General features: G+C 30.9%; 24 protein-coding genes across 41 annotated transcripts in view; 18 read left to right on the top strand and 6 right to left on the bottom strand.

Moving 5' to 3' along the window:
* Positions 1–72,883, top strand: part of LOC129911530 (uncharacterized) — an 86,972-nt gene extending 14,089 nt beyond the window's left edge. For 3 of the 5 annotated variants that reach the window (XM_055989359.1, XM_055989357.1, XM_055989355.1), the window contains 5 exons: positions 64,162–64,384; positions 64,498–65,215; positions 68,185–68,328; positions 72,204–72,413; positions 72,477–72,878. In XM_055989359.1, the coding sequence (XP_055845334.1) occupies positions 64,382–64,384; positions 64,498–65,215; positions 68,185–68,328; positions 72,204–72,413; positions 72,477–72,649 (1,248 nt within the window). In that variant the 5' untranslated portion in view covers positions 64,162–64,381 and the 3' untranslated portion in view covers positions 72,650–72,878. Of the gene's footprint in view, positions 1–45,126; positions 45,454–64,161; positions 64,385–64,497; positions 65,216–68,184; positions 68,329–72,203; positions 72,414–72,476 lie in introns of those variants that run through there. The other 2 variants (XM_055989358.1, XM_055989360.1) reach the window with 2 other exon arrangements.
* A 4,603-nt stretch (positions 72,884–77,486) lies between these two features.
* Positions 77,487–78,710, bottom strand: LOC129911536 (serine/threonine-protein phosphatase Pgam5, mitochondrial). Of its 2 annotated transcripts, none has more exons than XM_055989366.1 (2): positions 78,010–78,710; positions 77,487–77,939 (listed from the first exon to the last, which is right to left on the bottom strand). In XM_055989366.1, the coding sequence occupies exons 1-2, from the start codon at positions 78,586–78,588 to the stop codon at positions 77,631–77,633; spliced, it is 888 nt and encodes a 295-aa protein (XP_055845341.1). In that variant the 5' UTR covers positions 78,589–78,710; the 3' UTR covers positions 77,487–77,630. The 2 variants fall into 2 exon arrangements, with proteins under 2 accessions (XP_055845341.1, XP_055845340.1); XM_055989365.1 differs by having other exon boundaries at positions 77,487–77,942; positions 78,010–78,709.
* A 2,497-nt stretch (positions 78,711–81,207) lies between these two features.
* Positions 81,208–95,519, top strand: LOC129911519 (myb-binding protein 1A). The gene is made up of 4 exons (XM_055989341.1): positions 81,208–81,440; positions 81,516–81,710; positions 92,147–92,329; positions 92,388–95,519. The coding sequence occupies exons 1-4, from the start codon at positions 81,243–81,245 to the stop codon at positions 95,433–95,435; spliced, it is 3,624 nt and encodes a 1,207-aa protein (XP_055845316.1). The 5' UTR covers positions 81,208–81,242; the 3' UTR covers positions 95,436–95,519.
* Positions 95,520–100,365: 4,846 nt separating this feature from the next.
* On the bottom strand, positions 100,366–101,683 carry LOC129911533 (eukaryotic translation initiation factor 2 subunit 1). The gene has a single exon (XM_055989362.1). It carries the CDS (start codon positions 101,547–101,549, stop codon positions 100,530–100,532), a length of 1,020 nt encoding a protein of 339 aa, XP_055845337.1. The 5' UTR covers positions 101,550–101,683; the 3' UTR covers positions 100,366–100,529.
* Positions 101,684–112,712: 11,029 nt separating this feature from the next.
* On the top strand, positions 112,713–129,135 carry LOC129911534 (eukaryotic translation initiation factor 4H). Of its 2 annotated transcripts, none has more exons than XM_055989364.1 (5): positions 112,713–112,848; positions 113,418–113,723; positions 123,974–124,104; positions 124,271–124,483; positions 128,330–129,135. In XM_055989364.1, the coding sequence occupies exons 1-5, from the start codon at positions 112,817–112,819 to the stop codon at positions 128,500–128,502; spliced, it is 855 nt and encodes a 284-aa protein (XP_055845339.1). In that variant the 5' UTR covers positions 112,713–112,816; the 3' UTR covers positions 128,503–129,135. The 2 variants fall into 2 exon arrangements, with proteins under 2 accessions (XP_055845339.1, XP_055845338.1); XM_055989363.1 differs by having other exon boundaries at positions 123,974–124,182.
* Positions 129,136–135,826: 6,691 nt separating this feature from the next.
* LOC129911528 (flotillin-2) lies at positions 135,827–405,638 on the bottom strand. 5 transcript variants are annotated; one of them, XM_055989350.1, is made up of 8 exons: positions 405,508–405,638; positions 404,289–404,518; positions 173,192–173,379; positions 166,640–166,778; positions 142,475–142,827; positions 141,641–141,855; positions 141,383–141,566; positions 135,827–137,919 (listed from the first exon to the last, which is right to left on the bottom strand). In XM_055989350.1, the coding sequence occupies exons 2-8, from the start codon at positions 404,335–404,337 to the stop codon at positions 137,740–137,742; spliced, it is 1,308 nt and encodes a 435-aa protein (XP_055845325.1). In that variant the 5' UTR covers positions 404,338–404,518; positions 405,508–405,638; the 3' UTR covers positions 135,827–137,739. The 5 variants fall into 5 exon arrangements, with proteins under 5 accessions (XP_055845325.1, XP_055845327.1, XP_055845326.1 ...); XM_055989352.1 differs by having other exon boundaries at positions 166,640–166,748; XM_055989351.1 differs by lacking the exon at positions 405,508–405,638 and adding an exon at positions 405,114–405,268.
* LOC129911539 (glucose dehydrogenase [FAD, quinone]) lies at positions 195,094–197,031 on the top strand. The gene is made up of 2 exons (XM_055989370.1): positions 195,094–195,469; positions 195,533–197,031. Exons 1-2 carry the CDS (start codon positions 195,094–195,096, stop codon positions 197,029–197,031), a joined length of 1,875 nt encoding a protein of 624 aa, XP_055845345.1.
* On the top strand, positions 202,013–204,129 carry LOC129911520 (glucose dehydrogenase [FAD, quinone]). Its single transcript, XM_055989342.1, has 2 exons — positions 202,013–203,621; positions 203,677–204,129. The coding sequence occupies exons 1-2, from the start codon at positions 202,098–202,100 to the stop codon at positions 204,058–204,060; spliced, it is 1,908 nt and encodes a 635-aa protein (XP_055845317.1). The 5' UTR covers positions 202,013–202,097; the 3' UTR covers positions 204,061–204,129.
* On the top strand, positions 217,988–222,696 carry LOC129911523 (glucose dehydrogenase [FAD, quinone]). The gene is made up of 3 exons (XM_055989345.1): positions 217,988–218,214; positions 218,286–218,419; positions 221,038–222,696. Exons 1-3 carry the CDS (start codon positions 218,061–218,063, stop codon positions 222,619–222,621), a joined length of 1,872 nt encoding a protein of 623 aa, XP_055845320.1. The 5' UTR covers positions 217,988–218,060; the 3' UTR covers positions 222,622–222,696.
* Positions 236,762–248,628, top strand: LOC129911538 (glucose dehydrogenase [FAD, quinone]). The gene is made up of 3 exons (XM_055989368.1): positions 236,762–237,590; positions 246,730–246,980; positions 247,038–248,628. Exons 1-3 carry the CDS (start codon positions 237,139–237,141, stop codon positions 248,405–248,407), a joined length of 2,073 nt encoding a protein of 690 aa, XP_055845343.1. The 5' UTR covers positions 236,762–237,138; the 3' UTR covers positions 248,408–248,628.
* On the top strand, positions 270,191–286,270 carry LOC129911537 (bromodomain-containing protein DDB_G0270170). The gene is made up of 2 exons (XM_055989367.1): positions 270,191–270,628; positions 285,672–286,270. Exon 2 carries the CDS (start codon positions 285,704–285,706, stop codon positions 286,268–286,270), a length of 567 nt encoding a protein of 188 aa, XP_055845342.1. The 5' UTR covers positions 270,191–270,628; positions 285,672–285,703.
* LOC129911526 (glucose dehydrogenase [FAD, quinone]) lies at positions 286,260–288,287 on the top strand. The gene is made up of 2 exons (XM_055989348.1): positions 286,260–286,400; positions 286,463–288,287. Exons 1-2 carry the CDS (start codon positions 286,284–286,286, stop codon positions 288,179–288,181), a joined length of 1,836 nt encoding a protein of 611 aa, XP_055845323.1. The 5' UTR covers positions 286,260–286,283; the 3' UTR covers positions 288,182–288,287.
* Positions 306,677–327,613, top strand: LOC129911521 (glucose dehydrogenase [FAD, quinone]). The gene is made up of 2 exons (XM_055989343.1): positions 306,677–307,064; positions 325,220–327,613. The coding sequence occupies exon 2, from the start codon at positions 325,409–325,411 to the stop codon at positions 327,302–327,304; it is 1,896 nt and encodes a 631-aa protein (XP_055845318.1). The 5' UTR covers positions 306,677–307,064; positions 325,220–325,408; the 3' UTR covers positions 327,305–327,613.
* LOC129911524 (glucose dehydrogenase [FAD, quinone]-like) lies at positions 358,505–360,725 on the top strand. The gene has a single exon (XM_055989346.1). It carries the CDS (start codon positions 358,690–358,692, stop codon positions 360,544–360,546), a length of 1,857 nt encoding a protein of 618 aa, XP_055845321.1. The 5' UTR covers positions 358,505–358,689; the 3' UTR covers positions 360,547–360,725.
* On the top strand, positions 373,543–380,081 carry LOC129911522 (glucose dehydrogenase [FAD, quinone]). Its single transcript, XM_055989344.1, has 2 exons — positions 373,543–373,944; positions 378,329–380,081. Exons 1-2 carry the CDS (start codon positions 373,776–373,778, stop codon positions 380,044–380,046), a joined length of 1,887 nt encoding a protein of 628 aa, XP_055845319.1. The 5' UTR covers positions 373,543–373,775; the 3' UTR covers positions 380,047–380,081.
* Positions 405,639–407,452: 1,814 nt separating the features above from the next.
* On the top strand, positions 407,453–444,265 carry LOC129911517 (serine/threonine-protein phosphatase 4 catalytic subunit). Of its 2 annotated transcripts, none has more exons than XM_055989338.1 (3): positions 407,453–407,594; positions 440,371–441,350; positions 443,370–444,265. In XM_055989338.1, the coding sequence occupies exons 2-3, from the start codon at positions 440,557–440,559 to the stop codon at positions 443,497–443,499; spliced, it is 924 nt and encodes a 307-aa protein (XP_055845313.1). In that variant the 5' UTR covers positions 407,453–407,594; positions 440,371–440,556; the 3' UTR covers positions 443,500–444,265. The 2 variants fall into 2 exon arrangements, with proteins under 2 accessions (XP_055845313.1, XP_055845314.1); XM_055989339.1 differs by lacking the exon at positions 407,453–407,594 and adding an exon at positions 440,159–440,310.
* On the top strand, positions 407,473–434,857 carry LOC129911516 (trafficking kinesin-binding protein milt). 6 transcript variants are annotated; one of them, XM_055989333.1, is made up of 2 exons: positions 407,473–407,594; positions 430,237–434,857. In XM_055989333.1, exon 2 carries the CDS (start codon positions 430,239–430,241, stop codon positions 433,416–433,418), a length of 3,180 nt encoding a protein of 1,059 aa, XP_055845308.1. In that variant the 5' UTR covers positions 407,473–407,594; positions 430,237–430,238; the 3' UTR covers positions 433,419–434,857. The 6 variants fall into 6 exon arrangements, with proteins under 6 accessions (XP_055845308.1, XP_055845307.1, XP_055845309.1 ...); XM_055989332.1 differs by lacking the exon at positions 407,473–407,594 and adding an exon at positions 411,826–412,286; XM_055989334.1 differs by lacking the exon at positions 407,473–407,594 and adding an exon at positions 425,628–425,739.
* Positions 444,266–446,997: 2,732 nt separating the features above from the next.
* LOC129911518 (CD2 antigen cytoplasmic tail-binding protein 2 homolog) lies at positions 446,998–448,210 on the bottom strand. Its single transcript, XM_055989340.1, has 3 exons — positions 448,000–448,210; positions 447,704–447,896; positions 446,998–447,649 (listed from the first exon to the last, which is right to left on the bottom strand). The coding sequence occupies exons 1-3, from the start codon at positions 448,092–448,094 to the stop codon at positions 447,029–447,031; spliced, it is 909 nt and encodes a 302-aa protein (XP_055845315.1). The 5' UTR covers positions 448,095–448,210; the 3' UTR covers positions 446,998–447,028.
* A 6,406-nt stretch (positions 448,211–454,616) lies between these two features.
* On the top strand, positions 454,617–455,179 carry LOC129911515 (probable 26S proteasome complex subunit sem1). Its single transcript, XM_055989331.1, has 2 exons — positions 454,617–454,862; positions 454,927–455,179. The coding sequence occupies exons 1-2, from the start codon at positions 454,781–454,783 to the stop codon at positions 455,052–455,054; spliced, it is 210 nt and encodes a 69-aa protein (XP_055845306.1). The 5' UTR covers positions 454,617–454,780; the 3' UTR covers positions 455,055–455,179.
* Positions 455,180–458,692: 3,513 nt separating this feature from the next.
* Positions 458,693–469,878, bottom strand: LOC129911514 (gamma-tubulin complex component 6). The gene is made up of 8 exons (XM_055989330.1): positions 469,345–469,878; positions 468,943–469,284; positions 465,120–465,366; positions 464,856–465,058; positions 464,286–464,439; positions 461,936–464,221; positions 459,227–459,764; positions 458,693–459,165 (listed from the first exon to the last, which is right to left on the bottom strand). The coding sequence occupies exons 1-8, from the start codon at positions 469,741–469,743 to the stop codon at positions 458,943–458,945; spliced, it is 4,392 nt and encodes a 1,463-aa protein (XP_055845305.1). The 5' UTR covers positions 469,744–469,878; the 3' UTR covers positions 458,693–458,942.
* Positions 469,879–474,787: 4,909 nt separating this feature from the next.
* LOC129911513 (uncharacterized) lies at positions 474,788–476,033 on the top strand. The gene is made up of 4 exons (XM_055989329.1): positions 474,788–475,285; positions 475,340–475,511; positions 475,575–475,663; positions 475,716–476,033. Exons 1-4 carry the CDS (start codon positions 475,214–475,216, stop codon positions 475,935–475,937), a joined length of 555 nt encoding a protein of 184 aa, XP_055845304.1. The 5' UTR covers positions 474,788–475,213; the 3' UTR covers positions 475,938–476,033.
* A 9,858-nt stretch (positions 476,034–485,891) lies between these two features.
* On the top strand, positions 485,892–487,279 carry LOC129911512 (cytochrome c oxidase assembly protein COX15 homolog). The gene has a single exon (XM_055989328.1). The coding sequence runs from the start codon at positions 486,000–486,002 to the stop codon at positions 487,257–487,259; it is 1,260 nt and encodes a 419-aa protein (XP_055845303.1). The 5' UTR covers positions 485,892–485,999; the 3' UTR covers positions 487,260–487,279.
* A 5,688-nt stretch (positions 487,280–492,967) lies between these two features.
* On the bottom strand, positions 492,968–501,202 carry LOC129911511 (polyubiquitin-C). The gene is made up of 2 exons (XM_055989327.1): positions 501,001–501,202; positions 492,968–496,810 (listed from the first exon to the last, which is right to left on the bottom strand). The coding sequence occupies exon 2, from the start codon at positions 496,797–496,799 to the stop codon at positions 493,143–493,145; it is 3,657 nt and encodes a 1,218-aa protein (XP_055845302.1). The 5' UTR covers positions 496,800–496,810; positions 501,001–501,202; the 3' UTR covers positions 492,968–493,142.
* Positions 501,203–513,591: 12,389 nt separating this feature from the next.
* On the top strand, positions 513,592–526,580 carry LOC129911510 (integrator complex subunit 6). 2 transcript variants are annotated; one of them, XM_055989326.1, is made up of 4 exons: positions 513,592–514,004; positions 514,096–514,180; positions 522,859–522,955; positions 523,017–526,580. In XM_055989326.1, exon 4 carries the CDS (start codon positions 523,018–523,020, stop codon positions 526,231–526,233), a length of 3,216 nt encoding a protein of 1,071 aa, XP_055845301.1. In that variant the 5' UTR covers positions 513,592–514,004; positions 514,096–514,180; positions 522,859–522,955; position 523,017; the 3' UTR covers positions 526,234–526,580. The 2 variants fall into 2 exon arrangements, with proteins under 2 accessions (XP_055845301.1, XP_055845300.1); XM_055989325.1 differs by having other exon boundaries at positions 522,859–526,580.
* Positions 526,581–543,397: the final 16,817 nt, after the last annotated feature.

The following is a 543,397-nucleotide window of genomic DNA, read 5'->3' as shown; positions in this document are numbered from 1 at the left end:
AAAACAAGGATAACTTCTGTGTAAAAGTTTTCCATTCTCTGCCACCTGCATTTTTATTTATTTTATTTTTTTTCAAAACTAAGACTTGTCCTTCATGTTCTTCGTGCATTTTACGAAAAGCACAACCAGAAAATCTTTTTTGTATTTTTAAATTCGCAAAAGTTGAAAAGCATTTACATTAATTGAAATTAAGCTTATTGTTTTGTTTGTTTGTTCGTTGCTATAACTTTTTATGAGGTGTTTGTTATTCAATAAATGCAAAAGTTAATTTAAAAAAATAAAATTGTTTTTGTTTTAACGCTAACAGCTTAACTTCGTTTCTCGTAATAAAAATAACAAAGCTAAACACCAAAAGAAAAAAAGGAGAAAAAAAAAAGAAAAATAAAACGCATGCTAATCGTTGAATTAAAAAATTAAAAAAAAAAAACATTGTTGAGTAAAGGTTCTAAGAATTACATATAAAACATACATAATATCACCCTCCATTTTCATACCTACCTATTTTTTCAATAATTTGACCCAGGAATAAATTTTACGTTTTACTCTTTTTATATTATTTGATGGCCAATCGTCTTGAAAAAATTTGATAAGATTGTCGTATGAATATTCTATTCTATATTAAAAAAATGCGAAATAAAGGAGTTTTTTCGTAAAATCGAATTTTCAATAAAAATCATAGGTCAAACTCATCCATAGCCCCATAGGTGACAACAAGGGGTTTAATTTAAACTGATTTTTTCGAAACAAATTTATAAAATGTTTTTATTTTTGGTACAACTTGGTGTATACGTAACTAAGTAATATGTACCTAATTACTTTTTTTTAACCAACTTATATTCACACACGCTTTAAAGGTTATAAAAGAAATAAAGACATATTTCTTTTTACTTGCGATATAGTAGGTACTATTCAGGATGATTCAGGAGAAATGTGCCAAAAACCTAGATCTTGTAGGCTGGTTCGAGACAAGCCAAAAATCGTATGGGAGAGGCGGTCTATTCCCCCTTGTTTAGCCGAGAGGGACAGTTTAAAATAAAATTCACGACTACTGGGTCGCACGAACTTACTCTTAGAGTTAAAGTTGCTTAAATTTTTAAGACTTTTTATATAGAATTTTGGAAAATGTATGTACCTACTATACGTATATGTATAGGTACAAAAACAAAAATAAAAAAAATAAAATTCGTTTAAAAAAAAAATAAAATCTAAAATCAAATTGCCCTCCAAAACAAGTATGCAGTTTTGATTGATATATTAAGATGCATTTTTAGAAAAAAAAATTTCAAAATCGTTAGAGCCGTTTTTTAAAAAACTAATTTTTTATAAATAATTTTTTGGAAAAAAAGTTTTAAAATAAAATTGGTATGCCATTTTTTAGAAATCACTAATCAACATCTAAAAACCAAATTTCAAAAAAATTCAATGCCTCGTTTTCAAAAATTTTATTTTTCAGAAAATTTTCAATTTTTTTTTAAATCCAAAAAATTATTTTTTTCGAAATTTTATTTTTGATTTATATTTAAATTATATAAATGCTTCTTCACAAAAAGCTTCGTTGAAATCGAATAAGCAGTTTCGGAGATAATAGGATTTAAAAAAATAATAATAATTAATAATGATTTTCAAAAAAAAAAAATTTCATTAGAAGATAGACCTTGTCTTAAAACTAACATTTGAATTTCTTAAACAAAATCGTTGGAGCCGTTGTTGAGCAATTTCAACTTTACTAAAATCGTTGTATGACAAGTACCGTTATTTTTTGTCCAAAAAAATTAATTTCAAAAACCCCTCTGGAGAGGAATGACATTTCCAAATCCAGACTTTTTGGAGTCAATCCCCGATTTAAAGTGAATTCCTCAAAATGCGTCTGTTTTTTTAGTGCTTTTTTTCATTTTTTGTCCATTTGTTTGCATGGTATAATCATATTTTTGTGTTTTCGTATTTAGTAATTTATAGTTTCCCCCGATAATTTCAGTTCTTCACAGATTTTTTTAACAGACACACCGAAATAATGACTTGCAACAGAAGATGAACTAATTTCAATGTTAAGTTCCGCCGTTTTGCCCACTTTTTTACAAATCGGAGCCTTAACAAGTCTGTCAGTTTTATGCGTGCTTGAAAGACCAACATTGAAAAAGAACGTTTGTCAAAATACTTTTTTCCCTCAGAAATTAGCACTTTTTATAGTAAAAATGCAGCCTCGAAGCATAATACCAACTATATGACTGACATTAACCATCATGAGATTCACCATAATATACTTATTAAATAACCGTCAACTTCCTTATTTTATATTTAACCATTACAGATTATTCGCATCAGTTAGAAAAATGTTCATTTTGTCAAAATACTTTTTCCGACAATTGTAGATACATAAATCAAAAATAAAATTTTGAAAAAAAAAATATTTCTTTATTTAAAAATAAAATTTGAAAATTTTTGAAGACGAATTTTAAAAGGAGAAAATGAAGTCATGAACTTCTCCCCTGACTAAAAAAAAATTTGCACTGCTGAGTTTACTTTGAAGTTTTCTTACTTGGTACTTTCCTCTCAGCACAAGTAGGTACATATCACAATTTCGACATTTTTGCGGACGCCAGTAGAACTGAATTCTTTTCAGAATCTTATTGATTATCTCCAGAAGATCAATCGGGCATTCGTACATTCACCTTTGACTTCAAATATTTCCCAAGATTGAATACCTTTAAAGTTGGTTTTTGGGATAGTAGATGAAGGTAATGAGAAACAGGCCCCTGGTCTATTTAAAAAATTCTCTTTCAGAGAGGTCAAGTTAGCAACGATAAATCACAATTTTCTTTACTGTTATCCATCCTTTCCTAATGTACACCATCCTAATGTACATTTAATATGTTTTATATGTGAAATCAATTTGAAATTGATATTTTATTTATTTTGTGTGAATAAAATAATAAAAATGCATTGATTGATTGAAAATTAAATCAAGTTAATTTTACTGTGTAACTGAAAAATTTATTCAAAAATAGACGTTCATTCCGAGCAAAATTTTATTTTAAAAAAAAGTATCTTGAACCTGGATAAATGAATTGTTGTTGTTATCGTTGTATTCAAAATGAAACATTTATTATAAATTACTTGAAAAGGGAAATGTATTGAAATCAAAGTTTAACAAAATATTGCACTTAGTTATAGTTTTCAACACAGAAAAGATATGGTTTCCACTGTTTTATTTTCGTTACTTAACTATCATTTTATCTATGAAATGGATATTAATTGAAATTGTTACATTTAATATTAATGTATGAATTTTGAACTATAACAGTCGAATAAAAACAAAAAAATATCTACATTGTTGCTTATTTTGAGGCAGAATAACCATGTTAAATGTTACCACTACTAAAAGAAGGTTGAAATGGCACACAGAGTTCAATGCCTTCAACCTCAAAACATACTTTAGGGCCTCATAAATGGTTTTCTCTCTCTTTTTTAAAGCTGGAGAAAACGTATTGCATTTTTTATATATTTTTAATGCGGTCACATGCTTGTCCCATCCTTAAAGAAGCCATTGTCTTTTGGGAAAATAGATAGCAAACCAATTTTAGTTCCTATTTTGTGCTATTCTTTTAAAAAGAAATGTATTTTTCTATAATATACACGTGGAAGAGATAACAACCCTCACAAGTTTTGCCAACCTATAAGTAAGTAGTCACGTATCCACCATTCGCGAAAAAGCATATATTCAGGTGCAACATTCTATATAAAGAAAGATGTATTGCATCCAAGCATGAAGGATAAAATGCATTTTTGTTTTTAAATTATATTGTTTAACATAACCCTGGAGCATAGCGGAATTTCGTTTAAAGAATTTATCTCTGCAGAACAATGCATGTACACAGATGTTCTTATGTTTTTAAGGCTTGTTAAATATTTGTTCACATTTATTAAGAAATACTTTTGAAACAGAAGGTTAAGAATGAAAAAAAATAAAAACAAAAAGATCATAACATGCTTGCATTGTTATGTATAGTAAAAAAATCTCAAAGGATGTCATGCATTTAAAAATAATTGTGCGGTATGAAAAGATTATAAATTTCTAACCTAGATTTATTGTTCAGTGGTCTGAGCGCGTTCGTCTGTTAATGGACATAAAATCAGATCGTAGGATTCTTCTCGATTGTGTTCCTTAGAAATAAAAAGATGACTGGGTCAGACTATGTTGATGAACCTTTTATAAATTAAAATTTCTATAAAAAAAAAAAAACATATGCAAATAATAGGTGCGTTTAATCCTTAGAGAAGAAATAAAATGCACTACATATTGGGTTGCATGTATACTTGCTTTTATGGTAAAAGTTGCTTAAAACCGTAAAACAATATTTTTTTTTTATGAAATTTATTTAAAACTTAAAACATAATATAAAAATTTTTTTTAAAAATTACAAAATCATCTCTTCTGGTGGTTTTGATTTCCAAACAAAGGATGTCAGAAAAAATTTCATGAATAACAAAAAAATAAAATTTTTCTTTGTGAAAATCATTAAAAACGCTTTTTATAAAAAAAATTAAAAAATTGTTCAAAGATAAAAAAGTAAAGAGAAAATTTAACACCAGTTTTAAAAAAATGGGTTTTTAGCAACAAAAAACATATTTTTTTATTTTCTCTTATTTTATATTAAAGTTACTAAAACGCTCGAAATCGTCGTTATGTGACTTCACTTATTAGAAAGTAAGATATTAAGAACAAGGTTATACCTATGGCCGTCAAAAAAGTTTAAAAAAATATTTTTTTCGTTTCAGAAGTAGGACCTTGTCTGCAAAAGCACATGTAGGTATTTTTTTTTCTTACAAAATCGTTACAACTGTTTTCGAGAAATACAACCTTCTTCATTTTGGTCATATGACAAATGCCGTTAGTTTTTCTCATAAAAATAAAATTCAATTTTGCCCTAAAAGAAAAAATTTAATTTTAAACAGAATTGATAAAAATGCAAATTTTTAATAAAAACACAGATCTGCGGGCCCCGCTTTTCGTTTGGGTTTTTTTTTTATAATCGAATTTCCATATTTGACTGAGACCTGGAATTACAATTTTCTCATGAAATTTTTAACTTACTTTTTAATAATAATAAAGATCGATTTTGAGTTGTGTAATCTACTTTTCGAGAGTGATAGGATTTATTCCGGTCAAAATAGACATTTGAAATAAAAAAAACTGCAGTTTTTGTTATTTCACTGTTTGTATGTCTAAATTGACCGAACTATATTTTTGTTGTTAGTCATATTTTTAATCCTATTTGTTTACAATACATATTAATTTAATGCTTTACTCAAAGTTTCTATAAGAATATCATGGTTAAAAGGTTTTTTTTTTAGTAAAACGAAAATTGATTTGTGGCCCATCAGTATTTTTTTCACTAAAAAACACCCTTTTAAAATCTGTAATTGGTCCCAAAAAGCCAATAATAAGTCATTTGTTTTTTCGATGACAAATTGAACGTTTATCTTTCTACTTAAGTTCATAGACGTTATACACGAATCATTTGCTTTTTTGGACCAATTACAGATTTTAATGTCTCTTCAAAAAAAACACCCTTTGACCTAAATTTTTTAATGAAAACTCTTAATTCTTTCTTTCTATCACAAATTCAATGTTTTAACCAAATTTCATTAGGGTGACCCATCATTTTTGTTTTCACTCAAAAAAACATCCTTTTAACCGTGATATTTTTATAGACACCGTAGATTCTTGTTTCTTATCTTAAAAGTAACATAATTCCTGAATTTCAATAGGGTACCACTAGTATTACTCTAGTATTTCACACTCTTCCAAATATACCCATATTTTCTCTACACCCAAAAAAACACCCTTTCTCATTAAACAAATTCTTAGTTTTACTTTATTCGTAATTGCCATGGGAAAGACAAGATTTTTAATAAATTTCGTAAGGGTAACTTTTATACCATTGATTTTATCGGACTTATCGCGGATTTCCCTTATTTCCCCAAAAAAAAACACCCTTTTACCAAAAATATTTTTGTAGACTACTAAAATTCTTGGTTTCTGTTATAATTCAAACATTTGTACCAATTTTATTGGTGTAACAATTTTTTCCCAGTTTCTGTGGTACTAATTCCAAATTTCATCATATCTTAAAAAAAAACAACACACTTTCACTCAAGATAATTTTGTACACTTTATGGACTCTTAATTCTTATACCAAACATAACTTTTTCACCAAGTTTCAAAAATTAATAAAATATAAGTCAGCTGTTATGATACCTTTCTCACACACAACTCAACCCACCAAAAAAACAGCCTTTCACCAAAAATATTTTTAAGAACTTTATGAATCATTTGTCCCTACTATGTCTAAAACCTTCATCCCGAATTTTGTCAGTGTAGTATGTTTTTCACATAGGTTTCTGTTATATTTTACCTGTTGAAGTCAAAAAACATCAAGCACCCTTGTTTTTAATCGGCAATAACTTTTCATAGAGCAATCGTATTGACTTTATTTTGATGTCATTAGATTCAGTATCAAAAAATACCTTGAAAACATGTGTCAAATGATGATATTCGACAAACAATTTTTTTCAGTATATTTTTGACCTTCACACCCTCTCTCTTGTCCGCGAAAAAACACCCTTTCACCCAACTTTTTTTTATAAACTTTTTTGTCATTGGTTCTTATCCCAAAAGCAAACTTTTTGTCGAGTTTCATGAGTGTAATAATTTTTTTTTTAAATGCCTTATTACCTGTACCTACTAATAAGAAACCGCTTATAAAAGTTATAAGGTCAAACATTCTATTTTTTCCATATTCCAAAGTTACCCTTGCTTTATGTACAGGTACACTAACACCTTCAGTGACTTAATACGAACAAAATTAAATGAAGATTAAATTATAAACAAGATTAATCATAATTGACTCAAATATGCAATTTGAATTTGAATAATATTTTGATGGATGCCTCCTGACTGATTTTGATAGAGAAAAATTTTATGTTCCATGCAATGACTAAGTTTTATGAGTGTACAAAAGACTTCAATGAGCATTTTATTTTAAATCACAACAGAATGCAATTTGTGAAAGTCAAAAAGGAAATTCCAAAAATATTTTGGTATGCATTTTTGAATCAAATCCCAAAGGTTATTGTGGTATTATAGTTATGACAAATATTTTGCTATCTACTTTCTGAATCGTCACATTAATAATAATCTAGAATTCAACAGAATGCATACTCTTTTTGAAAATCTCCCATAGCACTTTAGTGAATCATAAGAGATGTGTTTATAAAGTGGTATCCTTTGGTTTGTTGTTTTCCTTTATTGTGGCGGGACTTGTATATTCCATTAGGTAATTTAAAAGATTTTTTTAAGGTTAGGGATAAAAGTTTTTCTATGTTAGATCGTAAACTTTGCTAGTTATAGTAATTCACATTATGTGTTTAGTACTATTATGTCTTACTTGAGGTTGAACATGTGAACTTAAAATAAGGTGTAAAACTTGGAAGCAAGAACATCACCAATAAAATTAAAGTTTCTAAAATTTAAAAACGTAGGGTGTTTAAATAAACGTCTGCCTTACTTAGGCCTACATTAGTCAGATTTTCGATCGTACTTACAAAGTGCAACTGCAGTACCTCTGTTCAAAAACGTCATTATGTCAAATTTGATGGCTGCAGAACTCACGAAAAAATGTATTGTAGTTTTTGGTACGATGTTTTATTGTAAATAACTGTTAAAAGAGGTATTGTTAAAAAAACAAAATGGGAAGCAAAAATGTGAATTAGGGTGGTGCAATTTTTGTTCTCTTTTCAATTTTCGAAAAGATTGGATTTTTATGCCACCGAAATTTTTTAAATCTTGTTTTTTTGAGATAAATTGAAATTTTTTGTAGGTATATTGTGGCTTGTGAAATTAAAAAAAAATCCACTTGGATATTATTTTAACCAAATTATCGAAGAAAAAAATATTTGTCTATTAGGGTGGTGCAAAAAAAATTTTGTTTAATTTGTTTTTGTTTAAAATTAAAAAATATAAATGTATAAATACAATTTCTATGAATTTGTATGCATTTGAATATGAATGATTTAAAAACTAGAGCTACTAGAAAAAGAGTGAAAAGTAAAAATCGCCAGGCCGCCATTTCTTTTTTTTTGAGATTTTAAAATATTTTCAATAAATCGTGTCTTGTACCTGGTTGCAATTTTCCTATTTATGTCAGCGCTTAATGAGAGTAAAATTAATCTTGTATTATCAAATGCGTAATGCCCACTGATTTCAATATTTTTTTAAGACCAGTATGCATTGGGAATTGGATACGAATATCTTCTAAACGATTAAAGCAATCGATTAAATACCAAAGACCTTTTTTGCCGAACATTTGAGGTCCTACAAGAATACATCTTGTTAATTTGATAATCACAACAAAAACATTACTGTTAAAAAAGGAGCCAAATTCTCCTATGTTAAAATTATGCTGGCACAAAAAGTACTGAGATGTAAAAGTGTACCAAGTTCTAAAGTTTGGGTTCAAATTCGTATCAATAAAATTTTGATTGTTCTCTTGACAATTTTTCTTTTAATTACCGATTTTTAAAGTTATTTCAAAAATTGCCAAGTAAACAATCAAAATTTTATTGATACGAATTTGAACCCAAACTTTAGAACTTGGTACACTTTTACATCTCAGTACTTTTTGTGCCAGCATAATTTTAACATAGGAGAACTTGGCTCCTTTTTTAACAGTAATGTTTTTGTTGTGATTTCACTACTTTTTGCAAGGTATGGCTGTAGAATTGAAAATCTCTATATTTAATGAAAATTCAGTGAAAATGGGCGGTTGCCACGCCCCCTGGATGAAATACTCAAACTTTAAATTTTTTTCTTTGTATAAACTACCAGCTCTACCATTCTACCAAATTTCAAGATTCTTCGATAATCAGAAGTGCTTTATTATATTTAATGAAAATTCAGCGGAAATGGGCGGATGCCACGCCCCCTGAATTGAAAATCTCAAATTTTCGATTTTTTCCTTTGTATACACCACAAGCCCTATCACCGTGTAAAATTTCAAGTTTCTACGTTAACGGGAAGTTCTCCATAATTTTGATGATCTGTCAGTGAGTGAGTGAGTGAGTCAGTCAGTCAGTTACGGTTTTTGCGATTTTTGAAGCCCTATATCTCAGAAACTACTCATCGTAAAAGGCTTAAATTTTGCGAGGAGTTTTGTTTTGACAAGCTCAATAAATGTAGCGAGTTTGAAATTTCTAGCATCTTTGGTGTGGAAGTTAGAGGGGGGTCAAAAATGGCCTGAGTTGTTTCCTGTAAATAAGGGTGTAGTGCCAAAGTTGCTAGAGAACTTGGCTGGGCACTACCGTGCCCCTTGATAATGACTTCTAAATAACATAGTTTAGAAAAATATTTTTTTTTTAACCTTTGACCTTGTATATCTCTCAAATCTCCCCATTAATATAAAGAGCTAATATTTGGTGTGTTGTGAGTTTGTTCTAGAGGTATCTAGCAATCGATTTTTCGGAGTAGAACATTTCATTTTCTTATTAAATAATACATTTACATCATATATGTATGTATTTATAGACTTCTCTTGCTGTAACCAACTTTTGTCATAAAATTAACAATCCAAAATGCCATCCTGGCAAGATTTTTTTTTTAATCTGTTAAGATTAGTCAGTAGGTCAGCAAAATAAAAATCTGGCAGTTGTGCCCCAATGTCTTCCAAATACAACAAGCGCCAAAAAACAAATCTGCAACAAAATCGCTCCAAAGCTATTTTATTATTTTTTTAATGTTTTGTGCAAAAATGTTTTACTTTTCATTAAAAAAAAAATATGAATAAAATAAAATCGCCAAACAATTTCAAATCTAATCTCTTATCGGTACCTTAAAATTAAAGATTCTATAATAGATAACGCAAGACATTTATATACCTATTTTACAAATATCTTAAACAAAACATTTAAATGATTTTACAACCTTTAAGAACTCACTTTAAAACCAAACCATAGCCAAGTGCGTTTGCTACATCTGCTTTACCAAAACACAAAACGTCAACATGCGAGGGAACCAAAAAAATAAACTTGTAGCGATGATTCCCTTTAAACCCTTTTTCGAATGCATACTCCGCATAATATGAATATATTCAAAAGTATCATCCTTCTGTTCACAAGAAAAAAAAAGAAAAGAAAACATAATATTCATCATAAAAATATTTCAAAAAAATTAAATATATCTTTATAAAGTGTGACATGACGCATCACAACCCACATCCCCTAACCCAGTTCCACTGAATATAAACCGAATCAAATGTTACCATATGTGGACCTTTACAAGAAAAGAATATGCAAATATAAAAATTTATTCAAGTCAAGCAAAAAAAAAATATGCTAATCACACTTTGAAATTCTCCCAGAAGCAAGTAGCATGATCCACTCTCATATTCTTCATTATTATTATCCTTCTTCATTTCCAACATTTCTTTCAAGATTTTTTTTTGTTTAAAGAAGAGTATTAGGTAACAAACTATACATGACTTAGGAGAACTGTAAGTTTTCAACAATTCATCTCCGAATCCTGTTAAAAAGTTTTGCAATCATTGTGGTATCGCCAATCTATGTACTTTCACGGGTTTATCTTAACTCTTCTTCATACAAAAATTGGGTACTAAACCGATGATTTAACTTTTCGTTGAAAACTTTTTAGATTCTTTTTTTTTTTTTTGTTTTATTTTACTTTTTAACAGCATCACATTGTAAGGCCACTTGATTCTGTGAAAAAAAGTCTTTCCACAACAACACTTAACCCCTTTTAAATGTGATTATAACTAAACTCCCACTTAAACCACTGCACTTAAAAAATAAAATAAAATGAAAAAAAAAATTTCGATGTTACGACTTTTGAAAGTTCGCCTGGGAATGAATTCCACTCGAAACCCAAGAGTGCTACTCGTTTAACCTCAAGAGCTTGCTTATGAACTTAAAATTTTTCTGTTTTCATTCGGATAAAAGGAGTCAAGTAATTTAATCAACTGAATACCTCTTTTATGTGCTCAGCTCCTTTATGAGAGCCCTCCTTTACTGCATGATATTTAGTTTGGACTTTTTGATAAAGTGTCTACTTGAAAACACTTACAGCTCTCGTATACATCATCCATTCCAATCAATACCGATTGATCAGCAAAACCAAAAATATTTTTGTGTCTGGTTTTATTGGCGTTTTAAATTTGATTTCTGCAGCACAGAACTTTGTTGGACTGCAAGTCGGTTATATATGAAAACCATTAAGGCACGTAATCTGAATTACATAACGCTCTGTTGTTGGTGAACTTCAAGAAATCAAAAATGAGAAGCTTTATGAAAATAGTGGCTACATGATTGGTTTGTAGTAGGTCAAGGCTGTAGCTGTGAACACAGTCAGTGTTGAGGGCCTTGCAAGAGAATTTATTTTTTTTTTAACGATAGTAAAAATTACTTTTAAATAATGTATTAAAATAATTAAAAGTTATAAACAAGGAATAGAATGAAAAGCAATGATGAAAATCAAAAAACATTTATGTTAAATGCGTAATAATAAATAAATTTATTTGTGGCACGACGAGCACATGAGCACATCTCCTAAACAGAGAAAAAAAAGGACACTTTAAAATAAGATGTTGCCCACTTTAAATCCCACCATCTTAAAACAATACCATTTCCACTTAAATTAAGTTGAAACCACTTGAATTCTGTTGAATTTAAGTTGAACTTCATTTAATTTTAATGAGAATTTTCAACTTAAAAAAAAATTATTAGATTTCAGCGTTAGTTGCAGTTAATCATATTGATTTTCAACTGTGAGATAGCCTAATGGTAAAGCACTCGCCCAGCGACCCAAGAGTGTTGTAGGATCGATCCCCAGTGGTTGCGAGTTTTTTTTTTAGTTAAAATGTCTTCACATAACAATAAAAGGATTTTCATTTTAAATTAAGTGGTTTTCTTTTAAATAAGCACGTTCAAGTAATTATGTTGAATTTTCCGCTTAATTTAAGACGAAAGTCATCTAGGCAAAAAAAATGCAGAAATCCGCTTAATCAAATACAGAATTCGCTTGTTTTTAGGTAATTTACAAGAACGGAAGAGGCCTAAAAATTTGCTGATTTCGAACAGCTAAGGTAAGAAAGTTAGAGGCTCTATCAATCTTTCGTAAAAGTTTGAAAAAATCCAATATAGGCTGGATTCTAACTCAGATCCTCTGGCTTGACAGTCCATTGCACTAACCATTAGGCCACGTTTAAAAGGTTGCTCAAAAATAATGTCATAATGTGAATTCTCTACCACTTTGTTAAAAATTAAAGAAAATGAGCTCTGTTTTCATAAAAAGTTTAATTTATTATTGGAGATGAAAGTGTAATAGGTTCGTTAACTGGGAGCGGGTCATAATTCTGCTTGTCAAAATTCTGTATGACAGAATTCTGTGTGGTCAAAATACTGTAAACCATAATTCTGTATGTCATTAAGACTCGTTTTCTGTATCGAAACTTAAGCATTTAAGTTCTACATAAATCCTTATGTGACAGTTTACGCAGAGGAGAAAGTAGGGAATAAGAGTTTATGTTCAACATAAATTTATTTAAGTTTCGATTCAGCAAATGGCCCTAAAATTCTGTTTTGTAAAATTCTGTATACGACAAAATTCTATATTTTCAATACAGTATTTTTCAAGAAATTTCCTTTGATAAAAAAAACACATAATACTACATAGTTTTGAATATAATTGTGTTGTTTTTATTGACATTAAAGGCGTACAAAATTTGGAATCAAGTTACAAAATGGAAATTTTCTTTATTTTCTGATCGAATTACTTATCTTATTAAGTTGTTCATATTTTTTTCTTATAGAGATAGAATATTGATTCTTTCTATCCTAATTAAGAAATAAATTAGATCAATCAATTTTCATCAAATTTTTTTTAATGTGGTTCCAAACTTTTGGTGGGGAGGTGTAAGTATAATTAATAAATGAAATCAAATTGTGTTTTTATAAATTAAAAAGAGTAAGTAAGAAAGAATAAACAAAACATTAATATAATACATTTATAAAAATCTAAATTTACCAAAAAAGACGAGAGAATTCAAAAAATAGTTTAAGAGGGAAAATTATGTGAACGAAAAAGAATTAAATAAGTGTAGAGTTTTGTTTTCTCTCACCTTTTCCCAAAGCACCTAATAAGGTACTTATATTAAGTTGATATTTTTAAAAGTCAAAATAAAACTTTTATAAAATAAATCTGTATTACATTATCAAAACCATATTTTTTTACTTAATTTTTAAAGAATTTTGATGTACAGAATTTTGAAATACAGCATTTTGACCAACCAGAATTTTGCTATACAGAATTTTGACTTTCAGAACTTTGCTCGTACAGCATTTTGCACATACAGAGTTTTGACATACAGTATTTTGGCATACAGTATTTTGCATATATAATTTTGCAACATACGGAATTCGACCCCAACCCTCGTTAACCTTCTACCTCAGTTCGTGGTTTCTTTTGTTAGATATTCGAGTTCTAAATCAAACCGCCATCACCCTTTTCTTCTTGTCCTTTCCTCTCTGAATGATTTCCACTAACGATCTGCTGAGAATGAAATGCTGTTTCAATACTGCAACTATTTTTTGTTCTTTTTTGACTAGTAACTAGACTACAAAGTTGCCAATTTTTTTTTTTTTTTCCTACAGTGCAAAAGATATTTTCTTAATTGTTCTTCCTCTTACACTCTCCTCAACGAAGGATTTCTATGTATTTTGCGCACATGTATTTCATCCCAAAATAAGGTGCTACCAAGGTTTCGTGTATACATCAGCGTTATCGCATTGCTTGTTGAGCTCGGCTTCAAAAGACTGACAAATGTAAAGTTCTAGAATTGTTTTCATCTTTAAGTAGACCTTGATTTCATCGTAGTCTTGTCTCATTATGATATTGATGATTTTCTTGGTGGTTTCAATGTAAAACTGAACTGTAAATTGAAATAAAATAACTATTTTAATAGTTAAAAATTTAATAGTCTATTTTAACAAAATAACTACTTGTATGGTAGTTGAAATTGACTATTTAATAGATAATTTGGAGAATTTCAACTGACTGTTTATGTTTATATAGTCACAAACTATTAACTATTTTTTTCTCTGAGTGCACAGTACATCTCTGTTAATACAGAATTAAAAATAAGTTCAATTCTAGTCAACTATAATAGCATTACGATTTTTTCTAATCAAAAAAATGACAAAAAAATGAATCTCAGATTCAAGAATCTGATTCTGGATTTTTATCAAGATTCACGCATACAAACCAAGCACTTTCACACACACTCCTCTGTTTGACATTTGTCTGAACATTTGTTGTTGTTTTATTTTTTTTATACGCACAGATTTCGCACACTATTACAAAACTAGATTTCATATTCTATTTGCAGTGGAAAATCTGAGAATCTCAAAAGTCAATAGAAAACGACATAAAATGATTACGTATTGGTATTGGTCTAATTACAAATAAAGCACAGTTATTTGCATAAATGTTTAGAAATAGAAAAAATTGAGAACTTTTTTCTTTAGGATAGATAAACTCTCTATCACTGAAGGTTACATTTCTTGAAGGTTATACTTCTTGACAGAAATTGTGAATTATATTTTACTTCTATCCCTAGTAAGTAGCTGCACAAAAAAAAGAACATCATAATTTGTAATCGAAAAAGTTTATATAACGAATTTGCATTTACAACCCAACTTTTACATCACCAGTTCCCGCATCTTCGGTGAAAATGTTATTGTTATTGTTTGGAAAAAGTTGAAATAATAATAATAAGTGGAATTCACTTTCTAGGTTGTTTTATGGAAGACATCATAAGAAATACAATAAGTTTTCTTGTGCACTGCACATTGCACAGCAAAACAATCATAACTTTAAGCTTGTGTATGCTGAAGTTTTTTTTTTAAATATCTTGTTTATTTTTTTTTTTTATTTTCTTAAATGGAATGAAAAAGTTTTGTTTATGAATTGAGTCAGTGAATCAACAATATCATGTTATAATTTTGAAAACTTTTCTTGTACTTAGGATAGAGAGAATATTTGCAAAATATTTGAATGTAGTTAAGTGTTTTAATTACTTAGGGTATTTAGAGCAATCGGCCTTGAGGCTTTATTTAAATACTACCTATTTAATCACGTAATGAGTAAAGGAATACGCTCTGAAAAATTTTGCTGGACAACTTAATGTTTTTGTTAAGAATCCAAAAAGCATAGAGTTAACTTTAATGGTTACATTTTCACCAGAACTGGAATAACCTCCTCTCTCATTTTAATTCAAAATTAAAATTGTTTGTTTTTAAAAACCTTTTTTCTTAAGCCCAATAATGAGCTTTAAAGTCTTATAATCATAATTTTTTTTCCACAGAGGATAAAATATATTATTTTAAAATTTTTAATTGGAATTTTACTTAACATCACGAATCTCTTAAGCCTTATTCGGTGTAAAGTAATCAGGTATTTATTGATTCAACAACACAATAAAAAAAAAAAAAAAAAGAATTTTTAAACTGTTTAAAAACAAATATATGTACAAGACTCAATATAATTCCAACAAAACTCAATGGAATTTTATGTGTATTTAAAAATTCACCTGGTAGTTATTGTATTTTTGCATTTATTTAAACGAGATAGGTATACCACCTCGATTTCATTACATTTGTAATTTTTTTGAATTATTTGTTATACGAGAGTGCAATAATCTAGGGATTCAATAAAATTAAAAATTAATGATTCCGATAATTGTTGGGCACATAATTACACATTAGGGAAGCTGTTAAATTATTGTAACTACATTTATTGTCCTGTCGCGGTAGGGACATATAATTTTCCTCCCTATCGTAGGTATAAAACCATCCGGTAAATATTCAAATCATATGGATTTTATTTTTTAATTAAATTCAACACACCTTAACATAAAATACTGGATATGTTGATGTAAACCACAGTCGAACAGGTGTTTTAGAGAAAATTCTAGTTTCATTCTAACCTGTGGCTTTTTTATAAATTCAAATTAAATCACGTTTCACTTTTATAGTTCACCTGCTCCTGAATTTTTAAATCCTTCAGCATTCGTTCAGAGAGTAAACTGAATTTGTTAGGGTTTTGTTTTGCGTGATTCCGATATTTAAAAGTGAAATAGGGACGTAACCCAAAATTTAATATTATACATGAATTAGTATTACATACACTCAGTTTAATACATTCAGACAGTTTAATAAGGGTCTTTCTATTTTCTTCTTAAATATGTATAAATAATTTTTTTTTTCGTTCAAGTTTACAATCTCATTAATATAAATACATTTAATATATAAACATAAACATTAACGTTAACATTAACATTAACATTAACATTAACATTAACATTAACATTAACATTAACATTAACATTAACATTAACATTAACATTAACATTAACATTAACATTAACATTAACATTAACATTAACATTAACATTAACATTAACATTAACATTAACATTAACATTAACATTAACATTAACATTAACATTAACATTAACATTAACATTAACATTAACATTAACATTAACATTAACATTAACATTAACATTAACATTAACATTAACATTAACATTAACATTAACATTAACATTAACATTAACATTAACATTAACATTAACATTAACATTAACATTAACATTAACATTAACATTAACATTAACATTAACATTAACATTAACATTAACATTAACATTAACATTAACATTAACATTAACATTAACATTAACATTAACATTAACATTAACATTAACATTAACATTAACATTAACATTAACATTAACATTAACATTAACATTAACATTAACATTAACATTAACATTAACATTAACATTAACATTAACATTAACATTAACATTAACATTAACATTAACATTAACATTAACATTAACATTAACATTAACATTAACATTAACATTAACATTAACATTAACATTAACATTAACATTAACATTAACATTAACATTAACATTAACATTAACATTAACATTAACATTAACATTAACATTAACATTAACATTAACATTAACATTAACATTAACATTAACATTAACATTAACATTAACATTAACATTAACATTAACATTAACATTAACATTAACATTAACATTAACATTAACATTAACATTAACATTAACATTAACATTAACATTAACATTAACATTAACATTAACATTAACATTAACATTAACATTAACATTAACATTAACATTAACATTAACATTAACATTAACATTAACATTAACATTAACATTAACATTAACATTAACATTAACATTAACATTAACATTAACATTAACATTAACATTAACATTAACATTAACATTAACATTAACATTAACATTAACATTAACATTAACATTAACATTAACATTAACATTAACATTAACATTAACATTAACATTAACATTAACATTAACATTAACATTAACATTAACATTAACATTAACATTAACATTAACATTAACATTAACATTAACATTAACATTAACATTAACATTAACATTAACATTAACATTAACATTAACATTAACATTAACATTAACATTAACATTAACATTAACATTAACATTAACATTAACATTAACATTAACATTAACATTAACATTAACATTAACATTAACATTAACATTAACATTAACATTAACATTAACATTAACATTAACATTAACATTAACATTAACATTAACATTAACATTAACATTAACATTAACATTAACATTAACATTAACATTAACATTAACAGCTAAAAGCTTATAGCTACCCTATATGCAAATTTTATTTGATCGAATAAATATTCGAATAAATATGCGAAGCAAATAATTTTATTCTGTAGAAGTTTTAGTTCCACATGTCGCCATCATGTTAGATTTATACATAAATAAATGCAAAATCATACATGCATTTTAAATAAATGCCCACGGTACACAGTAAATTTGTTCATTTTAAACAGCATTTACACCCGCAAAGCCTTCGACACATTAACACCATTTCCACTGAATAAATCCAATTTTGGTTTAAACATTTTGTTAAGTACTTTCTACACATAATATGTATGTGTGTAACCTGTATCAATAAGTACTTTTTAATAAATTATTATAATTCAAAAATTATTTCAATTTCAACTTTGTTTTAAAATGTTTTAAAAGGTAAACGCGGCATATCTTCATATATGCAAATGAAATTCAATTCGCGGAAGGATAAAAAAGTTTGCAAAAAATATAAGCATGTGAATAATTCTCTTTTACGAGTGAATTTATTACACCAGAAAGACTTGAAAGTTTATGCATAAAATATGCGACATTAAGAGAAACACTTCAAGGGCACAAAACTCATGCATGAAAATATGAAAATTGCACTTAGAGTTTTCTGAAGCATTTGAGTTGAAGAATGACGTTTATGTAATGTTTTTTTTTTTGTAGGGTAACATCCTAAGAAGAAAAAAAATAAGCTTGCATTATTGGTATTCTTGTATACAATAGAAAGATGTGAGGATACAAGTGAAATTGAATTGAAATGAATTGACGGGCTAAGTTTTTGTAAGGAAAGATACATTCAATACTCATTTGGTGTTGAAGTAAATTTGTATCATACAGTTTAAATTGAGTTTCATGATGTACGTTTTTAAAAGTTTTCATTCATATTTTGCATTGAGAAGAAAATATCGTATTTATAAAGAACAGCAAACTGTTGTCAGAAGCCATCGAAAAAAAATGATTCCAAGAGTAGAAATAAATCTTGCATAATGACATAGAAAACAAACAATACTTTGAATGCAATATATGTAACAAATAAATTCGAAGAATACCTATACAGGGTGTCCCAAAAGTAATGGATCAAACGAAATATGCTGATAGGCCAACTTAAGGGCTCTCAGAATTTGGTAACTTGTTCATCCCAAATCCTTACGGTTTTCGGTTTAATGCAGTTTTTAAGAAATTCTGAAAAATCCCGATTTTGCAACAGTATTTTGCTTCCTCCGCTCATAATTGGTTTTTGTTTTTTACAATTCTTTCACTAAAACATTGCCTAATAATAAGAAATAATTAATTAATCAAAATATTTTTTATTTCATACCCCATTTTGCTGCAAATTAATTAACAGTTCCATGTGTTATAAAAACTCAATTTCTTACTTTTATTTCAGAGCAACATCCCGAAAAAAAATTGTATGGTGTGACACGGGTTTATTATTTTAAAAACTTCCCGTGTTATTGCAGTTTTCAAAAATGTATAAAAGTTTCCAAAGTTGAAATTAGAACGAAAGATATTACAATTTAAATGCAACAAAACAGGGCTTTTCAGAGAAAAATAACAAAGAAAAATAAACAAATTTTGTCGACTGTTGTTTGTTTATTTCTTTTTGAATAAAAGCCTCGATTTTTGTTTGTTTTTTGCTCTGAAAACCCCTGTTTTTTAGCACTCAAATTGTAATATCTTTCGTTCTAATTTCAATTTTGGAAACTTTTATACATTTTTGAAAACTGCAATAACAGGGCAAGTTTTTAAAATAATAAACCAGTGACACACCTTACAATTTTTTTTCGGGATATTGCTCTGAAATAAAAGTAAGAAATTGAGTTTTTATAAAACATGGAACTGTTAATTAATTTGCAGCGAAATGGCGTATGAAATAAAAAATGTTTTGATTAATTAATTAATTCTTATTATTAGGCAATGTTTTAGTGAAAGAGTTGTAAAAAACAAAAACCAATTATGAGCGGAGGAAGCAAAATACTGTTGCAAAGTCGGGATTTTTCGAAATTTCACAAAAATTGCATTAAATTGAAAACCGTTAGGATTTGGGATGAACAAGTTACCAAATTCTGAGAGCCCTTAAGTTGGCCTATAAGCATATTTCGTTTGATCCATTACTTTTGGGACACCCTGTATAAAGCCAATTCGTCCAAAACATTTCTGTTTGAAATAAACTTTTATTAAAGTATCTTTATCTTTGTCTCATAATATAAAACAAAACAATGTCTGATCCAATATCAGGAAATTAAACAAAAGACAAATACAAAGGTAAAAATGTTATAATTTTCTAATAAGAGACAACAGAACAAGCTAAGTGTAATTGTATTTGCCTTCTTTAACTTTTCTTCTTGCTAATTAATTCAATCATCCTCATTTTAAAAGTCTACTGACAAAGTTATATAAAGTGCGAGAATATAGCCAAAGGCGAATCCTGATGGGAATTCGTAATCATTTTCTTGCTTATCTTCATTTTATTAGCAAACGAGTATTGCGTTCCTTTGAGGAGGATGCCAAGACAGGAACAAGTAGAAAAGCTTCACTTTAGTTAATCTTTAATTAGATGATTTATGGTTTGAAATTATTAGAATTTCTCATTTTATGTGACGATATAGGATAAAATGAAAAGGAGTTTGAATTTTCTTTGTTTCTTTGTAAAGTAAATATTTATTGAGTTTTAAAAGATGCAACAACAAGGGTTAACTAATATTTTAAAATTTATTTATAACTATTCCACAGAAAATAATTAAGAACAAAGAGTAAAAAATCTACATATTTTAACCATGCAAATAACCAATTTAATAGTCAGGTTTAAGTAACTGAGCGATAGCATTTAACTTGAGTATTAAATTGGTATGGTGAAATATATGTATGTATTTGTTAATGTAAAATATCAAAGTGAGCTTTAAAATTTATTATTGGTAGGGCCCATTAATTTTTTGGTTATTTCTGTGATTAAAGAAATTATATCGACGACTTGGTCACGTGTAGGTAATTATTTGCTCTTATATTTTTGGAATATAAGAGATTTTAATTCTAAGAAAAAAAAAATATGAAAGAATAAATTGATTTTGACTTTTTAAGAAATATGTACATACATAAAAAGGGATCCACACTTTATCAAGAACGACAAAAATCTGATATGGTTTCTCACGAAAAAAAAAAAATAAAAATCTCGAATGCAAAAATTTAGAATGGTCAAAATTTCGAACGTACAAAAATCCGAATTTCATTATTTCGAAAACATAACGTGAAATCTCAAAAAAATCTCGAATATTTTGTTATCCATAACTTTTGTTTAGAATGGTATGCAAAACATATTTTGGCTTGCTGGAAAAGTGTAATAAAACTATTTTAATTTTTAATAAGGGTATTATTTATTCAATTCAAACTTGATTTTCGAGATTTTTGTTATTCGAGATTTTTTGACTTCGATATTCTGCCTTTCGAGTTTTAGGGCAGAATTCATAGTCGTCACACAAGTTGAAAAATTTCTTAAGCATTCGTTCAAGCGAATCCTTATTCATAGTCATCACTGGAGTCGAAATTTTTCTCAAGTGAACGTCTGAGGAGCAGCGTTACCATTTGCAGAAAAAAAATCGAAATAGAATTAAAGTAAAAACGGAAGTAGATTGAAAAAAAATCAAAGTAGATTTCAAAATATCCTTTTCTTTATAAAAAAATCTATATTAAAAAAAAATAATTCTATTAAATTTATTTAAGTTAAATAACTTAATTAGTAAAAACAACTAAAACCAAAAAATTTTATTCTTTCAAACTACATATTTTCGTCATAAATATATTTTTATATGTACATTGTTTTAAAACAATTTTTAGTCAAATATTTGGTTTTCTGAAAAAAAGAAGTAGATTTGGCTTATATTTTGATGACTTGAAGTAGATTGGAACAGAGATTTTTAAATGAAGTAGATTTCGATACTTTTGTGATGGTGCGAAGTAGAAAGCAGATTTTAATTTTTTTTTTGATAAAAAGAAGTAGATCTACTTCAATTGAAGTAAAGTTCCACTGCTGAGGAGGATTTTTTACTCGAAGTAATATTTTTTCTCAAGCACAAGTCTGAGATAAGTTTTCTGAGTGTTTGCTCACGCATTTACTTCAAAATTTCCTCAGTTGGTATTCATAAGCTAAAATCAAAGACACCCATAGGTTTTTTTTAACGTAACGAGTAGCTTAAAGCGGCCCAAACACAAGAGCAAATGTTCACTTGAGTAAAATTTTTACTTGAGTGAAGACTTCTTAATTCTTACGAGATTTTGGCTTTAGAGAAAACGGGGTTAACCCATCATGTCAAAAAAAAAAAAATTAAAATTGTTGTTAAATGGTTTTGAGCTAAAAACGAATTATTCAATTTTTTCTGTAATGAAGAATGTTTAGAACTTTTTTTTGAGAGGCATTTAAAAAAAAAATATCTTTATTTAGGTATACAAGTTTTACAACATTTATGAACATTTAAAACAAATCATGTTTCTTTGGAACCGCCACGATTCTTACAGTTTTTTATTACAACGAAGAAAAAATCATAAAAACAACAAAAATTATTTTTATTTTAAGTTTTTTATTACAGCTGTTGTTGAAGATTATGGAAAATCGTTACTGTTTTCGGGAGTTTCTTTATTATAAAATTAAATGTGCCATTCGGTCGAGTTGATATCTTTAGTTGGGATAAATATAATTTATTATAAATTATTTATTTTTAAAGGCCAGGCATTATTGACTGCAGTCTCTTCTAAATCAGTATGTTGTTGTAGCGTTGAAAAGAGTTACAGAGCTTTATGTTTTTCTCCACATAGCTACTATCCGGTATTTGGAGCTATAATTGTTCAGGTCCCGCTGGTGAATGCTTTGAAGGCGTTTCCAACAAAAAAGGGGTATCTTCGAAAAAACAACCCTGGTGGTAAATCGATGAACTAAAATTAGCCGTTAACAGAAAGTAACGACTTTTTGATAAAAAAAAATAGAGTTTTATTAATTGTGTTATTTTGCAATAATAAGTTACTCTTTGCTAATTTTGTATTTTGTCATTTGGGGAAAATTATATTGTATTTTTCATATAACTACACATTTAAAAATGCATTAGAAAATGCGCAATTTTGATGTTTTTCATGAAATGATTATTAAAAAATAGGGCCAAAAATGAAAAATCCGTTCAGACCATGTTCTAGTTTTATACATTACCTTTAAATTGACATATATATCATATGTGTTTTCCACTTCAGTTTCTCATAAACTATGCAAGAAAAACGTTGTTTTGGGCTATTTTGCAAAAACTGTTACTGAAATATTAATATAAGGTATGAACAAAATTTAAAAAGTAAAAATGTGGCTAGACCATGTTTTAGATTAAATGTCAATCTTTCATTAGCAAATTAGTTTTTTGCAATAAGTGTTCTGTGGACCTCACAAACTGTGCAGAAAATTTCCAAATTTCTCGTTTTTCTCAAAATTTTGTCCGGAGGCCTCTTAACCGTTGTTTTAGCATATACATTTTACACTTGTATCACAACAAAAATGTTAAGCTATGTACCAACCTACTTACATTTACATAATGTATTTATTTATGTATATGTATTGTATATATTTTGTTTAATCATCGTACATACCTACATTACAAATATGTATTTACGATTATGTATAACGTAAGTGAATTTTATTTGTAATTATGAAATTATCGTTCACATGTGGTATCGACACGGCGAAGGATAGCTAAAGTGCTTGCTGACACCTTCATAATTATTTAATTATAAATGATTCTTGTCAAACATTGTTGTGGTGTTGAAAATATAAATTGAGCAGACCTTATTTGTTTGCCTTCCCTTAGCAATATCACACACACTTTAAAAAAAACATCAACATGGGTTGATTTTCTGTAGGTAAACTTTAAAAAGTTATATTTGAATTGGTATACAATTTAAAAACTTGAATTGAATAAAATAAAAGATCCTATTTCTGTGAAATGTTTACTATGTTACGTGTTTATTGTTTTTTTTTTTACATACACATTGTTATTTTATACTTCCACATTTGACTACGACGTGTGTGTTTCTATTCATCTGTGTCTGTATATCCTTATTTTAATGCTTAATAATTGAGTGAAATTTTATTGAAACAAAATGTAGATCATAAAAAAAAGAAAGCCTGTAGAATTTCAATTCAATTTCGTTGGTTTTCGTTTAAAAAAGCTCGAGGGAAATATGTGTGAGAGTTGTATGTTTTTTTTTTTTTTTTAATTTAATTTTTTCCAACATTTATGTCAATAAAAATTAAACCATCACAACACGAACACAGAACAGGATAACAGGAAAGGGTAAACATCAACCGCAAATATGTACATTGAACAATCATGCCAACAATACCTACCATCGATAAAAATAACACACATAACAGAGTGTTGGCAAGTCAGAGAACGCAAACAGGCAACGATGATGTGGTTGGTCTGTGACGGTTTGTACAAATTGGTAAATCGAGCAACAGTGTGGGGCCCATCAGCGTTATGCTTGTATAGTGACAGCTATAAGTATGTACCATTGGACAACAAAAAGACTTCAAAGCTTTTAAGTTACTTACGTATTGGATGATGGTTTAAAAAATAAAACCTTCGTTGGAGTCGTCGTTTATTATCACAGAGTGTTTTACTCGTATTATAAAGGCAAACAAATATGCATTTTGTTTGTTTATACAAATTTATACTAAAAATCTTCAAAATACAATCCAAGGTACATAATATGATAAGCTACTGATGTTGAGGTATGGTATTATACTGCCATTGAACAATTATTTGGTTAATGGCTTAAATTTGTAGGAAATTATTCAGGGAGTGAAGACTTTCAATTCGACTTGATTTGAAAATAAACTGCAACCTTCCCAATTTTTCTGTGTGATTATTATGTGTTCCGAACAATCATCGGTTTCCGATTACAGTTTTTTGTTTATTTTTTTTAAATTTCATCGAGTATCAATTTTTGAAGGAGGACAAGCATTCCCTGGAAAATTTGTACCCGCTACTCTGCTTATTATTTGACTAGTCTAGTCATTAATATTGATATTATTTTAAGTGAACTACTGGTTTCACTCTTTTATTGAACCCGTTCCTTTTTATTTTTTTTTTTATTTTTTTAAATTTTTTTTGAAATTTTTGCCGTTTTTATACGTTTAAATTTATTTTTCTCGAACTACAAAAGTATGTTCACAATATTTTTATTGAATTTTGTTTAAAAATTATTCACAAAAAATGACATCAAAAAAGTTGCAAACAAGAAAGGGTAAAGTATTTAATAATATTTATTTAATATAAAAACATCAAAAATTTCAAATAGAAATTTAAAAAAATAAAAATTTTTGATTTATACACAAATTTTTGAATGCAATATTTGAAAAAAAAATTAAAAACCAATAAAACTGCATTTAAAATTATGTGATAGGTGAAAGCAAAAACTACGAAAACAGCTAATAATTTCAAAAACCGAAATAAAATATAAAAAAAAATTTTAACGGGAAATTTTGAATGTAATCTTTAAAAGAAACTATTTTGCAACCAGAATCAACAAACATTTTAAAAATAGATGATTTAACTCGAAAGAAAAAAAATTTTATGTATGAGTTAAAAATTTCCCATACAAATTTGTATGGGGAAAGTATGACCCTAGAGGCACGGGTTAATGACCTCCAAAAAATTTGTTTTTGCTAAATTCCCCGTATTTAGGCCCTAAAATTTCGATCTGGGGGGTGTCACCCCCGAAAACATCACTCTGGGAAATAACGTACACCCTAATGTACATATAGATAACGACGAAAGATACGATACATCCCTTATCAGCCATATTACTCACCGTATGATGGGTCAGCTTGTAGTCCCGACCTTAAACCTTTGGATTACAAGTTGTGGTCCATTTAAGCCTCAATTTTATCTTACCACCCATAGTTATCAAATAGCGGCACATTTTCTAAAAAACCGTAAAAAAAAATGTTTTCAACAAAGTACACTGAGGGAAAAGCCACCATAAAACCACGTAAAATCAATGAAAACCACATTGATTTAACTATTAATCGGAATGATTTTGAGTTGAAGATGAACATTTTAAAATCAACGTGGAAAAAATGTTAATTTTTGATGGTTTCGTATCTTAAAGTCACATAAATCAAAGTAGTTCATCTTTGAAACAACGAAGTTTCAACTTCAATTTATTTTTTCCCTCAGTGTAAACTTAATTTCTTTGTACAGAATTAAATGAAATTTTCAAATTTATCCTTTAATTTTCTGTGAAGTGATCCTTTGTTGAGATATTGATAGTGAAAGTCAAAAAAATGGTTTTTGGTTTGATGACTGATATTGAAGTCTAAAAAAAAAATCGTAGAAGTTTGAAACAAAAAGAATTTTGAAGCCAAATAAATAGCCTTTCTAAAAATAATAATCATTTTATCGCAAATAATGTTACACTGAGGGAAAAAAGAACTTAAAATCAACGAAAACCACATTGATTCAACTATTTTTCATAATGATTTTGCGTTGAAAACGAAAATTTTAAAATCAAAGTAGAAAATCGTTAGTTTAAGTGGTTTACAGTCATAAAACATCTTTAAATCAAAGTTGTTTCAACTTTAAAAAAAAGCATCAATTTATTAAAAAAAATAGAAAAAATGGGCAGCCGCTGGGGATCGAACCTACAACTCTTGGGTTACTAGGCGAATGCTTTACCAACGTGCTATCTCACTGTTGAAAAATAGAGTGATAAAATGCAACAAAAGCTGAAGTCCGACAAAAATTAAATAATTTTTTACGTTGTTTCAATTTTATTTTGAAGAAGTTTCATGTTAATTTTTTCAACATTAAATCAACGTTGAACATTTTATATTTTACGTTGCGTTTTTTCCCTCAGTGTAAATTGATCTCGAAAATGTTTTCAACAAAGTAAACTTAATTTCTTTGTACAGAATTAAATGAAATTTTCAAATGTATCCTTTAATTTTCTGTGAAGTGATCCGTTGTTGAGATATTGATAGTGAAAGTCAAAAAAATGGTTTTTGGTTTGATGACTGATATTGCAGTCTAAAAAACAATCGTAGAAGTTTGAAACAAAAAGAATTTTGAAGCCAAATAAATAGCCTTTCTAAAAATAATAATCATTTTATCGCACCACTTTTTTGAGGAAAAAGTAAAAACAAATAAAAATTGGAAAATGTTGGTATTTGAACAATTCCAAAGATTTAGCTGTTTTACCATTAGAAATAAAATATTTAATTTTAAAATTCTAAAATTAGATAAATGTAGCTTTCACATGCTTTTGGTTTTGCCATGATACAATCATTTTTTTTATGAGATATAGCCTATCGAAAATCACTAAAAAAATCACAATTTTTTTTTTTGTTCCCTTAATTATTGGGCTAGTGTAATTGAATTATTGAACAAACATAGTCCTGCCTATTATTAATCTTTCCTATGAATTGAATTTGAAATGTAAAAAAAAAACCTTTGAAAATGGATCAAAAATTTGGGGCAAAAAAAAATTTTTTTTCCGTTTCTCGATAAAAAAAAATCATTTGAGAAATTCATTTTGCACACGTAGGTACGTAAGGTAAGTTTGACATATTTCGAAAACTTTCAAAAAATTTCTAAAAATAAAAAAACACTCATACCCCTAAAAAATATGTATTTTTACCGACTTCCAAAAAGGAGGAGGTATTCAATTCGCCTTTGGACTGAGTAAACCAATTTTGATTGGAAAGATAGTGGCTGCAATGTTTCAATTTCGTTCAGTTATAGCCATAGGAACTATTAGAAAATCCATAAAACCCAGTTTTGATCCATGGAAGTCGGTTTTGTTTTTTGATAAAAAATATTATTCAAAAATTCATTTTCGAAAATAAGGACCATCGATCGATTTATAAGACGTTATCACATTAAAAAAAGTTACGGCATTAGAAGTTGTGATACATTTAGCATAATACACATTTTAATGTTAAAATCTCAAATAAAAATATGAAAGTCTTAGAATGGATTAATTTTTATTAATATTAGTTTCAGTCCGGCCATGTTTGTGGTTACTTGGAGGTTGCAGTCAGGTTGTTTAAAAAAAGAAAAAATAACGAAAAGGACTACAATTACCTGAGACTTGCTGAACCGTTCAAAATGATTTCCTGCAGCTATCGAAGAAATGTTATTATAGATGTGGACTAGGTTTGGTTCGTTTCTTCTTCATCTTTTTTTAAATATTTTTGATACAGACATGATACAATATTATAAGTATTGGTAGAAATATACAGCACATAGTGCACCGTAAGCCGTACGTGTATTTCAAAACATGCAATGCAAGTGAATTTTTTTTTCTTGTTTATACTTGATTGATTCTATAGAAATGTGTTTGGAAAATAATACAAAACATAGCCGTATAATACAAATTTCTAGGTTTCAAATTGAATTTTTGTGTATTTGGATGTTTTTTTAGAAAATCATTGAATATTCTATTATTCTTTTCAATAGAAAAATGAAATATGTACATGGAAATGCGAAACGTGTGGTTTTAAGGTTTAATGTAGGTACTTAATATTTTCATACACTTGGTAGTTTGTGATCTTTTAAGTTTTCTAAAAAAAAATATTGAAAAATTCCGAGCTGTAACCCATGAAGCAATACATTTTTTTGTACGGTTTATGCTCGAAAGTGTTTATCGTCTATTAAATATATTTTTAAAAAAGGAGGAATATGTAAACGAAACCGAATTGCAAATTTTGAAATACCTGTGGATCATATTTACGCTCACACTACCGACTTTCTCAAATCTTGTTTGAACTAAATTATACATAATATATTTACTGATTTTTTTTTTTTTTTTGTCATGAAAATTCGGATCTGCATGATATGAAGTTTCAATAGCAATCTAGGACAACAAATCACCCAACAAAGTAAAAGAATTTTGAGATAAAATGATGCTGGCGTCCAAGTTTACTTGCTCTGTCTTGCGGAATTATAGATCTTCATCAAAGGAAATCATTTTTTTATGTTTGTTCAATATTATGATATTACATACTACTAGGGCGACAAAAGCTATGTATATTTCGTAGAATGCTGTACAAATATTTATAAAGATTAAATTCACCCCTACAACTTTTTCATTCAATTTTATTTGATGCAATAAGATACTTTAATTAGCTCAGGACTCATCTTTAAGTAATACAAGCATAAATATCCTAATCAATAACTTGTTACCTGTCACAACACATTTTTATTCTGAAGAGAAAAAAATGTGTGATATAAGATATCTGAAAAAAAACTGTCAAAACAATGATAGATAATAGCCATGGCAAAAAAAAAAAGCTCATCAATAGGTTATTCTGATGAAAATTTTGTGGAAGATAAACAAAAAGAACATAGGTAATCATAATAATCAACTAGAGCATAAATGTATCCCTTTACTAGTTACATGTCAAAGGGCAATTCGAATTGAAATATTATGTGAAGGCAAGCACAACAGTGATACAAATCCATATTCGGTTATAATCAAAATTCTTTAAAAATCTAGTCCTTCATTTTTTAGATCCCTTCTTGCCTTTTGTGTTGGATTGGAATATAAAATGTTCAAACACTTAGTTTTCCACTTATTATCAAAGTCATAAAAAAAAATCCCTTAAAGATTTATGTATCAATAAATTTTATTATTATATAGTATTTTATTTATTCGAAAAAGGTGAAAACGCGCAACATATTTATTCATAAAAAAAGGTATGTATTTGAATCGAAATACATATGTTTCTGTTATATGAAACTGAATAATTCATTTATATTGAGGTTATGTTATAATATCAACTATTGAACTCATTGTTGGCTTTCTTTGATATTTGAAAAATAAATCTACAAGGAGAAATGTGAACCTTTTTCGTGAACCTTCAAGAATGTATAACTTCTTTGAGAAAAAAAATTGAAATACGACGAGCGTGATTCTACATAACCAAAGTAGCAAAAGAAGTCCCTTAAATAAGGTAATAAACATTTTTTTTTCTAATGAACAACATTTTTTATCATTGACACATTTTGTTGTCCCAATTTTTTTTCTTAAGAAAATTTGTTTTGGTTTTGTAACACTAACGGCCGATTTCTTCATAGAGTCCTAGCGCTAGTACCGGTCCTAGTCCTAAAGTTAGTACTCAAATCGGTATCAACTCATTTCTTCACTCAAGTACTAAGCTTTAGAACTGTCAATTTAGGACCGAGTACTAGTTAGGACTCGGTACTAGCTAGCTCCTCAAAATCAGCTAGGACCTGTTTATTATACCAATCGCTAGTACTCAAATCGGTCCCAAGTGATTTCTTCACACAAGTACTAAGCCCTAGTACTGTCAAATTGGTACCAATTTTTGCTTAGGACTTCCTAAAAGTTAGAACCTAAAAATCGACAGTCTAGCGACGAAAATACTTGATTTGGTTGGAATTTTTGCATTTATTTTAAAATTTAATTAGCAGTTTAGAGATTTGGTGTCTTTTTTTATTGATTTTTATTCTGATTTTGTGATTTTATTTTTTGTCGAAATTGTGCATTTTGTAATTTTTGAAGTTATACTTCTTATGGGAGGGTGAGTATGAAAATTTACTTTTTGACAAGAATGTCAAAGGGATTATGACGCGATCACCCTGGGTAGCAGGGCTGTCGTTTAACCTTTAGAGTAGGCAGTACTTTAGTATTTAAAAATGTTCGCCGCAGTACGGCAAACATAAAACACACAACACGTAGCAAGTTACATGTTTCATGTGGCAAGTTGCATGTGGCAAGTTGTATGTGGCAAGTTGCGTGTGGCAAGTTGCATGTGGCAAGCTGCATGTGGCAAGTTGCATGTGGCAAGTTGCATGTGGCAAGTTGCGTGTGGCAAGTTGCATGTGGCAAGCTGCATGTGGCAAGTTGCATGTGGCAAGTTGCATGTGGTAATTTCCATGTGGCAAGTTGCAAGGGTTGCAAAAAGCTCACATTTCAGCTCAGCTCAAATTTGAGCTAGGTACCATAGCTTAGCTCATTTGAGCTGAGCTGAAAGTGAGCGCCCCAACTTCCAACGCCTATATCTCGGAATTTTGAAGAAAATGAAAAAAAATATTTTTAGATGCCAAAAGGTAGCGGGGACTCTAACCTACATTTGGGTACAACTCCCATTCCTGTAGGTCCACGCGTTCTCAAACCGGGAGAATTTAAAAGTAAAAAAAAAATAGGCACGATTCTGAAAAAATAGGCATGATGTGGCGGTTTAACATGGAAGGCGATTTTTTAAAAATCTGACAATGTGCAAAGCGTAGGCCCATGACACAAGCTATCATTTGGCATCACTCCCAAAAATTGCTCTCAAGCGGTTTAGCTTCCAGGAGCGTTCAAAGATTCAGGGATTTTTCGAAAAAAAATTTTACCCCAACTTTCAAACGCGATTTTCTCGGAATTTTGAAAAAAATCGAAAAAACCGGATTATACCACTATCGGGTAGCTGAGAATATAAGCTTTCATATGGCACCACTCCCCTGTCTCTAGATCAAAGCGTTCCAACGCCTATATCGCGGAATTTTGAAGAAAATGAAAATAAATTTTTTGATGCCAAATGGTAGAGGAGACTCTAACCTACATTTGGGTACAACTCCCATCCCTGTAGGTCCACGCGTTCTCAAACCGGGAGAATTTAAAAGTAAAAAAAAAATAGGCACGATTCTGAAAAAATAGGCATGATGTGGCGGTTTAACATGGAAGGCGATTTTTTAAAAATCTGACAATGTGCAAAGCGTAGGCCCATGACACAAGCTATCATTTGGCATCACTCCCAAAAATTGCTCTCAAGCGGTTTAGCTTCCAGGAGCGTTCAAAGATTCAGGGATTTTTCGAAAAAAAATTTTACCCCAACTTTCAAACGCGATTTTCTCGGAATTTTGAAAAAAATCGAAAAACCGGATTATACCACTATCGGGTAGCTGAGAATATAAGCTTTCATATGGCACCACTCCCCTGTCTCTAGATCAAAGCGTTCCAACGCCTATATCGCGGAATTTTGAAGAAAATGAAAATACATTTTTTGATGCCAAATGGTAGAGGAGACTCTAACCTACATTTGGGTACAACTCCCATCCCTGTAGGTCCACGCGTTCTCAAACCGGGAGAATTTAAAAGTAAAAAAAAATAGGCACGATTCTGAAAAAATAGGCATGATGTGGCGGTTTAACATGGAAGGCGATTTTTTAAAAATCTGACAATGTGCAAAGCGTAGGCCCATGACACAAGCTATCATTTGGCATCACTCCCAAAAATTGCTCTCAAGCGGTTTAGCTTCCAGGAGCGTTCAAAGATTCAGGGATTTTTCGAAAAAAAATTTACCCCAACTTTCAAACGCGATTTTCTCGGAATTTTGAAAAAAGACGAAAAACCGGATTGTACCGACATTTTTTTTATCATAAAAAAAAAAGAAATATTTTACTAAAAAAATAGAAATATATTTACTATTAAAAAAACCAAGAGAAAAGATCACGAAAAATTATCTGTTTTATTTATAAAAATATCCATGTGTTAAAATAATTCCATTAATAACTAGAACCAAACATCTTAAGCTATGGTGTTTTATAAAAGTTTAAAATATCTTCATATTTCATTATACTTTCCAAATAAAAATCAATGTATCCTCTCACCCATCACAGCTATAAGATCACTTTACCTTAGCTCACCCAACAGCTCAGCTCAGCTCAACCATCAGCTCAGCTCACTTTCAGCTCAAATGAGCTGAGCTATGTTACATAGCTCAAAAGTGAGCTAGCTCAAAATTTAAGCTGAGCTCACTTTTGAGCTTTGTAGCAACCCTGCAAGTTCCATATTACAACATAAGTAAATTTCACAGAATAAATTGAAAACTACATGGACGCAAGGAGGATGAAAGAATTAATTTATTGTTCACTTGATAAAAATGTAAAAAAACGAAGTGTGGATTAATTAATTTAATAATAGAAATTAAAAATATCAAATGAAATTCATTTACATATACTGAATGAGAAGTATAACTTCAGTCGCGTGTACATGTGTACTAGAGTGACCGCAACTCCCATAGAAAAAATTTTTTGTCGAATTTTTTTCGGGGGAACCCCATAAAATGTTCCGCCTTTGCAGATTTTTAGATAGCCAAAATTTCAGCTCGATTGGATAACTCTAAATGGTGCCGACACTCGCTCAAAGTATCAAAAATCTCTGTTTTTTCACTGTTTTTCCAAGAAAATTAGCTCTAGCTCCCAAACAAATCGGGTTATTTTCACTTTTTATATATTAAATTAAAGGTAGTGTTGTTACACATAATTCAGATGCTAAATTTGTTTAGTTTTACTAAAAACGAAAAATATTGTCATCAATTTAAATTTTCAGTACTTACCTCAAAAAGAGCTGAAGTGCAAACTCGATTTAAAATTAAACTTTTTTTTAACTGTTTTATTCTGCGGATTGGGATAGAATGGATGTTTCTCTATCTCTGGGCCCTCGGGTAGCAAAAGTATGAGGTATAGTCGTGGGGTCAAAGAGCTATTAACAATGAAACTTTCTATGTTATTGGATCGATGTAAGGCATCTGATAGAAATGCTTTTCACATAATTATAGCTACAATAGAAGCACTAGGGCAAAATCCAATTGACGTTGTAGTTTCAAAATCAAACTTACATTCGACAAGAAAAACTTTTGCTTGGTTTAATGCCCCAAGAGCTTATCTGGCTCCTAAACAAGATCTTGATCTTTTGCGTAATAACATTGAATACCGCAAGATAGAAAAAGATATTTCAGAGAAGGCTCTTGCTAAATTCTCAAACCATTTATGGTATTTGAGTTCAGAGCTGGCAGGTCTGGCGTTCTTTGACCTAACTTTACGAGATGGCGAAAAATTAGAAACGGCCAACATAATTTTGAAAACCAGTGAAACGGAAACCAACAGAATAGTAAATCCAAAGCTACAGACACATGAAGATGAACAATTTGTCACAGCAGGGTTAAAAAATATTGTGAACAAAAAAAACATTGAACTTTTTCAGCCGATTGAAAATAGACACAAGTTTTCTCAAAGAACCTCCAAATCTTTGGCCCGAAAACCCGCATTTTAAAGATGGCTTTAAAAAAGTGCAATCACTTAAAGTCGTAAATGACATGACAGAAAGAGGAGTCAAATTAATAACCGATTTTAATAACCTTTTAACTAAAGATGAGGAACAAAAACAATATGTACTTCAAGTAGTCAGTGAGTACCGAAAATTTGTATCCTGATGCTTCCAAAACTACTTTGTAAATCTCTTGATTAAATTTTTTTAGTATTTACTTCATTAATTATGTATAAAAAATGTAACACGATGTTATTTTTTTTGTTTTTAGGACGTGTGTGAATTGCGTAAAATAGTTAACATAGTGTAAAATTTTTGACACTATTGAGGTGAATAAAAAAATTTTCAGCTGTTAAAATTTTATTGGGCTCTGGGACTTGGCTAAATTTGAGTTAAATTTTTTTTGCAGATGGTTTTGTTTTGTTTTTTTTTTTTTATTAAAAAGGATTTTCATAGCAGAAAAGAGGCAGAGAAAAATATTAAACAATAAGCCATACAGCTGAAATTTTTTTGTTCACCTCAATAGTGTCAAAAATTTTACACGGTGTACTATTTAACGCAATTCACACACAGCCTTAGAATTCTGTTAAATGTTTCGTTTTTTTAAATAAAACAGTTTAAAAAAAAAGTTTCATTTTAAATCGAGTTTGCACTTCAGCTCTTTTTGAGGTAAGTACTGAAAATTTAAATTGGTGACAAAATTTTTCTTTTTTAGTAAAACTAAGCAAATTTAGCATCTGAATTACGTGTAGCAACACTACCTTTAATTTAATATATAAAAAGTGAAAATAACCCGATTTGTTTGGGAGCTAGAGCTAATTTTCTTGGAAAAACAGTGAAAAAACAGAGATTTTTGATACTTTGAGCGAGTGTCGGCACCATTTAGAGTTATCCAATCGAGCTGAAATTTTGGCTATCTAAAAATCTGCAAAGGCGGAACATTTTATGGGGTTCCCCCGATTAAATTTCGAAAATCGATTTCTTGCGGTCACTCTAATGTGTACACACACTCTTTTTTTTTGTTAAAGAAAATGGATTTAATTTTTGATGCAGAATTGGTAAACGACAATGAAACAAGTTGTGGGTAGACTTTTTAACAAAAAGTCGGCGCCTTTCTTCAAGTTACAGTTAATAACGCGACTCGCACCGATGATTTATTTGAGTCATAATCACACAAAAAAAGTCTGCGCTTTTAAAAACTTATTCTTATTGAAATATATAGGTAGAAACGTCTAATTTTTGTTTGCTAACTTAAAATAATTGTTCTTCCGGCAGGCGAATTTCGTAGTTGATAGAGCATGACATCCCATTTTTGATGGTGACATTTCTTGATAGAACTTGAATTTTAACTTTTTTTATTTTCATTTTTTCTTGTTAGGTCTTCTTAAGCGTCATTATAATTTTTTTAAATTATTTTTTAAATGGTGATTTCACTAAAATTACGTTTTTTGTCTATTTTGTTTTGTTTGATTTGCTGAATTATCAAAATAATATGTTTAAAACTTCAAAATATTGTCAAAATGACAGTTATACCAGTTTTATACGAATTAATTCTTAGGACTGCGTTGTGAAATTAGATCATGTCCTATAAATGAGAAGAAATGCTCAGGTACTTACTTTTCGTTAGGACCGAGTACCAGTGCTAGTACCGGTCCTAGCTAGACCGGGTACTAGGCTGGGCTAGTACTCATGTGAAGAAATTGGCCGTAATAGTAATAGCCCAGTTACCTTCTAGATTTTGTAAAGGAAAACCGTGTACCTATGTATGTTTTACTGGACCCAAACAGATGTATTTTTAAGCGATTATGTATATATTATGTATATATGTAGTTAAGGCCCAATTAACATCCTAATTCTTTGAACTGGAGTTTCGTACGCAACATTATGAAAAATACTTGGCTCTTCAGTATTTATTTATTTTGACACTAAAACTGTCCTCACAAGCTCAATCGATTGAAATTTATCAATTGAAAGTATTAGTAAAATACAAAATGAACAAGACACATTTATTTGTTTGAAAGACTAGTTTTTGCCATATACTTAACTTTTTTAACAGCAAAAATAATTTTAAAAACTTTTGTTTTTAGTTTTAACTTTTAACCGATAGCAATAGAATTTGATGAATCAAAATATTTTCGTTTCTTTATAGTTAATAAAAAAAAAACAGTTTGAAAAAGATTAATACTTTTTCTTCATTTAAAAATTTGGTAGAGTTAAAGGCTAAAATTATTATAAGATTTAAGATGATACCCTAATATACAGGGCACCATATCTAAAATAAAAAAAAAAAAACTGTTAGAAAAAGATTAAGGAATATTAAAAAAATCTTTTGGAAATAGTTCTGTAAAATAAGAATTCAACCAGAATGAATGCTCAAGAATTTCGTTTTGCCATTCCATAACTTACCTTAAAAGTCTAGCAAAATCTCATATCCACAAGTCGTTATTTTCAAGGTCGACCCCGGAGATGAAGATGAAGGAGTTAGTTCTCGAATATTAAAACAAAGATTAAAATAAATAAATTTTATTGTAACATAATTACCAAATTTCTTAAGGGAACGCATTAATATTTTTTCCAGTTTAAAAAACACCCTTTTAAATATGATATTCTTATAGACAGTCTTGATTCTTGCTTCTAGTCTCAAAATTAACATAATTTTTGAGTTTTAATAGGGTAACATCATTATTACCTTGTTTTTCCAATTAAACATATTTTCTCGACACCTAAAAAAAATACTATTTCACCTGACAAAATATATAAATATATTTTTTTCGTAGTTCTCGTAGCAAATACAACATTTTTTTCGTAAGAGTACCATTTACACGTTTGATTTCTTTCTGAAATTTCCAAACAAAAATAACACCCTTTTCCCAAGATATATTTTTATGGACAACTTAGATTCTTGGTGCCTAAGCCTATGGTAAATGAAACCTTTTTACCAATTTTCACTGAGGTACCATTTTTGTCATAGTTTTTTTTTTTTTGATACTATTTCTAAATTTTATAGTTTCATTAAAAATAAAACATCGTTTAACTCAAGGTAATTTTGTACACAGTTTAAATTCTTAATTCTTATAAAAATAAACATAGTTTGAATATTGTACCATCAGCACATGAGAATCTGATTATTGGTTTCAACTTGCTCCCAGTTTTTTATGACGTGAAATAATTTCTTTATTTGCGGTAGATATGAAACCTTAAGTTCATAACCAGAAGTCACGACATCTATGGGTAGCTCTGTAGATACATGCAGTTTATGCAATTTTGTCATTTTTGCACCTCTGTATACTGCATCTCTCTAATTAAATTCTGTTGTAAGTATAGTCAAATAAGAAAATACAAAGCATTATTCCAATTTAGGTTATGAAACAAACTTAACACTTTCAACCCAAGTCACGGATCTCACACCTCAGTTAGCATTTACCACAGCACATTTTCATAGAAAAGACCATTAACAAAAATGTTATTCTTTGTCCTTACGTATCTGTTTTCTTTGCAGCAAATATCCTTACCATTGGCAATCAAAATCAAAAACAGAGTAGAACACAACAAGAACAAAAATAAAACGTTTTAAGTTTCCATTATACTACTTCATTCGCACACAAAATCACAAAAATTCTTTAAATTGAACCAATTTTACAGTAAAAGAGAATCACCTCTCCTTCTGCATGTACGGTGCGGTTCCTTAAATGGTTTTTCATGTCATTTACTCTCAGACATAGTGGTGCACTGAATTCCTGGGTCTGGTTTGTAAAATGAAACCACAAATTGTGGTTAACCAAAGTTGATGAAAACCAAATTCTTTCAAATATAGTTTTTAGCCCCAAACATCAACCGCAATCTAACCATTGCTAGTTGTTTAGCTAAGCATACACTCAACGTCAGTTGATGATGATGGTCGTGGTTTTCGTTTTCACATTTTCAAAACTTCAAATGGAAATTAAAATACTTTGCTTTTTTGAAGTAAATTAGAATAGAACATAATGAAAAATTATCTTAAATTAGTGTTTGGCAATCGACAGCAGTGAAAATTGCTACATATGTATGAAACTTTTCATACTATCCAAAATATAGAACCTAGAAACACAATTTTGGTATTAGTTCCACATTCCACAGCCAGAGTTTCGATGGAGTGTCGAACAAACATTGAAATTCCACGAATTTTTATTATTTTAAGAAAATTCCAATTGGATTAAAGTTTCGTGATAGCAGTGGAAATTTTTATTGTATCAATTTTCAAAGGTAAAAATTAAATGGTCACTGGGGCGTATGTGGAATGTTTTTTTTTCTTCAGTAAACACATTTGTTTGGTTAAGAAAAAATTTTATTTTGCCAAAACCGATGGTAACCATTGTGCCCCTTGACTATTTGCTCACCATTAACATCCTGTATTGGTTAGTTGAAATTTTACTTATGAAATGCTAGCTCTTGTGATTGTGACTTTTCAGGGTTAGGGTTTAAATTAGACATTATTGTGTGGTGTCAAAACCATTTTAAGGGTATTGATATAGCAAATGTTCGTGACTAAATCCGTTTTCAAAAGAGGTAACTGTTATGTTTTTCTTATTTCATTATGTATGACGACAAGGATTAGTTTCTTACAGTACAAGTGGCAACCGTCGAGTTACTTAGCTTAGAGGATAAAATTTGTGTCAAATGAAAGATGGGTGATACTGAAAATGAAAGAAACAAATATCGGAACTTTTCCCCCAATTTTAAGGGGAAAAGTTGCTAGTTGACTATACTCGTTATATCTTTGAAACTGGATAAAAACAAAATTATGATTTTTGATTCATTTAAAGTCTAAAATATACACTTAACATTAGCTGAGATTTATATCTAAAAAAAAAAGGAGTCATCTCTAAAATATAAGCAAATACTTTGCAACCTATATATAAGCAAATACTTTGCAACCTAACTGAAATGCCAAACACTCAAAACAAAAATACTTTTTCTTCATTTAAAAATTTGGTAGAGTTAAAGGCTAAAATTATTATTAGATTTAAGATGATACCCTAATATCATCGGCAACGCTATCATATCATCATTGTAGGAATTACAGAAATGTTTTTACCGACTTCCAAAAAGGTATTCAATTCGCCTGTATTTTTTTTTTTTTTTATGTTTGTTACCTCATAACTTTGGACTAAGTCAACCAATTTTCATAATTCTTTTTGTATTGGAAAACTGGTGGCTCCCATTTCAATTTCGTTCAGTTCTGGCCATATGAACTATTAGAAAAACCATCAAACCCATGGATGTCGGTTTTGTTTTTTTGATAAAAATGATTATTTTTTTTTCCAAATCCACAACATCGCTTACGCCTCTACTACAAACGTCTTATTATACAAAGCACTCGAAGCAGGTACTGCGAGTTTCACCTGTAGGAAATAAACATTATCCTCTTAATTAATTCTCCGTTCGCCAAAATAAAACTGAGACAAGAGCTATTGAATTACTTCGAAAATTACCTGAAAAAGAGTTAAAAATACAGCAAGTTTCCCGCACGTGAACAATTTTTCGCCCGAAACAAACAATAGAAGAAAAGTGAAATTCAATTTTCTGGTTGGAATTTTTCACGTAAAACTTACGACAGGGCTGAATCCGAATTTTTTAGTGAATACATTCAGAGTATGAACGTGGCTGAGTATTTAAAATTTTGAAATGGACAAAAATCAAACTTTGGTTAGGTAGATACTATTAAAATTTTTAAAAGGGGAGTAGATTCGTTGCTAAGAGAGTAAAGTGGCAGCCCTGACTTGAACTTCACCAAGTTCAAGGTGATTAGGAGTTAGAGATAAGAGGTTAATTTGTATTTAAAAAAAAAGCCCCGGAATCCAATCCGGGGCTCTAATCTTTTTCGTTGTTCTACCTTTTGATAATATTTTTACTTTATTTATAAGTAAGGCTATTTTTGGCTAAATCACTCTTTAAAAATCTGCTACTACTCTAACCTAAAAGTCAAACATTCTAGATATGTATAACATCAATCAAACGACTAGTATTGTATAGAACAAATAACGAAAACAAAACGTATATATTTATTTAAGCTTTCAACTCCGTTAATACCACTTTTAGTTTTGATATTGTTAGATGGGTGGTGAACCTTGTTTTTCAAATATGTATTCATCATTAATATTGTTTCAAATCAGTTTTATTTCGGTAAATAAAAACGAGTAACAAGCGAAGTAAATTCAATTTTATAGACATCGTTTGAAATTATTCGGTTTTTAGTTTTAATTATTGTGGTTTGTGTTTTGATTTGTATGCTGTGCATGGTTCAGTAAATTTATTTTCATTAAAATTATTGTTTATGCGGGGAAATATATTAATGTATTTATCTCATTACAATAAATTGTATGATATTTTGTTATTAATTCTTTTGAATTGATTTTCCTTATAGCTATTTTCGAACGGAAATTGAAAGTTTTGTAAAAATGATGATTTGATGAAAATTGTATTTGTTCAATTATCAGAAAATGATAGTAACCTTGATTGAACAAAACATTTTTTTTTTGACGTGATAACGTCTTATAAATCGATGAACCATGGCAGCCACCACGAAAAAGTGACGCCATTTTCTCCCGTTCCACTTGAAATTTTGAGCAGTGCGGCAAAAATTTCAATTAAAAATTAAAAATAATCTATTAGAGATACAACAATCTTCTATAGCTTATTTGAAAGATATTAACCTAAAGTTAAATACAAATGAAGGATTTTTAAAAATTCCGTCCTTTAATATAACCCTATTGGGGTCAAACAAAATTTCAAAAAAGTGGCTATTTTCTAAACGCGACGTTGTAGAAAGTTGAGTTGTTTTTAATCGATAGAAAAATTTATTGTTAGGCTACCAATAGTATTGAAAAAACTCAAAAAAAATTCAAAACCAAGTTATAAATGGTTTTTTTAAACTAAAACATGAGGAAGACAAAGTAGTGATTACAGATTTGACAATTTGAAAAACGTCATTCGAAAGATAATACAAAAAAAATAAGGGGTTTCATACAGTTTTTTTTAAGTCTCTGCATTTCGAAATATGAATTTAAAAAAAAACACCTGCTTTTTTTTGGGGTATTTTTTGGTGAGTTTTTATTTTTTTTAATTTTTCGTAGTGTTCAAAAAATCTCAAACTTATAGAAAATGTAGTCTATCATTGGTATTTTAAAATGATTTTTGACTGAATAACGGGAAAAACAAGTTTTTTTTTCCCAAGTTTTTTTTACCGTTTTTAACGGTTTTTTATTTTTATCTTTTTTTCTTCAACAGATAATGAAATTTATACTGTAGATAGATGATACATAGGACTATATATGTGCAAAATTTCAATCAATTTTGAGATAATGGTAAAATAATGTTCTATTTTTTAACACGTTTTTTCTTTTGATCAAGAGCAGATTTAACTGTATTGAGCATGCTGCTACAAGCTACACAATGTTAAATTATTTTTTCTCTCTGGAGTATTCTGGAGTATTTTCCGAATTTGTCAAACAAAAAAAAAAATCAGAAAAAAACAATTTAAAAAATTTTATATTTTTTTTATGTTGTGTACCTACCTAAATTTATTTTTAATTTTAAATGATGTTTGCAAATCAAAAACCATATATGTATCAAGATAAGAGATTTGTTAGCTTTTATACATACCTGCAATAAGATAGAAAAAAATTAAGCTTAACTTTAAGTTTGTCAAATAACCTACATTGTCTGAATAGGTATGTAGCTATTTTCTGTTTATAATGTTTAAATACCTACATAAAACAGGAAATTTTCTCACACAAAAAAGTTACCTACCATCAAATTTATTTTTTTATTTTTTATTTCTTTTAATATAAATCCTATACATTGGATGGTTTAAAGTCTCTAAAAACCAGTATAAAAGAAAAAAATTCTTGATGCGAATTAAATTTAAAACTTTTCGTTTCTACATAACCTAATATTGATTTAAATCTTTTTTCAATTTTTTTTTTCTCATTCGTACATTGAATCCTTTTGAAGAGAGCTAAAATTATGTGCCATTATGTACATTTTTTCTGCTCAAAATTAGAACATGTATTTATTCATGTTGAAAATAGTTGCGTCTGGTTAGACGGGTGGATAAAAAGCTTACCTTTTGCAGCGTAATTATTTTTTAAGTGATAAAGAAGTGACGATGACGTGATGAAATGCAAGATTATTATTTTTTTTTTAAAGTCTTTATGGGAAAATTCGTTTATTGTGTGTTCACTTGGAAATAAGAAAATAAAAGCGTAACATTTGCTACTTTTATCAAAGAAAAACACTATATCGTGTGTTGATGAACTTGAGTAGAACGTTTTGGCTCTATAAATAAATCGCTTTGCGTTTAGATTTCCTTGTATCCTTGAAATAAGTAAAGAATATTTACTCTTAAACCTAATATTGATTCAGATTCTTAAACCCAGGCTTGTAAATTTTTAAAATCGAACATCAAAGTGAAAAAAGTACAAAACGGTTTTCAAGTTTTTAAATGATCTTGGTTTTTAACTGTGACATCAATATAAATGTGTTTTGATGATATTTTGTACTTTTTACCACTACCCAGTGTTTGTCCAAGCTTAACAGGACATCCAAATTATATATATGATTGAAATTTGAAAACAAGCAAAAATGTGAGTTTTATAGCTTTCTTTATTAACAAAATTTAATGCCAGTAACCCGCACTTTCACGGTATTTTAATTAAATAGAAAATATTTAAAGAATCATTTAAAGATAAATTTATTTCCATTTATGCCCATAATTTGAAAATTTCTATAGACTAGCAGGCTACTAGAAATAATGTATAATTCCAGAGAACCCTGATAAAAATAAGTGCTTGAGAGTATACCACTCGAAGCCTTTATATACCAAAATAGTTTACTATCATTTCGTGTAAATTTTTGTTTTATACTCATACAATTTATTTTGTTTAGTTGTGCAGTGGGCAAAACATTTCCACTCTACGATATAAACAAAAAACAAATCACAAGTGAAACCCGACGAGCTGGCCACGGCGGGAACGCTTCCGAAATTAATAAGAATTTCAAATATCATCACAGCACAAAATCATAGCTGAAGTAATTGCATGGATGTTATTCCGAAATTCTTTTCATTTTGAACTTCGATGCAATATCTATTATCTTGGAAAACCTATGGAGGGAACTAGTTTTTTATTATAAAGGGGTAGAAGTATACTTACATATTATTTAGCTATATTGTTAGGTTCATTAGGGAAATTTTTATAAAAAAATGTTTATCCATTTTTCTAGAAAGTAAGTCAAATTTTTTTTAACAATCTTTCAGAATTTTATTTCACATGCTGGTTGTCGCAAAAGTAAAAGTTCAAACGAAATATGCTGAAAGACCAACTTAAGGGCTCTCAGAATTTGGTCTTGTTCATTCCAAATTTTCAGGGGTTAACAACTTTTAAGCGCAGTTCTTGTGAATAACAAACCCTACTTTGAACTAATATTTTGCTTTGCCTGGACATAATTTGTTAACAATTGAGAAAGATTAATTTATAACATTGTAGTTTTCAAAACTGTTCAAATGATCAAAGTTTTCAAACGATAGATATTGCAATTTGAACTCAACAAAACAAGTTCTGAACATAAAAAAAAAAAAACAAAAATGTGCCTTCGAGGTTCAAGCAGAAACGGGATGATATGGTAAAAAAAAGCTTTTAAAAATATTGAACCAACAAACTTCATGAACCTTTGATATTGTCTTTCCATATTGGTTTAAGTAATGAAAACATACAAAATATGTCTTTAACAGCAGCTGGATTGAACTATTTTTCTTATATAGAGTTATCATATAGGCAAAATGTATATGGACAAACCCAAAGAATTTTCTATGAACTACGAACCACTAAAATAACCATGTATTACACATGACATCTGTGTTCTTTTTTCGCGTATTTTGACTATTTTCGCAGAAAATTTAGCACCGAAATACAGAAAAAAAAACCTGATTCTGAGAGAATATCCCATATTTTAAGGTGTGTAACGATCATTGCAATTCGCTATCGCTAGGAAGCCATGATTAATGACTTTTCGTTTCCTGATTAAATGGCATGAATGGGAAAGAGATGTGAGTCCAAGAGTACGGTGCATACAAAAAAAAACAATGCACTTATTATAGTAAAAATTCAATGGCGCCTCTTAATAAATTTCACAAAACTAAGCTTGCAATCATCTATTGACTCATAATGAAGCCAATATTATTATTCTTGTTACAGAGCAAGAGCAGGAAACATATATTTTACGAGTACAAATCCTGCCATACCTATATACTGCAAATCAATGATAATTATGTATACGCTTATTTATTTTTCGTTATGAATGTAACTCTTTAAAGTTAAAATTTACAATCATTTCCAATAGCCAGCTTAAAAATGAAAAAAATCTCTCACTTTTTTCAACCCGTATAAAATTACCTTTTATTAATAAGAACATGTTCACTTCTGTCACGATTTATTTTTCAGTTTGTAATACATTACACAAATCCTTTTTTGTTTGCCGAACATATTGGTTCTTATCGCCCCCATTTAAAATATGAATAGCCTCCCTCAGACATAAATACGATTAAAAAAACAGCAACAATTTCTACCAAATGCTACAAAAAATCATCAAAATAATATAAAATTTAAGCCTTCACTGTGTATGAGTATTGCGTTCTTAAAAAGAAAAAAAAAATATAAAATGTTATGACCTACTTGTTGTGAAAAGTCTGCTCTTGGACTTTTAACACCGTTTCCCATTTCATTTAATGCAAGCAAACAATTTCCGGAAAATCCAACGAAAAATGACTTTCCCATCATATCGTTCGGAAGTGTTCCATTTTTTCATTACTTGGTTGTAAAGATGTTCATTAGCACAAGATGTTAGCGAAAGACTATGAATGCTTAGCAATAAGGTATTTATATACGTGAACAAAATTTGGTGCAGTTAAAATTTTCTTCTGAGACACTGTGGTGTATACGTACTTTTTTTTAAATAATTTTGCAGACATTTAAACATGTATTCGTTTATAGCAATATGCATTAACAGAATAACTTTGTTGTTAATAATAAAAAAAACAACTCAATCAGACATATAATTTCATGCAAAAAAAAATAAATCGATCAACTTAATCCATGTCATACAGAAAATATTCCAAAAATCCATAAGCTTGTTATGTTTATTGTATTTTTTTCTTTTTTAGTCAATTAAAATATATCAATCTACCTAGTATTTGTGAAAGTGGACAAATTCAGATCATCTGACACATAAAATCCTGAACCAGATATTATAATAACATAAACAATAAATCTTAACAATTGTCATCCAAAATGATATCCAATAAAAGCTGACATTGATGTGATACGGTATCTGAACAAGAACGAGTATAAATATGAGTTTTTATACAAAAAAAAAATTCAATGGAAATGATTGAATAGACTTCGGTAAATTCAGTTCAATCGATTTATGGAATATGAATATAAATTTGTGGTTTTGATGCAAACTATAGTATGTGATGACCTTTTTTGGGGTAAATATAATGCAGATATACAAACTGTTCTCTTTGTTAATACAATAGATTTGCAAACAAACTAAATCAACTCAATTAATTTGTATGAAAACATCAGGTATGGTTATTATCTTGTTATACATGATTGATACATTTACAGTTATAAGGGATGCCAATGAGGAAAAGTAAATATTTGATGAAGCCAATTAAAACTGTTATAGGGTCAGTATAATTGACAACATTGTCAATTTAATATAAATTTGAATAGTTGATGTTGATATATAAAGGAGCAACTATGTTTGAGATGGATGCTCAAGGCAGGGTAGACATTTGCAGAGACAATTTATGTATTTGATCTTGATTGCTTACATTTGGAAGTAGATCCCTTGTAATTTACTTTAATTTAATAAATTCATAAGTATTGTATAAGACAGTTGAATTCAACTTTTCTTCTTTAGTTGGTTCATGGCATTGACGATAATTTCACGAACATACAGGGTGTCCGTTATTCTCAATCTAACTGGGCTTTGAAAAACATACAATATTTGTTGGATGATTTTTATTTACGGTTAATGTTGTGAACAAACCCTTATTTTTTCTTGCGATATATGTAGGTACTATATGTATATCAAGTTATGCATTCCTACAAAAAAAAAAGTTGAGATAACATTTTTCAATGACATTACGATGCTTTACAATGGCAAAAAAGTGGGTCCCGGAAGTCCGTCTGTCTGTCTGTCAGTCTGTCTGTCTGTCTGTATAAGGAGCTACAGCCTAAACGGATGGACCGATTAATGTCAAACTTGGTATGTAGCGTTATTTGGCGACTCTCCAGAGGGGTTTTTGGAATTAATTTTTTTGAACCAAAAATAACGGTACTTGTCATATACCAATTTTAGTAAAATTGAAATATCTCAAAAACTGCTCTAACGATTTTGTTTAAAAAATTCAAATGTTAGTTTTAAGCTAAGGTCTATCTTTCAATGGAAAAATTTTTTTTTGAAAACCATTATTAACGGTACCTGCCATAGAACCGTTATTTTGAAAAAAATAATTTTTTTATTTTTAAAAAAATTTTGAAATTTTTTTTTGAAAAATCAAATTTTCGAAAACGGGACATTGAATTATTTGAAATTTTGTTTTTAGATGTTGATTAGTGATTTCTACAAAATGGCATACCAATTTTATTTTAAAACTTTTTTTTTCCAAGAAATTATTCATAAAAAATTAGTTTTTTTAAAAAAACGGCTCTAACGATTTTGAAATTTTTTTTTTCTAAAAATGCATGTTAATATATCAATTAAAACTGCATACCTACTTGTTTTGGAGGGCAATTCAATTTCAGATTTTATTTTATTTTTTTTTTTAACGAATTTTATTTTTTTTTCCAAATTTCTATATAAAAAGTCTTAAAAATTTAAGCAACTTTAACTCTAAGAGCAAGTTCGTGCGACCCAGTCGTGCATTTTATTTCTTTTAAACTAATAATCAGCAAACTAGCAAATCATATTTTTGTTTCTTAATTTGCATTTAAAAAAAATTAAAATATTTTTTTTAACCAATAGTTACAACCTTTGATTATTTATTGATAAATAATGTATTAGAAAAATGATTGTAAAATATGAAAATAAACGATGGAATTCATTGATATGTGGCTAAAATATGAAAAAAAGTAAAATTATTTAACTAATTTAATACGCCTTTTTTTGTATTGGTACCAATAACTTTTTAATTACTTTAAATACGCTAAAAACTATTACATTTTTGAAATTCCCTTTAGGTAGGTACACATATTTAAAAAAAAAACTAATTGCCTCCAAAGTTCCTATTGATTTTTTTTAAACCATAGTTGTTTAAAATTTTCAATAAAATATTTTATTTCAAATTTTGCATTGGAAAACAAATTTCAATTTTTTAAAGAACAAGTTCAGAGGAATTGTTCAAAAAAGGATTAAAAATCCATCTTTGTAAATTTTCACTTTCGGAATTCATTTCTTGAAAGCAACTCAATATTTTCATCTCTAAATTAAATAAACTCTATACCATGAGAGGAACCATAAAGGAACTAACAAATATCGATTCTTTCGATGAACCTTCTTCAAGAACTTTTTTGGAATGCAGGGAAAAGAATCAAAATTGTTTTTTTTTTTTTTGTAGAGACACTAACCATAATCGAAGTTTTCTTTAGATTTTTTTTTTTTTTTCAGTAAAAATATGTTCCTCTCTTCCTTGAAGGCTCTTACGCAAGATGTTTCAGTGATCAAAAGGATGAGTGAAAAAGGATAATTTTAGATGCGACAGATTGTCAGATTGATTCGAATTTTCAGATTTTGAATCTTTTATTCCCAAACTCATGTGAAAATTTATTTTCTTTCACACCGAGGGAATCTCTGATCTTGGAGTGGTAAATAAGAAGAATTTCATCGCATACAAGCTAAACAAGTCGACTTTGCAAGGTCTTTATTCTACTCTAAATACATCTTTAAGGCTGAGTTGCCACTTGTTCAAACATTACAAGGTCAAGAAAAATAGCATAAGTTGCGAATAATTTTTTTCCATAAAAAAAAAAAAACAAAGTTTAAGTTTTTCAAAATAGCTTTACTTCTTACTTTGGTTCAATTTCATTTAAAAATAGAATTAAGAAAATGTTTAGCCTGACTTAGAAACACACAACAAATAGGTCGTACTAAAACAACCACCAAAATTACACAGGTCAACACGAAATTTGTTCCTGGGTTGTGACTATGAAATTATGATAGATATATTGATACTCATCTGGAAAATATTTTTTTTTTTAATTTGCTTTTGAAGTCAGCCAGTTTTCAAGTAAATCTGTCTTTTACAAAAATTGTAGTGCCTAATTTTGGCAAAAACTCGAGAACGTCTTACCCGTTTTAGCTGATTTTTGGTTTGTTTTCTTCATTTTAATGCTGTTTTCATATTCATAGTCAGAAAAATAAAAAAAAGTAAATATAAGAAGAAAAAAGAAAAATTAAATCTAAATTTTGGTTTTTTTTCGATTTTTTGTCAAATGGGAGCTTGAGGCATTATTTGATACCTTCTATTTTCAATATTTATGGTAAAAGTAATTCAGTATTTTTATTATACAAAAATAACTGCTTACACAAATAACTGTATCCAAACTGTAGCTAAACTAGTTCATGTTGAAATTCTTTATTTATTGAAAAGTTAAATTTTTTTGCATATTTTTTTTTTTGTATTATTTTGTTGCATATACAGGGTGTCTAAAAAGTAATTGATTAAACGAAATGAACTGATATGCTAACTTAAGATCTCTCAGAATTTGGTAACTTGTTCATCCCAAATACTTACAGTTCTTGTGAAATTTCGAAAAATCCCTACTTTGCAACAGTATTTTGCTTCCTCTGCCCATAATTGATTTTTGTTTTTTACAATTCTTTCACTAAAACATTACCTAACAATAAGAAACAATTAACTAATAAAAATATTTTTTATTTCATACGCCATTTTTTTTTTTTTGCAAATTAATTAACAGTTCCTAGTTTCATAAAAACTCAATTTCTTACTTTTATTTCAGAGCAACAAGACCAAAAAAATTTGTATTGTGTGACTCTGGTTTATTATTTTTAAAACTTGTCCCTGTATTGCAGTTTTCAAAAAAGTATAAAAGTTTCCAAAGTTGAAGTTAGATAAAAAAATATAACAGTTTGAACTAAACAAAACAGGGTTTTTCGGAGCAAAAAACACTTGTATTCATCATAACTTTTTTGTTATAATTTAAGTCGAATAAAGTGCTTTGGCAAAAATGTAGAACTTTAAATTATCTACATTTTAGACTTTACCAGTTTTTTTGTACAATGCACTGTTCTTGCACTATAGCTCATAAGACTCGAGTTAGGCTCACAGGGTATGAAAATTGTATTTTTGCTCCCAACACTACAAAAGCAAATCTTTGGAGGAGAAAGGGTGATTATCTATTTTTTTGGTTTACCATGAACCCAAAAAGTGCAAATTAAACCCAAGCACAAAAAATATTTTTATTTTTGTCGACCTGTGTTATCGCTTTTTATACTCTCTGAACTACAATTATTATTCAAATTTAGAAATTATAAGGTCGAATATTATATTTTAAGCTTTGTTTATTAACCAAATAATAAAATATATTTCATTCAATCACATATCTTTTCAAATGGGAAAGTTATCAACCAGTTTATAAACGTTGATGTGGTGGTACACCCAGCCTTAAGCACATCATTTAATTCTGGAGTTAGAACTTTGGATGCTAGAACTTGTCGATGAAAGGTTGTTAAAAAGTATTGGTATTTCAAGTTTCAATTTCCAATTATTCTAATTTTGTTGCATCGATATAAATGTCATTTCATTTCATTGTCCAATGAAATTCGTAGTCGCTACAACTTTCGTAAAATATGTCTTACAAAAACACTGGCCAGTAGATTAAGCGGAAGAGCTTTACAATTGTCTTCTTCAATTTTTTCATCTGTTTGAAAACGGACAAATTCTACAAACTTTACACATCCTAAAACATCTGTAGCAATGCAAAATTTAGTTTTTTTAAATAACTGTTTTTCCTATCAAAGAGGTCTCAAACTCAAAAAAAACTGAAACACTGACCTTGAGTGAACTAACACCGCAATAAAATCTCTCTAAAACGCAGATAGGAAACTAGCCACTAGTTTTCTTAATAAATGTTTCAGAGAAATTTAAAAATTATTTAATTAAATAAATTAGTTTTTGATTTTCTCCTAATGCAACGAGTTTTATAAATTTGGGCCGCTGTGCATCAGTCAAAGAAAACATTTTACAACGCTTTTTACTGAGTGTTGAACCCGATGACGCGTTCTATGTGACACGCAGTGAGTTTGTGGAACCTGGCGACAAATTTTATTAAGTGAACATCCCCGGTTTTTTTTTTATTTTTCAAATCTATGAAACTCAAAATGGATGGAACTCATATTTCAACATGTTCATTGTTTTAATTTCTAATTTCATTCGCTGTCATAGCCACAGCATTTTATCAATACCTCCCATTTTCTACACTTTCTAATTAACCAATATCCTTTTGCGCTGCCGTTATTCACATATATGGTCAAAGGAACATAAATGCTTTCACAGTGAAAAGCATATAGTCAATTCTCAATTGTTTCCGAAATTCCATGTTCCGAGTTCCAACTACGACTACGACTATATTATGATTCCTTGAAATTTTCAACTCAAAACTATTTTGAATATTGGATATATCGCCAAATGCTGCTCTTACCTGCCTATTTCAATCAAAAGGGAATTATACTATAGTGTACATACCACCAACTGAGAGATGCTTTTTGTTTTACACAAAGAATGGTTCTGTATTTGATAGAACCAACTATAGTCCGTTCGCTTGTTGAACAAGATGAGAACAATTTGCTTCCTTTGCACAGCTATAGGTGGTCGTATTGCAAGTTGCAATAGAAATTCTTGAAGGTTTAAAAATGGACAGCTCTGGAAGAGAGGAAGATGGGAAATAGAGTTGGATGCCTATTATATTTTACTATGTCGGATGTGTTTTGTGGTCATGGCCGGAAAATAAGTAAGGTAGCATATTTCCTACAGTTCCTTTGCCCACCTGGTGTTTTCTTTGCTATAGCTGATTTTGAAAACAAGAAAGACAGTTGGTTGGTTTTAAAACAACGAGAAGAGTTTTATATGTTATTTCTGGGGAAAATTTAAAATCAAAACTGTATTTTTTTCTTATTCAACTCAATATCATATACCTTCGAGTACATTGGTGGTACACTGAGAGAAAAAAAAACGTAACGTAAAATGTAATATATTTTAGTTGATTTAATGATAGAAAAAACTTACATATAATGATGCACTTCAAATTTGATATTTAGCATAGCATTTTTGGCCAATTTTAAAAAGGTTCTTGAAAATTTATTTACGCACTGAACCAAATCCTTACGTAAATACAACGAAAAAATTCGTTGAGCCAACGAAAATTTAATTAATTTTCAGCCGATGAAAAATTTAATTGGCTCAACGAAATGGCTTTCATACGTTAGTGAAGAACTTTATCAATCAACGAAAACTGTAGTATTTTAATGAAATTTTTCATAAAAATTTTTGATCGAGAGTTAATGAATTTTTACATCACTTTACGAAATTTTTCATCGATTAACGTAAAATTTAATTACCCACGGTGATATTTTTCGTTAGTCAATGTATTTTTTGATTAATTTATGAAAAAACTTTCATTAGCTAACGAATTTTTTCGTAGATTTTATGAATATTTTAATTAAATTACGAAAATATTCGTTAGCTAACGAAACTTTTCGTTGTATTGATTATTTTTTTTTTAGTAGATTAAAGTATTTTTATTTATTGGACTTGTTAAATTATTAATTTACAGTCCAAACCAAAAATTGGCGTTTCGACAAGGTTGAGCTCATTTAAGTCAACTGATGAGTCCGACTTATCGTGAGACACCTTGTCACTACGCAAATATTTTTTATATTCAGCTCAACTTACATAGATTTTTAAACAAAAACCTAATGCGAACTATATAAAGAAAGATTAAATTTTTAATCAAGTCTACGTTTTTTTTTTTGTAAGGCCACGATTTTTTTCGTTAATGATGTATTTTTTCATAAGCCAATTTAATATTTCATTAGTATATGAAGAATTTTCATAAGCTTATGAAAATTTTCGTAAGTTAATGTTGAATTTCATAAGTTAATGAATTTTTTCGTTGCTTAATTAAAACTTTGATAAAGTAAGGGAAAAATTCCTATTTTTATTCTTTAAAATGAGTATGAAATTTTTCGTTAATTGATGAATCTTTTCATTGAATTGGATTTTTTGGCACTAAAAAGGGAGAAAAAGTGTATGAAACGTTTTCATTAATTGATGAAGGTTTTCATATTACGAAAAATTACATATTTTCGTTGGGCCAACGAAAATGTAGTGTATGAAACGATTTTCGTAATTTTACGAAATTTATTATTTTCAGTGCGACTTAAAATAAAATAATTGTTTTATGACTTGTCATTGATTTTTAAAGCTTATTATAATCAATACATCTATCAATCAATCAAAAAAACACCCTTTTAACCATGATATTAATCTAAGGGTATCATTTTTAGCGTTGCTGTTTCAGGAATTATGAAGTATTTTCCTTATTTACAAAAACACTCTTTCACCTAAAATATTTTACTGATTTTTAGTTCTTATATCAAACGAAACTTTTTCACCAAATTTGAAAAATTAACAAAATCTTTGTCAACTGTTATGATACCTTTCTCACATATTAGCCAAAAAAAAACACACATTTACCAAAAATTTTAACCTTGCTGCATGATTTTTGAAGAAAATATGACTTTTTTGCCCAGCTAAGTAGGTACTGAAAAATTTTACATGACCCTAATTATAACCCTTATAAGTTGGTGAGTTCAATTCTCTTTTCCAAATGGTAGGTATAACATTGCTGAGAATTTTCCATAAATAACCGAAACAAAAAAGATTTCGTTAAAAAATCAGACTTTTTTTTGGTAATTTTCCCATAATATTTAATTTTTGTACCCTCTCAGAACTAAACTTGTATTTTTCGCAGTAGATAGTAAAGTGCTGAGTTTTTGAAAGATAAAAGAAGCTTAATGAATACTCGAAAGGTAATTGGTAGGCTACGTTTTACATAGATGAATGAAAATTGTGGAAAAACCTATCCTTTCGGTCTTTTGACCGCAAATGGCGACCGCAAAACACCGAAAACCCAAAACGGGTTCATAATAAACTTTTTTTGGCTAGGATTTTTTTATTTTTTTTTTGTGATAATTTTCACCACCTACCCTATCTACCGTTTTCGTTTCGAAGTTAAATTTTGGGACACCCTGTGCCTATAGACAAGACATAGGTAGTCTTTATTAGAAGCTTTATTAGAAGCTCGAAATGGTTCAACGTATAGTAAAAAAGATCTCAAAGATTCACTATGGTATCACAACTGACCAATCATGGTCTAAGTGTATCAGCTCTCCTGCTAATAGCCACGTTAACCTAACCTAACCTAACTTTACCTATTCCAAGAAAATTTTGTCACGTTTATGTTGCCCTTCAAACTCTCATCCGCGAAACAACAACCTTCCACAATTTTTTTTTAAGTTCCTGTTGAACCTTGACTCTTTTTACAACAGAATTTTTTTTTGTGAATTTTCATTTATTATTTATTCATTGATATCTTGTTCTATTTTTCCAGAACTATGAATTCACTTTGTTCATTCTATTTTTATAATATCATCAGTTTTTATGTCAAGTCTAATGTAATCCTAAGAGTTGATTATTTGGAATACCATTACATATTAGATTTTCGCTTTAAAGAAAATAAAAATAAATCCATCGATACGTTTTTGCATATAAGTTATGGAAAAACTCGTTCTTAACATATAAAAAAGCAAGAAATATTTAAGGGCTTATCTTAAGATCCTCTTTCGAGTAATCTGCAATATAAACATGTTTCAAAACTATATAAGAACCAGCTTCATATAAAGGATATACAAATGGCTATATTTTTCCTTGTAAATCTTTTTTTTTCTCTTTCTCTTGAAAAAAACAACATCTCTTTGAAAAAATCTTCCTTACCATATTCTCAATAAAAATTCAAATTCGAGGCAACTCGAATGATTTTCTTTTACACAAAGAAAAAGCAAAAAAAAACATCTCGGGATTTCCCGTGATTCATTTTTTCTTGTAATTTACTTACATTTCCGACTGCAACCTCATTCTAACTGTTTTTTTGAGGAATCGAAAAAAAGAAATCTCACGTAATGCTGCGGTCCTTGGGTTTGACATCTTCCTGATGTAAAAACTTCAATGTCATTTTTATAAAATTGCAAACAAACATATAGAAGGTAGTCTATTCACTCTGCCGCAAAAGAATCAGCCACCTGTAACACTCTCTCTCTCTCTCTGCTGCTTACTTATTACCTTGTGATGAAAAGCCCAGAGAGCCCTCGAGCAAATTGCTATTTTCTTTCGTTCTTGTTGGTATTTTATCAGTGCGGAAAACTCCACTTTGCTGATACATTTGAGAATATAAAAAGATCTACGCCCTTGCGTATAAGTATGTTCCTGAAAAGCATCATCATAATGACATACAATTTTTGTGAGCCATGTCGTACGTTGGTAGGTACAAGATAGCTTTTGTTGTCTTGATTTTGTTTTTTTGGTGGGTACACTCGTTTAGATGTTGTGTGTTTTGCCCTACTTAAAAGTGTACACAAAAAAGTGATATCATTTCAAAAGAAAACATTTTTTTTTTCTCTGAAATAGAAAAACAATAGGGGTAAAATAAATTTGTCCTTTAGCATTTTATGTTCCTGCAGGCGTAGACATCATTCTTAATTTTCGAACAAACAAACAGACAACAAATTGCCATCATGAAGACGTAGCTTATCTTAAGGATTGATGAGTGTTCTTTGGACTTTGTGGACTTTATTTATTTCATAACTCAAAAAAGACAACCAACATCATCATAGATTTTGGTTCGAGTCTTCAATATTGTGCTGGTTCTTAGATACTATGTAACTATGAGTAATGGATATATTATTTAGCCTAAAGAAATTTGTAAGTTTTCATTAAAAATATATGATGTATGCATGTGGAATGCATACAATAGTGATTAAAAAATGAACACATATAAGATGCCTCAAGGATAATTATGAAGGGAGAGACTTGGATATTGAAGTAAAATTGTGTTGAAAGTTTAAAAAATATCACTAGTGTAGTTGAAAATATTGATCTAGAAATTCTCAGATTTGAATTGAATTCTGTAGAAAATACAAAGATGTTAGTTTTGCTTATGTACAATCTTGTGAAACCTTAAAAATAGGTAGGTAAAATAAAAAGCTTTAAAAAAAACTTACGTTCACTGTGGTGTATACGTGATTTTTTTATTTATTTTATATGCTAACAATAGTTGAATTGGCAGGCGAGTTAAGTTTTATCAAAACTAAAGTGCCTAAATCAGAAATACATAGTACAGTGAAATTAGACAAAATTTCAGGTTACACTTCTCCAATATTTTTTGCTCTCACATTTTTTCTAAAATTAAATAATAGTAGAGTAACTAAAGCAAATTATTAGGGAACCCGGCCGAACAGCTCTGATTTTGAGGATTTTTTTTTTCAAACGTAGGTAATAAAAAATAATTTAAAGTCTATAGATTAAAAATTGCCGGTGTTGCCGTATTGTTTTTTAAAATTAAAATTAATTTTTTTTTTTAACAAAACCATTTTTTTTTTGCTTAAATTTCATAAAACAAATGATAGCAAAAGATTCTCTAGGTAATTTAAGGAAAATATATAAAAGGCAGTAAGGGACAATCTTCCATCGTTTGCGATAAATGCAATTTTCTAACATTCTGACCTCAAACACAAAAAAAATATTTTGAAAACAACTGCAACACCTACAATATTTTAAAATACATTTTTAGAAGCCAGAAGCTCATTCTTATTTCTTAAATTTAAATCCACTAAATTTAATCAAGACTTTTTGAAAAAATGGTCCTCAAACTCAGAATTAAAAAAAAAATGTTATTAGAAAAATTTAAAATGACTTTTTTCCAAACTTTTTCTAATAAAATATGAATTTATTTAAAAAAAATTTTTGGCCATAAATATTATCAGTTGAATTTCGAAGCAAAAAAGGTAAAATATATCACACTTTTGAAAAAAAAAAAATGAAAAATTACTTCAATTTCAATGGTTTTTTTTTATTAAAACTGAATTTTTGCATTGAAATAATTAATTTTCTCAAAGACTGTGGTAAATAGGAACTTTAAATTTTTGCTATTTAACTTTCAACAGTAAGGGTTATTAAATGAATAAAAAATAATTTTATGTTTAGATGTTAAACTTTAAAAAAAAAATAAGTTACATTTTTTTTCAAAACTTTTATTAAAAAAAGTTCTTCGAAAATGAAATACTTGTTAATTTTTTTCATAAACCGTAATACATATTGACATTTCCTTTTATAATTTGAAATCATAATAAATGCGTCCAAAAAAATTTAAAAATAAATGCATTTTATATTACGACCAAGTTTAAAAAACGACATGTTAAAATTTTTTCAATAATTTTTTTTTTCAAAATCTGAGTTCAATTACCATTCTTTCAAAAGCCGTTCATTCAATTAACTTAATTTTAATTTTACATATATGACTAAGCTTCTATCTTTTAAAAAATGTATATTTGAATATTGTAGGTGTTGCCGTTGTGTTCAAATATTTTTTTTTGTGTTTGAAGTCAATTAATAAGAAAATTGCATCTATCGCTTGAACTATGGAAGATTGTCCCTCACTCCCATATATTTTTTTTCCTTGAATTTCCTAGACAATCTTTTGGCATCAATTAATTTATGAAATTTAAAAAAAAATTTTGAAAAAAATTTGTTTTTGTTCACAAAAATCTTCAATTAAATTTAAAAAATCAAAACGGCAACACCGGCAATTTTTAATCCATAGACTTGAAAGTATTTTTAATTACCGACGTTTGAAAAAAAAAGATCATCAAAATCTAAGCTGTTCTAGTTACTCCAGCTTTAGTTAATCCACTAAAATGGTTATTTTTTAATGAGAGGGGAATACGTATTTCTATGCCTGAGACTTCAAGGAGTGCAAAGATAGTTCTATTAATATTTTTTTTCTTTAATTGTTGCACATATTTTCTTTAAAACAAAAGGACTGTGTATATTATGTATTAGTATTCAGGTAGATATACAAATTAAATGTTTTGGTGTTATTGTTTTTGGTAGCTAGATTATGTATTTTGAGATATGCTGAGCACGAATCTGAAGTTATTTAGGACTTTTGGTACCTTCAAATAATTCATACAAATTAGTGATTTTTGAATAAAAATAAAAATATGTTTATCAAAAATGTTCACTACCTAAAGTAAGTTTCGTGCCTTGAATTTTTTAATAATTTCGAGTGTTATAAGAATGAACTATTGAATGCAGTTTTGTTTATTACCATAAAATTATGTAATTTATGTCAAAAAATAAGAAATTTAAGGATGAATTTAAAAAATAGAAATAAGATACTTAAAATAGTTTTCGGATTAAAAGTTTAAAATTTAAAACTTCTTTTGATTATTTTTTATGAAAAAAAAAATCAAATTTTCATGATAGTCAATACCAAATCATAAAAAAACAATTGACTCGACTTAAATCTAATTCCAGCATTATATCATTTAAAGAAATTGAAGGCATATGTACTTATAATAAAGCACGCATACGCCACAGTGAACTGGAAAACTTTTTGAAAAAGTAATTTTTCTTACGTGTGAAACGAAAATGCTTTCACTTTTCTCTCTTTTTTTTTCTCTGTGTTAAATGTCACAAAGTTATTATGTTAAGATAAAATGCTTGAGTTATGTTTTGTTAAACAAGTTTTAATCAGTTTGAGAAATATATGGTATTAAAGAAAAAAAAAAAGAACTTTTCAATTTTAAATTAAAAAAAAAAAGAAAAAATTACTCACAAACTTTTTGAACATTATGACACTTCAAATAACCAACTGTCGACATGTCTTTGTCTGGAAACTTTTATAAGGGAAAAACATGAAAAATTGAAATGGTCTCTTATTTCACAAAATTCAAGATTTAAAATAATGTAAGTTTACATGCTACAAACACACATTAATGTATGTGCAGGTTTGTGTATATGTATATTATATAAATATACCTACAATCCTACATTGCAAAATGCACTCAACGTTAAAATCTACTAAACCGTCCACTTAATGAGAAGTTTAGTGGCTCTTAATATGAATGGGATTGACGTTGAAAATCATTTGATATTAAGTAAACCTGAACGTCCTTTTAATTACCCACTTATTCGGTGTCATAAGTTGTGAGGGTTAAAAAACAACTCGACTAGGTAGCACATATTTATATTTATAGTTCAAACGTTCAAAGCTTGAATACATTATATACTCGTTAGGGCGTTCCTTATTAATGTTTTTTCGAGAATCAAGTTCTTAAGTGGAAATTCTGTTTCTAAATAATAAAAAAAAAAATACCCTAATTTTTTCAGATTTTTATTTTGACACTAGATGGAGCCCCACGAGGGTTACAGTTTTTTCTCATTTCAAATAGGTATGTGTTGACTTATGAGGCCATTTTTTTAGATATGGACTTAAATAAAACATTTTTGATTAGGGGCATGCCCTGACTGAACCACTGGTCCTAGAAAAATGGTTTATACCTTTTTGAAAACGTTGTTTAATGTAGATATCAAAAATATTTCATTTAAGTCTAGGTATATCAAAAAAATTGGCCCCATAAGCCAACACATACCCATTTCAAATGAGAAAAAACTTTAACCCTCTTTGGGCGCCATCTTGTGTCAAAATAAAAATCTGAAAAAATTAGTGGATTTTTTTTTATTATTTAGAAACAATTTTTACACTTATACGAACTTGATTCAAAAATAACGAACGCCCTTATACTCGTAATGATTAGCCAAAGATTATAGAACAAGTATACCATGACTTCGACGTTTAGTTGCTTATACATTTTGATGGTTACAGTTACGATAAAATGCTCATTTTATATATAATTAAAAGTGCTATAATTCATTCTTGAAGAAGATTCCAAACAAATCAAAAGTTCTTCAGATATTTGAAAAAATGTCATATTGTCCTAACCTTGCGAGAAGAATCCGGACTTTGACCGACTATAGAATTGAATTAAATGAACTCACGGAATTCATTTGTATATCATTTTTTAGATAATTTCATTGTGAATAAGTTTGTCCTTAGACATTTTTGGTTTAAATGAGTAAAAATGGAGCTATGAAATAAAAACAGCAACGACCTCTTTTCCAAGATGGCGGCCTTCCCGATGTCCTATCATCCCACAAAATTCACTTTTACGAAAAGTTTTTCAAGAGAAACTTTTCGTTGGTCGTTGATTGTACAAGAATTGTTTTTTCAGGCCATTGAAAACAGTAAAAGAGTTGGTATTAAATGTTCTTCTATGCAATAGACCAAAGCTAATGGCTCTCCGTCCATCCATTCGATCCGTATTTATAAAAATGCACAAACACAAAATTGCACACAAGGACATAAGGATGCAAATAAATTTTCTTGTTTGTCATAATTAGTTTATATTAAATCAATCCCTCGAAGTCCGTTTACTTTAAAAGTCTAAAAGTTACCAATTAATACGATTTTATCGAGTTTTAAAAACTTGCTTTTAACTAAAAAATTCAAAAATATAGAAAAAGTGTTAATTTTTGAAAAGGTACATTTAAGTCGTTTCTTGACAAAAAAAATTCAAAATTGCATATTATCAAAGGATTTTACCTCTACTTTATTTTATTAGTACAAATTTTGGACGTACCGGCTACATATATAAAATGCCCCTTGATTTAGTAAAAAAAATTAAAATTAAAATCGTCAATTTTTTAACTTTTTTTTCTTTGATTTTGGGTTAGAATTTTTGTCAAAAATAGTTTTTAAATTTTTTGAACCATCTTAACTTGACAGAAATTTGCTATGAAAAGTGTCTTTGAACCATTTCAAAGTTAGGCTTGGTTTTCGAGTTAAATCAAAAAAACTGAAACCCGACCAGTGTTGCCGTTTTCTCAGAAATGCACCAATGGATTTAGTAGCACTTTTGGCTGGAGCATTCTTTTATGCCAAGGAATCATAATCATCAATAAAAACTCTTGAACGAATTTGTTCCAATCAAAAGGGTCTATTCAATAGACTATACTCTTAACTCAACATACTTAAAATAGTTTTCGGATTAAAAGTTTAAAATTTAAAACTTCTTTTGATTATTTTTTATGAAAAAAAATCAAATTGGTTTTTTCATGATGGTCAATACTAAATCATAAAAAACAATTGACTCGACTTAAATCTAACTCCAGCATTATATCATATAAAGAAATTGAAGGCATATGTACTTATAATAAAGCACGCATACGCCACAGTGAACTGGAAAACTTTTTGCTATCAAAATTAGAAAAAGTAATTTTTCTTACGTGTGAAACGAAAATGCTTTCACTTTTCTCTCCTTTTTTTCTCTGTGTTAAATGTCACAAAGTTGTTAGGTATGTTAAGATAAAATGCTTGAGTTTTGTTTTGTGAAACAAGTTTTAATCAGTTTGGGAAATATATGGTATTAAAGAAAAAAAAAGAACTTTTCAATTTTAAATTAAAAAAAAAAAATTACTCACAAACTTTTTGAACATTATGACACTTCAAATAACCAACTGTCGACATGTCTTTGTCTGGAAACTTTTTTAAGTCTAGGTATATCTAAAAAATTGGCCTCATAAGCCAACACATACCTATTTCAAATGAGAAAAAACTTTAACCCTCTTTGGGCGCCATCTTGTGTCAAAATAAAAATCTGAAAAAATTAGTTAATTTTTTTATTATTTAGAAACAGTTTTTACACTTAGAAACTTGATTCAAAAATAACGAACGCCCTAATACTCGTAATGTTTAGCATTGAACATTAGAGTGAAACGCAAAGGTATGAAAATGTTTTAAGTTGAATTTCTGTATTGGAAAACCAATCAAAGCCCAAAGGGTTCTTTGGGCTAAAAATATAAAATAAGTAAATTATTTTAAGAGCCCACAGCAAATTTTGGGAGTGGAGGTATAACCAAAATATGAGTTTGCAGTTTTATAGCCTTATGCGTTTTTATAACGAATTCAAAAATCTGACGGCTTTGTATTGTTTTCAGGGGGTTGAAAAATGTGAGTTTTGAAATTCATATAAGTAGGCCAAATTCACACTATTTCATATTCTTGAATAGAGCAACTGTCATTTTCTCTAAGCCTCAAGACATAAATTTTGACGATGTGATTAATAGAACTCAAGATATAAGCTTTTTAAGCGGCTTTGTTTTGGAGACTTTTCTGTTTAATTTTTTGTTTGTTTATTTGAACTCAAAACTCTCCAAGAAGAGAGTTGGTATGGTTAGTTAAAAAATCTTATATCTTGATTTCTATTTGTATCACCGAGATTGAGATATTGAGACTTAGGGGAAATGGCAGAGCATCATTCCTTATATTCAGAATGTGAATTTTTGCTTCCTTAGCCTTCTCACATTAATTTGAAAACTCGCGTTGTTTAACCCCACGAAAACCATACAAAGCCGTAATTTAAAGCTGCCAGACTTTCGAATACGTTATAAGGAGGCATAAGGCTATAAAACTGCATATTCACATTTTGGTTATACCTCCACTCCCAAAATTTGCTGTGGGCTCTCGGTCTAAATTGTTGTATTTGTGTATTAAGGCCCCAAATACTCATATCTAATTACAAATCTAGCTATAAATAGGGTCAGATAGCTAAAAAAAAATGTTGATACGCTAAAAAGATAAAAATTCCAACTATTTTCTAGATGCCTGCTACTTAAGGGGCTATTTTCCATTTTTTGTGGAACCTTGAAATTTATAACTGCCATTTTTGAAAACAGAAGTTCGGCTTCAGGGTTACTTAAGAGTTAAGAGCAACTCAAAGAAATATTTTAAAGATACAACACCAATTTATTAATTTGTGTATATTATTTATTAAGAGTAACCTATCTTTCGGTAATGCTTGACAAAAGAAATCATTTCCGTTTCCTAATTATGTGTATGTGTCAACATTTACGAATTTTCATAAATCCACCCTAATAGCTAATATCCTAAAAATAAGAGCAAACAGCTTACAGTCAAGTGAATTTCCTTAAATGCTCATACAACCAACAATACGATTGTTTTCATCAAATCACAGTTTTATTGTCATTTGTGTTATATTTTATTAAAATATCGATTTCTTTTGAACCCATTTCAATTTTATTTGTTAAATATAAATAAAACGAATCACACACACCAATGAACGTTAATATCAATATTTTGAAAATGAAACAAAAATCAATAGCTGTCACTCATTTTTGTTTTTTTTTTTTGTTTTTTCGTAGTAAACTCAATTTAACCTCAACGCCTTCAATTTATCAAATGCTATCGATTGTTTAATTGCTGTATAAAAAATAACTTTTTTGTTTCGAAACAAGAACATTTTGATTAATTTGACAAATATTTTTCATATTTGTTTTATTTAACATCAAAATAATAATGATTACAAAGAGGTACTATAATGTAGGTACATTTTTACATGGTCGGATTTTGTACGAAATACTCATAAAATATATAAATTAAAATAGATTTCAATTTTTCAAAACTCTTTTTTTTTAATTGCTTTTAGAATTAAGGCACACATTACAATCATTTTCTGTACCATTTTTTCTGTACTTTTTAATTCAAAATTTGATTCCAGAATTGTTTTATATCTCAATTTTTTTTACTAATTTGATCATTAAATAGTCATTCAAAAACAAAATACATATATTTTCTTTTCTAGAGACGTTATTGTAAGTTTTGACTAGTTTGATTGAAAGTAAGTCCTGCACGGAGAAAACAGACCAGATAGAATTAGCGGATCGCACCTTAATTTAAGCCGATTTCTGCTTAAATTTAGGTGACATCACCTTAAATTAAGGTGACAAGTCACATTAATTATTAAAAAAAAAAAAACAAAACTGGCGGCCAACGAGGATCGAACCTACAACTATTGGGTTACTAGGCCAGTGCATTACCACTGTGCTATCTCACTGTTGGAAGTTGTGAAGTATGATAAACTGCAAGTAAAGTTAAGGTGTCACTATAATTTTAAAATTTTTATTTTTGGTCGTTTTTTTTAAGATGAACATTCACATTAAAATAAAATGAAGTTCACATTAAATTTAACTGAGTTCAAGTGGAATCACCTTATTTTAAGATGATATCACCTTATTTATTTTTAAGGTGGTTAAATTTAATTTGCGCATCATCTTATTTTAAGGTGACACTTTTTTCTCCGTGTGCCCTTAACAATTTACATTGATGTTGTTCAACAGTCCATCTGTCGCCACTGATTTTTCCACTTCAGTACTTAAACAAAAAACCATTTGATTGGTATTCAATCAATAGAACCATCATTAGATACAACACAGCAATCCATATATTTGTTAGACATGGTCTCGATATTTTGTCAACTAATAGCAAGCGTGGAATCCACTGACGAACAGCGAATGTATGTTTTTGTTATCAAAAGCGTATAGGTATGCCTTCGGGACTATAATTACATATTCGTTAATGTTAATTTTCATTTATTGTCACCACAATCTGATTCCTTTACAATCTACATTAATGGAGATTTTATATAACTATAAATTTAGGGGCCAGTGATTGTTTTGGAAATGTCATCCTTACAGTTGAGGACCATCAGGTCCTTAAAATTATATAAAAAATGATGCATCAATGTCATCAAGCTTAATTTATCGATAGCTACATTCATAAATGTAAATATCGACAAGGTTGACTTCCTGTAGTAGGATCATACCTTCTGCTTCTATACGTTTAATCCTCAAAAATATCCACCGTTTGTTTTTAATCAACCTTTAAAATTATAAAATCTTCTGACCTATTTAACAAATAATTTTGGTTTTCTTCTTAATCTTCTTTGTCCATTCTTCAAAATCATAATGATTTTTCAATTCTACAATGAAAATATTAACCCAAAAATTGAAAGCCCTACTTACCCTTTTCATTATAAAGTTTCAAAGTTGAAAAAGGTTGATCTCTAAATCTAAATCAACTTATAAAACCAACAAACAAGTCCCATTTATTTTATTTCATTCTTATTTCCTTTTCAGATTAACCACTCAAATGACATAATCCGAAAGTTAAAAAACAAAACAACCACTTAATACTACCACATTCTGCCGTTTTGTAATAATTTCACAAAGTGAACAAAATTACCAGACAAATTCAATTAACACCACCGCCACGTTGGAAGGAAAGAAGAAAATCCTCTCAGCTGTGAATACTTTTTTCACTTCTTCTTCATCATTTGCCAAGGAAGTCCGTCAATTAATGGTAAGTCGTCCTTTTCTTCTTATTTATATACAACACGAAATACCTTAAATATTGTATGAATCTCGCGTCACACTCTCCAACTCATCAAATTTGTTCGTTTTCTCATCCATCAGACAAGAAGCACGAACGTCACTCCATCACCAGCATTACCAGCATCGCCAGCAACATCAGAACGTTCCGATGTATATCCAAAGTGTCCATTTGAGAAACTACAACAACATGAACCATCCCCACCGCCATCACCAACAGATGAGTTGTCCACATCCGGAGCAACAGCTACATCGCCAAAGTGTGAGGAAAGGAGGCCTGCGACACCATACCGAGCTTCTAAGTCTGTAGTTTTCGACGATGATGATGAGCAGCCCTGTTGTAGTCGTAGTTTACACAAAGACACAAATAAACATGAGGGCCAATCTGAGGAGCAACAGGAACCTAAGGATGGTGATGATAAAGTGGAGGGCAAAGACCATGAAGAATGTGACGAAGAAGAGGAAGAAGAAGAAGATTGTAGTTGTGAGGAAGAGAACTGCGTTCACTATCAACAAACGGACGATGACGATGATTTTGAAATAGATGTTCCATTTAGCTTTTGCCCAGATTGCCATCACTTCGATGATAAGGAAATGGCCAGGATACCAACAAATGCAGTTGATGAATCTGCAAAGTGTACCGATTCACCAAATCAGCCTGGTAGTGCGACACCAACCACTGATGAAATGTTCTTTAGCAGCAAGATGTCACGTAAAAAATCGAAGAAACTCATTGGAGGCGAGGAGCAATCTACATGTAGTGCAAGTGGTAGGCCATATTTGTCAAGAGCCAGAATGAGAGGTAAGCTAATAGAGAAGCCGGACAGGGTGTTTTCTATGATTTCTATCCTCTATTTTTGTAATAGATCCTATACTACCCCCCGCTCTTCCAACGCATAAAATTGAAGCTTTTTGATATCGTAGGGAAGTTGCAAGTTAAATCTCTTAAAATAGTCATGATGCAGTAGGTACCTACACCTATACCTTTCTATGGGGTGTCCATAAATTCATCCTTGGATTCGGTTTGTCTCTCCTCTAAAGAATCAAAACAGTTTTTATGAAACTTTCTCTTAATGGTAGGTACATTGCGAATGTATGTACCTATGTATGTACGTTCGTGACACCTTTTTTCGTGAACAAAAGCTTATAACATCAAAAGATGCAGAAAGGATTTTTTTAGTATTCAGTTCAAAAAAGAATGTTATAAAATTGATTTCGTTTTGAATTTCTTAAAAGCAAATAATTAGATCGATTACAAACAGAAATCTACTAGAAATCTTTATAATTTTTTTTTTTAATATTTTGAGAAAAGGCTAATGTTATTGACTCCAGGCAAATTTAATTCTAAGCAAAAAACACGGTTAAAAAATCTGTCTTAGTTTTAATACAACCTTTGGAATAAGGCCTTTTTCAAAAAAGAAATACTGTATACTTTTTGATATTCCGATTTTATTATTAGTATTTTTTTTATTAATTTTAAATACAAAACACTAAAATGCAGGTAATCAAAAGTATTGAAATATAAGAAAATTAGAACTAAAAAATAATTCCTTTGCATCTAAATTATAACTTTATCTGGTTAAAAATAGAAATTATAAACTCGTTTTCTTTTCTAATACAAGAAAATCAAATTTTTTAGGGTTATTGCTGCCTGAAAAAGTACCTTTCTATAACTATTTTGGTTCAGAAAAATATGTTCAAAAAAATTTTTTCGTATGTGAGTGTAATCTTATCACCTTCTCTGCGCTCTACTCCCTAAACAGTTGATTTTACAGAAAAAATTTACTGGCATAAGTTGTAGATAATTTCACGAAGAACAGTTTTTATAATGACCTCTGATGGCCTCCGAGCGAGATATTTGCGAAAACCTGATTTTCGTGACCTTTTGACCGTTATAACTTTTTAAGCTGGCACGAAATCAATGTCACATCTTCATTACAACGCCGTAATAAAGGTGTATACCAAAATAAAGCCCACTAGAAAATTTTTCCGCAGATAAAACCTAAAATCACTGGACTATTATAATAAACTGAAACTTTAAATTCAGGAGAACGTCCTTGATTTTTTATGAAAAAAATTTAAACTTCAATAAATTTTGTATAAGACTTAAACATATGATACAGTCAAAGTATTAAATTTAAATAAAATGTTGGTGTTGCCTTATTATTGTAACCCAAATTTTCGTAGAATTTACACCAACATTTTTAACCGTGTGCACGGTGCACGGTTATACTTATTACATACATATGTAGTAGGGTGTCCGTTATTTCCCAAAGTGATGTTTTCGTGGGAGACACCCCCCAGATCGAAAGTGTAGGACCAAAATAAGGGGAATTTAGCAAAAAAAATGTTTTGAAGGTCATTGACCCGTGCCCTTTGTATATAAAATCTATAGTACTATCATGAAGTAAAATTTTTTAGTTTGTTCGCTACCTGAGTGGTCGCGAGGGCGCGAGATGAGATATACATTTCTGTTTGAAATTTGACATAGATTTTAGTTCGTTCGCTAGCTTACTATTTTGGTGGCGCAGTTTTTTTTTCATGATAGTACTATAGATTTTATATACAAAGCCCGTGCCTCTAGGTTCATACTTTCCCCATACAATTTTGTATGGGAAATTTTTAACTTTTATATAAAAATTTTTTTCTCTCGAGTAAAAATTTAAAAAATTAAATTTTTTGATTTATACTCATTTTTGAATGCAATTTTTGAAAATATTTAAAAACCAATAAAACTGCATTTAAAATTGTGTGATAGGTGGTTTTTACTCTAAGAAGAATAAAATAAAACGTAAAAGCAAAAACCACGAAAACAGCTAATAATTTCAAAAACCGAAATAAAATATATAAAAAAAAATTTTAACGGGAAATTTTGAATGTGACCTTCTAAAGGAACTATTTTCTAACCAGAATGAACAAACATTTTGAAAATAGATGATTTAACTCGAGAGAAAAAAAAATGTATGTAAAAGTTAAAAATTTCCCATACAAATTTGTAGGTATGGGGAAAGTATGAACCTAGAGGCACGGGTTAATGAGCTCCAAAAAAATTTTTCTGGGGGGTGTCTCCCCCGAAAACATCACTTTGGAAAATAACGGACACCCTAATATGTAGCATTGGTAGAATCCGATTGAAAAATTTTTTTATCAAAAAAGCTTCAAGAAAACACCAAAAAATTTCAGAAAAACATAAAATTATAAAAATAACAATTTTTAGTGATTTTATGTAACTTTCTAAGCAATTTATTCTTCAATACTCGTTTTATTAGGGCTAACCAATCAGACACCCGAAACATGAAAAACGTTTAGTCCCTAAAGTTTCTGAATTTTTTTTTTTTCCTTTTGCCTGATCTATTTCGTGTTTAACTTCATTAAGCTAAAATTGTAAATTATTTTTTCTCAATGCAACTAATCTTACAACTTGTCTTCATTCAAATAGACCAAATTTCGTTGCTCTAAAACTTCTGGAACTTCAGTTTTCTTTATTTCAAGTCTTTATACCCATCATGGCCCAGATATGTCTACGAGTATTTGATTTTTGTATCTGAGATCTTGCGACTTTTTCTGTCTCTTCATTATATTTTTAAAGAATACCCTGTAGTGTAATTTAAAACAACTTTGAGCAAAAATAAATAGACTTCCTAAAAGGATATCGACCAAATGCCAACCAACTAACTTACCCTTACCTTTATACCTTTCACATTGGATACTTATTTTTTTTTATTCTCAATTTACAAACTTGATTTTCTCTTTTTAAAATATCCTTTTTAGAATTCCGAGAGGCATTTCGTTTATTCGACAAAGATGGTGACGGATGCATAACTAAGGAAGAACTTGGTACTGTCATGAGATCCCTAGGACAGTTTGCCAGAATGGAAGAACTCAAGGAAATGCTAGAAGAAATCGATGTTGACGGTTCGTATAAAAAAGAATTACTATTTTATTTTATATCCATATCTTGTATCAATCGAAATTTCATACAGAAGATACTCGTAGATAGAAATAAAGTTAGTCAGGTTAGTCAGGTATGAATTTCTGATTGAAAAATGTAACCCATTCCATCGATCGAATAGTTTTGCCTTAAAGCATTCTTCTGCAATAGCCAAAGTAATTAAAAATAAATCTGCAATTTAGTTTCAACCCGGAAAAGGAAGACGATGACTATCAATATCAAACGAGAAGTACTAAAATCGGACATAATGAATGATGTTATTTCTTCGTTTACTTTGCAGTTTCCACTTTCCTGGCAGGAAGGACTTAATTACTCCGCAAATCTCTGTAAAATAACATTTTAAGATTCTTGAAATTGAAATATTTGGGGGAAATTTTAATTAGTTTCATACTACTCGTACTTCTACAAAACTCGTACAGGCCAAAACAACCAGTGTTGGTAGAAGGTATGTATATATAGATAAAATTTTTGGCAGTTTAGATCCTCTATTCTTACAAACACTTCATGTGGTTTTATTAAATCTTATGGTTTTGTGCAATTAAATCATACCTACCTACTCTTATTATAGAGGAGGATGCCAGATATACTTCTCATAGAGTGGTTTGGTTAGTTATGCCACAAAGAAGCCACAATTAGAAGACTGAGTGAAACTTAGGAGGTGTCTGTTGTATTACCCAATAAGATATAGAAATTGGGGTCTTTTAATTTGATTAATTGATTGTTTAAGCGTTTGCATTGGGGACTGTCTGACAGCATGACATGGAGACAGTTGGGTAATTGGGCGATTTGATTTCATTGCTAGGTAATTGAAGTTAAATTAAATTGAAAATCTAAGTATTGATTGTGTTTGCATAAATTCGGTATTCATAAGGAAATGAAGTCGTTTGTTTATAAATTAAACGTAGGTTGTAAAATAATTGTTTCATGAGAAATTCTTTCATTGATGACTGTGATATAAATTCAACAACTAAAAGGAAGAAGATTTCATTGATTTAAATATTTTATTCATGTTGTGATAAATATTAATATTGTTTGATAATGTATGCATTCGTTAGAAAAATTCGAATTTAATGTATTAATCAAATAAAACACCACAATGATAGAATGCCTTCTCCCATTTCAGTCTAGTAAATATAATTTAAATACCATAGTACCTAAATTTTGATATTTGGTACGTCTTAAATAACAATCACTCATATGGAACACAAACCGAATGTCAATAAAAATGTATTTAATTTATAAGACTGATATTGGATGATATACTCTATCTCCGTAATAAATAAAAATGAAAATAAAAGTACATAAAAATGTCTGTTTTTTTGCATTCAAATTGTCATGTCTTTTTTTCTAATTTCAACTTTGGAAACATTTATACATTTTTGAAAACTGCAATAACACGAAAAGTTTTCAAAATAATAAACCAGTGCCACACCGTACAATTTTTTTTCAGGGTGTTGCTCTGAAATAAAAGAAAGAAATTGAGTTTTTATAAATATGGAACTGTTAATTAATTTGCAGCAAAATGGCGTATGAATTGAAAAATATTTTGATTAATTAATTATTTCTTATTATTAGGCAATGTTTTAGTGAAAGAATTGTAAAAAACAAAAATCAATTATGAGCGGAGGAAGCAAAATACTGTTGCAAAGTCGGGATTTTTTGAAATTTCACAAAAACTGCATTAAATCGAAAACCGTAAGGATTTGGGATGAACAAGTTACCAAATTCTGAGAGCACTAAAGTTTGCCTATGAGCATTTTTCGTTTGATCCATTTTGGGACACCCTGTATAACAAAAATAATTAAGTAAACTAAATAATTTGTGATTGTAGAATGAAAAACTTTATAAAATTAAGACAATGCAAATCAAAATGTACCGAAGGAAAATAGTGATATTTTATGAATTTCAAGTGGTAGAAATTTCTTTTAACTTTTTTTTAGAACAGAATACGATTGGCCATCAGCTCTTACAGAATTGTCCATTCCTTACCAGGCACTAGTTCTGTATGGTTAAACTTTAAGTTGTATTTGGGTAAATTTAACTATTTCCTACTTTGTAGGTTTATAAATCCTATAACGTTTTCGACTTTCGGAGTTGTTATTAGACATGATAAAAATTATTTTCGATTATTCAGAGTGCAATTTTGTACTCACCTCGAACGTATAAGTCCTCAGAAATTTATTTAAAACAAATTGTTTCAACTTAAGCCGTTGCTGAAAATTAAAAAAAAATTGAAGCAAACACCATTGTTGGTATATTCCTTAAATCTGATATGCAATTCAATACAAAAATCTTAGGTCAGCTAAATTTTATAGAGAATTTCATATAGGAGCTAGAACAAATAAAAAAACTTATAAAAATGTATGGGAGCGGCTACTTAAACCCTGAGTGGCTGAAGGGTTCCGCTGTGCCTCTCAATTCTGTTGTATTTTTTTATTTTTTTATTGAAACCCTGAGCGGCGAGCTAAATTGTCTTTTTATTACGGACATTTTGTAAGGAAGGTTTCTTGCCAAGAAAAAAAAACAGTATTTTAATAGTTGTCTTGTCGCCAGGCCCACCGTTTATCTAAAATTTTAAAATTTACTGAAAAGACTGTATGAACTTTTAAAAAAAAAACCTTTTTTGGTTTGCCAAAACGTCTACTTTTTCATCCTGCAGTGTGTATTCATCTATATTTGCGCTCAGAAAAAATGCTCACAAGAATCTAATCTTTATCCCCTTATTCATTCATTGTACCCAATTCACGTGATACTGCATTACGTGCCAACGCTCTATTATATTATTTGAATTATTGATACAATTTTGGACTGACCAGTTACATAAAAAAGTGACAAAACTTGTTTCAGTAATCTGAAAACAAACTTTTTCTTGTTTTATGAAAATCTAGTTTTATTCAAAACCTGTTTTAAAAATTTCATGTTTTAGATGTACATATATGTATAAATGCTTGGAAATAATTCCAAAATTGAAAACTGATGCTTTATTGTTTTGACCCAAAATAAGTTTTATAAAAATTCAAAGATATGGAAAATAAATAAATATAAATAAAAAAAAATATGGGTGTAAATAAATAAATAAATATCAATTAAATACACTTACAAAAATAGTCACTGTGGTGTATACGTACTTTTTTTTATTATTTTTTGCAAACAATTTTGACTTTTTATTGATTAACTAATGTCAAAACTCAAATTATCGTCGTTTTGCATTGATTACGTTTTTTTTATCATTAATGCAATCTTAAAACTCTATATCTCTTAGAATGGGCTTAAGGATTGAAATAGTAAATGCTTCAAATAGTTCTTAAGTATAAGAACTTAATGAAAATAAATCTCAAAAACTTAAAACCCAAATTATAACTCAAATATCATACCTAACCACTTCCACGATTACAGATTTTCATTCATGCTTCCATACAGCATATAATATTCTACCCAGATCTATTTTAAGATTATGTCACCAACTTCTTATGTCAGTCAAAAAAAAAAAAAACATTTCCAGCCTCAAAGAAACAAAACAATGGATGATAATTTTATGGTATTTAACACCACCCACCTAAAAGGGAACTTCGCATTTATACTCAAAACCACGGAAAACATAAGAACAAAAAAAGTCTCAGGATCCTTTTTTAAAACATTCTCTTGGTCTAGCCATCCGCATTGCCTCTCTGCCACAAAATCTGTAATTACACAATAGCTTTTCTTTTTACCCGAGTCTCTTTGTCACAGCATCCTTTGAAGACTGACACGACGTCTAATTTTAAAAAACCACAACATACAAATAAAAAAAACGGATTTGAACTTTTATTCACAAAATAAAATTATTGCTTTTTTCCAGGCGATGGTAACGTTAGCTTTGACGAGTTTGTTGAAATTCTTTCGAAAATGGTCGATGAGGAAAAATCGGGTATCAATCCATCGGAGCAAGAAGAACGCGAACTTCGAGATGCATTTCATATCTTTGACAAGCACAATCGAGGTTACATCACTGGATCTGACTTAAGGGCTGTACTGCAGTGTTTGGGTGAAAATTTGGGAGAGGATGAGAGTGAGTTACAGCACTTGTTTTTGTATTTTTATTTTACTAAATAAATTGAACTTTCCATTCCAGTTGAAGATATGATTAAGGAAGTTGACGTGGATGGTGATGGACGTATTGATTTCTATGAATTTGTGCGTGCCCTTGGTGAGCCAGAAGAATCGCAGGACTGCGAAGATGACGATGAAAGCACATCACCATCACAGACGCCAAAATCGACCTTCTCATCACACAGTCAGGATTAGATAAGAAAATTATAAAATTAAATTAAATAAATCAAAAGATTCAGTGTAATAAGAATTAATATCCTTTTGAACAAATAAAACAAAATATAAATATGAATATAAACCTCTCTGATACAAATCTACTTTAGATAACATTTCATGCAGTTCTGAATTATTTAAAATGTAAGGTTTATAAATATCAAAATAAAATAAAATCAAAATAATAAATATCAACATTCTTCATATTAATATGCTTCAATAAATTAAAATCAAAATTTTATCTAAAAAATCGCATTGTAAATTTTAATCTCAACCGTATAATTATAAATGATAAACAAAACATTACATAACCATTTGTTAGAATCAAATTAAGCATTTCATCAAGTTTCTTAAAAAAGCAAAAATTAAATAAAACAACAACTTAAACATATCAAAGCATTTGTAATATAAAATTACAAAATACAACTTTATTCTATTTAGTGGAGTCAAATTAGCTTTATACCTCGGAATCCAGGGAAAGTCGATGCATCTGAAAAACGAGTATAGGACTGCTTTATAAAAGGGTCAAATAAGAAAGTTAAAAAAAAAAATTTCACCGCTCTCGATTACAACAGTTTTTATGGACCGTTAACTGTCATTCCGTATGCAAGCGTTAATCGGAATTGCTGTCTCATTTTAGATTTTGATCAAACTTTGTAGGGATGTTCTCTAGGACTGTAAGGAAGCAAATCCATGATGATTTAATTTTAAGTTGCGTGGTTTCCCCGCTACCCGCATTCAAACTTTTTCAGAAGGTCATTTTTATGTTATTATAACTTTGCGTCTACTAAAGATATCTTTTTGTTTGAAACGCCATTTTAAAGCTTAAGAATAGTAATTTTTGAATATATATTAAAAAATTACGTAATAATTATCCCTGAATTAAAAATAATTTTTGAAAAACTGGTAATTTTGCTGATTTCTCATGGTTTTTGACTGGCTCCAGAACCTTGGCTATTATATGTAGGAAGCTTATACTTACCAAATATTAAATATAGATATTTTTCAACAAATTACATCTAAAATGAACTCGATGGCTGTACTCCTTATGCAAAAATTTTAAGTTCAAAGTTTTGAGTTTTTTGAAAAAATATTTTTTTTATACTATGATTTTTTACGATTTGACTAAAGATAGAAACATGAAACTAACAGTATGTTAAGTTGAAACTTTTAACTTTAAGTCCTCTAAATAAAATTGTGTTATTTTCATATCTTCTTAGTGTACCGCTTGTTTGAAAATTCGCAAAAATGCTAAAAAGCCAAAATAACCCTTACTTAAGGCTATGATTGCACTATGTTTGACATAAGATAGAAGCATGAAATTAATAGTATATTTAGTTCGTACTCTTAACTTAACACACTGTAAGTTTCACATTTCTTCGTTTAGTCAAATCGTAGAAAATGACAGTATAAAAATTAGCTTTTTTAAAATACTCAATACTTTGAACTTAAAATTTTTGCATAAGGAGTACAGCCATCGAGTTCATTTTAGATGTAATTTGTTGAAAAATATCTATATTTAATATTTGGTAAGTATAAGCTTCCTACATATAATAGCCAAGGTTCTGGAGCCAGTCAAAAACCATGAGAAATCAGCAAAATTACCAGTTTTTCAAAAATTATTTTTAATTCAGGGATAATTATTACGTAATTTTTTAATATATATTCAAAAATTACTATTCTTAAGCTTTAAAATGGCGTTTCAAACAAAAAGATATCTTTAGTAGACGCAAAGTTATAATAACATACAAATTACCTTCTGAAAAAGTTCGAATGCGGGTAGCGGGGAAACCACGCAACTTAAAATTAAATCATCATGGATTTGCTTCCTTTCAGTCCTAGAGAACATCCCTACAAAGTTTGATCAAAATCTAAAATGAGACAGCAATTCCGATTAACGCTTGCATACGGAATGACAGTTAACGGTCCATAAAAACTGTTGTAATCGAGAGCGGTGAAATTTTTTTTTTTAACTTTCTTATTTGACCCTTTTATAAAGCAGTCCTATACTCGTTTTTCAGATGCATCGACTTTCCCTGGATTCCGAGATTTTACAAATTTTATGCCTAATTTGACTCGACTAATTATCTATCTTTTTTAAAATCTTATATTAATTGTATAGTTAAAATCTATTTAAAAAAAAATAATTTCATTATTATAAGCTATAAAACATTGTGAAACTTAATAAACACAAAAAGAATCAAATAAGAAAAAAAAACATTCAAAGCAATTTTTTGAAAATAAAACTTAAAAATTAAAAGAACATTCCGTTTAAACTGCGTTTTTCGTTTTCAACGCACACATTTTGGAACAATACATTCGTAGTTCAGATGATTTGCAAAAAAAAGGAATGACATTGATAATCTTAAAACTAATGGCTGATAGGTGCACTTTTGACTGTTCTGAAACCGAATAGAAAAAGTATCTATCGCAACCAGTTTAGAAAACTGTTATAACACTTTTTTAATAGTTACTATGTGTAAGAAGAATTATTGTAAAATATGACTGATTAAAAAAACTGATGGAATCCATGCATTTGTGGCAGCAATGTGAAAAACTGAAGATTTTACAGTTAAAATAATGTATTAAATTAATAGGCTTTTTTGCACTTTGGTACCAATAACTTCCTAGTAACTCTAGATTTGATAAAAACTTTTACCAATCTGCAATCCCCTTTGGACGCGCCTATTTTTAAAAAAGTTGTCCACCTACGTTCCTACGTTGGATTTTTTTTATACCACAGGTGTTTGAAAATTTTCAAAGAATATTTTTTTTTTACATTTTGCATCGTAAAAAAATTTTTAAATTTTTTTAAAATAAAAACTTTTAACTTCTTATGTAGTGAGCCAATCATTGTAGAAAATTATAAAAATAAGAAATTTATAAAATTCATTCATTCGTGGTTGTGGTTAAAGAAAACGTAAGATGATGAAATTTAAAGTACACTGAACGAAAAAAAAAGCTAATATTTTCTAAACTGGTTGCGATAGAAACCTTTTCTATTCGGTTTCAGAACAGTTAAAAGTGCACCTATCAGACATTTCAGGCTTATCCATTTTCTACCGGACACCCTGCATGTATACAAAAGTACATACATATATTTTTATGAATTAAACGCACATTGTAACGCCTTGCTCTTAAAGTTAAAAGTATCTTTATTTTAGTTAAACATTTTAAGCTTTATGCTGTTGGTTAAGTTATTAACATTCAAAACATGAGGCAAATTATGTTCGTTTGAATTTGAAAACGGAAAGGAAAATTGAATCCGTACGGATTGAAAACGGTTTTTCTGATTTTCATTCCACTTTTTTGTTGGAGAATATTGTTTTCCGGTAAGAAATTGCTACCCAGATTTAAAGCGCCAAAAATTTGTTGGATTGAACATGAACATACATTACCGCAAAAAAAAAAGACAAAACTATATTTCTATTACACGATTTTCTTAAGGAAATCTAAAAACGCAGGTTTATTAGAATCATTTAAGCATGTTCTTAAATTTTAAATTCAATCATAATTTTAAGAGCCGTTTTCTTTTAAATTAGGATACAGGGATACCTGTATTAAACCATGTTACAATTTTTAAAAAATTGCAAATAAATCATGTGTATCAAATTTCAACAATCGGTCTACCCATTTGCACTGTAACTTGTAATAGTATGTACTAAAAATCTAAAATCTAGTATGTACTCAATGCTTTTTGGGACTTATTACAGAATTTACTCCCTCTACGCAAAAAAATTATTTTGCGGAGAGCTTATACCACAAATATGTGGTATAAGCTTATACTATGGTATCTATACCTACTAGCAGTGTGTCACGGGTATAAGCAAATAAATGGAAGCATTTATTTTATTAAAATATCTACTGAAGATTTTCATTAAAATTGGATACAGCAAAACCCACTTATAGAGCGAGAGCTGGCAGAGGCAGTAGATTTCTTACGCGAGATATAATTCTCGGCTCTTAGAAAAACCTTTTATGTAAAGATTGTAGACAGCGAAAACTTTACTGAACAAGCTGGAAAATTTAATTAACTTAAAGTTGCCTCATTATTTACATTATGCCGGAATTACACATAGTGGAGTAACTAAAGCAAGTTATTAGGGAACTCGGCCGAACAGCTCTGGGGTCAAATGGTCGCATTCGTTAACGAGTAACTCGTGAACGAAATCCGTTCATTTGGCATAATGTCATACGCACAGCAAACGACTTCGTATTCAACTGAACGGAATATCATTCGTTTGGTTTGAAGCTTTCGAACAAATTGTTAACGTTTTCAAAAAGTAGAGAAAATATAAGTATATGTGTCTTATTTTAGGGCATATAATGTATATTTAAATATTGTAGGTGTTGCCGTTGTGTTCAAATATTTTTTTTTATGTTTGAAGTCAATTTGTAAGAAAATTGCATTTATTGCCTAAACGATAAAAGATTGTCCTTTCCCTCCCTCATAATTGTTTTCCTTTAATTGGCTAGACAATCTTTTGGCATTTGTAAATTTATGAAATTATGAAATTTTTTTTCGAATTCAATCTGAAGTAATAAATCTAAATGAACCGAAAAATTCCGATAATAGGATAGCACAATAGGGCCAGTATTCCAAATATCCCTTCCTCTAAAATATTGGGCACTTTCAAAAAATTTAGTCAGCTAGTGAAACGAGTTAGGAAGATTTTTTTTTTACTAATTTTCCAGCCAGCATTTCAATACTATGGGCTTAACTAAACGCGAAATTCAACTAAAGTTCCTCAACCTGCCCAATTTGAATGTTAATTTAATAGATAAATTCTAAGTCAAGAAATAAAATTAATTTTAAAAGTTTGTTCAATTGAAAAATTATTTTATTAAAGTGAAAATTAACAAGGTGTTTGTGGACAGTTTTCCAAATACATTCTTAATCGCTATTAAGTATCCACGCTCCGCATTAGAAATACTTTTTTGTCTTAAATCAAAATTATGTAATTCATACAAACTTTCCAGAATCTCTTGGAATTTTAAATGTCAGCAGATTAGCTGGGATGTGTCCAGAATCACCAAGTGTTTTGATGGTAACACGTCCAGTTGGTCCAATCGACAACCAAGTAATTGAAGCATGATTTATGCTTAATCGCAACCAAGCTTCAGATGGAAATTGCAAAGCTCTGCAAACAAAATAACGAATGACATTGCCATGCCCCACAATCATAGTGTACGAATCGTGCTCCTGATTAGCATTGGCACGATGAAAATATCTTCGAAATGCTGCTTCAATTCTAGCTCCGTCGCGGAAGAACTGCTACAAAATGCAATCATTCTTTTAGTGGTGTTATGATAAAAATAAAAAAGATAGAATTAATACAGACCGATTGTTCTGGTTTCCAATGACCTATTGGCGGCTGAGGAGGAATCGGTGCTCCTTCACGCAAATACGGGCAGTTCTTTTTCTTCTTGGGGTCAAAGTCGATCTCATTCAACACTAAATTGGCCGTTTCTTGAGCTCGTACCATTGTCGAAGCAATTACATTGTCCCAGGTAATATTGAGCTCTTTGAGGCGCTTGCCTGTTAGTGTTGCTTGAGCTCGTCCTCTGGCAGTTAGATGATGGGTATCATCTTCTTCGCCTGCATCTAAATATTCTCCATGGCGGACTAAAATGATATGTCGTGTGGCTTTCGGACGGCAAGCTTCGATAGCTGCATTGTAACGATTTTGTTCTTCGGCTGAATCGTTTTTGGGCGGACGAACAAGACTTTTGGGATCACGGCAATCCCAGGCTTTGTTCCAAATTGAGCAGGGGTTAATGAGTTTGTGGTCAATGGTGGTCCAAGAGTTATGTACCACGTTTTCTTTTTCGGATAGTTTGTGGTAGTAGTAGGTTGCAAGACCGGCTCCAGCTCCAGCGGCGATTGCTGAAAAGCGGTGCAGTCGTGTCCAAACTACCATTGTGTATATTTTATTTTTTCTTTCTTTTATTTTATAAGTATTAAATTTATAAACTATTATTTATGAAGAAGGAACACTTGCGTCCGGTGGGTTTTGTTTTTTTTTTTTTGCGTTCTTGACAGTTTTAAGCTTGAAACAGAATTATAAAACTAAAGCTTAATACACAATAGGAACGTACGGCTTATGGGCATGGCTCCACGTCAACGACGACCGACGACAAAAAAAAAGCAGCCGAAAGCTTTTTATAATGAAAACACCGGAATACAGTGGCGACAAAATAAATAGCACATGTACCCTAAAATTTCTAAAATGAAAGTTTTTCGCACTTTTTTAACTTAAAAGAGCTGTTTTATTTTTGAGGAAGTAAGAAAACACAGATACATTTGATTTATTAAAAAAGAAATTAAGTACATTGAATTCTTTAACAAAAAATAACAACAAAATCATTAATACAGCTCAAGTTTTATAGGACAAAATAAATAGCACACTTCCTAAAAACAAAAACAAATTAACAAAAATTTTAACACAGTTAAAAGAAAACAACTAGCATTTGGTTGGGTAAAGGCTTAACTACATACACCACTTTTTGAAAAAGTACAAAAGTGAAAATAGGGATATTCACGATCTGGTGCAACAGGTATAGCCTGGGTACGCTGCTCGCGCTAAATTTTAGCTCCCATACAAATTATCGAAAAATTTTATCTGAAGCCTGGTACGCTGCTCGCGCTAAATTTTAGCTCCCATACAAATTATCGAAAATTTTTAGCCGAGATAAAATGGATCCCATACAAGTTATCGATAACTTGTATGGGAATTTTATCTCAGCTAAATTTTAGCGCGAGCAGCGTACCAGGCTTGAGCTAAAATGGATCCCATAAAAATTATCGATAACTTGTATGGGAATTTTATCTCAGCTAAAATTTAGCGCGAGCAGCGTACCAGGCTTATAGTAAAAATGTAAAATTTTATTTTTTTTACAATAGATCGTGAACGCCCCTTTTCTTATCTATAGTAAATATTGAAGCATGAATGAAATCCATGATGTTTTTTTTTTAACAGGGTTGTTCCTCCACTGTTGCTTCTTCTTTTTTTTCCATTTTTTATAATTTAATTCTTTGTTTTGTTCGGGTTAATTAATTTTCACAAATTATTTTACATCAAAAGAAACTAATTACGGGACATGAGTACCGATAAGCCGACAACCATAATAAACACAAACTGTTTATCATGGGCGACACGACGCAGCGGTTAATAGACGTAAAAAGACTCCGAAATCGTTCAAAAGGTACTGAGTACCAAGCTCGTCGAAATTCCTGCCAAAGTTTGTCCAAATTTAAGTATCAGACCTGTGAATCGCTATCAATATCGCGATCAATCGTCTCGTATATATTAAGCCGATCAGTTTTAAGGCTTAACTACATTGGTTCAAAAAGTGAAAAAGTACAAAAGTGAAAATTTTCAAACGCATTTTTGTATAGGTTTTTGGGATGAACAGTTAAAACAAATAATGCAGAAAGCTTATTTTTTAGTCTAAAAAACAATTTGCAAATTTTTTTTATCACAAAACAATTGCGATAGCCAGAAAAAAATCTTTTCACTTTTGTACTTTTTCAAAAAGTGGTGTATGTAGTTAAGCCTTTAGACGTCAAACAAAAGTAAAATATTAGATTTTACTTTGATTTTACCTGCTTGATATCGGCATAATTTTTTTTTTTTAACCAAAAATTAGTTCCTATTTTGATAAACAGATGATTTTTGTACTTCGGTAGGGAAAAAATGAAAGATTGAGCTTGATTTGGAGAATAAAGAAATATGTATAAGCGAAAAATAGATGAATATTAGGGGTATTCACGATCTGGTGCAACAGGCCTAGTAAAAGTGTAAAGTTTTATTTTGTTACAATAGATCGTGAACGCACCTCTTCTTATCGATAGTAAATATTGAATGGAATCCATGATATGATTTATATCAGCTTCATGCTTCACTCTTTTTTTTTCGGAGTTGTCTTTCCACCGAAGCTTCTTCTTTTATTTCAATTTTTTATAATTTCATTCTTTGTTGTGATCGGGTTAATCTATTTTCACAAATTACATCAAAAGAAAAAAAATAAAAAAGAATACCTAAGAATAAAAAAAATAAACTGTTCATCATGGGCGACACGCGAAGGCGAGCTGCCATCTGTCAAAAAAATTTTACACCATTGTATTTTTATGTTGCAATAGGGTTAGGGTATAGCAAAAGTGCAAGACCATTGTAAAATTTCAATCCATATATTTTGTTGTTGTAGTGTTGTAAGATTTTACACTTTTGCACTTTTGCAATGATACTAAACCAGTTGCATCGGATCGTGAATACCCCTATTGAAATCTGTTTCCATTTTGATGCAGATATTTTATTTTAGAGCATTTTTTGACAATAAATCGTTCGACAAAATACATGCCAGTTGTCACGCATGTAAATGCGTCATAATTCAATATTATTTTACTCTCAAATATAAACCCACATTCGAACTCGATGAACACTCCCTTTGATAAATAACGCGGCTGTCATTCAACTGTCACTGTCATCTATTTCAAAAGTCCCATGTGCTCAAACTCACATTTTAAATTCGCGTTGTTTTTCATCAAATAAAAATTTCCAAAATTTGTAAAAAAATGAAAGTAAAAAAGCCAAAAACTGATCAAAAAGATGATCCAGAAGTCAAGACCGAAGTTACTGAAAAACCAGTTAAAATTGTCGATGGATCCATCTTTAAATATTTCAATGATTTAACAAATGAAAATGAAAAAGTACGAATCAATGCTGGAATACAATTATTGCAACAGTTATCAAAATCTCAGGATGAAGAAAAAGTAATTTAATAAATAGATAATTATAAAAATTAATTTTGAGTTAGAATTAACAAAATTTACTTTGAAACGTTTTAGCGCAAAAAAGAAATTTCGTATTGTTTGAAACGATTGGTTCGTGGTGTTGGAGCGTCCACGTCTGCTTCACGTACCGGGTTCTTTACAACACTAGTTGCATTTCTTCAAAATACAACTAACGATGATGTGACCCTAGAAGATGTAATTCAAGCAGTTCAAAAGGAGCTCAACGTTGGTACTTCCATATCAAACAAGGTTAGTAGATGTAAACATTTTATTTTAAGGACGAGCTCTTTTGAGGAAGTCATGATTGACGCTATTATTTTAATATTTCCGTATCATACACATCTCTTTATTAGATAAATAACAACTTGTACTATTCCCAAATTTCTATTAATAGGTTTTTCTACAAGCTTTAAATATAATTTTTCTATACAAGTAGCCTTTGGCGATCCGCCTGATATCTTTCTCGTTTCATAGGTTCTCGTTTATAGGTTCCTCGTTTCATAGGTTCTTTTAAGATGCTTTTTATATAGCAAGAAACATTTGAATCTAATGCTTTCATTCTAAAAAAAATTGACAAAACAGGTGCCGCATTGTCATGAGGAACTGGATATCATCTTAATCTCCATTCCATGCAATCGAAATTGTAAGCCACTAGGCGGTTATCCATGTGCTTGTTTTGCAAAAAAAAATTAATGTTTTTAAGCGTACCTTTCTTCAGGAGAAATTAACATCTTTGTTATAGCTTAATTTTTGTATTTGAATGTGCTGGCAAAGATAGTGTCAATTGATTATATTAAGAACAGGGAATGGCGCTAACTAAAATAGTTAAAACTAATTATTTCCTTTGGTCCACCCTGCACGCAGAATCTACAAAGATTTGATATTGGAACGCATTGCATCCGATGGTGCAAAGCAAATCAAGTTTGGTCTAAGCGATTGGACAAACTATTATATTAAATGTCAAAAAAACTGTGATAGTGGAACTTTTGATAAAATGAAATGTGATCATTAGATCGCTAAGATTTCCAAAAAGTAGCTTCCCTAAATAAAATTTTCGTCTTAGGAAAAAAAGTAAGACACAACAAATATTTTTGATGGAAAAGCACAATGCATTAATCAATTCATCCTAATGGGTCATATGCATAAAAAATAGTAAATGCTTTTAATTGAAAAATTGTGAAGTATGACGATTTTTATCCACATTTTGTGCACACAAACCTAGTTTATACTTATTTATTTCATACTGCTAGTATTTACTATTTTGTATGCATACGGGCCAATGTGTAATCTGCCAAAAAAGTTTCAATGGTAAATGAACATGTATATTTACCAAATGATAAAAAGTTTTAATGGTTGTCTATACATTTTTTGTTCTTTCCTTGGCTTCTTAGCTACATGGAAAGTTTGGCATGTAGTGATGGATATACTAATGCTAACCTTTTTTATTTAGATTGATCCTATACACAGGGTGTCCCCTTAACGTCGAAACGAAAACGGTAGATAGGGTAGGTGGTGACAGTTATCAGAAAAATAATTAAAAAAATCGCAGCCATATATTTTGTGAGTTATGGGCATTTGAATAAAAGTCGAAAAAATAGTCACCCTGTGACGGTTTTTTATGTGCCGTGACTACAAATCTTAATTTTTCTCATTTTTTTTCTTTTGTTACGGAACTTTGAATAACCCTGCTACCAAATGCATCCAAAAATTTTTACTCAGCTGCATCAGTTTTAAAGAAAATTTCACTTTTTTGCCCAACTAAGTACTAAAAATTTTTACATGACTCTAATTCAATGAACCGTAGTGTAAAAAAAATGTACTACGATGTTTCGGCAAGTTACCTTAAAAGTGGGTGTGTTCAATTCTCTTTTCAAAATGGTATAACTTTGTTGAGAATAATCTATAAATAACCGAGATAAAATTTATTTTCTTAAGAAATCCAACTTTTTTATTAGGTTATTTTTCCATATTATTTAAGGAAAGGTTCTGAAAGGGTACAAAACTAAAATAATATGGAAAAAATACCTAATAAAAAAGTCGGATTTCTTAAGAAAATAAATTTTATCTTGGTTATTTATGGATTATTCTCAACAATGTTATACCATTTTGAAAAGAGAATTGAACACACCAACTTTTAAGGTAACTTGCCGAAACATCTTAGTGCATTTTTTTTACACTACGGTTCATTCAATTAGAGTCATGTAAAATTTTTTAGTACTTAGTTGGGCAAAAAAGTGAAATTTTGTTTAAAACTGATGCAGCTGAGTAAAAATGTTTGAATGCATTTGGTAGCAGGGTTATTCAAAGTTCCGTAACAAAAGAAAAAAAATGAAAAAAATTAAGATTTGTAGTCACGGCACATAAAAAACCGTCACAGGGTGACTATTTTTTCGACTTTTATTCAAATGCCCATAACTCACAAAATATATGGCTGCGATTTTTTTTATTATTTTTCTGATAACTGTCACCACCTACCCTATCTACCGTTTTCGTTTCGACGTTAACTTTTGGGACACCCTGTATATCTTTTTCTGGCGAGTTCTTCAGTTTCACAGTTTGCTAGATTGTATCTATGCCCCGGCATCCAAAAAACATAAAAGTTACACTATTCTAACATTTCTATGAAAGATAAATCGACAGTTTGGAATAATTACAAAATTTTGTAAAACGGGGTCTAGTGATTTTCGTATTTATTTATTTAATCTTTCGAGTTCGCTATTACACATATCTTACGAATACTAACAATTTAATTATAAATTTTATTAATATATAAAAATCAATTTTACAACATATATATTATACAATAATTTCATACATATATAGATAACGGTTCATTAAAGGTCCGGGAAAAAAATAGGTTCACCCTATAAACGAAAAAGAATTTTCAACTTACTTAGAAATAATCTTTTTGCAGATTCAAGGGTTCGAATAAATCACTCTGAACTAACTCTGGAAAAGCCATTTAGAGAGTGATTTTGCACGGATTCGTAATCATATACAATATCACCCCAAACCATTAATTTGACTTGCAAAAGCAGTTCGTCCCTTCCCGAATCAAATAAGTAATAATTAAAACCATCCAGGACATACAGATAAAATTCTTTTCCTCCGAAAGAACACTCAAGCTGCTAATCTCGTTTTTACTCATTTTACACTCATAAAAATTCAACCACTTCTTTTTATTTGTTCGATCTACAACTTGATTTTTATTTTATCCTCGGTACTAAGGCACCCTATCAACATGTTTAAAAAAATCTCACTTTACCCTACTTAATAACTTGCCCACTGATCTATGTAACTCTGAACTCTTAACCCAAACTTTTTCAAAGTCTTATTTATTCAATCCGTTAATTGTCTAACGTTAGAACTTAAAACTAATTACATACATATGTACATACAATTTTAATAATGAAATTTTACCTAAAAAATATATAATAACTATGTTATGTTAAAAAAGTTTTCTTTAAATGTTTTGCTTTTGGTCTTTAGACCAATTAAAGCACAAATTTGCTTTGCTTCCTTGTGGTTTCACCATGAAACCACCTATAAATTATTTTTTATTGCAATAACCAAAATTTGAAAACTATTGCATGAGCTATTGCATTATGAGTAGTACGACCAACAAAAAATTTAATATCTGTATAAAAGTTAATATTTAATTAAAAAAATGCAGGATTTGTGAGGGTTTTCTCAATTTTTCAAGTAGCCTTAAACTTGGAGCTATAAAATTTAATAACGGTAACACTGAAAGAGAATGATTATAATGGTTCTTGAATCTATGGAATATGTTAACATGTTTTTAGTCAGAAAATTTGCTTTTTCAATCTAAATACCAGTTTAATAAGACTTTTTGGTAAAACACATTGGTTTGTACGCGCATTTTTATCTTTTAGTTTCTTTTTTTACTAAAAAATGGACTTCAACTTTTGTACTCTCAGCTGAAAACATTCCTTATACAATGTAATTACTAGTTCAATCGTTATTTTTTCGTTTTGGTGTGTAATTAGAAAATATCAAAACTTTTTCTCAAGATTTTTGTAATTTTTCGTGAAAAAAAATTTTAAAAACAAAGGGTTAATCATTAAATATAAGTATACGTGATTCCCACAACCAACACATGTATGTCACTTTATTTTTTCTGCATCTGCATGCATTTTTAGAATAGAAAAATTACACCTTGAAAAAAATTGATTTAATGCAACCAAGCCCAATTTATTCACACTCTATTGAAAAATGAAATTTAAAAAATTTTTATGATATTTGAAAGATTTCTTATTTTTAATGGTGACTTTAAAAATAATGGAGAGTGATAGACTTTCACTATCATCATTCAAACAACAAAAAAATCAACCTTACTATTTTGGCATCTTAACTACATATGCAAAAGTCTGTGTACTCCTGATTTGTATCTAAAATTGCTTTTCTAGGACAGTGGAACTTTTTAAAAGTTTACTCGAACGTCCCGGAAGTGGTTAACTTTTTAAAGTAGTTAGATTTTCTGAGTGGTTTTACTAACAAAGTGCTCGCTCAAGTTCGAACACGCTGATTCCATAACCACTCATACACTCGTGTCTAATTTGACATTGTCTTATTTGTTTGTTTTGACTTATAACTTTCATATGATATTTTCAGGGACTGAAACAAAATGTCTACAACATTTACTTACTTTTTCCGGACAGCGGAACATAATAATATTAATAATTTGTTACACGACACCCCATATAAGAGCAAGGCCTAGACTAACAATTCTCAGCCATTCTTATGTGAAAATAAATCAAGAAATTTACCGCCGAGTCCGAACTACCAAGCAAAAATGCACTTTTTCTTTTAAAAACTTTGTCAATTCCTCCCAGGGGGCAGTAACCCTAAAGAAATGTTTTTACGAACCCAGACCTTTGGTGTCTTGGTCATAGTTCATGGCACTAACCATTGCGTCACGGGGTAGTACGAAATATAAAGAGCATAGACATGTTCCAAACATGTCGTTGGTTATTTGATGATGTGTTTTTAAAAGCCAGTCTTGCTAAAATTAAAGAAGCTTTTTTCTAGTAATTTTTTATTTATTTGTGTGAAAGTGTTTTTAACATAAAAAGAGCTCGCTTAAGCTTAGCTTAATAACAAAGAATTTCTAACATTCCAAAAATCATTATACATTTAATGTGATACCTTGAATAAATGTGCTACATATGGACTTTAAAAGGATCCTTTTTTTAAATAAAAAACATGTAATAGTATATGTAACGCAAATATGATGATGTCCCTTCAGATGTCTTCTTCTTCATGTCAGGTTTTCTATGCGTCAAAAACCTTTTGAAGAATATTTATATTATTTGAATGGGTTATTAGTTTTTTTATTTGTTTTCTTTATTTTGGTGCATTGTGTTATTATATCGATTCACACTTTATTCGTAGCAAAGAAGAATGACACAGGGTTGAAAAGGTGCTTTGTACTTTAATTTACGATGATCTGATGAGAAAATACTCCAAGAAGACATTAACTGTGTGGTAATTTGGTTGTTAATTTCCATATTGAAATTGTGAGGTCGTTTCTGAACTACTTTTTTCCTAATGATATACATTTATTGTGATTTTTTTGTTGTTGTCTACTATCTAAATGGAATGGAATAAACGGTCAGTTGATGTTGATCTTCTCCAACAGTAACAGCATCGATGGCGATGATAGCAACTGCAGGTACAGCAGGAATGGCTGCAATACTTGTACTTGTGATAACAAATGTGGATATCATGTATGCAGTTATAGTGGCTTGAACAAGACGATAGAACGCAGTGATGTGGCATTGTCTTGAAAAGATTAAATAAAAAACAAATTGAAATAATATCCGTGAAACTTTACTTTATCAATCTCTATTTACACAAACTTACTAGTTTTATTTAATTTATTTATTATTCGTTTATTAAAATTTCTTCTAATAACTTTTCTTTGTCCTGACCTTACTTCACTTGATTAAGGATAAGCTATGACTTCAATGATTCACGCACCTTCGACAACTGAAATGTAAATGTGACACAGTTTGATTTTTTCGGGAAAAGAAAAAAAGTCCTATTTCCACATATCGTTTAGTGTGTCAGCGTGCAAGTGAGCTTTTACAAAATAACAATCTTCCTAGCAGCTTGGTCGTCAAGCCAACCATTGAATATCGATGTAACTTTTTGAAACTTGATCTATTTTTGATATCGACTCCCAAAAGAAAATAACTTCAGTTTTATAAACATGCTGAATCGATAGGAATGTTGTCGAATAAACAAACAGTAAACTCTTTCCGTGTCTGCATAATGTAAGGATAGACTACTTGTGATGAAAACGAGATTCTTTGCCTCGAAGGAGGCAAGGCAAGACCAAAAGTGACGTGAACATGAGACAAAGTAGCTTGTTTTCGGGCTTCGGGGAAGGTAGTTTTGATTTTCATGAATAAATAAATACACAAATTGGCGATTAGAATAGTAAAAAAGTATGTTAATGTGGAAGTGATTAGAAGTTGTTTGGGATTAGTTTATGTTTGAGGTCAATGCCATTTTTGTGGAGGTATTCACTCGTACCAGTCTCAATGGATATTGCAAGACTGAAGGAAGTTTTTCAATAATAATTTTTTTTTTGTCTAGGTAGTCAAGGAGAAGTTTGCAGTTATGAAAATGGTCAGGACTAATAAATTGTTTATTCAAAGAAACTTGACGACATTCTTACGGAAGAACTTATTGAGCGTCTTCAACAAGGCTTATTGATTTTGATTTCAATTTTAATTTTAATTTGTTCTCGTATTATGATATGCATGCCTACATGCATGTGTATAATTTTTATATCATTTAGAAGATTTGTATAGATTTTTTTTTAATTCATGATACTTATACATTAATTAAAATTACATTAATAATAGATAAATATACTCGTATATATCGTCGGCGTAAAGCAAAATTGTTCTAAGTCCTTAAGAAGTCCTATGTACTTAGAAAAATTTTGCTTTACGCCGACGATATGTATATGTACTAGGCTGGTTCTTTAAGTATTCCAAGGACTAGCTACACTTCGCGTCACTTGAATAGAAACAACATTTTTTCTTTAGAAAATAGCGATTGGCGCTTTGGTGAGGTAACTTAGTAGATTTTTGGTTTTGCATTTTCAAAGAGGAACTTTTAACAAACAATGTTGTAAAAACAAAAAACCCAAAACAGAAACCGTATGGCTACTAGTTGCGTTTTTTCGCATTACTTCACAAAAAACAGTGTTTTTTTTTGCGTCACTTGAATAGAAACAAGCTCTTAAATTAGATAAAAATGATGAAAAATCATGGACAACACTAATTTTAGTAAAGCAGTCTTAAACTTTGACATTATTTGCACATTATAACCAATTATGAGCTACGAGCTACCAATAGGCAACACAGAAAATGCATAAATAGCAGCTAACATTGAAAATGCACCTGCACTATGCAAAATCGAGAAAGATATTGGAAAATTTGCCAAATTTGGATGAGATAAATTTTAAAATATCGTAAACTAGTGATCAAATCAAATAATAAGACAGGTGAGACCCAAGTCACGAGCAGAGAAAAAAATAACTTAAAAACTAGCTGCAATTTTCTTCACTTTGCCGCTAAAATCGGTCAAAAACGTGGTGTTAGTGCTATGGAAACGTGTTGGTTTGTTCCATCCTGGAAGTTATAAAAGGTGCACAACATTAAAAAAGCCTCAAAATACAAAATAACAATATTTTAAGTTCTTCTAAGATTACAAAAAAGTTAACTATTTTATAGTTGCATTCGAACTGAAAAGTAGTGAGGTAAAGATTGGTTTTTTAAAGGAAAACATAACAACTCAGATGGACCACGTTAATATTAGTCCTATTTCATTGGTTTATAAAAGAATAACCTTTATCGCATCGCCAATAAAGGGCACTAAAATGTGTTATAGTAATACGCTTTGTTTTTATGATGTGCAATAGCAAAATTGAAGCTTCACGCTTCAAAAACAGATGCTAACTTTTACAAAGAAATAATGGTAGAAGCTCTTGGCAAGTTTAGGAACGTGGAAGAACAACCGTCTTAGAGATTGCACAAGGATAGTTCAAGAAAAAACAACGCAATAAAAACAAAACAGATGCATTCCGGATAAAAACGAAAGTTTATTTCACTTATTCAATCCTTAAATTGTAGAAAATGTGATTTTCTTAATTTGTAAGAAGTTACCAAACACTTTTATCACTTTCTCCAATTAGGTCCACGATTGTGTACAGTAGAAGTGCATTTTCAATGTTAAATTTTATTTATGTATTTTCTGTGGTGCCTATTGGTAGCTCGTAGCCCATAATTGGTAATAATGTGCAAATAATGTCAAAGCATAATATTGCTTTACTATAATTAGTGTTTTCCATGATTTTTCATCATTTTTATCTAATTTAAGAGCTTGTTTCTATTCAAGTGACGCAAAAAAAACACTGTTTTTTGTGAGGTAATGCGAAAAAACGCAACTAGAAGCCATACGGTTTCTGTTTTGGGTTTTTTGTTTTTACAACATTGTTTGTTAAAAGTTCCTCTTTGAAAATGCAAAACCAAAAATCTACTTAGTTACCTCACCAAAGCGCCAATCGCTATTTTCTAAAGAAAAAATGTTGTTTCTATTCAAGTGACGCGAAGTGTACTTCATAAGGTCAAATTATGCCAAGTTTCAAAATTTTCGAACTATGTCTATAAGAAACTTAAGCTGCTCAGAGGTACGAATTGGAAATACTTGAGAGACTTTCTTTCTTTCACGTGAATCACAGATTCGATTCGCACATTATATTGACTTTCATACTACCTATTCATTTAGTTTTCCATTGGGTGATCTGCACTGTGAAAATGCACGTATCTTGTTAAGGCGAAACGAATTCTTAAAAAAAAGGTTTGTAAAGCATAATAGATGATAGTATTATAACAAACTACGAAGTACAAGAGAAATGCGCAACACAATTTATTTGCTACCCATCGTTAGGGCCTCCACTTCAACGACACTTGAAAAAACGCTATAAATCAGAACTGTTTGAAAAAAAAAAAATAAATTTTTAAGAGATTTGTTTTCATTCATTCAAAAAAAAAAAGGATTTTTTAACGGAAGCCATAAGGTGGGTACATCAATTGATTGATACAAAATTTTTCTGGCACATAGGGGCCTAACCTTATACAACGTCGAAGATATAATATTTGAATAAATATGATGGACGGATAAATTTATATTAACAATTCTGCTGACTAGGTTGTTCTCGCAGTGTTCAAAACCGGATGTTCATACTTTTTCAAGTATGGCGTATTACTCACAAGAAAAAACACATATTTTCGAACTTTTTATAAAAATCTTTATTAACAATAAATTTAATATGTTTTACCTCAGGAGACCACCCGATCAAACGATTAGCAATAAAAACAAAAATGGGAAATTTACTTATATATGTATATACATTGTGAATGTGTCGCAAAAGTGATTACACCATAAACTATTGTTCTACAAATTCTTCTGTGTTCATATTTACTCATTCCCTTTGGAAAAAGTTTAACTACTTTAAGAACAATTTGTTTCCAAACGTATTCAACCCGACAGCATCGTGAATCCTTCCGTACTCGATTGTGTTAAGGAATTTCAGAAGGAGCTGGCTCTATTAAAATCTAATACTTCCGATCAAAATATGAAATATTTAGGACCGTGATGCCGAAAATATTTTACCCGAAACATTATTATTAGGTTAAAATTTTAAAACCTACTAAACAAACCCTCGTCTGCTTCTAAGGGCGTTTTTTTAAATTTTCCAATTTTTATTTTAAATAAATTTTCCCGTAACAAATACAAAGATCATGCAAAAAGGATAAAGTCAATTGGACTTCCCGTTTGTTTGTTATAAGCTTACAAACGAACATTTAGGATTTCGAGATTTTCAGTTTTTTTTTTAGATACATATTTGTATACGCATGTTTCATATCTTTATAAATTGATAATTTAACTAAAATATTAGTTGAGTTGTGTTAATTTATTCAGAGTTGTATTAACATTGTATGAAAATTTTAAGTCCAGCATATACAGATATTCAATTTAGGTTTTCGATCGAACGTATCGAAGCATCGAGAAGCCTTCTGAAACTTCTGAAAACTCAATGTTGTTTTTAGGATTGCAATCATCAGACAATTTTTCTACTGCTCTATTAATCATAGTCAAATTAATCAAATTCGCACAATGTTTCTACATTCTTTATTTTAGACATTTCTTACTTTTTTTATTTTAGAGTTACTAACAGGGTAGTATGCTAGTTTAAAAGTGAATTGCGCTCAGTTCTTATTACAAACCTGTATTACAAGCCTATCACAAAAAAAATCTGCTGAACTCCTCATACTTTTCATTATTTTTACCATCCAACAAAAATTAAATTTGCTCTAACCAAATTTGATAATGATTGATTGTGTTATTAACTAGACTTTGGTTGTAGCTATTTTTTTTAAATGTATATTTTATCTTCTTAATATTTTAATCCACAAATATTATACATTTTTCCAGCCGAAAGCTTCGTAGTTAGTGCTGTAAATTTAATTACCTTGTAAATTTATGTATATTGTAATAAATAATAATAATAATAAATGTAGTTTGAATATTGGTATTGTCCCGTTTAAAAACCGCATTGTTTTATTTTAATACATTTTCATTTACAGGAAGATGCCGATGCGTTTGTTGGAAAGATTCTTGTCTGTGCAGCAGTTCTAAGATCTGGCCGGCTAAGTCAAGTCAATGCTGAGAGTCTAGAACAAATAACAAATATTCTTGTACAAGCTTCACGACACCGAATTTACCATTGTTCTTTGGCATATTCTTTCCTAATCGAGATGATAGAAAAGGTATATTGAAATTCAATCTGCCGAGATCATTAAAAACCTTGAATTAAATTTCTTTCAGATCACAAGTGAACAATTCGAGCAATCTGTGTGGCCCCTGTTGCAAACAGAACTCGGCAAACCTTGGACAAAACAGACAATACAAACTGTTCATTGCTTAATTGTTGCCCATCTTAAATTTCCTTCTGTTGTGGGAAAACAATTTTTCAAAATGCACTTGGGTGGTTCGAAATTGCTCAATTCGGAGAGTGAGACACATTTGTTGCGTCTTTTTGTCGCTAGCACAAATTCCGATATCCTAACCCATCCAGCATTGGAAGCTTTTGGTTCCTATGCAGCCACTTGCAGTGGATTGGTTAGTTTCTTTGAAAATCATTTTGATCCGTTGCTAGAAACTCCAAATAAACTAAAAGAAGTTTTATCACTTAAATTCCTCACCGATGTGCTAGCTCATTTGGATAACGAAAAAATACCTGTTTCTCGACTTCTTACTCCAAATTTTGTAAAAATGATTGTTGCTAGCTTAAAAACTACCAAGTTGAAGAAAGATGAAACCTTAAAAGCTTTCTACTCGGAATTCTTCGAAAACTTGTCAAATTGCTGCTCAAAGGCTACTGATGCAGAGCGTGTTGAAGTTGTCCACAAATTAATTCTTCATCCTGGAACGTTTAATATTGAAAAATTTACAACAAATCGTATTGTACATCAAATCATTGGATTTTTGGGTGAGACAGGTGTTCAAACCATATTCGAAACCTACAAAGATATATTTCTTGATCGCCGCCCCAAAAACGCCGAGAACAAAACGGATACATGGTTGAATTTTGAAAGACAGAATGCTGCGTACATGCTTCAGCACTTGCTGTCGCATAAGTCGGTCCAAAAGGAGTTCGAATGGCGTACACAACAACTTCAATTCTTTATGACCATTGGCCTCTTTAATGTGGACAACTCAGGAGAAATTTGTGCTCGCAATGAGTCAGGTCAACTTCAAAAAGACTTCGGAGCTTGCATGAAAAATATTTTCTATTCAAGCTTGCAGTCTAAAGTACCGGCTTTAAAAGATGAAAAAGCTGTTCTCCTGGCTTTGGTGGAGACTTGCAATAAGTATTTGCAAAAGAAAAAAGCTGCTCAATATTTCCGTCAGAAGATTAATGACAAAATTATTAAAGCTTGGAACGAAATGTACAATGAGGTTCAAAATTCGAAGAAATTGCACGGCAATGAGAAAAAATTGCAACTGGTATTCCACATACTTCTGCTGCATATGGGCCTGCAACTGTTCCGGGAACCTGAAATGGCTGAAACAGCTATTATAGATTTAGAAAAGTGTATGGCAAAGACCAAGGGGAAGAAGAAATCCAGTGAAGATTCAGAACCTGAGTGGATTGAAGTGGTTATTGATTTGTTTTTGCATTTACTGTCTCAGAACGCCAGCGCCCTTAGGAATATAGTGAACACGGTTTTCCCTCATTTGTGTGACAGTTTGAACTTGACGGCAGTTCATCAAATTCTGGCCATGCTGGACATGAAGGACGGACAGAATCCATTGAGTGGTAAGAACGATGACGAGGATGAAGACGGTGAGGAGGAAGAGGAAGAGGAAGAAGAAAAAGAAGATGAAGACGAGGATGTTTCTGAAGACGATGAAGACACTAAAAGCGCTTCAGAGGATGACGAAGATGATGAAGAAGAAGTCGATGATGAAGAAGAAGATGAAGAAGTCACAGCTTCAGATAAGCTTCGCAATGCGATATCTCTTGCTCTAGGCTCAGCAATACCTAAGGACGATGATCAAGATTCAATCGACTTAAATGACATGACCGAGGAAGAAGGAAAAAAGCTAGACGAAGCCTTAGCTGCTGCTTTTGGAGCCATGAAAAAAGCTGGTGGTGATAGCCCAAATAAAAAATCAAAAAGCCATCGAGTGCAAACGACGACAGTTATGCACTTCCGCATTCGAGTGTTGGACCTGCTCGAAATATACCTACAACACCAACCCAGTCTTCTCATCACAATTGAAATAATGTTAGCCCTCTTCAATATGCTAGAATTCTGTACTGATGAAGAACTCAAGCCGTTGCAGATTAAAGTTGAAAAGACCCTCAACAAGTTAACTCTCGTGCGACAATTTGGATCAGTTCAGGACGTCACAGAAGATAACCTAGTTGATTTCATCCGATTAATTGTTGATAAGAAGGTTCAATCTATTGCATTTGATGTTCAAAATCGATTAAAGAACAAGTGTTGCACGTTTTTGATTGCCAATGCAAAACTTATGAGTGAAGGTGGTATGAATAATAAGGTTCTTTCTTTGCTTGTAGAATACCTAGAAGATTTCATTAAAACACGAAACCCAGCTGTGAATATAACTTTGTACAGTGATATATTCAAACTGCGCTGGCAAGGCGTTTGGACTCTGGCCAGTACTTTGACAGAAAAAGGTATTGTCATGTCGACACGAACTTTCCGACGAATCCAAATCATTGAACTACTGGCATTCGTCTATAAGAATCACGAACTTATAAGTCAAAATACAAAACTAGCAAAGAAGCACATCAAAAACATTGAATCAGTAATATCCAAACACATAGATGAGATAGCCAAAACTGATAATATATCTCAAAAAGAGTTTAATTCATTGGTGGAATTGTTGACTGTTGCCAAACGCTGTAATAATAAATTTTCTATTGATAATAGTACATTCAATTCTTGTACAGATCTTATTCAAGAAATACGAAGAAGACTTAAGTTAGATGCGGCACAGAGCTATCATAAGTTTTGTAGTGCATATGATCTTAAGCCATTTAAGAATGCCGCACAAGTACAAAATGGGCTAGCAAATGGTAATATTTCGAAAGAAGACGAAGAGGAAGAAGATACCGAAGTAAACGGTAAAGCATCTAAAACGGAAAAAATCAAAAAACGAAAAAACTCTGATTCAGCGACGACGGAATCATTTAAAAAGGGTAAAAAGTTGAAAAAAGAAGAACGAATGAAAGCGTTTTCTGCAGGTCTAAATGGTGGATTTAACTTTGATAGCACGGCGCAAGAGGATGTTGTGATATCAGACGGCCTGCCGAATAAAGATGAAAGTGATTCCGAGTAGCCAATGCAATAAGCTTATGTTTCTTTCGTTTCTAGTTTTAACAAAATGTTAAAAAAACAAAATAAAAAAAAATAATTCTGTAAATATTAAAGTCTTTTCTCATTTCGTTTTTTTTTTTTTGTTTTTTAATAATTTCAAAGGCAATAAAAGTAAGACCAGCTATGTGATATATGAAGGTACTATGTCAAATTATGCATTTGTAGAAAAATCGAAAAATTGAAATAACATGACATTACGATCATGAAGGAGGTCGTTTTCTATTTGAGGAAGTGCAGCCTAAATGTATAATAAAATTCACTTCAAACTTCATTAGTATTTTTTTAAACTCTCAAGAATATTAACCAACAAAAGTAACAGCATCTATCTAAAATTAAAAAAAAAAAAACTTTACAATTTTTAAAGTCTGTTCTTGAACATTTGTTGCCTACACACCTTTGATCTACGATAAGATATTTCTGACACGAATCTTTAAGCAGAAAAGCATTTAAAAAGCCTTTATCAAAAACTATTTTTAAAATTTTTGAAAAATTAAATTTTTTAAAATCAATTTTTTGCTTGTTTTTCATCAAGCTATATCAGAATACATCAACTAGAATTAGCCATAGTCCACCATTTTTAAGGGAAATAAATTTTACTCATAGTGTCTTTTGGCATTTTGTCTTTGAAAGCTTTTCTATTTTTGGGGATAATGCAACGAGAACGAGATGTAGAGTGCGGCCCGTGAGCTGCTCAATGAGTGAAGCTGAACTAGGTCAACGACTTTAAACTTCTATATGTCCCGGTTTTTGTAATTTAAAAAACATTTTAATTTTCTTATAAAACTAAATTAAAATAATTCTTTATAAACTTATATATGTATAGAAAGCTTTAATATTCTAAATAATGTAGGTATGTGCGCCCAAGTCGTGAAGTTGTTCGAGGCTATTTTGGTCCTATGCAAATAGAAATAATTCCATTAGAAAAGTTTAACTTGAGATAAACCATAAGGTCGCTAATTAATCCAATGGCTTTCTTAAAATATATGGCAACAAGGAAAAATTTGTTTTGATGATTGTAAAATGCATGGCTTCAAATTGTAGTTGTATTAAGTTTAAATAACATTACACTTTCGTTTGAACTAAATAACGGTTGTTTTACTATAAAGGTGCGACTTTGTCCGTTGGTCCAACATATTTTTTGACATACAAAATTGCATATGTTTTGCACAGACAAATTTAATGATTTTTAAAACCCATTGAAGAATTATTTTTTATAAAGAGGTGAGATATACAAAGTGTTAGTGTACCCCTAGAGCTTTCCCCCTCATAAATTGCATATTTCTTTTATGAGTAGAAACATGCAGAAAATAAATACGATATAGTAAGTTAAAACAGTTGCATATGTTTTGCACAGCACTGTACGTCAGTTTTAACAAATTTTTAAGAGAACGTTTTGAATGCTTGACTTGCCATTACGAATCAAAACATTTTTCATTTACCTGTTTTTCTTATACCTGTAATTCATATTGTGCATCAGATGGTGTAAAAAACAATTACACTTTGTAACACTCAAAATATACGCGGGCGGAGACCTATCAGGTTTTGTAGAGCTAGTCGCACTGAATACGAAACGGTATTTGAAAATCGCCTAACACCCCCAAAATCTGGAGTTACGGGCAAAAAACGGTTTTTTGGACCTTCACCCATTGAAAAAATTCTAGCTTCGACAATTTTTTACCCATAAATTGAAAAATAAAAACAAATAAAAACAAAAAATATTTTGAAAAAAGAAAAATCTGATAAAATAATTTTTCAATTTTCCCAAAACCTAGAAGACATAGAAACATATAGTTTTCACTGTTCGATAAGGAATTAATTGAGGCAGTTTTCTGTTTAAGTAATTTATTTACTAAAATTCACAGTCTGGACAAAAATAGTATAAAATGAGTTTTAAAAAAAATTTGTTCCCCTATTTTTAACTTTGAAATCGATTATTTCAAAAACTATTGGGAATATTATATTGATTTAAAAATAAGAATCAAATGCACAATTTTGCCTTTTGGAAATGGTATCATTTATTACTGTAAGTGTTGCCGTTGTTTTTTAATAATTTTTTTTTATTTTGACAATTTTTTTTTAGAAAAATGCCCCTCCCACCTAAACGGGGGGAGATAGACCCCCCTCCCAAAGAAAAAAAATATTTGTATTGAGCTCCTCTACAAAAACCTTTCATCAAATCCTGGCGCCCAACTTATCCTACTACGTGCCGAAACAACATTTTTGTTCTATACCTACGGTGACCATATTTATGGAAGCCAAACCCGGGACGGATAAAAAATTCGTTGGATCGTTTTGAAAATATTGATTTTTCAAAAAAAAATTAAAATTATTTTAAATGAGTTTTCATAATTTTTCCTTTTTTGATATTAATGGCGTTTTCGATTGGCAGTCCGGAAGCGTCCGGAATCATTCCGAAAAAATTTTATTCATACAAAACTGTCAGTTTTGTGCGAATAAAACGCTTTCAGAATGATTCCGGACTGCCAATCGAAATTACTATAAGATTTCCTAAACGATTTTATGGGAGCGTTTTTGTTGAAATCATTTAAATCGTTTACGAAATCAGAAATCAAGCAAATGGTTTTTTAATATTGTCTGTTAATAACTTCTAAAAAAATATTTTTTTAATCAAAATCGGGAGAGCTGTTTTTTAACATTTTTATTTAAATGGTTTTGAAATTGTATGAACCTTAACACAACTTTTAACATGTCCTTAAAAGTTTTGAAACTTATCTGGGTTCTTTACTCTTCCATATGTTGTTCTTTATTCGAAAACATTTTTAATGGTGTACCAACCTGATAAACAAAAGCTGGAACTAAATAATTGACGAACATTAAAAAAAAAACTAAAGCCTAGTCTAGAGGAAAAACGAAAATTTTCATACAAACGAAGACTTAGAAAATTTTTAGTTTTGCTTCAGCAGCGTACTAGAAAAATTTTAATTTCCAAGCACTGTTTTCTTGTTTTCCGAACAAAGTATTTAAAATATTGAACACAAAAATCAGAGAATGTGCAAATACGGGACAATCACGGGACAAATTACAAAATACGGGACACTTATACGTCCCGGGTTTCTTAAATAAAAACCCGGGACAAGCTGTAGAAATACGGGACAGTCCCGGGTAAACCGGGACGGATGGTCACTGTATCTATACCTAAAAGTTCCAATTTCTGTATCTGGGTTGAAATCGAAAAATTTTTTTTTCTAAGCCAATTTTGAAGTGATTTTCATAAAAAATACCTCGATCAATTGGGAAATAGATATAGTTTTAGAATATTTTTTTTAAATAGCATGTTGTTTTGAAAACATATACTTTAAATTGATGCCGAAGTTGGGCAAATGACAAAAAAAATTGAATTTTTGAACTTTGACATCCTATAAATTCTAAGTGGTTTAACCGAGTTACATGTTTTATACATTGTTAAAAAGGTATATTTATCTTCTATCAGAAACTGTAAAAAAATCGAAAATGGGTAAAAAATTGTCGAAGCTAGAATTTTTTCAATGGGTGAAGGTCCAAAAAACCGTTTTTTGCCCGTAACTCCAGATTTTGGGGGTGTTAGGGGATTTTCAAATACCGTTTCGTATTCAGTGCGACTAGCTCTACAAAACCTGATAGGTCTCCGCCCGCGTATATTTTAAAACCTCATTTTTGTAACACCGTGTTATTAATGATTTTTGAAAAAAAAACAAAAAACATCAAAATTTTTTGAGAAAATTAAACTGCAAAACTCACTACATACCAAGTTTAAGCTGTAGTCCTTTTCATAACGAAGAAAAAATAACAAAAATAATAAAAAAAATATAAAAATTATTTTAATTTTAGTGGAGCGATTGAATATAATTCAATTTTAAAGTTCAATGTGACCTCAACTCACAGTATATTCATGCTGTGAGTTTTATATAGTGTCGGTTAACATCGACTAAAATAAGGCATCTTAGTAAGGGTACGACAGATCTAACTGATGAGCCCACTGTCGTACCTTGGCGAAACGCTTTGAAGTTGAGGTCATTTGAACTTTAAAATTGAATTGTAGTCCTTTTCATTATCATTGTAATGTTATGTGTCATAAACCATAACTTGGCACATATTATAGCACCTTTATCGCAAATAAAAACCGAATCGATCTATTTTGAAAAAAAAAAGAATACAACGTGATTTTTCAAAAGCCCAGAAAGTCTCAACATTATCCTTAGAGCAAAGTTTAATATTGGGGGATAATTAGGGAAAAAGACATCTGTGAGTATAAAAATCAACTGAAACTAGGTCTAGGACATCAACCAAAAAGGTTTTTCAAACAGCTTTATTCCTACCCAAGTGCCATATTCAAATAGTACCCATGTGTACAGGGAGGAGAACACAATTCAAGACCACACCAACGTCCATAGATTTTTATTCAGCCTTATTATGAATTCAATTCGTATCGGGAATTTTCTGCGATTCTCGAAAAAACAATCACGGAACCCGTTCATAGTCATGGTAGGCGGGAGACAAAGTGTTTCAAATAAGGGCTATGACGATATATTCAAAACTAAGGTCAATAAGAAGATATTTAGGAGGAAATTATGGAAGAACGAAAGGTACGGAATATGTAAGGATTTACTGATAGTAACAGTAAGTCCAGTATCGAAAAAGGAATTTTGAATCTGTTCAGCTAAATAGTAAGAGGAGACTCAAGATTCTTGAAACTGCCATTAGAGAAATAAGATTTCACGGCGTACATTGCTATAAGACAAACAGTCGAATAAAATGCTGCAGTGACTACCACCAAAATAAAGATTTTCATTTGAGCTTACCACCGCAAGAAAAAACAACCTTCTTGCTTGGATTTACATCCATTACAAAAGCAGAACCCAAACAATTAAAGAAGAAAACAAAAAACAAACAAATATTTTTATAAAATTATTTAAAATTCTATTTTGTTCAGCTTTTTCTTGCTTATACATCTTTTTCAATAGTAATTTCTTTATTTTATATTTTTTTCTAGATTTAACTGAATTTTAAATGATTTTTAATACAAAAACCGATGATGGCGAAGCAGCAAAAGCACACTTCAGTTTTCGTTTTCTTCGTCAGCTTCATCATTTTGCTTGCTGCCGCTGCCGCCCTCTTCGTCGTCATCTTCACCACCCTCGAAATGCATTCCCTCTTGTTCGCCATCTTCGTCTTCATCACCATCGACTTCAGCATTTTCAGCTTCAGCGCGTTCCATACGACGTTGCAAGTCGGCTTCGTCCATCGCTGTAACAACTTTCGGTGGCATAATCACTTTCAATTCGCCTTCATTCTCTGTTATTTGCTTCCGAATATTTTCGATAGCCACTTCCAGAGCTTTTAAACCGTCAGTCTTCTCTGTTGTGGAAGTGGTCATGACATACAATGGTGGAGCAATGAGATTAATACGAATTGGCATCTCCTCTGTGGACACATCCAATCCGGATTTGAGAGCTGCCTTGACAGCGTCAATTCCTTCGTAGCCGTAGCAAGAGCACTCGATATCTGCACGAATCTTCACCGCCTGCGATGTCAACTTGCGTTGAATGTTTTGTAATAGTACTTCCTTTGTACTAGCATCCAAACCGCATTCGTCCAAAATCGATGGCTCTTGTACGGATTGCTTGAAAATGTCGTAGGCTGCGGTTTTGTTGTTGTATTTCTCTTCGAAATACCAAGCTGTCTTTTGGTACAGCTCTTCGAATACTTCATTCGAGTTGTACTCAAGAATATCGGCGACATGCCGAAGGATCGAATTGACAGCTTTGGCTTTGGCAAAACGTTCAGTGCATTTGACTACATCTTCGGTAGAGACACGTCTCTTGGATAAATCTATGTAACCTTTTTCTTTGTCAACTCGAATGACCACAACAGGTTCTGTTTTGCCAACCCGAATAAGTTTGTTTATTGACCGGATACGACGACGGGACAATTCGGAGAGTAGAATCATTCCTTCGATATTGTTGTATTCCAACAAATGCACGTAAGCACCCATTTCGGCGATGGATCGTACATTGACCATGACCACATCATCGATTTCGGGATACTTTTCTTTGTAGAATCGACTGGTTAAAACCATTTTGCGAGTGTTTTTCCGTAGTTTGAGGGAATATTTAAGCGATAATTATGCTGATGAAATATTAAAATGTTTCACGGCAAAAACGTGTACACTTTTACGGGTTGGTTATTTGCGAAGAAAGGAATTTTGACAAGTAGATGTCAAATAACGCCTCAGAGTGAAGTTGGCAACATTTGTGTATATTTTTAATTAGTCGGTAATGCAGTTTGATAATGAACTTAAGACCTATAACACACTTTTTTTAAACTTAAGCCTGGTACGCTGCTCGCGCTAAATTTTAGCTCCCATACAAATTATCGAAAATTTTTAGCCGAGATAAAATGGATCCCATACAAGTTATCGATAACTTGTATGGGAATTTTATCTCGGCTAAAATTTAGCGCGAGCAGCGTACCAGGCTTTAGACGCATTTCTTTGGTCGTTGTGAAGCAGGGTTGTAAAAAATAATTTTTTTAGTGCATTTGTCATTAAAAAATATTTATTGCAACTTTAAAAAAATTGCATTGAAAAAAAAATATTCATTGCAATTGAAGAAAATTTGCATTAAAAAAAAAAAATTATTGCAACTGAAAAAAAATATTTGCATTAAAAACATAGTTATTGCAACTGAAAAATATTTGCATTAGCCGTTTTTTATTATCACTTGATCCATATAGGGTCAATGTGGGTAAATGTAAACAATTTCATGTCTTTTTTTTCTTTCGACTTTAGATTTTTTTATGTTTTCACGGAACAACTTGAATGGTATCTTCAAATGCAAATATGAAATGATGGCAATTCTTCTTTATAAATATAAACAAATATTTCCCAAATTGTTTACATTACTGTCAAATATGGCATGTTTACAAATACCCCACCATGTTTGTGTTTTTTTGCAAATTCGGGGTAAATGTAAACGGTGGTATAAAATTTAGAATTTCCTCTTTATCATATGGATAACAACTTGAAAAACGTTCAAGAAGGTATTTGACAAAAACTTTTTTAAATTCCAATAAAAGTTTTTGTTTTCTTCCTTTGATTCTTTATATAGGCGCCCAATATGCATCCTGAGTAGCTCTGAACGTAATATTTTTTGTTTTTTTACGTCAAAGGCCGATTTTGCAACATCATCCACTGAAAATGATGGTGTTGGCTACTTTAAAATGTGACTCCGCGGCACTTTAGCAGTAGTAATTGACTAAAAATATGTTATTTTTATTAAAACCAATAATTTCACCGAAAATGTATGTTTATATTTACCCCCAGAATACGTTGTTTACATTTACCCATTATGAAAAATATTCTGGGGTAAATGTAAACACATGCAAATCGACATAAATGTCCTGTATTTTAAAATTTGCTTGTATCACATAGAATCTACATCAAAATTAAAAACAAAAAAATATTTGCAAATTATACTGACTTTATTGAATTTGCAAAAATATTTAATTTTTCTGAAAGACTAACGACTTGTTTGGCACTTTAAAAAATTATCTTTCACGGAAAATACGCTCGTCGAATGAATTCTCTCTTGACAGCAATGAGCTTGACGTATAAGTTAAAAGATACATGCGTCCGCGATTTGTACTTATGTATGCATCAAATAGATTTAACTGAAGCTTGTTATGAGCCATGTTTTCATTTACCCCTGTTTACATTTACCCACATTGACCCTAGATCATTAATTAAAATGTATTACAACAACTACATGAGATCTTGCTTTTCATCAGGATCACGAATCGTGATCTTGCTTTTCATCAGGATCATGAATCGTGATCTTGCAAGATCTCATGTAGTTGTTGTAATACATTTAAATTAATGATCTAAATGGATCAAGTGATAATAAAAAACGGCTATTGTCATCTATTACACGAAGCCTCAAGAGGCTTGACTCTTTTTTTCTAATTTTCTTTTGATAGTGAGGCGCGTACTATTACACGATGCCTCTTGAGTCCAGGACTCAAATTTGACATTTCTCTTTTGATTTAAAATTTGTTGTTGTTGTATTGCACCAAGAAGCAAAAAGAAATGAAAGGGAATGTTGAAAAAAGAAAAAGTGGTAAAAGAAACGTCAAAAAAGAGTCTCAGAATTCCGACCCACGACTCTCTGGTCTTATAATTTTTTGTTTCATCTTTTTTCTCTTTTGCACTCATTACGTTTGAAAAGAGGCTTCATGTAATAGCTGACATTGAAAATAAAATTTAGACTGTAAATAAAAATATTTTGCATTAAAAAATTATTATTGCACATAAGAAATTTTCTGCATTAAAGCCTGGTACGCTGCTCGAGCTAAAATTTAGCCGAGATTTTATCTCGGCTAAAATTTAGCGCGAGCAGCGTACCAGGCTTAAGCCTGGTACGCTGCTCGCGCTTAATTTTAGCTGAGATAAAATTCCCATACAAGTTATCGATAACTTGTATGGGATCCATTTTATCTCGGCTAAAAATTTTCGATAATTTGTATGGGAGCTAAAATTTAGCGCAAGCAGCGTACCAGGCTTTAAAGGCTTAAAGCCTGGTACGCTGCTCGCGCTAAATTTTAGCTGAGATAAAATTCCCATACAAGTTATCGATAACTTGTATGGGATCCATTTTATCTCGGCTAAAAATTTTCGATAATTTGTATGGGAGCTAAAATTTAGCGCGAGCAGCGTACCAGGCTTAAGCCTGGTACGCTGCTCGCGCTTAATTTTAGCTGAGATAAAATTCCCATACAAGTTATCGATAACTTGTATGGGATCCATTTTATCTCGGCTAAAAATTTTCGATAATTTGTATGGGAGCTAAAATTTAGCGCAAGCAGCGTACCAGGCTTTAAAGGCTTAAAGCCTGGTACGCTGCTCGCGCTAAATTTTAGCTGAGATAAAATTCCCATACAAGTTATCGATAACTTGTATGGGATCCATTTTATCTCGGCTAAAAATTTTCGATAATTTGTATGGGAGCTAAAATTTAGCGCGAGCAGCGTACCAGGCGTAACTACATACACCACTTTTTGAAAAAGTACAAAAGTGAAAAGATTTTTTTTCTGGGTAGCGTAATTTGTTTGTAAAAAAGAGTATGCAAATTGTTTTTCAGACAAAAAAAAAAGCTTTCTGCATCATTTGTTTTAATTTTCGAGTCGGAAAAACTATACAAAATTGCATTTGAAAATTTTCACTTTTGTACTTTTTCACTTTTTGAGCCAATGTAGTTATAACTTTAAGCCTGGTACGCTGCTCGCGCTAAATTTTAGCTCCCATACAAATTATCGAAAATTTTTAGCCGAGATAAAATGGATCCCATACAAGTTATCGATAACTTGTATGGGAATTTTATCTCAGCTAAAATTTAGCGCGAGCAGCGTACCAGGCTTGAAGCCTGGTACGCTGCTCACGCTAAATTTTAGCTCCCATACAAATTATCGAAAAATTTTAGCCGAGCTAAAATGGATCCCATACAAATTATCGATAACTTGTATGGGAATTTTATCTCAGCTAAAATTTAGCGCGAGCAGCGTACCAGGCTTGACATAGAACAATTTGCCTCATTTGAACCCCATACAAAAATGACTACTTTTAAGTTACATAGAACATTTTACATTTAAAAATTAGCTGCCGGACTCCAAAATAAAATCCTTTAAAGCAATATTGAAAGGTCATGCGGCAAGTCGATTATGGCTTTTTGGAAAAAGTTACTGACATTAATCAGCAATAGTTTGTAAGTAAGTTTCACTTAAATGTTTATTTAAATAATTGCTGTGTAATTATATTTTTTGCTTATTTCTTGGTAAATACTAAAGCCTGGTACGCTGCTCGCGCTAAATTTTAGCTGAGATAAAATTCCCATACAAGTTATCGATAACTTGTATGGGATCCATTTTATCTCGGCTAAAAATTTTCGATAATTTGTATGGGAGCTAAAATTTAGCGCGAGCAGCGTACCAGGCTTAATTTGAAATCTTTGAACTTGATTGGGCATTATGCACTTCATTAAATTTATGGTTTTTAAGCCTGGTACGCTGCTCGCGCTAAATTTTAGCTCCCATACAAATTATCGAAAATTTTTAGCCGAGATAAAATGGATCCCATACAAGCTATCGATAACTTGTATGGGAATTTTATCTCAGCTAAAATTTAGCGCGAGCAGCGTACCAGGCTTTAAGCCTGGTACGCAGCTCGCGCTAAATTTTAGCTCCCATACAAATTATCGAAAAATTTTAGCCGAGATAAAATGGATCGATAACTTGTATGGGAATTTTATCTCAGCTAAAATTTAGCGCGAGCAGCATACCAGGCTTTAATAAAAAAAAAACAACAAAAAGCTTAAAAAGCAATATAATTGCTCCAAAAATATTGTTTGTCTTGACTGTAAGTTGGTTACTCATTACTATAATGTTGTATGTCGAACATAGAACAAAAAAATCAACTCGAAATGCAAGGAAATCAAATAAATGTTCTATGTCAAAACAGAAAAACGTTAATTAAACAGATTTCCAGCATCAAAAAAGAAATTTTAGCATTTGAATTGATAGATTATCCAGCTACAGTAGATAATTTTCTATTTTTATGCAAAAATACATAAATAAAGGGTGAAATTCTGATACTCCAAACTTTGTAGTCGATTTTCTCGAAACATTTTTTTGAAACATAGAACATTATAGTTTTGTGGCAGCGATTTGTTTTAATTTTCTAGCCCGAAAAACTATTAAAAAATGCGTTTGAAAATTTTCACTTTTGTACTTTTTCACTTTTTGAGCCAATGTAGTTAAAGCCTGGTACGCAGCTCGCGCTAAAGCCTGGTACGCTGCTCGCGCTAAATTTTAGCTGAGATAAAATTCCCATACAAGTTATCGATAACTTGTATGGGATCCATTTTATCTCGGCTAAAAATTTTCGATAATTTGTATAAGCCTGGTACGCTGCTCGAGCTAAATTTTAGCTATAGGAGCTAAAATTTAGCGCGAGCAGGGTACCAGGCTTAAAGCCTGGTACGCTGTTCGCGCTAAATTTTAGCCGAGATAAAATTCCCATACAAGTTATCGATAATTTGTATGGGATCCATTTTAGCTCAGCTAAAATTTATCGATAATTTGTATGAGAGCTAAAATTTAGCGCGAGCAGCGTACTGTTATTTGGCATCATTTCTTGTAAACGAGAAAACTCGATAATTTAATATCAATCTGGCAATACTGTTTAAACAAGAAATAAAACTTCTTCTTCTTCTTATATTCAAACGGAAAGCTTGTCTTTAATTTGTATCTTTTAATTTTCCAGAATAATCCGAGGCATCCAACAGGTTATGGGCCCAGAAAACCTAAAAGATTAAAGATAGAAGAAGTTTGAGTATACTAATATAAATCTTTGTTGATTTTTTTCGAGTTTTTTCGAGTTTTGTTCCTAGTCACAAAATGGCTGGTAATTTGCCGGCAATAGAGCGTCTCAAAGGTCGTGAGAATTACGACACCTGGAAGTTTGCGGTGGAAAATTACTTGATTTTGGATGACTTGTGGAAGTCGGTGCAAGGCACTGAAACTAAAATCGAAAAAATTGCTGTAGCGAAGGCTAAATTGATTTTGCTTATCGACCCGTCGCTATATGTGCACATCAAGGAATCTACAAATGCAAAAGAAGTCTGGGACAAATTGGCGGTGGCTTTCGACGATTCAGGACTCACCAGAAGGGTCGGACTCTTGAGAGAACTGACCACCACTCGTCTGGACGACTGTTCCAATATATCGGAGTATGTCAACAAAATTATCGGAACTGCTCACAAACTTAATTCAATTAAAATGAAAGTTGATGATGAGTGGATTGGGAGCTTGCTGCTGTGTGGATTGCCAGAGAAATTTCAGCCAATGATTATGGCAATTGAAAGCAGTGGAATCCAGATCACTGCCGATTCAATAAAGTCGAAATTGCTGCAAGACTTTGATTCGTATAATGGAGGAGCTGCTGATAAGCAGGCCATGGCTGTATTCAGAAATAAGGGTAAGCATAAATATAAAACAAAATCAGTAAAATGTTTTGGATGTGGTTGTGTCGGACACATAAAAAAAAATTGCCCAAAAAATGCAGAAACCCAAGGAAATTTTGCTGTGTTTGCAACATATGCAGTTAAAGAATCCAATCAGTCGTGGTTTGTAGACTCCGGTGCGTCATCACATATAGCAATGAGTTCAGAAAAATTTAGTAACTACACGCAGTGTTTGGAGAACCATTTTGTTACATTGGCGGATGGCTCAAAACTGAAGGTTGCTGGAAGCGGTGGATGTTGATGTGCGGTGGAGGTGCTGTAAATGAGGTATTGATTCGAGATGTTCTTCATGTTCCTGATATAAGCTTCAATCTGATGTCGATCAGCCAAATAGTTAAGAATGGAAACAAAGTTCAATTTGATTCAGAAGGATGTAAGATTCTTGACAACAGAGAAATTGTTTTTGCGTCGGCTACTGAAACTGATAAAGTTTTCAAACTAAATACTCCTTTGACAAATACTGCTCGGGTAGCTACTGAAATCAAAAATAGTTTGTGGCATAGACGGATGGGGCATCCAAGTGCACAGGCTACCAATGCTGTGGATAAAAATTGCATCACGTGCTGTGAGGGAAAGCAATGCAGGCGTAGTTTTAAATCGTCAACTACCACTACCACAGATTTTCTGCAGCTAATCCATTCCGATGTTGCTGGTCCCATGGAGAAAGTGTCACTTGGAGGTTCCAGATACTACGTTCTGTTCTTGGACGATTTTTCCAAGAAGGTATTCGTTTATGCGATGAAGCATAAAAATGAGGTTGCAAAACATTTCTTCGTTTTCAAGAATATGGTGGAGAATCAGACAAAGAAAAAGATTAAAATCTTTAGATCTGATAATGGCACCGAGTTTGTCAATACCGAGATGAAAAAATGTTTCGAGTCATCTGGGATCATCCATCAAACTTCAACTCCATACTGTCCCGAACAAAATGGGAAATCGGAACGGATGAATCGTTCGCTGGTTGAAAAGGCGCGTTGTCTTTTATTTGATGCGGATTTAGACAAGCGATATTGGGGAGAGGCAGTATACACCGCTGCATACCTAATAAATCGAACTCCAATAAAAAGTCTTGACAATCGTTGTCCAGAAGAAATTTGGACTGGTTCAACTATCGATCTATCCCATTTGCGAGTATTTGGTTCGGTGGGAATGGTGCTGGTCCCAAAGCAGAAAAGATTGAAATTTGATGCTAAATCAGTAAAATGCATCATGGTCGGCTATGCTGAGAATTCTAAAGGCTACAGGATGTACAACCCAGTTGAACAAAAGATGTATATCACTAGAGAAGTGAAATTTTTCGAAGATCAGCGTTTTCATAAGGTAATTGATTTGAAAAGCTGTTCTAATTCTTTTGATTTAACTTCAGGTCAGAATTTAGTGGGGAATTTAAGAATAAATCCTGCCCCTGTTGTTGTTGTTGATGATGCTGAACCTGCTGCTGCTGTGGTTGAATCTTCTGAAAATGAAGAAAATTCACATGTTGTTGATGTTGCTGCCGACGACGTTGCTGTTGGTGTTGATGAGTGTGCTGATGCTGGTATAGATGACGATTTCGAAGATGAGTATGCTGATGCTGAGATGTCTAGTGAGGAATTCGATGTCGACATGAGCTCAAACTATAATCCATCAAATTCGATATCTAGTGGGGATGTCGTTGGACCTGTGCGGCGTTCAAATAGAGAACCCAAACCCAAGAGCTTCGAAAACTATGTGACTTTTATTAACAGTACTGTATGTGAAGCTGATGATCCTTCTACCTATTCTGAAGCGATTTTAAGATCGGATGCGGCGAGTTGGAGGAATGCAATTAGCGAAGAATACGAGTCTTTAATAAAAAACGATACATGGGAAACAGTTCAACTTCCGGATGGAAAGAAAGCCTTGAATACCAAGTGGGTTCGTTATAAAGCAAGGCTGGTTGCAAAAGGGTGTGCACAACGGAAGGGGATTGATTTCGATGAAGTGTATTCTCCCGTCATTAGATACAGTTCATTGCGTTATCTTCTATCACTTGCAGCGAAAATGGATCTGTACATAGAGCAGCTAGACGCAGTCACAGCGTTTCTCCAGGGTGAGTTATCTGAAGAAGTTTATATTATGCCCCCTGAAGGTTTAGATTTTCCTAAAAATAAAGTATTGAAGTTAAGGAAATCTATTTATGGACTTAAACAGTCTTCGAGAACATGGAATCTCAAATTAAGTAAAGCCCTTAAAGCATTTAATTTAAAACAATCGCAATTTGATCCATGTATTTATTTTAATGAAAAGAAAAATAATTCATTTTTAATACTGGCAGTATATGTAGATGACTTTTTAATATTTTCAAAAGACCTTAAAGAATCTGAAAAATTAAAAATATATTTAAAATCCAAATTTCACATGAAAGAGCTATTCAAAGTTAATACATTTCTGGGTATGACGCTGGAACAAAATCGAGAATCTGGAAAGCTCTCCATAAATCAAGAGAAATATATTCTCAAGATGATAAATAGATTCGGAATGCAGGATTGTAATCCGGTGTCAAGCCCAATGGACGTCAACGTTAAGTTGAGCAAAGAGAACTGCCCAAAAACAAAAGAAGCGACACTTGAGATGACCAAAGTGCCCTATCAAGAGTTAATTGGCAGTTTGCTGTTTGCAGCTCAAATCAGCCGCCCAGATATATGCTACGCTGTTAATTTCTTGAGCAAGTTCAACAATAACCCGGGCAAAGAGCATTGGCTTGCCGCCAAAAGAATTCTGAGGTATTTGAAGGGAACTTCCAATATGAAATTGTGCTATGACAGAAATGAAAATTGTGAAATAGTTGGGTACTGTGACGCTGATTACGCCAATGATTTAGATGAAAGAAAATCTATCAGTGGATACGTTTTTCTATCACAAGGTGGCGCAATATCATGGGGTTCGAAAAAGCAGGCTACTGTTGCTTTGTCAACTACCGAGGCTGAATACGTGTCAATGGGCACTGCGGTTCAAGAGGCGATGTGGCTGAAAGGTATTCAGAAAGAGCTAACAGGAAACGATTCATCAATGAGGCTGTACTGCGACAGTCAATGTGCTATTCATCTTGCGTCCAATGAGAGTTATCGTCCTAGGACCAAACACATTGACATACGACACCATTTTATTAGAGACATAGTAGCAGATAGCAAGATCGACTTGAAACACGTTCCTTCCGAAGAAATGGCAGCGGATACATTAACAAAGCCCTTATCAGCTCCTATGATACAAAAATTGATTAAACCAATGGGATTGATATAAAATACAAGTTTTAGTGGGGATGTTATTTGGCATCATTTCTTGTAAACGAGAAAACTCGATAATTTAATATCAATCTGGCAATACTGTTTAAACAAGAAATAAAACTTCTTCTTCTTCTTATATTCAAACGGAAAGCTTGTCTTTAATTTGTATCTTTTAATTTTCCAGAATAATCCGAGGCATCCAACACGTACCAGGCTTAAGCCTTAAGCCTGGTACGCTGCTCGCGCTAAATTTTAGCCGAGATAAAATTCCCATATAAGTTATCGATAATTTGTATGGGATCCATTTTAGCTCAGCTAAAATTTATCGATAATTTGTATGAGAGCTAAAATTTAGCGCGAGCAGCGTACCAGGCTTTAAGCCTGGTAAAGCCTGGTACGCAGCTCTAGCCGAGATAAAATGGATCCCATACAAGTTATCGATAACTTGTATGGGAATTTTATCTCAGCTAAAATTTAGCGCGAGCAGCGTACCAGGCTTAAGTGACAAATGAGTAAAAACTCTCCAATTTTTCGCTAGAGCTGCATACTGAAAAACGAAAAGCAAAACGAAATTTTTCGTTCAAGATTTCGTTAATGAAATTCTGTATGGAAAATTTCGTTTCGCTTCAGCTGCGTACTAGGCTTAACATTTTTTAGATTTTATTTTTTTTATAGCGTAGCATGCAGATAGAGCTAAATTTTTAATTTTAGCTCCCATCTCCAATGCAAAATTCTATCGAAAATTATGTTGAGAAAAATGACCTATTTTCGAATTTCAAATCGTACAGAGCAAAAATTTAATTTAAAATTTGAACTGACCCGATATGCGAAATTGTCTCATTCGGGCCCTAGTGAAAACGTTTGTGGAAATGTTAAATTCTCTTATGTCGAATTCCTTTCAATTTTTTGAATCGCCTCAAAAATATCGAATTTTTGGTGTTAAAAAGGAACATGAAAACAGACCGAATTCTTTTTGCGATTGTATGTGTGTCATTTGACAACAATTTTTACACGAACGTCAAGCAGAAACCAAAACAATTTCTGCAAAATAAACCAGAGATTCCTTTGATCAATAATTTTGTTTATTTTCTTCGGCAATATAAAGTTATTTTAATCAGAATCAAAGGGAAATTGCAGTTATTATTAAGATCTGAGTGAAGATGAAGTAGAAGATTATTATTTTGGCCGTATGCTGTGGTTTTACAGAGAAAAAATTTTTTTGATGACAATTAAGCCTGGTACGCTGCTCGCGCTAAATTTTAGCTCCCATACAAATTATCGAAAATTTTTAGCCGAGATAAAATGGATCCCATACAAGTTATCGATAACTTGTATGGGAATTTTATCTTGGCTAAAATTTAGCGCGAGCAGCGTACCAGGCTTTACGAGAAGAAAAGTCACAGATATTTGATTTTTTCACAAGAACTATGCCAGGAAAAAATATATTTTGATTTTATTTATTTCATATTTTTCCGCAATAAAAATACAATTAAAATTTACTCTTTATTTGAAGTTGATGTTCTCAAATAAACAAACAACACGAAGAAAACTGTCAGCTTGACGTTTGAGAAATGTCAAATGTTCCAAGTGTGTGTGCAAATCCGTGTAAATCTCTCAAAAAAGAGGGATTAAAAAAAAATCGAATTTTGCTTAGTTTGAGGGGATTTTTTTTTCTATGGAACATGATTTTCAAAAAAAATTCGCTTCGAGATCGCCGAAAATTCGATTTTTCAATTGAAAGGAATTCGACATTATACTACTATTACCTCAACAATCTGAACAACTCCTTTGGCCGTGCATTTTTCTAAGAGCCGCCATTTTTATTCCATTTGCCAGCTGAGAATTCGCCGCACAATACAGGGATAATAAAACACAAAATCAACACTTCAAACACCTATAGCCATACTCTTTCCACAACTACGAGACTTTGCCAAAGAAAAAAGACAGCATTCAATGCAGGCAAACACTTCGCCCAACTTCATGCTGTGCGCTACGAAGATTTTTATACCATTTTAAAAAAATAAAACATGGCTGGAAGAGGTGGTTTTGATCACGCTAGGTAAATATTAATTATTTCAATTGTTAATAACTACAAAAACTAACAATAATTAGTTAAATTTGTGCTATTTAATGCAATAAACAAATATTTATCGAATTTATGTCACTTGATGACTTTTTGCATTGAGAATTTCCCGGGCAAAATATTTTTATTTTTTTCTTCGCACAGGGCGGCGAGTGAAAAATGTGTTCTTTTTTCTGCTTCGGGAGTCAATTTGTGCTTTGCGCTTTAAAAATCAGCTAGGGGAAAAATTTTTTAATACCAAAAAAATGCCGAAATATTTTCTCTGATCTTGAATAATGCCAAAGAGGGTTATGAAATAATTCGCACATTTTTTTTTTTTTACTTTTTTTTTTTTTTGATTTTCTGAATTCAATTCATTCATCGTTGATTTAGCTCACGCTGAAAATGATACGGCAAAAAGTTGATTCGCGTGCTCGACACGACTTGACTGACGTTCTTCTTCATATTATACATATGTGGCAGAGTCTGAATTCATAATTTTTGTTTCATTTGTTTATATAACATGTAAGCTATACAAAATTTTTTTGTTTTTTAATTTTGTTTAGAGGAGGATATGGAGGCGACCGCCCACAAAAACAACTTCCGACCGAGTCCCCATTCATTGCTTATGTTGGCAATTTACCCCAGGGCCTGGTGCAGGGTGATGTCATGAAGATTTTCCAAGATTTTGAAGTAAAGAGTGTCCGTTTGGTTAAGGATCGTGAGACCGATCAATTTAAGGGATTCTGTTATGTTGAGTTTGAGACTCTTAAGGATCTGGAATTGGCACTTGATCGCGATGGAAGGATTCAATTGGATGATCGTTCAGCCCCGCTTAGAATTGACATTGCTGAAAAGAGGAAGAATGATCGGTAAGTTCTGATTAATTGAATCATTTATTTGCAAAACATGATAAGTCCACTTTTTTTCAAAATTCGTTTTTTTGACTAAATTTGTACTCCAGGGATAACCACGTCTGTCTTTAAAATATCAACTATCTACTCCATCTATATCCGATTTTACAGCTACGCGAAATATTTTTTTAGCATCAAAAACAGAATAAGTCCCGGACTTATCATCTTTTGAAAATAAACAACAGCTTCTTTTTATGTAAATGGTATATTAGATTAATGGCTGAAAATCTTAAGTTTAAAGCTACTTTAAAGTTAAATTAGCAGTCCGGACATTGTATTTTATTCTCAAATACAATTGTTTGATAGACTGGGGCTAAAAGCAAAATTGCATATCCATTTAAAAACTAATTTCACATCCGTTTATTTTCAAAGTATGATAAGTCCAAAAGCGTTTTTATTTTTTATCTTTTGAGCTATCGCTCCAAAAATTAAAAACGAAACGGTATTTTGTAGCTTGGCAAGAGTTCTACAGAATATATTTTTTATAAATTTTTCTACGCATATCAAAAGAAAATAGAACGTTTTTTTCTTCTCCTGAAAAATTTAAAATCATGGACTTATCATGTTTTGCAAATAAATGATTCAATTAAACAAACAAAATGGATTTCTTTGGGTTTTATGTAGTTTCAACATTTTTATCTTTTTTTGGTAGGTATAGCATGTCTAATTATCATTTACAAATTCAATTTACAAACTACATAGTCTTAAAAAATCCTAACTTTGTGGTCATAAGCCCTTATTTGTATTAATTTGCTTCGTTGTTTTCTTATCTGATGAAATTACTTTTTTTTCGGAAATTTCCAACTTTTAATAAATGAACTTTTTCGTATATATTTTTATTATTACAATAATAAGATTTTTTATTAAAACAAACTAATGAGAGGATTGGATATTGAAGGGTGTTTCCCTGCACATGATGTAGACACAATTTTTAAACAACATTAGGTTTGTATTAAGTTTCATTTTCGTATGTTTCCATACTTGCAGTTAGGCTGCTATTTATTCCGTCAATTCCATTATAATCTTTGTACTGTTTCACGGATGCCAATCCGATCATCAGACTCCTTTATTCCATTTGTATGTGGTGCTTAGTCTAGTAAATACTCAAATGTGACGGAAAAAGTTTTTCAAATTAAATGAAAAATTACTAGACTAAACACCACATACAAATGGAATGAAGGAGTCTGATGATCAGATTGGCATCCGTGAAACAGTACTGTAACTCTAGCCATAAACACTTGGTGGTTGCACCTTCAAGATGTTGTTGTTGTTCAAAGATTATAACATTAGGTTAGTTTAATTAGAAAAAAAGTGGAGTAGAATAGAAGAGTTTTATAAAAAAAAACGTGAGACAAGAAGACAACAACAAACGCATTTGAAAGTTTTTACAAATCCGTTTTTATCAGTTCTAACTCAAAAGAAAGTACAGAAAATCATGTTTCGAACTGTTAATAATTTTATAAAACAAAAAAAAAAAACAGACATTTTTCTCATACTTTTAAATACAAAAAGAATCATCAAAATCGGTTCACTTAGTCGAAGGTTCTGTGGTAACAGTCATACAAAAAAAAAAGACGAATTATGAACCTCTTCCTTTTTGGAAGTCGGTTAAAAACCAATGAATGCTCTCCGAAACAGAAATTTCTTCGTTAACTACCAAAAAGTTGTTCTTTTCTGTTTCGAACAGTCCAGAACAGAATTATTAAACAAAGCTTAACATTGTCTTGTAAGGCATCTGTGAACCTACCTATACATTTTAATTCGAAAGTCTCGTCATAAACACGGTAAATTTGAATAATATAGGACAGGTAAATAAACAAAGTCCCAACGATTATTTTTATGATTTGGACCCTATTGTAGTAGTTCTAATTGTACAAGGACCGCTTTGATTCAAAATAAACAGAACCAAGAACCAACATATTACATATTAGTTGTTCAATATAAGTTCAAGTGACCTCAACTCCAAAAATTTATAAAGCGTTTCGCCCAGGTACGACAGTGGGCTCATCATCATCATCACTCCACTTAAAATAAAAATAATTTTAATAATTTTTTATTATTTTTGTTATTTTTTTCTTCGTTAACATATTAGTTGTGTTCACCGAGGATTTTTCTAGATCAAAACAGGACAGGACAGCATAGTTTCGTGAGAAACGTCACAACAAGTTATAACAGTCATTTAAACGTCAGTTGTCAAAATAAAAAAAAACAACAATTTGTAAATTATATGAATTTTTTGCTCATCAGTTCTCGTTAGTTTTATCTATTTTTTTGTGTTTTTACTGCGGAAAATATAATTAAAAATTGTTTTTAATTATAAAAACCATGAACACCCGAGAAATATTCGCACAGTTAAATCAAACCAAAAACAAAAAATGAAACTTCTCACGAATCAAGGGGCACGGTAGTGCCCAGCCAAGTTCTCTAGCAACTTTGGCACTACACCCTTATTTACAGGAAACAACTCAGGCCATTTTCGACCCCCCTCTAACTTCCACACCAAAGATGCTAGAAATTTTAAACTCGCTACATTTATTGAGCTTGTCAAAACCAAACTCCTCACAAAATTTAAGCCTTTTACGATGAGTAGTTTCTGAGATATAGGGCTTCAAAAATCGCAAAAACCGTAACTGACTGACTGACTCACTCACTCACTCACTCACTGACAGATCATCAAAATTATGGAGAACTTCCCGTTAACGTAGAAACTTGAAATTTTACACGGTGATAGGGCTTGTGGTGTATACAAAGGGAAAAATCGAAAATTTGAGATTTTCAATTCAGGGGGCGTGGCAACCGCCCATATCCGCTGAATTTTCATTAAATATAATAGAGCATTTCTGATTATCGTAGAATCTTGAAATTTGGTAGAATGGTAGAGCTGGTAGTTTGTACAAAGGAAAAAATTTAAAATTTGAGAATTTCAGCCAGGGGGCGTGGCATCCGCCCATTTTCGCTGAATTTTCATTAAATATAATAAAGCACTTCTGATTATCGTAGAATCTTGAAATTTGGTAGAATGGTAGAGATGGTAGTTTATACAAAGGAAAAAATTTAAAATTTGAGAATTTCAGCCTGGGGGCGTGGCAACCGCCCATTTCCGCTGAATTTTCATTAAATATAAAGAGCATTTCTGATTGTCGTAGAATCTTGAAATTTGGTAGAATGGTAGAGATGGTAGTTTATACAAAGGAAAAAATTTAAAGTTTGAGAATTTCAGCCAGGGGGCGTGGCAACCGCCCATTTTCACTGAATTTTCATCAAATATAAAGATTTTCAATTCTACAGCCATACCTTGCCAAAAGTAGTGAAATCACAACAAAAACATTACTGTTAAAAAAGGAGCCAAGTTCTCCTATGTTGAAATTATTCTGGCACAAAAAGTACTGAGATGTAAAAGTGTACCAAGTTCTAAAGTTTGAGTTCAAATTCGTATCAATAAAATTTTGATTGTTTACTTTGCAATTTTTGAAATAACTTTAAAAATCGGTAATTAAAAGAAAAATTGTCAAGAGAACAATCAAAATTTTATTGATACGAATTTGAACCCAAACTTTAGAACCTGGTACACTTTTACATCTCAGTACTTTTTGTGCCAGAATAATTTCAACATAGGAGAACTTGGCTCCTTTTTTAACAGTAATGTTTTTGTTGTGTTTGTTCTAACCTGATCTGACTTCAAAGAAAGAACAGAAAATCCTATTCTAAACTGTTCTAGATTTGTCAATGAATAGCAAACTAGAACAGATCAGCACAGAAAAAAACTCAATGAACAGCAAAAAGCTGTACTTTTCTGCCTAGAACAGTCCAGCACAGCGTCAGTGAACACAACTTTTCTTTTTACATTGGTCCATTCTTAATGGTGATTAGAACCATTGCGTATAGAAAGAAAGCAAGAACATGATCGTTCTATGTTTTGCTACTCTATTGCCTTCAAACTAAATAATCGGGAAAGTACCGATAGCCTACTTAAGCAGCATAAGGTTTTACGGGCGGTCACATGCACGAAATTCAAACTTTTTAGAGCCGTTTGCTGAATCGAAACTTAAGCATTTAAGTTCAACATAAATCCTTATGTGACAGTTTATGCAGAGGAAAAAGTAGAGAATAAGAGTTTATGTTCAACATAAATTATTAATGTTTCGATTCAGAAAATGGCCCTTACGTGCTAAAATCCTCCAAGTTGAACATAACTAAGTAGTAGGAAATAGTTGGATAAAAGTTCCTTATGTTCTTCTAAGCACTTTTATTTGATCGAGAAAGCAAGAATGTGGCTTAAAAAATTGATGTATATAGATAACAAAAAAGGACATCAACTATTATTATTATAAAACTTAGCTAACTTCATAAAATTTAACCATCTGCGGATGCTACAATTTACTTGTGAGTGTTCAGTATTTTGTTCTAATATTCCTCACACTAACTATGATACACAAGCGCTTTTGCACTCGCACACGAATAATTTTGTTTCACACATAGTTTAGTGAATTGACGTTTCTATCGATTTGACTTCTGAATTTGAAATTTTTTAGCAATTTCTATAATGAAAATAAATAATTGCTAAGTTCAACGTAAGAATTTTTTAAAGAAACATAGAATAAACTAACAAGAACATAAGACCTGTGTTCGACTTAGTTAGGATTCTAATTTATGTTCCTTATGAGCAAAAGGACCTTAATGCATAATCTTATAGATTTTCTCGAGAGTGTGTCATTTTTCGCATCAGTTCGTTTTAACATCGAGCTAAACCCCAAATTACAGAACGGATACACTTCCAATTTGTACCAATAGTATCTATTACGGATATTATTGTTTGTAAATTTTTAATTCCAATTTCAAATGATGACATGTCAGCGTCCCTGCTGATGATGCTGATTTTTATAATAATTGTGTATCCTAATTTTCAAAAACTCGAAATAAAAAAAATATAAATTAATACACTTTTGATCTTTTTTAACAATTGGCAAATTCAATTGCATTTTTCCGATTGTGAGATTTGCTTTTGCCATTGGTTAAAAAAGATCAAAAGAGTATTATAATACAGATTTATTTGAGTTTTTGATAAATAGAAAGCACAATTATTATTAAAATGCAACATCAGCAACGAGGCGGATGACATGATCTGGCATTTACAAGTTGGATAGTTTGAGGCCTTATAAATTCAGTGTTTGTATAGGATTGCACATGCGGCTTAAAGAAATACTTTTTTGAGTTTTACTTTCACATAACACAATTTTTTTTAAAGATTAATTTTACTATACATTTTTTCCAATAAAAAACTACAACGAATTTTGATACAAAAAATAACAAATATGTTTCATTACTCATTAAGTGATTGTTCATTGAATGCACATTCGATGAAATCAATGCCATTCCCATCTACTCGTCTCGTACAAACGAGCATTTTTAGATTTATTACTAATGTGAATTTCCATTTACCACAAAAGATAAATTATTTTTGATCTGAGATAAAAAAAATACTGGGAAATACTGGTATCTCATATTCTTTTTGCCAATAGGGATCAATAATTTTTCAATCTGAGATCAAATTTTTCAGATCTCGATTTATACAGAGATTTACATCTTTTGCACATGAACTTTTACCCACACACACCGCAATTTCTGAAGTTTATGTCAAAATTTGTTTTTGTAAATTCTTGAGGAGAATTCTACCACATCAAAAAGAACACAACTGTTGCAATTTTTAAACATACAAGTTTGGCAGTAAAATGGGAATTCCTTTCATTGACATGTGTTTATACTTTGTGAGAAAGTGTGGAGGCAATTTTAGCGAAGGTAATACCAAATATATATCAAATGGAAGTCTTAAATCCATCACTTAACGACAATCTATGAGGAACATGCGTAAAACAATATTTGTCTTTGAAAAATTTACGAAAGCTCTAGACAGTTTGCTGATATGTATTTCAAAGAGATTTAAGGGGTTATATCTAGTTGTAATTGCGAAAAAACGTTCTTTTTTGTGGATTTTTTGCGAAGAGGCATTTAATTATATAAACATAAAGAATACATGTACATATGTATAGCAAATTTATTGAATTAAAAGAATTCGCTGTGTATTTAAAAAAATATTGGGTTCCGTTATTGATGTAGTAGATCTCCTAGACGACCTCCAAAAAAAAGGTGTCTGGCGGTGAGCAAGATATCTCTGATCCAAATCACCTAAAATTAAAAAAAAAAAACCAAAAGATTCTTTTCCAGGATAGACGAATGTAGGTAATGAACGATGGAATAGTAAGAATTTTGATTTTTGGCAAAATGGCGGCTTCCTAAATAAAAAATCGTTGTTTTTCACGAAAATTTAGACTTAAAAGTGGCTTTAAAAATTGAGTTATTGTCAGAAACCTTATTATTATTTTCAAAAAAAATTCTTATACAGGGTCTCCCAAAAGTAATGGATCAAACGAAAAATGCTGATAGGCCAACTTAAGGGCTCTCAGAATTTGGTAACTTGTTCATCCCAAATCTTTACGGTTTTCGATTTAATGCAGTTTTTGTGAAATTTCGAAAAATCCCGACCTCGCAACAGGATTTTGCTTCCTCCGCTCATAATTGATTTTTACTTGCTCTATAGGGCAAGTATTGGTTTCGTGTAGAAAAAAAAAATCGAGGTTTTAATCAAAACCAACATTACGATGATGGAGAAGATCAAAAAAGTGGTTTTCGTCATGCCGTCCGTCGGTCTGTGCGTCTGTGCGTCCATCTGTACATCGAGCTAGGGCCTAAACGGATGGATGGATTTGCTTGAAACTTGGTACAGATGATTTTTACGTAATTCCCTAGGACGGTTTTTTTTATTTTTTTAATATCTCCAATTTAACGCATATCTCCCATATAACTTTTTCGAGGTATTTCAAATTTCTCGAAAACGGCTCTAACGTGCGCAGTACTCTTATTGATTCTAACAAAACTGCATTTTTAGTTTTTCTCAAAAAATGCCGAGAGCGGAAATATGGCGTTGTCGTTTTTCAAAAATTGACATGTTTTTTAAGTTCATATATTTCATCAAAGCATAAGTCAATTTTTTCAAAATTTACAGACATCATAGGTATTGAAGTGTAAAATGTAAAAAAATTAAAAAAAAAGATTTTCAAAAAATATTTAAAAAATTGAATTTTTTAACTTTCGATTTTTTTTTTTTTTCTCCACAAAATCTTAAATTTCCAATAGATATTTAAGATAAAGATGCTTTGAACTACAAGAGCAAGTACGTGCGACCCAGTCGTGCATTTTATTATTTATTACAATTCTTTCACTAAAACATTGCCTAATAACAAGAAATAATTACGTTATCAAAATATTTTTTATTTCATTCGCCATTTTGCTGCAAATTAATTAACAGTTCCAAGTTTTATAAAAAACTCAATTTCTTACTTTTATTTCATAGCAACACCCTGAAAAAAATTTGTAAGGTGTGACACTGGTTGCTTTTAAATTGTAATATCTTTAGTTCTAACTTCAACTTTGGAAACTTTTATACATTTTTTTTAAAACTACAATAACACAAGTTTACAAAATAATAAACCAGTGTCACACCATACAAATTTTTTTCAGGGTGTTGCTCTGAAATAAAAGTAAGAAATTGAGTTTTTATTAAACTTGGAACTGTTAATTAATTTGCAGCGAGCAAAAAAATGCAAACGAAAGAGGTTTAAAGAGTTTTGAACAAGAACTAAGTTACCAAATTTGGCATATCGAAATTGTTTTATTTTCATTAAACAGAGTCAATTTGTGGAATATTTTACTCCAAAACCATTATTTGGTCAAAAGTCTACCGAAATATGCGTTTTAGACGAGCAAAAAAATGTAAATGTTCTTATTGTTTGCATTTTTTTTTGCTCGCTAGTGTACATTCAAAATATGCAAAACAAATTATTTAATTTTTTTCAAAATTATAACTATGTATAACCCCATAATGCAAGTCGCACACAAAAGTAAAACTGTTAAACGTACAATGCTGCAGCAGTTATATAACTATTTGTCTATGTTTGTAAGAAAGAGTACAAAATAAGTCAAAATTCACTCGTAATTATAACAATATTATCAATTCTTTTTTGCAGCACTGCTGCAGTCCTAAAATTAGAAGGTACTGAGTGATTTCGTAATTTCTATCAATTTTAAATTAACCACGAAAAATGGAAAATATAACAGTCAGTCAAAGAGCTGACAGTAGATTCTAGCATCAAATATAACCGATTCTTGTCAATATTTGCAAACGGGAGGAATCTGCTAGGTGAATTCTGATAGTTGACAGTTGGTTTTCGTTGTCACACGTGATTATCACATTTTTATGACTTTCTTGTAACACCAATTTTGATTTCACTTTCATACAATTTCAATTCCAACTTTCAAGCAAAAAAAATTACAGTGCTCAGTTAACTCAGAGTAATCCTGCAAGTGAATTTCACTCCAGTTTACTCAGAAGTGCTATTTCAGTAGGGAATGAATACTTAAATTCCCGAAACAAAACTCATATCGTCGCGACATTCTCTATAATCGTAATATCATGGAAAAGTGTAATCTCAACTTTTTTTAGATGTGAATTAGTGATTTCTACAAAATGGCATACCAATTTTAATTTAAATATTTTTTTTTTAAGAAAATCGGTTTTCGGCCGATGATTCCTAAACACCCTGTAAAGCAATTTTCTTGAAATTCATTGGTGTAACAGCCCTGGAAATTTCCTTCAAATTAAAAAAAAAAACTGTACCGCTACCTCAATCCGTTCAAAAGTTATGATTTTTGCAACGAGATAAGTCATTTTGGACAACAGTGCGTCGGTGAAACCAGAAAAGTGTGTAACTCCATTTTAGCAAATTTTATAGGAGAGCAAAAAAACAGTATCGTTTGAAGGCATTTGTATGAGTTTTCATTTTCTAATTTGCTAATAAAATAAAAGGGATCGGGTCAAAATTCTGGCTTCAAAATTCTGCTTTTCAAAATTCTGCTTTTTCAGCGAAAATTCTGTTTTTCAAAATTCTGCTTTTTTTCTATTCTGTTTTTCAAAATTCTGCTTTTTAAAATTCTGCTTTTCAAAATTCTGCCAGCATTATATTTGAACAAAAAAATTCTGCTAATTCTGTTTTTTTTTTTTTATAGCATATGCGCTGGCTAAAGAAAAATACACCTCATTAATGTAATTCAACATTGGTACTTTCCTAAATTTTTTTATTTAAGTGTCGCAAATATTTTTTGAAATGCATATACTGACTTTCTTTCAAATAAAATATGTATGCTAATTGGAACCGATGTTGTATATTCCTTTTCTTATTCAAATTTTTGAATATTCATCTTTATTTGATAAATTAATAAATTTTTAGTTATTTTCGGAAATGTTTAATATTAAAAACCTTTTCTTAATATTTCCAAATTTATTCATTTATAAAACAAAAATTAATTCGCATTTAAAAAATGACAAATTATGTAGGTAAGTAATCAAATAAGCAGATAATTTTTCAAAAAGATGATTTTACAGAATTCTGCAAAAAAATAAAAAAGGGTTTGGAAAATGTTAAAAAGCGCGCGCTTTTTAACATTTTCCAAACCCTTTTTTATTTTTTTGCAGAATTTTGAAAAGCAGAATTATGAAAAGCAGAATTTTGAAAAACAGAATTTTGAAAAACAGAATTTTGAAAAGGAGAATTTTGAAAGCAGAATTTTGTAAAGCAGAATTTTGAAAGCAGAATTTTGACAAAAGAATTTTGACCCCGGCAGAATTTTGACCCCAACCCAAAATAAAAACTATGAACTTTAAGGGGATTCTCAGTTTAAGGAACGGTAGATATTAGGTTTGTCTAACAGATGGCATTCAAATCTAATTTTCATAAAATTTGGAGTTACACACTTTTCTGGTTTCACCGACGATATCCGTAATTAAATTCAAAACGTTTTTTGTTCACTTAAACCAGATTAACTCATCAAAACTGTTGTGCTAACTCAGAGTTTACCCGCACTGGAAAACTGATGGGTAATATCAATCCATTTTTGTTGCTGTCCAAATTTGTTTTTGTGATATTTTAGCAAACAAAATATACCAGTCGAGATACAGACAAATTCTGTGTTGAGCCAAATTTAAATAAAAAAAAAAATCAGTTTTTATTAAATCTTAAAATAAACAATTGTTTTGGAGTCATTGCATTGATTTACTAGTTTACTACATTTTTTATGCTTTATTTCTTTTCTTACAGTGGAGGTGGCGGCGGTGGCGGTTTCCAAAAACGAGGACCACCACGACAGGGTGGATCTAACCAGCAATTCAATCGTGGAGGTAATGGTGGCGGTATGAATCGTAATAACGACAACCGCAATGATAACAGAGGTGCGTACAATGATAATTACGGACAAAATGATAGGAATCGCGTTGGCGGTGGTGGTGGTATGAATAGAGGATATAATGGTAATTGATACCATTGTGTTGTCGTTCTTTTGGGATGCTTAATATATTTTGTTGGCTTGTGTTTTTGTTTTTCATGTTTTATGTTTAGATCGTCCTACGAATCGTGGTCGTTATGGAAATTTCAGCGATGATCGCAATTTCGATCGCAATATGGATCGCAACAATAGGGAAGGCAGTTATGGTGGCAGCAGTCGAGATGGCGGCGATCGTTACAACAACTATAATCGCCAACGAGGTGGTGATCGTGATCGCCAGTATAATAACTCAAACGACAGACCACCGTCGTCTGTTGGATCTTTAGGTTTGTTAAAATTTATTTTGATTTATTAAAAAAAAAAAAAACAGTAGGGTTTTTGTACCTTCTTGGGTTATGGTTGGTGTGCACTTAAGGAACTATACTTTATCTTTAATTAGATATATTCATTCGTTTTTTTTTTTTAATTTGGTATAAATTGTTGAATGACTGCAGTGTTATAGAAGGGAAAAAGTGCTTTCAGTTAGATGAAATTTTAGTATGTTGACTATCACAACACAATTTCCTGATCAAGAGCCGTTATAGGTTCAACTCCAAACACACAAAAGTTTCTTAGAAGAAATAAGATACAAAAAAAAACTGTTAAACATTTGATCCTGAAACTTTTTTTTCCAATCCCGACATTACAAGATTTCACTGAGCTACAGAAATAAAAGAGTATTTTAGTATTAATTTTACAGTTTTTTCGTATGTTTCCATACTTTGCAGTGACTGCTTTTTGTTCCGTCAATTCCATTATAATCTTTGAACAACAACAACATCTTGAAGGTGCTACCACCAAGTGTTTTATGGCTAGAGTTACAGTACTGTTTCACGGATGCCAATCCGATCATCAGACTCCTTTTATTCCATTTTGTGTGTGGTGCTTGGTCTAGTAATTTTTTCATTTGATTTGAAAAACTTCTTCCGTCACACTTGAGTATTGAACCTAGACCAAGCGAGTTCAGAAGCCAGTACACTACGCACTGCGCTACCTCACCCACGTGATTAGCCTCACCCAATTGCAGGTTTTCTTAGTTTATCAACATGCAAATGAATAGACTTAGCATTTTTACTAGCTCCTTCAAGTATGATTGTTGTTGTTCGGCTCTTTCATGTTTTTCTCCATAGTCTTAAGCATAGCAACAATTCGTTTGCATATACGAAAGTAGGAAAGTGATTAGAAAGATGTTAGGCGCGGACCCTGATTATTTTTCATCATATTAAGTTTACAGTTTTTTCGTATGTTTCCATACTTTGCAGTGACTGCTTTTTGTTCCGTCAATTCCATTATAATCTTTGAACAACAACAACATCTTGAAGGTGCTACCACCAAGTGTTTTATGGCTTTTCCAAAGTATGGAAACATACGAAAAAACTGTAAACTTAATATGATGAAAAATAATCAGGGCCCGCGCCTAACATCTTTCTAATCACTTTCCTACTTTCGTATATGCAAACGAATTGTTGCTATGCTTAAGACTATGGAGAAAAACATGAAAGAGCCGAACAACAACAATCATACTTGAAGGAGCTAGTAAAAATGCTAAGTCTATTCATTTGCATGTTGATAAACTAAGAAAACCTGCAATTGGGTGAGGCTAATCACGTGGGTGAGGTAGCGCAGTGCGTAGTGTACTGGCTTCTGAACTCGCTTGGTCTAGGTTCAATACTCAAGTGTGACGGAAGAAGTTTTTCAAATCAAATGAAAAAATTACTAGAACAAGCACCACACACAAAATGGAATAAAAGGAGTCTGATGATCGGATTGGCATCCGTGAAACAGTACTGTAACTCTAGCCATAAAACACTTGGTGGTAGCACCTTCAAGATGTTGTTGTTGTTCAAAGATTTTAGTATTAATGTTTTCAAAATGGCTGAAGGGACGAGGTAAATGCGGCGAAGCTCAACATTGGGTTATTTAATATGGAAAGTGAAGAACGAGTTCTTGCTTATAAAAGTACCCTGGAATGTTGTCAATAAACCGACATCAAACATAGCTAATGGATAAGGAGCTAAGGATCAACCCAACATTTAACATCATATACGAGTATGATTATAGGACAACTCATGACGGGCAGGCAATCATGAAAAAAGTTATCAAAGGGATTGTAACAAATTTATTTTGAGTTCATATTATTCAGCCCTATCGGCAATACTTTATCCCTGGAAAAATTTCTCTAGTTCGAAAAATCGGTATCGGCAATAATTTTTGAATGGAAAAACTTCCTAGGAGAGATTTCCCCTATAAAAATACCTATCGGCAATGAAGTTTCTCCCCCGAAGTATTCCTGTCTTTGTTTTGATAGGGAACAGATATTTTGAAGCAAAAATGTAAGTTTTTTTATTCAGAATATTAAATAAAATGTGAAAAAAAAACGTTAAAACAAAGCATGGAAATGGAGAAGGCCCATTCCAATAGTATAAATTTGCTACTTTGGACGAAGCAACAATCAAATTATGTGGAATGGTTCAATCTGTAGAATTCTCGATTTGGGTTGTCTTCGTGATAAAAAGGAAAATAGTAAACCAAGAAAATTTTTGTGGCCTAAGACTCCAGGCAAATTAAATACTACCATAAGTGGATCTTTCAGTCATATCCTAACACACAAAATATTATAATCTCATGTCATGAAAGAAAACTAAACCGGGAACTTTGTGATAAAAGAAATAAAATTAACTTGATGAATAAACAGCAAATAATCAACATCAACGAAATAAATTATAAATATTGCACTATTTGACATTTTTTTTTTACTTTGTGCACCGAACACAACCAAATTGGAGTTGTCAAAATGTTCGAAGAAATATCTTCGAAGGTTTTTTTTTTTTTGTTAAGTTGGCTGTATTTCTTTCCCGAAAACGAAATTCCGATGGAGATTCGCGATAAGGAGAAAAATTCCCGAGAGAGAAAACCTTCTCCCGGGGAAGTTTCTCACGTGAGATTGCCGATAGGGCTGATTGTAATATGTATTTTTTCTTTTAAGGGACACATTGTTCGTTGTTGTTTTTATTTTTTTTAAATTGTTTTACCTGTTCATATAAGATGGGCTTCTCAATCTGCTAAAGATGCGTGTTTGACTTTTCGACTTAGCACGAAAAGACTACTCTCAGACAAAAAGTCCACATAATAATAGCTCTTTTTTCCACTAGTTTGTTTTTTTCTTCGTACTTGTTTTTTTAGCAGTTCGGTGCAACTTAAAGAAATTAACACAAGAATTCTTCAAATACTTTTGATGGTCATAATAGCTTTAAATGTTTCGGAACGGATTTTGCTAATCGGCTATACAGAATAGGGTGTCAATAATACCGGCTGCATAGGTTGAAACGATGCCATTAAAAAAAGAAGAGGAAGGCATTTTCAAGAAACGCCTCCAGTTCATTAGAGCCTTGTTGCGAAGAATGTCTTGTTGAATGTGGATTATGATTATTTTTGGTCCGTGCTGATCATTCTGAATAAATTTTATTCCCAAAACTAAAAAAAATAAAAACATTTTAAATTTTCTCCCCCCTTCTCTTCTCTGCTATCCCGCGAACTGGACCTCTTACGCTACTTGTTGCCATTGTTATTTGTTAATTTGTTTTACGTTTTAACCTCCAAATGTTGAAAAACAAAAAAATCGATTACTGATCCTATTATAAAGTGTTTTTCGTTCCGGTTTTAGATTGTAACTTTTAAAGAGGAAAAAAAATACTTAATACGGATTAAGTTACTATATGTTAAAAATAGCATTAGTCATTACCAAAATAACGAACCAAATCTTTTTCGATATTCAATTCAGATCTAAGTGTTTGAAATTGTACATCTTAATAAACGGAAATATTTGGATTAAAAATGTCAAGCTTTTAGCATCATCCGGATATACAAAAAATATATAAAATGTATACAAAAAAAAAACAAATAAAACCATATTTGGAAACAGGACCAGGTTCTTAGCTTTGGTCTATAAAATTTTCATCGATAAAATTTTGATTGTTTTACTTCTCAAGTTTTTAAGCAATTTTTATTAGTGATAAATTAAAAAAAAAATGTTAGAGTAAAACAATCAAAATTTAATCGATAAACTTTTTTCGATTAATTCATTCTATCGTTAGTTTTTATTAACACAAATAATTTCTTTTTTTTTCCAACAGATGACAGTGAAAGACCCCGACTTAATTTAAAACCCCGAACTATACAAACACCCATTAACTCTTTGGCGGAGACAAAGCAGGCCGCTTCTATTTTTGGCAATGCCAAACCAAGGGAAGAGAAGCTTAAAGAGCAAGGAAAGGAAGCCCACGAAGAAGAATATTCAAGTTCTTAAACAAAAATATTAAAACAGAAAACATTAATTAATGCAAATTATAAAGAAAAAGAAAAATAGAAAGTAATAATTATTTCACAGCCAAGAGCTGAACCAAGAGAGTTAATTGTATGGAAAAGATAAAAAAAAAAAAGAAATCAATGCGAATATTCAAAAAAAAAAAAAAAACGAGAAAATAAATACAAGGAAACCAAAATCTATCTATGAAAAAAAAAACAAGCGAAAGTGGATAAAGAGAAATAATAAGCAAGCAAAGTAAGGATTTCATAAAAAAAAAATATTAAAGCTAGTTTCTTCTTTTTTAACTATAAAAAAAAACAATTAAAATAAAGATATTTGTATTTAAATTTAAATATTAAGTAAATATTGAATACCAATATAAAACAAAATAATTACTTACAATATATAAATAAATATATATGCGTATATTACTTTGTAAAAAAAATAAAATCAACTTTTTAAAATATTAATTACATACACTTACACTTTGATATATTTTATATTCAAATATATCTAGTAATTATAATATTTGTAAAGAAGAACAAAACAAAAAAAAAATAAATAAATTTAAACTACCTAAGCTGACGATCGAATTAAGTAAAAAAAAAAAATAAGTGGAAATACCCACAAAAATACACACATACACACACAAGTATAAGCAAATAAGTTTTTTCCTTGTTTTAACTGATTTTTCGTTTGTTGCCTGTCATCAATATTATTATTGTTTTTAATTTCATACTAGTTGAACATTTTTCTTAATTATATTTGAATTTATTGTCTTGCACCCCATAATTAAAATAGAGGCATATTTATTATTATACAATTATTATCCTTGATCTATTCAAATTTGGAGTAAAATATAAATACAAAAACAACAACAACAACAAAAAGAAAAACTTTAATATATTCTGTATAGCAACAAACGCGTATCAGGAGTTGTATTGTGTTACTAAAAAACTGGTCTTAGCATCTATTCTATTATATAACTAATTAATTATTTTTCTTATTATTTTTTTTTAAATTTTACACTTGTAAATGATTGTTTTTCATAGAAAAATACCAATAAATAAAACTAATAAAAAAATAACAAAACACAAAAAAAATTTTAAAAGAATAAAAACAAAAAACGCGTTATTTATTTAATATTACTCATCCGTTAGTTCTCTGGTTGCGAAAAATAAGCTATTCTATTGTTGTGTGTGTTTTCTGTTTGGAAATTTTTGAAGTCATAGAAATTTGTTTCTAAGAATGTTTTAAGTTTGATTTTTGTTTTCCTTTTGTGTATCTTTAGTAAATATATATACATAAAATATATAAATGTTTTCGTTCTGAAATATGTAATATCGATCATCTACGTTCATTCAGTTTCTGTACTGTTGGTTTGGTGATCTGTTTAATGATTGTTGGCCTTTACATGAATAAACAATAAGGGCCAATTTTTAGCACTTCATTCGCGCCAATAGCTTTTTCTTGTTTTTGAATTTTGGTTGCTGCACAATGTGACACTATGTAATTAATTCGGTGTTTTTGGAATACACGGCCCATTTTATTGCGAATAATAGACTTCTCTTCAGTACCGTATTATGTAGGTATGTCCCACATTTCGAAGTTGGGGATGAAGCTATCTCAAAAATGAAATTAAACTGTCAAGAAATAAGTTTTTAAAAAAGTATTGAATACACAATACAGCAATATTAAGATCTTGCAAAGCATCTTTCGGGCGAAAAGTTTTCCAATTTCGGCCTTATCACGAATTCCATTCGTATCGGAAATTTTCTACGATTCTTGGAAAAACAATCACAAAATCCGATCGTAGTGACGATTTGTATGAAATTTTCCATTACGAACGAATTCCGTGATTGTTTTTTCTGTAATCGTAGCAAATTTCCGATACGGATGGAATTCGTGATAAGGCCGACTAATCATGCTTCGAAATGTACTTTCGACAAGCAACAATAATTCTCCGATCTGTATAAAATCGGACAAATTCCCGTTTCGACTGATACATCGCTAGGGCCGATTACCAGTGCTTACTAATTGAGAAAAAGGTTAGTATGTCAAAGAGCAATGGATGAGATCAATTTTGAAAGTAAACAGACGTGAACAGCATATCCAACAGCATTATAAGAAGGAGAATAATAAATCGAAGCTAGGCGAATAAAATGGGAGATAACCGCTGGACCAAACTAGTAAAGGAATAGAATGAAATGTGGATCGACAGCAGAAAAGTGGGTAGGTAATCTGCAATTACGAGGTATGTGTCGGAGCTTAAAACTACGATTTCATGACAATGGAAGAAGTTTTTCTTTTCATTAAAACATCTCGGCATGATTTATATGCAATTGAAGTAAGTATTGCCCAACTATGTATACCTCGTTATACAGAAATTTCATAAAAAATGAAGCCTTTGAGGTAGGCCTTTCTTCGTTTGCAATTAACAGCTATTCTTATCAAAGAAAGTTGTGGGTACAAGGGTAAAGAATTTGTTTAAATATCAACTGTCTCCCACGTGAACCCGGTTAAAAAAAAAAACTTAACTGGTAATTTACTCGAATAAAAACTGTCAAATGAAATATTTGTTTCTATTTGTGTTTATTTTAAATAATTTTTAAGTTTGATAATAGTCATTTGCACGGGATTAAGCTGCTGCTTTTTAAATCACAATTTTGCCTTAGTATTACTTAATGAAGAGATAAAACATACACGTAAGTATTGCTATCATGAATTAGACGAAAATGTTGAAAGTTTAATGTATTGTTTCAAGTTTCAACTACTAAACTTTTTGCTTAATGTCCTGGTCAAAAAATTCGGAAGCAGATATTTTCTGATCCATGTCTCGAAGGAAGTTTTTGTTTTAAGATATGAAGGGTCCAGGGGAAGAAACTGCACATGTCCACTTTGTGTCAAAAATAAACTAATGATGAGGTCTTGTAGTATTAAATAAGCACTATCTGATGGCATCCTTACTTTTATAAGAAAATTTAAGCCTTGCCGAAAAAATAAATAAAAGTGTGCTAAGTTGTATGGAGATCAAAAAGAAAACAAGAAAAGTATCTTTTTTTTGTTCACTGAAAGATTATTATTTATTTATAATTAAAACAACGAATTCTCTTTCATTATCTTTTTCCATAAATAATAATTTCCTTTGAAGTTTGCAAAACTGTCGAATTTGTAGTGTGTATTGAAATCAGTGTAAAAATGTGTAAAAATATAAAAATGGCTCATCGACGGTACATCAATGTTTTGGTACAATGGAAAACGCCATAGCGTAACGGGTACAATTGTTGGCACCCCCAAGCATTTTTACTTGCTTTTTAGGGGAAGTATTGGTTTCGTGTCGGAAAAAAAATTGAGGTTTTAATCAAAACCAATAAGTACGTGCGACCCAGTTGTGCATTTTATTTCACTTTTAATTGGGAATTATTGCTCTCGTATCATATCAAAAGATTGACACATAAAATCCATTAAATAAAATTAATAAAAAAATTGATTTTCAAAAAAAATTAACTTATTTTAAAAATCCAAAAATAATTTTTATTAAAAGTTTTCTTAATTTTAATATCAGTATGAACAAGCTGTTACAAGTATAAAATCTTTTTTATCAAAATTTTGATTTAAATCGGTTGTGTCGTTTCGGTTCTATGGCAAGTATGTACCGTTTAAAACGGTCCGAAAAATATTTTTATAATTTTTAAAAGTGCGGCCTTATCTAAAGCATTACGTGCAATATCGCTAGCGGTTTTTGAAAAAATTGCAATATCTCGAAAACTCTTATATTTTTTTGGAGATATTCGTTAAAAAGAAGACATTAAAACAAAATAAAAACTGCTCCTGGAAATCACGTACAAATCGTCTGTATCTAGTTTTTAGCAAATCTACCAATCCGTTTGAGCTCTTTTTTTCCAATTTTTCAAACTGAAACTTTTAACGGATACAGGGTATAAAATTATTGGCAGTACCTATAAAAAGTACAATTATTGGCAGTGACAACGATTGATTTCCCGATGCACTTAATATTGGCACCCCCCTGCCTATAATAAAACCACTACATAATATGGAACGAATTATTGACACCCCATTTTAACCAACCATTGCCTTTAAGCCAACCATTGTATTTATTTTACTTTCCAAAAGGGCCCCAAATTCTTGTGTGCCCAAGGGCCTCAGGCTAGTTAAAACCGGCCCTGATCAAGTGAAACATCAAAAGAAAGATCCCACTAAGATTTATTAACGTCTGGTTAGATAATTGCTACGCAAAGCATCGGATTCGGATACAATTCGAAAACCGATATCTTCAGATTCATGTATCGAAACAAGTTTTTGTTTTACCCCTTGTCAAAAAAAAAAAAATTGCATTTTAAAAAATGTTCTCCAAATCCATCGAATAAAACATCAAAAGAAAGATCTATAGAACAAGCCTTATTCAAAAGTTCTTTGACGTCTGGTTGCAGAGATATTAGCGATGCAAGGCATCAGATTCAGATACGATTCGGAAGCAGATATCTTCAGATCCATGTCTCGAAACAAGTTTTTGCTTTAAGATATGCAGTGAACAGCCCTATCTATTTAGGCACAAAAATTGATAATTTTCGAATTACAAAGGCTACCCCTTTCGTAAAAAAATGCATTTTAAAAAATTTCCATAAAAAAAAGTTCCATATAGTTACGGTGACCATCCGTCCCGGTTTACCCGGGACTGTCCCGTATTTCTACAGCTTGTCCCGGGTTTTTATTTAAGAAACCCGGGACGTATAAGTGTCCCGTATTTTGTTATTTGTCCCGTGACTGTCCCGTATTTGCACATTCTATTTTCAGTATTTGTACAGAAAACAAGAAAACAGTGGTTGGAAATTAAATTTTTTCTAATTTTTCGGATAAAGCATTCAGCTCAGTACGCTAATGAAGCAAAACGAAAATTTTTCTATGTCTCCAAAGTTAAAAAACTTTTGGAGCAAGAAAAATTGACTGGACAAATAAATGGGAGTGACAAACGATTGAAAACTCTCCAAATATTCTAGCATAGGTCAGTGTTGCCAGAGAATTTTAGAGGCAAGGAGCCGAATTTTAGAAGTCTTGGAGCCGAAAATCGCCAATTTCAAAAATTGTTCATAAAAACTCATAATAATGCATTTTGTACCATTTTTTTTTGTTTTTTCATCATTTTTTTCCAACTTCAAATTAACTTAGATATAATATGATAACATAAACAAAAAATTAAAAATAAATATTACTCTGTATTAAATTTATCAGACTTCAAGTTAGATTCTTTAATTTTTATTTTAGTAATAAATAACAAAACAAATATACATTGTGGAATAGTGGAAACAAAATATGATGCTTTCAGAATAATAATGGGTCAAGTCCATTTGAAATTTGTGCATTATTCTGAACTTTGAGGAGCTTTTTCTCAGAAACTAAAGGAACTTTTGAAATAAATGTTTCACAGATCGATAGCTCCATATTGCCAAAATGTCTCTTATTTTATTTGACATAAAACGAAACCCCTAATTTTTAAGACCTTAAAATAGCCAACCTAAAGAGAAGTGGACTTGACCCATTATAATTCTGAACGCCTCATACATAAATGAAAATGGAAGCAGGTACATTCACAATTGCGCTTTTCAGCAAGACGTCAGATTCTATTTCGAAGAAGTATAGTTCTACTTCGAAGGCTTTTAAGGCGTGATCATAATAATCAAGTTCTTTTATTATAAAAGTTTTTAATTTTGAAGGAGCCAAAAATCGCCAAATTGAAAACTTAAGGAGCCAAATTTTGATAAATCGGAAATCAGAATTTAAAGGAGCCGGAGAAAACTTGAAGGAGCCGGTTTGGCTATAAATAGCCTGTCCTGGCAACACTGGCACAGGTAAGAATTTTGTTGGCTAGACCGCGTAATGTGCAACGAAAAGAAAAAATTTCTCTTACGATTTCGTTGTGCAGGTTACGTATGAAAATTTTCTCTAGACTAGGTTTTAGTTCTTAAAATTGTCAGTCAATTAATTAGTTCCAGGTTTTGTTTGTCAGGTTGAAAAGCTTCACCAGGAAATTTTTTTTCGAATAATGAACAACAAATGAAAGAGTAAAGAAGAAGAGTTTATAAACTTTTAAGGACAAGTTAAAAGTTGAATTAAAGATCATACAATTTCAAATTAATTTAAACAAAATTAAAATGTTAAAAAACAGCTCTCCTGATTTTTATTAAAAAATGATTTCTGATTTCGTAAACGATTTAAATGAATTCATCAAAAATGCTCCCATTAAGTCGTTTAGGAAATCTTGATATCAAAATAAGGAAAAATTATGAAAACTCATTTAAAAAAATTTTATTTTTTTTCTGAAAAATTAATATTTTCAAAATGATCTTACGATTTTTTTTATTTGTCCCGGGTTTCGCTTCCAGAAATATGGTCACCGTACATATAGTATACAGGGACGAAATCGAACCGATAGTCGATAGTTGATAGTCAAAATGCGATAATTTTGCTCCAAAAATCGTCGTCGATCTTGATTATCGACTATCGCGTTAGCCGATTTCACTTAAAGATCCCGTCATACGTCGACCTCATCCAGTACTAACGTTGCACCCCAATTGTAACCGCAGGGGTCAGGGTTGCCATGTGTTTAGAATTAATTAAGATTTTTTATTCTTAAATTTTGAATATGACTCATACGCACAAATCTAAGTAATCACCACTATTGCGCAAGTCTTTTGTACTAAAACGACTCGATCTGTACGCCAAAATTGAGGCTTGAGTAAAGTAATTGTGTCATAGGCAAGAAGGTTGAAGAGCGGAGGGTATTGCGAAGCTAAATTTTCTAAGTTTTAACACAAATTGGTGTTCCCAGAGGAAGTCGTTTTAGTACAAACGACATACGTAAAAAGGGTAAATGTTAATTCCTGAAAAATGACACAGGGTTCCTTACTCAAGAAAATTGTATATTTCATTGGGTTGCCGCGATTTTAAAATTTTTTCTTCTTCATGTTGGTCAACATTAATTATAAAAAAAGGTTTAAGCATTCGCATACATTCATAATATGTGGGTTGCGTAGGGTAGGTGGCCTCGAGATAAGAAAAATCATTGAAGTGAGAATATCCTAAAAATAACTTTAAGAAATAGTTTTTCTTTAAGACTGTGTCATCCAAAGATAGAAGTTTTTTTGACGTAATTAATCATCTATTCTAGCCCAAATTGTATTATAAAATTGACCAGGACAGGTACGTAAAGTGGATTTTCAGTTTGAAAATGGATGAAGTAGGAATTTACTATTTATGCAGGTACGTATTTCTTTCAGATAAAAAGTGAACCAATAAAACACAACACTTCTTGACACAATATTTTTATTTAATGTTTCTTTTTTTTACAATTTTTTCTTTTATACATTACAAAAAATATTTTAGTATGTTTTTTTTTTTCATTAACTTTTACATTTATATTTGTTTTGTTTTTTTTTTTTTTTAATTTTTGGTTTATAAGAAAATAAGATTAAAAAAAAACATTCATACATTCATTTTGCATTACATTTTGTATTTGGTAATATCAAGAAAATATTTATCTGTTTGAACAACATTTAGTAAAAAAGCATAATAATAATCATAACTACTGTAAGTAAGGAAGTAGAGATACCCTTCTATACAGTTTGATTGTGATAAGATAAGTGTTTATTTATAATATACAGAAAAAAAGTTTAACAAAATCAACAAAATAAAAAAAAAAATATTCACTACGAAAATAATACACATTGATATATGTAATAATAATAATAATAATTAATAGTTATATATTTTATAAAAAGGTAAAATGTGCATCATAGTTTGTAATACATTGAATTAAATATTGGCTGAATTGAAATTACTAAATTAACTTTGTAAAAAATTATTTACCAAAAAAAACAAACAAAATAATATACATATATTATAATATTATGTAGATAAAACAGTTTTAATTATTCTTTTTTACTAAATTTTCACTACGAAAAATGTTTGAACCAAAATGGTGGCACGATTTACATTTATATTGGTCGAAATATATTCATTTTTATATTTTTTTGTTTAAGATTTTTTTTTTTGGTTTTGTTTAAGGTTGTATGCACCCATTGTGTATATAATTTTTTTTATTTGTTAAATTTTAAATAAATGCAGTTAAATAGATTGTTTTGTCAGCGATGAATTACATTTATTTAATAAAAAAAAGATTTGTATACATATATGCGAAAAACATATACATAAATTTATGAACAGGAAATATGAGTAGGTAGTATTTTTGTTTACTGTTTGTGAACGGATTATTCCTATCAAAGAATCCTTTGATCTTGAAATTTTAGTTGAGATTATATAATTTTCAATTGACATAATGTCCTTTACGGATTGTTCGATAGAAGAATTTCAAATGCAAAGGATTGCCTGATAGGAATGTGTATTTATACAAAAAAGAATAACATGAAGGTTATAATTGTGCAAAAACATTGAATTATATTTAATTATATTTACTGAGGGTGGCGTTTCAAATTTATAAATATTTTATGAAGCTATTTTTTTTTTTTTTTTTTTTGAAAGGATACAATAAACTTTTGCAGGTTTCATGGACTTTTTATATAATTGAAGTATTTATTTGGTATCTGCCATTATCTTAACATGAACTATTACATAATTAAATATTGAAACATGTAGTTTTTGGCGCCACCCTATGATTTATTTTTTGTTGAAATTATATACTATTTTTACATTTTAAGGAAGAATTAGCGACACAAAATGTTAACTTACAATAATTATGAAGATTAATGAATGTATAGGTACACAATATTTATTTTTGTTGTATTGATTTTTTTTTTCAAATGTAAACTGACGGCTTTAAAATTGTTTCAAATTTTTTTTGTTTATATTTTTTTGTATTTTTTTTATGTAAGATTTTTTTTTTGTTTGTATATATTTTATTTGCTTGCAAAAATATTATTATTATTATTTTTTGTTTGTTTAAATTTCTTTGAAAGGATTGTTTTCAGCATTTTGTTGTTGTTAAAATTTATTCATATAATGTATTTTGTTTTTATTGACTGCTTGTTATTCCATTTTTTTTGTTGTAATAATTATTATCATTTTCTAATCTTCATTCAAATTTACAAATTTTATGTATGGTTTTTTTTTATTTTTTGTCTTCGGCTACTGCATATTCATCATTATTGACATTGATCTCGAGATTTCGGCGGAGTTGTCGGTATCTATAGAATTCTGTAAACTTCACGCCTTTGCTCCAGGTAATTTGGATAGAACTTTTGATAAATCAACACCTGTAAGTGCATTAATGGTTGGTGGCAGTTGTCCACATAAACGGGCGACATCGTTGGTTATATTATCGTTGCCTCCTATTAGAACAATTTCTTCGGTTTTGGCTAATGGGGCAGCGATTTCGGCAGCGATCTGTTATAATAAAATAAAATGTTTGTTAAAACGAATTGTTTTTGTTTTAATAAATTTATTAAATTTTTTTGTAAACAAAGTTTATTGCTCTTAAATGCCAAACCAATAATACCCACATTTGGGAATGTGCTAAATTCGTTTCCAGTTCTTTATTAAAAGCTATGGATTGATTAACCAAATCTAAGTTTAATCTGAATCTTTGGAGGAATTTTGTTTTTCTGTAAAAAATTCTTTTTTCGAAATTTATTGTGTGGTCTTTTATTTTTTTGGGAACAAAAAATCCTTAATTGCCCTGAAAAATTTACCGACGATACCAATAAATTTCAAAGGAAACTCATAAGGATCATTAACGTTGCTATTGATTTCAAACAATCTCAGGAATTTTTTTTTATCGACGATGATGATGTTTAAAATTTATTTGAATTTTTTCTTACCGTAAATGATATTTTTAGTAGATTATTAAACAAAGTTATTAGAAAAAAAACGAATGAACGAGTTTTAAGTGATGGTTGCTAAATTTGCTTTCGTGAGGTATCAATCTCAATAATTGAGATCTAAAAAGAATTTCTAAACATACAGCTCACTTTATGAACTAATTGAAATCGGTCACTGTGGCGTATGTGGAACATTTTTATACTGAAAAATTTCATATCACTGATTGTTCTGTTTTTTTTTTTTTTTTTTTTTTTTTAAACGACACCAGGTGTTAAGATCTCGGAGCACTGAGTGGTCTTCGAAATCTAAAAAAAGGGACGAATATCTATAAAGAGTGCGTAGATGTAGATTAGGTTAAAGTGGATGTCGACACATTAGACTCATGCGGTTTTTAGTTTTACAACAAAGATCAGACAATTAATCGACCAAATAACGTAAAACTTTTTAATTATTGGGAGAGACTTTTGAAGTCTGGGTTATGTTTATGTAAATCGCTTTCATTATAGAAATATCTCAGATGAAATTTTCGTTTGTTGTAGAGTAAGGTTTGTAAAAGTATTAGGTACTATGTCTCTTATAATAAAATTAGTCAATTTATTTTGTGACTTTTTGTCACTTTTTGTGACTTGGTTAACTTCAGCTTTTCGCCCTCCAAATATTCTTTCTTCTACCATTTTGAAGTTTTTTAAATGTCGTTCCCGTTTTATGCATTGCGTGATGATGCTTTGGATGTGAAACTTAATTTTATATTTAATAACTAATTTATTTTCAATTTTGTTCACGAATGTGCATGGTAGAAGTAAATTGCAAATATTAACTTCTATTTGTAACATGTTGCCTAATGCCAGCTCTCAGGACATTTTTCCTAGAAGTTATTTTGGGGATCGGGTCAAAATTCTGGCTTCAAAATTCTGCTTTTCAAAATTCTGCTTTTTCAGCGAAAATTCTGTTTTTCAAAATTCTGCTTTTTTTCTATTCTGTTTTTCAAAATTCTGCTTTTTAAAATTCTGCTTTTCAAAATTCTGCCAGCATTATATTTGAACAAAAAAATTCTGCTAATTCTGTTTTTTTTTATAGCATATGCGCTGGCTAAAGAAAAATACACCTCATTAATGTAATTCAACATTAGTACTTTAAGTGTTGAGTGTCGCAAATATTTTTTGAAATGCATATACTGACTTTCTTTCAAATAAAATATGTATACTAATTGGAACCGATGTTGTATATTCCTTTTCTTATTCAAATTTTTGAATATTCATCTTTATTTGATAAATTAATAAATTTTTAGTTATTTTCGGAAATGTTTAATATTAAAAACCTTTTCTTAATATTTTCAAATTTATTCATTTATAAAAAAAAAATTAATTCGCATTTAAAAAATGACAAATTATGTAGGTAAGTAATCAAATAAGCAGATAATTTTTCAAAAAGATGATTTTACAGAATTCTGCAAAAAATTAAAAAAGGGTTTGGAAAATGTTAAAAAGCGTGCGCTTTTTAACATTTTCCAAACCCTTTTTTAATTTTTTGCAGAATTTTGAAAAGCAGAATTATGAAAAGCAGAATTTTGAAAAACAGAATTTTGAAAAACAGAATTTTGAAAGCAGAATTTTGAAAGCAGAATATTGTAAAGCAGAATTTTGAAAGCAGAATTTTGACAAAAGAATTTTGACAAAAGAATTTTGACCCCGGCAGAATTTTGACCCCAACCCGTTATTTTGTCCATGTAGATAGGAAAGTCAATTATTAATTTGAAGTAAAAAGTTTTGGTGCAATTTTGTTTGCAATTGCTTATTAGCGGAGCACGAATCTAAATTTGAGGAGAGGTTAATGCTGACAAAATTAAATTGGCACTCTTGGTTAAATAACATATGACTATAACTCTATTAAATCCAATGAAATACTAGGACTTGAACAGAAAATACCGGGAAATTGGTTATAATTAAAAAATCGTTATTTATTTAAAACAAAATAGGTATTTACTCTCACGAAATAAGGTACTGCCAGCACTGCTAATTAAAAAAAAAATATTTCGCCTTACCTTATGCAATATGTTTTTATTTGTTTTTGAAAATCCGAAAGACATTTGACAAAGATATCTGTTTTTTTTTTTTGGAACTGTGAAGTTCGAATATTGAATTTTACGTTTTTATTTAAAAACTATCCCTTTCTAAAAAAACTCAATTAAAAAAAAGCAGATGCATTAAGTTCTGCAGCTCATGCAAGGTCTTAACCCTTTCGGACCCAGCGTTACTCTCATGTAACATATTTTTTAAAATTCGTAAAAAATATTCCATTAAATATTTTTTTAGGTTTCGATGGCTCAATTGAAAGATAATGATGCCTAGTTACTGGATTATTACAAAAATTTAGTCAAATATCATACCTTTAATTTTTTTTTATCGAAAAAGGAACTGAATTTCACATTTTTTCTTTTTTTTTGCAAAAAAATTTTTTTTTACATATGGTCATAATTTTGAAAAAAAGATATAAAAAAGTTAATCCAGAAAGTGTTTTGCTTTTTGGCTTAGAAGAAGTAGCATATATTATTGTTCTATAAAAAGTTATTTTCTCAGTTGTCCGACTTTTTTTGGTGGTGTATTTTAATTACATGTAACATGAGAGTAACACATTATTTTTTCTATTTATTATTTTGGAAAATAACTTTTTGCTATCCATTTTTCTTAGTTGTGATGTTTTTGATACGATAATACTGAAAAAACATTTTTTAATATTGATTTTCATAGCTTGGGTTCGAAAGGGTTAAAACTTATTCTAAAGCTTAGCCACATTGATCCGTTAGGACGATTGGAGTTCATCGAAATATAGTTTACATTACAATATGAAAACTATGTGGAACTGTCAAATGCATATTTTTTAAATTTGTTATCAAAATGTTATTTGAAACTCAATAAGTTTATTTCTTTTTTAGCAACTGTGAAAAAAAACCTCTTTGTTAAGACAGCGAGGTTTACCTACTGTTACGGCTTATTGTCTTGGTGTGCCTATTTAAAAAAAGGAAACTTACCTTAGGCAGCGATTCAAGGACAATATTCATAATAGCAGCATCGCCATATTGTTTATAAACAGCAGCTTTCATTTTCATTCTTTCAGCATCGGCCTTACCAATTAATTCGATAGCATGGGCTTCAGCTTGACCAATCTTACGTATTTTTTCAGCTTCAGCACGGGCACATTCGATAGTTTGTTCACTTAAATAAAAAAACAATACGAAATTGTAGATGTTTTCAAATTAAAATAAAGATGTTTTCTTTTTTTAACTTACCGTTTACCTTGTGCAATGGTTTGCACACGATAACTTTCAGCCTCAGCTGGCAATCTAACTGTAGAAATAAGTTCACGATCCTTACGTTGTACCTCTTGAGATTCGATTTCAATTTGTTTTCTACGTTCGACAACATCAATTTGAATTTCTTCATTACGAATTCTTTGTCGAATTTTCGCTGCTTGTAATTCATATGCTAATTGGGATTCGGCTTTCTATAAAATATAAAAATTGAAATAGGTTTTTGAAAAATTCTTAAAAAAAAAAAAAAAAAAAAAACAAAAAAATGTGAATAGTGAAACCGTTTAAACATCTTATGCTGCTATGAAATAAAGTCGAAAGTACATTTTGGTCAAAAGAAGGGAGTTTAGAATCAAAAAAAATCATTCAGAATAGAATCTTAAAAACTGGATCTTTTCAAAATTTGTTGATATCTGGTTGATCTATAATTGTGTTCGATCGTCTGGAAAGCATTAAACTACAAATTGCCAAACCAAATTCATCCACTTAAAAGAATTTATAAGTACCCTTATAAATCCCTTAACCGAGGGAGGAAGGGTGGAGTGTTGCACCCTTGGTGGCCCGAAAAATTCGTAGTGCTTGTTTAGTTGATTTGACATTTGTAGTTCGTCCCTTTTATGAGTTTTTGGCATCTTTACACATTTAAAATAGCCGAAAAAATAACCTTTTCGGGGTTTGGACGCAATGTCAAATACATTATACGTAAAATCGTGAAATAGTGGAATCAAACAAGAACTCAAACCTAACACTAAGAAAATGACTTTAAGATTAAAGACCAAACCCTCGATTTTATTTCATGTTACCATAACTTACAGCTGTATTAATTTCTTGATCGAAATTAGCTTTCTGAAGCTTATACATTCGAGCATTATCTTCTATTTTCGTATCTGTAGAATATTTAACATCCATAGCACTTTTTTCACATTCGGCTTCCCGAATGCCTGCATCACGATTAGCTTCCGCTACACCAGCATCGGCATCACGCTTTACACTGGCTGTTTGAGCTTTACCCAGCGATGCCAAGTATTGAACATCGTCGTAGACATCCTTGATGGTGAAGGACAAAATTTCAATACCCATACGCCCAACATCAGGTGCGGCTACTTCCCTCACTAAGGCTGCAAATTGGTCGCGATCTTTGTACACTTCTTCTACTGTAAGAGTTCCTATAAAATTGAAAAAAAAAAATAAAAAAATGTTAAAAGGAATCTCTTTTCGAAAATAAAAACTAAATTATATGAAAAACGTTTGTTGGGCAAGAAATTACCTTGTAACCACTATATAAGTTATTCCAACAATCATTGAAATTTTAAATACTCCCATCCAAACGACCGACATTTTGATATTAGCAAGAGTTCTAGTAATTTCAATTAAAAACGTATTAAATAATTAAAATGACCTATTATAATTAAACTTATTAATCCAAGCAACTTTATGTGAAGGAGGCGAATTGAAAATGATTACGTTTTCTTGAATTTATTTATAAAAATAAACCTATAAAATTTCTCAAGAACTTGTTCTTATTTAACTATTATAAAGGTAGCAGTTAAAAAGCACCGCAAAGTGAACTTTAAAACGACGATAAGATAATAAAAAAGAACCGCAGTACATGAGCGGATCATTCTGGGGAAACTTTTTAAAAATAAAGGTTTATTAGCGGATATAACATTCGAAGATTTTACTAGCAAAAGGTCTGTTTCTTATCGAGCTTCAAAGACTTGAAATATCAGAAAAAGGTTTTGAATGTCTTTCTTCATACTTGCAGAGATGTTGCCTGTGCAATCAATTAACATTGCAAGTTTTGAATGAATAACAAGAACTTGTAGGTATGTTAATAGCAATGAACTAAAAAGAAGTTTATAGAAATTCTGGATTATTTCCAATACAAAAAGTTTTTTTTTAAAGGCTCGATAATAGCTGAAAATGATATTCAATCCAAATTTCATTTTTTCGAGAGAAAAGCGCTTAGCCCTGGTAATCACTCGGTCCGCTCCTTGTTAGAATATATTATAATAGATAATTAGTAAAGATAATAAAGATTGTTTGTTTTGTGATATAAAAACAATCTTCAGAAGTGTGCAGAAATACGTCAGACGGAGTTTTTTCCGCTAAAGTTTGGTTTACAGCCGGAAGATAATATATACATAATTATAGCTGTTGTTAAAAGATAATTTTTTTGAAAACCTGTTCTATGTACCTACATAATATATAAGCAAGCAGTAAAAACAAAGTTCAACAAAAAGAATGATTGATATGGCTTATATCACGCTAAAAAATTACCAGGAAATATTTTTATAGCATTATATTTTATCAGTTCCAGTTAATTGAAATATCTTGGTGAAGAGTTTATGTAGGTTGTTTCGACATACATACATAAACAGGGTGATTTGCATAAGATGCGACAAAAAGCTAGAACATTTGGGTGGGAGGAATATTTTCTAATAAATTGAATTCTGCCTGGGTAAAAATTCTTTTGTCAAAATTCTGCTTTCAAAATTCTGCTTTTCAAAATTCTGTTTTTCAAAATTCTGTTTTTCAAAATTCTGCTTTTCATAATTATGTTTTTCACGCACGCTTTTTAACATTTTCCATACCCTTTTTTAATTTTTTGCAAAATTCTGTAAAATCATCTTCTTGGAAAATTATCTAGGTACTTATTTGATTACTTACCTACATAATTTGTCATTCTTTGAATGCATATTAATTTTTGTTTTATAAATGAATAAATTTGAAAATATTAAGAAAAGGTTTTTAATAGTAAACATTTCCGAAAATAATTCAAAATTTTTTAATTTATCAAATAAAGATGAATATTCAAAAATTTGAATAAAAAAAGGAATATTTTGTATCAAACAACATCGGTTCCAATAAGTTATAGATTTTATTTGAAAGAAAGTCAGTCTATGCATTTTAAAAATATTTGCGACACTTAACAAAAAATTTTAGAAAAGTAATAATGTTACATTAATTACATTAATGAGGTGTATGTTTCTTTAGTCAGCGCATATGCTATAAAAAAAACAGAATTGGCAGAATTTTTTTGTTCAAGTATAATGCTAGCAGAATTTTGAAAAGCAGAATTTTAAAAAGCAGAATTTTGAAAAGCAGAATAGAAAAAATCAGGGGTCGAATTACAGCACACGATTACGATCATACGTTAACGTTTTGATTATTTCTATCTCTATTTATTTAGTTTGAAAAACAGAATTCTTGTTAAAAAAGCAGAATTTTGAAAAGCAAAATTTTGAAGCCAGAATTTTGACCCGATACCCGCCAACACATACAATATTTTACTATGACCTTTTTTTCTGAACCCAGAAATGTGTACCTAAAATTAAAAAAAAAAAAAAAATAAGCATGCAAAAATTGTTTTTTAACTGAAAATGAAATAAAGACTTCTCTTTAATATAAATCATTTCTTAAAATTTTTGACTATGACAACTACCTGCTAGTAGCCAAGGTACGGATGCGGAGATGTGTAGAGATTCTACTTCTACGCGGATTACTTCTGTAGAAGTCCTACAGCAATTTTAAGAAGTAGTAATAACATTGCCAAAAAGCCATAAAAAATTCCGCATCTGTAGAGCTGGTTTTCACTAGGCCACCACCACCACCACCACAACGAATTTCCTGATTTGATAACGAATGCCGGTAATTACATGCTTACAAAGCGAAGCTGCTGAGAAGAACCAGAGCTGTCGTGAGCTCTATGGACTGTTGCGTCTTCTTAAGGCACTGTTCACCCTAAGTTTTTATCAAAGGCCACTATCACACTATCAAAAGCAGAGATCCGAAATAAATCTCAACCTTTTGAAAGGTTCCTTAATAACACTTATTTGTGGCCATTTTCAATAAAGGTCATAAAATAACCTTTATTTAAAAAAAAAGAAAAATTTCGGTCAAGGTCTGAGAAAAACCGTTATTTTGTATTTTTTTATGTTTCGGTCAACCAGTGAGATTTATCGCTGAGAGAAAAAAATAAATCTCATCTGCAAATGTATCAATTCCTAGAGACATGGGAAAGGTGCCATGTGAAAGCTTATATTCTCAGCTACCCGATAGTGGTATAATCGGGTTTTTGGACTTTTTTTTTCAAAATTCGTGATTGAAATTTGGGGTAAATTTTTTTTTCGAAAAATCCCCGAATCTTTGAACGCTCCTGAAATCTAAACCGCTTGAGAGCAATTTTTGGGAGTGATGCCAAACGATAGCCTTCGCTTTGCACATTGTCAGATTTTTAAAAAATCATCTTCCATGTTAAACCGCCACATCATGCCTATTTTTTCAGAATCGCGCTTAACTTTTTTTTTACCTTTAAGTTCTCCCTGTTTGAGAACGCGTGCACCTACAGGGATGGGAGTTGTACCCAAATGTAGGTTAGAGTCCCCGCTACCTTTTGGCATCAAAAAAACTTTTTTCATTTTTTTTCAAAATTCCAAGGTATAGCCGTTTGAAGTTGGGCGGGCGAAAAAACATGTTCTTTATATTTATTTTTGCAAAATAAAGACATTCTTGACCTATTCGACATTTTCCTTTGAATTGACCATTTTTGATTTATTTTCAGCACAAACGGTTTCCATTTATTTTTTGGTAAAAATCTCAACCATTGAGAGATATTTTAAGAAATAAAAAATAAATCTCAACCCATAACCTTTATTTTTGATTTTTAAAAATAAATCTCACCGAAACTATTTAAAGTAGTGGTAACTCTCAGAGAGAAACCAATTGAGAATAAAGGTTGACTGTTATTTCTGATCTCTGATCAAAAGAATGTAAGTACAAAAGTTCAAATAGAATTTTAGCAATATGAGTAAATACACAATTATTGGGTCAAATGTTCTCGATTTTCAGTCGCAAATTTGTTTAGTTGTTCTTGAAATCTTCGTACAATCAGCGACTAGCAGTTGTCAAAGTTAAACATTAACAATCGCCAACAAGCAGCAACCGCTAAATCACTGGCTGGACTTGAGAGTAATGCAATCCGGTTTTTAATATCAGAACTAAAAAGAAAAAGAACTTCTTTCCCTCTTGAAATTCCCTTTTTCTAGAATTTCATTGTCAACATCAAAGCTAATAAACCATCAAATTGATGGTTTATGGTGGTAAGGACGTATTATTATTCTTGCCAAAGTGAATTGCACATTTTGAATTTGAATTTTATACTTTTCGATGCCCCGGTCTTGAATCTGGTCTTAAAATAGCTCTATCAGCTTGGGCTATCAAGATATTTGAATCTTTCCTTCCTTATGAAAAAAAAAAAATATATAAAGACAGTTCTACATTGTTTTGTTTAAACGTAATTTGGTACTTACAAAATTAATACCACCCAGCTGTGCTCAAATCTTTGAAACTAATATACATTATACGTATACTACATAACTTTACAGAAAAGTAACATTGAAAAACCTCTTTTTTTTCTCCTTTAAAAATTGTTTCAGAAGAAGGTTAACTAAGTAGATACACAACTATTTTTTTTTTTCAAAACTATATAAAAAGGTTACTTAAGAGCTTCGTCCTTTCAATATAACATCCTTATCGGAATGTTCTTCCTAACTTTGTATAAGGAGATATGGTAGGGTTGTTACAAACAACAATACACTATCGCAAAACTGAATTTAAACAGAGAATAACATTAAATGGAAAGGACTACTTTGCAGATTTTGATGGGGGTAAAACATTGAGAGTAATCAACACGCAAAGGAAGGAAGTAGAAAGAATGTTCAGTTTATACACATATTTAGTGAAAGCTAAAATGCTAACCAATGTTTATTTGATTTCTACTTATAAATATAATCTTTTTTTTTGTACACATAAACATTATAAACGAGTATGTTTGTTAAAGACTTTAATTTATGGCAAACAAAATTTAAAATCAAGGTCGAATAAAAGAAAGGATGTAAAGAAAATTTAAAAGTTTTATACGAGTTTTATCTTAATTAAATGGATGCAGTATTTTATTTTAAAAGTTTCATGAGAATTAGTAGAAAAATTAAAGTTTTTGATAAGCCTGGTATTGGTGTTCCAAATTATCTCTGAATAAGATAAACTTTGGAAAGAAATTCGACAAATTGTCATCACAATTCAGCTATTTTTTAAAATTTATTTTGTTTTAAATTGATTTCTAATACACAAGGCTTTTCTGTTTTAAATGAATATAGCTAAATATTTATTTTTCTTATTTCTAAGTTTTTATCAATCCTTGAAAATAGAAAAGAAGCCTTTAAAATTGTGTAATCTCTTCCCACAGTTGATTGCACAATGCTTACGTAGATTTTCTCAGAAATCTCACTTATATATCCTTGCATACAAATTTATGCTCATTCATCTATATTCCCAGAACCCAAATTTATTTCACTCGACTAGTTTAAGGATTGACTTATCCTTTAATAGTTTCTAAGATTTCTAAGCAGTATCAATGTTATGTGACAAAAGTATTAACTTATATTTTATACTACGTGTGTATGCCTTACTGTCACTTTTATCCTTTTATGTCAAAGCTTAGCCATAAAATCGTTTTAATATTATGATTAAGAAGTTCTTTAGTTGAATTTTGTGTTCAATGTGCTGAAAATTCACTCGAATGTAATAGAAATTCTTAAGGGATTAGGATAGGATGAAAAAAATCTCATTTTGATTATTCGTTCAATTTCAAACAGAGGGTCATACGAACGTAAGGAATATCAATCAAATCAATTAGAGCATATTTACTCCTCAGTAAACAGAAATTAAAAATCGATTTGACCTCACGTTATTGTCGAGAGTCGAAACCCAAAGGGATTTAAGTTGTTTATTTAGGTTTATGACTTTGAGAGTACAGTCGTAATCTGGGAACAAAAAGCAGCTAGGTTAGGTATATTATGGATGTATTGGAATTTAATAAAAAATATGTTGCATTGAAAAATACCTGGATAAGATTTATTAAACATCTGATGATTAGGGAAAAAACATTATTGTTATTAAAGTTTACAAGACTCGCGATGACATTATTCAAAAAACACATTTTATAATTGAAGTAATCATGGCTTAGAGAAATTGGTGATCAGGCAAAATAATCCTAGCAAGCATAATAGTCTAAACTTTCATGATAACAAAAGTACCTATAAATTGTCAATAATATCCTGGTGTATGACCTATGACATGTTAAATATTTCTATAGAAAAATAAAGCTGCCAAACACACCTTCCATAGCCTTCAGCACTGAAAATTTTTTTGGAGATCTGGTTGCCTAATTATTTGCATCGAAATATTTTTTTTTTTCTTTCGAAGGCAGGTAACTTGGAACCAAAGTCACGAAATAAGTTTTGCTTTACAGATGACTATGCATTTAAGTAAAAAAATTAGATACAAATCTTTTATTCAGATTTTCGAAAAAAAATGCATTTTCAAACATTTTATCCAAATTCATCTAGTAAAATATCAAAAGAAAGGTCTCTTTAAGCTCCTTAAATAAATGAAACCCAAGAGCTTGTTTGAGGTCTGGCTGGTGAGTTAATTATATTTTATTTATATAAACAGAGGCCCAATTCCGCAAGAGTGAGTTTTTTGTGTGAGTTTTTCTCTGCCTTGTTTCTAATAGTCCAGTAATTTTAGGTTTTATCTGCGGAAAAATTCCTACTGGGCTGAACACACTTTTGAAACATGGTTCAATTTTAGTTTTGAGCTTGTTATCAATTTTCCAAACATGAATTCCATAGAAAATGTCGTTTGGAGCTTCTCAAAAGAAAAGTTGCAGAATACCTTATAACAGTACAAAATTAGCTGCTGAAAAAGCTTAATGGTAAATTAAGATATACCAAGCTCAAAACTAAAATTGAACCATGTTTCAAAAGTGTGTTTTTAATAATGAAGGCACTTATTGTACAAAAAAGGAAAACATAAAACATTTCCAAAAAACGTGGTTCCCCCTTTTGCATAATATTTTTTATCCAAATGTGTACATTTTTATTTTTTTTAGTTAATCCGTATTTACGTAATAAGATAAGTAAATAAAACTAAAAAAATTTAAGCTACTTCGATAAAAACCTCAAAAATCGAGCAAAATAAACCAAAAATATGTATTTTTTCGTATGTGAGTGCAATCTAGTCACCTTCTCTGCGCTCTACTCGCGAAACGGTTCATCTCACAGAAAAATGTGTTGGACATATGTTGTAGATAATTTCACGATCATCAATTTTTATATAACCTCTGATGACCTCCGATCAATAGGTCGCGAGATATTTGCGAAAAACTTTTCGTGACCTTTTGACCCCTTTAACTCTTAACGCGGACACGATATCAATGTCGATTTTTCACATCTTCATAACAAAGCCGGCATTAAGCTGTATACCAAAATTCAGCCCAGTAGGAATTTTTCCGCAGATTGGGCTTAAAAATGACTAAAATGACTGGGCTATAAGGCAATTTACACGTTTTTTCGTGTACACAGAGGAATTCACTCTTGCGGAATTGGGCCCCAGGTTTCTTCACTACATATTCTCTCGTGGGGACTTACATTCGTTGGGGGGGCTGGGGCACTACCTCGGCTGCCCTCATGGTATGTACGCCCCAGTCTACAGCCAAATAAGCGCTGATTTGCGCCGTAGTTTTGCTAACATAACTTTTGTGATCTTAATTGTTTGAGGAATGGTTAAGTTTGGCTCCGGCCACGGTCATGGTCAGAAATTACCCTCGTCAGATACCTGCATGAGACTGGTAGTGTAATGGTGATGGTGTGTGAAAATCCCTGTATGCTGAAAGTCTTAAAGTGCCTCATTTTAAACAATGATTAAGAAAAATGATTTTTGACCTCGAAATTCCTAAAAACTACCACTGTATAGCGTCACGATAGAAGTTACTTATCATAAGATTTTGGGCTTCTTTCTTAAGGTTTTTGAAAAGAATTTTTCATTTCATTGTCATTGTAAAAGTTCACGCAGTGCCTACTATAAAAAGGGTCATAAAAAAAGTTACACTCTGAATGGGGCTCTATGTTTCAACCTGATTTCCATCACCATTAAAGCATAACTACATACAAATTGTGTCTCGTTTGAATACAATAAAAGTTAAATATTCTTCAACATCAAAGAAACGTATTTTCGTTTTTGCCAAAGAAGCAATAAATTAAGTTTTTCATTTAAAATAAATGAAAATCTTACTTCTGGGTAAGACGATATAAACAATAAATCATAACTTCAAATTATACATACAAACACACATAATGTTCTGTACATATGTATCTACATTCATAAAAAAAGAATTAACTAAAAATGACATTAACACTTGTTCATGATTTGCATCTTTCGTATTTAAGGTAGCTATGTGGGTGATAAAATTCTCAAGAAGCCAACCCTCTAACATAAGATTCTTAGCATTGCGAAAGAGGTTGACACAAGGAGGAGGAAGATAATAACATAGCTCGTTCATTTAAGGATTCCTTCTCTTGCTAAAGAAAAGTGTCACTTTTTGATTTATGATGCAAATAAAAATTACTTCCAATGCGAAAAATGGAAACAACTAAGTCGATTAGGTCGACACAAAAAGGAACATTTTTTCCTTGACGTAAGTATGCATTTAATTAGACTTAAGACATTTGAACAACAAAAAGTTTGATGTTTTTAATTAATTTCAAGAAAAGTACAATGAAATGAATTCTTGGTGATATTAAAGAAGAAAGACCTAGAAAATGTTTTTAAAATGAATGACATGATTAATAGACAAAGAACAATTATTGCTGTTTTATTAAAAAGAGACTTTCGAGGGTAAGACTAATTAAAACAAATTTTTTTTTGTGTTTGCATTTTTTAAGGAGACAATAAAAACTAATTAGAAAAAGGCTCCGGGTAACCTATTAAAAAAAAAATATGTAAATGTTTCTACTTAAAAAGTTTAAATTTGTCGTGGAATTTTATTTCTAAATTAATAAAATTAAACTTGTGAAAGAGTTATTTTACTTAAGGAAGAATTCTGACATCTTGAAGGAATGGTGATTAAATTCCAAAGTTATCGATTAACTTTACAGAAATCTAGTTATCGATGCCACACAACTTTGACATCTTAAAAGAAAAGTGTTTGTTCTTGTCATAAAAACTAATAGTTGCACCTTTTCGTAATGTGCGAAGGTGATTTTTCTGCAAGAGGTAAAGAGGCCTGTTGTAAAAAGGATAGGAAATATAAATGTCCAGTGGACTTTAACTTGCAATAAGGAGAGTACAAAAGCCCATGCTAACTTGTCTATATTTTCTTTTCGTAATGACCTTTTTAACTGCCAAATATCAATAATTTAAAGAGTTAATTAAGTAGACGTACATCTGATGGAATTTGGCTTAGCCTGTATTTGTGCTGGAAGTTATAACCAATTATAGTTTACGGTAATGTTTATATCTTTATAAAAATTAAAATTTAAATGAATTGGTGGAGACTCTGGCTTCATTCTAAACAATTACTTTGTGGGTGCCCAAAAAAATGAGATAAAAGTACTTTTTATGACAGCGACAAACTTAGAACAGCTTATGGATAGGTTTATTCGGTTTGGAAGAAGATCTCTTGAGATTTTCTCGAGACCAATCAACAAATATATTTTTTTTTCAAAGTTCTTTCAGAACTTTTGCCAGATAGTACAGTCAATATATACATTTGGAAATGTAAATGAACCGAGAAAGTTAAATTTTTCATATGACATAGGGGGTGCTTAGATAAGCTTAACTTGAAGTATTCGACCAAGATTTCATATAAGCGTTTTCCGCCATTTTGAAAAAAGACATAGAGTAGGTTCTTTGACAATAACTTACTCGGCTATGCGAAGAGATACGAAAATTTAAATGGAATGCTTTTTTGTAGCTTTCATTAAACTTTTAGAGCGTATAAGCATTGACAATTTGGTTTTTTAATATTTATTTTTTGAAAAAAAATTACGAGTTAATATTATATAATAAAAAAGGTCACGAAGATAGAAATAATTTAAAAATTACGACCTTGCGCGGGAATTTTTTTTTGTACACTCAAGAAAACGAACAATATACATGCTGATTCAGGAGGAATGTGTCGAAAAGCTTATGCGTGTAGGCTTCATTGGTTGATTGAGTCCTTCTAATGCTCAATTATGTCTTATCTCAGTTTTCAGTAGTTAAACGAAAATTTCAAATTAAGTGTACCTACCTACAACGCCATCTACTGGCACTGACATTACCAGCACCAACATGCAATTCAATCTACATCATTGTCCGTATTTTGTTTCTGTGAAATCAGCCAATCCATACTCAAAATATAAAAAAATAAAATAAAAAAATCACTGTCATTGATTAGGAGTGCTCGGTGCACATTAAAAAAAAACGTATCTTAGAAATGTCACTTTTCTTTATCTAATATTTATTTTGCTTATCATCATATTTGTTTCCTTTTTGTATTAGTTCTTTAATTAAAGGTCAGTCAGTATTTAATAAATGTCGTTTTTATTCTTCATTAAATTATTTCTATATAAAAAAAGTTACACATACACCACAGTGAATCTAAAGGTGATCTGTTAAAGGCACACTTAACATTAATTATTTTTGATTGATTTTTCACAAAATGATGAAAAAATAATTTCAGGAGTCCCAATGTAAAAAATGTATTCAAGGTTCTGAAAACAAACCAAAAGTTCCTTTATGATCATTGGTAAGTGAAATTGTTCCTTTTAAAATGAATGACATTTTTTTTTTAATTTTGAGATATGACTATTTTTCGCTGTTTTAAAATTAAAGTAAATACAGTGTATTAGAAATAACTACGGAAAACACATACTATTATTCTGTGGTGAGTAATTTTTAAAAGTGTTTCTTTCAAATCGAAACCTGCACTAAGAAATTCAAAATTTGAGTGCACCCTTTTTTTAGTATCGTAATGATTAAAATAAAACTGCATTGCGAATGCACTTATACTTCGAAATGCCGCGAGGGAGTGTAGGTAAATATCAAAGCAGCGCGTTTCCTGTTACTTTGGTCAACAAGCGGGCTCGCTTTAGTCCGCCATTTTTACAGGGGGACTATAACACTGCACAACTTGTACACATCTCATACTTACAATTTACAGGGTTTTCTGGCAGTTGTGAAAGGATTTTCTAGTTTAGGGGTAGCGTTAATCATCTCATATCACTTAAAAAACTTTTAATCTTAAAAAGTGTGATTATGGGTGAAATTTCCTCATACCTACTCTACTTGACACCCGAGGTTTTTTTTTGTTCAGGATATGAAGGCGTTCAAAGCGTAAAGCCTTTCTTGAAAGAAACCCGGTTGAATGATTAAAAGGGATTGACAACACCTGTATTGAGACAAAGAATTCTTTAGTGATTTTCGATCTATATTGCCCACTGTTGACAAGATAAGGAGTAAATTTAGATTCAGCGAAAAACTATTTTTTTTTGGTATAAATATTTAATTTGAATTCATAAATACATACTTCAAACAGCATTCATTTTTACAAGACTTAAGTTGTCTTTCTTTCAATAGTAAAAAAGTCTCTGACACTTTGAATGAAAATTAAGAAAATCAAACAGAGGGGATTTATCAGTTTCAAATATTTCATTATTATATATTTGTATTTTATGAAGATTAGAAAAGTTTGCATCATTAATTTTCTGTTTTTTTTAAAGTCCATTCTGTCTACAAACGTTGTTCACTCGTTGTTTAACATTTTTCTAATTTTTTTTAAATTTAAATAACAAGAGTGAACTTGAAATAGTTTTCATTTTTCTGTATGCCTAGTATACTAGTCATTTTTTAACTTTAACCATAAACTTGAGAACATAATAGGTTCGCTTATTTCATTCAAATTCCTTCAAAACCTGATTCAAGTACATAGTTGCATTTTTAATGAAGCACTGAAGTTTTTTTTTTGTGTTTTGTTTTTAATTGGATTAATAAATTTATTATTCATGTAAATTAAAGTTCTAATATGAAAATGATCACAACGTATACAATTTATTAATTATACCTTGTTGACCAAAGTAAAAAAAGAAACAAAATAGTTTGTTATCGACGTAAGAAAGATACAAAAAATATACGACCTTTCCCGAATACTGAATAGAATAATACTAAATAGTAGCGAATAGAAGTAATTGTCTTTCAACCTAGTATAAACTTAAAAGCTTGCATGCGCACATGATTTCCAGCTGATTTCAATGAAATTGATTCACAAAACAAAAGGAAAACTGTGAGTTGAGCGGTGGCGGTGGGTTGTGTTTATAGCCATACTAAAAGCTCTTTCTTTAAAGGCTATGGCATAGCGTTGAGGTAATGAAGCAATTTCAAAAAGTATTTTGTCCTTTAGTTTCATCATAAATCAACTCGCATGAATAGAATAGATGGAATAAAGGTTGACCATGAATGATAATTGTTTTTTTTTTTTTTATTTTTTCATTCTTTTATTTGTTCAAAATCTCACAAAGTGATAAAACATAGATCAGCGAAGCCTGAAGGGCTTGTCTGAAGGTTAAATCTGAGAAGTTCAAACATTTAATGTTAAATAACTCAGACTGCTTTGTGACTATGCAGCTAGTGGCTTATTTTGTGGTTGTAAATAAATAATACGAATGTGGAAAAAGAAAAAACGATGTCATCGCTTAGTGGTGCACTTCTTCAATTAACCCTTACTGAAATTTGTCCAAATAATAAAATCATGTTCCTGAAATGAATGGGCTTCTCAATTTCGAAGAATGAAAGGACATAGTAATTCACCCGGGAAATGCTTAGTTCTACTGTGAGTGTGCTCAAATAAAACATGCTGTAACGGGGATATTTTTGAGTTAATTTGAAGAATACAGGCAAGTCAATCAAATGAGCAGAAGGCGAAGTATGTGAAATCGTCAACAAAAGTCATCTCCTATCCTAGTAATACTAGTACTAGTACTATCCTAGTAATACTAGTACTAGTAAGTCAGAATATGAATATCGATAGATACAATGGCAAAGCAGTCCAGGAATTAGGACAACTTTTCACAATTGCTGTAACATTGAGGTGTGAAAGCAATTTAAGAAAAAAAGCCCAATTGTAAAGAACAAAGGATTAGGTATACAAAACACTCATTATTTTTGTTCTTATTCATGGTGCACAGTAGGTATAAAGGGATGGCATCTCTATAACATGGTTAAGCTAAACTTTTGTAACAGCTACGCCATCGCCACTTCGATGGCTTAATGCATAAACTGTACCTACATATCGTCAGCGTAAAGCAAAATTGTTCTAGATCCACTTTTTACCGAAAATGAGTTAATGATGCAGTTTTACTAATTTTTCTGAATTTGAAAACCGTTTTTGTCAAAAAATTTCATTCCGCAGGTAATATAATTTAATGGGACATAGAACAATAAAAACAGGGAAGTAGCCTTTTGAAAACGAGCCCGAGTATTCTTGATTGTTCTATTTCCCATATTTTGTTCTAAGTCCACTTTTTATTTAAGGAAAAAACGTACTTGTATAGGAATTGTTCTATGTCCAATTTTTGGTTTTAAGTTTTGAAAATTATTTAAAAATAGTATGCACCTACTAATGAGGTAAACTTGTATATTTTATTCAAGAGAAAAGAACAAACTTTATAAAAAACATAACTTGAATGGCAAACGAGCAGAAAATTGTCACTTTAAACCAATATGAAACTTAAAAATCGTGCCCTGTAAAATTAGCTTTTTGTGATTTAGAACAATTTTGCTTTACGGCGACGATATGTATGTAGTTAAGGCTTGGAATGTTATGTATATTATTGCTCTTGGAGTGTCATGTCGAAAGCACCATTGTCATGTATGCAAAAAAATTTCAAACAATTCTTGAATTTTTCAGTCTTTGGCTATCTAAGATCCCAAACGATATGAAAAACAATGTACGAATGAATGTCTTGAAGCAGAAAAATTTCCAAGAACATATTTATGCATAATAATGTCTAAGTTTTATAGGAACGAAGTTACAAGCTTGAGAATAAGTAAATCAAATTTAGCTAAGTATAAACGATTGGAAGATCTTCAAATATTGACCGAATTGTCAAAAGTCTTCCAATTCCAATATCAACCAATGCCAGTTTTCTATCACACGGTTGGATGAATTAATCTAAAAAATTGGACAAATAAATTGGCAAAAAATCAGTTGACAATTTGTTGTTGTCCAATTAAAAACACTGGCCAACAATTTTTAACTTTTTAAAATTTTCCAGAAAGATTTATATCAAATTTTATAGATTTGGGTTCAGTAAGCTCAAAAATCATATTGGTTTTTTTCTAGCAGCTCTAGTTTTTGAAATATTTCATATTTGGGGAATTTTCATACTTATTTTTCAGTTTCCCTTATTTTGAGCGTTTATTAGAGTTTTCCAGAAAAAATTATATTAAACTTAATGTATTTAGGGTCAGTAAGCCTAAAAATCACATTCATATATTTCTAGGAGCTCTATTTTTTGAAATATTTAAGTTTTCCAGATTTTGGGGTTTTTTTCGTACTAATTTTAAAGTTAAGATTATTTTAACTGCTTGTTAACATTTTCCAGAAAATTTTTTGTCGAACCCAATGCATTTGGGTTCACTAAGTCTAAAAATCACATTGGTTGCTTTCTAGGAGCTCTAGTTTTTTAGATATTTTAATTTTTCACATTTTGGGGGTGATTTCATACTATTTTTTTTTAGATTTTATTATTACAAGCGTTTTTTTTTAATTTTCTTGGAAAAATTTGCTTCGAATGTAATGTATTTCGGTTCAGTAAGTAAAATAAAAATACAAAAAAAAATTTTTAAATAAAAAAAAATTAAAAAAAAATTTAATGTATGAATTTCTATGGCTTTTCATGTATGAATAATTTAAAAACTAGAGCTGCTAGAAAAAAACTAATGTTATTTTTGGAATCAGCACCCTTAATTTAGTAAGAAATGATAAACAACGGTCTGGAAAGTTTTTGTGTGTTGGGCAGTGTAATTTTCTGTTTATATACCAGTGCCGAAGCCTTCAAAAACATTAAAAAGTAAAAAAAAAAATCATAGTGGGAAACCCATTGGAAAAGGAGGTGAATATGATAAAAATAAAAGGAAAAATAAATTACTTGCGAGCCAAGTTCGGGAAGTGGGTGGCTTGAGTTTTTAATGGTAAAAAATGGTATATCTCGATTTCCTGCAAAACTACAAGCCCTATGGAAAAATGTTGTATGGCAAAGTTGTAGGTCATACAAAAATCTAAAAGTTTTGATTCGACAATTTTTTCATGTGAAAAACAATTAAATAACCGTTTTAAGATGTAAAGTACATACGTATATGTGAAATCATTTGGTTTTGGAAAAAAAAAACATTATTAAAAGATTGTTAAACTTAAACAAAAACGGAAGAAAAAATATGTAGACAGCAATAGCGACTATATTGGCAGCATATTTGTTTTCTGGCCCGATTTTTTTTTGTCGCATTTCATATTATTAAAGTTACATTTGAAAATTGTGCGTAGATTCTACCATTTGGCCTTGTTCCCAATGGCGCCCCCAACGCCTTGCCAAACTGTTTTCAGGTAGCTTAAGCCTATACTCTACAGTCTACACAACCTGCATTTCAAAAACATCGCCTGGTCTCCATTTTCTGAATGAACTGCAAAATCATTTTATTTATTCCTAAATTCAGTTGATGTGGTTGTGTGAGTTTCACTTTCAACCTCCGGTCGATTGTTGTAAACAAATTATTCCATGTGTAAGCTAACCAGAACTTTCGACCGTTTAATTCTTTAATTAATTTAAAAATATGTTTTCAAAATAAAAATTGTCAATTTTTCGATGAATCCTATTGAAAAATATGAACCAATTTAAAGTTTACAAAAATTCAAATTGCTGCTTTAAGGTATAACTACAACGGTCACTTTTTGCAAAAAGTGAAAATTTAAACCCATTTTGTGACAGTTTTTCTGACCACAATACTTAAAATAATGATGCAGAAAGCTTATTTTGTGGTTTAAAAAACAATTTTTGTGGTTTTTTAAAAATAAATAGCGCTAGAAGGAAGTAAAAAAACTTACTTTTATAAATTTCCCTCTTTTTCACTTTTTAGGTCATTGAGGTACGGAAATTCATAAATTATTAAAAAACAATATTTGAGACATTTTTTTTTACAATCAGTATCTTCAGTGGTTTTGAGATCATAACTTCAGTCGACTTTATTGCACAGAGTAGAAAAATTGGAGAAATTAAACAATTTAGCAAATATCCATTAAGTCTTAATATCATATACGGAAGCAAGATAAAATATTTTCTTTCTGCGTTGAAATCGCCAAAAACTTAACAAAATACAAGAATTTTGAAGTTTATTGGATGATTTTTATTACATTGTTCTGTTCTGCACTCGACGATATCGATCCGTTGTTGAAGTATTTTACTCCTTGAGCCTGTAATACAATGTAACGAGTACTTATTTGTCGTTCAAAGAATTTACACTTTGTGTTACAGAAATGTGAACATTTCATTTGTTGGACAAGTACCTACTTCTCATAATGTATTGCAGGCACCAAGGTCACACACAGTTGTAGTCAGTTTTTAAACTTTTCTTCACAGTGAAATATATGAACAACCCTAAAGTCGTCTCAGTTTGACATGATATTGGCATTTACCGACTTTGCACATTTCTTCAAACCTTCTTGATTTACCAGATTTAGTAGCAAAAAAAACCTTTGAATCCTTATCATCTTAAACCCATGGCAAATCGTTTATTGTTAAAGAAGCAAAAAAAAAAAAAACAACAATTGTCAGCCCTAAGACTCACTTTAATTTCATAAAAAAAAAAAAAAAATTGCTTCAGCAGTCATTGATAGTTTCATTCATTTCCTTTTCGATCAATCTACCCTAAGGCCTATTTGCTTAATAGCTTTTTTGATTCCCTTGAAGTAAATGAATCATAAAATGAAAGTATAGTCCCTTAAGACGACCCTTAGTTCAATTTATTTGTATTTTGTGATGTGGAATCAATAAAGGCATTGAATATTTGTGACAATTGAGTATCAGTATCACATCAACTTACACACATTTCGTTCATTTTAAAAAGTACAAAAAAGAAAAAAACTAGAGTTACAGTTGACGTCGATTTGATTATGATTATATTTTTACCAGAGTATAAAATTCAATGTCAAATCTATTACATTTTTATTATCTGAGGTATTTGAGATGATGTGAGAAATTAACGACTTTGATGCTACCGTTGAGCTGAACAAAGTTATACCTATACCTTATTCATTTATGTAATTATTAAATTTGATAAGTGTTTCTGAAAATTACACATCACATTATTCATATGAACAATGTAGAAATTTATACGGAATAAAAAGATTCTACGAGAATACCCAAGAAAGAAGGAAATTATACTACAATGTCGAGTCGAGACTGAAATTAACCTTGAAAAAAATGAATGCTTGATTCAATTAAAACTTTGCATATGGTTATCGTACTTTATAGAAGATAAAAAAATATGAACAACTTAGCTGCTTATTTGCTGAAAATCTTAAAAAAAAAAAGGAATTGAACGAAAGAGCGAAATAAAAAAAATTGTAAAACAAGTTTTAGAAAGAATTTGAGTACCAATATTTGTTAAATTGCAGAATCTAACGTTGAACCATGAAAAGCTTATAATAAAGCGGAATAGTTTTTTTTTTATGAGAATGTTGGTTTAATCATTGAAATAAAACTCTTCGAAATGTGTTTTTTTTTGACTTGAAGAAAGAACAGAGGGCATTTGTACAGAGAAGATGTGGAATCGTCTTCTATTCCTCCTTGTCCATTCGGCTTCTGCAAAAATATTAAAAAAGTGGATCGGGTCAAAATTCTGGCTTCAAAATTCTGCTTTTTTAACGAAAATTCTGGTTTTCAAAATTCTGCTTTTTTTCTATTCTGCTTTTCAAAATTCTGCTTTTTAAAACTCTGCTTTTCAAAATTCGGCTAGCATTATACTTGAACTGTCAATTCTGTTTTTTTTTTTTTATAGCATATGCGCTGACTAAAGAAAAATACACCTTATTAATGCAATTCAACATTGGTACTTTCCTAATTTTTTATGTTTAAGTGTCGCAAATATTTTTTAAAATGCATAGACTGACTTGCTTTCAAATAAAATCTATAACTACTTGGAACCAATGTTGTTTGATACAAAATATTCCTTTTCTTATTCAAAGGAGAATGGGCAATTTTGTATGGAACTTGGACGTTCCGCGGCCAAGAACGATTTTGTTATTTTTTGATGTAGTTAAGTCTTACATACATTGTGCAGAAGTTTTATTCTTCTAACGTTCTTCACAAACCGATTTTTGCATTTAAAAGTTAATGCAAATTGTCTCAATGTTTAAAATTGAACGTGTATTTTAAGTGCAAGATATGATAATCTGTCATTTTCCCTGAGCCTGAAGACCTTTATCTTGGATATCCAACCAATAGAACCCAAAATATTGGCTTTTTAAAACATCAATTTCGAGTCTATTTTAAGACTTTTTTCTCAATTTTTTATTTGTTTTTTCCTTTTGAAAACTCAAAAACAAAATCTTGAAGTGGTTGGCTTAAAAAGCTTATATTTTGAGTTCCATTGGATATTCAAGATGGAGGTTTTAAATCATAGAAAAAATGACATAAAATCATATTTCATAATTTAATTAAAATAGTAATTCAATTTGCCCTTCGCATATTGCTCGATGCATTAACAAAACTAATATTGCAATATCTTCCATTCCAAATGCAATACAACGAAACGGCCATAGTAAAAATTTTTCCTACGTTATAGTTCTTTCATTTGATACCAATTTCATTACTGGCCGCCAAACGTCCAATATGCCCATTCTCCTTTTTGAATATTCATCTTTATTTAGTAAATTAAAAAAATTTGAATTATTTTCTAAAATTTTTAGTATTAAAAACCTTTTCTAAATATTTTCAAATGTATATTCATTTATAAAACAAAAATTAATATGCATTCAAAGAATGACAAATTATGAAGGTAAGTAATCAAATAAGTAGATAATTTTTCAAGAAGATGATTTTACAGTATATTGCAAAAAATTAAAAAAGGGTTTGGAAAATGTTAAAAAGCGCGCGCTTTTTAATATTTTCCACAAAGAATTTTGAAAAACAGAATTATGAAAAGCAGAATTTTGAAAAACAGAATTTTGAAAAGCAGAATTTTGTAAAGCAGAATTTTGAAAGCAGAATTTTGATTTCTATGAACTTTAAGGGGATTTCCAGTTTAAGGAACGTTAGATTTCAGGTTTGGCTAACAGATGTCATTAAAATTTAATTTTCAGAAAATTTGGAGTTACACACTTTTCTAGTTTTACCGACGAAATAGCGATAAGTATTCCAACTTTCTTGTTAAGGTAAATCTGTTTTTATAGCAAGTTCATCAACTATGCAATTTTCTTGAATGTGGCTTGGCAGTCGGCTCCCAAATAGAGGTGATTATTAAACTGCTGTGCCATCTTTAAAAAGATGATGCGACAGTTAATGGCTGTCAAGAGTTTGTGGAGACAGTTTAGATGGATTTGACTGTCCGTGAAGATGCGGATATTAGAAGTTGCCAAGGCAAGAAAGAACTTCCTTAATCGTTGAAACTTCCTTCTTCCTGAAACATATTACAGTGACTAGTGAGAAGGACTGACGGTCCTAGATCAAACATACACGATCACACAATTCCAGCCACACCTTCTTCAGTTTTATATAATGTATTATTTATATAATGTATTATTGTTTGTCTACTGAGAAAAGTTTGGTATAGAAGTCAAGGGCTTTCGGATGGAGCACAATATCTATAGTAAAAGTAAATTGATGGAACGACTGACCGATTTACTGCCAGAAAATAGCAGCTGGAAGCTAAACTTGCACACAGTCACTGGAGCAGTGTTGCAAATAAATTTACAGAATAGTTTAAAAGAATAGTTTTTTATTTCTGTTTGTTACTTTTGCTAACTGATTTGATTTGTTTTTAGAACACAAAAAAAGAAAATATCGATTTTTTTGAGTAGCCCATTAGTGTTTCCTTCTAAAACAATACAAAAAACCTTAGTGTTAAAAAATCAATATACAGTATCTTGTCATATTATTTGGCTCAAGAAAAAATAATATGAAAAATGGGATCCAGACGCATTGTTCCAACTCTATGAACCGCACTTCTAATAATCATTTTTATCAATAAAACAAAACCGACTTTCATGGATCAAAACTGGGGTTTAAGTTGGAAGTCGGTAAATAAACATTCTCTATCATCATAGTACAATTTTTGATCGTTGTATCAAGTTTATTTTCCTTTATAACGAATTCATAATTTGACAAAAACATACCTAATCATATTGAGCCCGTTCTATAATTTCATCGTAAGGGAAATTGAAATTTTCCTTGAAAACCTTAATTACTGTTTGTTCGATGCTTTATTGGAGACGATGCTGATTTGAATGTTTTACTTGAGCAATTATTGATAGAATTTCAAAACAAAAATGCATCCTTTACGTTCTCGGTATTTTCAAAAACTACGATTTTTTTGGCGCTTACGATAAACGCGAAAAGAGCTCCATAAAAATAAGAAGAGGTTAAATTCATTGACTTCCGAAACATTAAGTTACGCCTTTAACATAAATAGAACTGACTTAAACTTACCCCCAATTAAGTTTTATGTTCTTATTAATTTCTCATCTTTAACTTTTTTCTTTACATTCAATTTCAACCTTAGGGCAGCTCATTTTCTCTCAAGAATGCCTTAACACACTGACAGAGTGCCTAGTTATTTTGTACCCTTATAAAAAGGACCTTCATAAAAATAACGATTATTGCGTGTCCGAAAACCAGAATAAGTAAAGTTATGATGACGACTAGTATGATTGGGAAATGAAGTGAGTTATAACTCATTAGAAAGGCGGGTCATTATTATCAATTTATACCAATTTTTGTTTTCATAAAATGAATGACTAGTGAAAATTAAGCTCAAAAACTATAAATTGTATTTGATAATAGCTTTTGCAGAAAGTCAAAAAACACAATTATTCACTATTTTATTTTAAACATTTTTTTTAGTTTTATTTAATCTTTCATTTGAACTTATTTGGGATACGAAATCTTAATTGCATTTGCAATTTCTAACATTAAATGTCAACTAACAACTTGATGAACATATTAAAGTTTTAAAGATTTGTCGTTTAAAAAAAGCTGGAAAGTTGGAAATAAATTCAACTTGACAAAGATATATCACTTTATTGTTGGATATAAATACATACAAAGTTACTAAATTGCTTATTCCTTTCATGGATGATTCCCTTGCTTTTAAGTGAAGTAAAATCATTATTTCTAACAACTATGTTTGTAGCTATACAACAATCATTGTTCTTGACACTGTCGCTTTGTGAAAAAATTCTATTGCTGGTTCAATGTCATATTTAATAGCTAACTATTATGAGCCTTAAATAACTGTCATAAGTTAGAATAAGAAATGCTTTCAAGGCATGACTAAAGTTCAAGACAAAAATGCCAACAGCTATTTTTATATAAGAGTTAGTAAGGAAACATTCTTTACGTACGTAAATAAGCTTTTAGTGTGATATGTAAGTACCTAACCTTCAATTCTTTTTACTTTTATAAAATTATGAAGAAGACTCAAATGGGGTTATCGATCTTTTTCTGAAATGTATAAAGCTATTACATTCTATAATGGATTTCATGAAAATAATAACGATAAACTTTCATTGAACTTTATTCCAAGATAAGGGGAGAAATATTGATTTCATCAATGCCAAAGCATATTGATTGTTCGTTTTTGGCAGTAGTCAATTAAGTTCCTTGCAGAGACGGCAAGGACACCTTTGTATATACAGAAAACGAACAAAGTTATTGTCTTTCTTGACAAACAGTCAAAATCTCGTATGTGTTTGTATACTTTTTTATAGGTAAAATGCTATTTATTTCAGCACTTAGACTAACCTCCATATTAAAAAATAAATGACTTATCAGTAGTTTTTAAAAAGTGATACTTAGTTGAAGTTGAAATAATCCACATTTTGAGGTTTTTCAAGTGACTGTAATTCCCTAGGTATATCAGGTCGAACTGGAATTTCAAAAAAAAAAAAAAAAATTGAAGCTCGAACTTTCTAATTTTAAGATGAAAACATTTTTCAAGCTATTGACTCCGCTCAATCTTAATGATCACCGAAACAAAAAAAAAATTGAAGTTTTTCTAGTTCGTTTTCTGTTGGCCCAAAAACTTGGAAAAAAATTCTAACTTAACCATTATATGGATCGGATAACTTGCTCATTCAGCAAAAATTTGCTTTTTTTTAAAGTTCGATAAGACCACTTCGACGCGTCGAGGTATCGAACTTTGAATGGAAAAGAATACTTTTGTCTTTTACCATCAATATCTCAGTAACAGCTGATTGCATAAGAAAATTAGGATTTGAAATCTTTAATAAATTTCCCACGAAAACCAGATATGGTTTTTTGAAAACATTATTTTAATTTCTAGCATTAATTTGAAAAATTAAAAAAAAGGTTTTCGGTATAATAAGGCACTAATTTCCAAATATCGAGAAAACAGTTTAATATGCCCTCAAAAACCCTTCAAAATCCATAAAAAAAACTGAGAGGAAGATGATGATGTCCGTCTGCCCTCATTTCCAAGTATTACACTTGGGAATTTGGGAAAGGGCAAAATATAAGCAGATGAGGAGGAGAGTAGCGTCTTATTGGTCTTTGTGATAAGAAATTAGCTGTGTTTTTTTTAGAAGCTAAACCCAGCTGAGGATAACATTTTGACTAGGTGTATAATTTTACATTTTCCTTTCTCTTGGTGCGTGCATATAAAATTTTGTTTATTGTTGATATTTGGGAAATCCTTCTGCGGATAGATTTGCAAAAAAAACACGCTTATTATTTGAAATTTTGTTTTCTTTGTTTTTTCAAAGGTATGGACCGGATTTTATTGAGCTCTTATTCATTTTGAAGGCCTTTTTTTGTCTTAAAAACATTATATGAAAATATACTGAACGTAAGGAAAACAAAATTAGCGTCGAAAGGTACCTACGTTTTTTCGAAGAAATTTTGAAGAAATCTGTTTTTCATACTCCAACAGCTTTACCTCACCTTTTATATTATTTTATTAGTGAAAGTACTAAGACCAAAAATGGGTCATCTCCTTAAAAAAAAATTTGAACTTCACATTTTTTAAGATAAAACTTTATTTTAAAAAGAGTTTGGGCGATGATTTGAGAGAACAAAATGTGATACAAAATATATTTTTGACAATTTAGCATTTGATGAGCTATAATTTTGGACATAAAATATAAAATATTTTTATTTATTTTCGTCAGCTTTTTTTAAAACATTAAAAAGCTACAAATTTAAATGTGAGGCAGCTTCCTTTTTTTCTGCTAATTATAAAATTAATTTGGAGAATAATTCAATAATCAAAAAACCGCGCGAGCTCCAAAATGTTGGTTTGCGGTAAAACTAAGCATTTAATTACCTACTATTTCCGAGATTAAATTTTCTTGATTCCTCCGCTTGATGCCCGCTTTTAAATCACCTTGACTCTTTCATGAAAATTTAAATCCAAAAAGTTATATTTACGTTTAATTCATTTTTAAAATTAAAACTTTAAAAAATCAGTGGAAATAAATTTGTTTATGTGCATAACAATTTTTAAATTATATTTTTAAAAGTGCTTTGTATGGGTTATGGGTTGATACTTGGTTTCTATTATTTAACAGGAATATGTATGTATTTCATTAATCGTTACAAAGTGTCAGAAAATTTTTCTTTCCCCATTTTTGTTCGCAAACCAGATTAAATTTGGTAGTCTCTTTGTGGTTTATTCTATCCCCCATGTCAGGACATAAGTGAAGTGTATGTATGTAAACTGTCAGACACAAAGTGACAAGAACATAAGTGGGTTTTATTAATAGCTTTTATGTCGGTCGTTTCATTCAAATGATTTAAGAAAATTTTTAATCTCATTTTTTGATCTTGATTGAAATTTTAATACACAAATGTGTTGAAATTGACTTACCAAGAATAGCACGCAAATGTCCTTCCAAAGTTTGCAGAATCGTCTGTTTGATTTCCTTTACAGATTTACCCAAGAATTGTTCACTAGCGGTGCCAAGTAATTCGTCAGCCTGATGGTGAAAATAATACACGTTCATCATCTATAAAAAGAAAGAAAAAAATGGAAAAAACAAAGCAAGGGGTCAGAAATCAACATCCTGTTGGTCCTGTGTCAAATTCATGTGTTTTTGTTTTTTGTGTGTGTTTTTGTGTTTACTTTTTTTTTTTTTTTAATTTCCTCTATCACGGAGTTTTTTTTTTTAATTTCTTTGGTTGAATGCGTACAAAATAAATTCTCTTCGATTTTTGGAAGAATTTTTAACAAATAAGAAATGAAAAAAACCAAAACAATAACGACAAAGGAAAACAACACACACGCATACATCAAAGCACTTCAAAATGCGAGATATGTCTAGGTCAATAGTATCTAACAAAGGATGCGTTTTTTACTCGTTCACTTAAAAGTGTTGATTTAGGGAAAAAATTATATAAAAAAAAAACATAAAATGTTTTTGACTAACTAAATTTTGAATTTAGTTGCTTGTATGCATTTTATGTATGTGCTAAATGTATATTTACCACAAAAAAAAACTTTATAGGATAAAAAAAACATTAAACCAAAATAAAAAAAAAAAATAGTTCGTACAACATGAAAATGTAAATTAATATAAAAATTGTCCAATCACAGCTATTTGATTTATATTTTAGTGGAATTAAAAAATTGAAAAGAGCCACTAGAAAAAGGGCACTCAAACAATTCTTAAGAAACTTCGGAAATATGAACTCAATTTTTGAAAAAATATGCTTTAGAATTAGATTTGACTAAACAAATACACAAGATCTTTAATTTTGGAAAATAAAACTTGAATTGTGACATTTTTCATTTCGATATTTTAACTGTTTAGTTGAAAAAAAAAAATAAAAAATAATTTATTCGCTTTGCTTTTAAAACCACTTTCAGAATATATAATTTTTAAATACATTATGTAATCTGAAACCTTATAACCACAATATCCTCAGAACACTAATTAATTGGATCCCGAAACTTGTGTCAACATTTTTTTCGGAAAAAAGCCAATCAATTTGGAACTCTGAAAAATGAACACAATTATATTTCGAAACTCAAATAATTAAAACACTTCAACTATTACATTATATAACTGGGTTATTTTAAAAAACGGATTTTTTTTTAATAGAAATTAGGTTAAATTCGGTATATTTTTATTCTAACTCAGTATTTACTCAAAAAGTGAATTTTTCCACAAAAAAAGGCGAAAGTAAAATACGAAGAACCTGTAGCAAAGTTAACAAATCGTGCGAAAACAATTTCATCACGAAAATGATGTGGAAAAAAATATTCAACGGAGTCTTCGCTTTATGAGAGACCATATCCATAAAAAACTGATTTTTTATAAAAGGTGTAGTGTTAGTTTGACACAGTTAATATAATGGTCCAATGACTTCTTAAATTTGTCAAAAAAAAAAAAACAAAACGATTTATTCAGTCTTTGTTGACTTAGGCTCTTAAGGAGTTATTCTTCCAATAAATTTGAGTCTAAAATCATTTCTGTGGGACTAAAGAAACCCAAGATGTCGCTTTTCAAAGTTTCGTAGAAATCGATTAATTTTTTCAATACAGTTTTTAGTACACCACTGGTCAGTGGTAAATTTTGCGTTTTAAGAAGTGCCACAATTTTGAATCAAAGATCCACAAAAGTGCATTCAATCAAATAAATCGGTGCCAGTACCTACATTACACCAAAACAATTTTTTTGTCAAAGCTAATCGAGCATCAAGTAAAACTTTTGAGAATTTTATAATTTTTTTATTTTTTTTACAAAAATTGTTCACGCAGAATTTTAAAATGTAGATAAGTAACAAGTTGAATATTGATAAGATTGATTATTCTTAAAAACGAGTGGATTCCGTGACATTGTGGTTTAAATGAATTGAAGCGATTCGTATAAAAACGTGCCAAGTTATAATGGCTAAATTCAGTAAGTCCACTAAAAATTATTTAAAAAAAAAAAACTATCCCAAACTGTAATTCGAATTCTTTCTTTTTCCCTTAATTTTTCGGTTTGTAAAATTGGTAAAGAGAAAATAAATAAAATAATTTAAAAAAATTCTTATTCATCAAAAAACAAACTTTTGAAAATTTTTTTTTTTTATAACCGAATTTTAAAAGCCTACAATATTTTGTGCCTTATTTTAATTAGACTGCAATACTTAAGTTTGTCATTAATTTATTGAAGCAAGGAAGTGCCTCAAATAAATAATTACAAAACAAAAAAAAAAATGTATTTACAAAAATAGGAATAAAACAACACTAGACTATAATACAATTTTGTAAAAAAACATGGTAGCTTGAGGCTAAGTGATGAACGCGATTGTATGGGGTTTGATCTAAAAATTATTCTCAAGAAAGTTCTAATCTCGGAATAAGCAACATGAGCAACCGAAATGTGACTACAATTCAATTAGCAATAAAACAGGTACACGATGTTTTTGATGGTTCTCCATCGCAAAACGTTGTTATTGAGAAAGTTAAATTATTTTATTCTACTAGAAGTGGGTAAAAAATCTTTCTTTCGTTTAAATAAACTTTTCAGAAATGTTTACCTATATTTTTCGAACGTGCCAATGTAGTTCTGGAAATTGAAGAATTTTTCTGGAAACGTGTTTGTGTCAAACTTAACAAATTATTAAATACATATAAGAAACCCATAATGATAGAAAAATCAAGTACCTACACCTACATATTTATATAAAAAACATATTATTATACTCTGTCTGATAAAAATTGGCAGTACAGGGAAGATAGGGCATTTGCATCTCACTCTGCTTCACGCCTTCTGGATATGACTATCACATAAAAAAGCTCATACAGCGATGCCGTATTATCCGAAAAAAAATGTTTCGAAAAGGTACCAGCGTTACCATTTTGTCAGTAAAATTTCATAAACACGAAAAAAAAATAATTTTTTCGTTTTTAACACCAAAATAGCAAATCAAAAAATTCACTCATTTAAGACGCAGCCCGACCCCACGCATGGGTAAAAAACAGCCACCAACACCACGACAACATATATATGCTTTTTTTTCGTTCTAAAAGCTTGAAAAAAGCATTAATCCTGAAAGCTCTTTCAGAAAAATGATAGAAAAAGGAGTATTTTCTGAAGGAAGTTTACCAATGGTAACACTTTTGTATTGTGAATACTTTTAATAAATAGCTTTTATGACTGAGTTTCATTCTGCCACAGATCGTGTGGCAGATCGGTCTAAGGTCTTAGGAGGAAGTACTTCGCTTAATAAAGAAATAACAACAACAATGCCATGGCGCGTCTGTGGTGTTCTTGTGTGTATCAGGGGCATATTTTTCGTGAATTGCTTTTTAGCAATCGTTAGGTCCCATTGATTTTGAAAAAGCTCTCCCATAAGGCCTGTACTGCCTATTTGTATCGGACAGAGTATAGATATATACGGAAAAGGAAATTTTAAAAGTACCGAGGTGTTACTTTCAACTTTTATAATAACTACAATTATTTTTTTACTTTTTAAAAATAAAAGAGGGGTAAAATAAAAAGTACCACAAAAACATAAACAAAAAATAGATAAAACAAAAGGAAATTGATTAAAAATAAAATCAAATAAAATAAACAAAAAAAAAAAAAAAACGTACCTTTAGAAATAAGTATTTTTAGAATATTCTTGGTATTTCAGCATTTGAATCACTCAATCACATAAATTAAATTAAATTAAAGTTGAATATGAAATAAAAACGGAAAGAATAAATGTTAAAAAAGTCATAGTGAAAAGACATGTAAAGATATTTAAAATAAAGTCATATATACAAAGAACACATAAATTAAATATAATAATATAATATAAACGATATTATAAAAAACTATAATTCCTTAAAATGTTTTCAAAGTTTTGTTGTTTTTTTTTTATTAATTCATTTGCTTTAAGGCTTACATGGTTGACTGAGAAAAATTAACCATATACAAATGTGTGGAAGAGATTTTGCTTCTTAAGTTCAGCATAAGTTCTAATATGACTGTTTTGTTGAGGTTGGTAGCAATCTTTTACATACAAAAATAATCTATTATTTTTTAATTTCTGCACTTTTAAACAAAATATATCATTTTGCAAATTTAATTTATTCCTTTGCAAACCAAATTCAATGCTTGAACTTATCAACTGATTTACTTATTTCACATTATAAATAGGAATATGAACTGGAGCTCTTCCAATGTCTCTAGGTCGGATGACCTCAATCTTTACCATCCTAAGGATAGTACTTTAGATAAAAGCTTTTTAAGAAATGTTTTAAAGATTGTTTTAAAACTTTACATGGGAAAGGTTACGTAAAAATATGAGCTGTCAAAAAATCATGTGGGAACCAATTGAACTTTTGTACTTTCAGCGATATTTAAAACACATTTTTAAGAATTTAAAAAGTGCTTTTTTTTTTATAAAATACAAAATAAAATAAAAAAATCATAATTTTTTTTTTATGGGACACTAATATTAAGTTCACCGTGTAGTATTTTGTAGATTTATTGTCTTAATGTTGTAAGTAATTGATCCTCTAATTTTTAAATTAATTTATGTTTGTTTACCAAAGGATGATGATTGCTGTGTTAAAAATGCCCCTAAAAAAAGTTTAGTTGCATTTTAACGTTTAAGTTTTTTTTTTCTCAGCAAATAATTTAAGATAAATAAAGATTTTTTTTCTCAAAAGATTCAAAACAAAGGTAAAAAGGAAAATTTTATTTTGAAATTTAACAAACAACAAATTTGGAAAAAGCATATATATATTTTATATTTATTTTTTACAGCCATGGACGGTTATTTTGAAAAAAAAAATTAAAAATGAATGAAATTGGAGGATCAATGTATAGAGTGTAAACGAAATGTTATGATTGAAAACAATACATAATATAATATATAAATATTTGAACATTAACAAATTTGCATGCACATTTAAAATAAAGCTTTTATAAACACATCAACAATATATAACTAAGCATAATATTTTTATATAAAAACTGCAGTTTGCGAACAGTTTGAACGTGCACTTTTTTAAACCCACAATATTTATGTATAATACATAATAAAGATCACTAAATTGACTGAAATCAAAACAAAAAAAAGAAATAATCCTAAATTATAATGTTTTATAAACTTACATTTTGTTTAATCTACTGACGGGGTTAGTTTTGATATAAATAACATAAATAAATTAAAAGAAAAAAATTATTAATATGTATCTTAGAAATTATTAAGACTCTTTTTTTAAACACTGGGTGGCGCACAATTACTTGATAATGAAATGTTCGAGATGCAGTTCAGATATGCAACATGTTTGTTTAATGATTTGTATTAAACTAATAAATTATTTAGCAGTAACTCATTTTCCTCATGACTCTTGAAGGATCAATCATTCAAAAGAAATGCAATTTTCATAGGGGAAACTTAGTTGCTAAAATTCCAGTTGGTAAAACTCAGCAAGTTATAATATTTTTCTGCATCACAGAAAAGTGAAGCTTGCTAAGCTGATACGCTAACTGACACTGGACACTTGTTAAACAGACGGGCAGAAAGATCAGAGAGCCTCTTCTGGTTCTGCGATTAAGAGCTCCGTGAAGCCAGAACTGCGACCTCAAAATTTTTGAACCAAACTAATAATTCGTTTGTCCACCTTTTGTCCATCGTTCCTAAATTTTTTAGAAAGCCTGAAAAATGAAAAATCGTCTGTCTAAACGCTCAAATTTTGAGACGTACCTATAAAACCAATTGCAATCGTTTGTCCATCTCGAGATATTGCAAATTTGGTACTGAAAAATTCAAATCCCCAAACAATTTTTCTTTCAAAATTTCAAATTGCAATCGTCTGTCTACCTCTAGTTCTTCATACATGCCAAAAATTATTTTTTTGTCTGCCTTCCGTTTAAGCAATATTTAAAAAGCAATTTTGTATAGGTAGTAACTTTTTCAATATTTTTTTTTTAATTTAAATGTTGAAAATGAAGCAGCGTGTACAAATTATCTTCTCAACACCACCCAGTGTTTTTTTTATTACATATTTTAATTTTAAATTTATTGCAAACATTTTTCTATAGATTTTATCTATCAATTCAAAACCATGCCTTATATAAATATAATGATTTTTGAGAAAATTTAAATCATGCCATCCTTTGAAAGTCAAATCTAGCTAAAAATTGAAACTTAATGAAAAAAAAAAAATCAACAATCTTATTAGAGGATTCTTTTTTTTGGACCAAAAATTGAGGGTTTTCAGTGTGTTTTATTTTATCGTTAAAGAAATTCAAATGAATGATGATTTATTTGATATTTTTTTTTTTTTTTGTATGAAAAAGATAATTTAATCCAATTTGATCAATTTTCGATTGTTGATTTCCTTTATTTGCAAATTATAAATTTTAAATGCAATTATGAAAATAATAAATTTATTTTATGCAAAATTATAAATAAACATAGAATATACCTTCATGATTTTACATTGTGCTACACCAGTAACTGTCAATGGGACACCCTGTGCAGTTTCGACATTCTCGCACATAGGATTAAGTGTCATTACTTCGAGGGAGAGTCGTTGAACATCTGTAACTAGCCACCATGCCCAGGCCCATCCTCCAACAATAGTTCTTTTCTTAGTTGATCCACAACAGCCACCTGTAATTAAAAATAAAAGGTGTGTTACAATAATTGAAATTAATAAAGCATTTTAAATATTGCTGAGATTTTGCATCAAATTTTATTTTTTTTTGAAAAATTTTTTGACAAAAAAACTTTTTAAAAAATATTGAATTTTGGATAAAACTGTTATGTTTTTCAGCATTAAGTTTTTCTTTAATTTACTGACATAAGTTGGTCCAGAACAAATTCTGTTTTGTTTTGGTATTAAAAGAAATAAAACAAAACCTAAACGGGCAAAATGGTCTACTGAGCACTCGACTAAAAAGGCATAGTGCGCCATTTGAAACTTACTTTTTTATATTTTTATTTTCTTTATAGTCAAAATGGCTGGAAAAAAGCATCCAAAACATTCGGAGTTTCAAAAACTACACCAAGGAGATGAGCAACAAACAAAACAAGATTTTGATTAGCTCACAGAATAGTCTGCGCAAAGGAGACCGGGCATTTTGGCCCATTGGTGTAACACATTGAGACATAAATCAAATGAAAGGTCTCAATGAGTGTACTATTTTTTTGTGTATGGGCACAAGTCTGTATCTCGTGCAGGGAAAGTACGGTGATGCATTTTATGTTCAAAAATGTATGTAATAAAATTCAGAAAAGTTTACATTTTGACTAGATGCTCAATTAAATTGTTTCAAAAACATTACATAACTGTGTCGGAAGTTCAATTGGGCTTTTCAATTGCCAGATTTTCTTTTTACCCATGCCGCAATGCATTTTTCGGTTTTTAGAACAATTTTGTATGTGACGTGGCTCATTGGTTTAACACATTGAAACATACCTACAGTGGTGGAAAAATAATTAGAAACACGCTCTTTTTTTTTCAAAATGTTTGTATGTTCTTAATATGAATACAAAATATTAGAAATATTTTTTAACAGAGGTATTTGAAGAGCTTGATGTTTTATAAGGATCTCCTCTTTATTGCACCTTCTTTTTCTAAAATATAAGGGGTTGGTGTGTCAGGAATATTGTTAATAACGTTTTATTATTTTTTTGGAACATGTGGCATTTTTCGAGGACTGCAACCACATTAACCAACTAATAGAAATTAGTTGGTGATAGTCCTTTTTATTAATTGTACGTTTAATTAATGGACCAAGTTTGGCAAATGTAAATGCTAAAAATCAAAAACAGGATATTTCTTAGTAATTTTTCCTCAGTGTTTCTAATTATATTTCCACACAAAATTGGACTATATTTTAGATTTTTTGCAATATTTTTCTTTTGTTGGATAAATTCTAAAATTTTTTTCCTAAAATGTTACAAGGATTGTATCATCACTCATGTTTGCTAAAAATTTGTTAAATATTTTGTATTTATAGTAAGAAAAAATAACATTTTGTAAACAAATAAGAACGTTTCTAATTATTTTGCCACCACTGTACATCAAATGAAAGGTATTAAAAAAGTTTGGCAATTTTTTTTTTCTAATTCTCAAATTAAAATATATCTGCAGTTTGATAATCGAAAACGTACGTACAGCAACCCTACATGGTCAAATTTAATAAACATAAACGAAAACAACTGACAACTGCAATATTCAAAAAATCAAACGACTATTTTTCATATTTTTTAGTTATAAAAATGGAACACCGGTATGATTTGCGTGCTACTCTAAACTGTAATTAAAGGGGAAATCCCTCTGGACGACGGGTTTTACAAGATTTTTTTTTGGAAAACTGAAAGCATTACCTAATTCAAATTTGGAAAAATACATGATATTATTGACATCATGAAGTGTGAACACAATTTTTTTGAAGTAATAAAATAACCAAATGGCGGCTCTACAGCCGTTTAAAGTTGATGCCTCGCGTTTGCGCCGTGCAATGTCCTGGTCCAGTTAATTATTTATAATCAAAAGAGAAATTTTTTTAAATTGAAATATAGTTATACGCATTGCATGAACCTAAATTTAGCAAAAAAAAAAAAGTGTAAAATAAAAATTAGAGACCAAAAAAACGAAAAAACACATAATCCAGTCAAATAAGGGTTTAACCTCGGAATGAATGTTAGTAGAAACTTTTTTTGCTCAATATCTTCCTTTTGTCATTCTATAACATATCTCAAAAGTCTAGAAAAATCTCATGTCCGCTTGTCGCGATTTCAAGGTCAAATCGCGAAATGGAGATTTACAAAATTAGCAAAAATAGGCTATGGTATTATATACACATATGATACATGATTTCAAGGTATTTTTTAATGCTGATTTCAAAAAATCTAAAATCAAGACAATCTGACGTCTCTGGAAAACGTTATACCTGTTTTTCATCTGTCAACTCATATTATTATAACAGTTGCAAACTTACTGCCGAAAAACCCTTAAAAGTTATGGTAGATGAACCAAATTTTGCATGAAGATTTTAGAATCCATCATTATTAAAAATCAAAACAATCCATTTCAAAAAATATATATACCTACGAAATAATGGTATTTTTTGATGGGAGGCAAATTTTAGGATATGCACTAAAGAAGATTCTTGTTCATCTTAGGAATAAGTGCAAATAGGCTAATTTTTTCATTTTAATCTTTGTTTGGATATTCTTTAACTACCCTCAAAAATCTAAAAAAATCTCATGTCCGCAAGTCCTAATTTTTTTGGTTTGAAAATAAGGTGCAGATTTTAAAAAATTAATAAGAAAAGTTTAAATTTTTATATGTATACCAACATAAGCGACATGATTTAAAGGTATTTTTTAACACTTATTCCAACAAAACTCACAAACAAGTCAACCTGACCATCCCTGAAAAGTAATGCACCTTATTCATGTTGATCTGACACAAATATCTGAAGTGTAGTTTTTCAATTTTTTAAAATCTGCACCTTATCTTCAAACCAAGAAAATTAGGACTTGCGGACATGAGATTTTTTTAGATTTTTGAGGGTAGTTAAAGAATATCCAAACGAAGATTAAAATGAAAAAATGAGTCTATTTGCACTTATTCCTAAGATGAACAAGAATCTTCTTTAGTGCATATCCTAAAATTTGCCTCCCATCAAAAAATACCATTATTTCGTAGGTATATATATTTTTTGTAATGGATTGTTTTGATTTTTAATAATGATGGATTCTAAAATCTTCATGCAAAATTTGGTTCATCTACCATAACTTTTAAGGGTTTTTCGGCAGTAAGTTTGCAACTGTTATAATAATATGAGTTGACAGATGAAAAACAGGTATAAATTTTTCCAGAGACGTCAGATTGTCTTGATTTTAGATTTTTTGAAATCAGCATTAAAAAATACCTTGAAATCATGTATCATATGTGTATATTATACCATAGCCTATTTTTGCTAATTTTGAAAATCTCCATTTCGCGATTTGACCTTGAAATCGCGACAAGCGGACATGAGATTTTTCTAGACTTTTGAGATATGTTATAGAATGGCAAAAGGAAGATATTGAGCAAAAAAAATTTCTACTAACATTCATTCCGAGATTAACCCCTTTTTTCTCCTTATTTGACTGTATTAACAATGTTTTTTTATAAACAAATTGTTAAAAAAAATATTTATTGTGAAAACTATATTGAACTTTAAGGTTCATGCAATGACCAATGAGTTAACGAGTAATTTGCACATTATTTCAAGTCGATAGCAAAAAATTCGTTTAAAGTTTTCATTTTTGTACTGTGGTAGGCTCGGAACGCATAGGACTATTTGGGGACTTTTGAGGCTTCATTTAAGGCTAAGACCACTAAAATAGTTTCTTCGGTTGATAAATGATTTTTTTAGGCAAAAAATTAATAATGCAAAAATAAAAAAAATTCCAGAGGGTTTTCCCCCCTTAATTATATTAAAACTTTTTTTTATTTGAGTACCTACAAATATTTAGGTATCTTCATTTTCCTATAACTTTCATTATCTTATGTTTTTATTTAAGAAAGTTATGAATTTTGAAAAAAAAAAACGATTTTTCAAAAAAGTGCTCGACAAAGAGCCTCCTTATTATAATGACAATATATTTTTCTGCAATTGTGAATACAATATTCGGATTGCTCGGAATATTCTAAGTCTATTTCAAATATTATTATCTATAACATATTAAATCCGAAAAAAATGTATAGCGACATGAAAAAGTAAAAACTAAATTCGCACCCGTGTTCCTAACACGTCACAATAAAGAGGTGTGCATACAGAGGGTTAGAAACAAATATTAAATACATACATTTTGAATTGATTTTTTTTTTGTTTTCAATACATACAATTTTTTTTTGTAATGAAAATTTTATTTTCAATGCAATTTTAATTTCATCTGCAATAACCTTTTCTGTTTAATGCAAAATATATTTTTTTTGAAATTTGTAATGGAAAGCATATGCATTAAAAATAAAATGATTTTTTTAACCCTAGTGTACCCACACTGTTTTTTTGTTTTTAATTTCAAATCAATTAGAATTTATTTAAGATTATTGCTGCCACTTATCAGTTGTGTAACCTCTACAGCTGCTAAATAGTATGCATCATTGATCGAGAGTTTTTCATTTCAATGTCAATGTCAAACTTTTAAATCTTTATTTAGCTTCATAAACCTTATTATATGCAAATTTGTTCAATATTGCGGTTATTAACAAGGCGAAACAATTTACAATCAACAATACATAATTGCATGTTTCATTAAGCCAATAATCAAATCATGCATCAGTTACTGCTTATCACCATTTTCTCCACCTTGCACTTATATACACATAGCAGAAAGCTGATACGAAAAACTAATAGAGTAATTTCAGATAGAAGATTATGTAGACTAAAAATACCATCGTACCTATGTGTGCTGTAATTAATTTAATTACGTCAGTAATAACTCTTGAAGTAGTTTTTTTTTTGCTTTTGCTCATAGAAAAAAAATCTATCATTAAAACAAGAATACAGCACTTCCGATTTAATAAAACAAAACCAAATTCTATACCTTTATGGTTAAGGTTTTCCCTTTGGTTTTGACACCTGTTAAATGTGTTAAAAGTCACGCTTCTCTGAACAGACACAAATTTATTATTGTTCGCAAAATGTATGACTTCAAGCATAGTTTATGGTTTTCATAAAGTTGTCCTTCTTCTTCCATTATTTCAGTTGATGGCTATAGCCACCTGTTAAACGTCACGTACATTTTTATTTCTTATTCTATTATTTCTTCATTTTGTTTGCAATATTTTCTCTTAACATAAACTTTTACCTGCACCAAGTCGAAATATATGAAAATACAATCAACGTTCAGCTTGAGTGGAAAAGAAATGAGAAAGAAAAGCTGTCTCTCACCAGAAAATACAAAACTAGTTCTTAAGATTTCAGTTTGTAAAGAGCATTTTGTATAAAAAGCTTTTGTTGTTATACTTGACGACTTGTCGCTTGATGTTGTCAAGATCAATGTCACTGTCATGTTGCATATTCATCAGGTTAGTGTACTTTTTCTATAATAATGTTGTTAGCTTTTTAAAGGGTGTGGTTAAAATTGGATGATTTTTTAGGTTGAATGTAATATTTTAATTATAAATTCAAGGTGGGGTTGCTTAAACAACTCTTACCTTTTCCAGTTTTTTTTTTTTTTTTTTTTTTTTATGAAATAAATTAAGATTTTCAGTACTATTTTGTTTTTACGTTCTTCAAAATATCAAAATTTTTTTAGGCCTTACACAATTTCAAAATACGCTTGATAACTGATAAGGCTATTTTCTGAGAAGCAGACTTCTTAGAGTTGATGCCTCATATCCCGGTATGTCATGTTTTGAGACATGTTTTATCATCAACAAATATGAAATAGGCTTAAGGTTTAGATGGGTTGTGTAGGTGTCCTTGATAGAAGTAAAAAAAAATAAAATGCACGACTGGGTCGCACGTACTTGCTCTTGTAGTTCAAAGTATCTTTATCTTAAATATCTATTGAAAATTTAAGATTTTGTGGAGAAAAAAAAAAAAAAAAAATAAAAACAAAAAAAAAAATCGAAAGTTAAAAAAATTCAATTTTTAAAATATTTTTTGAAAACTTTTTTTTTTTAATTTTTTTTACATTTTACACTTCAATACCTATGATGTCTGTAAATTTTGAATAAAATTGACTTATGCTTTGATGAAATATATGAACTTAAAAACATGTCAATTTTTGAAAAACGGCAACGCCATATTTCCGTTCTCCGCATTTTTTGAGAAAAACTAAAAACGCAGTTTTGTAAGAATCAATAAGTCTATTACGTATACCAAATTTAATCAAAATCGTTAGAGCCGTTTTCGAGAAAGTTGCAATACCTCGAAAACGTTATATGGGAGATATGCGTTAAAAAGGAGATATTAAAAAAATAAAAAAAAAAACGGTCATAGGGAATAATCTAAAAAGCATCTGTACCAAGTTTCAAGCAAATCCATCTATCCGTTTAGGCCCTAGCTCGATGTACAGATGGACGCACAGACGCACAGTGGGGCACCTTGTATGGGAGACCGGAAAAAACTCAATTAAGACTAAACTACGGAACCAATTTTCATGAAATTTGCAGGAAAGGTAGCTAATAGCAAGACAAACCTACATAATTGACCACCCATTGCCACGTCCACTCAGGAAAAAATTATATTAAAAAATCTGAAAACAAGTTTTTGCTGCTGTAAATGACTTACTTCCAATCACTTTTTTACTAGCAAAATCAAATTCTTTTGAGTTTATTTGAACATTTTATTAATAAATATCGTTTAAATTTTACATAAATAAAAAAAAATCAAAAATTTTCAAAAAAGGAAAAATATCCAAAAACGGTAGGTATGACATTTTTTTCAAAATTTAACTTTTTAAAAAAAATTTTTTTCCTTGGTTAGTTCTAAAATTTAAACGGCTGCTAAACCCAAACTTTTCCTTCAATTAGCGGAACATTCCATCAAATCATTCTATATTTTTTTGGAGACAAGTGGAACTAAAGATAAGAGAGGCTTCAAATAACGAGTTTTATTGTATTCCGATTCCGATAGTTATAAATAAAGTAAAAAAAGTAGCAGCTATAGTAATGAAAAAAAAAAAAAACATTTGTTTTAATGCAGGTTTCATTAACACAAACTCCTGATTGGGAAAAACTTTAAAATTGTGGGTTTAAATTTTTTTTTGCAATGTTATCAAAAATTTTGGGTTGTTTTGCAAAACGGACTTCACATTCAGATTCAGCTTACCAAAACACATTTAGAAAGATTTGTCTGGCGAAAATATCTGCTTATTTTTTTGCCTTATTTTTTTTTTTTTTTTTGCTTTTTTGGATGACTTTTTCAGATTGAAATTGAAAACTATTGCTTAGATTTAACACTATCTAACGAAACCTATCCGCCAACAGAGGCAAACAGAGGAAGTAGTTAAAACCTTATGTAAACATAAAAAGTCACTAAAATGGAATGTTTTTTGTCAAAAAAATCGTATTCAATTCTTTTTCGCTAAACTAATGTACCATATTGTTTGTCAATTTATTTTAAGCCTATTTACAAAAAAAGTTGGTTCAAACCTTGAAATTATACGGTAAATGGATCATTTTGAAACTACTTGTATTTTTATCAGTTTTCACTACTTTTCAACTTTGAGCGATAATCTCCAGGCCCACAATTTTTTTTTGAAAAACAGTTTTCATTTTCTGATTCTTCAACTAATTTACTGTTAGAAACACGTGCAGTATCAAAATAAATCGTACTTCCGAAATATGGGTTTTTTCCGCCTTTTCCCCACTGTGAGACGCACGGACGCACAGACCGACGGACGGCATGATGAAAACCACTTTTTTGATCTTCTCTATCATCGTAATGTTGGTTTTGATTAAAACCTCAAATTTTTTTTTTTACACGAAACCAATACTTGCCCTATAGAGCAAGTAAAAAGTATACTGTGGTAGGAGCGCCAATCGTGTTAAGGGACAAATTTAAAATAGAAAAAAAGTAACAACAGCGACAATGCCTACAAAAACATGTAATACCATCCATAAGAGAAAATTCTTAATTTTATTTTAGTAAGAAGTACCTTCATAAAAAAGGTTTAAGTTTCTCATTAATTTTATGTGCATTCTTATTGAAATTAAAGGATTAAACAAAAACAAAAGGATGTTTATATTAATTTAAAAAGATTTAGTACAGATTAGTACATCTGTTATAAGCATGTCTTTTTTCTTTGTATACTCCAAAGCGTTTCGCTTAGAAACTACTTATCAGTTAAATGTTGTCGTACCCTTCTATAAAACAAGAAAATTTCAATTTTAAAAAGTTCTCAAACTAAATTCTTGATAACCCATTTTTTCGACCCTCATGAATGAAGTAATTAATAAAATTAAATATTAATAAGCTTAACAAAATCATTATCATTGCTTCTGACATTTGTAATAATTCCAATTGTGTGTCTTATCTGATATCTTGTTCTATACATAAATGAAAGAATCAATTTGCCAATACAAACAACAAAAATGTCAATAAAATGAGGATACCAATAATTGCTTTTACAATGAAATTACTAACCTTGAGGCTATGAAAAAAGCACTTAATAGTGTTGCGAGTTGCGGTTACTTATATATGGTGTGGTAGTGCCAAACAATGAGACTAAAGAAAATAACTTATGTAACATAATATCCACATTGTTAGATTTTTCATTAGTAAATCAAAAGAAAGGACATACTTTTCAAACAAATATTATATAACATCCTTTACTCTTTAAAATAAAAACATTTCGTTCTTATGTATGAGATTTCTAATTGGTTTTCCAGCATTCTTTTCTTGTGATATGATGTAAGGTTTGTATGGAACGTGGACGTTACGCGGCCAGGAATGAATTTGTTATTTTTTTGATGTAATTAAGGTTTACAAATATTGTGCAGAAGTTTTATCCTTGTGACGTACTTCAACAACGGATAAAATGCATTTTTGCATTTAACACTTTAGGTATATAGATTGTCTCAATGTTATAACTAAATTGTGTATTTTAAGTGCAAAATATGATACTCTGTCATTTTCCCCGAGCCTGAAGACCTTTATCTTGAATATCCAACCACTAGAACCCAAACTATAAACATTTTAAAACAACAATTTCAAGCCTATTTTGAGAGTTTCGTTGCTCAATTTTTTGTTAGTTTGAATTGTGTGAAAACTTTCGAACAAAATCTTGAAGTGGTTATCTTAAAAATATTATATTATCTGTTCTATTGGTCGTATTTTCAAGATTAATGTCTTCAGACTCAGGGAAAATGACAGAGCATCATATTTTATGTTCCAAATTAAAATATGAATCAATTTGTCCTTCATACATTGAACAATGCATTAACAATACTAATACTGCATTATCTTGCATTCTAAACGCAATACAGCGAAACGTCCATAGTAAAAGTTTTTCCTAGGTTATAATTCTTTCATTTGATACTAATTTCATTGATGGCCACTCAACGCACACTGGGGAAATTTGTATGGGAGTGCGGAAAAAATTAAATAAAAACTGAACCACTGAATAGATTTGGATGAAATTTTCAGGGATGACAGTTTTCGTCGTAAGAAATTATTATTATTCATTTTCGCCCACTGCCACTTTTAAAAAAATTTGTGAAAGTAATAAAGAATTCCGATTCTCAATTTACTTGTACCTACTTATAGCATTTTTTTTTTTAATTTTTTTGTATTATTGGAAGCACCTCACCGATTTTAAATACATTAAATGGAAAAGAATAACTCATAGTAGGTACTGTTGTCGAGGTCCACGTCCACGCAAAATAAAAAACCCAAATTATAGTTAAAAATTATTTAAAAAAAAAACACTTTTTTTCATGTTTTATACAAATTTTTTAAAAGTTTATTCTTTTAAGAGAGCCATTTTTTCCTCAATTAAATGACTCTGATTCTTCTTAATAAAGGAAGGGGTCAGATGATCTGTATTTTTCAATAATAATTTCAATTTCTGCTTGGATCTTCGCATGAAATGCTTAAAATTCCCAATATTAATAAAATGTATAATAATAAGACGCATAATCCCTTTTCACTCGTTTTTAATTTAAATAGTTTTCAATAGGTATATACATACATTTCAGTTACATATAACGAAAATTAATTTTTCTGAGCCAAGTTCAAAAAATCAAATGTAATTTTATTGTAGTACATAGATTTGTTAAAAAAATGTGTTACGAATTAATTTTATTTTCTATATTTGTCTTTTTGTCTTTCGGATAAGAATTTCAAGCTTGCAGCCAAAAAAACAAAAATCTGACAAAAAGGAGATTTTTTACTTTTCAATTTTCTCGAAAACTAGAAGGCATAGAAACATATGGTTTTCAGTGTTTGGTAAGGAATTAATTAGGGCAGTGTTCTTTATCATTCAAATTGAATTCAAATCCCCAGCCTTGTCAAAAATAGTATTGGATATGTTTTTTTTATTTTTTTTTTTTCAAAATTTTGACTTTGAAATGGATTATTTTAAAAACAATTCACTTAAAGATCTTAACTTAAAAGCTCAAATTAAGCCTAATATTTTGGCTTTTAAAAAAAGTATCATTTATAACTGTAAGTGTTACCATTGATTTTTAATATTTTTTTTTGTTATTTTAAGTAATTTTTAAGAAAATGATTTTTGCGACCAAATGAAGTTTTCAATTGCCAATAAAAAACGCAGTGGCACCTGGTGGCACCTAAATTTGGCCTTCATCGAAAGGGAATTTCATAAGGAAAAAGTTTTTAATAGTCTCTAACTAGGCAAGTGTAGCTAAAATAATATATACAAAAATATGAAAAAATCAAGAAATTTTTTTCTCTTTTCTTTAAATAATTATATAAAATAATTAACATCTTTAAAATTAATAATTTCTTCGATTTACAATAGACAAACGATGGCTTCTTTACGGAAAAATAAAAGTGTATGAGTCGGCTCAAGCTAAAAAAAATTACACAGCTTTAATTTGAGGGTATTTTCACTTCGTTTTTTAAACTTTCAACAACTTGTCCCTTTACAAAGCTCTAAAAAGTAAACTACAAGTCCGATTTTAGTAATTCTTTCTGATTTTGATTCAGATTTTATTCTAGAATTTAGAAATACTATTGAAATATTCTCCGAGGAACTTTAAATTTTTGACTTTTTTCCGCAAAATCCCTAGTGTGCAACGTCCAAAATGCCCATTCTCCTTTAATTCAACAAAATGGGAACTTTACTAAGAATAGCCTAAACTTATTTGAATTTAATAAACTGCACTGTGCTAAATTGCTTGGGTTTGTTGGTTTGCTTTAGAAGTAGAGATCAATTATACAATACAGTACCTCGTCATATAATTAGGCCCAAGCAAAAAAATATGTAGGTATATCTTTTTGGCATTTTTTTTGAAGAAGCTTAGTTTAATAGATACGGATCGACTTAAAAAAAGTAAAAAATCATACATTTTTATAGAAAAATATTATACCTACAAAAAAGAAAAACGCTTTTTTTTGAAAATTTGTACCTGTTTCCTTTTTGCTTCAGCGACTTCATTTTTTAGGGCATGATTTAATTGTTTTTTGAGATCATTCTGCATAAAAACAAAATTTTAAAAAATAGACAAAAAGGTACTGATGAGTAAAAAAAACAAAATTAAAAACATATATTTGGAATCAGGGGGATATGAGTCGGGTTTGTATAAAACTTATACTTTCTTACGATAACGCAAGTTTTTGAGTTTTTGGTAAGTGGTAAGTCTATAGTTTATTCAAAATACAGTTAGAGAAAATCAGTTGTGAAAATCTATTACAAAAATCGGAAAAATTGGAAACCACTCTGATTGAGAATGAATTTCGTTACATGAAAATGATGACGGAGTTGTTGTGGTCTCAACAGGACGGACAATCGATTTATTGCGGCAACAGTTTCCAAGCCAAATCACATTAAGAAATTCTCATGTCTCAGTGGCTACCAAGAAAAAAGGATTAAGCGCCTAGCAATTTTTGTCTTTGATTCATTGTGAAAACTCAGACGTTGAGACCAGCATTTGTAAAGTCTCGCGTTTAGAAATGGATAGTACTTCTTAAACTTATTTTCGTCAAACCGTATTTTAAAGTTGATATCTATATTATTGATTTTAAACAAAAGAGCTGAGCAGCAAACTTCTTTTTTTTTTAAATAAAAACATAAAATTATCTGTTACAAAATCATAACAATTAAAATAAATAAGGAACAAATAAATTAGTCACATAAAATACTTTTAATTGCCCTCACTATTTGAGGAACAATTCAATTTACTTCACAGGTTAAAGAAGCTCAAAGGTTCTTTATAATTATATACATTAAATAATATACATATAAAAAAAAGTGCAAACTTTGAAAATGTATGTGCAAGTTGAATTTGTAATAATATTTTACCATTACATAATATAACAACATCTTAATCCAGGACTCTTTTCTCATTTAACTATACTATTCAAAGATTTACACATTAATGAGAAACAGACCCAATTCAATTTTTCTTAAAGTTATCTATTAACATTGCAGCTCACTGGCAATACTGAATGCCCCTTAAACTTCACAAATTTAGAGAAGAAGACTTACAATATGACTATAAAAAAGTATTCATGGGCGAAATATCCATCCTAGGCCACCAAAACGTCAAACAACAACTTATTCAAAAAGAAAGCTCTTTCACTGTCTTTCTCTTAACGAATGTTTTCTTCTCTTTCATTAACTTCTTTCATCTTCATATTTAACATTTACAACTGACCATCGCGGTGATCAGTTCCACTGCAGTCTTCAAACGAATACAAACTCAGAAACCGTTCTTCTGATCGCTAGATATTTCATTTTTCAAAGAAAAACATATCAAAAGAAAAAGAAAAACAAAAAAACGCAGTTTTTCCCCCCATTAACAGATTTAAGATACTTTCGGAGCGAGCAAAATAAAACACAAATAATACGTCCGGGAAAAAAAACAAAAAGAAAAATGCTTTGGTAATAAATTATTATAAATTAATTTGAATTTCGAATAACCGCAGAAAAATATATTATGATAAAATTATAAAATCAAAAATAAAAAAAATGAGAACGACGAGTGTTGAATGAAAGTGTGTTGTCCCAGATTCATTTAAAGAATGTTCTTCGTGCTTCTTAAAGTGGATGTGTGTGCTAATAATGTTTTTTTGGGTATCTTGTTGTGTGAACATTGAAATTGTTTGTTACTTACCACATCATTGAATAACGGTTTTATTGACCATAAAATCTTCGACCAAAAAAAGTGTGACACCAAAATTGTTTGTTATATGCCTACATGACGATGACGAATTAGAGTGATAGTATAAGAGAGGGCGTTGCAAATGAAATCATTTCATTTATTTATTCATTCTGGGTATAATTTTTGTAACAAGTGGTGACTAACTTACAAGAGTATAAAATCAAGCAATGGTGGTCAATGGTAATGAAATGATGCCAGTCAAAGTTTCGAAGAAATGTTTTGAAGGCATTGACGTATGAAAAACAAAATGCAGACATGAGTTTGTAATTTTAAATGCATATTTAGTATATTTTACTATTGGTCAATAACAGACAATATCAGAGTTAGTTCATTAAACTTTTTGAGTTAGTATTTTTTGTATGAATTTATTTTGTTTGTGTAAAAAATGCCGGGCGGTGAATTTGTATAAAATAAATTCTCTACACTTCACATATTGTATGCTCATGGACAATTTAGGAGAATTGTTTTTTTTTTAATTTGCTGTAATTTTTTTTTTCAATTGCAAATTTTAACGAAATATTGAGTTAAAAAAAGAGTGTGAGTACTATACCGTTCGTTACTTTTGAATCAAGTTCCTAAGTGGAAAAACTATTTCTAAATAATAAAAAAAAAAAATTCCCCAATTTTTTCAGATTTTTATTTTAACGCTAGATGACGTTACAATTTTGAATGGCTGTTATAGGCCAAGTTTAGACGATAAGTCTAACTTTTACAGTTATGAATTATATTTTTTCAAAAGTATGTCCCGAAATATATGCTTGAGAAAAAAAAGAAAGACAAACTAAAAAAAATATCATACCTATCTCAAAAACAATTAATATGTTGTTCGATATGATTTTCGAGTTCTAACGGGGTTTGGGTTATGTTTTCTTGTTAAGTAGTGTTTTCAAGAAATTTTAAAAGAAATGTAGACAAAAAATTGTACTCTTTTAACTTGTAAAGGAGCTTTCCATTGTAACATTTATTAAATTTTTGCATGTTTTTTAGTGTTTGAAATAGATTTTAAGTTCCGTAACAGTTTTTAGATCGAGTTGAACACTTAGAAATAATTTTATATTATCCCTTCTATGTAATGAAGCGTCCACAAGTCGCAATTTAACAAATATAGTTACCATAACTTAGACACATATGTTGCGTAAAGTATGCGACATTAAGTCCACCACGTTTAAGCGTTTATTTTTACTTAAAACTTGATGAAAAGTTTGGCTAGGTGAATATCGATTTAGGAGTTAAGTTCGCAAACACTTGTTAACTCTTGATGAAGAGTTTTCTGCCTCTAAAGAAGTTTTTCATTGCAATAAATCCCATCTCTTACTCTTTTTCCTAATTATAAAAAGTTACCATTTTTCATGGAATGCTCCTAAAATACTTTTTTTAAAATCGTTTTGGCTTCCAAACGAGTTCAACTATTTAAACCGTTTACATATAATTTTTAACACATAAAAATGTTCAAAACAAATTTAAAATGAAAAAAATTGTTGTTATATTTTGCGAAAAAGTTAGAAATAAAAATGACAGTTTCGTAGCTCTTAGCGCAAGTACGAAAAATACAAAAAGTGCGGTTTCAATTATGACTGTTTTATTTTAATGAATTAAATGGTTTTAATTCTCTTGCAAATTAATATCCTTTCCCAAACTTTAATTCTTCAGATTTGATGTTTTTGAAAAAGTTCAAGTGGTCCATGGTTTAAAATTCCTAATACTTTGGACTTGAGTACATGTTTGTGCTTCTCCAAGTTCCATTATGTAATAGTACAGGTACGGATTATAAGCTGTTAAAAAAATTCACTTTTGTACCTACTATTCACGTCAGGGTGTTTTTCGTTTTGATTACGGCAAGTTGCACATTGGGACAAATGTAAAAACAGCATTTCTCATATCTTGTAAGTGATTGAAACTACTCAAAGTAGCATAAAGACGTTTATTTCCAAATATATCTAAATCTATGAATTAAACGTGAAAACCAATTAAATGGAAAAGTTTTAGCAAGGAAATTCATTTTTATTTAATTAAAAGAGTTGAGAAACGAACTTTTTTTCAATTATAATTTTTGCCTCATTTTTAATTAATTTTAATGAAAATAATTTTTATGAAAAGTAGAACTAACAATAGCATTGATATTTAAGCATTATAATTGTTATATTGAAAAGAAAATAACAAAATTAAGAAAAAAACTTTTTATTCGGTGTCGATTTCGGAGGTATAATTTAAGTCTTCCGAGTTAAGTTCTACGGCAAAACTTAGATTTAAATCATTTGTTAATAAATATTGGTATATCTGTATGTATCTCAATCATAATTTGATATATGTGATCTTTTTGACCGGAAATTTGAGAACTGCTAAATATCAAATATAACAATATCAAATTTCCTCGTTTCTAAAATTTGGCCATTTTTGACCAAAAAAAAAACGAGATTCTATGTACTTGGCGCAAAATTGCGGCAAGTATTTTTTGAATCACAGAAACGACGAACGAAAAAGTGTTTCAAAAATACAAAATTGAGTTTTCCTATGTGTATCATGACTTGAAACTAGACTTATTTAGATCAATTTTTTCCGATCGCTTTATTTTCCACATACGAAGGCTTCTTTATACATCATTCTTTAATTGAAGAATTTTCAAAGTATAGAAATAAACTAAACCTAACAACGAAGAAAAAAATAACAAAAATAATAAAAAATTATTAAAATTATTTTTATTTTAAGTGGAGTGATTGAATATAATTCAATATAAGTTCAAGTGACCTCAACTCAACTGGGCGAAACGCTTTATAAATTTTTGGAGTTGAGGTCACTTGAACTTATATTGAACTAAACCTAACTTTCAAAATTCAATTTTAAAATATTAAACTAGTTTACGAATTAAATGTAGGTAAAAGAAATTTCTACCTCATAGACTATAAGGTTTACAAAAAAAAAAAATGTGAATTAAAGTAATTATTATTCTACAATGGTAACTTTTGGGCACGCATAAGAGGAAGTTTAAAATCCTAAGTCAGTTGTATTGCCAATTGGTTTGTCTGAATTCTTTCGATAAAATAATTAACACCTTTGTTATAAATATCACCATCTTAATAAAATCATATAAAAAGTGAAGAACAAGAATTTTTTGTCATTCTAATTGAATTGTGAGACATACATAATTCATACATACATAACTTCAGATACTGCAGCATACAAAATTTCACTTCTAGATGTTAATTGATCCCCTTATATAGCATCATCGTTTCAGTTGTCAAAAATATAAAAAAATACTTTGAAATCGATCTTATTTGAAAGTAAAAACATTTATATTTATCGACAGAGGTATAAATACGTAATTAAAATCGAATTTAAGGAAATAAGTAAAAATTGTGTATTAGACAAACACAAAAAATGTGAGTTGAAAAACACGATTTACTTTCGCTTCCTTTTTGTTGCGGGTTGCTTAATGGGCAGCGGCTACATGGTTTACTTTATGGAGTTGTGAGTTATTTGTGCTGACGTCATACGAATAAGCCAAGTTCATGGCGGAGAAAATTGAAAAAGAAAGTGAAATTTATTGTTGATGATTGTAGTGGACATTTTTTGTTTTTCGTTCATCTGTCATTGAGAGGTAATAAATGATTGTTTACAATTTTTTTTTTCAGTTGAACTTAATTCAGAATATTATCAATAGTTAATTTTTATGTTAAAAAAAACAACAATGACGAAATTCATTTAAAATTAATAAATTATACTTAATAAGTGCAATCATTAAATAATATTTTTTATATTCAACCAAAACTGGGGCGGGTGATTTGAAAAAAAAAAAAAAAAAAAATATTAGCTTAGGTCAGTAAAGTTGCTTCGCATTATTCAGCTGAACAAGTTCAATCCAGTAAGTTTAGATAAGTGCGAATTTACAAATTCATCGCGTTTTTTCAATTTTTTTTTTGGTTTTTTGAAAACCATTTTCATTAAAATTTTTGTTTAAATAAAAATATTTAGAAACTGAAATTAATTTTTTCAAGAGCTGTGGATATGAAGGTATGTTTCCCTTCAAAACTATCTGAAATCTTAAACCGTAAAATCTTTTGCAAATATATCAAATTGAGGTTTACTCAATTTTTTGCAAGTTTTAATTGAAAAATGATTGGCTTCTTGAATATGAAATAAGTAGCAAAATTGTGCCATATCGATATTGGTGAGTGAAATGTAACTAACAATAGACAATCCACAAAAGGTATGGTGTGTAATTACCACTGGTGATGACGTTGGTTCACACTTCTTAAAAAATAAGTAAGGTGTAACCGTCATGGTCTTTCACCAAAATTAAACGTTTTTTCGGTCTGTTCCACACTTCTCATGCTACGACCGGCTATATTGCAAGAAAAAACACATTTTTTTTGAGTTATTTTATTTTTGGTGCGATGGTGACTTCCGACATAGATAAATGTGATTTGTCGTCTTTGGATTATTTTAAGTGGGACCATGCAAAATTCGAGTTTATAGGACACAGGTTTTTAGCCGACCTGCTGTGCGATAATAGTCCAATGCATTTATAAAATTGTATATCGGTAGCATAGCGATGGTAATTAAAACTTTTTTTTTTTAAATCTTTTGCAATGTTTAAGCTGAATTTGTTGATTAGCTTAATGTACAAAATATAAAATCTGTTTTTATGATTCCTTTAACACTTTTATCGCAAACGCAAAACAAAAAAAAAATGCCACTGCAAGATTTTCCAGGAAGGTCACCTGAATAATATTATATGGGGGACCCAGCAGTTTGTACCGCTGCGTTGCCATATTGTTTTTTTTTCATACGATAACGAATTGGTCGAAAGCCAAATCCTGATTTTTCGATTCTTTTTGAATTTAGATAAGTTTTTTGTTTATGTTGGTTCTAGACAAAAATATGTATGTGAATTTACTATATTCTATGTTAATTTTTTTTTGTCGATAATATAAAAAAAAACTAAAGATTGTTGAAAATTTAGCATAATTAAAAATAATAAAATGTTCAATTATAGCACGTTTCTTAAGCTCACAATTATAATAATTGTTGATTATCTATAACTTTATCTATAACTTTGCCCTACATTTTTGTTTTTTAAACACATCATGATGTGGGAATACCAACTTCTTGTAAAAGTTGTTTCTGTCTTAACAAACTTTTGTTTTAGTCATATATTATACAGTATACTTAAACTAAAACATGTTATTTTTCAGTAATATTAAAAAATAAATAATGTCCAAGCCCAACGAGGTATTTTTAATGAAAATCGGTTTTTTTGAAAAAAAAAAAACAAAACGATTTGAAAATTTTATAGTAAGAGCTTTGACGATTTTAAATTTTTGTTTCACAACAAAACATTTTAAAAATATACAGTAAATGTGTTCCAAAGCCAAGAGATTAATATAAACTAAAATTCTCTAAATTAAATATATCAAAGAAAATTAAAAAAAGTAATAAAGTTTACTTATACAGAAACAACTTTTGCAAAAAGCACAAATGTTGGTATATTTCCATGATATTGTTTAAAACAAACGAGTAATACCTGTGCTAGATTAAAGCAAATATAATTAATTAAACTAAAAGTTGGGAAACTCGTAATACTGCTTGGACATATTTTGCTTCTTTTATTTAAGGAAGATTTGACCAAAAAACTCAAAGTATAGCCAAAAATTGAAATTTAAAATTCATTTAACATTTGCCAATAAGATATAGTCGCACAATGCTTGAAGTTTCGTGATAGTAATTTTATATTTCATGCGTGATCCAAAAGCGAATAGATTGACGGAAGTATCTTGCCAATATTGAAAAAAAATATATATATATGCACACCAATCACTATAGGTATTGCACCTATAGCTTGACAGAATAATATGTAACAAGTCAAGTTTGGCATTTAATATTCGTTAAGGTCTGTTTTTTTTTCTCTTTGAAAAAAAAAAAAAAAAAAAAAAATTACGAAATGTTTGGACTGCAACTGCACAGACACTACTGGATCTGCGCACAAACAGTGATGAATACAAAAGATGGTTTGACGTAATTTATTTGCAAAAATTAATTCAACGAAGGTTAAATAGGTCGTTTAATTTAGATGCTAGTTTGCTTTGTTGGCAGGGAAAGCTAAAAAGCTACTGTTTAGTTGGCGTGTAAAAGTACCAACATCTATTATCATAAATGTATATTAAATGCAAATGTCTGGATGGTTTTACTACAAGCGGATGTATGCCCATTTTTTACCCGATTATATTTTTTAACTATTTAAAGAAAAAAGATATTCAGACGATGTATATCCAGGTAGATATTCGAAAATTTAAGTACAAAACAAGAGATTAGTTTCAGTCTTACCCCGATTGTTCTTTAGTTTTACCATGTTTATTTTTAATGACCTTTTAACTTAGTTTTACCTAAATGAAATTTCTGCATTTGTGTGTTGGTGTAAAATTGTTTGAAATTTTTTTGCAGTAAATTTTCAACCCATTTTCATTAAAAAATATAAACTAATATCCATTGAAAATTGAAGACTGGCCACTAGGATTTTCGCAATAGGGTTGAAATTCGAAAAATTGCCGTGTAGTTTCCGAGAAAAGTGTGTTTACTTTTTTAAGTCACACCTTGCAGAATTGTTTAAAAATTCCTTGAAATCTTTATATTTTAGATAATCTCGGATGAAAAAATACCGAAATCGTTTCCAAAGGGATAAAAAGGGACAGAACTTCTCATAGAGAGGTGCCTAGACGTTAAGCTTTTTCGACTTTTATTTTGTAAACTTAACTGGGGTGAAATCGGCTAACGCGATAGTCGATAGTTGATAGTCAAAAAACAACAATTTTTCTCCATGATTGATCGTTTATTGACTATCAACTCTATCGACTATCGCTTTAGCCGATTTCACTCATGCTCTGAATCTATCTAATAAAATGCTTCCACCAAGATGAAAACACCGGCACACAAAAAAAAAAAGTGTCATGAACCAGAAACCAGACCTATCTTTCTATATGTTTTTGGGACCGCTGAATCCGAATTTCAAGTCCGTTTGGCCCTGTCACCCTCCAGTTTTGAGTAATATGCAAAAAACTCAAAAAAAGGTATAGTTTTTGGGATCTTTTTTACACTTTTCTCAAAACTGGAGGGTGACCGGAAAACGGACTTGAAATTCGGATTCAGCGGTCCCAAAAACATATAGAAAGATAGGTCTGGTTTCTGGTTCATACAACTTTTTTTTTTGTGTGCTAGCACTGTCGCGACATGTCGCTGTCATACCCGGCACACAAAAAAAAAAGTTTCATGTACCAGTAAGCAGACCTATCTTTCTATATGTTTTTGGGACCGCTGAATCCGATTTTCAAGTCCGTTTTGCCCGGTCACCCTTCAGTTTTGAGAAAAATGCAAAAAACTCCAAAAAAGTCATAAAAATTCAAACAAAATGCACTCACAGCTCAAAACTGGAGGGTGATGGTTGTTTTTTGTTCTGAAAAACCCTGTTTTGTTGAAGTCAAATTGTAATATTATGCGATCTAACTGCAACTTTGCGAACTTTTATACATTTTTTAAAACTCGAATAACAGGGCAACTTTTTAAAATAATAAACCATTCTCACACCGTACAAATTTTGTATGCGGTGTTGCTCTCTAATTAAAGTTAGAAATTGATTTTTTATAAAACTTGAAACTGTTAGTTAATTTGCAGCGAAATGGCGTATGGAATAAAAAATATTTTGATTAATTTATTGTTCCTTATTATTTGGCAATATTTTTATAAAAGAATTTTAAAAAACAAAAATCAATAATGGGCGCAGGAAGCAAAATACTGTTGCAAAGTAGGGATTTTTCGAAATTTCACAAGAATTGCATTAAATCGAAAACCGTAAGGATTTGGGATGAACAAGTTACCAAATTCTGAGAGCCCTTAAGTTCTCCTATCAGCATATTTTGTTTGATCCATTACTTTTGGGACACCCTGTATATCAAGTTATGCATTCGTAAAAAAAAAAGTTGAGATAGCATTTTACCAGTATTTTTTTACATTATTTTACAATTCATTGTCAAATTTATGATTGAATCCCTAAACTGTATATTTTAAATTGGTTCTATTTAATTCTTAGAATAAATGTTTATAACATTCTACATCAACTACTTTCATATTTGAAAAAAAAAAAAATATATAAAATTATTCATATTATCCTATAACTAACTCTCAAAAAAGAAAATTCATAATCAATTGACATTCCATAATTTATAGCAAATAATTATGTATATTTCTCTGACCATCAACATTGTTTAAAAAACTATCAACCATAATAAATTTTACTTGTCAACATTAGCCTTTCTAAAAAACTTTTGAATAGCAATAAACATTTTATTTTTGTTTTGTTTCAGAATCCACATTTATCAACATGTTGAACATCAAAGACACAAACCAGTTATTTTTGTTTAGAAAAAAATAGTCAAGACAACAATTAAATAGTTCCGAAAAGCTTTACAAAATTAAAATATAAACCACGCATCTTCTAGTTCACATACACAAACCATTTTTTTTAGTACATAAAAATGAGTAGTGCAATTGTTGGTGCAGCAAATGCTATAGGTGGCGCTGTAAGTGCAGCTACAAGTGCCGGTTGGTTTATTCCAATGTTAGTAGCTGCCATAGCATATTTTCAATATGAAGAAATCATGGATCCCGAGTCGAGAATTGTTCCTTCCGAAGTCATCTTGGATCATTATGATTTTATTATAATAGGGGCGGGTTCAGCGGGAGCTGTTGTTGCTAATCGATTGACAGAAGTCGAGAATTGGAATGTTCTGCTGATAGAAGCTGGTGGCGATGAAACAGAAATATCAGATGTACCTTTAATGGCTGGATACTTGCAGTTGAGTAAAATGGATTGGAAATATAAAACTGAACCATCAGGGAAAAGTTGTTTAGGTAACACTTTGATATGTGTTTTTTAAAAGCATTTGCTAATTTATTTTTTCATTCTTTGTTTAGCTATGAATAATGGTCGTTGCAATTGGCCACGAGGAAAGGTCCTTGGAGGCTCTAGTGTTCTTAATTACATGCTTTATCTTCGAGGCAGTAAAATCGACTATGACAATTGGGAAGCTGCAGGCAATCCAGGTTGGGGATATCGAGATGCCTTGTATTACTTTAAAAAATCAGAAGACAATACCAATCCTTACCTAGCGAGCACTCCATATCACTCTACTGGAGGTTATTTGACTGTAGGTGAGGCACCTTTCCACACACCATTGGCAGCATCTTTTGTAGAAGCTGGAGTTGAAATGGGTTACGAAAATCGCGACTTGAATGGAGAGAAACAAGCTGGTTTCATGATTGCTCAGGGAACAACTCGTCGTGGAAGTCGATGCAGTACGGCAAAGGCTTTTCTTAGACCAGCTGGGCTAAGACCGAATTTACACATAACGACTTTTTCACATGTTACCAGGATTATGATTGATCCTGTAACTAAAGTCGCGTTCGGAGTGGAGTTCGTGAAGGAACGCAGAATCTACCATGTTAGAGCTACAAAGGAGGTTATTTTGTCAGGAGGATCAATCAATTCTCCGCAGATTTTGATGCTCTCTGGAATTGGACAGAGGAAAGAACTTGCAAAGCATCGAATTCCAGTCATAAAAGAGCTAAGTGTTGGAGAAAACATGCAGGATCACATTGGATTAGGTGGATTGACATTTTTGGTCAACCAACCTGTGTCGATAGTTGAAAGTCGATTCCATTCTGTATCAACGGTTTTGCAATATGCTGTATTTGGTCAAGGCCCACTCACAATTTTAGGAGGCGTTGAAGGACTGGCATTTGTCAATACGAAATATGCAAATAAATCTCTCGATTGGCCCGATATTGAGTTTCATTTTGTATCAGGTTCAACAAATTCCGATGGAGGATCTCAGCTACGAAAGGCTCACGGACTTACAGATAAATTTTACGGTACAGTTTTTGAAAAAATCAATAACTTTGATGCTTGGAGTATAATTCCAATGTTATTGCGACCCCGTAGTACGGGTTCAATAAAACTTCGAAGTGGTAATCCTTTTGATTATCCCTACATCTATCCAAACTATTTATCTGATGATTTTGATACAAAAACATTGGTCGAAGGTGTTAAGATTGCGGTGGCTTTATCAAGAACAAAGTCCATGCAAAGATTTGGTTCAAAGATATCAGCCATCAAATGGCCAGGTTGTCTGCATATACAAATGTTTACAGATGAATATTGGGAATGTATGATTCGACAGTACACAGTTACCATCTATCATCCGGTGGGAACTTGCAAGATGGGTCCATATTGGGATCCAGATGCTGTTGTAGATCCTCAATTGAGAGTATACGGTATTAGAGGATTGCGAGTCATCGATGCAAGTATAATGCCAAAATTAGTAAGTGCGAATACGAATGCACCGACTATTATGATTGCGGAAAAGGGTTCAGATATGATTAAGGAATTTTGGATAAAGAATTCTGTTATTTAAATACAAATATGAATGCTAGATTTTTATGATAATTTATGGTAAATTTGATATTATTGAAGTGATGAATTTATGTATTTATTTCATTCGGTAGCTTCAAAACTTTTGATAACTAAAATTTCCTTACGTGAGTGTGTGTTTTTCTATGTATTATGTATTAAGTGTATTCTAATGATAAGTAAAACATTTAAGAATAGAGACTATTATGTGTAGATATATTTAATAAATAAGTAGACTACGATAACAATATAATAAAAAACAAAACAAAAATATGGAACTTGTTTTTTAACTTTTGGGCGGAATTTCTTAAATTGTTAGAAGGATTTATCTTGGGAAGAAACACTTTATAGAGTAACCAATGATGTGTTCTATGGGGCCATTTGTAAATTTGGATATTCCTACTTACCACACAAAAAATAATTATTTTAATCCATTAGACTGTTACTAAACTGAAACTTATGATAAGATTATTCTATGAATGCCAACCAGTAAAATTAAGTCATAATTTTACATACGTTAAAGTCGAAATCAGTCAAGTTTAGAAGGTTTTAGCGGACATACATTCGAACACAGAGAAAATTGACAGGAATAACTGATACTCAAAATTTATAGTTTTTTAATCTAAATAAATGTTATTTTATAGTGGAGTAACTAAAGCTCAAAAATTGGCAATATTAGGGAACCCGGCCGAACAGCTTAGATTTTGATGATATTTTTTTTCAAACGTCGGTAATTAAAAATACTTTAAAGTCTATAAATTAAAAATTGCCGGTGTTGCCGTTTTGATTTTTTAAATTTAATTGAAGATTTTTGTGAACAAAAACAAATTTTTTTCAAAAATTTTTCTTAAATTTCATAAATTAATTGATGCCAAAAGATTGTCTAGGAAATTCAAGGAAAAAAAATATATGGGAGTGAGGGACAATCTTCCATAGTTCAAGCGATAGATGCAATTTTCTTATTAATTGACTTCAAACACAAAAAAAAATATTTGAACACAACGGCAACACCTACAATATTCAAATATACATTTTTTAAAAGCTAGAAGCTTAGTCATATATGTAAAATTAAAATTAAGTTAATTGAATGAACGGCTTTTGAAAGAATGGTAATTGAACTCAGATTTTTGAAAAAAAAAATTATTGAAAAAATTTTAACATGTCGTTTTTTAAACTTGGTCGTAATATAAAATGCATTTATTTTCAATTTTTTTTGGCCGCATTTATTATGATTTCAAATTATAAAAGGAAATGTCAATATGTATTACGGTTTATGAAAAAAATTAAAAAGTATTTCATTTTCGAAGAACTTTTTTTAATAAAAGTTTTGAAAAAAAAATTTAACTTATTTTTTTTTTAAAGTTCAACATCTAAACATAAAATTATTTTTTATTCATTTAATAACCCTTACTGTTGAAAGTTAAATAGCAAAAATTTAAAGTTCCTATTTACCACAGTCTTTGAGAAAATTAATTATTTCAATGCAAAAATTCAGTTTTAATAAAAAAAAAACCATTGAAATTGAAGTAATTTTTCATTTTTTTTTTCAAAAGTGTGATATATTTTACCTTTTTTGCTTCGAAATTCAACTTTTCAATATTTATGGCCAAAAATTTTTTTTAAATAAATTCATATTTTATTAGAAATAGTTTGGAAAAAAGTCATTTTAAATTTTTCTAATATAATTTTTTTTTTTTAATTCTGAGTTTGAGGACCATTTTTTCAAAAAGTCTTGATCAAATTTAGTGGATTTAAATTTAAGAGATAAGAATGAGCTTCTGGCTTTTTAAAAATGTATTTTAAAATATTGTAGGTGTTGCCGTTGTTTTCAAAATATTTTTTTTGTGTTTGAGGTCAGAATGTTAGAAAATTGCATTTATCGCTTAAACGATGGAAGATTGTTCCTTACTGCCTTCTATATATTTTCCTTAAATTACCTAGAGAATCTTTTGCTATCATTTGTTTTATGAAATTTAAGCAAAAAAAATGGTTTTGTTAAAAAAAATTTAATTTTAATTTTAAAAAACAATACGGCAACACCGGCAATTTTTTATCTATAGACTTTAAAGTATTTTTAATTACCTACGTTTGAAAAAAAAAATCGTCAAAATCAGAGCTGTTCGGCCGGGTTCCCTAATAATTTGCTTTAGTTACTCTACTATTAGTTATTTACATCATTGATTTTTTGATTTTCTGGTTTATTTTTTTCATTTTAAAAAACTCTCTTCCTTCAGAGCAATTCGCACGTGTCCCACCCTGTGTGAATGACGTGCCACAATTGTTACCTTTATTACTCACTTTTTTTTATAAAGACAATCTTTTTCTATTACTCCACTTTTTATTATTGAAGGTTGTGTACTTAGTCAAAAGATTTGAACAAAAATTTCAAATATATTCACAAAGATTCTATAAGCAGATACCCAACCTCAAGATCGCTTCTTTTTATCTCCCACCCGTGACAGTAGAAAATATCCTGTCAAATTGACATTAATTTTCTTTATTTATAGAGATAATCAAGAATCAGGGGAGTTTAAGGAAAATTTTATCACGGTACCCACCATCTTAGGCGTGCTCGAAGTAAAAACAAATTGCAGTTTTGATATGGGCCAATGCTCAAACAACTTTTACAAATCTTTTAACTAAATTATTGTTGGACAAAATTCAGCATTGACTGGTTTTATTGTTAAAAGACCTCGACTTCGAAAAAGTTGGCAATGTTTGAAAAGTAATATTTTAAAAGCTGTAATGGCCATCAAAGTTGGTATGCTCAAATTTTTTAACAGTTTTTAGATTTTAAAGCCCTGACATAACGTTTTTCCAAAAAACTAGTTTAGAAGAGATACAATTAACTATTTCGTTTAACAGTTGACATTGAAAACATAGGATATTCCTTTGGTCATGCTATCAAAAACTAATCTCTGAGTTAAACATTAATACTATCCACTAGCTGCCGAGCCCTTTTGATCTTAAACGTATAGAGATAGTCCATACATCAATACAGAGGTACTTCAAAGATATAATGACACCAAATACGCTACAAATAGATCGATAACGTTACAAAAAATACTCCAATGTAACATCTCCCGCAACACTCGTGATAGTTTTAAATTCAGTAATTAATGAATGCAAAAGATAGACTGAGAAAGAGTTTGCAAACATAAGAAACAAAAGTTTAAAGAAGTTTCTTACAAAAAATATTTGAAAACTAAGAGTTGAGCAAACGTTTAAGGTTTAAGAATTAAAGTTTTTTATAAGGCCTTAGGTGACAGTTTTTCGAGAAATACTCATTTCGATTGAGGTCAGGGCTTTTAGATGACCACAGTAAAGTTTATTTTCAATTCTTTAAACCACCACTCTAGGTGCTGGAAAAAAGTTATTTTTCTTAGGCTTTTCTATTTAATTGAAAGAAAGTTGACGACAAAAAACAAAAAAATTTTACATAATGGCATCACAGGGCCTTTAAAAACGCGCAGCATAACATAACTAATTTGAATATTTTCACTTGAATTTTGACACAAATTTTGAAAACATTATTCCGCATCGAAATACACATTTTTTGAAATTAAGGGTGCTATTTTTGAGTAGGTACACCAACTAGTAACTTCAAATGCGTGCCAACTCCCGTAATTATAAATTTGTAACAAATTTCAAGTGAAAAATATTCAAAACTTGCTTGATAAATGCCTTATAGCTGCTTGCTTTTAAACTACCTTTTACAAAGGCGTTTACATCAGGGCCTTCGTTATTTTTGAATCAAGTTCCTAATTGGAAAAACTGTTTCTAAATAATAAAAAAAATCCCCTAATTTTTCAGATTTTTATTTTGACGCAAGATGGCGCCTCAAGAGGGTTAAAGTTTTTTCTCATTTGAAATAGGTATATGTTGACTTATTAGGCCATTTTTGAAAGATATGTAAAAATTTTTGATGAGGTTCTATTTTATATTAAACACCCTTTTCAAAAAGGTACAAACCATTTTCTAGGATTTAGTCAGGATATGCAAGTCTTTTTTGGGTTTTATTTTATTTTTCATGCTATTCATATGCTTGTTTTAATAAAACATGCTTGGTTTAATAAACCCAAAAAAGACATACATGTCCTAACTAAGCCCCTAGTCCTAGAAAAATGGTTTATACCTTTTTGAAAAGGTTATATCTAAAAAAGTGGCGTAGTAAGTCAATATATATGTACCTATTTTAAATGAGAAAAAAAAACTTTAACCCTCTTGGGGCGCCATCTAGGAAAAAAAAACAGTTTTTCCACTTAGGAACTTGATTCCCGAAAAAAACCTAAATAACGAACGCCCTATTGTACATAGATAGGTACTTAATATAGAGACGACATTTCATAATATTTTTTTGTACAGATTGTTGCAGTTAGATACACTTAAATTCCTGCTTAATAATAAGAGGGCTTCGTTAACACATTTCTTTCAAAAAAAAATCCTAAAAATGCACTTTTATTTGAGCATATGCCTAGAGTGACATAACCCCCTTAAAATATGTCTCAAGTTGCCATTATTTGCTGTATTAATTTGTCTCTATTTAACAATATCTATCTACTTGGTCCTTAATTTGATTTATCAAAGGCAAACATTTTTCTCACAAAATAATATGATACAAATGCCCCATTATAAATTTAACGGAATCTTATCAAAACAAATACATAAACTGCAATTTAAAAGTATTTATTTCCTTAAATTCTCTTATGTCTCTTTTATAATTTTATTTGGTGTCATATTCATAAATCAAACCAATTTCGTATCTTTCCTGTGAATCGGTGTACAAATTATAATGAAAAAAAAAAACTTCAAACTGACGTCAAATAAATTGCATTTCAATTTCTTCAGCATAAATAAATAAAAAAAAAAAAAAAATGATGACCAAAGTCAATCGTTATGACATAAAAAAAAATAAATGCAATATGTTTTATTGCAGTAAAATCAAGTGTCAGCATAATATACTTTCAACTCAATTAAACCCAAATGACCATCAGTAATGTTTTAATCGTAATCGGAATAGGATCAAAAAATAATTATCTAAACCTTTACCTTGACAAAAAAATAACGAAAATGGTCAGCCTCGATGGTATGATGACCATCATGCGGATGGCCTTGACCGCCGCCCCCAGTTTAACAATATTGGTCTTACTTCGGGAAAGTATCATCCAACATCGTCCGGATATTCTTGATGTCGATAATCGAGTTCGACCAATTGATATTGACGAAATGCGCAGCGAGTATGATTTTGTTATAATCGGTGGCGGTTCGGCGGGTTGTGCGTTGGCATCGAGATTATCAGAAAATCCCGCGTTCAGTGTTCTGCTAATGGAAGCGGGACCAGATGAACCACTTTTAACCGATTTGCCGCAATTATTTCCACTTTTTCAGCGTGGTCCCTTCGATTGGGCGTACACAACAGAACCTTCAGATGAGTATTGTCTGGGTATGATAAATCAACGTTGTCGTTGGCCAAGAGGCAGGGTTCTGGGCGGATCGAGTGTACTCAATGCAATGATGTACATTCGAGGAAACCGCAAGGATTACGACCAGTGGGCTAGTTTGGGCAATCCCGGATGGAATTACGATAATATTTTGCATTATTTCAAAAAAATGGAAGACGTCCGAGATCCAAAATTGAGAGGAAGCCCGTATCATGGTGTCGGAGGACCCATATCCGTGGAGCATTATCGATTCCGATCACCATTGGCTGATGTCTTTATGCATGCTTTGGGGGAGATGAACATGATAAATCCGTATGGGGATTTTAATGGCAAGAGTCAGCTAGGTTTCACCTATCCCCATGGAACTTTGCGAAATGGATTACGATGCAGTGCAAATAAGGGCTACATTCGACCTGTTTGGCATCGAAGTAATCTTCATGTTCTAATGAATGCCTTCGTCCATAAAATAAATATCAATCCTGAGACGAAGGTGGCTGAAAGTGTGACATTCGAATTTGATGATGATGGCAAAATGAGATTTGTCAAAGCTCGAAAAGAGGTTATCTTGTCGGCTGGAGCTATCGCCAGTCCGCAGATGTTGATGCTGTCTGGAATTGGACCTGCTGAGCAGTTGGAAGAATTTGATATTGATGTGATTTATGATTCTCAAGGAGTTGGTTCAAATCTGCAGGATCATGTTGCTGCTTCAGGTGTTTCGTATACAATAGACAATAAAGTCACCGGGCACAAGCTTTCTCAACTCATTCCACAGCTAATGACTACACGAAACGTTCAGACATTTGTGGATAAGAAAGATGGTTATTTCTATGCATCGCCAATTTGTGAGATAATGGGCTATATGAATACGAAATATCAGGATCCTAAAGAGGATTGGCCAGATATTCAGATGTTTTTGGGATCATATGGATACACTTCGGATGGAGGTATGATTGGACGACTGGGTTCTGGAATAAGTTTTGAGAATTTTGCTGATGTTTTTGAGCCAATTTTGTACGAAGATTCGTACATGATTATGCCCCTGCTTATGAGACCAAAAAGTAGAGGACGTCTATTTCTGCAGTCAAACAAAGCTCGAATTCATCCAAAGATTTTTGCCAATTACTTTCAACATCCTGAGGATTTGGCTAGAATTGTAAGTACAATTTTATTTGTTATCATAAAATTATGTCTATCAAAACTGATTTTAGGTAGAGGCTTCAAAATTTATGCACAGTATATCGCATACGAGGATAATGAAACATTTAAATGCGACTTTGAATTTATACTCGTGGCGTAACTGTCCAGATGAAGAATATCTTAGCGATGGATTTTGGGCGTGTATGGCTAGATTTTATTCACAAACAATTTATCATCCAGTGGGAACATGTAAGATGGGTCCTAGAAATGATCCCTATGCTGTGGTTGATCCGAGACTAAGGGTTTATGGAGTGAAAGGCTTGAGGGTTGTGGATGCAAGTATAATGCCAAGAATACCATCGGGTAATACAAATGCACCAACTATGATGATTGCTGAGAAAGCTGCTGACATGATAAAAGAAGAACATGCGCATTATGGTAATGGGTATTATTAGAGGATCGAATTTTTATATAAAAAACACTTCAGTGATCTTAAAAAAATATTTTAGTTATTAAAAATTAAATTTTGGTTTAAGTTAAATAAAAAAAAAAAATAGATTTGTTTAAATGATTTGCAAGTTTATTTGGTTTTTGTTACATGTTTAATCTTTTTTGAATTAAATATGAAGACAAAGTCTGTGACCAGCTCGTGAAGAATTTTTGTTCGCATCGATACGAGAATTCTGATTTTGTCTACAGTGGTCGAAAAAAAAGGAAATTCTTGTAATGGATAACTTTTAATATTCGTCGAATTTTGCTTTATTTTAAACCTCAACTTCAAATGAATGATTACACATTTGTCAATGTTTTATAGCTAAAAATAAGCTGTGCTAACTTGGCCTCAATAAGTGTCAATTTTTTTCTAAACGATGAAATGTTCATCGTTTAAAAAAATAAATATTTTTTTTCTAATTCATTTTTTTTTTTTTATTTGCAATAAATATATTTTTTTTATTTGTAACGGAATACAAATGCATTTAAAAAAATGATGTTTTACAACATTGGTGTACACTAGGGTCGCTCTAATCCGGGTCATACAGTTGGATATTCGCCATCCGGTTGGGAACAATTTCCCTAATTTAATAGAATTTTATTTGACTTCCTTCCTCTCCAAGATTTAACGTGAAATTTGATGTCAAACATTTCCTTTGATTTTTATAGGTAATTTTATATGGGGTATGTATTCCATTAGACTCACGGCTTGTAGGATTATATCGGGAGACTAAGCAGTTGAAATAAAAATCTGATGTAGATAACTAAGATCATTAGTTAATCCTTTGAAAATTGTCAAAAAGTACATTTCACTCTTACAAACGTCGGAAATGAAGTATAACTTCAAAAAGATCATCAAAATCGTAGCTGTTCGGTCGGGTTCCCTAATGTTCTCATTTTTAAGCTTAAGTTAGGTAAAAAGTAAAAAAAATCTTTAATGAAATATGTAAAACTGAAATAGTTTAAAATCCCTTGCAAACTTTAGTTGTGTTTACTTTTACCATTTTATATCTCTACTGTCATCGCATACCTGAAATAAAAAAGAAAAAAAAAAATTAATAAATACATAATATAAAATGGGAATTTTTATTTGAAAATACATACTAGTTTTTATTTCATATACATATACAATATAGAATATTTTTCGTTAGGAATAAGATTTTCAATATTGCAGACGTGGACACTAAGCAGAAATAACATAAAACCACAAAAGTACCATTTTGTCATGTGTGATTGTTATGCAAATCGCAAATTAAGTTCTAAGAAAAAAAAAAATTTGTACAAGAATACAAACAAATTATTTTTAATTCCACCCCCATCTAAATGAACTTTAATGACCCAGTAAACATAAGAACTCTTAAAATATTCAAGGTTCTGTTATAAGAAACACGTTGTTTAATTAATTATTTGTATGTAAGTCATTTTTGGTTTAATATTAATTCGTTTAAACAAATGAATCATAAAAGTGAAATCACATTACAAAGCTAACTTTAGTAAACCAGCTTTAAATCAACAGAAAATAAAACCATTCAAGTGGAAATATAAAAAATAAGAAATAATTCTATATTTTAAAATTAAAGAAATGAATCAGTTGATTTAGTTGAGTTTGTATATTGTTTTACTAAAGGCAGCAAGAGATTTGTGGTGTTTTATATTATTTTATAGAATGTAAGTTTTTTGGAAAAGTGAAGTAAATAATCAAGTTGAAAATCAAAAATTTAAGTTAACCGCAGTAAGAGATCAAATTGAAATTACACACATAATGCACCTATATTAAATATTTATATATCTTCTAGATTAACACATTTTGCCATTGTTTTGGTAGTGCTGAAATTTCTATTTTATTTGAAAAAAAAGCTTTGAAACTTCATAAAAAATTCCCATCAAATGTGGATTTAAGATTTAAGTGATCGCAAAAGTTTTGATAAAATGATAAAAAATGCCAAAATGCTTCAGAATATGAAATACTTAAATCAAATTAGTTGGACACTTAATTTTATTATTCAAGAAGAATTGTGTCTTAAAAAAATTGATTTTTTTTTATGTGGATCACTTAATTTGATTTGGGGTTCGAAAAATAATTTCGGTGAAACTTAACAATAGATTGTCAGAGAAGGATATAATTTTACGAATTTTGTTTATAGATATAATACTGTCAAATTATAGTGAATTTTTAACAATGCCTTAAAGGATTTCTTGATGAACTTATACCATCATAGATTTAGTTAGTAAGTTTAGTTTTATCGACCTCAAAATTTTAATTCTATTCACATTTTTAAGTTTACCTTAAGTCTTAAATTGGCTTGGCCGATGGCCGTCTACCAGACTGACATTTACACTTTAATTTTTACAGAAATATCTTACTAAAGAAAAAACTAATAAAGTGCTTTCAAAAATGTAATATTAGAGTTTTTTAAACAATTTTGTATACTTTAAAAAACTTTCGTTGATACAAGTTCTGTATCGCAAAGCATTCAGACAATATTGGTATAAAAGTTCCCAACCGCGTTCTTCATTTATCAGTTTTATGGTTTCTTCTAAACTGAGTATATCAACTCCAAAGTATCTCTTGTGAAATTCTTTAAAAATTAGACAAACTCCAAGAAAATGAAACACGTCTTCACGTTCTCTTCGATTGCATAAACCGCAAAATATACGAAAGTCAGGATCGGGATATACATAGAAAGATTGGGACGTATACCATCATTAAAATCAAAGGTTAATTTGATAAACGAAATTAAATTGGTAATTTCTAACTTTTCTGTACACCACCGTTTAAATAATTTTTCACACAATTAAGTCATTTTTGTGGATATTATAATAAACAGTGTGTTTTATTTTGTAAATATTCCATAGAAAAATTCTTGATTAAAAGGTAATCGAGTCGAACAAACCAGTCCTTAGTGTCTAATATAAGGGTTTATGGGAAATATCTGAAATTTGAACTTAGTTGAGGTTTTACCACCCCTAAACATTTGGTATAGGTATACTGATTTAAACCTCGTCAACACTAACAAAAAGGAAGGTGCACACATCCAAAAGAAATAGACTAATGCGGGAATTTTAATTTTTCCAATGCTAAGTGTACGGAGAAGAAAAAACAATGAAATCACTTAACTCACTGACTTTTTAAATCATAAAAAAAACATTACTAAATATTAAGAAGAAAACAATAAAAAAAATCTATCATTAATTAAATAATGAAGCTGTTTTAAATTTTTGTTTTCAAATTTAATATTTTCAAGCAACCAAAAATTATTATTGAAATCTGTAAGCAAGCTGTGATAAAAATCTCACTCTTGTTTATTGTTTTTGGAACTCATTTTGTGACACCATGCCAGTGGGCCAAAATTTATTGATTTTGTAATCTACTAATTAGTTTTTCTTTTCATAAAAACTGATTAAGTGAGAAAAAATAGCCAAATAATGCACAGTAATTTGTTTTAATTAATTTATTATATCAGTTACCTGAAGAAGAGTAATAGACAGTTACCTACAAAATAAGCTTGCATCAAAAAGCTTCATTGTGGGTTATTTAATTGGTTGCTGTCTAAGGTGGTGTGAAAGCTTTAAAAGTATTGCTTTCAAAAGCAAAAAATATTGTTAATGTAGTTAACTCTGATTCATAATTTTTTGTTCGGTTCTAATTTCAAATGATACACTTGCACCGATATTCTTTAATGCACTATTTTTGCACATGGATTTTAGGTAATAACTGCATTCTACCTTGGAAGACAGACTAATTTGAGTTATTTTTGTTCTTTTCCTTAAAAATATAAAAAAAAAAAAACAAACATCAGTTTAAAAGTAAACTAGAAGTAGTGGTGCCAAGATGTCAGAGACATTAACATGTTCAGATCAGTCTTTGGGAATAGGCAGCTCACTAGTATCCAATTTATTCCAAACCTTGCTAACAGCTCAATGTTTGATATCTGCTCCTGATTTGTGGCCTAAAGATTATAGAAATGATCTTCTAAACCAAGGACTAGGAAGTTATGATTTTGTTATTGTTGGAGCGGGATCTGCTGGATCGGTGGTAGCAAGCCGACTAAGTGAAAATTCTCATTGGAAAGTTTTAGTCCTTGAAGCGGGAGGTGATCCACCTTTGGAATCAGAGGTAACAAGAATTAGTTCTGAACATTTTGGAAGATCATAATTTAACTAAGTTTAATTTTAGATTCCATCTCTTTTCTTTACAATACAACATTCAGAATTCAATTGGAATTATTTCACTGAACCCAATGGCAAAAGTTGTCTGGGCATGAAGAATCAAGTATGCTATTGGCCCAGAGGAAAGATGATTGGTGGCACTGGTGCAATTAATACAATGCTGTATGTTCGTGGTAATCGAGATGATTATGATAATTGGGAACGTAAGGGAAATACGAATTGGGGCTGGCGTGATGTGCTTCCTGTTTTTGAAAAGTCTCTCCGTCAGAGTGAACAAATCTATTCAAAACCAAGAGGAGGAATAACTCTTAATCACTTTGAAACAAGTTTTCCTGAAATACGTGATATGCTTTATAACGGAGCTGAGGAATTGGGAATTCCAAGACTTGAAATTATTCAAGAAGGTGCTGATATTGGATACGCAGATATACCGGGAACTTTTCAAAATGGCCGACGAGAAAGCACAGGAAAAAGTTATTTGGCAAAAGTTAAAGATAGACCAAATCTGCATGTGATTAAGAATGCAATTGCAACAAAGATCAATTTTGATGAAAAACAACAAACAGCTATTGGAGTCACTTTTGTTTACAGAGATCAATATGAATTTACTGTCAATGTGAATAAAGAAGTTGTACTTTCAGCTGGAACAGTAGATTCACCAAAATTATTGATGCTTTCGGGTATCGGTCCAAAAAATCACTTGCAATATCTTGGAATTCCAATAGTTAGAGATTTAAGCGTTGGTGACAATTTGCAAGATCATGTTGCAATACCAATAGTATTTAAAATCAACCATAATAAAGTAAGGCACGAAACAATGAAGGACCGCCTTGATGCAATTTACACATATTTAACAAATCAAACAGGATCATTGGCAAGTAATGGAGTTGCTCCAGTGACTGGATTCATAAATTCCGACAGCACTTCATGGAGCCCTTATCCGGACATTATTAACCATCATTTCTTTATGCAAAGTGGATCTTCAAGCTTAGACACTTGGTTCAGTGCTATAAATTTGTCAGAAGAAATCGCCGACAGTATTCGGACTATTTATGAAAACGACCATATTATGATAGTTTATGTCGAACTCTTGAGGCCAAAGTCGAAGGGAACTTTACGCTTGCGTAGCGCTAACCCAAAAGACCCTATTCGGATTTCTCCCAACTACTTTACCGATTCAGGTGACATAGAAACTCTTTTGCGGGGAATAAAATTTCAAATGGAAATGGAACATACATTTCCATATCAGGAACAAGATGCAAAAATTATACAAATCAACTTGCCAGAATGTGACCAATTTCTATTTAAAAGTGACGAGTATTGGAGATGTTACATAAAGTACATGGGTACAACCGTGTATCATCTGGTAGGAACCGTAAAAATGGGACCAGACACAGATCCAGGCGCAGTTTTAGATTGGCGTTTGAGGATAAAAGGGATGAATGGATTGAGAGTTGCTGACGCTAGTATTATGCCGGACTTAGTAAGTGGAAATACAAATGCTCCAACTATAATGATTGCGGAGAGAGCTGCTGAATTTATACAAGAAGAATATTATTAACGTGCAAGAGCATACCAGAAAGAAGATAAGAGGCTTATTTTTAAGAACTTTTTATTACTAAATCAGAAAATCTTTTTTGTTTTTAAATAAAGGATTTAAATATATAAAATCTACAACAACACAAAATAACGAAAGAAATCAAAATCATTATTTTTAAATGTTTGTAAAATATGTCAAAGAATTCAAGGGATACCAACATTTTGAATCTGTTAACGGCAGTATCTGATGTTTACTTTTAATTAAATCTACTTGTTTCTTAAATTTTAATTAACTGTTCATATATTTATTTGTGTTTTAATTTATTATTTTTTCTGAAAATAGAATCTTTTATTCAAACAAAAGGAAACAAACGTTTCTTTTTTATATATAAATTATTTTAGGACTACGTCGAGGGAACTTTTATCCAGGCGCCACAAAGTCTCAAATAGATTTAATTAAAGTAAAAAATATCAGCAGTCGTGTTTATTAGATTTTTGTCTGCTTAGACACTGTCTAACTTTTTTTTTTTTTAATTGCGGAAAATGTGCTTTATTAAATAAAAATAAATATCACATTATTCACGGTTAGGATAACCTACTCCAAGTTTGGCAGCTGTACAACAACAATAAACAACGTTTTTTGAACACATTTTTCAAATTTAAACAGTTGCTTTCAAATACAAATTATGGCAGTGCCGTAAACAGAATCCAAACGCGGCTGAAGTCAAAATTTTTTGTGCGGTTCATCTTTCCCGGAAGTAGATATTTCATAAATTATACCAACCAAAATATAATTGACACTTTTCAGACAGTCCATCTATCAGGTAACTTGTTACACAGGAGTTAAGTCCATTCTTTTGAGAAGTATTACTAAGCGGCGTTATAAATACTAATTCTTTTGCCAAAAAATACATTTTGTGTATAATTTCGGTAACGATAGCGATAAGTTGTTGTAAATTTTTGTACAGTAATACCCGCTTAAGAGAAACGGCAAAATGTCACAGTCCCTCTTTCACTTTAGCGGGTTTTTCAAAAAAGCAAACCCCGTTTAACTGAAAAAAATATTTGGGGATCAGAAAAGTTTTTCAGATAAGCGGGTTTTTCTCTCAATCGTGTTTCTCTTAAGCGGGTTCTACTGTATTAAAAGCTTTTGAAAAAACTTATATCAATCTATTAAAGAAATCATACAGTGTCTCTCCGAATAAATCAAAATAATACTATATAGGGGCGACTTTTAATAGTTGTAAAAATGTAACATTTCTTAATGAAAATGGAAACTATACGGGTCAAAATCATGGCGGTGGGAAATTTCAAAATAAGAATTATTGAAAATACAACGGTTCATATATTTAATAATGTTATTTTATTTATCAGTTTATAAACGAATAGAACACAAAGGAGTTTACTGTTTTCGATTTATTGACTAGCAGCAGCAAATATAGTAGATCTATTTAAAAAAAGGAGTTGTAAGTTGTAATATCTAGTCCAAATTATAAAATTGTATTAAATGAAGGAGAAAACAGTCGGTCACGTAATTCTGTGTGTTTTTGTGTGTGTATGTCTGTATGTGAGTGTGCGTAGGTGGGTGGTTGTGTGTATTTCTATCTCAAGCTACAGCTATTGGCATAATACAAAAATTGTTATCCTCATGAAACTTTGTAAAAATTTTATTTCTCAATAAGGATATTAGGATGAAGGTTGAAAATAGTCCAGTGCATTTATAATTGATTTTTCGCACTCGTGAAATTCACCTTTTGCCCACCATCTTGGATTTTAGTTTTTTATTAAATATCTTGACTTCTGTTCATCTTAGGTAAAAGTTGGTTGTACAAAATCCGTAGACAATTAAATTTTGCGTCTTCAATGTTAAGAACATTTTTTTCGATATTTTGAATATTAAAAAAGTTACAAGCCAAAAAAGTAAAAAAAAAAAAAAAACAAAATAAAGAAAGTTCTGAAGTTTTGAGCACTTTTTATTAAAATTATGAAAAAACCTTCCGAGAAAAAATTGTTCACCTTAAAATTTTCTACAACTTTGTAATATTTTTCGATCTAACTTCAACTTTGGAAACTTTTATACTTTTTTTGGACTTAAACTTATCCTTAATGTTAAAACTACTGTGTTGAATGTACCAATATTCAGTCTGATGCGATTTGTTTCTGGTTTGCATTTTGTTTGGCTTTTTCGACTGGGCTTATATAAGGAGTGCCAAATAGTGATTCTCCAAAAATAAACATACATACATATTTTGTTCCAAAAATTTCGCCTACTGAGTGCACTTGTACACACTTATTTTTGACAAAATTCCTACTTTTACATTATTTGATATTTTTGTTCAATTTTAAAATTAAAAAAAAAGCCGTTTTTAATAACTATTATTTCTTTTTATGTATTTTATTTAAGTTCGAGTTTTTACATAAGAATATATTATAAGCGATGTCATCGGCATTGACCTGTCCAGCCCAATGTATGCACCAATCCTTAGGAATAGGCAGCTCTCTAGTATCAGCTTTAGTTCAAACTTTATTAACAGCTCAATGTCTGATATCTGCTCCTGAATTGTGGCCCAGAGATTATGGAAATGATATTCTCAACAAGGGACTAGGAAGTTATGATTTTGTTATTGTTGGTGCGGGATCTGCTGGATCGGTTGTGGCAAGTCGACTTAGTGAGAATCCTCGTTCGAAGGTTTTAGTTCTTGAAGCTGGAGGTGATCCACCAGTGGAATCTGAGGTTACAAAAAATTATAATAAGAAAATTATTTCAATGTTTAAATCCTTTTTCTTTACAGATTCCAGCCTTATTCCTTAATATTCAACATACAAACTACAGCTGGGATTATTTTCCAGAAAAAGATGGTAAAAGTTGTATAGGCATGAAAAATCAAGTCTGCTATTGGCCCAGAGGAAAGATGATTGGTGGAACTGGGGCTATAAATGCAATGATGTATGTTCGCGGTAATCGTGGAGATTATGATAGTTGGAAACGTAAGGGAAATACCAATTGGGCATGGCGGGATGTGCTTCCGGTTTTTGAAAAGTCAATTCTTCAAAGTAAACAAAACGATTCGGAAGATAAAGGTGGTCTCAATGTCAATAAATTTGAAGTAAGTTTTCCTGAAATACGAAAAATGATCTTTGACGGAGCTGAAGAATTAGGAATTGAAAGGCTTGACAAAGTGAAAGAAGGTTCTGATATTGGATATACAGCTGTTCCAGGAACAGTAAAGAACGGACGACGAGAAAGTACTGGAAAAAGTTTCTTAGCAAAAGTACGAGATAGACCAAATTTTCATGTGATCAAAAATGCAATTGCAACAAACATCAATTTTGATGAAGCACAGAAAACAGCCATTAGTGTTACTTTTCTTTATAAGGATCAATATGAATTTACAGTAAACGTTACAAAAGAAGTTGTTCTTTCAGCTGGAACTTTAGAATCACCGAAATTATTGATGCTTTCTGGTATTGGTCCTAGCAATCATTTACAAAACATCGGTATTCCAGTTGTTAAAGACTTACGAGTAGGTGACAATTTGCAAGATCATGTGGCAATTCCTCTGATATTTAAAATCAACCACAGTAAAGTTAAGCGCGAAACAATGAAAGACCTTCTTGATGCTGCTTACACCTATCTTACCAATCAAACGGGACAGTTAACAGGTCACGGAACGGTTGCAGTCACTGGATTTATAAATTCAGACTGCACTTCAACAAGTCCCTATCCTGACATAATTTACCACCATCTATTCATGCAAAGTGGATCTTCAAGCTTGGGCACTTGGTGTAAAAGTATTGGTTTGCTTGATGAAATCGCTAACAGTATTAAAAGTATTTTCGAAAACAACCATATTATGGTAGTTTATGTAAATCTCCTACAACCAAAATCAAGAGGAACTTTACGTTTGAGGAGTTCCAATGCAAAAGATCCTATTAAGATATTTTCTAATTATTTTGCCCATCCAGAAGATATGGAAACTTTACTGCGTGGAATTAAATTTCAAATGGAATTGGAAGAAACGTATGCTTATTTAGAAAAAGGTGCACAAATTGTACAAATTGACTTGCCAGAATGTGACCAATTTAAGTTCAAAAATAACGAATACTGGAAGTGTTATATGAAATACATGACTACAACTCTTTATCATTTGGTTGGAACAGTAAAAATGGGACCAGATACAGATCATGAGGCGGTATTAGATTCGCGTTTACGGGTGAAAGGAATGAAGGGATTGAGAGTTGCTGACGCTAGTATTATGCCAGATATAGTCAGTGGAAATACCAATGCTCCGACTATAATGATTGCTGAAAGAGCTGCTGAATTTATAAAAGAAGAATACGAGCAATGACGAGGATGTGAATTAAGTGGAATCAAATACAATTTAATTTAATTTGTTAACGATGATGATTATAGAATAAAATAAGACGTTTAAAATAAGCCTTATTGAAAACTAAAGCCACTTTTACTTTCTACTAAAATTCAATTCAGGTGGAAACGCACTTCTACTGATTTCACAATTAGAATGACACGGTGGTCCCAATCTACTGACGAGTTTATTTTTGAGAACAATATTTTTGTGTATAGATAATTTAGTAATTTCAGTTATTCATTTATTTATGTTTATATATTTGTATTGATATTTTTGATGTGAAGTTTTTAAATCTATTATTTTTGCATAACTCACCCAATATCTTGTCTTGAGGGCTTGATTTAACTTGATTATGTTAAAATTTCTATTTATTTGTGAAGAAACAAGTTTGAAATTTTCCATTACCCAACTGACCTTGTTATTTAAATATGTTGACGCCTTGTTCTGAATAGCTTATTAGTTGGGGATAAAAGCTGGTTCTTTATTAAGAATTGAATAATAACACATTCTATAGTCATAGCGTAAGCTTGTGGAATGATAACGGTTAGTGTTATAGTTCCACAAACAAGTAAGAGTTGTTCTAAAAGAAAATATATAAAAAAGAAGGAAATGATTCTTATGAGTCTCAGCTTCTTTTTACAGTTACCTACTCAGGGGTTTGTATGTAGTAGGGGTGTAGTGACGAAAAATATTATTCTTACCACTAGCAATTGTCATTGCAGTGGATAAAATCATTTCATTGCCGATTGGACGTCAATGAAAAAAAAAGTTTCTTAAGAGGACGCCATCTTGAAATTCAATAGGGCTCGAAATTTTCTCAATACATAAATTGAAAAATATATTTCCGAAGTCTATTCCTGAAATTATTTTCCAGTTTTGAAATTTTTCTATCTACTTTTAAAGTTATACCGATTCTTTGTAAGTAATTCTAACATTTAAAATTTAGCGGCCACGGGTGAATATAATGATAGTCTTAACATTTTGAGAACCCCTGAGCTTGGCTTTGATACACCGTTCATTTAGTCATTTTTTGGTTGGGTTAAATTTACACATCTTCCAAGTTCCAATATTATTTGACTAGTAAGCAGCTAAATTTTCTTTGTCGTTTTCGACACCAAAAAGGTAGAGATTGTCAATTCTTCTGTATTTTTTTATGTTTGTTACCTCAGAACTTTGGAATGGGATAACCAATTTTGATGATTCTTCCATAAATAAATAAAATAATAGGTAGATAAATAAAATAGTAGCTTGACATTTTGGGTATCAAGCCATGAATATTTCTTGGAAGGGAAGTCCTTTGACAATCTTCTAAGGCTGTTCCGATAAAAATAACCGCACGTTTGTGGCTTGTCTTAGGTATGTTGATAGTGGCTTTGTTCAACAAGTTGTGTCAACAAATAAATACGTTGTTGTAGCATATTTTTTTTGATTTCGTTATATTTTCGGAAAATTTGTCTTGTGTTTCCACACCCCACAGTAAAGCAATTTGATTTTTAGAAGAATGTTCTCTTGAAAAATCTGTAATTTTTGTATTTCACTTAAAGATTTATGTATGTAGGTATTTCTTAACACAACTAGAATCTATAATTTTTCACATTCACTTCACACAACACTTCTGCTTAAGGACCCCGTTCTGAATTATTTTTGGTGTATAATGAGATAATTCCAGCTCAGAACAAGATTTTCTAGGATTCGTAAAAAAATCGAATTCGATATAACAATCAGACTTGACATTACGATGAAAAAGAATGCAAAAAAAAAAAAAAAATGGGTCGCACAATTCTATAAGTTGGTAAAGCAACTTTGCTGTACAAATAGAATTTCGGATTTAAATTCAATAGAAAATGCCTGGGGAACGCTGAAAAGACTCGTTGACCGAAATCCAAAAACTACGGTGCAAGAAGACTAGGAAACAAGACCACCAAAGCTGAATTCGTAGAATGAAAAGAGGGCTGCAATCCGAAACATGCGAGGAGCTAATACCAAGTGTGGAATAGGATTATTGTTTCTATTTTTTTTATGTTAGTATTAGTTTTCAGAGCGTGAATTTCTTCGGAATCAAGTGGCATGCCTCGTTTTGAGGTCAAAATCATTTGAAACGGTTTAAGTCATTATAAATGACAAAAAAAAAATTATAATTATTAATGAATTACTTTTATAAAAGGTTTTAACACTACAGCTGCAATCGCATAAGAGCAAGTACGTGCGACCCGAATTTTCAATGTACGGGGTATTTGCCCTTCTTCTCATTAACGTTGAATTTTTATTCCCGGTTCTCGGAAAGATTCAATTGAGATAACACTTTTTTACTCAATTTGTTTTCTTTGCAACAATAGAAAAAAAAAGCTTACTCATCTGCCTTGTCTTTTATTTGATAAATAGATTGTAACTATCTTTAAACATAATTAACAAAAAAAATTCTATTTAAATGATACATAAGTACCTACATACTTCAAGAGCAAATTATTGTGTTTTTTTTTTATTAAAGATTATATTTATTTACGAACGTAAGCCACTTTAAACGTATTAAATTAATTGATTTTAAACTTCTCTAACTAGAAATCGTAACGTATATCTAAGATTAATTGTTTTTGCTTTTTTCATTTCGATAACTACTATCGATAACTTTCGATAACTAACATCACGCATAATATTATGGTTTTATTTTGACCTTACGGTAAGATATGATAAGGGATTTTATCGAACGTGAACAAAAACTTCTAACTTGTTCGAAGATTTTCTTAACGATTTTTTTGTTTTGTTTTTAATCTTTAATTAATCCGGCTTAAAGTTTAAACCCATTTGAATTTTTTTTAAATACTAGAAACACGTGTTGATTAGCAGCTAGAAATAACAAATAACTTATTATTTAATCAATAATAAACAACTAAACGTCACCTGTTATAAAAAAAATAAAAACAAAAGCAATAAATGATTTTTAAATGCTTGCAACGAAAAATCTATAAGCTTTCAAATAACTTGAAGTTGTATTCATCTCTCAAAAGAAGGCGAGACTATTTGCATTTCGTTGGATTATCAAAGCAAACAATTTGCACACAACATATTTATACTCCACCTAACTTTTATTCTAAAATATGTACCTCCGTATACCCTCCGATATCGTCTAAGTGTATCTTGCTTTTAAATGTAAACAAATAAAACTTTTGCTATAAATAAATCTCAATTTTAAATCAACTTGGCACAATCGGAGAACAACAATAATAGCAACAACAGCAAAAACTGATAAACCTACCTATAGAATTTATAAGCAAATAACTTGTCATCCTACTTGCTCTATAGAAAGCTATACTACCTCAAGATCAGGGATGAATTTGATAGAATCAGTGAAACAAAGTTAAAATGTTCTTGTTTTTTACCAGACTACGGCACAGTTAAAAGAAGCGTTCAGAAATTCATTCATTCCATCCTAACTTAAAAAAAAAACGATTTCGTAATTTGACAAATGAGATGTAGTTGAAAGCGTCGTCCGCTGGTAATAGGCAGTTTAATATTGCACATTCTAGTGGCAAAAGTCATTAACTTAAAATAAATAAAAAAAAAAAACAAAATAGAAATTTATCAAACCTTTTTTAAGTCGGTGAACTGAGGTCCTAATTGCAAATTCAATAAGTTAAAACATCTAGAATAGTAATCTGTCAAATACGCCCATGGTCAATACCAACACACATAGGGGTGTGTAAATGTTGATTCTTATAAGGGTAAAAATATCAACAGCAATTTAAAAAAAAAAATTGTTGTTATTATTCATATGGGATTTAAGCTTTGAAGCAAGTTGGGGACTACTGAAATATTCAATCAAGTAGTCGCGAGTGTTTCTCAAGACTGTACAGTCAAGTTTTTTTTTTTTTAATAAACTGAAGATCATGGAATTCCTTCCACCGGAATGTGCAGCTCGTTCTGCCGGACCGGCAAACAAATTAATGTCCTTGTTGTTTCACACATTAATTAGTTCGTATTGTTCAATATCCGAGCCATCAATGTGGCCAATGGATCATGGGCACACATTGGCAACGAGAGGTAAGACAAGATCATCTAAGAAGAGCGCAAATGGTATTAATACGATAATTTTCCTCTTGGTCAAATAAAAGGATTGGATACATATGATTTTGTTGTGGTTGGAGCTGGATCAGCAGGTGCTGTAGTCGCTGGACGTTTATCTGAGAATCCCGCTTGGAAAGTTTTACTATTGGATGCTGGTGGAAATCCACCAATTGAAGAAGAGGTAAATTTATGATTTTTAAATTTTTTTAGCGTGATCGTCCTGAAATTTTTTGAATTTAAATGATAATGTGGAATATGGAAAATAAGAATTTGCATTTTTATCTAATGAAAAATGTGTGTAATTTCTATGACCGGTTAAAATTATTTAGTTTTTTTTTTTTTTCAAACCAAGTTTTATTAAAGAGTTCAGTTTAATTAATTGTTAAGGTCAAGATATTATTGATGCGTAGTTAATGGAATGTTATTCACTTATTCAAACGTTGCTTACATATTTGAATTAAATTTTTTTTTAACACGTGGTGTATATTGACTGTGGTCGCTGGTTGTAGGCAAAAGATTTAAAAGTGAATTTGATATGTAAAGTGATTTTGTAAACTTTAATAATCACAAAATATTTTCTTAGCACTTTTGTTTTTTGATTATATTCTGATTTAGCGTTAAAATTTTGGTGGAAACAGTTGTGTTCTAAGGTTCTACTTGAAAAAAAAAAAACAAAAAAAAACGTAGCTTAAAAAATTGTTAACAGGACTGAAACTAAAAAAAACAAAAAATAATAACACAAGCTCAGTTATAGAAAAAAACAGGGCTATTGAAAGTCGTCATTTGAAGGATAAAAAAATAATCAGATTTATAGTTGAAAGATTAATGTTTAAACAGGGTTTTTCCCCAAATAGAAATTGATTTTTTCAAAAATAATTATTTTTGATCGTTGTCATAAATTGGTTTGCTTTAGGATTCGAATTGAGATCTAAATCCATTAGAAAAGTATAATGCTGGTTTACCGAAAAATTTAATATTAAGTTTTTTTTGAATAGGTACCATAAAAATGTTTTATTTCATGTTTTTTAAATCGCCAAAATATAAAATTTTCGAATGAATATTGACAAGAAAGTCGCCTAAGGACGGAATTCGACATAATATTTTACATAGATGATAGAATTGTATGCATATTTTAGCCTTAAACTTTACAGAATATGCAAAATATCGGTTGAACAACGAGAGTTTTTAACCATTTAGAAAAGGTTTCTATGTACTGGCGATTATTTGAATTATGGCACTTCGAATTTTTTTAGAAATTTAATGACTTAAATGCTTATCCTCGGTATATTTGTAATTGAGGTCAGTTTATTGTTATAGCCTGTTTCTAATACAGCCCAAATGAGATAATTACGCAAATTATTTCATTTCGAGTGTCAAATTCTTTAGAAAAAAACTGAATTTGAAATCTGAACTTACCACATTTGTGAAATATTTTCATTTGGGCTCTAGTTAAAACAGGCTATTAAACATTAGCAATGATTAAAGCCTTTAACTGGATCAGTATATAATCTATTTCCTTATCATCCGCCTACACATCCACGGATCCACGCCTTTGAAGCATGTAGGCTACATGGAACTTTAACCTCGAGCTACAACAATCATTTTTAATATAATTAACCTCTATAAAAGTCCCTCTTAGCCAACAGGCCTTATCAGCACCACCGAATTTTGTATTATTTTATAGGAATCCAAGTATTCGTGATTTGACTGCGTGTGAATTTCTCGAACAGCATTAGCGAAAAAGACTTGATGGACACTTTTTTGCCAATCATCAAAAATTAGAAGTTCGTCCAACAACACCAAACGGTTTCTTCTATTCAAAATGAGTTAAACTTTACTGATAAGATATATTGGCTAAAAGTGATAATCATTTTCTAGCAATTTCTGAGGAGCTGATTAACTAATTAATCTAATCAACTATCACTTCCCGAAAAAGATAAATAATTTGTGTGTGTTTTTAATAGCGCCATTTAGAAATGCAACAGCTTTCATAAAGTTCTAAAAATAAATAATTTGCAAATTTTAACATGTTTTCAAATTAGAGATGACAGGTAAAAAATATTTGTTTTGTTTATTACGAACTGTAAAGTTAAAAAATGTATGGCATAACAAAGAGCAGTACTGTTTAATAAATAAAACAAATAATAAAGCAGCTTGATATGTGATTGACATGTTGATTTAATTTTTTCGCATGCATAATGTTTTCTTATCACAGAGTACGAGTACGCAAACAAATTAATGCATTTTTATGAACAGATATACTATACATAAGTATATTAATTAATTAATTGTATTTTGTTCACTTTTAATGATGTTTACTGTCAGCGGTACGAATTTTTATATTTAGCAAATTATCTTTGTGAAAAATATATTCCGCTTGTTATTCCTTCCCACGTTTAACTTTTCAACGAAAACAAGGTTATCTTTGTTTGTGCAGAATAATACACAACAAATCAACCTTTATGAAGATTGCAGTTCCTGTTACTATCGGATTTTTCAAAAATTTATTATTGTAACCAGCTTTATTTCAATTGCAGGTTTATGTTCCTTATCACAAGAACTATTTCAGAGTTATTTATTGGACTTTTCCACTTTTTACCAGTTTTCAATTATTATTCGATAGAAGTTAAACTTAAGAATTCTTTCCAAGAAATATTTCCAATACCATCATATTTCTGTAGACTTGACATTTTCTAACTTTCCATTAATATGTTGACATACGACTTTTCGTGAGTTAATCAAACATGTTGCTTCCGTATGAAGAACTTTTAAACCTACCATCATTTCTTTTCATTATAGGTTGTTGGTTGGCACATTAGTACTCAACATTCCCGTTGGGATTGGCAATTCCAAACAGAACCAAATGGCAAATCATGCATGGCAATGAAAGGCGAACGTTGTCACTGGCCTAGAGGAAAAATGCTTGGCGGTACAAACGGTATGAATGCTATGATCTACGCCCGTGGAACTCGGAAAGATTTCGATGACTGGGAAGCTTGGGGCAATCCTACATGGGGCTATGATGATGTTTTGAAATATTTCCAAAAGGCCGAAAATCTTCGTTCCCCGCGAACTGGTTATACCGAAGGCGATCATGGCAAGGGAGGGCCAATGGGTTTGAATAATTTCGTTAGTGACAATGAATTCCGTTCGACAATTCGTGCTGGTATTGAAGAATTGGGTTACCCTACTGTGACTGACTTTACCGAAGGTTCATTTGTTGGTTATATGGATGTTTTGGGAACTCAGGAAAAAGGACGTCGAATTACAACAGTTCATTCGCATATTCTCCCGGTGAAGGACCGAAGCAATTTGCACGTTATTCGAAATGCTCAAGTGAAGAAAATTAACTTTGACGATAACAAGCGTGTTACTGGATTGACATTTGTTCATGAAGGTACCAGAGATTACACAGTGAATGTTCGCAAAGAAGTTGTTGTATCTGCCGGATCGATTGGCACTCCTCAAATTTTGATGCTGTCTGGTGTTGGCCCCAAGGCTCACCTTGAGGAACATGGAATTCCAGTGGTTGTAGATTCACCAGTTGGTAAGAACTTGAAGGATCATGCTAGTCTTCCGATGATCTTCAAGATTGACAAATCGACTGCCAGTCCAGCTGATCAAGAGGAACTTGTTGATGCAATGTACAATTTGCTTATGGGTCGTCAGAGCAAATTGTTACATCATGAAGCAACCTCATTTACAGGATTTATCAATACCACAGATCTTAAAGGGCCTAATCCAGATATCCAAACAACACATTTCTTCAGTCGTATGAATAGTCCTGAATTGAAACATTACGTGGAAGCAACTGGATACAATGAAGGTGTTGCCAAATCTGTTCTCAGTGCTAACGAAAAGACTAACACTTTGATCATCTACATGCTTTTGCTAAAGCCTAAATCAATGGGTGAAGTAACTTTGGCAAGTGCTAATTACTTGGATGCTCCAAAAATGCAACCAAACTACAATGATGCTGATGAAGATCTTCAAACTTATATCAGAGCTTGTAATATTTACTCGAAATTAGTTGAAACAAAGGCTTTCAAACAACGTGAAGCTGAATTACACAAGCTTGATTTACCTCGTTGCAATGATTTGCCATACAAATCAGATGAATATTGGAAGTGTTATACTTCTTATATGACAAAGACTGTATATCATCCTGTGAGCACAGCCAAAATGGGACCCGAGACTGATAAGTTAGCTGTAGTTGATTGGAGACTGAAGGTACGCGGAGTTAGGGGTCTTCGTGTGGCCGATGCAAGTGTTATGCCTGATATTGTGGCCGCAAATACAAATGCAGCTACTATTATGATTGGTGAGAAAGCTGCTCATATGATTCAGGAAGATTGGGCGGGCAAGACAAAGGATGAGTTGTAAGTCCAGTTGTTGTGGATTAAGAAGTATAGTAGTGTTAAAGATTTTAATAAAGTGTTATATTTTTGTACGTTAAAACTTTTTATTTGGTTTTTATTTTGTTGATATTTTAAGGCTAGAAAGAAACTCAAAGGAGTTATGGAATGCATCATAAATGAGATTTTTCTGCGTAGTTAGGTGGAATCAAACTGAATGTAAGTTCAGGCTTTAAGTTGAAGATAATTTCATTATTAAAAACAAGGGCAAACGATATTACAATGTTCCCAATTATACTCGCGAATGAAATCCTTGAAAATTTTTAGGATTAGAAGAATTCATCGAAGAATCTTCTTTCGCACTCAATCAGTAAAAGGAGTTATGAAACACATACACAGATTTCGTGGGCTAAAATAGTTTCTAGAAGACGTTTTCTTCAACGCTTGTTAAACCGCTACAGAAGCTTTTACTAGAAAATTTTGAACAGGATTTTCCGTCTGGTTCTGGCTCCAAAAGAAGTACGAGACTTGATTTCTCTTACTAAAGTGTATTTAAAATTTACAAAAATCGTAGGGTACAACCCTAAGAAAAAAAAATATTTTTTGAAAAACAAGTTTTGATAATAATAAAGTTGGTATAATATTTTTTGTTTAAGAAATAGTTGAAAACTAAATTTAAAAAAAAAAATCAGTCGAAAAATTGATTTTTCAAAAAATAGAAAAATATTTTTTTTTAAATTCAATTTTTTTTTTAAATTATTTTTTTTTATTCAAAAGGAGAATGGGCATTTTGGACGTTGAGCGGCCATCAATAAAATTGGTATCAAATGAAAGAATTATAGCCCAGGAAAAACTTTTACTATGGACGTTTCGCTGTATTGCGTTAAAAATGCAAGATAATGCAGTATTAGTATTGTTAATGCATTGTTCAATGTATGAAGGAAAAACTGATTTATATTTTTATATGGAATATAAAATATGATGCTCTGTCATTTTCCCTGAGCATGAAGACATTAATCTTGAAAATCCGACCAATAGAACTCATAATATAAGATTTTTAAGACAACCATTTCAGGTTCGAAAGTTTTCAAACAATTCAAAGTAACAAAAAATTGAACAACAAAACTCTAAAAATAGGCTTGAATTTGTTGTTTTAAAATGCTTATAATTTGGGTTCTAGTGGTTGGATATTCAAGATAAAGGTCTTCAGACTCAGGGAAAATGACAGAAAATAATATTTGCACTTAAAATACACAATTGAGTTATAACATTGAGACATATATAAAGTGTTAAATGCAAAAATGCATTTTATCCGTTATTGAAATACGTCACAGGGATAAAACTTCTGCACAATATATGTAAACCTTAATTACATCAGAAAATAACAAATTCATTCCTGGCCGCGCAACGTCCACGTTTCATACAAACTTGCACATTCTCCTTTGTTGTAAAAATTCAAAATTGTTTTTTTATTTTTTTGAAAATTTTTATTTTGACTTATACGAGTACAAACTGAAAACAATGTGAAAACTATTTACTCATTTTACTTATTTACAGAACCCGGATAGACCCTCTGTACATTCCATTTGAGAGCCTTTCATTAAAAATTGCTATTTTTTAAGCACTCATGTTTCTAATAAACACAAAAGATGTCTATAGTCTTGCTTAAATGTACTTCTGTTTTGCATGGCTGTATTTTTTTTTTTAATTCAGTGTATTTTTTTTAATTAAGTGTGCAAAAGTGCACACTTAATTTAGTAAATAATTCATTAATTAAAATTACTCCAAAAGAAACAAATTTTGCAATGTTTACCCTAACTGTTATAATCTTTAAGAAAGACACTAAACGGAATTAAGTTGATAAGAAGTTTTTGCAAGTAATAATTAACCACACGTTCGACATTTCCAAAAACAAAAACAGCTTAAACTATAAAGTCATTATTTTGGCGGCACCCAAACCGCATAATGGGCCAAATCATTTATGGGCTCATAAAATATCGCCGAAATAAAAAGCGTGAGTGAATGTCAACAATTGTACATTCGTTACCGAAATTGATTACACAATTGAAGTTTAACTTTGAAAGAAGGTAGGTAGGTAGGTACCTACTTCATGTCAAGTAATAGAAAAAGGAGAAAAGTGGGTTGGATCGGTTCATGAAATTTATTTAAATTAAATTACATTGAAAAATTATTAGCTTGTTCAATATTCTTATGGCCTTTTACAAAACACTAGATTTTGATTTGCAAATAAATTGTTGTTTTAAACAGGCTATAGAACAAACAAAAATTAATATTTTTCTAGAAGCAAGTTGATGGAAATTGCAAATGCAAAAATTGTAAAAATGGGGGGCAAATAATGATGAATACAATTATAGTTTATATCTTCTTTATTTGCTCTATAATTTATTATTGATTTTGTTGTAATGAAATTTACCCCATCCACTCTTGTGTACCTTATTTTTAACATACCTATAGACAAGCAACTTGCTTTCACCCTAAGTGATGATCAAATAAATAAAAACAAACTTTATGGTTCTCGGGGCAGTTTTTATATTTTAAGGTACCTGAATCATGTGAATGTAATACACTTCAAGCGAATCTATGAGTATTGGTTTAGGTTTTTTAATGAGCGGATAATTTCAATTGTGATTTCATTATATATATGTGTAATTATCAAACTAACATCAACTCGTCGTGTCAGTCGGCCGGTCTTCGGCTTTACCTTGAATTTATTTTTCGATAACATCTATTTTTTCTGTCGGTACTTATGATGGCATAGTTATCAAATTATTTGATTTCGTTACTCACCTGGAAAGAGAGAAAAAAAAACGAAAGTGAAAATTAGATAATACAACATAAAATGTTGTACATTTTATGAACACGAGTAAGAAATTAGTATTTAAAATAAAAAAATAAATAGGTTTAAGAACTTATATTATTGACCTTATGAGCCATTTAAAAATCTATTCGGCAATTTGTATTTTTGCTGCGTTATAAAAAAAAAAAAAAAACAAATGCCATTCTTATAGTTTTTAAAACTCAGCAATCAATTCTTTTTTCATAAAGCACTTATAGCGACCAAAAACATAATTCTATAAAGTCATACAATTTAGACGTATTCTTATCATCCTTAACTTGAACTTTCCATGATATTTAATTTTAATTTGACGTCAATATTTAATAAGGTAGCTTATCTTTAACTGAATTTTAGCTGAGATTAAAAAAACTTGAAACCTCACAAATTTGCCATTCACTAAAAAACCCATTACACTGGTCTGCAAAATTTAACTTTTTTTTTCTCCTTCAAATAATTGTTTGATATTATGAAAGATTAGACTTTCTTGAATCTAAATCTGGTTTCAGAAAAATTCTATCAGGTTCCATTTTCGTAAAAATGATTTTTGAAAAATGTGGGTAGTTTCTAAAAAATCACCCTTTTAGATTCATTTGAACTTGTATAAAAATAAAACTATTTGTCGCATTGAACTCAAATTTGGAGGACTTATTTCTCATAATATGACCTATCGATTGACACCAAATATGTCCTTTTACATTAATGTTTTACTCATATTTTAAAATACTGATTGACAAAAAAGCAGAAATATCGAAATCCTTCACTTTTTAGTAAATTCTACATGAACAAAAACACCTTAATTAAGGAAAATGTAAAATATCAACGCCCATTATACAGGGTGTCCCACAGTCACCGCCCCAAACGAAAACCATGGATTCCTGAGGTCATTTTAAGTCGAAAAACTTAAGAGGTAATTTTCTCGTTTTCGTCCCGTTTTCGAGTTACCACGGTTTTTATGATTTTTGTTCTCTTTTCCCTTATCTAGCTTTATCTTTGCCAAACTACGTTTGATTTGAAAATTTTTTTTTACAACCAATCAAGAATTTATTACAGTTTAAGTTTGTCTCAAAACTTTTTTTTCTGCGGACAACCGTTTCTCCACAATTTGGCATCAAACACAATTTTCTTCGTTTTTTAAGTTGTTTTTTACACTTTCATATCATTTAAGTCAAAAAAACACGTTAATGAGTATTAATTTTTTGTGCTTTTTATTAAAGCCCAGTTTATTTTCATAAAAAAAATAAGTTTTATTTCATAAAAAAGGCTACTGAAAGTAATTAAAAAAAAATAAACAAACTGAGTGAATTAAAAAAAAAATAATATTTAAATAAAAAATTAATTTAAATGAATTAAAAACTTTTTCTGAGCTATTGTGGTTAAGAAAAAAAACAAATAAATAAAGCTCAGAAAAAGTTTTAATTCATTTAAATAAATTTTGTATTTAAAAATTATTTTTTTTTTTTAATTCACTCAGTTTGTTTATTTTTTTTAATTAATTTCAGTTGCCTTTTTTATGAAATAAAACTTATTTTTTTTTATGAAAATAAACTGGGCTTTAATAAAAACCACAAAAAATTAATACTCATTAACGTGTTTTTTTGACTTAAATGATATGAAAGTGTAAAAAAACAACTTAAAAAACGAAGAAAATTGTGTTTGATGCCAAATTGTGGAGAAACGGTTGTCCGCAGAAAAAAAAGTTTTGAGACAAACTAAAACTGTAATAAATTCTTGATTGGTTGTAAAAAAAAATTTTCAAATCAAACGTAGTTTGGCAAAGATAAAGCTAGATAAGGGAAAAGAGAACAAAAATCATAAAAACCGTGGTAACTCGAAAACGGGACGAAAACGAGAAAATTACCTCTTAAGTTTTTCGACTTAAAATGACCTCAGGAATCCATGGTTTTCGTTTGGGGCGGTGACTGTGGGACACCCTGTATTTAAAAAGTCAAATATGTAAAGAAAACTATTATAAAATACATTAAACAAAGTTTTTACGTGTTTTGTAATTTTATATATTATTTTTCTATTTAGAAATATCTTATTTGTAATAAACCATTTGATAAACTGCCTTGTAAAGCTTCAGATTTATTTCTCCTAAAAACAAAAGTATACTTTTCTTATAGTTTTTGATGTGCTGAGTTAGAATCCGAAGTCAAAAAAATTCTATCACGTCAGGATTTTGAGATATTCGCATTAAAGTATCACAAAATCAAGTTTTATCTTAGAAGATCTCAAAAACCAGAGCTAACCGAAATTTTTTGAGTTCGGATTCAAAATCAGCACACTAAAGTCCATTAGAAAAGTATACTTTTGTTCTGGGGAGAAAGATATATTAATTTTTAGAGATCAGTTTCTTTATGGTAAGATATGCCAAACCTACTAAACTTACTAAAATTAAGATATCTCGGAGAAGAAAAGAGATTTTGAGAAGGTTGAAACTGAATTTGATAGAAAAAAATAAGTTCTTTCATAAACCGTAACAATTTTAATTGAAAAAGATTACATTATGCCAAAATATTTCTTCGAAAACAGCAAAAAAATGGGTTTTTGAGATTTTCTAACGGGAATATCTAAAAAACGTGACGTGCTAGGTCAATTCTGACTTCGGATTCGGAATCAGCACACAAAAATCCTTTAGAAAAGTATAGTTTTATATAAAGGAGGATTTCCTTGCAGACCAGTGTTATCGGAATATCTGAAAAGCTATAAAAATCCACTTAAAGTGTAGTGATAATTTGAATGAACGCAAGCTAAGCATGATTTTATTCTTCTTTTTAATCCGTTTAATATTATTTTTTTTGTGTTAGGAAAAATATATTTTGAAATATTCTTTTTCTTAGAAAAATTTTAAATACGTTTTTTTGTTTTTTTATAAAACTACCCAAAACAAACCTTTTAGCATTTATAGAAAATCATAATCTTATCACTTAAGTAGGTGTATAAACATCCGAGTAAATATACAAAACTAACATTGCATAACCACTTACGAACATTTATGTGTATAAAAAAAACATCAAAACATTCATCAACTTAAAATTTAAGTTCTTTTTTATTTACTTTGTCTCTATATTACTGTCAACAATACGAAGAGCTACTTGTATTTGCTTACTCTATGTCACATTAATTTATTTCATTTTAAGCTCAAAGCAATTAAAAAATATATAGAAACAAAAACTGTTGGTTAATAAGCGAGAGGCAGCAAAAAAAAAAATTAACTAAATTAACTTTGGCCTACAACTTAATTACTATACCTCACTTCATGACATTTTACCACTCTATGCAGGGATAGAAAAAATAAAGACATTAATCATCTGGAGTAGTAGTTATAAAATACGTTTTGTTTAAAGGTAACAGTACAAACTGTTTTTAATAGATGTAAGGCTTTATCATGTTGTAAGTGTAATGAACTGATCATTTTGACCTAGTTTGTGAAAATTGACATTGAAATGGATATCGATGCGATAAAGAAATATGGTCAATTATTACTTAAGGATGAGACCACACATAAAGTTGTAAACATAGTAATACACTCCTGCTCAAATTTAACGCACATCATATTTATTTTACAGAAAATTCCTACTATTACTTTGTCTCACAGTATCGTGGTTATTTTCTCAAATAAGACAGGAGTGATCTTAAATTGAAGGTATGGAGTAAAATGTTTGTGGGGAAGATTTGGAGAGATATGCTGAAGTCTATCTGTCAACCCGCTAACCTTTTAGAGATGAGTCATAAATTTTCATGAAGTAAACTCTGCTTTACAACACCTACGGAGTTAGTGAGCTCTCCTAGACCTACTTTAAATACCCAAAAATACTTGACTGATATCCTCGAACACCATGCGGTTCCAATCACCCCTAGATTTGGTCCACAGTTCAGTCTGATGCACGATAATGCATGCTAGAGTGGTTTGAAAATATCTTCAAGATTAAAATATGCCACCCTGGAATTGACCACACAGATATTCGGATTTGAATTCAATAGAACATGTCTAGGAAATGTTGAAAAAAGTGCATTTGCGGCCGAAATCCACCTCCAAGCATTCTTGATCCACAGAAAATTGGAGTGAAAGAAAAGTTACAATAAAACCTTCAAATGTTAATTCGTGGAATGAATAGATGACTCCAAGTTGTCATAAGCGCTAGAGGAGACAATGCCAAGTATTGAATAAAATTATTGGAAAGAACTGTCACGTGCTTCCATTTTTAAAATTTTTTTTTCTTAAAAAACAAAAATTATTTTAATATCAGTTTTCAGACCTTAAATTGCAAAATTTGGTTCATCTTTTTTTTGGTTGATAATACTGTTGCAGTTTAGCATTTTTCTGACTTGCTTAATAATAACCAAACACAAAAAAATACAACAAATAATTTAAAAGCCATTTTAAATAAGATGTAGGGGTATGACTAAAGAAGAAAAAAGTGTGCGTTAATTTTGAGCAGGAGTGTATAAACAAACAAAATATGCTTTAATATGCAGTTACTTGTAGGTAATTTTAAATCTTTTTATTCGTTAATAGAATAATCATTTTTAACAAAAAAACAAAACCTACTTCCATGGATCAATACTCATAGTTAATATAGCCAGAACTGAACGAAATTGAAATGGGACCACACTGCAGGCACCAGCTTTCTAATACAAAAAGAATTATCAAAATTCTGACTTCAAATTTCATATTTTCAAAATTCTACTTTTTTAATGAAAATTTTGGGGGGTCGTTCCGTAATTTTTAAAATAATAATCAAAAAGACGATAATCACCTCACAGTTTGAGAATCTTTCAAGCTTTTTGAAATCATGATTGGTTCAATATTTGCAAAACAGTTTATGTAAATAAAAGTTTTCATATCGTTACAAGTCGTATTAGTCTATAGTCTAGGTGACTTAGTATTAGTAGTTGCCTCTTAATCGGGTGGCCGAGGTTCGCATCCCGAAAATGAAATTATTGTTTTTTCTGTAAGTCAATAATCGTCAATAAATAAACGATACCTAACTAAATTGGTCTCGTTTTTGGAGAATTTTTTCGTTTTAGGGTGCAATATTGAATTTTATAAGTGTTAGGAATTTATTTAATAATCACCGATCAAATTGCAAACTCCACAAAAAAAAAAAAAAAAAAAAATAATGACTTATTTCTACAAATAACCACTGTACGACTTTTCCAAAATTGTATTCATATCGGTTCAGTTACATATAGCAAAATGTTTCGACGCACTTATTTTGGAAAATGAAAATTTTTTAAAATTACTTAAGAGACGCATAAGAAGGCAACTTAGAGACAAATCAAATTCTTTGTCTCTTCCAACGATTCTCAAACTGTGAGACGATTATCGTCTTTTCGATTATCATTTTAAAAATTACGGAATGGCCCCCCTGTTTTTCCAAATTCTGCTTTTTTCTATTCTGTCTTCTTAAAATTCTACCGGCATATATTTGAACAAAAAATTTTTTGTTTAACTGTAGCAAATAGTTTTTAAATGCATAGACTGACATTTATTAAACCAACATATCGTCGGTGAAACCAGAAAAGTGTGTAACTCCAAATTTTCTGAAAATTAGATTTGAATGCCATCTATTAGACAAATCTAATATCTACCGTTCCTTAAACTCAGAATCCCCTTAAAGTTCATAGTTTTTATTTTATAAGCAAATTAGAAAATGAAAACTCATACAAATGCCTTCAAAACGATTTTGTTTTTTTGCTCTCCTATAAAATTTGCTAAAATGGAGTTACACACTTTTCTGGTTTCACCGACGATATACGAGTATTATGTATTTATTAGAAACGATATGGTATGATAAAAAATAATTTCTTTTCTTATTATTTTTTTAATGTCCATCTTTATTTGATAAATTACATAATAAATCAATTATTTTTTCGAAAATATTTAATATTAAAAACCTTTTCTTAATATTTTCAAATTTATTGATTTATCAAACAAAAAATTAATTATGCATTCAAATGACAAAGTAAGTGAGTAATCAAATAAGCAGAAAACTTTGCGAGAAGATGGTTTAACAGAATACTGCAAAAAATTAAAAAAGGGTTTTAAAAACGCGCGCTTTTTAATATTTTCCACTTTTCATTTTAATTTTTTTTAAAAGTTCTTAAAGAAAATTTTAAGGTGTTTGAAAAATCAGTTAGATTTATTTTTATTCTGTATAGGTGGGCACTGCTATCTATATTTAAATGCAGTTAGTTGTCCCACAATTTTTAGCGAATCTTGTTACGTGTTTTTAAGTAATTATTTAACGCTAACAGTTTCTGAGCAGATAGCATTCATCAGAGGGAAGATACCAATTTTCTTAAGAAAGAATAACGGCATGGTTCTCGTATATTTCATATTCCTCAATTTCTAGAATTAACGAAACTAGACAGATTTTGTTTAATTTGTGTAAACTTCAACTTAAGTTATTAAATTATATTTAATAAATTTAAATTTATCAATTTATGTATGTGTAATGCTGTATGCCCTACTTAAGTCCATAACTACTCTTAGGTCAAAAACAGATACATTCTTAGATAATTTTCTTTTACACACATTTATAGGATTGCATCATACATCAACACTTTTTTTAATTGTTATCAATTAAGGTAATCAATATGACATTTAAAAGTGGAGTCTGTCAAGATCAAATCTGAAGGTTTTAACGAAGTCTTTGGTAATAATTATATAGTTAATAACATAATTTTCGCTATAACCAGCCTATTGATTAAACTAAAGTTGGTACCTGCAAATGACAAAATAGTTTAATGTTCACAAGAAGAATATTAATAGGGTGATTCGTATAGGATCAATTTGATTTTTTTTTTTTTCAAAAAAGGCTCCAACGATTTCTATAGAAAATTAGCTTTTTAAGCAATTTTCTGAAAAATGAGTCTTATTTTCTTCTGACTATCCCGCTTTTTATAAACCCGATTTTAAAAGTTACCTTTTGTAATCTCGATAGCGACCACTTGTAAAGTGTGTTAAAGAAGAATTAAAAAAGTCCATATTTCATCCAATTTTAGTCGTAATATTCAATATTCTGGTGGTCGCACGAAGATAAAATTCTTTTTTTCTCTATGTTCAATATCTACCTACAAATTAATCCTCATACGATAAAAGTAAGCTTTATAGTAGAAATATCAAAAATGTCGTTTTTTTTAATAGAACAGTTTTTCCAAATTTTGTTTACAATACTTTATTTTTTTTAATTTTTTAAAGGACCCGTATTGATGGAAATTAAATTTTCTAAGAAAAGTTACTTGCTTGCAAAACAACGAGAAAAAACTTTGAAAACTCATGTCTCGAAAACCGATCCGTAAACATTTTTTTAACCCTTTCGGTACCAGCGTTACTCTCATGTAACATTTTTTTAAAAATTCGTAAAACATATTAAATTAAACAATTTTTTAGGTTACGATGGCTTAATTGAAAGATAATAATGCCTAGTTACTGGATTACTACAAAAAGTTAGTCAAATATCATACTTTTAATTTTTTTTATTGAGAAAGGGACTGAAATTCACATTTTTTTTATATATGGTCATAATTTTGAAAAAAAGATATAAAAAATGTTAATGCAGAAAGTGTTTTGTTTTTTTGCTTAGAAGAAGTAGCATACATCATAGTTTCATAAAAAGTTATTTTCTCAGTTCTCCGCCTTTTTTTGGTAGTCATAGGCAGTGCATGTTACTTACATGTAACATGAGAAAAACACATTAGTTTTGTTATTTATTATTTTGGAAAATAACTTTTTGCTATTCATAATTCTTAGTTGTGATGTATTTGACCCGATAATACCAAAAAAACATTTTTTAATATTGATTTTCATAGCTTGGGTTCGAAAGGGTTAAGATACAATTTTGGAATTTTGTGGGTTTAAAATATTATGAACAGTATAACGGTACTTGGTGTCTAAAAATGTATTTATTTTTTTGAAGTGTTTTGTATAACTCCGTTTTCTAAGCACTTTTTACTCTGAAATATGCAATTCATATCATCACCTATTGTCTTAGTTTAACACATATAAAACTCTTGAAATGGAAATGACGAAAATAAGTTTTCTCGAAATGTTAAAAGACTTAAAAAAAAAAATTGTAATAAATGGTTTGCAGTTCGCACCTTCTTAATATGTTTTTTGTTTCAACACAATATGATCTGAAAGCAACAAGTTGTGATAAAGGTATGCAATCCGAATACAGTAAATTAACTTCTTTTTCTTCGTGATGGAAATTTTTCAACATAATTTATCACCAGTTGTAATCTCCATCAATTAAGATCATTATCAGGCCATTGCCTGAAAATTAAGCCAAAATAAAATTTAATCACCTCGTGGTAACAGATAAAGCGTAACGACAACCACGACGGTCACTCACTCACAGTAGTGATAAAGTCTGGGTAACAACATTTAATTGTTGGTTACTTATAAATGGAACTTTAGTGGCGTAATAACTCTTTAGGTAAAAGATAAACTAAGAAGATTTTGGAAGAGATTGTTTAAATTTTTGAACATGTGTTTAGTTTTTTTTTTTTTTTTGTCTTTTATCTACTTTTCGACCTTGTGTGCTTATAACAATATGATCCGCAAACTGAAAATTGCAGACAAGTTAAAAGTTATGCTACTTTTTTGCTTCTTTTGTTCTTTTTGTTTTCTTTTTGGCTATGCAGCGCTGTTTTCAAAAGTATATCTGTTGCAAGAGACAGATGAAAACCTAGCATTAAGACTCCTTTTGTTGCAAGTTAAATGATTCAAGGCAGGAAGTTGTGTACTATAAGTGCTTAAATTACGGCAACTTTTTTGTTAGTTTAAAAATAATCTAGTAACAATTTACTGTGTTAAATAATGAAATTGATGATGCAAAGAGTAATACAAAGCTCAGAAATATTAATTCATGAGTTCTTGAGATTGATACCGAAGGAGATTTTTGTTTTTTTAAATTATTGAGGATCCCTTTTGCCTTTTTTAAGCTTCTTTAATCGTTTATATACTTCTATCTAAGTACAAAATCTTAAAGCTAAATACATCATGATACTTTAAAATACTTTAATTCTCATTTATTTCGAACTTGTCCAATCAATTAGCTCAAAACTGCATTTAAAGGGTGATTCGTAAAAGTTGTAAGCAAACGAACAAACAATAAAATGTACCTATTGCTTGGTAAAATGTGTGCGTTTATAAGTTATTTTTATGTGCGGTCCTAGAAAGATGGTTTATACCTTTTTTAAAACGGTGTTTAATGTAGACAAGAACCTCATCAAGCATTTTTCCTTCAAAGCTGTATTTAAATAAAATGCACGACTGGGTCGCACGTACTTGCTCTTGCAGTTCAAAACAAGTTAACATGTAGATTTTAAGAGCTGCCTCTTTATAAATTTTGTTGATGTTGGACAAGGGCAAAATTTTGTTAAATGAACAAAATTTTTTTGCTATTTGACTTTTTTGACTAACAAAATCGTTAGAGCCGTTTTTAAGATATTTTTTATAACTTGAAAAATTTGTACCTATGGGAGGTACACTTTCTAAGTGACATATAAAAAAACAAAAAAAAAAAAACAACTTTCAGAATTCTATAAAAATCATCTGTACCAAATTTGAAGAAAATCCGTCCACAGGTTTAGGCTGTGAAAATGTGTACAGATGGACGCACAGACGCACGGTAGGAATTGCGAGACCGACTTTTTCGGAATTCTCCATCATCGTTATGTTGATTTTGATTAAAACCTCAATACTTGCCCTATAGTCTATAGAGCACGTAAAAAATGACCCATAAATCAACATATACCTATTTCAAAGAAAAACTAAAAATCTGCAAATATTAGAGGATTTTTTTTAGTATTTAGGTAGTTTTTCCTTTTAGGAACTTGATTCTTGAAACACCCTTAAATAATACACAAATATTGTTATATCATATTTTGACAGAAGACATATTATTAAAACAGTAGAAAACATGAAAACATGCAATGTTGATGAAAATAACAAAAACTTATAACTTTGAAACCACTCCCATTTGTTCCCAAAAATTAAATTGTTTATAATTTAAATCTCCACTTCAAATTTATTTCTGTGTCCATAGTATTAATTCAAAAGTAAAGAAGATGATGAATAGAACTAGGCCCGATATGTTTATACATTTTGCTGCCCATATTGGTGTCACCAATTTTGTTTCCTCATTTTTAAATTAATACAACCTATTAAAAGAATTCATTCATAAAAATATTTACCAGTTTCACACAAAATAATGTCGCATTTCTCTGATTTCCATAATTATTTCTAAGAATCGGCTCAAGAATATCAAAACTTTCACTTAACACAAACTGGTTCTTGAACCTGGCATTAAATCAATACAAGAAGAAGAATAGCGGTTGACTACATAGTAAATCACAGTTTTTAATAAACATCTTCCACTTGTTGCATTTGTAAACATTAAAGAATTCAATTTTTAATTTTGTGGAACGTAAGAGAAATAATACCAGTGCTCTTAAATAAACACAAGATAGACAATGTGTGATGCTAAGAGCTACAATTGGTTGCATAATTTACTTTTACGACGTCATGGATTGTCGAACTTGGCTTCGTCATCGTCATTATTGGTAATGCTCAACAGTTCAACAATACACTACACAGTTGCGTCGCTAACTTTTTCAGCGCCTTAGTTCTAATTTTACATTTAACAAAATATTTACCATCAAACAAAAATATCTTCCAGTTAGAATATCTTTCTGTTGTCAGGTAAGAAAAAAGCAAACGCATCTTTTCAATGGTTTAATCTCATATAAGACTCAAATTTTATTTCATCTTACAGAGGCGCCCCTTTTTATCTGTTTAATAGGTACGTGCCAGACACAGATAAATTAAATAAATTTTTGTTGAATCTTTTTTCAATTTCGTTTCAATATTTCCTTGTTTCTCACACTTCACGCTTCTTCTTGTCATCTCGAAGAAATAGTTTTTCTATATTAATCCATGGTATTAACGGACGACGACGCGACGATAGTGTGTTGCGCAGACAACGACTACCATAAGTGTTGCAGATACTTTTTTTTTGTATCCACAATGATGGTTTACTCATAAAATGTTTGTCTTGAAGAAAAAGTGGTAGTGGTGGTAGTTGTTTTACGTTAAAGCCTCCTCTTTGCGCCACTTAAACTTGGGACTGGTTAATTGGGTTTTCGTTTTCGGTATAGGTACACTCCAAAAGATACCAATTGCGCTCTCAGATGCAAACCGACTTGTAATCGAATCGGATATCGGTATATTCTCGTCTTGAGTTTGGTATAGTTTTAAAAAAGACCCACCAACTTTAACATCATTCGTTGTAAGAAGGTGCAGACGGAAAGACCTCGATGTTTTGGCTTATTGAATGTAGAATTCGGACGATTTTTTAACTCGCGTGCATTCGACCAAAACAAATGCTATTGCAACAGAAGTTTACCATTCGGAAGTTTGTACGTGCTAAGTGTGGGCAACGCCATTATTGTTTTTATTAGAGCTACAAACACTGTTTCGCATCGATTATATCGCCGTTTTTTATTTTGGTTTTGCGAAAGATAGAAAGTATCTGTGTGTGCAAATATGTGAAAGATAGAAAAAAAAAATTATTTCAGTGAAATTCAAGGAAGTGAATTAAAATAAAAAAGAAAATCTTTAAAAAATTAAAATCTATTTGAAAGTTTATTTGCTTCTTTCCAAAAAATAAAAATAAAATGGTTCTTTCGCCAATATTAGGAGCAGCAGCCAAATTTGCACCAGCTGTTGGTGGCGCTCTCTTTAAAGCAAGTTCTGCTGCAACTGCAGGAATTGCAGCTGGAGCGGCTTCGGGTCTTGGTGTGGCTGTGGCGGGAGCTGTTAAAGCAGCCACGGTAATCGGTTTGGGCAAGCTTACTATTTTGCCATTTTTAATTGCTGCTTTAGCCTATTTTAACTACGACTTATTTGATCCCGAAAATCGTCCTTTCAATGTGGAAAATGTTGATAGAGCTTATGATTTTATTATAATTGGCGGAGGTTCAGCAGGAACGGTATTGGCATCGAGACTTTCGGAAATACCACATTGGAAGATATTGTTGTTGGAAGCCGGTGGACATGAAACAGAAATATCAGACGTTCCGTTGTTGTCACTTTATTTGCATAAGAGCAAAATGGATTGGAAATATAGGTGAGTAGATGCAAGAGTTTTAAGCGATATGAGAGGAAGCTTGTTATTTTGACATTACACACTTGACATTCTCTTTATTCGTGTTTGTAACCCCTTCCCGAATAGAGTGGGACAACATACTTCGTATGTATTTTTTAAGATGGGTGAGAAGTTGAAATACGTTATTAGTTTTGTGTAAATCTTGTAAGCATTATGTTGATAGTTATATATAATATTGTGTTATATTTTGGGTTCTATTGGTATTCAAGATAATGGTCTTCAAACGCATGGAAATGAGTTTCCATATGTTTGCAAGAGTTTCCAAAACTTTGAAGCCTTTTTACACAAAACTACAATTTTGCAGATTCGTGGTTGTGGAGGATTTCTACAATGCTTTGTTTGTCTAAGAAACATTTTTGCAAAATGTATAAGAACCAAGGTACATATTTCCACATTTCTTAGGTATTTTCAATTGTTGCAAGGCCAATTTTTTTTTTTTTTTGAAAGAAAAAAAAAACTGTAATTAAAGATAGAAGTTGTCGTTATATTGTTCTGCTTGCATCCCTATGAATTGCTTGCTACTGTTTTTTGAAAAAGCTTTCAGTGATTTTGCAAAGCTTCTAATTCTCCGGCTTCTTTTAAGACTACTATCTTGATCGGCTTTAAGATAAGCAAGGGATGACCTTAGCAAATCTCGGCTTCTCGGCTTTGAAACCTTCTGTTTTCGTTTCCCCTAATTGCGTAATTGGTGGAAAACAATCATTCATTTGTCAAGGAGATGGCAGAACAGTTTAATATTCACCTTTATTGGGATATCGTAAGATTCAGTGAAACTGAACACCTCGAACTCGCCCCAAAAGTAACTTTAACACCAGTTCTGTCCAGTGATATGAAAATTGGTATAAAAGCCGCTACAGAAAAGGCAAAAGATGGATAGGCGATGCCACCACTTTTTTTAAGCACATCAGTAGCCAAAAAAAAAAAACACATCTACCTCCTTGTACTCGCAGCTTATTAACGATTTTGTATTGCCGAAAAAGTAATCGATAAACGTTTTTATTTGAGCTTCAAGGATAAAATAAAATAAATCTTTAGTTGAATTTATGACGGGAGCGGTACGATTGATCACAAACTAAAATCTCTTAGGTATAACGAAATCTCGCATTTTTGAAAAAATCACGCAAAGGTAAAAAATTTCGCATTTTAAACATATCACATAACAAAATCTCGCATTTTCAAAATCCTGCAAACTAAAATCTCGCACTTTAGAAAAAATCTCGCAAGTTAATTAAATTCTTGCTATATCAAAATCTTGCATCTAATAAGAATAAGTTTTGATCGTAAGGTACCTTAAATTTAAATTGTTTTTTTTTGGCAGCAAAATGTGTATGGAGCAGATTAAATTAAGAGAAAAGGTCGAATAAAACAAATTCAGATGCATTAAGTACTTTTGAATCCAACATCCAACAATTGACCTTGAACACTATAAAGAACTGACATAGGCGCCTCGCAGTTAAAAAACCTTTTCCTTTTCTATTATTCTCTTCGAAAAAACAGAAGAGGGAGGTTCTGGGCTTTGCTAAGCTAGTAATATCATGCAGGTTTATAATAAAATGCGAGATTTTAATCTTGCGAGTTTTTGGTAAGCGAGATTTTGAAATTGCGAGATTTCGATATAAAAGATTTCATAATGTGATATTTTAAGATGCGAGATTTTAAGAACAAGATTTTAAAATGCGGTCAATCGTACCCAACCCATTTATGACATAATTTACTTCTTTCCTAAACCCAAATGCCCCAATCGTGGTTATCCAATGGATACAATTATTAAAGAATTAAACTTTTTAAACTGTAGGCTTTTGTGACTTTCTTGATTGTTTATATTATATAACGAATGAAAACACAGAGACGATATGGGGGCCAATTCTGGTTCTGTGAATAAGTGAAACGAATAGCTTTTCACTTGTTCACTCATTTGATTTTTGTTCTGTAAAAAAATGAAAACAAACATCAAAAATATTCATATAATAATATTTCTTTCACTAAATTATTCATAATATTATAGGACGAGAGTCGGTTTTGTTTCAAATGAATCGAAAAAGTGAAAAGAATGTTTGAAAGCGAAAATGAAAAAGTTTTCTTTTCGATTCACGTTTTTACAGAACCAGAATTGGTACCATGATTAGTTTAAAAAGTCTTTAATGTCCTTACAATGACTTAAGAACAAATGATCAGTTCTTATATTATACAACACCAGGGTATTATAGCAAAATATCAAAAGAATTCGTTTCGCTGACAAGTTCAAATTTTTGAAATTTAGAAGTTGAATTTAGTTTGCAAAAGGGTAAATTTGGTTTGCAAAAAAAGGAATACATTTTTGAAAGAGGTAAAACTTAATGTAAAACTTTTATTTTCACGATTTGCGTACAAAAAGAGTCGGGATTCGAAGAAATGGTCTAGGGTGGACCTTCCGAGCTCAATGTTTAGACGAACGGAAAGTCCAATCGACTTTGGTTTTTTTGCATGTTCTTTGTTGTAATCGTTAGAGGAAGGTTTATGTAAACAAAAATTCAAAAATAATTTTTTTTTTTTTCAGAAAAACGCTTAGCAAAGCGGGTGAGGGTTTCTCTAGTCTTAAATAAGTGAATATTTATTTCTTTTTCGAATCTTTCTTATTAAAATCCAACAAACATACCTATACATATAGAAATTAAATTCATTTGCAAGATTCACAATTTTTGTAAACACTCTTACTCCCTATCACCCTTAAACTTAATTTTCATTGTATTTGACCTCATCTCTCTAATCTAATGCGATATAATTTTGCATTGCTTTCTTTAAAAGTTATTTAACAAATGTAAATTTGTTTCTTGCATAAGTTTTCATTCTTCCTCTCATTCTTTTGTTGCCCTTTAAGCTATTGAATGACATCTAAACATCTAGAAAATGTATGTTCACTGAATACTTAATCTGGAATAATTCGTGTGTAAGGTAATGCTACAGTGAATTACAAATGATTTGAATATATAAATACAAACAAAAAACCTGACGCACGAACTTGAATTTCTCTTGTATTACCTATATTTTTTTTGGTGGTATGAAAGGTATGTGCCGAATTTAATCGCAATTAACAAAAATATTTTTGTATTTCGTAATTGACAAAAACAACAAACAAAAACAAAATCTAGATACCTGCGCTTAGCTTTCACCGCCAAAAATTAAACGTTCTTCAATCATAGATAGGTACTCTGCTTTGAATAATAAAAAAAAACCGGCAAATGTTAGTTGTGTTGCAACGAAAACATTAAATTAAACGTGATTATTATCAGTTTATCACCTTAAGTTAAATAAAATAATAGAAGTAGGCAAAGGAAACATTATGACACGTGCTCGAAATTAAAGCGTGTCTTCCTTCCTTGTTGAGTTTAAATTTCGTTTAAAAGTTATGCAACTCAAAAAGAAAATATTTTGTGTTATATGGGCTAGCTTCACTTTGAACAAAATCAGACTGTTGTCGATGTATATTTTGGCATCATAATTGTCAATTAAACGTTTGATATTTTTTCTGAGCTTTTGTCAATTTGACAAGACTAATCTTTTAACGAACTTCCTCTTCATCAGGTAAATATTTATTTGAACAATTCTATCGCATGTGACAAGGTCCTGCTGAGTCAAGTTCATCCGATTATAGCTTAAAAACAAAATCCAGTATGAAACCTTTACTTGATGATTTTGCTTTATTGCAAAAGAAAAAGATTTTCTTCGGAACTAAGCAATTTGTCTTCAACGCTTTAAATCTTAAAAGGTTTAAAAAAGAGTATAGGATATGAACGAATTCCTGCGACGAATCAACTAATGAGATCATTTCAACATCCTTCATCATAATTTATTCGATTATTTTTAATTAAATTGATGATGTAAAAAAGGCAAAATTCTTCATGTTTTTGTTGCACTTTTTTTATCTCCTCAATACAAACCACAAGTTACATAATCCATCCATCGTTCAGACGGAAAATAGTTCGCAGCACAAGAGAAAAAATCATCTTGAACCAATTGGACAAATGTTGCAGATACACTTGATACTTGTTTCTTGGCATTTACTATATCAATCTTCAGTGAGTTTTTTGCAAACAGCAATTTCATTTAATGCCTACAAGACATGCAAACATATTTTATTATTTTGAATTGTGTACCTACTTGACTGAAATTTATATTTACAATGTAAAAAATTGATGAACAACATTCCAAAGATACCAGAAATAAAATAATAAATATTCATTGTTTTTCTCAACTTGTTTTGGTTTTCACTTTTTCCATGTAATTAGTATACAGGATCTGGGTCAGCCAGTTTTTTTTTTCATTTTTTGGAAGTTGTAATTTCCTCAAAAGTAGGCCAATTGAAAGGAACTTACTTTTCCAGTTTGCAGAAAATTCCAAGTATACAGGCACATGTTGCGTTAGAAAATAACGCACAAAATGTCCCGCGTCAAAAGAGATTGTCTTTTTATGGTTTCATTTGTAATAGTTGTTGCCCGTTCATTTAACACTCAGAAACCGTCAAGTTGAGTAACAAAAGTTGCACATGGTTGACGTTGTGATCTATTAACAGATAAATTTTAACTTTTTATTGGAAATGTCAGCGAATGTTATGATATACGCCCGCAGAAGAAATAAACGTAATTAAAACATTTGATGCTACACTGAACCGTGACTTATTTTTGTTTGGTTTCTTGGAATAGGTACATCCAAATTTCTTTTTTATTTCAGCAAAACCACGAATTGCCTGTGTAAAATTTGGGATTACTCTCATAAAACTGCAACATTATTGAAAAAATGACGGATTGCTGCGGTTAATTTAAGAATTCCTGTTTCAATATCACGTTCACTATATTAAATTGAATTTTGAAAATATCGTAGTTGTCTAAAAATGTCTCTTTTTGTATTCTTCAAATTTCTCCTGACAACTTACAAAAATGAAAAACTTTAATATACATTTGAAAAATTTCTTTGCCCAAGACCTTTTACTTATACTTTTGTTATGAGTTCAAAGTCATTGCTCTTTTGTAATATAAAATTAATTATCATTTTCACACACGAAAGTAAAGTAAACAGGAAAAAGTTAAAAGTATAACAAAATACATACAAAAAAACTTATTATGAAATTTAAATAGGTTCATTCTCAAAGATTCAATAAGAGCAGTTACATTGTTTTATATTTTGTCCATCACATAAATTGTCAATTTTGATTTCCTTGGCAGCCAAGGCTAAAACTAAATTTAACTAAATTAAAGTTCAAAAAACCTACTGGTAAACAGTAATGGGCTCTTGAATGCATTAAAAATTAGTTTGTATCCACATGATAATTAATAAAATAATTACACTTGACAATGAAAGACATTTTTGTGTGTGTTTTATATTTTGTTAATTAATAAATGTATGTATTAAAAAATTTAAGATACAATTTGATGTTCGAAAAAACCAAACAAAAGAGTTGAGGTCAAAACCTTATTTACATAATTGCTTTAAATCTCCAAAAAATCTAAAACATTTCCAATGACTAATAGATTTTAGCTGTGAAAATGATTAATCATTGTTGAAATACATAACTAACCAAACAAAATAGATTGCCATTATGGAATCGGCACTACTAAATCATGCACAATCATCTAAGTGTCAGATTAATATTCATTAATTTTTTTCTTTTAAATCTGTCTTGACATACCATAATAGCTTCTGCCAAGATGTGAAAAAGAAAAAGTAGTAAAAGTAGCATCAGCTACCACACAAGCTCTATAAGTAGATTTCTCGATTTATGTATTTTTGTTTTGCAAGGTTATAGCTTGACATGATTAACATTATATCCAGTCATATGTGTGTTAGACACTTTTTGTTGTGGTGATTGCAACATAGGAAATTTTGTGAGTTTTTTTTTAAGGCGTGTAATGGCCATATAAACAAATGAACTGTGTCTTCATTATGTTGTGTTTAGAATTCAAAAGACTGAAAACTTGGTTAGTAGTACAATATTAATTTCATTAATTTTTTTTATACTATTTAATTAACCAAAGTTGATTGAAAATCTAAAAAAATAATATTTTTTGTCAATATTAAAAAATTGTTTTTTTTTTTTGTTTTTAGAAAAAAATAAAACTGCTATAAAATTATAATACCTATCGGGCGAAAAAATCGCATATTAAATGATGTTGAAAAAAAGAATTATAGAGAAAGTCGACTTGGAATTTTCAACTAGAGATTTTTGTTTGCAATTGAAAGAAATAGTTTGGGATCAAATTCTGTAAGTGCCAAAATTCGGATTCCAAAATTCTATATACCAATTTTTTTTATTTTTAAATTCTGTATTCTAAAATTCTGCGCACAGAAAGTGCGCAGTTTTTTCATTCTCAAAACAATTTTCTCTTTTATAATTTACAGAATTTTTGGGGTACATAGTTTTGGTATTTTTATTTACAAAACAGAAGTTTGAAGTAACAAATTCGACGAAAAAAAAAATTGATGTACAAATCTTGCATACCATTTTTCTTTTCTAAAGCAAAAAATTTTTTATTTGCGGTTGCATTTTAATTAATGAAAAACATTTGCAATCATTTTTTTTTGTAAATACATGTTTTTCATTTGGAATTGATATTTTTTTTAATGCAATTTTTTATATTTGCCATAAATATTTTTTTTTAATTTTAATTGATAAGCTGATTTTTTGAAACCCTGGCATGAATACAACCTTAACTTCGGCACATAGAGCAGGGTTTTGTTTAAATTAATTTCATCCTATTTCAATTTCACCTTTTTTTACAGATTTGTTTGTTGTTAAGTTCGTTGATGTGCTGCATGAAAAAAATTATTTACAATTTATAAACTTGATTCAATTGGCAACCCACGTTTTTTCAAATATTTTTTGTTGATGTTATAATGTCAACTTTTTCAACCAATAAAAATTTTAGGTGCCTGTTTCATGGCGTGTGACAAAGTTTTAAGTAGACTTTTCTGTACCGCAGGATCAAAAACGTTGTTGGAACGCATGAACATTTTTAAATGTTAATTAAGATTTTCATTAACATTATTTACTCATTACAAAAATAAGGAAACTTTAATTTATGCCCATTTTAAACAAATCATTGCTAAATATATTTTTCATATACATACATACCTATATTTTTATGAGTTCAAAGTCAATGCTCTTATGAAATCTGAAATTTTCACATGCTTATCGATGATCGTCTTGAAATCAAAGTAATTTACCTGAACTATAAAAATCTATGAGCGAATGGAATTTTTGTCTAGCAGCATGTTGCACATAACAAAAACTAGAAATGAAATTCACATTAACATACATAAATAGCATGCCTGTCACAACAAAATCAATTTCATTTAATGTTTTGTAATACATAGACCTTAATATAAAATTGAAAAAAAAAAAAAAAAAAAATTAAAAAGTTCAAGAATATGAATAAATTCTAAGTTATAATATTTTTACATTTTATTTACATGCACTCAAAATCGATTTATAGATCTTTATATTAATAAATTAAAAAAAATTAGACCTAATTTTGACCCAGACTTTGTTTGTGTGTCTTATGATCATCAGATAATCGTTTTATGAATGCTAATTGATGTGCAACTAAACAATACGAAAGAGTTGAGATAAAAACCTTGATTTTGAGCTAACATAAATAAAATAATAAAATAAACGAAAGAGTTGAGATAAAAACCTTATTTTAGCTATATTTTATTAGATTTCAATCTTCAACTAAAACTTTTTAAATATTTGATGGGCAAAAAAGATTCAGTGCCTTTTCTATGACTAACTGTCGTATACTTGTATTAATTTTTCATTGGGGAAATAAACAAATGAACAGACAAATAGACCGCCATCACGGAATCGTCAATCAACAAACTGTCTTACCGAAGAGTTAGATTAATTTCCATAATTTGTTTTAATCCATGTTCACCTACTAACAGCTTCCGACAAGAAGAGTGGAAAATGAAAAAGAAGTAAAAGTACCATCAACTACCACACAAGTTTTGAGTACATTTTTTGAGATGTCTTTTTTGGCAAGGTCACTTTGGTTCCATTAACATTAGTTATCGCCAACAAAGTATTAGTTTAGTTTGAAAGCAAACATTGTCAAGTATGTGACGCTGATTAGCATTTTATCAGTCATAGGTGTGTCAAGCTCTTGACTTGCGGTGATTGCAACATCGGAAATTTTGTGGGTTTTTTTTGGTAAAGGTTCTCCATTCACATAAACAAATGAATTTATCTTCTGTTTATTTTATTGAATATGTATTAAAAAAAAAGATGATTCAATTGTTAATAAAACAACTTATGACAATTTTTTATTTGATAAACAATTGTTATTAGCTTCATAAGTAAACATTCACAAATCAACATTAAACTCTCTTAACAAAACATTCATATCAAGAAAAATTATATAACATAGATGAGGCAATATGATGAGATTGTCAATGAACTCTGTTTGTATGGTTCGAACACATTAACTGGGAAGTTTACTCTATCATCAGTTTGTCTCAGAGGTGCAAGTAAAGGTGAATGTGGCACAGTGGAATTGCAAAAAAAATATGCCTATGAAGTAATGATTCTGTGTTTTTTTTTTTTTTGTCTTCTTTGCAATAGTTTCTGGTTTGTTTTCATATTTTCCAAGTTTTTCCATTTCACGGCTCATTTCCTTTTGAGGTCTTGCAAATACCTATACGCCTTTAAATGACCTTGTCAATCTGAGAGAGTATACTGATTGTTTGGGTGAACTGGAAGACTAGTGTAGGTCAACCACAAGAAAGATAAAAACATGTTGTTCAGTTTGAAAATTGTAAGGTGACTGTGAGCGATTGGTAATTTGTAGGCTACTAGCGAAGTCGGTTTCAATTATTTTTTCTTTGAATACCGCCAGTGATTTAAGCTTTGAAATACGTACATAATTACAAAATTATGACGTTATTTAAATATTGTTGAAAAAAAAGTCTAACAGTGAAGACTTAAAGCAAAATAATGATTCTCCTTTTAAGTTACCAAAGCCTTTTTTTAACATTCATTTTAAATGATTATTTTTCATGCCTAAATTTTGTTTGCAGTTATTTTTAACTTTTTGACTTTTCTTATAACCTTCATGAAATTTCTTTCCAGAACCCAACCACAACCTACAGCCTGTCAAGCAATGAAAGATAAAAGATGTTGTTGGACACGAGGTAAGGTGATTGGAGGCAGTTCCGTTCTCAACACCATGCTTTATATTCGTGGAAATCGTCGAGATTTCGATCAATGGGCTTCATTTGGAAACGAGGGTTGGGGATATGAAGATATTTTACCTTATTTCCGCAAGTCTGAAGATCAACGAAATCCATATTTGGCAAGAAACAAAAGATATCATGGAACAGGTTAGTAATTGAACTAAACTTTCATACCTTCTATTAACACATTATCATTATTTCCAGGAGGTCTTTGGACAGTACAAGACAGCCCCTACAATACCCCAATCGGACCGGCTTTTTTGCAAGCCGGCGAAGAAATGGGTTATGATATTGTCGATGTGAATGGAGCTCAACAAACGGGTTTTGCATTTTATCAATTCAACATGCGACGTGGTTCAAGAGCTTCCACAGCTAAATCATTCCTTCGACCAGCTAGATTGAGGAAAAATCTTCACGTAGCTTTGTTCTCACACGTCACTAAGGTTCTCACAGATCCACATACAAAACGAGCGACGGGAGTTCAATTCGTTCGAAATGGCCAACTTCAGCATGTTTATGCGACGAGAGAAGTTATTCTATCCGGTGGAGCTATCGGATCACCACATATTATGATGCTGTCTGGAATTGGACATGCAGATGAACTAAGTCGAGTTGGTATTCCAGTGGTTCATCATATTCCCGGAGTTGGTCAGAATCTTCAAGATCACATTGCTGTTGGAGGATTGGCATTTCTAATTGATCAACCAATTTCTATTGTTATGAAGAGAATGGTTAACGTCAACACAGCCCTTCGATATGCAGTGACTGAAGATGGACCTTTGACCTCAAGCGTGGGTCTAGAAGCTGTGGCTTTTATCAATACCAAATATGCAAACTCGTCAGATGATTGGCCTGATATAAATTTTATGATGACGAGTGCATCAGTAATGTCCGATGGAGGAACACAAGTGAAGACTGCTCATGGTCTTACAGATGAATTCTATGAAGAAGTCTTCGGAGAAGTTACAAATAGGGATGTCTTTGGAATATTTCCCATGTTGTTGCGACCAAAAAGCCGGGGTTACATGAAGTTGGCTTCGAAGAATCCTCTTCGATATCCACTCTTATACCATAACTACCTTACCCATCCCGATGATGTTAATGTTCTTCGGGAGGGTGTCAAAACTGCCATTGCTGTGGGTGAAACTATCGCAATGAAACGCTTCGGGGCACGCTTTTGGAGTAAAAAGCTGCCCAATTGTAAGCATCTACCTCATTTTACTGACGAATATTGGAATTGTGCCATACGTCAGTATACCATGACTATTTATCACATGTCGGGCACGGCAAAAATGGGTCTACCGTCAGATCCCGAAGCAGTAGTTGATCCTGATTTGAGAGTTTATGGAGTTCCTGGTTTGCGAGTCATTGATGCTAGTATAATGCCGACCATTACTAATGGTAACATTCATGCACCAGTTGTAATGATTGCTGAAAAAGGAGCCGATTTAATAAAGGAACTTTGGCTTCAACCATCGCCTTATGTTAGAACGAAAAGATCGATACAAATTGATAGTAATATTACGGCACCAATTGAACAATTTGAATTGCCACCAAGAAGATTCGGAACGTAACAAGGTCACTGATATCATAGATTAGGTTAAAAAAAATATTTTCTTGTTTGCGTTGGTATACCTATTTATGTTATTATTGTTTAAGAAGTTTGTTTTGAAGAGATAAACATAACATTTTGTGTAGATAGTTAAAGAAAATTGTTAAAGATTTTATGTGCGATATGATGTTAATTTTTTTTTAAATAATTATAAGTTGTGATTAATGAGTCTGTTACTTTATTTATAACGAGTTGGCGTAAAAAGCTTGTTTTTTAAGTTTAAGGAAATAAAGAATTCATAAAAAATTTGAAACAATTTAAAAAATATTTAAAATTAATCCAGAATACAAACGTGAAGCTGTTCCCAACACACGAAAGGGAGTTATTAAAATATGAGTCTAGTAAAGAAAATTAAGAAGCGATTCTAGTTAATAAGAGGTTTGTATTTTGGAGGAAAGGTGCTGTTCTACTAAATGCACAAAGAATCGTTTTGAAGGATATGAGTGGTCTGTAAAAATCAGTTATAACTTCACAATTGAAACTAAAATTACTTCCGAGTTATTGAAAAGCAATACAAAAATGATTCTCGAATTTATTTGTGGCGAAAAATGTTGTGATTTTCTTACCGTTCAAGTATTTTATAGTATTTGTAAGGTTTCCAAATGATTACATACCTGAAAGTAAAAATAATAGATTTAATTAAATAATTGTTTAATTTACATACAAAAAGATAAAAAATATTTGAAATTTTGGAATATCGGAATATCATAACATAATCAAAACACAATATACTGTCAGTCTGTCTGTCTGTCTGTAAATAAAGCTACAGCCTAAACGGATGGACCGATTGATGTCAAACTTGGTAGGTATGTAGCATTATTTGGCGACTCTCCAGAGGAGTTTTTGGAATTAATTTTTTTGGACCAAAAATAACGGTACTTGTCATATACCGGTTTTAGTAAAATTGAAATTGCTCAAAAACGGCTAGAACGATTTTGTTTAAAAAATTCAAATGTAAGTTTTAAGACAAGGCCTATCTTCTAGTAAATTTTTTTTTTTGAAAATCATTATTAACGAAATGGTAACGGAGTTACGAATAACAGAACTACGCGCGACAGAGTTACGGCCGTCAAAGTTACGCGAAACCGAAGTTACGAAAAACTAGAGTTACGAATTCTAAAGTTATGTTAAGTTCTGACATGTGATTTTTGGGTTGGCAACAATTGCGAGGAACGATATGGAATTATGGAATCATAAATAAGAGAATATCGATACGTAGGTGCAATATTAGTTGGACAAATAAGAAGTTAATTTCAATTATGTCCCCCAAACTAACATAAGTATACGTATGTTTTTTTTTTCTATTTCAACGTTTTTGCGATCTTCTTACAAAAACAAAACCATATATGTATATCTATACCTATCCAATCAAAATTTTACAATAAATAACACCCATTTTCGCTTTACTCATTTAGTTCTGACCAATGAGAAAAATGTTAATCTCTTGTTTGTATTTCCATGATTCCATATCGTTCCTCGCAATTGTTGCCAACCCAAAAATCACATGTCATAGCTTAACATAACTTTAGAATTCGTAACTCTAGTTTTTCGTAACTTCGGTTTCGCGTAACTTTGACGCTCGTAACTCTGTCGCCCGTAACTCTGGTATTCGTAGCTTCGTCGGTTTCCCATTATTAATGGTACCTGCCATAGAACCGTTTTTTTTTTTTTTTTTTTAAATCCGATTATCTCCGAAAGTGCTTATTCGATTTCAACGAAACTTTTTGTGAAGAAGTATCTACATATATAATTTTAATATAAGCCAAAAAAAACTAAAAAAATTCTTTTTAAAAAAATTTTGAAAATATTTTTTTGAAAATCTAATTTTCGAAAACGGGACATGAAATTTTTTTGAAAATTTATTTTTAGAGATTAATTAGTGATTTCTACAGAATGGCATACCAATTTTATTTTAAAACTTTTTTTCCAAAAAAATATTTATAAAAAATTAGTTTTTTTTTTCAAACGGCTCTAAAGATTTTGAAATTTTTTTTTCTAAAAATACATCTTAATATATCAATCAAAACAGGATACTTATTTTGGAGGGCAATTTGATTTCAGATTTTGTTTTTTTTTTAATTTTTTTTTTATTAACGAGTTTTATTTTTTGTATTTTTTTTTTGTACCTACATTTTCCAAATTTCTATATAAAAAGTCTTAAAAATTTAAGCTACTTGAACTCTAAGAGCAAGTTCGTGCATCTTATTTTTATCAAAATCGTTAGAACCGTTTTTGAAAAACAAAAACCTTATCCATTCTGGTCACATGTACATTCGTGGCTCATATGGAGCCACGTTTTGAAGAAGTTATGGAGAAAATAAAATTGTAGCAACCGCCAAGTTTTCCCACTCGAAAAATGTTGTTCCCTGAAATTTGTATTATCCGCCAAAAAAAAATATGCTAAACGACATACTTAAAAATATTATTGTCGTAAGCACCAGAACGTTCACCCTAAAATTTTGTTAGATGTCGCTTAGTTTAACCGAAATTGTCGCTTAGCACACTAGTCCAACTTGAACTTGATCCATTTTTGTCGCTTATAACACTCCAAAAAACAGCAGTCTATTTCATAAAAAAAAATTTTAAATCAAAGATAACCATTCTTTGATATTTTTCTATTTTTCTGTGAAGTAGGCTACTGTTTTCTTCCCATATTTATTTTATTGTTTGTCAGAAAAAATTAAAAAAGGATTAAGCGACACAATTTTTTTAAAGCCTCTATTTTTTGTGACCATGTCAATGTTTTAAGCGCCATTTAACATTGTATCAAGCGCCAATGTCTTGACCGCAAAAAAGTACTAAGCGACTAAAACTTCTTTTCTGGTTAAAATTTCGTTTTTGTAATGATGTCAAGTTTTGTATTCTTAAAATACCTTTCGAAATCTGTTCCTTCCAATAAAATACACGAATAAATAAATAAATGAGACGTTTTTTTCGTTTCCTGAACAATTTTAAAAATGTCGCTTAATACATTCTTACGGGAAGGTATCGATGTAGGTCACATGAACATAATGTAGGTACCAATAATTTTGGATCTAAAAAAATCATTTCCCTACAAAATTCGAAGGAAATCGCTTCAGTGCTTGGGGCTGTAGCTCGATATAGCAAAGGACAGACAGACGGGCAGAATTGCGAGACTCACTTTTTTAGAATTCTTTAGTATCGAAATGTCATGCGAGCATTGTTACATTATCTTGAGTTCGATTTTTTTAACGAATCCCAAACTAGACAATTTTTATTTGGAAATTTGTTCAGTATTTTTTTAAATGTTTAAAAACAATATTCGTCGTTTGGGTCCCAAAAATATGCAATACAAAATAGTGAAAAAAAAAACAAATATGCACATTAGCAAATACATTAACCATCAGAAATGATATACTCACCACCACAATTCAATTTTTTATATGGTGAATTATTAAGTCTCTGTGGAAAACAATACAAATTAAGCATCTTTGAAGTACCAATATTTTTCATTAGAAGGAATTAAGAGAAAAGTTCAAATAATATTGTCAAATTATACAATTTCTTATTATTGTTTTGATTTAAAAGGTTAGAACGCCAATAATTTTGACCCTTTTTTTAATAGAACTAAGGAAATAAAATCAATATTTGTCCAAGTGCCGTTAAATCGTGTGTTAAAACGTGTTAAATCTGCAATTTCAATTTAATTTAAGCTAACGAAACATTTCAACATGATAATACGGACAGTGATAAATTATAAAGTTTTGGTAATTTTGTATTTCTTTTTCGTAGTTTCATGTGATTTCCCATTATAAACGTTTCCTTATTCCAAGTTAAATCACCATAAACCGCTGCAAACTTCTTTATTGTTACCATTGCTACTTTTTAATCGTTTTTGAGACGTTCCAACAAACATACACAACAGCATTTATAATTAATTTAATCACTTAAAATGAATTATTTATGATGGCATTGCTGCTGAATGCACTAAATAGATTTGTTTATAGCAGCCGCCTACACAGCACAAAAAAAAAACACATTATATTTTACTTTTGCTACTTTATAGGGTAAGTATCGGTTCAAGAAAAATTAAAATACGGACATGAATTACAATTTTAAAGCAAAAACCATTCAATAGAAGTTTTCAAAGATATTTTTGCAGTAGTTTTGATTTATCATTCTGTACACTTACAGTGGTGGCAAAATAATTAGAAACGTTCTCCTTTGTTTACAAAATGTTATTTTTCTCTTACTATAAATACAAAATATTTAACAAATTTTTAGCAAACATGAGTGATGATACAATCCTTGTAACATTTTAGGAAAAAAATTTTAGAATTTATCCAACAAAAGAAAAATATTGCAAAAAAACTAAAATATAGTCCAATTTTGTGTGGAAATATAATTAGAAACACTGAGGAAAAATTATTAAGAATTATCCTGTTTTTGATTTTTAGCATTTAGATTTGCAAAACTTGGTGAATTAATTAAACGTACAATTAATAAAAAGGACTATCACCAACTGATTTCTATAAGTTGGTTTCTGTGGTTGCAGTCCTCGAAAAATGACACATGTTCCAAAAAAATAATAAAACGTCCTTAACAATATTCTTGACACACCAACCCCTTATATTTTAGAAAAAGAAGGTGCAATAAAGAGGAGATCTTTAGTAAAACATCAAGCTCTTCAAATACCTCTGTTAAAAAATGTTTCTAATATTTTTTATTCATATTAAGAACATACAAACATTTTGAAAAGAAAGAGCGTGTTTCTAATTATTTTTCCACCACTGTATGCATCTATGCATTCGAACATTTTTGTTTTTTAATTTATTAAAACAAATGTTTACTGCAGAAAATCTGCAGTAAAATCAGAAATATTTTATCATTCCTAACAGCATTGTGTCAGCACCCGCAGAGAGCAAATACGTGCGACCAATAGAGTTGTCTATTTTTATTATTATTTTTTATATTCAAGGTGTTTGCCATTGCATTCAGTGTTGCAGCGCAGTCATACCTACTGAAGTCCAAATTTTATATATCTGCACGATAGGCATCTGGTCATTCGCCAACACCAACCAACCAGCGAACCAACCCTTTCTTCTTTTTCCGGTTTAATAAAGTTCATTGATTTTTATTTTATTTCTTATACTACTACGATAGGTAGAGAGTTGGGTGGTAATTTAATGCCTGATTGCTGGGAAATTTTAAGGCAATTAGAAGAGAAAGTTTTCCCGACAATATAATTTTAGCCTAACAGGAATTATTGTAATTTTTTTTTTTTGCAGACCCTGCCCTTGTCATGTCCCTATTTAAGACTAAGTCATGCAAAGCGATGGAACGTGCTTCGTCAAAGCTTATTTTATAGAATCAAAAGTATTTATTAATTCTAGACACGAATATCGTATAGTCCGGAAGGTAGAATTGAATTTTCATTTGATTGTTTTTGAATCAAATTGCAACGAAAAGAACAAATAAAGTAATACGAAAAATGAATAAAAAGCCATAAGAATGGTTTGAGTAAAGTCGGGTATTACTGTGGTATATGTGTTTCTTTTTTGGAGCTATCAACAAAATATTGAATAAAATTTATCTGAATTTGTGAATTTTTAGAATAGTATATTAGCTTCGTACATTGTTTTATTTGTTATTAAAATTTTTTTTTTTAAATTTGATCTGAAGTCGAAAATGCTACATTGCAAACTATTCGCGCGAATTTTTATTTTCACACCTCAAAATTGATTCTCCCGTGGGCAACATTTTTTCCGCTTAGCGTTTGGAATTTGAGATTAAATAGAGTTTACTGAAAGTAAGCTAAATTTAATTTATTTTGAACTTAAACTATGAAAATTAGTATGAAAAATTAGTAAAACTGTTTTAAAAACTTCGGGGGAAAAACGTAATTTCTAATTTTTATTTTTTGTCAGTCCAAGCAATTGTTGAATTTTTTTTTGATGCCATTGAATCTAAAAATCTCGTATTGACAACAACAGCCTGGAGTGCAGTCAAATTTTTTTTTTTGAGAAAATTGAAAAATAGGAAAACTATTCACTTTCGGGGGGTTTATTTCCGTTTTTTTTTTTTTTGAAGATGTACAAAGCTCCTAACTAACTCTATGTATTAAAAAATAATGGAGACCTTCTTTGATTTTTGATAAAGGTAATGCTAAGCAGTCAATAAAATAAAAATCAGATAAAAAGGTAGTTCTCCTATTCTTCAATATTCTCAAAATATAGATATACATAATAAGGCATAGGAACTTATATGGTTTTCAGTGTCAGAGCCAATTTATTTCATTGATCAATTTCGTATTAAAATCCACAGTCTTGACAAAAATAGTATTCAATGTATTTTTTTAAACTTATTTTTCTCAAATGTTGATTTCGAAAACAATTGATTGAAATAACTTGATTTAAAAATTAAAAATGAGTGTACAATTCTGGCTTTTGAAAAAGGTATCATTCATAACTGTTAGTGTTGCCATTGTTTAAAAATAATTAATGATTTTAAGTCCTTTTTTTAGAAAATTGCCCTTCCCGCCCATACGGGGGAAAGTAGACTCCCCCTCCCATTGCAAAAAATTATTTTATGGAACACCTCTTCAAAAAACCGTTATCAATTCTCTTCACCTACGTTATCGTAGGCACTCGAAATCACAACACGAAATCGTAAACGAAAAATTTCGTTCAAACAACAACTTCTTTTTGTGTAAATGCTATATTCGACTAATGATTGAAAATCTTAAGTTTAAAGCTACTTTAAAGTTAAATAAGTAGTCCAGACATTGTATTTTAATCTGAAATACAATTGTTTGATAGACTGGGGCTAAAAGCAAAATTGTATATCCATTTTTAAACTAATTTCACATCCGTTTATTTTCAAAGTATGATAAGTCCAAAAGCGTTTTTATTTTTTATCTTTTGAACTATCGCTCCAAAAATTAAAAACGAAACGGTATTTTGTAGCTAGGCAAGAGTTCTACAGAATATATTTTTTATAAATTTTGCTACGCATATCAAAAGAAAATAGAACGTTTTTTTCTTCTCCTAAAAAATTAAAAATCATATACTTATCATGTTTTGCAAATAAATGATTCAATTTATGTTTTGAAATTTGTGAATATTTTCCTTCGAGATTTCGCAAGCATTTTATTGTGCTGGTGGAGACCGACGAAAAATTTCGTTTCGCATCAGCAGCGTAGGTACTAGGCTTTAAAATTAATTTTTCACGAAAAAAAAAAAATACGTTTAGGGGGATATCTCGAAAAAAATTCTAATTCGATTTTTGTAAAAACTGATTATAATTTCTGAGACATTCAGCAAAAAAGCCTGATTTAGTTTTTGTATTAATTTTAAGTCAACCTCCAACTTGTTCACGATCATTGTGTATAATAAACAATTTGTTTTTGCAAAAAAAAAGACAGCTTTCCAATACAACAAACAAAGAACAAGAAATAAATCTATATTTTCAAACTCTGAATAGAACTTCAAAAAACAAAAAGTTAGCCACCTTAAAGAACTACACCAGGGGCCTGTTTCTCTTCAAGCCATGTAAGCTTCATTAACTATCAGTGACTTTTAAAGTTGTTGATGTATTTTCGATGAAAATGTACCGAATATACAAGATATTTTGCTTATTCTCCAGCTATTATTGAAGTTCTCGAGCACAATTTTGACATTTCACCTCAGACAGGTTTCAGGCTAAATTCTCAAGATCTGCAAAAAAAAAAAAAAAACTAATTCAACCTTCAGCGCAAAAAATTAACTTAAGCCTTTTTTTGACACTCTAGAAACTCAATGACAATGTAGCAGGTGAAGTAAATGTTTTCATACCTAATCGTTTTATTTTGCTTTTTTCATGCGAAAATCCTAATGAATGGCTCAAAAATTTTCCTACAATTTTTGTAAACAACAACATGCTGCCGATAACATGTTCCTATCAACTCCACATTAAAAGATTGTCATAATCAATTGAACATTTTATCTTAAATTTATCAATGAAATGAAGTACTAAAACTCGTTATGGGGGAGCATTAATTAGTGTCTATAAATACATTGATACAAGTAGCAAATAAGAGTAAATTATAACTTGATTTCTTCCATCCTTAAAGTAGCTTTAATTGGTTTGTGGTTGCAACTGATGACTCCATTACTCAATTGCATAATAAGGAAATGCAAATTTTTCAAAAACTATGAATCGTCGTCAATAATTTATTTTTGTGATTTTCAAAATTTCTTTATCAATTGCTTCAACATACGTTTAATGTTAATAAAACAAATCATTACTACTCTTATCGATGTTGAACTCCTATTATTAACCATCAAGCCGCCAAACTTTATCGTATTTGTAAAGTTATTTCAATGTCACGTTTGTTTTTTTTTTTAGCAAAACGACTGATTAAGCTTCTTTTTTTTTACTTGGAAATCCGCATTCAATAAAACGCAGGATTATTTTTTTGAAATTCAGGAGCGGATTAACTATTTTTTGTCTTTCCAGAAACGCTATCATAAGTCACAAAAAATTTAAATTGAACATTATTTACAACTTTTTCAAAGTCCTTCAAAAAACAGAAAATCAAAAATCTATAAATTTCTAAATTATCACAATTTTTACAAAAAAAACTTAAACTTCATCAACCAAATTATATTTTACCGTCTCTAAAATTTGACCGCCCTAGATTGTGTGTCCATGTTGGTTGCTAACTATATTAAATCCACTACTAATAAGATAGACAAATAAAAAAAACCAGTGCCTCAAGTTCAAAAATTAAATTAAAAGACTGCATCAAATAATGAAATCGAAAGTAACCATTCCGGTTGTTTGGTTAGGCTGTTTGGTGTTTGTACTTTACGTTAACAACAGCTCCATGGCCATGGCAGTCAGCTGCATTGAATAAAGTGCTTTTTTTTTGCTTATATTGGAACATTGTACCAAGTCCATGAACAATCAATGGTATTCGTCTTAGAGCCATGTTCGTAGGAAGCAGCTTAATGGTACTTTTTTTTATGGCTTGTCTAGGTAATTTTGTTTTTGTGGACATTGACTATAAATAACTTTAAAGTTCAATTTTATGGATAATGTTGAAAAAGGAAAAAAACAGCAGTCAAGGAAAATTTAGTTTGTGTGATAAGGAAAATATCGATTTTTTTTTTCAAATGAAAGGGTTGTTTTTTTCAATCCACTTGGTGATGTAATTGTTGGATACTAATTACGAAAGCAATGAAATTTTTCAAGTATAAATGTATTTGCATGTGAAATGGCATTATATGTTCTATGTATTGAATGACCAATATGAAAAATAGTGAACAAAATTTGCAAAAGGATAGATTCAGTGTAAAAAAAAAAAACACAAAAAACTACTTCATCACAAATTTAAAATTTAAATTTAAATATAAAATATTTTTAAGGTTTTTGGACTTTTATTGCATTTTTTTTACAGGAAATAGTTATTTTTCTACCCGAATTCGAAACACAAGGACTAACTAATGTACTGAACTTTTGGGCGTCCGAATTAACGGAGTCGATTTGTTTGGAGGTTTGGGCATTCGAAGAGCAAGTGTTTATAATGGTTTCTATTTCTTCTATATCTTGACAGCTCCTAAGGTGTTTTCTAAAATTTTTTTCAAGATTCTGCTTTTCAAAGAAGCTTTGCAAAAAAATAAAAAAGGGTTTCGAAAATGTTAAAAAGCGCTCGCTTTTTTTAATTGTTTGCAGAATTTTGTAAAATTATCCTACTCGAAAAATGTTGTGTTCAATTGATTACTTAACTTTGTCAATTTATTTAATATATGTATTTATATTTTTTGACAAATCAATTAAAATCTAAAATATTGAGAAAAAGTTTTTAATGTTAAATATCTTCGAAAAATAAATTAAAAATTTATTTATCCAATAACACTGGTCAACAAGGTTTTTGTTACAGACACCAAGATATACTTTTCTATAGGTTTTTTGGGTGCTGAACTCGAATCCAAAGTCAGAACAATTCTATCACATCACGTTTTTGAGATAATCCCGTTAGAAAATCTAAAATGCCGCTTTTAAGCAGTTTTCGAGATTATTTCTTAGCTTTTGGTTATTTGTTTTAAATAAATTTGTAACGGTTTCTAATAGAACTAAATCTTGTCTTTCTAAATCCGTTTGAATCTCTTAAAAATCTCTTTTCTTCTTTGAGAAATCTGAAATTGAAATCAACGTGTTTGGTATATCTCATGTTTATTTACTTTTAATAGCAAATCTCGAAAAGTTCTTTGATAATCGCTTTCAAATTTTGACACAACGTTTCATTGACATTCCAGTAAGTTCTTATCTTGTTTTTAACAAGAAAAAAATTATGTTTTTCTCACTAGTAATTATTTAGTATAACTATCTGACACGGTCACGCTTTGATGTATCTCACCACGATTCACCACCTTCGCAAATATAAAAACTTTCAAGATTCTAAATGGAACGTTGTGTCAAAATTTGAAAGCGATTGGCAAAGAACTTTTCGAGATTCGCTATTAAAAGTAAATAAACATGAGATATACCAAACACGTTGATTTCAACTTCAGATTTCTCAACGAAGAAAAGAGATTTTTAAGAGATTCAAACGGATTTAGAAAGACAAGATTTAGCTCTATTAGAAACCGTTACAAATTTATTTAAAACAAATAACCAAAAGCTAAGAAATAATCTCGAAAACTGCTAAAAAGCGGCATTTTCGATTTTCTAACGGGATTATCTCAAAAACTTGATGTGATAGAATTTTTTTGACTTCGGATTCGTGCTCAGCACACCAAAATCCTATAGAAAAGTATACCTTGGTTTCTGTAACAAAAAAAAAGTTTAATTTTGTTGACCAGTGTAATTAAAAACAGAATTTTCGTAAAAAAGCAGGATTTTGAAACCCAGAATTTTGACAAATTGTACATAAATATATATATAAGTCTCTTCTTGCAATACCAAAAATCCTTTATTATTGCCTTTTAATGTATGTAAAAAAAAAAATTATAAAAAGAAAGCATTGTCTTTCCTTCCTTAAATTCTTTTTTTCTCACTTTGTAAAAAACTACATACATACATTTGCCATTAGCTCTAGCTTTAAGCTTCGCTAAAGAGTGTCTCTTAATTTGTTTTGTTGCGGTTTAACACGAATTTGTTATTCAGAAGATCACAATTTTTTATCGTTTGCTTTGGATTTATCGCTAGTGGAGACAAAAAAATATGATCACCGGCTGTGTGTATAAAACGATAAATTAACAGATGGATAGACAGGATTTGAATTTATTTTATAAAATATTTTTGTAATTATATAATATTTTTTTTCTTAGGAAATTGGTATATATACTATACATATACATATTTATACGAGTAAATGCTTCCAAATAGTTTTCTTACTTCTAAAACAAATAACACAAAACCAAATCAATTTTTGTAGTTTGTATAAAAAAAAATCTTTTTAATCTTCAGCTCACTGTCGCTTAAACTGGTTCGTGTTGCCTACGGATCTGCATAGACAATTCATCCGGAAGTTGCAAGTACACTTTCATATGAAAAATGATCAAAAACAAAAAAAAAAAAGGAGAGAACGAGAGAAATCACACTGGTTTCATATAAATCAATTCAACTTAAATAACTAAAAATAATAATAATCTACTGCACCAATTTCGGAATGCAGAAGAACTTGCATTGGGTTATTTGTCCACCAACGAATCAAATTATCAACTACTAAACACCTGATTGACATGTATTTCTTTATAAAATACCGTTTCTAAAATACGTTCGTGCATAGCATAATCTTAAAATATGTAATTGATCGAGTTGACATTTTAGTTTTTATTTTTTTTTTCTCGTCGCCCGACCGCCACTCATTTAACTTTTGCCATTAAACATTATAAAATTCATGTTTTATTGATAAAAATGAAAATCCATTGCATTATTAATTTCAATATTAACTACATATTGGCAAATAAATAGGTAGTAAATCTTAAGAAAAAAAAAACTGTTGAGATGAAGAACAGTGGCGTATTGAGGGGGGGGCTCAGGGGGCTCAAGCCCCCCCCAAGCCTTCCAGATCATGTTATTTTTTACATAATTTCATTGTAATGTATATGCTTCACTGAAACTTGTTCGTAAATCTTATAGATTTAGAGGCAGCTCACATGCTCGAGCCCCCTCCAAGTTCTGAAACGGCTATTTGTGTTTGTTTGAGTAAGAGCCTTAGCTGTAGCTGGGGGTTGGGTGGTTTTTTTCGGATTTAAGTCCAATTCGAAATTCTTCAGATCACTTTTTAATATAATACGTACGTCGAATATCATCACCGTGTAATTTTGCAAAAGTTCTTATGCAATCTCGATAAACACTTTTTTCAAAAATTACACTGGTTTACAAGGGTTTTGTTGCCGAAACAAAAATATACTTTTCTGAAGGTTTTTGGTGTGCTGAACTCGAATCCGAAGTCAGAAACAACTAATCAGCTCCCGTTTTTGAGATATTACCGTTAGAAAATGCAAAAATACGTTTTTTTGAATTCTTCGGACCTTCTTCTTTTGTATAAAGGAAATTGTTTGAGCATATTTAGTAACGGTTTCTATAACAACTGTTTTCTATCTTTCGACACCTGTTTAAATCTTTTCAACATCTTTTATATTGCCCAAGATATCTCAAACTGAAGTAAGTGGGTTTGGCTTCATATATCATAAAGAAGATAATGGCGTTATAAAATTTATAAAAATACCAAACAACTTAGGATATCTCGGACAGTAAAAAAGATATCGGAAAGATTTAAACAGATTTAAAAAGGTGATAAATAGTACTTATGAAAACCGTTACTAAATATGCTCAAAAAATGTTCCTTATATAAAAGAATAAGGTCCGAAGTACTGCCTTTTCTAACGGTAATATTTCAAAAACGGGAGCTGATTAATTTTTTTTGACTTCAGATTCGAGTTCAGCACACTGAAAACCTTCAGAAAAGTATATTTTTGTTTCGGCAACAAAAAAAAAGTTTGATTTTGTTAACCAGTGTTATATACTTCTCAAAGCTATTGGAAATAGAAATATTTGATATCTCAAAATCTTAGTGGTCAACATATGTAACTAATGGTTTCTTTCAGCAAATGCCAGTTTGGACTTCGAATTCGGATTATAAAAGCAACATATTACGAAAAAATATATATTTCGAATTAAACATCTAAAATAATTTAATGGAAAATTAGTTTCTAGGCTTTCACTTTCTGCATTTTTCACTCATTTAGATTTTCTGATCGAATTCAATTCACATTATTTCTGTTTGTAAATTTGGTGCCTTTTTTAATGAATCTATAATTTTTAGACAAAATATTATCATAACTTATTTGTGTCTCCTTATTTTTTCTCTTGAATTCTTCTTTTTTTTTCATTAAAATTGCCGATAAAATTGCATCCAGCAGTAATAATTTAACTTCAGAAACAAAATTAAAAAGGATGATCCTTCAGCTATGACAGTTCGAAGCAATTTCGAAGTTTTTGAAATTGATCCAAATGAAGAATATGATATTTTATTTCACGTGAAATCTAAAAGTGATTTCAATTCACTTTCGGTCGAATTGCGGAACAAGAACTTTAAAAACAGGAGACAGCAGTACGAAGCTGTCGACGTCGAGAGCAGTTAAATGCTACTATACCACTTTCAGTATCGCAGCACAGCGCTTCACTCTCGATCAAAGGTGAATAAAATAGAGAGAAAAATTTTTCGTACCCCTCTAAAAAATGTTTGAAAAATTTTCTAGCCCCCTCCAAATTTTTTTCTGGATACGCCACTGATGAAGAAGATTAAGTTAAGTGAAATTTGGAAGGAAAACCTGAAGAATCTTCTTTAGGACCTCTTGTTTTCATCGTAGTTTTGTAATTAAAGGTTTTTCATTAAAAAAAATTGTAAGAAAATTGACAATACGCTATTATTTTGACAAGTCGATTTTATTATAGTATTTTAACACCTCTTTTTTGCGAATTTGGTTTATATTTTTTCATGTCGCTAGAACTTTTTTCGGTCTAACTATTTTATAGAGAATCACTTATGAAATTGATGTAGAATTTTCCGAGGAATTCGAATATTGTATTTACAATTCCAAAAAATGCATTTTCACCCTTATAAAAACACTTTTTATTTTTGTCATGCCAAATTCGCACCCGTCCGCCGACAGAGGGTTAAAATAAAAAGTAATTTAAAATTAACATTTTCAACTTGGGATACGAACCTAGGGCAGCAGGAGTAAAAGGTAACCAGACTGATACGAGTTATTAAGTTTGAAAAACTGAAGTCCATATAAACTGCTTAAGATATTATATTGAATAATGCTTCATTTCAAATATTTTTAAAGATTCTCAAACTGTGTTGTGGAAAACAAATTTGATGAGGCGATAGTGATAGAGTTACGTAAATCAAATAGTGAACAATCATCTAAACGATTATCGTTTTCTCGATTATCGTTTCAAAAATTACGGAATAAACCCTCAGAACGTACGAGAAAAAATTTAAAAAACTGAAAGTGTTAAAAGCGATTATCGTAGTCTATGCCGACAAAATATCTCAATAGAATTTTCGAGGAACTCCATAACTGACGAAATGAAGTATTAAATGCAATAGAAATAGAATAATATTGTCAGGTGGTTATTAGCTTTAGCAGTGGTGCATAGGAGACAAAATCCTAATTTACCTCCGAACTTGATCAGGCTAATCAAGGCAGCACTGTAGGCCGGAGCGAAATTTAATTTTCTGGGAATTCAAAATGCAAAAACTAATTAAATGATTTTTTAATTTTTTTTCACCCATAGGCATCGCTTATTGCTATTTTTATATTATATACCTATTTTTATTTTTTTTTTAGTGTAGAGTTGATATTAAAAAGGATTATATAAAATAAATTAAAAATATAAATAAAGTTTTAAGCTGACAAAATTTTTTGAAAAATGTTATTTATTCTGGTAAATGGAGGTTTTTTAAAAAAATGCAAAATATGTGTTCTATAAGCCTATTTTATTCTTTGTTTTTCAATTTTCAGTGCGAATGCGCGACCCCTAGCTGTCATTTTAAAAATTAATAAAAATTCTTTTAATACTTTTTTGGATCCAATGCAACTTTTGCTAGGGTATGTTTTTTTTTTTATTTTTCAATTTAATTTTTTCTTCGTCGTAATTTTAAAGTAAGAAAAAAAAAAACAATTTTTTGAACCGTTATAAAAGGAAGGTAAGGTACCTAACCTACCTGTTATATAAGCGTGTTCTTATTTTTGACTTCCTCGTAAACGATTCAACCGATATCAACGAAACTTTTTTTATTCAAAAACGTTGAAGGAACCACATTTTTTGATTTTCTAAAATAAATCTTAGACAATTTTTTTTTTTTTTTTTCAATTAATCAAACGGGTCAATTAATTTTTTTTGAAACTAAGTTTTAAATTGAAAAAAAAAATTAAGCTATAATTGCTTCTTTTCAAATCAAGAAACCAGGAGAGCACAAAGAGGTTATCTTTTGTTATAAAAGACCCCGAAGACTAGCTTGATGCTATCCATCATAAAATTATAAGTATCGACTTTTTGCAATAACTTTTAAAAAGAAGTTTTTTTTTCTAGTTCCAAAAACAGTTATTAAAGTATAGAAAGAAAATTGCAACTTCCAAAGTTTTGCTTGTAAATTTTTGTGACTATTGCAGGACAAAAATATTTCATGTAAGAAAAGAAGAATCGGTATTTTAAGCATTATTCCAACTAAAGAGCATACTAGCTGTCTTTATTCATTTTTTTTTTGCTCTGCCCCATCCATTTGAATACTGCCACTGACTATATAAATAAACACAAAACCCATAAAAGCACTTAAAACATTGTTTCTTTTAGAATATTTATTTCTATTAACAAAGAGCCTCGACCAGCTTGTACTTGATGCATCTCAACAAGTCTTCTATTGTTTTTGAAAGAAATGCAGTTCAATCATGTTTCTAACCCTTTAGTTATTTTTATCGTTTATTTTCGTTTCCATGTTGAACTAGTTCTTCATTTTTATACAAAGAAAACAATATTTAAATAACGATAAAAATACATTCTCATTGGATACCACTCAATCATCAGAGATTCAAACCACCCTCTTTATCATTTAAAGGTGACGTGTTTGTTTATCCGTCTCCTTCATCTTAAAATGCACCGACGACGATACTTGAAGAATAGTATAGAAGGATGAGAAAATGAAAACAAAGAAAAAGAAAAAAAATGAGTTTCTCCACCAACTTTTCACATTTTGCTCTTTGTTTTCATTTTCCTAAGCTTTCATTTTCATTCTTTTATTATTTTTGCTGTGACATTTTTTTTCTCATCTTTCCAAACCCCACCAACATCTAATATGAACCCTTCTCTGTTGTATTTGTGCGCGGTCGGTGGGTATTTAGTTCTTCATTTCCTTCAGTAGTGTTTAACAATGAATTTCCATTAAGCAATGGGGGGTGGGGGGGAATGAAAGTGGGGAATGGGAGGAAATGAAAACAAAGTCACCCGGTAACAATGAAGGATTGCATTTATACTTATATACGACATAGCTTAGTTAGGGGATGGTGGCCAGGCCAGTGTGATGGGTGGGTTTGTGGTGTTTTAGAACAACGTGCTTAAGTGGTAGTCACATTATGTAGACACTTAAGCGTACAGAGATACAGCATGGGTATTGGGTTTGTATATAAAATTGTGTGCGGAAAGAATGAAAAATTATTCCCATTTGACGTAGGTCGGGCGTTTCCCTCTACTGACATAAATTTCCTGACGTTAAAATAGGTCAAATGCGGTTAATGAACTTAAAATACAGTCAATAGGAGTCATATGGGACTTGCCTTACAAACGTTTCCATATAAAGTAAACATTTGAGTGCATTTTATTTTTTAACTTGCGAATTATAATAGTACTTTAGACTTTAGAGCATACTTAGTGCTCTGAGTTTCAAAAAAAAAAAATGCCTCCATTGTTATCTGCCAATTTGTTCAGTCTGTGGACAAAGCTTTGCCCAAAACGATTAAGTATGTTTACTTAACTTTTTGTTTGGTACTAAAGGGTTCCTTGAGACTGAGAGTACCTAATTTTTTTCAGTAGTTACTTCAGTCAGGTTTTAAAGAAACATACAAAAATAAAGCAAGTCTCGTCGTTGGGTGAGCTTATTGAAAATTATTGAAATACGAAATCCTTCATTAAACATCTTTTGAAGGTGAACTGAGACAGATAAGGAATATATAATTCTTAGAAATATGCAAATGCTTAACGAAAAGACGTCAGATGCCCAAATATTTATATCGATATATTTGTCAAACACCTCATATATGAAATATTGCGTCACATCATCACTGTTTAGATGCAAGTGTTGTATTTCTTTCTGCCTACTTTTGGCACATTTATTTAAACTCTGCATTAAAGAGTTCGAAAGAATTTTGGTCCTTCCTTATAGAAAAGACTTTAGTCTAAAATGTATTTTATAATACATATTTGAAACCGATTAGAAAATGAATCTGGAGAGGTATAATATTCGGAATCTTGAGCCATATCACTATGATTTTAAACAAATTTTTTTTACGACCCTGCCGAAATAACATAAGCAAACAACAAAACAATGCTATGTCCATTTTCCAATGCAGAAATATACTTCTGTTGTTCTTGCAAAATATAAGATCGCCGCACAGTGGCCCGTTTTGACTTTTTTGCTTTCAAAAATAATATCTTCTAAACGAATAATCTTTATTTTCAACAATTTTCATCTTAAAGAAATTTTCTAAGGCTATAAAAATTGTAACAGAGTGTTTCAGAGATTGGGTGTGATAAAACTAATGTTATTTTAATATACAATCGTCAAAAATCCAATTCGAGTGAAACAGCGGGGAAAAAAGTGTTTTTTTTTTTTTTTTTATTTTTCGATATACGAGAGTACATTTATAATGAATTTCAGTGATATATTACGAGCCAAACAGTGGAAAAAGAAAAAGATATAAACAAAAGCTTTCTTGAAAACTGTGATCTAAGTCCGGGGTAATGTGTAATAAACTCAATCAATCAATTCTGGAGAGTATCGTTCTTTCTTTTTTTTTTTTTTGTTTCTTTCATGCCTTAAAAAACAAATAAGTGAATCCGATGAAGTTGCAAGCATTTTAAATGGTCTTCCTTCTGCCGAATCCTTGAAACATTGAAGGAATTTTGATAGGTATCTCTATTTCTTGCAGTCTTTATCTTTGCACTCCATAAAAAATTATCAACTTTGGCCTATCTGTGAGGCACACCAATAACCCAAATTGAATAATTATTTTCGATTACTCGAGCTTTAAACGTGAAGAACTAAAAACTCTTGCATTAAAGACCCACCGAAAAATGAGTATTGCAAGCACTTTTGCATAAACGGGTCACAAGTGCGCCGTTGTTGAAGATGATACATGTGAAGCTGATGAGGTTGATGGCCCAGTCATCGCACATGCTTCTTTCCCCCCAAGCTCGACTGGTGATTTGTTGCATATGATCTCTCAAACCATCACCTGCGTGGTTGAAGATTAACGTAGGTAGACCCTCGAAGCCAGAGGACTTTTGTCCTTAAACGATTTATGTTTTTGTCACATTTGACGGTGAAACGTTTCTATTAGTTTTGCATTTAAAAGAGCAAATTGAGAAACTTGTTATGAACTTTTATTATTGCACTCTTATTTGTATTTGTATTTTTGTATTTATTGAATTAAAATACAACTTAATATTAAGATTATACATCTTTTAGTTAATTAAGCCTTGAAATTGGAAAATTGTACAATTAAATTAACCTTATTATTGAAAAAAAAAAAATTAAAATTTAGAAAAAAAGCAATAATAAAAGAAAAAATAGAAAGAGAGAGAGAGAGAAGAAAATAGAAAAGAGAGAAGAGAGAAGAGGAGAAGAAAAGGGAAAAGCAATTTTAACTACACATATCAATTTTAATGATTTGAGAACATAAAAAGGTACAATTTTAATGATTTGCAACATAAACTGGTTCAACTTAATAAGTTGTAAAGTACTTATTTGACTTCGTCTGAAATATTTTCAGATTTTCTGTTCTTCTTAATTCGCGTGGAAGCAAATTCCAAACGCGAGCCGCGCCAATAAAGAACTGTCGCTCAGATGTAAGACAAGTAAATCGAGGAATAGAGATAAGGTTGGTTCTATTTGATGACAAAAACCGAATATTGTCGAAGAGCCCAGGTGGTTGCTTGTAATGAATGATTTTAAACAACATGGTCAGTGTTTTAAAATTCAACAGATCGGTGAAATTCATGCCATACAAGCTTTTACTGTAGTTGGAAACATGGTCATATCTTTGAAGTCCAAAGACGTAACGAGCAATATTGTTGAACACAACGTTGAGTTTACTTAGAGACACGGAGTCCAAACTGCAATAAACTTCACATCCATAAGTTAGGATTGAAACTACTAATGTTTTGGCTAGCATCTTTCTGGTTTCTATAGGCGTAAACTTTTTTGTGACGAATAATGTTCTTAAAGCACCATACGCCTTCCCTACTGCAGCATTTATATGGTCATTCCAAGTTAAAGTCCGATTAAAACAAACTCCTAAGTTTTTCGCCTAATGAACAAACTCCACGGGAATATTATTTAAAAGCACTGTAGGAAAGTATGTTAAATCAAGCGTCTTCTTAGAGATGACAAGACACTTCGTTTTCGAGGGGTTATTACTGCACTTTTCTGATGGATTTGTTTTCAAAAAATCTTTCTAACTTTTAATTATAATTTATCAAATACTAAAAAATGAATGTGATCCAATTTGGTTTGTATGCACTCAGAGCCCGTAGCAGATTGTGGGATTGAGTGATAGCAAAAAATGATTGGTTAGTGTTGGAAAGGTGTTTAATCGTTTATATTACCATGTGACATTTCTGGCGCTGGTCACCCTAAATAAGAAAGTAAGACATTTCTGTAACAAACAAAAATAGATCCAAAAAAAAATCATCATTAAGCAGAAGCATCATAATCAACCGTGGAGGGCAGCTAATAGCCTAGAAAGATGTGAAATACTTAGGATGAAAACTCAACGAGCGGTTGCGCTTCAACCAGGATACCAAAGCCATTTTGAAAAAAAAAACAACTAATTTTGAACTATTTTTGAAGCTGTTACTTAACAAGCAATTTATAAGCCCAATCAACACCTACATACTACAGGTTCCCAAATTGGTTTACAACATCAAGGACATATACATGAAGAAGTGGAAATCTTAGAAAAAAATATTTTGAGAATCTTCATTGGAATTCAATACGACAGGATGCGAATGAAGCAAACAACCAAGTAAATTCAAAATTCTAAATTTGGTTCCTGTGGAAATTAGTTAAAAAAAAAACTTATAGATCTCCAACTTTCTTCCTAGTTTGATTGATATTTTGATTTGAACCATTTCTTATCATATTTGTTTGAAATCGATAGAGGAATTCCAAAGTTGTTCAAAGACAAAATCTAGATAACACATCAGTTAGTTACTTTAAAGTTTAAACTAACGTGAAAATTGATAGATATCAATAAAAATGTAAGCTCCTGATATTGATATATGATGTTTGTTTAAACTTATCTATGTTTAATAAATTATTCCCCTTATGAAACAAAAAGATACCAGGTAAAAATTGAGAAAATTATGTACAACAATTATTTGATTAATTGATTTTGTTTCAAATGATCAATAAATCAATAATCTACTTTTTCAAATACTATTAACCGAAAAAACAAATACAAACTTCGATATCATTATTCCGTAATCCAATTTAAATCGTTCATTTTTTATGCTGCAATAAACACTATTATCACGTCTTTTTTTTAAGAAATTCCATTTTTCGAGACCTTCCAAGGTCACACATCAAAATTACTGAAAACTCCATAACAGACCCCAAAAACCAAATAAATGTAAACCTTAATCATTTATAATAATCGAATTCCACACATCAATTTCATAAGATTGTTAATGATGACTCTTTGGCTAGCGACGAAAAAAACTGCGGGCGTACTGCGCGACGTGTTAGAGATCGCGCACCCAAACAACATCATTTGATCGGACAGCCAGTCAAATACACTCACATGTCATCTCATATTTTTTTTTTTTCAAAGTAGTTTGTTTATGTCTTGCAAGTTTATAAGAAAGCTTGGGCATATAGTTTGAAAAGTAGAGTTGCAATTAAGTTATTATATACCCATTGTTTCCAGGAAGTTTCATCAAATTCTTACAAATTCAAAACACTACCTCTTGTACTATGGTTTTTCGACAGTAGCAATATTTCTTACTTAAGCTACTAAGCCATTTTAAAAATCCTCCCTCAACCTCAGCATCACTCAAAACCAAATTAATCTTGTTATTTTAAAATAAAATGTTGCAAGCAATCAATTTAAGATGCCATAACCCTAACCAAACAATATTGTAATCTTATAGCCATGATCATGTGGTTTGCAGACTTATTCAGTCTGCAAAAGAGTGGTAACGCATTAACCAACCACCATATTGCAGAGGGAGCCAAATCAAATGAAGAAAAAACAAACGAAAGCTTTTTTATTTGTGCTACCTCCCTCCCAAACTTTGAATCTGTATCTCAAAGAAAGGTGTCTACCTGTATTGTGAAGCGCCATAGCGATCGTAGCTCTTCCGTTCGTCCAAACACCGACCATAGACCGTAACGGTGCAGTAGTAGTATTGCCAAAGTTGGTACTTGACTAATAGTCATCATCAGTTGCTGGCTATTAACGTTTGGGTTTTTGCTGCCATGGTCTGTCCGTCTACATCGTCGTTACCGTCATCGTCGCCGTCTTCATCGTAGTAGTCTTCACCTTTCTGATATAGAGGTGGTTCATGAATTGAGTATCGAATCGAAAGTTTAGTACTTCATATAATGTGGTGCGGTGTGAATCGGTTGAAAGTGAAAAAGTTATAAATATATATATTTTTTGAATACCATACTCAACTTACAGAGACATTCAAACAAATGATGAAAATAAATTAAAATAATTGTGCAACAAAACAAAATAGAATAAATTTCTGTGTTATTTGAAAAAAGAAAAGAAAGATAAATTTGTATTATCAAGTGGATTTATGTAATTTTATCTCAAATATACAAAAAAACACAAAGATGAATGTTAGGAAATTATCAATAAATTGGAGAACACCAAGGATAACCTTATAAGCTTTAAAGGATTTCTTCTTCGAAGCTGATTATAAATTCTTGAAATCCAAGGTAAGTTTTTTATTTTCCTTTAATTTTATTTTTTGTGGAATCGATTATATCGGATTCTTCGGAAAGAGTTGCATCAATTACATTTTCTCTGGGTAGACACTTTTTTTTTAATGTAGCTTTAAACCAGATTTGATTGAATTAGAAATTTATTTTGTTAGCAACCAGTTTGCGATCTTGATGCATTTGTCATTTTGGATCTTGTGGAAGAGTGACATTGATGGAAAAGCAAATACTTTTATAGTCTTGGAGGAAAGGAAAAATATAATCGATCTTGAATGACAGATAAAGAGGTTTGATGCAGAGAATGTCAATGCCAAATAGGAAATTGAGGGTTGAGGCCGTATTTGTTTTACTATTTTTTTAATTTAAGATTCAATGCGTTAAACCGGTGCCATGTGCATATTTCAAATAGTTTTGAACAAAATTTTACAAAAAAGACATATCTGTCAATTTTGTGGAAAAATGCGAGTTTATGCTTTTGGCAAAATAGGTTCTTTTGATGGATTCTCATTTATGACTATCTTGCAGTTAGGCGTTTTCATACATGGGTTTTGGTTTTAACAATTTCCCAAATGACTTTGATAGTCGATGTGCTCCTTGTAGGCATAATACAAGAGAGTTTCATTTTTAATTTTAAAATAATAAGAGTTTAACTGTCACTAAGCTGACACATGTTACATTGAATAAGATTGGAACTGAAGTTAGCGACCAATCTCAAATCTTAAAAGGGTGGGGCAAGAATAACTTTTGAATTCACTCCAAATATGATTTTTTAAGACTTTATTGACAACTTAAAACGTCAAAATATAGTCGAAATAAACCGAAAAAGTAATGAAAAACAACATCGGAAGAATGAAATGAATGCATGGTCACTGGTCAGGTTATGTTCCATCGTTTTTTTAAATATTCAATCGGCATCTATGGCAAATTTATGATTTCAAAATAATTTTAAGCTTTAACTTTCCCGTTAAATATTTTTTAAATGTTTCCTTTGTTTTGACATATGTATAAAGTATTACCTTTAATACACGATAAATTAAATTTTTTTTAATTACTGATATCAACTCATAAATACACTTAAATCACACTAACTTTACTACTCTTAAGTTCTACCAGACAGGAAGAATGTCACAATGCATAAAAACTTAATGAAAAACACGTAGAAAATGAAATATGGTATTCCGAAGAATCAATTCTTTGAATAATGTAGGTTACATTACTACAATAATATCATTTAAATAGGAGCCATCTGTTGAAATAAACAAAAAAAAAAAACATGAACCATTAAATCTTACTATCTTCCTAATGATTTATCTTAATAATTACATCAATAAAAAAATTTAACTGAAGACCCAATCAAGAAGAAATGTTAGTTACTGACAACTTTAAAACATTCCTGAGCGTGTGTTACTTTTTGCAAGAATGCTAGGGTGCATTTAGCACACAATTATATTATAAAATGCTATGTCGATTTCTCACAACAGACAGAACCTCTGAAAAAAAAGTCTGACGGGTAGAAGCAGACGTGACAGTCTATCGCAACAAAAGCATCAACATTATAATTTACTTCGGTAGTTAAAGTACTGGAAAAAAACAACACAAAAACTGCCGTGTAGCAGCTGAAAATGAGTTCTTTTTAAATGTCTCCATATTGTTATTTTCATTATGAATAACTTATTTTTGGTACTGCTATTTTACTAAAATTATTCATCCTTTGATATAGTTTTTGAACATTAAAAACTCGATAAACTTGTGCCCTTTTAGAAAATTTGTTTGCCCTTTAGCTTTTTGTTACATTTTATCTTGAATAACATGCAAAGCAAAATCAAAATTGAATTTTTTTGAATTTTGTAAATCCTCAAAAAAAAGAAGCCTATTTAAAGGAAAAAAAGGAGGTATTAAAAAAATTTTAAACAAAAATGTATGATTTTTTTTTGTATCGAGCTGAATGCATAAACTTTAGCTTAGAAAAAACTCAGTTTAAATGATCATGTGTAATACATTTTTACGCAAAAATGTATCACAATTGACCCAAAATAAGCCAGAATCAGTTCAAGTTATCTGTATATTTAAGCCTTTACCTTTGTAAAAAAACAACACTTTTTGTAAAAAAAAAAACACTTTTTGCACTAGTTTTTCATTTGATAGGGTTGCCATATTTGCAGATTTACATTTTTATATTTTTTAATTTTTTTTTCTTACAACCTCAACTTTTTTTTACATTTCAAACATTTTCTTATTCAACCAAAATACTTAGTAAAGAGGAATATAATTGTTGTTTCATTTTTTGCTTAGCAACATTAAAGTTTTGTTTAGTCCCAAAAAATGTGATTAGATAAAAAAAAAAATAATACACATACGCCACAGTGACCTTTTAAGTTTTAACTTTTTTCAACCTATTTATTAAATAAAAATTAAAAAAAAAAATATAATTTTAAACTAAACTTTTTAAGGATTCATCTTATATTTAGAGTATATAGTTCGTTCTATTTACAGTCACAGAAAATGTATATACAAATAAATGGCTGTTGTAAAACATTTTTCGTTTTATATATGTAGCACTCATAAAACAAAAATTTTAATTTAATTTGAGATGTTTTTATTAATGTGGAATTTACTAAAAATTGTAGGATTTCAATATTTTTGATGTTTTTGACAATCTGTATTTTACTCGCCAAATGTAATAGGTAAGTAAACGTTAATGAATTAGGACAAATTTGGTGTCAAATTATAGATCATATAATGACGAATAAGTCTTTCAAATTTGAATAGACCTTTGTACAAGGTTAACCGAATCTAAAAGGGTTATATTCCATAAGCTACTCATATTTTCAAAAATCATTGATAAACAAATTTTAATGTGAAAAAATTCTATTGAATTTACAATTAATAGCAATACAGAACACAATTATTTAGCGATAATAGAGAAGTAGTTCTAATTTATGAAAATGACTTATTTAAGGTATAAAACTAATTTCTGGTCAAAAACAAACATTCCTATATTTTAAAGTAAAATGTAACAACTTTAGTAATCAGCATTTTTCAAATCAAAATTGCTATTTATCCAAGCAATGCAAACAAATAGAAAGTAAACAAAATCACGTGACAAACTCACATCAAATATTTAGGCCTTATATTCAATGCATGAGGTGATATCATTATTTCTGTCGCAACAGTGTTGTTACAAATAAACCTACATTTATGAACATATAACCAACAAATGCACCAAGGTTCTAAATTATTATTACTTGACAAGTAGGTTGGTACGTAATAAATGTTTCTTTTGTTAACTTTTTTTTTCTGTTGATAAATGTACCTACCGTTAAAGAAAAAATTAATGGACTCGCATTTGAGGTTCCACCAAAGCGATACAACTTTTATATGAAGATACTTTTACTATGACGTATTATCAGTTGGTAACCCGCGTTAGAGAATTACATCACGTTTCATCGCTGTGCGATACAAAATATTGGCGGTTTTTTGTAGACATTCCAAAGTGTTATGTTATAATGTATTCATTCAATCATCATCGTTATCAGGTATATGTGGTATCATGGCAGCAGTAGTGGCATAGGCCGAAGAAACGGGAAGTTGAATTGTTTTGTTTATGTGAAAAAAGATTTGGTTAAACTTTTGTTTGACTGTGAATATGTTAAAAGCCGGTGTATCCGTTTTTTTTTTTTTTATTTAATTATGGCTGACTGATTAATTATGATGCTAACGGAACACTGACACAATTATTTACCGACGAAAAAATATGTATAAAATCGCATTTCGAAGAACTGACAGAAAAGGAACGATAAGAAGAATAAATATGCAATTCTAAAGAAAAATAGTCAGTGTTGTTTAGAGCTTTGTTTTTGTGATTTTAACTATACTGTAACATATTCAGTGAAACTTGATACAGCTTTTACTTAAATTCAAAGTATATTTCCTATAATTAGATAAAACAATACAAGTTCAATGTCCGTTCACGGTTCACTAAACCTACAAACTAAGCAAGACCGATTACTCAAAAAGACATACAACAAATCGTTTTCTTTTTATGGCCAACAAAGGTTTTTCCCTTTCAATTCAGCAATATCCACTTTTCATAAGAGCTCCTACTACTTCATGCATTTGTTGTTTTTCTTTTCATTTGAGATGTCTGTAATATCGGATTCGCAATAGTTCAACGCCAACAAATGGTAAAATTTTGTATCATTGCTTGCATGCATGGGGTCTTATACCACACTGCTCAAATGCAATATATCTATCTATCTATGCAAGATTTTTATATTACAATAAGCTTGGCTTCCAGCTTCAAACTAATATTGCAGAGTCGCCTATTGCATTATACACCACTTTTGTATCTGAGCCAGTGAAAGTAGTAACAATCCAAGAAGTTACCTAATCCAAATTGACATGGAAGATAATGTTTGTTGGCAAAATGCAACAAAAATATAAAAAAAAAAAACTGAAAGAAACATCTCAAACAGTGCAACGAACACAAGTGAACTATAACAAAGAGAAGAAGTGAAACGAATTTGAAAGTCAAAATGATCATTATTTTGCTCGCAGAGTCGTCATCAAGACCTTGAGAGCACTTGCTGCATGACTATAAGTTTTATTGGAAAATTTATTGTTGGTTAATAATGGGGAGTTAAGCAGGCATTAAAACTATCGTAAAAGATCAGTGTAATGGATATTATTTTTGTTTTTTAGTTGAATTGATTTAAAAATTTTCCTATTCAATTATTAATTCAAGTTTTTAATGATCTATAGCAAATGGCGAAGAGGCATGATAATTTCATACTAAACGAAAACTTGTTTTGAGCCATAGTTTTGACAACTTCTTCCTTCTTTTTTTTTATTTTAGCAGGTAAATTAAAGATTCTAGTAGCTATTTATTGGTTTTATTACTTTGTTGAAAAAAAAAATAAATAAATTTTTATAGACGAAAAACATTGTATGCCTATTTAAGTATCGAGACGGCTACAGGAAAAAATACGAGTAGGTATATCTCCACTTTCAACAACATTCAACAAATTTCATTATTTGCAAAGCAAAAGCAAAGCTTTTCTAAGAAAAAAAAACACCAAAAACGTGTTTTGAACAAAATGTTACACATACGCCATAGTGAACTTTTAATATTGAACTTTAAAATTGATAAAAAAAATTGTTACAGATGTAACAAAAAAATATTCCAAGTGGACTTTGTTAATTGTTTTCTTGAGGCATTCTATGAACCTTGAAAAAAAAATGGTTTAAAATATCTATTTCGGGTATATTAAGCATTTAAACTTTTAATCTGATAAGATTGTTTGAAGAACGTTAAAACTTTGTCATACTTTTACGTTAAATTCTAAATCATTTAGGTATCAGGTAAATATAATTTAAATGTTTGAGTATCGAGAAATGTAATTGGAACCAGACTGCAAATTTTAAGCCTTTTATATTCAAAGTAATTGTTATTTTAAAATAGAGGCCACATTATGTTGATAAGTGATTGGTGGACATGTTAATCAATAGCGCTGCTTAACTTTTGTTCAATCAAACGCAACTCGATTGAAATCGGTGAATATAAAAGAATGTTGCGAATGTTCTAGCTTGTTGACTATAAAAAGGCAGTTGAAAAGGAAGCCTAATAACTCCCACACATCATAAAGATTTAAAATTTTGTTTTGAATTGACATTAAAAAACTATTATTTTGCAGAGCAATTTGCACGTGTCCTACCAGTGGCAAAAATTTTCCTACCCGTGATGAAAATAACTCACTTTTTTTTATATAATAACATTTGAAATAAACTCGCAGTTATTTTTTAAGAACACACTCTACCTCAAAATCACTCCTTTTTTCCCACCCGTGATGATTGAAAAATTATATTTTACCATTGTAATTAGAAAATATTTTTTCTAATTTATAGTTAGAATTTGAAAAACAAACAATAAATTGATTGTACAAGTATCGCACCGGTGACGATGAAGTGCTCCTCTCCTCTTTAAGAACAAATTGACTTGGAAAAACGTCAAACAAATTACTTTTATTAACCAACTTAAAGGCTCTCAGGATCTGTTCATCCCAAGTCCTTATCATTTTCGATTTAATGCAGTTTTTGTGAAATTTTCTAAAACCCCCTACTTTGAACTGTATTTTGCTTCCTCTGTTCATAAGTTTGTACCTTTAATAGATACCGATTCAAAAAATGTCATTACCAAAAAAACGACTAAATAGCGACAGTGCTTACAACTTTGTATCCAATGGATGTTATCCATATCACATTTCTTTGCTGCCGGGTACCAAGAGGTTAAGTAAAAAAAATCGATTTTCGGATTTTTATTTTCTTTCTCTTTCGTTTGGTCCATTCGCCATAGCTCTAGCGTATCTCCTTCCGTAAGAAATGTGTCGGTACGAAGGGTTTAAGTCAAAAATTTTTAAAATAGTGTGGTACTAAGGGCGTTAGTTAATTTTTTAATTTTTAAATACAAAAAATGATCCAAGAGCGTTAAGTCAAGAGGAAGACAGAAAACGAAAAGCAGTTTTTCTACAATATTATATTAGTTCAAACAGAATTCTCACATTTGGTAAGTAATCACATTGATATTTAAAACTTTCTTTTATGAATTAAACTTTGTTATCAATGTAAACATAGATTTTTCTTGACTTAACACCCTTGGACCAAGTTTATTTTTAAATACTAAATGGCTCTAAAATGTTAAGTAAACACAATTTTTTTTTAAGAACAGTCATTTTCTGGTCAACAGCATATGGATATTAAAAAAGATCTTATAGATGATAGTTCATCATCATTACTTTTTCAAAATAATAACATTCTGATTTACAAACAAAAATTGAAACTTCAATCTCATTTTCCTCAAAATTACCTTTTCTGACTTAACACCTTTGTATGCGGTGCCAAAGATTTATAATACATATATTATAAAACATAAATTCAGTTGTTTCATGCATTTAGCATAAAGATAAATTAAACTTTAAAACGAATCACCCAATTGTTTGAAAATGGCGCTTTACACCTCCTACTTTTAAGAATTTTAATTCCAATCATTTTATATGATTTAAAATCTTATTGAATTTCTAAGCAATTCCCGATCTGTGAAACTGTGAAGTGATAAAAAATTTATCATATTGAGTTTTCATATGAAAAAGAAAAGAAAAGTTTTTTAATTTTTTTATTACATTTTTGAAGTTTGTTTTAATTTTTTCATAAATCCAGTATCAAATTTATTTTAAAAACGTGATAAAACTTATAACTTCACAGTTTCACAGATCGGGCATTGACCCCAGGGGGCCCATTATTATTTTTACTATTTTATATTTTTAGTGTCACCGCATACCTGAAATGAAAAAAAAAGAAAAATGTTTTTATAAAAATGAACAATATACATTAGGGTGGGTCAAAAAAGTCGAAAATTTTTTTTTTGATTTGGTACTCCGAAAAATCGATTGCTAGACCCCTCTAGAATATACACACCAAATATGAGCTCTTTATATTAATGGGAAGGTCCTCCGCTTTGCAATTTTCCATTTTTACATCAAGCTTCTACTAAAAAAAAATAATTTTTTTATTAATTGAGTTTTTAGCAAATTTCTTTTCATATTCTTGTAGGAAATTGAACGCTCTACAAAAAATGCCTTATACACTTTTTTCGTTTATCTAACCGTTGAATAGATATTTGAGGTCCAAAAATCGAGAAAATCTTTAAAAATTCGTTTTTTGTTCTTAATTTTGTAACAAATTGAAAAATTATAATGATCAAACGCGCAAGACATATTCTTGCTGAAAATTGATTACTACACAAAAAAGGTCTTGTTAACTTTTTTCATTAATCTAACCATTCTAAAGATATTCGAGGTCAAAGTTAAAAAAAAATATAAAAACATTTTATATTTTTAAAAAATTTCTAATTCACTGAAACTTCATTATTTTCAAATTAGCAAGATATATTCTTGTAGGGGCTTAAACGTTCTACAAAAAATTCCTTGGAATGAAGTTGATTGCTTTAACCGTTTAGAAGATATTCGTATCCAAACCAATGCTCAATGATTTCAATAGTTTTCTTATGACCCGTATGCATTGCGATTTGGATACGAATATTTTCTAAACGGTTAAAGCAATCAATTTGATTCCAGGGAATTTTTTGTAGAACGTTTAAGCCCCTACAAGAATATATCTTGCTAATTTGAAAATAATGAAGTTTCAGTGAATTAGAAATTTTTTAAAAATGTAAAATGTTTTTATATTTTTTTTTAACTTTGACCTCGAATATCTTTAGAATGGTTAGATTAATGAAAAAAGTTAATAAGACCTTTTTTGTGGAGCAATCAATTTTCAACAAGAATATGTCTTGCGCGTTTGATCATTATAATTTTTCAATTTGTTACAAAATTAAGAACAAAAAACGAATTTTTAAAGATTTTCTCGATTTTTGGACCTCAAATATCTATTCAACGGTTAGATAAACGAAAAAAGTGTATAAGGCATTTTTTGTAGAGCGTTCAATTTCCTACAAGAATATGAAAAGAAATTTGCTAAAAACTCAATTAATAAAAAAATTATTTTTTTTTAGTAGAAGCTTGATGTAAAAATGGAAAATTGCAAAGCGGAGGACCTTCCCATTAATATAAAGAGCTCATATTTGGTGTGTATATTCTAGAGGGGTCTAGCAATCGATTTTTCGAAGTACCAAATCAAAAAAAAAATTTTCGATTTTTTTGACCCACCCTAATATACATATCAATATTCTATTTATTTAAATAGTCATAAATATTTTTCGTCGGCAGAGAGAATAAAATAATATTTCCCCAAATGATTAGGGGGTCAATTCCCGATCTGTGAAACTGTGAAGTGATAGGTTTTATCATTTTCATAATAAATTCGATTTTGGATTTATAAAAAAATCAAAACAAACTTAAAAAATGTATTAAAAAAAATTAAAAATTAAAACAAACTTCAAAAATTTGTTAGGTATATACACTGAAATGATAAATTTTGTATCACTTCACAGTTACACGGATCCGGAATTGATCCCAGAACCCATTTAGTTCTATTAATTTGAAAAAGTCTAAGCTGATCAACAAAGCTGCATAAAAGGGTATGACCTCATAAGAGAAGTCAAAATCTCGTTAGCCCGATTTAGGGGACACTATAGAAGCAGATCACAAGTGTGAGCTACAAGGACGTATAGGTCGCATCATATAATGTCTGGGTATAATCCTTGAGTAAACTTCATCCAATAAGGGAGTAGACCTAGATAAAAAAGATTGCCTATCCCAAATTTTGGTTAAAAATTTTAAATATTTATAAATGTTTCTTTAATTTCACGAAAATAGATGAAAATGGATTTTACAATGACATTGGTTATTCTTTTTTTATTTTTTTTTTCCAAAAAACATTACTACCTTTTGTTTCCAAAGAACTATCTGTTTTCTGTTAGTAAATTTTTCTTTCAATTTACATTGATGTCCTACTCTCATTTTTCACACAGTTTAAAATACAGTTACAAGCATTAAGTTATTGTATTGGTGCGCTTTAAATATATTTAATCTTATTACTTCTGACCGCATTCCATTTATCTTCAATATACCACACTTACGTGCAACTCTTTAAAAACACGTATTGCCAATTTCCATAAATCAATTTAAATAGTACATACTCAAACCAATAACTATAAATAAATCACTCAATAATAATACGAAAAATACTTTCATTTAATTTGAATGATTTTTCGATGTTTTATTTTGATTTACAAAAAAAATGAAATGCTACATACACGATGTACTACACATAATAAAATTACCCCGCCCAGAAAACACCTCATTATACTACCAACTTCATTTCGTGCTGTTATGACACATATCTACAACACAATAAATTCGTTCATCAAACATATATAAACCTATTGGATCATTTAACACGAACGTACAATAAAAGATCAGATAACACGTTTCATTTGACCTGTGTAGTAGACTTGTCGCCAGAAGTTCATACATCACAAAATTAAACACATGCCATGTTATTTGACATAGAAATATAACGAGCAAAAGTTTTTATATTAATTTTGTCAAAACAAAATATAACAGTAGTTAAGGCATAGATATAAGAAAGATAAACAAAAAAAACAAAAATGTTTAATCCTTTTCACGTATCGCCCATGTAAAACGTCTTTACTTTATTTAAATAAATAAACAATTCAGCCAACGAATAATCTGTTTTTTAACATACTTGAGCTGTATTTTTATTTGCTTGTATGTTATTTTCGGCCTCTTTTTTGTATTATGCAATTTAAATTGATACCGCTGCCTGAAGAAGATTATGTTTGAAAAAGCTTTTCAGGTCAGCTGAGTTAAATTTCCTTGTGATTTGTTGGGACACCTCTAGTTTTTCAAAAATATTATCGGACAGTGGTAGCTACAAAATTAATTTAATATTGCAAAAACAATAAGCAATATTATTTAATTAATTGTAATCGATATTTAAAAAAAATTAAATTCATTAAAATGATAAAAGGTTAATTGACTCAAAATTATTTTATTTTATTATTTAATGTAATTATTTTATAATTTTGAGAAGTTTTTTTTAAAGCTTAGTGAAATAAAATAATGCGTTTTTTTATATGATTACCTGATATTTTAATAAAATTGTTCGGAAAAAAAATATTGGGCGTGTGATATAATTCTTGGCAGTGGTGAATCACTTTTTTAGATAATAAGGTTTAAAATGAATTTCATGAGGGAATAAAAAAATATTTTGAGGTTAAATAATAAAATAAAATGTTTAAATCTCTTTCTATGAATAAAAATAATTTGGTGATTTGTGAATTGTTTAAACTTAAATGAATAAATGGTCTTTTGAGACAATTCCCATTTAATCTTCATCGTATGAAATGTACAAAACCTTACTGATTAAAATTTAATCAGCTTAGTTGCAGTACATACATATTAGATAGTTTATTTACGTTTTATCTCTGAGTTTCACAAGCAAACCTCAGTCTGATGTAAGCTGACTAAGGCATTGAAATGTCAACCAGAAAAAAAAAGCCTTCTTTAAATAAACACGAAAGATTTCATAATACAAATTAAGTATTTAATAACACTAAGTGTGAATAAATTGCAGAAAAAATTGCTAATCGGGATTGCTGCCAAATTGTGAAAACGAAAGAGTTGAACAACGAACTTTTTAATTAAGAAATATCGAATTAAGAAATAACAAGTACCTAATGAAAACTGTTTTTTTTTTTTTTTTTTTGTTTCGCGAAGTGATTGAAAATAAATTAAATTACAAGTTCAATTGCCCTCTACTCTAATTCTTTCGCCTATATATCATAAATTTACAGGACGCAAAATTTTGGTTGATGTTAACTTAATGCATCTAACTTTGTTAAACAAAATATGAACGAAACGCTTTGGAGTTGAAAGAGCTATTTATAGTGACAATAATAAATTAGAAATATAATAAATTTGATTTTAAAGTTCAAGTGACCTCAACTCCAAAGCGTTTCGGCCAGGTACAATAATGGGCTCATCAGTTAGATCTGTCGTACCCTTACTAAGACGCCTTATTTTGGTCGACGAACTTATAAAACTCACAGCATGAATATACTGTGAATTTTAATATTCTAAGGGAATTTGTTTAAATTCAGACAATTAGTTATTATAATAAATTTGCATTAAAAAAAAAATTATTGCAACTCAAAAATATTTGCATTAAAAAAAAATGTTGTAACTGAAAAATATTTGCATTGAAAATAAAATTTTTATTTCAAATTCAAATATTTTGCATTCAAAAAAAAATTATTACAAATAAAAAATTTTCTGCATTGAAAAAAAAAATTCAATGCAAAATGTGTGCATTAAACTTTTTTTTTTTTATTTTTCTTTAATATTCGTCAAATTACTTTCAATTTTGACTATTTGATCATACATTAGCTATATCAACTATAACATGGTTCCATAGTCAAATAGTCAAAATTGAATAAAAAAAAATATTTAATGCACATATTTTTTTTTTTTCAGTGCAAACAATTTTTAAATTAAAAAGATCTAGGTTAGAAGAAATACCTATACACTTAAATTAATGTACAATTTATATTTTAGATCAAAATCCAAGCAAACAACAAATAAAAATATATCTCTTCTTTTTCTTTCCTTATAGTTTTGATTTAATAAAAGAAGAAAATAAAAACAATTAAATCCGTCAATTTACTTAATTTATTGATAAACATAAAAACGTAAGTTGCATTGCGCAACATTTCTTTTGAACAGCCAAATAAAATGTTAACACTGAAAAACTCTTCCGCTTGGACAGATAACTTTACATAAAAATCAAGAGGAAGAAAACAAACTGTTTGCGCATTGTTTGCTTCATTGTAAAAAAAATAAAACTGTAAACTATAATTAAAATTCATTTGGTGCCTATATATTTTTTGTGTATTTTTGTGCTTTTCTTGAATACATTTTAGACATTTGCTTGATTTTTATGTTAAGCATGTTTATTAGTTTAACAATACATTTTTCACATCTCTTTTGTTCAGAGCTTTTTTTATAATAGTGAAGCATAAACTAGTTATTAAAATGCATGTATTGCATAATTAGTTTTTGTTTTTTTTTTTTCTTTTTCGTTATTTGCTAAATTATACTTATGACTTTACTATTCATTTGTAAAAACTCAATGATAGGAAAGTTCTGCTATAAATTCAATCGTTTTATTTTTATAACTCTTCTTCATAAATAAAAAAACAATTGTCCACATAAATCCGACGATAAAAATGATACACACAGCACAGCACATATACCTATGAATATCTTCTTCAAATGGTATTGAAGTTATTAAAAGAAACTATAAAACTAAAGCCAATGACCGAGCCGCCAGGTGCATTTCACGCAGTATAAAATGCAACAAAAAAAATTATAAATGTGCCTGCAAACTGTAATCTACATTTGTTATAAGGTACAACTGTTTCAAGGTAGATATCATTTTCAATGCAAATACTAAATAGTTTTTTAATGTTTGAAATAAATGAAGATGTGAGGGCATTATAAAAATCATTAAGACTAACAGACTTTTGATTGACTCATCGTAACAGTTATAATAGTTCTGCGAACCTTAGCCTTGAATTGTTAAGTCAAATGAATTGAAACTTTTCTCGACATTCAATTTGGTGTTCAGGTTAAATAATGTAGTCATCGACGAGCATTTTATTGAAATCAAGTTCGTTGCTCAACTCTTTCGTTTTCATTTTGTTAATTCTAGCTTTCATTGTACGATTAAGTTTTTATAATAATTTCTTTTTGGATTTCAATTTTACTGAGTAGATATATATTTAAAAAAGTATATTTAATAATAATAAAACTGATAACCCAAAAGGCAGTCACTTAGGACGACTTCTATTTATATTACTCATTATAATCAGCCGTAAAGAGGTTGTTTTTCTTATTTTTTGCTAGTTATGATTATTGCAGTCTACAAAACAATTAATTTCTAGCATCCATACAATTAAAAAATAACGAGGACATTATCGGCTTTTAGCACCACCTACGAAGTGTTAATGCTTAGTTAAACTTAGACCTAATTAACAACCAGAAGTCTAAACAAAGTTATTTGTGGATTCTCCTTACTCATTTTTTAGTATTGTATTAACTTTAATTTAGCATAAAAATAAAAACGCATTGCAAAGCATTAGCGAGTTCACTCTTGCTGGAAGGGTGTCCTCATAAAATGAGTATCTGCAAGTGCTCATACTTTTCAGTTATGAATAATTAATACGCTGCCACTAAAAACAATGTCAATGACCGAACAAACAGATAACACCAATTAGTGTATCATTACACATTCAACGTTCATGTCTTTATGGCTTAAACAAAACTGATTAATCTTTGAACTTATTGATTTGTTGTTCAGATTATAATATCTCGATGTGTGATATTGTCAAAATAATGAGTTGTCTTTACTACAAGTAATTAATCAATATGAATTCATTTTGTCTTATGAAAATTGCCACCGACTTAATGATTTAATGTGGGGGTTGGCGTTTAAATGTAAACAAAATATATTAGATTACATTTAATTTTTATGAATGAACTTATCAAAATGTTTGTTATATTAAGTTCAGACCGACCCACGTTTTCCAAACATACATTATATTATTTTTTAATCAATTTCAAGTTCGTTGCTCAACTCTTTCGTTTACACAACTTGGCAGCAAAAATTATTTGGTTTTTTTTTTGCAGTTGGTCCAAAACAAATGTTATTCAATACTTCATTTCTATTACGACATCAATTAAGTATCTATTTAAAGAAGGGCTTACTTTGCTGTTTAATGCAAAGCCAAACTTACATCAAAATTTTAGAAATTGAGTTAAGGTTTTTTTTTGTTTGTCTTATTTTTCTCAAAAATGTATGTACATATAAAGCTAAAACGCAAATAAAATAGATAATTTATTGCAAACTAAGCTGATTAAACTATGAATTTATTTAAAATGTATGACATGAATAGATAATTAGATTTGTTTGTTTAAGTGTCAACAAATAATTTTCATGTAAATAATGAGGACTATTAGACAAGTTTAACCAAATTAAGTATTAATATAATTAAATTAATTATAAAAACAATTTTTGAACAGAAGTTTCTTTTGCCATGGTAACCAAACAACAGAAAAGAATAAAAAGAGTCCGTTTTTTTTTTAAGTCGTGTGATGAAAGGAAGATTTTTCCGGTTCTATGATAATCGAAAATGATAAATTTATCACCATTCAATTTAAATTAAGTTTTTTTCATTGAGCTTATCACAGAGCCACAATAGCCTCCACGGACTGCAAAAGATATGCCGCGAAAATTGATATCTTCAGAAATTTGGTAATAATGTTACATTTTGTATATGAAAAATTGTTTTTTTTTTTTTTGTAAGAAATAAAACTTGAGGTTCTCTCAGATTCCGGAATCCATTTCTTTTAACTTGATGTGAGCTGAATGATAAATTAACACTACATAAAACAAAAATTATAAAAGTTCAGTAATAAAACAAACATTATTCTATTTCTTTCAGATTTCTATACCAACATTTTTGCTCAAAAAAATATGGGACAAGAGATATCGCAACCAAATCAACGACAAAACTGCACAAAATTACCACACCACAATAACAATCACAACAACAACAAAAACACTAAACTCGACTGCAAACAAAATTTTCAAAAACAAAAAATCCGCAAAGCCCTTAGTACTCATAGTTCGGCATCTACAGACAGTTCATCTGGCTATCAAACAACATCAACAACTTCGGCAAAAATCAAACCAATTCTTGTTTACGATCAAGTTTCCCCAGAATCATCGACTATTACCAACCGAACTGGAATCTATTATCCCTCATATTATTGCTCTTCATCAGGACGATCTTCGGTATCCGTTTCGATAGCATCGTCAGTTCCATCAAGTAGGGATTCTCATAAATCGGTTCATAAACAAAAAGACTATCTTGATCATCATTTGTATATTAAATCTTATTTGGATATTGTTGAAGAAGACGAGAAAGCTAAGGAGCACTTTCAAACTGCCAAACCAGGTATTCGCAATTATACGCCGAAAATTTTAGCCGAAAAAACGGCCAATCGTACGAATAACAATAAAGACGAAGCTTGGATTTGACAATTACTGAAAAATGGCATTTGGAACAATGACCTCGCTGTTGGGGATGATACCGATTCTAGCGCTTGGTATCAATTATTACCGCTACCAAAACTTGGATCCAGAAACAAAAATCACGGAAACGGAAAGCGTAAGTAAATTTTATTTAAATTTCCTCAAAAATTTTAATCTAAAAGGCTTGATATTTTACAGATAAGGCGGCAATACGATTTCATTGTAATTGGTGGGGGATCAGCTGGAGCCGTGGTCGCAAATCGTCTGTCCGAAATAAAAAACTGGACCGTTTTGCTAATCGAAGCAGGGGGTGATGAAACAGAAATTTCGGATGTTCCCGCTTTGGCAGGATATCTTCAGCTGTCAGATTTGGATTGGAGATATCAAACAACACCATCGGATAATAGACAGTATTGCCAGGCTATGAAAGGCGATAGATGTTTCTGGCCAAGGGGGAAAGTTTTAGGCGGATCGAGTGTTCTAAATGCCATGGTTTATGTGAGAGGAAGTAAGAATGATTATAATCACTGGGAATCATTGGGTAACCCTGGTTGGGGATATGAAGACGTCTTGAAGTACTTTCTAAAGTCTGAAGATGTTCGGAACCCGTATCTAGCCAAAACCCCATATCACAAAGCTGGAGGTTATTTGACAGTTCAGGAAGCTCCTTGGAGGACGCCACTTTCAATTGCCTTTCTCCAAGCTGGAATGGAGATGGGGTATGACGTAAGAGATATAAATGGAGAAAAACAAACTGGTTTTATGTTGACCCAATCCACAATTCGACGAGGATCCCGATGCAGCACGGCGAAGGCGTTCTTAAGACCTGTTCGAACTCGCAAAAATTTGGATATTTTACTTCATGCTCAAGCCACAAAAATTCTCATCAATAAGGACAAACGAGCTGTTGGAATTGAATACATGAAAAACGGTCGGATCAGTGTGGTCTTTGTGCGAAGAGAAATCATTTCGTCTGCAGGAGCTTTAAACTCTCCACAACTTTTAATGCTTTCGGGTATTGGACCAGCGGAACAGCTTGAAAAGTTCAATATTCCGGTTATATCTGATCTTCCTGTCGGTGATAACCTTCAGGATCATGTCGGTCTTGGGGGGCTTACATTCATAGTAGATGCTCCAGTGACAGTCACTCGAAACCGTTTTCAAAATGTGCCCGTTTCGTTGGAATATATTCTTCGAGAACGAGGTCCAATGACTTTTTCCGGGGTTGAAGGTGTAGCATTTGTGAACACAAAATTTCAAGATCCTGCGGTAGATTGGCCCGATGTGCAGTTTCACTTTGCACCCAGTTCAATCAATTCCGACGGAGGGGATCAGATTCGGAAAATCTTGAACCTTCGCGATGGATTTTTCAACACAGTCTATAAGCCCCTGGTTAAGGCTGAAACATGGACGATTCTCCCTCTTCTACTTCGTCCTAAGAGTACAGGTTGGGTACGTCTCAATAGCAAAAACCCACTTCAACAGCCGAAACTTGTGCCCAACTATTTTGCCCATCAAGAGGACATCGATGTTCTCGTCGAAGGTATCAAAATTGCTGTAAATGTGTCAGGAACTCAAGCCTTTCAGAGATTTGGTTCACGGCCGCATCACATCCCACTGCCAGGTTGTAAACATTATGAATTTATGTCCGATGAGTATTGGGCGTGTTGTATAAAACAATTCACATTCACCATCTATCATCCGGCGGGTACGTGTAAGATGGGACCAAGTTGGGATACATCGGCAGTTGTTGATCCCAGGCTGAGAGTCTATGGTGTTCAGGGACTTAGAGTGGTCGATGCAAGTATAATGCCAACTATTATAAATGGAAATCCGAACGCACCGGTTATAATGATCGGTGAGAAGGCATCCGATATGATTAAGGAAGATTGGGGCATAAGATTGCATGATACTTAGTTAAGTTGCCTGTTAATATGGAAATTATAAAAATACTCTCGGCTAGTCAAGATCATGTTTTTTGTAAATATTTGAATAATTTATGTAATAAGTTTGTGTTCGTTTGATATTTTTCGTTTTAAGATTTTAATAATAATTTTTATATTTATTAAAAAAAAAATTAAAAACGAGAAATTATCTTGAAGTAAGAGGTTTCATATTGTATATATTATTGAAGAGACTATATTTAAAATGTATTTATTATTTTTATAAAGAAAAATCAATATTAAAAATGTCTGCATGTCGTTTTATTTTTTTTATATGGAAATAGTAGGTATAGTCAACATGGATCATTTCGTGGAACGTTGAAGTTTTTTTTTTTTCGTTTTTAATTTAATAAAGTGTCTAACTGAAATCCACACTACACTTTAATGACTAAGAAACTACTGTACGTACTCGCACAAAAAATAAGTGCGGATATGCTAATTAGATATAAATATACAAACACAAGAAGAAATAAGTGTGCTAATGAAAACTTTCGTTTTCATTTAATTTCTATTCGACATGGAACTTAATTAGAAAGAAAAAGTGCCTACATACTCCTTTGTTTGTGGCATATGGTTGAAGAACGAAGAATTTAATATTTATTCAATTTTAGTTATTTACGCAGCTTAATAGTCAAGAAGGCTAAGTTTTCGTGGCCAAATTAAATTTTATGTTGAAATGATAGTACAATTGTCGGAAAAAGTATTTTGACAAAATGAACATTTTTCTAACTGATGATAATAATCTGTAACGGTTAAACATAAAATAAGGAAGTTGACGGGTATTTAATAAGTATATTATGGTGAGTCTCATGACGGTCAATGTCAGACAAATAGTTGGTATTATGCTTCGAGGCTGCATTTTTTGTACAAAAAGTGATAATTTTTGAGGGAAAAAAGTATTTTGACAAACGTTCTTTTTCAATGTTGGTAAGGTAAGGTAATGCATTTTACGTGTTTCAAAAACGTTTAAAACTGACAGACTTGTTAAGGCTCTGATTTGTAAAAAAGTGGACAAAACGGCGGAACTTAACATTGAAATTAATGCATCTTATGCAAGTCATTTTTGTATAGGAGTTACATAATTAAAAAAATTACTTTAAATTAAAAAAAAAATGCACGTCGCACGTACTTGCTCTTGTAGTTCACAATATCCTTCTCTTAAATAATAATTGGAAAATTAAGATTTTGTTTAGTGTCGAGAAAAAAAAATAAAAAAAAAAAAAAATCGAGAGTTTAAAAATTAGATTAAAAATTTTTGTTTTCAAAAATGTTTAAAAAAATTATTTTTTTACATTTTATGCTTCAAAATGATGTCTGTACATTTTTAATAAAATTGACTTATGCTTCGATGAAATATATGAACTTAAGAAATATGTCAATTTTTGAAAAACGGCAACGCCATATTTCCGCTATCCGCATTTTTTGAGAAAAACTAAAAACGCAGGTTTGTTAGAATCAATAAGTCTATTACGTATACCAAATTTAATCAAAATCGTTAGAGCCGTTTTCGAGAAAATTGCAATACCTCGAAAACGTCATATGAGAGATATGTGTTAAAAAGGAGATATTAAAAAAATAAAAAAAACGGGTCTAGGGAATAACGTCAAAATCATCTGTACCAAGTTTCAAGCAAATCCATCCATCCGTTTAGGCCCTAGCTCGATGTACAGATGGACGCACAGACGCACAGACCGACGGACGGCATGACGAAAACCACTTTTTTGATCTTCTCCATCATCGTAATGTTGGTTTTGATTAAAACCAACACGAAACCAATACTTGTCCTATAGAGCAAGTAAAAATGAAAAACAGCGGCAATTTGCTTTTAGACTCGTTGAAATAGCATAAAATTCAGCTGAGCTGTACAAATTTTTAAAAAAATCACTCAAACCTACGTTAATTTGTATGGGAAATCTTCAAACGCGGATGGCGAGTGTTAAATTTTAATTTTAAGGTTTCAAATTTTTAGGGAATTTTTTGTTGGGATTTCCAACAAAATTTTTTATATATATACAAAAATTAACAAAACAATTTCATTAGAATGGTTCGTTATCATGTATTTCAAAGTTTTGTATATTCATACAAATTCAGTATGAACATTAGTCGTGTTTTTTCTACGACTCAGTAGCTACTAATTTTTTATTCGAAAAACAAATACTTACTTGTGTAATTTTTATTATTGTTTTGCGAATAAAATGAAAAATGAGAAGCTAGGTAGGTACTGAGTATTAGAAAAAACACGCCTATAATTTTGACGAACATTTTTGTCAAGAATTTTGAACGCTTCGGTGGCAATTATCATCAAAAACATCTCAATTGACAAAAACAATTATTATTTTTGGTAATTCCAGTGCGAAGAAAAGAAACAGTTATATTTTATAAGTAGGTTAACAAAGAACAAAGATGATTGAATGTCTCCTTCATCCGCATTCAAATTGCTTTCATAAGCATCAACTTTGTTAAAGTTGTTTACATTTTTACTTGCGATATAGGTACTATAGGGCAAGTTTAGGATTCGTAAAAAAAATCGAAATCGAGATAACAATTTTACATGACATTACGATGATGGAGAATGAAAAAAAAGTGGGTCCGGCAATTCTGTCTGTCTGTCTGTCTGTCTGTCTCTATCTGGAGCTGCAGCCTAAACGAGTGAAGTGATTTTCTTCAAACTTGGTAGTTAGCAGTTTTTGGTGATTCCCTAGAGGGGAAATTGAAATTTTTTTTTATGACCAAAACTAACGGTACCTGCCATATAACGGAAATAGAAAAGTTAATTTTTTTTCAAAATCGGCTCTAACGATTTTGATTAAAATTTTTGTGTGTAGTACTACACATAAGAGCCAACTTTTTAAATAAAAAAAATATTTTTTGTACCGTTATTAACGGTACCTGTCATAGAACGGGTTTTTTCATTTCTGTATATCTCGTACAACATTAACCCGATTTAAATGAAAATTTTTATACAAACGTGTGTAAGTAAAGATAATATTAAAAATTTAGAAAATTTTCAAAAAACGCATTTTTGGATTTTTAAAAATATTTCAAAATTTTTTTTTGAAAAATCAATTTTTTGAAAACGCATCAATGAAAAATTTTGAAATTTAGTTTTTATGTGTAAATTAATTATTTCTTCAAAATGGCATACCAACTTTTTTTTTGAAAAATGTTAAAAAATTTTTATACATAAAAAATTATTTTTCTAAAAAACGGCTCCTACAATTTTCGAAAAATTTTTTCTAAAAATACCTTTTTATACAAGAAATAAAATGGCATATTTATTTTTTGTTTTAAGATAATTTAAAACGGAGTTTAATTAATTATAAAAACAGATTTAATTTTTTTTATACTACTTATAAAATTTCTTCAAAATATCAAATTTTAAATTTCTTGAATAAAAAGCTTTAACATTATAGTTACTTTAAGCATAAGAGCAAGTACGTGCGACCCAAGTCGTGCAATTTATTTATAATTGTTATTTGAGTTGTTAGTTTGACTTAAATTTTTGCGTGAAACAATACTTAAAGTGTTTTTTATTTTTATTTTTTGTTCGAAAACATAGGTATTTGTTTTATCTGCTTTTGTATTGTTGTTCATACAAAATTTGTGCAAATTCAATTTTAAAATTTTGTCTTTTTTTTAAATTCTGAAATTGCGTTAGAATTGAAAATTGAATTCTCACATTTTTAAACTTAAAAACACTAAACATTTTGTTTTTTTTTTCTTTCTTTCTTTTTTTACATTTACATTTAAGAATACAGAATTTTGGAATACAAACATTTAAGAAAATACAGAATTTTAGAAATCGAATTTTGACACTGACCCTAAAAAAGTAATAATTTCATTTGTAGCACCACAGTACGGTGCACTTTGAACAATTTAAAATTCAACTAAACGATTAACTTAAATAGTTTTCACAGGCACCCCTACAGCGATTCTCAAACTCAATGTGATATATCATTGAGAGAGAGTGTATACCTACTAAAAAGGACTAAATGTTAAAATCTGTGTCATTTCTATGGTTAAAAGTTTTCCTAATTTACAAAGTCGTATTAGTCCAGGGAACAAGGTGGTTGTCTCTAACTCCTACCGGCCAATGTAGATTAAGATTGTTTTTTTTTTTTTTTTCATTGTTAAAATAAAAATAAATTTAATTTGTCAAAAAGAAATCGCAGCATTTTGAATTGCTTAACGATTTGAAAACATTTTTTTAAAATAAAATTTTTTGTGAAAAACGTGTCGCTCTCATCTCTTCATCTCGCAAATATTTAGAATAAATACAATATGTGCACGGTTAAAAATTCTGTCGTAGTTTTTAATACAGCCTATGGGATTAGGCCTTTTTTCAAAGCAAAAATTATTAGTTTTTAATATTGCGATTTTATTACACAGGTTTTTAATCATTTTTTTATTAATTTCAAATACAAAAAATTAAAATGTATTAGTTTCAAATACAAAATATTAAAATGTAATCAAAAGTATTGAAATATAAGAAAATTTCAAATAAAAACTAATTCCATTGCACCTAAATTATAACTTTATCTGGTTAAGAATTGAAATAAAAAACTCTTTTTTTTTAATACAAGAAAATCAAATTTTAGTCAAACTGTATTAAAAACTTAAACGAAAATGGAAACCATTTTTAAAAAAGAAAGAAATTAGTTGTGCTTGAATTTAGGGTTATCGCTTCCTGAAAAAGTTCCTATAAGATTTCACTCAACATAATTAATAATATCAAAATTATTATTTTTATGATGAGTAATCACTTTAAGAAATGTTTTGTTTCATTTTTAAGAAGTAAGAAAGAAAATACTTAAAATAATAAAAAATAATAAAAAAGAAAGAGAAAGAAATATCATTATAATAAACTGATCCTTTAAATTGATGAATACGTCCTTGATTTTTAATACCAAAAAATTTAAATTTCAGTAAATTTTGTATTAGACTCAAAAATGTGTGCAATCAAAGTATGTATTAAATTTAAATAAAAATTTGGTGTTGCCTCACATGTAACCCAATTTTTTTTAACCGTGTGATTAAAATAAGGTATATTGATCTTCAAATTCAGAGATACGAATGTTTTTAAGGGCAAAATCCAAAACAGCATTAGCGAATTTGGACAGTATTCGGAAAACATCTTTAGTCAAAAAAAAAAAAAAATAAAAAAAATAACAATGGTATTGCTCTAATAGACCATGTTCCTTTTATTGAAGAAATTTATTTATAAACATCCATAATACACAAATTGTGATATTTTTTAAGAGAAACTTTTAAGAAATAAAATGCAGCTATTGTTTTCCACTTTAACAATTTTTGAATAACATCGCTTCTTAAATGGGTCAAAAATTTACAAATTATTAACAGAAAATATTCAAAACAAAAGATAAGATCCGTTATCTAAAACCTCATTTAAATTTTTTAAAACGTTGCATATCTCAAGGATTTTATTTATCACCAGCCTGTGAGTATGCAAAAAAATTAATACACATTTCAACGTTACGTCCACCATTCAAGTCATAAAATATGAAGTTACAATGCACATCGATAAGAAAAACTATTAGTCATAAATAAATTGTTTTAACAAAAACAAAAACCACAACACAAAACGTTTATGGTCACTCAAACAAAAGAAAATAATATGACTTTTTATGACTAAAAATACCGCAAATGAACGTTTGCTTTTCTTCAAACCATTATTTTTTTGTTTTGTGCGCCAGACAATCTTTTTGCAATAATATCTTTAAATCTTTTGAATTTATGACGTAATTTAATTTAAGAGCCCAACTATTTTATGTTTCTTAACAATTTACTTCGGTTTTGTTGTCAATCTATTGTTTACATTTTGTTTTGTTGTTGTTGTTGAACAATTTCTGTCCACAAGTTGGTCTCATAAATCTTTTACTTTAACTACGGATGGCATCTGCTCGTAAAATCGTCTAAAACGAGTACTTTTCATTCAAAACGTGACATGAGTATGTTTGCATTAATACCTCTTGGGTGGCAAATCGATGATATAAGAATGTCAAATCGAGCAGCTAGAAGAACCCAGTGACATAAATTCAAAACTCCAAAACCATACATTAGTCACCAGCAACACCCAATTGATAGTGGCGTGCAATGCATTTGAAATTTTTCATTTATGATGAAAATGTTTGTATTTTTTGTTATGATTTGTTCATCGAGTTTACGTAGTTAACCGAAACTTCTGTGGCAAGCATTTGAAATGGACGCGACCCGACTAGATTTATGCGAGCGTATACCTATAGTGAAAGTGTTAGATAATATTTTTATTATTAATTTTTGTTGGACTTTTGTATATCGCGCCGAAGTTGGGTTTGGGTGAACGTGAGTCCGACGGCATCTGCATGTTGTGTTTGGGTTGAATTGAAGTATTTCTTCGAGGGTAAAGTGAAGAATAAATAAAATTATTATTTGTGATGATAGGTAGGTACGGTATACAGAAAACACTCCAAATGTGGTATTGACTTTATGGTCACCTTGACTTATGGTAATTATTTCGAAATATAAATGCAAACAATCATCAAGCGTTCATCGCCACACTTTTGTTAACTAACTTTGTTTGGTATCTTCTCAGTTTGGTGTTGAGAGACACTAAATTTACATAGATATGACATTTGACAGAAAAAGGTGCTAAACGCATTTTCAAAATACAAAAAAAACTCGAGTATTAAGCACTTAAAGCTTATTAGCATACCAAAAACATACATACTTATTTCAACAGAACAATACTTATAATTAACTAATAATCACTATGTCTCATTTTGGACACTTCGCAACTTCATGCCAATTTTTTTTTTTTTACAACTTAATTAAGCTGCTTAAAGAGCCATATCTTGAGCGACAATTTCAAAACCCTACAAATGCTTAAAATTCGATGAGTATTCTTCTAACACTCTGCAAATCTAGGTTAAATTTCCATCGGTGACAATTTTTTTTTATTATTTTTTTATTCTAAATAAAATAAAGTTGGTATGCCATATTGTAGTGAATATATGTAAATCAACGTCTAAAACCAAAATTATAAAAGAATCCAATGATCCGTTTTCGAAAATTTAATTTTTCAAAAATCCAAAAATTTATTTTTTCAAAATTTTATTTTTAAATTATAGTAAAACTTTATAAATGCTTTGGTATAAGCAAAAAAAAAAATTAATAAAATTTAATTAGTCGTTTGAGAGAATTTCAGAGTTAAAAAACGGTTCTATGACAGGTACCAACCGTTAATAATGGTTTCCGAAAAAAGCTTTTTTTTGTTAAAAGATAGACCTTGTCCAAAAACTCACACTTTATTTTTTATCGTGAAAGAAGTTTTTGAGATATTTATAATTTTCTAAAATTGGTACATCCCAGGTATCGTTAGATAAGGTTGTAATAATTATATTTTGCATTAAAAAAAAATTATTGCAACTAAAAAATATTTTTTTGAAAATAAAATTTTATTTCAAATAAAAATATTTTGCATTCAAAAAAAATTGTATTTCAAATAAAAATTTTCTGCATTGAAAACAAAAATTCAATACCATATGTGCGCACTATGTCGAATTTTCTATTTTTTGACTTTTCTGTGCCCTACAAAAATGTTATTAAATTTCTTATTCACTTTTTCGCCTTTCTGCACCTATTGTACCAGTTACGCAATTTCACCTCCCATTTCACAGCATTTCAACATATTTTATAAAATGATTTCTGTTTTAATAGTTAGTTAGTTTACATTTGTATTAGTAAGACCACACAAAAGTTTATTATTTTAGGGTCCTTAAATCCAGCAAACCTACAAAAAAATACCCATTATTTTGTGCGAAACGAGTATCTTATCATCTTTTGAACCTGAACCTATTCAAATATTGTTAGAGTTATATCATTTTGAGGGAAAACATACATGGATCAATAAGTTGTACCTTTTTAAATGTCTGTCAATTTAGAATCTTCATTTAAAGTAAGACAATATGATTAGAACAAAGACATACCTGGAAAAGAAGAAAACAAATATTTCCATTAATTTTTTTACGTAGTTATTTAATTTTTATAGGTATTAAATATCTGAGTTGTACCTACATAGTACATATTATTTTATCATACAAAAAATTAAAAAAATTATTTTGGCAGTTGTATGAGAAAAATAATATGACAAAGTAAATAGAAATAAAACCACATGACAGCTAGATGCAGCAGTTTGAATACACGCAACTTGAATTGTCAAAAATTTAATTTATTTAAAAGCATTTGAATTTTGAAAAATTATTTTTGGGAAAATTGCCAAGTGGCGGGCTTCCAATGCATCAACTAACAAAGAAAATTTTTCATCTTAATGTTTTGCGACTCACTTTAAGGATATGAAAACTCGTGCTCAATTGATTGTTGGGAGGAGTTTGGTAAACGAGAATTGAAACTACTCGTAAGTATAGATAGAACATTTGATTTGTAGAAAATGAACAATTGAATTGAAATTTTGTCAATTTTTCTTCGATTCTTGGTCAATAAAAAAATTGTTCAATTTTGACATCTATAACAAAAATAGTGAAAACACTATCGACTAATTTAGGTTACAAGTTTAATAATGAAAAGTTACAAGTATTGTTTGAATCCAGATTCTTTGATGTGGCTTTTCGTCGAAATGCATTCTTATTCGCATTTACTATCGATGGTTTTTTCTTTCTTTTTTTGTACCCCCTGATAAATTTAACTTATTCTTCCAAAGTAGTTTTTCTACTTTTTAACCTTTAAGCAAATTACAATCAGAATCGGCATCTGTTTATTTTTTTTTTGTATTGTTTCTTTTTATCCTTTGGCTACAATTGAAATTGTAGTTTCTTATCTCGATATAACTCCGCACAAAGAAAATTCTTTAAAACTTGTTTTTTTTTTCAGCAACAAAGGGTGAATTGTATGCAATTTTCTATCAAACTTTCGTTTCTGCGATAATCAATTATAAAATCCGCATTCAACACGTCAAGGAGCCAGCAATTACCCTATGCCCTCTCCAACGAATAAAAAATGACTTCCTCAACTGATTGCACCCTATCCCGCTAAATTTTCAATCCACGTTAGATTGTTACCAAATCAACAATCCGCCTACAATAGAATGCCAATATGTGTTGTGTGTATCTCTGGAAATGCAGTGTTGTTATAAATAAAGTTGCAATTGCACTTGAATTTCAATATTTATTTATTGATTCGAAAAAAGTAGATATCCATAAATTATAAGGAGAAAAATAAACGAAAATGTATGGAATATTTCAGGGTGTTTTAGCCCCAAATTTTCTTTTAGTAGTTTTTCAACCTTTAACATTATAACAACACTGAGCAGTTATAAGTTGTCATTTCGTTACATCATTTCATCCAAATGGCAGCTTTGTGTTGATGTTGCACAAATTATTACCATTCAGCGGCGGCAATGTGTTTCCAATCTTTTGACATTTGGAGACCAATTTCCGATTGAAAGTGATCCCGTTGAAATGCAGATTAATCTTCAATTTCAAAAGAAATTTGCGAAATTGTTCACAAAAATGAAACTGAATTTGACTTCCTCCACCGTTAAGTATATGCATTCATGGCGGCAAGAGGTCTCAACAACCGACCGACATGGCGACGACCTGCCAACGACACGAACAAAAATGCATTTGCATCTTTGCTTTTTACTACAACAAATGCTAGTTCAATAAATCAGCTCACTACAAGCTTGTGCATACTTTTTTGTTGTTGTTGTTAATTTTTTTTTATCGTCTTGGGACATTAAGTGTCAACTCTAGTACTTGAGAGTATAGTTGTCATCAAGCGATGTTTTATTTTACATTTTTTTTTTGTTTTTGTTTCCCTAGCTGCTCCATCGCCAGAGAGCTAATAAGCCTTGACAATGCATTGTGTTGTAAGGAAGTTTCAAAGTGCTGTAAATTGTACGGTGGTGCCACTATACACGAAACCGTGGCAAAGATATATAGTGTTAGAGTAAAGTAAGCAGCAGCAGACTGAATGGAGACATTTATTTCAACAATGGTGACAGATTGACATGTAAGTTGTTCAAGATAGTATAAGTTGTTATAAATTGAGTGAAATAAATGTAAAGTTTTTTGTATAAGTGTTGCGTTACACTTGAAGTTGGAGGCGGAATAATTACAATCTTGTTATTTGCACGACAAACACTTTATTTTTTTTTTTTTCGCATAAAGAAAGCAGGTAGTTGTCACATTAATTGAATTAGGTAAATCATTTGCAATGGGATTGTTGTTTCACCCTCTTTTTTTAACATGCAACATTTAAATCTTAGCGATTGAGAAGGGTATTAAATTTGTTTTAATCCGATATCAGTGATATGATGGCAAAACAAATTTGAATTAGAAATTTCTGAAAAATGGCTGTTTTACATTTCAACAAGGTGGGGCATTATGTTTACAGATAAGTGAAGTATGAAGTGGCTCTGAAAGCATTTGGCTATTTGCCTGCAAATAGCTCAGACCTATGTATCACCAAAAAAAGACTTTGTGAGGAAAAATCAAGAAAAAGTTGTGAACAACTCTGGCTAAAATCTTGAATAACTTAATGCAAAAACTTTAAGAAAATTGAAATGACAATAACCCTGAGTTATATCAAACCCTAGTGGAAAAATTCCCAAATCGAATAATAGGAACATTCTATATGTACATACTTATATCAAGCTATGCATTCGTACAAACAAAAATTGAGATAACATTTTTCCATGAAATTACGATGATAGAGAATGTTAAAAAAGTGGGTCGCTTTGTCTGTGTCTGTCCGTCCGTTTGTCTGTCTGTATACGAAGCTACAGCCTAGACGGACCGATTAACACCAAACTTGGTATGTTGGTATGTAGCGTTTGTTGGCGACTCTCCAGAGGAATAAATTTTTTTGGACCAAAAATAACGGTACCTGTCATATATCGATTTTAGTAAAGTTGAGTTTGATCGAAAATGGCTCCAACGATTTTGTTAAAAAAATTCAAATGTTAGTTTTAAGACAAGGTCTATCTTTTAATGAACAACATTTTTTTTTGAAAATCATTTATCAACGGTACCTGCCATAGAACCTTTTTTTTATCCGATTTGCTCCGAAACTACTTATTCTATTTCAACGAAACTTTTAATAAAAAAGCATTTATATAATTATTTTAATATAAGCCAAAAATAAAATTTAAAAAAAAAATTATTTTTGGATTTTTAAACAAATTTTTTTTTTTTTTAAACATCAAATTTTTGAAAACGGGGCATTGATTTTTTTTGAAATTTTGGTTTTAGATGTTGATTATCTAATTCTACAAAATGGCATACAAATTTTATTTTAAAAATTTTTTTTTCCAAAAAAATCATTTATAAAAAATTAGTTTTTTAAAAAACCGCTCCAACGATTTTTATTTTTTTTTTTTTATTTTTTTTCTAGCCTACAATAATTACATTTACTAAATTTCTATATAAAAAGTCCTAAAAAATTCTAGCAATTTCATCTCTAAGAGCAAGTTCGTGCGACACAGTCGTGCATTTTATTTTCCCTTTGGGCCAACTTTTATGAGTGATAGAAAACTGGACTAACTATTCTGTGTAATATGCGTTTTTAAAATTGTGTGTCCTTTTTGTAGCTAATGAGTTGTTATCATGAATTTTTAACATTTTAAAATGATTGTGTCCAACACAAATTCCAAATATTGAAATAAGTTTTTATTTACTTTCTTCTTCGATTTTTTCTTCTTCGATTTACAAGGTTTCATGATAATAAAAAGCAGGGCGTTGTCAAAATAACATTCTCGTATGTTCAAAATGGTTAATTTATCTACGTGTCAGTTTAACACTATTAACCAATATTGTAAAATGTAAAGCTTAAATGATCTAGAAATATTTGAAGTTGGTTATATGCTTTTAAAACACGACATAAGAGTCTTGTGGAAATAAAAAAAAAAAGTTATAATGAGCCTAAAAGTATTGTTTGAAGGTGTAAAAATTTAACTACCCAAAGGACTTGTTTAACAATATCAGATTTTTTTCAAGTTACATAGGTACTTAAAAAAAAATAAGGAAACGTAAAACAATCTTGACTCCTTACTTCTTCCACTGAACCACCAAATATTAATTTTACTCAAGACTTACTATTAAAAAACGGGAAATAATAAAAAAAAAAAAAAACCTACAAATGAGACATCCCACATACATATTTCCAAAGCTCATAAACTACTTTCGAACCATACCGACAATCACCTGTCTCGACGTTGTTTCTCCTATGTTACCAACTACTTTTGGCCTTCAAAAAAAACTGCATCTTCCTTAAAAGGGGCGGCGAATTGAAATTGAAATCACATAAATGGCCATGAAATTTACAAATCAGTATAAAAGACACCTGATTTATCACGTTCGCCAATGGCCATCATCAGATGGCACTGCAATACCTACAGAGAACTGAAATGACGTCCCAAAGAAAAACAAAAAACTCGCTGCGAGCAAGGTAAACCACTAAAAATTCCAACAAACTGCCTACTACACTCTACCGGAGTCAATGAAAGTGCGGACAACAAATCCATAAGCATTCGCGAACCACAACATGTGTGTTGCAAGAATGTTTACCATATCGATTACTGGTTAACTCAACAACTTGAGGATATAGCTTGTTTTGTTTAAATTTAACTGACACAATGCGTCACTAGAGATAATTTGGCAATCACATAATGGGTATATCGCTGTACTCAGACTGAGCTTATAAATTGTTGCTTTCAAGACTTATCAAATGGAAAAGATCGCATGTATCATGTCACACCCTCCCATTTGAAAAATAGGTATCACTTTAAGTTAAAAATTTCATCGAATGTACAACTTCCCAAATGCGGAAGGGAGCACTGAACTGCTAAAAAAATTCAGATCAAATTTGCGGCCACAAAGGTGACCTACTTATCCCGGCCCGAATTACCGGTCTATCAGGTCGACAAACAATAATCATAATGTTGCATAAGTTTGGAGCCAACAAGACGCGAGATGAATGCTGTTGGCACCTCAACTATATACTACTTTATCTGTCGAAGAAATTGTTGCATCATTGAGTTGAAGTTTTGGTTCATGTGGTCCAATGACCAAGAAGAAAGGCGAACAAAATAACTCTAGGGTCTTTAGTTAACATTTTGCAGATTTGCATAGAGCTTCTATACCTATATTGGCTGATTGTTACATTGTAAGGCTACTTATCGACCATTTTACTAATTAAGTATGAAGATTTTATGCACATCAAAGAGTTCAGTTTGTTTCGTTTATAAGTGATTTGGGCGCGAATGTTTTGAATATCAATTTTATTTTGGAGAATTGTTAACATTTTCGATATATTTTTTTTTTTTTTCATTTTTTTCTGTTTTGTTTTGTTTACTTATTTTGGTTTTTTTATGATGCAAGTAATTTTATTACGCGAATAAACTAAATGACAATATAATAAACGTATCGTTTGGAAATTTATGGCTGCGCCGTGATATTGGTCAATTTTTTTGTTATTAAATTATTATGATTATTGTATTATGGACAATAACGTATTTAGTTCATTTTATTAATAGTGATTATAAAGTATAATTGAATCATTTATTTTCAAAACATGATAAGTCCATGATTTCAAATTTTTCAGGAGAAGAAAAAAACGTTCTATTTTCTTTTGTTAAGTGTAGCAAAATGTATAAAAAATATATTTTGTAGAACTTTTACCTAGCTACAGAATATCGTTTGGTATTTACTTTTTGGACCTATTGTTTAAAAGATAAAAAATAAAAACGATTTTGGACTTATCATACTTTGAAAATAAACGAATGTGAAATTAGTTTTAAAATGAATATACAATTTTTTTAAAGCCTCAGTCCATCAAACAATTGCATTTGGGAATAGAATATAATGTTTCGAGTAGTTATTTTACTTGAAACACCCTTTCAACTTAAGATTTTGAGTCAGTAGTCAGCTTCTCTATGTGCAGTCAATTACTCATAAAAAAGTTGCTGTTTATTTTCAAAAGATGATAAGTCCGGGACTTTTATGATGTTTTGACAGTACAAATTTTTTTCGCTTAGCTGTAAAATCGAATATAGACTGAGCAGATGCTTCATATTTTAAAGGCAGGTGTGGTTATCCCCCAAGAACATATTCGGTTAAAAAAACGAATTTTGAAAAAAAGTGGACTTATCATGTTTTGAAAATAAACGATTCAATTGCATGAGACTTAAGCTTGGCAGCTCAAGCAGAGTTGGAAGTTTTATAATAGTGTTTAACATAATTTGGCATAAAGCAATTTTCTTAACTAATTTAGGATTTTCTTTAACTGTTGGAATAGAAGTTTTGAAAAACTTTTTTTACTGTGGTTGATTTTTTGAAAAACTGATTTTCAAAACCCCTTATTCTTTTTAAAACATTTCTAAACTATGTATAAGAGTATAAATGTTTCGTAATATAGTAATATAGAACATCAATTGAAAAAAATGCGTTTGAAATAAAAAAAATATTAATTGCAAAATTTGTATTTAATACAAAAAAATACATTAAAAAAAACATTAATTGCAACTGAAAAAAAATTTTATTGCAACTCAAAAATATTTGTATTGAAAATAAAATTTATAGGTATTGGAAATAAAAAAAAATTTATTGTCAAGATATTAAGAAATTCGATGAATATTAAAAATATATATTTAATGCACACATTTTGCATTATTTTTTTTTTTTTAATGCAGAACCTAGGTAACATTTTTTTAATGCAAAATTATTTTATTTGCAATAAAAATTTTTCAGTTGCAATAAATATTTTTCAGTTGCAATAAAATTTTTTTAAATGGAAATTTTTTTTTATTTGCAATAAATACCTACATATTTTTTTAATGTAAACATTTATCAGTGTCAATACAACTTTTTTTTAATGCGATTTTTTTTTTTATTTGCAGAAAATATTTTTTTTTATTTTGTAATGGAAAACAAATGCATTTTTTTACGGCCCGGGTTGAATCAAAAGATGTTATTCATTCCATGGTTGGTAAAGTTTAAAATAAATAAAAACTATTTTCATTCAAACAAACATTATGATTATTTTTCTTTAGTTTCTTAACTTCAAGTGTATCAACGAGATGATCAAAAAATTCCCTAACAAATTACTTAAATATAAACATAAAAACTTCTTCACTGAGCTGATTTCTTTTTGGTTTTATTTTGAGAAATTCAAAAATTTACCTAATTTTATCACAATTACAACTTGCAAAATCTCTTCATTGTCTTTTTTTTCTTTCATTTTGTGATTACCGCTGACGAAAACAATGAACTTCCTTATGACTTCCTTCCTGCTGCACCCTCATAATGACTGAGTGAGGAAAATTGGTGCGGTTAATGTGCACCTCTATAGCACCAGGATGCACACCGCCAAACAAAAATGAACAAAAAAAAGACATCATTGTATCCCACGTGCAAAGTGCAACAAGGTCTTACTTTAATTTACGGAAAATTGCTTATGTTATACGAATTTTTAACCATGACTTCAATTAGATTTATCCATTTTATTTGATAGTATTATGTTGGAACTTTCAAACCGTACAGGTTAACTGCAATTTAATCATCACAAATAAATTTATAATAAGGTTTTTTGGCGGAAATACCTTTAGGTGAAAAGGTGTGACTTTGTGAGTTTAGAGAAAGGAATTCAAATTTCTTCAAAAGGATTTTAAATTGTGATAAGTGTTTGTATATTTTCATTAGGTAAGTAAGATTAACAAAGATACATAAAAGTATCCCAGTCCCACAATTCTGTCTTATGGTCATTTCATTAGCAAGAATTTCATGTTATTAAAGATATCCATTGTAAAAAATATTTTTAGTTTGATTTTTTTTAATTGTTTTGTTAATTATTCACTCGATTGCATCTTTATTGTGTCTCGAAAACGCTTCTCGAGATGTGATTTTACTGTTTGTTTTTTTTTTTTTATAGTTAGTATTCGTATCTTATCTTAACTTATCTTAACTTTTAACAGGAAGTTCTTTAAGTAATTGTCCAAATGAAATATGCTAAGAGACCAACTCTCAAAACTTGGTTACTTGTTCATTCTAATTCTTTACTGTTTTCGATTAAATATCTAAAAATCCTCATTAGCATGGACACTGTCCAATTTTTTACAAGAGTATGTAAACAAATTTGTTAAAAAGTCGATTTATAAGAAAATGATTATGTTTTAGTAAAATTGATTGATGTAAAAATAGAAAATTGCGAAGCGGAGGACCTTCCGATGAATATAAAGAGCTCATATTTGGTGAGTATATTCTAGAGGAGCTAAGCAAAGTTTTTAAAAAAGATCTACAGTTTTCTTAGTTAAAATTAGAACGAAAGATTTTGCAATCTGAAATCAACTAAACAGGGGTTTCAATTAAAAAAAAGTTGAGAAATAAAAAAAAAAAAATGAAAATATATGTTGTTAGAGTAAATCTGTTTATTTTGGTTTGTTTTTTTACAAATCTGTTTATAAATACAAATTTTTTTTCGAATTTTTTTAAAGCTTCCAAAAATTTTCGGGTGGGCGGATTTTTCTCAAATTTAGTACAAATGTATTTTATAGAATTTTGAAAAATGTTTTCTAGGTATTGCAATTATGTGGAAAAAATCTCTTAAGACTTTGATTAAACTTTGCACACGTTATAATAACCAAGCAATTGGATTGAAACTGCTTGTCTAGGGTTTTCTCAATGAACGGAAAACTGATGTTGTCGTTTTTTGCTTAAATTGACCTATATTTTCGTGTTTATTTCGTTCGTCACATCAGAATTTTTTCGAAACTTGTGGTCAGATTATTTCTTGAGATCTTAAATAATATTAAGTAATAAGATAAATAAACAAAATTTTGTAACAAATTCCAAATTTGAATTTAAAATAAAACAATGGTGCATATTAATAACTTAACAAAAGACTAACATTTAAAATACATATAGTTGATATTTTTTTTTATATTTTGCTCTTTATTTTAATTATTTAGCATTTCTTCAGTAAAAGGTGCAAAAGGAATATCATATTCCTCCACCGATCCTTTTCTTATGTTTTAGGGCTTAAAACTATTGCATATTATATCGCATCGCCTCATTCTCTTGCAAATTTTACAACTAGCCTTAAAGATTTACTACGGCAAGCCGAGCTACTCAGTTTTGAGGAGTATTTTGTAATTGAAGCCTTGGCATCCGTCAGCGAAAAAGTGCATTATAAGATAACTTCTAACTATTCTTTTATTAAAACATGCATGGGTGAGAACACTTCAGAACTTAAACAGAACATCTTTTTATTTTTGTTTTTTTTTTTAAGTTTAGTAAATTTTATGTTTTTTCTTGAGCAATATGTTAAAACCCAAAATAATACAAAATATTTTTTTTTTCCAAAAATAACTTTTGGTCATTCCTTTCAAGATTAACGAAATCTAACCTAGTTCGCAATGGTTTTTGCTTCTCTTTTAATATTGTATTTTTGTTTCTTATTCAATTACGAACAAAAATTAACCCATCTTTAGTAAAAAATTGACGAACAAAAAAATTATACATAGCGTTGCTGAAAAAATAGAACAACAATTACTCATTGTGCTGTCAATTTGAGCCTCTTATGAATATTTATTTCCCAAAGTTCCTTGGCGTGGTTCATGTATTGTATTGTAAGGTGTTCCACCAGAAGAAAAGACATTATGTAAACATAATTAACATCTACCTGTGAATGGCCAACAACCAACGGACAATACATAACTTAACCAATATAAACAATAATTATTATCAAACAATCCATTCCGCCCGTTTGTTATTTACTCGCACTGAATGCATCTCTACGTGAAATATTACACGACTTGACATTTCCCAAAAACAAAATACTAAATGGAACGACATAAAACAAACAAACCAAATATACACTGAACTCACCCTAACCTAACCCAACCCAACTTAACAGTCCAAACCTCAATTATTACCTCTATATTCAAACCGAATGCGAATAATTGCACAAAAACCATGACGACATGTTGAAACAGAATGATTATACATATCTTTCAGCAGTTCCTCGATATGTTTGTTAAACGAATTTGCGCAAACCAAATGCTGTATGTGCCAGCTGAATGCGCATGTGTATTTGAAGACAGTTTCATAGCACCTTCAAGCCCATTCAACTGCCTAACCGAAAATAGTATCTTAACTTAACCGGGAACACACAAATATCAAACCAACAACAACACTTGTTTACTTTTGGTTTTTTTTTGTTGTTGTTACCAATCTATGACGACACAACTTTTTAGCATATTTATAGTTTTTTTCTTTTTGGCTTATGGCTTTGGAAGGCGCCTAAGATACTCGGCACGAGCAGAGCAGCCCTCAGCGAGGTCTTGGCTTCATACGTAACTATTTGGAATTGACGAACGAGAAAAAAAAAACGAAATTATTTGAATGTATCTGTGGTAAGTGGTAAGGTTTTACAACTTTTGCTGCATGCAACTTTATCATCTCTGGCCGTTTAGTTCAGTTTGAATCGAACACGAAGCGACGGCGGTGGCGGTAGCTTGAATCTATTACGAGATCAGCAGTTGTTACTGAAGTGCAAAAATTATATCTTAAAAGTGTTTTTTTTTCTGCAAATCTGCTTTATTATTTAACTGAATTTTGTGCATTTTTTTTCGATAAATTTACATTTTTTTTTAAATACTCGAAGGTATTTTTATTGTGAGATAACAAGTGAATGGCAAAATAAAAGTGAAGAAATAAAGTGATAATCAATTTCTTGTTTTTTCTTCTACCACAGAAGTGATCTTCAAGAAATATCCAAAGGATTACATCCAGTACATTTATTTAAAGGATTTCGATAAAACAAATTTTTGTCTTCGATATGAAAATGTGAGTCAAAACTTGTGTTAAAGATTTTTTTTAATAATTCAAATTTAATCATATGACTTGCCTACATCCCATTTGCTTGAAGATTTTCTTGGTATTTCCACCAAGTGGAAAAACTAGTTATGTCGACGGTAGATAGGTTTGTGGGTCAGAAGGAAGCAAAGAAATTGTGAAAATACGATTGATTGAGTGATTCGATTGACACTAACGAAACATAGAGCAGTGAAATATAGCATTGATTGTGTTGCATTTGGCAAGCTCGGGATGGGTAACACGTTTAACGATGCGTTATTACCCAATTAGGGATGGTATGCGATGGCAGCGCATACCTCACAACTTTTATAATTGTTTTTGGTCATATCTGGGCAAATATTGATGTAATATGGCATTTGCCTTTTGCCAATGCATTTGATAATCAAAAATTGCAATTGGGAAATTTTTAATTGCGTATAAAATGGTTTCTTTTCAAGGAATTTAAAAATGCACCAAATGATTGAGAGATTTTTGGATGAACTACATTTGTTTTGGTCTGGTTTTAACTTATTGTTTTTTTTTTAATACTTTCAAGATGATAAAGAGAAAATGCAAATTAACAATTTTCACTTTTCCTACAGTCAAATGTTTTTTTTTAAGAATAGTTATCATACATTTTTGTCTTGATCTTTAAAGTCATTTAACAGGTCTCTTGGCCGAAATTCAATTCACACGTTTTTTTTTCAAATGGATTTTTGAGCATTCTTTCTTTCGCATTAAACTTCAACACTAACTTCAAGTTAACTTCAAGCTTTATTTGTTAATTGCTCATCACAATGTCAACAATATCGTGAACATAAATGTATTCAAATGTTGTTTATTGGTACAATTATGGTAGGTAATGGATAACGAAGAAAAAATCCAACACATGACCGTTTCGGTAGAGATAACAAATTTCGAATTTTCGCATCTTTTCAATATTTTGTTATTAATTGAAAAAAAAAAGTCGAGCAATTTTTTGGAGAAAATTTCGATTTCTAGCGAAACAGACGTCGATTTTCTCAAATTGTATTTGATAACTAAAAAGTTGATTTCAATGTTTTGGCACGATACAACAATTTTTGTTGTATGGTGTCAAATTAATTGTTTTTGGTTCACATTTAAAAAAAAAAATATTCGTTATTAATGATGTCTGCAAAATTTTCAAAATATTTTTACACCTACCTACATCAAAAAATGTATCTTGTATTATTAAGTTAAATCCCCAAATCCTATTGTATCGCATTTATACTGATACAACATCTTTAAAGACTTAACGTTCTTTGACATTTTTGTGGAATTTTTTACACAATTGTACTGTAATAACAAAACCAAACAGACATCACAAACTTGAAGTTTGAACTTTTTTATAAATATTTTGTGTATCGAAATAAGTTTTTAACTGTCAAGTAGTAAAAGTATTCATTTTATGTTAGCATGTCGCCTCTATGCTCTTAATGGTGCTGTTGTTCATTAGCTTTAAAATCACAGTGTGAAAAATATAAAAAAAAAAAACATAACATTTTCTGGAAATTGATTGGTGCGCATTGGAATGGAAATATTTTTGGTTATATTTTCGAAAAAAAAAGTTTACTTTAGCGTCTACTGTACCTATATATCTTCATTAAATATCTTTAAATGCAGTGAGGATCTAAATAAACGTATTATACAAATTCTCTACGTGAAAGTTTGTAGTAGGGATCCTTGAAAGCTAAATTTTTTAATGTTTTTTTATGACATATACCTCAAATGGATTAAACGTTAGATGTTTTCAACTATTACTTTTTACTTTTTAGGTTGATGTGCATATTCTAAATATTATGAATTTAGTCCATCGATTTTTTTTTTGTAATAAATATTGTGGCCGGAAATGTCATACATACGAAAGGCGACACCCCATTAAGGAGCAAGACCTAGTGACAAACAACTCTCAACCATTCTTTTATGCGTGTAATTTAATGGAAGGACCTACAATTAACTGCCGAGTCCGACCGGCTGAGCAGAGATGCACTTTTTTATGACAATGTTACTCTTGGAGGCTTTGTTAATTCCTCGCAAGGGGTAGTACTCCTAAAAAATCTTTTTATTTTGTGGTGGAGACTGGGATGTGAACCCTTATTTCTGGCGTCATACTCCATCGCACTAAAGCACTGTTTACATGAGAGCGACCAAAGAATGAGAGAATGACGAACAAATGAAATTGTATGTATTAATAAAGTATTTTTTAATAAAAACTCTATTAAACAATAGCAAGCTAACTAAAGTTCAAATTTTTCAAAAAAAAAAATTACATTTTAATATCTAAAATAAGAAAAATATGAAAAAATTGGTCGTTACGAATAAAAGTTGGTTTTCTCACATTTTTCTTGTGTTAGAAATAGAAATCTTATAATTTTCTTTGAAAAAATTTAACACTAGTTAACTTGCGACTGTTTAATAGAGTTTTTGTTAAAAAATTTAATTTAAAAATACATTAAATTTCTTTCATTCATTCGCTCATGCGTTGGTCGCTCTCGTGCAAACAGTTTTTAACTATCGCGCCAAAGGGTACTAACACAAGTTGACTTGTAATTTCTTTATTGAATAAACAGTGTGAACATTAAACAATCAAAGCCTTAATTGTTTAAGTTAAGTTTATCCTTACATTTGGATGGATTCATTCTAAAATAAAACAGTTAGGAAATTAGAAATTTTTGACTCCTTGAGCTGTCTTGGGTAGCAATATAGGACGATGTGAATTTTTTTTTCAATGTAGAGAATCACCTACTTACGGCCTCTATATCTCTTTATCTCTTTCTTCATCTCTCTCTCTATTCATCTGTCTTTCTCCATCTCTCTCTTTGCATTTTCCTGCATCTCTTTCCATCTCAATTTCCATCTTTCTTTTCATCTCTTTCTCGCTCTCCGTCTTTCTCCCTCCAAATCTCTCTCTTCGTCTGTATCTCTCTTCATCTGTCTCTCTCCTTTCTCTATCTAACTTTCTCTCAATCTATCTCCCTTAACTCTCTCTCCATATCTCTCTATCTTATTGTCCCACTTTCTTAATTGTTCTCTTTCTTCCTCTCTCCATTTTTCAATTTATCCTTATCAATATCTCTCCATTTATCTCTACATTTTTCTGTTTCGAGGAATGTTTGGTTGGTATTTGATTTAAATAAATTTGATTTATTTCTGTCAATTATACAAGTCATACCTATTTATTTATCAATTTTACTCAAACAAATTGTAACTCTACGAATACCTCAAAAATTTGAATCTCTTCTACGTCAGTTAGTCGCTAAATATATTTTCTCCCTTTCTCTAAAAATCATTCAACCAGTTCAAACAACTTAAGAAGTTAAGAAGCATTTTTTACCTTCAAGTATCTTGCATCTAGAAAGCAGCTTAAAGTCAATGTTTTGTTATATCAAACTTCCTTGAAAAAATGTGTAGCCAGTTTCATACAATTTACCTGTAATTTTGGTTTCCTTCATTGAGCTTGATAATAACCCTCATTCAGTGTTAAATAACCAAAAGTCCAAAATAAATAAACAAAATTTTAAAAGAAAACAAAGCAAAACAAAAACACAATTTTGCAACTTTTTGTTGGTATTTTTCGTATTTGATAATCAATGAAGAAATAAAAGTAGGCCATTTTGTATGCAAAGTATAAATTTCTGATGCCAACATATTTTGGCGCCATTTTTAACTTTATCTTCCGCACGTTTTCATATCAGTCGTCTCACGTTGTGGTCGATATGTAAAAAAAAAGATGCCGGTTCCCAGATTCGCATTTGATTATATTATTATGAAGACAATGACAGATTGCATCCTATTGTGCGTACTCAACTACAAACTATCTATTTGTTGTTGTTATTACACAATAAACCCAATTGAAACCGCATACTTCGAGAGGTTTGCGTGTGCTTTCAATGAACTCAGGGCTTGAATTATACTTACAATTCTTTAGTCTGCTTAAATATTGCATGAGATTTGTAATCATGTTACGTATTCATAACACAAAGAGAGTTTAACAAGAAAAGAAACAGAAAACAAAAAACAAAAAGTGGTTAAAATAATTGAAACAATGTTGGAAGTGCATTCAATCAAAGATACATAGATACAATTTTTTGACTTAACTTACCATGACGACACCTTGTAATATTATATTCGAGACAACACACCAAAAATGTGTATCACACATTTCTACGTCATCGGCATCGTCATACCAAAATTAAGAATTTTAGATTGAAAGATTAAAAAGTTGTTTTGGGTTAAAGGGCCTCAGAGTATTACCAAACACAGACCAAGCCGGCTTCTTGACCCACTTTTGGGATACAGAAGAAAAAGCCAGCAGGTATCCAATAACATTGAACTCGCAATTAACAACTTTCAAGTTGTTAATAGAGCGACCTTTATGTTAATGAATGACTACATAATAACGAACGCACAAAATCGTGCAGTGCGGACAATCAGGTGTCAAGTTTTGAGATCTTGTTGGGCAGTCAATTACAACATAATGGACATGCCATCATCTTCGTACAAGGTCACGTCTTGAGTTGTTTATTTTTTGTTGCAAGAAAATTGGAAATTAAGTTGAGAGAGTTGCTGCAGATATTCGAAACAAATGTTAATAAAAATTTCCAAACAAAGGAAAAGAGAGCTCTATAGCATGATCTGTGGAAGCTTTGAGCCGGAAGTTTTAAAACCTTTAACCATCTGGCAGATTATCAAATTAACTTGTGGTTTATAGCTTCTGCACCGTTCGTTGATCTTCAAAAGCCACAAAATGAAGGATCAGTACAACAATGGTCTGTTCAGGTGAACTGGAAGAGTTGACTGGCCAATACCTCTCTATCAACAATTATGTACATTCAGGTTCGTGCCCTCTTATATCTTCCTTAAACAAAATTTAACAAGCAGAAAATTACACCAAATTATAAGTCACCTTGTCCGTGACTCTTCAAAGTATACAAAAAAGTCTGATGGTCTTTTTTCACCTTCAATTCAAGTCACTCAAATATTTTTTTTGTAAAATAACTCTCATTGTTGAAATTACTTTAGAAGACAATGTACTCAAAGCAATTTATTGGCGAATAAGTGATTGCTTAGTCATGTTATAATTTAGCCATCAAGGTGAGATCAAATGTAAACATTTGTGAAGGTTGGTCAGTGACTTTTTTTTGTATGAAGCTACAAAGTTCAAAGTAATTAGATAGGTTAAGGAGGCGAGAGGTTGGTTTGAAAGCCCTAGAGAATCAATCAACTTTTAGATCACATCGATAATCGTCACTCGATACAAGGGTAAATAACTGTCATACATTTTTGGTGTTATGGCTTACTAAACTTAGTAGTTAGAAATTAGTTTGATACCAGTAGGAGTGCAATCAAATTAAAAATTAGCTTAAGCGTTAAGCCAGAATTCTACAAATCTTTGAGGCAAATTCAACACAAAAATATTTTATCACTTCATTTAAATGTGTTATCAATTAATTCTGGGATTTTTTATTTTATTTTTTTCTTGAAATCAAAGTTTTTTTTGAAAATTTATCAGGTTTAGGATTGTGTTCAGAAGAATTTTCACTTGAAATTCAATTTCACTATGATCAATGAAATACCCTTAAGGTGTCTCTCAATGTATATTTATATTTAAAATTTCGACTGATTTCTATATAATCATTAATGGACAAGAAATGGTTGAGAGGTTAAGCTGGTTTCATATTTTATTTAGAAATTTTTTAACCAAAAGTCTGTAACCAAAAAAATAATACGCATACGCCACAGTGACCATTTAAGTTTAAATTTTGAAAAACTGATACAAAACCGACTGAATTTATATGCTTCCATTGAAAGAAAATTGCATTAAAAAAAATGTTATGGCATCTGAAAAATATTTGCATTGAAAATAAAATTTTTATTGCAAATAAAAATATTTTGCATTAAAAAAAATTTTATTGCACATAAAAAAATTTCTACTTTGAAAAAAATTTGAATCCAAAAGTAGGCATAAAATATTTTTTTAATTTTAATTATTCGTCAAATTTCATACAATTTTGATTTTTATGCTGATTGACGGGAGTGAAATTAAATTTGTAATATATAAAAATGAAAAATCTATGCAAATTGTTGTTTCTTTCCACTTCTGGTGGATTTTTGATGTAAAATGGTTTGATTTAAAGGAGCCTTAAATCGACAAGTCCAAAATTAAAAGAACTTTTTTGGATATAAATAGTCGGCTCCGTCAACACTGAGAAGAGGCTGAATTTTGACCAACAAAATTAATTTGTCCCACGAAAAATGTTTTTTACTAAAAGTTTTTTTCGGAAAAAATTTTTGATCGTGAAAAACAATTATTCTTTTTTTTCAAATTTTACGGATCAAAAATGTGAAAGAATTTAAAAAACAAAGTAATCCTTATTCTATTTGCTTAAATTCAAGCAAATAAAACAAAAGAATGAGTGGCAGGATTAAAAAACAATCTCTGTAAGATTGTGGTGAGTGTATTCAGTATTAACGACAAATGTAATGTGAAACATGTTACCTAAGTTATTGGAATTTTTAAAACATAACTTTAATTTTGTTTTCGACCAATAAGTTGCTGAAATATCGATTATCAAAAGCAGAACAATCATTTTCCGTTCAATATTTGAATTTAAATCGAGAAATAGTCGAAACAAGGTCTAAAATATAAGAAATTGGAGCTAAATAAATAAGTATAACGGTATTGATAAGATCTTAAAATAAGAGACTTAAAGCTTCGAATTTCTTATTCAGGTACTGCGATACGACCGTTTTTAACAATATTACGGCTATGTGAAGATTGCAAAAAAAAAAACAGAAAATTGTGTGTATCTTTTAATTCTATAAGTGTGAATTTTTGACATTTTACCATATATTTTTAAAATGAATATTTTATTTTTTTCTTATAAAAACACCACCAAAAACAATTAATTTAATTCGTTTTTATAACAATCACAAATTCTATGTTTTCTTTGATACGCCACTTTTCGTTTATATTAAAAACATTATTTCTTTTTTTCAAAGAAAAATATTGAATAATTACTCAAGTGGAAAATAATATTTTTTCGCACAAAATTACGGACCGTAAGTTACAGCCTGTCCCATTTTTTTTTTTTTTTTTTTTTTTTTTTTTTTTTTTTTTTTTGAGCTAAGACTCATTTACCGAGTATGTTGAACTTAGCAACAACTGTCATAGAAATTATGTGAATTGTAGTAGAAAATGCATAACATTACCTAAAGCATCTCCTTAAAATATAAATGAAATCTTTCTATCTAAAACTTTATCTAAATAAAATGTTATTGTTATAAATTTTCAAAAAAGATTTATATACAGAAAAGGTAACGAGGTTTAATCTAAAAAGAATATTAAAACAAAAAAGTAACAAAACAAACGCTGTCACTTGCATTCTCTTAAAAGGTCAAGAAACTTCTTTCACTTATGTATATAGGGTGGGTGCGTGTTCCGTAGTAATTATGCTTGCTTTAAAATGAAAGCCTCAAGTCATTCTTTTTTCTTACACACTGTTTGCATACACTTGTTCTCAACGTCATCATCATTCTTTCATTTGTGTGTGTTTTTTTTTTTTTTTTGTAGTTATTAAGTTTTTTTTGTTGCAGTTAAAAGTCCATTGTCGTCATCTTGAAATTGTTTTCTAAGAACATAAACTCCTTCAAGCATTGTATCTTCTTTTTTTTATGTATTTTTTTTTTTTTATATTTCCATAAAGAAGAGCTCTCTCGGAAATAAAATAAAGAAGAAACACTGCGAACATTAAAAACTTACAAAAAAAGTAGGTTAATCTCTATATACACTTCAACTCTATCCATCAGATGAAAGTAAATTGCATTCTCATAGCAACTTGGCAAACCAGTTAAGAGTATAAGTTTTCCAAAAATAGATGATTTGCCGGTTGATGCCCACTTAAACTAGTCTCGTTGTTGCAGACGACGACGAAGATATTGTATGGAATGTGCCATAAATATAAGTGGGGAAATTCCAGGAAAAAATCTGTGTTAGGATCGATATTATCATTGTCGTTGTGCATCTTCGTCGTCATCATAATCATCAATATAGCAACGATGTATTTATAGTTTTGTTCCAGCTTAAAAGGTCTTATAAAAGGCATAAGTCTGATGGCATGGTATTTGGTTTTCATTCTTGAAAGGGTTTGTAAATATTAAAGATCTACATTAAATGTCATTTGGAAGGACGAAAGTAATTTATTTATAGTCAATATATTTTTAAGTAGATTATAATAAAAAGTCTAGGACGCTTGAATGAAGAAGAAGAAATTTTCGTAATTTCCTTCATAAGATAAAGCAAAGCATACCGGGCCAGCAAAAACTGAGAATAGCAAAAATTAGTCCCATGTTCATATATAACCGGTGTAAAGGTATAAATGTTACCTCTTAATTTTTCAGTTCTTATTAAAAAAAATCCTTTAGAAATACGCAAGATTTCATTTGCTCGTAAATTGGCTCCTTCATTGGTTTTTGTGTTCTGGTGAGTGCAAACAAATTCTGAACTCATAACTGAAGAATTTGAAAATATCATAACAAGAATAATTGACACAAATTATTGCTTTATTAGATGCTTAAAAAACAAGAACGAGGACCTTTTTCCTTAGATCAAGTTATAATTAAATTTTGTTTTGTATTTCTTGATCCCAAATAACCCTATTTTTTGTAATTCAAAAAACTGCATTTAAAAATATTTTATTTTTGTAATTGCTCGAAATAATTAATGCAAAACGTATTAAACATTTTTCATAAATTCAACTTCTACAGATAGAGTACTTCAACTGATCAATGAAGTCATAAATTCGTATTCTAAATATCGTCAGCCTCATTGGGAAACCTCGTAACTCCCAAAATCAAAATTTTACAGGAGAGACGAAAGAGTAGAGAGATCACAGAGTAGTTAGGGAGTAACGTGCTGTGCAAAATTTGAATTTAAGTCCATTTAGAATTTTCGGAATGACTTCAAATTGTCTGGGTTGCTCCGCTGATATATGTATATTTTCTAAAAAATGACATTTAAAAGTCATTTTCGAAATAAGGTGGAGTTACGAGGTTTCCTTACGAAAACTTACAAAAACAGTGCTTTGCACCGCGCCGGCACCACCACCGGGACCGGGAGCAACTGGTTCACTTGGGCGTATGAGCGTTATAATTTAATTTGATTTGCACTGTGTGTGCACATAACTTGGTTGAGCATATGAGGAAATAGCATAGCAGGGTGCCATATGATGTAGACCAATATAAAAGTGGCGGAAAGTAGATAACTCAAGAGAGTGAAAAAGATGTATGTTTGTTTACCTATTTAGAGAAAATGCATGGGAAAACGATATATGAACTGCTGCTCTGTGATTTTTCCTAAGCCTGAAGACCATGAATTTACGAATTGAATATGAGTGACCAAGCCGTTTGTTCCATCCCCCAAATTATATTTTCTCATACGATAGAACTGATTTTTGCTTATGCGAATTGCACCTCTGGATTTCTATTTTATACAACCTTCGAAAGACAACCATCCGAAGCGATGCTCCACAATGGCCTTCCTGAAACTGACACGGAAATCTCACAATACCCCGCGGTACTCTTATGCTGATTCGGCTTTGATATTTTATTGAAAACTATAATATTCTACTTTCCCCTTTTAGTAATTTTTGCAGCTTTTATCAACTTTTTAAAATTTTTCAGAAAGACTATGTATCAAATTTGTTTTTTTTTTAGGTACTAGTCAATTTTTTAGATATTTGTGCAGGTGGCCATGGCACAGAAGAATAGATGGATGACTTCAGAGCCAAACATCGTGGGTTCAAACCCAGCGGTCGGCTCAGAAGTTTTTTCTAAATCGCCAGCTTAACTGAAGCCACCTGTGCGATAACATGAGACAATTTTCAACTATGTCTCCTCCTCTGTGCCACGTAGTTCAGTGTTGTATGTTCTTCTCTCGTTCTTTCTCTCTTTGTCTTTCTGTGTTGTATTAATGTCTTGTGTTGTATCAGCAAAATGGACCTAGATTCCGAAGCTGCAGTGTTTCTAGTCCGGAGATTTATCTTCAGACTAGTTTAATATGTAATGTAATGTAATGTAGATATTTGTATTTTTCACATTTCGGGGTAACTTGATACCCATTTTTTTTGCGATGTTAATGTTTTACTGTAAAATTTAATCAAATGTATTTCGGTTCAGTAAGTAAAATAAAAATACAAAAATATAACGAAATAAAAATTGTATTAAATTTTATTAAATTGTATGCCTTTTTATGTATGAATAGTTTAAAAACTACAACTTCTAACAAAAAACTAATGTTGTTTTCGGAATCAGCAGAAATGATTAACAAGGGTCTGGAAAATTTTTGTGTGTTGGACAGTGTTAACCTTATTGTCATCCTTGCTAAACCACGGTAACCACGCATAGATCAGCATCAACCACCCAAAACCGAAAAGTTTGCCCCCAAACTATATAAGCGGATCATAAGTGTGGAGAAACTAGATGGAGATCATATTATGGCTGAGTAATAAAAAAGAAAGATGACTTTACCCTTTACTTTTTTTTTCTTGTTTTTATAAATAGCTTTCTTTCATACTTTCCAAGCCAACAAGTCAAATATAGAAACATTTAAAAAGGTGAAGTTAAAAAAATTGAAAACTGTTTTAATGAATTTTTGGTTCTTCTTTTAATTATCGTTTTTAATTGAAACTGTGACCACAACGTTAAAAATGATTTTAAATTATTGTGATACCTACAAATATGCAACACTTTTTTGCGTAACACACTTTCGGAGTTTGATTCCGAAATCACTCTCGTAATTTACAAAAAGTTGCCTACTTTTAGGCGTAGATGTGAGTTTAGATAGATACCTCGTTTGAAAGCAACAAGGACGTTAAAAAACTTATAATACAGTTATATTTTAATTTTCTTTGCTTTCTTACAAACATTAAACTAAAAATTGGCTAAAGTATTCAACAAGTATTAATTTTATTGGTAAAAGGCGTTGAGTTTGACTATTTATATCTTTGTGGCGCCAAGTTATTGAATTTGTGTATATTTATTGTCATCTCTAACATCGATACTTAAATAACAAAGGATTCGTTATCAATCAAATTCATTCATAATATTTTTTCATTAAAGTACATTAATGTACACACACATTATGACTTATTATTGATTTTTATACAAATTAATTAATAATTACATATTTATATACAATTCATTCTCAATGAACAAAGTAGCCACTTAAGCTAATGAAAACTGATACTCAATCTTAATGTCGTAGAGTGGCATTCAAACACCTACTTGTCTACTCTGTCTACTTTGGAAAATTAATAGTTTTTTTTTTTTGTTGTATAAAAGTGAGATCAAAAATACGAAAAAAAATAAAAGAAATGGCAGAAAAACATCACAGGACAAATTTTAAGGTTGAGTGATTAAGTTATTTTTATTTTTATAAATTTTTTATTTCTTTAGACAACAAGCTTGTAAGTATAGGTAAGTATCTTCTGAACTGAAGCGACGAAGTGCTACGGTACCTACGTACATATGTATATAGATTATTGAAACCAAAAAACTAAGATTTCTTTATTTTTGTATGTACAAAGTGAAAAAAAAAGAAAACACAAACCTCGATGTGGACTTTTTGGTTCACTGGGGCGTTAACGTAACTTTTTACTTCCCATTTCATTGAATTGAAACACTATAGATTTTGTTTCTTTTTACTTATTTTTGACAATTTGTATTAGAAGCTTATCGATTACTTTCTTTAGGCTGATAATCTCTAAAGATTTTAAATCTTTCAAAGCTTTAACTCACTTTACCTTCCTTCCTCTTTATTTTTGAATGGCGCAGTACAATAAAATTCATTCAAACAAGTCAACCGGTTCAATGAACAAAATCTATTTTCTCTATTTACGTTGTCTAATTACAAATTTTAAAAAGATAACATCGTTCAGGTATAAACAAAAGGTGTCAGCACGTCTCACGAAATTGATTAGTTTTAGATTGGAGTAATTCCCCCAAGTCTTGGTATTTTATTAGTGTAAAATGTGTCTCTAAACCTTATAGCAAGCACAATTATCTTATTTGAACTACTTGAACTTTTGTTTTAAAACACACACAATATTATTACTTTAGAGTTTGTTAGCCTTTTTTGCATTGAAATATTGTAAAAAAAAAAACAGCAATGCAATTATAAAATTTTATAAAAATGGAGTAAATGATTTCGTTTCCTTGAACTTTGTTTCAATTCATATAATTTCTCTATAAGTTAATTGTTTATTTATTTGTATAATGAAGTAATTATTGTAACACGTTCGAGGGCTTGACACAAGTTTAGCCGTTGGTCAATGCTTACTACAACATTATCATAAAAACTACAAAAGGGAAGTACTTTAAGTATTCGTTTAAATAAAAAATTAAATTTATATGATTGATTTCTAATTTTAAAAAATTGTAATTCTTATCCATCAACTAAGACTTTGAAATCATTCGACTGTATAATCTATTAAGTTTGTATTTTGTTTACTTTTTAATGACTTTATCATTTAGATTTATTCATACAAAAAAATATAACAAGAATATAACTTTTCAAAGCACGTAATTATAAAATTGAAATAACACAATGCAAAAAATCGAAGTGCGAAATTGTTTCAGCAAAATTAAAAAGAGTTTAAAATTACTCTGGCTTTATTACATTTTTTTAAACATTGAATAAAAAAAACAGTTAATTGAGAATAAGACAAAAAATTAATTTTAAGTCCAATTAAGACACTTCAGAAATCAATTTTAGTGGCATTACAAGTAGTCTGATCAGAGGTTTAATTTTCTCTTAAAATAAAACCTTTTAAATTTACACAAAATTAGCCCTTCTCTGATTGTGGTTTTATGAATCAATATAAAATAAATTGGATATCCAAGATCCACATTTGAGTGCCAAATAAAAGCTTTTGATCAAAAAGAAGCTTTCGATTTCTTTTATATTTTTTTTTTTTTTAAATAAATTTAAACCCAGTTAACTAAAGCTCGATAGCCGAATATTTTTTCAACTAGTCTTGGTCAATGTCAATGTCATTGCAATGCATTGGAGGGGTTTTGATTATGTTTCTTCTTTTTTTTTTGTCTTTTATCGTCACCGATAAAAAAAAAGCTCATTCGATGATGTCGGTCGGTGTCTTTTCAATCTGACCTTGCAATCAGAAGGCAATAAATCGAATCAAACGGAAGAGGAAGTTAAAATTTTGGTAGGTAACTGTTAAGTATAAGAAAGACGCATTTATTGTTTTGATCATGAATTTTACACAACTTTTAAAGGTTGTGTTATATTTTCGATGGAAGGTGTCAATTTATAGTTCTCGAAGCGAAAACATTTAAATATCTAATGCGGTGATTAAGTTCAAAATATTTCTTTTTATCATTTAACTTATGAAACTACATGGTTAAACTAATTGGTATGGTTTATAGGTTTGAAACATTTTATTGTACCTATAGTTAAAAGTAGTGGAAAGGAAATGTATTGTTATTTAGGTTAATTTTAATGGTTGCAGTTTTTCATGATGGTGGATAAACAAGTTTAATATTTTTGTTTACAAGGAAATTTTATTTAAAAAAAAAAGAATTTATAAAACAAATAGGAATATTTTAAGTATAATACTGCAATAAGAATATTAAAATGAGTATTATTTTACTGTTTATTTGTTTTTATAATTTTTACACAAAATTGTCCCAAAAAAGAAACCTTGACAATAGGGGGCATTAGAGTTCATCAGTGCAGTTATCCCTGACCGCCTGTTAAGATTCAACAGCATGATTGGTCTCCTTAAAAACGACCAAATTCTTGAATTCAGTTGTTAACAAACTGTTGCCGAAAGTGGTCGTGTAAAAAACTGTTGTTGTTTCATATTAAATGGGTTTAAAACTGCGACGTTGCGTGTCCGACACAAAACTGTTCGGTTCAATCGTGTTCATGATCGGAAAACAATTAAACAAAATGCGTTCAAAATTATTGTTGCTAGAAGACAAGATGTCTGTTAATCGTGTAACGTTAAAGTGTCCGACGAGAGTTACTAATATCACGTCAAGGAATCGCTATCAACTTTGACACATTAAATGATTCAGTTGTGTTTGAATAAAGCAGGTGCTTTTGTGAGCATAAGAGGAAACTACGATATCTTTGACTTGACGTTTGAAAAAAGGAAACATGCACAGGATTTGAATTGCATCATACAAGAGCTAAATGAGATATTTAAAATGTACAGATTGAAAAGAAAATGTATTTTTTGAAGTTAAAACTTCTTTACTATCGTAGTGATTTGAAACAAGATGAAACGAAAACGCGACACGACTTCAACTTGTTATTTTTTGTTTTAATAGATAGATGAATGAAATTATAATTGTACAAAATTTCAATTAATTTCATATTCAAAATTCGGAGATAACGGTAAAAAGATGTTCTTTTTCAACACACGTTATATCTTTTGATTTAGTGCACATACAAATTTGATTTAACTTTAATACGCATGCTGATAACATAACCTTTTATTTGATATATCACACATAACGTTACGTGCTCTACAAGTTACACAATCTTAAATTGAAAAAAAAAATTAAAAATACCTCAAAACACTTGCTACCAGTGTAGGAAGTACCGTAATCTCAGTCTTCAAATTCGACATGGTTGACTTTAAAAAATTCTAACTTCTCTTGTAGACATCTTTGAAATAAGATTTATACATCATTATACAAGGTGAAACAATAAGCTTTCACATGGTATAAAATTTTTTATAGGTTGTCAAACAAAAAAATTGGTTTAATAGCATGAGAACATAAAAATAAATGTTTTTTTGGCTTTTTGGATGAAATTTCATCGAGTTCAAAAAATTCTAGCTCTTTTTGTAGATGTCTCATAGACCTGATCGATATATATACTTTGAGCGAAGACAACAAGCTTTCAGATGATATTAAATTTATATATGTAGGTTGTCATATAAAAAACATGGATTTGAAGGTGATAGAATAAAAATAGGTAGATTTTTTCTATTTTATTTTTTTTTGCAAGAAAAATGATTTTTTACGGTTTCACTTCTACCACGTGTTAGTTGCACACATGATTTTTTTTTTAAGCAGGACACAACTCGGCTGAACCAAAAATACTCGAGCTGAACCTATCACGTTGTGCAGGGCTTGTCAAACAGAATAAAGTGGTATGAAAAAACTTCATGCTTAAAATCGATGTCAAAGTGGATAAAATGTGGAAGTAAAACACTATTTTTGAAATTCTTGAGTTCATGAATTTTAAATTTTTAATTAAAAAAAATGATTTAGGTATGTATACATCGTTGGAAAAACCTTCTTTTTATAATATGTTAAAAATATAAACTGCTTGTATAATGATGAAGCAAAAATCTGCCCAAACATTAATTTTCAATACTTCAGAATTTTTAAGTTTTTAAGCTAACTATATTATTTAACTGATCGTCTGTGGAAATAGATATTTTTCTTAATATTAAAATTAGTGACCACAAACTTAGTTTTGATAAATATAAAACTTAAATTTTTTTAAAGAACGATACCTTCTATAGTCGGAAAAAAAAGGGTCAAAACATTTTTTGTAGAAAATCGTGTTATTCAAATGAAAAAAAAATATTCGTTTGCCATTTCAAAATATATCATTTGATACTTAAAAACAAAGCTTCAAAAAATTTATTAATTCATTTAAAAAAAATTGAGTTTCAAAAAAAGAAAAAAATTTTCTTCATTTTCACTTCAAGATTTCTAAAGCGTTTTTACACAAAATTTTTTTTGAAATCGGTTTACTGTACTGTAGTTTACTGGAAAGTGCCAAGCGCGTTCAGAAATTCTCCATAGATCAGATAGTATACAACTTTAAATACTTTAAATACAACTTTTTAGAACATTTTTGTTCTAAGTATGTTAAGTATGCCTATTGCCTATGTTTCTTTGATACCAATTTTTGTTAATAATATATTTTAAAAAAGCCCTTTAATAGCAGTTAGATTGACCTAAACCTTTTCTATTGAAGATCATGAAGTGTTGACATTTAGAACCGCAATTTATGTACCCTGAACCAAATATGGATCAATTCCAATTCTTGGTTCAAAGCTAGAGAGAGAGATTCAAATAACTTTTAATGGTCAAAGACAATAAAGTGGCATCGAGAATAAAATTAATAAGTAGTATGGCTTTGAGAATGATATTGCCCCGATGACTGATCTTTGAGGAACGTTAAAACCTTTGCCTATAGTTCAATACGTCTTGTTTCAGATCTGTTTAAAAGATGGGGGCGTTAGGAAAACAACAATTGAAGAATATGTATCACGCTAAGATTCTATAGACCAGCTAGTTACAATAATGTTTGACAACGAAAATCGTGTTTTACAGTAGGTGTGTATGCAGCTCATATGGGTCAAAATCATGGAGGTGGAACATTTGATGTCCAGGCATTATTTTTAATCAAAATAACATTTATTTAAAGCTTTTTTTTCATTTACCAATTAAAATAGTTGGCACGCATCTAAGAATAGGTATATGTATTTGTTTCGGTTAGAAAAGTTTTCATTTCTTTTTTATTGCATCTAATATACCCAAAATAATAAACTGAAAATCAAATGGCTAAAAAACTGAAAATCAAATGGCTTAAAATCACATAAAAGTTAATTATTTTTGAGTATTTCTTTCCTTAACACTACATATATACACAATACTCTTTATTAATTGGTACATCTCTTACAAAAAAAAATTAAGTTTTGTTATTTTTTATACATTGATAAAAGTTGTCAAAAGAAAAATGACGCATAACACCAACATTTATTAATGTATCAATATTTTAATCATCAACGTACAAAGGGGTGCTCAAGCAGTTTTTAAAGTTATTTTTATATAGATTTATCATTCCACACCTTTTTTATGGATAAATATATAAAATGTATGTTAGAAACTAGTTTTAGTTTCGTTTTTAACTACCGTACATCAATTAACCGTCATTCCGGGAACGCTTGTTTTGGGGTAGGTATAGCTAGATTGAAATTGAAATTTTTTGGTGATATTATGATCAAGAATCGAGGCCACTACAATATAATTTCAAAAATATTTCGTTTTACTTTGTTACATAAAAAATAAAAATAAATTAAGGTCAAAACGTCATTTCCGGGAAAGCTCTTAGAATCTGAATAAATAATGTAGTCTAACACTCATAATTTTGCATTTTTTGGGTATTTTTACTCAGTATCCTATCTAAGTATGGCTGTAATAAACAATTTTATCAAAACAGTTACAACAAAAACAAAAGAAAAAAATACTTATGGCCCAAGTGTTTCGGAGGTGCATTAAAGCATTTTTTTTTGTAGAAATCGGTCTTTTTTGCCCCAAGAAATCAAGTTATATTTGATTTATTTAAGACCTACTATCTTAGTATAATAAATCATTCACATTGATACTATTTCTAGACCCCTAAAATTGTTTTGAAGAGATCACCACCATTACGAGGAACGTTTTTCTAGTACTAATTTTTGGGGTTTTGCGGTAAATTGAAATACATTTTTGTGCTCTGCCCGTTCATGAGCCGACAAATTATGGCTAAAGCGAACATTTGAGCATGAAATTTGTATCATAAAACAAAGTTGATTTTTTAAGAATTCGGTCATCGAAATTTCCCACCTCTATGATTTTCACCCATATGCACTTTATGTAGGTACTTTACTTGCTGTTTTTACATCCTGTTTGATCTGAAAACTTGATTTTTTTTTTTTCTTTTAAAAACCAATTACTGTCCCCAGCAGCTGTGACTCCCTAAATGGAATGATTTGCACTTGAAAATCTTACATAACTTCCTTATTTAGACTAAATTACCATTAAACATCTCTCCACAAGCCTTAATTTGCAATCCATGCACTGATAAATTGCTTTTGCGGTTATCAAATTAATTACCTACCCTCATCAATTAAAATATTTTTCCATTGGATCTACCTCCTTTAACGAATATTCATCCATCAAAACTCATTATTATTTATTACATACTAGTTAAAATGCAGCTACATACCTAAAAAGAAAAAAAAAATAATTTGTGGTTAAAAATTTTACAAACAATTTCAATAATAATTTTTTTTTTTAATTTATTTTCATTTCAGAATCAACAAATAAACAACCTTAAAAGGGAATGCACAGAGCTAGCTCAATTATCTTATAATGCGTCATCGAAAAATCTTCCAAAGCTTAAAGGGTTCAAGAAAATTAATTCACTGACGTAAAATTCTTCAAATTTCAATAAAAAATCAAAAACAATAACAACAACGTTACACATATTGTGAAGCTTCAAAATGGTTTTGAACCTTCTTTTAATTACAACTGTGATAAAGTCTACATTTGGAGTGGTCACGACTGGACTATGGCTCATACCGTTGATGCTAGCAGCCATTACCTTTTATCGCTATGACAGTATAGACCCAGAGTCAAGGCCAATTGACCAAAGCCGGCTGTATATGGAGTATGATTTCATTGTGATCGGAGGTGGTTCAGCAGGAGCCGTTGTTGCCAACAGGTTGTCTGAGATTTCATCGTGGAATATTCTCCTTCTAGAAGCTGGTCCGGATGAAAATGAAATATCTGATGTGCCATCACTTGCAGCTTATTTGCAGCTGAGCAGGTTAGACTGGCAATACAAGACAGAACCAAGTAACAAAGCATGTCTTGGAATGGTTAATAACCGCTGCAACTGGCCAAGAGGGAAAGTTCTGGGAGGGTCTAGTGTTTTGAACTATATGCTGTATGTTCGAGGCAATCGAAATGATTACGACCATTGGGAGTCTCTGGGCAACCCTGGATGGGGGTATGACAATGTCTTGCATTACTTCAAAAAGTCTGAAGACAACCGAAATCCATACCTAGCCAACAATCCCTATCATGGAAAGGGAGGTCTATTGACTGTGCAGGAGTCTCCATGGCATTCACCGTTAGTGGCAGCATTTGTTGAAGCTGGTAATGAGATTGGTTATGAGAATAGAGACATAAATGGCGAAAAGCAGACAGGTTTTATGATTGCTCAGGGAACCATTCGGCGAGGAAGTAGATGCAGCACAGCAAAAGCTTTCCTGCGACCAGTTAGACTGAGGAAAAACTTGCACGTATCACTGAATTCCCAAGTCAACAAGATCCACATTGATCCAGAGACAATGCGAGCTTCAACAGTAGAGTTTACCAAAAATGGACGAATATATCGAATCAGAGCGAGAAAGGACATAATTCTATCAGCTGGTGCCATCAATAGTCCACAAATTCTCATGCTTTCTGGTCTCGGTCCAAAGGAGCACCTCGAAGACATTGGAATTCCAGTTTTAAAAGATTTGCCAGTTGGTGATAATCTTCAAGATCACGTCGGCATGGGTGGAATGTCTTTCTTAGTCGACAAACCAGTTGCCATTATTCAAGACCGTTTTAATCCAACTTCCATAACTCTTCAATATGTTCTTCGAGAGCGAGGACCTATGACAACATTGGGTGGAGTAGAAGGACTAGCCTTTGTGCATACTATTTACTCAAATCGATCAATCGATTGGCCGGATATTCAATTTCACATGGCACCAGCTTCTGTCAATTCGGATAATGGAGCTCGGGTTAGGAAAGTTCTCGGGCTCAAGGACTCGCTTTACGATGAAGTTTATGATCCAATAGCTAATAAGGACACTTGGACAATAATGCCACTACTTTTACGACCCCGATCAAGAGGATGGGTTCGTTTGCGTTCCAGCAATCCCGATCACTATCCCCTCATCAATGCAAATTACTTCGATGATCAATTTGATGTCAAGACCCTTGTCGAAGGAGCTAAAATAGCAATTAGAGTTTCTGAAGCCAAAGTTTTTAAACAATTCGGATCCAGGCTACACCAAATACCCCTGCCAAATTGTAAACATCTGAGATTTCTCTCAGATGAGTATCTTGAATGTCACATTCGAACTATTTCAATGACAATCTATCATCCTTGTGGAACAGCCAAAATGGGCCCAGCATGGGATCAAGAAGCAGTTGTCGACCCACGTTTGCGGGTCTATGGTGTGAGAGGTCTTCGTGTTATCGACGCTAGTATAATGCCAACGATAAGTAGTGGCAATACAAATGCTCCAGTTATTATGATCGCTGAGAAGGGAGCCGATTTAATCAAAGAAGATTGGCTAACCAATCCGGAATATAAAAATGCTGATGCTTATCAGAGCTAGTTAAGCGAAACGAAGAACTAATTGTGCCATTGATTGGTAACAGGAATATGTTCCTCAATTATGAATGAATGATTTGTTGTTTTTTTTTTTTTTTTTAATTTTTTGTTTAAAATTTGTATAGGGAATGAATGAAATTCGAAAAAAAGTCATAATAATTATTTTATATATATTTTTTTTTTTTTGTTAAATAGTTTTAAAAAGTTTATTTATTTTTTTAAATGTATATTTAGAGTTTATGTTAATAAAAATTAAGAATAATGAGAAACTAAGTATTTTTGTTGCTGTTTAAGTCGACTGAGTTTTTTTCTCACTTTGAAAAAAAAAAGTAATACAAAATTTGGTTAAATATTAAAACTTGAAATTCACGTAAGTTAATACTAAATAAATTTAATAGAACCAAAACGTATTCATGCTGAACATTTTTCATTCAGGATAATGTACATATATAGTACAGAGTTATGTTATAAAATGGACTTTTCTGTGTTTTTGATTCAAAATGGTGGCTTAAGTCTTCCCTCAATGTTATAAAATTTCAGTTTCATTCAAGTAACTTGTAAAAAATTTTCACCCTCTGAAGGACAAAATATTGGGCTAAAAAAAGTATTGCAAAAATTATTACTCAGTTTAGACAAATGACAAAATTCGAAGAGCAATATTTTAAAAACCATTAAGCTTACAGAGGTAACTGTATATCCTCCAATTTGATAAAATTTTATTAGTATGTATTAAAGAATATTGATACATCATTTTTGTCCATAACATACGATGTTGATTACATAAACTCCATAGGCTTTTGCATCAAATAAGGTCCTACTTTTGAAATAAAAAATATTATTCTGAACTTTTATTAATTTGTAGGTAACAACAACAATCAACAATAAACATTACAATACACATTTAATATGAATTTTTCTTTAATTCTTTCATTTAATTAATCATTTATTTTTCATAATTTAAATCTTAACTTAAAATACTCGAAATGGTAACGGAGTTACGAATACTAGAGTTATGCGCGACAGAGTAACGTGCGTCAAAGTTACGAAAAACCGAAGTTACGAGAAACCGAAGTTATGAAAGACCGAAGTTATGAAAGACCGAAGTTACGAAAAACCGAAGTTACGAAAAACCAGAGTTACGAACACCAAAGCTATGAAACGATGTTCTAGGGTTGGCAATCATTGAGATGAACGATATACTGGAGGAACGTACCAAAAAGCTAGAGCGTATAGGTTGAGTCAAGGCAAGAAAAAAATTGTATGGGACGGGAGTGTCTATTCCCCTCCGTTTAGCCGGGAGGGGGGATTTTCTAAAATAATGACTGTTTCTTGTGATAATTTTCACAAGCGAAATTAAAATTAAATTAAAGAGACAAGTCCAACTTTATAGGATATTTGATATATTTTTAAAGTACTTGCTGCTAATAAAAATACACGTCTGTCTTGTCGTGGCTAGTTCAACGATATCATTTCTTTTTATTTTATTCGACAATCCTTATGTTCAATTTTCGTTAAAATATAAGAGAGACATTCAGCAAAGTTTTAGTGTTGACTATTTAGTTCAATTTAGTATTAATTAAGATTAATTATTTTTTGATTCATTTTCATTACTTATAGTCTAATACAAATGCATACAATACTTCAAAGATATAAAATTGTGTATAGTAAAATAAATTATAATATAAACATATTATTCGGAGTTCGCAGCTTAAACATCCTGCCCGCCTTGAAGTATCCAAAGGGTATCTTCAATCATCTAGTGGAAGCGGTGCTACCCGATGAATTGACCTTCGAATCACGCCCTTTTTGGTATTGATATCAACAACACGAACCTTCCCATCTGAAGATTGAATCAAATTTGTTATTCGTCCCATTAGCCAGTTTTGTGGAGGTGCATTGTCATCCCCAACGAGAACTAGGCTATTAATTTTGGCATTTTGAGATGAATCAGACCATTTTACTCGTCTTTGTAAGTCTACCAGATATTCCTTCGACCATCGATTCCAAAAATGCTGCTTTATCAACGTCAGCTGTCGCCATCTCTTCAACGCAGACATCTTGTAGTCAGTGACCACTGGTTCGACTATTGCATTTAATGGACCACCAATTAAAAAATGACCAGGAGTAAGGACTTCTTCATCACTCGGGTCATTGGACATCGCATACATTGGACGGGAATTCAATATAGCTTCTATATCAGCCACAACAGTTGACAGTTCTTCAAAGGTAAGGGAAGTTTCCCCGACGGTGCGAACGAGATGTTTTTTGGCTGACTTTACGGCGGCCTCCCATAGCCCACCAAAATGTGGAGTCTTTGGAGGTATATGATGGAACTGAATTCGCTCTGCGGCACACCATTGACTTATTCTTTGTTCCGTTTTCTGGTCAAGAAAACTTCGCCTGAACTCTTCTAACTGGTTACGGGCCCCAACAAAATTCGTTCCATTATCGCAATACAGATCCTTGCATAAACCTCGCCTTGCTACAAATCGTTTAAGTGCTGCAATAAACCCTTCAGTAGTTAAATCTGAGACAACCTCCAGATGGACCGCCTTCACAACGAAACAGACGAAGACGGCTACATAAGATTTTGAAGTTCTTTGCCCTCGCAGCTTGTAAGTCGTTTGGAACGGACCGCAAAAGTCTACACCACTCTTTAAAAATGCTCTTGCAGGCTGCACTCTGTCGGTAGGCAGATTGCCCATAATTTGACCCAACATCTTTGGTCTATATTTGAAACAAGTCCAACAGCTACTAACGACTTTCTTTGCAAGTGTGCGTACATCTAGCACCCAGAACCTCTGCCGCACTATTCCAACTAGAGCTTGGGGACCTGCATGGTAATTTTTATTATGTAAAAAAGTTAAAAGGTTTTTGACAAAAGGATTAGATTTAGGAAGAAGGATGGGATATTTTACAGAATAAGGTATGTCCGCATTCTGCAGACGCCCACCCACTCTAAGGAGTTTAAATGAGTCACCGTCGAGGAAAGGATTGAGATTTTTGACGGGACTCGTAGGGCTAATTATGTCTTCTTTTTTTAATTTATAAATTTCCTCATGGAAGTTCTTTTGTTGAATATTCCAAAGAATTCTGAGCAACGCATTGTCAATCTCATCAGCTCTGATAGGTGAATTATAACGAAGTTCATATTCTTCAAAAACTGTTTTTTCTTCTTTTTGTTCTTTCTCTTCTTTCTTAATTATCATCTTTTTGCGAACTACGATGATCCAGCGAAGTATAAGCGCAAATATTTGACATGTTTTGTCAATGCTTTTAAAACGCAAGTACATATTCTCAAAGTGATCATCTATAATTTTCGCCAAAAGAACTACATTACATTTTCGCATTCCAGGAGTATCTTTTCTTATCATTGACAAATCTTTTTGTTTAGGCCACATATCTTGTGACAATTTAAGGAATTTTGGACCCGAAAACCACATGCTGTCCCTCAACTCACTTGCATAGGCACCCCGAGATACAATGTCTGCAGGATTTTGTTTTGTGTTTACATGCTTCCAAGTAGCTTGGGGCAAATTTGTTTGTATTTTTGATACTCTATTCGCAATAAATACTTCCCAACTCGAAGGATGTGCTGACAACCAACAAAGCACTATTTCGGAATCGGTCCATAAGTAAATATCGAGAAATTTGGAAGAATCTTTAAAATAATAGAAGCAAGCAATTCCGCTGCACATAATTCTAATCTTGGCAAACTTTGAGTTTTTATAGGCGCTACTCTGGATTTTGCCGTTATCAAGTTGCAAGAAACTACCCCATTTTCGTCAACAGACCTTAAATAAACACAACAGCCATATGCACGTAAAAATGCATCCGAGAATCCATGAATTTGTGTGTTTCTTGACCTCAAGCTTAACACATATCTCGGAACTTTGACCAATTCCAACTCTTTCAAGTGATTTCGAAAAGCTTCCCATTCAGTAAAAATTCGTGCTTGAACTGATTCATCCCAATCAGTCTTTTTTACCCACAAGCTTTGCAACAGAATTTTACCTTTCACAACAACTGGGTTAACTAACCCCAATGGGTCAAATAGAGTAGACAATTCAGATAGAATAATGCGCTTTGTTATTTTCTGGTTTAACTTAATTTCTGGAATCACATACTGGAGCTCGTCTGAAGATGGATTCCATTTGATTCCTAAAGTTTTAATAATGTCTGCATCATTTATTCTAAGTGGTTTCTCTCGTTCTACTTCTGGTACGACATCCAACAAAGTTTTTTCATTCGACCACCACTTACGAAGCTCAAAGCCTGCACTAAGTAAAAGGGTTCTAACTTCTTCATATATACCAAAAATTTCTTCTGGCGAATCTCCCCCACTGATAAGGTCGTCCATATAAAAATCCTCATTCAGAACTTTTGAACCTAATGGAAACATACTTGCACCTTCTTCTGACAATGTCTTTAAACAGTGGGTAGCTAAATAAGGCGCCGAAGTTGTTCCATAGGTCACTGTATTTAACTGGTACACCTTTAACGGATCCGTTTGATTAGATCTCCAAAGAATACATTGGTATTTACGATCATTTGGATTCACTACTATTTGGCGGTACATTTTGGAGATGTCAGCTGTAAGTGCGTATTTGTAACAGCGAAAACGTAATATAATTGAGTAAAGATCATCTTGCATTATCGGACCTTTCATTAAAATATCGTTTAAGGATTTACCGGATGAAGTTTTAGCACTACAATCAAAAACTACTCTAAGTTTTGTAGTTGTTGATTCCGGTCTGAGCACGTACTGATGGGGGCAAAAGTACTTCATATTTTTAGTCTCAGCATCACTAACTTCCGACATATGTCCTAGATCCTCATACTCTTTCAAAAAATCTACGTATTGTTCTTTTACAACGATATTCTTCATAAGCCTCCTTTCCAACGACATAAATCTCTTTTTTGCTATTTCAAAGGATTCTCCTAATGCCGATGGATCTTCTTTAAACGGAAAACTCACAACATATCTGCCTTCCCCATTTTTCTCTACTGTATTTTTGAAATGTTCTTCACATTTTTCTTCTTCAGGGTTAAGCAGTTTAGAAGTTATGGGATAGTTTTCTATTTCAAACAACTTTTCAACACGTTCGTGGAGATATTCGTCTTTCGACAACTGCTCCCCTCCTACAAGGCAAACTGTCCTGGCTGATGCATCTGATGAATCATATGATCCCGAAACGACCCATCCAAAAAGGGTCTTTTGAAGAGTAAGCTTCTCTTCCAATTTGATCTGACCAATCGATAAAAGGTCAAAGAAATGGTCTGCGCCTATCAGCATATCAACTTTAGCAGTTTCGTTGAAGTTTGGATCTGCTAGTACAATATTTTTTGGTATTTTCCAACTTTCTACCTCAAATGATTTGCTAGGCTGATGATTAGTAATGTTTTTGATTACAAGAAGCTCTAATTCAGTCTCAAACTCAGAAATCCTGGATCTACAAACCGATTTTGTGGTGTATCGGACATTTGTGACCCCGTTCCCTATTCCACTTATTTGTATATCTGACTTGGATTTTGATAGTCTAAGTCTTTGCACCATACTTTCAGTTATGAAATTTAATTGCGAGGCCGAGTCTAACAAAACACGCGCAGGTTGAAAATTACCATAACTATCTTTAATTAAGACAACAGCTGTGGCTAGAATAGTTTGATTAGATGACCTGCCAACTAATGAAGCCGAGCTAGACTGGCCCTGGCCTGAGCTATCGTTCGCATTATTGACCGAAAATCTGTGGAGTAGCTTATTATGAGGTAACGAGCAAATGCTGCACTTTGGCTTAGTACAATGTCGCACAGAATGATCCTTTCCCAGACAATTTATACAAAGGATACGCTTTTTAACTTCCAGGAACCTCCTTCCCACTGGCAAGCTATCAAATTCTGGACAAGAATCAATAAAGTGTTGCAAGGACTTACAATATTCACATTGTATGCGCTCCGCGGCTAACGTTGTAGCTTTAAATTTCCTAAACTGCTTTTTTCCACTATTTTGCGAACTTGAATGATCGAATTTCGCCTGACTCTTAGCAGAAGTGCTTGGCTTTGGAATCCTAGCTTCTTTTGCTTCTAAGCTTTTACAACGACGATCTAAAACTTTATTAAATTCATCCCACGTTGGGAGCTTATTATAGTCCATTTCATCCTGCCATTTCGATTGAGTTTCTTCATCCACTCTATCCATAGCTAACGAGATCAAAATCGAGGAAGCTATGTCTTTGTAATTTCCTATTGCAAGCATTGCAGTGAAATGTGTATTAAAACTATCCTCCAAATGACGTAAAGATGAAGCAGATATTTTAGAAAGTTTTGGAAATTCTAACAAACTATTTATGTGCTCTTGAAATAAAAGAGTCTTATTATCAAAGCGGGCCTTTAATCTATCTAGTGCTTTCTGATAATTTGAGCTAACGACATTAAAGTCTCTTACAGCATCCAATGCTGAACCAGAAAGATATCTGAGCAAGTAATTAAACTTTTGCAAAGTGTCAAGGCTTTCGTCTTTGTGAACTAAATTCGTAAATAATCCCATAAAATTAGGATATTCTGAGAATTTACCGGAAAACGTAGGTAGTTTTATTGGTTCTAACTTTGAGCGAGGGCGGGGGTGCTCTGGAAAATATGTTGCATTTAAATGCTCAGCAGCAGTTGTGTTGCCCCTCATGTCCGATAACAATGTCATTATTTTTGTTTTCGCGCAAACATAAATTTCTTCTACCTCTTCACGAAAAGCCTCATTAGTCTTTTCTTCGTCAGGGTTATTAAATCTTTCAATGGACGATTGAACATTCAATATCTGTTTAAAATATGACTCAAGAATCCCTAAACGACATTCTAGTTCGGGTTCTGAAAGCGTACTTCCCTTCTGTATTATAAGGTTCTTCGTTCGACTCAGATTTCCCTTTGATGACGCACGTAATCCTTTCAAGTCAGCCAAAGTCTTCCCTACGCTCTGTTCACTTTGTGATGCCTCATCTTTACTTTGCTTATCGTCAGGCATCGTAGCTATCTAATGCCAACAATTTTCGTTAAATCGAGGATAATCTTTAGCAACAACAAATCTGCACACAACAATTTCCAAATTCGCCAGCAGCAACAACAGCAACTCCAACCGAAGACTTCATAAAAGACCCAACACCACAATAAACTATCTATTAGCAATGGATAATTGCACCAGCAGCAGCAACTCCGACAGTAAGTCCAACAGTAGATTCAAAAAAACCCAAATGCAAGAAATAAGCTATGCAAAATAAATTAGCCTCTCTGAAGATGAAATCAATTTTCTTATCAACGACAACTTATTGTATCCAATTAAGCCTATGCCAAGTTTACTTTTTAGGGAAAATATTCGGTAAATAACTAGCAACAACTATACTTCTAGTTTGTTTACGTTTCCTATCAACATAATTGATAAATGTTGACTTATTAACTCTTCTAGCAACAATGTTTAAATGATTTTTAATTCACCACACTAGATCTTCTAGCAGCAAGTATTTACAAATTTGTTTACCAACAATTTACTTCGCAACAAATTTCTATCAGTAACAACTTTGTATCAGCAACAACGAATAAGTTTCTCAACAAGTTTAATAAGAAATCATATATATAGAATCAAGCTTACTTGTGGTTTCAATCAACTCAATGTTTCAAACGATCCTCGATACAATCCACACTGCAACACCGGGTTAGAGTTCTTTCAGCGTTTGAGTGACGATTTCACACTGCAGACTTGATCAAAGCTATAATCTAATTGCCTGGTTTGATGAAATGTTGGATAACTTTTCTAGGTATGAGTGATAGCTTTTTCTCCATGCGGTTGCAACCTTGCTAAATTTGTATGTCACTGCTCCAAGAAAACGATGACCAAAAAGCTTGATGTACATACATATAGATCGGTGACTCAGAGACTTATATTTCTTCTTCTTTATTCGAATTTATGTACTGCAAATATGAGTAAAGAAATTAAGAACTTTTAGAGTTTACCACGATCGTTTTCCTTCCAACTTTTGTAGGGCAAATTCTGATTAATTGCCAGAATCCACTTATTGCAATTTTTAAACTTTAATTTTATAAATTTACAATAAAATTTAGATTGATTTATATTGGAAATACTATATATTCCCGGGTTTCGGCACCAATGTTTCTTGTGATAATTTTCACAAGCGAAATTAAAATTAAATTAAAGAGACAAGTCCAACTTTATAGGATATTTGATATATTTTTAAAGTACTTGCTGCTAATAAAAATACACGTCTGTCTTGTCGTGGCTAGTTCAACGATATCATTTCTTTTTATTTTATTCGACAATCCTTATGTTCAATTTTCGTTAAAATATAAGAGAGACATTCAGCAAAGTTTTAGTGTTGACTATTTAGTTCAATTTAGTATTAATTAAGATTAATTATTTTTTGATTCATTTTCATTACTTATAGTCTAATACAAATGCATACAATACTTCAAAGATATAAAATTGTGTATAGTAAAATAAATTATAATATAAACATATTATTCGGAGTTCGCAGCTTAAACAATGACTTAATTTGGAAAACAAATTATTAAAATATCAACGGTTACACCATTAATATCGTACATTACTTTTTTGTAAGGCAAAAGACTTGTTCTTGTACACTTAGGAGCAAAAAAATGGAATCAAACTTTTGGGTTTTTTTAAAACGTTAATTGGCCAGGATGTAATTGACATACATGAATGTTAATTGCACCATTAAAAAGCTTGAAACAAAGGCTTTAAATCAATACTAGGAACTTTAAAACCCGTTCACTTTATAAGGATCCAATCAACATAAATGAAGCATGTAAGCAAAAAAAGACTGAAACTGAAACAGAGAGTATCTGGAAAATTTAACATTTTAAAAAAGTTAAGTGCAATTTATTGACAGATAACGTCAATAGTAACGGTAGGAAAAAAAAACTGAAATTGAAGCAGAGAATATCAAGAAAATTTAACATTTAGAAAAAAATGAAGTGCAATTTATTGACAGATAGCGATGATACTATCGTATGCATTTTGAAGTTTTTACCAACAATTAAAAGTAAAAAATTCAAGCTTTTAAATGAGACCATAAAACTTGAAGAAACATTATTTTATCCATTGCAATTTTTGTTTTAAATAAAAATTATCTTTTTTGATTCCGTTTTTTTGCTCTTAAGTGTATATTGTTTTTAAATAAATCTGTTTAATGGAACAGTTTTTGAAAAATTAATTTTCAAAAAAAAATATATTTTTTTTAGAAAATCCCCCCTCCCGGCTAAACGGAGGGGAATAGACACCCCCGTCCCATACAATTTTTGTCTTGCCTTGACTCAACCTATATGCTCTAGCTTTTTGGTACGTTCCTCCAGTATACCGTTCATCTCAATGGTTGCCAACCCAAAAACATCGTTTCATAGCTCTGGTGTTCGTAACTCTAGTTTTTCGTAACTTCGGTCTCTCATAACTTCGGTCTTATATAGCTTCGGTTTTTCGTAACTTCTGTTTTTTGTAACTTTGACTCGCGTAACTCCGTCGCACTTAACTCCGTCGCGCATAACTCTGGTATTCATAAGTTCGTCGGTTTCCCAAAATACTCATGTCGAATTTTAACTTTTCTAACTTTGTATATAACTGACTTTCTAACCATATTGTGTATAATTTACTTTCCAACTATGCTGTAAATAACTTACTTTCCAACCAAACTATAAAACTTATTTTCCTCTAATACTATATTTATTCTTTATACTCAATATTTTTCTGATTTGCTGATAGCCCGATTAAACGTTTTGAAAAAAAAACCCGATTCAAAAATTAAGAAAAATTTTCAAAAATATTAATTTCTTATTCTTTTAACGGATTTAACGTTTTTTCTTGAAATTTTTTTTTAATGTATGGATAAATAATTTCAACAAAACAAATTTTTTTTCTTAAATGCCTGAATAAATAAAAATAAAAAATTCTTTGTTAGAGAAGAATCAAATGGCATAGTTAGTTTGGAGATTAAAACAATTTTTAACACATTTTGACATTTCTTAAAAAATTATTGATAAAATTAAATTAATTTTTTTTGTTTTCTGAATGCTATAAGAAACTGCAATATTACAAGTAACTTTGACCCAGAGAGCGAAAATGTGCGATCCTGTAGTGCATTTATTTTCATGTTTTATATGAATCAACATGAAGAAAAAAACTAGTTTTAAATTGCGGCAATCCTATGAAAAGTTCAAATTTATTAAGGCAGCTATATGATAAATTAAATGCATTACGTTATCATAGTTTGTGCCTTTAATTTTTATTCAAACTCGATAAAGATGACAAAAACTTAGTCCTTAATACAACATGGCACCGCCAACTCTTGATATAAATTAAAGCGGCAACCCTAGCCAATCCTAATCGTGCTTTTTGTTCCACTTTTGAATTGGAACTCTGTTAATTGTTCTTAATACTTTTTTGTACTAATGGATTATAATTTTCGAGGAATCATTATTTCGACTTATGGCGATACCTTTTTCAATGAGAAGAAACCTAAAAATCGAATACCTTCTTTAGTAAACCTGGATTTTGATAAGATACTACGTTTTAAGTATTAAACGTTTAAAAAATTAAAATATACCACAAGCATATCGAAACTGTTACTAGATTTTAGCTTTATCTACGTTTTATCTTGAAAATTTGGCATTGTACATATTTTTAGGATCTTATTCTGAGGAATGAAGTTCAATTCCATGTTTATGAATTCGAAAACAAGCACAACAGGGAGATTTATAAGGCTCAAGAAGCCCCAAAAGAATCTATGTAAATGTAATCCTCCATCAAGAATTAAAAATAAATCAATGCTATAATTGTGTTGAAATACTGACCGCAAGCTGAAAAATGCATTCTTGTTAGAAGCTTCGGGGCAATTATTTGTTTTTGCTGTTTAGTCGTAATCGTAATTAATTGTAAAAATTATTAATTGTAAAAAATATTTGAATTATTATGGATGAATATAAAAAAGTTAGAATACTTTTGAGTTATTAAAATGAAACCATTTATAACCTTAATCGATATTCATATTATAACGATTATGGAAGCAGGGGAATACAATTAATAAAATTTGCTTTTCTGCAGGCATACGTTCGCTGACGTTTTGTCTATTGCTCTCTCTATTTAATCAGAAGAAAATGATAGAGACATAAAACGTCAATACTTTAACGTACGTATGCCGTAGTTCGACCCCAGGGTTTGTACTCGTTCAAAAAAAAAAAATAAAAAAAAAGAATTTGTAATCTTAATACATATTACTGAATTGAATTATAAGTAAAAACAAACAAATAAACTGTATATTTTTATGTAGTGTCAAGGATGAAGTTCAAGAAAATAAAAGCAATTATCCGCAGTTAGTTTATTTAGTTATCTATGTAACTGGCGTTTTTTCTTTAAAATTTGAATAACAGAAAAGGGTGACAGAAAAAAAATAACAATTTTTGTTCGAATTTAAACTGGCTCCGATAACTTTCAACTATTTTATTAGGTTTTAGCGCACAAACAGTTTTACGCTACTTAATATGATTGGCAAAGCATGCGGATTACATCTTAAATCAGAAACAGTCGTACAAGATTGGACCGAATTTGCTGATCATATAAATAAATTTTCGACACCGCCAAATTTTGTCTCAAAAATTTTTGTTAAGCAACTCGAAGTTTCATAAATTTTTTCCAAAGGCATTGATTCTTTCACATTAATTTTTGAGTTTTTAATTAGCAAATAGTTGTCGGTTCCGATGCAATAGCAAAATTTTTTAATATCCACCTGAGTGATAACCATTTAGCAGCCTATTCATGGTAACTAATGAATTACTGTTGTTTCCAAAATCCTATACCTATTCTGTATGCAAAAAAAAACTGTCGAATCATTGTGAACTCATCTCTATCTATGATCACCGTGCTTACACATCTGCACGTGCAAGTAATCAAAAATGCACTGCATCTAATTGTTGGTAATTTATCTCTATGTGGTTTGCAAAAGCTTAAATTTATAGTTTTTAAAGTTCTAGGTACCTGATTATTTTAATAATTTGTATTTTTATCACTACAGCATGCAGTGTGATAAACAATAAAATTAGCTAATAAATTATAGACTCATTTGTAATCTTTATCAAGCATTAGAATTTATATTCTTTCACTGAATTCTGAAAAAGCATTTCCAATCAAATAGGTAGTTTGCAATGCAGGCTTGTCAGCAATTCAATTATAATGACAAACTTCAATTATATTATAAGTACATTCAAATGTGTAAACATCAAAGATTGATTCAAGCTTATTTATTATTTCCAGTTGATTTAACGCAACTATCAATGAAGCATGATGCAAATATTTATATAATAAGAAAACAAAAGTAATTGGTTTTAAAATAATAATTATAGTGATAATTGTAAATGACGTAGCTTTAGTTTTGTTTTGATAAAAAATAATTAGAATTGTCTAAGTTCATTTTAAAAGACCTTTAAACAAAAAAAAAACAACGCAAGTAATTAAAAAAAAAATCATGTGTGCAATTCACACGTGTTAGAAGTGAAACCTTAAAAAATCATTTTTCTTGCAAAGAAAATCGAAAAAAACTACCTTTTTTATTTTAACAACCTATAACAAATTTTATATCACCTTTTATATGACGCTTCAATAAATGTATTTATCTACCATGCCGACCAAAAAGGAAAGAATTTTTTAAAGCCAACCATGTCGAAATTTCAAAATGAGACTACGGTACTTTGTTCACTGGTCACTGGTGGCTGATCTGATCATCATCGGCAACAGATCTCCACAGGAGTTTTGAGGTATTTTTCAATTTTTTCAATTTAAGATTGTGTAACTTGTGGAGCACGTACCGTTATGTGTGATATATCAAATAAAAGGTTATGTTATCAGCATGCGTATTAAAGTAAAAATTTGTATGTGCACTAGATCAAAAGATATAACGTGTGTAGGAAAAGAGCATCTTTTTACCGTTATCTTAGAATTTTTATTATAAAATTAATTGAAATTTTGTACAATTATAATTTATTTAATCTACAGTACAAATTTCATTCATTTATCTATTAAAACAAAAAAGTTATAACAAGTTGAATGTTCGTGTCGCGTTTTCGTTTCATCTTGTTTCAAATCACTACCATACTAAAGAAGTTTTCACTTCAATAATGATAAAATATTTTGGACTTGTTATACAATGTCAGCGCATCCCTAGAGTAAGTAGGAAGTAGGAACTGATCTATTTCGAAGTAAACTGTAAACTCCTATTTCTGGTATTTAGTTTAGAGATGTTAAAAATAAATGAGATTAAGTTGAGAAGTCAAAATTTGTTACGAGTTTTCACAAATTTAGAAATAATAATTTTGAAGTTGTCTACGCTTCAATAACATGTTCAGAAGAGTAGATACAATAAATGTTTTGAGTTGTGGACACTGAAATAAAAGGATCACACTAAATTTAATAACTCTTCATACATTTTTCGAACAAAGTCAAAATATGTATGTTTGAATTTCAATCATTTAAGAATGGAAAAATGGCAGCAGAAGCTCGACAAAATACAACTCTGTTGTATGAGTTCGGCTTCATTAGATTCCGAAATTTCTTAGTCAGAATTGGATAAAATCATATTTCGATCACTTACCTCTACTGAGGGTTTCCCCGACTTTAAAGCATTTTGGAACTATTGTGGATTTGGGCCTCAACCCAAGCTTCTCCATCCAATTCTATTATTAGTCGGCTGCTTCCAGTTTTGCACGCCAAGTTTAATCACTTAAAATGTGTTTTTTTTAGACAATTTGTTTAAAATTTGGAGTCTTAAATTAATTACCTATTCAAAATGTTTTAAAAAAAATGGATTTCGATTTTAAAAAATGTTTTAATAAGATGGCACGTTTAAAGTAACTATATCTTTTTTGTTTTTTTTTTAATAATATTTTTGTTTTCAATTTTTTGTAGGTACGGCATTTATATAACAGTAACGTTATACCTACATCAGACACTGAGGTAGATCTCATTTTTGGCAGAGTTGTTTAATGTTTACTCCTATGAGCATCCTTAGTTTTCGGACAAAAATGTCAAACACATCATTGCCAAAAATGCATAAAGTAACTGGGTTGGAATTCATTGGGTAACTCGAAAGTCGATAGTTGATAATCAAAATCGACAGATTATGGACCGAATTTGTTGATTTTGATTATAAACTATCGCATTCCACCCCTGACTTTTTCTTTGATGATTTTAGCTCTTGAGGATAAGTTTTTGACTAAAATGATGTATCACAAATATTTTTTATAATGTTAGCCTTAAACTTTTTCTTTAAGCTTAATGGTTACCAAAAATTGGCTTTATGCATTTTAACGAAATCGAAAATTTTTTCAAAACTGTTTTGCTCTTCAAAATAAATATTTTGAGTCAGAAGGCTCAATCCACAATTTGGAATCAAAGATGTACAAACGTGAATTATATAAAATAACGCGGTACCAATACATTTTTTGGAACAAAACATTGTGGCAAAGCTATTAGGGCAGAAAATATCTATTTTTGAGATGAAAATTATGTAGGAGTTGGTTTTTAATGTCTGTCGGCTGAGCACCCCAATGTGTAAGAAAAATGGACAAAACAATTTGATGTCAAACTCTGTCAAATGTTTTTGAAACAAAAGCTCATTCAACATACTTTCTTCATTTTTATGTAAACATTGGATACACTATTCACTTCGTAACCTTAAATTAAACAAAACAAAAAACGATGCAAGCGCTGTCGGTCGGCCGGTAACTATATACAGATTAGACTCCTCCTTTGTTTTTGGGATTAGGTGTGCATCTCTTTACCTTCATATAAACGCTGTCAAAGTTAGTCGCTTATTCAGTGTGATATTTGTGTTTTTATCTTTTTTAGTATGAAATGTGTTTTTAAGGATTCAAAATTTTAACATTTTTAATATTAAGACACAGACACGCACATACCTTTCTTAGACATTTCAAGCTTCCATTTTGTATAACAAATCATTATTCATTGCATTAGTTTCTAATCTTTAATTTCGCACAAATTGAATCATTTTGTCAAAATAAGTTTGATCAATATTATTTCAAGGACTTAACTTATACCAGTTCAATGACCATCCAAAGCCAAATGAAATATTTTTCAATCTTGATTACGAACTAATTCGCAAAATGAAATTCCAATAAACAACACATTATGACTGTGTATTGTTTTACGTCGTTGTTTCCACTACCTATTCAATTCAATGTCAAAAAAGTCCAATAGCACTAACTCAATCATAAATTTAATATTAGTTTGGTCACTGATCTTAGTGATTATAAAATGATCGTGAGTTATTAAAATCCATTTCAAGTTATTAGAGAAGAAAATTATCTAACAAATTATGATTGTAGTCGTGTAGTCTGCGGATTAAAGTTGTAATAAAATCGAACTATCAAGTTTTAAAGATTTGTTCTTTCTTTTAATCTATAACTAAGAGACATTACCTAAATGTCAAATTTAAAAGCTTTTTAAAGCCTAAAAAAAATAAAGTAAATTCGATTGTATTGACACGGTCAATGAAAAATTATTTCCCAAAATGCAACACTACCATTCTAGACTATTTAATTCGCTTTTATTAATTATAGTTTCAAGATGCAGATCAAATTTTGACAAAGAAGCCAACCATGCGTAGACACTGTAACTGTCGATTTATGCTAACTTCAACTATTGACACCTTGGCCTAGTGGAAAAAGAATAATATGTCATTAAGCTTCTAATTTAGTTCTGCTTTAATCATGTTGCCTTCAAGAATACACTTTTTCCAAAGATTCATTTTTGTTGAAGGTAAAGAATTCTAGTTTAAAACACAACATAAATTAATTCAAATTCTCCATCAGGCCATTGGCAGTGGAGCAGTGGCAGCGTTGTTATGCAATTAGTTGAGTCAAGATGACTGACACACTCAAAACAAGTTAAAGACCTCTTCAATTAAGCCTTGAATTTGTTTGAGTTGTATTTATAAAGATTTTAATTTTATTTCCGGGGCAAAAGACAGTGTGTTATATTTGAATGCCGATGGATTTTATTTTGATTGTGATTTCTTGGAGAGAATGATTAAATTTGAATAAAATTAATCATTGTACAATGTGAAGGTTCTTGTAATTTAATTCTTATAAACATTGATGGAGAACAAAATAATTTGTTTAATAACTTTTAAAAGAGTTTACCTTAAGAAATAAAATGTTATACCTAATTGAACAAGTTTGATTAAAATGAAGCATTGTAAGTAACTAAATAAATTTTTACTGCGATAAGTTAAATATTATGTAGATTTATTGAGTTATACTTCTGAATAATTAAATTCTCTTAGGAATGAAAGAAATACGAAACATAAATGAAACGTCCCAACCTGCAAAAAAGGAGCAAAGAAAGGAAAGTTTTATACTTGAATGCTAAGGCTAGGCACAATGAAGGGCTAGTTATGTCATTGCGAAAAATTTGTAAATTGTTGCAAAGTACCGAGCGCATAGAGAAAGAGAAGGTTCATCACAAATGTCACGTCCTTCATGGAGGAAGATTGTCAGATGAATCGAAAAGAAGTCAGACAGGACTGCATTTTGTCTCCAATTTTGTTTTTGTTGGTAATACACGATGTACTGCATGCAGACTTAACTGAAAACGGAGGGATTTGAGGAATTCCGACAGCTAATCTAAAACATTTAGATTACGCGTATGACGTATGCTTAGTGCTTACTCTCTCATAGGATCATGGATCTGTATTAAATAACAACATCGCTCGCAACCGCACTCGACGGATGAAAACTTATGGAAAACAACAACAATTGACATTAGCATCCGACTCCATCCGCCAATTACACGGTGTAACACTCAAAATATACGCGGGCGGAGACCTATCAGGTTTTGTAGAGCTAGTCGCACTGAATACGAAACGGTATTTGAAAATCCCCTAACGCTATTTAAAAAATATATTCTAAAACTATATCTATTTCCCAATTGATCGAGGTATTTTTTATGAAAATCACTTCAAAATTGGCTTAGAAAAAAAAATTTTTCGATTTCAACCCAGATACAGAAATTCGAACTTTTAGGTATAGAACAAAAATGTTGTTTCGGCACGTAGTAGGATAAGTTGGGCGCCAGGATTTGATAAACCTTTTTTTCTCCAGACTGTGAATTTTAGTAAATAAATTACTTAGACAGAAAACTGCCTCAATTAATTCCTTATCGAACAGTGAAAACTATATGTTTCTATATCTTCTAGTTTTTGAGAAAATTGAAAAATTATTTTATCAGATTTTTATTTTTTCAAAATATATTTTTGTTTTTATTTTTCAATTTTCTCAAAAACTAGAAGATATAGAAACATATAGTTTTCACTGTTCGATAAGGAATTAATTGAGGCAGTTTTCTGTCTAAGTAATTTATTTACTAAAATTCACAGTCTGGAGAAAAATAGTATCTATCAGAAACTGTAAAAAAATCGAAAATGGGTAAAAAATTGTCGAAGCTAGAATTTTTTCAATGGGTGAAGGTCCAAAAAACCGTTTTTTGCCCGTAACTCCAGATTTTGGGGGTGTTAGGGGATTTTCAAATACCGTTTCGTATTCAGTGCGACTAGCTCTACAAAACCTGATAGGTCTCCGCCCGCGTATATTTTAAAACCTCATTTTTGTAACACCGTGTTATAGTTCTGGCTTAAATGTTGAATCAGTATTGATTTCCTGATTCCACAATTGTAAAGCTACGTCAACTGTTATAAGGAAGCTGCAAACGTTCAATACATCTTAAGGATTTTCCGACCCAACCGTATATCCAACGAAGAACTTCTTAAGAGAACGGGTTAGGAATCCCACTTACGAAGTCACTTTATCTCATTGGTCAAAAAGTTCGAAATCGAGGGACTTCCCAAGTAGGTTTAAGGATAACACTTGAATGAGTTATAATCCCGTATCAAAATCATAACAGCACCGAAAAAAGAAAAAATACAGAGAAACAAAACCAAAGAATTTTCGCCTTCTGAAATCTGAAGTAATAAGTAAATTAATAAATAAAGAAGAAGAAAATGTAAACAAGAATTTGTTTTTGTTTTATGGACTTTATAGTCTATTGAATAGACCCTTTTGAATGGAACAAATTCGTTCAAGAGTTTTTATTGCTGATTATGATTCCTTGGCATAAAAGAATGCTCCAGCCAAAAGTGCTACTAAATTCATTGGTGCATTTCTGAGAAAACGGCAACACTGGTCGGGTTTCAGTTTTTTTGATTTAACTCGAAAACCAAGCCTAACTTTGAAATGGTTCAAAAAATTCTAACCCAAAATCAAAGAAAAAAAAGTTAAAAAATTGAAGATTTTAATTTTTTTTTACTAAATCAAGGGGCATTTTATATATGTAGCCGGTACGTCCAAACTTTGTACTAATAAACTAAAGTAGAGGTAAAATCCTTTGATAATATGCAATTTTGAATTTTTTTTTGTCAAGAAACGACTTAAATGTACCTTTTCAAAAATTAGCACTTTTTGACTTTTTTAGTTAAAAGCAAGTTTTTAAAACTCGATAAAATCGTATTAATTGGTTACTTTTAGACTTTTTAAGTAAACGGACTTCTAGGGATTGATTTAATATAAACTAATTATGACAAACAAGAAAATTTATTTGCATCCTTATGTCCTTGTGTGCAATTTCGTGTTTGTGCATTTTTATAAATACGGATCGAATGGATGGACGGAGAGCCATTAGCTTTGGTCTATTGCATAGAAGAACATTTAATACGAACTCTTTTACTGTTTTCAATGGCTTGAAAAAACAATTCTTGTACAAACAACGACCAACGAAAAGTTTCTCTTGAAAAACGAAAAAACTACTCAAATGAGTTTTAAACAAAATAGCCCAGGCAAATTAGTAAATCAAATAGCATTTTTTTCCTGGAACGTGTTTAGGTGTATGTCCTTATCGTAAAAGTGAATTTTGTGGGATGATAGGACATCGGGAACAGCCGCCATCTTGGAAAAGAGGTCGTTGCTGTTTTTATTTCATAGCTCCATTTTTACTCATTTAAACCAAAAATGTCCAAGGACAAACTTATTCACAATGAAATTATCTAAAAAATGATATACAAATGAATTCTTCGAGTTCATTTAATTCAATTCTATAGTCGGTCAAAGTCCGGGTTCTTCTAGCAAGGTTAGGACAATATGACATTTTTTCAAATATCTGAAGAACTTTTGATTTGTTTGGAATTTTCTTCAAGAATGAATTATAGCACTTTTAATTATCTATAAGAATTGTTTTTTCAAGCCATTGAAAACAGTAAAAGAGTTGGTATTAAATGTTCTTCTATGCAATAGACCAAAGCTAATGGCTCTCCGTCCATCCATTCGATCCGTATTTATAAAAATGCACAAACACAAAATTGCACACAAGGACATAAGGATGCAAATAAATTTTCTTGTTTGTCATAATTAATTTATATTAAATCAATCCCTCGAAGTCCGTTTACTTTAAAATTCTAAAAGTTACCAATTAATACGATTTTATCGAGTTTTAAAAACTTGCTTTTAACTAAAAAAGTCAAAAATATAGAAAAAGTGCTAATTTTTGAAAAGGTACATTTAAGTCATTTCATGACAAAAAAAAATTCAAAATTACATATTATCAAAGGATTTTACCTCTACTTTATTTTATTAGTACAAAGTTTGGACGTACCGGCTACATATATAAAATGCCCCTTGATTTAGTAAAAAAAATTAAAATCGTCAATTTTTTAACTTTTTTTTCTTTGATTTTGGGTTAGAATTTTTGTCAAAAATAATTTTTAAATTTTTTGAACCATCTTAACTTGACAGAAAATTTAATTTGCCATGAAAAGTTAGGCTTGGTATTCGAGTTAAATCAAAAAAACTGAAACCCGACCAGTGTTGCTGTTTTCTCAGAAATGCACCAATGGATTTAGTAGCACTTTTGGCTGGAGCATTCTTTTATGCCAAGGAATCATAATCAGCAATTAAAACTCTTGAACGAATTTGTTCTATTTTTGCTCTGGAGCTCCGGTCTATTAAATAGACTATTATGAAATAAATTCAATTTGATGTTTTGTTTTTGACCTTTAGTCCAAAATAATGCGTTTCGCCCAGGCACAACAGTTGGGCTCATCAGTAAGATGCTGTTGTACCCTTCTTATACGCAAAATGTTTAGTTGATGATTACCAACATTTATATATTTTACAGTGAAAACTCACTGTAAACTATATTATTTTAGGAGAATTTGATTAAATTCGTGCACCTAAAAAGAATATTGCCCAACTGTTGTGCCTGGGCGAAACGCATTATTTTGGACTAAAGGTCAAAAACAAAACATCAAATTGAATTAAGGGGTTATATCTAGTTGTAAGTGCAAAAAAAACCTTCTTTTTTGTGGATTTTTTGTGAAGAGGCATTTAATTATATAAACATAAAGAATACATATCCATATAGCAAATTTAATGTATTAAAATAATTCGCTGTGGATTTAAAAAAATATTGGGTTCCGTTATTTTTGTAGTAGATCTCCTAGACGACCTCCGAAAAAAAGGTGTCTGGCGGTGAGCAAAATTTCTCCGAAACGGCTGGAGTAATCGGCTTGAAATTTTTACACAATTTTCTTAGATACTTTTGTCAGGTAATGAGCAAGAAAAAAAAGGTTTTTGACAATAATTCGATTTTTTAAGCCACTTTAAAGTGTAAATTTTCGTGAAAAACAACGATTTTTTTCTTTGGGAAGCCGCCATTTTGTCAAAAATCAAAATTTTGACTATTCCTTCGTTCATTACCTGCATTGGTCTATCCTGAAAATGAATCTTTTGGTTTTTTTAATTTTAAGTGACTTGGATCAGAGATATCTTGCTCACCGCCAGACACCTTTTTTTGGAGGTCGTCTAGGAGATCTACTACAAAAAATACGGAACCCATAATTTTTTTAAATCCACAGCGAATTATTTTAATACATTAAATTTGCTATATGGATATGTATTCTTTATGTTTATATAATTGAATTCCTCTTCACAAAAAATCCACAAAAAAGAAGGTTTTTTTGAACTTACAACTAGATATAACCCCTAAAAAATAAGTTGTATAAACGGTACCTACCTTCGCTTACAAACTTAAATAAAAAATTTTGCATTTCCATTAGAACTACGATTATATTTTGATGGATTTTTGCGAAATTTCAGGTAGGCAAAAGGTTGACACCCTATTAAATTCTAGCAATTATTTGGAACCAAAATAGATAAAAGGGAGTTTTTTTTTAAGGGAAATAATAATAAATTATACCCTAGTCAATTTTGTTAACAAAGTTACATTCGGAGTAGGAACCAAAATATGAAGAGTCTCCATAAAATTACTTTATTTGAAAGAAAATTTTCATTATTATTTTATTACATCCGAAATATTTTTATACACCGAAAAAAAAAATTGATAATAACAGCTATCAAATTAACATTTTTCAGTGACAAAAGTCGTCCAACAATTAAAATATCAATTTTGATATTTTATCATATCATTTTCACATTTTTTAATTTCAGATGGGATGGTGAAAATTTCACTTTGACAATTAAAATATCATTTTGACATTTTTTTACGTTTAAGTGGACAGTGAAAATTTCACTTTGACAATTAAAATATCAATGTTGACTAGATTTTACGTTTTAGTTTATTATAATGAAACCTATTTCTTTCTTTTTCTTTTTTATTATTTTTATTATTAAAAGAATTTTCTTTCTTTTTTCAAAACATTACTGAAAGGGAATATTCTTTACAAAATAATGATCATATTATTTTTTCTATTATAGGTGATATAATTGTTTTGTTATTTTCTCCCAAACTATGTGAAGTAAAATCTTAGTGCCGATCAAATTTTATCAGTAAATCATACATTTTACTTCGAAAAAACACAACGCGCCTTTAAATTAGTACACATTAAGAATTTTGTATTTAATATTTTTCAATAATTTGGAATGAGAAATTGATATGAAAAAATGATAATAAAATATCAAAAAAAAATTCCAAAATGTGACATTTAAATATCATCCTGATAATAAAAATGTTGTTTTAACATTTTAAATATCATTAAACACATTTTATAGAGCATTTTTGGCTGATATTTAAGAAATGTTAATTTGATATTTAAAAAATGTTAAATTGATATTGGTTTTTTTTTTCGGTGTAGAACTCAAGAACAAAAGGGTAATATTTTTGTTAAACATTTAAAATAAAACAAAAACATTTGACCAATAAATTGAACACTATTCGAAACAGATAATCTTTTTCCATTTAAATTAAATTTTTAGTTGATTAAATATTTTTAATAGTAAGAATTCAAATGAGCATCTACATAACTAACCGTTCTAGCGCTTGAATTAACGATGTATCTGCGAGGAACACAAATTTTAAGTAAAAAAACCTCGTGGTAAAAATTTCATCATGTATCCGGTATCACCCAAAAAAATCAAAACCGTGATTCCAAAATATTCTGGAAAAATTTCTTTTTGCTCCTGGCGGGTTTGCCTAATTTAATGGTCTTGATTACATTTACATGAATTTTACTGTGGTGAAACATAATTGTTGTCAGAACAAAACAAAAGAACTAACTATTAAATTTCGAAAGAATTTCACCATAATATGAAATAATTATTTTAATAAGATAAACAATTCTTTCATTAATATGAATATGTAAATGAGTGTTTTGATTTTGTCGGAAGCCATTACTTTAAATCGCAGTAAATTGAGTTAGAAGAAGCTGAAGCAAACTGGTCTTACACCTTTCTAAATTATAAAATAATTCTTCTTACATAATATTTTGGAAATACCTTTGGAGGCACGTGTTTTTATGGTAGGTTGAATGTCCGAAAACATACAACCTAACTTGTAAAGGTTTTATAAGGTACTTTTTATTCATAATAAAAATAATTCATATTTATGTAATTTTCAGCAGTTAAAATTCTATTCAAGTAGTGGTCTGTGTATTTTTTACGAAATCTTGAGTTCGTTTGGCAATGATAGAGAACTTTACGAGAAGTTTTACACTAATCATTTATTTGATTATTTCAGTAAGTACTGGATAAAAGTACACCTATAAGACTTCTTATATCAAAAACAACTTCAAAGTCACGTTCCACCTACAATTTGCAACCGATATATATCCAAGTCCCACATCAATTTTTTGATTGAATAAAAGCTTCAAAAACAACTGTTGCAAATTTAAAAAAAATTCATGGTAAATAATTTATTGAATGTTGAGTAGGTAACTGTGTTGTTCAACTTCACGCCTTTTTACTATGATATTGCAAATCAATTTTGATCGTAAGTATTCATTACCATCAAAGAAGATATAAAAAATCGAATGTGATCATTACCTACACTTTAAGCTCGTCATCATGTCGTAAAATATAGAAACCAGTTCAATTAACTTGGAAAAACACCAACCATCCCGGTTGAATACAAATAATAACACATATATCCTGTTACAAAGATTTGATATACAACAAAACAAGGGATTGTTTCATTGTGGCAATGGAACCAGCTTTTGACGTGAAACAAATCAAAAGAAATAAAACTGTTATATATCCAGAAGCGGTAAGCTTTTGGCACGCAATAAAATATTTAATTCAATTCAGATCAGGTTCTGTCCAAAGATCTTATTCTCGAGAAAGAATCAAGTACCATATCCAGACGACAACACACAAAATATATGTGTATTAACAAATGCATCATCATTTCTAGAATACAACTTGGTTTTTATCTGAAATCAGTTTCAAAAGAAAAGGCAAAGAAATAAATATAACGCAAGTACAGTGGGGTGAATTTGACCGAAAACTGCCATAGAATCCAAAATAAATGGCTTTTGGACTATTATAGATCTTCTTTACTTTATAAAATCTAATATGTATTTAAACATTGGTTCAAATCCTGACTAAAAAAAGAAATTATTTAAGCCACCTACTAAAAAATGATAATTCAACCAAAACTAAACGAACCAAAAGGTATTTTGTAAAGGCTAAAAACTGTAATTTACTAAAAACTGTATAGCTCTAGACAAAATCTCTATTTTACTGTCTCAATAGTATAAAAAACAAACGACATGGCGTCTGTTTCCAACTGCGCACAGTTTGAGTAAAAACAAAATATTTTCGAATTTTTTTTGAAAATAAATACCTATGTTTACCTATAGTTTTCGGAGAATTTTGGCAACACTGTTGTTTATTTTAATAACTAAAGCAAGTATAACACCCACATACGGTGTATTTGTTATCGGACCCGTCGATTTTTTTGTATGTTTGCCCGATCTTAAAAACAATTCGAAAATAATGTCTGCTGTGTAAACATGTTTACGGGAAATGTGAGGAAAGCATTTTTTTAGCGAAACAAAATATTGTTTGCTTATATTAAATTTTCTAAAAGAAAAAATTATTTTGTACCATGTTCCGGCTTTATTCCTGACAATCCATACTGAAGGACTACAAATTAATATTTTAATCCAAAACTAAAACAAACAAAGACACCAAAAGACCACAAATTTGTATGTGAAATATTCACTATTACGAGTATATAACTTTTCAGGTTTCGAGAATCGAAGACACAATAGTATATTGGTAACAGTCTGATTCGGATAAATTTTGCCCATTTAAAATATTTACTCCAAAAACCAACATCTCAATAAAAGGGCTAAATCAATGTCTTGTCTGATATTAACTTGCAAAAAAAGTCCGATATTATTAAGAATTATGTAGTATGAAATTAATAATACCATCATATCCGTGCGTTACAATTTACTAAAGGTCAAGTTTCAAAAATACCAGTTTGTGTACCTACCTACTTCTTGTTGTGAAATATTATAACTACCTAAAAGTTATCTATGTGGAAGTTGTAACAATTCTCGTAGGAATTATTTGATCAACTGTATTTATTTAACCACTTTGAAAATAAGTTAACGCTAGAAATACAGTAAAATAAGATTGTAGAGGGGTTAACTTTAGAATACTAATAGGGTGAATATTTCAAACATGTGTATCCTTGTTTTGACATTCTGCAGAATATTTCTTGTGTCCGAAATTCAAATTTTGCAATTTTGAAAGTCAAGTTCAGCTGAGAGATGAAGGATTTACAATTTTAGAAAATTTTTTTCGCGCATTCTAGAATCGAATTTAGCACATGATTTGATGTCTACATATCAATTTATTTTAATCGCAAAAAATCAAACAATTTAGATATTCCCTTAAATTAACAGTGAAGCTTTGAAGTAGGTATATATGTTCTTTGAATAAGTTTCAAATTAAAAATTCATAGTTTCGAGTAGATGGCCTATTTCTCTGAGCCTTATGTTAAGTACAAAAAGCTTAAATTCTAGCATTTCATTAAATATATTTTTTTAAAGTTGTTCACACAGTGTAATACTATGATTTGTAGGAGGAGTTTTTGCAGATTTTTGTTTAAATCAAAATGAAAATGAAGAAAAGAAGCATGCGCCCAGCAAATAAATAAAACTATTTTTTTTAGCTGTTCTTAATGGTGCTTGTTTTTAGCTATTTTGACATACGAGAAACAGTTCTCAAAATAAAAGTAAAAAACAATTGTTTCTTCTTTTTCTAATCATCTTAAGTCACAAATAAGTCAAAGTGCTAAAATCTTTATTTGCTGGATTATTTCGGGATCAATCTAAACTTCAACTACAAAAGTAATTTAACTAAATTTATTTATTTAAAAGAAAAAAATTTCTTATATTTTTCTGGAGAAAAAAAAAAAATATGAAGTAAAGATCTTTTTCAAAGTGTAAATTTTAATGAAATGCTTTGATATGTATAAATTTCAAAGCCTACGAGTTTAAAAAATTGATATACCTACATTTTCAATTAACTTTTATCTTAAATACCTCGTTACATTTGGAAACGAATAAAGTTTTAAGATGTTATGTTATAAATAACATCTTCCAGTTCAAATATGTGTGCTTTAAATCGGCCTTAAAGTAAAAGAGTCCATAATAGCGCCAAATATCATCTTTCATGATGGTGTTAAAAAATACCTCAAAATCATGTATCATGCAAGTATAATTTTTCATCAGGTGTACTCTGAAATGCAACAACACATATACCGACATCCTACAACCATTACTGATGGAATCCAGACTATCCAATATTTTAAAATTACTCACAAATTGAGCACTACCAGCCATGTAAATTTTATTCTTTTGTCACAAAGTGCACAATGTTTTTGCTTAGTCATTTCTCAGCAAAGGTCACTGCAATCTAGATACGAAATATGTAAAATATTACGGACATTTCTGTTCTTCTGCTTCAAGTAAAAACTTATTCTAACATACAGTTTAAAATATCTCGAGCGTCTAGTTTAGTTATTTTATTTAGTTTTAAAGGTTATTTCATCCCACTGTCTGATCTGTAGCGCGTATAAAATACTAACTCTCTCAAGGACAAGCCAAAGACCTACAAAAGAACAGAAGTCATTGATACAAAACTTAAAAACAACTTCATTTTACGACTATATGAGGCTTATAAAGCTTTTCTGCATGAACAAAAACGATATTGGTAGTTAATTTGTTTGGCATTAAACAACCATAGAATCTTTCTAGATACATAAATATACACTTTGTCACAGGCCAGAAAGGCTAATAACCCTTACATAGCTTTTCAAATCATAGCCTAAGAATAAATATAAAATACCTAGTTTTCCGACAGTAGTATGTGTGCGCACTTGTGGTCAAAATACTACAGTAACAGTTATCTTTTCGCTTCAGGTGAATTGTGTGAGCTTTTTTTGCATAGTAATTTTATGAAAATTAAAAAAAAAAAAAAAATGGAAGATTGTATAGCTAACGTTCTAGTCTGAGTTGCGTGCATATACTTTTAAGTTAGAAGCGGTCGTCATTGACCGACATATTGTGATGGCTTTTTTTTTTATTATTTAGTCATCTTCTTTAGTTGTATTGGTATTTTTATAGCATTTTTTTTTTTCTTGAATCGATTTTGGGGCTTGCCGAAATTACTTAAAGAATTTTTGTTTTGTTTATCGTGTGGGAATTGTATTCTTTGGACAATTTAATAATTTAATAAATTAAAAATGAAAAATATAAATTATATGCTTGATTGTTATGTCATTGGATATTATCATCGAGACAAAAAAATTAAAGAAGAGAAGAAGTTTGTGAAGTTCTTTTTGTGGCAATAAATTTAAATCATTAATTTACTACTGCCAATTTCGCAGTAGTCATTCCAGAAAGATTTATTTCATAAGGATTTTTACAGCCATATGCACTTGGTGCCACTGAATAGCCGAAAGGCAAAATAAAACTGAACAATGGATCCATCGGGTGCAGCCACTATGACACATAAGTTCCTTCTTAGGAAGTAAGTACCTACAGTAGATATCGTTCTGAAGAACTAGTTCCCAAGAAAAGTCGCTCAAGAAAGGAAACACCAACTATGATGAAACACAAACTAGTTTTCAATAAAGGAACTGATAGAAAAGATTAAAAAAAAGATGACGTCGTTCACAAGCTCCTCGCCAATACCTATGACCAATTCGTGTCCCACGAACGAGGTAAAGATTCTCTAGGAAGATTTCAAGGCCAAAATTGGAAAGAGATCCTGCATGACATCACTTCCGGACACTGACTCAGGTTAATCGATTTCGTATCTAGGAGGACTGGAATTGGAGATGACTAGCTTGAGATCGAGCTGGCTGGAAGAGACTATTTAATGAGGCCTTGACGCACGCGGCGCTTTAGTGTTGACATGAGTAAATAAGTAACCATGTGATCAAATTGTTGGGAGCTATGTACTGTACTCGTATGTTGAATTGTTGATGTTTATTGAAGTGTTGGTGTTGAAATGATGATTGATTGATTTTTTTTTTTTGTTTTTTTTTTTACTTTGTTTATGTGTTATTTATTTAGGTGTTATTGTTTTGTACCATAGAATAAGTGCGTAAGAACTATGTACTTGTACAAATAATATATTTCCTCGTTTTTTACCATTTTAAATGTATGTAAATTGTGATCGCATACCTGAAAGGAAAAAGAGAAAAACGTTTTTATAGTAAAATAGCCTATAATTGAATCATCAATACTAAATAGCTGTGGTTTTCTAAAAAAAAAAAAAAAATGAAAATAAGAAGGAAGGTGCTTAATGAGTACCTACTGGCAAAAAACTCGGCTAATAGTGTTTTTATCTTTAAATTTAACTTTATTAATAAATTCAAGGTTTAAATACAATTAAAACCTTTGAATTGATTAAATAGATTAGATAAAAGATTAAAAAGTTAAGTCTTAACAAAAAGTTTTAATATTGACTTTCGTAGCATGAAAGAACGTTTTCCTAACACGTAGTGGTCGTTTCGTAAACTCATAGTCCAGTCAAGGAAAGCAATCTTCTTGGAGAAAATTTGACGTTACAGAAAATAAGTACCTAACTACATAATTTTGCACATCACACAACTTATGTGATCTGCAAAATTATGTAGGGCGTTGTTTACTTAAAGTGACGCACCTTCAATTTCACCAACTTCAACAATTTTTTTTCATATTTTTAAGATCAAGTGGTTCTTCCACTCTTTGTCATGTTCAATCAATATGAATTATAGAAAAACAGTCTCTCAATTACAAAAAACACTTTTTTTTTAAATTAAAATTACTTTAAAATGGAATACCAATAATTATATTTAGGTACCTAATAAGTTTTTTTCAACAAAATTTTTGTAGGTAATCCTGAGCTGCAAATTCTAAAACCCTACAAATGATAAAAACTCGATGAGTATTCGGCTAACATGCTGCTGACCTAAGTTCTATTCCTAAAAGTGTTAATTTTTTGTTAATTCTTAATAAAATAGAGTTGGTATGCCATATTGTAGCAAATACAAATTAACACCTAAATCCAAAATTTCAAAAAAATGCAATGATCCGTTCTCGAAAAATTGATTTTTCAAAAAAAACCCAACATTTTTCAAAAATCAAAAAATGTATTTCTTCAAAATTTTATTTTTGATTTATGCTAAAATCATATAAATGCTTTGGTATAAAAAGTTTTGTGAAAGTTTAATTAGTCGTTTGAAAAATTCAGAATTAAAAAAAACCGTTCGATAACAGGTACTAACCGTTAATAATAACTTTCGAAAAAAAAACTTTTTTCATTAAAAAATAGAAACTGTCCAAACACTCACTCTAAAATTATTTTTTTAATCGTTTAAGGAGTTTCCATTCCTCCATTGATTAGAATTAACAGATGTAACCTAAGATATTTGTGGAACATCGGAGTTACGTACCTACTAGGGCCATAAAAATCAAGTGCAACTTAGTATTCGACTTAAAATAATTTTCGACTTAAAACTTTTTCAAAAAATTTCAACTAGTAAAATCCGAAAAATGGCCCAAAAACTCATTTCAATGCAGTCGAGTTTTACTAGGGTCGTCAAAGTCAATTTTCAATTTCAATACGTTATAAAGACTTTTTTTCTCTGACGTTAAGACAATACCTGCTTCTCCATAAAACTAAGTAATTCAGATGAACTTTTCGTAAGAGTTGTACAACGCACAATTATATTTTTGATACCAAATGAAATTACGTTTAACGATTCGTTAGTCGAAATTCTTCCTGCCTTAAGAACTTCAAAGGCGTAAATATCAAAATTCGGACACACAATTTTTATAATTATAAAAAGTTAATTTTCAATCTCCCTCAGCATTATTATGATGCTACTTGTTTTATTCATGTACGCCAAAAATCAACCCATTTCTTTGATGTTTTTACTTAAAATGTCATAAATTACCGAAATACCTATAATTTTGTTTCAAATAATTTCATGACATGAACCGGTTGGTCAGCTCAAGAAACAATTTTACCACCACAATTAAGTGATATATTTTAAAATTAAATTAGTTTATCGATTGATTGACATTTACATCGTGTCCTAAAAGTCATAAGAACCACAAGTCGTGATTTTTTTTTATTTAAAATTGACTTTGAAATCAATTTTAAACACTTGACATTTGTTAAAAGCCAATCATAAAAATGCACTTAAAAATTAAATAAGAAACTATTTTTACAATATCTATTACTCATTTTTTTTTCGTATTTTATTCTATACTATTTTATGGCACTCACACAAAAAGAATAATTCTTATAGATATTTTTTGTTTGCAAACAACTTAAACTAACTTTCCTGACTGCAAAAACCCACTGACATTCGCCGCCAAAGTTTAATAGCCTTAGTTTTTGCTGGTAGTTAAACTCTATAAAAAGCCACGTAATAAAAAACAACAACAATCTCTAACTGAGAAACCAAACCAATAGCACAAACTTTTCAAAACAAAATGCACCAAAAAAAGAACTCTGTTTGTATACTATACGATCTGTCTATTCTAAGCAACTATCTATGACGGTTTATAGAGAAGGAAGTCAAGGCTGATCAATATAGTCGGCTACTAGCGGCTGCACATGGTAAAATTTATGATTTAAGCTTTTGATAGAATTTTTTCTTCGAGGTTTTGTATCGAGAATTTGAAAAAAAAATGCCTACCAAACTCGTTTATCATACAATTCTGGCAACAAAAAATAATGACATCTCGCACGTATCTCTAAATCATCAACCAAAACTTAACCATTAACCGTATCCAATAGCTATAGTAGCACCAAAAGACTAAAGCCCAGTTATTTTTATATATTTAGCTTCCTATAAAACAAAACGGAATAGGAAAACAACCACAAAAAAAAAAGATGAATCTCAATCAGCAATGACATTGACTTTGAAATTCACTTTCGAGATACTTTTGTATTTCAAGATACAACAGACACACACATACACCTTTTGTGTGAATATTTGTGTGAGGGAAAAAGCATGTTATGTGAAAGAAACAACAACCGTTCGTCAATGTTTCATTCAAGATACAGGTTTAAAGCCGGCAAACAAGTATAACGTTTGTTAAGGACACACCACAATCAATGGTGGCACACTGCAGCACAGCAGATACAAATCAAGAACAACTTGAAACAACCGCATGATTTATGAAGAACAAAATGAGAGAGAAGAAATAAGAGAGATATACAAATTAAAAAAAGCTTTTTTTCAGCCCCTTTACCTTTGGTGGTTTTAAACTTCGAAGAAGAAGAAGAAAAATTCAATATTAAGTTCGCCTCAAATCTCAGGCTATATTCATTCGCGCCATTGTAACTGTTATGTTAAGATCGATCGTGCAAACGGCTTAATTAAAGTTTAAGAAAGACAAGAAAAAAAAAACTTAAAATTTATTTGAATATCTAAAATTGAGAATGATCTTCAACTTTTAAAATTCTGATCTTGCCCTTAAAAATAGTTAAGATAGAGAGTGTACAAAAATGTTTAAAAATTCGAGCTCTAAACTGATCGCGATCGTTGGGATTGTAATATTGAGTGCGGTTGTGATTAGATCCCAAAATGTTCTACTTGAAACTATAGAATTTCTTCGGCGCGGAGCTGAAGATAATCGACTCGAGAACATGGATAACAAACCCATGGATGGGGAATATGATTTTATTGTTGTTGGAGCTGGAACAGCAGGATGCACAATGGCCGCCCGTCTCTCTGAGAATCCAGATTGGAAAGTTCTTTTGTTAGAAGCTGGTGGACCGGAAAGTCTTGTCATGGATGTACCGATCGTGGCACATTTCTTGCAGCTTGGTGAAATGAATTGGAAATATCGAACACAGCCTAGTGATCGTGCATGTTTGGCAATGAACAATAACCGTTGTAATTGGCCCAGAGGAAAGGTTATGGGTGGATCGAGTGTTTTGAATTATATGATGTACACAAGAGGTAATCGAAGGGATTATGATCGTTGGGCCGATTTGGGAAATGAAGGTTGGAGCTATGAAGAAGTTCTGCCTTATTTCAAGAAATATGAAGGCAGTAGTGTTCCGAATGCCGACGAAGAGTATGTGGGTCGTGATGGTCCGGTTAAAGTTTCATATGTTGACTGGAAATCTAAGATTGCTAAAGCTTTCGTTGAAGCCGCTCAAGAAGATGGACTTAAATATGTCGATTATAATGGCAAAGTTCAGACAGGAGTATCCTACCTCCACACAACAACCAGGAATGCAACTAGATGGAGTTCGAACCGAGCTTATCTCTATCCCATCAAAGGAAAGCGTCCAAATTTGCATGTGAAGAAACGCGCTCTAGTCACCAAGATCCTAATAAACCCTCAAACTAAGGCAGCCTATGGTGTAGTAGTGAAGACCGATGGACATTATCACAAAGTTTTAGCACGAAAAGAAGTGATTGTAACTGCTGGCGCAATTAATTCACCACAACTTCTGATGTTGTCTGGAGTTGGACCTGCAAAGCATTTGCGTGAAGTTGGCATCAAACCAATTGCTGATCTTGCCGTAGGATATAACTTACAGGATCACACTGCACCAGCTGTTACATTTACTACCAATGCTACATCATTGCATTTCGAGGACTTTGCCGATCCGACACTCTTAACTGAATTCAATCGACACGGAGGACCATATGGATCGCCAGGTGGTTGTGAGACGATAGCATTTTGGGATTTGGATCATCAAGAATTAGAAGATGGTTGGCCAGATATAGAGCTGTTTATGGTTGGTGGTTCGATGTCGGCAAATCCTGCTATCTCTAGAGCTTTTGGTTTGAAAGATATTGTCTATGATGCAGTATTTCGTGAGATTGAACAGAAGAATCTTAATGCTTTCATGATATTCCCTATGATTTTGCGACCTAAATCACGTGGAAGAATTATGTTGAAGAATACTGATCCAACAAAATATCCACTCATCTATGCCAATTATATGCATCATCCTTATGATGTGGATATATCGGTGAGAGGTTTATTGAAGGCTGTAAGTTTAATGGATCGTTCGGCATTCAAAGCAATTAATGCCAAATTGTGGGATAGGAAAATTCCAACTTGTTCACAGTTTGCATATAAATCTTATGAATATTGGGAATGTTATGTAAAACATTTCACTTTTACTATTTATCATTATTCGGGAACGACAAAAATGGGACCAAAGAGTGATCGATCGGCGGTGGTGGATCCTCGTTTGAGAGTTTATGGTATTAAGAATCTTCGTGTTGCTGATGCTGGTATAATGCCAGAAATTATGTCTGGACATCCAAATGGACCAGTGTTTATGATTGCTGAAAAGGCGGCGGATATGATTAAACAAGATCATGGTTTTATACCGTAGATTTAGGTAATATTTTTGATATAGTGTGAGTGAATGTGATAGAAAAAAAAATAATGTAAAAATGTAAATAGTGTGTTAGGCGGGTTAAATTAATACAGATATATGTTTTTATATTTATCATTTTGTAAAAATGAAAATGTACTGAAATAGAATTGTAAGTTTTTAGAATATAAGAAAATTGAAATGAAATAAAAATTGAAAAAATAGGTTTTTGTTTTTTTATTTTACATACTTATCTGTTCTGAATATTTAATTTTCTATCATAGAAGACGAAGTTCATCTGATCAAGAGTATCTCTTAAGGAAAAAGTTAAAAAAAATTGCCAATTTCACCAAAATAAAAAAATTGAAGAATTTTTTTCTTTGTTTTTAAAGATCACAGCTGATAGCATATTGTTTTAGTTTTCGAGCTTTTTAGAACGACTCAAGGTCAAGAAAGGTACTAAGAGAAAAAAAACGTGAGTTTGACGGTTATGTTGGGTAAGCTCGTTAAGTATCCGAATTTGGTTGCAGAATTTATAAAAATATTTTCGATTCACGACATTCGCTCGACAAATTGTTAAGGCAATGTCAATAAATAAAATGTGCTGACTAATCAAGAATTGGAAACAGAATCTTTGAATGGAAACTTTAAATTCTAGCATTATTTCGTCTAATGATGAAATCGGGTCATATTAATATCCAGGGTTATGTTAAGGTTGGACTAAGGTTGATAAAAGACAGGTGATGCTTTGCTTATAGGAGTTTCAGTAAAAGAAGAATGTTAAATGGTGACATGTAGAAAAGTTGAGGTTTGAGTTTTAAAGAAATAATATTTTTTTGAGGCAGGGTCTAAAGGTTTATCACTCAGTAAAGGATCAACTTTTTCTTGTTGAAATGAGTGTTCTTCAAACAGTAAAAGAATAGGCTGTAAGATTTTTAGGTGCATGAATGGTAAAATTAACAATTTTCGTTTTATGGAAAATAGTAACGCTCTTTAGTGTTCTCATAATTTAATAACTTCTTCATCCTTTCATGCTTTTGAACCAGTATTTTTCTTCGCCTGATGCTAATTGATAATTGATTTTTTTTACTATTCGTTCACTTATACCTGCATTGGTTAATAGTCCGAAAGTCCCGTTTTTCCTTACATAGTACATTATAGTTTTTTTTGTATGAATAAAGGGAAATAGAGAATTTCCGAAATTAAATTAAATTTTATAGTAAAACTTTACTAAAAACATGTATATTGTATTCTTTTTTTTCTGCTATGTACCTATTAAAGTTTTTTTTTTTTTGTATGCCAAAGTAGTAAATTAAAGAAACTTAATTAAAAGCATAAACTGTTTAACGGCGTTTTTTTAACTTTTTTTGCAAGTACAGGGATTTGCTATTTTGCATTAATATGTGAATAGAATTGACGTTATTTTTCAGATTTATGAGTCTTAGATGTGCTATTGAAAAAGCTGTGTTTTTATTTTATTTGTTTTTTATACAGAATTTACTATCGATGTTCTTGATGTTAGTCATTGAATAACTTTTAAGGAGTTCATAATATTCTCATAGAATAGTATTTCCAGTCGCCTTCTTTTGTAACTATCACATTGGCTATAAATAATTTTTAATTATTTTTAAATTGATTAAAATCCTCGTTCAAAATCATAATAATTTTACCATTTTCCTTTAGATTACATCTCTTAAAATAAAAAAAATATATAAGCTCTTCTTTTAAGGAATTAATCTTCTTCAACGCAACCTGAAAGCAACTTGCATTCGTTAATCATTATTATAAGATATAATGTAGGTACATTAAATACGTTTTAAAAAGGATGATTTTTAACAATATTCACAAAAGGCACAAATAATGTAAACAATTCATAACATATTTAAGCCATTTGAATAGCTAAAGAAATTATATGTGATTCATTCGTGCAATTTAACCATGATGTAATATTTAACTATCAAGAAGCTACAGCAATATCATTTGGATGATAATACGTTAGTTCTTCTAATTAAGATGCATGTGATGAAGAAAATCAATAGGTAGATAAAATGAGGCATAAAGTGTTGCGATCGTTGTGCATAGACATTTCTTAAAGTGCGTCAGAATTTGTTTTAAACCTGAAAGTATTCGAATATGGTTTTGAAAAAAAAAAAAAATATTAATTTCTTCTATGATATTATAAGAAAAGGTAGATACTATCCGCCAAGAGAACTTTTTTTACTTTTTCTATGAAAAAAATAAACTGCAGTAAATTTACTTTCGGCCACTTCCTGTGGTTATTTTCAACAATCTAGCTACTAGTTTAAACCACACTGAAATATCCAATTTTTTTTTATTTCATTGTACCATAAGTTACACGTAATAAAATAAAAATAGTTAACAACCAAATAAATTAGTAAAACAAAAAGATAGTTGACACCATGCACTACTAGTCAAAAGCTTTCTGATGTGATAAAGTTGTCAGTTGCTTTATTTATTTAGAGCTAATGAATTAAACGAATGACTAATCAGGCGAACATTAGGTAAATGATTTCCATTAAATTTACCCCGAAACCAAAATGCGTCAAGTTTGTTGAAACTATTTCATCAAATTCAAACTTTTCATACAAATAAAAGGCCCCAATCCAATTCACCCAAACTGTCACTTGACCTTAACACTTTCTTGCAAATGATACAGAGGTATTTCGATAACATTCACAAGTTTATGTTTCGCTAATTCATGTTGTTTGTTTGTTTGTTAAACGGAAACCTTAAAAATTTGTGTGTAATGAATCAGATGGTTGATTTCGAGATTAAGTCAACGAACTCTCTCACCACTTAAACGTGTTAAATTTATTGTTATATAATATATGATGCAGTTTTTGTATTTTGGTTGTTACACTTCAACTAACTTCTTTTTAATATTGACTGATTGTTAAACTTCTTCCTTGGATGGCTTTCAAAGAATTTCTTTTGAAAAGAATATTAAACAAAAAAAACACACAAATACTGTTAAACGAATTGTACGAATTGTAAAAAACACCTAAAAGTATGCAAAGGCGAAATCTTGTCGGTGGTACTTAAAACCCTGACAATATACAGCTAACAAAGTAGCTTCAACACACAACGAACCAGAGGTTGTCAAACTTTGAATTTAAAAAATAATTTGGTTTATTTAACAAAACAAATTTCTGTAACAAAACAAATTTTTTCAAGTTTGAATTTGGTTCAAGTTTGATGAAAAGACACACCTTTCTAAAAAGGATTAAAGAAGTATTAAAGAAATAAGGAATTAATTAAGCTTCTAAGTTCCTTCTTCTATTCGGAAAAATTTTTCGATTTCAAGCAAATCGAAAAGTTTTAGCCTCAAATCTTTTTTTCGAAAAGGAAAAATACTTCGATTCGTATAAAATCTGTTCACCTAATACACGAATAATACAGCAATTCACAAATTCCAAGAAATGAATGAAAACGTTGCTATTATATTTCAATGTTCGCAGTACGACCTTAACTTGTAAAGCTTATTTCAAATTGGAAAATTCTCCAAAGTTGTTCTGTTGAACATTTTAAAACAATCAACAAATAATAAAACGCACACCATCGCATAAATGCTTCTTTTGGAATAGCAAACAAAATACAGAAATATTAATTACAAGACTCTTTGTTTAATATTATATTAGTTACTAGACAACAATGTCTGTAATTTCTTCCATTACGCATCGAATCCCACAGGAGTGCTGTAATTTCCTTTATTTTTTCTTTCAAATTTTCTTTTCTTACTCCCATATCACCCACACTTAACCGACAATTCAACGAGTTTACAAACAGACAAAACACAAAATACAAAAATAACTCAACCTCATATAAAATTTCATGAATTTTTGATCAAATGCATTCATCTTGTTTATTGTTGCGCATTAAAACCCATAAAAAAAAACCAAAAGCCCAAGGGTAGCTTTCGGCGCAAAAAGCAACCCTTATAATTTCTGCAGCGCTCTCTGTTGCATTCTCTAATCGAATGTCAAATGCATTTAAACTTTGAAAAAAATAAAAACAAAAAATAAAAGAAACAGGGATCTCTCAGGTCCATATCAACATTTCTATAGTATCCAAAACAAATACAAAAAAAAATATTGACATTTTTAACGTGGTCCCACTTCTAGCCTTAACCTCTTCTGTTCCTACTGAAGCAAGTTTTTTTTATATATTTTAAAATATTTTTACTACCCTCTGTATTCGCATAGCGTGGCGCGACTCGGCTCTGTGCTGTCCTACCCCATGTAGGTTTGCACAGTATATAACCTCATACATAATTAGCAAGATTGACCTAACACGCTGTGGCATAGCACGTGAGTTGTATAAATATCCCATCCACATATCAGTGAGGAGGAAATAGCTTCAAAGGCACCACATAGTGAAACGATAGGATAAACTCGAACAAGGGATGAAATTATTCGTATGTTATCGATTTTTTACTTTTGGGATTGGATTGGGATATACTCTTGTTTAAGTAAGTACTTTAAGGGGGAGTTTTGTATTCACCAAAAAAAAAAAAATACACTCGAAATTAGTAAATTAAGTTTTCGGTTTATTTTCACACAGATACGATTATGCACTTGAGAGATGATAGCCATTGCTAGACGTGCGGATCATACTTCCTTCAGCAACAAGGAACTTTTTTAACTCGAGATTGACTATTTAGAGGGGCATATGATAGTAAAGTCTGGTACGCAGTTCGAGCTAAATTTTAGCCGAGATAAAATTCCAATACAAGTTATCGATAATTTATATGGGATCCATTTTAGCTCGGCTGAAATTTTTCGATAAATTTGTATGGGAGCTAAAATGTATCTCGAACTGCGTACCCAGGCCTAACCAACAAATCAATATCTCCGTCTACCACCGTTGTAGACATCACGGACTTATAAAGCGGCTACAATAAATTCACCGAAAATAAATAAACACCAAAAATACTAACTGCCAGGTAGTTTTGATGAGTGAACTTAAAGCACCATTTTTTGGAACTTTGTAACACAGTTCAGAAGTGACTCAGGCCATCGAACAAGATGTGTACAGGGCATTTAATAACTTCATCCAAAAAAGACAGAGAAGACATACAACCATAGCAGCGACTAACCGTCAGGTTACATCCAGCGAAGACAAGGCAAAACCCTGTGTACTTTGAAGATAATTTTAACCAAAACCACCAGCGTACCCCAGAATTACTGGAAGAAGTAGATTTATCTATTCAGCGTGATTCATCTTATCGGAATAATGATAAGTTGAGCAACAATAATTCATACAGTGACCTCCGAACATCATTCACAGGAGCCACCCAAAGAAGCTATTGAAATAGTTGTAGTTTGTTTTGGAAATTGTTGTTGCTTTTAACTTTGACAAATCAAAGAAAAAAACGAAATTTATGATATTACTTGTCTCCTTACATATATCTACCATGGTTCCTGACATACAGTTTGGATTTCGCGGAAAGCCCTCCACTTTCCATTTTTCAACATGACTCTCTCCTTGAGTTCTGTCATTGTTGGAAGCTTTCTTGATAACGAAAAGGGATTTGACAGATGTTGGATACAAGGACTAATCCACATTACCAACCGAAAATTCCTGGTTGGAGGCAACCAATCAGCAACAAGGACCACAATCGCATAACGCACTCATAATCAGGACTTGGCATGACATTTTTGGCAAGAGTGAACAAGGAATTTTCTAAAAACCGATTTGGGGTGAAGTTTTTATTCTAGAGGTTCCTTTATTATGTTACCTACATAGGATTTACAATTAATAGCATAATTGAAATAGGTATAACGAGCAAGTTTTTACGACACATTCGTGGATTTATTTTATAATCGTTTTTATTCAGATATGAGGGAGGAATTTTCAGTTCCCATGACTAAACTCAATGCGGATGTTATATTCGCATACCGTTTGGGGATGCATGTTCAATGTAAATGTATAGTGCAAGACTAAAAGAAGAGAAATTTTATAGCTTTGTAATGATAAATGGGGTGAAAAATATGATAAAATATATTTTTTTTTTCTTAATGTACTTTACATACATAAATACTGATGAAAAATATGCAATATTTGGCAGTATATTTTGTATAATATTTGGAAAGTGAAAAATATTGAGGTTCCCGCAGAATATTTTAGTATCTAGGTTAAAATAGAAAAATCATTTCTAGAATGTACTAATTACAGAATATTTGTTTTTTTTTTTTTTTATTTTTAACATTACGCTTAGGAGTTTGCTATAGTAAAAAAACACTTTCTTTATCCACATTATAGGTACATAATTATAAACTGAACAAAATTTAATGAGTTATTCAATATTATTTTGAAATAATTGAACAATTTAAAAAACTTTAACAAAATCCAAATTAAGACATGTTTCTAAATATAAAATAAGGAAACGTAAATAAGTAAAACTTTATCAAAGAAAGCATGGATTGAATTAGCAAAAAGATTATTTCGGGAAGGAAACAAACACAGACAAAAATACCACCTATGAAATTTAGCGGATTTCTGCATGGTTTTTTGTCAAGATGACTTTCGTCTTAAATTGAGCGGAAATCCACTTTATTTAAGTTAAAAACCTTTTCATTTTTATGAAAATAAGAAGATTTTCATCTTAAATTAAGTTGATTTCCGCTTAATTCTTCCCAACGTTTATTCCAAATTTTAATAGTTTATCATATCAATTTTGCTTTTAATAAAAAAAAACAACCTAAATTTTTTTAAGAACTTAATGGATTCTCCTTATCCCTTGCTCTATCTATAGCTCGGTGAAGTCAGAGCTACAACTTCAAAATTTTTAAACTTAACTGGTTGTGTTCGTTTATCCACCCAAAATTTTCGTTTTTCCACCCTTCTAAAAAAAATGTACAGCAAGTTTTGTTCTATAGCAAGGAAAAATGAAAAATCGTCCTGTGATTAACTGGGAACCTAAACACCCAAATTGATTAGGTTTTTCCTGTAGTTCCTTTGTTTTTGTACCAAGATGGCTCCAGTGCTTATTGACATATTTTAAATTTATCAAACTTAACCCCATTCCACGTCACCCCGGTTAGATTTTATTTCAAAAACAAAATTTAAATTTTGATTGCAATAACTTTAGTCTTTATTATGCAAAACTAATGGGAAACAACATCTACGCGTGACAAACCACCATAATAGTTCATTGATCTACATATCCATATCGCTATCAAAAAAGAGAATATTTCAAAAACTATATCCCACATTCAAAAAACCATGTATAATCTACAGTTACTGGTGAGAACTGTGTATATTTTTGTTCCTCCCTTGAATTTAAATTCAAACATCTATGACCCAGATAGTGCATTTTTTTAAAAACTTTGTCCCTCTAAACTATATTGCATATAGATATATTTATCATATCTCATTATTCTCTACTACACGATGCGAAAGAAACGATCCTTGCACCCCTTTTTTATGTTTGTATGCGTATATATGAACTCGATTTGACGTCATTATTTCTATTCATCAAGTCTTATTCAATTTGGTTTTTCCACTGCAATAAATAAACATGTCCCTTGCATAACCGGATCTCTTAAACTTCTACACAAGGAAAAATATAGATAAATGCTTAGGGCGGCAAATATCCTGTGAAACGTGATAGGAACAATCTATGTGTATTTTGTTTTTAAGTAATATAGGTCAGAATTATCATCCCTTAAAATACTAAAGAATTCAGTTTGAAAAAGATTGACTTTTTTTTAAATGTTCTGATTTTCTGATTAGAATCCTGTTAAGTAATAAAATCCAGTAGGACTTTTATTCGTCGTCCTTATCCTCGTCATCGGATTAACAATTTCTATACAAAATTTCTCCCTTCTGTATCTGTACTAGTTTTAGTTTAATCAAGGAAAAAAGCAAGCGTTACAGGCCCCTGGTGTCAAAAGGCCACAAATTTAATGAATTTGTTCCTGAACGTTGTTTTTTAACTTGTGCACAACTACAACTCAATTGTAAATGACAAGAATGAAGGACACATAAATATAAAAATGCTGTTTCTGCAATACTTTTCATGTGACTGGTTTTTATATTTTCTTTTTTTAACTGTCGTACTTTTATTTCACATACAGCAGCCTAATGTCCTAAGGATATCTGGACAGTAGTCTTTTTCTAAAGAAAGCTATTTCTTTAGGCATTTTTTTTTTTCAAGTTGTCCTTCGGGGAAAAGTATCATGAATAAAAAAAAATATACTAGAAGAAGAAAATAGTATTCTAAAAGATTTTGTGCATTGTTAGTTCTCTTTGGCACGAAAAGTTGGACGGACAAGTGTTTTTTGTATTTTGTTCAGACGTGGACAATAGGAGAAACATTTTATTGTTCAATGGTCCTCAAAAAATATTTTTTTTTTTTTTTTTTTTTTCAATAGACATGAATCCTACATGCGCATTCAAGTATGTTATTTCTAGACAATAACTGAAGCAATAAATTTGTAAACAGTGATGTCACGATGTAGCTTTAAAAAAAAAGGTCTGCATAATTTACTTTTGATATATTTTATATTTGGGTAGGCTCCAGAAGTTTATTTGTTACGAGAAAGTTGTTCTGACAACATCTAACAATATAACTTAGAGCCGATTTTTCAATCTTCTAATAAACAGTCAGTTAATTGTTTGACGAATAAAGTTATTAGGCTCATAAACAATCAGATAACAAAATTGAATTTTTCAATCAAGAAAACTCTATTCTACAGAATAACAAAAAGAAATGTCAAATTCAAAAATATTCAAAATTAAACGTCGTTTTTATTCATATTTTTTTTTTGTTTTCTTGTGTTCCCTTATATTTTTTAAACGTGGTCTTAACTTTGTGGTCTTTAAATTTGTGAAAAAAAGCATCTTAATAATTTATAATCTCAAAAAAATCCATTTCATCAATATTTTCTTTAAAACAGCTTTGACAATTGACACACTATTTTGGTATAGATTATTCCTTAGAATAATTTTTATTCGTCTCTGAAAGAAGCAGATAGTTTTATTCCTCTAATAAATGTTTTATTAAAAGAATAAGCTATATCCGGCTGATGAAAAATTGATTTCTTCTCTAACTGGGGAATAAGTGCTAACTGACTGTTTAACTGACTATTGAAAAATTGGCCCTTAGTATAATTGCTGAAAATGAGTTCAACATTAGAGTTCATCTATGTAGATGGTGAAACCAATTAAAAATAATAAATAATAAAGTTGTCCAACTTTAAACTTCTAAAGTGTGAAAAAAAAACCCAAACTAAATAAAAAAAGCCTTAGTTTGAAAGCAGTGGTTCGAAAACTGAAACTGCGTTTTGGATTTTTTTTCAAACATTGCCAAAAAAAAAATAAAAAAACAAAGAGATATCGAATAATTGTAAAAATTTGATACAAAAGTTATTAATACTTTTTTGTTAAAATGCCCTTTTTTAGCTGTGTTTTTTACATTTACTTTTTTCTTAAATTCTTTTCAACCAAATCTTGAATTTTAAATGATAAGTGAGTATTTTATAGCCTTGTCTTATCAGAGAAAGTTCAAGACGTGATTTTTTTTTATTTTTAAGTCTCTTCATTTGGTAAAAAAGGGCTATTTTTAAACAAAAAAGTATTAATAACTTTTATATTTATAAGTTATATAGCGAAGTTGTAGAGAATCTAAAAACTTTCTTTTTTTTCCTTTTTTTTGGCTTGTAACTTTTATATGAAAAAAAATGTTTTAGATATTTGATAAAAACTAAAATCCAAAATGGCGGCCAAAAGGTGAATTTCACGAGTCCGAAAAATTAGAGTTATTCACCCAATTCTCTATCGAAGGAGGAAAACAAATTTGGGGGGTGGTACAAACTGCTGGGTCAAAATTTTAAATGCACTGGACTAGCGTAAAAAATGATAAAAATCAATTTTTATATTTTTGCAAATACGTTTTTGGATTAATTCTTTAATTTTTTTTTTTTTTTTTTTTTTTTTTTCTAATAATTTTTTCAAAAAGGCCATGGATTGTTTTTTAATTTTAGTTTTATAGATTTTGACACTACATACTGTCGGTGTTTTAGAAAACGGGCATAACTCAAAAATCCTGATTTTTTAGTTATTAACGCCAATATACTGGAAACAATCACAACAATCAGAAACAATCAGTATAAATTTAAACGATTTGCATCATATTACACAGGACACAACTGATTCTTTTTCTTAAATTTATGAAAATAGTATGGAAATTGACAAACTTCGGAAATTTAAAACCGCTTTTCTGACGAATTAAGATTTTTGAGTTATGTCAGTTTTCCAAAACAGCGACGATATAATTACATCTACATAAATGGCATACCTACCAACTTTATGTTTAGTTATTTTTTTTTTTTTTCAAAAAAAAAAAATATTTTAAAGAAAAAAGCTTCCAACGATTTAAAAAAGAAATTCGTTTAAAATGATAAGATAAAAAAAAGAGCAAGTTCGTGCGAAGAAAAAGCTGACAGTCTTTTTAGATTCAGTTTAGATTAGTTCAAATTTAATTTATCATAAAATGAAGAATGGACCCAGCAGCCTTGAAAATTTTGTTGAGTTATTTTTTGTGCACAATTAAATTTCCTATAGACCAGTGCCAAAGCCTTGAAAAACATTAAAAAATAAGAAAAAATCATATTTGGATGAAACCCATTGGAAAAGGAGGTGAATATGATACAAATGAAGGTAAAAATAAATTACGGGCGAGCCGAGTTCGGGAAGTGGTAGGGTTGAGTTTTTAATGGTAAAAACAAACAAAAACAAAAAAATGTTCTCGGAAAATGCAAAAAGCTTGAATTCGAAAATTTTTTTATCATTATTTACAATTTTGGGCTATTTATTAAAATTTACACTTAAATTACTTAAAAACCGTAAGATTTTATATTACATTGATTAATGTTATTAATGTTATGGATATGGATGTTTTTAAAAATTAAGATATTGTAAGAACCTTTAAAAAAAAACTATTCAAAAAAGAGAAAATAGCGACGTGTTTTTGATTTTTTTCCTAGATAGTTTATTTTTATGATTTGAGCATTTACAAATACGTAGATATACATATATATTAAACATGTGAAAGAGAAAAGAAGAAACTTTATCTTTTACGATGATGGTCACAAAAATTGAAAACTGCTAAAATTGGATAAAATATGGAATTAAAAACTACTGTTTTTCAGATCTTCTGTTCAGTTATACTAAGTTAAGTATGCTCGGAAAACCAAGCACAAAAACTTTGAACACATCTGCAATAATCTCGAAAATCTGTAATTGTTGAGGGGCGTTTGTCAGTTGATACGCAACTTAAAATAAACTTAACTAAAAGGGAAATAAAATCTAACTCACGGCTATAAACTTTGTAATTGTGAAAAAGTAAAGCGTAAATAGACCGAATTAAAAAAAAAAAAATATTTTTTTTAATGAAATTGCATCCCTTTAAGTTAAATACATAAATAAAGAAATGTGTATATTTTAAAGAAACTAATGTCGAAGTTTTTTCTTTCAATTTAACAAGATTTTTTTCAAAATTATGTCATGTCTCGTGTGCATGGCGTCCTTAATTAAATGACACAATTACGGTACAAAATAATATTATAGGGCAAAGGATGTATACTGTCATCATCAGGGGATATCATTTCAACAAGTGATATGGCAGCATTATGCATTTATGTAGGTATATAGAATTAGACACATAGGTATCTTAATTTCTTTTTCGTTTCTGAGAACAAAAAGTGAAAACTTTTAGTATGATTATGATCATAATAACAAAGGGACTAACCTACTTAAAATGTGTTATAAAAATACATATGTGTAGAAAACAGTGTAGAAAACAGTTCTGTTTGTTTGAAACATCAAATACATAATTTTATATACATTTATAAATATTTCTTATTCGGCATACAATCTCACAAGGAGCAGGTACAAAAAGCACTACTTGAATAAAACCGACTTATTAATTTTATTTATATAATTAAGAAATAAGGAAGAATTTATAATTAAGAAAGGTTAAAATATGGGAATAATCTTATAAAATAATAAAATTAATTTACCATTATTTTATGTGTCATCTCTTACCTGAAATGGAAAAGAAAAAATTGTATTTTAAGTGAATTCTTATATAAAATAATTTAATTAACATTAATATTATTTTTACTTAAATAAAAAAATTAAAATAAAAAAAATAAGAAAAAATAATACAAAAGAATTACATAGTTAGTTTTTAGCAGTCTTCTCACCAATTTTGGCCAATTTTTAAAATTCCCTAAGCATTTCAATCTACTATTCATCAGAGGGACTTGAATTAAGCTGAACATTTCTTCTTTATAAACAAGAAGTCATCAAATCTGCTTATAATTTCTTACCCAAACAGAAACCACACACAAAACTCTTGATAATTTTCTAATTGATAATAAAACTTGTAACGGAATAATTAACTGCAAAATAAACATCATATTTTTTTACCGTGTAACTAACTTAACGAAGCAATACAAAAATAATAATTTCCATACTTCGGAGATCCGAATTATACGAAGCCAAACATACACCTCATTATAAATAACTACGTTCGTTGAAAGGGAATGGAGAGTATAGTAGATATTACTTTTTCTCCAAATAAGTTCTCCCCAATGAACCTCATCCAGCCGGACGCTTTTTATAGCACTTTTGAGTGACACACCATAATAAAACCAGAAGTTCAGTTTCTTCTTCGGCACAGGGTTACCAACACAGACTATGAATTGTTAATTGGGCTAATCGAATTCTTTAATCGTGTTTTAAAAATATCAATTTACATTAATATTACTTTCTTTTAGTTTGAAGAAAAATGCTAGACAAGATCATCTAAACAAAATGTAGTCTTGTGCCTTTTTTTGAAGTTCTTTTACATGTGTTCTTGTATATTAAATTGTGGTAAAGTTCTCGTTAAAAAATGGCAACCCTACTTGGCAGTTGGGTTGGTATATTATCTTCCACGATATCACATCAAGTATATTTGTATAGTCTTGACTTTGAAATTGACAGTGAAAGAAGCAATCGCATATCTGGAAGCAAATAGAACAGATTTGCGGTCTCGTTGACGCGTTCGCAATCCATTGTAGTCTGTCTTTTGTTAAATATATGTCTTATTCTGAATAAACCTTCGCGGTTCGCACCAGTACAATTTAGTTTAGTGTAAGAATCAGTCAGTTGCATTATAAGGAATAAAGTGTTAAAATTGAATAATTCAAATTAAATTTTAGTTGAAGAAAAAAATAATGAACTTCAAAATGAAGTTATTAAAGAAAGATTGTTTGTCAATATTTCTGGTGCAGTTTTTGATAAAGTCAAGTTTCGGAATATTTTTACCACGATCTGGAAATCCATATGAGAATATTTTGCAGTTAGGATTACACAATTATTTGGAACAAGCGAGACCAGTCGAAGGTAAGTTTGAACGGGGAAAAATTTAAAGAAAATTATTAGGAGAGTTGCGTTTTTCGTATATTCTTGTTCTAAACTTTGCTTTGCCGCATTTACAAGTAGACCAGTGCCGAAGCCTTCAAAAACATTAAAAAGTAAGATAAATCATAGTAGGATGAAACCCATTGGAAAAGGAGGTGAATATGATAAAAATTAAAGGAAAAATAAATTACGGGCGAGCCGAGTTCGGGAAGTGGGTGGGTTGAGTTTTTAATGGTAAAAAATGGTATATCTCGGTTTCCGGCAAAACTACAAGTTCTATGGAAAAAAGTTGTATGGCAAAGTTGTAGGTAATAAAAAGATCTACAACTTATAAATTAACAATTTTTTCACATAACCTCAAAATTTAGGTATATGAAAAATTCAAAAAACCGAGTTTTTGGTTTTTTATTTTTATCTTATTCAAAAAGATGTTTTTTTCTACGAAATTTGATGAAAACCTAGCTTATTATGTCTCAAATACACAGTAATTTATTTGATTTAAAATATTAATTTTGTAACCTTATTTTGACTTAATATAAAAAAAAACACCCTAATTTTCAATTGAAAATTCACGTGTCAAAACATCAGTTTTTTTCAAAAAATCGGTGGGTAATTTGTTCGTTAAAATCTCTTCTTTCTGATGGTGTAAACATCAATTTACAATTGTAAACCATAGTACATATTCTCGGAAAATGCAAAAAATGAAAAAGCTTAAATTCGAAAAAAAAATTTTTGTCATTATTAACAATTTTGGCCTATTTATTAAAATTTACACTTTAATTACTCAAAAACCATTAGCTTTTATGTTACATTGCCGAACTCGGCTCGCCCGTAATTTATTTTTCCTTTAATTTTTATCATATTCACCTCCTTTTCCAATGGGTTTCATCCTACTATGATTTTTTTTGGTTTCAAAAATTATCGACCCTGGTCTAAAGAGCTATTTAAAAAAAAAACAAAAATACTACTAAGATTGAATAAGAATCAAACACATTGTCCACATTTTATTTAATCTATAAAACTGTTTTGCGATAAGAATATTCAGCCCTATCGAGGTATCCGTTCGGAGAAAGTTCCGAAACGATAGCCCGTTCCGATCGGAACTTACATTTCTTTCAAGGTATCCACTTCTGAACAAAAAAAAAAGTATACAATCGCATTCATTTGACACATGTGTCAGCTTGATTTATTTAATAAATAAAAATTTTTGTGATGCTCATGTCTTCTTAATTTCAACCAACCTCTCTTGCTGAGGCTTTGTCGCGGTTTTTTATATTAATCTACAATAAAAAATCAAAATTATATTTACATTTTGATATTTTTTTTTTTTCTGTAAAATTAAACTTTTCTGAAAATATTCCGCAACTATTTTATGTCGGAGAATTTCCGATGAAATTCAAAGCACAACTGTCAAAAAGTCTTTGCTGAACAAACTTCATCGCAATGCGTTGATGGGCGCCATGTTTCATCGAAAGATTCTCCCATATGTCAATCGGAACCGATACCTCGATAGAAAATTCTCCAATTTCGAACAAATCGGAAAAAAAATTTCTCCGAAATACCTTGATAGGGTTGATTGTTTATTAATTCAACGCGCTCGCGATGATTTATCGCAGTAAATAAGGGACAAATCATCCTGGAAACTAAGCTGAGAATTTTAGGAAATATTTTTTAAAATCTCAGACTTTCTGCTTTCATAGTCAATTTACTCGTCAAACGTCGAGTTGCATTTCGAAATATTTTGTTGGTGATTTCGTTGTCATTTTTTTCCTATTATTTTTGGGTACAAAGTTATAGACGTTCGAAAAATGTCTCTTATTGCAGTGAAAATGTTAAAATGTTTCTCGTTAAAAGTTGTTTGCATGAAACTTATAACAGGTCAAATGAGTAGGACTCATCTGATGGCGGAAAAATGTGCATTAAGGTGGAGTGAGAACTCATTTTTCTGATATTAACTATGAAATGCCGTAAAAACGGTGTCCTTTCACCAAACAAGCAATGTCTCAAAATATTATTTGCTTAATTCAACTTTTGCCTCAGAATTTTTCAATTTTTAATATTTCTTCACATACCTACTAAAAATTTTAAAGGATGTTGAAATTTCATCCAAAAAAAAAATCATGTGTGCAATTCACACGTGGTAGAAGTGAAACCTTAAAAAATCATTTTTCTTGCAAAAAAAAAAAAAAAAATAGAAAAAATCTACATATTTTTATTCTATCACCTTCAAATCCATGTTTTTTATGTGACAACCTATATAAATTTTACATCATCTGAAAGCTTATTGTCTAAGCTCAAAATATTTATATCGATCAGGTCTATGAGACATCTACAAAAAGAGCTAGAATTTTTTGAACTCGATCAATTTTCATCAAGAAAATCGAAAAAACACGTATTTTTATCTTCTCACGCTATTAAATCCATTTTCTTCCCTTACAACCTATAACAACCTACACCATCTGAAAGCTTATTGTCTTAGCTCAAAATATATATATCGATCAAGTCTATGAGAAATCTACAAAAAGAGCTAGAATTTTTTAAACTCGATGAAATTTCATCAAAAAAAGCAAAAAAAACATTTATTTTTATGTTCTCATGCTATTAATTCAATTTTTTTGTTTGACAAGCTATAAAAAATTTTATACCATGTAAAAGCTTATTGTTTCAACTTGTATAATGATGTATAAATCTTATTTCAAAGATGTCTACAAGAGAAGTTAGAATTTTTTAAAGTCAACCATGTCGAATTTCCAGACTGAGATTACGGTACTTCCTAGACTGGTAGCTAATCATCGCCAACAGATCTCCACAGGTGTTTTGAGGTATTTTTAAATTTTTTTCAATTTAAGATTGTGTAACTTGTAGAGCACGTAACGTTATGTGTGATATATCAAATAAAAGGTTATGTTATCAGCATGCGTATTAAAGTTAAATCATTTGTATGTGCACTAGATCAAAAGATATAACGTGTGTTGGAAAAGAACATCTTTTTACCGTTATCTCCGAATTTTGAATATGAAATTAATTGAAATTTTGTACAATTATAATTTATTTAATTACCTATCTACAGTACAAATTTCATTAATCTATCTATTAAAACAAAAAAGTTATAACAAGTTGAAGTCGTGTCGCGTTTTCGTTTCATCTTGTTTCAAATCACTACGATACTAAAGAAGTTTTCACTTCAAAATTGTTATAAATAATAGTTACACCAGAAATTTCGACTTTAAATACAATTAAACTGGAATATATTTTCTGACTAAATTTTAAGCCTTTCTATTACATCTGTCATTAAAAACAGTATCTACAATTATTAAACTTTACCAAACATTTTTGGTTTAAAGAATAATAACTGCTAAAATGGAAGTTATTCATTTAAGGTACGCAAATGTGTATTAATATAACAACTTTTTAAAATATTAAACTAATGATTTTAGTCATCTTTGAGCGTACAGTGAGTTTTTAACAATTGATACCACCCTCAAATTTAATTTTTTGATTAGATAGAGAATTGGTTTAAAGCCAAAACGCTGACAAATTAATCTTTTGGCCGCAAACTTGAATTGGGCCAGTTTTTTATCGTATGAGAAAAGAAAATTTGGCATAGATCAAACCATACACAATTTCATAAATGCACTAGACTAATAAATAAAAATAAACATAATTAGACGAATGAAGTAGGTAAGTAGTTTACTTAACAATGGTTTCTAGTTATTTAGTAGATGAGCTCTTGATAAAGATGCAAGATTTAAATACCATTCCAAAAAGGACTTTAGGTGTATAATAGTCAGGTAGATTCTAAATAATTTTTCTGCACCATATTTTTACAAAGTCGATAGATGAGATCATTATAGCATAACAACCCAAGGCCCCAAATTGACAAGATAAATATGGGATTGGCCATGAAAAATATCGTCGTGTAGTTTTGGTTTTGAAAAGGTGAATTCGGCCTAACCTTATTACATGTTGTTTGCATATTGATTTTTATGAAAAGCTACAATTTTCGACTTGAGTAACATGCACTGAAGTGCATTCCAACAAATAACTTGTTAGCTCGTTGTATAAAACAAAACAAAAAAAAAGGCAAAGCATAAATTGAACTCAATACAACGAAAATTTACTTAATAAAATGAAAATTTTTTTAAATTCCAGTTTTAAGCTAGTTTAGAGCAATCTATGGGCAACAATTAGAAATTCATGTGTTAATAGTAAGAAAAAAACTTTATAATTGCGTATGTGTATGTAACAATATTTAGAACAAAAATTATACAAACAAAACTAAACATTGGCTGGTCGGAAGTCTCTGCTGGATATTTTCAGAGTCAATAATTGATATTTCTTCTTTTTTTTTTTTCATTTTTTTCAGTGCCAATAAATAATGCGGCATTTGATTTCATCATTGTTGGAGCGGGACCAGCTGGCTGTGTTCTAGCCAATCGACTGTCAGAAAATCCAAATTGGACCGTTTATCTGCTAGAAGCTGGTGGAACTGAAAACATAGCTCATTTAATGCCTGTTATGGCAGCTTTCCTACAAGGAACACACTCCAATTGGAATTATAAGTCAGTTCCTCAAAAACGATCCTGTTTGGGAATGAGAAACAATGAGTGTTTCTTGCCACGAGGAAAAGTTCTAGGCGGATCGAGTTCCATCAATTACATGATCTACAATCGTGGAAACAAAAGAGATTATGATAGATGGGCAAAGGCTGGTAATGTCGGTTGGTCCTACAACGAAGTTCTGCCCTACTTCTTGCGTTCGGAAAGAGCTAATCTTCAAGGTTTGGAAAATTCACCATATCACAATCGATCAGGTTTGCTTAGTGTCGAAGATGTTGATTTTCGATCTGCTATGGTACATGCTTTTGTGAAGGGCACTCAAGAAGCCGGCCACAAGTATACCGATTACAATGGTGAGACACAATTGGGAGTGTCTTATGTTCAAGCGACAACTTTGAATGGCAAAAGACACAGTGCTGCCAAATCTTACATAGATCCAATTCGTTATAGAAGAAAGAATCTGCATGTTATAACTCTGGCCAGGGTTACCAAGATCCTTATTGATCCCAAAACCAAATCTGCATACGGAGTTGACTTCGTCCACAGGGGTAAAAAGTACACAATACGAGCTAGAAAAGAAGTCATAATATCTTCTGGATCATTCAACTCTCCACAATTGCTTATGCTCTCGGGCATTGGCCCTAAAGATAATCTTAAGGCCATCGGAATCCCACAAATACAAAACTTGCCAGTTGGTCAAAGGCTCTATGATCACATGTGTCATTTTGGACCAACATTCACAACAAATGCCACAGGAGCTACCCTGTTCGCCAATCGCATATCAGTGAATGATGTAGCAGAATGGATATCTGGAAATAGCAGAACAAGAATCTCTACAATCGGAGGTGTAGAATCGTTGGCATTTATAAAGACTCCAAATTCAAGGGAGCCAGCTGACTTTCCTGACATCGAAATTATAATGGTATCAGGAAGTTTAGCATCAGATGGTGGTACTGGTCTCAAAGAAGGTGCAAACTTCCGTGATGATCTCTACAACAAAGTCTACAAACCATTGGAGAATCGAGAGCACTTTTCTTTCCTTATTATGCACTTCCATCCTAAGTCAGTTGGTCGCGTTTGGTTGGAAGATCGAAATCCTTTCAATTGGCCAAAAATTGATCCGAAATATTTCAAAGAAGAGGAAGATATTGAATTCCTTTTGGAGGGCATCAAAGAAGCTATCAGAATTTCTAAGACACCTGCCATGCAAAAAATTGGAACAGAATTGTATACGAAAAATGTGGTAGGATGTGAGGATTTAGAATTCGGAACCGATGACTATTGGAGGTGTTCGATAAGGGTAATGTCATATACACTGCATCATCAGGTGGCTACTTGCAAAATGGGTCCTGCATCGGATCCTACAACTGTTGTCAATCCGCAATTGAAGGTTCATGGTATAAGGAGACTTCGAGTGGTAGATACAAGTATCATACCATTCCCACCAACTGCTCATACGAATGCGGCTTCGTTTATGATTGGGGAGAAGGCAGCTGATATGATTAGAGAAGAATGGACAAAGTGAAATTAAAGATTCATTGTTTTTGAATGTTTAAATTGATTGGCAAAATAAAATGAAAAAAAATGTGATAGATAGATCAAAGTTGTTATATTTATTTAGCATTCCTCTGAATTGGATTATATTAATAAGAACAAAGTTTTTTATTTCGTTCAAGTTTGTATATCCGACAAAATTTGTACTGAACGGTGAAAGGTTATTTGCAACTTATAGATAAAGATATTCATCGAAATCTAATGCATTTATTTTCGATAAGATATCATTCTGCCAGTGAAATAACGCAGTCTTCAAGCTTTTGTCTGGGATGGAGATTTGTTACAGATCGTCCTAGATAATCTTACATATCTTTATATCATCGGCAAATATAAGAATTTCATTTGAGTTAATGCACGATTTTAGGTACGTTGTTTATAGCAATTATGAATAGAAATGGGCCAAAATTTATACCCTGAGGTACACCAGAATGAGCAATGAAAAGATCTAAGGTTTTAAAAGACAATTCAAGAATTTTACCTGATATGATCTATGTATGTATTTTGAAGGTATTACTCTATCCCTGCTATAACAAAGACTGAAAGGTCTAAACGAATTCCACATGAAAAGCAATCTCTTAAGGAATTTAGCAAAAACCACAACTAATATTATCGTCTACACTAAATCCACATAAAAATGATTTCTAAAATTGATTAAAAATTGAAAAAACTTTAAAATCTTATCAATTCTTTAGGTAATCTTTTACATATGGAGTCTATTTTTTTGGATTCGTTCAAAACATGTAAAATTATTTTATTTTTTAATATTTTTGTCAACAGTGCGAAAGAGTAGCTGTTTTCCACTCTTGGTCGATGACATCATTTGTTGTAATGGACTTTCAGTGTAAGACCAAATTTTGTTTTGTTCATTTTATATAGTTTCGTTTTATTTGATTTCACTAAAAAAAATAATATCTGTATTCGCATGAAAAAGATATAATGAGAGTAAAGGTATAATACTTGATTGTAATAAATCACCTTATTTAAGTACAATTTTAAATCAGAATTTATTTTTTCCAAAAGAACATTAAACCAAATAAAGTGCATTGAACCCATTTTGTTCTGTATAACCGATCTTGATTTAAAAAAAAAATACCTTTCAAGTTCAAGTTTCTTTTTAATGTACCGATTTGTGATCTAAATTACAATTTTATATAAATATAAAACCAATTAACTTAATAATACTCAAACCAAAAATATATATACAGAATTTGTATACTTTCTTGTTACATATTTAACACAAAGTCAGTTTAGTTTTACACTGCCGGCCGACGCACATAGGAGTATTTCGATCAAAAACCTGGACAAAATTATTTTTTGAAGTAAAACTAATTATTTTTGCTAGAAATTATTATTTATGCAAGGAAATAATTTTTTTTCAGCAAAACTTTAAAAACGCTCGTGATAAGAAAAACTAAAAAAATAGTATGAAATTTCATACACCCAAAATGTGAAAAAATAAAATATCTAAAATATTAGAACTTCTAGAATGGAACCATTGTGATTTTTAGGCTTAGTGAATCCAAATGCATTAAATTCAATAACAAAATTTCTGGAAAATGTTAACAACCAGTTAAAATAAAACGTAGGGCGTATGAGTGACTTTACTAAAAGTGAAAATTTCACTCGGAAATTATTTTGTTAATCGCAAAAAGTTGCACCCAATTTTTTGATATTAAGTTTAAGGAATAGACAAAGTTATCATAAATCTATGTATGTATCGAAGCAGAATAGGAGGGTATACTATAACAAAAAACTTAGACTTAAAAAAAAAAAACAAGAAAAATATCTTTATGTGGGAGACTCTTTTCCCACTGCCATTTACTCAAACAAAAAAATTTTCAAATTTCCATAACTACTCTTTAATTATTATTCAGTACATGCAATTTTATTTTTCATATGAAAATTTAATGTTTAAAAGCACACTTGCTCACAATCAACCTCCTCACAATACTCACCAAATCACCAAAAATTACAAAAAAATTCAAGAAAATAAACAGCTGACTTTGAACTTGTTTTGACACACCAAACACTCTACCATAAAAAAAAGAAGTGCATCATATGATCCCATGTATATTTGCCATCCGCTTTGTAAAAACTTTAATTCAAAATTTTGATTTTTAGAAAATCGACTTTTGTCCAGCTTTTCGACCAGAATACTCCTATGTGCGACATTAAGATTATTTTAAATAAACAAAGTTCACAATATAAAAGGCCATAAAATATAAATTTTATAATTTAGGGAGAAATTGATTTTGTAGTAAAATTAATTTATTTATTATGGTTAAATAGGTTTGTTTATATAAAAATAATTAACATTTATTTCTTATTTAAAAAGTTTCAGTAAAAATGTTGAATATACAGGGTGTCCCACAGTCACCGCCCCAAATGAAAACCATGGATTCCTGAGGTCATTTTAAGTCGAAAAACTTAAGAGGTAATTTTCTCGTTTTCGTCCCGTTTTCGAGTTACCACGGTTTTTATGATTTTTGCTTTCTTGTGCTTTAACTGGCCTTAGCTTTGCCAAACTAAGTTTCATTTGAAAGATTTTTTTTACAACCAATCAAGAATTTATTACAGTTTAAGTTTGTCTCAAAACTTTTTTTTCTGTGGACAACCGTTTTTCCACAATTTTGCATCAAACACAATTTTCTTCGTTTTTTAAGTTGTTTTTTACACTTTCATATCACTTAAGTCAAAAAAACACGTTAATGAGTATTAATTTTTTGTCCTTTTTATTAAAGCCCAGTTTATTTTCATAAAAAAAATAAGTTTTATTTCATAAAAAAGGCTACTGAAAGTAATTAAAAAAAATAAACAAACTGAGTGAATTAAAAAAAAAATAATTTTTAAATACAAAATTGATTTAAATGAATTAAAATTTTTTCTGAGCTTTAAATATTTGTTCTTTTCTTAACCACAATAGCTCAGAAAAAGTTTTTAGTTCATTTAAATCAATTTTTTATTTAAAAAATATTTTTTTTTTATTTCACTCAGTTTGTTTATTTTTTTTAATTACTTTCAGTAGCCTTTTTTATGAAATAAAACTTATTTTTTTTATTAAAATAAACTGGGCTTTAATAAAAAGGACAAAAAATTAATACTCATTAACGTGTTTTTTTGACTTAAATGATATGAAAGTGTAAAAAACAACTTAAAAAACGAAGAAAATTGTGTTTGATGTAAAATTGTGGAAAAACGGTTGTCCGCAGAAAAAAAAATTTTGAGACAAACTTAAACTGTAATAAATTCTTGATTGATTGTAAAAAAAATCTTTCAAATCAAACTTAGTTTGGCAAAGATAAGGCCAGTTAAAGGACAAGAGAGCAAATATCATAAAAACCGTGGTAACTCGAAAACGGGACGAAAACGAGAAAATTACCTCTTAAGTTTTTCGACTTAAAATGACCTCAGGAATCCATGGTTTTCATTTGGGGCGGTGACTGTGGGACACCCTGTATACCTTGCTCAATAATCTTTTTTATATAGATCGACATTTTGAGCGAAATAAAACGTTTTAACGCTAAACAAAAAAATAAATCTTAAAATGGTAAAAACCAAATAGAAAGTTTTAAAATAACGCAAATACCATTTTATTCTAATTTGTATCAACAGAAGATGTTTTTTTTGTATTATAAGGTATTCAGAGCATTTTTTTATCGAGATATAAAAAAAAGTTGTTGAATTTTGAGCGTAAAAAACAATATGAGCTTAACCATGCCCGACAGTTTAATAGATGTTCTTTTTACTATCAACCCCACCAAATAGTCGGCTCAATTCCTGCACTTTATCACTCCAATCCGACCCAACCTTCGGGCGCTAAAGAGTCAACCCTTACAAGAAAGAACAGACACATCTTTTCAACCGCATAGGCCAATTTCATTAAAAGAGACTTATGACTTAAAAACTTTGCATAAACTCTTCGTTTTAAAAACTTTCACTGTTTGTGTTAAATGCATACAGCGTATATATTTTCGACATTCTTCGTATTTAAAAGAATCTTTAAAATTTGGTGATGAATCTCTTTTTGTGGAATAAAGAAATTTGAAGATCCCTAATGACTTAATGATCATAATCATCAAACATTGAAAAAAATCAAAAAATAAATAAAAAACAAAAAATAAATAAAATACAAAAATTAAACAAAATTACAGAAATCTAAAACTTTTAATTTCTATTTTTATCTAAACCAAAAAAAAGTATGAAATTCGGAGGGAGCTGATTTTGCTTAGTTCACTTAAAATTCAAATAGAAAGTATTTTCGATCAAACTTTGCATCATTTAAATGGAAATGCGCATCGAATTATAAATTGAACAAGTTAAAGGGAATTTCAAATAAGATATAGAAATGAAAAGTCTATTTAATTCACCAATCTTATGATAAGGTTAATGATTTTTTCTTGCTTATTAGCACAAGTCTTGATTTATTTTTAATTTAAATCGTTTTATTTGAGAGCCAAATACAAAAATTCCAGTATTTTGTTCATGTTGTTTAGACTATTCATCAAGATTCTCTTGCTTCAGGCACATTTTTAAAGTTCTGACTATAGTGATATAATCACAATTATCAAAAAACAGTGTGAATAATACGTACAGCTTTAAATTTGTTACCTACTCAAAAAAAGTTTTTAGTTTCGTATGAATCATGAGAATTACCCTGTAACCATTATCAAATGAAATGTCCTATAACGAAAATATAAAGCCAATTAAACATTTCCTCAATCACTCAAGTTCTTCGCTCCCAAATTTTTATAGCCTACCACTAATAAAAACCCAGTTATTCAAACTTGTTTCAAAGAAATATAATTCGTAATTTACTCAGCTCACATTACACAATATTAGTCAGCATGAAGCTTGTTTTGTTCTAAGAAAGCAATTATATCTTTTCTTAAAGACAACTTCTAATTTTAATTATTTTGTTTAGGAACAAAATTTAATGACGATTTCAAAAAACTCGTCCATCATAAAATCCATTGCTAAGTTAATTATTTGGCATCAAACATTTACTTCAATTACAGTCTTAAATGACGTGCTATTTATCCTCATTAACTGTTATTCTCTTTATATCTATAAACGTGTTAAGTATATTAATATTTACTCAACCTTGCCAGTGACATTTAATTCCGCAAAAGCACACGCTTCTTTAAACAAACTTCTTCTTCGTGCCATTATACCCGACAACTAAACGATCAATTATTCTGTTAACACCGAAATTTTTGACAAATATTGATATCGTTTGGCGGTTGTAGAAATTTGTAGGTTCACCTGAGAAACCCGACCTATGACAACTTTCATTTGCTACTACGAAATGAGAATAAGCTAAGCAAAAAAAAAAAATATGACACAGTTTTCAATGGAGAAAAGATAAGTTGATAAATAATTCATTAGATATTTATCTGCTTGTCGGGTTTTATAATTTTATAAATACAGTTAAGACCACTTAAATATGGAACGGGAACTAAATACTTATCAGCGACTACAGGCATTTTGTTTGCTATAATTTCATCTAGGTTAGGTATTATTTTGGGCAGTTTTTGGGTGTTTTCTTTTTTATATTGTCTTAGGGTTCATTGTCATTCGTTATAAAAAAAAGTAATAAAAAAAAACTTTGTTTTTATTGGGTGCACTGAAAAAAAAACATTTTGGTTAATTCAAAATTGACAATTTCAAAGTTCGAAACAATATCGAAGTTTTCGAAATCGATCGAAATGTAGAACATGCAATTTCATTTCACATGAAATTGAAAAGTTATTTCAATACACTTTCGATCGAATTGCGGAATATGGGCGCCAATATTGGATTTTGTGGCTGTTTATTGACAATTTGGTATCGACATAAATAATGCAAGAGCTTCGCCTGCATTTTGTGACCTTAAGAATTTAAATTTCTCCTGAGATTTTTCAAATTGTTTAGTTTCTTTCTGGAAATTCTTCTTTTTAAACATTTACTCTAATTCGATAAACACTTAATTGAGTCTTCCATTGGAGACTCATATTCTACAAGAGTACTACGAGTTATTTTATTTTTCTCAAATGTGGCAAAAAAGGTCGTATTTTTGAAATTAAAAAAAATATTTTCTGAAACGTTATGAACGGTACTCGCAATAGAACCGTTTTCTTGATAGCTCCTTAGCGACACGACGATCTCAATCAAAATTTTTGTACAAAAATGTTTAATAGCCCAGTCATTTTAGCGGATTTTTAGTATACGTAAAGAACTCAAGGTGGACAAACGACACCAGTTTGAATTTTTGATAAAAATTGATTTTTGGGGATTTTAGGGGAATTTCAATTTTTCAGTGCAAAATTTGTTTTTGGAATTGCTCCTAAACGGGGGGATGGAAAAATGATAATAATGGTATGTATATAGAACTCAAGGTGGACAAACGATTGCAGTTGGTTTTATTCTTCTATCTGAAAATTTGAGCGTTTTAGACAATTTTTCATTTTTCAGACTTCCTATAAAAAAAATGAATTTGCTCTAAAATTTTTTTGAAGGGTGGACAAACGAAAATTTTGGGTGGACAAACATGGGCAAACGGTGGACAAACGAATTGGACAAATTTGGTTCAAAAATTTTGAGGTCGCAGTTCTGGCTTCACGGAGCTCATTTTAGTCATTTTTAACCCCAATCTGGGGAAAAATTCCTAGTGGGCTGAATTTTGGTATACAACTTTGTTACGGTGATTTAATAAAGATGTGAAAAATCGACATTGATATCGTGCCGGCTTCACGACATCTTCCAAATTGGTTCAGCAGTGCAGAGAGGAACTCTCAATGCTGAGTGGAAGCCTCACAATCACTCTTATCTGGATCCCAGGTCACAGTCGTTTTGAAGGCAATGAAAAAGATTAACTGACCAGGCAAGGATAGGCCCTTCATGGGTCACTAGCAGAAATAGTTATCTTCTCAAATAACTTAACAAAAAGCAAACAATAGGTGGCACAGCTTGACTAGCTGCGTCATATCTAGAAAATCTGGCCCACCTATAATAAATCCAAAACATATGATCTGATCTCTAGACCCAGAAAAGAAATTGCGGTATGCACGGTACATTGGCCGATAGGAGAACACACAGCAAAGCTAGTTATACCTTACCACACCTTTTGTCGTAGTTGTTTGGATCAACAGGAAAAAAGAAACGGTCTTCCACTTCCTATGCCAATGTCCTGCCCTTGCTAGGAGTAGAGCGCTCTCTCTGGGCAGTGAATTTTTCAACGATATAGATAAAATCTCAGAATCAAAGATCAAATACTTGATCTCATTCCTCAATGCAACTAAGTGGTTTTAGGACAGCCTAAACATTCGTTTTCTTGGAATCACATTATTTTAATAAATCCATTTATAACTCATAGGTTTCACAACTTTTGGTATCAAAACGGCGCATTCTGCCCTATTTGCTTATGACCGCCACACAGTGGTAAAAATGCTCCATCTAGGTGGACATTTGGTTGAAATTTGAATGCAATTAAGAGACAAACTGGACTTTACACAGTTATAAGGAATGATTGACAACCATGAAACCACCCAATTTATTTCATTTGAGACAATTTCTCCAGCTTAACAGAGCAGTCTTTCCAAAGCAAAAGATGATTCGAGGACTTATAGGACTGTTATAGCTCTGTTTGTTTTCAACCGAGTTTATTTTTTTTTGAGAATTGCCAACAGTTGTCTGCACTATATGTGTATATGCAACACTTAAAGAATTTTTTGTTAACAATACCCAATAAACACTGGAGAACCATTTGATAGAATTAAGTGTCTATACAATTTTTTGAAGTTCTGTAACTTTGTTTGCCCACCTTTGCCCACCTTCCGGTTTTCGTTGCCCGGAGGAGTAATTCATATAGATTATACACCGGTAATATTTGAAGCCATACACAACCATAAGCGTGCTATATTGGAAATTTTCTTTTAAAATTTCATTTTTAGGGAATGATTTAATTAAAATCTGGAGAGAACAAACCGCTCAAGAAAAGGATTTTGATGCCCGGAACTCTATGTGAATGAACAGATTATTTTAAAAAGTTTTGATAATGAGAACTTTTCAGTTTTCCTTTAATGTACCTACCTACTTATAAAGAAAATTAGGTGAGAAATGGGTTATATGACATTTAAGCCCAAAGAAGAAAAACAAAATGCAGACTAGTTTTATGCTGTGGTTCCCCATGAGTGTGATTTAAATTTTAGTGACACAAATAACGGCGCATGAGCTCAAATGGATTTAAGTTATTCAAAAATATGTAGTTTTGATTATATTTATTAAATCGAATTAGAAATACATAACTTTTGGTATATAACTTAATTTTTCTCAAATCAATATTGTTTTTAAGCATTCAAAATGATTTCAAAAAGCACGATTTTGACTTTACTTCGACATTGAAAATAAAACTACAGATTCGTCAATTTTTAACCAATTTAATATTTTTTTTTATCTACATATTTAAGAAATATAGGCACCTGGTACCTTCATATATACCTTTTCAATAATGTATCAAAATTCAAGCTTAGAAAACCTATAGTCTTTAAGAACTTAAAAAATTATCTTTTTTTTTGCCTTGTACATTTATTTGAAGCATATTCATGAAGAACATTAATTTTATGGTTAATGATAACCAGGGATAGGATGTTGTGGAATTTGCCTTTTTTTCTTGCTTAATCGTACGACATTATAGATTAAAAACAAACACGTTTCACGTCCCCCTCGTTCCAAATATATGTATTTTATTTTGCCTTTTTTTGCCTTTTCTTTCGTTATTGCCTTTTTTTGCCTTTTCCTATGTTTTTATCTTTTTAGCGTCTTTAAAGTAATGCCTACACACAAAACACTCAAATAAACAAACAAATAGGAAACCTACTCAATATATTACAAACTTAATATATCTATATTAGAGATTCACTAATTACCCCACACTAACGAATTCGAGTGAAGAGACCTACAGTCCAGTCATTATATTTGGAAATGCAAAATGAACCGAGAAAGCTCCAACAATTTAAAATTTTTTTTTTAATCAAGAGAAACGATTGGAAAAGTTCTCCAGATTTTTGACAAAATCAAGAGAGATTTGGAAGCCGGGAAAGGGGCAGTCGCAAAAGATGTTGTTGAGAAGTACAAATCAGTTTTTTTGGCAAACAAGGGACTCGAGAGAGTTGAACAAATAAATTGAGAAATGAATGGGGTCACAAATCTAGAGCTCCCGCCAAATTTTGCAGTGGGTGATGTCGAGTGCTTTTAATTGGCTCCACTCGTCTCTACAGATGTAGAGACATGTTTTAACTCCTTTAAAGCACTCTTAAGAGAAAAACTCATGTTTGTTAGAAATTACTACAATTAATTTTTATATTTCGTTCTTTATCTCAATAAATGCCTTTTTATGCCTTTTTCGGAGTTTTATTTTGCCTTTTTCTAAGTTTTTAGGTCCACAAGATCCTATCCCTGATGATAACAATCGAAAGCCAGTTGGAGTTGGATTGTGTGCGCAATAGGTGTCAAAAATCAATTAAAATTAAATAAAAAAAGAAAATCCGATTAAAATAGATTTTTAGATCAATTTTGTTAATTTCTTATCGAAAACTATTCGAAACCATTTCAGCTGATATCAAAGCAGAAGTAGAGTAAATGAGTTTACTGGTAGCAATAGTTTTTTTATTAGTTATAACTTCGAAAATAAATAAAATCAATAAGATCATTATCAAACACATGTTTCAATTCTATTTCGAGTAAAAGTGAAATGTAGAAACTAGCTAATATTATTAAAATCTGCAGAAAATAATCCTCTTTAGTTAATAAACATATGCTCAGCAATTCGTCGCCCTAGTATTGAAGTGCCGTATACGCCATTTTTACATTTTTGGGAAATCGCATTTAAATGTTCGGAAGATAATTGCGAAATAACTAACCGCTGGTATTTTTTGATATTTTAGTATGATATATAATTAAAATGTGTATTTTATATACATGTTATTGGACATCTGCAATTCGTCTAGTTGTCAAAATATTTAAATTTTTGTCCAAAATGAGTTTGCCGTATACGCCATGAAAATCAGAAATTTCTTTTATTCATATACACGTACGTCAAAAAAAAACATAACGTACGTCAAAGCAATTCTCAAAATTTTCTTGCATTGCATAAAAAATTTGACGTAAATGCCAAAATTTCTTGTTTTTGTCAAAACAATAGTGAATATCTCGGCAACGAAAAAGGATAGACAAAAACGGATAGCAGATTTGAAAAGAGCAACTTCCAAAACATACGACTGCATACCTAGTTCAAAAAATGCAATTTGGCGTATACGGCACTCCAATACTAGGGCGACGAATTGAAGAAGATAATTTACAATTTTAATGCAGTTTATGAGTAATGTCCACCTAAAAAGTCCCTTTTTACCAGTGTGCGCCATCTCTACCTATCGCGCCGGCTTAAAAAGTTACATATAAGGGGCAAAAGGTCACGAAGAGTTAATTTCTCGCGAACTATTGATCGGAGGTCATCAGAGGTTATTATAAAAATTGTTCCCATAATATTTTTCTGTAAAATGAAGCGTTTCGGGAGTAGAGCGCAGAGGAGGTGACTAGATTGCACTCACATACGAAAAAATACATATTTTTGGTTTATTTTGCTCAATTTTTGAGGTTTTTATCGAAATAGCTTACATTTTTTTGGTCTTATAAACTTATCTTATTACAATTTCAATTTTAGTTCTTTTTAGTTTTGAGGTTGTTATCAATTTTCCAAATATGAATTCCAAAGAAAATGTCGTTCGGAGCTTCTCAAGAGAAAAGTTGCAGAATGCCTTAAAACATGTCAAAATTAGCTGCTGAAAAAGCTTAATGGTAATTTAGGATTGATAAAAGGCTCAAAACTAAAATTGAACCATGTTTAAAAAGTTTGTTCTAAATAATGAAGGCGCTTATTGTACAAAAAAGGGAAACATACAAAATTTCCAAAAAACGTAGTTTGTGTTCTTTAAAAGTAATAAATAACAGTTTTCGGTATCGAAGAGCACCTCTTCAAAAGGATGAAAAGTGCAACGCATTTTTTGATTATAATTGTTAAATTTTTTGTTATTTCTCACCAAAACTGGAAATCTTAAAAAAGTTTTATACATAGGTATGTATGTATGTATACCAATTAAAAGAAAAACTTAATTCTAAAACTCAAATAAAAAATTTCATGCGTTTCCTATGGTACATTTATCAAGAAAAAATTATTTTTAATGAAAAGCCTCCAGACCTATAATTTTGACATAGATTTTCAGATTTTCATGCGATTTAATAAATGACTACCTACAAGTATTTCAAACTTTTCTAGTGAAGTTGTCGCTATGTCTGTATGTCCTTTGATTCCATAACCAACGGCTGTTCTTCAAAAAGACAACACTTAACTACTCTAGATATAAGCACAAACCCTTCCACTAAAGCGGTCATTGCACCATCACCACCGACTAAGACTAGTTAAACCAGTAATGAAAATTGTCACTGCTGAGGTAGACTAGACAAAGAGTAATTGCTTACGTCAAGTTGAGGTATCTACTTAACTTGATGATGAAATTAAAAGTTGAAAATGGAAAACTAGAAAGCAAGCAACCCCAACACATAACCACCAACACCATAAAGCAAACCTAACATCCTTTCTAGTGTGTTCCATATAACGTTCAATAGCATCAAAGCTAAAGCCTGACACATTAAACCCGTCGTCAGACTTCCCTGAATATACTCTTGTGAGCTAGAGAGTGTGGATATGTAGTAGATATATGCACCAAGTATGTATAATATATCCTTAAGCCTAAAGCACACTAAAAGCACCCCGTTATAATATACGACTTGTGCAGAATATAGTGTAAATCACATATGTGACATAACTATATTTTTTTAATCTATACAACACCGGCTGTGAAAGTGTGAATGTGAGTGCAACAGGATTTTTTTTATTGCTTAATGCTTATAATGTTGCATTATAGGTATAGTTATAGAGAGAATGTTCACTGCATTTGTAAAAAAAAATATTGCAGCGATATCCTCTTTGGAACGATTGTGTTAACTGCATGCGGTGCAGAAAAATTCTGGAAAAAAAATATCACTTTTATCTACACGATGCAATATATGCGTATGAGCACTGTCACATGCAACTTATAGATATGTACGCTTAAAATTAAAAGTTACATATAAACTTTACCACTTTTATGAGGTCAAAGGTTAATATCTTTTATTTTAAATGAACGAATATCCGCAAGAGAAAAGTTATGGAGGTGCTATCCGATGAGTACTAGGACATTGGTTTTGGTGTGGTTGACTTCGGAGGAAAATATTTTGGATGAAGTGTAATTTGATACCGAAGTATAAATGCAGAGTTTATACCTCATTGATGGTCTGTCATTTTTCCAAAGCCTGCAGACCTCAATCTTGACGAGGCAACTAATAAATCCCAAGATATGTATAAGCTGTTAAAGTGTTGCATGTTTTGGAGACTTTTCTGTTTTATTTCTTTTTTATTTTGTTTGAATTAAAAACTCTCCAAAATAAGAGCCTGGTTGACTTTGGATAAAAAAGTTTAGCATGAAGTGCTACTTATAATTGATGGTCTTTCATTTTCCTTAAGTCCTAAGAACTCTATTTTTGCGATGCGACTACTAGATCTCTAGGTATATGCTTTTAAAGCATAGTTTGTTTTGAAGACTTTTCTAATGTTATTACCTTCTTTATTTTTTTTAAATAAAAACTATCAAAAATAAGAGTCCATGGTTAGTCTGAAAAACTTATATCTTGAGTTCTATTAATCGCATCGACGAGACTTCATACTTAACATCCTGCAAAGGGAAACCAACTGCAGCATCGCAGACTGTAAGAACCCAGAACCCGTGATTATACTTATGTTAGTATAATCATTTATTCTTTTTTCAGTTTAGACTAGATTTTTGAAAGTTACTATGTTCGAATTCAATTTATTTCTCTGTTGACGTGGACTATGTTTGCCTTCAAAACAAACATCGCAGAAACCAATATCATCTCCCGTTGCCATGCTGAGCGCTGAGGCCTTTTTTCGTTTCTTCTTTTACAATTTTCTTCAAGGCTCCTCTTCCTTTACATGAAGGAAGCGCTTATTACACAATTCGATTTCGTCTGTTTATCATAGTTTAACTAAATGCCTCTGAACATCGAATTCCACTTCATATAAATCTCCATTTAAGTAAGCTTCTGCTAACAGGGGGTAATTTTTGACTTTTGTTGCTTTGTTTTTTTTTTTTAAGAATTAAACATCAACTCCAACACTTGTAAGTTTTCGCACAGACAAAAAGTTGTCCCTCAACTCTAGTAAGTACAAAAGGCCTTTTATAGTTACATCTTTATCCCCATTACTTTTTGTGCCAGCAAAAACTGATAATTTTTCGTTTGAAAAGTGATTACTTGCTCTAAAGTCTAGTTTTGAAAGTAATTTTGGTGTCAAATGCTTTAATTCGTTTTGACTGGTCTCGATGTAACATCAAACAAATGCCTTTTGTGCTTAATCTTTGATTTAGCTGTGCATCATTTTGTGAACAGTCTTTTGCCATGTATCCTATCTTATTGCATTTAGAACATTTTCCTCGGAACTAACAGGGTTTCTTAAAATATTTCAGTAAACGCAGATCTTCCTCGAACTTCTTTCTCATCTCTATCTTCTAATTTAGCTTCTTCCAAAAGAAGCCTTTTCTTTAATAATTCAAACATTAATTGCTTACCCGTTAAGTTTTATAACGCAGTACCTAACGAACGAATCAAACTTTTCTGAAGTGTTAGGAAAAACTGTGCTACTAAGTCACTTTCTCTAGCAATACTCCAGACATCTTCAAAATCATCAGGTGATTCGCTACACTAATTGCAATCCATCATCTGAAGCTTCATAAGCAGCTTTAGCACTTAACTGGTAGACCAGAATGTGTGTCTGTGGCTTGTGTCTTGTGTCGCTGTCAAAGTTAAAAAGTATGAAATTAGTATATTGGTGCCAGAATACGTAGCTGTGGAAGCGGAATGACTTTTGACGTTTCTAATGTGGTTACTCAGTTAAAATTATTTTTTTTCAAGGCAATTGACATTTTTGTACGCCACATAATTCTGTTCATCTTTTCTACATTTTGAGCGAATTTATTTGACATCTTGTACCACGACGTTTTTCTTTGCTACAATCGAATTTTCATTCTGTTCAACCAGTAAAGCTGATTAGCTACTGAGATATCGCAAAAGATGATTTAAGGATCTCCCACATCTCCTTAGCTGTATCCTTGTTAGGGATGTAACCTCAGCAGTCGTTATGTAGCTTCAATTCTGTCCCTCTCCTTTTTATCTTTTTGCAAAGCATTTGTCTCAAAAATCTTTGTTAAAACATCCGCCAGATTAAGTGAGTCCAAATGAGTTCTAACTCTAAAATAACAACCCTCGAATCTCTTGTTATTAAACTTCCTTAATTTTTGGGGAGTCCAATATTAAAGAGTATTGCATATTTCTGCTTATTGTATGACTCTCAACATTTCACATAATTTACATTTAAAACAATAAATCTTTTTTAAATTCCTCTTGTCAAACTTGAAGCGTCTAAGCATTTTTCAATAAAGAATATTTTTCAACTTCAATTTATCAAGGGAGTATATTTTAAGCAATTTGCTAAACCACAATAATTATGCAACTGTCACAGCCAGTGAATCCCCTACAGGTATTTGCCTGGGGTGATGAAATATAATAATTATAAACTCAAGTCCACAATAAGTTTGAAACTCCAAGTGTAGCCAGGGGCGGTTTTGATCAAGAAAATTCAAATGTGTTTTAGTTGCTTTTCAAAAGACTTGACATCTGTTTTGAAATATTTATTCAATTTCAAAAGCTTTTACTTGCAAAAATACTTTTAAAATTCAATTTCTTTTTAATATTAAAAAGAACCTCAACTATAAACACTCTATTCCATACGATAGTTGACCAAATAGTATCGCCTATTTAAAACTAAAACTTGAAAACTGAACGAAACTCTGTTGGGCATACAAATGTTGTACAAGATGGGCCTTGAAATGTCACAAACTCCCTTTCAAACGGCCCTTGCCATCCTCATCATTGTTAAAAAGTTGAACTTCTAGATTTTATTACCAACAAAAAATTCATTACATTAACAACCCTCAGTCGTCGTCGGATAAGAATGGGGAACTAGGTGGACAGGAAACGGACGCATACATTTTAGCAATTCCATTCGTCATTCTTAATATCCACGTCGCCGTCAACCCCTTCACGGAGATCAGACAAGGACGATTTAAAAAAAAAAAACCCCACACAACCTAACAAACTTATTGAAACTGTGTTTTGCATCCCTTGTGGGTTTTAATGACCGTCCATATCATCCACCTCCTGTTCTCATTCTATTCAAATTTGGTTACAGACTAACGGGGCGTTAGTGACGTACAGAAATCAATGATGTTCCGAAAAGAAAGGCGCAAGGGGTGATTTTTTTTTTTCAAAATAAATTCTATTTTTGCCAACTTTCGGTTCAGGAGATTCCGTTTTTGGTTTTTTTTTTCTCTTATATGTTTGAATTTTATATGGACTCATGGTGATGTATATTTACAACTCATAGATTTCACAAGGGGAAGAAATATAACCATGACTCATCTTTCGAGGTTTTGGTATGGTACTGGTTTGTATATAGTTGTTGGAAATCAATTCTGAGCATGATATGAAACAGACGGCCCGGCCTATTGCTGCATCTTAGCCAAAATAAGAGGGGTTGATGAACTCATCCAAATTTGTGAAGCGTGTTGTTTGTGTTTTATCTTGTGTTTGGTAGGTAGGTATATACATTTGTATGCGTATAGAGCAAGAGAGGGATTCTGTATCATTTGCTAAGCTAAGGAGTTCCTGTTGATGGAGTTTATATTTTTTTTTTGCTACAATTTGATAAAGAGCATACGATGTTGTTGTGTGCTTACATATTATAGTGACGCCAGTTGTGCCAGACTAAATAATAGCATTTTAGCTTAAATCTATAGAAATTGTATGTTTTGTATTGTGTTATCTGAAAATTGACATTGGATAAACATGAAATCTGATGTTGTGGAGAAATCGATATTTTGACAGTTTGAGTTGCCATAGGGAAAATGGAATTTTCGATTAATTACGAATTGAATTGAATGTTGTCGTTTTGAGTTCTTTAGTGAATAGAGGAAGTGACATCAAGCCATATGTATTTTTGGCTTTTTACAAATTAATATTGTGTGCCATATGGTGGCCGTCAGTTAATTTTTGCCACTGTCAAGTTTAGTTCAACTGTATATCAAAACCTGCATAATGTCCTTGGTGATCCCTTACGGGACATAAGCCCTCAATAGGTTGTTAACTACTTTGCAGAAACTTTGGGCCTTATCCAGATAAGCCTCCTATGAACTCAGAAAAAAATCTCCTTGCAGTGCGATGAAATAGAGAATTATGCTTGCCTATCGCAATTTCTTTAATAAAATCAAATCGACTTTGTTTGGCCACCAGCAAATATTTCTACAAACTTTCCTAAAAATAAAAAAAAAAATGTTGATTATCCCTAGGTAAAAAGAAATAACGGCCACTAAAGCAACAGCTCAGACAAGCCCCATTTTGATACCATACCTCTTTTGACCTTACAACAGTCATCCGCGTAACGACAAGTCACGGCCGCTATATTTGGTTTCATCTTCAATTCAGCATGGCAGATCCAAAACCGAGTCCGTCTATCAGGGAACCCAGTGAGCAAGTAATTTACTCGAAAGGGTTCCTGTGAATGTCGCTCAGATTTTGCCTTATTACTTGATTAAATAAATTGGACTCATTGCTGGTTCATCCGTCTACATGACAGGCACTGTCTTAAGCTTCAGTTTCAATTCAGCGTACCAGTACTTGAAGTAAGTTCGTTCAGCACAAAATCCGATTTTCTCTTAAAGGGTTTCTGTGAATACCATACACTTATGTCCCTATTTCCGTTGCTTGATGTTAGGGTCTTTGAGTTATTAGACCCATTATTATTAATAGTACTGGCAATTTTAGGTGGTGAATGTTAACCATCGCCCAAGTTATCATTCATCTATGCGACAGCTTGGTGGCTTAAGCTTTGGCACCCATTCAGCATCGTTCAAGTTCTTCCAACGTAAGACCAGATGTGCACGTCTCGTGAATGCCACTCGTTTGTAGCCGTGTTACTTTTCCTTCTTTTTAGAGATCGATAGTTGTGCAAGACTCTTACTCAAAAGGATTTCTGTTAAATTTTACTCGCCCAAGAGTGAAAATTACGTCGTGTCATGATTGGGAGAAGACTTTTCCTGTGTAGTCTTACAACTTCGACAATCGGCATTGTACGGTGTACCGAGTTGAGCTCATCTATCAGCCAATGCATTGTGATTATTACTATAACCCTACCTTTACCAGGTCTAGATTTAGCTTACAACTCCTAAGATCTGTTTTTTTCTTGAGTGGCCATATCTTCCTTCATATTTTGCAGTTTGTCAGAATACACCACCTTAGTCGAGATAATGTAGTGTTCATAAAATTTTCCCTTCAGGGCTCCCAGAAAGATGTCGAAGGCACCCATTCAGCCTATAATCTTAAAATTTGTATTCTCATACTGATCACAATATTGGGCAATGGAATGTAACGAATGCTGAGACGCAAGAGTAACAAATCTTCCTCGAATATAGTGTACGAAAAAACATGAAATCTTCATGTTAAAAACACAATATTGCAAAAAAAGATCTAGCTTAGCTAATACTGTCAATTAATAAATAAAATAAAGAACTACTATATTCAGATGGGGTATCTCGAAAAAAAAAGTAAGCCAATATAAAACAAAGTTCCGAAAAGACCGTCCTTATTAATCTAAATATTAAATAAATTTTATTATACACTCCTGCTCAAATTTAACGCACATCATATTTATTTTACAGAAAATTCCTACTATTACTTTGTCTCACAGTATCGTGGTTATTTTCTCAAATAAGACAGGAGTGATCTTAAATTGAAGGTATGGAGTAAAATGTCTGTGGGGAAGATTTGGAGAGATATGCTGAAGTCTATCTGTCAACCCGCTAACCTTTTAGAGATGAGTCATAAATTTTCATGAAGTAAACTCTGCTTTACAACACCTACGGAGTTAGTGAGCTCTCCTAGACCTACTTTAAATACCCAAAAATACTTGACTGATATCCTCGAACACCATGCGGTTCCAATCACCCCTAGATTTGGTCCACAGTTCAGTCTGATGCACGATAATGCATGCTAGAGTGGTTTGAAAATATCTTCAAGATTACAATATGCCACCCTTGAATTGACCACACAGATATTCGGATTTGAATTCAATAGAACATGTCTAGGAAATGTTGAAAAAAGTGCATTTGCGGCCGAAATCCACCTCCAAGCATTCTTGATCCACAGAAAATTGGAGTGAAAGAAAAGTTACAATAAAACCTTCAAATGTTAATTCGTGGAATGAATAGATGACTCCAAGTTGTCATAAGCGCTAGAGGAGACAATGCCAAGTATTGAATAAAATTATTGGAAAGAACTGTCACGTGCTTCCATTTTAAAATTTTTTTTTCTTAAAAAACAAAAATTATTTTAATATCAGTTTTCAGACCTTAAATTGCTAAATTTGGCTCATCTTTTTTTTGGTTGATAATACTGTTGCAGTTTAGCATTTTTCTGACTTGCTTAATAATAACCAAACACAAAAAAATACAACAAATAATTTAAAAGCCATTTTAAATAAGATGTAGGAGTATGACTAAAGAAGAAAAAAGTGTGCGTTAATTTTGAGCAGGAGTGTAATAAGAAGCTAATACTCAGTGAAACTACATCATTATCTCTACCAAGCGTTAAAAGTATAGGTAGTTTTTTTATCTTTAATAAGTTCCGATTACTATAACTATACCAGCTGCAAATATTTCAAGTTTTGTATGATTAACAAAGGTTTTTTTTGTCATGAGTCATAAAAATAAATCAGAGCATAAATAAGCTTAAAATGAAGAGGCAATTGAAAATGCACAGAGAACTCAAGCTGTTCAAGATAACGAAAGTTTATGACGTTATTGCTTCATTCAAGATAAAAAAAAATCTGTATCAATGAGTAAGTGCACAATATGGGTGCATATCGGTCATACAAAAAAAAAAAAACACCGTAAAAACTGGACAGTGAAGTTTATTAATTAATTATTTTAACCGTATAACATTTATTTAAAAAAAAAAAACAACTGAAAATGTTTTTTTTTTTTTTATTCAAGAACATGGAGTTTTTTTTGCACTTGAGTGTAAAATATTGTCGAAATCTTTCTCCAAGGGTAGAAATGGAAATAGATTTGAATGAGGATGTTTAAAAAGCAAAAGAAACGAAACTAGTATCCAAAAGCCGAAAGAAGAACAAGGGTGGAACACAGATTTGTACCGGTCTTTTTCGTTGTACGAATGTAGATGGACAAGGACATGGTTACTGTTTTGTTGCTGTTGCTGGGTGTTTATTTTATGCCAAAAAATGACTTTGGGTGCCAAACTGATTTTTTTTCGGGGATGAATGATTCAATCTTGGTCAGGATGTTTTAATTGTTTTCAATTGATGTGCTAATGTGAATATTTGGCAATGGGATTTGCACACATTCCTTATGGCTGATTCGATTCCAAGTTTTTAATTGGACTCCTTTTTTAACAAACAACTTTAAGTATTGAAATCAATGAAAGCATTAGTAAATGTCTTTCTTATGGTTTGGAAATTACGTGGCATTACTTTTCTTAATAAAAAAAAAAAAATTATTGAAACATATTTCAAACACCAAAATACATTATCAATCTCATCAAAATGAAATTTTAAGCAGACCAATACCAACAAAAAAGTTTTCTATTTCAAGGGCATTTCATGACTTCATATGTATTATTAAAAAAATTTCTTCGAAATATTTTATGAAATTTTTTTTTTTTGGTTTGTGTTGCTACTTCTGGTGTGTTGTTCATCATAGATATTTAGAAATTAATTAATGCTAGGCGTGTTGCCCATAAACATCGGTTAAGCTTTTATGGGATTTGATCAACACCCCGGAATTATGATGATAAAAAGGGGATAGCAACGCATAGGCTATGGAATTGTTAGGAAAAGAAACATGGGTTGGATACTTGGATATTTAAGGTTCTGTTGGTCAACCGATTTATTTTTTTCTGTTATATTTAAGCAAAAGCATGGAAAATGCAATAAAAGGAAAATATTGGAAAATGTTTCTGAAAAAAATTGAAATGGTCCAAATAAAAAAGCTACGCACATTTGACTGCATACGTAAATAAATTAATAACTAACTAATGTTAAAAAACGGGGACACTTGATACTCGACGATTTTTTTTACAAATTTGGTCTTAAAACTATAGAAATGGTAAAATTAACCTCGGCACACATATGCGAATTTAGCGGGACAAAAAATTCAAATCTCCCGCACTCGTAGTTGCTATATAGACTGAAAAGTAAGCATAAGCCAAAATCGCACCCTGCGGTACCGTATTGTGAACCAATGTACGGTCAGTTTCAATACTTTAAAGAAGTTAGATAAGAATTTAGTTTCGTGTTTTATTTTTTAATATTTGGCTACATTTTTCACGTGTGAACCACTTGGAAAACTTGGATGCTTAGACAGAATAAGAAAAAATATGTTTTTCTGAGCTAATAATATTATTTTTAAAACGAAGACAAGAATGAAGTCGGTGTTTATAAAATAAACAATTTGTAAACAATTATCGCATTACAAAATTGGTACAAAACTTAACTCAATTCTATTGAATGCTTGTGGGTGGGTCCACTGTAGTATTTTTTAGAGCAAATTTTGTTTTATATGAAGTCCGGGGTCCTACTCTATATTTCGTTCGCAAAGTCAATTCTATTCAAAAATGCTTTCTATCCAACATCTGTGGTTACTGTGTTTTCTTTAATGAAGATTGAGAAATGCAGAAAAATGTAAATTAAACGTAATTTTCTTGACATTTGTGTAATTTTTTAGTATCTAAAACGGATGTTAGCTATTTTATCAAATCAAATCATGTCATCAGTCTCTGCTGTTGATGCATTTCAGTGTTTAACGTGCATTCCAATTATTTTAAAAACCTCAAAAATATTTTGAAATACAAAAATATATTACCATTTTTGATGTTTTCAATTGCATGGCCTTCTCTGTGAATGTCCTGCGTTATCTCAAAGACGTAGACTCCATTTGGGAGAATTCTACTTTAACAATCCTAGTGAGCTGGCAAATATAGACATAGGTAGTCTCGCTCGCTTTATTAGAAGCTCTAAATGGTTCAACGAATAGGAAGAATTAACATTAAAGATTCATTGTGGTATCACAACGGACCAATCATGGTCTAAGTGTATCAGCTCTCCAGCTGATAGCCACGTTAACCTAACCTAACCTAACCTAATTGCATGGCAGTTGCATTTGACATTATTTGTTAAAAAAAAAGATGAAGTGTATAAAAACTTTTTTTATTTTGAAGCATTTTTGAGTTTTTGAAAAAAAACGTTAAAATCCGTTTTAGATACCTACTATTGGTCGGCCGATAAAATTGTGTAAGGAAAATATGTCCATCAAAATATGGCCCAATATCTTAATATGAGGGTTACATATTGCTCTAACAATCCTATTCATTTCATCCTTTTATCACAAACTGCACAATTATTTTTCATACTCTTACTTTTGCACCTCACTCATTGGAAACATTGATTTGTATGAAAATTTAATAAAAAATAAAAGCAAGCAATTTAAGTTTTGCATGAAAATTAAATATTCCATGGTAAATATAATTCATTTTTTGATTATTTTAGATTCTCATACGATGTATAAAATATATATGCGGTTCAAAAAAGTTCAAAAATTGTCCATGTGCTGCAATGGTACCATTTTTAAAGTGTTCTTTCTCACTAAAAAAAAACACCCTTTAACCCGAAATATTTTAATATTTTTTTCTATTATATAGTTAACGTGCATACAAAATTTCATCAGCCTACCACTTATTTTCAAGGAGTACTTGGTAATATTTTGGATCTTGTTCTTTAAGTAAATGACAATTTATAAAAAGTGCAATAACTTCTAACATGACGGTCCAGGCATATTGGTATTGGTTTTATTACCTCGAAATCATGTATTATATTAATAAAAAGATTTCATTGGCTATACTATGATATGCAACAATGCGGGTGCAACACTGAAAAGCTCTTGTATCTACCCTCCTGGCTGGAATACAAGGTGGCCCAATATCTCAAAATAACTCTTATATTGAGTACTACCAATGATATAAATTTCATGCTTTTATCACAAAGTGCACGATTTTGTTGCTAAGCCGCCTTACTACTGGACAAACGATTGTAATTATCGTTTGTCCATCCCTCCGTTTAGGAGGGAAAAACAAATTTTTAATTGAAAAATTAAAAGTTCCCTAACATTCCAAAAAATATCTTTTTTTTTTTAATTCAAACTTCTGTCGTTTGTTCACCTCGAGTTCTTAACATTATAGGTACCAACAATCGTCGTTTGTCTACTCTAAGTTTAGGAGATATTCAAAAAAAAAACTAAATTTGCACTGAAAAATTCAGAAGTCCTCAAAATTCCCCATCAAAATTGGCTTACAAACATTTTAGCATTTAAACTTAAGGCGTATGTTATAATAAAAAAGAATAAAAACTCTAGATTGCATAGATACAAAATTAGATGACATCATGATTTAAGATGTTTGTGAGCTGAAAAACAAAAAAATTATACAGGATGCATTGTGTAGACCTCACAGTCAAAATTTCGACTCTTCAGACATAACAATTTTCACAGTTAGCGAATGGTCAAAAAAAATTGAGACGGTTTTACTAATAAGTCAGTGATTAAATTAGAGGAAATTAACAAAATCACTGTGGTGTATGCGTAACTTTTTTGTATGTAATAAAAAAATAAAAATAATATTAACGCAAATTAAATATCTGTATTTTTTTTTATCAAAATAACATTTTGCGTGAATAATAGAACACCCTTTATCCAAAATCCAAACAACCAAAATTTCAATCTGCAGTCTACTTGCAGTGGATTTTTTTTTTCTTTACCGAATTCCAATTAGATAGAAATGATGAAAGAATCTTGTTTTTTTTGTATTTTTTTTTAAATTAATTTTAGAATTTTAGCAACTTGAATCCTCCCACGAGTCGACATGTAAACTTGAGCAGCTAAATAAACTCGTAATCCCTATAGGAAAGTCCCAAATGAATTTTTCTGTGCAGCAACAGCTGATATTTTTGATGGATCTTGAACAAACATTTTTGTGTAATAAAACAAAATTAGGTCTCCAAGGACATGAATAGAAAATCCATATAAGGCACACCTCAATTCCTTTTATTCGAATTGAGACAAAATAAATCATCTTGGGCAAGGATACTAACGGCCATATTATTCACTAGTTTAAAAAATACATCTGGATGTAAAGAATGTCAAATGTCAAAAATAAATCCAAGTCCATAATATTCACTACTTAAATCCAATCTTAAATCCAATTTTTTAAATCCAATCTCGTTAAATCCAAACAAATTTAAACTGCTCTCTGGAGGTCTGTTTAACTTTATAAATCCAGATGTAAAATTCATTTTCACAGTGTTCAGTTGTTTTGTCAAGTATTTTGTGAAGGAATAATAGAGATAAATGCAAATTATACAAAAATTATTGAATAATCACATAATTTTTTTTGAGTGAATAATATGAACAAAAAATTAAATCCTTGGATTTATAAAATTCAGATTTAAGTGATTGGATTTAAAATTAACTTCAATCCAAACTAAATCCAGAGTGAATAATATGGCCGTAAATGACTGTTAGGACAAAAAAAAAAAAACAAAATATGGGGGTGGTTATATTAATTTGCACCCAAGTATTCAAAAAAAAAAACAAATCCCCGTGAAACAAGGAAGCATAAAACAGGTAGTATACCGCTTTCCAGACGCACATATACCTACACAAAGCCAAATAAACGATGAGCACATGGTAGATAGGTAAGTAAGTATAAAGGGAAGATATTTTTTTGTTTTTGCAATTTATTGATTTTCCTTTTCTATCCTACGCATGCAATGAAAAAAAAAAACAAATTGTTGAGACTGAAAATCCAATATTAACTAAGAACCTATTCCAATTGGAAAAAAAACATATTTAAAAACAAAAAAAAAAGAGATAGAAAAGAAAAACTCACCTGAAACAATTAGTGCCTCATTTGGCCCGGTTGTATGAATATTTCCCATCTTTCTTTTTTTACTGCTTTTGTTGATTATCCTTTATATTTTCCTTTAATTTTTATTTAAAAATTCCGGAATATCCTTTTTTGTAATTTGATTTGATAATTACAAAAAATACACCAAATCTTTTTGTTTTAGCAAACCGAGAACAAATTCAAAACACAACTTTTATAGTTGGTCGATGCACCTAAAAATACACACAAAAAAGGAACAAACAAAAAATTAAAAAAAAAAACAAAACGATTTCATTTAACGCATTAGAATATTTTTATTTGCAAGTTTAATTTTTTTAGAGAGGAGAATAATAATGTTTTTAATTCAAATAAAATAAAATAAAATGACTATTTTCGTTTTCAATTCAATTTCAAAAATTCTGAAAAAAAAACAAACAAAATTCTACTGGCGCCTAGAAGTAGGCTTTGCTAAGTACACTTGATCGAACAATTTCCGACTTCGGTTACAATACAAATGGATGCTCGCACTCGGTTTGTCGGTCGTCTCGTTTTGTTGTTTTTTATTGGTGTGTATGTGAAGAGATCTCGCACTATCACTTGATCACAAGAAAAATGGCTAAAGGGAGGAGAGAGACGACAAATACGGAATTTCCAAAGAGATCAAAATTATAGGAAATAAAATAAGTAAAAAAACGAGGCTAATAAGAATTTAAAAAAGGAAGAAAAAAAAATATCTGGGAATTCCCTTAGGACAAATCTATTACACTTTCAAGATGGCAATGTAACAAAAAAAAAATAATAATAATCAATTGATAACAGAAAAATTACACATAAAACCGGTTAAGTATGAGATAGGTTAGTCGCACTCGCGCCAATCGGCCACTGACAGAAGACGAAAGTGACAAAAAGTCCAATGAAATCGAAAGGTCACTCTTTTTTTTTTTTTGGAGAAATATATAAATTGGTGGCGACGAAGAGGGTCGGTTATAGTTTTTTTTTTTTTTTCGTTTTTGTAATTTTGGGGTGTGGGAACCTTGTGTCGTCTGCTTTTTTTTTTGGGTGCTTTTTAAATGGCGATCATAAACACTTGTTATTTTTCACTGAAGCACTTTTTTTATTTTATCGGTTAGTTTGGTTAAATTGTAATTTATTTTTGGATTTATGAAGAAGGTTTTTTTTGATTATTTTTCTTTTATCAAAACAAAAAAACGGTGGTACGTACCTTACTTGTCAGACTACACTCACAGACTTTTCTGTGAAATTTTTGCTTTTTCGTCGTCGAGAGATGCGAGATAGTGGTTGCGCTTTTTTATTTTCCTGCTCCTTCGTATACTATCAAATATATAAGGAGGGTTGTTGATGGAATATAGTCAGTATGACGTCATATTTTTTCTAATTATTTTGTTGTTGTTCCTGTTGAAATTCGGCTAAATTATCATCTCTAAAGAAAAGTACAATGTATACTGTTATTTCATTCACACCAATTGAAAAGGGTGTATTATGATTTGCACACAAATGCATGTATTTTGATTTATTTGTATTTGTTGAAACGCATGCGCTTTTTGAGAAAAGTCATAATATGGTTGTGAGATGTGATAATGGTTTGAATAATTGGTAAATTAGGAAATAAAACTGCTAGAAAGTCTAGAGATGTGTTTAAATTTTATATTATCGATTTTTATTAAGGTTCGGAGAGCATTTTTGATTTTCAGAAATTCACTTCTGTCAAATTTGAGACCTTTGTCAATTTTTTTCACTTTTACAGGCCGTCTCCACAGGAGATAATTTTTGTCATGTTGAAGTGTCTTAACAAGAAATGTCTTGTGGAGGCTCGCCATTTCTTGTTATGATTCAATAGGTGTGTTTTTTATTAACACCGGTCTTAAAGCCTGGTACGATGCTCGCGCTAAAATTTAGCTGAAGCCTGCTACGCTGCTCGCGCTAAATTTTAGCTCCCATACAAATTATCGAAAAATTTTATCTCAGCTAAAGCCTGGTACGCTGCTCGCGCTAAATTTTAGCTGAGATAAAATTCCCATACAAGTTATCGATAATTTGTATGGGACTCATTTTAGCTCGGCTAAAATTTTTCGATAATTTGTATGGGAGCTAAAATTTAGCGCGAGCAGCGTACCAGGCCTAAGGCTTGGCCACACCGGAGGGTATGCGGTAGAGGTACGGGTAGCGGTAACGATATTTGTATGAAAAAAATTCCACATCTGAACGTTGATATGTCAGTTTGGAATTTTTTTCATACAAGTACCGTTACCTCTACCCGTACCGCTACCGCATACCCTCCGGTGTGGCCAAGCCTTTAAAGGCTTGGCCACACCGGAGGGTATGCGGTATAGCGGTAACGATATTTGCACTAAAAAAATTCCACACCTGAACGTTGATGTGTCAGTTTGGTGTGTTTTTTACTACCACCGGTCTTAACTGGACAAAAAAAACGCCTCGGGGCTTAACTTGAAATCTTGGCAGCACTGTATATTGAATGTTCCGAAAACAGCAGACACAACAAAAATTTAGAGTTGTCATATTTTTCGCTTTCATCCTTTTCTTGTATTTTTCATGTATGTTTTACAAAGAGATACAAAAATGTATGCTAGCAAAACTATTTTAATACATTTTGTCCTTCCAAAAGTCAGTTTTCACGTTTTTAAATAAATTCTAAACAATTTATGAAAAAATTAGTTTGGTAGCACAGATTTAAAACTCTTCAAAAAGTTAAGCCCAGAGAAATCTCCGGCCTAAACAACTAAGCCCAAGTGCCCAAGGGGCTAAGGTGTTGTTGTATTCAACATGTAAATTGCTTAGCCCAGACTGCGTTTTTTTGTCTAGTTAAGACCGGTTGTAATAAAAAACACACCTATATCCTCTAAGGTACGCACCCCAAGTAGTGTCAACGTTTCTTTACGTCCCTTTTGCACATCTCTAGTACTAATTAGTCACAAATCTCTCGATAACATTCCCGCTAGAAATATCTACAAAAAAAAAAAAAAAAAAAACAAAGCACGCCGCCATATTAAATTCGGAACAATTCGACGCATTTTAATTTTTTTTTTTACTTTTTTCAAAATGGCCGCAACTCAAATCAAACTTCATTCGACATTTTAATTTTTCATTTCTAAACACAGTCGCAAACAAAATTACGTACGAATTCGGGTGCTCTGTTGCACCGTTTTAACAAAGTTTTCACCCATAAAACTTCTTTTATTTTTTTATGTTTAAAAATTTTCACATCTTGTTCGGCATTATAAACTAATAAAGAGAAAAACAATAGAAAGATTTGTTTATTTATTTATCAAGGTAAGTTTCTGTGTGTGTGATGTAATTAGATTGAAAAAATAGCGTTACGCATAAATTGAAAAATCTACAAAATATATAAAATAAACTATTGAATGGGGAAAACCTTTCGATGGAAAATGTCAAATGAAAAATTTTCACTCATGATTCAGTGGTGCAGTGATGTAAAGAAGCAACAAAAAAAAAAAATAAAAGAAATAAGAAAAGAACAAATACAAAATTAGGCTAATTGTTTGATTGAGAAAAAGAAGATAAAAAAAATGATGATGCATTGATCATCTCTTAGTTTTTTTTTTTTGGAGAACCTCTACTCCAAGAATACAACGAAAATTTTATTTTATATACACGAAGAAACCCCTTTGACTTTGGGTTTTAGTTTTTTTTTTGTTAATGTTGCGTTGTTGTTGCTGGTGCTGCTTTTGCTCTATGCTGCTGCTGCTGTGTTGTCAATTGTCGCGGGGGCTTCTCTACCAAACCCAAAAAGCAATTCCATTGAACAGAGGGGCGACAAAGGTGTCGTTTGTTGGTCACGTAAGGCTTTATTTTTGTTTTATTTTTATACATTCATCTATTTTTTTTTCTTATATTATTTGTTGCTTATTTTTGTTTTTATTTTATTTTTCTGCTGGTTCAAATGTACATATACTATACGCGCTTGAAAAAAAAAGTTTCTAAATTATTCACAGACAAAATCTTCTCTGAGTGCTTTCGGCGGCGGCGATGGTGGCAGCGGCGTCGTCGTGATAGTGATCGAAGAAGAATTTTTTTCTTCTTTATTTTTTTTCTTGAAATATATATCTTGTTTTATTGTTGTGCATTGGAGTGTAGTAGAAACTGATGAAGAAACTCTTGAGGTTTCCTTCGATTCGAAAAGAAGAAGGAGAGAAAAATCTATTAAGTTTTTTTTTAAGTTTCAGTTGATTGAACATATCGGACATAACCTAACTTTTTGTATAGAATCAAGGATGAATCGATTGGGATGTCATTCAACTGTTCAGTATGCGTCCTGTCATTTTTTTGTATCCAAGTAGGTCAGGTTTGAAGAATAGGTACTAAATGTTGTTTTTTTTTTCGGTGTGAAAAATATGCATTTTGTTGTGCATCACAGTCGTATAGAAGAGTGAAATGGTGAAATCAAGTTGTTATCTCGGAAGGTGTCTGCCTGCAGTTGTTGAGTATGGAAATGGATACATATTGTAGGTAGATACTAATTTTTTTTTTCTTCTTTCTCTTCAGATTTTTGTCTGTTTTCATATCAACCTTAACTACCTACCTATATTGGCTATTGATCCTTTTTTTGTTAATATTTTCATGCACAAAAATTATTACCTGGGTCAATAAGTACTTTGTTCTTAATTTAACACATAAAAGAATGTTTCATTGATTGATTTTATGGTCATGGTAATGTTTTTTTTTTTTTTTTGAAACTTGTTTTTTTTTTTTGCAAAAAACATGTGGACGTGCACTTAGTTTGAGTTTTCAAGGTCTTCAAAATATAAAAAAAAAAATAAGAAAAAAAATATGAAAAGTCAGTATTTTTTAATTGAAATGACATCACTAAAAGTTGAGAGTTTGTTCATCAGATGCATCATGAAATGTGAATTGAGTTGCCAACAAACAACGTTTGCAAAAAAAAACTGAAAATTCTCAAACCATTGAGTATGATCGTTTGCAACGTCTTTATTTCTGTCGCATTCCTTTTAGTGAATCATCATTGAACTCAGACGATAAAGAGCAAAACTATGGAGTGCATTCAGGATTTTATCCTTTTGCTAGCTTTACACACATGGTTTATCAATAGATTGAGATCTGAATTGCGATTAATGTCCAGATAATAAAGCAAGTTTGTCTAGGCTTCAGTTTTTACCTGGGCAATTTAGTTCGTTTTCTTTATGAAATAAGACCATAGCTTTTTTTTACCTGAATAGGTATGTCCTTTAATAAACAAAGAACTTAAACCGTTTAACTTGAAAGTTATCGTCTATAATTTTAAACTCTTCCCTCTTTTAAATTTAGTACTTTTAATTACTAAAAATGCCTTAGTGCCCCCAGATTAAAAAAAAAATATATATATGAGGAGAGCGTAAAAGAAAGTAGAATCATACTTATTGGTACTTAACTACTTAAATTCATGTTTATTGGGCTATGAAATGGTTCACTGATTCGTCCTTCCTTGAAGATGTTTGAAAATATGGTAGTTCGGGCAGCCTGAGGGCCACTTTTTTCACTATTGCTACCATTTTTGAAAGTCTCTAAAATTCATTTCTTCCGTAAATAAAGCAAATTTTTTTTAAATTCAAAATTTATGATTGAACAAATTCAAATTTAGATTTATTGAGACTTATTTTTGATTACAATAAAGTACAAAAGTACTTATTACTTTCCATTAAGCAAAAGATTGACATTTAAGAAGTCAAGATTTGAAACTTTTCGGTTATTGCTTGAACTCAGGTAGGCTTATTTGCTGTCCGAAAATGTAATGAAAATTATGTTGTGGGCAGATGGCTCCATTCAAAGATTCATAAACCATATTTTCGCTAATTATGATCTAATTTAGTGCAAACTGCATATCATTTCGACTAATTTGTCTACGTCTTGTTTGATACACCAGACCCTTTGTCAAAGTACAAAAGTTGTTAACCTTTAGATAGTTCTTATTCGAGGGATAGTATCTGTTTCGTTAACAGGAGGATGAAGACATACTATCAATTACAAACAATTTCTTTGGATTGATCATTCCCATCTAATAACTGTGTGGGAGTTTACTGAATGATGAATAATTACCTTGTTGCCTGTACATTGAGACATACAAAAGTTTTTTGAAACAAAAGCCCCAAAATGCATCCTTTTTACAAACTTTCGCTCTGTTATCAAGTTTGATGACAATGCTTTTCTTTTTATTAAATCAGTGAACATTTCACTATAAAATCATGCATGTTCTGTTATATGAACTTCATACGATAGTAATGGCAAAAGTAATGGACGTTTCAATTTTGAATTATTTTCTATCAAATAAAGATCTGATGCTTAGGTGCTGCTGCAATCCATACAAAAAACGCAAAGTAGTAATACAATTCAGCCTTGACTTAAATTTTTTTTTGTATTCTAAGCAAATATTTAGTCATTGCCTACCATGAAGGATCCAAAATTCACATACTCTACGACTCAAATTTCATAATCGACGCGAATGTAAACAAATACATTATGTCTACATTATTTGCTTTTCTGCTAAAATTTAACGTTAAAATTGAATACTTACATTTCCTTCTTTAAATTTAAAACACAATACACATTCTCTTATACAAAAAATTTATCAGTGGTGTCGCATTTGGTCACAATTGAATGAACCATTTGATATATTCGTAGGTGAATTTTTACCCCCGAAATGAATAGTAGAAAAAAAGAAGAATGTTATTTTAGGGGAGTTTTATTTTGGCGTAAATCGCAATATTACTGCATACTTTTTTATATGTAATTTAAAACTGTATTCATGCCGCCGTAGTTATGTTTAAGGAACCATTTCTTTGCTGTAAAGAGACATAAGTACATGCTCAAGCCAAAGAACAAAAACCTTCACACCCTTGATTTCGTTTTATACCAGTAAGACCCTTCCAGTCTTTTGATAGATCTTTTTAAACTAAAAATAAACTAAAATATCAGAGACTAGCACACTACGCACTTTATGACTTCAGTTAAAATGATTTGTTTCGCTCAATTGTAAATTTGTATCTAAGATTTATCAATTGAATGAAATTTTAGTCATTTTACTGCCACGCTCAAATAAGAATATACTTCCATTCGTTATTTTGTTTTTCTTTTGTAATTCTATTTATTAGTCAACACTTAGTTGGAAATATAAGGAGGAAGATTTATTTAAAAATTGCTGACGCTGCTCTATATTTTCAATTCAGTTAATTTCCCTGAGTCTGTTATCTGGCGCCAATTTCATATTGTTCAACAAAACTTTGTGAATGAATCAAGTTTTCAATTATTAGTATTAATATTATAATTGGTTGAATAAATTGCACAGTTTTTTGTTTTATCAAACCAAATTGACAGTACACCGCTAGTTCGCAACCAAACTGCACGCCTGGTTACATCCTCCTTTTATTCTAAATAAACTCTAAACATCTGATGCCAACATAAACAGGCATAAAATTTGCATTTTTGCATTTTTCATTTCTTAATCAAATTCAAAGTCAATTAAAAATGTTTTCGCGGCAAATGTTGTATGTGTTCTGTGTTCTGTGTTTGTCATCCACTTGCGCCTAACTCGTTCAGCCGGCCGGTGTATGTAAAAGTAATAAGCTATCAGCAAAGAGCATTGTAACTTTTTTTTTCTTGACGCAATCATACAACGAACATATGAAATGAATCAACTTATCGACTCAATGTTATCAAATAATGATAAAAAACAAATAATACTAAAGCTACCGCACAAAGTTGAGTGGTGCGAAAGCTTTTTGTTCCAAGTGATCTCATAATAACAAGAAGCGACGACGTTATTAAACAATTGCCACACAGCCAACAAGGTCTAGGTCATTTAACGCAATATATACTACATACGTGCTTCCGTTTGATGTGTTTAGAAAAAGGAGTGAGATACTTTAATTAGAAAAAAGAGAGAAATTATTACAAATTTAAGAAAACAGTGGAGCTTGAATAGATTCAATGAAAAGATGTGTCTTCGAACTGGTATGAACTTATAATTATTCTTGTCGTGTAATTTTTGTTGTTTTATTTTTTTTTTATCTTGTATCATACATCTAATTCATCTAAAATAAATAAATGGAAAAGTGCTTAAATGTGTGTACCAAAAAAATGTGTAGAAAAAAAGCTTTATTCTGCTGCATACATGCAGTTTGTCCCATCTGCTTATGACATTGATGGGATTTTCTTCTTTTTATTATTATTGTATAATAAGTTTTACGGCGGAATTATTAGGCAATAAGTTAGTTATCTTTTTTATTGTGTGTTTTTTTATTGAGTTTTATTTGATGTCTATCACAAAATGTTACCAATTTAAATTGTCGATTATTGTATATCCAAGGTGTTTTAAAGGTCAAAGTTACAAGAACGGAAAGTGTTTTCTTCTATAATATGAGGGATCAATAATGATCAAATAGATCTTTTATCAAATTTGAAAGTGTGTTTGTCTAAAGGATCAGAATTATTTTAATGTTCATGACGAATAGGGTTAAAAAAATCCCCACCCCTAAATGAAAGTGGCGTTTTAATGGAACTTATCTCTATATTATCAAAAAAGTGATTGCAGATTTCTATGAATCGTTTTTATATCGCTGTAGACTTCGTGGATTACTAAACAAAAATTAAATACACGATCTACCTTGCGATAAGTGATGTTTCTCATATAGTCTGAAAGATAGCGTTGAAAATTTAGTCTATTTTCTATCTAATAAAAACGTTCGTTTTTAACCCTTCTTACGAGTGTTTTAATAGTGTGTATTGAAAACTCCTTAATTTCTTAGCAATGCTCTATTTTTTTTTCTTCTTTTTTACTAGTGCGTGTGAGCAATTTATATGAGTGTTAATAGAAATGTTACTTTTAATTGAAACTATACAAACTTACTAATTTACTAACAAGCCACCTTATCTCTAATATTATTTGTGCCATTGTTCTTAAGCTTATGCAAGTTTAATTATTGCGTTTTGGATTTCATATAAGTTGCCAATCAGACTGAAGTGCAAATTACGTACCGCACGTGCTGAAAGTACTTAATTTTCATCAATAAAAAATTAAATACAAAAAGCTGTCGAGCACGGAATGATTCTTGTGAATTTACCAGAAAAAGCTAAATTTGAAAATATCCAAAGAACTGTAATGAGTAATAAAATTTACAGGCCGAAATTTCCATTGAACAATATAATGAATAATGGAATTGTGTATGTAATATAAAATTGATGTTATTTATTTATCTAAATTTATGTACTAGTTGTGCAATATTTTGTTTATCTAATAGCACAACCCTGCAGTACAACACTAAAAACTTTGGTCCTTGAAAATTCTGTAGGGGAGAAACTATAATCATGTATCCCAATAAAAACACTAAAAACATTAAAGTTCTCCAATGTTTGAATTTGGTCTGACACAAAAAGAACTGGTACCAAGTTCTTTGATTTGTGTCAATTTTTATTACTAACTTGGCAATTTAATTCAAATTACCTTTTTGTAAACTAAACAAAATTGAATCGAAACTTTGAAATCAAATCTTAAAACTTGGTGTCCTTTTATATTTCAGTCTTTTTCGTGGCAGAAACATATGAGAACTTGGATCCTTTTTTACAGTTATGTTGTTGTAATTTCAAGCCTGTTTGCAAGGCATTGCTGAGAATCTAAAGTACCTTTTCATCATTGAGTTGGTGTATATGTAGCTTGTTTGGTTACCACAGCAAATTTCATTTTTCCAATATATTCTCTTCTTTAGCCAGTTTCGTGATTATTAAATTTCTTGATTCAACAATGATTATACCCAAAATTGGCTGTAGGCTCTCGATCTATTTAAGTTCAGAACCAATAGCGTTACCTTTTCTATGACATTAATAGCTTTTTTTCGTTGGAGAGCCACCTTTCCCATCCATTTGTTGGTATTATCTTTTGGTTGAAGAACTTCCTCCCCCTTCCATTTGTTGCTAATATCATTGCAAATATTTGAATGTTGGATCGATTTGCAAAGTCAATACCAAGTTTTCGCTAGAAAATAAGTTTCTTTCTCATATTTTATAAGTTTCCATACTGGCAGTTAGGCTGATTGATATCTTTCATCAGTTCCATATTGTTATCTTGGAGCAACAACAACTTGTTTGTGCTACCACCAAGAGTATCGAGAAGAACACTTAAGAGACAAATAAAAATAGTATATTTTGAGGTGCTAGTAAAATTATTAGTCTTTTCACGGGTCTGGATTAGCTTAAACCTACTATCTAGAATCTAGTGGGTGATATAGCGTAGTGTGTAGTATGCTTCCCTCTGAAACTCGCTGGTCTGGTTTAAATCTTAAATGCGAAATGGAAAAGTTTTTCAAATAAAATGCAAAATTACTAAACTATGCACCGCAAATAAAAAAGAACAAAGGCGCTTGATGATAGGATTGTGGAAAAGGCTATAACTCTAGCCATTATACATGGTGGTAGCACCTTCAAGTTATCGTTCAAAGATTACAATATTGATTTTATTCAAAGAAAAATATAGTATTCTGTACAAAATAGTTTTTGTAAATAGATATTCACGTGTCTCATAACAACGAACAAACGTCCAGCATTTATTTGTACATACGTTTCTTTTACATAAATACAAATTAATAACAAATTTTATCCAAGCTTAGGAATGATCTATTCATTATCACTAAGTTATGTATGTTGCAAATTAATACATTTTAAATGTATTTTATACCAGCACAATGATAGTTACAGCGTTACATCTCCATTTAAGTCATAATAGAAAGACACGTATGTTAATTAAACTTCATCCAAAATTGATAATCGTGATAAAGTACTGGGGTTATTGAATCGAATATATTTTCTTATTTAAATAAAAGAAAAGCTTCACATTCTTTTTATTTGTACAGTGAGGATTCAATAGTATTTAAATCATTTCATTCCTAGGGAAATGAGTTGTAAACATCTGTACAAAAACACGCATTAGTTCATTACTCTTTGAGTAAATTCCAACCCATAAAAATTCATTCCAAGTTTTTGGTCGCAGTCTAGGTTCACTATTTTTTTTTCTAGTAAAAGTCGTAATGCGTTTAAATGTTGCATCCTGAATATGTGAATTATCTTATAGAAAGAAGTAAGATTCCGTACGTGAATCTGTGCATTTTTATTTTTAAAGAAAATCAAATGAATCATATCCTATAAGTGTCGGGTTTTCAGAAACATGTTTCTTTTGTCTTCCTCCATGTTGGTTTGTGCATCAGCCACACAACTTCCTTGTGTTCACTAATTTTTCGTTCTTCCTCAAATCAGCCATCAATCCCTTCACTAATCAAAATTGAGACATATAAAAACTAATAGAAGAAATATGTGTATCTTTTTTAAAGTGAAATGGATTCGATAGAAAAATACTTGACATTGTGCCATTTCAACTCTTGCATTGATAATCTCTTTAATTGAAAGTAAAAAAAAAGCGCAAAAAACATGCATTGGCAGCCAACAAAAAAGAAAACAAAATGAGACATAGGTAAAAAAAAAATTAAAGAAAAAAAAAAAATAATCTTGAATGAAATACGTATACATATCTCCATTTTTCTTTTAAACGTTAGTCATGTATTGTCTTTGTTCTCGAGACGTTGGATATTTTTTTTAGTTTGTTTATAAAATGGACTTCGGTGGCGTTTGCAAGTGAAAGTCACTAGGCTTCTAAGAGGCAACAAATACAATATAATTTAATTCAATAGTCGCACACGGACTTATGGTTATTTTTTTTTTTTTCGATTGTGATTTCGTAGTGTTCTTGCTTTCCCTGTTAATTGGAAAATATATGCTACGTTATAGTACGTAAAACAAAAATAAAAAATCATTGTTGAAAACTAATTACAAATACAAAATTAGAAATGAAAGGATGAATAAGTGGGTGTCAAAAGAAATGCAGATAAGCAAGTGGCATGTCTTTTAAGTAACTGTTTTTATTTTACAAAACAAAAAGAAATGGTAAGTTGTTGTTGGTTTTGTGAAAAGCGATTAAACATTCTTTCATTGTGATCAGGAACGAAATTGGAAACAAATTGGTCTGGAGCTTAGGCGCACTGCTTCATATGATGATTTGCTTTTATCTATAAGTATAAATAATTTTTTTATTTGTATACACATCAAAAAATCTTTCTAATGGTAATCTGCTCTTCCTCCTGTTTTTCGCTTAAAATTTTAAATTTGTGTTCAAATTGATTAAATAAAAAATAAAGAAAAGAAGCAATATTTAGTATAGCATAAAGAAAGTAAAGCACTAAGCGGTTAAGTAATAAAAATTCAGAAAAAAACTATTCTTTTTTATTTGGTATCAAAAACAAATTTAGAGCTACTCGTTCCTATAAAAAATAAATCTGCTAGTACTCAAAAACTCATTGATTCAAACTTTATTCAAACTTCGCATTTTTACTTAAATCGCATTTTCGAACTTTACTCACTTATTTACTTAGGGTGACCAGCGCCTTAAGGCGATGCTACGATCTACTGTGAATTCGGACCTCAACCAACAAGCTTCTCCAGCACATCTATCCTTAGTCAGAATGATGATAGATGATATCTGACACGGTGGGCAGGAAGCATCGACAGGTATGAGAAAAATGTCGACAAAAACTGCAAGTTGGGTTGTATTTGCTGATGATTATACGTGCAAAATCCGTTGGAATTGAAATCCTAGCTGCTCCTTTTCAAAAGTTATTCATATTTTTGTATTTCTAATCGGGACAATTGGGAATAAAAATCTTAGGGAGAGTACGATAACTTAGGCGACAAGAATTGATAACGGTATTTTGTAGAGGAGTTTAATACAATAATTTTTTACTACAGGAGGGGGGGGTCCATCTCCCCCCGTTTAGGCGGGAGGGGCAATTTTCTAAAATATCATGTTAAATACGAAAAAAAATTATTAAAAAACAATGGCAACACTTACAGTTATGAATGATACCTTTTTCAAGATACAGAATTGTACACTTGATTCTAATTTTTAAATCAAATTATTGCAATTAATTGTTCTCGAAATAATCAACTTCAAAGTCAAAATTTGGGAAAAAAGTTGAAAAAAAAACACATTAAATACTATTTTTACCAAGACTGTAAATTTAAATATGAAATAAATCAACAAAATAAACTGCCTCAATTAATTTATAATCAAATTCTGAAAATTATATGCTTCTATGCCTTCTAGTTTTTGAGAAAATTGAAAATTAAAAAACTACCTTTTTATCAGATTTGTATTTTTTAGCTGTTAACGTGTTTACATAAACATAATGCTTGCAGTATGCCCCCTTGCAACCCCCCTGCTTGAGCTCACTTTCTGAAAACCCGCGAAGCAAGCCAGGCATGATACTTTTAAGTTAAAAAGCTGTTCATATTGGTGAAAATAGTTAAGAAAATGAAAATCTGATAAAAAGATAATTTTCTTATTTTCATTTTTCTCGGAAATTATAAGGCACAGAAATATATGGTTTTCAGTATTTGATAAGAAATTAATTGAGGCAGTTTATTTTGTTGATTTATTTCATATTTAAATTTACAGTCTTGGTAAGAATAGTATTTAATGTGTTTTTTTTTCAACTTTTTTCCCAAATTTTGACTTTGAAGTTGATTATTTCGAGAACAATTAATTGCAATAATTTGATTTAAAAATTAGAATCAAGTGTACAATTCTGTATCTTGAAAAAGGTATCATTCATAACTGTAAGTGTTGCCATTGTTTTTTAATAATTTTTTTCGTATTTAACATGATATTTTAGAAAATTGCCCCTCCCGCCTAAACGGGGGGAGATGGACCCCCCCCCTCCTGTAGTAAAAAATTATTGTATTAAACTCCTCTACAAAATACCGTTATCAATTCTTGTCGCCTAAGTTATCGTACTCTCCCTAAGATTTTTATTCCCAATTGTCCCGATTAGAAATACAAAAATATGAATAACTTTTGAAAAGGAGCAGCTAGGATTTCAATTCCAACGGATTTTGCACGTATAATCATCAACAAATACAACCCAACTTGCAGTTTCTGTCGACATTTTTCTCATACCTGTCGATGCTTCCTGCCCACCGTGCTGATTCCTATGACAAAAACAAACCCTTTCCTTAAAAGAATGGATGAATGAATGTTGTGGGGGGAAGTTGGACTACGACCTTTAAGGTCTATTGTGCCCCCAAATTAGCCTGCTAGTTACTTCTTACAGCACGGTCTCCAGGTTGATACTTTTCAGGTATTAAATTATTTGGAGTATTTCTATCGACGGTAGAACTTTACTTATTGCTACCTGGTGCTGGCCAAGGTATCTGTGTCGTTGGTGCATCAGTGATTCACAGCTGCCCAGTATGTATTCTGGTGTTTTTTCTTTATTATTGCAGAATCTGCAGGTGGCACTGTCTGCCAGGCCAAGACCCTATCCTTAGCCAACTGCTTCCAGTTTCGCACACCAAGTTGATTGAGGTCCCCTTCCACTTACGTGTGCCAACTTGAACAAGGTATTCTTCTACCGCGCCGTCTTTCTAGGGTGGAGTCGAAAATTGTCCGGTACCTAACATTGTTGTCAATGCGCTTCACATGACTCACCCACCTCAGCCGCTGCTGAGTCAATGTACTCGTGAGTACTAAGAAAGATATAGCCCGGTAAATACTAACAGATGTCTAGACGTACCACCGTCAATAATAAAAAAGTTGTAAAACCAGAATTTCCGAATCGCCTTCTGTCGATTCATTTGATATACCTCCGATGTCCTTCGTGCAAAAGGGGGCTGAGTTGTAAGTGTTGTGCGGTACAGATTTTACTGACGGACTGACTTTAGTGCATTACCCATTATCCCTCTAAGAAAGACTTGTAAAGAGAAGTGGATTAAAAGTATTAAAATTAGGAAAAAAAACGCTATTCATTTGTGTGAAGTCAGTTGACCCTGTTGCTATGGGCCTGCACTGTACAGAATAAATCGGGGTGAGATTCTGTATGGCGAAAACGAACAAACGTTATAAACGATATAAACTGACCGAACTGAATGTCTAACGGCCAATTTCTTCACATAAGTCCTAAGTCAGCTTAGTACCCGGTCTAGCTAGACCAGGTCCTAGCTCTGGTACTCGGTCCTAACGAAAAGTTAGTACCTGAGCATTTCTTCACATTTATAGGACCTGATTTAAGTTCACAACGAGGTCCTAAGAATTAATACGTATAAAATTGGTCTAACTGTCATTTATTGAAGTTTGAAATATTTTATTTTTACATTTGATCAAATTTAACAAATACAAAATTTAATAAAAATGGAAAACAAGAAGCAAATAATTAAAATAAATTAAATATTGAAAAAATGTTATGAAGATTAAAAAGGCTACAATCAATAAAAATTCATACATTTTATGAAGAAAAAAGTCAAGAATGAAGACAAGAATAAGAATGCAGAATCATTCAGCTAGAAATGGCGAGGAATCATTCAATAAAGCCTGCCAAAAAGGCAGAAGGGCCACCATAAACCATAATTATATAACGAATAAAAAATATTTTTTATAGATATATGTTCATTGTGTTAATAAAAGAAAAGCTTTTAAAAAAGCAAATTTAGTGATTTGGTATTATTATGTATTTTTATTCCATAATTGAGCCCCATCGGAATTAAAATGTCCGCAGTTTATAGTACGTAAATTCCCACAGATATTTTAATTTGTGATACGATCCTCCAAATTAGCCGAGCCCGAGGTGATGTCTATTCATTGGTTGTACAGCCTCGTTGCCAAAAGCGAGTCGCGAGTGTCTTGCAATTCGCTTCTACTGCAAGGCCTAAAGACCTAAGGTCTTACAGGCATATAGAATTAATTATTATCACTAAAAACGCACTTATCAATCGATACAACACCCAAGTAATTAAAAAATCTGTAATTATACAACAGGTCATTTAAATTTTCAAATGCAATTAAAATTCACAAAGTCCACTAAATTTAAAGAAAAAATTATGAACATTTTCTTTTTTTACGTTTTTTTCTTCTTTATTAAACTGCAATATCACTTGAAAATTATGAAATCCATTTATTTGATTCGAGTACTAACCGCTAGACTACCGATTTTGAGGTCCTAACTTCTACTGAGTCCTAACTAATACTCGGTACCAATTTGACAGTACTAGGGCTTAGTACTTTTGTGAAGAAATCACTTGGTACCGATTTGAGTACTAACGATTGGTATAATAACCAGGTCCTACCTGATTTTGAGGTGCTAGCTAGTACCGAGTCCTAACTAGTACTCGGTCCTAAATTGACAGTTCTTAGGCTTAGTACCTGAGTCAAGAAATGAGTTGGTACCGATTTGAGTACTAACTTTAGGACTAGGACCGGTACTAGCGCTAGGACTCTGTGAAGAAATCGGCCGTAAGTTTATCTTTCTATTTTCTTTTTTTTTTTTTTTTGTCTAAAAAAAATTAATGGGACAGCACTTTTTTTTGGAGATAAAGAGCTTGTACTGTAGTCATTGCTATGAATATTTAAGTACGGGTAGCTAAACGAACGTCCATTCGACAATGTTTATTAATCCTTTGATAAAATGTTTACTGTCAAGATATTTTACTGATTAAAAAAATGGTGTAGGCAAATACTTAATCATTTACGAATTATGACAGCTGAATTATGGAGAAAAAGGCAATAAGAGATTATTATTATAAATCATATTTTAAAAACGAATTAAAGTTTCAACAACAGAGTGAACCTGACAAAAAAGCTCCCATTTGAAAAATCGTCAAATAAATTGTATTTTTTCCCTTTGAAATATAATAAAACGAAAGTTTATTCGATACTTAAAATAAAACTCAAAACAAAATTTCTATTTTATATTTTTGTATTCCTATTAGACATTGCAATAAATAAAATTCCCTACAAAATTATTAATACTCCATAAGAAAAGAACATAGTCGACAATTCTTTTTTATCAATTAGGTTACAACCTTTAGCAGGTTATAAAAATAAAACTGATTTATATCTTCCAAAGAATTACTTCTTCTTAAAACTCTTCACAAAATTAAATTGATGATATTTTAGTCTTCTAATAAATTAAATAATTTATATAAAATCTTTAGTTTGTTCACATCGAAATAAAAAACCGTGTCATGTCTTTTTAATTGTTTATAGTGTGTGTTGATTTAGGTGGGTCAAATATTCATTCATAAATTCAAATCTATATTTATAACTCCAGAAGTGAAGAAAAAATATTTGTGTTTAATTACGTCAGCTATTTGTGAACTATGGGAAAACAAATTTAACCCTGACACAATACTATCGTGCCTTTTGCTTTGAAAATTCTATATTTTGTGTTTAGTTTTGCAGTAGACATTAAAATACTTTCATTACTGAAAATATATCTTTTTTTGTTAGCTATGTTCTCATTTGTCTTCGAGTGGATTTAAAAATTTACTCGGTGAGTTTAGAGTACTGTTTTTTTTATTTTGCATGGAATTGAAAAATAAATTGGTTAAGTGAAAATTAACAGGGAGATACAAATACACAAGAGAGCCAATAAATATTGTACAATATTAAATGATTTCCTTGTTTAGTGATTTCGATTTTTCAAAGTTTGCTATTTTGATTAAAACTAAAAAGTTCAAACAATTATTATAGTTTTTCAACTATGTATGTATTAGAACAGTAACTAGATTTTCATGTATGCCTTATTTTTTGAGCCACTATCTCTTACTACAGTTAGTTCAATTTCGATTGTAGTTGTATTCATCCAAACAAATATGGCAGTTATCATGTTTACACCACAGATTTGTTAGTGCGACTGTCAACTTTCGTAAAGTGGAGATAACACTTTATCAAATATAAATAAAACTAAAACTTATCCTGAAACGAGGTGAACAAACTTATTTATCGAAAATGCATCAATTTTTGGATGTGTGATGGTATTCAACGATAGATATTTTTAGAAAGTATTTAAATAGAATTTATGAGATATACAATTATTGCAGACCATAGTGGAGGATTTGGAAATTGAAGGGTTGTGATAATTTTTTTCTTTTTTTGATAATTATGATTTATTATATAAACAAAAGTGACTTGCACTCATCAGACCTTTTTTTCAGAAAACCAAATACATATGTAGTTAACTTCAAGTCGCTATACTTTAATCGCAATAACCCTTAAGAATACTCATACTTTCAAGTGCATATTGGGAGCAGATTAACCCAAATAAACGATAGGTATGGCAAAGATCTATCTTAGTAGCAGCTACTTTTTTTGTATCACAAAAAAAAAAAAAACTGATTTGTGATTGCACTTTAACTTGCAACTGATTTGCACTTTAATTGCAGCTTCACTAGATAGTGATGAACAGTACAAAAAACCCAAGATTGAAAAAATAGAACAGATATTGTCGACATTAAAAAACATTTCTCAAGAGTGGAATAAATCTTGTATCACACAGTTACTCAAATGCAGCGATTTTTCTTAAAAAAATATATGATGGATCTCGCAATACAATAAATTTTGGGTTTTTTAGTCATGTTAATCCAGTTTTGAATTTAATTCTTTAATTTTTAATTTTATGTAATGTTAGGAATGTCCAAGTAATTAAGTAATCAGCTGTGTTTTTTGACAAGGCTATCCGCAGTAGGATTTCTCAAATATCAATATTGAACAAAGACTTATATACAGGGTTTCCCAAAAGTAATGGATCAAACGAAATATGCTGATAGGAGAACTTAAGGGCTCTCAGAATTTGGTAACTTGTTCATCCCAAATCCTTACGGTTTTAGATTTAATGCAATTCTTGTAAAATTTCGAAAAATCTCTACTTTGCAACAGTATTTTGCTTCCTGCGCCCATTATTGATTTTTGTTTTTTTTAATTCTTTTACAAAAACATTGGCAAATAATTAGGAACAATTAATTAATCAAAATGTTTTTTATCCCATACGCCATTTCGCTGCAAATTAACTAACAGTTTCAAGTTTTATAAAAAATCAATTTCTAACTTTTATTTGAGAGCAACACCGCAACAAAAATTTGAAGGGTGTGAGAATGGTTTATTATTTTAAAAAGTTGCCCTGTTATTCTAGTTTTCAAAAATGTATAAAAGTTCAGTTCAAAAGTTGCAGTTAGATCGCATAATATTACAATTTGAATTCAACAAAACAGGGGTTTTCAGAACAAAAAACAACCAAAAATAAACACATTTTCTCGAACTGTTATTTGTTTATTTTTCTTTGAACAAAAGCCTCTATTTTTGTTTGTATTTTTGCTCTGAAAAACTCTGTTTTGTTGAATTCAAATTGTAATATTATGCGATATAACTGCAGCTTTGGGAACTTTTATACATTTTTGAAAACTAGAATAACAGGGCAACTTTTTAAAATAATAAAACATTCTCACACAGTACAAATTTTTTTGCGCTGTTGCTCTCAAATAAAAGTTAGAAATTGATTTTTTATAAAACTTGAAACTGTTAGTTAATTTGCAGCGAAATGGCGTATGGGATAAAAAACATTTTGATTAATTAATTGTTCCTAATTATTTGCCAATGTTTTTGTAAAAGAATTTAAAAAAACAAAAATCAATAATGGGCGCAAGAAGCAAAATACTGTTGCAAAGTAGGGATTTTTCGAAATTTTACAAGAATTGCATTAAATCGAAAACCGTAAGGATTTGGGATGAACAAGTTACCAAATTCTGAGAGCCCTTAAGTTCCCCTATCAGCATATTCCGTTTGATCCATTACTTTTGGGACACCCTGTATACACACCAAGATATAGGAAAAAAGAAACTAATGTTCTTTGTCAAAATTCTGTCCGCAGATGGATTTAGCTTCGTTCGCTTTTTTTGTTGTTGTTGTCATTTATCGTGGTTGGTTTGGGAGAGCCTTTAATTTCTAAAATTGCATGTACCCCTTTAAAATACTTCTCTTAAACATAATATTGGATACAATTATTAAAAAAAAAATTTTTATTAAGCTTTTTTATTTATAAACCAGATAATAAATAGTGATTATTTATTCGCTCAACCTAAACATAACAATTAGTCTGATGAATTTAATGAAGTTACAGAATAGCTGTGTTTTATTGGTAAAGCCTGGTACGCAGATCGAGCTAAATTTTAGCCGAGATAAAAATCCCATACAAGTTATCGATAATTTGTATGGGATTAAAATTTTCGATAAGACTTAACTGTGTACGTAGGTTGAAAAAATTTTAATCAAAAACGACTGAAACGATAAACATAGGAATACGTTGTGATTTATTAACTTTTTTTTAACTAATCGTTTATTGTTGCTTACAGTGTAAAATATTTTCTAACCTACATAATTCGTTTTCAATAGAACGCAGCTAAAGTCTGTTTTTTTAAGAATTTAGCAAAACAATTAATTTGAATTTATCTGTTTAGTTTTTATTTAAATTTTTTTTTTTTTAGAATAAATTCTAAAGATTTTTTTTGCAAGTACATACTCACCTTTGTTTCCCTTTGTTCGTTTTGAAAATTTATAACTTATATCGTAATCTGCTTTTGTTTCTTTTAATTTACTTAGCAAAATATTTAAAAAAAATTAAAATTAAACCTTAATTTAATAAATAAAAATTGAAAATATTATTACTTAAGCTTAAAATTTTAGGAAATTTATAAAAAGAATGATCACACCGTTGCTGAATCAGTTTTTTATATTTCATACTTCTAGTAAAACATCTATTACAATTTTTCTTCTAAACACAGCATTAAACAAATTTTAAAATTGATTGAGTAAAGTAGAGTAAAAAAAGATGAGTGAACTTCTTATTGAAGTTTTACGAATGACGGGAATTATTAAGGGTTTTAAGATATGGGTCTAGTGGATGTATCTAGCATCTGTTATCTTTATATCAATAAGATCCACGTGATGTTTTACTTCTTCCATTCCCACCTGCTTGTGAATGATTGTAATGCCAACAGAATGATCTAAAGTACCTCTATCAAAAAAGGTAAAACAAATATTTTCAATCCCCCGAACAAAAAAACAGAACCAGTTTTCTAGAGTTTATCAATTTCTTTCAACCTCTTTGTATCTTTACTTTTTGAGATACAATACCTAAAAGACACACCCTATACAAAAAACTATCTGACATTTTCATATTTTACTTTGCTTTGACTGTACTTGGTTTATACTTCTGAACGCTGCTAGCTGACTGCTACACAGAGAGCGCACCAAGTATACAAAACGTGAATCATGTGACAGGGGAACTAAACTGACAGCAGCTCTCAGTAGTCTCAGTAATCGTGACACATCCATGGAGAGCAAAGTGGAAACAAGTTGATTATATTTTTAGGAAAATGAACTTCAATTTCATTTATATTTTTTGGTGATTAAGTAACACACTATTTAAAATTTTGATTAAAAAACGTGTTGGTAAATAGAAAAACAATAAAAAAAACAAATATAATCAGACAAAATTAATAGGGTAGTTTGTTGTTGGTTGTGTTATGTTTTATTTGTAATGTAAGTAATGCAATGTGAATGAAAGGTTTGGATTTTCATAATTCTCCATTTGGGTTGGGTGATTTTTAAAGTTAGAATGGTGCAGTTTCTTCTCAATTCGACGCAAAGTATACACATTACACAGCCAAGTCGCTAAAGGGATGGTCTTTGCTCTGCAATTACGCCAAGTTAGTCTTCTATAGCGAATTTTTTTTCGTTTTTACTTGAAATTGTTTTTGTGTGTGTGTGTGAGTGTATTGGTGTTGTGTGAAGCAAACATCGATTTTTTTGCGACCAGTGCCAACCAACTGACAGAAAAACTGAGCTTTTTCTTGGTGTACGAGTATATTTTTTGTTTCGAAACTGAGAACACCTAGCTGGCCTATCTATCCTTTCTATGTGCTCTTCGAAAGAAAGTGACTCTGACTAGTACTGGGGGTTTTTTGTTTATTATTTTTTTTTTCTTGTCTTAATCTTTATCGGTCGTCTATGCGTTGTGCTTTTAACTTTTTTTGCAAAGCAAAAAAAAATAACTTATTTCGAAACGATAATAATATTCTTGAGTTATAATTGTTGTTTATGATGACAGTAAAGTAGCACTTTGTGCGAGTATAAACCATTTGGTGGAATACTGAATAAACTTTTATTTCATGTCACGTTATTACCGGTCGGCATCCGCCTAGAACAGTCATGTGTCCAACATCTCTATAAACTGTCTCGGGCAAAGTTTAAATACAGCTTAGTCTGTTTCTGTGTATTTTTTTTTAAACAAATTGGGTTTTTTAATGTAAGTAGAAGAACCCAGAATTGCACAAAAGCAAACTGTTTCTTGTTCCCATACTTTTTAAATTTGCAAAAAAAGAAATTGTGTGAAAACAGCCCCTTTCTTCAGTGCGCGTGTTAAAAATTTCTGTAAAAAATCAGACATTCCAATGAAAGGAGAAAATATAAAGATGTGTGTTTTTTGAGACAAAATAATTCATAATATTCAATTTGTCTATTAAATAACTTCATGCATTTCACTATTTTCAGTTTTTTGGTTAAAAAATTGTAGTATTTGCAATTTAAAACGAAACTTCTGTCGGTGCTTGTTAGTATTTTTTTTTTTTTTTGCTTATTATTAAAGCTTCATATAGTTCAAAGCTTTTCATACGGCTGATGGAGGTCTACGTCATTGGAAGACGCAAGACACATAGAATTAAAATAAAATTCTTAGATAAACACTGTCCTCTTGCATTATCTTATCGATCATCTATAAAATAAGTGTGTGAAGATTATTTTGTAACTTTTAATGCAAAAATATTATTAAAAAATGCATTGGCCTTGGCCTTAAAAAAAAAATAACCAAAACACCCCCACCCACCAATACCTTTCTGTTGTGGCTTTGTTCAGTTGTAATGTTTTGAACGGGGTTGGTAAGTAGATAGAGAGATACCTTTGTGTACTCCTTGCAACTAATTCCGTATATTTTCATCCTCTGGATACTATTTGCAATTTGGTTATACAACATCATTTTTATATGTATGTGGGAGACCTAATTTATATTATTTGCCGAATAATATTTGCCGAAATAACATTAATTTAACTGTGTTTTCAAGGTTTATTATGACTGAAGCAAGTGTTTTTTTTTTATCAGAATTCTTGCAACAGTTTTTTCATGTCGGCTTTGTTTCGTCATCACTATCAAGTTTGTATAACAAAAACAGAAAAAAAATCAGTTCAAGACATTTGGAATGGCGTTGTTGTTGTTTTTCCTGCCATCTGATTACGACACTCTTATGAACATTTCAAAAATTGCGAAATTCGAATATTTTAAGGACATTTGAGTTTTGTATTGAACACGAAGAGTATTTTTCAGTATATTATGTCTGTCATCTGCCATAAAAATACATTATTTATAACTGTTGGGTTTAATCTGATGTCTTAAAAGAAAGCATCAGGATAAAATAGTACCTGCCGGCATATATGTTTTTAACGAAAATCACGTAGCTCGGGCCTCCCAAAAATAGTCCAATACGTGGTGAAAACGTATTCCTGATATCAACTAACTTTCACAATTTTCGAATGAAAGATGTTTTACTGCCGATAACTTTCAATATTAACCTGCACTTTGTGCCACTTGAATTAGTACATTTAGAATTTTTAGAATTGAATAAATTTGCAAGTGTTTACTCATTTGGTTATTAGTGTTAATTTATCATAAGCTTACCACAAGTTTTCCACTTCAGCTTTTTTACCTGGAATTACATATACGTGAGCTGAAATAATAAAAAGTAAATATTATGTAGTGTGTGTGTTAGTCATCTTGTAGTGATTATTACATACTTAAGTATACTCTCAATTGTCAACTAGCAACAATTTCTCGTGAGAGTTTATGATGTCAACGAAAGGATAGCAACTATCCTAGATTAAAGAAAATATTTGCATATGTATTTTTGGAAATTAACTGAACGTTCCTTTTTTGCGTGAGCTTTTGACACCTTTCTAAAGTCAAAGAACACTGTAAAACAGCCAAGAAAGGCAACTTTCCATCTTTCTAAATCTTCCCAACGCAACAAAATTGGAGGTCAATATGTTCCATTTAGAAACTACACAATCAATATGAACATTGAATTAAATTAATTTTTTTTTTGTTGATTAAAAGCATATTTTTATCTTCGGATTCCAAATTATGTCGTTTCCATATTAAATAAAAAAAATATTTTAAGGTTCAGAAATGTTAAGGATTTAAAAGTCAAAAAGAATCTCCCTAACTCGTTTTACACATCTTACTAAATTTCCGTTCCGAAAATGTCGTTGACTTAATATTTAGTGCCTAATGTTTCCTGAACATGTCCAATATAAAGATTCTGGAATTGTCATTTAATCAAATTAAAATACAGCCCTATTCTGCCATTTGATTTACGTGAAAGTCTAAAATAAGAAGCGTTCAAAAGGTGTTTAAAGTTAATTTCAAACAATTTTTATTTCCTCAGAGTTTCTAAAAAGGACGAGAACAACACTTTGTTATTGAAAAATAGGAGTTTTTCAAAGCCAATTTGGCATGATTAAGAAAGGGAATCCTTCGATTCACGTAAATCGAATAGCAGAATAGGGCTGATAATTTCCTTCATAAAAATTGATCACTAAATCAGAATGCCTTGAACATGAGGAGTGAATTTTTTAAAAGAGGATAAAAATACTTTTCGCAGTTTCATAGAAATCCAGTAAACAAAATAAGAATTTCAATGCTAAATATATTTCAGGTGGGATCCATATCTCAGAGATCGATTTTTGCTTTTGGGTTTGAATTTGATAAATTGGCCATTGTTGGAAAAAAAAACTGAAATTTTTTAATTTCACAAGTTCTTTTGTATGTAAAAATAAAATAGTTACAGTTTTTATTTATACTTAAATACACCAATTTTCGTAAACAATTTTTGTCTGTATTAATAAAACCCACCAATCTTGTCCCAATATCTCAGTCTTAAAAGAGTTTTTGCTATCTATCAAATAACAAGATGTCCAGTGACTTCAGCAAAAAGCGATTGCAGTTATCCTGTTTAACATCGATTAACATTGTTTGCTTTTCACAATTTACATAATTTTTTGTTGTTCTACGTTTTTTATACGTTTTTTTTTCTGGCGCTTAAACTTCAATAAAAACACACTTATACTTGAATTGAAGATTTTTGCTGATTTTTATTTTGGCTTGATTTGCTTTTATTCGTGTTCAGAATATATAATTTTGAACCACTGTTGCACAAATTTTTAGCACATGCAGCAGATGATTAAATATAAGGAGAAATTTAACCAAACAAAAATCTCTCAATCTTCTACCCTACAGCTCTCCAAATTTAGAGGTCTAAATTTTGTTCAGTATTTGTTAGTTTCTTGAGTTTGCTCTTTTCATCACTGGATAACTGAATCGTTGATCGCTTCTCGGAACTTTCGTTCTTTAAAAAAAATATCACTGGAGCATTGTATTTCTGTTGTTGATCCAATTTGGTTGGCGGCGGCGATTTGTTAATAAAAATTTAAGACTGCCAGATTGCCTTATGGACATTGAGGTGTGGTGTTTACATACTTTTGTTTCTTTCTCTATACATATTTTTTAAACAAGCATCTTTATTACCAAATGTTATTAGAAAAAAAACGCTCCATCAGTACAATATGTCACTTTTTCAAGACTTGATTGGATTAGAATCTTGCCTTAACGGCTGTATAAATCTTTCCTTTCATGTTCCGAGGAGTTTGATCTCCAAACACACACACACAATAATGCACATTCTTCCTTTTATTTAATTATCAACTATTAAATAAATAAATTCTCATTTTACACTTAAACTAAAAAAAAAAATTAACTTAACATTTTTTCTCGAATACAAATAAAAAACATTGATCCCACAATGACTTATTTGCACTCGAAAAATTAGATTAAACTCATATTAATTTTAACAAAAAAAAAAAAAACATTCAAATTTCGACCGAAATCTCGCTAAGTGGAATACTTTTCTTTCTTCTCTAATCGTTGTGCAGAGATGCTTCATGGCGCTTCAACAAGTAGTAGGGCGAGGCCCCCTTTAAGTCCCTTGGCACTGGCTACTCTTGATAAACATTTACCAAATTTGTCGTCCAACAAACGTCTCCAAAACAAATACAAAGAAATAAAATTCATAACCGAAAAATCGGCGTCGACGTCTTTCACAGACGTGGGATGCATAACTGACATATGCAACAGTGACAACCTTCCTGAAGTCGAAATATTTTCCCTGTTGGAAGAAAAAATTCCTAAATATAAAGTACGAACCGATGTGCTAACTGATTTTGCAGGCTATACAAACGAAGACTGGTTTATTCCCGCACCCGCACTTAAAATCCCCGTCGAGGGATTGGGCCTGACAAAGGATCAAACTCGTGAAACATTAAATTACTTTCTTCTATGTGGAAAACGAGTTAGCCAAATGACCCGATCGTACGATGATATCGAAGCCGTAACACGTCTGCTCGAAGAAAAAGAAAAGGATTTAGAGCTGACCGTTCAAATAGGCAAAGAACTCCTTACACAAAATAATCTTCTAGAAGGTCGAGTTGCAGAGCTAGAAAACGAATTAAAACAAACCTCCGAACACCGAGCCCAGTTACTACATGAATTGCAGAAGAAAAACGAACTGATTGCAATTCTAACAGATGATGAAACGGGGAATGATCCTGCAGCAAATGGTTCGCAAGCGTATGTTTCGCTTGACATGCTTCAGGATAAGATTGCCACCCTACAGGAACAAAATACTTCGTTAAAACTCGAAGTGAGCCAATTGGCTGATGAGACAGACCAAGTAGAGGCCCGCGAACGAAAACTAATGGAAGACATAACCATGGAGTTAAACTCGACGCACAGTCAGTTCGAGAGTCTCAGCCTTGAGCTAGAGAAATACCGTGAAGAAAATCGATTGCAACGTGAACAAATAGCAAATATGACTGCGAGATTGGCAGAAGCAGAAGTTCACATGCACCGCCTAGCTCACGACAACAGCGAGCAAGGTTCGTTGCTAGAAATCACCAAAGAAAACCAGAATCTTTTGGCCCTGGAGTTGCTAGAATTCAAAAAACGCTATCAGGAAGTGATAACATTACTTGAAGAAGCGCAACAACAGCTGCGCAAGCATCAGAAAAAGCTGCATTCACACGGCCGAAGCTCATTTATGGCTGGATTGCCTGGTATGAGTGGTCCACATCCAGACTCATTACAGTCAGAACTTATGGATTCGTCTCTTTACTCGGAAAACAGTATTGATTCGGGTATAGTGCGTGATCATCGCAGTGGTAGCCTTATTCCTAAAAATATGGGCGGTGTTGGTGCAATTATGTCGCCATATGAAAAAGTTTTCGAAACGGTGCGCTGCGCCTCGAAGAGTGGCAACTACACAGACCCGGCTAGTGGCATGTCACAATTGGGAGGTGGTGCGATGTCAGTAAGTTGCACGTCAGGTCCACGTATTTCCGCAATGCCATTTATAGGATCTTCAACAAACTATACAAATCCAGCTGGCGGCTATTCTGGTTACCATTCAAACTTCGACAGTGCAGCATCCTTGGCCGGCAGTATGTCATCTGATCAATCTGGTGACGAAGGATATCCAACTTTGCCGCCAGGCGTACCAGGAGCTCCAGGTGCCAAAGATCTTGAAGCAGCACTTAAGCGACTTACTCCCGCTGAGGTTTTAGCGCGTCGTGCAATGTTATCGCATGCCCCACCTGGAACATATAACTATGACGAAAATCCATCGGCCCGTTTGCCATTGGGTATTCGAACACCAGACAGCATTATGTCCACTGGATCATCATCGAATTTGTCATTCTCCAATCGACAATGGCGTCTTCCGGATAAATTGCAAATAGTCAAACCTATTGAAGGATCCCAAACTCTGCATCATTGGTCGAGATTAGCAACTCCAAATTTCAGTGGCTTGCTGGAAGAACGACCTGGGGTGACAATACGCGGTGGTCGCAATCTTGAAGAGCTCGGCGTACTTTATTCGCTATCAGATGTTGAAGAAGATATCGATGATTTGCCGGGCAAGCAATTCGAAACCCCCGGTGGCAGCATTTATACTTATACCAACAGCATGGTCATGCATCCCGACGACGGAATACTTAACGACTTATCCTTCTTGTCCCAGTCTCAAATATCATCACGAATGGCTTCAGCTTCGACTTCCAGGCAGCCAAGTTGCCCACCTACACCAGAACGCGGCAGATCACGAAGGAGTTCGTGTTCAACATTCTCACTTAACATGAGCCTGGCGTCAGTACTGAACGAACGTGGAATTCGAGCTGTCACCCCAAGTGCACTAAGTACACCAGCTGGTCCAAACTTTTCGCCAACAGTAACACCCTGCAACAGCCCGGTCGGTTCGCCCGAAAGGTCTATTTCTCCAGAAGAGCGTCGTTTTGGATTATTTTCCAGTGGTGCTGATATGATCAAGCGGCAATTTAAAGGTGATTTACTTCGTGCCAGCCAAACGCAACAACAGCAGCAAAGAATAATGCTGTCCAGATTAGAAAAACGAGCATTGCGTTCACTTAAACTTATCGAAAAACTCGAGAGCATAGGTCTTGAGAATATTATTGCAACTCAGCCTAGTGAAATTCATCATATTGGACGAGGTATTGCGAGTCGAAGTTCAGGCAGTCCAATGGCCCAATTAACAAGTTTAAGGCATTTCCCATCATCAAGTGCCAGTAGTAGTACTGCAGAAAGTTTATGTAGTGATTCGAGTTTTGATGATATTAATATGGCAGATATGCACAAAAGGGGAGGAGCAGCCTTCAATCCTATTAGAAATAAGTCAAGTAATATTGGTGCAACAACAACCGAAACAGACAAAACCAATACTGATAAAGATAAAAGCCCAGCAATCAAGACAGCTACAGCAGGATTAACAAAAGTTCCCACGACATCGCCACCCACAGACAGTCGACTCAAGCAGATGCAACGTCAAAAGTCACGACGAAACCTCAAAAATGGAACAGCTCAACAGCGATCTGATTTGGGAACCATCGCTGGTAGTGGAACACGAGCTGTACGCGCAGATCTCGGCATGGTCGAGCAACAAAAAGCTGAACAGAAAAAGGCAACTTCTGAAAACCAGACGGCTGCACAATCGTTTGTTGGTTCCATAAGCTCATTACTGTTTGGTCGCAAGGGCGGCTGGCTATAGTTAATTTGCACTTACCTATATTTAATTTTAAGTTCGATCATATCGTGTACATATAACACACTTTATATATTTTTTATGTTTTAAATTTTGCCGTAAAAAAAAACTAACAAAAACCACAAAAAAAATACATAGACACACGCATTTGTTGCGACTCTGGCAATATCTGTGTTCTGTGAGTGACTCATAGAGATCTCTAATTTAAATGAAGATAATTCAGTCCGTGACCTAAAGTGCCTAAATTTAGTCCTATAAGTAATATTTCTGTTTACACACACCGTGACCGATTACAGCCAAACCATAATGTCTTTCATTTCATTTGTATATGGTGCTTAGTTTTGTGTTCCTTTTTTTCTTTTCTTTTATTTTTATATACATATTTCTATTTTACCGACCAACGATACTATGCCAAGTATTTATTAGAAAGAAAGATGAAAAGCTTTAAATTCATTCATACCTACTAACAGCGATGACCTCAAAATGGATGGTGCATTGTCCGTCTGTGCCTTAGGATGGACGGACGTTTAGTGGCGTTTTTGGGTCTATATCGCATATATATGTATGTATGATGTGTATAAATCGCGGACTGAATTATTATAAAAAAGAATATAATTAAACTAGGCCAATAGTTGCTCTTCTCATAGCTCGCAGCAAAATATTTATAAATATGTTTTATTTTTTTTTAGTTTATTCTTAAGCCAATTATTACAGATATTGCTAGAGTGCACAGCGAATCGGTGACATTTTTGTCTTTAATTCTAAATATACCTACATACCTACATATATTTTTATGATTTACTTATAAAAAAATATCATCAAAAGAGAAAAAGAGAATTTTTTTGTTTATTTTTTGACAATGTGACCTTAAGAGAAAAATCAAAAAGAAAAAAAAATTGTTTGTTTGCTATATTAGTTTTGTTTATTTTTTTTTGTCTTTTGCTTCTGGAACAGAAAAAAACATATTATAAAAATTAACCTTTGAATGGCGAATGAAGTTGAAATTGAAATCAAGTTTTTTTCATAAATCGTTTGTAACATTAAAAATACATCTCTTCTCCTATTCTCATTATACTCGTAATTCTAAAAGCGAGCTATGCTATGTTTTATTTTTCATCAAGTCTAGTCTTACAATTAGTTTTAGTGCGATATGAATTTGTATATTTTTTTTTATTTATTTTTCGTAACAATATTATTAACCACTGTTGAGGTGATTAAAAAAAAACTTAAATTTTTAATTTCTTCCTACATTTCGATCATCGAATGACATTTTTTATTCAATCATCATCAATCATTTTTTGTTTATAAGACTATAAAATACTGTTGAATAATCATCTGAAAGTGGTGGTGTGGTGCTACAGGAACGAAAGTTAGGCATGTGATATTTGAATTGTATCTTGTATCCTAAAACAAACGAATTAAAAACAAAATCAATAAAATTTAAATTGTTGTCTTTGTTGATATGTTAAGAGTTAAAAGCGTTGCAATTAGCAAAAAATTCTATTTTGTTGTATATATTTTTGTTGTTGGCTTTGAAAATAATCAGTATTTTTATTTTTGTTTTTTTTCTTCTTTCAAATAAAAATTAGTATGAATCATGCATTATACAAAATTTTTGTTGTTTTACCGTATTTTATTGGATTTTAAATTTTGTTTTGCTTTTGAAACTCGCAACCATGTGGCTTTTCTTCAAGAATTACAGTACATTATGGAAGGCAGACATACTTTCAATAGAAATATAGTTTTATTTAAATGTTTGTCTTGTCTTTTTGGAAATGAATAAAATAAAGTTCAAGTATAGGCGGCGGGTAGCAACAAAGGGCCAGTTTATTTTTCGTATTAAAAATTGGAAATGACATTCGGGTAGTGAAAACAATAGTTTCACTTTTATTTTCATTCTAGTATAATTTTTCATATAACCCTGAGAAACCAATAAGAGTAGTAAATCATTTAATGAAACTAGGAAAATTAAAAAACAATAAATTAAGCAAAGTATATTAATAGAGAATGATGATACAAATATGAATACACCTTTGTTGATATTCAAATAACTAACTTTGAATACCTTTCAGGAACATCTTGAATGACATGAATATATTTACATTTATTATTCAAACTGATTTTTAAGAAATACACTTCGCATCACTCGATTGTCGCATGGGGTTTTTTAAGTAAAGAGCAATACATAAATATCTCTTACAATCGCCAAACTTTGTTTATCTCTGTGGAATCACGTATGGGAATTTAGGCTGTTATGTTTTTTAATCAAATAAATCTTGAAACGGTCTGCTTATAATGAAATCGAAAAAGAAATAAATACTTTGTAGCCGCTTCGATCCAATCTATGCTGTCGTTAGAATAAAAGATAAAATGTAACCTAATTTAAAGACTCAATAAAAAATCAAAATTGTGGCCTGAGCAATAATAAACAATAATGCTTAAATTGTTGAAACGAATCACTTTTCACATCCTGGAAAAGTTGAAATAAAAAAGGTCGCATTTCGCCCTTGAAATTGTCAATAAGGTTTATTTACATTCGTAGATCGTTGTTCGTGTGCAAGAAACTTACATACTTTAGAGATACAATTAATGAAGTTCCTATATCAGGTATGAAAGAAACAAAACTAAAGATACATGGATACATAAGAACAAAAAAAGCTTTAATCAAAACTAAAAACAAGAAATACAACTTTTACAGTTTTATATTTGTTCAATGCAATGCATCATGAAGCTTTTAACAGTGATCTAGCTTAGAAGTATAGTGTACCCGAATAAGTTCAACTGCATACATTAATGCAGGGTACTCTTTTTCAATAAACATGCGAGGCTATTACGTGAATAAAAGCGGCATGTTTTGTTGTTAAGAAATTAAGATTTACCATTTAATGTATCATTTAAATCAATGACCTTTGCTGCAGCATTTGGTTTGGAGCATTCAGAGACTCTATGTATGATGAAAACATCAATATTTGCTAGACCAACAATTCACCCCCAAACTGCGCGTACACGCAAATGGAAAACTTTTTATCAGCAAAAAAATGCAAATATATTTTCCAATTATTGTTGGAATATTGTGTGAATCTTTGCAATTAGTGCTAAACTGATGTCAATGTGTACAAAGTCATGTAGCCTAATTGAAAAATCTCAATTGATATAGCTCCCGTTAGAACTTAATGATAAAAGCGTTTTATTTGTTGTTATTGTTAAGAAAGTTCTATTTAAAGTTGAAAGATAATTATTCATTTTATATGCCTGAATAAAAATATAAAATAAGTTCAGTAAACAGTACTTTGAAACCTCCTATCTGTATAACTTGTCAAGAGTACTTGATGAGTGATAACAATCTAATTTCTCTTCAAATAAACTGGAAAGAAAAAAAAAAGGTGGTTAATAAATGCAACTTTTTAAAGTAAATACAGAAAAGCTTACGAACAAATCATTTTGCATTAAGTAACCTGTTTATTGGTCAAAATGAATTGTGAACAGGAAAAAACTCACGAGTTCTTCAAGTTTAAATTTAAATTAAAGGGAGACGAAAAACCTATTATAAATGAATCATAAGCGCATCTGAATTTTTGGGAAATATAAAATAAGAGGTCATTGAATTATTTGAACAGTTGCTTTTTGATGTTGCTTTTTTCGTTTGGAATTATGCCAAGCGATTGAAAGTTATTTGTTTAGCCGATTGATGGTTTTGGAATAAAAAAGTAAGTAATTCATGTTAAAAATCCATTAGAATTAGTAAACTTACTTCATCGATCATCAAAAAGCTAATATTTTTTTTATTGAAATTGCATTAGCATGATTGACTGTACTAATTTAAAATTTATTGAAATGTTTTTCTTTTTTTAAAGTTTTTATCTGTGAACAAACATTCGCATACACTCAAGCTCACTTGTTATAATTTTTTTCACAAGTATTAACGAAACACACACTACTTTTTTGCATTTACACTTGAATCGGACATGTGGTACCGACTTTTTTTTCGCTTCTGAGACCAATAAAATGCTGATGCTTCTTTTTTTAAATTGTGAATATTGTCATTGACTTGGGATTTTTTTAAATTCTTTCCTTTCATTATGATGATTCCAAAAAACTGCCTTGTGCTTCGCTTGCATTCCGTTTTGTAAATTCTAAAGCTGCCAGTTTGCTTTCTTATTTTTTAACATTTTGATGATTAGTCGAACAAAAAAAATGCTTAAATAACTTTAAAGTTTGATCAATCTTCTATTGAAACGAATAGAAGAAAAAAAAAACAGATCAAATGGTTCTTAGGTATTTTTGTGAAACAAAAGAACAGTGGCGCCAAATTATTCCATAAGTGATTTCACTCGGAAATTCCAGAAAAAAAAAACGGTAGTTGGATTCCTGAAATCCCGCAATACAACCGAAACTTTCAGAGGATATTTTTGTTCTTAAACAGTAAATGATCGCAGAGGCCTCTGCTTGTGGGACGTGCCTTTGTTTATAGAATACCTAATCCCTTTTCAATAAATTAATCCTATTGAACTAGCGTTTAATTACATTAGATTAAATAAGAAAACAAAACAAAAAAAAAAAACAATAATAGTAGCTCAGCTTTTATCAATGATAAAAAATATGTATTTAGAATCTTTTACATCAACAAAATTCTTGATCAAACCAATGACATAAAAAAACTCGGTTATAATAATCTGATACTGTTGCCATTTCTGTCAATATCAACAATCTTTTGTTATGCCTTCGCTGCCTCAAAAGCATTTAACGGTCTTTTTATGTTCTACACCTTTTTAAAAGCACACAATACCGTTATTCTGTTTTTGTTTCAACATTATGTATATTGAAAAATATAGCACCACACCGTTGCGTTGTGTGTATATACATATAATTTCATTTCCTCAAACTCTACTTTTATCATTTTTGTTTATTATTTTTTTAATTTGTTTTTCCATAAAGCCATACAAAATAAATAAATTATTCTTAAAATGATGAAATAGACAATTCTTAAAAAAAAAAAACATAAACAAACAAAACGACGCACTTAAAACGAAATATGATATAGATCACAGAAGTCAAACACAATTTGTCAAACAAAAAAAAAATGTTATAATTTATTACTATGAATTAAAAAAAAAATAATTACAAAAAAATATAAAAAAAAATTACATACATAAATGCTTTGCTATAATATAGGTAAACAAAAAAAAATGTTATATTAAATATGTAGTTTAGATGCTAAACAAAAAAACCAAAATAAAATTGAAAGATACCCTATAAGTGCTAAAGAAAATGAAGGAATAATTAAATAATTAAACAAAATAAATAAAAAAAGGGAAATGAGAATACATTTATTTTTTCATAAATCATCGGTTTGCGAGGAGAGTTGTTAAATGTCCAAATCAGGCTAGAGTGATATTTGTGTTTGGAGAAAATCGCATTTTTTAATTTCAATCGTTTTTACATCATCGAATGCAATACGTGTTTATATACTCTTATATAAACTATGAAATCATCCCATAATTCTCTTATGCAAACTACACTTATTATTATAAATTATTATTAACTTAAACAATTTGTTTTTGTTATAAACAAGAGCTTCATCCTTAAAAGAAAAATATAAAATATGAAGACACTATTTGGCTTGATTTCTGCATTTTGGCCTTATTTGGTTATTTTTTTCAATCCTCTCATTTCGGTTAGATATTATTGATTAGTTTTTAGTAAAACAAAAAATAAACGTTAATCAATCACTGATTTAAAAAAAAAACATGATTTGTATAAAATACAATTCTAAGTTCATTTATGTTATATGAATATGCATGTAAATAATCCGAGAAGAATTGATTGTATGCAATAAAAACAAATATTGAAGTTCTTGAAATTAAAAAAAAAAAATATCGAACAAAAGTTTTTCTGTTTTATTTTTTTCTTGTTTTGCTTGAAAAAAAAATCGTTTCTATTCAGCCATCCTGTCAAAAAATAAACTTAAACTTCTTTCTGTGTTGAGAAAAAAATTAGGCTGCAAAAATTACTACAGATATTTTTACATTAAAAGTTCATATTTTATTAGGCCAAAGGCAATCTGATTTTAAAGTCCTTTTTGCATGAATGTACCATAGCTTCAAACTTTTCCAAAGCATTTATCGCTAAACATTTTTAGTGGAAGAAAAAAGTTGAAATAATTACATTCGTTTGATTAAACGGTATTTTAATTTCTGATACCGTTAATACGTAGGTTAATTTTTTTAATTTTCCATTTAATTTGTATTATTTAATACAATACATACAAAATATCTCAAAAAACAACTAGGGAATTAATCTTGATATTAAACGATACAATTTACCAAGTTTTTTTTTGCAACAGAAGGCTACCTTGTTGCCTGATATTATTTTTGGAGACTCCACATAATCTTCTAAAGTAGTCAAACTATACGTAGGAAATCATAATTTCAGACAATAACGTGGACACCACAAAGCCCTGACCTCAATCTAGCTGAGAGTCTGTTGAAAATTTTAAGCAATTGTTAGGGCCCTGAAAGCGTTTAAGGTCTTAGTTTTTTTAGGTAACACAGAAAGAAGTTATTATTTTTTTTTTTTTGCAAATATCTCCAATCATTTCCTCCTTCATAAAGAAACACACTGCATTTCAAACTCAATAGGGAGTTGGGAAGTCCATTTTTTGGTCGTACCTGGGGGTACTTGTAATTTCAGCTAGAGACGAATACAAGTTTTGCTTATCAAGAATGGATTTGAAACAACCAGGGTTCCAGCAGGCAAAAGTTTATCAACTAGCATTTGACTTGAGTGTGAAATTAAAACAACTGGCCGATCTAACGGCGATTTGTGTGGATAAGTCAGCTGTTTACATCATGAGCATTACAAATGAGGACAATCTTCAACTGACATTTTTCAATCAATTGTATATCCTGGTTTAGTTAGACCTTGATTTCTTTTACTTAAAATATTTATTTCTTTACAGAAACCAACGTAAAAGTAAAAAATCTTCGTACAACACCCTGGTGCAGGGCACAGGCACACCGACAAGACGACGTAACTTTATTCGACTGTAAATCATCATCATCTGCAAATCACAGATCATCGTTATAAAGAATATATTCTTTAAAACATTCTAAAAAGACCACAGATCTAAGTACAAACACATAAAATGACAGACTACAGTGATCTAGATCGACAGATAGAACAGCTTAAACGATGTGAAATCATTAAGGAAAACGAAGTTAAGGCACTGTGTGCCAAGGCTCGTGAAATCCTTGTCGAAGAGGGCAATGTTCAACGTGTCGATTCTCCTGTTACTGTCTGTGGTGACATTCATGGACAATTCTATGATTTGAAAGAACTTTTCAAAGTCGGTGGCGACGTGCCTGAGACAAACTACTTATTTATGGGAGATTTTGTCGATCGTGGATATTATAGTGTCGAAACATTTCTACTACTATTGGCATTAAAAGTTCGCTATCCAGATCGAATCACATTAATTCGTGGCAATCATGAATCTCGACAAATTACCCAAGTTTATGGATTCTATGACGAGTGTCTGCGAAAATATGGATCAACAGCAGTTTGGCGATACTGTACCGAAATTTTTGACTATTTAAGTTTATCAGCGATAATTGATGGAAAGATATTTTGTGTACACGGTGGACTTAGTCCTTCAATTCAGTATTTAGATCAGATTCGCACGATCGATCGCAAACAGGAAGTGCCGCATGATGGTCCTATGTGTGACTTACTTTGGAGTGATCCAGAAGATCAGACGGGATGGGGTGTATCACCACGTGGAGCTGGTTATCTATTTGGATCTGATGTTGTTTCACAATTCAATCGAACAAATGATATTGATATGATTTGTCGAGCGCATCAATTGGTTATGGAGGGATTCAAATGGCATTTCAATGAGACTGTATTAACGGTTTGGTCGGCGCCCAATTACTGTTATAGGTAAGTTAAAATATTTATAAATTAATTATATATTGAATAATTAAAAAAAATCAACTACCTACCTACTTGTTACCATGGGTTACACTTTGAAGCATGTTGTCAAGCTACAATGGGAATTTTATTGAAATTAGTTTTGTGAAGAGATGATTAATTTATGATAAAATTATTTATTCTAATTAAATAGTTTACGCTACAATGTAAAAAACCTGCGAGCAAAATTATGAAACCACTCTAGTCCTTTTTGCCATTTAAAAACAACAATTGCCATGGTTACAGTACAACCGCTGAAATATTTTTTTATCTCAGGTTATGGATTGATCCTTAAACTTTAAAGGCAAAAACATAAAAAAAGATTGCATTGTTATTTTGAAAATTCGGTAATAATTAACTTATTAAAGTTGAAACAAGTACAATACAGCAAACGGCAATTCAAGCGTTCAAATTTGTTTTGTGTGTATGGGTTTGTCGTTTACGGTGCCCGACAAATTTATTCGTCCGATTCACTAACTTTAATATTTTAATATTTTTACATAAGGTTTATTTTATATTTGTCTAAAGCACAAAAAAAATGCTCTTTATAACGTATTCTTATTTTTTATTCCTTTTTTAAATATTGCAATTCCTAACTAAGTGCTCTTTTTTGTACGAAGAACTATATCGGGCAGTGTACACATTTCAATTTATAAGGCCTTCTACCACACGAGTTCAAAAATACAAACCACGCCCGTTGAGACAGCTGAGGTTGTCATACTATTGCAAAAAAGAATGAGCTAGCGTACAGCCCCATCAAAGCCAATCTTGCGTATCAAAAATTTGCAGACAGCTCGGCTAAAGGAAACTGGAGAGTTTATGTGAAAGCTAAGAACTGGACATTCGCGGTATAAAACAGAAACATATGCCGTCGCGTTGTGATGGATATTCAACTTCGAAGCGTTATATTTCCAATTTTGTGTTGGATCACGTCATTCCTTGTGCTCGGTTTATTGCACAAGAATTTGTTATTGGGCGCAAATTCTACTCCATCTGAAAAACGAATGGGAAGGAATTGCGTAGGGTTTAATCCAAAAGAAATCTGGTCAATGAAAAATAGATAAAAAGCTATAATATGAGCTGGGCGGCAATTTTGTCTTAAATGTTATGTTTTCCAGGCTCTTTGTTTCAATTTATGACATTTTAGAATGCAACCTTAAACCAATAGCAAACATCTCGATATCTAAATACTGAAAATAATTGATTCCATGAAGAACTGGGCATCGCTAAGACCATATTTAGGAGAATTTCGCGAAAGAATATTGTCCTGCAGCCTTCCTTATAAGTTGAATTTAACTTAGCACTAAAGGTAACAAGTTGCGGCATTAATTCTTTGAACAATAATGCCACAAGCCTCATAGCAGCGGGTACAACAATAATTGAAAATTGAATTCCATGAACTTTATTTATAACTCTTTGTTATATCCAAACAAGTCTACAACGTTGATAAAACTCAGAGACAATATTGAAAAGGAGAGAAAACGGTTTTTTTTTTCGTCGAAATGTGTGGACAAAGTCATAGCAAATTATTTTAAATCGATTAGTGAAAACGTGTCCATCGTGTTCATTATGACGACTAAAAAAATGCATGCATAAATTATTTGTTTGTACCTCAAGCGAATAGAAGACTTTCAACAGGTTTTCGTGTAGTAAGTTAAGCTTGTTCCAGAAGAATATTTAAATACAATAAATAATTCGATGTGAACAGTTTGAATAATTTTAATGAAGTAAAGAAAAAATATTTTTCAATAAACAAGTTTGTTTGATAAGTTACTTAGATATTAAATTGATTATACGAGTACACAGTACAGTATTTCAACATTACGTTTTAGTAAAAGAAAAATTGTCAAGTTCTTATAAGAAAACCCGATCTTTCAGTTTAAATGAATAATTTATATCCATTTTAATAATTCGCCAATAACCATTACTACCTTTATTGTTAAATTTTACCATTCATAACAAATCATAATTTCCTCTTTTGTTTTATAGATGTGGAAACGTGGCAGCGATTCTAGAACTGAACGAATTTCTTCACAGAGACTTCATCATTTTTGAAGCTGCCCCACAAGAAAGTCGAGGTATACCATCGAAAAAACCGCAAGCGGATTATTTCTTGTAAGAGGTCGACCATTGGCTTTTTCTCTCTCTCCATACCAGACGAGTTCTCTGGAACTAAAGAAGAAAACCATCACGGGCAGTTTCTTTATTCATTTTTGCACTTCTAGCCGAATATACAAAACCAAGAAACCTTTTTTTTTGGCATCTAGAACAATATCCTTGCTAATACTGCCAAGCATTTTAAAATCTAATCTCTCATTGTAAAAGTGTATCTTTGCTCTGCACTGATAAACAGAAAAATAAAAACAAAAAAATAAAACCAAAAACATGATGAAGTGTAAAATTGAGAAAAAGAAAATATAACAAACCACGATACAGATTAAAGTTTTATTTATAATAACTAAAGGAGTATTAAGTATCCTTTCAAATAGTTTTAACTGTCCACTTTATGTATTTTTTTTTAATAAATAAGATTTTTTTATATTTAAGTTCCTTTTTATACCTCTCTGTTTGATTTCTGCCCCATCCCGCTACCTTTTTTCCCCTCGTCAGATTAACTTTAAAAACAAAAATTCTTATACTATTTTCTAAAAAAAAGATTTTGTTAAATGCAAGATAAAGTTTTTTTTCTAGACAAACAGAAAACTGAAAATAAATGAGCAAACAAAAAAATTAATAAAAAAAAAGTTTTTTTTTGTTACACATATATAATACAATTTTGTATATTTTAAGAGAAACAAAATATTATTACTATTATAATTGCTCTTCTATAACGTATTTAACGTATTTAAGATGATAATGATAATAAAATATTAAGATTAAGAGAATATATCGTGCAAACTGAGATTTTTTTCTAATTTTCTTTTTTTTAATACTTATTTTTATTTAACATAAAAAGCCTATTTTATTGGTAGATATGTACTACGTATAGGTTAGTTAGAATTTTACACGACATTACAATATTAAAAAGATATCGAGATCTGCTTTTCATCATTCATGTCAACAAAACGTGCTTTCTAGTTTTTTAATCAGTAAACTCCCTGAAAAAAAAAAACAGTAATAAATGTTGCTCCTTTTCATCGAACGATATGCTTGGAATTTTTCAAATAGGAGCCCTTCTCGAACAGATTTATAAGAGTCCACAGAAACAAGGCTTTGCTATCGTAAGATACAAGTGTTTCAAAACGTTGGGATTGTCAAAATGGAAATGCACTTTGCTCAGAACTCGTCAACATTGTAAGTGAGGAGTGAATAAACGGCCTTTTGTTCATTCACTCCTAAAGTAAGGACTGTTTTCCCAGCTACTACCAACTAAATAAATACAACGCAGAACTATTGCCTGAAGTGACTGCTGTATCGAAGATGTTGAATTTTTAATCTCTTTTGAATAAGAGCCCAAAGTTTTTTCAAATATAAAAAGAAAATAAATGTTCAAATTGGTTAGAAAACTAGACCTTATTTGCAAGTGGCAGTTTGGCCACAGCAATTACAAGCAAACTATTTTCGCCAGGGAAACAACCGACAGCTTTTTATTTGTAACAGCTCTTGTGCACTTGAAGCTTGTTAATACTTTTATGAACCGTGAGCAGCTCTTGTGCACTTGAAGCTTGTTAATACTTCTATGAACCGCGAAGTCTGAGTTAATTTAAGATCAGTTTCTACGTTTGCTCTGCAGTAAAACGTAGAACTTGAAACCAATTTTTTTTTTTCGAAAGAAAATAGTAGCATCGTTACAAATGAGAAGCAAAAATTTGAAGAAAAAAACTATTTCAGAGCTAGAAAAATTAACAATGGATGTTATTAATTATGCTACTCGTACATTAAGTGGAACGAATTTAGCTCAAAACTGCTATATTTATGAAGCAAAACCTTCACAAATGAATCTACGATTCATACAGAATCCCATTCAAAACTTGGCAAGTTCAAAAATGGAACTTCTGGTGGACATTCCCAAGGCCGGTCATGGTTCAACAAATCATGGCAACACTGCTCGGCGTTTTTTTTTTTTTTTGTTGAATCCAGAGTTGAGTTCCGAAAAAACCGGTGTAGGTAAGGATCTCATCTTCATATTTGAGAACACTTGCTGCTATGCTGCTAACATGGACACGTTTGAAGAACTAATTCTTGAAACAAAAAACTTATACCTTTTGAAGTACAGCTGGTACTGCAGTGTTACATCAACTTTTGCTCAATGAAAAATAAAAAGGTTGTTTGATCTTACTAAAGGTGTTCGTTCGGAAGAAGCGTTGGAAGCAAGGAATAAAGAAATAAGGGAGCTAGGTTGGATCATACTCGAAAGACTTCAAGGGTGAACTCAATTACCGACTTGATTGACCACTTGCTATTTGCTAATTACGTCAGATCACTATATTTCAAACATCCCATTTGTATCTCTAAGGAGTTAATGCTCTGTAGATAAATAAATAAAGTCCTACATCGCAATTATCAAAGTGTGACCCAAATATAGATCCTTATTTGGTAAACAATAGTGAAATTTCAGGATTTCCCATCGAATTAGACCTTAGTAATTTACATACCTCTTCCGAAAGCGATAGTGATTAAGTTATTGAAAATTATGTTATTTATATAACAAAACATAAGCAAACAATCATCTCTTTTAAATAAAATATCCTGGGCCCACATTCTGTAAAAAAACGAAACGAAAACGATCATTCGTTTTTGAAAAACGAAAGAAAATAGGTCCTTCAATAACTCCAAAAATGGTCTGGCGGAAAAGTCGCTGCTTTTTGGTCTTGGATGTGAATATGTCGAAGTAGCCCATATGAGGTGTTCACTAAGTTGTTCATTCTAACTATACGCGCCACTGTTGATTTTTAGACCTACTCTACTATCCATCGGGGGGAAAAATCTCTTAATATTCACCAATAAATTGTTATTCTGCTATTCATTGGGGGGAATCGAAATTCACGTCGGTAATGTTGTTCGGTATTCCACTAAAACACAAAAAATAATTTTTTTTCTATCAATTTCTTCGCTATTTTTTTGTTGACGTTCACGTGGACGGCAAATAGTGAATAATGCATTCACACGATTGATTGCAGAATGGCAGAAAGGTAGAGTTAAAGTGAATCGAATGTGTGAATCGGATCTGCGATTCACGTGAATAGCAGAATAGGGCTGCATATGTATTTCAAACATCCGATCTAGCAATCATAAATTAAAATAAAAAAAAATAGTTTGTTGCTCAACTTTTTTAAATAAAATATCCAGGATTTATAAGTTTTGGCAGGGCCAGGTCCTTCAATCACAAGCCTGCTCCTTATTAGTCTTAGCTCTGAATATGTCGAAGCAGCCAAGTGGTTCCTAGTTCATCCTAACGAACTCTAGGTGGCTGTTGATTTTATCTAGAAAATTGTTCCGCTGCCGCCTATATTCAAGAAAAAGTGCCTTAGTGGAAAACACTTCTCACCCTGGGGATTTACCCAACTGAGGTGGGGTTTGATAAAAAACCTTATGTCCATTTAAATGCACAAAATTTTAACTTACAGTTACCTTTACAATAACAACAGTAATTAAATGTACAAATTTCCATTTTTTTTTTTTTACAATTTTAATGCATTTCCTTAACTCTAAAGATACAATTCAAAATCAATCCTACTACTCGAATAAAATCCTTCGCCAGTTCCGTACTTCCGAACCAATATTGGTTTCTTGAAATACTTTTCATCGACCCAAGCTTGCATTTGCTGTGTCGAAAAGGGCCCATGAACTTCTGTGTCCGATTCTTTCCATTTGTATTCCCAGGTTGTCTCTTCAACATCAGGTACAGCCGTTTGTTCCTCTTTAACACGATTCTTTTCCTTATCATCAAAATCATCAGCGTACATATCTAACGGATCACTCGCTGCTTTGCTTGTGCTCGCTCCTGTCCCGCAGCGACTCTTGATCTTTTCGTATGGTTCTTCATAAATGCCCATGTTTCCGGTATTAACTAAAATCTCATGTGCTAACTCAGAGAGTTTAGTTATACTCTCCGAAGCTTCATCAACGATTCCCTCCTTTTTCCTTCGCAAACGTTCAAGTGTCGAGAGTTTTGCTTTATTCTTTCCAAATCGCTGAAGTGTTTTAGTAATTGTCTCATTTGGTTCCATCATTTCCAAGATCTTTGCGTAAGCTTCTCTGCTATTAAAGACTTCCAATTTGGATTTGTCATCTTCGGCCGATGTTGAAGCTTCTTTTTTGGACTTTATCTGAAATATGAAAGAAGATAAGTCACTTCCGTATTGAATAGATTAATTGCTCACTTTCAACCAATCTATATTGTCCAGCCAATTGTCTTGAATTTGATTTTCTCGTTTCCAGTGATAGTGACCAGATTTATCGAAGTAACCTTCTTCTAGTTCTTCTTTCATGTTGAAGGGAGTGATTTTGACTTCATCTTCGACTCCAGCTATACCATCTTCTTCACCTTCAATATCGCTTTCATTCATAACATCCCTTTAATGGAGAACAGGATATTTTATTTATTCTTTTGTTTAGATAAAGTAGTAAATAATAATAAATTTGTTGATAGTTTAATTATATTTGTTTATAACCCTACTCATCATCTTTGTCATCTTCTTCATCAGAATCGAGGGTGTGTTTTTTGTTTGAAATAATTTCGATGTCATCTTGGGCTTTGCGTTTGGAAGCCATTATTTTAATTCAAATTGTGGTTTAATTTAATTTAATTTTAAGGAAAATCGTGAAAACGAATAAACAACAAAACAAAATTCAGGTCGAGTTTTCACTTTTTTTTCAAGTCTCAACACCATTGTATATATATTTCCATACTATCATGAAGTAAAACGATCTTAGGAACTCTAGTGGTGACTTCAAAAATCAGAATTTGTATGAAAAAAACACACTGAGCGCCACCTCAAAAAAGTGGCGACATGAACTAATACTAAATTCGACTTCATGATAGTACTATAGAAATATATATACAATGAAATATATATACAATGCTCAACACAACTTTTCAACACAACACAGACTTGAAGTTGGCTGCAGTTTGCAGAACACTGCTTCTCAAACTGATTTAATTTTTAATGAGGCATTTACATGAGTGAAAAATAATTTTTAAAAAATACTACGACATCAGCCCTGTTCCTTTGGAAGTGGTAGTTTACTACTAGTAGATGTTGTGGTTAATCTAGTACTATCATCTACTCATGCTCTTCTTCCCGAGTAGATACGATTTGTATTGAATTCGTTAAAAGTGCGTTCCATTGAAAATCGCTGGTAAACTACTAGTAGTACTTTGCCAACTCCGAAAGGAACAGGGCTGTCATCGACTTTTTGAAGCAGCTAACAAAAGCTGAATAAGCTGTCAAATTTAAGCAAATAAAACCTAGTACGCTGCTGATGAGAAACAAAAAAATTTCAAGTCTTCAATCCAAAGTCGACAACGAAAATGCTAACGAAAAAATATCATCGAGTATTCTGTCATAGTCAAAATAAAAAAATTCAAAATTAATTTAAAATCAAGAAAAATCAACAGGAAATAATTTATAAAGCAAGAAATAAGTGAATTAAAAGTGAAAAAACCGTCAACACTGGTCTTGGAGTCAAGAAAAATGCACAGGACAGTAAAAAGTAAGTGACAAATGAGTGAAAACTCTCCAATTTTTCGCTAGAGGTGAGTACTGAAAAATGAAAAACAAAACGAAATTTTCCGTTCAGAATTTCGTTAACGGATATCTTGAACGAAATTATCTAAAAAATGATATACAAAACAATTCCGTGAGTTGATTAAATAAAATTTTATAGTTGGTCAAAGTGCGGGTTTGTATCGCAAGGTTGGGGCAAAATGACATTTGTTCATATATCTGACGAACTTTTGATTTGTTTGGATAATTCTTCAAGAATGAATTATAGTATGTGACCAATAGAACTCATGATATAAGCCAGTTATGAGATTATAGGGGTATTCACGATCCGATGCAAATGGTCTTGTATCATTGCAAAAGTGCAAAAGTGTAAAATCTTACAACACTACAACAACAAAATATACGGATTAAAATTTAACAACAGTCTTGCACTTTTGCTATACCCTAGACCTATTGCAAAATAAAAATACAATAGAGTAAAATTATTTTTGACAGATGGCAGCTCACCGTCGCGTCGCCCATGATAAACAGTTTATCTTTTTTATTCTGTTTATTATGGTTGTCGGCTTGTCGGTACTCATGTCCCATAATTTAGTTTCTTTTGATGTAAAATAATTAACCCAAACAAAACAAAGAATTAAATTATAAGAAATGGAAAAAAAAACCAACAGTGGAGGAACAACCCTGTTAAAAAAAAACATCATGGATTTCATTCAAGCCTGGTACGCTGCTCGCGCTAAATTTTAGCCAAGATAAAATTCCCATACAAGTTATCGATAATTTGTATGGGACTCATTTTAGCTCGGCTAAAATTTTTCGATAATTTGTATGGGAGCTAAAATTTAGCGCGAGCAGCGTACCAGAGGGCTTCATGCTTCAATATTTACTATAGATAAGAAAAGGGGCGTTCACGATCTATTGTAAAAAAATTAAATTTTACATTTTTACTAGGCCTGTTGCACCAGATCGTGAATACCCCTTATGTTTTAGAGACTTTTTTGTTTAGATTTTTGTTTGTTTATTTTAATTGAAAAGCCTGAAATGGTAAGTTAAAAAAGCTTATATCGTGAGTTCTATTAACCCCATCACCGAGATTGAGGTATCTAGATTTAGGAAAAATGATAGAGCATCAGCTTTTATATTTATAATTTCAAATAGTATAAATTTAGCCCATTCACATTAACTGGAAAACTTACGTTATATAACCCCCCAAAAACCGTACAAAGCACAAAATTAGAGTTGTCAGACCTTTGAAATCGATATTAAGACGCGTATGGCTGCAAAACTGCGTACTTGTATTTTGTTTATACCTCTACTCCCAAAATTTGCTTGGCCTATTAGCAAAAAACTAGCTTTTTTCTCACTTTTGACTAGTACATGGAGAGTTTCGGAGTTAAAGGCTTGGCCACACCGGAGGGTACGCGGTAGAGGTACAGGTAACGGTACGGTACCGTTACCTCTACCCGTACCGCTACCGCATACCCTCCGGTGTGGCCAAGCCTTAAGGCTTGGCCACACCGGAGGGTATGCGGTAGCGGTACGGGTAGAGGTAACGGTACTTGTATGAAAAAAATTCCAAACTGACATATCAACGTTTTAGATGTGGAATTTTTTTCATACAAATATCGTTACCGCTACCCGTACCTCTACCGCATACCCTCCGGTGTGGCCAAGCCTTTAAAGGCTTGGCCACACTGGAGGGTATGCGGTAGCGGTACGGGTAGCGGTGAGGGTACTTGTATGAAAAAAATTCCAAACTGACACATCAACGTTCAGGTGTGGAATTTTTTTAGTACAAATATCGTTACCGCTATACCGCATACCCTCCGGTGTGGCCAAGCCTTAAGGCTTGGCCACACCGGAGGGTATGCGGTAGAGGTACGGGTAGCGGTAACGATATTTGTATAAAAAAATTCCACATCTGAACGTTGATATGTCAGTTTGAAATTTTTTTCATACAAGTACCGTTACCTCTCCCCTTACCGCTACCGCATACCCTCCGGTGTGGCCACCCAAGTAACAATTTAGCTTTCATAAGGGTCAATGCAAGCTATTTTTTGACTTGTTTAAGAAGAAGGACAAGTCTTATGCAAATCATTTTGGCGCACATTACCGAATTTCCCCAAGACCTTCCTCCACAGGCAATCCAGAAGCTAATAGCTTGTGACGAACAGCGTAAAACGACCTTATGCAGGCCTTTTTACAAAACAATGAAACATTTTAAGGAAACTATAGCTTCGCTAAGGAAACTATCATTTGCATTGGATGTTATAATAAGGCCTTATGGAGGTTGTTATAAGATGTTGAAATTATGAATAAAAAAAAAAGATTTTATTGATTTTTTTTTTCTTTTAATTTTTTTCTATTTTGTTTTTTCTTCTTTTTTGGCCATGTAAATGCTTTTCCTGTCGTTCTGAAATGGGAAGAATTTTATTTTAATTGAAAAAGAACACATTTTTTTTTAATTTCACAAATGGCCCCGCCAGGAATCGATCCCACGTACCTCTGCATACCAAGCCAGCACCTTACCAGTAGACCATACTCGAATATTAAAGATAAGTGGCAAAAAGGGAACTAATTGAAACCTCACATAAAAATGCAATGTTTTTTTCTAAAGTGTTACAAACATTGCATATCTGCAGGATAAAAGCTTTGCATACTTATTGGTGAAAAACATTGCATACTTGAGAGATGAAAACATTGCATACTTACAAGAACCTCTTGGAACAGGTCTTATGAAAGCCTTCTGTCACTTGAAAATAGAAGGCTTCTTTAAAACGGTTCAAACAGGTCTTATGAAGGTCTTCTTTAACTTATATTTACAAGGCTTCTTCTAAAAACTTCCAGATAGCCTTAAAGAGACCTCATTTGTTTCCAAAATGGATGATTTGCGTAAGTAAGCCTTAAACTAAACTTATACAAACTATAGCTTGCCGAATCGAAGAAGATGGACCTTATGCAAGTAAAATTGTTACTTGGGCAAGCCTTTAGATTACTTTTCTACAATACGCGATGGTTACAATAACGATTGTGGGCTCATTTTATAGATATTTTTAAGTACTATAATTCATTCTTGAAGAATTATCCAAACAAATCAAAAGTTTGTCAGATATATGAACAAATGTCATTTTGCCCCAACCTTGCGATACAAACCCGCACTTTGACCAACTATAAAATTTTATTTAATCAACTCACGGAATTGTTTTGTATATCATTTTTTAGATAATTTTATTGTTAATAAGTCTTATCTTTGTCAATTTTTGTTTAAATGAATAACAATGGAGCTATTCAATAAAAACAATACCAATCTCTTTTCCAAGATGGCGGCTGTTCCCAACCTCCAATTATCCCAACAAATTGGCTTTTATGATAAAAACAACCACCCGAACCCATTCCATGAAAAAAATTTTGTCCCGCGAAAAATGCGATTTAATTTACTATAATTTCCCTGGGCTATATTTATTATTTTTAGTTTGCTATAATACCCGATGGTATTTTTTGTCAACATGTTCGCTGTTGACTTTGAAGACTCCAAAATTGTTCGTTTCGCTTCAGCAGCGTGCTATACTTTAAGGCCAGAATTATAATTGGAAGAAGCAGTAGGAAGCTAATGTCATATTCACGTTTTTGTCGTTGTTTTCTTTGACTTTTTGATAAGTTTTCACCCGACGAGTCCGGTTGCAAGCACTGTTCCCCTCCGTTTCGTCCGACGCATCCAACAATTATAGTTCTGGCCTAATACGCAGTTTTAGCTCGGCTAAGTTTTGCTCGATCTGCATACCAGACTTAAGGCTTATACTATGTTTCCACCTACGCTAAATGCGAGATTTAGCTAAGTAGATTTAGAATAAATCTCGAGATTTATTTTAAATCTAATTCGCTAAATCTCAGATTTGGGTTCAGCTACCCTAAATCTAAGATTTTCACCTACTTTCAATCCGAGATTTAGAATAAAACTCGAGATTTATGCTAAATCTACTTAGCTAAATCTTGGATTTAGGGTTGGTGGAAACGTAGTATTAACTACATACACCACTTTTTGAAAAAGTACAAAAGTGAAAATATTTTTTTCTGGCTACCGCAATTGTTTTGTAAAAAAGAGTATACAAATTGTTTTTTAGACCAAAAAATAAGCTTTCTGCATTATTTGTTTTAATTTTGCAGCCCGAAAAACTATACAAAAATGAGTTTTTAACTTTTGTACTTTTTCACTTTTTGAGCCAATGTAGTTAAAGCCTTAAGGCTTGGCCACACCGGAGGGTACGCGGTAAAGGTACAGGTAACGGTACGGGTATTTGTATGGAAAAAATTCCAAACTGACACATCAACGTTCGGGTGTGGAATTTTCTTAATACAAATATCGTTGCCGCTACCCGTACCGCTACCGCGTACCCTCCGGTGTGGCCAAGCCTTTAAGGCTTGGCCACACCGGAGGGTATGCGGTAGCGGTACGGGTAGCGGTAACGATATTTGTATGAAAAAAATTCCACATCTGAACGTTGATATGTCAGTTTGGAATTTTGTTCATACAAAGTACCGTTACCTCTACCCGTACCGCTACCGCATACCACAGTACACATAAAAAGGTAATATATTCCGAACTGACATTGGTCGCCAGATTGTCAAAACATGACACTTTGGCGACCAATGTCAGCTACCGAATTCTTAATTGTTTAAAATACCGACGAAAAACGCACAAAAACCGATAAACCACGCTCACCACTAATTTTTAAACAATTATTTACTGTTTTCCGCGATGAAACACGAAGAAAATTTGTTATTTTTCAATTTATAATATTTTTAAATGACATTTTATAAATTAAAACAAAAACAAATTTCCTGTTTACTGCGATTGAAATATGAAAATTAAAGGCCGACCTGACAGATTGGTGCCCATTTTTGACAAACAAACTTTGACAACGTTCGGAATATATTACCTTATTATGTGTACTGTGACCGCATACCCTCCGGTGTGGCCAAGCCTTTAAAGTTGAATGTGTGAGTGCTTTTGATTTCAAAATCAGAAGAGAAATTCTCTACTTTCCAGAAGAAAAACTGTCATCCGACGTAACAATAAAAAACTTTCAGAAGCATCCGGAAGCCTTCCGGACGACCAATCGAAAACGACATTAGAAAAATAAGGCACCTCTACTATCGCGGAGAATCCGTATCAACCTTGGAGGATATAATATATGGAGTGCTTGTGCTGTTAGTTCCGTGAAGCTTTTATAGAGGGCTCTAGTTTCTTTAAGTTTTTCGATGAGTGCATGCCTCCATTTTATTTTCATTTGATGGCTGTCATCAACAAGAGTGTTTATTTACAGCTGCGGAACCGGACTCGCACTGAAAAACGAAGGCAGCGACCCCTATCCATGCATATGGCGTTACAATGTATTAGGTATAGGAACAAGCACTCCATATATTATATCCTCTAAGGTATCAACTGAACTCAACTTGAAAACCTAAATGAAAAATAATTTAGTCAAAAATACACTTGAAGAATAGACCCATGTAGGGCCTAGGTAAGTATGAGTTTTTTGTATGTCAACAAGCGAGAGGGAGAACGATATATATACATAACATATATTAACCACCCGGTTCAGTGAAAAGGCAAAAATTACAAATAAAAAGGAATAAAGTGTATATTTTATTTGCAAAAATTTTGTTTGGAAAAATCACACGTATTTCGTTCGCTTAATTCCACAAATTAAAAAAGCAATCTCTTAAAAAATGTCTTCTGAAAAAAGTAAACCAAAAGGAGATTTAGGTCTTTTAGAAGAAGATGATGAATTTGAGGAGTTTCCAGCTGAAGGTAATTTTGCTTAATCATTCTAGACATTTCAAGGAAATTACATTTTGGTGAAAAATAATTCCAGATTTTAATGTTGCCGAAGAAGACGATAGTGCTGTAAATGTTTGGGAAGACAATTGGGATGATGATAACATCGAAGACGACTTTAACCAACAACTGAAAGCCCATTTAGAGAAACAAATGGAAACATAAATCGTCAATGTTTTCCTGTACCTAACTATCTTAATTTTTTTGTAGTCTTTATAATTTATCAAGTTTAATGAGTAATATTTTCTTGCATATATTATTTTATAAATAAAAAAAAGTTACAAACTTAAGATCCACCAAGGCTTTATCTTTAACTCTGCCAATAGAAGTATTTGTTGATTTTAAGGCTGCCTTCGATGCCTTCAACAAAAACTTTACACACTTTCGACTCTTGGCTTATCATCTAAGTTTCGCTATTCAAGCAGCTCGTTACTGACTTATTCATATTTCTGGAACGGCGCTATCCAATCAGATTTTTTTAAATACGGAAACTGGCGTTTCCCAAGGTTGTGTTCTGAGCCCGATCTTGTTTGCTATTTGTGTAGACGATACCTTTGAACCTTGTCAGGTGAAACAAAAATAGGAAATTTGAATATTCTTCATTTCCCAAGTCAAGAAATATTGCTAAGCTTTGTTGCAAAGACAAGACCCTTTCACTTTTTTTAGGAGACATTGAAGTCGCTATCTTAACAGCTTAGCTCATCTGGGGTGTGTTGCGAAACTAGTTCCTGAACACGTTGTTTTTTATTTCGCTCACCGCATTCTTCAAAACCTTATTTAAGCCTTTCAACATTGCTAGTTCCCGAATTATGGGTTAGCTAAACGGAAAAGGTTTTCCTTAGGATTTGGAATGATTTTTCAATTGAACTCGAAAATAGCACTGGTTTTTGTTTATTAAACAACACTTAACTTCATTATTTTAAGGATAACAATATGCAAATAATTTATTTAGATGTCCAAAAGAAGAAGTGTGATTTCCGAATATACATATGTTTCACGAATTCCATCGTATCGGAAATTTTCTACGAAAAAACAATCACAAAATTCGATCGTAGTGACGATTTGTATGAGAATAGTAGCAAATTTCCGATACGAATGGAATTCGTGATAAAGCCGATCACTTACGGTATTTAAAAACCCTTCTGGTAAGTACAAATTAAGGTTAACCCATATCGTTGGTTATCCTTCATAAAACTGTCTCTGCTGCCATTTTTGCTTTAAACTTACAAAAAAAAAGACTCGAAATTTCTTCTAACCTGGCATTCTCTCCTTCATTATGGTTTTCCAATCCAAGTAACTACTAAGGCTAAGGCCCTTATTGCTAGTGTCGTCCAACTTCCGATGCGATAAAAGTCAATCGAATGCATAAATATCTGTTTTTGTATTGTATCTGTTTTTGTATTGTGCATTTTTCGACAAAAATAATTTTCTTTTGTGAACTATGAACTTGATTTGAGTCGATAGCAAAATTTTACTTTGTATATGAATTGATATACAAAGAATTATAGACGCAAACGATAGAACGAAAACTATCGTTCACAACAGAATCAAAACACCAGAATTAATTTTCGATGCTCGTTTTTCGACAAAAATCGTCTATCGATAGAGATTCACAATACCAAAAGTCATTTTCGATGATCGAAAAAAGTCGTTTATCGATAACACTGGTCAACAAGGTTTTTGTTACAGACATCAAGACATACTTTTCTATAGGTTTTTTGGGTGCTGAGCTCGAATCTGGAGTCAGAATAATTCTATCACATCACGTTTTTGAGATAATCCCGTTAGAAAATCGAAAATGCCGCTTTTTACCAGTTTTCGAGATTATTTCTTAGCTTTTGGTTATTTGTTTTAAATAAATTTGTAACGGTTTCTAGTAAAACTAAATCTTGTCTTTCTAAATCCGTTTAAATCTTTGCCAATCGCTTTCAAATTTTGACACAACGTTCTATTTTGAATCTTGCAAGTTTTTATATCTGCGAAAGTGGTGAATCGCGGTGAGATACATCAAAGCGTGACTGTGTCAGATAAGTTATACTAAATAATTACTAGTGAGAAAAATATAATTTTTTTCTTGTTAAAAACAAGACAAGAACTTAATGGAATGTAAACGAAACGTTGTGTCAAAATTTGAAAGCGATTGGCAAAGAACTTTTCGAGATTCGCTATTAAAAGTAAATAAACATAAGATATACCAAACACGTTGATTTCAACTTCAGATTTCTCAAAGAAGAAAAGAGATTTTTAAAAGATTTAAACGGATTTAGAAAGACAAGATTTAGTTCTACTAGAAACCGTTACAAATTTATCTAAAACAACTAACCAAAAGCTAAGAAATAATCTCGAAAACTGGTAAAAAGCGGAATTTTCGATTTTCTAACGGGACTATCTCAAAAACGTGATGTGATAGAATTTTTTTGACTTCGGATTCGAGCTTAGCACACCAAAATCCTATAGAAAAGTATACCTTGGTTTCTGTAACAAAAAAAAAGTTTAATTTTGTTGACCAGTGTAATCAGCGACATTCGCAAACGTTTGGAACTTTCCTGCAATGTGCTCTCTATCGAGTCATATTGTTAATAAGTCACTATGCTTGATGACCGCTGAACCTTAAAATGGGTGCGTTCACGTACCGATCCAAGGGTATCCGGATACCTTTGTGTTGTTGTAATCCCATATAAAATCTCAGCTGATCGATCAGCTGTGTTGACAAGCAAAAAAATCCAAACGTATCCTAAAAATTTCTGGATTCTCGTGTATCTTATGGGAGATTTGATGAACAGCTGTTTCGTGTTCACAAACGTATCGGATACTTAGGTATCTTGGAAAGGGTATCTGTGCGTACGTGAACGCACCCAATGATTTGGTTTATTGAAACATTGCTTATGATAAAACAAATAAAAAACCCAAAAGCCATATTTGAACATTTTTAGAAAACTGCACTTAAAATTTGAAAATATTTTTTTTTTATATCGCACTAACACATTTAAAATCACCAATAAAAAAAAAAACAATCGAAAAAATCTCATTTTATAAAAAACTTTTTTTCAATTTAAATACATTAATTATTAATATTCTCCAGTCTTAATTTAATTTTCACACAAAAAAAATCACAAATGTATAACTCATAAAAACAAAACGGAAACGTGTCTCTGTCTATAGGTAGGTAGAGATGGCGGTCAAGGCAAACCATGTTTGATTGACCCAATTAGCGCAGGATGCGCCGTTTTGATACCAAAACTTATGAAACCTGTGAGTGATAATTGGATTTATTTGAAATACATTTTTTAATTGGTTTTAAAAGAGGGAAAAACAAACAAACCTACCTACCTCTGTCTATAACTTATGGATCACTATGGTCATTTTGGAATAGCCTCGGATACAAACGGATTTGCCGATAACGAACACTTCAAACAAAATAAGGACAGTAAACTTTGGACCTGCACGTCAAATATTAGGTCCCTAAACAGAAAAGTCGACGCTTGGGTCTGGTGGGAAAAGCCTATTATGTCGTCTTTGTTCACTCCACTGAGAGTACTATTTTTGCACTCTTTGAGATTGGCATCACATAAACGTCTATAAATTCTTGGTCTCATAATCCATCTTTCCTGAACTAATTCATAAAATGTCTTTTGGCAATAAATCTACTTAGTTGGATTTCATATTGGACTGAGAAAATTTACATTTCCACAGTTAAATGTATATACATACATAATACATATAACTAAAAATAAATTCAAAAACTTTTGTTTTTTTTTTCTTTTTGATTTCACAACGCAACTCAATTTTTATTTAACATATTCAAAACACAAATTAATAATTTTAAATATATAAAACCTTTTGCACACACGGTGCGTTATTAATAATAATACTTTTAAAGTGTGCACTAAACTAATTTTAAGGAACAAAACATTTAACAAAACACAAATGCATTTTAAAAGTTTTAGCTAGGAGTTAAATTCGTAAAAGGCAAATAGTGAATTAAAATTAAATTACTAGGTTTTTGTTTTTGTTTCCAATAAAAGCACCATAAAACGATAAAAAGCCTTCCGCTTACTCATCGCCATCAACAATATAATATTGATTGTAATTTATTAAATGAATAAATTCACCAATTTCCTCCTGATATCCATGGCGAACAATTTTTTTACCCAAATAAATTGTATATTTGATAAAATTTTCAAAAGCCGCTTCATCGGCAACAAGCTTTTCGTAGCGCGAATGGGTGTAATGTTCATCGCCGGGTCGTAACTTCCAGTCACGAGACTTGAGATTCCTTAAATTAAATAAACCATATTACAATATTAGTATTCAATAAAAAAAATTTTAAAGCTTACCCATAAAATCGTAAAGAGATCTTGAAAATCTTTTCAATTGCATTATAGAATTCGACGCTACGTCGATTCAGCATGCAGAGAAATAAGATTCGTTTAACATATGTTGTGTGCTTTCGATATATATCCTCAATACTGGTGGCATTTATTAAATCATCTTTGAATGTTTTCCATGATGCTTGGAGAGCATTAGAGGTGATATGATTTTTTAAAGCATGCACGAAATGATAGAACTTATGACGAATTTGTTGAACATGAATGTACTGCGGTGATTGGAGCATTTTTTTGCCAGTTTTCTTGACTATTTCTTTGAGGATTTGATATGACTCTTCAAGAACCCAACTGATTCTTCTGACTTTAATAAGATACTTAAATATATTTGCATATTGGTCCAAGGTTTCTGGATTCAATATGAGATTCAATGGCCAGTCAATGCGATAGCTTAGAGTTAGATTGGATAAAACTTCTGATGAATTGAGATCAAACTTCTCGGGTACATCTGATACAATGAATGAGAGATTCTCAGCATTTTTATCATTTCCTGTAATGGATAAATAGGTTAATTTAAACTAAAATCATAGAACAGATTTGAATAAAAAGCAGGTTGGATCCGAAAAGTCGTTCTACTTTCGTTATTTTGTTTTCTAGCTCAAAATCTGTATTTTGGTATATTAACTCAAAACTGAACGATTTATATCAATTTCTATTTGATACACAGATTTTTGTAGCACATCCAATGATCCCTTATGAAGAATGGATATTGGAAAGATTTATTTCTATTCGGGAATGATCTCGGATAAAAAAAAGACCTCTTAATGCCAGGTGAAATAAGACCAACTTTTAAAAATTAGCCCTATCTCACCTTTCAAAAGAGAAATAAAGACAATTTTCAACAGTTGGATTTATTTCACTCTCACAAAGTCAAACATAGCCAATTTATTTTGAGAAAAAAGACCAACTGGGCTATTTTTTTTTTAATCAAAAAGAAACAAGACCAACAAAAGATGTTTATATTACGCCATTACTTTTCGAAGAACAACTTTTGTTTAAAATTTGTCTTAATCCAGTTGGATTTTTTAGTCTGTATAATACCGATTTTGGATAGATATACCTATTATATATCTTTTTTTAAATTTTTTTTTATTTACATCAATGTCATATTTTAAAAAAATAATTTTTAATCAATCGACTTTTAGCATTTTTTTTTTTTAAATATTCTTGTAGGAAATTAAACGCTCTACAAAATAGGCCTTGTACACTTTTTTTGTTTACCTAACTATTTAAAAGATATTCGAGGTCCAACGTTTGAGAAAATGATTAAAAATTCGTTTTTTTTTTTCTTTATTTTGTAACAAATTGAAAAATTATAAAAATCAAACGGGAAAGACACACTCTTGTAGGAAACAGATTGCTCCACAAAAATTGTCTTATAATTTTTTAATTAATGTAACCTTTTTAAAGATATTCGAGGTACAATTTACAAAAATTACAAAAATATGTTTTACTTTTTCAAAATTTTCTAATTCACTGAAAAGTCATTATTACATATAAGGATGATGTTCTTGTAGGGGATCGAACGTTCTACAAAAAAGGTCCTTGGTATTAAATGGATTGCTTAAACCGTTTTAAAGATATTCGTATCCAAACCCCAATGCCCACTGATTTCAAGTTATTATATAACCAGTATGCAAGAAAATTAACAACAGAACTCTATTATTGCAAGGTCTCTATTATTAAATAACTATTATTAATTAGTTAAAAATATTTATAGTCTAAGAGCCCACAGCAAATTTTGGGAGTGGAGGTATAACCAAAATGTGAGTATACAGTTTTATAGCCTTATGCGTTCTTATAACAAAGTCTGGCAGCTTTAAATCGCGGCTTTGTATTGTTTTCAGGGGGTTGAAAAATGTGAGTTGTTCAATTCATATAAGTAGGCTAAGTTCACACTATTTATATTCTTTAATAGAGCAACTGATGCTCCGTCATTTTTCCTAAGTCTGAAGACATCAATCTTGACGATGCGATTAATAGAACTCAAGATATAAGCTTTTTAAGCGGCTATGTTTTGGAGACTTTTCTGTTTAATTTTTTGTTTGTTATTTTGAACTCAAAACTCTCCAAGAACATAGTTGATATGGTAAGTTAAAAAAGCTTAAATCTTGATTTCTATTTGTCGTATCACCGAGATTGAGGTATTGAGGCTTAGGGGAAATGGCAGAGCATCATTCCTTATATTCAGAATGTGAATTTTTGCTTCCTTAGCCTTCTCACATTAATTGCTGCCAGACTTTCGAAAACGTTATTAAAAGGCATAAGGCTATAAAACTGTATACTCACATTTTGGTTATACCTCCACTCCCAAAATTTGCTGTGGGCTCTCGTTCTATTACTATCAGCGTTGTTTAATGAGCCTATTTTGGACTGTTCTGAACAGCTTCGTTGGTGTTTAATGACTCTGTCTAAAACAATTAAAAAGAAAAGAATTTTTGAGTCAGAACAGCTAATAACAGATTTGTAAAAAACGTTAAATGTGTTTGTTGTTATTTCCTTGTCTGGCGTTCTGTTCTACATTTTTTCTCTTTTTAATAAATCTATTATTTGTTTTGAATATGGGATCAAGATTTACTGTATACCTAGGATTATCTCCGCTTACTTTAAAGAGTACAAAATATCGGTTTAACAAAGTACATAAGTTCTTTTTTAACTTACCCATAATACTCGATCCTAGTGCTGTATCCAAAATTGAATGCAAAGTTTGATAATTCAACAATTTCGATGGACTCGCACCATTCTCCAAACGACCAATTAATCCATCACAAATAATGGAGCCAAATTCACCGTCCATTAAGAAGAAATAATTTCTCAAACTTTTAAAGTGTCCCAACACATCTAGATCCTCTAAGAACACACGCATAACCTCACTATTGATAATATCCAAATGCGTACTCATTGGCAGCACTATTGACTTTTGAAGAAATTCAGTTAGAGTTATAACACTCAGACTATTGAGATTTCTTTGTTTTTGCATGAGATCTTTGACTTGTTCAGTTGTGGGTGCATTTGTGTTGCCATAGTTTAAACGAAAATGAGGACTTACTGGTTGACATTTGAAATTTGATTTTACCAATTCCTCACATCGCTGATATGCATCTCGAATAGCAGGCAATTCTTTGCATGTTGATAATGTAAGTTGTCTGTCTGAAGAAGTGTCATGCAAGGAATTTTCTTTGCTTTGAACGAAATTAAATCCTTGACGAGCAAGAATTCCAGCAGTATTCAAACCACATTCAGGTGTTTGTACAATTTGCGAACTTGGTGGCGGCTCTTTTTCAACCACTTCAGACACAGACGCTGGAGATTCCAAATCAACCTTAGCCAGGCTAATATTAGCATTTTCTTTGTCTTCTTCTACAACATTTACAACTGATGGCATTGTATCTGATGTTGTAGACATAGGCGTGAGCTGATTGTGAGTGTCAATACCTGTGAGAATATTAAATTCACTTTCAAGAACTTTCTTTCTATTTCTCGCGCGTTCAGTGTTCAAATCCAAATTTAAATTTTTTCGACTCGCTAATGGATCTTTGTTATATTCAGCAAATGTATCGTTTTGCATCATTTTCTTGCGATTCTTTTGTAAGTCAGTTAATTCCACATGAACGGTTTCTATTGGATTAAAGTTAATATCAGCTGTTTGGGTGATAGCACTACCATCACCTCCCATTCCAAATTCTTCATGGAGCACTTTGAAGCGATTTTTTTGTGCATCTGTGAGAGGTTTCGATATAACAACTTCGGGAACTATTGTTTCGCTCATACATTCGCTCATTTCAGAACCTCCTAGGATCTTGGTGCGATTTCGGTCTATATCAGATATTATAACCTCTGGAATTTCATTGCAATTAAAATAATCTGATGTGCTCATTTTCAGAGCAGGTTTAGTTGGCAAGCAGGATTCTGGTTGCATCATTTTATTCAGTTCAGTTTCATTTTTTGCAAAGTTTTCGACAAAATCTGCAGTTATGCATTCGCCATAAACAGATTCAGCATCCTCATCACCGAAGCAGGACTCAAAATCGGTACCAGCCGTACTTATTGGTGTATCCGGTGCTTTTCTGGAGCCTTGATCATTCGCAACTGCAAGATTTAGATGCAGAGATTTTTTTCCACCCAACTGTTCATCCAGCATTTCGCTTAATTCTGTATAGTATTCGATCCTTTTCTTAAGATTAATATTGTCACACAACAATCGATTCTCTTCCATATTTTGGGCTTCTTTCAAAAGTTTAAGTTCCACTTCTATGTTTGCTTGACGCTCACTTATTTTACGATTTTTTGCATCCTGCAATTGAAGCGTAAGTTCTTCGTGTCGTTTCTTTTTCTGTTCGGCATATGCGGCAGCAATAGTTTCCTGCTCCAAACTCCACTGCTCCATATTTGCACGACTTTTTTCACTTGCCATTGTGCGAAAGTTCTTTTTGTTTTCCAATTGCTTCTCGAAAACATCACGAATTGTTATAGGCTTACCACAGACTTCTCTAGCACGTTGAGTGTATTTTTTGCAAGATGATTCAAATTTCTGAACCTCTTCAAAAGTCAAACACACCGACATAGATGGATAATCTAGTTCAAATAAAGGATGATTTGGCTTGAATGATTTGAGAAGCATTGTATATTTGCCACATTGTAGAACTTGATCTTCGTAGCCTTGAAAAAAACCAGGCACAGAATCTTTACGTACAAAATATGCTTTGTCATAAAAGTATTTAGTGTTTTGACGATAATGATCTACAAAGCATATAAAGAGCTCATTAGATGGATCATCAAGGACACCATAGAAGAGCCACTTTTGAAGATATTTGAAATACACATGACAACAGCGACGTAAAATGAATACCAATAACATAATAAAATCTCTTTCGGTGACTCGCATGATTTCTCTATATAAATAGCCGAGAAATTGAGAACCCATAGGTGGTTTGATATTAACATCGACTAAAAGAATTGAAATAATGTAATAAAAGAATGAATTATGCAGGAATAATAAATGAATATCTACCACATGGGTGAATAGCTAATGTATAAGATAAGTTGGAAATTTGTTTCATCATTTTTTTCATTCGTTTATAAAATTCCAAGAGGGATTCATTTTGAACAGAAAACACAAATTGCCGAAATGTAACCAAGTATTCGTCAACAGCACTGCATAATGCCTGAAAATATTGAAATGATAAATGTATATTTTTAATAGATTTGACTTATGTTTTAAGTTCTATTTAGAATTATGTTTGCCGCATAATATATTTATGCTTTAAACGTTATTATTGATATTTTAGCCATGCTAATCGAGTTTCAGAGGTAAGTAAGACAAGTTTTAAGCGTGACAAAAAAGTTTTTTTTTAAATAAAATAAAAAATTTAGGCATCACTAATAAATTGAAATATAGGGATCTGTTGACCAGAGCTATAGTCATTGAACTTGGTAGAATCGCAAAGTTGCTGATGTTGCATTTTCAGATTTACAATTAAGACATTTTTATTTATTTTAAATACTTGAGTTTCATACTTATGTGCAAACGGTTTCAAGTTAAAAATTAAAAAAATATATTTATATCATAAAGTTAACTTACCTTAAAAATAAAACCTTCAAACATAAGTTTATAATTTCGCTTCATGATCATAATCTGCAATCTTTTATAACACGTTCCGCATTCAATAAAATCTGTTACATAGTTTTCTATTGTTCCAGGTAATATACCCATTACGGTTATGTTATCAATCATTTTGAAGAGAATATGTTCATCATGAACAAATGAATCAGACTGTATACCAACTAAAAAAACAATTTTTGATAAATAATTTAGTTTGTTTTATGGAATAAAAAAAATATTCACCTGTAAGTGATTTAAGGTCACGAAAGAATCTATCTTGTGAGACGATTTTGGCAATTGTATCTTTGCCTATAGATTTGTCATGAATAGCTTGCAATTCTAGGGCCAAATTAGCCTCGGCAATATGTGGTTTGTTCAAAGGTATACCAATACAATCTAGGTTTTCCCAGTTCCATGAAAGAATTTTATCAATGTCTTCTGTAATTTTGATTGGTTTTGCAACATTTTCTAAGGGAAGAGTAGACTTAGGCTGAAATAAAAATAAATATTAATTAGTTTGGTTTATAATGCAAAAATAAGGCAAATATTATCTCGGAACCTAAGATAAAAAATTGAATATAAGGGGTCAGTTTATTCTTTATTATAAGGCAGTCAGGGAAGCTATAATGAATAACTTTTCTTAAAATTAAATTTTAGAAATTTATAACCCTTTGTATGTTTTTTCCGGTTTTAATAAGGAAATACAATTTTTTAATAATACCTATCACTGTCCGCTCAGTATCTATTGTTTGAGCTTCTTTACCTGTAGTCAAAATTATATAAAACTACATGTCCACGAACTTGAATTTTAAAAATCAAGATGTGCAATTTGATAAAATTAAAGTAAAAAAGTTGTCATAAAGTTAACTAATTAGATTAATTAATTAGATTCAAAAAGAAAATATGGAAAACCTCGAGTAATTCAACTTAAATGTCAGGGCCAGATCTAGCTATTTTTTCGCTCTGTAAGTATTTTTTGCCGCCCTTTAAAATCACACCTTAATAGGCATACAAAAGTTATTGCCACCGTGTTCAGTGTCCTGGTCAAATGTTTTGCCTTTTTTTTTGAAAAAGTGGTTTAAACTTAGTATTGTTTTTTGTTTAAACTTATCATTGTGTTTAAGTGAAATCGATTTATTTAATTTTTTAATTTTCTATATTATTGCACCATACGTTTTTTTCCCTATTTATTTTTACTTGCGCTATAGGGCAAGTATTGGTTTCGTGTCGAAAAAAAAATTTGAGCTTTAATCAAAACCAACATTACGATGATGGAGAATTCCGAAAAAGTGGGTCTCGCAGAAAATGTACCTCCCATACAAATTTTTCAAGTTATACCAAATATCTCGAAAACGGCTCTAACGATTTTGATTAAACTTTGCAGATGTAATATTCAAAGCAATTGCAATAAAACTCCAATTTTAGTTTTTCTCAAAAAGTCAAATAACCAAAAAAAAAATTCATTTAACAAAATTTTGGCCTAAATATCGGTTCTTCTCCAACATCAACAAAATTTTTTTAAAATTTACATAGAGGCAGCTCTTAAAATTTACAAGTAAACTAACATAAAAGTTTTTTAAACTGCAAGAAGAAGTACTACGACCCATTTGTGCATTTTATTTTTTTTTTAGTGCTTCATTGTACAATTATAGAGAGGGTCAAATTGGTGTTTCTTCTTGACCAATTCTGCTCGTTTTTGAATAAGGCTTTTTTTCAATATATTGACTTAACTTGAATTTATTTTGACCACTTTCCTCAAAGTACTCTTTATCAAAATGTTAAGAAAAATCGGTCCTATTTCATCTTAATACAATACTATAGCTCATAGCTGTTGAATTTGTGCTTTTGAAAGAAACCTTAAAATTTTGCAGCATTGCTTTAAAGATAATTATTAAAAATGAGAAATAGAGTTGGAGACAGAAAGGAGGCCTGGGATGCAGCTCCATCATTTTTACTTGCGATATAGGTACTATATATCAAGTTATCCATTCGTAAAAAAAAAAAATTGAGATAACATTTTTCCATGACATTACGATGGTAGAGAAAGCCAAAAAAGTGGGTAACGGTCCCGGAAGTCCGTCTGTCTGTCTGTCTGTCTGTCAGTCTGTTTGTCTGTAAACGAAGCTACAGCCTAAACGGATGGACCGATTGATGTCAAACTTTGTATGTAGCGTTATTTGGCGACTCTCCAGAGGGTATTTTGGAATTAATTTTTTTGGACCAAAATAACGGTACTTGTCATATACCGATTTTAGTAAAATTGAAATATCTCGAAAACGGCTCCAACCATTTTGTTTAAAAAATTCAAATAATAGTTTTAAGCTAAGGTCTATCTTTTAAAGAAAAATTTTTTTTTTGAAAATCATTATTAACGGTTCCTGCCATAGAACCGTTTTTTTTTTCAAATCCGATTATCTCCGAAACTACTTATTCGATTTCAACTAAACTTTTTATGAAGAAGTATTTATATAATTTAAATATAAACCAAATATAAAATTTCCAAAAAAATAATTTTTAAGTTTTTAAACGGGACATTGAATTTTTTTGAAATTTTGTTTTTAGATGTTGATTAGTGATTTCTACAAAATGGGATACCAATTTTATTTTAAAACTTTTTCTCCAAAAAATTATCTATAAAAAATTAGTTTTTTTAAAAAAACGGCTCTAACGATTTTGAAAATTTTTTTTTTAAATGCATCTTAATATATCAACTAAAACTGCATACTTGTTTTGGAGGGCAATTTGATTTCAGATTTTATTTTTTTAAAAAACAAATTTTATTTTTTTTCCAAATTTCTACATAAAAAGTCTTAAAAATTTAAGCAACTTTAACAATAAGAGCAAGTTCGTGCGACCCAGTCGTGCATTTTATTTTTGTGGTTTTCAAATTGAATTCATTCAATATGGCAATATGAAGAAAGGTAGCTTCTTATTCAGCGAAGAAGAAACTCACCAACAACAAAAAGTACGGGTTTCCGAGAGAAGTGTTTGAAGCCTTCTCCGTGTAAACATTGATTTGTTCCACTCCAGCAGATCAACAGTTGACATATAATACGAAAAGCTAATAATTAATCAGCGTTTTCTTGACCTTGAAAAGAAGGTACGTTTGTAAGTGTTAACGATCGGTTGTTGTACTGTGAAGAAGATTGGACTTTTTAAAGGACCGGTTAGTCAAAAACTGTTTCCATCTACTAGGGAAAATAACAATAGGACAAATAGAAAATCTTACGCAGTGGTTTTGTTATCATGAAAGAACTCCTCTTAAGAACATATGGCGATACAATGCCACCCAGTGCTAAAGAAGATTCTTGTCATGAAGTCATCAACGCGCTAGTACTAAGACTATTTTGCAGCGTGTGGCATTGAAGAGAAGCATTGGAACCGAAGACCAAGCAGTAGTGTTTTACAAATGACCAAAAATTTTTACTATTTATGGACTTAACTGTTGGTCATATGGAGAGCTATGAGCTGAAATGAACCAAGTCATAAAAAGTGAATTTGGAGATATAACGAGTTTAAGTAAAGACGATACCATGGTGAATATTTTTTTTCGAACAAATGACAATTTGAATCGAAACGCTTTTGGATCAAACTAATAAAACTAATTTTTTTCTTTTTTTGACTTGGTCCGTTTCAGCTGTGAGACCTCCATATAAAAACTTGGTTGTTGAGCGGAGTCCACCTCTTTACCCAATAAACTCCTTACAACTCCATTCAAACTACGAGTTTTATTTCGGTTAGTGAGTTTTAATAATTTTTGGGGATACAATTCAATTCCCGAAGAATTAAATTCACGATCATGTCTGCACTAGATTATTCGCCTACGGTTTCACTAAAGTGACTCCGTCATTATGTTTTCCCAATGTTGAGGAATCTTAGTGACCAGTTAAAGTTAATAATAATGCACTTTTGACGAACTCAATACAAATCTTATCAACTCGGGAAGAAGAGCATGAGTAGATGATAGTACTAGATTAACCAAAACATCTACTAGTGGTAAACTACCAGCTCCAATGAAACAGTGCTAATGAGACTAATTCAATTTTACAATATAATCTAGGCTTACAATTTTTGGTTCACTGCTTGATGGTATCCTAAAAAGTCGAAATGCTCCAACATTAATCTGGAAAGAATTTCCCCAAACTTTTGAAGCCAAACCGGTAAATGAATTTTCAGGAATAGCCATAGCCTTGGTTGCAAATTTGCTATCGATATCCAATAGTTTGTTTTTTGGTTCTCCATCGAAGATGATTCTTGGTAAATAGGGATTGTCGGCATCTTTTATCGAATGTACTCCTTTGAAGAATTGAGGTGGGGAACAAAGATTTGTATCTAGTTGCTTTGGATAATGATGGCTGTCTTTGTAATTTGCATGCAAGGTGAATGGTCCCGGTACCAAAAGATATGTCTGTCAATGGATTAATAACATTATTTTCTATATTCCATTTAGCTAATTGCCTTAACAAACCTGTTTTTCTGAAATAATTTGTTCCTGTTTATTGTTTTCCAATAGCAAAAGGAATTGCAAAATATTTTGGCCATTTTCTTCATTGAAAAACGAATTATTAGCTATGAATTGCAAATGTTCTTCAAATTTGGCCAACTTTTTCGTTTCATTCGAATTGTTTTTGGCACAGATTTTGGCAGAAAAATAACAAATATTTAATTCTCGAAATGAATCAAAATTTTCATCAATCGGTGCATTGCAATATTGTTTTGATTTTTTCAATAGAACTTCAAAGGATCGTGATTTGAGTTTACGCACAGATGTTGTATTAACTTGATTAGATTTGGTATGTTGTTTGATTAAATTCTCACATAAATCATTTATTAGATAGTATACACTGTTGGAGGTATCTTCTTGCATATTTGTTGAATTTTAATAGAACATTAATGTAAAGATTTAAATGAAAACAAAATCCTTGAACTAAAAATTTTTGTTTTCTGCATCTGCATCTGCGTGTGTCGATTTGTTTTGATTTTTATAGCCGTTTTTTTTTTTTTGCTTTTGCCTTGCCCAAGTTATTCGGAGTTATTTCGGAATGTCATTTCTTGAAATTTTGTTTTTATTTTAAGTGCTGCCAAGAATTTTTTATTTGCTAGATAAAGAGCTGAACAGAATGCGTCGCTCGTCCCGCGCGATTTCGCTTATTATTTTTTATTTTTGCAAAATTAAAAAAATCTTAACGAAAAAAAAGAATGTTAGATGCACTTTCCATTACACAATAAAAATCATGTCAATTACTTTGGAAATGACCTAGCAGAGGTTGTAGGTATTACTGAGTACATCATATTTCGGCACTTGAAATTTTTCGTAGACCCTCAAAATTTCAAGTTATCGTCAAAAAACCGTTTTTCAATGTTTTCAGATTTCAACGATTTTTTACTCAGCCATTCGATTTCAGATTTTTTTACAGTTCTAAACAGAGGAGTTGTTCTTTCTGAAAATATTTTTTATTATGCTCAAGCACCTAATTGGGTGTAGATTTTATGGGCTGAATATAAAAGTACAACATTTTTTTCACAGTTTTTTAGAGTTCGGAGACTGTTTTAAGCTTCACTTTGAGTTTTGAAAAATTTTTTTTATAAACAGTTTTATTGTTCTATTTATGCTGAATAAAAATGTTTTAATTCATCAAAATTAGTTAGACATTGTGGAAGTTGTGATTTTTTTACTCGAGAAAGAAATTTCAATTTTTTGGGACAATAAAAGAAATGAAAAATTAATTTCTCTGTTCATAATAATGGTAGAAAATTTTTTGTGGTCATAATTTTTAAATCGATTTTGGTTGCTCAGATATATATTTTAAATACTGTTAATTTTTTCTTGCCCATGATAACACAAGCCAAAAAAAAGGTGTCAATACTTTTGAACGGACCTGCCTATCTTTATGTATTTTGACGTGGTGAATCCGAATCTGAAGTCAATTTTGCCCAAACACCCTCAAAATTTTGATAAAATTTCAAAAAATCATGAAAATTGGGGTTTTTTTTGCAATAAATTGAAATTTCTTTCTCGAGTAAAAAAACCATAACTTCCACAAATTCTAACTGTTTTTAATGAGTAAAAGCTTTATTATTTAATTTTTTTTTAAATAAATAATTCTATAGAATAAAATATACTATGTCACGTTGTCGCCTAGTTGTCACTTCGCCTTGTCGTCATGTCACTTTGTCGCCATATTATTAATTTGTTCAAAATTTTATTGTTGGCTTATATTAAAATTATATAAATGCTTTTTTAAAAAAAGTTTCGTTGAAATCGAATTAGCAATTTTGGAGAAAATCTGATAAAAAAAAAACAGTTCTAAAGCAGGTATCATTAATAAAAAAGATGTGTTTTTATTACAACTGGTCTTAACTGGACAAAAAAAAAAAACGCAGGCTGGGCTAAGCAATTTACATGTTAAATACAACAACACCTTAGCCCCTTGGGCTTAGTTTTCAAAAAAAAATTTTATAAAAAGATAGACTTAAGGTATAACTACAACGGCCACTTTTTGCAAAAAGTCAAAAAGTGAAAATTTTCAAACTCATTTTGTGACGGCAGAAAGCTTATTTTTTGGTTTAAAAAACAGTTTTTTTTAGTTTTTTCCAAAAACAAATAGCGCTATAAAGAAATAAAACTTTTTTACTTTTGTAAATTTTCCACTTTTTTTTAGGTCATTGTAGTTAAGGCTTTTGTCTTCAAACTTACATTAGGATTTTTTTTCACAAAATCGTTGGAGCCGTTTTCGAGAAATTTTAACTTTACTAAAATCAGTATATGACAAGAAGTACCGTAATTTTAACGCTACATACAAAGTTTGAGATTTGGACGTCAAATAGAGTCAGAAAACGCATTTAAATATTCCAAATAGTGATTTTCTCAAAACGTGAATATTTGGCACAGATTTGTATCCTATTCGAAAGATATCGACACAGAGTGCTCTCTGAACAAATATGTATTTTGTATAACTTGCAAAATTCAAAATTTTCGAAAAACAAAACTACAAGTCCAAAACTTATAGATAATACATTTTTGTGCTCTCTGAGTCGATATCTTTCGAACATGAATCAATTGGAAGTCAGAAATTCACGTTTCAAGAAAATAACATATTTTGAAATGTTTAAATCGACATATCTCCGTAAATACGCATCAAAACACCCCCAAACTTGCAAAATTCAAAATTCTCTAAAAACAAAACTACAAGTCCAAAACTTGTAAAAAATATACATTTTTGTGCTCTCTGAGTCGATATCTTTCGAATAGGAATCAATTGGAAGTCAGAAAGTCAAGTTATAAGAAAATCACGTTTCAAAATGTTTAAATCGTCATGTCTCCGTAAATACGCATTAAAACACCCCCAAACTTGCAAATTCAAAATTCTCTAAAAACAAAACTACAAGTGCAAAACTTATAGAAAATACATTTTTGGGCTCGATATCTTTTGAATAGGAATTAATTGGAAGTCAGAAATTCACACTTCAAGAAAATAACATTTTAAAACATTTAAATCGTCATATCTCCGTAAATACGCATCAAAACACCCCCAAACTTGCAAAATTCTCTAAAAACAAAACTACGCATTTGAATCTTCCTATTCGAAGGATATCGACGCATAGAGCACAAATATGTATTTTTTATAAGTTTTGGACAAGTAGTTTTGTTTGTAGAGAGTTTTAAATTTGTCAAGACTGACAGACTGACATACTGACAGACTGACAGACTGACAGACTGACAGACTGACAGACTGACAGACTGACAGACTGACAGACTGACAGACTGACAGACTGACAGACTGACAGACTGACAGACTGACAGACTGACAGACTGACAGACTGACAGACTGACAGACTGACAGACTGACAGACTGACAGACTGACAGACTGACAGACTGACAGACTGACAGACTGACAGACTGACAGACTGACAGACTGACAGACTGACAGACTGACAGACTGACAGACTGACAGACTGACAGACTGACAGACTGACAGACTGACAGACTGACAGACTGACAGACTGACAGACTGACAGACTGACAGACTGACAGACTGACAGACTGACAGACTGACAGACTGACAGACTGACAGACTGACAGACTGACAGACTGACAGACTGACAGACAGACAGACTGACAGACAGACAGACAGACAGACAGACAGACAGACTGACAGACTGACAGACTGACAGACTGACAGACTGACAGACTGACAGACTGACAGACTGACAGACTGACAGACTGACAGACTGACAGATTAGGTCTGTTTAATGAAGAAAAACTGGAACAGAAAAGATCAGAACAGCACAAATTCTTGAAAACTGTCAAAACAAAAGAGATCAGAAAAGTACACCTTCCTATTTTATAGGGTTGACTTTTGCCTAACAGTTTTGAAACTTAAAATTAAAATGATTTTTTTTGTTATGACTTTTCATTCAAATAAATTATAATTAATCAGAATATTTTTTCACATTTTGAATTTTTCTTCATATTAGGAATATTCTAAACAAATTTTCATTATTTTGAATTTATTTAAATATATTTTTGTAAAAATAAAACAAATCAGTTGCTGTTTGACACTTCTCACTCGTTTGCTCTACCTCAAAAGTAGGGGCAGAAAAACTTGAACTTATCTGTGCTGGAAAACTTCATGGAACACAAAATGACAGTTTGTAGAACAGTTTAGGGCAAGGTGTTTCCTTATGAAACACACAAACCTGTACTTTTCGGATCTTTTCTGTGCAGATCAGATTCATTAAACAGACCTACTGATAGACCGATAGACTGATAGACTGACAGACTGACAGACTGACAGACTGACAGACTGACAGCCTGACGGACTTCCAGGACACACTTTTTTGGCATTCTCTATCTTCGTAATGTCATACAAAAATGTTATATCTACCATTGTATATATATTTCCATAGTACTATCATGAAGTAAAACGATCTTAGGAACTCTAGTGGTGACTTGAAAAAGCAGAATTTGTATGAAAAAAACACACTGAGCGCCACCTCAAAAAAGTGGCGACATCAACTAATACTAAATTCGACTTCATGATAGTACTATAGAAATATATATACAATGATATCTACTTTAGTTTTTGTACGAATGCATACATTGATATAAAGTATCTATATCGCAAGTAAAAATCAAAAAGCGTTTAATGTCGAATTCCTTTCAATTTTTAGAATCGCCTCAAAAAAATGGAATTTTTGGTGTTAAAAAGGAACATGAAAACAAACCGAATTCTTTTTGCGATTGTGTGTGTGTCATTTGACAACAAATTTTACACGAACGTCAAGCTGAAATCAAAACAATTTCTGTAAAATAAAACCAAAGGTTCCTTTGATCAATAATTTTGTTTATTTGCTTCGGTAATATTAATTTAATTTAATCCAAATCAATAGGAAATTGCAGATATTATTAAGATCTGAGTGAAGATGAAGTAAAAGGTTAATTATTTGGCCGTATGCTGTGGTTTTACAGAGAAAAAAATTTCCTGAAGATAATCACGAGAAGAAAAGTCACAGTAATTTGACTTTTTCACAAGAACTATGCCAAGAAAAATTATATTTTGATCGCACATTGTTTTTTTTTTATTTATTTCATATTTTTCCGCAATAAAAACACCATATTCCATTATAATTTACTCTATATTTGAAGTTGGTATTCTCAAATAAACAAACAACACGAAGGAATCTTTCAGCTTGACGTTTGAGAAATGTCAAATGTTCCAAGTGTGTGTGTGAATCCGTGTAAATCTCTCAAAAAAGAGGGATTAAAAAAAATTCGAATTCTGCTTCGTTTGAGGCGAATTTTTTTTCTATGGAACATGATTTTCAGAAAAAATTCGCTTCGAGATCGCCGAAAATTCGATTTTTGCATTGAAAGGAATTCGACATAATATTTAAGAGTAGGTACTATGGGTTAGGATATCCAAGTATTACTGACTGTATACTTCAAAAATTAACTATTAATTTATCAGAACCAAATATAAATAAATCATAAAAAGCAAAAAAACCAGATGAACGATAAAATCTTACGTCTAAATAGTCCAAGAAAGGTTGAAGATAAATGCGAGTTTTTTTTTTGTCGCTGGGTGGGGTGTTCATTGTAGCAATCTTATTACCAAATGATTCAATAACAAACCAAACCACGCGTCTTCTAAACAAATGCAAACTTATTCAAGGCTAATTAAAAGCTGAGCTTGCAAAAAGACATTTCATAAACACAAAAATAAACCTTCACCTTACACGTTCGTGTTAGGTGTCAAGTTACAATTTTGTTTAAAAGACTGCAAAAACGATAAAAAGTAATCACTGTTTATCATACATTTCCAATCAAATCATCATGGGGCACACAACAAATGTGATGATGATTCTAATGAGTATCATATCGTTAAACCAGGCTCAGCAATTTGAGGTAATAACTACTGTTTTTTGTTCAGTTTTTAAATTAAATTTTTTTTATTTCCAGATTCCATCCGATCTTCTCTTGCCTTGTCATTCAGATGTTTATGGATACCCAAGTCAACCAATAGAAGAACCTTCTTATGATATGCGACCAAAACGGCAACAAAAAATGAGCTTGGGAAACAAAATTGAAAGCTTAAAAAGAGTTTGTGGTAACCAAGTTGGTGTTCCTTTAAGTAAGCTATAAAATATAAAATATTTGTTTAGGATTTATAACTAGTCGCCTCTCTGGTTATTAGGTCAAATACCACGAGATTTATTAAACGAAGAAAATCCAACTCGAAAAGTAAAATGCGTAATGGCATGCATTTTACAACGTTTACAATTGGTAAGTTCTCAATTTAAGAAACTGAACACCACTTCATTGTATTTATTTTTAGATGACTAAGAATAATCTCATTTCTACTCGTGGAATTGAAAAAATGGCTGATGAAGTTGGCAATCATAATCCATTGATAACGGCAATTGCAATCGCTCTAGCAGAAGATTTTAATGAACGTTTGACGGCCATGCAGATAAATGATCCATGTGAAGCAGGATTTCTTATTAATCAATATATTGCCCAAGAAATGAGAAAAAGGAAAATCGATGTTCCTTATTGATTTTTTTATGTAGTTTGTTGTGATTTTAAATAAGTTATTATTTATTTGATTGTGATATTTAATTTAAATAAATTATTATAACTATATTTCTAAAAACTTTGTTTTTATTAAAAAAAAAGAAAAATTCAAAGTTTTTAAAAATGTTAAATTAAAAAAAAAAAATACATTTCATACCAATTTAGATACTTTTCCTTATTTTCAAATTCTCTTGGGTTTATCTAAAATTTAAACGATATTTAGTAATAAAATACTCAAATAAGCTTAGGAGAATTTGAAAATTGCTCATGTAATAGTGATTTGAACTAAGTCATTTAAAACTGCAAAAATGTGGTGATTTATTTCATCATCTATCAAAACATATATTTATATATTTTTATGGTGGGGATAACGTTTCCCAAAACCTACATAAGCAAAAAAATTATTGAACATAAGAAGCAAAAATTTCGAACACTTTTTTTTATTTCTAACCCTTTGATGATATTTCTAATTTTTTATTTATTTGAAATTCTTTAAATAGTAAATATTTTACTTTTTGCACGAAAATAAAATGCACGACTGGGTCGCATGTACTTGCTCTTGCAGTTCAAAGCAGTTTTAAGTTAGTTAACTTATAGATTAGAGATTAGATTAGATTAGATTCTTCCTTTATTCATTAGATAAATTACAATTTTTTTCTATTGGAAATACGGACATGACAATGCTGCCGTCTGCCGGAAATGACATTTCAGTATAATAAATAAAATTATATAAAGAGAAGATGTATCAAAAAGATTTACAATAAATTTGAAATAATAAATTACATAAATAAATATTACACAAAATATTAGACAAAAGTTTATATTAACATAGATATGAGGAGTAAATTTGTATATAATTTTAAATTTTAAGTATTAAATATTAATTTTTTAATTTTAAAATTTTAAATTTTTTAAATTTTCAATTATTTTAAATTTTTAATATTTTTTAAAATTTTTTAAGTTTTTGTTTTTTTTTTTTTTTTTTAAATAATTTTTTTTTTTTTTTTTTTTTTTTTTTTTTTTAATTAAATTATGGGAGAGCGAGAAACGTTTGAGCAATTTTAATGATTTGCAACATAAAAACTAGTAATTTTAATGATTTAAAACATAAAAAGAATAACAATTTTAATGATTTGAAACATAAAGATTTGATTAAAAGCAATAATTTGCAGCCCTTAAATTGAATAGAGACTTGTTGTGAGAACTAATTTAACAAAAAACTATTACGATAAGTCATAGCATGATTGCAATATTTGTACAAGGTGAGCCAACCACGGGCGCCATTTAATATTTCGTAAAGACTATTTACGGACAGAAAACTTTCTTGGAAATGTAATCTTCGGATTTCTTGTAGAATTGGGCATACAGCAATGAAGTGGTAAATATTTTCAGACTCTCTCCTGTTACATAGATCACAAGTCTGCTGAAGATCGACTCTATGTGGCATGAAATTCAAATTTAATAATTCAACTCTAGCTCTGAATATGGTGCTTATAACTTTTGAAGAAAATTTTGTGTTGAAATAGCATTCAATGGTTAACATTTGGTGGTTAAGGTTGCGGTAAATAAATCTGGAAGGTGATGAGGACGCTCTTGTTAAAAACTGGTCGTATATTTTGTCATCTTCTTTAGCTATGACCCTTGCGAACATATTTTGCCAGTCGCTAACGTTATTTTCCGATAAAGATAAATCGATATCATGAGATAACGCCAGCTGTTGCCAATTTCTGAAAGGATAAGCATTTGTTTGCAATAGCCTAGTTAACACTGCCCTATGTAAACTATTTTCACTTCTCTTCATTACTTTTATTAAAAAGACAGAATGAGCTTTCAGATTTTGCAAATAAATGGGTGGCAAACCTGATTCCACATGAATTGCGTAGGTAGGAGTAGCGTTTGGTAGACGGAATAAACGCTTGAAAAAGTACCTTTGTACAGTTTCGAAATCTTCAAAGGGGTCTACTCCAAATGCCTGCACCCCATAGCACATGCAAGTGTTGACTGTGGCATTGAATACATTATACTTTGAGGACAGATCAATGTTTTGGTTTGCGAAGAATTTTGGCCACATTATGTTGAGTGCCAGTTTTGCTTCTCTGCTTTTTTCTTTCACATGATTTCGAAAGTTTAAGTTGCTAGACAACAGTACGCCAAGGTACTTGAACTCAGGAACTACTTCTATCGACTGGTTATTGAGTCTCCAAGTCTCCACTCTTCTACTCCTTCGGTTCTCGAAAACCATAACTTTTGTTTTCAAGACGTTGATATGTAGATCCCATGTCTCACAGAAAGCCTGAAGTTTGTTTATTTGCAGTTGCAGAGTTGAAGGATTCTCAGCCAGCAACACCAAGTCATCAGCATAAAGGAGAACCTTTATTAGCTGACCAGCGAAGCTAACGCCACCCGGAAGAATTTCAGAAATGGAGTCAATGTATAGTGCGAAGAGTATAGGGCTTAAAATGCAACCCTGAGGAACACCTGCAGAAGTTGGGAACCATTCAGACAACTTGGATCCATCCCACACGGTTGCACTAGAGGAAGATAATAATTTCGCATATACTTCCAAGAACTTTCTGGATATTCCAAGCGACGCCAGTTTGTAGATCAAAGCTTGCCTGTTGACTGTGTCAAAGGCTGCTTTGAAGTCTACAAAACAAACATATAACTTTTTATTAATTTCAATATATTTTCTGGCTATGCTAGTTAGTGCGAAAATGTGGTCAATTGTTGAAAACCCGGAACGAAACCCTGCTTGAAAAATGCTGAGACGATTAAAATTTTCTATCCACGTAGAAAGCCTAACATAAAGAGTTGTGGCAAAGATCTTTCTGAGAGAATTTAGAATGGAGATTCCCCTATAATTTTCTGCTTGGGAAGCATCGCCTTTTTTAAATATTGCAAAAATAAGCGATTTGTTAAAACCAGAAGGAACACAAGCATTATTATATATCTTGTTGAAATAATCCACAATATAATTTTTCAGTTGTACTGTTCCGTTTTTAAAGAATTCGACTGGAATGCCATCACAACCCGGGGCCTTATTGTTTTTCATAACCAGCAGAACTGAATCAAGCTCTTCACAAGAAATCGGACAGTCTAGTTCAGATACAACTTCATTTTGTAGCGCAAAGCTAAAAGTATGAAGATTCTCCTCCGCTAACAATAGAGTTTTAAAATGAGCAGCTAGTCTCAGCTTCGAGAGAAATCTTCATACTTCTACTTTGCCCACCTAACTCTCTTACATTATTCCAAAATTCTTTGGAATTTTTGGAGTGCTGCAAGTTCATTGCAAGATTTTTTAGATAAAGCCTTTTTTTCTCGTGACATAATTGTTTGAATTCTTTGTTTGAGTGTAAGTACATATTTTTAAACGCAACCGAGTTAGTTCTTCTAAAAAGTTTCAAGTACTTGAATGAGAGCTTACGAAGTTTAACACAGTCTTTATCAAACCATTTATTTTTAAAATTGAGCGTAGAGCTAGTGCTTGTAGATACAGCTGAAGCGTAAATTACTCTAGTAATGCTTTCCTCAATTTGTTCAACATTGCTCTCATCTTGAAGAGGGAGAAGATTGCAATGCTGATTCAAAAGAGATTTGTACCGTGAAGCTTTATTTTCAAACCATCTGAGTTTTCGAGGGATATCTACGTTCGTCTGCTGTATGTTCTCGTGGAAGCGTATTTTGACAAATAGTGGCAAGTGAGCTGAAAAACTAGACAAGTGCACCTGGAAGTCTTCAACTGAGTTACACCACTCTCCAGATATTGCACAATAGTCGATTACTGATTGCCCTTGACCGCTGATAAAAGTAAGTTCGCCATATTTGTCACCGCTTGTTACCCCATTTAATACAAACAACCCAAAATCTTCTAGCAATTCCGTTAAAAGTCTACCATTTCTGTTAAGGGTTTCATCCTTTGAATTTCTCGCCTCATCAAAAATCATCAAATCATGTAATATATGAGCAGGAGAGTTCTGAAATTCACCAATTCGCGCGTTAAGATCACCGACAATCATTACATTTTCCAACGAAGAATTGTTTAAGAAATTGCGTAAATTTTCAAAATCATTCAACCAGCTATTGCAATTAAGGTACACCGGCAAAATATTGAATTGACGTTGGTTGGTAGAAATTTTAACAACAAGCCTATTTTCAACAAGTTTACAATAAACGAAATGATTAATTTTAGTTTTGATGCCACATAACATGCCTCCGCTAGCTCTCCCATGCACATTGGATCTAACTGCTGGAATAAAAGTTAATTTATAATCTTTAAAATATTTATAAAATTCATTTTCATTTTTTTCCTCTAAAAAGGTTTCAATAAGAAAGATAATATCAAATTCTAAAATGTAATTAAAAAAATCTGGTTGCAAAAGTTTGCTTTTGAGACCTGTTATATTATATGAAAGAATTTTTAAATAAGTAAAATTAATTATATTTTGGCAGACGGCATTGATTTCCTATTGTTTTCTATTATTATTAGGGTTCGTTAATTCACGCCTTGGTGGCGCTGTCATCGGTTGAGAGATATGTGGTGTTTGTCGATCATCAACCGGGTCTATCTTCACTCCATCGCTGCAGTCAAAATATTCTTGTGAACTGTCACCAAACATGTTGTTCATATATGTCATCTCAGCTGCAGATTTGACAATAAGGCCACGCGCAAATTTGTAAATAAAAGTGTGGTTGTTGATTTGCATTTTGTCACCTTTGATAATAATTTTTGCCTGAGCGTTTAATTGTGATAATTTGTTTTTAATTTCAAATAGAGCTCGTCTTTTTTGTCGATACATTTGTGTTTGTTCGCGAAATATACTTATGCCAGTTCCTTTTAGTTGGCTATTTACTGACATTATTTCGTCTACGATATCCGACGATTCTAGCTCTAAGAAAACAGTTCCCCTTTGAGTGTGTGTGTTTTGGATTACCCGTGATTTCTTTAAGTGAATATTTTCACCTTCTTTTAACTTGAGAAGCCCCCTGCAAGTTTGTGTTGCTAACTGAACTGCGTCGGTTTCTCTGTCTAGAGGAAGGTGTACCACCATACAGTTTTCGTGAGCCTTACGTGAAATTATTTCGATTTGAGACTCCAAAAGATCACAACGTTCCGTCATAACAGATAGTTTTTTATAGATTATAAAGCCAAGTACGCTGCTGAAGCAAAACGAAAAATTTAGAGGTCTCCAAAGTCTTCAGCGGACATATTAACGAAAAAGTACCATCAGGTATTATAGCAAAGTAAAAATAATAGATACATAAATAAAAAAATTCAAGAAAAAACATCCGAAAATAAGTTTTAAATCAAAAACAAGACAAGTTTAATTTCCTTTAAGATTTCTTTAACGAAATTTTGTATGGACATTTTCGTTTCGCATCAGCAGCGTACTAGGCTTAAGAGCTGCCTCCATAATAATTTTAAAGAAATTTGGTTGATGTAGGTTGTAGGGGAAGAGCCAACATGGAGACCACATATGTTCAGATGGAGGCACAGACGGAATTGAGCGATCCACTTTTTCGGACTTCTCGACTCAGTGTATTGTTTGTTTCTCATATTTAATGAAGTTTTTTTACTGCAGCTTTTTCTTCAAATCATTTTGTATAAAAAAAACATTTTTATTGTTAGATTCTAAGAACTTGGCAGTAGTAAGGTAGATTATAATCAATCTCTGTAAACTGTGCAATATTAATTTAAGAAAGCTGTAATTTTGCCGCAAAGAATAAAATAGCAATAGGTATATAAAATCTCAGATTTTATTTTTCGATACGAAACCAAGAGAGAGAGAGTATGGTTTTTTTTATAGAGGAGTTCAATACAATCATTTTTTAATATGGGAGGGGGGTTTAGGTGCGGGGGGGGGCAAATTTCTAAAAAATAAAGAAAAGTAAAAAAAAAAATGTAAAAAAAAACAACGGCAACTCTTACAATTATGAATTAAAGGCTTCACCACACCGGAATGGAATGAAGTAGCGGTACGGGTAGCAGTATGGGTACTTGTATGAAAAATATTCCACACCTGAATATTGATGTTCCAATTTTGAATTTTTTTTTTCACACAATTAAAGGCCACACCGGAGGGTATGCGGTATAGCGGTAACGATATTTGTACTAAAAAAATTCCACACCTGAACGTTGATGTGTCAGTTTGGAATTTTTTTCATACAAGTACCCTCACCGCTACCCGTACCGCTACCACATACCCTCTCGTACCGCTAACGCATACACTTCCGGTGTGGTCAAGCCTCAAAAATATTTGCCAAAATTTGAGGAAAAAAGTTAAAAAAAAAATATATTGAATACTATTTTTGTGAAGAATGTGGATTTCAATACGAAATTGATCGATTAAGTAAACTGCCTTAATCAATTCTTTATCAAATAATGAAAACCATGTGCTTCAATGCCTTCTAGTTTTTGAGAAAATTGAAAAATTAAAAACAACCTTTTTATCAGAATTGTATTTTTTGGCTGTAAAAATGATTGTAGCTGTGTTCCTTTTTTTAATACCCGTCGAATTTCTTACAAATTTGACTGTACCTATGTACTGTATTTGTATGGTCAATAATCAAAATTGTAAGAAATTCGACGAGTATTAAAAAAAAAAATATTTAATGCACAAATTTTGCATTGAATTTTTTTTTCAATGCAGAAAATTTTTTATTTGCAATACATTTTTTTTCAATGCAAAATATTTTTTTTTGCAATAAAATTTTTATTTTCTATGTAATTTTTTTTCATTTGCAATACCTAATTTTTTTTAATGTAAAATATTTTTAGTTTGCAACAAATATTTTTTTTTTAATGCAAATATTTTTCAGTCGCAATAAAACTTTGTTTTAATGCAAATATTTTTGAGTTGCAATAAATATTTTATTCAATGCAATTTTTTTTATTTGCAATAAATATTTTTTTTTAATTTGTAATGGAGAGCAAATGCATTAAAAATAAAATGATTTTTTACAACCCTGCAACATATTTCTTCTATAGAAAAAATGTCTGAATGAATTTTGGTACTTTGGTGAGTCCAAAGGAACACAGCCTGTTTTGAACTCGTTTAAGCTTAGTACACAGCTGAAGCGAACGAAAAATTAAAAAAAAATTAAAATCAAGAAAATAATTTTTAACACAAGAAATAAATGAATTAAAAGTGAAAAAAACCGTCAATGTACTCGTGCCAAAAGAGAAAAAAAATAGTAATTTTTAACTATTTTCATAGTTAAAATCGGGATAACTATACATCCAGATGTATTTTTTAAACTAGTGAATAATATGGCCGTTATTTGTTTTAATCCTAGTATGTACATACAGAAGAAGCAAGTCGTGAATCCATACAAGTTTGTATTTTGTGTTCGCCCGTGAACGTTCCTGTGAAACGGGTGGAGAAGAAAGTGGAGAGTTTTGCTTCACTACACGACTCACGAGCGATGTAGTAGTTCACGTGAAAAATGTACGGGAATCTCTTTCACACAGATGAATTAATTAAAATTTTAAATTTAAGCATGAGTCAGAAAATTAAAGAGAAAAGGAATATGTGTATTTTGTTGATTGTGTGCGTATTCATGAGATGAATAAACTTGAAGTGTGTACCAGCGATGAATGTCAAATGTTCACAAGTGGAGATGTTTTCATGTTCTTTGTATATAAAATCTATAGTACTATCATGAAAAAAAACATCTCCACCAAAATAGTAAGCTAACGAACGAACTAAAAAATATGACAAATATCAAGCAGAAATGTATATGTGCCTGGCTACACGGTGATTTTCCATTTTTCGAGTGAGTTTGTAGGCAAGTGGGATGAGGATATCATGACGGGGAAGATGCTCACGAAAGGAACTGAATTTTCTGAGGGCATTACAGTTCCGTTGCAAAATTTCTCCTCTTTTTAACGCTTGTTCCTAGAAAATGTAAAAATGGAACGTGATTGGGCAAAACAGTGTGTAGCCACCGCATGTGATTTTTAAATCGATTGAAAAATCACTGTGTAGCCAGGCACTATCTCATCTCCTTACTCCCATTATTGAATTCCGTTAACGAAATCTTGAACGAAAAATTTCGTTTTGCTTTTCAGTACGTTGCTTTAGCGAAAAATTGGAGAGTTTTCACTCATTTGTCACTTACTTTTTACTGTCCTGTGCATTTTTCTTGACTCCAGAGCAGTGTTGACAGTTTTTTCTCTTTTAATTCATTTATTTCTTGCTTTAAAAATTATTTTCTGTTGATTTTTCTTTATTTTAAATTAGTTTTGAATTTTTTTATTTTGACTTTGACAGAATACCCTATGATATTTGTTCGTTAGCATTTTCGTTGTCGACTTTGGGGACTTAAAAATTTTTCGTTACGCATCAGCAGCATAACTACAACGGGCACTTTTTGCGAAAAGTGAAAAAGTGAAAATTTTCAAAATCATTTTGTGATAGTACAGAAAGCTAATTTTTTGGTTTAAAAAACAATTTTTGTAGTTTTTTCAAAAAACAAATAGCACTAGATGGAAATAAAAAACAAATTACTTTTATAAATTTCTTTTGTAAATTTCCCACTTTTTCACTTTTTAGGTCATTGTAGGTAAGGTTTAATGATCATACCTTCTCTTCTTATACCATGGAAGTATACAGCTTGTTCTAAGCTGACTACATCAAAGAATCTAATGTCGTTTTCTATTGACTTTTGAGATTTGTGTGTAAAATTCTCAGATTTTCCACTGCAAATAGAATATGAAATCTAGTTTTGTAATTGTGTGCGAAATCTGTGCGTATAAAAAAAATAAAACAACAACAAATGTTCAGACAAATGTCAAACAGAGGAGTGTGTGTGAAAGTGCGTGTGTTTGTATGCGTGAATCTTGATAAAAATCCAGAATCAGATTCTTGAATCTCAGAATAATTTTTTTGTCATTTTTTTTGAATCTCAAGACGATTTGTCCACTATTTCCCCTCTTCACCCCCGCTTTCAGCTGTCAAATTCACAAATCTCATTCTGAGATTCGTCAATAGAAAACGACATAAGGTCTGTTTGGGTACTGCCTAAAACAGAAATATTTCAACTTTTTTCAACTTTTTTAACCCAATTCCTGTTTGGGTACTCTGAAATTGTACATTTTTTCACAAAAAAGATGGCCGCGAGAGATAAAAAAATTTCCCCTTCTTGCGAATTTCTGCCCAAAAAATTTCATCGAACAAAAATCTGAAATCTGTCAAAAGGTAGTGCTTTCTCTGTTTTTCTTTATTCGTTCTTGTCGCACAACATAAAGAAAACAAACTACAAACATGGTGGCGTGGATTTTGTTCTTGTTTTTTTTTTTATTTATTTCGTTTTAGTGATGTAATGCTCAAAACAAATTAATATTTTATGAACAAAACAATAAAAAAAGTGTTTCAAAAATAAAACAAAGTGTTTTTAATATTATTCATTTCTTTTTTTTTTTTTTAATTTGTGTTTACATTTTTTAATGAACAAAACAAAGTATAAACATGGCGATGTGGCTATGTTTTGTGTTTTTATTTTTATTTTTTGTGTTTTAATGGTTAAGAAGTGCTTTATTTTATAAATGATTTACGAAAAAATGAATAAAAAAAGTGTTTATAAAACAAAACAAAATATTTTGATATTTTTCCTTTCCTTATTTTTTTTTTTCAATTGGTGTTGTTGTTTACATTATTGTTGTTGTAGAAAAAGTAGCAGAAAATTTTGTGCCAAAGCGTTTGGGTACTTTTACGCAATTTTTCTTTCTCTGAGAGAATTTCATCCCCACTCCTTAAAATTTGACAGGTTTCATATTTTTGTGCAAAAAGAACCCAAACAGACCTATAAAGTGTAAAAAAAATCAGGATTGCATAAAAGAACGCAGTTCTTTAAACGTTCACCAATATTTATTCCGAAAATCACCAATCCATTCATTTAATCTCGAACGCGGCCATAACCACCAAACCAATAGTCTCCACTCTCCACAGAGCATATGTTTTCAAATTTGCTATCCAAACCTTCAAAAGTCATTTCACTATTTCTATTTATTTATCAAAAATAAAATAATATTAAACAAATAATAAAAATGATTTTTGGTCTACAATTAACAAATCAAATCATTAGAAGACTACCATTATGTAGTAAGAACACTGTCCTAGCATATAAATCTGTGACAAGGAATTTCACAATATTACCCAAACAGAGCAACTCTAATTTTCTTGTTGCCCAAATCCCCAAGAAAAACACTGTTTCCCAAATCAGAAACTTTGCCCATAACAACAAAGTTGAACAGGGAAATAAACTAGTTGGAACATGGCTTCTAGGTTGCAGTGCCATGGTCTTTGGAGCTGTAATACTCGGTGGTGTTACTCGCTTGACAGAATCTGGACTATCAATGGTAACTTGGAAGCTCCTTGGAGAGCAAAGACCACGAACACCAAAAGAATGGGAGGAAGAATTCGAAAGGTATCAACAATTTCCCGAGTTCAAAATGAAAAATGCAAACATGACACTCGAGGAATTTAAATTCATTTACTTTATGGAGTATACTCATCGCATGTGGGGTCGAGCCATTGGTGCCTTTTACGCTCTACCTGCCATCTATTTTTGGACTAAAGGTTACTTTTCCAAGGCAATGAAAATGCGAGTACTCCTCTTTGGTGCCCTAATAGGAGCCCAGGGTCTAATGGGTTGGTATATGGTTAAATCTGGTCTGGAAGATCGTTTTCAAGATGTCAATGATGTACCAAGAGTATCGCAATATCGACTTGCTTCACATTTATCATTTGCATTTATTCTTTATACACTATTTTTGCATTCATCACTTTCACACTTGTTACCTGCAGAACGTTTGTCACAAATCACTCGTGGAGCAGTGACATTTCGAAAACTGGCTCATGTCACAAAAGGCATGGTATTCCTGACAGCAATATCTGGCGCCTTTGTTGCTGGTCTAGATGCTGGTCTTGTTTATAATTCATTTCCAAAGATGGCTGATCGTTGGATACCAGACGACATTTTAGCTCTGTCGCCAAAGCTAGTCAATTTCACTGAAAATCCAACAACAGTACAATTCGATCATCGAATGTTGGGTATTACAACGATATCACTTATTTCGGGTCTTTGGATATTGTCGAGAAGAAGAAGCCTGCCAAAGAGAGCTTATTGGGCGGCGAATGCTATTGCAGCAATGGGTTGGACTCAAGTTGCTTTGGGTATCACTACGCTGCTGACGTATGTTCCTGTATCGATAGCTGCCGCACATCAATCGGGTTCACTTGTTTTATTGTCATTGGCTATTTGGTTGTCGCACGAACTGAAATTTGTTAAATATATTCCAAAGTAATGTTTAAACTGATAAATCAATATCATTGTGTTTTTATTTTGTTGGTTCATCGTTTTCTTAATTGGGTTACATTATAGCCCTGTTCCAATGGATGTGGTAGTTTCCCGAGTAGATACGATTTGTATTGAATTCGTTGAAAATGCGTTCCATTGATCGCTAGTAAACTACTATTAGTACTTTGCCACCTCCCAAAGGAGCGGGGCTAATATGTAAAAAGGCGTGGTAAGTATACGGAAGAACATTATCGTTATTTTCGCTCAATATGAAGTTCGACAAATCCGTCTCTTGGTGGTATAGATTAGAGTTTCAAAAACCATCCAAATTCCGTGAATTAGACATTTTGAATGAGTACAAACAGAGTGCAAATATTCACCCCTATCGAGAGTTTCACTTGAACTAAATTCCACCCGGAAAAAAACTGAGGTCGAATTACGGCATACGTTCGTTAACGTATGGTTGCTATGTGTCCCTTTCTTTTTCTACTAATTAAATTGAGACAGAAATAGTCAAAACGTTAACGTATGATCGTGTGCCGTGATTCGACCCCTGAATTTTACCTTTTCCCTATTGTGAGTTTCTGGCGAAAAGTTGTTTACGTTCGGAAAACTCTCGGTTTTTTTAAGTTTTTTTAAGCTAATACGTTAGGTAGTCGACAGCTCTTTTCTCATTTAAATTTGTATGGCGAACTAATTCGGAGAAAAATGTTAATTCCTTCACGATACCTTTCGGTCGGAAAAATGTTCACGTGAAACTCAAAATATGGCTGATTTTATCTACCAACTACTAATTCGGAGAAAAATGTTAATTCCTTCACGATACCTTTCGGTCGAAAAAATGTTCACGTGAAACTCAAAATATGGCTGATTTTATCTACCAACTACCCTATTGACAGATATTTTTTAAATCTTAGGAACCGAAAAAAGAACCTCAAAACTAGAATTCAGTGTGACCAGAATACTTTTGAGACCATAAGTAGAGGGAAATGTATTGATATTAGGAATAATATTGCACTTTGAGACGTATAGTGTCACAACTAAAAAAAACACGACTTTTCTGGAAAAAATGAATTAAGTAAGAAAAACTCTGCACTCTTGTGTCGAGTTTTGCAGGTAAAATCATGCCATTTTTCACGAATGCAGATCTTGATCTTGTGAACTAGAATATCTATTCAAAATCGATGCTTTTTAAGTTGTGTCGTTATCCGTCTCAAGGTGCGATATGTACAAGTGTATACACATCGTGTCAACTAAATAAGCACACTTTTTAGAGAGGTTTCATTATTTGATTTTTCCAATCTAATACAGTCAAATAAGGAGAAAAAAGGGGTAAATCTCGGAATGAATGTTAGTAGAAATTTTTTTTGCTTAATATATTCCTTTTGCCATTCTATAACATATCTTAAAAGTCTAGAAAAATCTCATGTCCGCTTGTCGCGATTTCAAGGTCAAATCGCGAAATGGAGATTTTCAAAAATAGGCTATGGTATTATATACACATATGATACATGATTTCAAGGTATTTTTTAATGCTGATTCTAAAAAATCTAAAATCAAGGCAATCTGACGTCTCTGAAAAAAGTTATACCTGTTTTCATCTGTCAACCCATATTATTATAACAGTTGCAAACTTACTGCCGAAAAACCCTTAAAAGTTATGGTAGATGAACCAAATTTTGCATGAAGATTTTAGAATCCATCATTATTAAAAATCAAAACAATCCATTACAAAAAATATATATACCTACGAAATAACGGTATTTTTTTATGGAGGGGCAAATTTTAGGATATGCACTAAAGAAGATTCTTGTTCATCTTAGGAATAAGTGCTAATAGGCTAATTTTTTCATTTTAATCTTTGTTTGGATATTCTTTAACTACCCTCAAAAATCTAAAAAAATCTCATGTCCACAAGTCCTAATTTTCTTGGTTTGAAGATAAGGTGCAGATTTGAAAAAATTGAAAAACTACTCTTCAGATATTTGTGTCAGATCAACATGAAAAAGGTACATTGCTTATCAGGGATGGTCATATTGATTTGTTTGTGGGTTTTGTTGGAATCAGCGTTAAAAAATACCTTGAAATGATATGGGTTATGTTGGTATACATATAAGAATCTAAAGTTTTCTTATTATTTTTTTTAAATCTGCACCTAACTTAGTTTAACCTGGTAAATTAGAACTTGCGGACATGAGATTTTTTTAGATTTTTGACATAAATTATAGAATATCCAAACAAACATAGAAACCAAAAAATTAGCCTATTAGCACTAATTCCAAGATTGTACCTGGATGTTTTTTAGTGCACATCCCAAAATTTCCCCTTTTCTCAAAAAATACCATTTTGTCATAGATATTAATGTTTTTTGCATTGCATTGTTTTGATTCTGAATGATAATGTATCTTAAAACCTTCATGCAAAACTTGGTTCCGCTTCCATAACTTTTAAGGGTTTTTCGGTAGTAAGTTAGCAACTGTTATAATAATATGGGTTGACAGATGAAAAACAGGTATAACTTTTTTCAGATACGTCAGATTGCCTTGATTTTAGATTTTTTGGAATCAACATTAAAAAATACCTTGAAATCATGTATCATATGTGTATATAATACCATAGCCTATTTTTGCTAATTTTGAAAATCTCCATTTCGCGATTTGACCTTGAAATCGCGACAAGCGGACATGAGATTTTTCTAGACTTTTGAGATATGTTATAGAATGGCAAAAGGAAGATATTAAGCAAAAAAAATTTCTACTAACATTCATTCCGAGGTTAAACCCTTATTTGACAGGATTATCAGTGTTTGTAAAATAAATATTTTTTTGCCGTCAACTGTTTGTTTAAGATATAAGAAAAAGCAACGAAAAAGTTAGAGGTATTCAAAAGGTAAAAAAGTAGTCCATGAAACGAGTTGAATTCTATTTTTTTCTCAAAATAGTATTTTAGTTATAAATAATACTTACTTATAATACCTACTTAGTCACCAGACTCGTTATCTTTTCGGACTTGCGCATCCCTAAAAATTTTCAAAATGTTTTTTAGGTAGGTTTTTTAAATTGTTCATATTAAAGAATACTTGGCTGGCCATATTTTGTAAGGAGAAGCATAAGTAGGTATTGAAAAAAGGTTCCTTCAATATAATCATTTTTTGGAACTACGACCATTCTTGACGTCTGAATCTCAGATTCAATAGTATCATTTTTCTTTCCGTGACTTAACACTTCTTTTTTAACAATGATGTAAAACTTACAATCGACATCAAAACTTAATGTTCTTCTACGTAAAAAAAAGATATGAAAACTTTGTTTTGTAGGCCGTTTTTTGCAGGGGCCTCAGCACGTAACTTGATACAATTGAGTGTGGTCGATACAAACTAGTACCTTTTAAGTGAATTTTTGATCATATGATCGGCAGTATCTAATTTGGTTCAATCGAGGGAATTTAATGGAAAATGCTCGATTGATACAAAATAGGTGCTGCTACTGCTCGATTGTATCAAGTTAACTCAATTGTTCAAATTAACGTGCTGGCACCCCAGTTCTTTACCACTTTAAATATTTTTTTCGTGAGAATATGTATTTCATGAGTAAGAACAGATTTGTTTTAATAGAACCTTGTCTAGTGGGTCTTTAATTCATTATTAAGTTTATGATGGTCCTGTCGGTAAAACTAAGCGATAATGTTTTTCAAAATTATACTTATTTAATAATTAAATAATAATTTAATAATTAAATTAATAAATTAAACTGCATTGAGAAAACGACTGTCCTTATTCAATCGACACAAAATAACACACCGATTATTCCCCACAGTCACAACTTGTGACAGTCACAAAAATTCTCAAAGTTTTGAACTCCTATATAGAAGGTCACAACTTACAACTTAACGAAGAATTCTTTAATGGCTCTCGCAAGTTGTGACTGTGGGAAAAATCGGGGTATAAATTCAAAAATAATACTACTAGTTTTTTTTTTTTTTTTTGAAAATTTCTAAGAACTGAACGAGGTTTGTATCCGGTGTTGTCTGACTAGATGATTTTTTATTCAATTCCTCTGTATTTTTTTATTTTTGTGTTTGTTACCTCATAACTTTGGATTGAGTGAACCAATTTCGTTAATTCTTGCCAGTATAAGGGCCATTTGCTGAATCGAAACATAAATAATTTATGTTGAACATAAACTCTAGCCCTATTCTGCTATTCGATTGATTTAATTCATTAACCACGTCGAATTGTCTTCGATAATATATATATAAAAACTTTAATGCAGGCTCCAGGTCATTATCATTAAAGTTTTTATATATATACTATTTGAAGAGGTCACTACAAAATTCCTATAATTGTCTTCGATAAACTTATGTCTTTGGATAGCAAGATGATAATTCTGTTTGTGTTATTAATCCTCAGACAAATTTTTTCGTGAAAATTTAATTTTAGCCGCCATTTTTAAACGCATGTTATTTTAGACTTTCACGTGAATCGAATATCAGAATAAGGCCGTTATTCTCTAATGTCGAATTCCTTTCAATTTTTTGAATCGCCTCAAAAAAATCGAATTTTTGGTATTAAAAAGGAACATGAAAACAGACCGAATTCTTTTTGCGATTGTATGTGTGTCATTTGACAACAATTTTTACACGAACGTCAAGCTGAAACCAAAACAATTTCTGCAAAATAAAACCAGAGATTCCTTTGATCAATAATTTTGTTTATTTTCTTCGGTAATATAGATTTATTTTAATCAGAATCAAAGGGAAATTGCAGTTATTATTAAGATCTGAGTGAAGATGAAGTAGAAGGTTATTATTTTGGCCGGATGCTGTGGTTTTACAGAGAAAAAATTTTCTGACGACAATTACGAGAAGAAAAGTCACAGTAATTTGACTTTTTCACAAGAACTATGCCAGGAAAAAATATATTTTGATCGCACATTGTTTTTTTTTTATTTATTTCAAATTTTTCCGCAATAAAAATACGATATTCAATTAAAATTTACTCTTTATTTGAAGTTGGTGTTCTGAAATAAACAAACAACACGAAGAAAACTTTCAGCTTGACGTTTGAGAAATGTCAAATGTTCCAAGTGTCTATGCAAATCCGTGTAAATCTCTCAAAAAAGAGGGATTAAATAAAATTCGAATTCTGCTTCGTTTGAGGCGAATTTTTTTTCTATGGAACATGATTTTTAGAAAAAATTCGCTTAGAGATCGCCGAAAATTCGATTTTTCAATTGAAAGGAATTCGACATAATGTTTCCTCTGCGTAAACTGTCACATAAGGATTTATGTTGAACATACATATGTAAATGCTTAAGTTTCGATTCAGTAAACGGCTCTAAGAGACATGCAGACAAGAATTTTGCTACAAGATAAATTCAAGACGGTTGAATTGTTGCCTATCTATCCAATATACACTTCACAGTTAAGTGGATTTCGAAACTCAGCGAACAATTCTGCTCCATTTTCAATTTCTGGAACCTAACTTCTTGGGCTATTTCCACAAATCAATTGTTTTACGCTTACCATTCCTTGGAATTCCCAAGCCAAGTATTACCCTAGTTCACCCATATCAGTTTAATGGACACCTAAAACCTACCCAAACGCACTGATGCATTCATCCAGCTTGAAAATTATTGAATCCAAATAGATCGACCTTTCAACTAAACAGTTCCAACTCATTTTCAAATCAATAATCAAATTAAAAAGCAATTTGAATTAATTATCGAATCGTAACATTGTTTATTGAATTTAACAAAAAAGTTGTAATACAATTTATCAGAACTTGTAAAAGCATCTTGAAACAAAATAAAGAATTGAATTGATGCGTTAATCTAAAAAAAAGAACTACTGTGTATGAAGATCAATTTTGAATTTTATTTACGGAAATACTTTAAAATGCTCCTCCGCGAAGACGCAATACCAAGTGAAGAGTCGATTCCTTTTGGATATTGTAATCGGACAAAGTGCGTCCGTCTTCCAACTGCTTGCCGGCGAAGATCAAACGTTGTTGGTCTGGAGGAATACCTTCCTTATCTTGGATCTTGGCCTTGACATTCTCGATGGTGTCGGATGGTTCGACTTCCAAGGTGATGGTCTTGCCGGTCAAAGTTTTGACGAAGATCTGCATACCACCACGGAGACGAAGGACCAAATGGAGGGTCGACTCTTTCTGGATGTTATAATCGGACAAAGTGCGTCCATCCTCCAACTGTTTACCGGCAAAGATCAAACGCTGTTGGTCTGGGGGAATACCTTCCTTGTCTTGGATCTTGGCCTTAACATTTTCAATGGTGTCAGAAGGTTCGACTTCCAAGGTAATAGTTTTGCCGGTCAAAGTCTTTACGAAGATCTGCATACCACCACGGAGACGGAGGACCAAATGAAGGGTGGACTCCTTCTGGATGTTGTAATCGGACAAAGTGCGTCCATCTTCCAACTGCTTTCCGGCGAAGATCAAACGTTGCTGGTCTGGGGGAATACCTTCCTTGTCCTGGATCTTGGCTTTAACATTTTCAATGGTGTCGGATGGTTCGACTTCCAAAGTGATGGTCTTGCCGGTCAAAGTCTTGACGAAGATCTGCATACCACCACGGAGACGGAGGACCAAGTGAAGGGTAGACTCCTTCTGGATGTTGTAGTCGGACAATGTACGTCCATCCTCCAACTGCTTTCCGGCAAAGATCAAACGCTGTTGGTCTGGAGGGATACCTTCCTTATCTTGGATCTTGGCCTTGACGTTCTCAATGGTGTCGGATGGTTCGACTTCCAAAGTGATGGTTTTGCCAGTCAAAGTTTTAACGAAGATTTGCATACCACCACGGAGACGGAGGACCAAATGAAGGGTCGACTCTTTTTGGATGTTGTAGTCAGACAAAGTGCGTCCGTCTTCCAATTGCTTTCCGGCGAAGATCAAACGTTGTTGGTCTGGGGGAATACCTTCCTTATCCTGAATCTTGGCCTTGACGTTCTCGATGGTGTCGGATGGTTCGACTTCCAGAGTGATGGTCTTGCCAGTCAAAGTTTTGACGAAGATCTGCATACCACCACGAAGACGGAGGACCAAATGAAGGGTCGACTCTTTTTGGATGTTGTAGTCGGACAAAGTACGTCCATCCTCCAACTGCTTTCCGGCAAAGATCAAACGCTGTTGGTCTGGGGGAATACCTTCTTTGTCTTGGATCTTGGCCTTGACATTCTCGATGGTGTCGGATGGCTCGACTTCCAGGGTGATGGTCTTGCCGGTCAAAGTCTTGACGAAGATCTGCATACCACCACGAAGACGGAGGACCAAATGAAGGGTCGACTCCTTTTGGATGTTGTAGTCGGACAAAGTGCGTCCGTCTTCCAATTGCTTTCCGGCGAAGATCAAACGTTGTTGGTCTGGGGGAATACCTTCCTTATCCTGGATCTTGGCCTTGACGTTCTCGATGGTGTCGGATGGTTCGACTTCCAGAGTGATGGTCTTGCCAGTCAAAGTTTTGACGAAGATCTGCATACCACCACGAAGACGGAGGACCAAATGAAGAGTCGACTCTTTTTGGATGTTGTAGTCGGACAAAGTACGTCCATCCTCCAACTGCTTTCCGGCAAAGATCAAACGCTGTTGGTCTGGTGGGATACCTTCCTTGTCTTGGATCTTGGCCTTTACATTTTCAATGGTATCAGAAGGTTCAACCTCCAAGGTGATGGTCTTGCCGGTCAAAGTTTTAACGAAGATCTGCATACCACCACGGAGACGGAGGACCAAATGAAGGGTCGACTCCTTCTGGATGTTGTAGTCGGACAAAGTACGACCGTCTTCCAACTGCTTTCCAGCGAAAATCAAACGCTGTTGGTCTGGAGGAATACCTTCCTTATCTTGGATCTTGGCCTTGACGTTTTCAATAGTGTCAGATGGTTCGACTTCCAAGGTGATGGTTTTGCCGGTCAAAGTCTTAACGAAGATCTGCATACCACCACGGAGACGGAGGACCAAATGAAGGGTCGACTCTTTCTGGATGTTGTAATCGGACAATGTGCGTCCGTCCTCCAATTGCTTTCCAGCGAAGATCAAACGCTGTTGGTCTGGGGGAATACCTTCCTTGTCTTGAATCTTGGCCTTGACGTTCTCAATGGTGTCAGATGGTTCGACTTCCAAGGTGATGGTCTTACCGGTCAAAGTCTTAACGAAGATCTGCATACCACCACGAAGACGGAGGACCAAGTGAAGGGTCGACTCCTTCTGGATGTTATAGTCGGACAAAGTACGACCATCTTCCAACTGCTTTCCAGCGAAGATCAAACGCTGTTGGTCTGGAGGAATACCTTCCTTATCTTGGATCTTGGCCTTGACGTTCTCAATGGTGTCAGAAGGTTCAACTTCCAAGGTAATAGTCTTGCCGGTCAAAGTCTTAACGAAGATCTGCATACCACCACGGAGACGGAGGACCAAATGAAGGGTCGACTCTTTCTGGATGTTGTAATCGGACAATGTGCGTCCGTCCTCCAATTGCTTTCCAGCGAAGATCAAACGCTGTTGGTCTGGGGGAATACCTTCCTTGTCTTGAATCTTGGCCTTGACGTTCTCAATGGTGTCAGATGGTTCGACTTCCAAGGTGATGGTCTTACCGGTCAAAGTCTTAACGAAGATCTGCATACCACCACGAAGACGGAGGACCAAGTGAAGGGTCGACTCCTTCTGGATGTTATAGTCGGACAAAGTACGACCGTCTTCCAACTGCTTTCCAGCGAAGATCAAACGCTGTTGGTCTGGAGGAATACCTTCCTTATCTTGGATCTTGGCCTTGACGTTCTCGATGGTGTCAGATGGTTCAACCTCCAAGGTGATGGTCTTACCAGTTAAAGTCTTAACGAAAATTTGCATACCACCACGGAGACGGAGGACCAAATGAAGGGTAGATTCTTTTTGGATGTTGTAATCGGACAATGTGCGTCCGTCCTCCAATTGCTTTCCAGCGAAAATCAAACGCTGTTGGTCTGGGGGGATACCTTCCTTATCTTGGATTTTAGCTTTAACGTTTTCAATTGTATCAGATGGCTCAACCTCCAGGGTAATTGTCTTGCCAGTAAGTGTCTTAACAAAAATCTGCATACCACCACGCAGACGCAAAACTAAATGCAAGGTTGATTCTTTTTGAATATTGTAATCAGAAAGTGTGCGTCCATCTTCCAACTGCTTGCCGGCAAAGATCAAACGCTGTTGATCTGGAGGGATACCTTCTTTGTCCTGAATTTTAGCTTTAACATTTTCAATAGTGTCAGAAGGCTCAACCTCCAATGTAATTGTTTTGCCAGTCAAAGTCTTGACAAAAATCTGCATACCACCACGCAGACGCAACACTAAATGCAGAGTTGATTCTTTTTGGATGTTGTAATCGGACAAAGTTCGTCCGTCTTCCAATTGTTTTCCGGCAAAGATTAAACGCTGTTGATCTGGGGGAATACCCTCCTTATCTTGGATCTTGGCCTTGACATTTTCAATAGTGTCAGAGGGCTCAACTTCTAATGTAATGGTCTTGCCAGTTAAAGTCTTCACGAAGATCTGCATTGTTGGATTTTCTAAAATTGAATAAGTTAAAACAAGTAAAAAATTAGCTATTTATACAAAAGTAATTCTGAAGTGTTATAATAGGTGAATCATCATTGGACAGAATGTTATTTTTAATTTCATAACGTTTGGGTTTTTATTTCATCATTTTATAATTGAATTGATGCGATGACTCAATGAGTATAATTTATAAAAGTTGTGAAAATAAGTTATTAGGGTTGAAAAATCAATTTGTTTGTATTGTTTTAAGTTTATGACTAGGGGTAGAAAAATACTGTTCGAATTTTAGTAAGTCGTTGGGGTTAAGGCCTTTATATTTATTTAAAACCCTAGAAAGATAATCATATTTATACGTCTGAGAGACGTATGTTTCTTAAATCGTTTTTAAATATATCAATGTGTTTTTTTATCCTATCCATGCATTTTTACTCATTATTCAGATTCTTTTAAGTCAATAAATTAACATTATAGTTCTATTGTAAAAATACCCAGCAATTTACAAAAGGTATTGTGTGTATAAAATTCAACGCCATACGTCTCGCAGACGTAGATTATCTTTCTAGGGTTAAGTGGTAGGTAGTTTTAAGTATGTAGTTATATTACATTACTTTTTAGTCTGAATGCTCTATTTCATTAAGTTTTTTTAGTTTCTTGGAATTTTGTTATTTTTGTTTATACTATGCATAACGAAGAAAAAAATAACAAAAATAATAAAATATTATTAAAATTATTTTAATTTTAAATATACTATGCATATTTCAAGGTTTAAGAAAATTTAACAACTTTCGGCAAAATATTCAAACCTTATTAACAAATACTTCTTAGACTGGTAGTGTTTACTTGAATTGGCTTCGAGAGTTAAAAAATATTGTATGTTTAGGTATTTTTTTTTTTATTGTAAAAGCTTAATAGTTTCTCATTTTTTAAACAAAACTTGTACTTTGGTTTAGCGTTTTGCATCTGTCAACATTTTAATGTGTAAATCCGTCTAAAAAAAATAATATTTTAATTTTTATTAAAAGTAGCGAGTTTTTTCACTGATTATTCTAACTGATGCATATAGGACATATGTATCCGAGCCTACACATCAATTGACAAAGTTTTGGAAAGGTTTAACTCTTCATTATGTCGATTTATAACGTATGTTGAACGTGTTGATCGAGTTAGTGCGGATCTAGCTTAAATCAATGAACAGAGAAACAGCACAGAATTAAAAAGAAAATCATGCTTTTCAAATTTGAAATAGGTATGGAGAGCGATCTCTTATTATTATGGCTCAAGTAAACGAAGAACTCGGTTTAGACGTTTTAAGCAGAATTATTTTTAAGATGTTTAATGGTATGGGCGGGTAAGAAAGAAAAACCCAATGTTATAAAAAAAAACTTTAAAGATCGCTTAATATTTGCTAAGAAACATCAAACAAGTGTGGTACTGTACTCCCACAAAGTAGTTGTCAGACGTTAGTTGAAATTTCACCAAAGAGGTGCCAAGCAACTTTATTGGAAAATGTAAGAAATAAGATTTAAAATTTTGCTTTGGTTAATCTTGGTTTAGGCTGTTCTGAATACTATAATATAATATGTTGTTTTTTGCAAATATCTGTTCTAAACAGATTTTATAAGTTTTTTTTTTTTTTAACCAAACTATCGAGCGATTTAAGAGCGGAATTCAGAGTAGTCACTCAAGCAAACATTTTACTCAAGTGAACATTTGGTCTTGCGTTTGGCCCACTTCAGCTACGTTACGTAAAGAAAACCGAAGGGTTTTTTATTTTTTAGCTTATGAATTCCAACTGAGGAAATTTCGAAGTAAACGTTTGAGCAAACACTCAGAAAAATTCATCTCAGACTTGTGCTTGAGAAAAAATTTATCTCGAGTGACGACTCTGAATTCCGCTCTTAGTTGTTCTCTAAAACAGTTTTGTAACGTGCTGAAACAACTTGTATTAATAAATTAACTCTAAAGTTAACTCATTTTTTTTTTTTTTCACTAGAATAATGAATTCGTAAAATAAATAAAACCAGAAAAGTGTGTAACTCCAAATTTTCTGAAAATTGGATTTGAATGCCATCTGTTAGACAAACCTGGTATCTACAGTTCCTTAAACTGAGAATCCCCTTAAAGTTCATAGTTTTTATTTTATTAGCAAATTAGAAAATGAACACTTCAAAACAATTTTGTTTTTTTTGCTCTCGTATAAAATTTGCTAAAATGTTACACACTTTTCTGGTTTCACCGACGATATATGTATTAGGCAAGTATACCTACGAAGTTAACTGTAATCTTATAGGTTTCTACTGAAAAAAAAAAAATCAAAGTTTCAAAGCGATTTTACATTGGACCTATGTAATATGTGCAAGACAATTTCTTGTAACTACTTATTTGAGTACTTAGGAGTAGGTAAGGAATTTTGCTACTTTGTCAAGAAAATTTCAAATGAAATGAAAATTTAAAATAAAATAGGTATTTTAATCTTGACAAAATCGAAAGCTTTAACAATTTGAGAACTAGTAAAAAGTTTAAATCGGAAGGCGTAGGTACATACTTTAATTTAAAGAGCTTGGCTATTTATTAAATTATTTTAATGTGAGCAGAGTGACTATTTACCTAAATTGAGCAATTCAACTGAAAAAAGAACTATGTCAAAAGAAACATTTATTAAAATGAAAGTTTCATTTATATTTTTTTTTTTTAATTTGTTTTCCTACAAATGGGCAAATGGAAACCTTCGATTTCAATAAACTAATAATCAATTTTTGATCTTAAATTAAATTTTCTTCATGGTATACATACAGGGAGTACAAAAAAAAAAAAAAAAAAAACGGGAATAGAAATCGAACAACGACATAACGTTATTATACATACATATGAATATAATTTATCTGGAGTTAAATATATAGGGTAGAAGGGGGAGGATTTGCCAGGATTTAGGAAAATTGACTTAACGCAAAGTTCTTACGTTTGTTTTAATTTTTGTTTTACCTGATATTATTATTGACTTTATTATCTTCACTTAAATATTTTTTGCATGTTGATATATGAATTGTTTCTATTTTTAATAATTTATTCAAAAAAACGAAAAGTGATGTGGCAAAGCCTCCCCATGTGGGAAGCTTTGCCACGGTGGTGGGGAGGGATTGCCAGTTACCTAAATATCAAAGTTAATACAAATAAAACCAATAAATCATAAACAAAACTTCTTTTTAGCTGAAAATACGAAGAACTGATTGATTTTTTAGGATCCTGCCATCCTTTTTTGAGGAAGCTCGCTTCTGGCAAATGTACCCCATGGGGTGCATTTGCCAGAGCAAAACCTACCCAAAAACAAATGGCAAATGCACCCCACAAGCTAATCTTTCAAAAATTTAGTTATAACTTTTTTATAAGTTAAACACTAAAAAAATAACTTCTACACAGCATAGTACACATAATTTTCAAAAGATATTTGTATGAAAAGTAATTTAACAAGACAAATATCTAAAATTTACGACGGTTATGTATCTTCAAATTTTGGTTCTCAACATTAAAAAACTAACACAAGCGTCTTATTTATTTCGTGTCCAGCCAAAAGCTGTCAAACTTTGTGGAAAGTTTTCAATCATAAATGTGCAACAGAAAATGATTTTTCGGTATTTAATATTCTTTTGGTTTGGAAAAAAACCTGGGGTGGCAAAGGTACCCCATTGGCAAATGCTCCCCCTTCTACCCTACCATCTAACATGAAAATGCACAAAAAAAAAACTTTGAATAGATAGCCAAGAACAATCTAGAATTGCCTACTTCAGTTATAGAGAAAAAAGCTGATGCAATTTCCTTTGTTCGAAAAATTTTCATTTGGAAGCCATTTTGTTGGACGAAATAAAGAAGAAAAAAAAATCACTGATTAAAATGAAAAGACAAAAAACACGAAAAATAATCAGATTTGGAATAAAAGATCAATATTTTGAAAATGAAGATTTAAAATAAATTATTTTATCAAGTTTTTCATCAAAAACAATAAACATTTGCTTTTATATATATATATATTTAACATACATGAATACGTATTTTTTCATTACGCATATACATACGTATGAAGGTATACTCACAAAGCCAATTTCACAATCACTTTTTTTCACAAAAATAAAAATAAATAAAAAACAAGTATTATCTTGCAAAAAAAAAAGAAAACAAATAGATAATGGTATTAAATTTTACTAACCTTGATAGTTTTATCAAAACAAATAAATTTCTTTTTCGATTTGTAGGTATATATACTTTAATTTACTTTTTATTCAATGCCTACTTATAAATTGATTTTTTTTTTTTCACTTATATATTTGATGAAAATTAAATATTTTCCACTGAGTGCTTGGTTTGTAGTTCAACTGCTTTTCACAACTTTCTGAACAATTTTGTGAAGAACTTGTAAATGTCGGTTGTATTTATAGGGAACACACATACTTCAAAGAAAACTTCCAAAATGAATTTTTCTTGTTGGAAAGTGAAGCACACAAAGAAAATAGTATATAATGATAAAGAGCTGTCTCTTTTTCGCTGATGAAGTAAAAGAAATATGTCTTGAAGAAAAGACATGGAAAATGTTTATAATTCATATTAAATTGGATAAAATGAAATTTAATTAAGATAAAAACAATAAAATACCTTAGTAGAATGTATTTTCTAGATGAAAAATCTTAAGGTTTTTGTGAATCAAGCTGTTGCGTATTAGATGCAAGAAAATGTAGGATGAGAGTGCTGTCTTGCTTGCCATCTAATTATAATTGAACAGTGTTTGTAGACAAGATTATGAGCTGGGTATTTTATTTTTCTGGGTGAATTTTTTTATTTTAATCCATTTTAGACCTATTAGAATTTTAGAGTTAATTTAATACGAATTTGAAATGAGATAATTTATAATATTTGAACGCAATGAGTTAGGATATGAAGTAATTATCAACGAACGTTCTTAAGCCTTCTTACAATGACTTAAAAAATGAAAAAGTGGGAAATTTACAAAAGTAAATTTTTTTATTTATTTGTAGCGCTATTTGTTTTTGGAAAATAACGACAAAAACTGTTTTTTAAAGCCTAGTACGCTGCTGAAGCGATAAGAAATTTTCCATACAAAATTTCGTTAACGAAATTCTGAACGGAAAATTTCGTTTTTCAGTACGAAGCTCTTGCGAAAAAATGGAGATTTTTCACTCATTTGTCACTTACTTTTGCTGTCCTGTGCATTTTTCTTGATTTTAATTTAATTTAGAATTTTTTTATTTTGACCTTGACAGAATACTCGATGCGTTAGCATTTTCGCTGTCGATTTTGGAGACTTGAAAATTTTTCGTTCCGCATCAGCGGAACATCATTATTTTTAATTTTGTGGTCGGAAAAAATGTCACAAAATGAGTTTGAAAATTTACACTTTTTGACTTTTTGCAAAAAGTGGCCATTGTAGTTATACTTTTAAGATCAGTGTGTTATAATGATTATGACCAATGATCCATATAGATCATGATTATAGAGTTGAACGATCTGTATCAAAATAGAAACCGATTTCTATTATTATTATTCATTTATTAACAGGTAATTTAAATAACATGGTAGTTATAGTTTAATGAGCTTAGCTACGAGGACTATTTGCTCAACCGATTTCTATTCTCATCTCTTTTTCCCTTATATTAGACATATTTTATTATTCTGTATGTTTTATAATCTGTATCTCGATCAATTTTATACGAAAAACAAAACCCACATGATCCTGCTAGGGATCATTTTTATTTAAAAAAAAAAATAAGTTCCAATTCTGAGATCACTTTTATAAAAAAAAAATTCAATTCTGGTCAACAGATGGCTTTTGTTAGCGGGTAGGGGCAATAATTAGTGATAGAGCAAGAGTTGGAGAGTATAAACATATGAGCGAAAAAGAGATGAACATAGAAATCTGTTTCTATTTTGATCCAGATCATTTTAATATTTATGATTCATGATCCATATGGATCATTGTTCATAATCATAATTAAACGCAGCTATTTGTTTATTCACCAAATCATGCTTTATATCTTATTAAAATTTTTTCGTAATAACTAAAAAAAGGAAATTTTTATGTTTTGGTTGGGATTTTTATGGAAAATTTGTGAAAATACTTAAATGAATTGTGTGTGGGAACTGTTTGGAAGAACACTTCCAGGAAAACAAAAGATGAATGATGATGAACTGAACAACATCTGGACTCTGGAACTTTCTTGAATAATAAATAATCGAAAACAAAAGAAAATGCCTCCTTAAAATTGAGTTACCCTTGCTTTGTTTCTGAAAAATTATAAAGAAAACAATAAAATACTTGTTCTGAAATATGTTTTGTTTTCAAGTACAAAACAATTAAAAACAAGTATTTTCAAGCAATTAACTGTTTCTATTTTGTCATATTTATATATTATGCGTGTATATATGTATACATATGTGTAAATGAATACACAATACATGTAAGTTATTCATTTACCCAACTGGTATCGTCATATATTGTAATGGAAGGGGACCGTTGGAAATTTCCTTTGTTATGGGAACTTTGACCTCATCAAATGAACTAAGGAAACATTAAAGTAGCCTACAGGGTGTTTCTTAATCCGTGAACTTTTGGTGTTTCAGATTTTTTTTTACGCTACGCTACCTGCCTTATTATTTATTCGTTAATAAGAAATAAGAAGGAAAACTTATATGTAAAAATAAATCCAAGTCCATAATATTCGCTACTTGAATGCAATGATCTCAAATGAATTTTGGCTGCTCTCTAGGGATGGGAAAAACCGGCCGGTTTAAACCGGTTTCGGTTTTTTTGCTTCGGTCAACCGGTTTTGTTCGGTTTTATTGTTCAACCGGTTTAAACCGGTTTATGCGAAAAAAACGGCTGAACAAAAAACTTCGAACAAAAAAAGACCCGACGAGACAAAACCATAAAACCCTCAAAACTTTCATTCCCTCTCTCAACTAACCATATTATTATAAATTTTCATTCATATTCAGCTTAAAATATTCCTCAAAACTTCTACTAAGAGTGAGTTAAGAACTTTTATAACGAAATCAAATTAAAAAAAGCTTTGCTTAGGGATTTTCTTCAAAAAGTTTTTTTTTTTTGTTTGATAAATTAAGTTGATTTTTTTTGGCTATCAAATCAAGCAAAAAAACAGAAAACCGGTTTTTCCAAAAACCGGTTTTTTTGGCCCGGTTTAAAACCGGTCGGTTTAACCGAAAGGAAAAAACCGGAAAAACCAAAAACCGGTTTTTGTACTAACTACCGCCATCTCTACTGCTCTCTAGAGGTTTGTGCAAATTCATAAAGCTGTGTTTCTTTGGTTTCTTTGGGCTCCAGAATTAAGAATTAATTATTTCTGGTTGCACTCAACACCTTTCTTTTTATAAAAAAATGAAATCGTAAACGAAAAGTGTTTTTCCTCTTTTCCTAAATTAAAAATTTGTATTTCTCACTAGCTCAGATTTTTTGTGAAAAAAGTATTTTAGGTGTGTTTTTTTGTTTCTCTATATAGAGTTTTGCACAAAAAAAACGGCATCGGGATATTTGAAATCCGTCCAAATAGTTGGCGGATTAATTTTTTTCTATTTTGTTTTTTCTTCTTTTTTGGCCATGACAATGCTTTTCCTGTCGTTCTGAAATGGGAAGAATTTTATTTTAATTGAAAAAGAACACTTTTTTTTATTTCACAAATGGCCCCGCCAGGAATCGATCCCACGTAACTTTGCATACCAAGCCAGCACCTTACCAGTAGACCATACTCGAATATTAAAGATGAGTGGCAAAAAGGGAGCTAATTAAAACCTCACATAAAAATGCAATGTTTTTTTCTAAAGTGTTACAAACATTGCATATCTGCAGGATAAAAGCTTTGCATACTTATTGATGAAAAACATTGCATACTTGAGAGATGAAAACATTGCATACTTACAAGAACCTCTTGGAACAGGTCTTATGAAAGCCTTCTGTCACTTGTTAATAGAAGGCTTCTTTAGAACGGTTCAAACAGGTCTTATAAAGGTTTTCTTTAACTTCTATTTACAAGGCTTCTTCTAAACACTTCCAGATAACCTTAAGGAGACCTCCTTTTTTTCCAAAATGGATGATTTGCGTAAGTAAGCCTTAAACTAAACTTATACAAACTATATCTTGCCGAATCGAAGAAAATGGACCTTATGCAAGTAAAATTGTTACTTGGGTTAGATGCTGTTGTACCCTTTCTAAGACGCAAAACTTTGGTCGATGATTACCAACACTTATTAAAATTACAGCATGAAACTTACTGTGAATTCTAATATTTCTAGGGAAATTTGTCCGTATTCTGGCATAAGTTATAGTAGAAAGAAAACAGAAAACTAAAATAATGAAAATAATTTCATAATTTTTGGTTATGTTTTGTATTGTAATATTCAATTTTAGAGATTTTTTTTTACTTGTAGTCCAAAATGCGTTTCGCCCAGGTACAACAGTTGGGCTCATCAGTTACTGTTGTTGTACCCTTTCTAAGACGCAAAAACAAACAAAAATTATGAGTTTCCCGACAAACAATTTTGGTTCTATAAAGCTTTACAGATGCAATTGTTGCTTCTGTAAAGCATTATAGAAGCAAAATTGTTAGTAGGGTTATTTTCATTATTTTAGTTTTCTGTTTTCTTTCTACAAAATCTAGGTATATAGATAAACAAAAAAACACACCTATAGTTGTTGTTGTTTTTAATACCTAAATTGTTTTGATTTCATATATCTCGATCTCGTTTTTTTTTTGTGTGCAAAATCTATATGGAGAAGCAAAAAAACACACCTAATATTATGCCCCGCTCACTTTCCCTTCCCAACCAGCAGGCGCGCGAGGAGGACCTTTTAGTCAGCTATTACATGAAGCCTCAAGAGGCTTGACTCTTTTTTCTAATTTTCTTTTGATAATCATTCTGTGAGGCGCGTACTATTACACGATGCCTCTTGAGTCAAAAACTCAAAGGAGAATGGGCATTTTGGACGTTGAGCGGCCATCAATAAAATTGGTATCAAATGAAAGAATTATAGCCTAGGAAAAAATTTTACTATGGACGTTTCGCTGTTTTGCGTTAAGAATGCAAGATAATGCAGTATTAGTATTGTTAATGCATTGTTCAATGTATGAAGGAAAAACTGATTTATATTTTTATATGGAATATAAAATATGATGCTCTGTCATTTTCCCTGAGCATGAAGACATTGATCTTGAAAATCCGACCAATAGAACTCATAATATAAGATTTTTAAGACAACCATTTCAGGTTCGAAAGTTTTCAAACAATTCAAAGTAACAAAAAATTGAACAGCAAAACTCTAAAAATAGGCTTGAATTTGTTGTTTTAAAATGCTTATAGTTTGGGTTCTAGTGGTTGGATATTCAAGATAAAGGTCTTCAGACTCAGGGAAAATGACAGAAAATAATATTTTGCACTTAAAATACACAATTGAGTTATAAGATTGAGACATATATAAAGTGTTAAATGCAAAAATGCATTTTATCCGTTATTGAAATACGTCACAGGGATAAAACTTCTGCACAATATATGTAAACCTTAATTACATCAAAAAATAACAAATTCATTCCTGGCCGCGTAACGTCCACGTTTCATACAAACTTGCCCATTCTCCTTTGACATTTCTCTTTTGATTTAAGAATTGTTGTTGTTGTATTCCACCAAGAAGCAAAAAGAAATGAAAGGGAATGTTGAAAAAAGAAATAGTGGAAAAAGAAACGTCAAAAAAGAGTCTCGGAATTTTGCCCACGACTCTCCGGTCGGATAATTTTTTGTTTTATCTTCTTTCTCTTTTGCACTCATTGGTTTTGAAAAGAGGCGCTCCTCTTGAGGCTTCATGTAATAGCTGACTTACTATTTTATTTGTTTTAAAATTAATTTTTTTTATTTACATGACTCACCCTGTTAAAAACTCATTGTTTTTCCGCTGGCGCTGCACTCATAAAGAAGAATTGAAGGCATGTCTGTCAAAACACCTGACAGTGACAGCTGACAAAACAAACAATTGTGCAAAATTTAATACAAAAGTTTACAAATTTTAAATATTTTCCTTTTTTAATAATAAATAATATGAGAACAATAAATTAATAATAATTAAGATAATATATTAAAGTAAGACTAAAACTTAAAAACCTTTTCCTCATGTATTATTCATACAAATAAATATATTTCTTTTACAAAATGTGTCGCAAGTTAGGTGGTCACTTAATACAAATATTGAAAATCTTTCATTTAATTGGCGGCAAGCCTCTTTATGAATATAAATTAATGAAAATTATGCCTCCTCTCATTAAAATTCATTACATTAGGCAAAACAAAAGAGTTTAAAAAAAACTTGGTATCTTATAGTGTCGATCTCCACAACTTTAATGAATTGCTTTTGGTTCAAACTTGAAGTTTGTGACTATAAAAAGAATTCAACTCACAAAGTTCTATTCTAATCATAATCAAATCAATCATTAGGAAACATTTAATTGGGATAGTAGAGTTGGGCAAAGACTATTCGAAATATATGTAGATTTGTATCCTAACCTTCGATTAAAAAATTTTGTAAATAAGACGGTCGAGTGTTTCTCGACCTCAAACCTAAAGTCGACGGTCGATACAATCTTTGCAAAGACCATACTTTAAACTACCAAAAATGGAAAAATAAATCTCGACTTCGAATAAAGACTTTAATCAGGTTATTTTTTATCTTTAAAATGAAAAGTTGTTATAATGTAAATTTTCCAGTCGAGAGTTCTTTTGGCTTTGCGTAGAAGAATATGGGCTGTAGTACCAATATTCATTCACTCTACATTCCCATTAATTATTTCGTAGCTTTTTCATTAGTGCCACGTCATTGACCAGCTCGTATCAAGGATCTTTTTTTCTAATACACAGAGAGATGTTTTTGCCTCATACAACACAACTAGAGTCCAACTATGTAATTTTGTACTACTTTTATAAGTTAATTTCAATTGTACTTCCTACTCGAACTGCATATCAAAAATTAATGATACCAATCTAAATCTTCCAAATAAAACCCCATAAAGGATTTGACATGACAGCTTTTAATTTTTTCAAAACTAAATTTCAAATTTAAATTTATTAAGCCTTATTTTTGATTACAATAATGTTTTATGACTTTGGTGCAGTTTTGGTGCAGGTTTTGGATTTTTTTACGAAAACCACGGTTTAGCTCAGTGGGAAAAGGCTAAGAATGGGTCCGGTTTTAACATTTGAATTATTTAAATTAATAGACTTGTTAATTTTTGTATAGTAATAGGAATAATTTTGAGTGCTGCTCAAAGGCACTTACATAATTTACAAATTGTGTATGTTTTCTTAAAACTAAATATAAAGACAAACCTATATACAGAATCGAATTACATAGTTGGGCCCCTGGGTTGGGATTATGAGTGTTGTATAAATCATATCCTATGTTCTCCGTGGTAGTGCCTTATTTCTTACCTGCTTTCTCAGCTCATAGAAACTGCGATTTACAAGAGTTATAATATCTTGATTTGGGCGCAGATATCACATGTCGATAGTCACGTTCTGAACAAGTAACGGAAGTTGACTCTAGTTGATGACAACATGTTATTCGTCTCGTCCTCCTTCATAATCATGGCATGATTTAATTCGAATGTTTCGGCTGAGCCTATTAATAATAAATATATAAGTATTTATAAAAGAGCGAGCATTGTACAGCGTCATCCTGAATAGCAGCTTCATAGTTAGAAAACCCAACGAAAAGCTATGATATGATATCTCATGAAAGCACTTACATTATTTTAAACATTCAATTTGTTTTGAAAAAAAAAAACTAAAACATAAGTCGCAAAAACTGTAAAATGCCATTTCATAAAGTTTCTGCCATTTCATAAAGTTTGAAAAAAATTAAAAGGCAAAGAAAATCCAGAAACCTCAACTTGCTAACTTATAACTTAAGTCATATATACCCAGATTTATTCTTCTTGGCCTCTCAGTTATGGTGGCCAGTGCGATCCATAAGGGTCAAATTTAGGGTGCAGTTTTTCTAAATCAATTCGTTTTTTATTTTTTTTAAACAATGGTTATGGTCATTTCTATAAGAGTACAGGAAATAATTTGACCACTTTTTTACTTGCTCTATAGGGCAAGTATTGGTTTCGTGTCGAAAAAAAATTTGAGGTTTTAATCAAAACCAACATTACGATGATGGAGAATTCCAAAAAAGTGGGTCCCGCAATTCCGTCCGTACGTCTGTGCGGTTGTGCGTCCATCTGTACACATTTCCACAGCCTAAACGGGTGGACGGATTTTCTTCAAATTTGGTACAGATGATTTTTATGGAATTCTGAAGGTTGGTTTTTTTTTGTTTTTTTATATCTGGCTTAGAAAGTGTACCTCCCATACAAATTTTTCAATTTAAACCAAATAACTCGAAAACGGCTCTAACGATTTTGATTAAACTTTGCAGACGTAATATTCGAAGCAATTGCAACAAAACTGCATTTTTAGTTTTTCTCAAAAAAGTCAAAAAAGTGTACCTCCCATACAAATTTTTCAAATTATACCAAATAACTATAAAATGGCTCTAACGATTTTGATTAAACTTTACAAACGTAATATTCAAAGCAATTACAATAAAACTGCATTCTTATTTTGTTTTCAAAAAAAGTCAAATAAAAAAACATTTTTTTTTTCATTTAACAAAATTTTGCCCTAAATGTCGGCTCTTCACCAACATCAACAAAATTTCTTTAATTGATTTATACAGAAGCAACTCTAAAAATCTACAAGTAAACTAACATAAAAGTGTTTTAAACTGCAAGAGCAAGTACGGGCGACCCCAGTCGTGCATTTTATTTATGTTAATGGCATGGGCACCGTTCTTTTCTTTACAATTAAATTCTTTGTTTTAGCGTTTAGAACAAGTTTAAATATTTGTATAATTAGCAATTATGTAACTTTAACACGCACAAAACAAATACAAACTGCAAATACAAATTACTGCAACACATTATCTGTGCCCTGTGGTGTCTGGGAGAAACATGAGTTGTGTTTTTTTTTTTGGCAAAGCTATCCCCGCAGTAGGATTTCCCAAAAAGATTAATATCTAAGCACCAAGCAAAGGAAAACAAAAAATTATAATATAATTCTTAAAAATTCTATCCACAGGTGGATTTAGTTTCAATTCTATTCGCAGCTGCATGTTGTTTTTGTAATAAATGTAAAATCCAACAACGGATAACAATACAAACAAACAAAAACACATCTATGATAACTCCATTAGCTGCAAGTGTTGACCAGATACTTTTTTAATAAGAATTTAAGTGCAAAATGTTCATAGTATCTTTAACCGTTTTTAAAAATTGTATAGCAGATCAACAAATCTTCAAAGTGATTTATTATTATAAAAGAAATAAGACACTACTTAGTAGATGAAGTTACTGAATCACGTGGGAGATTTTTTTTTCTTGAAATTTCGCTATTTTCTTATAAGTTTTCGTTTTAAAAAAGCTTGTCTTTCTCTTCTAGACTCTCCTAGACATAAAAGATGAAACTCACTTGTGCATACGTTAATAGGTAAGGTACCTATTCGCAGATATACAAATTTAAGTGGTAAATAAAATTTTTGAACATTTAATTTACCGCCTACAATTAAATATAAAATTGTGAGAGCTAAAATTTTTAAATATTAGTGCTAAATAACTTAAAACATGTTGTTTTAAAGCATTTTAGTTACTTGACTCTAGACTGAGTGGATCTTAGGCTTTTTTTTCGAATATTTGACATTGGCATCATTTAACATTCTCAAAAGTATGTATGCATCAGTGGAAAGAATAAGTTCAAACAATAGGGTATTCATGTAACGGCGGAAAGCCCAATATGAAATCGCGTATTGATATCTTATATTGATATCTTATATATAAGTTCAAACAATATAGGGTATTCATGTAACGGCGGAAAGCCCAATATGCAATCGCATATTGATATCTACATTTACGTAGGTATTTTTATTCGGGAGTTCATGCAATATATGGCGAAAATGAATAATTTTCTACAAATCAGTATTAAATGTCGTTATGTGAATACCTTTATTTGAAATTGAATATTTAATATTTTTAACAAGAAATTTTGTATGTCAACTAGGGAAAAGAACCATTGTCAGAAAAAAAAACCTGAAGATTATTGAAAACAATTGAGCCTTATAAACATTTCGCAATAACCCTGCGGCCACACATGCAAGTTGTGGCATGCAAGTCGCTATATTTTTACATACATTCAATCTTTTACTTCTTGCAAGTCAATTAGTGAAAAAATAATTTTGCAGCGTCTATCATAAGTCAAGCAAAAGATCTTTCAAAAATTTGGACCTGAAAAACTAGTTTACTCGTAATAAGCGTTAATCTTGACGTAGATGTCAGACTGGCAGATATAATTCTTTGTACGGCAGTCAAAAACTCTGCTTTCAAATTCGACTTGTTACTTTAGAAATTTATAAATCGTACGAAGAATTTTGTCGGTCACTGTATGTTACAGTCAACTTAAAGAAATGTAATACAAGTAGACTAATTGTATGCTAGAATGTGCAGCTGTGGTTGAAAGGTAAATATTATGTAAAATGTTTTTTTTTAATGTCTTCAACATTTCTTTTCAAATATTCTTAGAGGAACATTACCTTAAGCCTAGTTACGCTGCTGATGCGATACGAGATTTTTCGTCGGTCTCGACCAAGTCCACGAAATGCTTTCAGCGAAAAATATTCCTGAGAGTACATACATAGGTATCAAATTGAAAAATAAAAATAGTAAAATAAAAGAAAACAAGCATCTTAGAAAGAAATATAAAATGACAAAATGAACAACAAAAACATAACACAAATATCAATTTGTGAAAAATAAGTGGAGACTTCTCCAAATTGACTGTGCCCCTGTTCTGTAACTTTTATCACTAGCAAACAAAATTTTTGAATGACTATAAAATCCAATAAAAGAAAATTTCTATAAAAATCATATTTTCTCAATTCATAAAGCCTAGTACGCAACTGAAGCGAAACGAAAATTTCCATACAAAAATAGCACAACGAAATCTTGAACGAAATTTAATATTTTTGTTTTTGCTTTAAAACTTTCGAAACAGACTGTTAGGCCTAATACAAAATTCTCTCCAAATTCAAATTTCGGAGAAAAATTTGTACGAGAGTTAAAATTTATCGCAAATCGCATGCTAAGCATTACCATTAAACTAAAATAATTTCTCATTTTAAAAAACAAATGGAGCCAACATTGCAACTAAGTTGCTTTGAGTTGTTACTTGCAAGCAATCACTTCTTGTAGGTCTCCGACTATAAGCTTAGTATGCAGGTGGAGATGAATACTAGCTCCCATTCAAAATTCGCTCCAAAATTTAGCCTAGCTAAAAAATATTCAGCTTCAGACGATTTGTACTCAGCTGTCAGCTCAAGCTAAAAAATCACATTTTTGTTTCCAATTGCACAAAAGTGAATAAAAGCAGAAAACAAAATTGCCAATACGTCATATTTAAAGCTTGACCACACCGGAAGGTATGCGGTAGCGGTACGGGAAGTGGTAACGGTATTAACAAATTCCACATCCGAACGTTGATGTGTCAGTATTTTTTTCATACAAGTACCCATACCGTTGCCGCATACCTACCTTTCCGGTGTGGCCTTTCCTTTAATGATATAATAGCTGCGTTCCTTTGGAAATATTTATCTACTTTTTAGTACTTAAGGCTGCTTTGAACTACTTTTTCAATATAGCAAAAGTAGTTCAAAGTAGTTTTAAGTACTAAAAAGTAGATAAATATTTCCAAAGGAACGCAGCTAATAGTATTCCGCAAAACAATTGTGTTATTTCCTTTTAATCTCTGCAAAAAAATATTGCCGCGAGTTTCTACCAACTATATTAGTGTGAACCATGCTTTATACAAGAGTCTCCACTCGGCAAATGGTAGTCTTGTTCGTCTATTTTGCGTAGTTTATTTGATTTTAGCACTCTCCATATATTTAAAACACGAGAGAGAAAGGGTGTTAGAGCAAATTAAACAATTTTGTTATCTCAGATCAATATTAGGTCTGTTTGAATACTGCCTAAAGCCTTAACTACATTGGCCCAAAAAGTGAAAAAGTACAAAAGTGAAAATTTTCAAACGCATTTTTGTATAGTTTTTCGGACTGGAAAATTAAAACAAATGATGCAGAAAGCTTATTTTTTGGTTAAAAAAACAATTTGTATACCCTTTTTCACGAAAAAATTGCTCTAGCCAGAAAAAAAATATTTTCACTTTTGTACTTTTTCAAAAAGTGGTGTATGTAGTTAAGCCTTAAAACAAATATTTCTACTTTTTTCAACATTTTCAGCCCAATTACTGTTTGGGTACTCTTGAATGGTGTACATTATTTTTGACAAAAACAGAAATATTTCTGTTTTAGACATTACCCAAACAGACCTATTCACTGCAAAACGATAGCAACTATACCATCAGATTTCTTGACGCGGACGGACATAGAACTGCTTCTTTTTGGTAATTTTTACTTTCAACTCCAAAATTGCAAGCGCATTCAGAAGAAAGCCCGAAAAGTCGGCATTTTGGTATCTTATTACTTTGCTTTTGAAAAACCATCTATCCGCTGTGCACACGGCCTAAAATATAATAATTACACACTGGCAATGATGCATTGAAAATCTCCACTTCTATCTGACACTTCAATCCATATCAATTTGAATACCTCGCACATCGCTGTCGTGCTGTGAATTCTTCAGAAAAAAAAATAGAACATTCGTGTGTATTCCTTCTTTCCTTTGAAATTAATCCCTTTTCTTCTTCTATTTTCAACGACGGCAAAAGCAAAAGCGACCACACAAAAAACTTACTTTCTCACTTCAACCAATTACGTGCAAGGCACAATCTGACAGTTCGTCTCTGACTTTTGAACAGGAAGGTTGTTAAATAAGTGAAATAAAAGTGTTCGCGGTGAAAACAGTGTCGTTATTTACAAAAAAAAAAAAATTGTGTGTGTGCTATCTCCTCAACAAATATCCAGCGCATTGACTGATTGGTTTTGTCAATTGAATTCTGGAGCCAAGTTTAAATTCTTTGCCGACGGTCACATGTAAACTTTGGCAATTGGGCTTGTTGGCACATTTAAATCGAAGTAGAACGTTAACTTTTGGGGTAAAAAATCATATACTAGCAATTGCATTGTTGTAGTGCCATCAGAAAGAATCTAAAATTTTTTTTTCCTTCTCGTACCCAATTTTGACAGGAGGCGAGAGAGAGTGGAGCAGATTACACACAGAAGCAGCATTCGGCGTTTAGCCGTGATTGGAATCAATTGGTGGGGATATTTGGTAAGTGTCATTATTTTTTTTTTTTTTTTTTGGATGTGGAGATGTTGCCATCTTGAAGAAGATAGGAACACTAATTGGCAAGTAAACTGTTGTGTTTAAAAATAAATTTATTTGTTTTTCTATGCGTATGTCTGATAATGAATTTTATTTTGTTTATATTTTGAGGAATTTGTGGAAATATGTTTGGAAAAGTCGCAATTAGCATATAGAAGTAAGTTATTGATCTTTATTAATTTGAGTTAAGTAACATAATAGAATAGAACTGAAAAGTTGTAAATAAACTTGTACAGTCAGTCAAAGGTGTTATGGTATACACCATTTTGATAGTTCAATTAAAGTTTTTAAAAAATATTTTTTTTTTTTTGAAATATTAAGTTAAGATTAGCGGTTAGCCATATTTGAGTACACAAAAATCCAGTTCCTCTAATAAGACGGTATTTAATGATAAATTCGAATTATTCAAAAAATTAGAAAAATTACCCAGAAAACATACTTAAAGTATGGATATGCGACCTGCGTCTGCGAATTGCTAATAGTCACTGAATTTGACATTGGGCACGTTCAAAGAGCTAACATAAAGCTATCGGATAGCTTTTTGTTCACGGTGGGCAGGAAGCATCGATAGGTATCACAAAAATGTCGACAAAAACTGCAAGTTGGGTTGTATTCGTTGATGATTATACGTCCAAAATCCGTTGGAATTGAAATCCTAGCTGCTCCTTTTCAAAAGTTATTCATATTTTTGTGTTTCTAATCGGGACAATGTGGAATAAAAATCTTGGGGAGAGTATGATAACTTAGGCGACAAGAATTGATAACTCTATTTTGTAGAGGAGTTTAATACAATAATTTTTTACTATGGGAGGGGGGTCCATCTCCCCCCGTTTAGGCGGGAGGGGCAATTTTCTAAGATATCAAGAAAATACAAAAAAAAATTATCTAAAAACAACGGCAACATTTACAGTTATGAATGATACCTTTTTCAAAAGCCAGGATTTTACACTTGATTCTAATTTTTAAATAAAATTATTGCAATTAATTTTTCTCGAAATAATCAACTTCAAAGTAAAAATTTGGGAAAAAAGTTGAAAAAAAAAAACACATTAAATACAATTTTTACCAAGATTGTAAGTTTAAATATGAAATAAATCAATGAAGTAAACTGCCTCAATCAATATCTTATCAAATACTTAAAACCATATGCTTCTATGCCTTATAATTTCCGAGAAAATTGAAAATAAAAAAATTACCTTTTTATCTGATTTTCATTTTCTTAACTATTTTCGTCAATATGAACAGCTTTTTAACTTAAAAGTATCATGTCTGGCTCACTTCGCGGGTTCTCAGGATTTAAATTTCAAATGCTGCCCCCCTGCAACCCCCCAGCTTGGGCACACTATAGGAATTTGGGGTGGGGTCAAGGTTGGGTATGTACAAAGTTTCTTTTGAATTCAAAAAAACTTTTAAATTCTGAAGAAAATTTGTCTTCACCCAAACTCGCACCCACCCCAAATCCTATAAAAGTGAGCTCAACTAGGGGGGTTGCAAGGGGGCATACTGCTTGCAAGCATTATGTTTATGTAAACACGAAAACAGCTAAAAAATAGAAATCCGATAAAAAGGAAGTTTTTTAATTTTCAATTTTCTCAAAAACTAGAAAGCATAGAAGCATTATAATTTTCAGAATTTGATTATAAATTAATTGAGGCAGTTTATTTCATTGATTTATTTCGCATTTAAATTCACATTCTTGGTAAAAATAGTACTTAAAGTGTTTTTTTTTCAACTTTTTTCCCAAATTTTGACTTTGAAGTTGATTATTTCGAGAACAATTAATTGCAATAATTTTATTTAAAAATTAGAGTCAAGTGTACAATCCTGGCTTTTGAAAAAGGTATCATTCATAACTGTAAGTGTTGCCGTTGTTTTTAAATAATTTTTTTTGTATTTAACTTGATATTTTAGAAAATTGCTTCTCCCGCCTAAACGGGGGGAGATGGACCCCCCCTCCCATAGTAAAAAATTATTATATTAAGCTCCTCTTCAAAATAGAGTCATCAATTCTTGTCGCCTAAGTTATCGTACTCTCCCCAAGATTTGTATTCCAAATTGTCCCGATTAGAAACACAAAAATATGAATAACTTTTGAAAAGGAGCAGCTAGGATTTCAATTCCAACGGATTTTGGACGTATAATCATCAACGAATACAACCCAACTTGCAGTTTTTGTCGACATTTTTGTGATACCTATCGATGCTTCCTGCCCACCGTGTGTTGTTGTAAACAATGTTGAAAATTAGCAAGGAAACGAACCATTTTCAGTCAAAAAATAATCTGAAGGTATCCCAGAATTTCTGGTATACCTCAGGTATCCGAGTGATCAGCTGATATACATACATTTGGCTTTTTTTTTATTTTGATTACTTTTCGGGGGATTATTCAGCTTCAAAATAAGAAAAAATTGCAAGAAATAAAGTCAAAGCGGTTGTGCAAGTACTATTCAACAATAAAAAAAAATGTAATTTGCTCAAAAGAAAAAGTTTCCTCTTCTCAATTTTTACATATTTTTTTAGTAGCTGCTTGGGCAAGCTATCTGGATACCTCTTTGTTCAAAAAGATATTCCAGATACGGGTATCCCAGATAGCCTATCCGATAGGTGTTTGAACGTGCCCATTCATTCATATGAGTAGTCGCAGAGAGCTGCGAACTGTAGTACAAAAATTGAAGTAAAATCAAAATTTATGTCGTTTTCCAAAATTATGGGAGTGAATCACTTAGACCGAGAGCCCAGAGCAGATTTTGGGAGTTTTTGGATAACCGAAAATGAGTCATATGTATGTGTAAGTAATAGCGTCCTGATGAAGAATTCGAAAGTCTGGCAGGTTTATTTCACGGCATTCTATGGTTTATGGGGAGTTGAAAAATGCATTTTTTTCGATTTTTGTGTCGAGTATATAACCACTTTAATTCATATAGAGCCGATAGAGGGCGATACCTTGATTGCAAAAAGTTCGGTCCCAGACGTTTTATTCGCGGCATTACCCCCGCCAGACGTCCTTGAAGATTCGCGAAATGGCGATTTTCATACAAAAGTCAGAATATTATTTTTTGCAAGATATATAACCGTCTGGTGGTACCTATTAAAAAATCACCACTACCCCCTGATAGAAAATAAATTAGTGCCAGACGTTTTAACCACGGCATTACCCCCGCCAGACGTCCTTGAAGAGTCGCGATATGGCGATTTTCAAAATTTTGGGAGTGAAGAATTCACTCCAAAAATTCACTCCTTTTTCAATTTTGGAATTTGAAATCACTCGAAGATCGGAGTTGTTGGTCGCATAAAAAATATTAAAATGTGTTTATTTTGTAGTTTTAACTAGTTTTACGCAATATTCTATATTTAAATATGTAAATATGATCACTTATTTTATTTATTAATTAATTAAAATAAGCTTAAAAAAAGCTTTAAAAGCATTATTTGCAGACCGAGTTTGCTGCTCATATGAATGGCACTTAACACTGTGGGTACACATTTAAAAATATATAGTTGGGTACAACTCAGACAACCTAAACTTTAGTTCTGAATTTTTAAGGTTTTGGTCAGATGTCATAAAAAGTTAGATACAATTTGGTTTTCACCAGTCAGAGTTTCTAAAAATTCAGAACTTTAGCTCATGTAGCCAGCATTGAACCCGGCCAAGCCTGGTCTTTTCCGTTTGGGGATATATTCAAGATATTTTTTTTCAATTTTTAAATTTATTTGTCGAAATAATATTGGAGGGCTATGTCACGTGCTAATTTAAAACGGTAATGGCTATTTCCTTGTGAAAGATATTCCCCTGAATTTTGCCGGTGACATTCTGAGCACGCTCTCAACATTCTCTGAACTGAACATGGTCTGAGAGCTCTGGCTCTGAACGAGCTCTGAACGATTTCTGAACAAAAGAGATACACAAAGGAGAATGGACAAATTGGTCCACCTAGCGTCCACGAATGAGATATATGTACATCGTTGGAAAGCTTAGTTTTAGTACGTCATTTTTTTATATGGACACAAATCTGTAAACAATGGGGTACCATGGGGTTCAAGCAATACATGGCAACGAAGATTGCAGTTAATGAAAAAATTAATTTAATATTTTTCTGTTAAAAATTACCAAACCGATTACTTTTGGTGACTTTTATGTAGTTCGATATGAAGGAGATTTTATACTAATGGTCGTCAACAGGAATATCATAATTCTTGATGATGCTATTACTAAACACTACCAAAATTCTGCTTTTTTTAATTGATTTCGCAAAGTGTTTTTCGTATTTTTTGGTTATTTATTCTAAGCATCTCCGAATGGATTTGACCAAACAAATGGCCTAAGATTAAACACTCTCTATTACCGGCTTGTTTTCCTAGATAACATTTGTGTTGAGTTGTAAGTTACTTCGATCTGACAATTTTAGCAAATCCGTACCACAAATGTTTGAGAAATTCCGCATTGCTGCCGCTTTAAGGGGGGAAATCCCTCTGGAATTTTTTATTTTTGCATTATTTTTTTTTGCGTAATAAATTTATTTATCAACCGAAGAAACTATTTTCAGTGGTCTTAGCCTTAAATGAAGCCTCAAAAGTGCCTAGATAGTCCCGAAACCAATGCGCTCCGAACCTACCATAGTACGAAAACGAAAACTTTAAACGCATTTTTTTCGAAACTATTTTTTTTCTGCGCCGTGCAATGTAACTCAAAAACTAATGAAGCTATGGACTTGAAATTTGAAGCAAATTACTCCTTAACTTATTGGCCACAACATGAACCTAAAAGTTGAATAAAATTTGTACAGTAAATATTTTTTTTAACTACTTCTTTGTAAAAAAAACATGGTTTTTTTCGTTTTTTTGATTTATAATTTTTATTTTTCATTTAAAAAAAATAAATTTAGGTTCATGCAATGCGTACTAGTATCATCTAACGGAAAAAAATTTCCTTTTTGATTTAAGATGATTTCCTGGACTTGTGCATTGCACGGCGTAAACTAGAGGCGTCAACTTTGAAAGGCTCCAGAGCCGCCATTTTGTTATTTTTTCATTTCAAAAAAAAATTTTCAATACTAAATAATGTCAGTAATATCTTGTCTTTTTACAAATTTCAATAAGTGTTTTCAGTTTTTCATAAAAAAATATTGAAAAAGGTGTCGTCCAGAGGGATTTCCCCCCTTAATCAATGTCAACCTATCGCGAATAATGCACATGCTGAGTAGATTATCGCTATAATAACTAAAAATATGAATTTTGAAAATCATTTGGCAAAATACGTAACTCAAAAAAATCTTTTTTTTAGTGCTATAGCAGCAAATCTACTAGAGCTTGCAGATTTTCCACAATTAGAAGAAAAATTACTCTACAAAAAAAATATATTCGAATGTATTTAGATATACTCCATAGTACTAAGTCGTTTACATAGGTGGCGTTTCTGTTCACTAGGTGGACCAGCTCCCATATATTTTTGCCCATTCTGCTTTGTTTGACGTTGAGTATCTATGTATTTGTGATTTTGAGTGAAATATGACTTAAAATCGATAAGAAAATCGTTCTGTCTCTGTCTATCATTTTCGTGAGGATGAAACACTTTCAGAAGACTTCTGGATGGTTCCGGATGCTTCTGGACGAAAACGACGTCGGAAACGACATTAATGTGTACATATTATGAACATAATGTATTTGTGCCAAGAGTATCATTTTTGCTTTAAGAGGATACGTATAGGGGACATTTTATTCAAATCTATGTAAATATGTATATGTGAGAAGATTATTATTAGGATCATCTAGATTACTTTCCATTTCGAAGCTTTTAGAACTGGAACATACCGTTTTTGGAAAAAATGTTTGACTTTTTTAAATTATTTTTTAATTAATTTTATTTTACACTTTATGCGTTACGCACCATAAGGATGTACCCATACCTCCTCCCATAAACCTCCAAAAGTTTCTCGAAGAAAGGGCAATGTTAAGGAGACTAATTCCTTTGTATAGTGCATGAGAATGCAAAGAAAACAACTTACTAAAAATTGTTGGGTTTCGTCCCCGGTTTCTAACGCAGAAACATTGACATGTATTAAAGAAATTGCTTTACAAAAACGCATTTTTTTTTTGGTAGCAGTAAAAAATAGTAAAATGTACTTTTTCTGTCATTTTTCTGGGTATTTATTATATTGAAAAGAACAATAATATAAGGCTATTATATCTAAAAACTAGATCAAAGTAGTTTAAAACAAACAACACCAAAAAACATGATAATTTCTGATAACATTTGTTTGTCGTTTTTATTTTTATCTTAATTACATGGTTCCCAGAATTAGTTAATTTTTTAATACCTTATAGACAAAAGTTAGTTGAGTGATAGTATACAGGGTGTCCCAAAAGTAATGGATCAAACTAAGTATGCTAATAGGGGATCTTAAGGGCTCTCAGAATTTGGTAACTTGTTCATCCCAAATCCTTACGGTTTTCGATTTAATGCAATTCTTGTGAAATTTCGAAAAATCTCGACTTTGCAACAGTATTTTGCTTCCTGCTGCCATTATTGATTTTTGTTTTTTACAATTCTTTTACTAAAACATTGACAAATAATTAGGAACAATTAATTAATCAAAATATTTTTTATTCCATAAGCCATTTCGATGCAAATTAACTAACAGTTTCAAGTTTTATAAAAAATCAATTTTTAACTTTTATTTGAGAGCAACACCGCAAAAAAAATTTCTATGGTGTGAGAATGGTTTATTATTTTAAAAAGTTGCCCTGTTATTGTAGTTTTCAAAAATGTATAAAAGTTTCCAAAGTTGCAGTTAGATCGCAAAATATTACAATTTGAATTCAACAAAACTGGGTTTTTCAAAGCAAAAATACAAACAAAAATAGAGGCTTTTGTTCAAAGAAAATTAAACAAATAACAGTTCGAGAAAATGTGTTTGTTTTGGTTGTTTTTTGCTCTGAAAAACCCTGTTTTGTTGAATTCAAATTGTAATATTTTGCGATCTAACTGCAACTTTGGAAACTTTTATACATTTTTGAAAACTACAATAACAGGGCAACTTTTTAAAATAATAAACCATTCTCACACCATAGACATTTTTTTTGCGGTGTTGCTCTCAAATAAAAGTTAAAAATTGATTTTTTATAAAACTTGAAACTGTTAGTTAATTTGCATCGAAATGGCTCACGGAATAAAAAATATTTTGATTAATTAATTGTTCCTAATTATTTGTCAATGTTTTAGTAAAAGAATTGTAAAAAACAAAAATCAATAATGACAGCAGGAAGCAAAATACTGTTGCAAAGTCGAGATTTTTCGAAATTTCAAAAGAATTACATTAAATCGAAAACCGTAAAGATTTGGGATGAACAAGTTACCAAATTCTGAGAGCCCTTAAGATCCCCTATTAGCATACTTCGTTTGATCCATTACTTTTGGGACACCCTGTATATTATCGGTATTATTGGAAAGATTTATTAATTTAAGTACGAGTTTTACAAGTTATACAGAATCTAATGACAACATTTCATAAACTAAAGTGCACATAAAAATCTAGTTTGCCTACTTGATTAATTGTGATACCATTTTCTTAGTTTCACAATTCTAAAAATATTAAGTTTAAGTCGTTTTAAATTTTTTTTTTTATTTTTGTTTAAATGCCCGATGCACTGGAGACTCTGATAGCCTTAATAGTAGATGATGCTAATAAACTTCCATAAATCAGACCTTTTGGTCCTATGCAACATTTTAATAAATTAAATAAGCAATTTAATAAATTAACACATTAAACGAGGACTAGTTAAAGAGCTAAACAGGATGCGTCTTACCTTCGCTTTGGACCATTACTTATTGGTAAGGTGCACTTGTTGAAGCTCTCCAAATTAGTTGTTCGCACGTAAGGTGAAAATAGAAAATCTGAACACCGTGTTCAAAAGTTCTCCAAAATCTGTCAAGGTCTTGTAAAAGTTAGGAATTATGACCATTTCGATGTCATTAGTAGTAAGGATGAAGAGGAGGGGACCTAAATGACTTCCTTGAAAGGACCCCGGAAGTAGCAAACATTAAGAACGGTTTTAAAAGAAGGAATGAATCTATAAACTGCATTACCTACATATATCAATGACATCAAAAATCTATTGTTACGCTCTATTAAACCTTGAGAAATACTTTTCGTTTGCTTGATGGGAGTTGTTGGGACTAAAGCATGAGAAGGGAAAATTCCCGATGCACGAGCGAATAAGCAATTAAATAGATGGAATCTTTTTCCAGTGTTTAAATAATACTAAACTTTTAAGTTTGCGGGTATGTTTATAAAATGCTTTAGAAAAATCTGTGTACATAATCCAGTCAATCTGAACTCAGATTTTTTCTAACCCTTTTGAATATTATAAAACAGGAAAAAAGTTTGACCTTTTACTCCTAAGCCCGTCCCAAAATCACAATAAATCAAATTGTAAAATTCAAATTATATTTCTTACACCATACAGAAATCTAAGAAAAATCCCCATTATAAGTTATTTTATAAGTAAAAAAAATTCAGACTTTTCCAAACTTTTTCCTCATTTTGATACCAACAAAAAAACATTCTTTGAATTAACAATATCATTTTTTTTTCTCTTCTGTGTATTCTCGTTCGTCTCTATTCGTAGCAAAAAATAAAACACCCTTTTAGTATTTGAAATAATTGGTCTCATTATACCAAACAAATGACCTGATCACAGGATCACTTGGACCGAGAGCGAGGGAGTAAGCACTCAATTAAAAAGGAATCGAGGATAAACATAATTACATTATTTTATTTTTAAAGAATGACAATAATATTATTTCTGGTCGACACATCGTCGTCTATGTGTCAAAAGGCTTATGTTAATGGAGTACAAAAAAGCTATCTAGACATTGCCAAAGGAGCAGTGGAGACGTTTCTTAAATTTCGACAGCGAACCCAAGACTGCCTTGGTGATCGTTATATGCTACTAACTTTCGAAGAACCACCGGCCAATGTTAAAGCCGGATGGAAAGAAAATCATGCAACCTTCATGAATGAGCTTAAAAACCTACAAAGCAATGGGCTAACTTCAATGGGCGAATCTCTTAAGAATGCATTTGATTTGCTAAATCTAAACCGCATGCAATCGGGTATTGATACCTATGGACAAGGGCGGTGCCCATTCTACCTTGAACCTTCAGTAATTATTGTCATCACCGATGGCGGAAAGTATTCCTTCCGCAATGGCGTTCACCAAGATATAATTTTGCCTCTGAACTCACAAATTCCTGGAACGAAATTTACCAAGGAACCATTCCGTTGGGATCAGCGACTGTTTTCTCTTGTTCTGCGAATGTCGGGAAATAAAATCGATGAACGTGTAGATGGCAAAGTACCACATGACGACTCACCCATAGAAAGAATGTGTGAAGTAACTGGAGGGCGGTCATATCGCGTGAAATCACATTATGTACTAAATCAGTGCATAGAGAGCCTTGTGCAGAAAGTACAACCTGGGGTTGTGCTGCACTTTGACCAAATGCTCTTAAAAGACCTCAAAGATGGAGAAGTTCAAGATATTGCATTTCAAACAACCAAAAAGATGATATACGTGCAGAAGCATATTTCGCAAAAAACATTTCCAGTTGGATTTTGGCCGCTACCAGAACCCTATTGGCCAGATCCAAAATCTGCAACACTTCCACCAAGAGATGCACATCCAAAGCTTAGAATTGTTACTCCATGTGTCGATGAACCTCAAATGGTTAGAAATTTTCCAGTGGATAAGTACGAAGTCGAAGCTAGTCCGCTTACACTACAAATTTTATCAAAACGAGAAATGAACAAATGCTGGCCAGTGATCATATCAAATGGAATGCATGGATTTGAGGTTCCTTTTGGCTATCTTAAGGCAAGTCCAAATTTTGCTCAGGTTCATCTGTATGTTTTAGCATACAATTACCCGGCGTTACTTCCACTTTTGCATGATCTCATTCATAAGTACAATATGAGTCCACCGAATGATTTGATGTACAAGTTTAATGCGTACGTACGGTTGATACCACCATACTACTGCCCGTTCCTGAGACGAGCTCTTTTGAACATAAACGTTCCATATCCTTTGTTGCAATTTTTATTGCCCGAAAACGCAGATAATTATTTGAGTCCAAATATTGCAAACCAGTTGAAGCACATTAAAAATACCGCAAAGCAGGATCAAGAGAACCTGTGTCAAAAGGTCCTCAGGCAATTGCGACAGCCTAGACCGCCGTATTGGCAAATTGAAAGAGCGCGTTTGATAGTTGGGCCACCGATGAGAAGGGATTTGGTGCGAAATCCTCTTCTACGAGATACGTTTAGCAAATTGCACAGTGAAATCGAACCAATTGAAAATTACACGATTGTTGTGCCATCGATGGTTAGACAACCGCCAGCGAAAAATTATCGTAATCCATTCGACATCCCACGAAGGGATCTTATAGATGAGATATCAAAAATGCGAGACAACTTCTTGAGGTCATCTACTGCAAATGGCATTGGATTGGTGAATAAAGACTCAGGACATTGTCTGCCAATTTCTGAAATGGGCAACTACCAGGAGTATCTGAAGAACAAAGACAACCCACTGCGTGAAATCGAACCGACAAACGTTCGGCAACATATGTTTGGTAATCCATATAAGAAAGACAAACACATGGTTATGGTAGATGAGGCGGATCTTGGAGAAGTGGCTCCAATTAAAAGTCCAAATGCCCAAAATGCACAATCAAAAAAGCAACTTGAACTAGGAAGTAGATCGAGAAAGCGAAAAGCAGGACCAATTCGAAGGGATTTCATATTTCGACGTACATCGACTGATTCGCGGCCAAGCACGCCATCGATAGCATCCTCTACATCGTCATGCAAAGGAGGATTCGATTCGGACACAGATGACAGCATGTCGGACACTTCCTCTGTTATTTCTTCAGATGACGGCGATCCGGATAGATTGAGTTCGTTTGAGTTTAATGAACCTCTAGACGAATTTCCCATTAATGGACATGTTAGAAATTTTATCAATGGAGTTACAGACGACATAGAAGAAGGCGTTTCAGGAACGGTGCCAGTTCATTTATCAACACCTTCGCATTTAATAATGCAAGGAAATCATAGCAGCAATACGATAGTTAGCAATAATAGTTTAACAAGTGCGTTAGGCGGTGTACTTGCTAGTAGTAGTGGGGTGTCCATAATTGGAAACGGAATTCCAAACAACAATATCCACATTCCGAATCCTTATACATCTCCAATTTTCGTCGAAGCAGCGACGTCCCTTAGTGCAGTGGCATCTCATCCACATCACCATCACCCGTTTACAGCTGTGGCGGCGCAATCTGTAGGAGTTTCACCGGTACTAGCATCAGTTGCCGCTGTTTCTAGTATTGCAGGAGCCACACTACAACCAACTCCAGCAGCAACAACAAATGGCCACAATGATATCAATAGTGATGCACAGGAAATCTCTAGAATTCTTCAACAATGTCACAACGGCAGTAGTAGCAGTTGTGGAGTCGTTGTACCAACTTCTTCTGAAACCTTTATTAATAAACACGAAATAATGATAGCAGATTCACTTCCTGTCGATTTTGATAGCAGTAAACCATTAGAAGTCGAAGCAGACCAAAAGCCAGGAGTGAGTTCGGCTGCCTACACGACCAACTCTAATTTCGATAGTCTTAAAAAAGAATCACCCGCCTCATCCGCTGAACCACTGCTAACCATCGAGCAACGTGATGCCATTCGAAGGCATAATATAGAATTACGAGCGACAATATTTCGAGACATTCGTCGTCCAGGTCGAAATTATTCCCAACTTCTGGAGAACCTTAATCAAATGAAAGGCGATATTGATACAAAAAACAAGTTCATACAGATGTGTGTGACTGAATCGAAACGCTTTAGGCGCCAACTCATGGCCAACAGCATACAAGATTGGTGGGATAAACGGGTTAACAATAATAGTTTTCTAATGCAAAATCCGGCGATGAGCTCGAGCTAACACCAAGGCTTCTATTAAAAATCGCGCCCATTGTTTTTCAGTTATATATATTTTTTTTTTCGATAAAATACTTTAGAAGTACATAAAATATAAAAATACTTGTAATAATTGTAGTAAGTAGTAGATGTCTTTTAGTAATAAGAGTAGTCATTTATATTTTGTTTGCTCTTCGAGAAAAAAAAAATCAAACGTTAAATTCTATTATTTTTTTGTAAATATCGTTACACTGAAAAAAAAAATATATAATAATTCTAGAGTTCAGTATACACAAAAAAATAATGTTGAAAATTATAGTACTGTCTGTCATTAAAAATTTTATTATTATTTTTTATGAAATCAGTCTGAAATCCATTGTCTTTTCTTTTTTTTCCATAAAAATATAACCAATATATTTTTCAGTTTATTATATTTATATTTAACATTTTATTTAATTGAAGTTGAAGTTTTGTAATTATTTTTTTTTTTTCTTATGAAATACAATTAGATACACCTGAATATTTTGTTTAGGGTTCCTCCCCATATAAGTCGTTGTTTATTAACTGAAAGTACTAAAAGCTGTGATACAAAGCTTTGATTGAGTTGAAAAAAAATTATGTATTTGAATTACTAGTTATTTATTTTAAAATGTTATACTTATGTTCCCCAATTTTTGTAAAATTCGTTTTCAATTAATCATGCTATGAACTACCGTTGGGAACTTTTCTTTTCCACTTGGGCTCCTTTATGTATTGCTTAGTACTTAAAGCTGCTCAGATCTACTCAAAGCATAGAGTTGTAAGTACCTGCTGTAAGTACCTACTTAACTGTAGATCGAGAAGCCCAAAGAAAGGCACCCAAGGTCAGCACATTTTTTAATTAAAATTTAAAGATCCTATAAAGATAATATGAATTTACATTTTTTAAAGCGGATCATGAAACTTGGGCCTAGGAACTTGTTTTACCACAGTGAATGTTAAGGCATTGCATTTTTATTAAATAATAAAAATCCTACCGTACTAGTTCCTTCCAATAAGTACGTGGAAGTTTTGACTAGCCAGTAGCGCATGCAGGTTTTTTTAAGACTTAATATTTTTTAATCACATTAATTAATACATGTATTTTTTAATTTATCACTCGTCGACAACAATTTATGTTTCTGATTCAAAGAATAATCTACTCATGATGAGTAGTCCACCAACTCCAAAGTATTCACGCTTTTATTAATTTGCAATTTTAGATAATTTCGATCCTGTTGCACAAAAGGACTAATCTAGCACACTTTCTGTGCACTAAACTGTGAAGTCTGTCAAATTCTTAGAGCTAATTCTTCGTAATGCACCAGGTGCAAAATTCTAAAAGGCGTAAGATTCGCCTTTTTGCTCAGCAAAATAGATTTGTTGTTGTTTTTTTTTATATGTGAGAAATTCAAAAAACCAAAACAAATGTTCTACGATAACATGCATCATAAAGATCTTTTGTAGAAGTTCATACAAAGTTGTCACTTAATCTGAATATTATTAAATATTTAATGCAGGGGATTTCTTTCAGTTCAATACTGCGCAAACGTATGATAGGCTTCTGATTTTGAAAACTGCTCCTAGAAGAAGTGTACCCGCAATCTTTGATGCACGGAGTATAGAGTTTAAAAATTTTCAAAAATTAAATTTTAAACAAAGCTGGAGAGAAATCCAAAATTGTATTTAATTGCGTTTGTTGACATGCAAAATCCAATTATATTTTCATTAATGTTTGCCTATAAAATACACAGGGTTGTAGAGATCCAAAAAGCTCAAATTAAGGTTTACTCAGGTTTGATTAAGCACTTTTTTGCTTAAAATTAAGCTAGCTTAAAAGTGAGCTGAGTTATTAAGGTGAGCTGAACTGATTTCAACAAGAGCGGATTTAAGGTGTTGGATAGTAAAAAATATTAGGAGTTCAGTTAAAAAATAAAAAAAAAAAAACTAAAGATGCTTTTTTTAAGCTGAGTTAAGCCACCTTTGAGGTAGCGCACTAATTTGATAATTTATTTTGAAGCTTAAAAAATTAGTTGAGCCTAAAATAAGATCTGAGCTTTGGGCTAGCCTCACTGGTTAGTTGGCTTAAAGCCCTGCAGGGTTATTTTCATGTGATTTTTATGCCATTACACGACAAATATCATCATCTTTTCGGAACTGTATTTACTATTGCGTTCCAAGCCTGTTCCTTTTTTTATTATGGCAATAACAACGTTCTTAGGTACCTCGCTTCAAAATGAAGAAGATCCCTCTTTTTTCTACTCTGATCATATTGGAAAAAAAGTTTTGTGAACTATAAATAAAAAAATCTTTCGAGATACATTTAAATATTTTGCGGGGCGAAATTATCACTTTACTGCAGATTTGACATTTTTTCTGGAGTGATAGAACACAATGTAAATGAGAATTGCTATTTTTTTTTGTATAAAATGTGTTTTTATTTGATTTTCTATATAAAAAAAATTGTTAAATAGAAAACAACAACAAGGGTTAAAACAAATGTCAATCACACAATTATGCCTGCAAGTCCGTCTGGACGAAATAGATAATCTTACGAAAACACCAGAATAATAAGTGTATTTCAGAATAAAAGAATTTTTGTGCTTGTTGCTTGAAGGAACATAAAATCTGTAAAAGTTTAAAAATAATTTTTACCAAATTAGTCCCCTTTGAGGTCCAATGATACCAAACAAATCAAGTAGTTCAAATAATTCCCTTTCTTTGTTATCAAATAATTTAGCTTGTTCTTTTTTTTTTTAATTGGGACGTGTAAGTTTCATTCTTTTAACTCGTTTTTTCCTTTTTTTTTACTAATTTTTGTTATCAACTTCAACTAAAAATTATAAAAAAAATATTACCAGCAAAGTTTCCTTTATATTTAATTTATATATATATTTTTGTTATTAAAAAAAAATAATTGTAAAACAATTTTTTTTTATCAAAACAGAACTTAAAATTACACAAACAAACATAAATAATCAAAAAATACTTTTTGTCTACAAAAAAAAAAAAAAAAAAAAAAAAAAAAAAAATAGAAAAATAACACGGTGTTACAAAAATGAGGTTTTAAAATATACGCGGGCGGAGACCTATCAGGTTTTGTAGAGCTAGTTGCACTGAATACGAAACGGTATTTGAAAATCCCCTAACACCCCCAAAATCTGGAGTTACGGGCAAAAAACGGATTTTTGGACCTTTACCCATTGAAAAAATTCTAGCTTCGACAATTTTTTACCCATTTTCGATTTTTTTACAGTTTCTGATAGAAGATAAATATACCTTTTTAACAATGTATAAAACATGTAACTCGGTTAAACCACTTAGAATTTATAAGATGTCAAAGTTCAAAAATTCAATTTTTTTTGTCATTTTCCCAACTTCGGCATCAATTTAAAGTATATGTTTTCAAAACAACATGCTATTTAAAAAATATATTCTAAAACTATATCTATTTCCCAATTGATCGATGTATTTTTTATGAAAATCACTTCAAAATTGGCTTAAAAAAAAAAAATTTTCGATTTCAACCCAGATACAGAAATTCGAACTTTTAGGTATAGAACAAAAATGTTGTTTCGGCACGTAGTAGGATAAGTTGGACGCCAGGATTTGATGAAGGGTTTTTGTAGATGAGCTCAATACAAACATTTTTTTTCCTTGGGAGGGGGGTCTATCTCCCCCCGTTTAGGTGGGAGGGGCATTTTTCTAAAAAAAAATTATCAAAATAAAAAAAAAATTATTAAAAAACAACGGCAACACTTACAGTAATAAATGATACCATTTCCAAAAGGCGAAATTGTGCATTTGATTCTAATTTTTAAATCAATATAATATTACCAATAGTTTTTGAAATAATCGATTTCAAAGTTAAAAATAGGGGAAACAAATTTTTTGAAAACTCATTTTATACTATTTTTGTACAGACTGTGAATTTTAATAAATAAATTACTTAGACAGAAAACTGCCTCAATTAATTCCTTATCGAACAGTGAAAACTATATGTTTCTATGTCTTCTAGTTTTTGAGAACATTGAAAAATAAAAACAAATAAAAACAAAAAATATTTTGAAAAAAGAAAAATCTGATAAAATAATTTTTCAATTTTCCCAAAAACTAGAAGACATAGAAACATATAGTTTTCACGGTTCGATAAGGAATCAATTGAGGCAGTTTTCTGTGTGAGTAATTTTTTTTACTAAAATTCGCAGTCTGGACAAAAATAGTATAAAATGAGTTTAAAAAAAATTTTTTTCAACTATTTTTAACTTTGAAATCGATTATTTCAAAAACTATTGGTAATATTATATTGATTTAAAAATTAGAATCAAATGCACAATTTCGCCTTTTGGAAATGGTATCATTTATTACTGTAAGTGTTGCCGTTGTTTTTTAATAATTTTTTTTTTATTTTGATAATTTTTTTTTAGAAAAATGCCCCTCCCACCTAAACGGGGGGAGATAGACCCCCCTCCCAAAGAAAAAAAATGTTTGTATTGAGCTCCTCTACAAAAACCCTTCATCAAATCCTGGCGTTCAACTTATCCTACTACGGGTCGAAACAACATTTTTGTTCTATACCTAAAAGTTCGAATTTCTGTATCTGGGTTGAAATCGAAATTTTTTTTTTCTAAGCCAATTTTGAAGTGATTTTCATAAAAAATACATCGATCAATTGGGAAATAGATATAGTTTTAGAATATATTTTTTAAATAGCATGTTGTTTTGAAAACATATACTTTAAATTGATGCCGAAGTTGGGAAAATGACAAAAAAAATTGAATTTTTGAACTTTGACATCTTATAAATTCTAAGTGGTTTAACCGAGTTACATGTTTTATACATTGTTAAAAAGGTATATTTATCTTCTATCAGAAACTGTAAGAAAATCGAAAATGGGTAAAAAATTGTCGAAGCTAGAATTTTTTCAATGGGTAAAGGTCCAAAAATCCGTTTTTTGCCCGTAACTCCAGATTTTGGGGGTGTTAGGGGATTTTCAAATACCGTTTCGTATTCAGTGCGACTAGCTCTACAAAACCTGATAGGTCTCCGCCCGCGTATATTTTGAGTGTTACACCGTGTAATTAAACAAAATTATAAAGATTGTGTGTAAAAGTACAATATTCTGTTTTTATTTAATTTTTGTATTGAAATTTGAATAAACACAAAAATCTTTGTACAGAACGAAAACAAACAATTAAAAACAAAATAATTCTTAAGATAGATAAAAGAAATATTTTCTATTATAAAATATGTATATAGAATTTATTGTATAAGATTGTTTTTATTGTAAAGAAAAAAAAAAAAACATCTTAGTAATTTTTAGATAAAAGCCGGGAGCAAAAATAAACAAAATTGAGGTTAGAAATACAAAACCAATACGTTTGAGTAGTATACGTGTGTATGATGTGTAAGTGAGCGAAAGATACAAAGATACATCGGTAAATAAATATTATAAATTGTAATAATTTTATTATATTTACTTCTGAATGGTAGTCATGAGTCAAATTTAAATGATATGAAGAAAAAAAAAACAAAACAAACACTTAATTAACATGTTCTGTGTTGTGCCTCCCCTATAAAATCAATCTTAGAAAAATCATAAAATAATAGAAATAAAAAAAATGTTTAAGTAATTTTACTAATTGATCATTTTGTGCAAATTGTTATTTAAAAAAAAAAAATGTGGATACATAGATGGGATACAAATTTAATATTTTCAGGATTGCAGATTTCATTTGGCAAAGTCTAACATGTATGATGATGCAGTTAAACTACATGTTCTTATATGTTCTTTATGTTGCATTTATTTAGGTCTATTTTCTATTTCCAGATAAATTAAAAAAAGCAAATAGCTGGAATTATTGAGTTACCAAGGGTAAGCTTGTTTCACAGATTCGTTCAGATAAACGAGCCGTAAGTATGATCCCTCTTATTCCCAATAAAAAAACATTTGAGCTGTAGTTGGCATTCCATATTTTGTTGAATTATGAACAGAATGGAAGCGAAACTTAATCTGTGATTCTTTGTTTTATTCTTATAAGGAACATAATGTGGTTAAAATTTGCATATCTACTCTCCTTAAATCATACTTAATACTTCAAGCAATATCAAATCTACAACTTCGTCAGATATCGTGGTATAAAAAGAGAAGGTATGATCATTAGAAAAAACTCAGTATCGAGAACTGTCAAAACTTAAAAAATGGCTACTCAAGGTTTTGACAGTTCCCATTGAAATTGTTGTAAACAAATTTGTCTTGGAAATTGTTGTTGCTTTTGACTTTGCCAAATATTAAACGTCAAAACCTTATTACCCCATTTTGTAAGATGGCGGCTCTAATGATCATACCTTGTCTTTTTACATGGTATAAAAAGAGAAGGTATGATCCATAAACAAAAAATACCAAGACTGGAAATTTTCGTACGTCTTTCCCCCCGAAACCCTTTTGTGTACAGTGCTGTCTGTGAATATATGTGAAAGCCACCACGTTGGTAAATGACGTTAACACGCACACATTTATAGATTCACGACATTCACCACACATTTGACACGAACACAACGATAGGTTCACGACATTCACCACACCTTGCAGCTTGTAGGCAAACGTCAGTTGACCGCCGAGTTTCCAGTCTTGGTATTTTTTGTTTATGGTATGATCCATGGTATAAGAAGAGAAGGTATGATCATTAGAAAAAACTCAGTATCGAGAACTGTCAAATGAAAGAAAAAAAGATGGCTACTTAAGGTTTTGACAGCCCAGCCCATTGAAATTGTTGTTGTAAACAAATTTGTCTTGGAAATTGTTGTTGCTTTTGACTTTGCCAAATGCCAAACGTCAAAACACTATTACCCCATTTTGTAAGATGGCGGCTCTAATGATCATACCTTGTCTTTTTATACCATGGGTATGATCATTCGAAAAAACTCAGTATCGAGAATTGTCAAAACTTATGGCTACTTAAGGTTTTGACAGCCCAGCCCATTGAAATTGTTGTTGTAAACAAATTTGTCTTGGAAATTGTTGTTGCTTTTGACTTTGCCAAATGCCAAACGTCAAAACCTTATTACCCCATTTTGTAAGATGGCGGCTCTAATGATCATACCTTGTCTTTTTATACCATGGTCTTTTTATACCATGGTCAGATATGACTTATTTTATTAAGCTGTCCCGGTAAACTCGGACCCGCACACAAACAATTCCCTTTGAAATTAAGCTCTTTCTGTTTGGATTTGAATTTTTGTGCAGAACAAGTGTATTTTTGAGGGGTCAAACTTACTTCATTAGGGCCACTTCACACATCGCCGAAAACCGGTCCAGTACCGGGTAAACGCCCCTTTCGCCAGGTTGCAAGATACACATTTGTGTACCTTGCAACCATCGAAAAGGTGCGTTGAAATGGGCATTAGGCCCATTTCAAACATAGCCGGGAACTGGGTTAACGGCCCAAATAGCCAGTTGCTAGGTACACGTTCTTAAGGGCACCTTCACACGAATAAATTGAAAACCTATGGAAAAAATCGGCTAACGATTACTGGAACCGTATTCACATTGTGGAGATTCTCGTGCTGAAGTCTAGAAATGGGTCTTATGGATGTATGCATTAAAGGAATTAAAATTCATGCTAAAAATGTTTATTATGAAAGTTCTTGGTGCAAAAACAACCTGGCCAACAACTTAAGTGCGCAGTGCCCATTGTAGCTGAAAAAAAACTTTCCCAAAATAGATTTTTTCATACAGTATGTTTTATTTGTTTTGTTTTTTCAACAATGTTTTGACAACAATGAATTGTTTATTTACCAAAGATACGATTTATTTTATTAACAGAAATATATTTGAAAAAAAAAAAAAAATGTACGCCACAGTGGCCGTTCAAATTTAAACTGTGAATAATGGTATTGATTTCGTTACCGTTGCAACGGGTTGGTGAGCTACTATACAAAATTAAACCAAATGGATTTTGTGGAACGTTCTCTGCTATTTTAAATCATAAAATAATGAATGTGTTGCTTTTAGTTCAGTGAAGGAGAAAAATCTGAAAAAAGTTGTGACGTCAGCTAATTTTGGATGCAGCACTGAAGAGGGGTTTATTTTGAATATAAATCTCACATTGCGTATTAATTGGTCTTGTGGGGCGTCCGCCATTTTGATAAACGCGTATCTCAATATCTCGATAACGACTTGTCGCACAGAAAATTTCAAGAACCTTTTGGATTGGAAACTAACTTTATTTATCTCAACATCATTTTCCTATAAAAGTTATAGTTTCTGAGTTAGACCACGTTAAAGTATCTCCTTTTTGAAAAACTTACAGTTTGTGAAATATTTGTGCTATAAGAAAATTATGTACTAAAGAAAAAAAGATAATAACATATATTTCCAATCGGAAATATATGCGACAAGTCGTTCTCGAGATATTGAGATGTACGCGTTTTTCAAAATGGCGGTCGTCCCACAGGACCAATCAATACGAAAACAGAGGGTAGGGTATCGAACTGATTATGAGTGTTGAAATAATAGGTACATTGGTAGAAGAAAAATTTGTATTCAACGACATTTATAAACCCACAATAAATGACTTCTTTAATCTCTGTCTCAGACTAATACAAAATTCTCTAAATAGTACCTAAAGGAATGACCACACCAGAAAGGTAAGAGGGAGCGGTACGTGTAATTGTGTACGGTACGTGTAATTCTGCAGTTGAGGTGACGTTATGATGCGGAGAGCATAATTTTTTGGTTTAAAAAACAATTTTTGAAGTTTATAAAAAAAATGTCACTGGAAAGAAATTTTTTTTTTTACTTTTGTAAATTTTCCACTTTTAAGCCTGGTACGCAGATTACGCTAATTTGTTATCGAAAAAATTTAGCTGAGCTAAAATGGATCCCATACAAATTATCGATAACTTGTATGGGAATTTTATCTCCGCTAAAATTTAGCTCGATCTGCTTACAAGGCTTTATTAAAAAGTGCCCGTTAATGCCTTTAAAGGCTAGACCACACCGGAAGGTATATGCGGTAGCGGTACGGGTACTTGTATGAAAAAAACTCCACACCTTAACATTGATGTTCCAGTTTGGAATTTTTTTTACAAGTACCCGTACCCCTACCGCATAAACCTTCCGGTGTGGCCTAGCCTTAATGCTGATATTTATTAAAAGTAAAATGTTTACCATTTAAATTTTTTCCCTACAAATTTTAAAGGAATTTTAAAGAAACTGAAACTAACCCCCACCTACGCTCTCAATGTATTTATAAACTTGATTTATCGAGAATAAGATTTAAAATTCAAAAATGCAATTATGGTCTTAAAACTTTTTCTATAATTTGGTAATTTTAATAAAAAATCGTTTGAGTAACAATTTGTTTCTTGCTAATGGATGAATGATGAATGAATGGACAACTATAAATATAAAGAGATGACAGATGAGTAATACAATAATGAGTTTAACCAATTCTTAAACTAATGACGATTTCGGGAAAAATCTTGCATCTATAGATGGCATTATCTATAGTGGGTGGATAAATATTCTGCACAATACTTTTAGTTTAATTTATATGTATACATAGTTTGAAGCATACCCATAATCAGTGAATGACACATTGTACTTCGAGTAACATTTCCATAAGACGATAGCCATCGGAAATGTATTTCATAGTAGCTAAGTTCGTAAACTTTATCAAATATGATGCATAATACATAAGTTTTTTTTTTATTTTTTTGAATTTTTTCTATTATAAAATATCGATTAGCAATTTTTGTTGTTATTCAGGATTTATAATAAAAAATAAACGGAAAAATTATAAACAACTGATCATGTCTCTGACACTAATGGACCGATTCGAAAAATTCAAAAACTGTATTTTTATCTAAGACAGAAGCTATAATATTTACTCATTTTTGTTAATATAGAACTTTCCAATTTTAAGAAGTGCCTTTTGTTTATAAAATTCAGGAATTGGCAAAAACTAACATTGCAGCTAGATTTATTAAAGGGTTGGGGTCAAAATTCTGCCGGGGTCAAAATTCTTTTGTCAAAATTCGTCTTTCAAAGTTCTGCTTTACAAAATTCTGCAAAAAATTAATAAAGCAAAAAAAAAGCGAGCGCTTTTTAACATTTTCCAAACCCTTTTTTAATTTTTGGCAAAATTCTGTAAAATCATCTTCTTGAAAAATTATTTATCTACTTATTTGATAACTTACCTACATAATTTGTCATTCTTTGAATTTACATATATTAATTTTAGTTTTATAAATGAATAAATTTGAAAATATTAAGAAAAGGTTTTTTAATACTAAACATTTCCGAAAATAATTCAAAATTTTTTAATTTATCAAATAAAGATGAATATTCAAAAATTTGAATAAGAAAAGGAATATTTTGTATCAAACAACATCGGTTCCAATAGTTATAGATTTTATTTGAAAGAAAGTCAGTCTATGCATTTTAAAAAATATTTCCGACACTTAAACAAAAAAATTTAGGAAAGTAGGTACCAATGTTGAATTACATTAATGAGGTGTGTTTTTCTTTAGTCTGTGCATATGCTATAAAAAAACAGAATTGGCAGAATTTTTTTGTTCAAGTATAATGCTAGCAGAATTTTGATAAGCAGAATTTTAAAAAGCAGAATAGAAAAAAAAACAGAATTTTGAAAAACAGAATTTTAAAGCCAGAATTTTGACCCGATCCCTATATTAAATCTTAAAATTTAAATAATTATCTGTTCTATGAAAACAAAATCAAATGAGGTGCCTGAACCTACCCTAAGCGCAGAAACAAAATTGACCAAAAAAAAAAGTAAAAACCTTAACAATAAAAAATAAAAATCTTAACAATACTTTTAATTAAAAAAACAACATATGAGGCGCCTGCCTGACGACTAAACTTTTTAAGAATTATTTGCGTTGGGGCAGAGAGGTCTGAGACCTTTCCTTTCCCCATAGCAACTAAATTTTCATCCAGACTTAACAGAACTGAAAATAAAAAAAAAAAAACATTACAATGGAAAATGCAATATTAGGAGTAAAGTAAAGAGATTTGTCTAAAGAATCATATAGGTTATATGTGCCTCAACTATGAGGCATAGATGACCAAATACCTTTCGACCCCTGATTTCAGTACGAGTGCGACACACCCAAAACATTTAGAAAAAAAATGATTTTTTCCAAAACAAAACCACTGTAAGCTAGGGAAATGATTAAAAATTACATAGCAACAAATCGATTATTGAGATTTTATAACAGAAATATCTCGAAAACGTGAACTAATAGAAGAATTCCAGATTTCGAATTCGAGTTAAGAACATCTAGAAAAATATGTTTTTGTTCCTGAAACAAAACCACTGTAAGCTAGGGAAATGCTATGATAAGAGTATAGCAAAAAATCGATCATTGAGATTTTGTTAAGGGAATATCTCGAAAACGTGGACTGATAGAACATTTTTGATTTCGGATTCGAGTTAAGCACCCTAAAAACCTTCGGAAAAGTTCATCAAACTTAATAAAACAAAACTCTTGTTGCCAAGTGTTATTAGTTTACAGTTGTACCTTTACCTTTAAACATTAAAATTTACAATAGACTCAAATTTAAGTACACTTTATTAGTTTGAATAACAATTTTTATTTTGACATCAATTTTGAAGTTTTCTCATCAACGTCCGTAACCACCGTAACTGCCGTAACCACGCCAACCGCTGCCAAGGTATGATGGACGAGCCCGATAACCGAGATATTTGGGGCTAGCATATGGTCTAGCAGCTAGAAGCACGGGTTGCTTCTGAATAGCAACTAAAGGAGGAAGGATAATACTTGAACTTACTGCAACAATGCACATGGCAAGTAGGATAATAAACTGAAAAAAAAAAAAATATATATAGTACGTGATAGTTTTTAATATTTTTTTATTTTTTATTTTTGAAACTTTACCTTCATATTGATTATTATTTGTTATTGTTTAATAAACGAAAATCGACTGATGATGATATTGAATATCGATATCCTTTTTATACAATTTACCATGTTACCGTTTATTTCAGAAAATTGTTTTTAAAACAGGATATGCTATTTTTGTACATTTAACTTTGTTTTCATTCATATTCAGGTTTATGCATGATAACAATAAAAATTATTAATACTCCTTGGAATGATTTATATATGTATAGCATAATAACATCACATTGCGTCAGCCAACAAATTTTAAAGTGTCTTAGGACCAATCTGTTCACATTTGATTATGTTTAAATTAAATCACAAACAAAAATTAATTGGGAAATACATACATGATTTAATTGCATTTTCACAAAAAAATACCACCCAACTGAAAATTGGTTTGAATAACGGTAGAATTTACATTAGCGTTTAAAAATAGATGGGTTAAAAACACAATTTTTGTATTAATACTTCTTTATCGGGGGTTTTTATTTATTTTTGTCAACACTTGAATTTTTTTTTAACTTGCACTTTAAGGTATTGTATTGGTTTTGTGTGAAATAAAAATTCGTGGGTTTGGTTTTGCTTTCCGTCGCACAGTGGTGATTTAAGGAAGTAAATGCTAAAAATGAAATTTGGAGTGTGAATTTGTTTCATTAATTTTCATAGATATGAAACTTTTGTCTTCTCGAAATTTGGGGAAAATACCAAGGATTCGCGATACAGCGCTTTAAAGTTACCCTCGCTTTAAGTTTCGAGATTTATGTACAAAAGATGTAATTTTATGAGCTTTTATCTGAATACAAGTTTTATCTCCAAATAAAAAATTAGTAGAAATTGAGATAAAAAAAATTCGAAATATATGGATTTGTTTTAAATTACAACGTTTTACGTGAAGTTTGTAGGATTTGATCCAGATGCTACTTTAGCACTTATTACCCAAACCAAACTATCCAAATACCAATATGAAGTAATAAGAAGAACCACGAGTGAACATAATACTGACGTTTTCTACTGGCAACCAAAGAAGCATCGGATTCTCATCTTTTCATAACATCAATTGTTCCATTGAAAATGACGTCAACTACTGGAGAAAATAATATAAAATAAATAAATATCTCAGTCTGCTTCAACGAGGTATTACAGGGCTCTAAAATTTGAATATAAAAAGGAAACACTTGACAAATGACAAATACGAATACAGAAATCACTTTTATAGACATTAGATTGATAAACAGACTCGCAGTCATATTGGAAGTTATTTTCATCAGTTTTTCAATCGATACCCCAAAATTGTACTTGTACCTGTGACACACTGCTAGCATGTATACCACGGTATAACGCTTTACCACATCTGTGTCAGAGAATTCCATGATACAAAGAGTATTTATGCAACGGTGTAAAACTGGTAAAATGGTAATTATGGTAAACGAACTGTCAAACCCATACAAAATTTTGACACATTTACCACTACCAGGTTTACACAGTTTCATGAATACCCCTAATAAAAGGTACATATAGATACTAGGGATTTAAGTGTAGTATGCTCGATAAACAATTTTGGTTCTATAAAGCTTTACAGATGCAATTGTTGCTTCTGTTAAGCATTATAGAAGCAAAATTGTTAGTAGGGGGGTATCAATTTAGCAGTGTGTTATGGCTATTATAGTGAAGAGACAGCTAAGCCCACGATATTGTTATAACCTTGGTATCACATGCTCATAACTGTTAACGAAATTTTACTAGCAGAATTAATAGAAAATGCATCTATGAATCACTTTCAGAAGTCACTCAAGAATAAGGAGTATAGGACCCACAACTCCAGGATATTTTCTCGGTTATCATAAAATGAGGATATACGAACCTCCTATATTCCTATTCCATATGATCCTCATATCATCCGATCCACTTATAACCCCATAAAGACCTGAACCTAAGAAAAAATATTTTCCTTTCAGTGAAGAAGATCTGCTCCCACAAACATCGCCCAGTCGCGATTTCCTGAATGAATTGAAGGGAAAAACAGGTCATGTCAACTTTTAGTTAAAAATAAACTAATGATGAGGTCTATAGTATTTACTGAGCACTATCTAATGCCATCCTTACATTTTTAGAAAACAAATTTAAGCCTAGCTAAAAAAATAAATTAATGATGATTAATTTAGTATTAAGTCGTATGAAGAACAAAATTTTAAATCGTGTTTTTCTCGGAATGGGTTGGGAAGGACTTGTCTTGTGCTGTTTTCCCCTTGACCTGGACCCTTCCACTGCCGCACAATATGTCGCACGGCTAAAGTCGACTAGGTTTTTCCTATGGGGATTGTCACTTTAGTCACCTGCGGCTTACGTTCACACGAGTCGAAAAGCTTCGCCGTACGGCAAAAATCGACTCGTGAAAAGTCGGCATTACGCCGAATAGCTTCGCCGCACGGCAAACATTTTTGTGATATAAATTGTCAGATTTGTTTTTTGTTCTTTCTTAGAAATAAGAGTAAAGCCTGGTACGCTGCTCGCGCTAAATTTTAGCTCCCATACAAATTATCGAAAAATTTTATCTGAGCTAAAATGGATCCCATACAAATTATCGATAACTTGTATGGGAATTTTATCTTGGCTAAAATTTAGCGCGAGCAGCGTACCAGGCTTAAGGGGTGCTTGAAGAAGAAACGCTGATACTGGCGCAAGCGACCTTTTGTTTTACATCTAAATCTTGAGGTAGAGCAGAAGAATTGCTTAACAAAGAATTGAATGCAATTTCATATGCACTTTGGTTTCTGCCTATTCAGATGGGACATGGGACTTCCTTTGTAATGTCATATTACGACTGCTTTAGGTTGCTGTTTAGTTTGTAGAAACAAATCTTTTTCGCTATTCGCGAACTAAATTGAACTAAGTAAGTGAACTAAGTTCACTAGTTCACCAAAATGAAAACTAGTTCATTGAACTAGTTCGTTCGCGAACTACACAAGCCTAGTCCATACGAAGCTGAAATTAGATTTTTAAAAACTATGATTACCTATTAAAGCCTGGTACGCTGCTTGCGCTAAATTTTAGCTCCCATACAAATTATCGAAAATTTTTAGCCGAGATAAAATGGATCCCATACAAGTTATCGATAACTTGTATGGGAATTTTATCTCAGCTAAAATTAAGCGCGAGCAGCGTACCAGGCTTAATTAAATAAACGCAACGAACAAAAAAGAAACACAATATTTTTATTTTTTTGATAGTTCAGCTTGTTTTGAACTACAGCCTGGTACGCTGTTCGCGCTAAATTTTAGCCGAGATAAAATTCCCATACAAGTTATCGATAATTTGTATGGGATCCATTGCTCAGATAAAATTTTTCGATAATTTGTATGGGAGCTAAAATTTAGCGCGAACTGCGTACCAGTCTTACACCAGAAATATTTTTCCTTTTTTTCAACTTTTTTAACCCAATTCCTGTTTGGGTACTCTGAAATTGAGCATTTTTTCACAAAAAAAATGGCCGCGAGAGAGAAAATAATTTCCCCTTGCGATTTTCTGCCCAAAAAATTTCGTCGGACAAAAATCTGAAATCTGTCAAAAGGTAGTGCTTTCTCTGTTTTACATATTCGGTCTTGTCGCACAACATAAACAAAACAAACTATAAACATGGCGATGTGGTTTTTTCTTGTGTTTTAATTTTAATTTATTGCGTTTTAGTGGCTTTGTTTGTTATCAAAATATATTATAATATTCGAAGAAAAAATTAAAAAAAAAGTGTTTTGATATTTTTTGTTTCTTTATTTTTTTTTTTCAATTGGTGTTTACATTTTTTTAATGAAAAAAAAAAATAAACTAAAAACATGGCGGTTTGGATTTTTTTTGTTTTAATTTTAATTTATTAAGTTTTAGTGGTTAAGCCTGGTACGCTGCTCGCGCTAAATTTTAGCTCCCATACAAATTATCGAAAATTTTTAGCCGAGATAAAATGGATCCCATACAAGTTATCGATAACTTGTATGAGAATTTTATCTCAGCTAAAATTTAGCGCGAGCAGCGTACCAGGCTTTAAAATATATTAATATTTGAGGAAAGGAAGACTGGAAACTCGGCGGTCAACTGACGTTTGCCTACAAGCTACGAGGTGTGGTGAATGCAGGGTTCCCAGGTTGAGGGGAAAATCACCATTCTTGCCGATTTTCTTAGACGAAAGGGATAAAATAGGGGACGGGAATAAAAAAGGGGAAAAAATATCTAAAAGGGGAAAATTTAAACTTACAAAAACGTTAGACACAATCTTTGATCAATGGAATCAATTTAAATAAAACTTAATTTCGAAATAAACTATCTTAATCCACGCTAAGTGGATTTTTTTATTTGACAGCTCTACTAAAAACTAGGGTGCTCCCATTTTTTAATTCACTCCTCAAAATATTTCATTAAGGGAATCTGAACTTTTTTGGGTATATCAAACGAAATTTTCAGCCACGGCAGTGGCTTATACATTTTTAAGACATCGTTGTTAAAAAAGCCTGCCTTAAGGCTTGGCCACACCGGAGGGTACGCGGTAGAGGTACAGGTAACGGTACGGGTATTTGTATGGAAAAAATTCTAAACTGAAACATCAACGTTCGGGTGTGGAATTTTTTTAATACAAATATCGTTGCCGCTACCCGTACCGCTACCGCATACCCTCCGGTGTGGCCAAGCCTTTAATCGGCATAAATACTCTATGATTTACAAAAATACATTAAATATAGAAAATAACATCCATTTTTTATTAAATTAGCATTGATATTTTAGATTTACCCTCAAAATAAAATTTATGAAGTACCTAGTTCCATACTTCATAAATTTTATTTTGACTGTTTTTAGTTTGAAAATGAAATATGTATTTGGAGCTTCATTTTTGTTAATTTTTTTTTATTTACTTATGTCCATTATAAAGTTTTTATTTTTATGAATAAATTAAATACAAAATTAATACCTATGTTTAAAAAAATATTTAAATACAAAAATTTTAAAAAAATAAATACTTGCATTTTTTTCTGGAAAAAAGGGGATTTTTTTTAAAAAAGGGGAAAAATAAACGTTTTGGTGTCGAAAAAAGGGGATTTTTATTTTGAAAACCTGGGAACCCTGGGTCAATGTCGTGAACCTATCGTTGTGTTCGTGTCCGATGTGTGGTGAATGTCGTGAATCTATAAATGTGTGCGTTTTAACGTCATTTACCAACGTGGTGGCTTTCACATATATTTACAGACAACACTGTA

Source organism: Episyrphus balteatus, chromosome 2, assembly GCF_945859705.1.
Source record: "Episyrphus balteatus chromosome 2, idEpiBalt1.1, whole genome shotgun sequence".
Taxonomy (NCBI): domain Eukaryota; kingdom Metazoa; phylum Arthropoda; class Insecta; order Diptera; family Syrphidae; genus Episyrphus; species Episyrphus balteatus.
Note: the sequence above shows the minus strand (reverse complement) of the source record. Positions and strands in the feature narration are given on the sequence as shown.

Bases quoted from the DNA above. Each gene is read 5' to 3' on its own strand.
- LOC129911536 (XM_055989365.1), bottom strand. From the start codon at position 78,588: ATGGTAGTTTGGACACGACTGCACCGCTTTTCAGCAATCGCCGCTGGA. The intron at 77,943-78,009 runs GTCTGTATTAAT...TGCATTTTGTAG, and splicing joins ATTGGAAACCAGAACAATCG to CAGTTCTTCCGCGACGGAGC.
- LOC129911519 (XM_055989341.1), top strand. From the start codon at position 81,243: ATGAAAGTAAAAAAGCCAAAAACTGATCAAAAAGATGATCCAGAAGTC. The intron at 81,441-81,515 runs GTAATTTAATAA...GAAACGTTTTAG, and splicing joins AATCTCAGGATGAAGAAAAA to CGCAAAAAAGAAATTTCGTA. The intron at 92,330-92,387 runs GTATATTGAAAT...AATTTCTTTCAG, and splicing joins TAATCGAGATGATAGAAAAG to ATCACAAGTGAACAATTCGA.
- LOC129911533 (XM_055989362.1), bottom strand. From the start codon at position 101,549: ATGGTTTTAACCAGTCGATTCTACAAAGAAAAGTATCCCGAAATCGAT.
- LOC129911534 (XM_055989363.1), top strand. From the start codon at position 112,817: ATGGCTGGAAGAGGTGGTTTTGATCACGCTAG. The intron at 113,724-123,973 runs GTAAGTTCTGAT...CTTTTCTTACAG, and splicing joins GAAAAGAGGAAGAATGATCG to TGGAGGTGGCGGCGGTGGCG. The intron at 124,484-128,329 runs GTTTGTTAAAAT...TTTTTCCAACAG, and splicing joins GTCGTCTGTTGGATCTTTAG to ATGACAGTGAAAGACCCCGA.
- LOC129911539 (XM_055989370.1), top strand. From the start codon at position 195,094: ATGAGTAGTGCAATTGTTGGTGCAGCAAATGCTATAGGTGGCGCTGTA. The intron at 195,470-195,532 runs GTAACACTTTGA...TTCTTTGTTTAG, and splicing joins ATCAGGGAAAAGTTGTTTAG to CTATGAATAATGGTCGTTGC.
- LOC129911520 (XM_055989342.1), top strand. From the start codon at position 202,098: ATGGTCAGCCTCGATGGTATGATGACCATCATGCGGATGGCCTTGACC. The intron at 203,622-203,676 runs GTAAGTACAATT...AACTGATTTTAG, and splicing joins CTGAGGATTTGGCTAGAATT to GTAGAGGCTTCAAAATTTAT.
- LOC129911523 (XM_055989345.1), top strand. From the start codon at position 218,061: ATGGAATTCCTTCCACCGGAATGTGCAGCTCGTTCTGCCGGACCGGCA. The intron at 218,215-218,285 runs GTAAGACAAGAT...GTCAAATAAAAG, and splicing joins GCACACATTGGCAACGAGAG to GATTGGATACATATGATTTT. The intron at 218,420-221,037 runs GTAAATTTATGA...TTTTCATTATAG, and splicing joins ATCCACCAATTGAAGAAGAG to GTTGTTGGTTGGCACATTAG.
- LOC129911538 (XM_055989368.1), top strand. From the start codon at position 237,139: ATGGTTCTTTCGCCAATATTAGGAGCAGCAGCCAAATTTGCACCAGCT. The intron at 237,591-246,729 runs GTGAGTAGATGC...ATTTCTTTCCAG, and splicing joins AAAATGGATTGGAAATATAG to AACCCAACCACAACCTACAG. The intron at 246,981-247,037 runs GTTAGTAATTGA...CATTATTTCCAG, and splicing joins CAAAAGATATCATGGAACAG to GAGGTCTTTGGACAGTACAA.
- LOC129911537 (XM_055989367.1), top strand. From the start codon at position 285,704: ATGGGACAAGAGATATCGCAACCAAATCAACGACAAAACTGCACAAAA.
- LOC129911526 (XM_055989348.1), top strand. From the start codon at position 286,284: ATGGCATTTGGAACAATGACCTCGCTGTTGGGGATGATACCGATTCTA. The intron at 286,401-286,462 runs GTAAGTAAATTT...GATATTTTACAG, and splicing joins AAATCACGGAAACGGAAAGC to ATAAGGCGGCAATACGATTT.
- LOC129911521 (XM_055989343.1), top strand. From the start codon at position 325,409: ATGGTTTTGAACCTTCTTTTAATTACAACTGTGATAAAGTCTACATTT.
- LOC129911524 (XM_055989346.1), top strand. From the start codon at position 358,690: ATGTTTAAAAATTCGAGCTCTAAACTGATCGCGATCGTTGGGATTGTA.
- LOC129911522 (XM_055989344.1), top strand. From the start codon at position 373,776: ATGAACTTCAAAATGAAGTTATTAAAGAAAGATTGTTTGTCAATATTT. The intron at 373,945-378,328 runs GTAAGTTTGAAC...CATTTTTTTCAG, and splicing joins ACAAGCGAGACCAGTCGAAG to TGCCAATAAATAATGCGGCA.
- LOC129911528 (XM_055989350.1), bottom strand. From the start codon at position 404,337: ATGGGAAATATTCATACAACCGGGCCAAATGAGGCACTAATTGTTTCA. The intron at 166,779-173,191 runs GTATATTCTATG...TTCTTTTTATAG, and splicing joins CACAATGTAAAATCATGAAG to ATGATGAACGTGTATTATTT. The intron at 137,920-141,382 runs GTAAGTTTCCTT...TTATTATAACAG, and splicing joins TCCTTGAATCGCTGCCTAAG to ATCGCTGCCGAAATCGCTGC.
- LOC129911517 (XM_055989338.1), top strand. From the start codon at position 440,557: ATGACAGACTACAGTGATCTAGATCGACAGATAGAACAGCTTAAACGA. The intron at 441,351-443,369 runs GTAAGTTAAAAT...TTTGTTTTATAG, and splicing joins GCGCCCAATTACTGTTATAG to ATGTGGAAACGTGGCAGCGA.
- LOC129911518 (XM_055989340.1), bottom strand. From the start codon at position 448,094: ATGGCTTCCAAACGCAAAGCCCAAGATGACATCGAAATTATTTCAAAC. The intron at 447,897-447,999 runs GTAGGGTTATAA...TCTCCATTAAAG, and splicing joins GAAGATGACAAAGATGATGA to GGATGTTATGAATGAAAGCG. The intron at 447,650-447,703 runs GTGAGCAATTAA...TTCATATTTCAG, and splicing joins ACAATATAGATTGGTTGAAA to ATAAAGTCCAAAAAAGAAGC.
- LOC129911515 (XM_055989331.1), top strand. From the start codon at position 454,781: ATGTCTTCTGAAAAAAGTAAACCAAAAGGAGATTTAGGTCTTTTAGAA. The intron at 454,863-454,926 runs GTAATTTTGCTT...AAATAATTCCAG, and splicing joins TGAGGAGTTTCCAGCTGAAG to ATTTTAATGTTGCCGAAGAA.
- LOC129911514 (XM_055989330.1), bottom strand. From the start codon at position 469,743: ATGCAAGAAGATACCTCCAACAGTGTATACTATCTAATAAATGATTTA. The intron at 465,367-468,942 runs GTAAGCCTAGAT...TTTTTATTTCAG, and splicing joins CAAGCAGTGAACCAAAAATT to CCTAAGTCTACTCTTCCCTT. The intron at 464,222-464,285 runs GTAGATATTCAT...CAATTCTTTTAG, and splicing joins ATTAGCTATTCACCCATGTG to TCGATGTTAATATCAAACCA.
- LOC129911513 (XM_055989329.1), top strand. From the start codon at position 475,214: ATGGGGCACACAACAAATGTGATGATGATTCTAATGAGTATCATATCG. The intron at 475,512-475,574 runs GTAAGCTATAAA...TCTGGTTATTAG, and splicing joins CCAAGTTGGTGTTCCTTTAA to GTCAAATACCACGAGATTTA. The intron at 475,664-475,715 runs GTAAGTTCTCAA...ATTTATTTTTAG, and splicing joins TTTTACAACGTTTACAATTG to ATGACTAAGAATAATCTCAT.
- LOC129911512 (XM_055989328.1), top strand. From the start codon at position 486,000: ATGATTTTTGGTCTACAATTAACAAATCAAATCATTAGAAGACTACCA.
- LOC129911511 (XM_055989327.1), bottom strand. From the start codon at position 496,799: ATGCAGATCTTCGTGAAGACTTTAACTGGCAAGACCATTACATTAGAA.
- LOC129911510 (XM_055989326.1), top strand. From the start codon at position 523,018: ATGACAATAATATTATTTCTGGTCGACACATCGTCGTCTATGTGTCAA.